Raw genomic sequence first — 486,794 nt, forward strand, 5'->3', positions numbered from 1 at the left:
TTTTTTTAATAAAAAGATTTTTACTATTTTAAAATTATAAAATAACCACAATGATTAGGAGTTTTCTATACCTAGGAAATGGGAACACATCCAGTGGTAGAAGATTGTAGGGAATGGAGAAGTGACAGTGTGGCCAACCCAGGATGCTCTTTAGCAGAACTGAATGCCTGTCATAGCTGACAGATGAGCCACTCAGAACATGCTTGCATTTGTCAATGATCCCTCCAGCTGACTCCACAGTCGACTGGTTTCACAAAGCATAACACTGGTTGTGATTTGTGTCTGGGTAACCACAGCTTCCAGAGATGGGCCCTGTCCAATAAGCTGGTATTCAAAAATTACAACTCAATTGATAGGAGAAGAGTTCACTGGTACTGGCTTAGTAATTAAATTGCGAGGTGATTATTAGTCTGCTCAGGCAAAAAGATCACATGTGAGTACTTTAAGCAGCCTAAGATTAAAAAACTCCTCCCAGAAAAAAAAAAAAAAACCTGTAACTAAATTCATACCATTTTCGGCCAATTATAGATGCCCTCCAGTGACTTTAAGGTTGCCACAGCAACATGCCCACTGAAAGGTTGTCTTAGTCCATTTTGTGCTGCTGTAACAGAATACCTGAGACTGGGTAATTTATAAAGAAGAGAATATATGTATTTCTTACCTTTCTGGAGGCTGAAAGTCTAAGGTATAGGGGCCCACATCTTGCAAGGACCTTCTTGCTGTGTCATCCCATAGTGGAAGGTGGAAGGACAAGACAGCACACATGAGCAAGAGATCAAACTCACAGACTCAAGCCCTTTCATAACCAGCATTAATCCATTACGGGGTGGAGCCATCATGACCTAAACACCTCCTAGTAGGCCCTACCCCCAACGCTGTTGCATTACGGATTAAGTTCCCAACACATGCTTTTTGTTAAAAAAAAAACGTGTTAAATAATGCGTTGGGACATATTCACTATAGCATAGGGTATGATTGCTAAGTCCTGTAATATATGGATATAGCAAAGAGAGAATGTTTCACATCTTATCTCTGTGTCAAGCCAAAATTGTTTTCTAGGGGTAGGACAGGTGAACTGTCACCAGGCAGCTCTCCTCTCTTCTGTGGCGCAATCTGAGGTCCCAAGCTGGCTTGCCACCTCTGCCACTGCCCCACAGGGAGCACAGCAGCCCGGCATTTCCCCTACACTGCTCCCTTCCCCTGGGTGGTCTCCCAGTCCACATCAGCTAATAGGCATCCTCCCTTGTTTTTCTGAAAACCTCCTCTGCCACCTCTCCCAAGCAGGGTTCCCTGACCAAGTGGCAGCTTGGTGCTTTCTAGAGCAGATACCATTCAATCACCTAGCTCTGCACAAAATAAATTCAAGGGCTTCACACACCCTTTGCCTTTGTTCAAGTCCCAGACTTGATGAAAATCAGCTGACTCCTGTGAAGGTGATAATGGGGAGTAATGCTGTGAACCACACTGATACCGAAGACACATTCCAGAAAGCTGCTGATGAGGCAAAATTTGGTCAATCAGGTCTGACATTGCATGTACCAGACGTGCTGCTACTTAAAGAAATGATGGCTACTTCTTTTGTAAAAGGGATAACCATCTTACAAAGTGTCTTTTGTGTAAATTTCTATTTTTATATATTAGTAGGTACATTTTAGAATTTAAAAAGCTGTCTTGAGTCATTTCTGGAAAGAGTGGAGTGTAAACAAATCTGATAATATTGCCAAAACGGAAAAAGAGGTGGGGTGAGGGTATGTGGATCTGCATGTGAGAAAGGGACAGAATGACAGCTCATGAAGAACCATGAGAACAGATCCTGATTCTGCAAGTTCTACTGAACCCTCAGAGGCCCTGCTGAAGATGAGGATGAGGATTACTGGGATTAGGGCACAAGCCAGTGTTGGATCTCACAGTCTGGGTCAGGCTGGGAGTGGCTCCCACAGTCTGGGCCATACTCTACTGTCTACCCGAATTATAACTGAAAAACAAAATCTAATCTCACCCTCTTGAGTCATAGAATAAAGTCCTAATTGGTCAAAACTTTTGTTCCTGGTCCCACACAGCCTATCACTTGGGTAACAGCAAAAATAACAACAATAATAACCAAAAAATAAAACCTGGCATTACTATAAGCCCTTACTATGTGTGAAATGCCTTGTATACATCATCTCCTTTAAGCCTTATAATGACTTACTGAGATATGTTCTATTATTTCTCTCTTTTGTAGAGGAAATGGAAGCTTAGAGTTGCCCAAGGTCAAGTGGTGATAAAAGGTGAAGGCAGGATGCAAATCCTGGTGTCTGCCTCCTGAGTCCAGTCTTGAACCAATGACACACAACCAACTTTCTGGACTTCGTGCCTCCTCCTCCCCATTGCTCAGCCCCTCCCCGATGTGAATTCCCACTTCTAAGCTCCTGCCTGCCTATCACTGGGAAAGCCCCCTTTCCAGCCCTGGTCCCATCCTATCACACTCAGGCCTGGCTCGGGTCCACTTCTCCCTTGAATGTCTCTCTGCTGCTCTAGCTTACAAGGGTTGCCTTTTCCCTGAACAATCACTCTGTCTATATTACACATATGGCACACCTTGGATTTTAATCTTTTACTGCCATTTCTGTTTAAAATGTGTATGTCACCTGAACTAAACTGTGAGGTTCTGTAAGCCTAAATTAATGCCCACTTTTGTGTGTGCTGGTCACTCATATTCAACTTTGAACAAATGCATTATATATAATAAATACTAGGGTATAAAGGATCATTTAAATAATTTTTTAATGTTATCTATAAAGAGTTTTTAATAACACAGAAAATATGTGTTTAATTTTATTACATGAGAAAAGCAACATGCAAACATGCATAAACTATGCCATCTCAGCTATTATAATTCCACATGATAAATTATGTGTAGAAAATTTAAAACATAAAATATACAGGGTAATAAATAGGGCAAGAAAGGCATGGAACCTCATTCAGATTTAGTGACTGCATCTTCATTATTTCCTGCAATCATTTTCTTATTAACAAATTAGAGAATGTGACAAACACTCAAAATCCAGAATGTAGTATGTGGACCCCCTACTATGTATGTCTCAAAATGATCCACCAGCGTGTCTGAAGAAAATATTGTGATATTTACTGAAATTTATTTTTATGTCAAAAATAGGAAAAAAGAGTAAACTTCCCTAAGTGCAAAGGATCTTCTGAATCATTAACATAAATGAACACATACACATCTCTGAAGTCTCAATTTAAAAGAAAAAACACTTTATTATAAATGCACCATTGAGGAAGAATGATGTTTTCAAAATTTCCTGCAGCTGGAGTACAGGTGCTCACCAGGGACTCAGAGAAGGTAGATCCTAATGTCTTGAGACGAGGGGCGTAGTTAACTCACTGGCTCTGAGGCCCACAGCTCTGGGTAGACCACCACCTACCCACTGGCTGCGTGCCCCTTGGTAAGCTACTTCACCCCTTCCGGTCTCAGTTTGTTCCACTGTAAAAGTTGCTTTGCCAACTAAGTGAGACAAAGCACACAAAAAAGTTTCGCTTGTTGCTCTGTAAATAGTAATAGCTCAATTAATATAGTAGCTATTGTTCTTTGAAAGGGGACTTAGAGATCCTGGAAGGCTCAAGGGCAATTATTTTGCAGATATTTCAGAATAAGACTTGAGGAGACAGGATTTATAAACTGACTGAAGAGGGAGACACCTGGGATAGAAAACGGAAGGGCATCTTCAGCAGGGGGACAGTCCCAGCTAGAGGGATCATATTGGCCTAACTCCTCTCTCTGCACTTCCTGTCTTTCAGGCTGTTCTAGATGTGGCTCTTCAAACTACAAAGATCGGAAGTCACTCAACCTAGCGCAAATTAAAGGGGATTACTACAAGAATATGGAGTGTTTTAGGCTGTTCTTGCATTGCTATAAAGAAATATCTAAGGCTGAGTGATTTATGAGAAAAGAGGTTTAATTGGCTTATGATTCTGCAGGATGTACAGGAAGCATAACACTGACATCTGCTTCTGGGGAGGCCTCAGGAAGTTTTACTCATGGTGCAAGATGAAATGAGAGCTTTCAAGTAACATGGTGAAAGGAGAAGCGAGAGAGAGAGAGAGAGAGAGAGAGAGAGAGAGAGAGAGAGAGAGAGACAGAGGTGGGGAGATGCCACATACTTTTAAATGACCAGATCTCACATGAACTCACTCACTATTGTGAAGATAGCACCAACGGAATGGTGCTAAACCATTCATGAGAAATCCACCTCCATGATCCAACCACGTCCCACCAGGCCCCACCTCCAACATTGAGGATTACAATTCCACATGAGATTCAGAGGGAACACAGATCCGAATGATATCGCAGAGGTATCAGGAGTCCAAGAGAGGCATAGTAGAGTACCCAGTGAGGGAGAACTGAAAAGGTAAGGAACTGAGGCTACTCTAAACGTGTCTCTTTCCCTCTCCCTCTGCTTTCCCCCCTCCACTCACTTCTTCTGCTTACTTATCTTGCACTCGACCCACCTAAAACACAAGCCTTGACCTGAGCAGCCATCACCAATGAGCAGAGAGAGGTTTCTTAGCCTCTTACTTCAGATTCTTACAAGAGGAATTCTGATTGGCTCAGTTCCTCTGATGGAGCCACATCCACTCAAGTCCAGCCTAGCCCAAGATCCCATAGATCAGGTGTATACCTCTGGTGTGATTAGCACTGCCTGCCCCTCCCATTTTTTTAGAGTGTAGACTGGCAAACAAGGAAACTTGTCTCTTGCAGAGATGTGGGGTGTATCTTTGTCCAGGCCTTCACCATGAACAAGGCTGTGGTGCTCACACCACCGACTTAGGAGGTCTGACCTTGAACTCTGGGAGACTTGAGGAATGTCTGATGACTCACAGGCTGACATTGAATCAGTCCATGTCCTTAAATCTTGCAAAAGGAAATCTGCTTATTTTATATTCCCTCACGGACTTCAGGGCTTTGTTTAACAAATAATTACAAACCTTTCCTGCTCTGCTGGAATTAAACAGCTTAAAATTCATCCTTTTGGCTACTTAATTTTCTTGCTTCTTTTGCCAGTGAGATTATAATATCCTTGAAGGGAGAATTTCAGGTGTGGTGAAGATCTTAGAGATCATTGAGGCCAACCTTCTCATTTTACAGGTGTGGAAACTGAGGCCCAGAGACAGGAAACATCACACAGCAGGAGAGGAGCAGGTGGGACCCGGGATCCCGTTTCACACACTGTGTTCCCCAGAGTACCTTGCCGTGTCTTAGGCACAGCATTGTCCCAACAAATATTCAATTGCTTTATTTCATATTCTGCTTTTGCTTTTCTCAAGCTCATCGTTCTCTATTCACATCCCTTCTCCACCACCGACTTCAATCTTAGGGGATCACTTTGCATGTGCCTTTCAGGTGTTGGTCTTTGGGGTTGTGTAGTGGAAGGTGAGATGAGGCATGGGTGAAATTTCACCTGGTTCTATCAAGCTGTTATCTCTCCAGGCCAACACCACGGTAACAGAGCGTAGACACTAGACTACCTACTTTCTTCCTTCTGCACTGTCAGTGGCCTCCAAACTGCAAGACGAAGCCACTCTCTAGCTCCCACAGTAAGTCACTAGTTCTGTAATGCCTCCCGGGCCAACACCGCATAACAGGAATTTTGGCCACAGCTGACCTTCTCCCAGTGGGAAGTAACAAGTGGATGTAGCCCCACCTTCCTCCCAGAAGCCTTCTCTGACCCTTGTAGCCGACTGGGGACTCTTAGTTCATTTGACATCACTCTCACACAGTGGAGCGCTTCATTGGGCATCAGCCTGGTCTCAGCTCCTGAAGGTAGGTAGCTTCTCTCCCCCAGCACCTACCTAGGCTCCCACCAGGCCTTCAGTCAATGTGTGGACTGGCCAGTAACTTTTCCCTGGAACAGCTACGGCTACGGGGGTGGGTGGAGAGAAGTCATGGCAAGAAAGGAGAACTAGTACTTTTTGCTATTATCTTAGGCAAGTGTGAATGAGAAGAAGCAACTCCTTAAAACAAACAGAAACATTCTGACTTTTCATTTCTAGGCAGACAGGGCAACTCCTGACCACTCAAAATCGGTCACAATTAAACCAATGCTAACGTCATTTGCTTCAGGAATCTCCAGTTCCTTCACTCTGCACCCAGCAGCTCTTCCGACCCAAGCCTGCAGGTTGGGCATGAAATCAATCCCAGAGCAGAGAAGGAACAACAGACAACGGGCCACATAAGCCCCAGGCCTCCCACATGGGGGAACTCTGGTCTGAGGCATCTACAAGGCCTTCCCCTCAAAGATCCCCATTCCAGCCTGAAATGCCCATCATCAGAGGCCACTGAAGAGAGCGCTCAATAAGAAGACAAAAGTGTCAGAGTTAGAGGAGAGAATCAGAAGAATATCTTATATGTTAACGACAGTTTACTAGACTGGAGGTAGAGCAGAGAGCCAGGCACTGAGGATGTGGAAAACAGGAGGGAAGTTTGGGTGGGCAGGCAGCAGCAATGCAAAGCCCCAGGCACTGCCCAGAGGAGGCAGCATTAGGTGGGGCAGCAGGGTAGGGAGCAGAGGAGCATGAAGAACTTTGGCTGATGTGGGTTAAGAGAGCTAGGCCAGGAGCAGGGGAAAGTTAGAATTGGGTCCAGGTTCCTTGAAGACAAACCTAACTGATTTCACATATTAAGATGTGTCACCCTCAGGAATCCTTCCTGCACTACTAGCTCTGCTGGTGTGAGTCTGCAGAAAGAAAAATTCAGGGATCATTTTTGAGGGCCAGAAAGACTCAGGACAAGAAAGGGCATCAGCCATCTTTGAGCACTCTCCATGTGACACAGTCAGCATAAACCCATGATCACCACTGGTTCTCACAAGGCCAAGAAAAGTTGTTGAGTAAGTGGCCCAAGGTCATCCCTTATGAATGTTAAGTAAGCTGCCCAAGGTCACAGAGCCAGGATGTATCATGACTGGGATTCAAACCCAGGGGTCACACTGACACCAGAGCCTGTGGTTCCCACTGCCCCCTCACCCTAGGTGCATACCCCAAACGGAGGTGTGTGCTCTCCGTGGAAGCTTTACGTTCCACATGTTGCTCAACCTCTAGCCTCTCCTCACCTCTGAGGGTGCAATTTAAGCAAAAGCAAAGCCAAAACCCAGACGATTTTATTCTTATTTCCTTTGCAGGTGGCATGCCTGTCACACAATATGTAAAAACCAACAATGACAACAGGGTAAGTAAATGGGAATTTGCTGAATGTGTATATTCCAGTATTATTATATAATATTTTGTAAACCCAGGAAATTGTCCAGATGTTAAAGCATACAAATAACTCACTGCTGAGCCAATGAGGCATAAATGCTAAGAGGGACAAACCAACGGGAAGAGTCAGGTGTGCTTAAACCTGTTCCTTTGGAGTGGACGACGGTTGCCTGCCGCCCAGACAACTGGCCTCTAGTACCCACTCTGTACCGAATCATGGCTGGGCATGAGTTGCTTAACTCTCTGGGCCTGTTGCCTCCCTCCTGAAGGGAGGGAATGACAGCCACCATGGCCTTTGGTACAAGAATCAAATGAGTTGTTCTATAGGATGTGAATGTCTATGCTGTTTTGTGTCTCAAGCCCGGGAGACAAGTTCTCCACACAAAACAAAATCCCACCCATCCTTCAAGGCCCATGCCACTCTCCATGGCTAATTTTTTAAATTTTTTGTAGAGAAGGAATCATGCTATGTTGCCCAGGCTGGTCTTGAGCTCCTCGGGCTCCAAAAGTGCTGGGATTGTAGGCCTGGGACCTTTCAAATTAGCTCTCTTCTCTCATCTGAAGCCTTTGTACCCTTTAACCTTAATCAGGTGCTTATCCTTTCCTCTCTCTTTGTTAAAAATCTTAGAAATTCTTGCCGGGCACGGTGGCTCAAGCCTGTAATTACAGCACTTTGGGAAGCTCAGGTGGTGGATCACGAGGTCAGGAGATGGAGACCATCCTGGCTAACACAGTGAAACCCCATCTCTACTAAAAATACAAAAAAAAAAAAAAAAATTGGCCAGGTGTGGTGGAGGGCACCTGAAGTCCCAGCTACTTGGGAGGCTGAGGCAGGAGAATGGCATGAACCAGGGAGGCAGAGCTTGCAGTGAGCCAAGATCACGCCACTGCACTCCAGCCAGGGCAACAAAGAGAGACTCAGTCTCGAAGAAAAAAAAAGAAAGAAAAAAAACCTTAGAAATTCTTTGCTCAAGTATCACTTCCTCCAGGAAGTCTTCCTGACCCTCTCCCAGACCCCACCCACCCTCCATCCAGTTGGCTGCTCCAGGTTGTGTGGTGGGGGGAATTTCACAGCACTTTGTGTTAAGCGCTGACTTATCCCTTGTATAGTACTTTCATTGACTGTGGTCCCTAATACTGGACTGAGCTCCTTGAGCGCAGAGACTGTGACTCTTACCTGTCTTGGCCTTCCTAGACATACCTGGTCTGTGGAAAGTGCTCACTAAATGTGAATATAAACTAATGAATAAATGGGTTTCTACAGCAGTTTATACTGCATCACACAGTTCCTCTAATGAATTTCTAGCCCCCTTCCCTGTTGGGGCATACAGTATTTTATTCAGTATTTCTCCTGAAGGCCTCTCTGTGCCAAGCTCAGTTTTAACCAAAACATTGGTGATCCGGTTAAGTCATTACTGAATTATCCACTACGTTGAATTCTCCCAACTACCCCGTCCCAGCCCTTAGCTTGGCCGAAGGAAAATTAATTGGTTGCAAAGTGCGTATCTAATTACAACAGCCAGCCCCTGACACAGAGATGCTCAAATGTTAATTATAACATATGCATCTCAATAACCGACGGTGGCCTTTAGTGCAGCATTAATCACGCCACTTGGGCCCCCCAGTGCATACACAAAGCTCCTTTTTATCTGCCATTAGCACAGACTTTGCACTTTCGGCACGGACGTTCTCATCCTTAAAGCCTTTCGGACTCTAAAACCAACGTTTCCCTGTAAGCCTGGACTGCGCCTAAGCCCCCAGTTCTCCCACCGCAGAGGCCCCCCACCCAGGGCTGCGCCAGCGCCGTGGGGTCGCTGGGCGGCGAGTTTTGGCGTCGCTAGACTGGGCTGTCTTGGCAGCTAAGGCGACATCCCGAGCGTCCCGGGGCCACCCCGCTCTCCAGGGCCCGCCATCCTGGAAAAGAAAGGCGAACTACATTACCCAGCAGGCCTCCAGCCGCCCTCTTTCCCTTCAAGTCTTTGCACGTGGCCGGAGGGGAGGGCGGGGCCTGAACGTCACTCTCCTACATTCTCTTTCCCTGTGTCAGATCAGGGATCATTTTTTTTCCTTCCTCTACTCCCTCCCCCCTACCCGCCCCTCCCTCCCTGTTTCCCTTCCCTTCCTCCCTCCCCTCTCTGCTGGGTCTGTGCGCTGGGACGCCCGATCCCCTCCGCAGCTGGGACGCTCCGAACTCGAGGCAGGAGTCGGCTCTCCGGAGCCTAGTCCCTCCCTTCCCCTTCCCTGCCCCCTTCCCCCACCCCCGACTCGGGCTTGGCGCGGCGGCCAGAGGAACCCCGAGGTGAGCATCTCCTCGCCCGTCCTCCTCTTATAGTCATCTCAGCTTGCTGATCGATTCGGGGACCCGGGAGGAGGGCTGCGTGACGTGGGCGTGCTTATAGATAAATCCGGGAAAATCGCCCCAAACAATCAGCCCCCTTCCCCCCCCCCCTCCCTGCGCCTGGGCCAGCGGGGTGTCCGCACCCATCTACCATCCCCTCCTCCCCCTCGGTGGGGAACTGCACTCCACAGTGTCGCCCCCTCCCTGGGTTTGTCCCATTCCCTGCCGGGTTCCCCGCCCCGCGGGATGTCGTGGCCCTGGAGCTCCGGCGCCAAGGGGGGCTCTTGGGGGACGCACGGCTGGAGCCCGGCTCGCTTTGGAGCTGCGCGGTGTAGCCGCTGTCATGTGCCGGGTTCCGACCTGGGAGGAGGAAAAGAGCGAGCGCGATTCCTCTCCCTTTTGTTTTGAAGCCCGCATTTGCTGCATCGAGCAGTTGGTTTAGTATCAGCCAAACTTGCAGCTGTTCAGACCGCGCTCCGCCGAGGTAGGGAGCCTGTCTCGGGGTGGCGTTTGGGGGCCGGGGGCTGCGGCACTCGGGGCTGCGGGAGGGACCCCGAGAGTGTGTCGCCACGCCGCCCCTCCCTTCCCCGGTGACTGATTGTGTCTGTGGCAGCGGGCGTGTGTGAGTGTGCGCGCCCGTCCCCGCGGGCTCGGGGATGTCTGTGGATGGCTGTCGTCTAGACAGGGCGCAGCCCCCTCCCTGCGTCCCCGGTGAGCCCGCGGGCCGCGGGGGGAGCGGGGGATGGGAGCAGAGGAAGAAACCAAATCGGTGGACCCGTTGCGGTCTCCCTTTTGGTTATTCCCACCGGTTGTGGTTTTGTTGGCTTTTTTTATTATTCCTGTCGTTGCGGTGCAATCGGGCCTGGGGAATAGATACGCCCGGCGGAGAGGGGTTCACTTGACAGGCTCTGAAAAGCCACCTCTGGGTGGCGAGTGACCCGAGAGGCCGTGGGGTGGGCTCCGGCTCGGGTTCATCAGGACGACGAGCAGGTAACTGTCCCGGGCGCCGGTCATGGGGGAGGGCGGGCGGGGGGGCGATGGCTTGGGCTGCGGCGAAGGTCTGGGGCCTCGGAGGGCCGCGTGCCGGTGCCTGGATGTGGCCGGAGGGGGCGTCCGGGACACCGCGCGCCTGAGCCGAGTGTTTCTCTATTGATGGTAAAAGACAATCGGGAGGGGGTCGGTCCGAGCCCGTTATCTGGGCGGCGTTGGCTCTGGTTCCGTGGAGTTTTCAGGGTTGGGGCTGGGGGGTGTGAGCACCGCGGGCTGTGCAGCGTGTAGAGGGGAGGGCTGACTGGCGGCGCCGCGTGCGTCTCCACCCCGAGGAGTGAGGCGTCGCCTCCCCCGCCCGGCTGTTTGTGTGTACACACGGCTCCGGTGTGTGTGGGGGGCGGGGACCGCAGACCGCGGCGTAGTGGGGACAAGCGTGGGCCCCGATCCTCCGCGCGACCGGTCCCGCCAGCCCCCTCCTTGTCCAAGTCGGGGTCGTGTGTCCCCGCGCGCGCGCGCGCCCGAGTTACTTGGAGAGGGGACCGTGCGGCTGTGGGCCGGGGAAGACCGTAGGGTCGCGTGTGCTGGTCTTCGGTGCAGGAGTCCCAGGTCCGCTGTGCGGCCGGAGTCACACAGCCCCTCCCTCCGCGTCCGCGACGCCCAGTGACCCGGCAGACTGGGGGTCCACCCGGCGGCGCGGGGGGTTGGTTTGGCTGCGCCGCCCCCAGTCCACGCTGGGGTGACCCCGCACCGAGGCGTTCTATGGGTGTGCGTGTCCGCGCTCGCCGCCGCTGCCTTCGCAGACCGGGGAGAGAGTCAGGGACTGCCTACCGCAGCCCCGGCTCTTCAGTCTGGGGACAGTGGGAGCCCAAGCCCAGCGCGCCCCAGCCCGGCCCAGGCCGCCGCCCGCCCGGCGCTGTGTCTCTGCGGCCCGGGGATTATCCCCCAGTCCAGAGGCCCGCGCGACCAAGGAGGAAGCCGCTGGAGCCGCCGGCTCGGCCGCGGCTAGAGCCTCCGTAGGGCGAAAGTGACACAGCGCGAGCGAGCGCCGCCGCTGCTGGAGCCGGGGCCGAGAGGAAGGAGCCGCCCAAAGCGCAGGGAGGGGCCGCCGGCTGTCCGTTCCCAGTTCCTCCTGCCCAGGGCCCGGTCTGGGCTGAAAACCTCAGGAATCCAGGCTCCTAGCAGGCTCGGGCTGAGCGAGGAAATGGCCTGGCTTTCAAGAAAACCCAATTATACGTGAACAGAATGCACCGAACAGACGCTAGAAGATGGCCAGGGCACGCTCAGGTTGTCTGGGGAAACTCCTGAGTGTTTGACACAGGATTCGATTTACACACAGATCACCTCATCTGTGTCAAGTATCTGTCCTGGATAATGGATGCTCAGAGGCAGCAATTTTGTAACACATTCTAGGGCACAGTGTCATCAGTGATTAACAGGTTGCTAGAATAATAATATGTTTGTATGACCTTACAGGGCAGGTTTTCTTCCCCCAGAACCTCCCCGCCCCCCCACCCCCCGCCAGATATCATAGCATTTATTAAGAGGGTCCTGTGAGGTAGGAGAGTATTAGCCCCATTTTATGGATGAACACACTGAGGCTCAAAAATGTGGCTTGCATAAGGCCTCTGGGTGGGGGAAGGGCCACATTCCCCCTTTTCTCAGCTTATGGCATTTAATTAATAGTGGCCACTTTTTTTCTGAGTATGGATTCTTGACACCTCAGGAAATACTGAAGCTAAAAAATAGAGTATATTATGCTGACACATATTCTTTCTCAAAACACTCTTGCTTTGTTAACCATTCCTAATGAGAGCAGCCACTAAAGAACGGAAGTCTGCATTGCTGTTATTACCACGCATTTAATAATTTGCTGTTGGTGAATGGATAGCAGCTGTGATACATCCAGTTTCTACCAGAATCATATGTGCATATAATAAATGCATATGGTATGCCTGTTCATGTAACACTTATCTATGTTTGTATGGCTTGTGTTCATTGAGTCTTTATTGAATTCAGGGAGCAAAGAACTTATACATGCCTGCATGGATTTCTCAGAATTCATGCATGTGAAGGCTGTCAGACAGCCTGGAGGGTTATTAAGTTTAGCCAACTAATCAATTAATTAACCATTCACTCCATATGTACTGGGCACCTACATGTTTGTGTATCTAGAAGTGCGTACAAAGAAAATTTAACAAATGTTAATTAAGTCCAGCAAATGTTTATGAAGCACCAGCCTCACTTAGGCCAGATACTCTGCTTCTCTACAAAGATAGTAGAGCAGAGATAGTTAAGTTGCAATGCAATAACACAGCCTACCGGAGGGAACAAATCATAAATATTTTAGAGCAGTCACCCTGGAACTTAGTTTCACATATGTTGGTTTCAAGGGGCCCAAAATGCCAGTTCTTATTCTAGAGCAAATGCAGAAGGAAGCGATGGGGAAAAAACACCTTGATAACCTTGTTACCCTGAACTTCAGGCTGTTTGCAACCTCCCGGGAGGGCCCAGAGGTATGTTCTTCTGTGGAAGTTAGGCAGCTGATGGAAATTACCCTGAAGCCAGCCAACAGGTTTCTGGCGACACGGAGCTAAGGAGATGTTCTCCGTGGTCCCGCCCCAGCTCAGATGTGCTGTGACTCAGGGACAGGCTGTGGCTTTGGTCAAGGTCTCACTCAGGCCCTGCCTGGGTGTAGTTTCTGCCTTACAGGTCTGTGTAGGTGTGTTAATACAAGTCTGCTTTTTATCTAATCCCAAACTCACCGTCTGGTCCCAGATATTGTCCTCTAATTTCATTTCCGTTTTGGGCTCCATTGCCCTTGTTTTAAGGTTATGTTGTTTGCAGCTCAGGTCGTGAAGGAGGAGGCAGGAGGTGGGTGGTTAGGATGGAGAGAGAATCCTGAGCCCAGATAGAGAACAGGAGGTATAAACATGCAGGCAAATTGCAGTTTCTGAGAATTCTCCACACGTGGTGGCATTTCTGCATAACTTACCTGATAACACAGCCCCATTTGATGTCCTTGGCTTGGCAGGGGGAGGGGGCGTCTACCTCTGGGCCTCACTGCTGACTCACCGGCACCCTGAGCTCAGCTGCTTCCTTTCAGGTTTGGGTTTTCTTTTGCCCCTGCCTCCCGCTGTGTGCGGTTTAATTTAGAACCTTGCTATAATGGTGGCCTTCTCCCTGTGTTAGCACCGTGCTCTCAGCATGCCTCTGACTTTGGAATTAAGGCCAGAGCTGTGGTTCACAACAGGGTGAGAACAGACACATCCTTGGATCTCCGGCACCCAGAACGGGGGAGGACTTTGAAGATGATCTGATCTTCACGTGAAGACCTGAAGCCTAGGGAAGTGGAATGACTTGCCTAAGGTCATGGTGAGCCCTTAGCAGAGTGGGTAAAAAATCCTGGAATTTGAGATTTCATCCAATCTTCTCTCTATGTACCGTAATGCTTTCTGGAAAAAAGTTAGGTTCTTACTTCCCAAAGAGTGAGAACTCTTTATCTTCTTCTCTCCTGTCTTCTGGTTCTGGGAAGAGCTCTGAAATTCATTTGACTTCTCTTGCCTTCACAACTGGCCCTTCCTGCCTTATCTTCACCTTTGGCATTCATGAGCAAATGAAGGTCTGTATTTGGGAAAGATAGGGGGTCTTGGTGTCCTACAGTGCTCTTAAGCTTGGTCTGTGGCTTTCTGGCCCTGAGGCAGGGTCCTCAGGAACCTTTTGGAAGTGTTTGCAAAGCTGGGACGCGTGTGTACTTTTCTAGGAAGAGAATCTACAGATTTCATTTGATTCTCAACTGACTCAAGTAAGGACAAAACTACTGGTAGGGAGAAGGACAGAAAGGTTGGATAGTGGTTGGTTGACACTGGGGCTACTTTAATATGCTGCACTTGATTTGGCTTTACAGTTTGCAAAGTATTTCACACAAATTATCCCATCTGCCTTTTATAATAGGTGGTTATCGTTATCAGCCTGTGAGGCAGTTATTGTTATACCCATTTTGCAGAGGAGGAAACTGAGCCTTCATGGTTAGTGGCATGCCCAAGTCACGAGTAAGCAGTAGAGCAGGGATATGAACCCTGACTTCAGACTTCAGGTCCAGTGCTCAGGGCTGAGGTGGCTTGCTGTCTGACATCATTATGATGAACAGAAAGCCTTGAACTTCCCAGAGCTTCTTAATGCCTACTGTTCACTCATATTCGGCCACAGAGCCAGACCCAAATGCTCACTTACCCAAGGGGTAGGGGAGATAAAGTATGGGAGGCAGTTACCATAGCAACAATCTGTAGAGTGGAGCCAGTTTGGGATGGTTTCATGGATGAGGTGAATTTGGGAGTAGGCCTGGGTAATGGTGGAGGAGGTTTTAGGCTGGGGCAATGGCCCCAAAATGGTTAGGGGGCAACTAGGTGCTTGGGGTGGGTAGAACAGACCTAAGAGGTTTACTTGATCATCCTGCAGTCGGTGCGAGCTTCACAGTAGTTGTCGGGCTGCTTTTCTATGCCTGTCTTTGTGCTAGGCCCTGGGGCTATGACAGTGAACAGGTACAGCCCCCTGCCTTCAAGCAGCTGGCTTTCTAGTGGGAGAGACAGATGCATAAACAGTTCCATTCAATGTCATATGGGGAGTCTAGGTAGAGAGAAGCCCAAGGCCCTTACAGCGGCACAGACAAGGGGCAGCCACCTGCTCCAGCCTCAGATGTCAGGGACGGTTTCCTAAAGGAGACAGCTCAGGAGCTGAATCTTAATGGATGAAAAGGAACTGGCCAGGAGAGGAGATGGGAGAAGGGCATTCAGGGAGAAGGCATGGCGTGTGCAGGGTGTGGAGGCATGCGGCTGCCTGGGTGTAGGAAGGAACCGCAAGCAGTGAGGTCAAATGCAAAGGCGGAGATGCAGACAGCGCTCAGAGTGGAGGAGCTTTGTAAGCCTGGCTTCAGACCTTGGCTTTTAGCCTGCAGGTAAGGCATAGAGGAAGGACTTTAATCAGAGAGGTGTACAGCCTTGCTTGGATCGGAAGGGAACAGGACTGGGAGCCGGGCGGCCATGGGACTGGTGAGGCAGTAACAGGCTCTCCATGGCATCCAGGTCATAGGGGGTGAGACCTGGAACAAGGGCCATGCATCTAAGGATGGACCAAAGGTCATACATTAAAATTAGTTAGGAGTAAAGTCCGCAGTGATTACTTAGACTTGGGGGATAAGGGAATCATCTCAGTGGCTCCCAGGTTTGTGGCCTCACTGACTGGATGGACGGTAACTCTTAACTCAGGTGCGAACTTCTGGTTGCTGGAGTGGGGTCTGCTGGGGTTGAGGTAGGAGGGAAGATCATGGTGAGTTCAGTGCTCCAGGTATTGAATTGGAATTGCTGGTAGGATAGTGGGGTGGTGCTGCCTTACAGACAATGCACTGTGCAAGCTAGAGGCCGCACAAGTGTGGGCCCAAGCTGAGCCCTGGGAGCTGGGAAGCATTGGCCACTGAGCGTAACCACGGTGAGGGCTGCCGTAGACAATGAGAGCAGACCTCTTCCTCCCATTGTCAGAGAATCCTTTGTCATGCCAGCCGCTGTCGTCAGGGAAGCCAGGCGGGGATGCTGTGTCATGCTGGAGGCCCAGCTGGCAGAATCCGGCGACAGCCAAGAGCGTGTTTCAGCTGGAAGCATTAGAGTGAGTTAGGGGAGAGGCATTTCGCTTTTTAACATCCACAGTGAGCAGAGCCCTGTCCCGGCCCCTTGGAGTGTACAGAGTGGGGAAGCCCTGGAACCTGCTTCCAGGAGCAGGTAGTTTTGTTGGGGAGAGAAGATATGAACATATGAAGCCACTAAAAAGCTGTAACAACCCCGGGGAAGAGTGGAATGCAAATTAAATAGAGTGTTGCAGATCCCTCTGTTCCTGCCATACTTCATTTTTATAGAGCTGATGTGTTTTAGGTAAACGTCCAGTCTTTGCATGTTTGAATTCTCAGAACCGACAATAGTGCCTGGCACATTGTAAGTGTGTGTTCAGTCTATGTTTGTGGATCTGCAGGGATGTACCCAGAGTTAGTCGTCTGGGGTGGGAGGTCAGTCAGGGAAGGTTTCCATAAGCACGTCCAAAAGGGGCATCCCAAGACTGATTTAGAATACTTTTAGTACCACAGTGGATCTTGAAAACCTTCCAATGACAGAGCACCTAGAAAGGCTGTGTAAGCTGTAGCTAGCGTCCTTTCAAAGAAGAGCTAAGCTCATGGAATGTAAGGGAAATCCCCAGGGATCTCAGGCAGTGGGGAGGGTGAGCTCCAGCTGAGGCTCGTCTAGGCCTGGGGGTTGGGAGAGGTGTTGAGGGGTGGTTCCTGGCCTCAAAGCCCAAGGGGTTGAGTCGTGACTGCATCTCCTCCGGGACTAGAGATGATACCAGGAATCAAGAGCCCTGCCTAAAACAGGACCTGGTAAAGGTTTGCATGCTCGGAGAAAGGATGGACTAGACAGCAGCCCGTCCGCATGGGGGATAGAAAGTGGGTGTGCTGCCTTTTGTCTTGACCTGGATGTGAAGTGGAGAAAAATCTTCCCTAGAAATGTGAGACCTCAGGCCTGTTAGAGCTTTGAATGTCCACTACACATGTGGTCCAGGAGGCCCTCAAGAGAGAAATTAGCATGTAAAGACTTGGCCAGTGTCTTCCTGACTGTGAGCTCTAGGGCATCAGGGGCCTGGGGAGAGTCTGGGGCTCTTTGCCCTTTGCTGACTTAAATCTCCACCTTGGGAGATGCTTTGCGATCAGGGCAGGGTAAGTGAGGGAGGAGAGAGAAAAGAAAGGGCAGAGGTGCCCCTCGGTAGGAACCTTTTAAAAGGGCCTTGGAGACAGCTGCACAACTCGGGGAGGCATGTGCAGGATGGCAGAGAAGGACAGTTCCATCCAAGGCTTCATCTCTTAGGAAAAAACTTCAGATGAGCCCCGTCTAGGAAGCCCAGAACATTCTCCCTGCTGCATACTCAGGTCAGGTTCTTACAGATAAGGTTTCTTTCCAGGGTCCCCTTAAGGGTGCCCTGTGCAGATTGCAGTTGCTACTGGTCCTCTAGACTGGGCACTACATTGTCTTCCCATGCCCAGAGTCTTTAGTTCCTACAGTTTCAAACTCAGGAGACATCTTAGAGGTCATCTGGTCAACCCTCCACCTGGTGTGGGAATCCTGACTGCAGCAGCGCTTGGCTCCAATGTGCTGCTTGTGGCCGGGAGTTTATTGCCTTGGAGGCAGTGCCTTCCCTTATGCTATAGCTGGAAAGGCCTTGTACTGAGCTCTGGCCACCCTCCTGGCTGGCCATTTTCACCCATGGCCCCTGCAGCTGTTGTGAGAGATGGTTTCTAGACCTTTCACCATCCTGCTTGCTTCTGCTGGAAGGGCCTCCATTTGTCAAGCTGAGATTCTGTGAGAATCCAGCCAACTTCTGTCCTAACTTACTTCACACAGAGGCAGCTTTTGAAGATAGATGTGAGGGTAGCTGAGCCGGCTGCATAGGCGCAGTCTGTGATGGGGGAGTTCTGAGAAGCTTTGGCTCGGTGCTTTTCGGATGATCATGAGAGAGGCAGCAGCACCTGCTGCAAGTTCCTTCCTCCAACGCCCAGAATACATTTCAGCTTATAAGTAAGTAACTTGGGAATCCCATGCAGGGAGCTGTGTGGAATTTATTGAGTGCAGGGAGTTTATTGAGTGCCTGTTAAATGCCAGGCACAATGCTGGGCGCTCTCTGTGTGCCTCGCTAAATGAAAGTAACCTCTCTGAGGGAGACAGAGAGGCAGAGATACGGTAATGCCTAACTGTAGTTATGACAATTGAGCCCTGAAGGGATTCAGAAAGAATGTGTGTGGTTCCATCCAGAGTGGGTGGAGCTGACACATTCCCCATGCTGTTCCCTTATAGGGCCTTCCCCTGGGGTAGGCAGTATCATGATCTCACCAGTAGCTGGGAACCCACAGGCCTGTCCCACACTCTTGGGGCATTTGCTGAGATACTTACACGTTTGAACCATGAGATCAAGAAAGTGACCTGCTAGAGAATTCACATCTTGGCATGTCACCAAACAGGCTGGTGTTTACAAGCAAAGTATTTTTTATAGCATGCGGTTTATCTGTCTCCGGTATCTACCTACAGTACCCTGGGCACTCTCAGGAAGCAAAATGTCTTTCTGTTCCTCCATCTCCTTGATGCTTGGCATCTGTGTGGGTCACATATTCAGCAGATTGGGTAATAAAGAGCATGCGTTGCCTTTGCAGCAAGGTTGCATCAGATGGCTGGACGTGCCTGGATGTGCTCTGCCACTGGTATGAAGGACCCTGTGCAGACCAGGCCAATAGTGAGGGTCAGGGATTCCGAGAAAGCACCCAGTTTCTCCTCTTCTCCCTCTAAAAATGGTTTCTTCTGCCCACATTCTATTGATTTGCCTTAATCCTTTTAGCTGTTAACCTTTGCCTCAGTTTAGTGGACACACATGGTATCTGCAGTGGGTCTGGCTCTAGGAGTGAGGTGAGATGAATTGAGGTAAGCCTGGCAGGGTCCCTGCTGCCCATCTGCCCATCTTGCTGGGGAAGACAGAATAGCCTTGCGCTAGTGTAAGGTGGTAAGTATGGGGTCAGGAGAATGAAAAGGGTGCCAAGGCAGCCAGAAGTCGGATGACTGTGAATTTTTTTTTTTTCCAATGGATAATCATGCTGGGACACAGATATAAACTGAGGTTGTCCTGGGTAGGTGAGGGCTTATGGACACATGGGCCAGGGAGGGCGTATGCCTGTGGGTCATACCTGACACTATTATCAGACACTGTTATCAGTCATTTATACTGCAGGGTCCACATAGGGGTGATGGGGGAGGTGCTCGTGCACAAGAGGAATTGGCAGCTGTTTCCTTCCTTTGCTTAGAGGACGTAGGGGAAAGCATTATCTGTGGGGACTGGACTCAGAATTCAGATGGGGCTCAGTTTACAGCCACAGGGTTCTATCTTATATCTCACCATGATCTCAGTTTGGGGATTGGGGTGGAAGTATGGACAGATGAAAACCATCGGGCTTGTGGGATGTTATTGGCTACAGGTAAAAGAACAGTGTACTAACCATGGCTTTAAAAACAAGATGTTTCAACTCAGCCAGAAGTCTAAAGGTAGGAGCTCTAGGGTTGGTTCATTCAGGGAGTTAGCGATCATTTCAAGGACTCTGTCTAACCTAGTCTGCCATCTTCAGCACATTGGCCTTTGTTCTCAGGCCAGTCCCCTTATGGTCATAGCATGGCTGCCACTGCTCCGGGCATCATGTTCTCACATAACTGCGTCCAAAGGCAGGCAGGAAGGTTAGATTCTCCTTGTCTGTCTTAATTTGTCAGGAAGGGAAGCCTTTCCCAGAATTCCCGTGCTGGAGATTCTATCAAGTCTCCTTGAAGAGAAACGAGTCAGTACCCATGCCTCCGCTCCAGTGGAGGAGGAGAAAGCAAGTCCCTGGTGCTTTCGCCTCATCTAGAGCAAGAGGCAAGCTGTGTTTGCAAGGAAGTGGGGAAGGGAGCAATGGTTGGCTAAGCAAAGAGGAACATTTACTTCACCAAGTTTCAAGATGTTTTTATTTATTGGGGGGGAGTTAGTGAATTAGCTTTACTTTTTTTATATTTCAATATCGTTGAGGTGTTTGTTTGTTTGTTTGTTTTTTTAAAATCTCACCCCCTAGTTCTGGCAACCACCAACCTGGTTTATATCACTATAAGTTTGCCATTTCTGGTAATTATTACTTCTTAAGCCACAGGTAATGCTGGTGCATAGGATCCCAGCTGTTCCATGGATGCCTTTTGTGTGGTCCCAGGACATGGGTTCTGTGGTCTGTTCTCCCAGCAGCTCCTCCACTTTCCCGACACTGGGGCCAGGTGGAGAACCCCAGTAGGCCGAATTGTCCAGAGGGAGGGAGCATATGTCACTGGTGGCCTAGGCAGCAGGACTGGAAAGGCCTGAGGGCCTGAGGCTCCAGTGGGTTGGTAGAGGATGGCAGTCACCTTTGCAGGCAACTGTGGGTTGGGGAGAGGAATTGGTGTTCAGCTGTGGCCTGCACATTCTGCAGAATGAGTTATGTTGTCCATGCTGATTGGGAAGCCTGGCCCCAGGGAATGCAGGGTGTGGGAAGATGGTGGTGGATGCCACCTTCCCCTCCCCAAACCACTATCCCCTCTATACATACACATGCAAACAGCCCAGGCCGTGGGGCTGACCATGCAAGCTAAGAGACAAATCTGTCCCCTCTGGGCTCCTCTCCACTCTGCTCAGGGTGTCACTGTGTCCTCCTCCCCCTCTTCCCACAGCACAGTCTGTGGGTTGCTAGAGCACTTAGCACTTCCCATCACTCCCTGCCTCCTTGTGATTCCTTGGATACTTGCCTATCTGTCCCCTGGGATCATGAGCACCTTGCTACTGTCCTGGGAGTCATCAGGGCATTTCCTATAGGGCTAGGGTGGTGCCGGCCACAGGGTCCATGCTTCATGGAAAAAAAAAGTATTTGTAAGGCAAGATACATATTTCTAGAAAGGGACTTGTTCATTTGGTTATCTGTCCAGATTCCAAACCAGTTCCATGTGGCACTGCACAGTGCCCTGGATGAGAACTTACAGATCTCTCCATGTTTTCCTCCCTAAGAGGAAGAAAGGTAATCAACTATCCTGTTCTGGGCTGAATTGTGTCCTCTCAAAATTCATACGCTGAAGTCCTAACTCCAGCACCTCAGAATTGGATTGGTGGCCGGGCCTTTAAAGAGGTAATTAAGGTAAAATAAGATCATGAGAGTGGGCCCTAATCCAGTATGACTGGCGTCCTTAAAAGAAGAAGAGGACACAGATAAGACACAGATGGGGTCAACAGTGTGAGGATGCAACGAGAAGGCAGCCATCTGCAAGTCAAGGACGGAGGCCTTGGAAGAAGCCAGCCCTGCCAACACCTTGATCTTGGACTTCCAGTCTCCAGAATAAATACATTTCTGCTGATGAAGCCACCCAGTCTATGTGGCCTGCTGTGGCAGCCCTAGCAAATGAATATGGAAGGATTCTCCCCTGCAGCTTGTGGAGGGAGTGTGGCCCTGCTCACACCTTGGTTTTGGATTTCTAGCCTCCAGAATTATGAGATCATACATTCCTGTTGCTTTCAGCCACCTGATTTGTGGTCCTCTGTTATGGCAGCCATGGGTACTAATACACATGCATTGTGTGTTATGCTTGTGTTTAGGACTTCACTCCCTAAGTGTATTTCATCTTTCAGCTCTGAGTGTAGTTGTTATTATTCTCTTTTGCAGATACACCTGAAAAGTTAGCATTCCTCCTGAGGTCACACAGGGAAGCCAGGCTAGAAACCCAGGCCTGTGTGGACTGTGGCCTGCGAGCTGTTGCATTTGGGTAGTGGGGAGATGTCTGTAAACGCAGGGATTGAACAGGTGGTCTTTCTCCTGAAACCCTGGGTGATCCAATAATAACTTTCTTTTTCTTTCTTTTTTTTTTTTTTTTTTTTGAGACGGAGTCTTACTCTGTCACCCAGGCTGGAGTGTAGTGATGCGATGTCGGCTCACTGCAAGCTCCGCCTCCTGGGTTCACGCCATTCTCCTGCCTCAGCCTCCCGAGTAGCTGGGACTACAGGCGCCTGCCACCACACCTGGCTAATTATTTTTTTTGTATTTTTAGTAGAGACGGTGTTTCACTGTGTCAGCCAGGATGGTCTCTATCTCCTGACCTCATGATCCGCCTGCCTAGGCCTCCCAAAGTGCTGGGATTACAGGCGTGAGCCACCGTGCCTGGCCTAATAATAACTTTCAAAGCCTAACAGTTGCTAAGTATTGTGGTGTCATAGTAAGCACTTTGCATGTGCTGTCTTCATTAGCCATTACAGCTTCTGTTTCATAGATGAGAAAATGAGGGCACTTCTTCCAACAGGGACATTTAAGCAAGAAAAGCCAGTGACTTGGCCAAAGTTACATACCAGGCTTGCCAGTGAGAAGACAAACTGAGGACTGGTTCTCTGAACTGTGCCCTCTTGGCTCTCTAGAAAGAACTGTGTGGAAATTTCTGGATTCCTGTGTCTTAGTCCATTTGGGCTGCTATAGCAAAATACCATAGACTGAGTAGCTTATGAACAGGAGAAACTTATTTCCTGGGCTAGGAAGTTCAAGATCAAGGTGCCAGCAGATTCAGTGTCTGGTGAAGGCTCAATTTTTAATAGATTGCACCTTCTCACTGCTTCTTTTCATGATGGAATGGGTGAGGACGTTCTCTGGGGTGTCCTTTATGAGGGCACTAACCTCATTCATGAGGCTCCACCCTCATGACCTAATTGCCTCCTGAAGGCCCCACCTCCTAATACCATCGAGTCAGTGGTTAGATTTCTAACTTGTGAATTTTGGGGGGATACATTCAGACAGTAGCGGAGGTTGAGTGTTTTACCCCAGGCCACACAGCTAAGAAGTGGCATAACCAGTTTTGCTCAAGCTTTGCCTGTCACACACAGGGATTGGCAGGTTCCCCTGTAGTCCCCTGATGTTCTGAAAAGGTCACTGGTCTTAGATTGGCCACCTGTGATCTGGCTGCTCTCAGGGAAGTCACTTCACATCTGGGTGCTTTGTCCTCGGTGACATCAGGGCTTGGACGATATAATACTAAAGTCTCTGATCCTCTCATTCTGAGGTTCCCAGTGCCCATCCTTCTATAATACAGGGATTACAAGGGAGAATCCCTGAGATGTTTTTGACATTTGCCTACACCTGAGGGAACAGTCGCACATCTTCCTGATACGGCCAGTTGGAAGTGTGGTTTGGCCATTCATTCCTTCCCTACAAAATTAACCTTTGCACAAGGTAGAAATGATCCCCACCTTGTGCCAGGTTTGTTCTAGGCTTTTGATGGTGTGGGCTTTGAGTGACGTCCACAAAAGCGTGTGGGGAGAGGGTTGCTGGTGAAGTGATGTCACTGTGATTTCCTCCTCTAGGTGAAACAAAAACGTGGTTGCCTGCAGCCTCATTCGCACCAGAGAGAAGCCAGCCATGGGCGTGGCAAGCCTTGGAGGCCCAAGTTGAGCCAAAGACCTCTGTGTCTTTCCCTCCATCCTGTTTCCGTTTGCCTTTAGGCCCAGGTGGCTGGCAGATGAGGGTGAGGAGCGGGTGATGGGGTAATTCCCGGAATGCAAACTGTAACCAGGGCAGTCAGAACAAGGATTGTAAACCTGCAGCCGCCCAGCTCCTGGCTCATCCCACGAGGCGTTTGTGATTTTACTCACCTCATTAGAAAAGTTTACTTAATGTATCTGTCATAGATTTTAGAACTGGAAAAGAGGTTGAGTGACTTTCTTTTTCTTTTTCTTTTTCCTTTTTTTTTTTGAAACAAGTCTTGCTCTGCCGCCCAGGCTGGAGTGCAGTGGTGTGATCTCAGCTCACTGCAAGCTCCGCCTCCCGGGTTCATGCTATTCTCCTGCCTCAGCCTCCCAAGTAGCTGGGGCTACAGGTGCCCGCCACCACGCCCGGCTAATTTTTTGTATTTTTTTTTTTAGTAGAGACGGGGTTTCCCTGTGTTAGCCGAGACAGTCTTAATCTCCTGACCTCGTGATCTGCCCGCCTCGGCCTCCCAAAGTGCTGGGATTACAGGCATGAGCCACAAAGTTCCTGGTTCTCCGCGGCCCACTCGTGACCTCAGAGCTCCAGACTCCCAAGCTCCCTGACACCAGTATTTGGGTGGACGGGAAGAGGCCTGCAGATTGCAGTGGGTGAAGAGGCTGTGCACGCCCAGCTGCTGTGGTGGAGTGGCTGTCCGCCAGTGTGACCAGCTAAATTGTCTTCTCGTTTCTTGCTGTTGTTGGTGCCACCAGGGGTCCTTACTCCTGGCATTGTTGTGAGGTGCCTAGGGAGCTGGCAGGGCTAGTACACTTCTTCCAACGGGAACATTTAAGCAAGAGAAACCAGTGACTTGGCCAAGTTCACATACCAGGCTTGCCAGTGAGAAGACAAACTGAGGACTGGTTCTCTGAACTGTGCCCTCTTGCCTCTCTAGAATGAACTGTGTGGAAATTTCTGGGTTCCTCTGTCTCCCTCAGGAACTGGCTCCAGGCTGCCACTGTACCCAGTGGCCCTTGTCTGTCTCCTCCCAGGCCGAGGCAGGCACTGCGATGGAGGCACCCTCTTCACTGTGTTTGCCAGTGCACTGCAGTGGAGAGGTTATGCCTTTGTAGGGTTGTGGGGATAGGGCTGAAAGCCCCCTGAAGGCAGGATCCACGATGGAGGAGCATTATCGTACTCTGGTGGGCTGGGAACATGGCCCCTTTCCCAAGTTCTCCTCTCTGTCAGCCTAACACCAGCTTTTCAGAGAGAAAGAATCTTCCAGGTTTCCTGAGATTTGCCTGAGGTCCCTGGGGCTCTCCTTCCCACTTTAATCTAGAAGATGGGAGAGGCTCTAAATGACTTAATCACAGATCTGAAAGCCCAGAAGGACCTGAGAGAGGCTTGGCCTCCTGCAGGCATCTGCCTTGTAGCCTCCCGGGAATTGGAAGCTTACAGCTTTGCAGCCCAGGCCATTACTTGGCAGCCCGGGCCTAAAGACATTATCTTAGACCAAGGTGGTGCCTCCCGGTAGCCCTGGCTGTGATCTGAGAGCCACACAGAATGCATATCCCATTCTCCTTCCAGGGTGACCAAGTATTCAGAGTGCCAAATCTTCTTTTGGAGGTAAGCTCTCTTCCCTTAAGATTTCTCTGGATAAGGTGTCCAAACCTCTCCTGGCTTCCCTTCTCTGTACATCTCTTTTATCAATGCTTCTCCTAAAATGGGGACACGGAATGGAATACAGTGTTCGAGGTGTGACCTGAGTGGTGCAGGAATCATGCTGCTGTCACCTCCCTCCATCTGGACACTATATTTCTGTTAATGTAGCCCATGACTGTGTAATTTTTCTTCATGGGCAGCTTCTAGATATGGGGATTCCCATTCCTTCACAGCTCCTGCCAAAATAATCTGTGGCAAAGATCTGTTTCCCCAGCCTGGACTCTTCACAGCCCTGATGAGTAGCCCAGGCCACCTCATCTGAGTCCCCTTTGAGTGGCCCAGGGAGCTAAGGTCAAGGGTGTTCAGAAGCTGGTGAGATTATTGAGGCCTGACCCACTTTGCAGAGGAAGGCTGGAGCTTTCTGCCCAAAGTGACTGTGATGGGGATTGGGGTGGATGGGCTTCCAGGCCTGGAGAAGGTGGGGATGTTTCATGCAGGCTCCTACCCCTGAAAATCTGGCCACCCACTCACCACTGGGAACCAGCTCCTGTGTCTTAGCACTGCCACCTCCCCCTGGGCCTGCCAGCCTCTGTCTTCATTTCTTTTTTGCTCAGGAAGCAGAGATAAGGTTTGGCGCTCACCTTTGCCCAGTTGCATAGAGACCCTGTGACATGGACGTATTGGATGACTTCCCTGGCTGAGCCATGGAGGAAACTGTGTTTCAAATGAAGACATTCTTGTGGTGTCTGCCCCCAGGGAAGTCTCTTGGTATGTGTGTGTGACACAGGGCTCAGTTTGGGGCACTGGGCATGGGGAATAGGGGGCAAAGGAAAGGAAGACTCAACTGTGCTTTCAGGGAGCCTTCAGCCAGCAGGAGAGAGAAACCCTGAGCATGCCGGCTGATGGGAAATGTGTATCAAAAGTTTCCTTTTGCCAGGAGGAGGCAGGCAGGACTTTCAGCTCCCCAAGTCTGGGCCATTTCTGGAAGCATGAGGGTTTGGAGCTTGTCTTTTTATTCTAAACATTGAGCCTGCAGTTTTAACTCCTGGGCTGCCTGTTGGTCTTGTCTGTCCTGAGCTGCCTGCACATCCATCTGATCGTGAAGGGTGGGTGGTGAGTGCTCCGGATCGTCTCAGCAGCATCTCTGCCTTAGATGGATTCTCAGCTGCCCATCTGGAAGGTCAGGATGCTCATAGGCGGGGGCATCACTGTGGAGTGGTAGCGAAGAATTCCAGTTTTGAGGCTCACGAGCTTCCGGGCTTCCAGGCTTGGCTCTGCATAAAGCTCACTACAGAATCTTAAACTCTTTGTGCCTCACCTTGCCTTTGATAGTGGAGTTGGAAAGCCCCAATGCAAGGGGAGGTGATGGTCTGCTCAGGCACCCCGCCCCAAGAATAGAGATGTCAGTGATTCACAGGTGCACAGAGAACAAGCTGGGACATCCTCAAAGTACACACTCTGGAGTGCTCAGAACTGGCTTGTTACCCACTCAGCTGCTCACTGGCATTGTGTTTGTTTGTTTTTTTGAGATGGAGTCTCACCCTGTTGCCCAGGCTGGAGTGCAGTGGCGTAGTCTCAGCTCACTGCAACCTCTTCGTCCCAGGTTCAAGCGATTCTTGTGCTTCAGCCTCCTGAGTAGCTGAGATTACAGGCACGCACCACCACACCTGGCTAATTTTTGTATTTTTGGTAGAGATGGGGTTTCACCATGTTGGCCAGGCTGGTCTTGAACTCTTGACCTCAGGTGATCCACCTGCCTTGGCCTCCCAAAGTGCTGAGATTACAGGTGTGAACCACCACGTCCAGCCTGCTCACTGGCATTGTGACCTTAGGAGAGTTAATTTTCTAAAGCTCTGCTTCTCCAGCTATGAGATTGGCATAACAGTGTCTACTTCATAAGGCTGCTGTTAGAATGAGAACTAATATATGTTATACACTTAGCCCAGTGCTTGGCATGGAGCTGAGTCTCTGGAAAGGATAGCTGTTCTTATGATCATAGGCAAATACAGTGTGGTCAGAAGAGTCCAGCAGGGACTGAAGGAGGGGCGGGGCTGTAAAAGCAGATGGGATTGCAGAGGAGGGGAGAGTGTGGCCTGGGGGTAGGGACAGGAGGATGGTGGGGAAGAGATAGAGAACTGGAGAAACAGTACCTTGAAGGCCCCCTGCAAAACTTGTTTGGAGACCTGGAAATTCACAGGTGTCAGTCACCCTTGGGCTACAGAGGGGGCTGGAACTCAGGCTGGTCATGAACCATTTTGTGCCCCCATTGTCCCAGCCAGAGCTTTTGGATGTGAGATAGGCACGTGACCAGAGCCAGGCCAACCAGGAACCTTCCCTGGAGTTTTCTGAATGGAAGCTGGGAGAGAAAGTCCTTTTCTTCTTGAGGGCATGGCATGAAAGAAGCCTGGCAGCTTTGGCCACATCCACTGCCGTGGAGAGACCTGTCCTGGGGAGACAGCACAGCACTAGCAGCTGAAGAGAAGCAGAGCTGGAAACTTAAGAGAACCAATACCTCTGCTCGATTTGTCTTCCTCTGGCTTGGTGCTGAATTTGTTAGTTTCTATAGTCTCTGTATTAGTCCGTACAGGCTGCCATTATGAAACTCCACAGACTGGGTGGCTTAAACAACAGACATTTTATTTCTTCACAGTTCTGGAGGCTGGAAGTCCAAGATCACAGTGCTGGTAAATTCACTTTCTGGTGAGGGCTCTCTTCCTGCCTTGCAGACAGCTGCCCTCTTGCTGGGTCCCACACGGTCTCTCCTCTGTGTTTGTGCACATGGGAAGAGACAGCTGTCTGGTGTCTGTTCTTATAAGGACACCACTTCTATCCTAATCAGACCTCACCCTTAGGATCACACTTACCCTTTATGACCTCCTTAAAGGCCCTGTCTCCAAACATATTTACGCTGGGGATTAGGGATTCAATATGTAAATTTTGGGAGGACGTAATTCAGTCTGTAACACTTCTCTATTCAGTAGATTCCCTTTCTTTTTCTTTTCTTTTCTTTTCTTTTCTTCTCTTTTCTTTTGAGATGGAGTTTCACTCTTGTTGCCCAGGCTGGAGTATATTCCCTTTCTGTGCCTTAAGGAATGGCATTCATACCACTGGTAGAACACACAATGATTTTCAGTTAGATACTTATGGACTGGTACAAAATATAAGCCATGTATTCATCTATGTGTGCATTAAAGAACGACAAACACAACTAGTACATAGAATTTGTGATGTTCACAAGTGAAGGGAGTATTCAGTATTGCTCTGCAGGAGGCTGAGTTTAATAAAAAGTCAGTACAAGGTCAATAGTAATGTTACAGTTGGTACATGGGTATGACAGAAAACTCCAAGGTAGTGAATTCTGGGTAATGTTGCATGAACTAGTTTGGGTTGGGTTTGTGTCACTTGGCACTGGTAGAGTTTTGAATAATGCATGTTCAATTTCAGCCTAAGGCTACCTCTTTTCATGTAACAAATGTGGGTTCCTAAATGTTTATTTACATAAAACCTTTATACATATAATTGTAATTTCGAGTCACAAAAAGTGGTCAGCACCTAAAGACAACTGTAGTAAATATTTTTGTAAAGAATCCTTTTTTATAGTATCTGGTTTGTTTCAAATGCATCTATTTTGCAAATTTAGATTCTTAAACAGCAACTTGTTATCTAGGATTTTGGTCATCAGAAACTTCTCAGTTGGCACCTGAAAAACATCAGCACAGTGACAGTTGATATATTTAATTGTTCAAATGATCATCTTAGCATCAAACATGCTGCAATAAAAAGTGTTCTCTTTGACATCCATTCTCCAACCAATAATAAATACACTTATTCAAAAGTTAAGTAAGGGGTGTGTTTGAGAGCTAACCCACCCTGGTAAACTCATACTGGAAAACCTGATAAGCGTTTGCAGATCTTTTTCAGAATCTGTAAGAGTTATGTTGTAGGAGAGACAATCACCTGTAGCACTGGACTCAGCATTTTTAGACTAGAATATCCTCTCCCGTCTTCTTGAGTGATGGTGATCATATTTTCTGAATCAAAAATCAGGATGAGTATTTGAATATTTGAAATCAGAACTTCTCCTAACTATCATCTTTTATCTAGATGGGGACTCTGGAGTCTCATTGTCAAATTTGTTTATGTGCTCATACAAATTTTAAAAAAGTTTGTTGTTTTTTTTTTACTTAAAAAATTGACCGTACCTTCAGACCATCCTGAGACTTATTTCCTCGTCCTAGTTTTCCCCGAATATCTTAGCTCCTTTATTAATATGATAGAATGTTAAATGAGGTCTGTAGCCCTACCACCCCCTCCCAATCCTAACAAACAAAAGAATATTTTCTAATGTTACCTGTGGAAGCAGATAGCTTGGTGGGCCGAATAAATGATTAGAATTTAAGAGCCTAGTTATAGGTATTCTAGTTACTGTAGGCTGTGTGAAAAACCACCCCAAAACTTAGTGGCTTAAACAGCAATAATCCTTTGTCCTGCTCATGAGTCTGTAATTTGGGCAGGGCTCAAGAGCTACAGTTTGCATCTATTCCACATGGCATCAGCTGGGCTGCAATCAGAGCTGGAAGATCCACTTCCAAGATGGCACATTCTCATGGCTGGCAAGTTGTGCCGGCTGTTGGTTCTTCTCCATGCAGGTTTCTCCACAAGGCTGTTTGGGCTTCCTCAAAGCATGGTGGCTGGGTTTGAAAAGTTAATCCCAATGTAGAGTGGAGTAATAGACATTGGAGACTGTGAAAGGTGGGAAGGTGAGAGGCGGATGAAGATCAAAAAACGACCTGTTGGGTACAGTGTTCACTATTCAGGCATGAGTACACTAAAAGCCCAGACTTAACAACTATGCAATATATGCATGTAGGAAACCTGCACATGTACCCCCTAAATAAATACAAATAAACCAAACAAAATAATTATTTATTATGACCAAGTGGAGTTTATCCCAAGAATATGAAAAAAACCAAACCACAAAAGTGAATGGCCCAAGAAACAGGAAGGAGAGATGGCTAATTTCTTAAGGCCTGGCATAGAAATGCCAGTTATCTAACAGTCTCTGGAGTGTCACTTCCATATACTACTGGTCAAGCAGTCACAGAGTCCAGATTCAAGACGATAGGGACACAGACCCTACTTCTTGTTAGGAGGAATTTCATAGAATTTGGAGGCTATTTTTTTCTTTTTTTTTTTTTTGAGACAGAGTCTCGCTCTGTTGCCCAGGCCGGAGTGAAGTAGTGTGATCTCCGCTCGCTGCAAGCTCCGCCTCCCAGGTGCATGCCGTTCTCCTGCCTCAGCCTCTGGAGTAGCTGGGACTACAGGCACCCACCACCACGCCCGGCTAATTATTTGTATTTTTAGTAGAGACGGGGTTTCACCGTGTTAGCCAGGATGGTCTCGATCTCCTGACCTTGTGATCCGCCCACCTCGGCCTCCCAAAGTGCTGGGATTACAGGCGTGAGCCACCGCGCCCGGCTTGGAGGCTACGTTTTAACCATAATAACTGGTCTCACAAAAAGGAATATCCTTCCTTCTTTTTCTTTGAGACAGAATCTTGCTCTGATGCCCAGGCTGGAGTACAGTGGTGTGACCTCAGCTCACTGCAACCTCCGCCTCTTGGCCTCAAGCCATCCTCCCTCCTCAGCCTCCCGAGGAGCTGGGTCTTCAGGCTCACACCACTGTACCCCGCAAAATTTGTTGTATTTTTTGTAGAGACAGGGTTCCACCACGTTGCCCAGGCTGGTCACGATCTCCTAGGCTCCAGCGATCCTCCCGCCTTGGCCTCCCAAAGTGCTGGGATTCTAGGGATGAACCACTGCCCGGCCTATCCTTCCTTATTACAGACCTTCCCTGAGGTTTAGATTCATCTTCTACTTGCAGTCTTTTGTGGAGGAGTGAAAAAGAAATGTTTGGCTGGGTGCAGTGGCTCACGCCTGTAATCCCAGCACTTTCGGAAGCTAAGGCAGGCAGATCACTTGAGGTCAGGAGTTCGAGACCAGCCTGGCCAACATGGCCAAACCCCATCTCTACTAAAAATACAAAAATTAGCCGGGTGTGGTAGCGCATGCTAGTAATCCCAGCTACATGGGAGGCTGAGGCAGGAAATCACTTGAACCTGGCGTGTGGAGGTTGCAGTGAGCCAAGATGGTGCCACTGCATTTCAGCTTGGGCGACAGTGAGACTCTGTCTCAAAAAAAAAAAAAAAGAGTGTTTATAAAAACTTGCTTGTATCATTTGAGCTCAGTTATAGTTAGTAAATGTTTTGCTTGAAGCCCCTTTTATATGCTAATTCTTTAAAAGTGGCTCCCCCTTGTCCTGGGCATATAGTGGAGCTTTATTTCTTCAGCCATTCCCAGAAATTGCTGAGACTGGGAAGTGCAGGCTCTTGGCTTTGCAGCAACGGAGTCTTTCGCAGCAAGACCATCCACAGTTAAGACCCTTCTCAGAGAAACTCCACTGTGGCAAGACCCTGTGCTGGCTGCTGGGGGCTGCAGAGATGGATCAGGGGACACTCCATCCCTGTGCCCCACTTTCAGGAAGCCCAAAGTATCACTGATGGAAAGCAATGGCCTCAGTGTCACTTTTTCTCAGGGTGTCCTTGTCCCCTGGCAGAACACAGTGGAAGCGTGTCTATATTCTGAATGAACCGTCGACTACTTCTCTTTTCCTTCCTGGGGCACTTGATTTTAGAAAGTGCCCTGGTCTAGGAGGGCCAAGACCTGGCTTCCAGCTGTGTCAGATAATTACCCCACTCTATTTTTCTCATCTGTAAAATAGGGAATTTGGTCTAGGCCGGGGGTTGGCAAAGTACAACTTGCAGACTAACTCCAGCCCAATGCCTGTTTTTCTAAATGAAAGTTTTACTGGAACACAGTCATGCCTGTTTCTTCACGTACATCTACAGTTGCTTTTGGCTGGTTGCAAAAAAAAGAACATATGGCTCACAAGGCCTAACATATTTACTGTCTGGCCATTTACGGAAAACACTTGCTCACCCCTGATCTAAAACAATGGTTTTCAAACTTCATTTTAGCCATACTGTTTTTTTTCTGGAAACAACTCTTCTTTATTTTTAACAATAAAAGCAATTCTCACAGCACTTGGCATGTGCCTGGCACTGTACCAAGTGCTTTAAAACTGTTAACTTACTACTTAATCCTTATGAAAACATTATGAGATGAGCAGTAGTATCATCACCCACATTTTAGAGAGGAGAAAACTGAGGCAGAGTTAACAGAGAGGTTAAGTAACTTGCCTCAGGTCACACAGCTACTAAGTGGCAAAGGCAAAATTTGAATTCAGGAGTCCTGCTCTAGAGTTTGCCTTCTTATCCACTGGGCCATGCTGCCTCTCACTGGTGGCCTTATATAAAAACTGGGTGGAGCAGGCCCCACTAACTAGAACTGATGTGGCATGGTCAGCATCTCCCCCTTGCCCGTTGACTCTTCTCTCTGCAGCCCCCCCGGGATCTCAGGGCCATCTCTGGCAACCTCTGGAGGCTATAACATCTGGCAAGTTAGGCTTCTAAGCTTGGAGAGGGGACATCGGTTTGTTTTGGTTGCTACAAGAGGAATTGATCCTGGTTGTTGGGAACTTATGCAGGCCAAGAACTGTAGAAAGCACTGTTCTCTAGGACTGAGGACTCCAGACAAATAGACTCATTTTTATCAAGCATGATCATAATTATGCCTGATAAAAATGAGTGCTAGAGACTTAGGTCCACATTTCAAAACAGTAACTGAAAGGAAGACATATTTCAATAGTTGCCATGCCCCAAACAAATATGAAAACCAGTAATCTATTGGAACCAGTTCCCTGGGCCAGAGTGATTTGCCTTAGACTCTTGTCATAAAAATCAGCAAAGGAGACTGCACACTGAAATGACACTTCACACTGAAAAGATATTGACACTGAAAGGAGATTCACGCTGAATGTCACCTTCCCTGCTTCCTCCTACAAATGACCCCACATAGCCTGGGGGGCATTTAGGAGCTTTAGCAAAGCACCCACCTCTTGGGCAGGTGGGAGCCTGGGGCTGCAGACTGGCCCTTTCTTAGGATGCTCCCTGTTTGCAGATTAGTGACTTGATTGGCCCCTCCTCCACCCCCACGATTCCCATAAGGGACTGGTTAGTCTGCAGGGATGAAACCCAGCCTCCTCCACCCTTGGGGATGTAAACTGTACTAGGAGCAGGAAAGGCTGGGGTGACTGACTTTCCTGCCAGTGAAAAGCTGACCTCAATCTTGGTAGTGGTTTGAAGGTGACTTTTGTATTCATCTCTCTGGGATCTTGGGAGATAGTTTCAACTATGGTATCTACTCAGTTTCCCTATGGGACCCCACTCTGGCCTGCAGCTCCTCTGCCCTGTACAGAAGGGTCTCCTGTTCTAAGGGTTTTTTTTGTTTTGTTTTGTTTTGTTTTGTTTTTTTTGTTTTTTGGACAGATTCTTACTCTGTCACCCAGGCTGGAGTGCAGTGGCGCGATCTTGACTCACTGCAACCTCCACCTCCCGGGTTCAAGCAATTCTCCTGCCTCAGTCTCCTGAACAGCTGGGATTATAGGTGCACACCACCACACCTGGCTAATTTTTGTATTTTCAGTAGAGACAGGGTTTGGCCATGTTGGCCAGGCTGGTCTTGAACTCCTAACTTAAGGTGATCTTCCTGCCTCAGCCTTCCAAAGTGCTGGGATTACAGGTGTGAGCCACCGTGCCTGGCCCTGTTCTAAGGTTTTTGCTGTCTCTGTTTTCTCCTTGGTTGGCCTGTGCCTGACACAGTAAGATTTGGGACCCCTGAGATTGAGTGGGGTGGGGTCTTCCCAGGTGCTTCCCTCTTGCTTGGGGTCTCTGGCCCTGTTCCCCGCCCCAGCCATCAGCACCAGTCCCCTACCCCCTCAAAAGGCTCAAAGACTTCCTGAGAACCCGGAATCTCAGTTTCATCTCTGCTGGAGATTTTTGATCTGGGGGAAAGGCTTTCTATATGAAAGCCTTTGGGGGAAAGGCTGCTCTCTATATGGCTGCTTTCAGACCACACTTGGCTCTCCCTTGGTTTAGCCAAATTGGGGTTTTCCTCATTTTCAGGAGCCAGCTTTTCTGAAGTGTTCCTTCCTGGCAGCTGCATTCCCCATGGTCCTGTCTATCTTAGGGGCAAGGACTTAGGCATCGGGTGTCCTAGAGGCTAGAAGATTGTTCTACAGTGAAAGGTGGTTTTGTGGCCGTAGGTGGTACCCAGACGTGTTGCCTGCCACCTGGGTGCAAACAGGACCTCTGTGGGTGGTGGAGGGAGCTTCCCGTGTGTGGATGGAGGCCTTGCTGGGGAAGGGTAGATGAGTACAGCTCCGTGTCACAGCCCGGGGACAGCCCCACCTGCTGCAGGCGGCCTTCTCTAGGCCTCTGTGAAGGTCCCCAAAGCCTGGCTCTCCTGTGGCTTATCCTGGGAGAATATTTGCCCTCATTCATCTAGTAGTTAACTACTGACAGAACATTAGGTACTTGAATAAAATGAAGCTGTTTAGTTTGGGGAGATATTTTGGAAAACAGAAGCTTAGTTCTCATTGAGGTTACCTTCTTGGTGTAGGTGGTTGTGTAGGTTTTTGTTTTGTTTTGTTTTGTTTTGTTTTGAGACAGGGTCTTGTTCTGTCACCCAGGCAGGAGTGCAGTGGTGCGAACACAGCTTACTGCAGCCTCGACTTCCTGGGGTCAAGTAATACTTCCACCTCAGCCTCCCGAGGAGCTGGGACCACAGGCGCACACCACCATACCCAGCTAATTTTATTTTTTTGTAGAGATGGGGGTCTCACCTTGTTCCCTAGGCTGGTCTTGAACCCCTGGGCCCAAGCAATCCTCCTGCCTCAGCCTCCCAAAGTGGTGGGATTACAGATGTGAGCCACCAAGCCTGGTCGGCTTGTTTTAAACAACTTAATGTTATTGAAAATATGATGCCACCCTGATATTGAGATACATTTTAAGGGAAGAATCACCTCTTTCTCATTACTTGAATACTGTGTTAATTTTTGCATATTACATCAATTTCCTCCTTTAATGGCAGTTGGTTGATCCATGGTCATGTTAAATAATTTTGCATATTTAATTATCTCGGGTCTTGATTTGTCTCCAGTCCTGTTTATTACTGACGTCACCGTCTGTGTGTGTCCTGTGATGTGGAGACTTTGCAAGCTGTTTTCCACGGAGTCCAAGCCCCACAGCCCTGCTGTGGCACTGCCTTCATCAGTGACGCGTTCTTGGCGGAGAGGATCTAGTTGTAGTTTGTGCTTCCTGGCTGTCAAGGGCCTTGCCTTCCCTTCTACAGGAAACAGCTGAGAAATCGCTGGTGTGCTGTAGCCTTAAATAACACCACCTGCCACTCAGTTGTGTTGTCTTTTATGAGTTTTCCAAGTGCTCTCCTGCCTTGGGGCATGTGGGAAGGAAGGTATTATCATTTCCGTTTTACAAAGATCCCCCGAGAGATTGCAAGTCTCTTGGATTTTGCTGCTGACACCAGGACAGGAGGTCACATCCTCTGACCCTCCATCTTATATTCTTTCCAGCAGCCCCAGAACCAGCCATGGAAACCAGGGGCAGGGCCTCTGTGCTTTAGTTCCCTTATCTGTAAAATAAGGGATCATAATAATACCTATTTTGTAGGGTCACTATGAAATTTAGATGAGCTGCCACATGCCTGGGACAGTGCCTGGCACACAACCATGTGAGCTCTCAGGAGGGTAGTGCCCCATACCTCCAATCTTGTTATGTGGGGGACAGACAGATCATCTGGCTTGGGCGCCCCACCCTGCCATGCAGATAAATCCATGCCCAGATAACGGTCATGTGGGATGGGAAGGTGGGGCTCTAGTGTGTGCCTTCTTGCTGTCCTGTGCTAGGCATCTTGGGGTCCGGCCTTCTGAACTAGTGCCCTTTCCTTTGCCAGAGTGAGTTGCCCAAGAGGCTGAGGGTGGGCATGAGGCTGCTTACAAAGCTGAGCTAATGATAGTTTGCAGGGCACAGCGCCCTTCACTCAGGGATGCTGGCATACTCTGTGGGCTTTTTAACAGGCAACAAGTTCTGCCAGCCCATTGTACAGTCCCCGGCTGGCTGCAGTGTCTGGGCATTCTGCTTCTCAGCCTTGCCCCACTCACTACTTTCTCAGTGAGTGTCAGTGAGTAAACACTCACGCAAAAGAATAAAACCATCAACAAGAGAAAGTGTGGTGTGTAAGGGAAAGGGAGTCATTCATTCATTCATTCATTCAGCCAGTGTTGACTACAGTGTGCCAAGTCCTGTTCTAGCTGCTGGGGTGCAGTGGCGATCAGGGCAGGCCCTGCCCTCATGGAGCTTACAGACAAGACCATGACACAGGTGCATGCTATGAAGATGGGTGAGTGGGACATACTGGGCCTCCCCAAAGTTGGTGGGGAAGAGAGAGAAGGTAAAACCCAAAATAGGTTCTGTGACTGGCCAGCACCTCAGGGGAGGCCTTTCAAGGGGCAAGGGTGGAGATTTTCATGGCTAAGGCTTGTTGTCTAGGGGGGATTGCCCTTACAGGGGGTCTGCATGACGTTAGTCATGAATCCAAGGTCCTGTGGTGGCATCAGGGCTGGCACCAACCACAGCTTGGTGCCGATGTCCCTCCCATGCTCTGGGTAGCTGTCATATTTGACACCTCTATTGCAGAGGTGACAGCTAGGAAAGCATCCACTGCCTTTGGGGTGGGGGTTCCCATTTGTTGTCTCATGGGAAGGAAGGGATAGCTTTGGAAAGGCTGTGGAAACCCCTTTGGGCTCTGGGTGGATAACATGAGTGGGGCCATTGGAAGTGGTAAAGAATGCTGAGTCATGTCTAAATGACAGCATTTCCTGGGCACTCCTACATGACTTGCAATACCCCACAGGCAGGGCGCTTCATCTCAGCCTGTCTAACAGACTATGGATTTGGATTTTCATTCAACCATTAAATTTTAAAAAAATTCTGTGAAGCTAATAGTCAAAGGGTTAATAGTCTCATTTATTCACCAGATATTTTTCAGCAACAACTTATGTACCAGGCTTTTTTTTAGGAGTTGGGGATATAGCAGGTGAAAAGAAGAGACAATAAATCTTGCCCTCATAGTCTAGCCTTATGACAGCAGAAGTCTTTCTTTAAAGAAAGATCCCTGGAATCTTTAAATATTAACTCCTGGAGTTCACGTAGGCATCGTGACAGAGGCGCAGGGACAGTGGGGTTAGCTGGGATGTCCAGGGACAGAAGGAAACGGAAGCAGTGTCACTGGTGACCAGTCAGATGGGTGGACGTCCAGCACCCCCATGATGTGGCAGAAGTCAGGGAAGAATGATATTCTGTTTAAAAAGTTGAGCTTATAAATAGCCATATTGGAACATGTTTATTATGTTGAGGAGGTAACTTATACTTGACTTGTCTTCTAATAGAGCAGCAAATGTCATTGAGTATTTTCTTTGTGCCTGGGTACATGGTGCCCATGGAAAGATGTGTTCTTTGCACCAGGGACTATGATAGTTGAGTAATTAGCAAATAAAACAAGGGCAAGTCTATTGAGAGCCACTTTCTATGGCAGGGCCTGAGATCACTATGGAAATAACTCAGTAAGAGCAGTCAGAGAAGGCTTCCTGGAGGAGGTGTCTCCATGCTAGTCAGAAAGAAGTGGGGAACGTGTTCTCAGGGAGTTAGTAACAGGGGAGCATGGCTTGTGCTCATGGGACAGAGTGACTGCTCTGTCACAGTGAGGTTGGCAATGAGGGGCTAGAGGTTAGAGGGCAGGGGACAGTGGAGACCAGTGGGGGGCTTGACACACTCTGCAGCTGCGAGCCATTGAAGGTTTTGCAGCAGAGCAGTACCCTGGTGCTGGTTGTACTTAGGGTGTCAGCGAGGTGGAGCGAGCTGGGAGGGCAGGTGTAGCAAGTGATGCTGGAGAGAACAGTTGAATGTGGCTCTAGAGAAACAGGCTCCTGCCTGGCAAGCCACAGGGTTGTGAATAAATCACTCATGCTTTCTGAGCCTCAGTTCACCTCATCTACAAAATGAAAATAAGATTTCAAATCCTATTTCATAGATTCTTTGTGAGTCTTAACTTTAAGAATATATGTGACAATGCTTTAGGAAAAAAAAAAAGTAAAGTGTAAATTCAAGAAAAATCTCAGCTGTTGGTGTCAGGATCCCCTTCTCACATTGGCTTCCTGTACCTATGAGACAGCAAGAAGTAGGGGAGAAATCTCGTGTTCCTGTGAGTACGTGACATTATCGAAACACCAGAGGACCAGGGAGGATGGTCAGTGAGCTCACAAGCATTGATGTCTGCCATTTGCATTTAATCCTCCCAGCAGCCCCATGAGGTGGGGAAACACTGGGAATCGGAGATGAACAGCTGCGGCCCCCACCCAAGGTCACTCAGCTAGTTGGTGAGACAGGGCCCTGACAGGCACTCCTTCTGTAGTAGTGTGCCTGGGCTGCCATGACAAAATCCCACAAACTGGGTGGCTTAAACAATGAACATTTATTTTCTCATAATTCTGGAAGTTGGATGTCCAAGATCAAGGTGTCAGCAGGGTTGGTGTAATAGTCCATTTTTATATCGCTATGAAGAAATACCTGAGACTGGGTAATTTGTAAAAAAAAAAAAAAAAAAAAAAGAGGTTTAATGGACTCACAGTTCCACATGTCTGGGGAGGCCTCACAATCGTGGCAGAAGGCAAAGGACGAGCAAAGGCACATCTTACATGGCGGCAGGCAAAAGAGTGTGTGCAGAGGAACTGCCCTTTATAAAACCATCAGATCTCGTGAGACTTATTCACTGTCACAAGAATAGCACAGGAAAAACCCACCCCCACGATTCAATTATCTCCCACCAGGAGGGTCCCTCCCATGACAAGTGGGGATTGTGGGAACTTCAGTTGAAGATGAGATTTGGGTGGGGACATAGCCAACTCAGATCAGTTGCTCTCTTCCGAGGCCTCTCTCCTTGGCCTGCTGATGGTCACCTTCTTGCAGTGCCCTCATGTGATTTTTCCTCTGGCTGTGTCTGTGTCCCAGCCTCCTCCTCTCATAAGGACACCATTCAAACTGGATTAGGGTCCACTGACATGACCTCATTTTACCTTAATTACCACTCTAAAGTCTTTTCTTCAGATGCAGTTATGTTCTGAAGTACTGAGGGTTAGGGCTTCAACTTATGAACTTGGTGAGTTCACAGTTCAGCCTGTAACACATTTCTTAAGGATTTCCAGAGTGTGCACAGTTTTGAGCAGAAAAACGCACTGCTGGAGGAAAAGGAGAGAACTGGAAAATTCCAGCAAGCTGTCATAGACTTGATCTGGGGGAGGTGGGGCCCCACTGAGAAAGATGACAAGGTGAACGAAGATCAGAGAGTGATTTGGTGCACCCAGCAAACTTAGAATAGATTTACTTCAAGAAATTCATAAATGAAAAAAAACCAAAAAAACAAAAAAAACTTGGGTTTCAAAAAATTTCTATTAACTTGCTTTATAAAAAGATTTCATAACAGGGTTCCTTTAAATACCCAGCCGCACCAGTATACTTAACAAGTGATTTGATTTAATACCATGTGATTAAAGTACTACGTTTGCAGAGCCTAGCCATTAAAAGCAGGACAGACAACCCGTAATTAAAATTTTGCTGAACGCTCCTCCTCCTCCAAAGACCAGTTCAGTTCCCAGAGGTTGATGGTGAAAGCAGCCGAGGCACTTCAACTTTGCTCCCCAGCGTCTTTTCTCTAGGTCAGTGTGCACAGGGATGAGACCAGTCTTGGGGGTGTCAGCACCAGCCCCTGGCCCCCTGCCTGGGGCTGGCACACCCCTCCTGCTGTCCTAGGACACAGCATTGGCTTCGATCTATTCCAGCAGCAATCTTACCTTGTCCTTCTTTATCTCTGTTTCTAGGGCCAGTGACATTGGTCTCCTCAGTTAGGGGCAGGCAGACATAGACAAATGAATAGTGACTTTTGTCCGAACTTCATGTTAGCAATTTCAACCTGCAAACATTTTACCTCCCTCACCAGAGCTGCAAACACGTGGCCACGTTGATTGGTTTACTTCCAGTCCTCCCTGTGAGTGGAAGAGCAGAGATCCAAACCCCTTGCAAAACGAGGTAGACAATAACCACTCCCAGAGCTGTGGAGAGGCTGAATGGGGAGAATGTGTATAATCAGAAAAGCACACATGAGGCTGGTTCATTTGCAGAGAAGCAGGTCATGATTCTCAGCGGGTAAAAGCCAACAGTGATTAGGAGGAAGAACTCTTGTCATCTGGGACCGAGGAAATGGGGCTTTAATAAAGCCAGTTGCTGTTTGGGTGTCAGAGTCTGAGTCCTGTCCTTCCATCATCAGTACTTATTAAGAACCTACTGCATGCCAGGAACTGTGCTATATATTGAGGGCACTAACAGCCCCTCTGGTCAGAGAGAGCCTTCTAGCATGGAAGCCTTAGTCCCTGCCCTGGCGTGATGCACAGGCTAACGGAGGAGACAGACATCCACGCACACACTGATGCTGCCAGAAAAAGAGAATCACAGGGCACTGGGGAGTCCCTGGGGGGTGGGGGGAGCAGTGGTGCCTGGGGAATCAGGAAAGGTTTCTTAGGGAAGTGATGATTGAGTAAGTTGAGAACAAAATCAAAAGTCGAAGGGGAGTTACTGTGGCCAAGAGGTGGGAGAGGCGTGCTTAAGGCAGACGGAACTTTATATGCAGAGGCCTGGAGGTGAGAGAGTGAGTGCAGGGGGTAGGGGTGACTCAGGTTATAGGGACCCAGACTTTGAGGAGGGTGGAGGGAGGTGAGGGACAGGGCTGGAGAGTGGAGCGGGGACCAGAGTGAGAAGGCCACATGTGTGGAGATGAGGGATCCAGACCTTGTCCCAGGATTTTCTTTTGGTGTGTTGAAAATGTTCTGGAGCTAGATAGGAGTGCTGGCTGCACAACAATGCGAATGTACTAAATGCCAATGGATTGTATACTTTAAGATGCCTAAAGTAGTTAATTTCATGTTACATGAATTTCACTTTAATAATTAAAAAGAAAGATATGATCTGCAAAGTATGGAAGTATTGTTTTCACGCTGTCCCCACCTACCCCCTTCCGTCTTGCCTTATGCCCTCCTGGAGGTAACAGTTTGGGTTTATTTTTGTTTGTTTGTTTGTTTGCCCAGGCTGGAGTGCAGTGGTATGATACTGGCTCACTGCAACCTCTGCCTCCCAGGTTCAAGCAATTCTCCTGCCTCAGCCTCCTGAGTAGCTGGCATTACAGGCAGGAGCCACCACGCCCGGCTAACTTTTGTATTTTTGGTAGAGATGGGAGTTTCACTGTGTTGGTCAGGCTGGTCTCAAACCCCTGACCTCGTGATCCACCCGCCTCAGCCTCCCAAAGTGTTGGGATTACAGGTGTGAGCCACCGCACTCGGCCAGGTAGCACTTTTAAAAATATTTTGTTTCCCCTTTCAGTGTTTCTTCATGCATGACAAGGAATATATTCTTATTCTTTCTTATATCAAAGGTGCCATTCTGAAAATGCTATTTTGTACCTTGCTTTTTTCATCTAAGAGAATATTCCATCAGTGTCTTCCATGCCAGCACATATTGATCCTCCTTATTTTTTTTCCTGGGTATATAATATTCTATAGTATGGCTATACCATGCTTTATTCATCCATCCCCTATTTCCGGATGTTTGGGTGGTTCCCAGTCTTTTGCTTGGACACCGTATACTGTGTAGTCAAAGGCAAATCACTCTTGGCTCCTGGCCTCAGGGAGCCTGGATTAGTCAGGGTCTCCAGAGAAACAGAACCATGAGAGAGAGAGAGAGAGAGAGAGAGAGAAAGAGATTTGGAGAAATTGGCTCATGTGACTGTGAGAGCTGGCAAGTCTGAGATCTGTAGGGCAGGCTGGCAGCCTGGGAATTCAAGTAAAAGTTGATATTGCAGTCTTAAATCCAAAATCTGCAAGGCAGCAGACTGGAAACTCAGGCAGAATTTTTATGTTGTAGTCTTAAGCCAGAATTATTTCTTCCTTCTCCTTCTCCTTCTCCTTCCCCCTCACCATTCCTCCTCCTCCTCCTCCTCCTCCTTCTCCTCCTTCCCCTCCCTCCTTTCTCCTTCCTCTTTCTTCCTTCCTCCTTCCTTCCTTTCTTCTTGAAACCTCAGTCTTTGCTCGTGGGGCCTTCAACTGATTGGAGGAGGCCCACCAACATTACAGATGGTACTCTGTTTTCCTCAAAATCAATTGATTATAAATGTTAATCACATGTGAAAAATACCTTCAAAGCAACATCTAGATGAGTGTTTGAGCAAGCAGCTGGGCACCATAGCCTCCCCAAGTCAATACGTAGAATTAACCATCACAGATCCAAGAAGGATGAGGGTAAAAAGACCCTGGGAATGCAGAGGAGAGGAGCCTGGGTTGCCTGTGTGGCTATCGGAGGTAAAGATGAGTGCTCTTGTTTTATAACTGAGGAAACTCCGGCTCAGAGAGGTAAATTAAATTGCCCAAGATTACACAGCTAGTAGGAGCTAGAAGCAGAATCTGGCCTGGGCTAGTCCAGTACAAAATTCACATCCTAACCCCATGGGAGTTAATGCTGCTTCATACGTGGGGTGTGTGTCATCCTGGAGGAGAAATTTGATCTGGCCCCAGAAGAAGAAGGTGTTGATGAGGTAGATAAAGAAGAGTGATTGGAAGCTGGATGCAGTGGCTCACACCTGTAATCCCAGCACTTTGGGAGGGTGAGGCGGGTGGATTGCTTGACCCCAGGAGTTCGAGACCAGCTTGGGCAACATGAAGAAACCCCAACTCTTCAAAAAATACAAAACCTAGCCAGGCCACTACCATTAGTGTGTGCCTGTAGTCCTAGCTACTCAGGAGGCTGAGGTGGGAGGATTAATTGAGCCCAGGAGGTTGAGGCTGCAGTGAGCCATGATCATACCACTGTACTCCAGCCTGGGCAAAAGAGCAAGACCCTGTCTTAAAAAAACGAACAAAAAGAAGGGCAATTGGCATTTTCAGCTCAGAGAACTGGCTGTGCAAAGGCCAGTGCGGGAAGTGAGCCATCTCGGAGATAGCCAGCATGTGGCTGAAGCAGTCTTTAAGGACAACAGCCCTTGCGTCTGGATCAGGAAGGCTGCCCTGGACTGCACTAAGAGGCATTTGGGCTTCATTTCAGGGCCTAAAGTCACAAAATGGCAGCCTCCAGCCAGGTCTGGCTCAGCCCACAGAGCTGCTGGGGTCAGAGCAGCTTTAAAACATTGCGTGCAGGGCTTGGAAGGCCAGCAGAGCACGGGACATCCCTGTGTTTCATGACCTCCCCCTCCCCATTTATTCCAGTCACCTGCCTGGCCCTGTGTCCTCCATGTGACCCAGGCCAGGGGTCTCCAAAATGGCTTACTTTGCAGGAAAAGACAAATGTGTACACTTGGCTCATTGTCTGTTTATTTTTGTACATGTGTAATGTTGCACTGATGCACAGTGTGTACATTTTAAAAACATACCAACAAAGAAATTTAACAAGATAAGTTTCAAAAAGTAAGCATTCTAATATTTTCTTTCTATGACCCAGTGATCACTCAGGCACCCCACTTTTGAATCCCTCTAATTAGATGATGGGGAGTTAATGAAGGCAGGTTTCTGTGACAAAAGCTCCAGGTTGACACATGGTGACAGGGCGGAGCTTGAGAGGGGTGTGGTTAGGTCAAGTCAGCGGACAAGGGCCATATCCAGCCACCCACGCAGGCCATTCGCAGTGTGCCATCACTGTGCGGGGACAGGAAGGCAGCACACTGCACTGTGAATGTGCAAGTCTATCTGAGGACATCCTGCTCACCATGCCTCTGGCCGCCTCTGTATCAGGTGCTGTCCTGGGTCCTCTGACACCCCTGGTGGCTGGTGTCATTACCCAGGGGGAAGGCAGTTGCATCCCCAGCAGTGCTTGGCCATACAGGTCACCTTCCACGGAGTGGAGTGTGGTGTCACCGGGCACCCTCAGGTCTGATTTGCAGTCATCTTACCAGGTCTCACCTCCTCTCAGCAAGACCTCCCCTCACCTCTTCTTTCCCGAAACTGTCTTCCAGCTCCTCCTTCCTGCCAGGGCGCCTTCCTGCTGTCACTCTGAAGAGGGAGGGTCTGTTCCTGCCACACTTCAGTTCAGACAGATGCCAGCTGCCCGGAGTTGCACCCGTTTGGGGATAAATTTATTTTTCTTTCCAAGTGGCTTTGGGGTGAATGGGCTTAAATAATTCCCTGACTACCCTGTTTAAGTTTGCTCCCTCTCCCCCAGTTCTTTGCCTCCTCTGTTTTATTTTTCTCCATAGCCTGCATTATCTTGTGCATAAAAACTAGTGCATAATATTGCATTAAAAAAGGAAACAAAATTAATGTCTTAAAACAACCATCCTTTTATTATTTGCTCAGAGTTCTGCACTTTGGGCAGGAGTTTTAGGGGGTAGAGAGTGGGCTGGGAAAAGGTCAGGGCATCTCTGTTCCTTGTGGTTCAGCCCAGGGCCGCTTGGGACCCTCCATTCTTCTCTGCGTGGTGTCTGTGTGTGGTTAGCTTGGGCCTCCTTTCAGCATGGTGGTGTTGGCTTTATTGAAAGGTGACTGGCTTCCCTCAGAACAGAAAAGCAAAAGCTGCTAGACCCGGAGTCACTTGAGCTATGTTTCCGAGCATCCAGCCACACACTGGGAGGTGTGGCGACTATCTCGTCCCCTAGGAGTGTGGTGTGAAATGCTGGGATACTCGATCAATGTTAGCTCTTTCATTAGACACAGCCCTGGACTGTCAGAGACCCAGCTCTTGAGGTAGGTGACTTCCTGTGTGACCTGGCCCAAGACTCCCTCCCTCTCTGAATCTTTAAAATGGGGAGAATAGAAATACTGGCTAGCCACATGTCTACCTCAAGGGGCTGCTTGGAGGGCCAAATGAGATAAAGAGTAATAGTGATGACAGGTGTTGGGAGCTGGGTATGACCAGGTTTTCAGAACTTCGCTCCTTGGAGCTCCCAGTTCCAGACACAGGGAGCCCCGCCTCTGCCAGGACTCCTGGGGACAGGGTCCAGGGTGCAGGGGAAAGGTCCCAGCTTCCCCTCTTGAGGTGGCCAAGCAGGCCGCCGTCAGGTCAGCACGTAGGACTTGAGTCCAGCCACTTTTGTTGAGTGTTTAAAATTTACCAGGGACTTTACATCTTTTACATCTTTTCTCACGTACCCTTAAAACAGTTCTGTAATGCAGGTGATGCTTTGCCCCCCGACAGCTGTTCTATAGCAACACGGCTGAGTAACAGAACCAGAACCCCATCTTCAACCCACTGGGATCCAGACCCCATGCCTTTTTCCCACAAAGCTGGCCAGTGACAGAGACTCTTGGCAAAATACCAGAATTTTCCTTACTATGAACACTGCCGACTTTAATTAGATTAATTTTCGATTTTCTTTTGCCTTCAGGGGTTTAAAGCTGACCCAGCTGGATTACAGCAGTGCACTGTGAGTGGAACAGAGTTGCGGTGTCAGGACCTCCAAGCCCTGCAACCCCCAGCACAGGCTTTATTTATCCATGCACCCCCATTGAGAGGCTCCCTCACCCTCTGAGGGGATGGAAGGTCCGTGGAGATGCAGCTTTGCTCTCCCGGGAGGGTCTCTGCCCTCAGGCTCAGACCGGGGCCATCCTAAAGCCTCCCTGCCCCCGGATGCCTTTTGATGAAGGCTGCTTTGTGCACACACATGTGCTGGGCTGTGGCCGCAACCCCAAGCCCTAGTTATCCACAGTAAACACAGAACAGCAACCACCCTGTGCAGCCTTCTCTCTCCAAGTTAAACTGTTGGAGTAAGGGCTTTTGCCTGGACGAAGGCCTAGTCAATGAGAGTGCTTTGCTGACTCTAACTCTTGCTTTTCACCCTGGGGAGCCAACCACAAACATTTGTGGAGACCCACACATGCCAGGCAGGGCCTGTGCTGCAGAAACGTGCACTGTGGAACAATCGGCCTCAGAGAGCCGCTGAAGAACAATGCAGGCTTGTGGATTGTCCCTCCCGGTCCTCGGGCAGTGGCGCCTGTGTATAGAGCACCCAGGTGTGCCCCCTTGCCCTGGCCCGAGAGGCGCCGAGGATGGGGCCTGTGTTTTGGGGGTGTATGGTCACTTGCACTGAGGCTGCCCGGGGTAGGGTTGACCTTTAGAAGATCAAATATGTGGCCTTCTGGGCTTTGCCCAGGCCAGCTGCTGACCCAAGGGAGGAACACTCAGTGTCGTGTGATGTGTTCCCCTGTCCTCTGGCCTGGCCATTGTCATTGCAAAGCTGAAGAGATAGAAGCATTTGCGGTAGCTGGGGAAGGGAGGCGGGGCACTGGTGCCAGTGAAGTCCCTTCTTGAGATGGCTTTTTGGTTCATCTGCGGACCTTGCTGTCTGCCCATTTAGGTGCTGCCCTCACCCTGGGTCCCACTTGCCACTCTGCTCACGTTGAGAGTCCTCTTTCTATGCGGTTCTCTGCTTCAGCCAACACAAACAGCAGAAATAAGCCGGGAGAAGCCGCCTCTGAATGGAGGTTCTTTTTCCAGATTTGCTGTGCCAGCCGGGGCGTAACCGTTTAATTGCTGACACTAAGTCTCTCCGTAATACCAAATGAAACAAGGTTCCATGGTGCCCCGAGTACAGGATTTGAGTATGACACTAAGAAAGCAGAGAATAAAAGGATGCAGGGAGGATTCGGTCTGCTCAAATGCACTTTTAAAATTCTCCTATTTACACCGTAATTCCCTATTCTCCTCCATTAACTTGTTTTGGTGCTTTAGGGCTTGTCTTTTGTGTGGTTTTGGTTTTCTGGGCTTCTCCACTGAGGAGAGAACATTCTAGAAGGGTGAAATTGTTAATTATTCTTAAAACTTTGAGAGCTGCTTATGTGGAATATGTCCTATGAGAGCACTTTGATATTGCAAGTCGTGACCTCCATTCCCCTGGGATGATCTGCGGGGACAGGGTCTGCCCAGAGCCCTGGTGTCAGGGTGTGATACTGACTGAGTTTCACAGGCTGGCCTGGGGGAGCCAGGACTTGAGGTTGGAGACGTGAGGAGAAAATCACAAACAGAAATTGTGGCTCTAGACAAATGCTGCCTCATCCACCTGAGGCGGGGAGTTTGGGTAGATTGGAATCTGACCTGTGTTTCCGCCTCAGGACCAGGTGGTAGCAAGGGTATTTAGGTTTTTAAGGTGGGTGATGTCAAAAGCCATGTCCAGAAGAAAATAGTCTTGTTGGCCCTATTCTTTCACCCTAAGAGATTTAATCCAGAGATGGTGTGTAGGATCCTGCTGCTGAGATGCGCCGTTCCTTCCCCGGCTTCTCTCACACCTGGACTTCCCTTCTGCCATATTTTGTTTGTCTTTGGCCAGGACACTGAAGAATAGTGCCATAGTCCCTGCGTGGCCCTCATCTTCAGCTCTTTCTCTAGTACCTATTTTAGATAAAAGCTTTTTTGAGATAAAAAATTCATATAACATAACATTCACCCTTTTGAAGTGGATTTTTTTGTTTTCTTGTTTCTTTTGTTTCTTTGTTTGTTTGAGATAGTCTCGCTTTGTCACCCAAGCTGGAGTGCAGTAGTGCAATCATGGCTTACTGCAGCCTCTATCTCCCGGGATGAAGCAATCCTCCTGCCTCAGCCTCCCAAGTAGCTGGGACCACAGGTACACACCACCATGCCTGGCTAATTTTTTTGTAGTTTTTGTAGAGAAGGCATTTCACCATGTTGCCCAGTCTGGCCTCGAACTCCTGGGCTCAAGTGATCCGCCCATCTGGGCCTCCCAGAGTGCTGGGATTACAGGTATGAGCCACTATGTCCAGCCTAAAGTGGATGGTTTTTAATATATTGACGATGTTGTGCAACCCTCAACACTATCTAACCCCAGGACATTTCCTCACCTTTTACGCCCATTACCATAACTCTCATTTTTCCCCAGCTTCCTCAGCCCTAGGCAACCACTTATGTGCTTTCTCTATAGATTTGTCTATTCTGGACATTTTATATACGTGGAGTTATACAATATGTTCTGTTTTGTAACTGGCTTCTTTCACTTAGTGTAATAGTTTCAAGGTTCATCCATGTTGTGGCATATCTCAGCTCTTCATTTTTTTTTTTATTGCTGAGTAATGTTCCATTAGGTGGTTACTCTACATTTTATTTATTCCTTTGTCAATGGATGGAGCTTTGGGGGTTGTTTCCATATTTTGGCTATTATGAATAATGCTGCTCTGAACGTTCAAGTACAGGTTTTTGTGTGGATGTATGTTTCTACTTCTCTTGGGTATATACCTAGGATTGGAATTGCTGGGTGGTATAGTGACTCTATATTAACCTTTTGAAGAATGCCAGGTTGTATTTCAAAATGGCTGCACCGCTTTACAATCGTTTTAGCAATGCTTGAGGGTTCCAGTTTCTCTACATCCTCACCAACACTTGTTATTATGTCTTTTTGTTTATAGTCATCCTAGTGGGTGTAAAGTGGTATCTCATTGTGGTTTTGATTTGCATTTCCCTGATGACTAATGACGTTGAACATCTTTTCATGTGCTTTTTAGTGTTGAAAGCTCAGGTTTAGATGTTTATCCAAGTGTATATCTTTGGAAAAATGTCTATCAAATTGTTTGCCCAACTTTTAGTTTGGTTATTTGTCTTTTTATTGTTGAATTGTAAGAGTTCTTCGTATACTCTAAATACTAGACCCTTACCAGAATTTGCAAATATTTTCTCCCATTCTGTGCATTGTCTTTTTACTTGATGATTTGCTTTGAAGCATACATATTTTTAATTTTGGTGAAGTGCAATTTATCTCTTTTACTTACTGTTTCATTGGTGTGCTTTTGGTGTCATATCCAAGAAATTGTTGGCTATTCCAAGGTCACAACAATTTACTTTTGTTTTCTTCTAAGAGGCTCATGGTTGTAAAACACTCTGACATTTAGGTCTGTGGTGCAGTTTGAGTTAATTTTTGTATATGTTGTGAGCTAGAGGTTCAGCTTCATTGTTTTGTTTCATTTTGTTAGAGACAGTGTCTCACTCTGTCACCCAGGCAGGAGTGCAGTGGTATACTCATAGCTTATTATTATTATTATTATTATTATTATTTTGAGATGGGGTCTTGCTCTGTTGCCCAGGCTGGAGTGCAGTGGTGCAGTCTTGGCTCACTGCAACCTCCGCCTCCCAGGTTCAAGTGATTCTCCCAAATTCAAGTGATTCTCCTGCCTGAGCCTCCTGAGTAGCTGGGACTACAGTGCATGCTACCATGCCTGGCTAATTTTTGTATTTTTAGTAGAGAAGGGGTTTCTCCATGTTGGCCAGGCTGGTCTCGCACTCCTGACCTCAAGTGACCTGCCTGCCTCGGCTTCCCAAAGTGCTGGGATGACAGGTGTGAGCCACTGTGCCTGGCCATCTTTACTGTTTTACATGTAGATACCTAGTTGTCTCAGCAATATTTGTTGAAAATGTTTTTTCCATTGAATTGCCTTTTGTGTTTCTTATATGCCTCTTTCCTACTAAAAAGTAACTTAGTTCTCTCCTTTTCTTTCCCCCAAGCCCACACACACACATCTGCTAGCCTGCCTCAAAGTACCAGGCATCCCTGCTGCTCTAGGAAGGCCTGCATTGCCAGCCCAGAACCTTGACCCTAACTCCCAGGTCCCTTTCTCAGATGGATCTCGGTGTACTCAGGTCTCTTTGTGTCTTTATTAGTCTCTCTGGATGCTAGCATTCATCTGCTTCAGGGAAAGGGAATGAAGGAGGAGCTGCATGGGCTCAAAAAACCCCACATTAGTGTGTGTGTATATTTTTTCATGCCTATATTTCTGACTCCCAAATCAGGTGTAAACTTTCCTAGTCATGACCCTCTTGGAGACCCTCATCCATTCGTACAAAAAAATGTTCACAAGTTAGATAATTAAATGAAGGAACTACGATGTCTCTGATGGACAAGTGATTCACTCAAGTGGTACTCCATCCATCCATACATCCATTCATCTGTCCATCAATCAGTCTGCCCACCCATTCACCTACTGAGAAATAAAAGAGCTGGTTGCTTGGTCCCTGTCTGCCGGCTGGGTCAGAGTTCTGCTACAGGTTTGTATGTTGTTAGAGGCTCAGGTTAGCTGCCCATCCAAGTGGAAGCCAATTTACCAGAAAGCCAGAGTCTGTGGTTACTGTGGCTGTCGTCACGGGTAGAGTGCTTGGTGCGGGTCACTGGCACTGGGGCCTTTTTAGTGAGTGGGTCTCCTCAGGAGGTCAGTGACACATCTCCAATCAGCAAACAAGAGTTAGAGCAGAGGGATAGTGTAGCCTCAGGGCCCCTTCCTCCATTCCAAGATATCTCTGTCTAGATACTGCTCATTAGAATTTAGTACTGAAGAATGAAGGTGGAGGCTGGGGAGACATTCTAACTCTCGGGGGCCCTGTGCCAACCACCCGCCTTCAGTGGTAACATCCTTGTCACCTTCGTTTCCATCACACCTCACCTGTGTTGCTTTCTACACATCCTGAAGTTTAACTTAACCTGGACACCTTTGGGCCCCATGACCCATTGGTGGGAGCACCACACTGCTACTTAGAAAGTGGGGTTTTTGACTGTGGACCACTGTTCGGGACCCTCTCTGACTGGGACTGTCATTCCCCTGTTTACCGGACCATCGTCTTTCTGGGTACTCTGTCCTGCCTGTCCCAGTGTGCAGGGCTCCTCCTCCCATCCTGAGGAGTTCTTTCTTGGAATTTTGGCTCCTCCGCCCTGCAGCCTGGTTTCCACTCCCACCTCAAGGATTAGAGTTCTGACCTGAACCTCAGAGGAGGACAAGTCCCCTGCCTGGCAGGATGTGGATTCACCAGGGCGGGGGGCACGGGATTGGATATCAACTATTCCACTGGCTGCAGGCATCGCGGCCCCGCCCAGCTGACACCGCTTTCGCATGTATTGCTTTCCAGAGATGAGAGCATTCTGCAATACTGCCCGGGGGCTGTCTTCTCTCCATTTAGCAATGCGATGCCACAATTTTGCCGTGCCATTACACATTTTTCCTTCAGCGTCATTCCAGCATCAGCTCTCTAATATCCCTTTTTATAGATTTTCCATTTCACAATGAGAGAAGGTGAGACAGCAAATACTGTTTTCGCAAATGCAGGGGCTGATGACTGAGTTTGATGCTTTTTTTTGTTTTTGGTTTTTTTGTTTTTTTTTTGTTGTTGTTGTTAGATTCCTGAGACGTACCACGTCCCAGCATGAATTGTGTAACTTATCTGCCCTGTGTTGAAAATTAGACTTTGCTCCTGTATTTTCAGAAATAATTCTTAACACCCTCTTAGGTTTTCAGGCTGTGTTTTGGCTCTGCCCTCATCTCATCTCTGGGTTCCAAGAGCTTTTTTCCCGTTTCTCTTTTTTTCCATGGCCCATGCCTGAGTTGGGTTGGCAGGTTCTCCTCTTCTTGCTGTGTCCCTGCAGAGTCTCTTTCTGGCACTGCCTTAACCACTGCACTTCATCTGAGGGGAGAGAGAGGAAGAGCCACTTGGCTAGGGAAGCGAGTGCTTTCTCTGCTGGTAAAGATGTCCGGGAGAAGGGTCCCCCGACCCCTGTCCAGTGTGCCCCAGGGGTCGGGCAGCCAGTGACCCCTTCCGCCTCACTTCTTTCTTTTTGTTGCCTGCACAGGACTGGAGAGCTAGCATGAGTATCTGTCCTGCAAGAGCTTATTAACCTCTGCTTATACACGTGGCACCAGGGAGGCGTTATTATCGGTCATAGCAAGGCAGGGAGGGACAGCAGATGGGAAGGAGTTAAAGTTCTCCACAAGGAAAAGTGTGATTAAGTGGCAAAGGGAATGGTTTGGAAATAAGTGCTGGGGGCTTTCAGGGGAAGGGGAGGTCATATGGGCCAAAGCGGGGCAGACCTTCTGTCTGAGGAGAGTGAGTAGACCCAGAAGGATGATGGGTTTGGAGTTGGGTGGAGAGGGACCCTTATTGGACAGGGAGGATGTCACTGTATTCTCCCTGAGGGACCTCCTGTGCGATTTGGTGTCTGAGGGGCCGTGGGTTTCAAGAAGTGGGAGGCGGGGTGGGGTGTGGGGGCTGGGTACCCTGAGAGTGTGGTGCTGTAATCACCCTGTGGCCAGCAAGGAAGCATGGCAAGACTTGGCCGAGACAGCTGGCAGTGTCAGAGGAAAGGTCCTGGGCCGGAGAGTAGAGGCTTGGCAAGGTGGCAGGGGGCAGGAGGCATGAGAAGCTGGCTTCCATGGGGCAGGGCAGGGAGGTCATGGACCACGCATGGTGTGGACACACCCGTGGGAACAGAGAAGAAGGGGAGAGGGAGACATTTTCACAGAAGGTCCCTCAGGGCCTAATGACGGGCTTCTGGGGATAAAGGAGGTGCCTGGGAATGGGGTTGATTCTGTCTGGCTTTCTGGGAGCCTCATGCACATGAGGGCGTCTTTGTTGCCTGCATAGGACCACGTCATGCCCTCCTGCCTCAGGGTCCCCTCTGTGTTTCACATGGGCTCCTGAGGCACATTGCGCTGCACTGACCTTCCCCCTATGTGCTGTGGTGCCTGGGCCCAGGGACAGCTGTGACCTTCCTGGCTTCCCTGCTAGCATAGGTTAGTGGTGGTGCAGAGGTGGTGGTGGGAGTGCTTGCGGTAGTAGTAGTGGTGGTGGTAGTAACAGGGTTAGAGCTGCTGCTCTGCGCTAATAAACGTTTTATTACCTCTAGTTCGTTTAGTCCTTAGAACAACCCTGTGGGGTTGGCCGGTCGTACAGATAAGGAAACTGAGGCATAGAGACTTCAGCAATTGCCTGAAGCACCACATCTAGTGAGGGGCAGAGCCTGGACTGAACCCCCCGCACATGGCTCCAGACTCCATGCTCCTGGGCACTCTTCCTCCTCAGCAGAGCAGGCCAGCGCTGCAGAATCGCTTTCATCATGCCATTTAGAAATGGGCAGCTGAGGGTCAGCACCTCTGGTATGCCCAGGGCGTGCCTCACCTCTCTGCCCCATGTCTGCTGCGGTGGAGGGGAGGGAGGAGGATGATGGGGGAGTGCCCAGATGGGAACTGCTGGCCTTTAGGGGGCCAGCTGGGCCATTGGACTGGACAAAGCCTGAGCACAGCCCAAGTTGCACCTGGTGTGACCCCCACACATGACTTGGCCATGGGGAAACCTGGCCCTGTCTGGGTGGGGCCAACAGTGCTTTGGCCCTAAGAGTCTTAGGCTTCCCAAAGGGTGAGAAAGGACAAGGAGGCAGACCAGGGGAAAGGAATTCACAGTTCATGAAATTAGATGCTGCAGAAAATGTTAATGAATGCCCTGTTATCTTAATTTTCTCAGAGTGTGAAGTGTTTAGGCATCATGAGGATGAGAGTGTTACCAAACCCAGGAGAGCTTTGAGTTCAGGTCGCATTATTCTTAGATTTGTAGTTTGGTGGGGAAAGGAGTTGGACTATTTTTAGAGGGTGCCGATCTCGGTTTGTAATTAACAGACAGTGTGCCCTCCTGCTATGCACTCTCCTCACTCACGCTTTGCTGTAATTAGTGTTTTAATCATCTTCTACCAAGATCCTCAGGTCCGCAAGGGCCTGCAACATGCCTGTCTTCTTCACTACCCCGTCCTCCATGCTGGGCACATGAGCAGGGAGGGAGGATCGATTCCACCATGAGGGCTTGTAGGAGGTGCCAACAACTGGGCAGTCGACCAGTGGGAAGTTGAGCAGGTGGCAGGGGCAGCCTGACCTGAGCATGGGTGGACAGAAGGTATGTCATGTCTGGGGAAAGCAAGTGCCAAGGATCCTGGGATGAAGTTGGGGAATGATGGGAAGAAGCAGGACAGGAAGTGCCTTGAATATTAAGTCACTCACTTCTCTTGTGTTTAGGGAGACAGGGCTGAAAACACATGCTTTGTAGAAAGAACAGGAACGGTTTCATGATTCTTGTCTTTTTTCAGACAGGGCCTCTATAACCCTTACAGCACCTTTGTGAGAATCGGAAATAGACATCTCTTATCTTGGTGGATGAATTTTGAAGAAAGCGGCCCCTGCCTCCCCTCTTCCCACCCAGCTGGCTGCAGCCTTGTACCAGGGCACAAGGCTTAACAAATAGGGTTTGAGCTGGCTCTTGGCCCTCACTTGCTCTCTAGGATGGATATTTTTGAGCAGTACACAAGCTGCGTGACTGTGTATGATCACCCTTTGAGATTTATGGTCTAGATTTAGGCTTCTGATTGGAGATAGTATAAGATGGGAAGCCTTTCTGTGTCACCCAACTCTGATTGTCTTATTTACTTACACAATTCTGTTAGCCATATGTTGCTGTTCTTTGCACAAGAAACCAGGGACTGATACTACTGGAGGTCAGGACCTTTATAAGCACATTGTCCACAGTTCCCAAATGTCCTGGGCCCTGAACATTGCCATTACCCAGGAGCTTATCAAAATGCTGATTTCTGTACCCCAAACTCCCATTGTATGTGATGTAGGAGCTAGGACAGAGTCCAAGAACCTGCATTTTCATAAGCTCTCCAGTTGCACACCACAGATCTAACCCACTTCTAGACAAGGAAACAGAAGCCCAGAGAGGTTTGGTGACTTGCCCAGGCCATCCCAAACTGGACAGGAGACCTGAGTTTGGTGATGTTCAGTGCAGGCCTCCTCTGACTGTCTGCCCATCATGCTGAACCCAGTCCTCTCCAAGCTCTCCCATCTCTGATGATCTCCAAGGCCAGGAACCTGGCTCTGTGCCATTTTGTTTACAAACTGTGCTTCCTTTAGCCATCAATGTTTTGTCCCCTTTTAGTGTATTATCAGTACTTTACTGAAGCATAATTCACATACAGTAAAATGCATTAATCTTAAGTGCACAGCCTGAGGGATTTTGACAAATGTTTATACCCCTATAATCATTGCCCCAGATCCAAGTAAAGGTGGTTTCCATTGCCCCAGAAGGCCATCAGTTGTTCTGAAAGGACAGAGGCACCTATTGGGGGACAGAGATCACTTCTGTTTGTTCCATGTGTGTGTCTTTGGGTTTTCTGTAATCTTCCTTGGAAGGATGAGGCCTGCGGATGGGGCAGAGGTGGAGGAGCAGTGGGAACAATGTGTAGCCACATTTCTCAAACCCAGAGCATTGTCATGTGCCAGGGCAGACCAAGCTGCCGGGTAAAAGTGGTGCATCTTCTTGGGGTGTTAACACCATTTGAAGATCGTGCAAGAAAATCTATCTTTATGTTGAAATATAGGGATGGATAGAGAGCAGAATGTAAAACTCATTTGGATATTGACGACAAAACATTCACCTTTTAGAAAGTGGGGAAAGTGGGCTTCTCTTAACCCTACCTCTGGATCCCCAAGGGTAGCAGTCTTGCTCCTGCCCTGTCCTAGCCTTAAAGAGAGTTTGAGAAGTGCCAGTGTGTGGCATTCATTGCTGAAGCCATTCAGAGGATCCCATGGTGTTCTGTGTGATTGAGATAGGGCCTGGGAATACAGCCTGGACACCCACACCATCCACACACTGGGGGTGACCTGCTGGGAAGGATGACAGTACTGTTTCCCCTGGAGACTTGGCAGGTGGCCCATCCTCCAAAACTCTTTGAAGAATCTACATTTTTAAGACATGAAGCTGTGGACAGGGACGCTTGGCATTTTCATCCCATCCCTAGGAGGGGCTAGAGCATCCAAGCATTGCAATCTACTCCAGCCTGAAGAGGCTCTCTGGGACATTGTTAAGGGGCATTGACCACTGTTCCCACCTCCCAGGGACAGAATCGGCTCAGAGCGTTTCAGCCGTCGACCCAGCCACTGAGGACGCCTGCTACTCACAGATGTGCCTCCCTTTCTGTTTCATGTAGATTCTTTTCTAATGCTTTGTTTTCCTGCCTCAATTTTATAAATCTTTATAGTCGAGTTTTAAAAAATAACTTGCAAATGTTTTCCCTTTGGGTGAACTCTTGCTTCTGTGTGTTGTGATGGTGGCGATGCTGATTCCAAGAGCTAAATATGCGATGAGGATGCCTGTCGCAGGGGTGGTGGCCTCTGCCCTCACTTTTCCTAGAGACATATTTGTAAGTGAAATGTCAAAGGTATCTTTGGTTATTTCTAGGTTCTACATATATTTAACGAGTTTTAAAATACTCGTGCCAAATTGCCCAGCAGAAGATAGGTTGCACATGTTTTCACTACCGTTAGCGGACAGAGAGCACTTGTTTCCCCAACAATGGCGATCAGCATTCCTTTCCACACTTTTACTTTTTTTTTTTTTTTTTTGAGACAGAGACTTGCTCTGTTGCCCAGGCTGGAGTGCAGTGGCTCGATCTTAGCTCACCACAACCTCCTTGATTCAAGCGATTCTCCTGTCTCAGCCTCCCAAGTAACTGGGATTACAGGCGTATGCCACCATGCCCAGCTAATTTTTATATCTTTAGTAGAGACAGGATTTCACCATGTTGGCCAGGCTGGTCTCAAACTCCTGACCTCAAGTGATCTGCCCACCTCGGCCTCCCAAAGTGCTGGGATTATAGGCATGAGCCACCACGCCCGGCCTTAAATTTGATAGATGTAAAATTGTACCGAAGTTTCCTTTGCATTTCTTTGGTTAGTCACTGCGAAGATTTTTCAGGAATTTATAACCTGTTTCTGTTGCTTCCTTTATAAATTTGCTTTTTATGCTCTGCTCATTTTGCTATTTTTGATGTATTTATGTCTTTCTTTTATTTTAGTTAGAGTCTTAATTTATAGGGTACCTCCTTAGTTTCCAGTTTTCAAAAAATATTATCTCTACCCAGACTCAGAGGCTTGGAACAGATTCACTCCAAAGCAGTATCAGGCCACCACTCCTACACAGTGTCTTTGGGAACATTAGAAAAACTGCTTCTTCCCTGTCTGATACAGCACCATCCTAAGTTTAGGGCTTAGTGAGTGGCACCCAGGTAAGTTCAACCTGTCCTGGGTCCCTTAGCCAGGCTCCCCTGTTCAGAACACAGCTGTACAACCTACACAGCCCACTGTGGCCACTCTAGTGTTGTAAAAAGTGAACTAAGCCACATTCTTTTTTTTTTTTTTTTTTTTTTAATTGAGACGGAGTCTCGCTCTGTTGCTCAGACTGGAATGCCGTGGCATGATCTCAGCTCACCACAACCTCCGCCTCTCAGGTTCAGGCGATTCTCCTGCTTCAGCCTCCTGAGTAGCTGGAACTACAGGTGCGCACCACCATGCCTGGCTAATTTTTGTATTTTTAGTAGAGATGGGATTTCACTATGTTGGCCAGGCTGGTCTCGAACTCCTGACCTCATGATCCATCCACCTCGGCCTCCCAGAGTGCTGGGATTACAGGCATGAGCCACCGCGCCTGGCTGCCACTTTTAAAAATAATAACGAAAACTCCAAGCCATTGAGGGTACAATTTTTAATACAATTAAACCTCCCAGCTACCAATGTGGGCATCATGGTGTTCTGCATGGAATCTGATTTTGCTTGGCATTGGTCTGGTCTGTGCTGTGGCATGCCGGCTAGCAGAGGCCTGGGAGGGAGTTCAGAGGCCTGGGTTCTAGTCCTGGCTGTGTTACTAATGCATGGCATGACTGTGGGCAAGCCAGCTTTTTGGGGCCTCACTTTTCTCATCTGTAAAAGGAGAGGCTGTGACTAAGTAAACTTCCAGGTCATTCTCAGCTCTAAATATCTGCAAGTTTGAGTTTTCGCTATATTTTTCTTTTTTCCCCCAAAAGATTATGACATCTGTAAGACAGGTTAGTTTTAGATTTTTTCTTTAGCATCTGGGTTATGAAAAACAAAATCCATTTTGACGTTTTTGCATTCCATCAAATTTCTACCTGATTTATGCTGTTTTACGTGTGTCTGAAAAGAGGATTACTTCCACATAGCCAATCGCCTTTCTCCATTTTACCAAAGGCATCTTGGGGTCTGTGGAGTCACTGAGAGAAGGCATGGATGTGCTTGACAGTGGGAAAATGTGGTTAAATTACTCTCTTGGCTCATCCCACCTCTTCCTTCTCTCCTTTCTCAGTAACTGTTTATGGGGCATCTCCCCGGGGAGGCTCAGAACTGAGCAACCCTTCGAGGACCTCTGTGCCTTGTGGGGAGCCGGGAATTACTGGGACCCTCCTAAGTGGCAGCTCCATGGGCATTCTTCCTTGCTCGCATCCTCATGGCCTCTCCCACAGAGGACACCCCCCAGCCCACTCTCCCTGATTCCACTTTCTCTACCACCCCAGGCCTTTCATGCTTTCCAGCCTTCCCCAGAACCCATTCTCTGTGGCCTGTCAAAGGTGGGGTTTCATCCCAGCCACTTCTCCACTTGCTCTCTTCCTAGGCCCTCTGGCCCTCTCAGGTGGCCCTGCCTGGCACCTGTGTGCTCCACACCAGGCCTGTCTTCTGAGCCCAATCCAGCTCCCACTTGGCTGCCTCAGGGACCTCAGGACCTCAGATGTCTCAGACCATGTGGTCCCAAATCTAGCTCGCGATCCTCATCCACAGTCCCTGTCTGGCTTTCCTGTCACCTAACTGGTCCCCCAAACACATGGCATCCTGCCTCTCCTGCCCCCTGCCCCCACCCTCCCTGACCTGTCTGTCCTGCCCCTGCCCAGCTCGCTCCACATCCGTCCTTCCTTCTCCCGGCTGCATCTTCTGAGGTCTGGCCTCCTACAGGATTCTCTCCACCACTGATGCTTCTGCCTCCAGTCTCTCCCGCTCCCAGTCTTCCTTTATTGCTTTGATCCAAATTTAAAACAAAGAACACCGCTGTCCTGTGGCAGGCTCCCTGCGGGAGTCACTGCTGTCTCTTTACCCTTCCCCATCTCAGGAGGGGCCCAATGCAGGCTTGTGCAGCTGAACTGGACTTATCCTTGATCAAGGTCAGACTTTTCCCTCTGATTGTTCTGTCACCTCCTCAGCCACACAGTGGCTGAGGGCACTGGCCTTTTCCCTTTCCCCTCCCTCTCTACATGTACCCGGCGCCCCTGTCTCCCATAATCCTCCAGAGGTTAAGTAGATCCAAGACCCTTGGGCTGCATGTCAGAGCAAATCCAGCCCAACTTTTTAAGAAAACCAGGGCTCCGGGAAGGGGCAAATGCTGGGTCACGTCATTGGAGGTTTGTGGCAGGGACTCTCAGGCCTGCGTGTGTGAGTTTCCCAGGACTATTGTCACGAATTATCACAACCTGGGGGGCTTAAGACAGCAGAAACTCATTCTTTTAGTCCTGCAGGCTGGAAGTCCAGAATGAAGGTATCTGTAGGGCTGTTTCCTTCTGAGGGCCGTCAGGGGGAGTCTGTTCCAGCTTTTCTCCTGGCTCGAGGCAGCTCCCAACAGTCCTTGGCATTTTAGGGCTGGCAGATCCAGGGCTATGCCGGTCCCCTGCCTGCCTCCATCTTCACATGTACTCTCCTCGTGTGTGTCTGTGTCCAAATTTCCCTCTTCTTATAAGGACCCCAGTCCCTGGATTAGGGTTCCAGTATGACTCCATCCTAACTTGTTTACATCTATAAAGACCGTATTTCCAAATAAGGCCACATTCACAGGTCCTAGGGATTAGGGGTCCAACATGCCTTTTAGGAGGGAGGACACAGCTGAGCTAATGCAGTGTGGTCCATGTCACTTGTTTATGTGGTGCTAGAGAGGGACCGTGAGGTGTGGGTCACACTGGTTCACCTTGGGGGTGGATTTAGCTGGCCTTTGAGGTTGAAAGTTCTCAGTATTGTATTTGTAAGACCTGTATCATTAATAAACATTTTGCTAGTCTTGGATGCTTCTTTGTGTGGGGGGAGCTGGGAGATGGAGAACAGAGGTCACCTGGGCCATCTTTCCAGGTGAGATTATACATTTCAGCCTAGGGTGGGGCAGAGCCACCTCACGGAAGCATCACTTTAATTCTTTCACTTTTTGTCATTTTCCCCTTTGGAAACTAAGCTTGTTCGTGCTCTGGGACGTGCGGTCATGCGTCCCTCACTGCTGGGTTGAGCTGGTAGGCCTGCCCCTGCTTTCCTTTCCAGGCGAGTGCCTCGTGCTGCTGTTTTTCTGATTGCTCTGGAAGTTCATTGTTGCTCTGGCCCTCCTGACCTGTGTCTGGCCTTTGCCCATGTGCAGAGTTTGTGGATCAGCATTTCAGGGGTGTGGGGGCGTGGTGGTATGCAAGTCCATAGCCGTGGAAGTTTGGGACCCAAGCCTCATGAGGCAGAAGCCTGGCTCTGGGGCTCCATATTTAGTCTGGAATCCAGCCTCAGCTGCTGCTCTGAGGCCACACTGGATGCCAGAAAGGGCAGAACACTGGCCCGGAGCCAGAGCCAGGACAGCAGGGCCTGCTGTGCAGCACAGCTGGTGCCCAAGGGGCATGGACCTTGCTGGGCCTGCCCGGAAGTGGCCTGCCCCTGCCTTTCTGTCAACCAGGAGGCCTGTGGGAAAGGGGGCAGGGAAGAAAGTGAACAAACACCTCAGAATTCGAAGGATCAGAACTGGACAGGGCCTCGGAGTGACATAGTCCAATGCACCCTTTCTGCAGAGAAGGAAGACTGGGGTGGCCCAGGGTGGTGACTTGCCCAAGGTCACACAGTTAATGGCAGAGCCACTAGATTTGGGCTTCTGGACATCAAATCCTTTGCCCTTCCCTGGAACCATGCTGCCCAGGAGGCCAGGCCGTTATCAGGGGGGGACTCCCTCCAGGCACCACCTTCGCCAGAGACCAGAAGAGGATGGCCACACCCTAGGGAGCACGCAAATTGGGAAAAGGCAGACATCCATTTCGGATGACTTCCTGCCCCTCTTTCTGTGCTACTTCCCAGGCTCCACTGGCTTCTGCCACTCCTCACCCTCCACCCCGCCCCCACCACTGAGACCTGCTTATTATGTTAGTCATTTACCCCATAGTGTGAATATCAATCCTCTCCCAGAGGAACTTGGACAACAGCCATGGAGTGAGAGTTGGAGTCAGCCAGACACAGCCAGACACAGCATTACGGGACATGTTGCAAGGTGCATATGGACTGAAACAGGCAGATCTCAGAAATGGAGGAAGCCCCTGGGACCTGCTCTCTCAGGAAGGGAAGGCCAGGGAGAGCTATTTCCAAACCAACCTGGGAAGTGTGGGAAGATGCTCCTAGCACGTCTCAGCTCCTGTCTAATGACTGATCCATCTCCCTTGTCCATGGAGACTGGCTGACCCATCTCATGTTCTATAGCTCAGATCTACTCAGGAGGCAGTCCGATGGCCTCACTCATTATAATTACCCTGACTCTTCTAAGGCAGTCTTCCCATCACCCCACCTTGTGGGTCCCAGGCTGGCTGTGGATGGGCCACCCTCTGATGTGGTACCCACCGCTCCAGGCAATGGCTGCCCACAAGGACAGAACAGGCTGGCCTGGAGCTCTGAGCAGGACACATGGGAGAAGACAGACTCAGCATCAAGAAAAGGTTAACACCAGCCTGGCAGGTCCCTGGCCCCACGTCCAGTATCTGCCCTTACCTGCTGTGTGACCTTGGTGTCTGAACCTTTCTGGGCCTCAGTTTCCTCATTTCTAGGGATCCATTCTTCAGATTAGAGGCAGAACTGAAGAGAGTGCAGCTAAAGGCTTAGCTCCCAGTAGCCACTCACATAGCTATCATTGTGGTGCCCATTTCCTCATTTAACCCTCGCTGCAACCCTGGCAGGTAGGCAGGGCCAGTACTTGTAACCCCATTTTACAGACTTGCAAATTGATAGTTAGAGTAAGTAATGGACCCACCCAGCCCTTTGGATTTCTGGTGCTGCACTTTTTCTTTTCTTTTCTTTTTTCTTAGAGACAGGGTCTCGCTCTGTGGCCCAGGCTGGGGTGCAATAGCACAATCATAGCTCATTGTAGCCTCCAACTCCTGGGCTCAAGCAATCCTCCCACCTCAGCCTCCTAAGCAGCTGGTACTGCAGGCATGCACCACCATGCCCAGCTAGTTTAAAAAATTTTTTTTTGTAGAGATGGGATCTCACTTTGCTGCCCCAGCTGGTCTCAAGTTCCTGGCTGCAAGTGATCCTCCTGCCTCTGCTTCCAAAAGCGCTGGGATTACAGGTGTGAGCCACTATGCCTGGTCAGTGCTGTGCTTTTTCTACTGAAACACCCCAGTATTATCTGTGGGTTTTAGGAGCAGTTCTCACCCTTGACCCAATTAACCTAGATACCAGTGAATACATTATTGTAAAGCTCTCTAGCTGCCGAGAGACCCCAGCTTCCCGGGTTGGTTTGAAAATAGCTCTCCTGGCTGGGTGCAGTGGCTCACACCTGTAATTCCAGCACTTTGGGAGGCTGAGGTGGGCTGATCAACTGAGGTTGGGAGTTTGAGACCAGCCTGACCAACATGGAGAAACCTACTAAAAAATACAAAATTAGCTGGGTGTGGTGGCGCATGCCTGTAATCCCAGCTACTCGGGAGGCTGAGGCAAGAGAATCGCTTGAACCCAGGAGGCAGAGGTTGTGGTGAGCCGAGATTGCGCCATTGCACTCCAGCTTGGGGAACAAGAGTGAAACCCTGTCTCAAAAAAAAAAAAAAAAGAAAAGAAAAAGAAAACAGCTCTCCTTGGCCTTCCATTCCCATGTGAGCAAGGAGTGGATGCTGGGGCTTGGCCTCATGGGAGAAGCTGTGCGAGGGCAACCACTCAAGTGCAGTGAGTGGATTAATAACCAGTGAGAGCCTGCCCCGGCCACTGTCATTCCCATGACACGCAACTTTTGTCATTGTTAACAGTTGGAGACTGTGTGCAGGCCTCTGCCTGGCAGTGCTGAGGATAGCGATTAGCAGGGAGTGGCAGGGACTAATCGCTCTCATCAGCCGGGAAGAATCCAAGCCTGCCTGCCGTTCACAGGTGGCCTTTAGCTCCTTGGGCCCCAGGGAAAGAGGAACAAAGGGAATCGCTGCAAAACATCTGGGGGCTTCCTCTTGTTCCGGAGGGGCAGGCTGCCGCGGATCAGGGAATGGAGGCAGCGGGGATCTGGGAGGCCCAGAAGCAGGGGAACCACAGCTGGGCTGGTGTCTATACAGCCCATGTCCTGCCTTCAGATGAGCAGGAACATTTTTAGAGGATGCCTGTGAAGTTTTCTCCTGTTCCTCTCACCCTGGGCATCCTCAGGGGGCTCTGTATCTGGTGGGAGCATGGCAGCATTCAAGGTGCAGGAGGAAGCTCAGGCGGAGATTCCCTCTGGTCAGTGTACAGTTGGCAGAAATGCCCGGGAGACCCTCAGCTGGGGAACGCACCCAAGATGGAGAGCAGGGGCGTCAACACCTCCACTGGGATTCTTAAGACTTCGCAGAAAAGGGCAAGTTTGTAGTGCATTTGAAGGACTTGGTTGAATTAAAGCAAAATTGTCCTCATTATTGTCATCATTATTGATATTAATAATATGTAACTAGAAATCTTTTTTTTTTTTTTTTTGAGACGGAGTCTTGCTCTGTCGCCCAGGCCAGAGTGCAGTGGCGCGATCTCGGCTCACTGCAAGCTCCGCCTCCCGGGTTCATGCCATTCTCCTGCCTCAGCCTTCCGAGTAGCTGGGACTACAGGCGCCTGCCACAATGCCCAGCTAATTTTTTTGTATTTTTAATAGAGACGGGGTTTCACCGTGTTAGCCAGGATGGTCTCGATCTCCTGACCTCGTGATCCGCCCGCCTCGGCCTCCCAAAGTTCTGGGATTACAGGTGTGAGCCACCACGCCCAGCCAATTCGAATTCTTTTGTATTTTAAAGCTGACTTTTATGTTCTTAAACTCTGGGAGGTTTTTTTTCTTTTTTTTTTAAGATATTATTCTTATTTATAGATATAGGAATGAGGCCTATAGATGAAGGTGACTGGCTCAGGTGAGGAGGCCAAGGTGAGGATATACCTTTGCCTCAGGGGGGTTAGGGCCAGGCCCAGTGATACTGGGAACCCATTCAGATCCTTTTCTTTCAGAATATCTGGCATTTAGTTATGCACTGTGTGATAGAGGCTCCTGAACAATTTCTTAGAGGACTGTTTCCTATCAACCAGATGACATGGACCAAAGAGGTGAATTTTTACCTCTCCTGTGCCACAGGTCCCTCCTATGAACACAAGCCCCCCCTCCTATCTGCCCCCTTCCCCCACTCCTGCAATGTGCAGTGGACAGTTTCTTTGGTGTCGTGAACTGTGGCTGCAGTCTGGCCTACCCTCTTCCAGCGGGTCCTGGGGGATGCCTTGCTCACCGGCTGGCTTCCTGGGCCTGCACCCTATGCGGATGCACGGGGTCCCACACTCAGAAGGGTTCATGTTTGGTTAATACTCCATAGTCACTGTTTTGAAATTTTTATTTTGAGCAAGAAGCCCTTCATTCTTCCCCGCCCCCACCCCACCCTGCCCCAACTGGGCCTTGAAAATTATATAGCCAGTCCTGCTTGCTCCAGGCCCCACAGTTGTTGAAGCATGGATCTGTGCTCCTGACTGCCACGTGGCAGGTCTGTGAGCTGGCCTAATGGCTATGGAGTAGCCGGCAGAGGCCCAGGGGCTGAGGCCTGAGCTGTTTGTGGGGCCTGGCATTTAGGGCAGCTTAGGGATTTCTGGAATGAGTCCTCACACATTCTCCAGCTACCACTTTCCAACCCTCCCTCCATCCCGGCCTCTGCCCCTTCCCTCCTCACTTGGAAACACCAGGTGCACGCTGTGACCTTGTTGGCAAAAAGCAAGGTGCCGGAAATCCATGCACCCACAGCAGATAACTGTCCCCCTCCTGTGCCCATCCTGAAGCTGGCCCAATCTGAGCTCCCCACAGGAGTTTATTTTTGATAGATCAAGAAGACTAGAACTATCCAAGGAATGAGAACTGCCCTGCTTGGGCCTCCTCCTCACCTGGTGCGCTCAGTCAGGCTGCAGCATGCCCTGAGGATGTGCTGCAAGTCCCTGGGGCCAGGCTGAGAGAGCTGAGGCCCTTGTCTTGATGAACTGCAGGAGTTGCTGTCAGGGCCTGCTGGGCCCTGAAGGCCTCCAGTCTGCCAAGAGGGAGGTGGCCGTGGGCTGAGTGGTGCCAACTCTCTGGTGCCAGGCATTGGAAAGGTCATCTTGACATCCCTCTTCCCTTCCCTGTCTCGAAGCATCAAGTCACAATGAACAAAAGAATCAGCACTAAGCAGGCATGAGGAAATGGACCCCCGAGCCTGGCCACCCAAGGGATGGGGTCAGGGGACCTGGCACCTGGGCTTCTTGTGGCCTGTCCTTGGGTAAGTCATAGGATTCTAGGATTTTGAAGGTGGCAGGCACCTTAGAGCTCACCCAGCCCAGCCTCTTATCCAGACGAGGGGACTGAGAGCAAAGGGGAGAGTGGGAGCGGCTCCCTTCCAGGTCTCAGTTAGGATTAGGATTGTTCGTTGTGCTGTCTATTGCTGTGTAATAAATTACCCCTCAAATTACCCCAAAACTTAGCTGAAACTACATACATTTATTTTTTAATTAATTATTTTTTTTTTAGAGAGACAGAGTCTCAGTCTGTCACCCAGGCTGGAGTGCAGTGGTGTGATCACAGCTCACTGCAGCTTCAACCTCCCAGTCTCAAGTAATCCTCCTGCCTCAGCCTCCCAAATGGCTGGGACCAGTGGTGCACACCACCACACTAGGCTAATATTTTATTTTTTTGTAGGGTTGGGGTCTCTGTATGTTGCCCATGCTGGTCTCGAACTCCTGGACTCAAGCGATCCTCCCACATTGGTCTCCCAAAGTGCTGTGCCCAGCCTTAAACTACATACATTTGTTATTTCATGGTTTATGCTGGTAAAGAATTGGAGCTCTGCTTAGCTGAATCCCTTGTTCTGGGATCTCTCCAAGGCTGCAATCAAGGTGTCAGCTGAGGCAATATTCAACTGCGGGAAGAGCCACTTCCAAGCTCGTGTGTGTGGGTGGTGACAGGATTCAGTTCCTTGCAGCCTGTTGGACTGAGTTGTCCACAGTTCCTCTCCAGCATGGCAGCTGGTTCATCAAATCATGCAAGCTGGGGAGGCAATAGAGTCAACAAGGTGGCAGTCATGGTCTTTTGTAACTGAATCACAGAAGTGACATCCTATCACCTTTGTCATATTCTATTTGTTAGAAGCAAGTCACCAGGTTCAGCCTACAGTCAAGGCAGGAGATTACACAGATCATGAATGGGAGGAGGCAAGGATTATTCAACACCATCTTAGAAAGCTGCTTACCACGGTGACATAGAACAGAAAATCCAAAGAACAGAGGTTTAAACAACATACTCCTTTATTTCTTTCTTACGTCTACAGGCAGGCAGCTCAGGCCTTGTGTGAGGGCTCTGTGATCATAGGGGCCCAAGCTCTTTCTATCTTTCTGTTTTGCCCTGTGTAATAGTTGACCGCTATCTTTAAAGTTGTCTCATGGCCCAAGAGAGTTGCTGGAACTCCATTCATCACATCCACAATCCAGACAAGAAAGAGAAAGTGGGAAGAGCAAAAGGCATGTGCCAATGGAATCAGTCCCTTTTCCTTTTCTTTTCTTTCTTTCTTTTTTTTTTTTCTTTTTGGGAGACAGAGTCTTGCTCTGTCACCCAGGCTGGAATGCAGTGGCGGGACCTTGGCTCACTACCTCTGCCTCCCGGGTTCAAACGATTCTCCTGCCTCAGCCTCCCGAGTAGCTGGGACAACAGGTGTGTGCTAACACACCTGGCTAATTTTTCGTATTTTAGTAGAGATTGGGTTTCACAGTGTTAGCCAGGATGGTCTCCATCTCCTGATCTTGTGATCCGCCCACCTCGGCCTCCCAAAGTGCTGGGATTACAGGCATGAGCCACCGCACCCGGCTGGAATCAGTTCCTTTAAAGGGTTCAGTAACTTCCCTTTACACCTCATTGGTCATTCCTATCTGTGAGGGAGGCTGCAAAATGTAGTTTTTCTCTAGGTACATTTTCTCCCCCAGTGTTATAAGGATTCTGTTAATAAGGAAGGAGAGAATGGATTTTCCAGATTCAACTAGCAGTGACTGCTCTTTTTAATGGCTCCTCAACCTGAAGGTGTAAAGCCATATCTTCCACCTCCACTGCATCATGTGGGCCCTGCCCCAAATTCCTGGTCTCCTGGGGATGCTGAGTGGGTGGAATAAGGGGCAAATGTTGGAGGATAAAGTTCTACTGCAACATAGGATAGAACAGTGAACGAAGAAGTGTAACATCAACTGGCCTCTTCGTTCACTGCCTCATTCATTTATCATCGATTTGCTGACTGCCTACCTTGCATGAGGCAGCAGGAAAAGGAGGAAGACATAGAGTTAAGGGAACCACAGCCTCCAACGGGAGACAGACCTGTGACTGGATAGATGACCAGTCAGCTGACAGTCACCAGAAAGCCAGCCCTGGGAAGGAAGGCATGCAGGCTGGGACCTGAAGGGTAGTGATATGTGTTGAATATGTGTCCCCTCTCAATCTCATGTTGAAATATGATCTCCAGTGTTGGAGGTGGGGCCCGGTGGGAGGTGTTTGGATCATGGAGATGGATCCTTCATGAATGGCTTGGTGCCATCCCCTTGGTGATAAGCGAACTCTCTCCCTGAGTTCACGTGAGACCTGGTTTAAAAGTGTGTGGTACCCTCCCCCCGCCCCACCCCTGCCTTGCTCCTGCCCTGGCCGTGTGACGTGCCTGCTTTCACTTTGCCTTCTGCCATGAGTGAAAGCTCCCTAAAGCCTCCCCAGCAGCCAAGCAGATGCTGGTGCAGTGCTTGTACAGCTTGCAGAACCATGAACCAATGAAGCCTTTTTTCTTTATAAATTACCCAGCCTCAGGTATTCCTTTATAGCAATGTGAGAATGGCCTAACACAGGTGGATAGCAGTTGTCTGGGCAGAATGGGCTGAGGAAGCAGCCTGTGTGCTGGCATGCAGCTCCAGCCCTCTTGTCTGGAGGAGGGCCAACGCTGGGTGTTCTCTTTTCCAGCCTGAGAACTTGGCTGTTTCAGATGAGGAGACCCAGTGGCCAGTGCAGGGGACGGATCTCTGCCTGCAGCAGGGCCTAGGATGGAGCCTCTATCGCCCTCTATTCCAATGCCCTTTCAGCCTTTCCAGCTCATCTTCTGGCTGCGGCACCCTGAAGCCAAACCCTTAGACTTCCAGTGGGCCTGCAGTAAGCTCCAGACTCTGAAACAGTGGGTAGGTGGCCTGGGTGGGCAGGGAAACCCCAGCTGAGGGTATTGGGGAGTTGGCGGAGGCTCTGATGGTCTTACCAGGGCTCCAGATTTTTCCTACTTGGCAACCTAAGGAAGATCACAGGCATCCCCTGAACCATAGTTGCTTTATAAGTCACAAGCGAACAATCAAAACCACCTAACTTAGCCTGTGAACTTCTGCTCATTCATATTTAAGTTTTCAGAGGCTCAGCCTGAAGGAAGTTGGAAGCGTGCTGTCATTAGCAAGGAGAGAAGGTGTGGCAGGCACCTCTCCGCTCTGAGGCCAAGGTAGCACCTTCCAAGGATGCTCAGGAGTGCATGAAGCCTGTCCTGCCTCCAGCAATACACAGACTCAGAATATATGCAGCAGGGCCTGCTGAGGTTGAGGGGAGCCAGCAATAAGCTCATGGCAGGTGTCATCTCTGTGCATTTAAAATTTAAGGTCAGAACTTGGGAACCCTTTGGTATTTGCCAGCCAGAAGGATCTGCTGCTCAGAGGGCCATGAAATGGTGAAATGGCATGGTGGTGTGGGCGGGCAGGCTCCTGTACTTACCATTGTGGTCAACAGAGAGGGTTCTATAACAACACGCAGGGCAAGAATGAGCATGATAGCACCGATAAGGACATCAGCATTTCTTGAATGTAGTGAAGTGTTCAGCATGGGCCAAAAGTACTTTATGGGGACTATCTTCCTTGCAAGAGCCCCAGAATGGAGACACTGTGATTAGTCTCCACCTCCAACCCCAGCCTTTTTCCTGGGGAAAGGGCAGGGGACAATCCCAGCAAGACTCTTTTTAACCCCTGCCCCTATACAAGTGGAGCAGATTCCAGATTCAATAGTGGTGCATGGAGTCATCAATGGATAGGATGCCGCCACCTCTGACCTGAAGACTTTAGGCCTCTCTGCATGGGAGGACTGCCCACCCCACAGGGGCCTGAGAGCTTTAACAGAGCAGAAAGTCTCCTCTCTGCCCATCAGCTCATGGGTGTTGGAAAGGCCTGGCGAACTGTAAAGCAGTGTTGCTGGAGGAGTCTGAGCAGATGGTTCTATTGGCCCAGGGTGTGGCCGGGGCCTCACACTGATAGGCATGCCCTCCGTATGTCCAGCATGTGACCGGATCTGAAAGGACACAGACTCCTCAGAACCAGTGTTCTAGCCAGGGGGGTCAACAGCCAACCTTTACATTTTTCCTCTTAAAGGTTTTTTTTTTCTTGGTCATAAAAATGCCAAAATCTCATTTTGGGGAGATAAAAAGAAAATACAGAAACAGCAAAAGGAGAAAAGTTAGTCCTAATACCACCTCTGAAAGATGTCTTTGGATATTTGTAGTTTACAGTCCTATTTCTATGTATTTTCATGTAGTTGAGATTCCAGGGTCTATTAAAAATTGTGTTTTCTTTCCTACATATCATGGTGCCATGAGCAATCCTGGGTTATTACAGCCCTTCGTAAAGAATTCCTGAGGGCTGAATAAGCTAGCAAGCCATGTCTGTAGCTGAGTGTGGGCACGTCTTAGTGCCCACCAGACTGTCCCCCTCATGCCAGCACCTTCCTGCTCAGCTGGCCTCTGCACTGCCCATGTCCACAGGCACCTGGCTGTGCTCACAGGATCCAGAGGATTAGAAGGAGATCTCCTCTAGCGACAGGGTGGGTACCAGGTGCTGGAGTTAGGAGGCGAAAGGGTGACCCCCGTGTCTTGCGTAGATGGACAAGGCCCCCAGTGTGACGTGATGAGCCCTAACAGAGGGTGCCGTGACCCAGCCTTACTTGGCCTGTCACGGGGCTTCCCTGAGCCAGCCCAGTGACCTCAAAGCTTTCCTACCTGTGACACCCTCCAAGTGGCCAATCCACTTTGAGGGTGTGAGGTGAGAAGGGACAACTCACCTAGCTGCCAACCAATGCGTCTAATAATCTCCATGCCTCTGATTCCTCACTGTCAATTGGAGAGACTAACAGCATGCACCCCATGGGGTTGAGAGCACTAAAAGCAATCAAACCTGAGTGTGTGCAGAGTCTGCCCCCAACCCCCGAGGCATGCAATAGATGCGCCCCATCACTGCTTGCTTCTAGGGAGCTCCCGGGGTGGGGAGCTGGGGCTGACACAGGAAGTAACAAGAGTGACTTGGCGCTGGGGAGACTGAGGCCTCAAGAGTTCAGGAACTTCCTGAAGGTCATGTGGCGGAGGCGATGAGCTCCGAAGCCCGTGTCTGTATGTGCTTCATTTGTGTGTCACTCCCCATGGGCACCTTTGTAACTGTTGTGTTTTTAATTTTCTGTCAGTTGGAGCAAGCAGATGTGGCTCTGGGCAGGATTTCCTATGCTGTCCTTGTCACTTCATACTCTCTTCTCCTTGCCACTCTGGGGATGTCCTTGAGCAGAGCCCATCTCTCATTTCGCCTTGGTATCCCAAGGTCTAGCACAGTGCCTGGCACACACTGAGGAAGTGACAGGCGTTTGTTGCGCTTCGAGTCAAGGACAGAGCCAGAGCAAAGGCTACTGGGTGAGCTGAAGGGATATTTCTTCTGAGCTCTGACATCTCGGTGTCCCCAGCTCTGTTCTTGGCTTGTCACTATAAATCAGACTGGAATGCTGGGGTTTTTCCTGGCAGTCTCTCCATCCCCTCTCCTGAATAGTGCTGGATGAGATAGACAAATTCTTCATTATCTTTTGCAGCCAAACCAGTTCTTCCCTTTCCCTGCAATATTCCCAGCCAGCCCTGAGTAGCCTCCTGCTACATCAATCCCAGTGCAGCCTGTCTCATATTGGTGACATTTTACATTGGCATGTCCCTGGTGAGAATGTTAAGCTCGTTGAAATCTGAGAGGCGCCTCCTTGCTCTCTCAGCCACGTAGACACTGTGTTTCCGTAGGCCACTGCTCTCCTACGTGTTGGGTAGACACATTTCCAATTTGGATGATGGTCCTTTCAGGCTTTGGTCTGGCCTGCGGAGAAGGGTATCTCAGCTCAGCTGAACTGAGATCTGCCCTCACCACTAAGGTGTTAGGCCTGTTCTTTATCCAGCTATAGGAAAAGTAAAAAGAGCTTTTGTAGAAGCAAAGAGGACCTGATCGTGTTAATCTGTGTTAATTTCAAGGGTCCAGCCCGGCGATTCCAGGCTCCCAAAAGAAAAATGTGTTTTCCCCCACCTTGATCCACTGCTCTGTGAGGTAGATGTACTGACCGCATGTTTAGACACTGAGGATCAATTTAGCAGCCTTCTGATCTCTATATATTCTGTGCGTGCACAACAGGAATAATGATTTTTAACACTGGGTTTGGCAAGGGCGTTGCCAGACTTTCTCATAGGCGATCTGATGGGAAAGCTGTCTCCCCGAGGGTCCTTCCTGTAGGGAGAGTTATATGAGTCTGAGAAAACATCTGGCCAGCCTCATCTGTAAACATGGCACAATATTATTGAATGACAGCCTGGGGACCAGCCTGTGGGGAGTGGAAATGCAGTCTCGGGACAGCTATAAACTAATGGTCTTTCTTTGCTTACTCACACATTGAAGCAAGGTTCTGAGATGGCATTGAGACAAGGGCCCCCATCACCCACCCTCACTGGCTTCTTGAACCAAGACTGCATATGCTGATATGTTCAACTCACTGTCTTCTATGCTCTAAAACACTTTTGTTTTGAAGCAAGAAAATGGAAGACAAGCTTAGGGATGGCAGTCTCCTGGAGGCAGCCTGAGGGATGAGAAATAAAAGACATTGGCACAAATCTCAGGAAGCAAGGATTTTAGTCCGGGCTCTGGGATTTGGGGTGTGTCATATCATAGCTCTGTGGGTATGTTTCCTCACCTATAATATGAAGAATTGGCTTGCTCGTTTCATTGATGCTAGGAGGCATGTTCATTTCACATCTTAATGTTTCTTAAATCAGGGTGCATCTTACTATCGCTGGCATAGCACCCTTGCTGTTGCCAGATGACAGGCAGGACATAGTCGTCATGGCCTGAGCCTATGTGAACATGGGCTCATAGTGTCACATCCTCCATTAAAAGAGGTTTATTGTTGATTAGCCATGTATTGAGTATGAATGTCATTAAAGGTGTCTACAAAAGGGTCTCATCATGATTTATTAGCAGAAGGGCCAGAAGACAGAGCAGTGGGGCACCAATTTAATATTAGAGAAGCAAATATTGTTGGAGGAAAGACTGCAATCTCATAAAACAGTAAGAATTGTCAGTCCCGTGCATGCTAAACAATGCCACCAAAGGTGGAAGAAATTGCCAGAAGTTGACTCAGAAGAGATGAAACAGTCTCAGAGCCAGGTGAGGCCTGCGTGAGCAATTTGTCTACATGTAAGACTATCATGAAGGAATTATGGCATAGCTTAATTGACAGCAGATTTTCTCTGTGGTTCATAAAATAATGGTGAGCCTTACAGTTGATGACTTTGCTTTCTAAGGTCTCTTCTAGTTCTAATGTCTAATAGTTGTGTTTTCATTTTTCTGTCAAGTGGAGCAAGCAGATCAAAAATAACATTTTTGGTGTTTCTCTGCTATGTTGGTGCTGCTTCTCTGGGCCCCTGTAGCACTTGACCCTTGATGTCATAACTGTGTGATTGCTTCTCTGTCCTTCGTGTTCTGTCCGTAACATTCAATACCAAGCTTGAGTTAGTGTTTTTTAAATGGACATATGAGTGGATGGATGGGTGGATGAATGGGTGGATGGGTGGGTGAATGAATGGATGAATGGGTGGATGAATAGATGGATGGATGGATGGTTGGATGGATGGATGGATGGATAAGAATGGGTGGACAGATGGGTGGATGGCTAGACAGGTGGGTGGGTGAATGGATAGTTAGATGAGTGGATGGATGGATGGATGAATGGGTAGATGAATGGATGGGTGGATGAATGAATGGGTAGATGAATAGATGGGTGGATGGATGGATAGATGGATGGATGGATGGATAAGAATGGGTGGATGGATGGATGGATGGATGGATGGCTAGATGGGTGGGTGGGTGAATGGATGGATGAATGGATGGCTAGATAAGTGGGTGGATGGATGGATGGATGGATGGATGGATGGATGGATGGATGGATAGATGGGTGGGTGGATAGGTGGGTGGATGGACAGATGGATGAATGGGTGTGTGGGTAGATTGATGGATGGATGAATGGATGGATGGATGCAGGGCAGGTGGGTGGACCGATGGGTGGGTGGATGGATGGGTAGATGGATGGTTGGATGGATACGTGAATGGGTGGATTGGAATGGACGGCTAGATAGGTGGGTAGATGGATGGATGGATGGATGGATGGATGGATGGATATGTGAATGAATGGATTGATGGATGGATGGCTAGATGGGTGGATGAATGGATGGATAGGTGAGTGAATGGATGGCTAGATGGGTGGGTGGGTGGGTGGATGGATGGATGGATGGATGGATGGATGGATAGATGGATGAATGTGTGGATGGATGGATGGATAAATGGGCGGGTGGATGGCTGGCTGGGTAGATAGATGGATGAATGGGTGGGTGGATGGATGGAAGGATGGATGGATGGATGGATGGATGGATGGATGGATGAATGGATGAATGGTGGGTAGGTGGGTGGATTGCTGGGTGGATGGGTGGATGAATAGATATAGATGGGTGGATGAATAGATATAGATGGGTGGCTGGCTTGCTGGCTGGCTGGAGCTGCACCATGAGATGCATCCTCATCTTTGGTGAGGCAACAGATACCCTTCCAGGAAGCTTCAAACAAGTTCTCCAGATTCAGTGGGAGCCTAGACTCAGTGAAGTTTTGTTTTTTTTTTTTTTTTTTTTGAGATGGAGTCTCACTGTTGCCCAGGCTGGAAAGCAGTGGCGCAATCTTGGCTCACTGCAACCTCCGCCTCCCAGATTCAAGCAATTCTCCTGCCTCAGCCTCTCGGGTAGCTGGGACTACAGGCACATGCCGCCATGCCTGGCTAATTTTTGTATTTTAGTAGAGATGGGGTTTCACCATGTTGCCCATGAGCTGAACTCCTGAGCTCAGGCAATCTGCCCACCTCGGCCTCCCAAAGTGTTGGGATTACAGGTGTGAACCACCACACCCCGCTGACTCAGTGATTTTTTTTTAAGGGTTTTTTTTTTTTTTTTTTTGAGACGAGTCTCGCTCTGTCCCCCAGGCTGGAGTGCAGTGGTGTGATCTTGGCTCACTGCAAGCTCCGCCTTCTGGATTCAGGCCATTCTGCCTCAGCCTCCCAATTAGCTGGGACTACAGGTGCCTGCCACCATGCCCGCCTAATTTTTTGTATGTTTTTAGTAGAGACGGGGTTTCACAGTGTTAGCCAGGACGGTCTCGATCTCCTGACCTCGTGATCCGCCCACCTCGGCCTCCCAAAGTGCTGGGATTACAGGCGTGAGACACTGCGCCCGGCCTTTTAAGGCTTATCATTGATGTTCTTTTATTCATTTGGTCCTAGATGATTCTAACAACTATGGTTTTTTTGGAGAGGCCTCCAAGCTACTAAGCCAGAGATTCCAACCCAAGTCAATAATCATGGGGCCAATCCATGTACATTACTTTTTTAACAGCTTTATTCAGATTTGATTTATATATTTTATAATTTACACATTTAAAATATACAATTAAATGGTTTTCAGTCTAATTATAGATATGTGTGACCTTTACCACATTCATCACCTCTAAAAGAAACCCTTTAGCTATCACCCCCTTGTCTCCCTGCCTCCTTCCTGCCTCAGTTGTAAGCAAATACCATTCTACTTTTTGTCTCTCTAGATGTGTCTATTCTGGACATTTCATATTAATGAAATCTTATAATATGTGATCTTCTGTGACTGGCTTCTTTCATTTAGCTTTGTATTTTCAAGGTTCATCCATGTGGTAGCATGGATCAGTACTTTATTCCTTCTAATGGCTGAGTAATATTCCATTGCATGCATAGTTCATATTTTGTTATCCAGTCATCAGTTGATGGATGTTTGTGTAGCTTTTACCTTTTGGCTATTATTAATAATGGTACTAAAAACATTTGTGTGCAAGTTTTTATGTAGACATGTGTTTTCATTTTTCTCAGGTATATACCTGGGAGTGGAATTGTTGGGTCATAAGGTTTATGTTTAATGGTTCAAGAAATTGCAAACCATTCCATATGGTTTTCCACAGCAGCTGCACCATCTGACATTCCCATGAGCAGTGTTTGAGGGCTCCAGTTGCTCCACATCCTCTCCAACACTTGACTCGATACTTTGTAAGGTCTTTTTACTTCTAAGCTTCTAGGATTCTGGGTGAAATCCAGTGACAGTTGAGGCTATGGGAGGCTCCTTTCTGGCCTTATATCCCCTCCTTCTCCATGTCTCAGTGGAGTTTGCAGATGGCTGTGGGGGATTTCTCAGTTAATTATCTGCCAGTTAACCACTCAGCCTGCTCCCTGCGGTTGTATCTGGCTACAGACTTCTCCTGCTGTGTGTGTGAAGAGGTTATCTGCTGCTACCATGCTCTAGTGGGTGAAATTAACCACAGAAATAATGGGAAGTAGAGACCAAGGACTCTGATGGACTAATTAGAACAGCCATCAGGAGCTGCCCCCTGTGGGCTCTCTGCTGCAAGGCATCTGGCTGCACCTGGGAGTCCTTCCTCACTGCAGCTGTCCCAGACTAGCCTGTGGGAGGAGCTCTTAGGTCACAGAGGCCCACCATGGGCCTCTGGGAGGGAGCCCACAGTCCTCCCTTCCGGCTTCTGTTGATTGCCCTCTTCATACCAGGTCCTGGAAATACAATGATGGGAAAAACGAAAAGGTCCCTGTTCTCAAGCATGCACACTAGAGTGGGTTCCTGATGGAATTAACTGGAACTTAGATTTTTCTGGCTGCCTGTTTTCCCAATTACTTGATCATGTTCCAGAGAGAAGTAATTGGGTAAACCAACCCTAGGAAACCATACCTGAACCTTCTATGTGGCCTTGGCCAAGAGCTCTTGTCTCTGGCTTGGCAATCTGTTGTGGGAGGCCTCTGTAATCGGGCTTTATGTTCTACAAGTTAGTAGATATGGCTTGCAAATATGTGTGGCCTGCAGAGCTTGGCTTTCTCATACCCTCTCACCAGAAGAAGCCTTTGCAGCTCAAAAGGACTGCACCTGTCTCATCCATCCCTTTCCCCCTTCCTCAGAGCTCCTACCCTATCTCAGCTCAACCTGGGGGGAACGTTCAGTGACTCATTGGTTCATGCCACAAGGAGTGGGAATCTGAGATATTGCTAGTCCAGGGCAAATGCTTGGGATTGGAGTCAGATGCCTGGGTCATCATCCTGCCATGTCACTGGGCCACTGGCATACTGTTCCAGGGTCCCCATATGGGAGGGTAACAGGGGGTGGTGATGCATGCTCTGCCTAACTGCAGCCGCAGGGTTATTAAGAGCTGACTGGCAGGAAGGACAATGCTGAGCTGTGCAGACTCCAGGGGCATGAGGCCCAGTGCCACCCTCCAGACCTCTCTAAATGACCTCGGACTCCCTGGAGAGTACATAACTGCTGGCACCCTGGACAGGACCCAAAGGCTTGATCTGGAGCAGTTTCCAACGCCCACTCCAGGAGGGACCACACGGTCTAGCAGCTTATGGGGGATGTTGGGCAAGGGCTGGCACATTGAGGGAGTGGAGCTCTGGGACCCTCACTCTCTTTGGTCAGAGTATCCATGTCTTGGAGCCATTCTGTCCAGGTTTCAGTTCTGAGCCAGCCTCTTCCTAGCCAGGTGACCTTGAGCAATCCTTCGTGTCCTCAGTTTCCTAATTTGTACAAGGGGGACAAAAATAATGCCTACATTATGGGATGATCTTGAGGATTAAATTAATATATGACAAGCATTTAGCACAGGGGCCGGCACATACTAAATTCTCAATAAACACAAGTATTTATTATCTTTTATATATTTGGGGGGAGTCGTTTATAATTTCATTTGAAAAACAAGTATGGTATTAGAGGAAAATAGTTTGGAAACCAACAATCTGTGGGGAATACAATATTGATGATTTGCTTTCCTGCTTTAGGAAAGGTCAAAGGGCAGCTGCCTTTGAGCAGGAGTTTCCCTCCCTCAGGTCCTCCAAGCAAAGGCAGAGGCAGCTGTGCTGTGTTGTCGCTGGGCCTGGAGGCCACTCCAGGAATCAGGGGCCCTGGGCTTTTGCTGCCGATTTCTTTGCCTCCCTGTGGTTCGCAGAGAATTCAGGGAGAGCTGTAAGAGCGCTGGGCACCGGATCAAGTCTGAGATTCCTGTGGTTGCTGTCCAGCATGCTTCAGGCATTGTGTGGGATACATGAGGGCTCCCTGGCAGAAGAGGGGCCTGCCCTCTGACACCCAAGCTGTGTCTGCTGTGTCCACTTGTAATGTGCCACCCATCTCTGCCCATCAGCAGCCAGCCGCTGTCCGTCTGCTAATACCAAGGTGGGCAGAGCATTTGTTACCTGCTGCTGACCATTTTCTACTTTCTGGGAATCCATCATGAAACTGTCAAAAAGAGGAACTGAATGTCTATGGTGAGGTCAGCTCAGGCTCCCAGGGTCCAAGGAAAGGAGCAGACAGGTCCTCAGCCTCCAGTAGCTCATAGTTTAGCTGGGGAAGGAGGCAGCCACTCAGCTCACATTAAGGCTGAGCTGGAGGGTGGTGGGGGCATTACAGGAGCAGTGGGACATCCCTGGGCTGTCCTTTCCTCCCTTGAGACACTGAGCAGGGGCACCCTGTCCCTAGGAGGAGCTTGGGTATGCACAGCCCAGTTTCTGCTGAGTGACACCATCTTCCTATAATAGCTGTGCCTATCTTCAGCCAGGTTATGGTTGAGTACTGCTGGTCTGGAGCCTTTTTTTCTTTCTCCTTGCAATGACCTTGAATATTTCTGTTTTGGACCTGGACTATCATGTATTATTTCACAGTGTAACTCCCAAGGGCAATCCTTCATCCTGATTTATTTCCAAGTTCTCAGGGGGAGCCCTCATTTTTGTAGGCATAGACCACTTCCAGTTAGTTGCTCTTTCGCAGGGGACTTTCAAACTTGGATGCCTTACAGGGGCCAGGCAGGTAACGTGTGAGTGAGGGAGCCAGGTGAGAGTGAGGCTGTGAGCAGCGGGGAGGCATTAGAGAGTGTAGGGGTCTGCAGAGAACTGGGGTTGATTGCCTGGTCTGAAGGGGACAGCACTTCTTAGCTCTAGCTGATGGTTACAGCGCAAGAAGGTGGGCCAGTGTTGCTTGATCATCCAGTTTTTTCAAGAAGTCAGAAATTGTGGCTTTTTATGTGAAACATTTTGATTTATAAATGTTAGCTCAAATATTTTTAAAATATCTAACTGGCTAACCAGAACACACCGCGGTCCAGACGTGGCCCCAGCACAGGCGGTAGCAATCTCTGCTTTGTGGCTGTGCTCCTTGCAGGACAAGGCGGTCATCGAAAGTGGTGGGGGTGTGGGGGCAGGCAGAAGCCCAAGGGCCCAGTGAGTGGCTGCTATGAGCATTCTGAGGGGTCTCTGTGACCTGGGCCGGTCAAGGTGGCATCTAAGAGGTGGGCTTGAGCTGTTCTTGAGGATGAGTAGAGAGAAAGGGTTGCTGTTCTCGAACGTGAGCCAGTTCTGCCTTGCAGCCGTAGCACAAGACCACCTGGACAGGCCTGCAAGGCCATAGCCTGCTGAGATCTAGCCTGTGCACAGCCTGTTCTGGGCTGTGGATGCTCCCACCAGGCTCTGGAAACAGCTCAGTACTCTCTCTGCTCCAGCTGGGCTGTAGTTCAGGGAGCTGTTGCCAAGAGGGAGAAAGCTGACTGGGGACCCTGGAAACCCCAAGACAGATGCCAGAGAGAACGTTGCCTGAGAAGGAAGGCCTAGAGCGCTGCTGCCACCACACTTGGATGCCCTTTCTGGCCTTAACCCCAGGTGCTTGCTGGGTTCAGAGCAGGGCACTATTGGTCTCCCTTCCTAGCATGCTCCAAGTTATTTTTCACTCTTGGCCAATAAACCCAGAAGCTTTTGACAGCTGGTGGTGGGGCTCACCCATCTACCTTCAGAGTCCACAGAAGAGAGAATGGATCTCTGTGAGTTCCTGCAGGTTGGCAAAACAGGTCAACCCAGGGATTGGAATACAGGAGAGAGCCAGACTGAGGCCCAAGGAGGACTCAGGGTGTTCAGAGTTGGGAGGCATTAGGGAGTGGTGAGGTCTGCAGAGATCTGGGGTTCAGAGACAGCAGTGGTCATTGATATCCAGAGTAGTCAAGGAGGGCTTCAGGGAGGAGGTGTGCCCAGAGGTGGGCCTTGAGGGAAAAGGGGAGATTTGGAGAGGCAGAGGTAGGAGAGAATGCAGAAGACAGAGTGAGGTATAGCAGTTGTGAAGTCGAGTGACAATTGCAACTGATAATTGAGTGCTTGATGTATGCCTAGCGGTGTTGAGCACTTTTCTTATTCATTCTTTCACATGATTCTCACAGCACCTCATGAGGTGGCACTTTCACCATCAGCCTACTTTAAACATGAGGAAGCAGGCCCAGAGTCCGCCCAACAGCACGCAGAGAAAAGGTGATTTAGCCAGCACTGGAACCCAGACTCGGGACCCATAAGCATGATGTCACCCTATTTTACGAGTGGGGGCAGTGAGGAAGTCACCTGACTCCAGCCAGGGATATGGCTGTCCAGCTGTCCGGTGGCCCTGCACAGTTTTGGTTTGTTTCAGCTATGACTTCCCTGTCCCTGGAGCCTCTAGGGTGTATACAGCAGGTGCTCAGTATGTCTTAGTTGGGAAGAGTTTTCTCGAGGAGGCTCTTGAATGTCATGGGAAGAGGTTTGGAGTCCTGGTTCTGGGACTGGGTGACCTTGAGGGTGTGGGGGGCTGGAGCAAGTCAACTCCCAGCATCCATTGGCTTTAACATTCTAGGAGCTGGGAGTGGGGCTGGAGGAAAGCCCGGGCCCACTGGCAGTGGGTGGAAGAGCTGAGGAGGCCCACTCTGAGGGAAGGACGGTGCTGGAGAGGGCATGGGAGGGCTGGGGGAGCCACAGGCCCGTCTACCCATTCTGGGCCTGCAATGGAAGCAGGTGTAGGATGGAGCAGGGCCCTCAAGGATTACGCAGTCTTATCAATACCAGGCAAAAACCTATAAAAAAATTCAAGAGCAGGGCAAGAGTTGGGTAGCAGTGCAGAGGCGGAGGAGACGGTGTCACCAGGCAGCCTGGGTTTGGTGCCAAGGGAGCAGGTGGGTGGTCGGTGCTGGAGCCCAGTGGAGGCTTCTGTGGGCCTTGGGGGCAGACCTGGAAACAGGGGCACCCAGGGATAAAGCAGGACCTACACCTCACAGAGCCCACCTGGATGCCCTCCTGCCTACTGGGCTGGGCCTACCTGCCCAGGTGGGTTGCTGTTTCAGTGTTCTTCCTCCGAGAGGAAGTGCTCATCAGGAGCCAGGAATCTAATGAGGCACCCCCCGGGGACTGAGGCCTGTACCTTCCACACTCCTGCGGGCTGCTCTCTCTTCCTCCCTCCCCAGGGCCTCTGATCTCAGCCCCCATTCTGGGTGCCAGCCCTGCAGGCCTGCTGAGCAGGAAAGAATCCATGGCATCTCCCTTGCCTTCTGGCCAGCCATGCCCTGCCCGCCCCGTGGAAACTGGTCCAGCTCCTCAGTGACTCATGGAGGCTACTCTTGGGGACAGAGGAGTAAGTGCCAAGCCCCAGCTCTGTTTCCATGAAGTTCTGATGAGACCACAGGGCTTGGTCCAGGGCTTTGCACAGGGTGGGGGCTCAGGAGGGTATGAGGACAATGGGATGATTTTGGTGTCATCTGTTATTTAGGAATATCTGTCATGTCACTAACTGTCTGATGTTGATGATTGTAACCCAGAACTGCGCTTGGGGTCCACAGAGCTTAGGAGTCACTAAGGGAAGGAAGGTGACTCTCAGCAGGGGTCCCTGGAGAAGGCAGGCTGTTGAGGGATGTAAGGGCTTGGATCCTGCATTGCAGCCTGGCTCTACCCATAGATACCTGAGTGGCTCCCAGTACGTCATTCCCCCTTCAGCCCCCGAGGTCCCAGTGTCCTCACCTGCATGGCAGCAGCTGAAGAGCTGTTGAGGGCAGGCAGCATAGATATCAGGAACTACCTCCAACTTGTTCAGACCTGGCAGATGTGCCTGAGCTCCATGCTGGGTGTTGCAGGACTGTAAGCAGGTGCCGTCATGTCATGTGCCTGGCCCTGAGAGTCCAGTGTGGAGGTGGTGGCCCCAGTGTCCACTGATCATAATAACCTGTGGAGGTCATGCCTGGTTCTGAGCTCCGCCCTGGGCCCTGCGTGGGCCATAAGAGGAGCCGCCCCTTCACCAGATAGCTGACCAGCTGGCCAGAAGTTTGGCCTGGGGACTCCACCCATTTCTAGCCCTCTGGCCAGAGCAAGATTATCTGAATAATGGATAAAGGAGACGTGCAAGATTTTCTAGATCTTGTCTATTTCAAGTGTAGTTCTCTGACTGGCAGCAGCAGCCTCACCTGGGAGCGTGTTAGGAATGCTGAGTCTCAGGCCCCAACTCCCATCCTTGAACCAGAATCTGCATTGTAACAAGATGCCCTGTGACTGTCGTACTCATTAAAGTTTGGGAAGCAGTGCTCCCGGCCAATACGTTTTTCATGGGTAGGTGAAACAAAAGCCCCACAAATTGATAGTTACAATGTGTGCTACATGCTGATATTTTCAATTTAGTTATACGTTTTTTAATGCTGAGATCGTGACCCTGGAAATTTGTTTTGCAGCTCATGAAATTGCTGAGACCTGCAGTTTGAACACCACCATGCTAGCTAACACCCTGTTGGATGTTTGAGTGACAAAAGGGTTAATTTGGTGGGGTGACAGGGGATCAGACGTTTAGAGGACGTCAGATGTCCTTGACTCCTGTAGAAAATGTTGCCAATTTCCAAGGTCACATGGCTTCGACTTCATGCATTTCTGAACTTTCCCATTTCCCAGGGGTTGGGGACCTGGGGCTCCTGCACATGGAGGCCTCTGCTTCCTCCTGCTTTTCTTTGGCAAACACCAACATGGTTGAATTATCAGGCCAGAGCTTGAGGGCCGCAGACTGTTGGGGAAGTACATTCTCGCTGGAGTCTTGAAGGGGAGTGTGGGCTGGACTGGGGCTGGAGGGGCGCGGTTGGCAGTGAGCAGGCTCCCATGGCTTCCTCGGGTAGAGCCTGGGCAGCCTGGCCTCTCTCCTCCCCACTCCAGCAGGCAGCATGGCCTCTGGGCTGGCCCTGCCCTGGGGGCCTCCTGACAGCCTACAAGGGAGAATTCTAGCCCCAATTGTGCATTCTGGGTGAAGGTGTTGCTCCCACTGTGTGGGGATGGGAAGGAGAGAGGGGATGGAGGGGACCAGGGCCCGAAAGACAGCAGCCAGCTCTGCCTATAATGGTCACCAGGAGCTGCTTGCTGGAGAGCAACCTGGGAGCACAGTGCTTTGCAGCACCAGGTGACATGGGAAGCGGCCACGGGAAGGTGGGGTGAAGACGCCAGTGGCTGTGATGAGTGGATTTAGCAGCAGGAGGGCAGGGACAACACTCTGGGCCCCATTGCCCACCACAGCTCCGATGCCACCTCCACTGCAGACTTGCTGTTCTGCTGGGACGAGTGGACAGACCTGTGAGCCCCAAGGCTGCTGATCTTACGGTCACCAAGCAAGCCCCCTGCAGCCCCACCTGGGCCCCCTGCAGCGGGCCTGGGATCCACAGGAGGCTGGACCCCTTGCTGCAGCCACAAGCCAAAAGATGAGCCAGGAAGCAGAAATTGGGGTCTTCCTGGGTTTCCTCAGTGGGGTGTCAGAAGGGTGTGCTGCTGGAGTGAGTTGGGTGCTGGGGGTGGAGAGGAAAGAGCCTGAAGAAGTGTGGGGTGCAGTGCTGCCTCTGTGCGGGCCTCGAATGATGGATTCCCTGAGAAGTGCTGGTAGGCCCTGGAGCAGATGCATCTCATCTGGTTTGCAGGTCACTGAACTCATCCCTGAGGATTGGAGGAGGAGGTAATGCCCCTAATGCCTGGCTGTTCTTAAAAGGATTGGCTAAATTGATAGCTCCTAATGCCATTTGTCACTGGGTGGGCAGGAAAGGATACTGAGAAGGCTGGGATGGCTCCGCTGATTGTCTCTAGCCTGTGGGTGCTCTCCAATGTCAGCCTTACCTTTTCCTCCAGACCTCCTGCCTCTGAAGATCAGACTCAAAGTCAGACTTGGCCAGGGGTTAGAGGGAGAGACTGGCAACCGACCGTCTCAGGCTGCCCCACGGTGTTCACAGAAACCCCTTCCAGAACACTAGTTTCCTAAGGAAGCTACAGAGTGCTGGGCTGAGAGTAGCAAGCGATGGGGAGGAAGGGGAGGAAGGCAAAGGGGAGTTTGTTTGGTTCTAGGGTGGGGAGGGGACGCTAGTGTGGAGAGAGGCACCTTTTTGTCAAAGAACATGGGTGATTTTCATTTTTGTCCTTAAAAATAGCCAGGCTAACTGGGCCGTTGTGACAAGCACGGACTGTGATTGGCTGCAGCAGGAGGTGGGGAGTCCCTGGGCTGGCGGCCGAGTCTGGATGAGGTTGTTTAACAGAGATGCAGACCCAGGAAGAGAGCCTGCATGCATCCCTTTCCCCAGACAGACACAGATGTGGCCAAGCTTGGCGGCCCTGGGTCCTCTCTGGGAAGCACAGGCGAAGGAGCTGTGGGGCGGGTCCTGCTGCAGCCCGGGCCCTCTGTGTCCTCCAGAAAGCCGTGCCCACACCGGCCCTCCCCTCCAGCTGTAGGCTCAGGGCTGCCCGCCCCTGTGGTGCCCTTTACAGCAAAGTGCAACCTCAGCATTTTTCGTACTCCTGCTGCTTGCCTTTTAGTTCCTCCTCATCCATCACCTGGCAGGGAATCGGAGCAGAGCCGGGAGAGGAGGGGAGAGGCGTGTCTTTTGTGTTCTTCTACCTTCCCTCTTTTCCTTTTCCTTCTGCCTCTGGTTCCATCCTTTCTTGACTTTCACTGATCATTAAAACATAAATTCCTGGCTGACTCTCTCAGCTTGGCCAGCAGTCCAGCTGTTTGGGGACTTCCCATCAGGATCCTACTGGGAATGAGACACTGAGCCAGGCTGAAACCCCCAAAGCTCAGGCAGGAAGGCAGCAAAACAAGCCTGGAGGAGACCATCCCTTGCCCTGTGTCTCCACCAGCCAGAGAAAGCTCTACCCTTTTCCTCCACACACTTCTTGCCTTAAAAATGTGTTGGAACTTTTCTAGGTGGATACCCCAAAGAATAAACAGGGACTCAGAGGGATCGTTGTACACTCATATTCAAAGCAGCATTATTCACAACAGCAAAAGTTGCAAACAACCCAAATGTCCATCAGTGGATGAATGGATAAATAAAATATGGTCTAGATATGCAGTGTACTATTGTGATATGATGTCTTATTCAGCCATAAAGGGGCATGAAATTCTGATACATGTTACAATGTAGATAAACCTTGAAAGCATTATGCTAAGTGAAATAAATCGGTCATAAAAGGACAAATATTGCATGATTCCTCTTATAGGAGGTACCTGGAATAGGCAAATTCATAGACAGAAGGGTGAGCAAGAGTTCATTGTTTAGTGGGCACAGAGTTTCTGTTTGGGTTGATAAAAAAGTTCTGGAAATAGATAGTGATGATGGCTCAAAACACTATGAATGTACTTAAAGCCACTGAATTATGTACTCAAAAATGGTTAAGATTATAAGGTTTTGATTTGTTTGTTTTGTTTGGTTTGGTTGGTTGGTTGTTTTTGTTGTTGTTGTTGTTTTGTTTTGTTTTGTTTTTGCTTTCAGACAGAAACTCACTCTGTCACCCAGACTGGAGTGCAGCAACACGATCATAGCTCACTGTAACCTCAAACTCCTGGGCTCAAGCAATCCTCCCGCCTCAGCCTCCTGAGAAGCTGAGCATGTGCAACCATGCTCAGCTAATTTTTAAAAAATTTTTTGGAAAGACGAGGTCTTGCTGTGTTGCCTAGGCTGGTATCAAATTCCTGGCTTCAAGTGATCCTCCTGCCTCAGCCTCCCAAAGGGCTGGGATTACAGGCATGAGCCACTGCACCCAGCTGAATGCTGTTTTATGTTGTGTATATTTGACCATAATAAAAAATTGGGGGCCTAAGTGCCGGGCTGTACTTCCAGGCTGAGAGCTGTGGAGGTGGACGGGCAGAGGAGGGCCATGCTCTCTCCCTCTCTCTGCTCCTTCTTCTTCTCTTGTGACTGAGGTGAAGCTTGGGGCTTTTCTGCTTTGCATGTTCCCCGCTTTTCTGAAGCTGGGGCCTCCCCACTCCCTCTCTGGGCCCCACTGTGGGACAGGGAAGTGATGTATTTTCCTGTTCCCCCTGGAAAACGAGAGTTCTTGGAGGAGATGAAATCCCTGGGAGAGAGTGAAAAGGAGGGGAGGACCGACAAGTGAGGGGGGCTAGGGATCTGGCGGCCACTGTGGGCCACGGGGCTCACCCCACTCGGAGTTGCTGAGGGACCACGTGGAGCATGCCTGGAATTGTCTGAGACACTGAAAAGGGGAGTATTTGTCCCATTGAGGGCAGCCGCATGGGGCGCTAGCTCCTCATACTCCGGGTTGCAGGTGCCAGGGGCCGGGGGCTTCCTGCAGGCATCTCCTGACTGCAGAGGAAGCCTGGGCAGGAGACCCCAGGGCAGCTGAGGTGAGGCGCCGCTGGGCTACCCCACGTGAATCTGGCTGGGCAGCAAACACTAGAGTAGGAGGAATGGCCGAGAGGACGTGAGGACAAAAGAGGCACCTGCAGAGCGAGTCCTCTTCCTTCCTTGGGGCACCAAAAGGCTGCAGGTTTGGGATGGGTCTCAATCCTGTCCCCTTTCTCAGCAACTATTATGGGTTTGGGGTGATGACCATGCCCAGGCTCCCTCATGGGACTCTGACACAGCCCTGAGACACTCAGGCATGTTTGGGAGAGCCCCGCAGAGCCGGCCAGAGGCTGCTGCTGCAGGCAGAGCCTGGCACTCAATCCTCCTGGAAACGGCTCTGTTTAGAGTTCCTGCAAAACCCGGTTCTCCGACTGCACCTGTTAGGTGTGCCAGGGAGCCCTTGATAAGATCTGACGTCTTCAAGGAATAATGGGCGTGGCCTTGTGTATTGACTTCTCCTGCAGGCGGCTCCTTTTCAGCCCTCTCTGGACATCAGCGGTTTTATTCCCATCCAGCGGAGGCCAGCTGCCCGGGGCCAGGCACGGAGCCTGCATGGGGCCAGCTCTCCAGAACCTGTGCCCAGCTGGGGAATAAGCACATGCTCAGCACTTGAAGAATTCACTGCTCACTGGCGAGTCAGTATGGAATTGGGGAACTTGGAGGTGGCCTGAGGGACTGAGCAGGCCACCAGGAGGGGGGATGGAGAGAAGGCAGTTGGGGTATAGGCATAGTCGTGCAGACCTGGAACTCTCCTGTGTGAACTTGGGCAAGTTACTTAATCTCTCTGAACCTCCGTTTTCTCTTCTAAGTAGCATAATTATGCCGATTCCATAGGGTTGCTGTGAAGGTGAAGTGAGTGGAGGCAGATCAAGTGCTGACGTGTCTGGGACATGACAAAGGCACAGCAGACACTCGTCATTCCTACTATTAGCAGAAATTGCAGTATTCATACCCATAGCCAACCCTGGGTGAATCTTTTGCTTAGTAGCCTGCCATGAAACCAAGGCAATGCTCTGGCCTTCTGTGCATATAAGGACCTCTAGATTTGGCAGGTGGAGGGAAGGAGAAAATGCTTCCAGGTGACAGGTTCAGTGTGAGCAAAAGCACAGAGGCAGGAAAGAGCATCCTGTGTTCATTTTCTATTGTTTCCTAAAAGTTCACTACAAACAGCAGCATAAAACAATACCATTCATTATCTCACAGTTCTGTAAGTCAGAAGTCTGGCACAGCGTCTCATGAGACTGAAGTCAAGTTGTTAGCCAAGTTGAATTCTTGGCTGGAGGCTCTGGGGGAAAAGTCTGCTTCCAAGCTCATTGGTTCTCGGATGAATTTACTTCATTGCAGATGTAGGATGAGGTGCCCACTTCCTTGCCAGTTGTTGACCAGGGATTGCTCTCAACTACTAGAGGCTGCCCACATGCCTTACCATGTGTCTCTTTTCCTTCAAGCCAGTAACAGTGCATTGAGTCTTTCTCATGCTTTGGATCTCTGGCTTCTTCTGCTGTGCTGAGCTCTAGTCCCAGATTTAATGGGCTCAAGTGCTTGGGTCAGGCCCTCCTGAATAGTCTCTCTATCTTAAAGTCGACTAATTTGGGATTTAATTTTGTCTGCAAAATCCCCTCCCAAAGGTATCTAGACTCCTGGAGAGTAACTGGGAGAGGGTGTATACCCAAGACTGTCTTAGAATTCTGTCTACCACACCTAGCATGTGCCCAGAATGAGGAGCAGAGTAGCCAGGGGCTGGAGCAGGGGATGACTTAGGTGTGGGCAGCTGTGGAGCAGGAGGAGTACGGTGGGTGCTGGTGGTGTGGGGAGGTATAAGGTCCTGTAGGCTTTGAGTGGCAGGTGCAGGAAGAGGCAATGGACAGTACCTCCCATGCCCCTGCCTGTGGCCCTTGCCACCAGATGTGCATAGCCCAATCCCAGCTGACTCCCTGAGGACCTGCTGCCACCCTTGCCTCCACATCTGGTTCCCTCATTCTGAAAAGGGCACCGCCTTGGCCTGAAACCTCCAGTCCTCTGATTCCTCCCTCTAGGATGGGTGGACAGACCCACAGCTCCAAGGTTGCTGAGCTCAGGGGCCCAGAGCGAGGCCCTGCAGCACCTCAGAGCTCCCTGCAGCAGGCCTGGGGTCCGAGGGAGGCTGGGCCCCTTGCAGCGGCCAAAAGCCTAAAAATGAGCTGGGAAAGCAGAGGAAGATGTGTGCGCAGCAGGGCAGTTCTCCTTCCCCCAGGCAGTTCTTCCTCTCCATTCCCTCACCCTCGGAGAAGGCAGTGAGGGTGTGGGAGAGTCAACATTCATGCTCTCAGCAGCATTTCTGGAACCCAGCACACCATTCCTTGCCCTGCTTTGGACTCGCTGCAGTGAAAACACTCAACAAACCCTAGATTATTGGCAAATAACTGTGTTCCAAAGAAGTTCTCAGGGTTAAGGTTCTGAGGTTCAAAGTTTTGAAATTCAAATGCTCCATTAAACCTGCTAGGACCTCGCCTTTATCACTGGCAGCAGCAGTCACGCTGCTCTATATGGCTTCAGAGTCCTGTGTGTGCAGGATTCATGTCTTCTCTGTGCTTTCTTGTGGTAGTGGTTTGGTAGAAGTTTGTTCTACTAGTTGTGATACTAAAAGCATGTGCAGACTCTGTTTTCTCTGGCAGATCAGGATCTTCCATGGAAATCACAGGTCTCCAGATAATAAAAGAGGCACAAGGCAAGCTTTAAAGCCCCTTCCCATCTAGCCTGGAGCCCATCAGAGGAAGGGGAGGGTCCCTGGCCTGGAGGTGAGAAAGGTTCTAGCTTTCCTCACTCCCGGGTGGGTCAGGTGGGAGCTTCGGGGAATAAGCAAGGGAGGGGGGAGCAGAGAGGGCAGTGGCGGTGAGGTCCCAGCAGACCTGGGCCCCTGCAGGGCTGGGTTGAGCACGTCAGCTCCAGAGATTGCAGTTCTGTTGGTGGACTTTAGCTAGTGTTCCAGCCATAGCTGGTCATCTATGCCGCGCTGCCCCAGAGAGAGGGCGGGAGGGCTAATGGGTTAGTCATGCCCCTGTAAAGGTGACCAGGCAGTGTCTGTGGCTAGGCCATATCAGCATAGACAATGCAGCAAGCCTTTCTCGTTCTGCCAGTGAAATCCATTCACGTTCCTGCAGACTCATCATAGGTGTGTTCCAGTAGCTGCACCAGAGCAAGGCTGCAAAATCCTGCTTATAAGTTACGGCCCATAGGCTTCAACTAATTTAGGGGACAGTCTGGTGACTGAAAAGAAAAAGTCTCCTCTTAAGTAGTCATTTTCTTGGAGGACCTGAGCCCCTCAGAGGTTTGTGTCTCGGGCCCCATTGTGCACCCTCAATCTTGGTTCTGTTGTTTATTTCATCCTGCTTTGTGGTAGATTCTGTTAAATCTGAGTCAGGAAGTGAGGCTTGGCCTGTAGGCTGAGCTCATCTTCTGCCTTTCCCAGTGATTAAGGCCTAGGTAGACACTAACTCTGACACTTCACGGTGCCTGTGCTGGCCAATCAGACAAGTGGCCTGCATTCCCTGGGCCTCAGTCTCCTGCCCTACACAGTGGGAATTACAGCACATAGTTCATGCTGAGGGCAAGCCAGCCCCTCACTGACTTCTCAGGGTTGTTGGAAGAACAGAACGCCATGATGGATAAGAAGATGCTTCCAGGAGCAGAGGGTGTTTCCCAGGTGTGGGCATCGTTGTCTCCTCCAGCAGCATCTCATGGAGTTATCTGTCCTCTTTCCCACCAGTCCCGGCCCAGGCCCCTGAGCTGGAGGGATGGAAAACTCCTCTGCAGCATCAGCCTCCTCGGAGGCAGGGAGCAGCCGCTCCCAGGAGATCGAGGAGCTGGAGCGCTTCATCGACAGCTACGTGCTGGAGTACCAGGTGCAGGGGCTGCTGGCTGACAAGACGGAGGGTGATGGTGAGAGCGAGAGGACCCAGTCCCACATCTCCCAGGTGAGCGCTGGCCCGGGGTTGGGGGAGCTTGGGAAATTCAGAGGGGGTGATGCAGGGGCCCCTAATTCTGGGCAGCATCCAGTTGCCTGATGCTAGACTGCCAAGGCATGAATGGTCCCCCCCAGCAGAGCACCCAGAATCTGGCAGGTGGGCTTTGGGATCCAGGCAGGAAGTGCCCTGGCTGTGCACCCAGTCCCTCTAACCCACCTCCACTCCTCCCTATCCAATGAGGCTTTGAGGCCCAGCCAGGCCCACAAGTCTTTGAACATACATCTCTTGAGTACTGACTATGTGCTGAACGCTGTTCCCTGTCCTCAATAAGCTTATGTTCTAGGAGAGATCTGGAGGTTTCGCTTCTCCATAATGCATACCATCAAAGAACTATAACTTGTGAATATTTTCTCTGATTTCAAATACAAGTAGTTGTTGGTAGCCAAAGGAATGATTGTTAGTAGCCAAAGTCTCGTGGGATTCTCACCCAGGGCTGTGTATGTCAGACATACTTAGACATATGAGGCAATCCAACCAGCGTCGTGGTTGGTCCTGCCCCCTCCTGCCTCAGTCTGTGGCATCCCTGACCTTGGATGGGAGATGGACTCATCTGAAAGATTGTGAGCTGAGATTTGAAAGTCTTGGCTTCTCCCTAATAAAGTATGAATGCATTAAGGATAGGGACCCTATCAAGCATATCTTTGCCTAACACCACAAATCCTCAGCAGATTTTTGTTCAAGAGCTGCTTCCAGATTGGCTTCTAGCTGCCAGTGTGACCTTGGGCAGAACCTTCAATGTCTGTGGGGCTGTGTTTTCTTATCTGGCAAATGGGGATTATGCTGTTGCCTCGGGAATGTTGGAAGGTCAAAGACAGTAAGAAGTACAAAAGCTGCAGAGAATCAGTGCTGCCTGCACAAGCATGTACAGGAGAGTCCCCTGTCTTATCTGGAGTCAGGGTTCTGGGGATCCACCTCTCGTGCGTGTTATCCCATCTCCAAGCCTGGGACTCCTGGGACAATCAGAAGGTGAGCTACCTGGGTGTACCCTGCTTTGGGAAAAGGCTGAGTCCAACCACCTGGCTCACTTTTTGGGTGGGACCCCTAGCTTTTTAGAAGCCAGAACAAACTTTTGGCTTTGCTGGAACTCAGACCAGGAGTCACTCTGGGAAATGCTGAAGCCACAGTAATCCCATGCCCTGTCCCCACTGGGAAGCAGGGGGCAGAAAATAGCCCTGAGGGAGAAAAAAAAAATAGATGTGATGCTTTCTTTAGTGTCCTTGAGGTTCTAAAATCACAAGTAATGCAAGCTTATAATTTGTTTGTTATTCAATCCATGGGTGTTTAACAAGCTTCTATTCTGTGCTGGGCACTATTCTAGGACTCGTATCTAGGATTGAGCAAAAAAGCCCTGCCCCCACGGACTGTGTATTCTACTCGTGGATGATCATTGTGATGGAGAAAAGTAAAGTGGAAAATGGAATGGGGAGTGAGGAGGAGCAGGAGGGGCTTGCAGTTTTAAGTAGCGTAGTCAGGGAAGCTGGCATGGAGGGGAGGGAGGGGTGGGTAGTGGAGATATCCGGATAGGAACATCTGGGCAGAAAGACCAGCCTGTGCCAGGGTTGGGCTGGAAGAAGAGTCCGGGCCCAGCCAGGAGGCCAGGGTGCTGGAGCAGAGGATGAGGGAGGGAGAGCTGCGGAGATGAGTCAGAGGGATGATGAGGACTGTGTCGTCAGGAGGTGTGAGTCCTGAGCCCTGGGGTGGCCCCATAAGAGGAAGAAAGAATGTGAGGAGAAGTGAGCCTAGAGACCAGTGAGGCAGGAGGGAACCAGGCTGCTCCTGGAGCCCAGGAGGGGAGTCGAGGGAGTGGGATGGGGAGGCTGCCTTGCGGGCCGCTGCCAGGCCAGGTAAGAGGGGCTGAGAATGGCTGGCTGAGCAGGGGGCCGTGACGGGGAAGTTTCCGCTGAGCAGTGAAGGCAGAAGCCTGCCTGTGGCCAGCTCAAGGAACAGAAGGAGATGGCCTGGAGACTAGGAGAATAGTACAACTGTTTTGAGGAGTTTAGCTGTAAAGGGGAGAGACATGTGGTGGTATTTGGGGGAAATAAGGTCAAAATAGGAGCATTGACCTATGTGTTCAATCCAGGGGCAAGTCAGGGGTTGCTGGAGCCGTGGCCTATCCCCAGCCCCCAGCGGTTCATCCACAGTGACAGGAGGGAGTGGCAGGTGTGGGGCCGCACATCTAGAATGGCTCCTGCAGCACAGCTGTGGTTTCTCTCCAGCTACTTGAGGCCACGAAGGTGCAGAGGCAGAGTTACAAAGATGACTTTAACCAGGATGGAGGTTTCTCCAGGGAATACAGTGGAGGAGAGAGGGGTGAGGGAGGCACAGGAGTGATGATGGTGAGTCACCTGGATGCTGAGCCAGGCCAGGACGGGAGTGGGTACCCGAGGTGGTTGTGGAGGCTGACAGGTGGTAGGGTCAGTGGATTGGAGGCCATCCAAAGAATTGTAATCCTGGTAGCAAAGAGACTGAGCTAGAAAGATGGTGGGGGTGTGGCATGTGTCCAGGAGTGGGGTGTTTGAAATCAGAGGTGGAGGAATGCAGTCATGGGTCAGGAGAGTGCTGGGTGTGAGCATGGGAGTGTGTGGGGGAGAGGGAGAGGCCAGGAGGAGAGCGGGTCGTGAAACTCAGATCCATCTTCATGGATCTTGAAATCACCAAGAAAGGACAAAAGGATGTGGGAAAGGGTGGCTGTGATACAGGAGAAAAGTCCTTGAGGAATGTGGGAGCAAGGTGGTGGCTGGGTGGCCTGGCGGTCTACAGCTGACTGCATGGAGGGTCTTGTCTGGTGGTGCATTAACTTATTTGCATAATCCTTTTTTTTAATATACAAACTATGCTTATTGCACAGCTAATAGTACCATGATCTGAAGTGGAAGGAGGAGGAGGATTAGGATAGATTGGAAAATTGTAAGGAAAATTAACCTCTTTAGATTGTCTAGTGCAAGAACTAAGTGAACCAACTTTTGCAGTCCCCTGGAAGCCCCTAGAGCTGACTTCCCCAGGAGCAGTGCCTGTGGATGGGCATATGGGCTGGCTGGGTACCCCCTGTTGTGGGCTGCCTGCCTTTTCAGCTGTGTGGCATCCAGGCCTGCAGCAGGGCATCCTCCAAAGGTTCCTCCAGCTGAAATTTGCTCTACCTGGAGGAGCCAAGGAAGCCTCAAAGCTTCACCCCAGAGGTATGCGTGGCTGATGGTAGAATTTCTGTGCCCAGAGCAGCCGGCGGGGACATAGTTTTGAAAGGAGGTGCCCTCCCAGCGCTTTCAGTCTGGGCCCTGTGCTTCTGGCACCAGCTCCAGGGATCAGTGGGGCCTGACTCACGCTTGGATGCCCCCATCTGTGTGGCAGGCAAGGCAAGGCTGTGGAGGGGCTTTCAGACTGACGTCTGCTGTGAAGTGTGGTGTGGAGAACACCTGTGTGGTGTGACATGTGGATGCATTCTCTAAACTTTCTTCATGCTCTGGAATTCCCTCGAAGAATGCAGACACCTGGTAGGATGCTGGGGCCTGCAGGCCTGCCTGCTGCTGCCAGAAAGGGAGGATGTTTCAATCCTGCCCCCACCGCGCCCCTGCCTCCCCGATCCCCACAGTCACACACACACCTGGGGTACCGACTCTGGAAGAGGGACGGCTGTGGCCCACTCTCAGGAAGGCCAGGGTTAGCTGTGTCTACATAAGATACTTTTTAAAAAAATTCTCTATTAACACAGCTTTATGGGAAATATTTCTGCTAAAGCACTTTGGCTTGTTTTTTTTTTTTTAATCTGATGACTAGTTTAAATGGAAGCCAAAAAGAAAAAAAAAAAAACAGCAAACACTCAGGGAATGTTCCTGTCTGCCTGTGTGGTGTTTTGATGTTTCTGGGGAGGAATTTGTTAAGAAGCTTGGAAACCTTGAGAAGACCTGAGGGGGTGGAGAGGAATGTTGCTCTTCAGCTGGTGAGGTCATCTTTTAGGATCTGAGAAGTGACAGTTGACACTCAGGGAGAAAATATCTCATGATGTTTGTACACTTGTGTTCCTCTCGTCCTTCCCAGTAACAACGAGAAAGAAATGAAGGATGGATGGATGGATGGATGGATGGATGGATGGATGGATAGATAGATAGACAGACAGATAGATGATACATAGATAATAGATAGATAAGATAGATAGATAGATCAGTTTTCCTGTCTCTTAGATGAATAACCAAGACAATGTGTGTTTTAAGTTTGCCAACATTTTCTGGATGCCATGCTTGACACACACCCCTCCCCATGCTTGACACACACGCCTCCCCATGCTTGACACACACCCCTCCCCATGCTTGACACACACCCCTCCCCATGCTTAACACCACACCCCTCCCCATGCTTGACACCACACCCCTCCCCATGCTTGACACACACCCCTCCCCATGCTTGACACCACACCCCTCCCCATGCTTGACACACACCCCTCCCCATGCTTGACACCACACCCCTCCCCATGTTTGACATCACACCCCTCCCGATGCTTGACACACACCCCTCCCCATGCTTGACACACACCCCTCCCCATGCTTGACACACACCCCTCCCCATGCTTGACACCACACCCCTCCCCATGCTTGACACACACCCCTCCCCATGCTTGACACCACACCCCTCCCCATGCTTGACACACACCCCTCCCCATGCTTAACACCACACCCCTCCCCATGCTTGACACACACGCCTCCCCATGCTTGACACACACCCCTCCCGATGCTTGACACACACCCCTCCCCATGCTTGACACACACCCCTCCCCATGCTTGACACACACCCCTCCCCATGCTTGACACACACTCCTCCCCATGCTTGACACCACACCCCTCCCCCATATTTTACATCACACCTCTCCTCATGTTTAACATCATACCCCTTCCCCGTATTTTACATCGTACCCCTCCCCCATGTTTCAGGAGCACCTGCTGTCCAATAGATTGGAAGTCCCCACAGTCACTCTGTCCTTGGGAGGAGGAGGGATTATAGCCCTATTCTAAAGGAGGGAAACTGAGGCACAGAGATGGAGCATGGCCAAACCCCACTGCTGGGTGGTGGCTGAGCTGGGCCCTGGAGCCCCATCCCCACCCCACCTACTTCTGGTTTCCTGCTCCGTACAGGCCATGACTGATTGGGTGTTGGTTGGTTAATATAGATTTCTTTCCTGTAGAAAGAAAATTAGGACTCCAAATCTCATTGACCACTAATCTTTTGGGGAAGAGATTAGGATGTTGTAAGTGGGGAAAATTTTGGCACATGTGATGTTCGTGGCTGATCTAGTGGATCACCAGAAAGCTTGGAAGCAGTATGCAACTCTGGGCGAGCATGAACTCATTTAGGGAGCTGTGAGAAATACTGATGTACAGGCCCCACTGCTAGAGATGCAGGCAAAGGTGAGGGGCCTGGGCCTGAAGTATTCATAAGCCTGTGCGTGACTCTGATTGCCACAGTAGGAGCAGGGCTGTCTCCTTTCTCCCCCTCCATGGCCTGCTGCCCCGATCCAGTCTCTTGGAAAGATAACATGTAGGAACCCTATGAAGATACATTTAATGACGGCATAGTTTCCAGTAAATTCTTGTTAAGGGGTCAAATTAAGAGCCAGTGAGAGTGAAGATCACTTCCTATAGCCCTATTTTGATGCTTTCCGGCACTTGGAAATCCTGGGTTTCATCTAAAATGCAGTGATCTTTACAAAGGGGTGCAGCAGTGGCAATGAATAGGATAGGGTGAGAGTGTTCAGACCGGCTCAATTGCTTTTCCTAACAAGTTTCTCCTCTTTCTCTTTACGTCTCTCCTTTCATTCTGCCTTCCCTGTTCACTGTTCCCTCGCCCTTTTTCTAAAATCCCATCTCTTCATTTCCTTCTGCCCTTAAATTCATTTTTCCTGATGTCTTTGCTCACAGGAGGAAGTACTCAATGGTGGACCACCCATGAAAGGCTTAACAGAAGAAGTGAGTTTATAGGAGGACTGCGGGGTGGTTCAGCATGGGGGATTTATTATATATTTTCCCCTTATTTAAAAAATGTATTCTAAATTATACAAGTACTTTATGCATACATTCCCGTAGTACACAAGAATTCAAATATTAATAATTAAATTCTCCTGAGCTAAAATTATTTTAAATTATACAAGTCCTTTATGCATACATTATCATGGTACATAAGAATTCAAATATTAACAATAAAATCTTCTGTGCTACCACCTCATTCTGCTCCCTTACTCCTACCTCCCATCAGATGAGTGAGTTCATTTCCTTGCCTTTTTTAATGCCTTTCCTGACATATGTATGACTTGAAGAAATACAATATTGTCAAATCATATATCATAGCCAGTGGATATATTGTTCAATAACTTGCATTTTTCACCTGCCCACATGCCCCAGAGATTCTTCTGGGCTTGCACATCTGCTGTGTTCTGTTTAGTGGCTGCCCAGTTGTCCATAGCATGGATTTATTTAACCATTTGCTTAATGGTAGGCACTCAGGTTACTTCTAAATTTTCCCCTGGAATTACGTGATACTTCAACACATACTGTTCAACATGCCTCCTTCTGCACAAATAATGGTGTTTCTTTAGTTAGATGCTGAGAAGTAAAATTAATTTTAATAGCTGTTGTTAAATTGCTTTCCAAAGATCTTCCATTATCCATACTGCCACCAGTATATTGGGACATCTTGTCATTTTAATTCACATTGTCTTATTTCTTTTTCTTTCTTTTTTTTTTTTGAGATGGAGTCTCACTCTGTCACCAAGCCTGTAGTGTAGTGGCGCGATCTCAGCTCACTGCAACCTCCCCACCCCCAGGTTCAAGCAGCTCTCCTGTCTCAGCCTCCCGAGTAGCTGGGACTACAGGCACATGTCACCACACCTGGCTAATTTTTGTATTTTTAGTAAAGATGGGGTTTCACCATATTGATCAGGTTGGTCTTGAACTCCTGACCCAGGTGATCCACCTGCCTCGGGCTCCTAAAGTGCTGGGATTACAGGCGTGAGCCACCGCGCCCGGCCTCATTGTCTTTATTTCTAATGAAATTGAATTACCAATCTTTTTATTTTCTTTTTTTCTTTTTTTTGAGATGAGTCTCGCACTATCGCCCGGGCTAGATTGCCATGGCGTGCTCTCGGCTCACTGCAATCTCTGCCTCCCAGGTGCAAGCGATTCTCCTGCCTCAGCCTCCCAAATAGCTGGGACTACAGGCGTGTGCCACCACACCTGGCTAATTTTTTGTATTTTTAGTAGAGACGGAGTTTCACTATGTTGGCCAGGCTGGTGTCGAATGCCTGACTTGTGATCCACTCGCCTTGATCTCCCAAAGTGCTGGGATTACAGTCATGAGCCACCACACCTGGCCGTTTTTTTTTTTTTTTTTTTTTTTTTTGAGACAAAGTTTTGCTCTTGTTGCCAAGGCTGGAGTGCAATGGTGTGATCTTGACTCACTGCAACCTCTGCCTCCCGGGTTCAAGCGATTCTCCTGCCTCAGCCTCCCGAGTAGCTGTGATTACAGGTGCCCGCCACCATGCCCGGCTAATTTTTTGTATTTTTAGTAAAGACAGGGTTTCACCATTTTGGCCAGACTTGTCTTGAACTCCTGACCTCAGGTGATCCACCCCGCAAGGCCTCCCAAAGTGTTGGGATTACAGGCGTGAGCCACTGTGCCTGGCCACCAATTATTTTTTAATAGGATGAAATTTTATTTTCTCAAAGTGACAACTGGAAAAACAGAGGCAAGTGAAAAATGGAAAAAAAATCATTTTATGGCAACTAATATAATTTTTGTGCATCATTTTTTAAACATCTTTTACAAAGTTGTACTTCTAGCATACATGTAAGTTTTATGATCTGTAGGTTTTAATGATTTCCTAGACATTGTTTGGTGGTGGTTTTTAGCATAAAGTGTAACTATTTAAATTTGCTCTTTTTCTGCTAGGTGGTAAAATATAATAGAATGAAAGCTAACATTTATTCATTCAGGCTCTTTTGTAGGCTCAGGGGGCAAAGTCAAGAACAGAACAACCATGATCTCTGTCTCAGTTTCTCACAGGGAAAGACAGACAATAGAGGGAGAAGGAAATGGGATGTTAGAAGGTGATGAATGCATGAGGGAGGCAGGAAGTGAGTGGGGAAGGCTCACTTAGGAGTGAGGATTTGGGCACGGTGGCTCACGCCTGTAATCCCAGCACTTTAGAAATCTGAGACAGGTGGATCACTTGAGCCCAGGAGTTCGAGGCCAGCCTGGGCAACATGGTGAAACTCAGTCTCTACTATAAATACAAAAATTAGCTGGGCATGATGGTGCATGCCTGTGGTCCCAGCTACTGGGGAGGCTGAGGTGGGAGGATCACCTGAGCCCGGGACCCAGAGGTTGCAGTGAGCTGAGATCACACCACTTCACTCCAGCCTGGGCAAGAGAGTGAGATGCTGTCTCAAAACAAACAAACAAACAAAAAACAGAAAGAAAGAAAAAGAAAGAAGACAGGGTGGGGGGGAGAGTGGGGAGGAAGGAAGGGAGGGAGGGAGGGAGGGAGTGAGGATTTGAAGGAGGTGAGAGTGAGGCCACCTGGGAAAGGGTATCCAGGCAGAGGGAATGGCCAGGGCAAAGCTCTGGTGTGGGGCATACCACACAGTCAAATGGGATCCCTCTGAATGCTATGTAGAGAATAGGCTATGGTAGGGGGTCAGCAAGAGAGGAAGCAGAGACCAGGAAGCCGTCTCCTTGCTGCAGGGGAGAGGCAATGGAGACTGGGGCCGTGTGGTCACTGGAGGTGATGAGATGCCTTCAGAGTCTAGGTATGCTTGGAAAGTGCTGACACTGTGATTGACCCTGAAGATTTTAGCCTGAGCAAATAGGATAGACTTTGCAGAAATGAGCTATGCAAGACCCTGGAAGAGCGGCTCTGGGGGGCAAAGGTCAAGAGTCCCGTTTGGGCATGAAAGGTTTAAGATAGTATTAGTCACCTTAGAGGAGATGTTGGTCCACCAGTTCGATGCACATTGGTGGTGTTCAGAGGAGGATGATGAGCTGGATGCTGCTTTAAGCCCAGGGGGTGAGGAAGTTTACAGGAGAGGATCAAAGATTGAGCCTTGACTTAAGAAGTTGGGGAGATGAGGAGGAAGTAACAAAGGAGACTGTTTGCATTGTTTCTCACATGTTAACTCATTTAGTCTTGAAGATGTTGTTACTATTACCATTTTACAAGGGAGGAAATTGAAGCACAGAGAGGTTGACTTAAGCTTCCCGAGGCCACACAGCAAGTACATGGCAAGACTGGGGTTTGAAACAGGCAGCCTGTCTCCACGTGCCATCCACTTACCCTGTCTGCTATTGGTAGACCTATTATTATTACAGATGGGGGAAACTTCATCCTGGGGATGAAGCGATTTGCCCAAGGTCATAGAGTAAGTGGCAGAGCTGAGATCTGAACTCAGGACTCTCTGCTTCAAGAACTCAAGCTCCTAATCACGCAAGCATTCTCTACAACAGGAAAGGTGTTTGTTCCTGAAAAGATGGGAGCAAAAGCCTCTCTCTCTCTCTCTCAAATCTCAGCCATCATCAGCATCCTGTCCCTCTTAGCACAGGTCTTTTCTAGAATATCACTGGATAGAGAATGAGCTGCCAGCCAGCCTTGGGTCCCACATCAGGGTCTTGGTTCTCCTCCCCATGTCATTAAGCCCATGTGCCCAGTAAAAGGAAGATGTCATGCACACTCCTGTCTTTGAGAAATTGGGTCTTCAGGCAGGCAGGATTCTGACTGGGGTCTGTGAGACTGGGAGGAAGCGATTTCCCTTCAGCCTCAAGTCCCCCTTCAGGGAAATGAAGGCATTGGTGACAGCCCTGGTTGCATTGTGCAGCCCCCACCTGGCGCAGGTTTTACACACAGAGGTCACATTCCACCACCACCTATGCATTCAGACACTGGGGAAGACCTGGCCTGTGGACCCCCAAAATCCCCCCTGGGTGTCTGACGCCATCCTCGGTTAAGAAGCCCTGGGTAAGATGACCTTTAAAATAACTATGCATTTTGAAATAATTTCAAATATACATAGAAATTACAATAATAGTGCAAACAATTCTTGCATATCCAATTAACATCTTACTACATTTGTACCCACACGCTCTCTCTAAATATATCTTATGATATATATAATTTATACATATAATTGTATGTAAAACTTCTTTCTAAATCATTTGAGAGTTAGTTCCAGACATGATGCCCTGTATCCCTTGACACTTCAGTGTGTATTTCCTCAGAACAAGGACATGATACAGTATAGGAAATGAACATTGATAGAATGCTGTGATTAAACCTACAGCTCTTTCAGCAATTTTCCCAGTAATATTGTTTAGAGCAAAAAAAAAAAAAAATTGGCTGCGATCTTTGTCTAATCCAAGATGACATATTGTGTTTAATATCAGTCATTTTTCCTGGCTCTTTGAATGATCCCTATTTCTGTCCTTTGCTCATTCTGCCACTTTTTGGCTGTATATTCCTGGGTGAGTTACTTAACCACACTGTGCTTCAGTCTCCATGTTTGCTAATTAGAGAAGGTAAGAGTGCCTCAGTAGCCATGAAGAGTAAATGTTAGTAAGTGCAATGGACTTAGAACAGTGCCTAGATTTAAGAGAAGTCTTTATAGAGTCTGGTGATTAATTCTTTGCTACACAGCAGGCTCCCCTTATCCACTGTTTTGCTTTCCATGGTTTTAGTTACCCACGGTCAACTGCAGTCCAAAAATGTCAAATGAAAAATTCCAGAAATAAACAATTTATACATTTTAAATTGTATGGCATTCCAAGCAGTATGATGAAATCTCATGCTGTCTCTCCCGGGACATGAATCATCCCTTTGTCCAGCGTTTCCAGGCTGTATCCTCTACCTGCGCGTCACTGCCCAGCCCAGAGTCACTGAGCAGACATCTCTGTTACAGGATCACAAACAGATGTAGGGCTTTTTACCACCCACAGTTTCAGGCATCCACTAGGGAATCTTGGAATGGATCCCTCAAGGATGGGGGGGTGGGCGACTGTGCATGTTGCAAGTAGCTTCTCATTTGTCTTTATTTGTTCATGATTTCTTTTGTCTCTTAGAAGTTTGAAATTTTGATGTAGTTTAAAATTTGCATCTCAGATTTTAATCACCTTGGAATGTGTTTTCCAAGAATAGTGCAAGGCAGATATCTAAGGTCAATTTTTCAATGGCTGGGTGGTTGTCTCAATACCATGTATTTATTGATGAGTCTCTCCCTCAGTTCAAAACACAATCCTTATCCTATATGAGGTTCCCATTTGTACATTAATTTGCTTGTGGGTGCAGTTTTATCAGTTGATCTGCTCTTTTATTCCTGTACTGGTTCAACAGCTTGTTTGTCTCTAGCTTTTTTTTTTTTTTTTAATTTATTTATTTTGAGTCAGAGTCTCACTCTGTTGCCCAGGCTGGAGTGCGGTGGCGCGATCTCTGCTTACTGCAAGCTCTGCCTCCCGGCTTCATGCCATTCTCCTGCCTCAGCCTCCCGAGTAGCTGGGACTACAGGTGCCTGCAACCATGCCCGGCTAATTTTTTTGTATTTTTTAGTAGAGACGGGGTTTCACCATGTTAGCCAGGATGGTCTCGATCTCCTGACCTCATGATCCACCCTCCTCAGCCTCCCAAAGTGCTGGGATTACAGGCATGAGCCACCGCACCCAGCCCTGGCTCTAGCTTTATGAGATACTTTGATATCTGGTAGGGCTGGTCTCTTGGAGGAGTTTTAGGCACCACTGAAATGGGGGCCTGGTCTAGCTTTAGCACCTCCAGCCTCCCACACTCTGAGCTTCTTGCTTCTCTCTCCTCCTCCTCCAATGCTCAGTACCCTGGGGTCTCCCCAGTCTTTCCCAATCTCTGCTCATAAAACACTGGCCGGGTGTGGCAGCTCCCACCTGTAATCCTAGCACTTGGGAGGCCAAGGCAGGTGGATCACCTGAGCTCAGGAGTTTGAGACCATCCAGGGCAACATGGTGAAACCCTGTCTCTACCAAAAATACAAAAAAATTAACCGGGTGTGGTGGTGAACACCTGTAGTCCCAGCTACTTGGGAGGCTGAGGCAGGAGAATTGCTTGAGCCCCAGAGGCGAAGGTTGCAGTGAGCCAAGATTGTGCCACTGCACTCCAGCGTGGGCCAGAGTGAGACTCCGTCTCAAAAACAAGACAGACAAACAATAAAACACTCTTCATCCTGGGATGTAAAGACAAATAGCTTATTTTCATCGTTTTTTATTGTGAAATACTTAAGATGGACTGATAACGGAGAATAATAAAATACACATCTATTTTGAGTGGAGAACAAACATCTGTACTCTCATGTTTATTAAGTCTTAACCCTGTGTCATGTTTGTTCCAGGTTTTTAAATTAAGACACGAATTTTAATAGCTGTGGTTGAGGCCTTTAAACCACTCTTGTGAATTTGATGCTATCGTTCCCATATCTAACAAACTTCCCACGTTTCCCGCCTTTCTGTTTGATGACCTTTTCAAGTAAGACACCACCTTTACCCCCAAGAGAACTTAAAGGTTCAGGAGGCTCAAAGCTGTAAGCCTGTTTGCCTTGAAAGGGAAATGTGTGGGATTTCAAGCCCTGGCCCGGACTGAGGAGCGGGTCTGGAGAGGTGGACCCTTCTTCATTCTTGACTCATCTCCTATAGATCAGGACAGGTTCTGGGGAGGTCCATTTCTGGAGATTTTCTAGGCAGTGTCTCAGAGAAGGCAAACGGGAGGCAGGAGGTGGTGGTGCCTGTGCCACAAGAAGCCAGTGTTGAGAGCAGAATCCCAGCAGGGATGGGGAGGAACTTCGGAATAGGGAAGGGAGGGCTACCAGAGGGCCTTTAGGGCCAGGGAAGAAGCATGTCTCTGATGGAGGGGATTCAGGCAGCAGCCCTGGACAGGTTGCCCCTGGGGCTACTGCTGGGCTGGGGTTTGAGATGGAGCCCCACAAGCCCAGTGGGTAGAGCTTGCTGTGCTAAGTGTGATCATTCACACTTCACTCCGCCCCATTTACACAGTCACACGCAGGGCCACAGTCCCTCCTCCTGCTGGGGGTTGTGCCCGCCTCCGGCTTTGCTGGGTCTCTGGAATGAGGCTCTGTGGACTCCACCATCTTGCTGGCTTTCTTGTGCACAGATCACCCGCTTTGCCTGCTGCTCATCTGTTCCACACTCTGATATCCACTGCTTCATTTCCATCTCTACCACCACTGCTAATGAACCCCAATGTGGGACCCTCCTTCCCCACTTCCCCCCTGGGCCAGTTCAGCCTCCCCTAACAGAAGCCTTCAACCCATGCATATGGAGGAAGTGTCTCTGAGTTCTTTAGCCTGACAGCCGCCATCTGCCCTAAGCTGGCCACGTTCTACTGAGCCTGTTGCCCCTCTTGGGCACCTCACTCTTCTCTGGGAACCCTGGGTTGCCTGCTTTTCCTCCCTTACAGCCCCTGCCGAGAGCACACTCTTCTTCATCTCAGCCATGCCGTCCCCACCCCCCTCTCATTGCTGTTATTTGACATGTCATCTGACCTCTCCTGTGTGGGGACACTCTTTGTTGAGGGCCCCACACAGAAGGCACTCAGGAAGTGACTTTTGGTTGGCAAATGTACAGTTATGGATAGCCTTGGACAAGGCAGAGTAGTCTCGTTGGAGCTTGGAAAGCTCACCAAGGAGGGTGGGGTTGCATACGGATGTGCACGAAGCCTCAGGGCAGGAGGCCCCATCCTGCCAAGGCCCGTGCTGACCCTGGAGAAGGTGTGTCCCCCGTGAGTCACCGGGCCGTGGAATATCACACCAGCAATACGCAGCTAGGGTTAAAATGTTCGGGATGCCTGGAAGGGGGGAAGCCTTTTTCTGAGAGGTCACCTAGGATGGGATGAGGAGTGCAAGCATGGCCTCATGTTCCCTCCAGCCAGTGGGCACTGTGTGCCTTGGATGTCTCCCACCTGTCAGCCGGGCTCCAACCAGGGAAGCAGAAACTACTCCAATTTATAAAGCAGAGGGATTATAGTTACAGTACTTTAAACATTATACATACATATGTATATACATATGTTTATGTGTATCTGTATACATTATTCTAAAAATGTGGACTGGACATGGTGGCTCATGCCTGTAATCCCAGCACTGTGGGAGGCCAAGGTGGGTGGATCACCTGAGGTCAGGAGTTTGAAACCGGCCTGGCCAACATGGTGAAACCCCATCTCTACTAAAAATACAACAATTAGTTGGGCGTGGTGGCGGGCACCTGTAATCCCAGCTACTCAGGAGGCTGAGGCAAGAGAATCACTTGAACCTGGGAGGTGGAGGTTGCAGGGAACCAAGATTGCGCCACTGCACTCCAGCCTGGGTGACAGAATGAGCCTCCATCTCAATAAATAAATAAATAAATAAATAAATAAATAAATAAATAAATGTACATATATACTTATAGTTATGTATGCGTGTATTTTACGTATGTACGAATACATACATATTAGTTTTTGTTTTGGAATTATTTTAGACTTATAGCCAAGGTGCAGAATGGAACAGGGTGTTCCCAAACACTTGTCACTCATCTTGCCGTAATATGAACACCTTACATAACGATAGAACCATTATCAGAAGCAGGAAATTAACATTGGTACAATGCTCTTAACTAGAGGCTTTATTCAGATTTCACCAGTTGTTCCACAAACGTCCTTTTCCTGTTCCAGGATCCAAATTTGCATGTAATCGCCACATCTCCTCTTTCCCTTCCAATCTGATATTTTGTCTCCTCTTTTCTTTTACAACCTTGACACTTTTGAAGAGTTCTGGTCAATGCTTCTGTAGAAAGCTCATTAATTTGGGTGGTGTGATGTTTTCTCATGATTATGTCGAGAGGGTGCATTTTGTCAAGAATACCCCAGAAGTGATGTGCCTGTCTCGATGCACCACACTGGGGAGTCCATGATGCAGATATGTTTTGTTACTGGTGATATTAACCTTGATCACTTGGCTAAAGTGGCATCTGATGGTTTCTCATTTTTCTCTCCCCACTGCCAGCCATAATTAATAAATATCTTGGGGGAAATACTTTGAGACTGCAATGATCCAAGCAGAGGGAATTTAATACAAAGAATTGATTACTCCTACCTGAGAAGCTCCACAGCCCAGAAAATGGCAACCTCAGGTAGCTAGTACCAACTCTTGACCTGAGGCTCAAAGAAAGAAGGTGTTGCCAGAGTCCAGGGTTCCCGGTCATGCATAGAAGCCTGTCTGGTGAGGCTGGAGCCAGGAAGGAGACCTAGGCACTGCTAGTAATGCTGCCTGAGGCATAGAGAGATGGGAGAAATGCCCTCTTCCTGTCTCCTATTGGCCAAGCCCAGCCAGAAGCCAGCTGACGTGGGAGCCTGGGAATTGTGGTCCGCAGGGGTCAGCCCCTCTGCAGTATAGTGGGGATGGGTGAGGAGCGCCTCTGACACTGTTGCCACTTCTCTAGGGCTGCACTGACCCTTATGGTAGCCACAGGCCACGCGTGGCTCTTGAAATGTGACTCATCCAAACTGAGGTGTGCTCTAAGTGGATTTCTAACACGGAATGGAAAGAAGAATGTAAAATATCTCATTAACAACTTTTCTATTGATTACCTGTTAAAGTGATAATATTTTGATGTATTAGATTAAATACAATATATTATTTCATTTAATTTTACCTGTTTCTTTTAAAAACTTGGCTACTACAAAATTTAAAATTCTGCCTGTGGTTTCTACGTGTGGCTTTCATTTTGTTTCAGTTGGATAATGCTGCTCTAGGGTACACTTCTACCCAGCCTATGTCAACAACATTGTAAGAATAACATCCATCCTGGACAAAGGTCATACCCTTGAGCCATGTCAGGAGGGCATGTCCAGCCAAGGTTTTAGAAAGCCAGGACTGCACTGGCACACACTCACAGCTCTGACCATGTCATCAAACATACAGAGACTGGGCTTCCCTCTGCTCTTTCTTTTTTTTCTTTTTCTTTTTTTTCTTTGAGGCTCACTCTGTCACCCAAGAGCATTGTGCATTGGCATGATCACAGCTCACTGCAACCTTAAATTCCTGGGCTTAAGCAATCCTCCAGCCTCAGCCTCCCAAGTAGCTAGGACAGCAGGTGCATGCCACCATAGCTGGCTAGTTTTTGTTTTTGTTTTAGTAGGGACAAGGTGTCTCTATGTTGCCCAGGCTGGTCTCAAACTCCTAGGTTCAAGTGATCTCCTGTCTTGGCCTCCCAAAGTGCTGGATTACAGGCGTGAGCTGCCTGGCCCTCCTCTGCTCTTTATGTATCATGCAGGGTGTAGGTTAAGGTCAATATTCAACAACTTCAGCTCCAGAGGCTACCTAATGTTTAATACACTAGTAAAAACACTATCATATACCTGGATAGCATTTGACAGGAAGGGCTATATGACTGCTACTGCATTGTATCTATACAGTGTTTTTATAGCTCACAAAGGTCTTTCATCCCAGCCTCCCAGCCAGTCACCCAGCATGGCTCTCCTCATTTTATAGATGACAGAATGAAGCCTGAGAGATCACATGGATTTCTGTGGCTCCCAGACTCCCAATGCATCTCTTGGGGAGCTCGTCAAAATGCTGATCCTCTGGCCCTGGCCTCACAGAGTCTAATTCAGTGGGTAAAGGCTGGGGCCCAGGGACCTCCATGTTGCAGACTCTGGGGACTCTCACGCAGATGGTTGTCAGACCACACTTTGGGACATAGCAGCCCTCTGAGTTCTCAGGGGATGTGAGTGGCAGGGCTTGTCTGAGCCATGCTTCTAATAGCCAGGTTGGGCTCTTTCCTGGTGCCAAACCCATCATCTTTTGGAGCTAGGCTTCTAGGAAGACCAATACATACCTGCCTCACTGCCATCTCTGGCCACACCCTTGATGTAATAGAGGGTTAGTGTGGCTGAAGCCAGGTCAGGCGGTCAAACATGGTGCTGGTTGTACCAAACTCAGAATAAGTTTTGTCATATCTGGCTGACTTTGGGATATAGCCAGTCTTTGTCACTGTGCTGGGCTCAGGTGAAGGGAAGTGAGTTTGCCTCCCCCAAGCAGACACCAAAGCTTCATCTTGATGTGGAGCTTGATGATGCCAAATTGGGTCTGGTGGTTGAGAAAAATTTGCGTTGAAATGGCCAAATAGGATTCCACAGTCATGCTAATGGGGAAGGCCAGGGCACAACTCCTGCAGCCTGGCAGAGTGAGCATGGGCCTGGCTGTCCTGCCGTCACTGATCGCTCCTTTCTGCTCTGCAGTGGACAGCGGACTGCAGTGAACCACTGGACAGCAGCTGTTCCTTCTCCCGAGGGCGAGCCCCCCCACAGCAGGTAGGGAATCAGCTCTGCGCTCTGTATGGGGGTGTCCTATGTCTTGTCTGCCTGGGTTCCTGGGCCGGCCCACAGTGGCTCCTGAGGGGTGGTGACATGGAGAGTGCAGAGAGGTGGGAGAGGGGAGGGGGCATCTGTCCCGTGGAAAGCCCTCCGTAACTCCCTGCCCACAGGTAAGCTCCCACTCCCCCAAACTCATCGATTGATGAGATTTCTTTTCAGTGGCTGCGTTCTATATATTAACACATATCTGGAAGCAGCCCAGATGTTCACTGAGGGGAATGGAGAGGTGCCTTGGGATCCATCCTTACAGTGGAATATTACACGGCTCTCAAGTGACTGCACTGAGGGTTCAGGTACCGACATTGCAGCCCCACAAACAATGGGACTCGGCATTTTGATGCTGGTGGGTGCTTTGGATATCACTTCTGCTCCAGATCTGCAGAAGACCTGGGAGGGGCAGCCTGTGGGGGAGCTGTCAGAGACCTGTCCATCCCCCCAGCCAACCAACAGTCCTGGGACCCCGCCAGAGCCTGCCACCTTTCTCCCTGCTGCTTGCCGTGAGGTCCTGAGAGGCTTGTGGGTGGGTTGCGTGGCTGGGAGGGAAGGGAGGCAGCTGCTGCTCTTTGAGAGCTGCCCTGGTGACCCCCTGGCCCTCCACCACACCCTATGGTGGTCCAGCTGTTCTCACTGATACCTCATCCCTGCCTGCAGGAGCCTGTGGGATTAGAGGCTGAAAAAAACATGTGTCCCCGTCCCGAGTCCAGCCTCAGACTATGCCTGTCTGGAAAGCGGAGGGAGCCCCTGCAGGCTCCTGCGAGGGGCCATGCCTGGTTTCAGAGCCGCTGCAGTCATGGGTTGCCCTGGGCCTACTTGCTCATGTTCAGCTTCAGTCCACTTAATCATGTTCAGCTTCGGTCTCCTGGCAGATTCACCCAACTCCTCTATTCTGTCTCGAGAGAAGCTGGTCAGTGGCCTTGGTTCTAGATCTTTCTTAGGCTGTAGGGCGTGGCTGCCCCATGGTGTGGAGGGACGGCTGCCCAGGATGGTTCTTTCACGTGACAAGATGTGCTTGTACGTCCAATTGTTTCTTAAGAAGGAGGCCATAATAAGAGCCTCGGGGGTGGGGGGTGATGGGAGACCTGGAGTCTCGTTTTTGTTCTGCCGCAAACTTGGTGGCAAACTCTTCCTTCTCGGGTCTCAGCTTCCTCACATAAAACCCAGAAGGAGCCTCGACGGCCTCTGAGGGTCCTTCTAACATCTCCGTGCCATTTGCAGATGAGGAAACTGAGTCCCACAGAGGTGCCACTTGCCTGCCCTCCTCCCCATACGGCACTGCTACCTTGCCCAACTGCAGGAGGTGGCCTTCCAGGGGGTGCCTCTGTCTCTGCTGCCTCCCTGCCTGGGACCCCACGTTATGCTCCCTGACCCCCTAGCTTTTGGTCTAGGCCCTGCTCCTCAGGGGCACTGTCTCTAGCTCCTGCCAGTTATTCTGGGGTCTCCTAAAAGGAGATTCCCCTCACTCTTCAGCAGCAATGGTGAACTTGGATTTGGGGACTCAAGCACCAGAGAGAGGCTTTCAGGAAGTGCTTGAAGCTCTTGGATGGGAAATAAGAAGTTTGTCACTGAGAGCTCTCTGCTATTTGGTCAGCAGGTGTCTGGTTCTGGAATGTTCCAATGAAGAGTCCTTTTTCCTCTCCCCTTTACCATCTTTTTCGGGGCTTGTCTGCTGCCTTTCCCCTCTGGTCCCTTTCTCCACATCACTCCTGATAGGGTCTCCAGGGGGCCAGGAAGTGTTCTCCCCCCTTTCTCCCCTCATCTGCCTCACCTCCCACACCCAGCTGTCCTCTCGGGTCTGCCTTCCCCACCTGCAGGAGGTCGTGTAGGGGTTCGCCAGATAATATGGGCCCATGGAGCAGGGCTGGGGGCTTGTAGAGTGGGGTTAGGTATGGGCTTGTCCCTGCTCCAGGCACCCTGACACCGCAAGGAGCAGCTCACCCCAATCCCACCTTCAAGAAGCAGCTGAGCAGTTGACTCGGGGTACGCGGTGTTTGACAAAATGAAATATAACTCAACTTAAAAGTGAAGTTGTGAAAAGCTCATATTAAATCCTTTCTTGACAGGTGGAACTGAGACATAGGTTCATTATGGGGGAGGAGCCCAAGGAGGGTGGAGGACGGGGTCTCTGCATAGAACCCCACCTAATCACCTGACATGCCCAGAGGCAAGGTTTTGTGGGAGGGACCTCCTACAGGCCTTAGGGGCACTGGCATTCCCATCACCCCTGACCTGCGGTGGCCGACTGATCATCTAGAGGGAAGAGGGAGAGATGTCTACTTCCGAGAAGTGGAAGAGGGGCTGGGCCACTGAGGGACACCCCCTGCCACAGCCATGTGTGCCTGGTGCTGTGTTGGTCTTGGGTGCAGAGTCTGCGACGTCCATGCCTGGAGAGCCAGCTGGGACAGAAGGGAAGGCTCAGTCAGAATGCTGGGTTTGCCCGAGTCTGGCGTGGGATGCACCACCTGTGCTATATGAAGTTGCTTACAGCCACGGAAACCTCTGAAGGTTGGAGAGGGTCTTTCAGGAGCGATTTCTTAGAGATTTGTCAACGAGGAGTGTTTGCAGGGGCCTGGTGCTAAGCTCCCGGTGGGCTTGAAGCCAGGGACCTGCCTTCAAGGGCATCACTGATAAGTGGGAAGGACAAGACACAGGTGTAAAAAAATGCACCCTGCATGGCATGAGATGGGGCCCAGGGGGCAGCCTGGAGTTCAGAAACCTGGGCAGATGCACAGAGGAGGTGAGGGGGAGTTGCACCTCCTGGATGGATGGCCAAGGTTCAGACCTGGGTGCTGCAGGGGGAGGCAGGAGCATCTGTGGGCCTGAATTTACACGAGGTCTCCTGTGGTTGGCAGCACCTTGGTTCAGTGATGACAGGCTTTATTTTTAGACATCAGAGACTGAATTTATTAGGTACAAACAACAGGGTGGCATAAACAAGAGGAACCTTTATTTTTCTCTTGCCACCAGCCTGGATGGGCGTTTGGGGCTGGTGTGGTAGCCCAACAGTGTGGGGGCCGGCTCCTTGCTTCTCACCGGTCTACCCTCTCTAGAGTGTTGCCCTTGGCCACGTGGCCCATGGTGGCTCATACCCACGTCCACGCATCTGCCCGTGGGGACACCCACCTGGGTTTCCTTCCCGGGAACCTCTGATTTCTGCCCACGAAGCAGCCATCTCCTGTTGCCCCCTACTGGAGGGATCAAAGCTGGGCACCTTCATTTGAGTGACGGCACCCCAAGGAAAGCCCCATGTAGCTGGCCTGTGGCAGTGTCCTTGTCACTCCTGTCATGCAGGGGCTCTGTGATGGAGGAGGACCCAGGCAGCTGCCCACTGAAGGGTGCCTTTGCTGAGTGCCACTCTGATGGGATGCTGCTGTTCCCTTCATCCTTCAAGGCTCCCTTCAGCCTGGCCCACCAGAAGCAAGAGCACAGGACCAGCTCTCGGGGACACCACCCATGAGCACCCCGGCTGGCTCCTTGCTGCACCCACGCGCCCAGGCAGACACCCTCACACCGACTCATGCTGTTGCCAAGCTGTTCCACACACACCTGCCTGTGCCTCAGCCAGCTGGTCAACCCTAAGACGGGAGTTAGGGCGGGCTCTACTTCCTCAACCACTTCTGGCCTAGGGCCTTGTACTCAGTAGGCACTCAATAGTGATGCCTGAGACTGCACTGAGTTGGCCCAGGCTCAGTCCGTGCAGTCATTCCCTAGTGGGCCCTTTTCCTCCTGCCACACCAACTTTGATGAGCTTTCTGGGGCCATCAGGATGATGGGAGAACACTGCTAACCCATTTTTACCCGTGGGGACAATTAGTTTCAGGGAGAAACTGAGGCTACATGGAGATGCGGTGGCTGGCTGCTCTGGTGCTCCTCTTGACTGCCCACGTTGGCTGCACATGTCCAGGAAAGTAGAGTTGGCAGGAAGATGCAGAGGTCCTGCATTCTGCCAAGCAACCTCTGGGTGGTGGGTCACAGACCATGCCCTGCACCAGGGCCCAGGGCCCAGATGTGGCCCCATTTGCAGATTAGTCATACACTGGGATGATTGATTCATCCCCAGCAGGCTTCCAGCGTCATCCTGTTTGTTATTTTAGCTAATGTCAAAAAGAAAACCTTGCTTTTTCTGAACCCTTTCAGAGGCAGAAAGTGGGGGCAACCTAGAAGAGATTGGGTCCCACGAGAGAGGAGGAAGAGAGCCCAGAGAGTGTAGAGCATAAAAAGGGCTACAGATAGTTCAGAAGAGGCCGACCAGCTGCCGGCAACTGGGATTCAGCTGTATTTGGGATTGCCTGACATCCTGGCATCCTCTTCCCAAAAGACTCACCCATCACCTAGTCATTTAGTTAGGACGTCAGACGTTTCCAGCTTTTCATTGTAATGGGGGAAATGTATAGGGATTGTTGAAATTAGAGACTGCAGCAGCAGTACATTCAGAAAGCTTTTCAAGGTGTTGGCATGGGATTTAGAATTCAGGAAAGAAACCAAATGCATGGGAAAGGTTGTATGGGGTCAGGAGTGAGCAGCTGTTTTCCATCTGCACAGGTGTGCCAAGAACAGGAAATTAATATGCACCACAACAGCACAGCCTCTGATTAGACTTGGGAAGGACTTCCCTTGACGGAAGGACTTGTTGGCCCACCGTGTTGGCTGTTAAGCAAGGTGATGAAATCTTTGCTAGGAACCTGATGAGCACGACTGCCTATCAGGCAGGTTCACATGAAGCCCTGGGAAAGATGGGGGTGTGTCACAAATGATGACTTTGAGTTTTGACTGAGGGCCTATGATCCCAACATTCCCTGGAATAAGTGAAGGGCACTCTCTTGTTTCATCCTGATGCCCTGTAGCAAACAGAAGCATAAAGAGAGTCAAAGAGCCTTGTCCCAAGGGCCAGGAGAACCAGATGTTGACCCAGGAGTGACACTGGCTCCAAGCACCTATTCAGAAAAACAACTACACAGACTCCTTAGAGTCTCTCCAGAAATCTCTGTTTGCATTCTGTAACTCCATGAAACACCCAACTGGATCCAAATCACTGCCACAGCAGGTCTGGGTCTTCCTAATTTCTCTACTGTTCCCCATCCCCTGATACCTTTGCCAACCTTCAGGCCAGCTATATGGGCACCAACATTGACTCCAACCCAGGGGATAACAGATGGTAGGTGGAGGAGACCCTCAAATACACTAATTACCTCTGGCCCCAGAAAAAGATGGAAGGAGTTTTCTGCAAGTCAACTTGCTACCCTTCAGTAATTATAGGATTTGGTTCTGTGCTAATTTAAAAAATAATTAGTGCAAATGATATCTTAGTAAAAGTGCCTACATTTTTTAGCACTTCCTTGGATACGTAAGAAATACCAGGTATATGTTCATAGTGCTGCTCTCTGTTTAGTTCATATTTATTGACCCCCTGGTGTGAGCCCAGCAGATGCGTCTGTGTGGGACCTTCTGGATCACTGCTAGTTTGTAGGGTAAAAACTAGTTTACACAGAACAAGATGACAACATACACGTAAGATCCCCAAAGAGATGTCATCCTGGCCACAAGAACTGTGGTGATTCCAAAGAGTGGTTCAGTTGGTCTCTGTGGGTAGGGAGGTGTCTTGCAGGACACGAGACCTGACCTATGCCTTTGGGAATGGGTAGGATGTTTGACTAGATGGAAGGGAAGAGAGAAGAAGATGAAGAGAGAAGACATGATGTTAGCAAAGGTTGAGTAGGGCACAGTGTTGGGATGTTAGAGTAATAGTTAGGAGGCAGCACAGCTAGAGGAGATGGATCATATTGGGTGTTACTCAAGTGGGGGGCTGAGAATGGTGAATGCAGAGGGGTCTGTGTGTGGGCTCAGATGTTGGAACCTCTGTCCAACCCAGCCCCTGTTGTGTGCCTTGAACTTTTTTCTTGTATCTTTCTCTGGTGTTCCATACAGGCAAAGTCTGTTCCCCTGTATCAGTCAGGATAGCCTAGGTAATGCTGCAGTAACAAACAACCCTAAATCTCAGTAACATTAACATTAAACAACCAACAACCAAACAATCCAAATTTTAGTAACTTTAAACAACCAGGGCACAGCTTGGCGGAGTAGTTCCATTTTAACCAGTAGCCATGACAGAGAAAAAGGAGCTCTGGAGGATCATGCATTGGCAGTTCAGTGCTCCAGCCTAGATACAACACTTGTCACTTCCACTCTGAGCTTGTTACCCATAACGGGTCATGTGGCCTCATCCAACCATAAGCACATTAAGAAGTACAACGCTACTCTGTGCCTGGAATGAGGGGAACCAGAACTATTTGGTGACTGGCTAGAATGACTGTCACATGCCCTATCTCTAGTAGAAGCTTTCCGGAGGCTGGGGCTGAACTTTTCTTTCCCTCTTCTTCTTCACCACCTCAAATCCTTGATGGAACTCAAGGATTAAACTTGTGGGGGCCTAGGGTAACCCTTAGCTCTCTGAAGATTTGCTGAAAAATCAACTTGTAAAAGGCAGATTAATAAGAGAAAAGGCATACACATTTATTTAACATGTATACATGGGAGGCTGCAGAATGAAGACCCAAAGGAAAATTATCTGTTTTTATGGTTAAGTTCAACAGAGTATGGACAGTTGTAGAAATGGGATTGGACCAAAAGGGCGTGATCTAATAATGCTAATAGACAAAATGGGGAAACACAGCAAGGCCTGTCTGTCTAGACTCTCCCTGGCCTCTCTGTGCAGCATTCCTTCCTTCTGAGTTGGGGCAGGACCCTCTCTGGAATGGGGGTGTCATGACCTATAATCAAACAAAGCAGATCAGATAATTTATTTATGGCCAGTTTTTAAAAAGAAAGGCAGAGGCAGAATTAGAGCTCTATCTTTAGGTTTCATGGCTGGCTTTGGGAGAAAGAGGCTGTGGTTTCTCGCGGTGGGGAAGAGGGAGTCTAACTTCTATGGCTAGCTTCAGGGGAGAGAGAGACGGACAGGCAGGAGGGCAGAAAGTCAGAGAAAGACTTCTGCTTCTGAGGCTGCTGCTGAGGCCTTCATTTTGGGATATTGTTTTCTGAGCCCCAACAAACTCCCATGCACTGGAGTTTAAGGCCTCCAGTGAATTCTGAAACATCATGGGCTCTCAGGTGGCAGGAAGCTCAGAGGTCACCTGATCCAACTCCCCACCATGTTAGCAAAGGTTGATTTCCAGTAGCAGGGAGCATTTCCAGCAGCAGGGAGCTCACTGCTTCAGAAGGCATCTCAGCATATTGTTAGGCAGCTCCATTAATAAAAAAGTTCTTTCTTTGATTCAGCCGCAAGCCCCCTTCTCATTGCTCCAGGTGACGGTTTTTATTTAACTCTTTTGGTTGTGTCTTTTGCCTACTTACTTTCCTCAGCAGCCGAGCATGGCAAGTCTTTTTAAGCTAAATATCCTCTTACCTGCATGAGGAATTGCCTTTGCTGTGGTTGGGTCATTCCTTTGTTTATTTACTTGTTCTTTCACCTATTGATCGGCTCCAATCAGCCAGTCATCACTGAGGGCTGCTGTACTCCAGGTTGGGCACTGGGCACTGGGCACTGGGATGGTGAGGGACATAGCCATGGTGACTGTTTGCATGGAGGGTAGAGTGGAGAGAACAGATGCTCAAGCTGCAGTGAGAAGATGTCTGGGACATGACACAGTGGTCCTTCGGGCCTGGGTCACATGCCCAGGAGCACTAGAAGTGTGCGCTGTGATTCCCCTTAACATTCCTCCCAGAAACAAACACGGCACAACCTCTGTGCTCACCAGCGTATATGTCTGTCTTTCAGAAAATGCCATCTGTCCTTATCCTCAAAGTGCCTTCTGGCTCCAGCTCACTTGGAGGAACAGGATGCCACGCTTACTAAACAATGCTGACAACTAGCTCCTATACAGAGAACCATCAGCAGCCATGCATTGGGTGCTTGCTGTATACATTCTGAGCCACATGGCCTGGTCTCTGCACTCAGGGAAGCTGGAATCTGCTTAGGGAAATAAGCTATTCTGGAGGAGATGGCAGCATGTGAATATGGGGAGGAGTAGGCTGGTGTCTGCATAGGGCCTTGCATTGTAGCAGGAGAGGTGAGACATACAGGCAAAGTGGGAGCCGCCATGATGTCGCGGAAGCAGCATTGCACTTGGGTTTAGGAGATGTGCTTTCAGCCTGGGCTGTGCTTCCAACTTACCATTGGATCCAAACTTACTATTGGATCGTGAATAAGATACATTATCTCACTGCAGCCTCAGTTTCTGCTCTATAAAATGAGGAGGTGAACTAGATGTAAGGCCATCAAAATGTCTTGTTGAAAATATAGACCTAAACTTCTGCTTCTGGAAAATGCAATAGATGTTCTTATCTATATTTCTCCTGCTAAATACAACTAAAAACCCAAGACATTCTGTATAAAATGAACATAAGAAGACTCAGAGAGGTGGAGGGAAGAAGGCAGACCTGCTAGGGTGCCCAGGACCTGAGGAATGACACAGTGAGGAGCTTGTTTTCTTTTTGCCTCATGTGTCACATACTTGGCACTAGGAAATGCTAATGGACACAGGCAAAAAAAAAAAAAAAATCCCAATAAAAAGCTGCTCTCTACAGGAAATGGACTAAGAAAAGAGAAAAAGATAGGATAGAGAAGAAGGAAAATGATAGGAAAAGATCTAGCAAGACAAAAACTTTTCGACAGTAACTGCTGTACCCCAGCCAAACACCACAGAACACATCCCCACCCCCATCCATCCCAGCCAAGACCGAGTGGGAGCTCAGATCCCACCCCTGCTGGGCTATCAGAGGGGCTCCAACCCCCTACAAGAGTAGTGTCAGAGAAGGCCAGTGGGGAGCTGCGACTTTCGTCCCCGCCAACTGGTGAGAAGGCTCCTACCCACGCCCCATGGTGTCACTGGAGACAGCAGGAACCTGACTTGCACCCCCACTGGGCAGTATCCAGGTGTCCCTCTCCTTCCTGCTGGGGTGGTGTCAGAAATAGTGAGTCAGACTTCATAGACTCCCAGGGATGATGAGGCCAGCCCCACTGCATGTCAGAGGGGACCACATGGGGATCCGGAACTCCCACCTCCACCCAGCGGTGACAGCAAGCACCCCTGGGGCGTCAGAGGAGGTTGAGTGGGCAACCTGGACTTCCACTTCCACCTGGCAATAATGAGACTGTCCCCTGCCCTTTTCCCCTGCCAGAGTGGTACCACGAAACACGAGTTAAAGCAGGAGGTTTAAATATGACTCTCTCATGAGCTAACATGAAAATGTCCTGGTTTCAATTAAAAATTGTTTGTCATACCACAAACAAACTGACTGAAATAATCAGTGGATGTTAACACTGAGATGCTAAAGTGGACTTTATCATCATTAAATTTTTGCTCTGGGAAGGACCCCATTAAGAGGATGAAGAGACAAGTTACAGAGAGGGAGAAAATATTTGCAAACCATATCTGACAAAGGGCTCGTATTTAGAGTATATAAAGAACTCTCAAAACTCATCATTAAAAAACAATCCAATTAGAAAATGGACAAAATAAAGTGACATTTTTCACTGAAGACGTTTTTCCCTGAAGGTGATGTACAGATGGCAGATAAGCACACAAAAAATACGCAACATCATTAGCCATGACGGAGACGCAAATTAAAACCCCAACAAGACATCACTCCAATGAGAATGGTTAAAATAATTTTTTTAAAGTGACAATGTCCACTTCAATTTGGCAGCATTAAAAAAAAAAGTGACGGCCAAGAGCGGTGGCTCATGCCTGTAATCTCAACACTTTGGGAGGCCGAGGCGGGTGGATTGCCTAAGGCCAGGAGTTCGAGACCAGCCTGGGCAACATGGTGAAACACCGTCTCAACAAAAAATACAAGCATTAGCTGGGCATAGTGGCACACACCTGTGGTCCCAGCTACTCGGAAGGCTGAAGTAGGAGGATCACTTGAGCCTGGGAGGTGGAGGTTGCGGTGAGCTGTGATCAAACCACTGTACTCCAGCCTGGGTAACAGCGAGACCCTGTCTCAAAAAAAAAAAGAAAAGAAAAACAAAAAGAAAAGAAAAACTAAATGACAGCGTCCAATGCTGGTGAGAATGCAGAGAAACTGGATCACTCCTACAGTAGTAGTGGGGATGTAGAATGGTATAGCCATTCTGGAAAACAGTTTGGCAGTTCAAAAAAAAAAAAAAAAAATGAAACCTGCAAGTACCATATGATTTGACTGAGCAATTGCACTCCTGGGTGTTTATCCCAGAGAAATGAAAACTTACGTTCACACAAAAATTTGTACTCAACTGTTTGTAGCAGCTTTGTTCACAATACACAGAAACCTGGAAGCAGCTCAGGTGATCTTCAGCAGATGAATGGTTAAACACTCAGCAATGAGAAGGAATGAATGCCTGATGATGCAGCAACCTGGAGGAGTCTCTGGAAATCATGCTGAGTGATTTTCAAAAAGCCAGTCCTCCGAAGTCGCATACTCTGCAATTCCATTTATATAACATTCTTGAGAGGGCAAAGTAATAGAAACGGGGAAGAGGTTTGTGGTTGCCAGGATGAGGGAAGGTGTAGGGGCAGGAGGAAAGTGGATGTGGCTATAAGGGGCGGCCTTGTGATGGTGGGAGTGTTCTGTGTCTCCACTGTTTCAATGTTGATACCCGGAGATGCTAAGTTGGACTTCATCATAATTAAACTTTTGCTCTGGGAAGGATCGTATTAAGAGGATGAAGAGACAAGTTACATTGTGGCATTGAACTATACTTTCCCCATGGAGGGAAACTGCGTATAGGGCACAAGGGGTCTCTTTGTATTATTTTTTACAAGTATGTATGAATCTACAACCATCTAAAAATAAAAAGTGTAATTTGTAAAAAGTATAGAAAGTGTAATTTACAAAATACAAAAAGTAATTTGTAAAAAGTATTTCTATTTCCTCAGAACCTTACATGGAGATTCCACATAGAAACAGGAAAGGGATAGAACTGTTTTTAGGGGGCAAGGGGAGGAGCCCTGCCTACTTTCTCTCCCACCCACCCACCTCATGGCTCTTAGAACATCTCTGCAGGACTCCTAGGTCACCCCCCAGACCAGATGAGCTCTCAGCCTCTCCTGTCATGACCTTCTGTAGTTCTGAGTCTGGTACTGGCAGAAAAGGACAGATCTTTGGGGCCTGGGGAGTTCAAAGAAGCCCTCCCTGTGAGGCGACCCTGGAGGATGGGATGGTGTTGGAATGGGGAGTGTTGATTTTCCCCATCTCCTGGAAGCCTTTCCCTGGCAGGAGCTGGGGACAGTTGAGGAGGATCCCATTATTTCAGCAGGTTTTGGACAGGCAGCCAGACAGAAATGGCCTCTGGTGTGGCCCAGTCCAGGACAGGCTCAAATAGCATGGTCCATTTAAAACCTAAATCACAACCCTAATTAGCTGAGAGTGGGCAGAGGGTTGGCCTAGGAGAAATATACTTGGCCACAGGCATTATCATTGTCTCCTATCTCTCTCTGGCCTTTGGGTCTTAATTCAAAGACAAAGGGAGCATGGGGGAAAAGACAGGATGGACAGACAGACACAGATGTCCCAGCATGAAAGGAATGGCCTTTCCCTCTCCCAGACTCAGCTTTAGTGCCACCCAGAAAGCTGTCTCTGCTGGGCTCTGCCCTGCTGTTCTCCTGCTTCAAAGGCCCCTTGGGGGTCTATTTCCCCCTTTCCCAGCTGCGTCTGGGGTGCTGTCCTTCGTTCTGAACACACACACACACACAAACACACACACACAAACACACACATGGTATTGCCATGATAGGCCTGTTTCTCTTTGGGTTCTGCCCCCTGCCACCTCCCCCTGTGCTTTCCCCCTTAGTTGCTCTCTGAGAAGATCCAACCATTCTCAAAGTCTGCTTTAGTTTGGGCCTGAGAAGAGTTTCAGATCTGGCCCATAGGAAGCCTCTGTTTTGGCCCAGGAGATGAGTCTGGGGTCCTCTGGTCCAGAACATTTCATGTAATGTAAAAGCCCTCATGGTGTCTCTCATATATTCCAATATAGAGTCACCAATGTAGTCCATGTAGTCGTGGGACCAGTGAGGAAACACAGGTCCAAAAAGCCAGAGTGAGGCCGGGCGTGGTGGCTCACGCCTGTGATCCCAGCACTTTGGGAGGCTGAGGCGGGTAGATCACCTGAGGTCAGGAGTTCAAGACCAGCCTGGCCAACAAGGTGAAACCCTGTCTCTACTGAAAATACAAAAATTGCTCATGGACCCATTCCAAGATGGCCAAATAGGAACAGCTCTGGTCTGCAGCTCCCAGCATGATTGATGCAGAAGACAGGTGACTTCTGCATTTCCAACTGAGGTACCTGGTTCATCTCACTGGGACTGGTTGGACAGTGGATGCAGCCCACAGAAGGCAAGCGGAAGCTGGGTGGGGCATCACGTCACCCGAGAAGCACAAGGGGTCAGGGGATTTCCCTTTCCTAGCCAAGGGAAGCCATGACAGATGGTACCTGGAAAAATGGGACACTCCCACCCAAATACTGCACTTTTCCAACAGTCTTAGCAAATGGCACAGCAGATTATATCCCGCAGCTGGCTCAGCGGGTCCCATGCCCACAGAGCCTTACTCACTGCTAGCGCAGCAGTCTAACATTGACCTGTGAGGCAGCAGCCTGGAGGGGGAGGGGCGTCTGCCATTGCTGAGGCTTGAGTAGGTAAACAGAGCAGCTGGGGAAGCTCGAACTGGGCAGAGCCAACCATAGCTCAGCAAGGCCTGTTGCCTCTGTAGACTCCACCTCTGGGGGCAGGGCATAGCTGAACAAAAGGCAGCAGAAACTTCTGCAGACTTAAACATCCCTGTCTGACAGCTCTGAAGAGAGCAGTGGTTCTCCCAGCATGGTGTTTGAGCTCGGAGAATGGACAGACTGCCTCCTCAAGTGGGTCCCTGACCCTTGTATAGCCTAACTGGGAGACACCTCCCAGTAGGGGCTGACTGACACCTCATACAGGCAGGTGCACCTCTGGGACGAAGCTTCCAGAGGAATGATCAGGCTGCAGTATTTGCTGTTCTGCAATATTTGTCTGCAATTGCTGTTCTGCAGCAATATTGCAGACCCCAGGCAAATAGGGTCTGGAGTGGATGTCCAGCAAACTCCAACAGACCTGCACCTGAGGGACCTGACTGTTAGAGGGAAAACTAACACACAGAAAGGAATAGCAGCAACATCAACAAAAAGGACATCCACACCAAAACCCCATCTGTAGGTCACCAACGTCAAAGACCAAAGTTAGACAAAACCACAAAGATAGGGAGAAACCAGAGCAGAAAAGCTGAAAATTCTAAAAACAAGAGCGCCTCTTCTCCTCCAAAGGATTGCAGCTCCTCGCCAGCAATGGAACGAAGCTGGATGGAGAATGACTTTGATGAGCTGACAGAAGTAGGCTTCAGAAAGTCGGTAATAACAAACTTCTCCTAGCTACAGGAGGATGTTTGAACCCATCATAAGGAAGCTAAAACCCTTGAAAAAATATTAGACAAATGGCTAACTAAAATAAAGAGTGTGGAGAAGACCTTAAATGACCTGATGGAGCTGAAAACCATGGCATGAGAACTCGTGACGCATGCACAAGCTTTAATAGTCAATTTGATCAAGTGTAAGAAAGGATATCAGTGATTGAAGATCAAATCAATGAAATAAAGTGAGAAGAGAAGTTTAGAGAAAAAAGAATAAAAAGAAACAAACAAAGCCTCCAAGAAATATAGGACTATGTGAAAAGACCAAATCTACGTTTGATTGGTGTACCTGAAAGCAAAAGGGAGAACCAAGTTGGAAAACACTCTTCAGGATATTATCCAGGAGAACTTCCCCAACCTAGCAAGGCAGGCCAACATTCAAATTCAGGAAATACAGAGAACACCATAAAGATACTCCTTGAGAAGAGCAACCCTAAAACACATAATTGTCAGATTCACCAAGGTTGAAACAAAGGAAAAAATGTTAAGGGCAGCCATAGAGAAAGGTCGGGTTACCCACAAAAGAAAGCCCATCAGACTAACAGCAGATCTCTTGGCAGAAACTCTACAAGCCAGAAGAGAGTGGAGGCCAATATTCAACATTCTTAAAGAAAAGAATTTTCAAAAAAAAAAAAGAATTTTCAACCGAGAATTTCATATCCAGCCAAACTAAGCTTCACAAGAGAAGGAGAAATAAAACCCTTCACAGACAAGCAAATGCTGAGAGATTTTGTCACCATCAGGCCTGCCTTCAGGAGCTCCTGAAGGAAGCACTAAATATGGAAAGGAACAACCGGTACCAGCCACTGCAAAAACATGCCAAATTCTAAAGACCATCGAGGCTAGGAAGAAACTGCATCAATTAACGGGCAAAATAACGAGCTAACATCATAATGACAGGATCAAATTCACACATAACAATATTAACCTTGAATGAAAATGAGCTAAATGCCCCAATTAAAAGACACAGACTGGCAAATTGGATAAAGAGTCAAGACCCATCAGTGTGCTATATTCAGGAGACCCATCTCACGTGCAGAGACACACATATGCTCAAAATAAAGGGATGGAGGAAGATCTATCAAGCAAATTGAAAGCAAAAAAAAGCAGGGGTTGCAATCCTAGTCTCTGATAAAACAGACTTTAAACCAACAAAGATCAAAAGAGACAAAGAAGGCCATTACATAATGGTAAAGAGATCAATTCAAGAAGAGCTAACTATCCTAAATATGTATGACCCTAATACAGGAGCACACAGTAGACTCCCACACAATAATAACGGGAGACTTTAACACCGCACTGTCAATATTAGACAGATCAACGAGACAGAAGGTTAACAAGGATATCCAGGACTTGAGCTTAGCTCTGCACCAAGCAGACCTAATAGACATCTACAGAACTCTCCACCCCAAATCAACAGAATATACATTCTTCTCAGCACCACATTGCACTTATTCCAAAATTGACCACTTAGTTGGAAGTAAAGCACTCCTCAGCAAATGTAAAAGAACAGAAATCACAACAAACTCTCTCTCAGACCACAGTGCAATCAAATTAGCACTCAGGATTAAGAAACTCACTCAAAACCACACAACCACACAGAAACTGAACAACCTGCTCCTGAATGACTACTGGGTACATAATAAAATGAAGGCAGAAATAAAGATGTTCTTTGAAACCAGTGAGAACAAAGACACAACGTACCAGAATCCCGCGGACACATTTAAAGCAGTGTGTAGAGGGAAATTTATAGCACTAAATGCCCACAAGAGAAAGCAGGAAAGATCTAAAATCGACACCCTAACATCACAATTAAAAGAACTAGAGAAGCAAGAGCAAACACATTCAAAAGCTAGCAGAAGGCAAGAAATAACTAAGATCAGAGCAGAACTGAAGGAGATAGAGACACAAAAAACCCTTCAAAAAATCAATGAATCCAGGAGCTGGTTTTTTGAAAAGATCAACAAAATTGATAGACTGCTAGCAAGACTAATAAAGAAGAAAAGAGAGAAGAATCAAATAGACGCAATAAAAAATGATAAAGGGGATATCACCACTGATCCCACAAAAATACAAACTACCATCAGAGAATACTATAAACACCTCTACACAAATAAACTAGAAAATCTAGAAGAAATGGATAAATTCCTGGACACATACACCCTCCCAAGACTAAACCAGGAAGAAGCTGAATCTCTGAATATACCAAAAACAGGCTCTCAAATTGAGGCAATAATTAATAGCTTACCAACCAAAAAAAGTCCAGGGCCAGACAGATTCACAGCTGAATTCTACCAGAGGTACAAAGAGGAGCTGGTACCATTCCTCCTGAAACTATTCCAATCAATTGAAAAACAGGGAATCCTCTGTAACTCATTTTATAAGGCCAGCATTATCCTGATACCAAAGCCTGGCAGAGACACAACAAAAAAGAATTTTAGACCAATATCCCTGATGAACATCGATGTGAAAATCCTCAATAAAATACTGGCAAACTGAATCCAGCAGCATATCAAAAAGCTTATCCACCATGATCAAGTGGGCTTCATCCCTGGGATGAAAGGCTGGTTCAACATATGCAAATCAATAAATGTAATCCATCACATAAACAAAACCAATGACAAAAACCACGATTATCTCAATAGATGCAGAAAAGGCCTTCGATAAAATTCAACAGCGCTTCATGCTAAAAATTCTCAATAAACTAGGTATTGATGGGACGTATCTCAAAATAATAAGAGCTGTCTATGACAAACCCACAGCCAATATCATACTGAATGGGCAAAAACTGGAAGCATTCCTTTTGAAAACTGGCACAAGACAGGGATGCCCTCTCTCACCACTCCTATTCAACATAGTATTGGAAGTTCTGGCCAGGGCAATCAGGCAAGAGAAAGAAATAAAGGGTATTCAATGAGGAAAAGAGGAAATCAAGTTATCCCTGTTTGCAGATGACATGATTGTATATTTAGAAAACCCCATCGTCTCAGCCCAAAATCTCCTTAAACTGATAAGGAACTTCAGCAAAGTCTCAGGATACAAAATCAATATGCAAAAATCACAAAAATTCCTATACACCAATAACAGAGAGCCAAATCGTGAGTGAACTCCCATTCACAATTGCTACAAAGAGAATAAAATACCTAGGAATCCAACTTATAAGGAATGTGAAGGGCCTCTTCAAGGAGAACTACAAACCACTACTCAATGAAATAAAAGAGGACACAAACAAATGGAAGAACATTCCATGCTCATGGATAGGAAGAATCAATATCATGAAAATAGCTATACTGCCCAAGGTAATTTACAGATTCAATGCCATCCCCATCAAGCTACCAATGACTTTCTTCACAGAATTGGAAAAAACTACTTTAAAGTTCATATGGAACCAAAAAAGAGCCTGCATTGCCAAGACAATCCTAAGCAAAAAGAACAAAGCTGGAGGCATCACACTACCTGACTTCAAACTATACCTCAAGTCTACAGTAACCAAAACAGCATGGTACTGGTACCAAAACAGAGAGCTAGACCAATGGAACATAACAGAGGCCTCAGAAATAACACCACACATCTACAACCATCTGATCTTTGACAAACGTGACAAAAACAGGAAATGGGGAAAGGATTCCCTATTTAATAAATGGTGCTGGGAAAACTGGCTAGCCATATGGAGAAAGCTGAAACTGGATCCCTTCCTTACACCTTCTACAAAAATTAATTCAAGATGGATTAAAGACTTAAATGTTAGACCTAAAACCATAAAAACCCTAGAAGAAAACCTAGGCAATACCATTCAGGACATAGGCATGGGCAAGGACTTCATGACTAAAACACCAAAAATGATGGCAACAAAAGCCAAAATAGACAAATGGGATCTAACTAAACTAAAGAGCTTCTGCACAGCAGAAGAAACTACCATAAGAGTGAATAGGCAACCTACAGAATGGGAGAAAATTTTTACAATCTACCCATCTGACAAAGGGCTAATATTCAGAATCTACAAAGAACTTAAACAAATTTACAAGAAAAAAACAACCCCATCAAAAAATGGGCAAAGGATATGAACAGACACTTCTCAAAAGAAGATATTTATGCAGCCAAAAGACACATGAAAAAATGCTCATCATCACTGGTCATCAGAGAAATGCAAATCAAAACCACAATGAGATACCATCTCACACCAGTTAGAATGACAATCGTTAAAAAGTCAGGAAACAACAGATGCTGGAGAGGATGTGGAGAAATAAGAACGCTTTTACACTGTTGGTGGGAGCATAAACTAGTTCAACCATTGTGGAAGACAGTGTGGTGATTCCTCAAGGATCTAGAACTAGAAATACCATTTAACCCAGCCATCCCATTACTGGGTATATACCCAAAGGATTATAAATCATGCTACTATAAAGACACATGCACACATATGTTTATTGTGGCACTATTCACAATAGCAAAGACTTGGAACCAACCCAAATGTCTATCAGTGATAGACTGGATTAAGAAAATGTGGCACACGTACACCATGGAATACTATGCAACCATAAAAAAGGATGAGTTCATGTCCTTTGCAGGGACATGGATTCAGCTGGAAACCATCATTCTGAGCAAACTGTCACAAGGACAGAAAACCAAACACCACATGTTCTCACTCATAGGTGGGAACTGAACAATGAGAACACTTGGACACAGGGCGGGGAACATCACACCCCAGGGCCTGTTGTGGGGTGGGGGGCAGGGGGAGAGATAGCATTAGGATAAATACCTAACGTAAATGATGAGTTAATGGGTGCAGCAAACGAACATGGCACATGTATACCTATATAACAAACCTGCACATTGTGCACATGTACCCTAGAACTTAAAGTATAATTTAAAAATAATAATAATAATAAAAATACAAAACTTTGCTGGGTGTGGTGGCTTGCACCTGTAGTCCCAGCAACTCGGGAGGTTGAGGCAAGAGAATCGCTTGAACCTGGGAGGCCGAAGTTGCAGTAAGCTGAGATCACACCACTGCACTCCAGCCTGGGCCATAGAGCAAGACTAAAAAAAAAAAAGAAAAAAAAGAAAAAAAAAAAGCCAGAGTGACTGAATGAGGCCGCAGGAAGCAGAAAGCAGGTTGCAGGCCGAGAATCCTGTTTTCTCCACTCTCAGCTCAAACCAGACCCCGTGTCCCACAGCTAGCTCCCCGGGGAACCCCGTGTCCATGAAGTGAGAGAACCGTATTAGGGTCGGGCTTGCCTCTTGCCCTCATGGAATCTGGAAGGACATCCTGCACTGAGAAGGGTGTGGACTGGGACTGGGAGTCCTTTGGGGAGTGGAGACTGCACCACCTTTATCTCTCTCATGCCCAGAGCTGGGTCCTGCACAGCCCAGCTGCTCAGTGACTGAGGGTGCACTGTATCCGGGGGTTTCCATTCAGGAGGCCGGGGCTGAGGGCTGGCCAAATCTGCCCCAGTGTCACCTGATGTAGCAGGCCTGCTAGGGAAATCCACACCAGCCTGCCCTAGAATTCTCTAGGGGAAACTTCCCCCATGACAGTCCCAACAATAGAGAGCATCCTCCCGCTGTCCTATCCCATTCAGCCTAGTTTCTAAACACTCACAGCCTGGAATTGTCATTACACACATGCCCCCACATATGCACTTGCACAGCAAAAATCACTGCACAGTCGTGTATTCATAAAGAAAAGCCAGCAGCTAGAAGATTTGTTGTTTTCACTGCATCTGACTTTGTATGTTTTTCTACCATACAGCAACTCACTCTCACCTTGTTGCATTCATGCATGCGCGGAGACCGCAGCCTCATCGCATACCCACTCACATTCCACAATCCCTCTCTCTTCACTGCAGATGATGCACTTCCTCCACCAGCACTGCCTTCCCAATCATTAACAAAGATAGGTGTGGAGAATACAGATGCTTGCAGGGGAGGGATACGTTCCTGCTTTATGGAAATCTCTGCAGTGGGTTCAGTTTACCTGACTGAATAGAATAACTGCATGCATAGTGTACAGTGGTTAGAGCATGGCCTCTGGGCCATACTGTCTGTGCTCCCATCCTGGTAACTGGCTCCATGAACATGGGCAGGTGCTCTGTGCCTCAGTCTCCCCATCAGTAAAATGGGGCTGGTGATCACACCATCTGCTTCTTAGGGTTGTAGTAACAGTGCCACGCTTGGGCAGTGCTGGCACATACTGCATGCTGGGTCAGTATCTCCTATTGTCATCATCTTTATTCTTCGCCCTTTCAGGAGTCTGACCTCCCCTGAGCTGGGGATGTCTCTGAGGCCTTCCCAGAGACAACTTCAGTTTCCCTTCCCACAAGCAAGCTGTTTCCATTTTATTTTCCACATGGCTTAAAGTGCTCATTATCCCTCTGTGATCTGTTCTGCCAGCAGTATGGTGCACCCTGGTATGGGGCCCCCTAATTGCCAGTAAAAGGGGCTGTCGCGAAGGATTCAGCAGTGTTTAAGTGCTAAGAACAACCCACTGAAAAGGATGATTGTTTTTGATAAGGCTTCTCAGAACCTTGGCATTTCAGCAACCGGGGGGGCAGGGCCTGGGTGCTCTCAGGGCTGGAGAGGATGCTGTGCTCAGAGGGAAGCTGTGGTTACCAGGGCCAACCATGGAATTGCCAACTGGAGAATGTTCTTTAAGAGGCCACTGAGGTTTTGATGGATAGCTGACAGTGCCTGGCCACTGAGTCTGTGCGAAGAAATATTTAATGAATGACTCTGGGTCCCAAGGCTAGGACGAGGGGTGAATGGGCAGGAAGATACAACAAGGAAGTGGAGCCACGGTTCCCACCATCGAAAGGGGAGAGAGTTAACAGAAAGTGTGTTAGCTGAGTATTTCCCAAAGGGGGTTCCATGGAACCCTAGCCCTGCAAAATTCTCTGTGGAATGAAAAGGAAGAGTGAGGTAGATTTCTAGCCAAAAACCTTGGGAAAGAAATATTGCATACTCCACTTCCACATATGTGAAGAGTTAACATCCACTGAAGAAGTTCTGCAATAAAAATTTCAACATCGTAACAATTTTCTACATTTTAATAATGTATTAGCAGCCTTGTCATTCAGTATATACCAAACATTTGACTATATAATCTTTTTGAATTTTTTCCCTGTTAAAACTTGAACATTTTGAGGAATGAGGACCATTTAGAGGAATGAGGCTTTCTGAAAGCATCGTCTGTGAACCATCCCAGCTACACTAAACTTAAACCACCAACCCTCCCTTCTCTCAGTGATTCTGATGCACACTGACATTTAGAGCCAGGGGATTGGTGCTTCCAGAACACCCCGGGGAGCTCTGCAGTACAACAATGACGAGAGGAATCAGCTCTGCACGGGAGTGTGCAGGGTACGTGCTGTGATCGGCATGTGCTATGAGGTTCACAGGGTGTGGGCTGCTGAGGAGGCTGCAGAGCTGCAGAGAGGAAGAGTCCTCAACTAGATCCTAGCAGGAAGGAAGACTCATGGGAGTGGGAGGGTGTGGAGAGAACATTCTTTTGTTTTCACTGAGTCCAGGAAGAGTATAGTAGCCTAAAGTGAAATATAACTCCATACATGCTGCAGCTTCGTGTGCCCTTGAGAGGCAAGTCCAACGCTTGCCTGGGATGAGCCGAGCTTGGGTCCCCTTCTTCTCTGTCCTCAGCTTGACAGCCACCTCTCTGTATGGGTCCTCAGTGTGAGCCAGAGGTGAGGGTGGTGGGAGAGAGAGGTGGGTCTGTTTCCTGGTGAGAAGTTCCAGAACTCAGGTACAGTCTGCCTGTGAGGGGTCTGCCTGCAGGCACCTGCCTTCCTGCTTCTCTGACTTCTCTGGCTTCTTTGGACATTCGAGGATTTGTAGAACAGGTGACACATGTATGTGTATGTGTGTGTGGTACATGTATGTTTGTGTGTGATGTGTGTGTATGTGTGAGGTGTATATGTGTGTGCATGTGTGCATGGTGTGTATGTGGGTGTGGATATGTATGTGTGTGTGTATATGCCTGTGTGCATGGTGTGTATATGTGTCTTGTATGTATAGGTGTGTGGTCTACATGCATGTTGTGTGTGGCATGTGCGTGTATGTGTGGTGTATATAATATGCATGTAGTATGTGATGTGCACATATAGTTGTAGTATACATGTATACCACATGTATATATGTGGTGTGTGCACGTATGTATGTTTGGTGTGTGGTGTGTATATGGGTGTGGTGTGGATGTGTGTGGATGGATGTGTATATTGTATAAGTGTGGTATATATATATGCATGTATGTGTGTAGTATATACATGTATGTGTGTGGTATGTATATGTACATGTGTATATGTACGTGTGGCACATATTGTGTGGATGTGTGTATGCATACCATGCATGTGTGTGTATGTATGTGTGTCTGGTATGTATATGCATGTGTGGTGTGTATTGTGTGGATGTGTGTGGATGTGTCTGTCTAGTATGTATATGCATGTGTGTAGTATTGTGTGTACATGTGTCCGTGACGTGTACATGTATGCATATGCGGCCCTGTGGCATGTGTACATGTATGCATATGTGGCACTTGTATGGCTGTAAGCATTTGTCTGGCTCCGGAGCCACGTGGCAGGGCTGGGTGACAGAGTGGCCACTTGGGTGCTCAGCCTAGGGCAAGTGGGCCCTGGGGATGGGCATGTGAAACCATTGGGCTCCTGGTTGTTCAGTTTAGCTTGGCAGTTAATAACTCTGTTGCGTGAAGCCTGGCCCCCTGGGCACTGCCTGGGCCACCACCTCAGCATCAAGGGACAGCAAAGGAAAGCTCTGCAGGTGAGACTCTTCCTGCTCTCGGCTGAGGCTGGAAGGAGATGGATGTCTTCTCCACGTGCTAGGCTATTTCTTCAGCCCCTGTTGATGAAAGTTTGCCTTCAGTGGTTATATGCCTGTCTCGTGCCATTGAAACAAACCCCAAGGAGGTGTCCAGATTCTTGATATGCACTGCAGTTCTTATATCAAGTAGAGTGGCAATAAGGAGTGCGGCCCCTGTGTCCAAGGTGTTGCCCTATACCTACTTCTCCAGAGACTCAGCTTCTCGTCTGCCAGGCCCCGAGTCTTCATGGCGATCTCCTTCCTGATATTCAGACAGAGAGGCCCGATGCCTTGCCCACTGCTCTCCTCCATGTGTCCAGCTCAGCGGCTGGGGTCCTCATTCTTCTCAGTGCTGTCACCTCCACCTGCTGCCTCCTCCAGGGCTGCTGAGCTTCACAGCTCCGGGGGTGCTGTCCATATGATATTCGTTCCTGGAGCTGCACCCCCAGGGCTCCCTGGAGCTGTGCAAAGATGGGGTCCGGCTCCTTGGTTTGTAAAGGGCTCACCTTGCTGGCACTTTTGTTCCTCAGCTCTGAAAATCAGAATTGCAGTCATCACGGGGGAGGGAATGAGGCAGGAGGCCGGTCAGTGTGAGAGTTAACAAGACTCAAGCCTTGTGGCAAAGGAGAGGTGAGACCCGGCCCAAAGGCCCAAGGTGGGCTGTGGGGCAGAGACCTGTGGGGCAGAGCGAGAGAGGAAGGAGAAGCAGCCTGGTGCCGAGTTTTCCAGCCTGGGGAGGGAGACACAGGAGTCAGGAGGCTGAGCCACAGGGCGGGGGTGGCTCAAGAAATACAGTGTGTACTGGGAATGGCAGGGATATCGCTGGGTTTCTTGTCATTTAAATATGGATTTAGGCTCTTGATATCATTCAGGGATATGTTCCCTGAGTTGTTGTAAGGAGTTGTGGGGATTCAATGAGGAAAATGTGTGAGTCTGTCACCTGTGACATGTGTTGGTTGTGTGACTGCCATGGCTCTTGGAGGAGCACTGGTTGCCACCGTGACTCTACCACCTGCTCCCCAGCTGGGCCATGGCCCCTCTCCCCAGGCTCCTGTTTTTCACCCCCAACATGGAGATGGCAGCAGCTGATCACAGGGCTGTTCTGCAGATGCACGGAAGTGTGGGCTTCCTCTGTAAAGAATAAACACACACATGCAGGCACAGCTTCTGCCCTGGCTCTTTCCCTCCCATCAGCTGGGAGCACATTTCCCTGACCCCAAGAATCTGGAAGTCCAGAGATTGGTGGGTCCCCTGCCAGGGATACTGCTTTGGAAATGCCCAAGTTTGCCCTGCCCAGTCACCTCCCTTAGCCCAAGGGTAGTGCCCCCTCCTCCAGGCAGAGAGGTTCCACCAGCTCTCTGCACAGGGGCACTGGCCCCCTCACAGCTGCTGCCAGTGACTGTTACTCTGACCTGTCCTCCCTCCCTGCCAGTTGAGGAGTAGTAGCCAAGATGCCAACCTGCAGGCCAGGAGGGAGATTTACGTGCCCATCAACTGCCTTCAAGGTGAATCACCATTTTCCTGGAAGATGCTTTGCACTTCTAGGTTTGGCCATGACCTTCTCTACATAGTTGCTCTCTCTCTCAATCTGTCCATCCATGTTTCTTACTCTCTAAGGGCCTTACGGGCCTCGGATCCTAGGACGGTAAATCATTCTTGACATCCTAATCTTGATTCAGTCTTTCAGCCACAGAGGCAGTAGGGGCGTGCTTCCTCCTGTTACAAAGTGGCATCTCCTCAATCAGTTGGCAGGAATCCAAGCTGGCCCTCCTGTGTGCCTGGCTTGGCCACTGTGGGGGCACAAAGAGAAAGAGGCAGTCCAGTGGAGAAGATTACAGTCTACTTGGGGAAGGTCTAACATTCATGTAAGAGAGCAGTGACCAAGAGGTGATCCACTGAAGCTGAATTTATAGGCGCCAGAGAACATTGGGTATTTAACAGATCAGGGATTAGGGAAGACACGTGTGGAGAAGGAGAGGCTTCAGGTCACTGGGCTGAAGGAGGAAAATGAACTGCATGCTGAGTGAGGTCTGCAATAGGTGCTTTGGAAGCAAGAGTTTTGTTTGCATGTATGATTTTTTTTTATCTTTGCTTTCGATGTTATTTTTGGCTGCTATCCCCAATGATAATTACACTCGAGGCCCAGGAGGGGGTTGTGAACAAGCCGGTCAACATCTCGGGAGGCAGGGGCTGTCCCCTTGGGGGTTGTGTGATAGAAGGTGAGTCTCTCTAGCTGACCTGGAGTTTCAGAGTTGCACTTGGAGCAAGCAGGGCCCCAGGAGTTGGAATGGGGAGGATGTGAGGCAACTCGAAGAAAAGGGAGAGAGGATGATCCTAGAACATTAGGGGCCACCTGCTTGGAGGACTGGCAGCCATGCTGTAATTGATTAGTGATATCTGCCGCTGGCAGGAGAAGGGATGGTAGCAGCACGCATGCCAGTCAGAAGGAGCCCATCTACAGGGCATGGTATTTCATTCTGGGATCTCTTTATTTAAATATGAAGAATCTGAAGTCCAGACTGGTGAAGTGACTTTGCCGAGGTCACACAGTTTACTGAGGCAAAAAGAAAACGCATGTTTAAAGAAGATGGTGAAAATCTCTTGCAGTGTATGTCAGGAGCACTGAGCTTCCAGCTCTGGGGGACCCAGGGGGTCCCTGCCATCAAGGGCCCGCTATCTCCTGTGGGAGAGAGGTCACTACAGGAAATAGAAGTGAGAACTGCAAGAGGCCGGCTCTGCTACTGTAAGTCACCCACACAGATAGCAAGTTCAGGGCAGAGCGAGGTGACTGCAGTTTGGGAGGCCAGAGGTGCTTCCTGGCTGAGCCAATCTTTGACAGATGGGGCACATTTGGAGAGGGCAAGAGGGGAGCAAGGCCCAGTTGACAGGCCATGGTCAGGAGCAAAGGGGATTACGGGGATGGGACAGGAAAGGCATGGGGAGAAGCACCCAGGGCCATGGCGGCCCTGAATAAATGTGGCTGATCTGCTAGAAAGGATTGTGCAAGCTCTCAGGGCATCCTGGAATGAGGAAGTTTCAAGTTACTTAGACCTGCAGGCTGCAGGCTGTTGGTGCCCAGAGAGAGGGACCAGTCTTCATGTTATCAATGAGACCCAGGAAGGCTGAGGGACTTGCCCAGAGTCAGACAGCCCAGGTGGTTCTCCCCAGACAGTCCTCTTGTCCCTTCGACTCCATAAGCCCTCCACCTCTCCTCCAGGCTCTCATTACCTCCTGCCTCCTGTCTGTGGCAGCTGGAGTGCCTGACCCCTTCTGCTTGGAGGCTGGACTGTCCAGCCTTTCCGGTTTTTGTGCCCTCTCCTTCTAGTTAATCAAAGCTGCTCGCTCTCTGTCTGTCTCTCTCTGGAAAGTAGATTGGTTTCCTCTTCCAGTTACTATCTGAGTTCTTTCACTATACATTCGTTAGTTTGCCTGTTCCTGAACATAATTGGTTCTCTTTTGCATCTGGGTTCTTTTGTTCCCTGTATGCTTGTGATATTTATTCATATTGTTGCATGTTATTTTACTTTGTGCTCACTGCGGTGTGATACTCCAATATGTGAACATACCACGGTTTATTTATTGAATCAGCTGATGACAGGCATGTGGGTGGTCTCCAGTTTGGAGCTGTAATGGCGGATGCTGCTGTATACGCTTTCTGTACATGTCTTTTGGTGAGCATCGGGCACATTTCTCTGTGTTTATACCTGGGAGTGAATTTCTGGGTCATACGGCGTGCACACGTTCAGCTCAGGTGGATGTGGAAGTATTGTTTTAAAGAGTGTGACGTTGGAAACCAGATTGCAGGGGTAAGAAGGGCTGGAGGGCATCAGGTGCGGTCAGGGGTTGGAGAATTTGCCAGGGAGCTCACCAGCCAGAGAGCAGAGAAACCAAATCATAGAAGCTGCATTGAGTAAAGAGGTTTCTGTCTCTGGGGTGGGTCACATAGGGAACACTGGAGGATCGGCTCGACTCAGAGAAATCCAGTTGCTGGTGTAGCCTTGGTCGGTGGGGGCTTCTAGGGAGTAGGACTGAACCGTGAAGGAAGGCAGCCTCCATGGGCTCCCCAGTGGGCCTGGCTCTGCAGAGCCCCTCCCTGGGGAGAAGCCTCAGCCATCAGGCTGGCAGTGGTGATGGTGGCTCTGGGTGGTACAGAGCACTTGTTGGGTGTGGAGGCTTTGAGGAGAGAGCCATGGGCCTGGGGCAGCAGGGGCCTGGACCCTTCTGTATACATCTATAAAACCTCAGTGAAACGAGGGCCCATGCCTGGGGGGAGGCCAGGAGACCCCCAGGCAGTCCCCTGACTCTGACTGGGTGCACCAGCCACCATACTCACTTGGGGGCTCACTCCAGCCCCCCAGCCCCTCAGGCCCTGGCCCCGTGTTCTCAGCATCCTGGCCAAGCAATTAATGTCAGCCCTTTCACCCCCATCTCTTCCAGAATGGCAGCAAAGACAACTCTCTGGACATGCTGGGCACGGACATCTGGGCGGCCAACACCTTCGATTCCTTCAGGTAACCTCCTCCTCCTCCTTCCCTGTGGTGTGAGGTCCAGCCGGGGAAACTGGCTTCCTTGGGGGCCGAATGAATGCTGATGGTTCATGAGCAAGAGGCAGAGAGAAGCAGAGTAGGGGGTGTAGGAAGGAAGGGGTGGAAAGAAGGCCGGAGAGAGGAGGCGGTGAGTGTCAACAGGAGACAGTGGAGGCATGGGGAGGGCCCCCGGGATGGGGCTGCAGAGGCTGGGCCCCGCTTCCCACTAGCCTGCCTCATCTACCTCACGGTGGCCGGGTCGTCACTTTGAGCTGCTTGTCAGAGGCTGGAGACCGGCATTTGGCCCCTTGCTCTCCCTGGCCTTCCTCAAATGGAAACAAACTCAGGTGTTGCAGAGGCCGCTGTGCAATGGGCATCAGGCCCACACTTGTTTCATAAGCATGCACTTTCCCACGGCAGGGTGAGGAAGGTGAGGGGTGGCACCTGGGGCTCCATTCTGAGTGGGGCCCCCCGCCTGGCCCCTGGCGGCCCCTTTCTGCGGATCTGCTCTGCCACGTTCAGCCTGGCCCCCTGGTTCCGTCAGTAACTGGGCTGTTGCCCTCTTGCCTCCGTTTCTCACCCTCCCTCGCCCTCTAGTGGTGCCACCTGGGACCTGCAGCCGGAAAAGCTGGACTTCACCCAGTTCCACCGCAAAGTCCGACACACGCCCAAGCAGCCCCTGCCACACATCGACCGCGAAGGGTAAGGGGTGCCGGGGCTCTTACCCAGGGTGGGGTGGGGCAGGGGACGGGAGTGGCCTTTGCCTCCACAGGGAGGCTGCTCTGCTGCACAGGGGACTCAGGTGGCTGATGCCCCGGGATGCTCTTCTTATGCGGCCCAGAGCTGCAGGCTCACTGGCTTCTCCTGGAATCCCTCCATTTCCCTCTGCCCAGCCCCCTCTAGCCATGCCATCCCCACCTGCTCCTGATGACCCACAGTGGCCCTGCTTGTCAGTAATCCAGTCCAGCGCAGCAGAATCACCTGGGCGGTGGCACAGAGGACAGGCCCACCCCAGAGTCTGTGATTCCGTAGGTGTGGACTGAGGCTGTGTGTTTCTAACAAGTTCCCCAGCGGGTGCCGATGCTGGTCCAGGGACCACACTTGGGGAGCAGCTGGTGTCATGCCTGATTTTACACCGGCTTTTCTCACCCTCTATGACTTTGTGTGGCAGGGTTGCCTTCCCTTTTCAAAAGTGGTGTCACAGCCTGGGCTGACCTCAGGACAGGAATGTGACTCCAGCGAGACACAGAGGTGTGGGACAAATGGCTGCTCCTTCTTTTATAGTTTTATATAATTTTTAATGAGGCAGAATTCCCATACTATAAAATTAACCATTATAAAGTGTTCAATCCACTGGCATTTAGTATGCTAGCCCTGTTGTGCAACTACCATGTCTATCTAGTTCTGAAACCTTCTCATCATCCCAATATAAAACCCCGTACCAACTAGGCAATCATTCCCCATCCCATCACCACCCCCAGCCCCTGGCAACCACCGATCTGCTTTCTGTTTCTATTAATTAATCTATTTTGCATACTTACAGAAACAGTCATATGTGACCTCTTGGGCCTGGCTTCTTTCCCTTGGCATAATGTTTTTGAGGTTCATTCATTATAGCATGTATCAGAACTTTATTCCTTTTCATGGCTGAATACTATTCCATTGTATGGATATACCACAATTTGTTTACCCATGCATCTATCAATTCTTACTTGAGTCATCTCCACCTTTTGGCTATTGTCAAAAATACTGCTGTATCTGTTTGAGTCCTTGCTTGTAATTACTTGGGTGTATACCTGGGGTGGAATTGCTGGGTTGTATGGTAATTCTGTTGAACTCTTTGAGGAGCTGTCAAACTGTGTTCCATAGCAGCTGAATATTCTGCATTCATACCAGCAATGTATGAGATTCCAATTTCTCCACATCCCCACCAGCACTTGTGCTTTTTCTTCTTTCTTGGTTTTTGTTTGTTTGTGTTTTATTATGATACTGATGACCCTTACTTTTCCTTCCAGCCCTCCCCTGCTCACTCTTGTCTCCCTTTCACTTCAGATCTAAGTATTAGTGACTTTACTGGACACTATCCTGCATCTCACATGTCTTCCTGCTGCTATATTTGTCCCACCCAACCTCTCCTCTTGGCAACATTGGTCCCATCATAGTGTAATGAGCAACAACCCGCGGAAAGAAATGGGGTCATTCCTACCTTAGAGATGAGGAAAATAACACTCAGAGAAGCAAAGTAACTTGCCTGAATAACAGAGCCTGCATTTAAGGCCAGGCCTTCTGACACCATCCAACCCCTAGTTCACCACATCAGGGTATTCTTAACCTCCTTAAAATTTTCTGCAAATTTGTATGTGTGCATGCACACGTGTGTGTTGCTGGGGAGAGGCCCATCACTTGCATCCAACTCTCCCAGGAGACACCAGCCTCTCACATGCCTCTTTTTCATTGCTCTCCCTGTTGTGGGTCCCATTTCTCTTTGGGTGAAGAGGGAGAGATGGCTTTGCGCATGGAGGCACTGGTTAAGATGGAGCATAGGAGAGACACAGCCGCAAGGCTCCCGACCCTACCTTACCCCATCCACCCTGCTCACTGCCTGCTCAGCCCACTCATTCAGTTGCAGGGAGGCCATGCTCCTTCCAGGCTGCTGAGCTGCACAGGGCTGGGCCTCCACACCTCTGTGCTTAGGAAGGATGGCCTTACCTACCTTTCTCAGCGGGTCAGCTTCAGGAAGGGGTTGTGAGCAAAGGTGATGCTTGCCTGGTGTCCTGTTGCAACAGTGTAGTGGAGCTTGGGTATGCCACAGGAATAGGAGCAGGATTTTGCTTTTCTCAAGTTCAGTGTAGCCAGTCTGTCACTAGACCTGCTGGGTCCCTGCATGGTGCTGGGTACCAGGAAAGTAGACACATACACATACACACACAAACACACACACACGAGTATACAATACAGTCCCTGCCCAGAAGGACTGTTTATTCTACTGGGAAAAGGAAATATGAACCTATTCATGATGGAGACTGTGTAGGGGAAGAAAGACTAGACTATGCGGTGTAGACAAACAGACTAGACTATGCAGTGTAGACATATAGACACCATAAAGACATATATAGACAGGTATAAAGTGTGATGCCTGGTGCAGGGTTAAATAAAGTCAATGCAAAAGGGGTTAGAAAGGAGAGCACTTTACAGGTTGAACCATCTGGGAAAGGCTTCAGGAGGGAGACTTCCCTGGGCAGCTCCAGTCTCTCCTGTGTGCCCCGGGAGCACATAGCTGGTGAAGTCAGTGGGGACACTGAGGCCTGGGGAGATCGAAGTGATGGTGCTGCCTTATTGACTACAGGTGCCCAATGGGGCCTGCATGTTGAAGGCAAGCTTGCCAAAGTGTCTCACCAGTCCCCAGAGATGAACTAAATTCCTAGCAAAAAAGCGATGAATAACTATGAAGGAGAGGAATTCCCCTTATGCCGAGGGACTTTGTCTCTTCTGAAGCCAGAGTAACCAGCCACACCTGTGTCACCAGCTGTGGGCCTGAATTCCTCGGCCTGTCTCACTTTCTCACCAGGAGCCTCCAGATTTGCTGAGAGTCACCTGGGGTCTCCCATGGATATCTGGCTCACTAGCCAAAGCCTGTCACTCCCAGTTTCCCAGGGAGTCTGAGTGCAGTGTCTGTGGCCACCTCATGGTCAGACCAGGAACTGTGTCCACCTTAGAGTCCTGCTGTAGTGGGGACACACTCCATGCGCCAGCCACTGCAGCCTCCCTGGGATGCAGGTACCACTCAGTTGCCAAGGCTCCCTGCAGCCTGTGTTTCCATGGAGGGACAGAAATCCGAGAAGGCTGTTGCCTTGGAAACCCTGTTGGCAGCAGTGACTCAGCTGGTCTGTAGCCACCTTCAGCCCTCCAAACCTGCAGGCCTCCGGGGAGATCTGAGCCCTGACGAGGGCAGGCCTCGTGGGACAGCAGCCCTCCCTGCAGGCCTCCACCTGCCCACCCCCGGGGCGCTGAGGTGAGAACAGAAGGCTGTGTTTGGAGTGTGCTAGGCTGGTGCCCAGCGTGTGCTTGGAGCTCAGCGCATGCGAGAGAGTCCTGAGGTGTGTTTTACCCACAGGAGACGCTGGGGAGGTGGTGTCAGCCATTCTAGTCTAGCCAAGTCTCCAGTGCCCTCCTCCCCTATGGCCCAGGCGGGTGCAGAACACAGAAGACTACACGCAGTTGGTGCTTTCACAGGCCAGCCTGTCTGCACCAGGCAGATTGATGAGTTAAGAGATGTTTGGATGTTCCGGGCCTTTCTCCACCTGCTCAACTGTAGCCCCAGCACATCACAGTTGTGGGGACAGCCGGGGGCCAGGGGAAACTTTTTCTCTTTTCCTTCATGCCTGTTATACCTTGCACACCATTCCCCACCCCAGCTCCACCATGCCCCTTGCCTACCTCTTGCACCCTGACCCCTAACATGCTCTAGCCACAGCAAACTGGCACCACACATGCTCCTAACTCCAGGCCTTTGCCTGGGCCATGTCTGCCTGGGACATCCTCCCAAATTCCCTGTGCTTGGCCAGCTCACCTCTCGCCCCTCGCCCAAGACAGTTCTAGACGCTGCTCCTTGGGGTTCCTGCAACGATCCCTTGTCCCTGACGGGGCACTGGCTGCTGTACTGTGGGGGGTGATTATCCCACCAGACACCGAGAGGGCCAGTTGTGTGCACTGTTTACACCTGGGTCCCAGACCCTGTCCAGAGCCGGGCACAGAAGCGTTTGGTGAATGGAGAAATGAGCCATCAAATGGGGCTTGGGTTAGCCCCTTGTTCTCTTCCACCCAGGCCTTTGCTGGTGTTTGCAGCTAGTTTCTCCTCCTCTGGGTTCCAGGGCGCCTCTGGCCATAGGACTTTTATGACGCTGATCTCGTGCTGCCACCTAATGGTGCTCAGGCACCCACCCCTGTTAGAGGAGTTTAGGATTTGTTCTAAGAGCCATCCACTGTCTGAGGGCAGGAACCAAAACTGATTTTTTTTTGTTCACAAGGCCCAAAACAGAAGAGATGCTTGGTAAATGTTTAAACAATGAACTAGTTACTCTGAAATGTGAGATTCGCATGAACTCTGCAGCTGGAAAATAACCCAACTCATGGGACATCTCTCACCATTCCTCAGTCAATACCAGTAATAATAGTAACTGACAATACTTACTATGCACCGGCCATGCTCCAGCCCCTGTTCTAAGTGTTTGCCTCATTTATTTAAAACTCGCCACCACCCAGAGAGGGAGGAGCTGTTACCATCTTCTCTTCAATAGATGAAGCAACTAGGAGACCCAGAAATTGAGTAATTTGCATGAGGCTGGGTTGGCTCCAGAATCTGTGTCCTTAATTAATCACCCTCCTGCCTCTTTGCCCAAACAACAGCAACAATATTAGTGGTAATGAAAGTAGTCATAGTAGTAGCAATATATTTACTTCATTATTTATTTTATTATAATTTTGTTATTATTACCAGTATTTACCATTAAACATATGTGTGTATGTTTAAGATATATTTAATGGTAAATACAGATAATAATACATACACAAGAAATATACACACACACATTAATAAACAAACAAGCTGAACATTTATGTATATATATATATAAGCTAGACTATATATGTGTGTATATATATGTACCGTTTACTGTGGGCTGTCACAGTTCTAAGCATCCAAGCACTCCAGATACATTCATTAATTTAATCCTCCAGCCACCTTAAGATGTTAGACACTATTATCCTCATTTCACAAATGAGGAAACTCATTTGATGAAATGAGTACAGAGAGGTTAAACAACTTGTACAGGGTCCCCAGTTGGTAAGGGATGCAGCGGGGATTCAAACCCTGGGAGTCTGGTTTCGGAATCTGCACCCTTAAGTATGCCAAAGATTCAGACCTCTGGCCAGGGAGTTGGGGCCAGCCTCTCTGGCCCGAGGGCACGCCCACTCACAGAGGACATGAAGACAAAGCATAGACTATCTGAGTGGGCTTGCTGGACTGACCCAGAGTCAAGCCAAAAAGGAAGGAAGCCCTATTGGGTTTTCTGCTAGCCCCTGCCAGCCTATGTGACCTTGAGAAAGTTGCTTGGTGTCTCTGTCCACTGATCTTCTGTTCAGTGTAATGGGGCAAGGTGGATGGGCTCTGACAGGAGTTGTGATGAGTAAGGAGCTTAGCTTCTCTGCCTGGAAGGAGCAAGGGGAACTCTGGTTCCTCTCCCACCTCCCTCCAGGTTGGCTGTTGCATTATGGGAGGACCCCCTGCCACAAACACACCGCGTCTCTAGGGCTGTTTCCTCTAGGTGGGACAGCCCCTGCAGGGCTTGAGGGTGGGCAGCACCAGGTATCTGCTGACTGTCCCTCCTCTCCTGCTGGCCGGATGGGACAGGAGGCATGAATGAGCCATCTTTCCAATGCCTTTCTGTCTTTTCTGGTCCAGGTGTGGCAAAGGGAAGCTGGAAGATGGGGATGGCATCAACCTGAATGACATCGAGAAGGTCCTTCCAGCCTGGCAGGTAGGTGCAGGGGCAGGCTCTCTAACAGCCCACCCCCACCCCTGGAGTCCTCCTGATCCTCTTCCTGGACAGGACCTAACCGAAGCACTCCTTCTGGCCGCTTGTTCCAGCAAGGAGTGTAACCGCCTGTATGGTAGTAATAGGCAGGGCTGGCTACCTGCCATTCTCCAGGGTGTCCCATTGTGATAGTGTGTGTGACAGCCTACTCGGTGATGCTGCAGGCCCTGCTGGCAGGCCTGATGTGCCCTAGAGATGAAATAGACCATGCCCTGGCAACTCAGTGAACTTGGAAGTTTTTGTCCCTTGGCCTGAAACCTCTCTGCAGGTGAAGTGTCCTGTGGTGTGTTCAGGTGGGACTGGCAGGCCTGGAAGAGATTCTAATGTGGCTGGGGCTGTCTTTAGGCTTTTGAACAGTGGACTTGCCCTGCTGGCCTCCAGGTGTCTGCTATGCTTGCTCTTTTTTTTATTGATTGGGCCTCTTTCCTGGAATCAGGCCAGGTTCCAGGACAAAGAGGATTCACTCAGTGAATCCAGGTCTCTAGATACTTATAGTGCTGGACTTTTGGTGGAAACAGCAGGAGTCTAGCTGCTCTCAGGAGTGCGACTGGGCCTGCTGCAGGGGTGTAAAAGCAGTGGACCTTCCACAGTGACTGAGTCTGCCACTGCCAGTGACCATGACCTACCACCACACTCCACTGTGCCACCCTTCCCTTCTCTCCTGATTCTTCTCCTGCTATTTTACCTATATCCATTCATCTCTTCCTGGTGCCTTTGCCATTTTGTTTCTTCTCTGTTCATGCCTTGGGCCTATCAATGAGAGACAATAGAGCATACAGTTAAGACCTCATCTATTTGATTATGATGTGCCTTGGTGTGGTGGTTTTCTTCATGTTTCTCCCACTTGGGATTTATTGAGTTTCTTGGATCTGTAGGTTTATAGTTTCATCAAATTTGGAAAATTTTCAGCCACTATTCCTCCTACTTTCCCTCAACCCTGGGGTTCCAATTGTATGTATTCTATGCTTCTTCATCTTTTCCCATGGCTCACCAAAGCTCTGCCTGATTTTTTAAAGTCTTTCTTTACTCTCTGTGTTTCATTTTGGATAGTTTTTATTGCTATTTCTTCAAGTTCACTAATATTTTATTCCAGTGTCAAATCTACTGTTAATCCCATTCAGTATATTTTTCATTTCAGATATTGTAGTTTTTATCTCTCGAAGGTCACTGTGGGCTTTTTAAATAAATAAATAAGTAAATAAATAAATATATATATATCTTCTCTTCCTCATGCTTTCTTTTCTGGAGCATATAGAACCTATTCCCAATAGCTGTTTTAAGTCCTTCTCTACTAATTCTGTCATCCATATAATCTCTGAGTCTATTTCTATTCATTGATTTTTCTCTTGGTTATGGGGCATACCTTTCTTTACATGCTTGGTAATTTGATGTTAAATGTCATATGTTAGAACCTTTACATTATTGGGTGCTATTTTTTTTGTATCACTTTAAATATTTTGGGTTTTGTTCTGGATCACAGTTAAGTTACATAAAAACAGTTTGATCCTTTCAAGACTTGCTTTTAGGCTTTGTTAGGGTGGGAAGACTTTAGTGTAGGGCAAATTTTGCTCCACTGCTGAATCAATACCCTTCTGAGATTGCCACCCAATGCTCTGTGTATTAGGAGGTGTTCCCCCCTGGCTGGAGAAACACAAACTATTTTCAGCCCTATGTGATCTCAGTGGATTGTTCTATCTGTTCCTTGCCTCAGAAGTTTCCTTACACATGGACAAATTAATACTCAGCCAAAGACTTGAGAGGCTAAGATTTCTGGATTTATCTCTGTATGTTGGTCTCTCCTCTTTAGTACTCTGCCTTGCAAATCAAATTGTCTTGGACTCCGTGGATTTTGAACCCTGTCATCTTAGCCCATTGAGACCACTGGGCCCTGGACTGCCCTCCCTGTGTTGCAGACTGGAAACTTTCCAGGCAATGAACCAGGGCACACATAGAGGACACCTCATTACAAAGAGAAATATGATGACTTTATTGTGCAGAAAGCTGGCAGGCCCCAACATGACCAGGTGATCAAGGGAACATCATTAGTGATGGGATGGGTGGACACTATGTCCCTCTGATGTGCCACACAGAAAACCCAACATCATTTCTTGGGTTTTCCTTCCAAGAAAGCATAGCCTGAGTCTGGTTTTTGGAAATCAGTATAAGGACCACTCTCTATAACTGCTTGGACACAAAAGACAGGGAAAGACTGAGGAAGTCTTCCAGATTGTAGGAGACTGAAGAGGCAAATGACTAAATACAACTTGTGTTCCTTGCTGAAATCCTGAACCAGAAGGAAATCCTGACCTTGCTGGGACAGTTGGAGAATGTGATTAAGTCTGTGGGTGGGACAGTAGTGTTGCTTTGATGTCAGTTTCCTGACTTGGAGGTGGTGTTGGTCAGGTGGGCGAGTGTGCTTGACTTTGAGAAATACACACTATGATGTTTGAGGGATATGGGCCTGGTGTCTGCAGCGTCTCCTCAAATGGTTTAGAAAGAGATTGATGATGACGGTTTGTAGACACAGAGGGAGAGAAAGGGCAAACATGCGGAGGTGTTAACAGTTGGGGAATCTGAGTGAGGGGGACATGGATGTTCTTTGTACAGTTCTTGCACTTTCCTATAAATTTGACAGGAAAAAGAATCAATCAGTAGGGCCGAGGCTGTGATGTATAAGTCACAGGCAGAGTATCAGCTCACGAAACACCCTTTGGGCTGGATCTATATTAAATTATCACTGCTAATGGAAAGCCAGCCTTGACGCAAGAGAAAAAAGGGTAAGGTACTCGAAGTGACCACCTTATCACTCCATTTCTAAATGCCAAGAGCATTCATCATTGATAGAAGAAGTACATTTGAGAGACCCCGATCTAGGTGAGAAACCAGATGCCCCCTGCACGAGGCGGGGTGTTGACCACTCGGTACCCTTTGAGCCAGAAGCTTGGGAGTCATGGCTGGAAAAGTAACAGATCTGACACTTTGTGTTGTTTGGTGACTGTTTCTTCACTCCTCTAGGGTACAAAATGGAGGACCTTTGGTTCCTGCTCAGACGAGAAAGGAGAGCTGGGCTGCTGGCTGGGTGGGAGGTTGGCGGTCAAGGGCTTGGTGTCTGGACCCAGGCATAGTCCCCATGGAATCCCAGCCCTGCCATTGGTTAGCCCAGGAGTCTTGGGCTAGCTACTTACTCGCACTCTGCCTCAGTTTCCTCCTCTGTAAGATGAGGGAAATAACCATACCTACTTTATGGGGCGTTTGGGAAGATCAAGCACATTCCTTCACTTGAGGTGCTGAGGATGATGCCCAGCGCACAGTGGGTGCTGTGTTGGTCTCTGCTGTAATTATTCCCGGGACTCAACACTGCCAGTGAAGCCCCACCTTCTGAGGGTGGACCAGGCTATGGGGGCCCCCTCTGTTAAGAAGAGGGAGGAGGGGGTGATTTCCTGCTCCTACCCCCAGGTGAGTTGTTTCTTGGTGAAGAGGGCATTTCTGCTGGGCAAAAGCTCAGATGATGAACCTTGGCTCATAGGTTACCAAGGCCCTGGTTGATTCTTCTCCTATGCGGCCTGACAGGCAGTGGAGACAGATTGGACTAGAGGTCAGAAGAATCCACTTCTGGACGTCTGCCAGAGCCGTGTGTGTGACCTCTCCTCTGTGGGCCTCAGTTTACTCATCAGCATAATGACACAGTTTTATTAGATCAGAGGTTTGCAAACTGTGAAGCCCTCAGGATTCTTCTGGGTTGCCCCTGGGTGCTACTGGGGGGAATAGGGAGGCGGAAGCAGCCAGTTCTAGGGGCCCCCACTTGGGCCCACCCAGAACTGTTTGGCTGGTGCCTCTAAATCAGGATTCTAACATGGTTTCATGTGAAGAAACAATTCTACTACTAAACAAACTTTGAACATCATCAGACCAAGGTCCTCTGAGGTTTCACATTCTAGAGTTTTCTTTTTTTTCTCAAGGGACGGTAAATCAGTGAGAATTCTGGGCTCTCCAGGGCCCACATGTGATGCTAAGCTCTTAGGGGCGGCTGGTAGTGGAGGCCTTCACCCACCGTCTCCACTGTCAGGCTGGAGCAGAAGGGCTTGGATATTCGTGTGCGCGCACACACACTCTTACACACCATCTATCACACACATGTACACACACACGTACACACACCACACACATCAAACATACACATTACATATCATACACCTACACATACACACTGCACATACCACACACCACACATGTACATACACACATATACACATCACACACATCCCTTCACACCCTATACATACATACATACACTACACATGCACACACATACATCACACACATATACACCCATATATACACAGCACACACACACACACACCCCACGTTTCCATGACACACACTTTGGATGTGCTTTGCCCTCAGTGAACTATCAGCAGATGAATCTGAGGCCACGGTGCTGGAGCTCAGCTGCATGTCGGAACTGCCTGGGAAGTGCTGAAATCTACACTGTCTGCCCACTGTGTTCCTCATTTACTGTTGTGTAACAAATTGCTCAAAACTTAGTGGCTTAAAACAACAAAGAGTTATGATCCACACACTTTCTGGGAGCAGCTTAGCTGGTGGTTCAGGCTCAAGGTCTCTCATGAGTTTGCAGTCAAGCTGATGACCAGGGATGCCGCCATCAGAAGGCACACCTGGGCTGGAAGACCCCCTCCTGTGTCTGAAGGCAGGAGGCTTCAGTTCCTCCCTGGCTGGGGACAGGAGGCCTGGGTTCCTCCCTGGCTTCCTTGCCACGATATCTGCATAAGCTGCTTGAGTGCCCTCAGAATATGGCAGCTGTCTTTCCCCGAAGCACGTGGTGACGGGGGGAGAGAGAGAGAAGACTCCATCGCAGAAGTCACACTCGTTTATAGCCTGATCTCAGAAGTGACAGAGCTTCACACTGCCATTTGCTGTATGTCATTTGCACAGACCAACCCTGGTACAATATGGGAAGGGCCTACACAGAGGTGCGGATCCCCAAAGGCAGGAATCATGGGGGGCTCCTGGAGGCTGGAGAACACCCTCACTGAATCACACCTAGGAATCCATTTCTTTCTTTTTTTCTTTTCTTTCTTTCTTTCTTTCTTTCTTTCTTTCTTTCTTTCTTTCTTTCTTTCTTTCTTTCTTTCTCCCTTCCTTCCCTCCTTCCTTCCTTCCTTCCTTCCTTCCTTCCTTCCTTCCTTCCTTTTTTTTTTGGAGTCTCTCTCTGGCACCCAGGCTGGAGTGCAGTGGCACAATCTTGGATCATTGCAACCTCCACCTCCCAGGTACAAGCGATTCTCGTGCGTCAGCCTCCCAAGTAGCTGGGCCACAGGTGCCCACCACCATGCCCAGCTAATTTTTGTATTTTTAGTAGAGATGGGGTTTCACCATCTTGGCCAGGCTGGTCTCGAACTCCTGACCTCAAGTGATCTGCCCACCTCAGCCTCCCAAAGTGTTGGGATTACAGGCATGAGCCACTGTGTCCAGCTAGAATCTGCATTTTTAAAGCATTGTAGGAAATTCTGATTATCAGCAAGAGTTGAAAACTTAAAGTCCTGGCTGATAATGCTCCTGGCTTGACTGCTCCTTGGAGTATCTGCAATTCACATGGGTACCCTTAGGACAAGGTAGACAGGCTTCTTGATCCCCAAACACAGACTTTTGGTGTTTGAGGAATTTGCGGTCCTGTGAGAGCACAATGGGATGACTTATCTGAGTTTTCCTAGTGTTCTTCAAAGCCCCTCATAAATAGGGCTGGCTGGTTCACTCGTCTGGCCTTGGGTCCTGAGGGTCAGCTGGCCTAGCTATTAGCATATGTGGTGGGGACAACTCTTAATAGTATGGACGTGTCCAATGCAATGTGGGATATTTAGGACTCCTGGCCTCTGCCACTGAATGGCAGTCACTGGAGAGGGGCAGGCATAGTGACCACCAAAAACACTCTCCTACTTCCAGATTCACCTAGGAGATATTGTGCATCCAGCTGAAGACCCCCAAATGGGAGGGAAAGCCCACCTCTAGCCTGAGGACCTCCAGCCCTCCTATGGGAGTCTTGAGGCTGTACAGAGATAGGCGGGCTTCCTAGAGACTTTCTTAGACAAAAATCAGGGCTGGCCTCCCCTCCCTACCTGGAGGCAAGAAGGAAAGAGGGTGACAAAGGGAGATTGGCCTGAAGCCCATTGCCTACCTGCCCTCCACTTCGGCACCCCAGAAGAAGAGGGGCATAAAAATCCTACCAGCTGTGTCCCCAGCATCTTCTCAACCCACAGAGGCCTAGACCCCCATCTCCGGCCCCTTCTGTCCCTGTTCGGGCTCCTTAGCAGGCAGGAGGCTTTGTGATGTTCTCAGCACCCTTGCCTAGCCTCTGTCCTGGGCTCCCCCTGCCATCCTGTGGCCCTGTCAGTCCCTCCCCTGATCTGTTCTGATCTTCCATCTCTCCTTGCTTTCTCACCGGCAGGCGGTTCCCTCTGCCTAAAATCTCACTCAGCCCTTCTCTGCCTGTCCTTTTTCGGGCTCAGGATACCTCCCCTGATGCCCTCTCAGATGCACAGGATGGAGTCCAGCATCCACCTGCCATTTCCCCAGAGCCCCTACCCCCAGCTCTGTGGCATGGCTCCCACCACATCGCACCTGCTTATGTAACTGCCAGACTCCCTTCCTGGACTCTGGGCTGCCTGAGGGCTGGGCCATTTCCTTCAGCCTCATAACCCCAGCACCAGGTGCTCTAGAGTGACTGCTGCTGAAGAACCTCCTTTCCAGATGTGCTGTTGTGTTGTCTAGAGTGTACAAGAAAGGCAGGATTTGTGTCTGTCTTGACACTCAGTCATCCCTCTGTCTCTGAGTTTCTCCCACCACTTCCCAGCAGAAATTCAGCATGAACCTGGTTATGCTCTTCTTGGTGTGATTTCTGAGACATATTTTTTTGTTGTTGTTGTTAAAGAAAACAGGATTTTTCCATCGTCTCCTGTATTAGGACACTATAGGCCATGGCATAATACTAAACAAACCCCACATCTCAGTGGCATCACACACAGAATTTTATTTCTAACTTTCTGAAATTCTGCTGAGGGTCCAGCTGGTCTCCAGGGCAGCTCCTTGGGGACTCCAGGGTCCAGGTGGATTGCGTTCTGTGGCCCTGCCATCTCAAATCCATGGTATCCAAGTGGCCCTGGCAGGGGCAAAGAGAGCTGGAGGGTCGTGTTCTAGGTCAAGCTTGGCCAACCTGTGGCCCAGGATGGCTTTGAATATGGCCCAAAACAAATTTTTAAACTTTCTTAAAACATTATGAGGTATTTTACAATTTTTTGTTTTAGCTCATCAGCTATCATTAGTGTATTTTATGTGTGGCCCAAGACAATTGTTTCGGTGTGGCCCAGGGAAGCCAAAAGATTGGACACCCCTGCTCTAGGTCTTAAATGCTTTGGCCCAGAAATATCAGCTCCACTCAGAGCCCATTGGACAGAACTAGTCACATGCCCCCGCCCCAACTGCAAGGGCTGACGCTTCTGCAGGGGAGCGGGAAGAAGGGGAGCACATGGCTGTTCTGTAAGCCGGAAGTGCCTCTGCCAAATCTTCCTCTTTCCTTCACTTGCTCACTTAACTCATCTTCATGGACAAGTGCTCTGCCCTAGCCTTTTAGAGAGAGAGAATTGATCACATAAGATACAGTTCCCCACGAGAGGCACAGCCTAGTAGAGGAAATGAGACATGCACAGATTACCACATGCATTCAAAGCTGCAAATACCCGAGCAAGTGCTGGTGCCTTGCCCAGGTCACAGTCCCTGAAGGGCAAAGTCTGGGTCCTCTCCCAGTATACCCCACCTTCCTCCCCTGTGCTGCTGCAGCTCCTGCAGTCTGGGGCGTGAATGTGTGGCTGAGTACAAAGCAGAGGGCGCCATGGGCCCCCACACTGAATGCCTGTTGATCTCCTGGGAGCCCTAGCTTATCTCTCAGTGGGTTACACACAGAGTGCATGCCACAATGAGTGGTCTTAGGAGGTGATACCTCCACTGGGGGTCAGATGCTGACACCTAGGTGTCTGGCCAAGCTCCTCTCCAGCCAAAGCCAAGGCCCCTATTCCTGGTGACCCCATCTGGCTGTGTTTCCACAACTGGCAATGAATCCAGGGGTGAGTCTCACTGCAGTGCTGGCCTCAGGGAACTCCATCTCTGGGGCTGCTGGACTCAGGCTCTTGGAGCCCCCACAAGGATGTGGGGCAACAGGGTAGACAGTAGGTGTCTGTGTCCAGGGCTCACCCTATACCTCTGTGAACCCCTGCTGCCAGGAATAGTTCTGCACTCTGAAAAGGCATTTAGTGAGCTAGTTAAGTAAAGGGTCTATTGGTGGTGTTAACTGTCCCCAAGGTCTTCCGTCCCACACTGGTAGCTGGAGGGAAAGGAGCAGGTACGCTAGGATAGGAGCTAGCCAATAGCCAGGTTTTATGGCATCCACACCGAGGCATGACATGCCATACAATGGCAGCCTCAGGCCAGTTGAGACTGACATTGCTCTCTAAGAACACTGATGGGGCGGTGGGGGGTTGGCGGGGGTGGAGGGGGTGGGAGATGGGGGGCAGCAGAAGGCTCTGAGTACAGGGCCATGGATTCAGGGTTCAATCATGGTTCTCAGTGTTGAAGCCATAGGGCAGGGCAGACACTGAGACACACACTTGGGCTCAGACTGCAGTTCTAGGGGACCCCCAAATTCCATCCACAAGGCTGGTGTCCTGGTAGCATTTTTGGCGTCTCTATCACAGGAGTGGAGGGGTTGGCCAGGCTACCACTCTGTCAGTGATGTGGGCAGCCCAGGCCCATCATTAACAGTCCTGCTCTGAGTGTGGCCCCAGTGTTGAGGACTGCTGGAGTGGAGGCCTCGCCAGGATCGGTGGCTGTATGGTGTTGTGCTCCCACTAGAGGGCACCAGCGCACCGCTCTGCAGGCTCCAGCCTGGTGCTTGCCGTGGGAAGTCCCCTGGTCCCAACGCCAGCAGCCAAAGGCGTCTTCACCGGCCATGCCTCCTGGTCAGCGCTGCACATGCACACTGTCCTGAAAATGACCCCACTCAATGCCCAGGCCCTTCCTCCCTGCAGCAAGGGGGAGGATGGGGAGGTGCAAGAGGCAGCCACACTAAGGTGTAGGGAAGCTCCTGTTGGGCCACATGTCCCCTGCTAGGCCAAGGCATGACATTCCTCCAGAGGGCCCGCCCCTCCCTGGGACCCCTGGGAACACACTGCTTCCAGGAGGGCAGCAGCATGGGGCTGCAGGGGGACACCCACTGGGGTGGGGCTGGGGGAGTTACAAAGTGTTGGCTTCCGCCCTTGGAAGGATGGGGGCTGGCTAAGTGGGGAGATGGAGCTGCATAATCTGTAATCCATAGTCTAAGCCGAGTTAACTTACTAAGTTCTGAATTAACTTGACTAAGTTCCAAGTTAACTTGACCAAGTTCCATGTGAAGGCAAGGGATGAAATCCGAATTGCATATCCTTCACCTCATCTCTGGTCTGAGACCACCCCCCGGCACCCCCTCCCTGAGGACCCCTTTACTCTGAGGTGTGACTTGGGGAGCAGTTTCTCCATGTGTGTGAAGTCGGCGTGACCAGTGTGAGAAAGACGGTCTAACGGGCATGTTGTCCCTGTGCCCTAGATGGCCCCTAGGTTGAGCATTAGATTTCCTCAGGTTCCCGGGCACAGGGCCCTCGGCGCCCTGCGGAAATGCCACCTCCTTTATATCACACACTGGCCTGGTGCTTTTGTGTCATATACAATACCCCATTGAAAGACATTGTTTGTTGAATTATCCAGTGTCCTGCCCAGGGCTTTCTATTAGGACGTATTTTGGTCATTATCCTTGAATTCTCCTAGACAAACATTATGTCTGCTGTCTTTGGTCTGACAGTAGGAACTACATAACCCACTGACTTCTCGTTTTGCCTTTCTCTTAGGAAATTTTGAAACCAAATTCTGTGTCTGTTGGCCGTTAATCATTAGATGGCTCAGACCTGGCAGGGCCGGCTCCCCTGCCCCCACATTGCTGGCCTTGTCCAGAGCGTGTGACTCAGGAGCCCTTTGCTGTGAAAGGGGCTTAGTGCCACCACAACAGTGGACGCCACCCGGTCAAGTGGGATTTCTGGCCTTAGGGATGTGCCCAAAGCATTCCCCATTGAGGGTCCCCAGAAGGCTCACGGGACGGAAAGTGGCTTTCTGGCCTCCTGAGCCTGTGTCCAAGTCCAGCCTTCACACGGGAGACGGCTAAAGGAAGGGACAGTTCCTTCCTCGTTCTTCTGCTTGGCCCTAGATGATAACAGAGAGATCCTCCCCCCAACCTCTCTAAAGAATCCGAGGGACAAATGAGCTTTCAAAATGAAAATCACGGCTCCATGAAATGACACCCAGGTGTCCCTCACTCCTGGAGGAGTGAAAATGGTGGCCGATAAGGAATGGCCCGGCAGCCCCAGCAGGTGGCACTGCTGCTATTTAGTAACGGGGGTCCTGGGCGGGAGGCCGGGGCCACGGCTGGGGCTGCCCCACACTGGGGTTGAAGCCTCTGTAGCTGGGTTCCCAGACCTCCAGATGAGAAGGAGTAACTTTATTGTTCCCTAGGGCTGTTAGCTGTTGCCAAGTCTTCTGGAAACTTCTAGGACATGCTAACTCACAGGCGTGAGGATTAGTAAAGTGCCCCGAGACACCCAGGAACAGAGTCCTGAAAACCATGCCCCACCTCGCCTCCCCAGGCCCTGTGCACCGGCGACTGTTGCTCCATGTCACCTGTGGTCCCACGGAGGTGAGGTCTGACCTTATTCACCCAGGCCAACATTACGGATCAGGCATCTCTCTGTGTCCCAGGCATTGTCTTATAGCCATTATGGACTGAGTTTAAGTGCAGGGGCTGGTACCTGTCCCATAGATGGGGACATGGTATTCTCCTAATGTCCCCTTAGTGAGAATTCAACAAGGAGTGTAATGCACCAACAGTAACACTAGCGAACATTCACAGAGTGCTTTCCATGTTCCAGGAACTGAGAAGGTCCTTGCTTTTTCTAATCTTACCCTCACGTTGTCCCATGGAGCACGTACTGTTATTGACCTCACTTTACAGACCGATGTCTTTGGTCGGATGTAACCTTCTCAGTAAGGGCTTGTGAACACTCCATATGCCCCCTCATCACTCAAGAATCGTCACTCGATTCTTCCCTGCAGCGCCTGTCGCATGTTCGCTTTATTTCTTTTGCATCTGTATTCTCCCAGTGGAGTGTACGTTCCCCTGGGGCACATCTAGGGGCTCATTAAATATGGGTTGAGTGACTTGCTCCTGCCCCAGAGGGACTCCCACCCAGCACCTTAGTCCATGACTTGTGCCTCCACCACAGAGGCTACCATGACTTGAGTGCTGTCTGAGCTGCGGGCTGCATATACTATCTCTGAAGTCTCACAAGTACCCTGGGAAATGTTTATTCTATTATTATTTCACAGATTGGAGAACTGAGCTCAAATACCTTGCCTCAAATCACACAGCTGGGAGAACGGGGATTGGAATCCAGGCAGCCTGACTCCTCTGGTACCTCTTTCTAAGGAGGGACGATGAGGAGGAAGAGGTGCTGGAAAAACATTTTCTAATTCCAGGAGACGGTAGTCACGTACAGCAAGTTAGGGGTGAATGTCATTTCCTTAATAAGCAAGAACAAGAAAATGGATATCTCTGTTTTTCTCTCTACTGCTGAAGGCAATAAAAATGGAAAGAAAAAAAGAGAAAAGCCTCTACTGACAGCTTTGAAAGAGAAATATTTTTTTCTTCTCTTTTCATCAGACAGGTTTATAGTGGCCTTCCCCATCCCTGCTGGCCCAAGATGCTGTAGCAGCCATCAAGGAGGGGGTCTTACAAACGAGAGCCCCTTTCCCTCCCCAGCCACCTCCCCACCCCCAAGTGCTTCCTCCCTCAGGACAAAAATAGGCGCCCATACAATAAATGGGGCCAGAAGTTCTCCAATCTGTGGTTTCCTGTCTGAGGCCTCCAGGTAGCAGGTCCACTGGGAAGGGGCAGCGTGCTCTGTGAGGCGAGCCTATTTTTATTTTTTGTTATTTGTGAGTCTTTTTTTTTTTTTAAAGAACTGATTATTCTGGAGGTGAAGACTTTTGTTGGTGACAACTGGGAAAGTTCCTCGGGAAGAGGCCACTGGCTGCGTCTAGATGGGGTTTCCACGCGGACCTCCTCCTGCTCACTCCATGCGGGGCGGAAGGCAGGGAGCTGGGACTGTGGGCAGCGAGTACTTTCAGGGCTGTGTGGGGCAGGCTTCAAGGGGCCTGGGCAAGTCTGCCCACCCTATATGACCACCTCAATGATCCAGTCCACGGCTAGGATTTTAGGGATTGGCAAACTGGTCCACAGACCAAGTCCAGCTCTCCAGCCTGTTTTTGCAAATAAAGTTTTATCAAAACGCAGCCACACCCATTCACTGGCTTCCTGTCTGTGACTGCATTTGTGCTGCAGCCACTTGCTGTGTGGACCCTATCGCCGGCAAAGCCTAAAATATTGACTATCTGGCTTTTTACAGAAAAAGTTTGCCAAACACTGATCTAGAATATAAACAGAACAAAAAAGGAAACCTCTGAGAGTTAAAACAGGTGGCAGAAATCCTAAAGCTCACTCACTAGTCATCCAAGAGCCCTTCTGCTTTGCACACAGAACATTGTGTAATTCACCCAAAATAATTTTCTTCCAGCTTCCGTTTCTTCCGCTGTAAAGTTGGGGGTCATATACCTGTTCAACTTACGTTGCAAAGCTGTGCTAAGAGTCAAAATACAATAAACCAGTTCATATAATGACAGGGATTTTTGAACTTGAAAAACACTCTGCAGATGTGATGTGGCCTCGTGAAGTGGTAGTCACATCTGGAAGCAGGCAGAGAACTGGCAAGCTTGGCAGATAAGAACTGCGCTTGGAGATGGTCCAACAGCTTCCTTCTGTGGGTTTCTTGGCGGGTGGGAGATGGAGGGCAGGGACTGTTGGCTTTCCCCAGCTCCTCCTGAGACTGAGACCTAAAGGGTGACTGTCCTGCTGCCCTTGACCTTAGACAGAAAAGACTGTTGAGGGAGTCTTCTGCTCACCTATTTCTCTTTCCTCTTATGTCCCTCCCTCTTTCTTGCTCAAATCTTCCCCCTTTTCATGGCCCTGTTCCAGTTTCACCTCCTGCATGAAACTATTCTGGATAAATCAGACCACATCAGCCCACAGAGGTTTCTTGGTTTTTGGGGGGTCTTGATTCTAGGCCAGTTTTGAGGTTTTCCCCTTTTTTATGCCCCTCCATGCATTTGTGCCTCCTGGAGGAGGTAGACCTGGAACTGGGCCTTGGGGGGTGGCCTGGGAGGGGAGGGGGACCTATGGGGAGAAAGAGAATTATGGTCAGGAGAAAAGGAGGCTGTTGAGAGTGGGGGAGTACAGGAGTCCTCAAAAGGGGAGACTGTATGTAGGGAGAGCAGTTGGGGGTGGCCCTGGACGTCTTGGGACCTGACCAAATAGCGACTCAGCCGAATGCTCTCCAGCAAGGAAATGCAGGATGGAAGGAAGATTCAGCAGCCGCGGGACAGGGCCTGACTGAGCCTATGCCCTCCTCCTGGAGACCAAGAGGGAGTTCCCAGGATCTCCCTCCAGGGACCAGGGAAGAAGTTTTGTTATTTGTTAGGGACAAAGGCTAGAGCCCTTTAAAAGTAGGACTTGTCCCCAGTGGAGAGGTCATCTGTCCATGCCCTACTTTGGGCCAGACCATATCCAGAATCCCTTGATGAGTATCAGAGGGCTTAATCCTTCAGGGAGTAGGGCCTTGAGGCCAGCATGGGACAGGGAGCTGGGACAGTAGGCTCAAAGAAGGCCAGATTGAGGACAGCCTTCCTCAAGGTCTCAGCTGGGCCACGGCCATCACACAGACAAAGAGCTGCTGGCCTAGCCCTGCTGGAGGAATGAGCTGAGGGTTGAGAAGAGGCCAGCAGGGGTGCCCGGTACACAGTAAGCAGGCCCCAGGCTGGCCTGAGTGGCCCTGTTGAAGGATGCCCAGAGGCAGACCCACCCTGCACACGTCCATCCGCTTTGATGAATGGGGCCACACGGCCCGCAGCCTTGCCGTCCCTGTCCTTCAGCAGTTTCCAGGGGCTGGTTTAATCCTCCCACTCCCTGAGCCAATTTGGCGATGCCCTTGATGACTTGGGCCAGGCCTGGTTGATTGAGATTGCTTGCCGGTCCAGCATCTTCCCTCCTCTGTCCTTTGTGGAAGGAGCCGCCGGGGCTTGGGGGAAGAGGAAGGTGTCGCCAAGGGTGTGAAGCATCCATTATTCCTTTATTAGCCAATGTGCCATTTCTGGTCTCATTCTCCTTCCTGGCAGCGGTGAGTTTAGGGGCGGAGAAGCCCAGTTATTTTAGTTTACCCCTGCTTCTGTCACTGGGAGCAGTGGTGGTGGAGGGGGCGGGGACGGACAGGGCTACGTGCTCTCCAGCAGGCATTTGTGAATGGGCCTCGGCTCCCAGGCTGACCCGCCGGCAGGCGGCCCCCCCCAGGACACACTGACTCTTACTGGCTGGACGGCGTTTTTCCAGCATTGCAGCGGCCAGGCAGGAGGAAGCTTTCTTCTGGCCCAAGAACAATACCAGGGTCAGCCCAGGGACCTCCCTCCTACACCCTCTTCCTTCCATTGTGAGTTGCTGCACAATCCCAGGCCCCTCTGTTCTACACAGCCAGGGGGGCTGGGAGGGTCAGGCCCAGGAGAGATTCACAGTGTGTGTGACACCGTCAGTTGCTTGCCTCCACTTCCCAGGCTGGGCCAGGGATCTGGAGGCAGCCGATGGCCAAACAAACCAAGTGAGTGAGTGGCCATTGGGTCCCTGTCCTTTGCAAGGGGCTACCTCCAGAGTGGGGCCCCCAGCTGGATGCTACCACTCTTTACCTCCTTTCCCCGTTGACTCGTAGCCTGCCAGGGCTGGAAAAGACCCAGAACTTCCACCGACAACCCCATTACAGACGAGGAAACTGAGAGACCTAGAAAGGCAAAAGATTTACCAAACTTCTCATTGCCCTGCTTAAAAATCCTTCACTGATTCTCAGGGCCTATGGAAAACCCTGGACTTTCCTTTAGCCCAGGGCCTGCTGGCACCCCCGGCTTCTTTCCTGTGACTCCGAGTCTGTGCTCTCAACTTGGTGACTGATTGCCAAGCCCCTGATCCAGCAGCACCAGTTGCCTTCAGTGTCCTTCCCACCTCATCCACCTGCCTGCCTGCCCCACACCTGGTTTTTGTTTGTTTGTTTGTTTTTTGAGATGGTGTTTCACTCTTGTCACCCAGGCTGGAGTACAATGGCTCGATCTCGGCTCACTGTAACCTCCGCCTCCCAGGTTCAAGCGATTCTCCTACCTCAGCCTCCCAAGTAGCTAGGATTACAGGCGCGTGCCACCACAACCGGCTAATTTTTGTGTCTTTAGTAGAGATGAGGTTTCACCATGTTGGCCAGGCTGGTCTTGAACTCCTGAGCTCAGGTGATCCACCTGCCTTGGCCTCCCAAAGTGCTGGGATTACAGGTGTGAGCCACTGTGCCCAGCCCCACACCTGTTCTTCAAAGACTCTGCTTAGAGATCACCTCCTCTGTGAAGCCCTCCCTGATAAGGGACTTTTCCAATGCATTAGTTTATTGATTCACCTGGCTCCTCCAGCACTTAATATATTCCTAGAGCACAGCTGCCCCTCCACATCACTGGTACACATGCATGCCTCTCCCACACATGCATCTCTCCCTGAAACACACATGATCCCGGGAGCCAAAAGCGTATCTTACTCACCTCTGCAGCTCTTTGCACAGGTCCTCAAAGTGTGGCCCCTGATCAGCAGCAGTAATATCACCTGGGGACTTGCTAGAACTGCAAAGTCTTGCGTTCTGTCTTCACCCCAGTGAACCAGAAACTCTGGGAGAGGGGCCCAGTGGTCTGCATTTTAACAAGCCCGCTGTGATACTGATGCGTGCAACAATTTGAGAACCACTGCCTTACGACCTACTTGCAGGCCACTGGCTTTTCACTACTTCTGGATAGTTCAGGGAGTCACTGACATCACCTTCCCCTATCCCCTTCTATCTGCTGCTGAGATTTTTGGTTGGTTGTTTTTTACCATTATTTTGCTCAAATGAGGGACAAAGAATTGTGCCCTGTTTGACAAACCAGGACATGGATTTGCAAATGGTTTGGTGATTCAAGGACAACATGGTCCCCCAGACTCCAGCAACTGCTCCTGTCATTGGTCATGCCTCAGAGGACCCCTGGGTCCCGACAGCCCTGGGCGAGCCAGTGGGGATTAGGGTTTCTGGAAGGCTCATTCCCTTTGCACCAAAGATAGAAACCTCAGCAGAGTCCTCAGTGATGCTGCGTATTTCCAGGTGGTCAAAGCCGACACCTGGGGTGGAGATGTGGGGGCAACCCACCTGGATGGGGCAAAGCCCTGGGCTCAGCGTTCCAGATCTTTCCTTCCAGTGCACTGCTTTGTGTGTGTGGCAGATGAACCATCCACAGCGTGCTAGGCAGAGGCCGACAGGGAGAGGAGTTTGTTCCCTGCATGCAGAACCTCTGCAGCGGCGGGCGCTGACACCGAAGCACACTGGGTGGCAGGAGGAAGCATCCCTGGGAATAAAGCAACAAACACAAACTTCTGTCTACAAAGAGAATAATCCAAAGTTGATGTTACATAGACCATAAGTAAGAACAACAAGGGAGTAGCAGGCCTAGCTAAACGCGCCCTGGAAAGGCTACATACTGTGGTTGTGTCCAGAAAACAATTTTGGACTCCAGGAACCCCACAGAAAATGACGGCCTGTCCCTTGGACCCCTGCTTGCAGTGAGACCACTGTCCCTCCGAGCATCAGTGGTCTCACTTCGAGCAGGGGGCACAAGGGACAGGCCATCATTTCCTGCCCCCGAGCCTCACCCTCCTCCTGTGAAATAGGAGTGCTGGCCTTGCCCTCCTTCTGGATCCAAGCCTTCACCCCCCTTGCCCACTTTTGGGGTGCTCCTGGAGGAAAGAGCTCTGATTATTAAAGCATTAGATGTAGTCTTGTGTTCTCCAAAGACCCTCTTTGTTCCTTTTGGCACCCCACCCCCAAAGGGTTCAGGAGGAAGATCTGCCTCTAGCGGTCTAGGCCCTGCTCTCTCCAGAGTGAAAACCTCGAGGAGTGTTTTCATTACTCCTGGGGACTTTGGGGTTGCTTTTCGCTGTGGGTTTCTTGGAGTGTGTCTCTTTTGGATCCCAGAGGTCTGCCAGCCTGGCCGGGATCCAGGGAGGGTAAATGGTGGCTCCTTGTCTGCTGAGACAAGTGTGGCACCACTGTGGCCACCAGCCCTGAAAATTTGGGGCCCAGGCTCCCAAGCTCTCATGGGGGCCCAGTTGCACCATGAGGCCCAGGGCCGTTGGCCACTAGTTCTATGTTGAGTGGCCAACATGGCCTGGGCTGGGGTTCCCCTACGTGTGAGGTGCTAAAGTGTCAGGTGGGATGGACACTGCTGTGGCGTGGTGTCCTCATTGCTAAGGTGACTATTGGAGCAAATGACCTCAGTAGCCACTTGCACCTCGCATGCTTTGTGGCTCTGATTAGATCATTCATCTCCAATGTAGTATAATGTGGGGCCACAGGTGCAGGTGGGACTCAGAAAAGGGAAAAGGTAGGCTGGGGCGACCTCATGCCTTCATGGGGAGGTGGGCCCCAAACACTTGAACCATCTACTCATTTTTTATCAAAATAGTACCTGTCTGTAACTTACAAAAATTAAATGATACTGAAAGGCCTGTGACAGAAAATAGCAGCTTTCCACCCCCTGCGTCCTCAATTGACCCATTCCATTCCTCAAAGCAACTACATACCTTCACTGTTTTTACTATTTTTTTCTAGTGGTACCACCCTATTTCGAATACAGATATCTAATCTCTAATATTTCTAATATCTAGTATACTATTATTATACTGTTATTTTTAAGTATATCAATTCTAGCGATTTCCTGCTGATTTTCTTATTATGATAGAGAAGAATTTTGTTCTCCTTTACTCCGTCGTCTCAATATAGGTATACCGAATTTTACTTAAATGTTTAATCAGATGATTACTTCATTAACGAATCCTGCTCTCCTTTTCTTTATTTTGCAAAAATTCAGATTCACAGGAAAGTTGCAAAAATAACACAAAGAATTCCTGTATAGCCTTCACCCAGATTCCCCAAGTGTTCACTTTTTACCATACTCGCTTTATCATTCTCCCTATGTAATTTTATTATTTTCTTAATTCCTTGAAGAGTAAGTTGCAGACACAGTGCCACTTTACACCTAGATACTTCAGCATATTTTCCTCAAAGCACGGACATTCTTTTCCATAAATGCAATCTAATTGTCATATCAGGAAATTAACATTGACAGAATACTATTACACAACCTGTAGACATTTACATTTTGTTAATTGTCCCACTAATGTTCTTGATAGCTAAAGAAAAAGTTTTTGTTTTTTTGTTTGTTTGTATTTTTTTTTTTTTTTTTTTTTTGGTTTAGAACCTGTACAAGATCAGACTTTGCTTTTAGTTGTCATATCTCTTTATCTCCTCAATCTTTCTTTGTCTTTTATGACCTTGACATTTTGAATAGTACAAGCAGGCCAGTTATTGTGTAGAATATCTGTCAATTTGATTTTGTTTGATGTTTCTTCATAATTGAGTTTGTGTACTTTTTTTTTTTTCTTTTTGAGATGGAGTTTTGCTCTTGTCACCCAGGCTGGAGTGCAATGGTGCGACCTCGGCTCACTGCAACCTCCGCCTCCCGGGTTCAAGTGATTCTCATGCCTCAGCCTCCTGAGTAGCTGGGATTACAGGCACGTGCCACCACGCCCAGCTAATTTTTCTCTTTTTGGTAGAGACGGGGTTTCACCGTGTTAGCCAGGCTGGTCTTGAATTCCTGACCTCAGATGATCCGCCTGCCTTGACCTCCCAAAGTGCTGGCATTACAGGCATGAGCCACCACTCTCGGCTGAGTTTGTGCACTTTTTAAGGGAATACCACCGAAATGGCGCTGTGTCCCTCTTCTTGCAGCTCATGGAGAGGCACAGGGATTTCGTGATGTTGACATTGACCAACTGGTTAAGATAGTAGCTTCCAGGCCTCACCGCTATGAAGTTACTATTTTTCTTTTTTTAATTTTTTTGAGACAGAGTCATGCTCTGTTGCCCAGGCTGAAGTGGAGTGGTGCGGTCTCAACTCACTGCAACCTCTGCCTCCTGGGTTCAAGTGACTCTCCCGCCTCAGCCTCCCAAGTAGCTGGGATTACAGGTGCCCGCCACCACGCCTGGCTAATTTTTGTATTTTTAGTAGAGATGGGGTTTCACTGTGTTGGCCGGGCTGATCTCAAGCTCCTGACCTCAGGTGATACACCCACCTCGGCCTCCCAAAGTGCTAGAATTATAGGCATGAGCCACTGTGCCCTGGCCCCAAGTTACTATTTTTCTCTTTGTAATTAATAAGTATCTTGCAAGGAGATAGTTGAGACAATATACTGTTTCTGCTAATACTTTCACTCACAAATTTTAGCATTCCTTAATGATTCGTGCCTGAAATGTCATCATGCTGATCCGCAAATAGTGGTTTTAAAAAATTCCATCTACATTTATTAGTTGGCTTTCTGCTATAAAGATCTTTCCTTCTCTATTTTTCTTTTATCTGTTTATTTATATATGTGTTGGCTCATAGATTTTTATTTTATTCTAAGGGTTATAATCCATTACTATTATTTATTTTGATGCTCAAATCATCCCAGTGGGAGCCCTTGCAAACTGGCTTCTGTGTGTTTCTAAAATGTCCCCATTATTCTTTGAGCACTTCTTGACTTTCTGGCATGAGAACTTGTTCTGGGCTTATCTGGTATTTTCTCTGTCCCAGCCCTGGAATCTAGTGTTATCTAAGGAGCCCTGGTACCTTTTAATGAATGGTTCTTAGAAGCCAAGATTGGGACCTAGGTGTGCTCATTGCTGCTCAGTTCTCACGTTTTTTACTCTCTCCTCCCTCATTCCTTGAGTGCCTGGGTTCTCAGGTCACAGCTTCTGTTATTCTGCTTCTCCAGAAATAAACTTTGAATCTTTTGCCTGGTGGCAGGGACCAAGGTGTAGTTTCCTGGCTATGTGGAAAGGGAAGGGGACTTGGGGAGTCTCATATTCAGACTTCGATCTGGTTCTGCTGTTTCCTGCCAACACCTGAGCCTTGCCTCTCCTGGTACCTGGGGCCTGCAAGCTTTGAGTCCTCGGAGATTTGCAGCCTCCATCCATGCATTTCTCATCAGTATTCCTCTCTGCACATAACTTAGTTTGCACCTGTCCCCACACTGCCAAGTTGCCCACTCCTCCTTCGTTTACTTTCTGTCTTTGCAAAGTTTGTTGAAATCTCTTTTCTTGATCTCTGTGCTTATGGGGGTTTACAAGTTTTTGTATTCATGATACAGCAGGAGTTGAATTAAATGCATGTGGTCAATCCTGTCGAGTCAGAAGTCTAATTTGTTTGGATTTAAATAGTTAGGGAAACAGGAAGAAGGTCGGAAGACTGAGCTCTGTGTGCTTGTCAAGAGGAGCAACGGGAGCAGATGGTGTCGTGTGGGAGTCGGGGATAAAGCGATCTGTCTTCAGAGTTCAGGCAGGAGAACTGGCTTGTGGCTGAGCCCTGGACAGGTTGTATAGAGAGGATAAAGGGGGTGCAGGATGTACCTGAATGCCAGTACATAGATTTTTTTCTTTGCTGTTGTTCAAAGAACTCTAGGAGGGAACACACACACACACACACACACACACACACACACACACACACACACACACACACACACACACACACACACACACACACCAAGCTTACCAACCAGGAGATGGGCAGAGTGAGCAGAGTATAAGCCCCCAGCCAGTCGTCTGAGGGGCCTGGGAAAATCTCTGCTTGGATTCAGACCTTACAAAGATTCAGACCCTACACAAGAGCCACCAGGGCAAAAGTGCTCTGGGACTCAAGGATAAGGCTCTATTGTCCTCCCCTGCTTAGGATTCCAGCCACACCCTGCCTAGCTTTGAATTTGCCCCTTCCTGGTGGGAAAGACTCTTCCTCAGCAAGCCTCCAGAGCCCTGGGAGCAGGGCTCTTGTCCGACACCACCTCTGAGACAGCACTGGTACACTGTTGGAGCTCCGTCAATCACAGAACCAGAGAATTGTTGCTGAAATTGCCAGAGCAAATGTGAAGCCGACTGTGTGCAAAGGTGAGCCTGAAAGCAGCCTCTTCAAATTGCCCTTAAGAACTTGTAAGGCACCAGGTAGTTGCTGGCACCTCTGTCTCTGCAGCCACCTGAGTCCCGCTGTCCTTTGCCGTTACTAAGAAATGCCCCCACCCCCAGTGGTAGCCCAGTCCCAGAAGGTCTCATATAAAGTACAAGCTGTCCTTGCCTTTTGCCAATTCACATTTCAACAATCCACGCATTCTGCAGTTCCTGAAAACCGCTTGTGTAGAACTTCTGGTAGCTTTAATCTCCTTACTTGGGAGTTCCTGCTCATTTCTGGAAATGTTTAAATAAGCAAGTCTACCCTTAAGGAAAGTCAGGACAGCTTTTCCAGTATAATACATTGCATCTTAGTGATAAAGAGGTAGAAACCTCAGAGCTTAGTCTGGTTGAGGCAAGGCCAGTCTGTGCACGGTTTTGTCAGCTGCTCCTCCTCTCAAGAACACTAAGGCCTGAAGGGCAAGGGCTCTGGGTGCATCCTTATTACCTGGAAGTGCTCCTTTTCCAGCAGATCACCTGCAAGGATTCCTCCTACTGACATGTTGTCACCTCAGCCCCTGATGTGGAGGATAAAGCTGGGTATACTTGCGATGGGGCTGGTGAAGAAGAGAGGGTCAGATGAGGGCAGGCTCAGGTATAGGGGTGCCAAGGATGGGTACCTAGACCAGCCAGAGAGAACACAGGAGACTTAGCTGTCTCACCGTGGTGCCCAGGGTAAGGAACAGCCAGCATTGGATGGAGGAACAGAGATGAAATGTCCTTTGTGCATGTATCTTGAAAAGCACCTAGTCACCATTCTAAACCATCCTAAACACGTCCTTCTAAACAAGGAAGGCAAGGCTCCCAGTGGGGAAGTGCTGGGCCAGAGGCCATACAGCTCACTCAGCCACTGATTTGGGGCCCAGGGTCCCTTGGTCGCTGGTCTTCCCACACATCCTGTAGTTTCTTTTATAATGAATCCGAATGATTGGTCCTTGTACAAGGCGCTCAGGACATCTGTTTAATAATGTATTCTAGAATTTCCTAGAGATCAGCATCAAGTAGGTGTCTTTGAAAAGGCTTCATCACTAAAGCATCTGCACAGAAAATGTTCTGTAGAGAGGAAAGAGGGGGAGAAAAAGAAAGGAATGACAATCAGAGCTGCCTCTCTGTCTCTGCACACACTCCACTCTCTCATCCAAGTGAGAACTGCGAGGCCACATAAGCTGCTAATGGCCGAGGTTCCCGGGGCCCCACTCCTCAGCCCCGCCATGCCGGGGCACAGAGAGGTGAGGGCTCTCCCGAAAGATGTGGTGGTGTTTGGGGGCCTTCAGACACACCCTGGAGGAGGAGGACTGCCACAGCATCTGGGCACCCTGCACTGGCAGTTGTACCCTGTCCTCATTGGTCTCTGTTCTGCATACTGGGCTGTGTGTCAGGCCTGTGGCTTCCTTTTTCATCCCTGAAGGAGGCCACTAGCCACATGGCGACTTTTTGCAAATTAGAAAGAGGTGCCCCATCCTCAGCACAGCCTCTGTCTGATATTGTCATAAAAATAACTCAAATCTATGAGGACAGAGTGGCCGAGTCACCTCCTGTGGTTGTTCAAAGCATGCAGAAGCAGCAGCCTGCTCTCATTTTAAGTGGATTTCACATGCAGCAGCTTGAATTGAATGCTTGGGTCACTAAGTCCTTTTCTAGAAGGCCAAACTTTGAGTTGAGAAACTTTCAGCTACAGAGAACCCTCCGCTGAAGGGTAATGTCTAACAGCCAAGAAGGCAAGTTTCCTCCATTCTATTTCTTCAGGAGGATGGAGTCACAAGGTCATAGGAGGGCCGACCTAAAAGGAGCCTTCATGGTTGTCCATATAACACAGCCCCTTTTAGTCTGCACTGAGCCAAACTCAAGCCCCAGGCCAGTGCAGACGAGCTGAATTCTCAAGGTTGTTGTGAGTCAGAGGTCACTGTACACAGGAGAGAGATTCCTGCTGTCCAGGAGGGGCTAAGAGCAAAGGTGACTTTCAGGGAAGAAAAGGTCACTACCTTCCCCTGCCGCAGTTAACTCTCTGGGCAATGGGTCCTGGTCATGAGGCACTTTTAAAGCTCCCCGAGTGAATCTGGCTTGCAGTCATGGCTGAGCCCCTCTGCCCTAAGGTATTAAAGACTTATCCCATTTCCCCAGTCTGTGAGATACTTACATCATAGAAAAATAAGCAGTTAGCCAGGACTTGATCCTAACTTATAAAACATTAGTTCAGTAGCTTCTGTCATCTTGAAATTAATCATGCCCAGCCTTATTTTCTCCCTGTCCTATAAGAATGTAGGATTCCTCAGAGCAGGGTTCATGTCTTCTTTGCCATTGTGTTTCTTATAGGTGACGCTCTATCCCCCATCTCCACCCCACCCCATCCTTCACCAAAACTCATCAGTTTCATTCTAAATTTTATTTTATTTGGGAGTTTACAGACTCTCCTTCCATCCCCTATGGCTTCCCTAACTCCTCCGCTAGTCCTCCTTGCCCCTTGGCTGTTGTGACAGCCCCTTACCAGTCTGCCCTGGGGTTGGTTTAAATCCCCTAAATCCAATCACCTCTAGCATGACCTACAAAGTGCACACATCTAGCTAGTTTCCTGATTTGCTCCAGCCTGTCCTTGCCTTCCATCACGTGGAAGACAAGCTCCTCTCATGCACAGTCATCCCAATCCAGCCCCTGCATTTCCTTCCAACCCTGCATCCCACATTTTCCCTATCTTGCACCCCATGTAACAGCACACTGGACTAGCTGTGGAGCCCTGAGTACAGAAGGGCCAGGTCTGTCTTCTCCTGGCTGATCCATCATGACCTGGCTCGGGATTGGCTGTGGAAAGTAGTCCACAAACACTTAAGGAACACTCTCACAGCAGTCCTGGTGCACCCTGCAACACGCACAGGACCCAGAAGGCATCCTCCCAGAGCCGGAACACAGGAGTCTGCCCCGCTTCACCTCTTCCAAGCTGCATGGACTTGACCAAGCACCTTTACTTCCCCATTTCCTCCTATCCAGGATGGAGATAATAAAACCTCCTCCCTGCAAACCACCGTCTCAGAAGGCTGTAGTAAGAATCAAGCAAGACAATAATGGAGAAACTTCTTTGAAAACAGTGAAGTGCCAGTCAAATCTAAGGGCTTCTGAGAGGGCAGCAGTAAATAGGTATTGCACATGGCAGCTCCTGGGGCCCACTGGGAGCCATTCACCACAAGCATGGTGCACGTGCCTGTGAGCAGGGCAGACAGAGTGGCTGCAACACGGGCTTCTTCCTTCGGTATTTTTATAAAGGGAATCGGGTGAAGGAAATGTCTTGGAATAGACAATCTTCCTAAACTCCCCCAAAATAACTTCAGTGGAAACAATTGTAACGTCCACTCTGCCGGCATTGTTTCAGTCCACTGTAGTATGGGAAAAGTCTCCCGGCATTTCCAACTCAACTGGGAATCCACTTGACTTCCAGGGGTCTAGAAACAAAGGGATTGTGCCCAAGGGCCACTCTGGGTGTTCGTGGCCCTCTGGTGCCGAAGACAATTCCAGGGCCTGTGTATAGCTTACTCTTCCTCTCTCCCTCCCTTTGGGAGACATATTTGCTGAAGGGCTTTGTATTTTCCCATACATAACTTTGTAGTTGTCGTTACCAAAATAGTTTGTTAGAATACACTTGAGATTCTAGATTTCCCTCCAGTCATTCACACAGCCCAGTGTTCCAGATTCGAGGCCTCCCAATGCTCAGTGACTCTTTGCCACCTGCACCAGATAGAATCAGTCCTCTCCTGAAAGGTCTTTCCTTCTTCCTTTCTCTAGCTGGGAACAGGTTCTCATGTCCCCAATCCTTGTCTGGTCTTCCTGTCTCCCCACTGCTTCTCTTGTGAGTCTGTCCTCCTCAAAGAAATTGTCCAAGCATCTTTGCTCACTCCTGTCTCCCCTTTCCCTCTCCCTCCCAGACCCAAGTGGTGACACCAGCTCTCCCCTGGCCTGATACAGATCTGAAGCCCTGGAATGTTTCTTCACTCCCTCATCTATTCTTATCCTCCACCGCCCCTCACTTGCTGCCCCAGGTATTCCAGGACAATCCTATTTACCTGCCATTTTATCCTTTTATTCTTGTTGAGACAGAGTCTCACTCTGTCACCCAGGCTAGAGCACAGTGGTGTGATTTCGGCTCACGGCAACATCTGTCTCCCGGGTTCAAGCAATTCTTGTGCTTCAGCCTCCCCGAGCAGCTAGATTACAGGCGTGTGCCACCACGCCCAGCTAATTTGTATATCTTTTAGTAGAGATGGGGTTTTGCCATGTTGGCCAGGTTGATCTCAAAGTCCTGACCTCAGATTTTATCCTTTTCAAAAACCTGAGCTTGTTAATTGTCTCACTAAATGAGACTTAAGTTTTTATCTTTGTAAAACAAAACAAAAAACCCTTGCTCGACTCAACTGGGAATCCACTTGACTTCTAGAGGTCTGGAAACAAAGGGATTGTGCCCAAGGGCCACTCTGGGTGTTCATGGCCCACAAAAAACAAAAAACAAAAAAACAAACAAACAAACAAAAAAACAAAAAAAAAAAACCACCCTTACTCCTATTTCTGGCTCACCATACATGAAGATCAGTTTCCTTCTTGCCTGGATCTTGTCCTCTCCACCTCTCTGCCTCTAATTCTCCCATCCCTCAAAATCTCTCTCACTTCCCCCTCTTTGTAAGAAGTGTTTCCTAACCATTCTGCTGGGACATTCTAGAATCTTTTCTTTCTCAGAACATGGTACCCTGCCTCATCACTTCTCAAACTTTAGCGTGCGTATGAATAGCATGCGGATCTGGTGAACATGCAGCTTCTGATTCAGGAGGACTAGGGTAGGCCTGAACTTCTGCATCTCCAGCCAGCTCCCAGGTGATACCAACGCTGCTGGTCCTCAGACCACACTTTGAGTAGCGGAACCCTACAACAATGGTTCCCACATTTTGCTGCACAATGGGCTCCTGTGGCGGGGGTGGGTTGAAAGAGACTGGTGCTAGTCTTCCATCCCTAGACACTCTGATGTTTTTAGCATGGAGCTTGACCCAGGCATTGGGATTTTAAAATCTCCCCAGGTCATTATACCGTGCAGTGTGGGAACCACTGCCTTATTGCATAAAGTGAATATGGCTAAGCCTAGTATTATTTCATCTGTGCTTACCTTGTCTCGACCTTGATAGACTACAGCCCTCTCTAAGGCAGGACTTGGTCAACATTTTGTTTTGAGCATTGATAGATGAACCAACTGATTGGATATTAGGCCCTTACGTGCTTTTCTGATGATGAATCGTTGTTAATGAGCATATATGTGTTGCCACAGAGAAATGTACTAGATATCAAGAGGGAAATAAAAATGGATCTTGGCAGACCATGGTGAAATCTACCCGGTGCCAGCATCAGCGGAGGGTGGCCCAGGCTGTCCTGTGTGGCAGGCTCCAAGGGCTCTGGGCATGTTTTTGGCCCTTTCCCACCCACAAGAGGAAAAAGAAATTCTACCTCTCTGGCCTGCTTGTTCTAAAAATACTCACTTTTTCTCCTTTTGGTCTGAGGCAGTGGTTCTCGACCACGTTGTAGACTCGCCTGGGGAGCTTTTAACATCTTTGATGCCCAGGCTGCACCCAGACCAAATGCATGAGAGTCTCTGGAGTGGGACCTGGGCATCGAGATGTTTTAAATGTCCCCAGGGGCTGTCACTGAGCAGCCAGGGCTGAGAGCCACCAACCTCAGGTAAATGTAACCCCTTTATCCTCATCTCAGGTGGACTGAATTTGTCAGGTCCTTCTATGAAGGAGTGGGGAGAGAGTGTGAGGAGGCTGGGTACCTATCCAAGGCAGAAAACCAGCACTGAGTAGAGAGAAGGGCCCAGAGGGGGAAGACACTGCTGCCAAATGCACCAGGTCTCCAACATGTCTCCAGTGCAAGGGTCTATCGGCCATGATCCACGCGCCAAGTCCAGCCCTCCATTGGTTTTTATAAATAAAGCTTTATTGGAACACAGCCACACTTCTATAGCTGTTTTTGCCATACAGCTGCAGAGCTGAGTCATTGTGACAAAGACCTTATGGCCTGCAAAGCCTAAAATATTTAGTATTTGACTCTTTACAGGAAATCTGCTGATCCCTGCTCTAGAGGGTTGACCCTGCATAGACTCCCTAACTGCGGTTTATGCGTTGGTACCTATGTGGGGAATTTTTAAAACCACATTTTGGACTTTGTGTAAATTTTTAGTTGCTCTTAAAACAGAGCAGTGTCCTGATGGCTGTGCTGACAATAAGTCCTGGCTTCCCTCACTCAGCTGTTGGGGTGGCAGGTGCTGCTGCTCCCACCTTCTGGTCCCAAAGACTCTCTTTGGTTGCCCTAGGGTGCCCGGCAGATGTTACTGTTTTCTCTGCGGGCTGTGAGTCGGGGGCTTGGGAAGCCCCATATCAAAACCTAATAGATGTAAGAAGTTAGACACTCTGGCTAGGAATGGACGCCATTCCTGCCCAAGGACAATGGATTCAGGTGAGGAGGGCTGCAGGAGGCAGAGGCTCTGGAGACAGAGAGCAGGGAGGGGATGAGAGCTGCCCTCAGTCAGAGCCACAGGAACCCTGGCAGTGGAAGATGGCCAGGAAGCGCCTAAAGACTGAGCTTCAATATCCTGAGTCCAGGTTCTCAAATTCTCCGCCATTCCTTCTTGAGCCACCGCTGTGCCCCTGAAAGTAGGTCAGATCACTGTCTGCTACAGAGCCATGGTGGGAATGAGATACCAACTACGTCAGCAGGACCACTATTGCTTAGTGAGCCTGCTGGCCAGAACCAATGGCTGCCCAATTTAAGACAACCTGTAAAGACCTTTTTATGTGGTGCAGACTCTTTAATGCCGTGCATCCACACAACAAAAGCTTAGCACTGCTTTCTGGGAATGGAACAAGTAATTGAGTTTCTGAAATGATAAATTTCACTATAGTCAGAGAGAATGGTACAACCAGTATCCTTAAAGTATCTGGATTCTCTTGTAAAATTAACAAGTTGGAGTCGATTGTCTAATTTACTAAAGATATTTGGAACAGGACTTACAATTTCCTAGTATGCTTAAAATACAGTTCCACACAGAGATTTTTCTGCATGCAAGCAGCTTTTTAGGAACTCATCTTTGTCCATCTAATCTTTCTTCCTAATTGGAAACCTCTATAAGACCTTATCCTTTGTCATTTCTGCAAGTTCCTCGTGCTTTTTAAATTTTTGACCACACACTCGTCAGGGAGATCTATTATCTTCTTCTGGTACTGATCAGATTCACGTGAAGCAGCACAGCTATTGGTGTCTGAATTTGGAAGAAGGGAGAGGGAAGAAGTGAGGTGCTCTGGCACAACCCAGTTACAGCAACCCTGTAAATGTATGCATTCAATGCTGGAATTGTTTACAGAGCGAGTGCCCACCACAAGTGGGGCTAACCCTTTCTGTAGCTTGTTTAAAGCCACATTCATTATTCATTCATTCATTTGTTCACTCCATCAATCAGCATTTGTTGAGTACCTGCTATGTGACATTGCTGTGCAGAGTCATTATAATGGGATCTGGGGGTCTATTGCCAGAGAAAGGGAACCCACGCACACACCTCTGGATGGGCACTCGCTGCCGTCGGTGCTGGGTCTCATGACTGATGCTCTTATGAGCATTCCGCTACGGTTCAATCCTGAGCCTCATGGGAATAGGCTTTGATGTTAGAGAACTGAGGTGCCACCCTAGTTCCATTGCTTACTTGCTGCATTTCTTTAGACATGCTGTTTAGTCTATCCAACACTCCTTTTCCTCATTTGTAGAGAATGGATAATCGTAGTACCTATATCTCAGGGCTATTGTGAGGTTTAAATTAGTTACTGTATCAGAAACTTTTCACTCAGTGCCTGCCTCCATACATTACAGCCCGTTGCTATCATTATGATAGCTCATAATCCATGTAGACATCATTTGGCTCCTTCTATGGCGAGGAGACTTTCTGAACACCTTCCAGGAAACTGGCATTGCTCAGTCAGGAGAAGAGAGCATATTTATCGGGCAGGACTGGAGGGGAAGGAAAGAGTTCGCAGGGAACTTCCTGCCATTGTTGGGCTGGCTCCTCCGCATGTGACTCGGCTCAAAGATGCCCAAGCCTGGTCTTGCTGTCTCCTTTTTCTTTATCTTCTTGTCACTCTGAGGTATCCTAGGAGGAGCTAGTAGAACCTTTTGAAAACAGCCAAGGAGTGTCACAGATCTGGCAGGTTTCGTGCAAAGGCCCAAGCCACCTCCCACAGATATTCCCCCTCTCCACTTCTTCCCCAGCTGTCAGTCTCATCAGCATCTGCAACATGTAAGATGCAATTCTGGAGGTGAAGCTTAGGGCTCTGGCATGGGGCGGGGGGCTTAGGAGTCCCTGGAGTCCCCTAGTCTTTGCCTAGGCTATGGGCCCAGCTGTGATCCAGAGTTTACTTTCACCTCCAGCCCTTTCACATCAGTAGACAGCACAAGTCTAGGGCAGTGAGCCTGTGTCTTCTGTAACCCAGTAGAGGCCATTGGATGGGGCCCCCCTGTTGGTGCTGACTGGGGTCACAGTTTGAGCTGGCCTACCTCCTTGGACCCTGCTGCCCATCCATCACAGGGTGGGACTCCTGGTCTCACCATCCCGGCCTGTGTTACTTTGTGTGACCCCCGCCAGACATATTGCTCTCTTTATGGGTACCGACACCCCTCTTAGTCTGTCTGGCTTGAGCTCTCGGGACCTAGGGTCCACTTGGACCCTTCTCTTTGCAAGCTGATCTGGCTTGAACATTTGCCATTTGGGTTCAGCAAACATGTAATCCAGAACTGGCCAGGTGTGTTTCTATCTGTCATCTCCTTTGGTTTTCAGCATCTCATTTAATTCCTACAACGAAAGGTAGGTATTAGTTTCTCCATTTTCAGGCAGAGGAAACTGAAGCTTAGAGAGGATAAATGAGCAGTATGGGTGCCTGGCCAATGTACCTGCTGCCTTGCTGTCTCAGAAGTGAGACACTTGTTACACACAGGGGGCCTGTGGAGCTAAGTAGTGGGCCTAAGCATCTGTGGTGTGTTGTCACCATGCAGCCAGTGAATGGCCACCTTGGTCCTCGGAGAGGTTACAGTTTCACTGAGTCCTGGGGGACCCAGGTCTTTGTTACCTTTTCCTTTTAACTGAAGGAGAGCTAGCAATCACTAAGCACTGAGCCTTATGGTTAGAGGACATCAAGGATCCTGGCCTCTTGCAGAGCAAGAGATATTGCCTAGTTAAAGGCCACAGACCCCTGGGCCTCTGGGCCACCCATGAATGCTCTTGGTCCACAGTGGATCCAGTAAGAATGGCCCAACTCTGGCCTGTCAGGACAGTGGTCATCTTAACTTTTTATACAACAAACAATTATGGAGGCTCACGGTATCTAAGGCACTGTGCCAGACACTGTGGGGCCTACAGAAGTGAAGGAAGCATGGCTCCTGAGCTCCTGAAAGTTTGTAGCTTGTTTGGGGAGGCAAGCATTTAAGTAACTATCTAGACCATTCAGACAGCAGGATGGAGTACTAGGAGGTTTGTCCAGTGTGCTGTGTGACCAGATGGATTCCTTCTCATGGGAACTGGGATCAGCTTTGCATGGCAGGGGCATTTGTGCTAATGGTAAAAGCTGACAGAATTTTAGGGGTCAACAGAAGTGGGAAGATGTTCCAGGCTGGAGACAAAGCCTGGAAGGAGGAGTGTGTGTTCAGGGATGGGATGGCAGGTGCACAGGGAAAGGGAGGCCCAGATGGTCCTTAAAGATCAGCGGCTGACCATTCTCCAGTCTAACTCCGAATGCCAGGGCAGGAACCCGGGTATCCTGGCCCCCAGCCCAGTGCTCCTTCTGCTGCATTGCTGTAAATAGAAGTTTAAAGTGGTTCTCAAGGCCAGAGGGGATTGGGGAGCAGTGGCTGAAGCTTTTCCTCTGGATGGGCTGCTCCTGAGAGATGACATGTGAGGGGGTAGTGAGAATCTAAGGGATCACCTCCTCCTGATAAGCCAGAAAGCACCTCCCCTGTTGGGAGGCTGTGATGCAGCCAGAAATAGTGATCCTGCCATTGCATCCTAGCCCTTGAGTCCATCACCCCAGCCCTGCAGTCCTGCAGTCCTGAAGCACAGGATCTGATCCCCTGAGCCTGGCTCATGCACTTTGGCCTTCCAGGTCAAGCGTGGGGTATGACCAGAGCCAGGAACCATGTGGCACTGCAGGGCAACTCTCTACTTCTCCCTCCTGAAAGTCACCACAGTGGAAAATGTAGCCATCATTAAAAAAAAAAAAAAAAAGCAAACTCCCCTCTGAAAACCCTATGGATGAAGGGAGCACTTGAAGGGAACACCAAGTACACAAGGGGAAAAATGACAAAATGCTGCTTTCCTGGCCTCTGCTGCTGGGCAGCTGGGTGATTCAGCTGCAGCGGCTGCCCTCCTGGAACCTGTCGCAGGAGATGCCCTGGCTGCATGCCAAGCTAGGAGGGCCCAGCAGCTGGCATGGGACTCGCTTCCATCCTGGGGAGGCAACTATGTATTTATCTTATTTTTAGAGACTGAGTCTCCTTGTGTTGCCCCGGCTGGTCTCGAACTCCTGGGTTCCAGTGATTCTCTTACCTCGGCCTCCCAAAGTGCTGGGATTACAGGCATAAGCCACTGTGTACAGCCCAATTCTCCATTTTTAAATTTACTGGTTTATGAAATTTGAAATGTTGGGCACCACTAATTTAGGTCTACGACTTTATTTAAAGAAACTCTAAGCTTCACATATTAAAGACTAAACAGAATAGAATACCCTATTTGTTTTCTCTCAGCCTTGAATCTTTCCTGATCTTTTCAACCTGGTCATTCTGGTCTGGCTCACATGTCCCTTTCTTAGGGAGGACTCTTCTGATGCCCTAATCTAAAGCGTTATCCCCTTCCTATGGTTTGGTTTGGTTTTGAGCACACTTGTTTCTGTTTGAATGACCTTGGTGTTTTTAGCTGCAGGCTGGGGACTGTCATTTCCCCTTGGTAGAGTGGAAGTTCTTCTCTGTGGCCTAGGTCACTGTGGCATCCCCAGCACCTAGTACAGCCGCTGACACCACATAAGCCTCAGCAGAAATGTGTTGCCTGAATGAATGAAACCACAGATTGGCTTCCTGCACGAGGACCCACGTTTCAACCCTCTGTCCCTCCAGCACCAAGGCTGAGCTGCCCCTGCTGGTTCTCGGTCAGACCTGAGGAGAGAGGTCCTCTCTTCCCCACTCTTCTTATCTGTGCTGTGGCTAGCTTCTTAGATACCCCCGAGCCTCCTGGTGCCCGACGGCCCCAGCAGGCTAGTCAGACTCATTGTCTCAGTTGAGTTTCTTGGCTGCCGAGGCCTGAAATCTTCGGGGCCTTTGAGTAACATTCTGCCCTTGAGCAGGTTCACAGACTGGCTGGTCCTCTGGGAGACAGGCCCCTCCCTGGCTCTTCAGAGCCTCCTTGCAGCTTCCCCTCTTCTAGCTCTCTGCCTTGCCCAGAGTCCTGTGATGAGATGAGGGGAGGGATTGGGAAGTGCCAGCATGGGGCTGGGGCTGAGGCTGGGGCTGGAGCTGGAGCCGGGTGGTGCAGGTCTGTGTGGAGGAAGCTGAGGTTGCAGGGACTGCTTTGGCCCAAGAGTGTCCTGGACACGGCCTGGGAGCTCAGCAGGTGGTTAGTTGATTGACACAGGTATGACTACATTCTAGGATGGTTTTGGGGTTTGGGCAGCTGCTTCCCAGCAGGTGCACAAAGACCACAGATGCAAGCGCTTAGGAAGCCTCAGGTTGGAGGCCTTCCTAGCCCAGGGGGCTCCACATGCAGTGGGGCATTCTTGAGCTGGGCTGTCGACATGCCATACATGCCCAGTCATCTCATTTAACCCTCGTAACGGTCCTCTGATGTGCATATGCTTCTTTATTACCGCCATTTTTTAGGTGAGAAAACTAGAAGCATAAATAAGGTAGGCATTGCTGCCAGCTCCTGCGGTAAGTGGCAGTGACAGCATCTAGCCAAAACGTTTGATGCCTGATCTCTGCTCAGGGCAACTGGATCTGCATTGCTGCAATACCCCAGCTCTCCAATTCCACGTGAGCACACTCCACACTGGCTCGGCAGATACTGAGAGGCAGGTCCTGCTGCTCTCACCTTCACTGTGGCCTCCTTATCCATGCTGATATGGCTTGGCTGTGTCCCCACCCAGATTTCACTTTGAGTTATAATAATTGCCACGTGTCAAGGGCTGGGCCAGGTGGGGATAATTGAAGGGAGATGGTTTCCTCCATGCTGTTCTCATGGCAGTGAGTAAGTTTCATGAGATGTGATGGTTTTATAAAGGGGAGTTCCCCTGTACATGCTCTCTTTCTGCTACCATGTAAGATGTGACTTTGTTCGTCCTTTGCCTTCTGCCGTAATTGTGAGGCCTCCCCAGCCATGTGGAACTGTGAGTCCATTAAACCTCTTTCCTTTATAAATTACCCAGTCTCAAGAATGTCCCTATTAGCAGTGTGAGAACAGGCTAATACACATGCCTGTGGCCTCTCCAGCCAGCTGTGATCTACCAGGGCAGACAGCAGGACAGTGATGAACCTGTTCATTCATGTGAGGCCTTGGAGGCTTCCCCCCGGCACAGCGGGGTACACCTCAGAATCTTAGCATGGCTGCGCGGGTGGTTTAGGCAGGGGCTCCCTCCCTGCTGCCCACAGATGCCCCTGCCCTGTGCGAACGTGACTACTGCTAGTTTGTATAATGAGCTGCAGCAGAGTGTGCTCAGAAGAAGCAGAGCAGAGCCCCTCAAGCGTGGGCTGTGCCTCTCTCACTCTAACCTCAGAGCCTCTGTTCACTTCGAAGGGTGACCTCGGGCATCCCTTCCTCCACAGCTCCTTGGACCTTGGATGTTCTTCCATTGTGACTCCACTCAATTTGCGTGTCCATCTTCCCCAGGGGTTGGAGACAGAGGTGGAGTCTTGTTTTCCTGTGTCTGTGCACACAGCATGCTCACAGGGCACCGTGGGCATCCTCTGAGGGTTTGTTGAGCATCACTCCTCTTCTAGAGTTGGTTGATGCTTCAGTTCTATGATGGTCTTTGAACCTCCTCAAGTACATAAAACTCTTCACAATGTTGCCCACTTCTCAACAGTTGTCATTTCCCCCTTAGAGGCCAGAACGCAAACATTGCTTTGCCTTCTCTTGAGCTTGCTCTCTAGAGTTCTTGAGGCTCTGGGTCTTATCTGTGCCATAGACACACCACTTCGTGAGGGGCCAGGACACAGGCCATATGTGTCTCATCATGCCCAGGTGGTTTTTTCAGGGGCTGCAGAATGGAAACTCTCATTCCTCATGGCCCTTTGTACCTCTCACATTTCTTGGGCCTCTTTCTGCCCCTGGTCTGCAGCAGCTTGAAGGCGTTGCCATTTTCAGTTCAGAAGTGTGTCCAGGACCCTTAATAGATATCCATTATCCAGGGAGTGGAGCATGTCAGTCCACTCCAGTTCCATTCTCTTGTGAGTGTCCCGTGTCAATGAGCAGCATGAACACCGTGAGCCTAAATGGCTTGTGTTCAAGTCTTTCCTGGGTTCATGACCTGGAGAAGGCCCATAGCCTTTTGGTCCCATTTGGTCTTTGACACAGAGAGTCACAGTCATCCTCCAGTGCCTCCGTCCCCCAACCACATATGGAGACACGGCCTCCCTTCAGTGCACCGTGCTGGCTGCAGAATGGAAGCCTGACAATGGTAGTTGAAGAAGTGGCATTTTACTAATTGTTTCCTGTACATTTTACCCTCTATAATGTAGAAACAGTCTTCTAACACTTCCCTGTTGGTCCCTAGTCCCTGTTTTTTGCATCAGTGTCCTCACCTATTTTATCTGTTTATTCAGAAATTAATAAGTAAATGTCATTTGTATTTGACATTGCCTGGTAGATTCCTCCTGACATGGCTACCCGTGGAGGGCAATAAGGGAGGGGCCATGTCTGCTTTCCATGACTTCCTGGATATAATAAGATCAGCCCCACTGACTCCTAAAGTTGTATCATGTTAAATTATTTAGGACTTTTTTGGTTGCAAGCGACAGAAACCCAACTCAAAGTATTTTAAACGTAAAAAGAATTTGTTGGCTCATGAAATCAAAGAAAGTCTTAATAGTGTGGCAAAGGAGGTAGGAAGAGCAAATATTTTCATCCTCATTTTACACAAGAGAGAGGAGAGGGCAGAATGGGATATTAAAAGAATGGTCCATGGTGATCCAGGCTTAGCGACAGCTAGGATCCGGGTCACCCAAAGGGTGTGTGCAGTTTATTATTCAGGACTCTTTAGACTGTTACAATAAGAAACCCTGTTGGAAGGAAAAGGGAGAGAGGGGTGGTTATTCCCTTGGAGCATCCAAGGAAGTCTTGCCCATTCCAGCGACCCAGCCTCTGGAACCACAGTGCTGTGCAGATGAAAACCACCTGGATATAGGGTGCATGTCATAGGCTCTCACCCACAAGGCTACCCTGTGCAAAATATTCACATGCACTTTTAAGGGGGTCGTGGAATCCACTGAAACCTGTCCGGGGTTCCTGAGTGAAGCCCTTCTTCTAGAAAAATGTCTAGCTCATTGTGTAGCTAGCCTCTGGGATAGTATTGAGAGCAGAGCTTTTCAGAATGGGTAGACTTTTAGGTTCACGCCCCAGGGCACCAATGTGTGGCAGGTGGAGGCAGGATGTGTGGGGTGCCAGGGCTCAGCAGCAGCTTCCAGAAATTCCATGTTTACTTTTATTGTCTATGATTTTATATTAGAACTTCAGCTAAGGTATTGTTTTTGAAAGGATCTCTGCTGATTAAAAAATAATAAATGAAAAGTTAGAAAACCACAAATTTAAGCATGGGTGAGCCTGCCCACCCCCGACTTTCCTTTCTGAATCAGGTCAACTTCTCTGAATAGCTGTGCAGCCTAGAGATTCCAGGAATTTTAGAAACATTACCTATTTATTTCTGCTTGGACGTGACCCACACATCCTGCCCACGTGGAGAGAGACCTTGGTAGGATAACTTCTTAGAGAAAAAAAAAAAAAAAACATGAAACACCATGACCCCCAGCAGGAGGAAGCCTCTGCTGTTAAGACAAGCTTATTGTCAGAGGAGCTGTGCTTGGGATTTTTATGGTCCTTTAATCAAGTGCTGTGGTTCCTTTGTATTGTTCACCCCTCGGGATGTCTACCCAGGTTGGGGCTAGCGATGATGGGAGTCTGCAAGTCGTGAGCTAGCAGGGTCTGGACTTGGCCTGAGGATCTGCCCTACCTCCATGGGGCTCATGCTCTCTGGGTATGCCCAGGGAGTGACAGAAACCTGATGTAATCAATATAGAAGCTTGTGAAGAAGAGGGGGACTGTAGCTTCCAAGAGGCCAGGGCAGAGTGGATATCCAGGCACTGTGGGGGCAGACAGGTGATCAGCTGGGAGGGAGCAGGGTTGGAGCTGCAAGGTGTGCCTGGTGAGGAGCCTGGTGTGGCCACCTCCTGCCTGGGACCTCCCACCCCTTCCCTGGCCTGGGCTAGGATCCCCACCACTGCACGGCTGCACCACTTCCTTGCAAAGACAAGCGTTTAGTGTAGTTGTTTTTAACAAAGCAGGAGGAAGACTTTCTTGTGTCTGTATAATGCTTTCTTCCTTTTCAAAAAGCTGTTGTATGGGAGAGAGAAAGATAATAGACCTAGAGATAGTTAGGCTTGGATGATTTCTATCAGACCTAGGTTCGTGGTCAGGGGTCAGAGGTCAAAGATCATGAGACTGTCAGGAAGATTTTCCTTGAAGGTTAAGTGGGCATTGGATTCTATGAAAGTGCAGGCCATGGAATTGAGCTCTGCGGGGCACTTCAAAAGCTCACTGGGGCAGGGGCAGCAGCCAGGGGACTCCCCCTCCACCACCACCACCACCACTCCAGCCTGTGGAGTGAAGGGCAGGGTGGGCTTGGTGGCCAGGAATACCCCTTTCTGGAGAGGAGAAGGGAGGCGAGCAGGTGAGCCTGCCAAAAGAGCTGTGGCCAGGGTCATCTCTGGGGTTACAGCAAGGATATGCCAGGCAGACACAGGAGGTTGTCTGAACCAGTGCCTGCCAGACACCAGCTCTCCCACTTCTGGGCCTGGTGGGGAAGCAAGTGGTCACTGGGAGGGACTGCCTGTCTCTGAGTACAGAAATGAGGGAGGGACTTGCTCTTGTCCACTCCCTCTTGCTTCTAGAGGCCTGGGGAGCATGGCGGAGCACCACAGGGTCTATGGTAGGGTGGGAGAGAGCTCTCTGATGCTCCCCGGGGGTTGGCCTCCCATCTCTGCCCTGGTACCGTAGGCCATGTCACATCACCATTGGGACCATGTGCCTCAGAGATGAAAGACACAGGCTTCCTGCTAACTGGTTGGGCCTCTGTGGGCAACTTCTTTGACCTCACTAAACCTTCTCTTCCTCTTCCATAAAAATGGGCTGGATATACAGTGGAATTACCTGGTGAGCATTCAACATATACAAATTCAAATCTCAAATTCAAATTCAAAATTTGGCAAAGGAAATATACTCAGAAAAATATCCCTCCCAGCCTGGGTGATTTTGCACACCACTCCACCTGGGTTAGTTTCCCGGGGCCGCCATAACAAAGGACCGCAAACTGGGTGACTTAGAACGGAAACTTCTTGGCTCACTGTTCTGAAAGCAGAATTCCCACATCAAGGTGTTGGCAGGGTCACACCCGCCCTAAGATGCTACGGAAGGACCATCGCTCCCTTCCAGCTTCTAGTAGCCCCTCAGCTTCTTGCAGTGTCCCCCCAGTCCTCACGCGGCCCTGTTTTTACAAGGACATCAGTCATATCAGACCAGGGCCCCACACATGCACATTGCAATGTGTCCTCATCCTAACTTAATTACACCTGCAGTAGCCCTCTTTCCCAATCAGGCCATTCAGAGGAACCAGGGGTTAAGACTTCAGCATAAGAATTTGGAGATCACACTTCAACCCATGACATCATCCAGAGGACCCTTGACTGGGGAAGGAGGAAGCATGGGAGAGAGGCACAGGCCCCTCAGGGTTGGCACATCTCGGCCGCATGTGAGGACTGGGTAGAGACAACAATTTTTACACCAGAGGCCCCTAAATGCATGCTGACCACCTCGCCTGGCAGGCAGTGGTGGAGACAAGAGCCTTTTCCAGCCTCTGAAGGAATTAGTCTATGCTGGACAACTGGTAACTCCACTGTGGTCTCCAGGGAAGCAGGTTCATCCTTCAGGGAGGGTGGGATAATGGGTGTCCACGGGCACAGCCTGACCCATTGCTGACGGCAACAGCAGTGCATCATCCCACAGTCTAGAGGTGTTGGCCGGGCCACGCTCCTTCTTCCAAGGCTCTAGGGGAGGAGCCTTCTGCACTTCTTCCCAGCTTCCCGTGGCTGCCAGCAATCCTTGGCACTCCTGGGCTTGTGTCTGCCTCACTCCAAACACTGCCTCCGTCTTCACATGGCCTTCTTCCCTCTGTGTCTCCTCCATCTCTCTGTGTTCAAATTTACTTCTCCTATAAGGACACCCATCATTGGATTTAGGGCCCAACCAAATCCCACAGGACTTACTTCATCATAGCTTGATTATATCTGCAAAGATCCTATTTTCAAATAAAGTCACATTCACAGGTACACGGGGTTAGGACTCCAACCAGTCTTTCTGGGGAACACAATTCTACCTCCTGCGGAGGGTTAGGAGGACTTTACAGATGGGATCACACCAGGACTTTACAGATGGGGTCACACTGTGGTCAGGAGCACCAGCAATGGTCCTCGGAATGCCAGGGCTTCACCTCTGCCCAGGGGCCCAACCCAACTCCCGGCACTCAGCCCATGATGCTGCTGCCATTGGCCTGCCGGGTTGAGGTTGTGGCATGCCCTCTTCTCCTCTCTTGTGCCTTGTCAAATGCCTTAGAGCTCCACTCAACTATCACCCACCTGGCAGAACCTTCCCTGACTCTTCTCCCAAGAAGTCCTCGGTCCTTCCTATGGGCTGCCAGAGGCGCCTGTTCAACTTCAACTATCGCACATGGCACATATCAGCTTCTTCGTTTGTGTTCCCTTGAGTTCCCCTAGGCCTGGGACAGAGTCTTATTCTCCTGATATTCTCCATCCGGTGCACTGTTGCATGGCGGGCCTCCTACATTTGTCGAGTGAGAGAGAGACAAGGGTGGATGGATGGGGGCATGGGTAGGTAGATGGATGTCAAGTGTTACCTGAACAGAGAGGTCTTCCCTGACCCCTCCACCCCTCCCTCTCTCATCCCCTTGCCCTGTTGTGTTTTGCTCCATAGCAAAACATAGTCCTTTATCATATGATATACTTTGTTGTCTCTCTCCTTTCATTAGAATATGTGCTCTGTAAGAACAAGCATATTGCCTTTCTATTTCAGTATTGTATCCACAGTGCCTGAAACAACAATATTTATGAGATTGCAGGTGCATGGAGGGATGGGGGGATGGAGGCATAGACGGGTGGGTGGCTGGGAGCCTGTTGCCTAGGGGAGGCGTGTCACTCCTATCACAGTGTCAGCTGGTCACAGAGCCACCCGGCACACATGCTTTCTGCTCACTGTTTGTTTTGCCCTCCCTCCCCATCCCCTCACCCCCAGATTCAAGAATTATTATTTTTTTATGGCTGTCATCACAGGGCAAGGCCTTGCACTCCCTGCCTAGGATTATTAACTATCTGGGGCTCATGTTCTGGGGCCAGAGCTCTGCTGGGCCTGCCCTTAATCCCTCGGAAATACCCACCACACTGGGTTGTGAGATACCAGCCTCAGCCTGCGCTGGAATGGGCTGATTTTACATAACATGTTTTTGCAACCAGAGCAATAACATGCCGCCCCTCAGTGTCATGTCTTCCACAAGCACTGCCCTCAGGACAGGAGTGTATGTGCACGTGTGTGTTCCATGTGTACTCTGCCGGCGCTGCGTGTGGAAGGAGTATTAGCTTCCCTCCATCCCTGGAGAGGCTTGGTTTATATAATCTACTTGTCTCTCAGGCTCATTTAGTTACCGGAAGTGGTCAGATGTTAGACAGACAGGGAACTGCAGCCAGGTCTCAGAGCTCAGGGGAGAATGGTTCTCATGCAGAGAGGTTGGGGAAAAGCAGGCAGGGCCTGGTGGGTAGTCCCAGTGTGCTACAGAGGCACATCTGACTCAGGTAGACCAGACAGCCAGAAAGCCAGCTGGGAAACCCAAGGGCTGGTTCTCTCATGTGGGGAGTGCAGGAGGTGGAGGGGATACTTATACCTGGACTGATGTCTACATGGGGCCCTTTCAAAGCACATAGTAGAAGGATTTGCTGAGCAAAGAATTAAAGCAAAGTCCACTGTATGTGCTTTTAAAGGATACATTTCCCATTTACCATTCAAGGGATCTATCCTTTTTAAAAAGCAAGGAGGGGTCTTTGGTCTAAAGCCAGAACACTATCTCCCCTGGCCAGGCCACCAGAAGCAACAACTTATACTTTTTCCAGATTTCAGGAACGTCTTGGTCCTTCCTGTCATTGGGTGCCACTTGTCTTGGACATGCCACCTTTTCCAGCTGCATCTTAACAGATAATGTTTTAGGGCAGCTGTTTCCTTGAGATAAACTGGTGGGGGGCACTTTTCATTTTGATTGGTCTTCTCTTCTTCTCCTCCTCCTTCTTTTCCTCATCCTCCTCTTCTTCTTCTTCTTTCCCTTCTCCTCCTCTTCCTTCTCCTTTCTTCCTCCTCCTCCTTCTCCTCTTCCTCATTCTCCTTTTTTTCTTCCTCTGAACACATGCCATTCCCTCTACCTGGAATACACCACCCCCAGATATTTTTTACCTTTTTAATTGAGATATAATTTACATACCATGATATTCACCCTTTCACAGTATACAACTTAGTGGTTTTTAGCGTATTCACAAGGTTGTGCAACGATCACTACCATCTAATTCTGGAACGTTGTTATCACCACAGAAGGAACGCAGCATCCCTTAGCAGTCATTCTTCATTCTTCCCCTTCCCAGCCCCTGGCAACCACGAATCTACTTTCCATCTCTGCAGATATGCCTATTATGGACGTTTCTTAAAAACTGAAATCATACACTCTGTGGTCCTTTGTAACTAGCTTCTTTCCCGAACATGGTGTTTTCAAGGTTCATTCATGTTGTAGTGTGGCTCAGAACTTCTTTCCTCTTTATGGCCATATAATATTCCACTGTATATATGTACCATAATTTATTTATCCAGTCATCACTGGACGGGCACTAGGTTGTTGCCATGTTTTGGCTCTTATGAACAATGCTGCCCAGACCACTCACATATTACCTTACCTCTCACCAATGACTTTAAAGAAGCTCTGCCAGCCTGCATGAGCTGCACATCTGGTGACAGGTTTGTGACTCAGTACAGACTTTCTCCTTTCTTCTGCTGGCCTCACACTTGCCCCCTGTTAACACCCAAGTGTTCTTGTTTTGGGAGGAGTGTAGGCAGCACCCTGAGTTGTATGTGTCTCTTGGTACCAGCTACCATCTTGAGTTTGAAGAACAAGATGGCTGATTTTGAGGGGTTCTCAATGGAGCTTGTGTCAACACAGTGCCCCCCATTGCATGCAGGAGGAGGTTCCCGGTGCTGGAAGTTCTATGTAAAAGGCCCCAGGGAAGGCAGTAAGGTCCATTCATTTATTCACCTAGATGCCACATTGAGGCTGAGGCCCCAGGTGGCCTTATACGTAGGACCAGCCCTCTATAGCCCTGGCCTGGATTGTTCCTGGAGAGGGAGGACCTCAGAGGGTGCAAGGCTTTGTTCTGTCACCTCTGTCACTTTGTTCCACTCATTTTTCGCCTCACTATAGTCTGCCAGCCTCAGGCCAAAAACAGCGTAAAATAGAGCTTCTCCATCCTTCCCCAGCACACCACCCTGGACCACCAGGCACTGTGCAGATTCTCTCTTCCTTCCATGGCCTGAGCTTCCCATGCCCTCCCTCCCTGCAAATCACTTCCTGCTGGACTATTTTCCAAGGCTGGGGGCTCCATGAGGACAGGTGCCTGTGCTGCCTTGTTTGTCCTGGCACACTCAGCCCTGAGCAGAGTGTCAGGATCACAGGAAAGATAACGATGATGATGATGATGATGGCATCGATGACAGTGATGATGACAATGAGGCTTACTATGTACCAAGCATTATCCTATGTTCTTTACATGTTTCTGAACTCATTTAATCCTCACAAGGATTCTAGCAGCCAGATGCTATTATCTCCATTTTACAGATATGGAAACTGAGGCACATAGAGGTTAGGTCATCTGCTCAAAGTCACACAGCCATCAAGAGGAAGAGCCAGGATCTGACATTCACAGTCTAACTCTAGAGCACAGGCCTCTAACCACTGTCATGGTTTATACACATATACTACATATATGTGAGTTGTTCTGGGATGGATGGATGGGTGGACACAGGGGACCTAACAGTGGCTTCATGAGAAGCCCTGAGTGGCCCGGTGTGCCCCATTGAGCCACACTGAGTCTTGGGACAGGGTTAGCTCCCCATGGCTGCTGCCTGTGTGCAGGTAAGGAGGCCAGGAGGTAGGTTAAAGCCCAGGGCTGGAGGCCCACACCGAGGAGGCCGGCACCCCCTGGGCTCGTGTTACACTAGGGGCGATGGCCAGTTCCCTCTGGTCGGCCTCAGAGCCGAGATCCTAGTCCCTGCCGCCGCCGGTAGGGAGCCTCGGCTTCCTGTCCATTGTCTCCTTGGGGCACACCCAGTGTGTTCCTGAAGTGACCTGGAGAGGCAGGGAGGGAGGGAAAGAGGGAAGGGGGCCAGCCCAGAGCCTAGTCAGGGTGGGAGAGGGGAAACGAGAGGGGAAGACTTGGTGTTTTTCCTTATTTGTGTTTTGTATTAAAGAAAACAAATAATATCCTTTGAGAAAACCATTAAACAAAGCACATCCTAAGGCCCCAGAGGCCTATTGTGGCTGCCTGGAGCCCGGAATTCATTCATGCTTTCTTGGCTAGATTGTTGGAGGCAAGAGAGACAGGGGGTGAGAGGAAAGGATTGTTATTAAAATGTATTTTGAAATGTGTTGCTCCCTCCCTGCACTCAATCCAGTCCAGGCCAAGTGGCCATAACTCCAAGGTCCCTGTGTCCTCCTGAGTCTGTTGTTCTCCCATTACCTCTCTGGGAAGCTCCCCAAAACTGGCCAGTCCCAGCACAGCCAGAGTGGTCAGTTTCCCCCATGAGCTTGGGGGCTGAGCCCTGTGAAGGCAAAACAGTGGGACCCTCCTTTATGGAACCTGAATCCGGAGGGCTGCATGTGCCCCACCGCGGGGTGTAACCCACAGGACTATCATCTCTAACTCACTGTGTGGCCACTCTGGGCCTTGGGCTCCCTGCCTGTAAGGTGGGGAGTGGGCCAAAATAGACCCCCTCTGACTACTCTTCAGCAGCCTGGACCCTGTGGCTCCCCCTCATCCAGCGCATGCTCAGGTCCCTGCAGGTGGGTGGGAGTCACACTCAGGCTATGGCCTCTGCATCCAGGCCTATACCCAGGTGTCCCAGGTCCAAGCCAGACCACTCCCTCCCACTTGACTCCAAGCCTTGGTACCCCCTACTCCACCCCAGGCCGCTCATAATGGAATGGTAGTGCATGGTGGTGCTCTCTGCCATGTCCACACCAGAACACACTTTTCTGTTGGAGGAGGGATGGGAAGAGGTGGTAAGAGCAGAGCTGGCCATCAGCCCAGCTTGTGCAAATAGCTCTGCCTGTGATCCTGCATTTGCAGGATCTGCCCTGGGTTGCAAATAGAGGGTCTCTCTCCAACCTTGATGTAGATGTATAAATAGTTGCTGTCATGATGACAATACGCAAAAGACTATCCTTAGAATTTTCCCCAGTTCCTCCTTTAAAGTTGAAAAAGGAGCCTGGGCAACAAAGTGAGACCATCTCTGCAAAAAATCAAAAAACGAGCCAGGTGTGGTGATGTGTGCCTATGATACTGGCTACACGGGAGGCTGAGGAAGGAGGATTGCTTGAGCTCAGGAGGTCAAGGCTGCAGTGAGCTGTGTTTGTACCACAGCTCTTCAGCCTGGATGACAAAGCAAGACCCTGTCTCAAATAATAATAATAATAATGATAGTAATGTTGAAAAAGTAATTTAGCTAATTCCGTGTTTTCCTAAATACTCCCTAGGCAATATAGGGAAAGAAGATCTTGGGTAAAAATTTCACTGGGGGTGCCTGGACTAGGTTTAGGAGACAAATTTCCTCTTCACAGGGCTTAGGGTTTTCAGGCTTCACCTCCTTGGTCCTCTAGCAGCCCAGAGAAGAAGGGTAACATTCCCATTTTGTTATGGAACTTGTGCTTAGAGAAGTAACTTGTCCTGGGATGCACAGCCAGTGAGCTGCAGAACCTGGCCCCAGCTCTGTTGCTCATTTTCTGCAAAACCTTGAACCAGCTTGTTCATCTTTCCAGATTTGAATGTCTCATCTGTTATTCAAGGACTTGGACATAATGGATTCTAAGGTCCTCATTGTCCCTACTGTTCTTTGATTCTGTAATTCCAGCATCACTGCCTGGTAGGAAGTTCATTGACTCTACTGTTTTTCCTTTTTCAGTCTGGATTTGGTGGTTAGAGTCTAGTCTCTCCAAACTCTTGATGTCTTTCTGTCTTAGATGCTGGTGTACTTAGTGCAGTGCCAGAGGTGCTTTGCTCTCTTTCAGGAGTTACTAATGATCCCCCTTCCTCCCCCCATGACACAGGGCTACCACCCGATGCCCCATGAAGTGGAGATCGCACACACCAAGAAGCTGTTCCGCAGGAGGAGAAATGATCGAAGGTAGGAGAGACTTCGTCTTGAGCTTTGGGTTTTCCTTTCCTGCTTCTGCCATCTGTAGCGACGTCAGCTTTGGCCTGCATTTCGCTTTTCCCAGTCACCAGCTGATCCTGATGAGATGGGGTTGGTGGCATCGTGGGTTGGTTACTGGCTGGGGATTCCCCATGGGCAGAGTGGCGGCTCCACTTCTCTTGTTGGCCTAGGGATTGGCTCCCTTCAGGCGTTTGGCTGAGAGCCCACCATGACCACTGCCTCTTCCTGGGGGTCAGGCAGTGACCAGGCTTTGCAGTTCAGGAGGAAAAATGCTGTTTCCGCTGACCTCAAAGCAACAATAGTGGTCCTCAAAAAATAGGACTGGCTGGCTGTGTGTTTTGAGACATGGCCTCCAGGAGGCTCCTGGAGCTCACAAGTGCGAGAGTATCTGTTTTCCTCCTCCCTGGTCATTGGGAGTTGTCCCTCATGTGTGCTGGCTCTGCTGTCACAGGCAACACACAGATCAGCAATGGCACATGCTACTGCTCCCAAATTCCTGGGGGAGCCCACTTAAACTAAGGCAGAAACCGAGATCTCCTGTGGAGCTCAGACTCCTGGGTGACAATGGGGCCAGGAAAGGGGCAATGAGGTAGCCCTGGATAAGAACATGCAGCTAAAATTGAGCATCCTGGGAATGTGTGCATTTATTTTCGAAAAGGCTTTCTTATAAGGGGAGAGCTTCATGATATATTTTAAGTGGAAAAAATTCAGGTGCAGAGCAATGTTTCTTATGTGTGGCCATTTATGCAAAAGGGGGAGTTAGAGTATATTTTTTGCTTGAACATGCATAAATTATTTCTGGATGGAAATACCAAAAAAAGAACGAACAAAAAGGCTTATGCCTCAGGAATTAAAATGAGGTGTTCCTCTATAGGGAATGTATTCTTAGATAAAGATGACGGCTTTTGGTTCTACCTTTAATGAACAGAGAATGTTCTCTGAGGGCCAAGAAACAGCCGGTGGACATGCCTTGCTCAGAACCCTAGTGGCTCCTGTGCTCAGGCTGGCTGGCCACCTCCTTAGGCTGAGACCGGGGTCTCTGATCCTTCCCTACGCATGCACACCCTGAGTAGGGATTATTAGGTGGTGACTGCAACTCTCAGGGTGGATGTAGGCCTGGGTACCCAGACTGCTTTGTCATCCACTGGTGGATTAAGTGGATCTGAACACATTCACAGAGGATGGCAAATGTATAAGTAGCTTGGGAAGAAGGCAGTGTCCTGGCTTAGAAATCAGAACCACCAGACACTTTCTGTAGAAGCACCAGGCATCAAAAAGGAACACTGAGCAGGAAGAGGTGGACCCAGGCCTGTTCCTGCCTTGACCAGAGTACAGTTTATTGCATCGTGTGTGCTGCCTTTTTGCTGTGCAGCATCACAGAGGCAAATTCCTGGTTTCTGGGTTCCTGGTAGAGGGAAGAAGGAGGCAGTACCCCTCAAGGAGGAATAGGGTTCACAGGGGCCTGGGAGGTGTCAGAGAGAGCAAAGGCTTTACGTCCTCTGCCTCTGGCCCTGTAGTCTCTGATGGCAGGGAAGACCCAGAGTGTGTGTCTGGGAGGTGTGGAGAGTCCCCGAGCTTCCTGATGAGAAGTCACCCTCTGCCCCACCTCTCTGCGCCCAGGCAATGGCAGGCTGCCACCCAGCATCCAGGTCAGCCTGCATGTCCATTTCTGGGCCAGGTCACCTCACTCAGCAGGAAGACCCTGGACAGTGGCAGGCCTCCGGAAAGCAGCAGCGTGACCCAGGGATGTAGGAAGAGGAGTGTGGCATGCAACGGCTGGGAAGCCGAGCTTCCGCTGAGCTGCGCTCACATTCACCAATGTCCGGGTTAGGTCAGCACACCTCCCAAAGGATGTGGACGGGCCAGGGTCCAAAGTGAGGCAATAAAGATGATTAAAGGGGTGGAAAGTATGTCCTGTGAGGAGTGCTGGAGGGCTGGGGCCAGGGAAGAGGAGGCCGGAGGGAAGGAACATCGTGCCGTGAAACTCATGAAAGATTTATACGGAGAGATGAGGGGCCGCTGCCTCCATGTCCACAGGGACCCAGACTAGAGGAAGTCAGCTTGGATGGAAGAACAGAGTTTTCAGCTAGACTGAAGACAGACTTATGGAGCAAACATCTTGACCATTTGGGGCAACACTGTGCAAGTCAGAGCAGCAGCCATGCCTGAACACAGAGCATGTGCTCGTCGGGGCGCCCTGCTCTAATTCCTCTTCTAGGTGCGGTAGAATCCGTTACTCACTCACAGCCTGGAGCTGTCGTGGAGTCCCCAGGTGATGGGGACTTTCAGGAGGAAAGCAGGCAGCCATATAGTTTAAGGACCTTTTTGTCTAAAAGCAGGGGTCTCCTGAGTCTGTTTTGGGAAATCGTGGGATTCTGACACCCAAAGAGCCGCTGCAGAATATTATCAGGTGACCCCTAACCTTCCCAGCTAATGACCCATAGTAGTAGCCTTGCTAAGTGTCAAACCTGCATATTTGACCTTGGAAGTCCATACTTGTGTGCCGCAGGTTCACCTTCCTAATATTCTGGGCTTAAACTACACTGGGAGGGGCTTGCATTTCCTGGGCACGCATGGTGGCAAAGGGAGAAGTGACCAGAATCAGATTTGGTGGCCAAAGGGCACAGCCAGCATCTGTGCCATGCCTCTGATCTCCCCCCACCATATGAAGGGAAAGGGCCAGCTGTATCCCTCTGGTGGCTTGGTGGCTCTCCTTGGAATGGAGAGGGGTCTGTGGCTTTCCATCTTCCTGCAAAGTGGCTGGAGTTGGTGTCCGATAGCTGCAAACTCCAGGCAGCATGAGCATGTTGCTGAAGCTAGGAGCGTGCAATTTCCCACAGCCTGGAGCAGGGATTTTCAGACTGGGACCTAGAGTCCTAGGCTTCATCAAAGTCTGTGTCCCATCCCAGTTCCAGCTGCACTCTCAGGGGTTTTTGTGTGCCTTTAGTGCTTTTATTTTCCACTTGTTTAAGTCTGAGGCTGTTAGCAAGCTGAATTATATAGCAGTTTAGGGACATGCCCTGGAATTAGGAGCTGGATGGGAATCCCACCTCCTCTCTTCACTCACACTATGATCTTGCCAATTACATCACTTTTGAAAGCCCTGTTCCTTCTTCTACAAAATGAGTTCACTAGTCCGGGAGCTGAAAGGAGCTGATTCTAATAAAGCACCTAGAAACACGGTCTTAATGTTGGCCCACTCTGCAGGTCAGAGGGGGTCCTAGGTGCTCAGGAAGGCTTTCAAGGTAAGTGTGGAGTACAGGTGTCTGCAGTGAGCGGGGAGCTTTTGTCCTGTGATTGTGGTGGCAAACCCAGAAAGCCTTGCCCTGCATTCCCTCCAGGGGCGGGCCGCTAGGATCAATTGTTCCTTCCCCTGGATCCACTTTTAAAGCCCTACCCACACTGTCAGAGGGGGCAGAGCCTGGGCTAGCAGGGAAGGAGGCCCCTTCAGAATGGTCACCTGCAGACTCTGCTCCTGATGCCATGGGCTGCGTCTAGTGAATTGTGGATGTCTTTTTTCCATTTTGAAAAAAAAAAAAAATTAAGCTCATGGACAGTTCAAAGGTTTCCTCAAGAATGTTCTTGACATTTGAACAACTAGTAACCACTTGTTTGTTTTTGGAAGCTAAGAAAAGACATTCGCTGATTTCAGACAAAATTATGCATTTTGTGGCATAAATGTGCTAAATGAGTGTTCCACGCGTTCCTCAAAGAGCAGCATGCCTTCTGATGCTCTGGCCCCATGCAAGTTGGAGACCTGTTGCTTGGAACGGGGGCTGCTAAGGCTCGTTCCCCGCCTTCCCTCAAAGCTTTCTTCCCAGAGCACATAGACCAGAAGAGCAAACTCACTAGAGGGCTGGAGACCTGGCGCACTGCCCAAGTTGACACTGAGTGAGGTCCCTCACCGCTGGGGAGGATATTTTCTCTCCCCACCGCACCCTGGCTGCATTTAAGAGATGAACACATTAAGGCAATGAATGGATGTTGTAGCCTGAGCTCCCTGGGAAGCAGGCTCTGGGACAGTGATTATCAGCAGCTGCTTTTAAGGGCATGCCTTTGGTGTTGATACTGGTAGAAGATCAAAAAAGGAAGTGGTATCAGCAGAGAGAAGTTGGGCTGCAGTGCAGTCTTAGAGAGTTCTGAGCCTGTAGGGGAGGTTCTGAAGTTGGGGTGACTCTTTAAGAGCTGTCCCAAGATGGGGTAAAGGGGCGGGCCTTGATACCTCCATGTCTGTTGGTCATCAGGCAGGGACTGCCCAAGGAAGGGAGCGTTACCTTGGGCGGGGCTGCGCTCTTTGCCCAGAGCAGTTGTCCTAGGGGTTGGCAGCTGAGGGCTGTCTGCACAGCACTTCCAGCAGCCAGGAGGCAGTGCCCCGCTCCTGAATGTGTATCACAGCAGACACTGCAGTGAAGCACTGTTCAGTTCTCCTACTGGGATTGGTTGGGCTGTACCCTGTGCCATAAGCTGTGCCCAAGAATACGGGAAGTATAGGGTGTGGCCCCTGCTCTCGAGGGCTTGAGCTGTAGCTTGCGCAATGGTGCCTTGACTCCAGAAGCAACCAGAACGCTGTGCATGACTGTCAGGCATCCACGTGTTAACAGGGAGGAAGCTTAGAGAAAGCAGCCATCCTGGGAGATGCTCCAGAATGCTTCCTGGAGGAGGTGGGGCTTGAACTACTAGTGAGACTTCCAGGAGGATTTGGGAGATGGGAGGGTGTTGGGATGAGAGGAGCGGTGCTTGCTGCCTCTGTCCTGTGATTGACCGTGACTGTGGCTTGGTGTCCTCTAAATGCTCCTCTGCATCTAAGCAGGCTCTGGAGCCAGGGATTCCCCACATCCCCAGAAGTCGTCCCCACATGGCTCCCTAGAAACAGAGCCAGGTGGGTGGTGCTCACAGCGGCCACCACCCCCAACTGAACTACATAGAAGGGAAAAGCCATTGGAGCCTGCCAGCTCCTGATGATCCCGCCTGACTGTCAGCAATGTCAGAAGACCCTGCAGGCTCCAAAGCCCGGCCTCTTAACCATCAGAAGAGGTGGCTAATGTAGGCATTAGTGGTCCATCGCACCGTGCCTGTGTGGCCAGGGAGACAAGAGAGCCGTTCTCCAAATTAATTTGTTTCATTAAGTGAGGTCTCAGAATGGTTAATTTACTCCATGTGCAAAGCAGATTGAAACGAAGAAGAAAAAAAGACCGTAGCCAGCCCAGCTAGTGTCAGATGGCTCCGCAGGACTAGAGGCAGGGGAGCGAGCCATCCACCTGGCGTGCGGAGTGGGCCACATGCTGGACGTTGCAGGGTGGCCACAGCCTACAGCAGCGCTTGCTGCCTCTGTCCTGTGATTGACCGTGACTGTGACTTGGTGTCTTCTCAATGTAGAACAAATTAAGAATTTTGGGGCTGGGCGTGGTGGCTCATGCCTATAATCCCAGCACTTTGGGAGGCTGAGACGGGCAGATCACCTGAGGTCAGGGGTTTGAGACTAGCCTGATCAACATGGAGAAACCCCGTCTCTACTAAAAATACAAAATTAGCCGAGCGTGGTGGTGCAGCCTATAATCCCAGTTACTCGGGAGGCTGAGGCAGGAGAATTGCCTGAACCTGGGAGGCGGAGGTTGCAGTGAGCCGAGATCACGCCATTGCACTCCAGCCTGGGCAACAAGAGCGAAAATCTTTCTTAAAAAAATAAATAAAATAAATAAATAAATGAAAAATAAGAAGAATTTTGTCCCTCCCTCTCTTCCTCTGCCAACGAGAACCCAGACCCTAAGTGTCAGTCATCAGATTGGATTTTTCAAGCTCTCTGTAACATCATCTAAGTCACTGATAAAAACAAACAGGACATATGGAACTTTGTGAATAGACTAAAAAGCACTCAATTATATACTTAAAGGAGTGAATTTTGTACTGTGTGAATTATATCTCAATTAAAAAAAAATTTAAAGAATAAGGCAGGTCCCAGGATGAAGTGATGTGGCAAGCCTCTTGAAACACCCCTTCAAAATTTTTTTTAGCAACAGGGTCTTGCTCTGTCACCCAGGCTGGAGTACAGTAGTGCAATAATAGTTCATTGCAGCCTTGAACTCCTGGCCTCAAGCAATCCTCCTGCCTCAGCCTCCTGAGTAGTTCTAGGGACTATAGGCACCCGCCACCACACCTGACTAATTTTATTTTTATTGCTTGATTGATTGGTAGCGATGGAGTCTTGCTATGTTGCCCAGACTGGTCTCAAACTCCTGGCCTCAAGCGCTCCTCTCCCGTCAACCTCCCAAGTAGCTGGGATTATAGACACAAGCCACCATACCCAGCTACCTCTTCAACCTTGATATTTTCAGGCTTCCCTAAATGTGTCAGGCTAGTAACTGTTTCAAAAAAGGACATAGATTTGGTCTGGCCATGACTTGGTCTGTGTGAACCTGTGCTAGCTATTAGTGGTCACCTTTTTTCTTCCAAACCATCTGTTTGGCAATCTCTTTTGGAGAAATGATATCCATATTTTTCCAATTTTTGAAAATTAGACTGTGTATACCTAGCTACAGTCTCTAACACTTTTGTTGCATTAGTCAGAGTTTTCCAGAGAAACAGAACTGATAGGATATATTGAGAGGAACAGAGAGAGATTTATCATGGGAATTGGCTCATGAGATTATGAGGCCAAGAAGTCCCACAGTCTGCCATCTGCTGCAAGCTAGAGAACCAGGAAAGCCAGTGGTGTAATCAACCCAAGTCCGAAGGCCAAGAAGCAGGAGCATGTATGAGGTTCGCAGCGTGACCGTAAGCATACCATGTGTTACAGCATGGGATGTCCAAGGGCAGGAGAAGATGGATGTCGCCACTCAAGAAGAGGGAGTAAAGTCACCCCTCCTCTGCCTTTTGTTCTGTTTGGGCCCTTGGCGGATTGGATGGTGCCCATCCACACTGGGAGAGAGATCTTTACTCAGTCTACTGACTCAAAATGTCTCATAGACACACCTAGAAATAATGTCTTACCAGCTAACTGGGCACCCCCTAGCCCAGTCAGGTTGACATGAAATTAACCCTTATATCTGTTCTCCAGGATTCCTCAGACATGGTCAGGGGCCATTTATGACCTCATGTAAAGATTTCTTTTACTCCAATCAATATCAATATCGCCCCATTCCCGAGGCATGAAGGTGAGCACTCAGAGCACCCATTGCTCTCCGTGGAGTCTTCCAGGCCCTCAGCGTCTGACAGATGCGACAACTGCAGCTGCCTTTTCTGGGCTGGTACCTGTTCTCTTGCAGAAGGCAAACTTGGAGTGGGAGAGGTCTACTTTCTTTTTGCCACCTCTTAATTCTACGCTGTCTGCCCCATCAGTAGCCTCATGTGTCCCTCTGACTTCTCACTCTCAATACGAAAATATGCTTCTACAATTGTCTTTAATATTTTTAAGCCCCATTCCTTGACACTGCTGTGGCTTCTCTATCCCAGGCTTTGATGGTCATCCATGACTACAGGAGGCCCCACATTCCTTTTCACATGTGGGCTCATGGGCAAGGACTCTGGGGGATACCAAGTGCCTCTCGACATTCCTCTCTTTAAGTCACAGCTGCTATCTGGAACTTGCTGCTCCTTTTAGCATCTCAGAACACTCTACCAGTCATAGAGTCCCGCATCCTACAAAAATGACCAGGTCCCCCAGATCTCGCCCACCGGGAACTGATGAGGAATTAACCTAGTCAGAGTCCTATATCTATCCATCAGCTCATTCACATGAGTTGTTAAGTTAGCTCTTTTGGAAGTGCAGTCCATCCTTATTACTCATTGATTCATATTTGCACATTCGCCTACTTGTAAAACTTATTTGTAACACCACACTCAATACTCATGGTGTTTTTGCAGTCAGTCATTGACACACAAACAGTGAAAAATTTGAGTTGCCTGACCTGCAAGATCCCAGTCCAGGCCAAAGTAACACTCTGCCTCCTTGTTTCATCTCTCATACTATAAGCAAGCACCCTTCTCATGGTTCTGTTTACTGCCATGTTTTTCACATTTTTGTGCTTTTCCTTGGTGAATTTGCTATTTTAAATGGCTCCTAAACATAGTACTGAAGTGCCGTCTACTGTTCTTAAGCGCAAGGAGGCTGTGATGTGCCTTCTGGAGAAAATGTGTGTGTTAGATAAGCATCACTCAGGCATGAGTTATAGTGCTGTTGGCCGTGAGTTCAATGTTAATAAATCAACAATATGGATTAAATAAGGTTTCTTTAAACAGAAACACATACAAAACGAGGTTATGTATTGATCCAGTGGTGAAAATGTTGTGACCAGAGGCTTGCAGGAACCAAACCCCGCATTTCCCCTAGGAGTAATAGTTCAGTATTCACTAATTCAGTATTTGCAGCAACTTTATGGAATGCAACTACCATAAATAATGAGAAGTGACCATACTTGCTCTTTAAAACAGAGTAGAGAGATGCTGAAGATAAAGAAGTATGTTGTAGGCAACAGGATCTTAGGTCTGAGTGATTTATCTTGTTCGTGTGTGGTGGTAGCTTCGCTAGGGGATGAGATGGGGACGGGGGGATGCTTCTTCCAGTGGTCATTGTCCTGCATGGTTTGACTGAGCCTATCACTGCTTCATTTGCACCATGCTGGGATGCCACTGTCGCTGAGGTCCTCGCAGACAGCTCAGCCCTGCAGTGACTGTCATTGCCATCCTGTCATCCGGAGCCCAGGGACCGCAAGACAGATCTATGCTCACTTTGCCCACGGTTTGTCTTTCCATCCCAGCAAGGAAATTGCCCTCATTAAGTCCCTGCTAAAGATAGATAAGAAAATGGGACAGGCAAACCCCCACCTGGCAGGCAGCCCTGTCAGATTCTAAGCAAAATGAGTCAGATAAGAATTATTTTTAGGATCCTTCTCCTCCTCCCTCACGCCCACCCCAAAGCAGGCTCTCTCTTGAAAAGAAGAGCAGCTCATTTCTTCAAGCCAGATGTCCAGGTCCATGTTTGATTGAAATGGAGCCCCTGATACACCCAGAGAAAGCCCCACGCTTTGTACAAATCATGATGGTCCCAATAATCCTTTGCACAGTGCAGCTGCCTCAGGCCGCACTCCTGGGCAGAACAAGCTGTAGAGAGTGGCCCTGTCGAGGCTGGCCCACAACTCACCCATGAGGGATATACCTTCCCCCGATCCCCATGCTCAGGACTTCCTCCCAGCATCACACTTCATGGGAATACAAGGCTCTGGGGGCCCTCTCCCATCGGGACCCACATCCACGCGGGGGCCAAATGGGTAAGAAAAGAGGTTGCCTACAGCTCATTTTGGCAGAGCCCTGGAACCCCCTGTGCCCACCAGGCAGTGGGCATCCCCTAGTTCTGTGCCCACAGTTGGAGAGCAGAGTACTACTCTTTCTCGATCACAATAATCCCCTTTTCCCTAGCAATTAGAATTCCTTCAGACCGCTTAAGCCCTAAATAGCAAAGGGAGACCCAATGACAAGAAAGGTGACTGAAGAGGACGTAGGGGCACATGTCTAGTTACCTGCAGGACAGGAGGGCTGCTCCCTGAGAAACTGGCCCTGGAGAGATAAATGCCATTTCCCCAGGGTCTGCGTCTAGGATGGGACGTAGAATGGACGCCTTGGGAACCAGCCACCCAAGCTGGTTTCATTACTCCTCCTCAGAGGTCTAGTCTCTTCTGAAATGCTAGGCATTTGAGGATTGGCTCACAAACACTAACACCCAACCCTTCATTCCTCTCTGGAACCCCAAGCAACCTGGCCTCTGGCACCAAGCCAGCCCAGCCCTCCCCAGGGACAGTGTGTCTGGTGGGCAGCCCAGGCCCAGGGCGAGGCTCACTGGCTTCAAGACGAGCTCATCTCTCACCAGCCAGGGGATCTTGGGCCCTGGACAAACCATTCTTCTTATGTCCCCAAGGACACCATTGTGCAGCCTACAGGGATGCCATTAGATGCCATGTGATGGCAGATACAAGGGAAGTCCTGACCCTGTGTGCGGCTCTGAGTCTAACCTCAGAGAACGTGCATCCCCCCCTCTCTGTCCTGACACTCACTCCTGTGCAGGAAGAAAAGAACACTGGACCAGAAGTCATGGAATCTGGATTTTCATACTTGTGGTGTGGTTCAGAGCAATTCTCTTACACTTTAAGGGCACACAGTTTCTCAACTATAAAATAGGGCTCTGATTTCAGCTCTACAATGTATTAGAGCGCGAGGTGAAGATGAAAAGGGACACTTCTCAGGGATATTCCATTCCTTAACCATGGGATGGGAAAGACAGTTCTGAAAGACATGTTGGAGGCTGGCCAGGGCTTTCAGTGCAAATAACCAGTGTCTCGTGTATCTTCAGCTCAGCCCATGTGCCCTGTCCAGAAGGTTCTAGAAAGGCAGCCATGCCTGCTGCCCCTGTGGATATTTTTCCTTCCCCAGATCTGGCACGCATTCATACTAGGCTAAGCCTCATACTCCTGGCCCTGTGCCTTTTTTTTTTTTTTTTTGTGAGACAGGATCTCACTCTGTTGTCCAGGCTGGAGTTGCAGTGGCACAATTATAGCTCACGACAGCCTCGACCTGCTGGGCTCAAGTGATCCTCCCACCTCAGCCTCCCAAGTAACTGGGACCACAGGCACGTGCCACCACACTTGGCTACATTTTTTATTTTTTATTTTTTATTTTATAGAGACAGGGTTTTGCCATGTTGCCTAAGCTGGTCTTGAACCGCTGGCCTCAAGCAATCCTCTGACCTCAGCCTCCCACAGTGCTAGGATTAAGGGCATGAGCCACTGCACCCAGCCTCTCTGTCCTCTTGAGATCGTATGCTGCCCAGGACAGCAAGATTCACAGGTGTAAGTACCCAGCCATACCTGTTGGTGCTCACAGGTGTAAGCACCCGGCCGTACCCATCAGCGCTCACAGGTGTAAGCACGCGGCTGTGCCCATTGGCGCTCACAGGTGTAAGCACCCGGCCGTACCCATCAGTGCTCACAGGTGTAAGCACGCGGCTGTGCCCATCAGCGCTCACAGGTGTAAGCACCCGGCCATACCCATCAGCGCTCACAGGTGTAAGCACGCGGCTGTGCCCATCAGCGCTCACAGGTGTAAGCACCCGGCCGTACCCATCAGCGCTCACAGGTGTAAGCACGCGGCTGTGCCCATCGGCGCTCACAGGTGTAAGCACCCGGCCATACCCATCGGCGCTCATAGGTGTAAGCACTTGGCTGTACTCATTGATGTAGCAGGCTGTGCATGCCACTGGTTCTGAGGGTCTTTTTCGCTAGACTCCCAGGCAAGCCTGGCCTACCCTCTGCCAAGCCTGGATGTCACTCAGCAATTCACAAGCACTTCCAGAGCACTCACTGTGTTCAGGGCACCCTTTAGCTCATGTAGTCTTCCCAATGACCTTAGGAAGGAGATGCTATTTTTATTTCCAATTTACAGATGAGGAAAGTCACTTGTCCAGAAAAGTGAAGCAACACAAGCAGCCTGGCTTCCAGGCGTGTGCTGCTAACAACCCACTGCTCTGGGACCCCCTCCTTCCCCATCTGCAGACTCAGCTTCCCTCTGCTGGGCCCCTCCCTGGCTGCCTCCTACATACTCCCCCTGTTAACCACCTGATCAACTCACATACACGGGGAGCTAAAGACAGCATGGTCCTCTTTGGGGTGAGGGGGCTGTCATGTCAAATGGACTAGGGGAGGGCTGCTGCCTAATTCAAAGGGATGAATGAATGAATGAATGAATGATGAGATTTCAGATGAGACCCTCAGACAGGGCCACCCACCCTCCCACCTTCTCCCCACCTGCACTAGGTCAGTCCTGCCCATAGATTACTTTCCTTGTCTGGATGATTCATGAATAGACATATTTAGGAAGCCCTCGAAACTGACCAGGGATTTCCCAGATTGTGGGGACCCCACTCGATGAGCACCCAGAGGGAAAGTTCTGTGAGTTCTGGAGTGGTGGGCAGCTCAGGGGGTGGGGAGGCAGCCCGGCCAGAGGAGAGCTTCCTCCAGCTGTTGGCTCCCCTGACTCCCAAGAGGACAAACCCAGAGCATGAGGGTGCCTTTCACTCCTCAGGGCTCCCCAGGAGAGACAGGGGCACAGGTTTTAAAAATACCAAGGAGCTTTCCTCCTGGGTCGGCATTTACCCTGAACTCCAAGAGTTATTTCTGAGTCTTCCCAGTAATTTAATTATAGCCATTTATTCCAATGCATGTGTTTTGGGGAAGCCAAGGTGGCCTCTATTACAGTTTGGAATATTTTAGGAGGCCTTGGTTTCCAAAAGTGATGCAGGGACTCAATTAGGCAAGACACCAGCAAACAGAAATAAAACAGCTCAAGAAGATAGGCCCTCAAGTTCCCAGAGGCGATGCCTGTACTTAGCACCCACGGGGGAAATTAAGATGAAGTTGTCCCCTGGGTGCTTGGTGTAGTCATCTCTGTAGCAGCAGCATATGCCACCTTCTCCATGTCTCTAAGCACCTGCAGGGATTTCAATGCCCTTCAAATTATGGGCTGGATGGGGTTGCCCATTCTTTCCAAGTAGGCCTGGACAGATGAACAGCCTGGGCACCAGGATTTAGGTCCCCCTTGTAGGTGGACACAGACTCACCAACAACTTGTGGGATGGCATTATCAAACAGCTTCTAACCTTTCAAATAGGCCTTTGGAATCCTCAACTGGTTCGCGCTCCCTGACCCCCTGCTCCTTGTAGATGGCCTGCTCCACCTGCCCTCAGCTCTGTCCCCACCTCCCCTCCCACCCACTGTCTTCACTCGCTGTGCTCTCCAGACCCCAGTCTTCTTGCTGTTCTTTGAACAGGCCTGTCTCTGTCCTGCTCCCAACACTGACCAGCCCCTGTACCTCAGTCCCTCTCCCTTGCCTCTTGTTCCTGCTGGCCTCCTCTGATTCTGCAGGTTCTGCTGACTCCTTCCTACTCCTCCACCCCTTACTATTCAAGGCCTCATTCATCCTCCCTTGATCCTCTTCCCTGACCTTCCCTACAGCTGCTGGGTGGGGTCCAGCCTGACACAGACTGAGAGCTTTCCCTGCTGTGTGTGAGCTCCTGGGCTCACCTGAAGCAGGTGCGGCCACTGAGGGACTTAGGGAAGGGCAGAGGGCCGGAGAGCATCCAGCACACACATTCATTCATGTCTGGAGGGCAAGCCCCGGGATCCTGAGTCACCTCACCAGGTGGATAGAGGAACCCAAAACAGAAGCTGCTGCCTGGAGCCCACATTATCTGCACTGACACCCGCCTGCAGGAATATGACTGCCCTTGTGTTGGCTTTGAACTCTGTCTTTCAGCTTCAAGGGGAGGATTTGGTGGACAAAAGATCTAATTTCAGGCTTATTACTTGTCAGGACTGACATTGAACTCAAGAAAAGACATGTGTGAACTTGAAACAAAGATGAGAAATGTTTTTAGAAAGAGAAAATGTGTTCTGGGGTGGTGTGCATGTTTGGTCTGGTGGCCTGTGTGGCCACAGCAAACACGTGTTCCAGACTGGCTCTGCATGTCAGGGAGCAGATGGCTCGGCCTGGTCACCCTGAGCAGGAAGCCTGCTGACTTTGAGCTGTGAGCTGCAGCCACGGTGCAAAGAGGCTGGGCGGAGGCTGGGGTGAGACACTTAAAGGGCAGGATTCTGACTGTGCCCTGATATTCAGGAGGGCTGGCGGTGCTCAGTCAGGGGCAGGGTAGGAACAGTGATCATCAGGGCCTCTTTAGGCAGAGCACACAAAGGCCAGTTCCCTCCCAAGGCTCCACCATCCCAATTCCTGTCCCAACGCCCCTCCTAGGATGGCAGGGGAGCCTCGGCGCCCTTTCTGGGAGACAGCCCCGGTGTATTTTGACTGTGCTTCCTTACTCTACAAGCAGTCAAGGACAGCCACCTTCTGCCTTCCCACCACCCCCTTAGGGTGAGAATGAGGAGGAGCTCCCACCTTCCTCTACTCTCATGCGGACCCTTTTGACCCCAGATTTACTGCTCCTGCATCCCGTTTTGTGAACTGGGGTGTCAGTGGTTGATCTACCCTTAATGGTAACCCAGGGCAGGTTACTTTGCATTTTCACTTGAGCCTTCAGTGATTACCCAGAGTTAAGAGAATGATTTAGTTTCTGGCACACTGAGAAGCTCCCACGTGTGGGAGGTAGGTGAGGGTGGGTATATGTCATGTTATTTCAAGGCAGATTTTTTTGCTCCTAAGAGCCTAAAACCATCCCACTTGAGGCAAACCCACATTTTGCCTCTGACTTTGTTGCCTGGAGGTCATATCACAGGAGCCACACCAGAGCCCTTATTCCAGCCTAATGTGTAGGTGGTCCTTTGAGAATGCTGAGTTGCTTAGACTTCATTCGAGTCCTGTCACTAGATATGTAGCCTCAAGACATCCCTTCACCTCTTTGAGACATGTTGCTCAACTATAAAATATGATATCCACCTTGTAAGAGTGTTCTGCAGTTCAAATGAGGTGATGCTCAGAAAGGAGGTAAAATGCCAAGGGTAACACAAACCTGAGGACTTATTGCCTATATTTGTGTTTGAATCACACATGTTCGGTTTATGTTTATAGTTGTGGATATGTACGTGTGCATGTGATTGCTTTAGGACTCTGCTAATCATCATTTCCAATGATAATTTGCTGGAAATGGAGCTTGGCTTGGACGTTTGTATTGGGGTTATCTATTGCTGTGTAACAAATTTCTCCAAAACGTAGAGTTTAAAACAACAAATATTTATTATGTCACCCGGTTTCCAAGGGTCAGGAATCCAGGAGCAGTTTAACAGGGTTGTCCTAGCTCAAAGTCACCCCTGAGAGTGTAGTCAAACTGTCAGCAAGGGGTGTAGGCATCTGAAGGCATGACTGGGGCTGGAGAAAGCCCAAGCAGTTGGAGAACAGCCTCCTTCACAAGGTGGTTGGCAGTTCTCAGTTTCTCATTAGCTGTTGGTCACAAGGTGGACCTCTTCATAGGGCTGTTCATGACATAGCAGCTGACTTGTCCCAGAGTACGATCCAAGAGAGACAGACAGGAAGACAAGCAGACAGACAGACACCAAGATCGAAGCTGCAGTATGCTTTGTAACCTAATCTTGGAAGTGACATGCCATATTCTACCATATTCTGTTGGTCACGTAGACTAACCTTGGTACAGTGTGGGAGGGGACTTTACAGGGATATAAATTCCATAAAGTGGGGATCACTGGGGACAATCTTAGAGGCTGACTACCACAACCCACCTCTCATTCCCAGTGACTCACATGCAAAATAGTCTCACCCCTCCCAATGTCTCATTTGATTATAGCATCAGTTCCAAGTCCAAAGTCTCATCATCTAGATCATGTTCAGATGCAGATGACGCTCTTTGGGTGTATCTCCTTCAGTACAGCACCTCAAGTACAGTTCACTCTTGATCTGTAGGCCTGAGATTTAAGGAGGCAAGTTAGCTGCACACACACACACACACACACACACACACACACACACACGTAGCCAACATACAATTGTGGGACAGGCATAGGGTAACAGCCTTAGATACACTTATTCAAGAAGAGGGGAAACAAGAAGCACATAGACATTGTTGGTCCATAGCAGTTCTGAAATCCAGCCAGGCAGATATTGGAAGTTTCTTGATTAGAACTCAGTTCTGTTCCTGCCCAGGAATTATTCTACAAGGCTGTCTCCGCCCTCTGCATTCAGGGTCTTTCATGAGATTGCAGCAAGTCATGAGCCCAGTGAATACTCTGGGCTCTTGGTTCTGCCTCTGAGTCATCCTTCCTTTTCTATGAAAGGTAGCATGTCTTTGCAGCTGATTTGTTGCTCAGATAGCTTCCTGCTGGTAGAATTTGGGAGGTCCAAGAGCTTCTTTATATTTTGTACTGTCTCTCTCCCTTCCAGCCCAAGTTGTTGTGTTTCCACTGAAATAATCCTTTGAAAAACTTTATAGGTCTTCTGTGATCCTATTGAGTCTATTCCACCAAATAAAAGCCCACCCACACATCTCTTCAAGACCATCCCTTCTCTCCGCTGGGCTTCTGCTGAGGGACAATGCCCTTAAGCTTCTTAGAAGCTCTGTTGTTTGACTGAGAAGATCTTTAACATCTCTTAAAATCTTTACAGAGCTTTTGGTCTAACTGAATAGTACTCTGAGGCAGCACCTCTGAACTTTCTAAGATCTTGACAAAGACTTCATAGCCACACCCTCCACCTCATCTTTGGACTATGCTTTCCTGAGAGTGCCTGGATTTGATCTTTACGCAGAAGTCATTTCCTAATTTTAGCATCATTTGCCATCTGGACAGTCTGGGACTCTTCAAAACTAGCAAGTCCTGGATTTTTTTTTTTATTGTGACAGCCCTTCTTTTAACTTGTCTCTCTCTTCTCACATTTTACCTAGCAAGAAGAAACCAGGCAGCCCCTGCAGGACCCTGGCTAAAAACTTCTTCCTTAGATAATGCAAGTCATTAAGTACATTTTCTGCTTTTCACATATCTGTAGGAGACAATGTTGCTAAACATTTTGGGGCTACATAATAAAAATCCTCCTTTTTCTAATTCCCAATAATATATTTTTCACCTCCCTTAAAGCCCCCATCACCAGTCTCCTCAAAGTCCATATTTCTACCAGTGGTCTCTTCATGGCATTTGAAGTTTTCACTAAGAATCACCCCAGAATGCTTCTAGCTCCGGCCCACTACCCAGTACCAAAGCCACTCTCACATTGCAGAGTTTCACTATGGCAGCACCCCACTTCCAAGTACCCAAAGCTGTATTAGTTATCTCTTGCTGTGTAACAAATTACTCCCCAAATTTAGCAGCTTAAAATAAGCACTTATGATCTCACGCAGTTTATGACGGTCAAGCATCCAGAAGCTATATAGCTGGGGAGTTCTGGCTCAGGGTCTCTCGTGAGATTGTGGTCAGGCTGTTGGCCAGGATTGCAGTCATCTGAGACTTGACTCAGATGGGACTGGAAGAGCCACTTCCCACCTCACGGATGTGGTTGCTGGCAGGCCTTGGCTCCTCACTGGCTGTTGGCTGGAGGCTTCATTTCCTTGCAATGTGGGCCTCTCTGTAGGGTGCTCATGATAGAGTGAGTGGCCTGTGAGGGAGGGAGGGAGAGAGTGAGTGAGAGAGAGAGAAGGAGAGAGAGAGATAAGCTGTTGGATCTTTTGTAACCTGGTCTCAAAGCAACATACCATCCCTTCTGCCATATTCCACTGGTCACAGACTAACCGTGATGTGGCAAGGGACTAGACAAGAGTTTGAGTGTCAGGAGGTGGGGGCCACTGGGAGCCACCTTTATCTGTTTTGAGTTCCTTCCTGTACCATTGCTTTTTCCCCCCACTTTAAATGATCTAGTGAAACTCACCGGTAGCTTTGAATGGGTTGAGGGTTTTTGTGTGCTCTGATTCAACTTCAGACCTCTCTCTACAAATGCCCTCCTCATCCTGTCCTCCCCTCTGTGCTTCCATCCTTCCTGCCCATGGCCCCTCTCCATGGTGGGGCATCAGTGAAGACGCTTCCTGCCTGGGGAAGATTTGAAGCCAGGGGATGCTGTTGCCAGAACTTTGGAACACCCCTCTTACCCAGGGGGTCCAGCAGATAGTTCTGGGAAAAGGAAACTTTCCAAGATACACACCCACCTTCCCCCCACCACCACTACCACACACACAGACACACACTCACACATGTAATTATTTGCCCTTAAACTCTATAATCTCAATGATTATAAAAAGTTTGGGCTTTAATTGGAAGCATATTGAAATACTTGCATCTGTCAGACACTGACAGAGAAGGCTTCCTTGCTTAGGTGGGAAAATAATCCAAATATTAACAACACAAATAAAGATGGCTCCCCCAGCCTTTCTCACAGCAGCCCCCAGTGGTCTGGGAGGCAGTAGGATGAGTGCTGGTGTCCCCATGAGAAGAGTGAGGTCAGCGAGACTCAGAAAGGTGATGCGATTTACTCCAGGCCTTGCAGAGCTGAGGCTGGTCCCAGACATCCAGATGTCTGGATTCTTTTCCACGGGGTTCTGGAACGTTGGTCCTGTGGTGGAAAACACGTGCTCCTTTTTCACCCACTTGGGGATCCGTGGTGATCTGGAGTTGTCTTCCTGTCTGGGGAGGGTGGTCCTGCCTCGGGTAGAGGACCAGATATGGTGGGGGTTCAGAATGCTGGGGAGAGAAGTCCCTCAGAAACGGAAATATTTTGGCAGGCATGAGGAAAGATTGTGAGGGAGCACCCAGTGGTGGGACAGTGGCGATGGACAGAAGAGGACTCCTGTTAATCCGCTCTTTCCAATCCACCCAGATGCCCTTCCCTGCATTTTAAGGCATCCCTGGGAGGACTGCCTCAGGAGGCTTCACCTCCAGGTGGAGTCTCGGGTGAAGTAATAGTAGCCGGCTTTGTCCACAGCTGTGCTGCCCAGCGCAGTCACCACCAGCTGCCTATGGTGATTTACACCCATTACAATTAAATAAAGCCACAATTTCAGTTCTGCAGTCATACTGGCCACATTCAGGGCTAGCCACATGTGGTGAAGGGCCTCCACAGTGTGAGGGGCCCCCGAGGTGTGAGGGGCTCCTGTGGTGTGAGGAGCCCCCGAAGTGTGAGGGGCCTCCGCGGTGTGAGGGGCTTCCACGGTGTGAGGGGCTTCCGCGGTGTGAGGGGCTTCCGTGGTGTGAGGAGACTCTGCGGTGTGAGGGGCTCCTGCTGTGTGAGGGGCCCCTGTGGTGTGAGGGGCCCCTGTGGTGTGAGGGGCCCCTGTGGTGTGAGGGGCCCCTGTGGTGTGAGGGGCTTCCGTGGTGTGAGGAGACTCCGCGGTGTGAGGGGCTTCCGCGGTGTGAGGGGCTTCCGCGGTGTGAGGAGCTTCCGCGGTGTGAGGGGCTTCCGTGGTGTGAGGAGACTCCGCGGTGTGAGGGGCTCCTGCTGTGTGAGGGGCTTCCGCGGTGTGAGGGGCTTCCGCGGTGTGAGGGGCTTCCGTGGTGTGAGGAGACTCCGCGGTGTGAGGGGCTCCTGCTGTGTGAGGGGCTTCCGCGGTGTGAGGGGCCACTGTGGTGTGAGGGGCTTCTGCGGTGTGAGGAGCCCCTGAGGTGTGAGGGGCTTCCGTGGTGTGAGGAGCACCCGCAGCTTGAGGGGCCCCCACGATGTACACAGTGTGAAGGGCCCCCTGTGGCGTGAGGGGCCTCTGGCAGTGTGAGGGGCTTCTGCGGTGTGAGGGCCCCCCGCAGCATGAGGGGCCTCCCGCAGTGTGAGGGGCTTCCACAGTGGACCATGCTGCTCTAGGACATTTTCATCATGGCAAAAATTCTGTCAGATGACCCTGCTCTGGGGAAACTCTCCCAGCCCAGAGAGGCAGGCATGGGGCAGTTGGGGGAGAAGAGAAAAGTGGAGAACCATTTGGAAGGGTCTGGGGGCCAGGGAAAAGGCATGAGGATGAGAAAGAGGAAGCTGAGAAAGAGAAGGGGTGCTCATGGAGCAGTGTGTGGCCCCTTTGGGCGCTCAGGAAATGGTCATTCCTCTTTGATCTGGGGTTCAGAGAGGCAGACAGTGCCTACCCTGTTGGGGTTTAAAACCCACAAGGGAGGACCACCTCCTGCAGCACCTTCTCTCAAAAGCTCCAGGCCCACTCTGCAGACCACCAGGACCCCCAAGAGCTGTGCAGCCTCACCAGCAGCTGATGGGCATCACTGGGAGGGGGTAGAGAATGCTCATTATGATGGTCAATTCAGGACAAATCCTTTGGAATAGGGAGAGATGCCTGGAAGCTTCTGGAGAATGGAGAGGTCCCCATTTCCTAACCCACCATTGGTCCTTTGTCACCATATTCCCCACCCTCTATGCCTGAGAGGCATTAACCCTCTCATTCCTGGAGAACTGCACAAACCACATCTCAACAATGTCTTTCCAGTGGCCACCTAACTCAGCTTAGGGACCTAGTAAGGGCTTGGTTTGTCTGTGATAAGTGAAAGGTGTGTGGATGGATGGGATTTCTTCGAAGTCTTATATGGAAATTATCCATATAAACCACTGAATAAAGAAGACCTCTTTAGTTTTTATCGGGTTGGGACCAGAAACCCAATGGTCCCTACCACTGCAGTGACTTCATTCCCGCTTATTATAACAGCAATTATTGAAGCTGCTTTTTATGGGACACTTCCTAGGCTGTGCATTCTATCTGGATTAGGGGTCAGCAAAGTTTTCTACAAAGGACCAGAGAATAAATCTTTCAGGTTTTGCAGGCCATAGGGTCTCTATCATAACTCCTCAGCTCTGCCATTGTAGCACAGAAGCAGTTATAGAAATATATAAATGAATGAAAGTGACTGCTTGCCAATAAAACTCTATTTCCATAACCAGGTAGCGGCTCCATTCGGCCCACAGGCCACCATTGGCCAATTCTTGTTGTAGGTTATCATGAATCTTCCAACACCCCAAAGAGAATGAAGTTTCCCTTCCTACCTTACAGCCGAGGGGACCATGCTGCAGCAGTGCATTCACCTGGCTGCCGGGCTCACGTGCCTTTTGAGGCAGACCCAGGCCTATCCAAGCAGGACTCCCATTCCCTGGGGTACGTTTTGACGTGGAACTGCAGAAGGCCTTGCCAGAGGCTGCCACGGGAGACCTCAGGATTCGGGGTACCCAGGAGTAGCCAGCGATGCCTCAGAGGTAACAGAAGAACCTGGAAGGCTGTAGGAAAAATAGAAGCCTTTTTCTCCTGCTTCACTGAGGTTGTAAGGCAACCCCGAGAAGGCAGAAGGGGACCAGCAGGGCAGTGCACACCCAGGAGACAGGTCTTACCTTGATGAAAGGGGCTGACCAGCCGGACACTGCCCTGCTTGGACCTTTTTTATGCCCACCACAGGGCAACCACTGCCTCCAGCATCCCCCCTGGAGAAGCTGCTGCAAAGCTGTCCCCTTCTATGGGAGCCACAGCCTGAAGCTAAAACAAGAGCCCAAAGCATCTTCAGGTGTAAGAAGAGGTCTCTTTCTTTCTTGTTCTCGGCAGCTCATCCTTCCCCAGCTCCTTCTGGACATGAGGTTTCTTGTTACCCTCTTCAAGTTCCTTTGGCTGGCAGCATTGCCTCTCCTCCAGACAATATGGCCTGGCCAGTGTGACCTGCTCCTGTATGCCCTCCAGCCCTCCCCAGCCATGCCATGGAGGGACAGAGCTGTCCAGATCCCAGCCAGGGTCTCCAGTTTGTGCAAGGCAGGAGGAGGTGCATGTCACTGATGTGAGAGCTGTCTAAGGGTTTCATTCATTCACGTTTTCAATAGAGGCCGTGGTGTGCCTTGCAGATATTTAATCTACATCATCATAATCAGACAAGATTGGGCATGTTCAGGGTGATATGGCTGTAGACAACATCACCATCATCAGAAGAAGAAGGAGGAGGAAGAGCGTTATTTTGAGAGGCATCGGGGACGTGGTTGCCTGGACTTTCATCATTAGTGCATGCTTATTTGGGTTAAAAATTCATAATCCCTGTGGTCCCTTCCAAAGAGTAGCTGCCCTGGGGAGGCAGTATCCGAAGGCACTCGGACACCTCTGTCACTAACTTTTTCAAGTTTGTGGATTATAGATAAGGGAGGAGGCGAGGAGGGGCCGAGAGGGAAGTGGGAAACTGTGTGGGAGGGGGTGGGTGCTCGGAGTGGAAGTGAAGATCAAGCTGAGTCCTCTAATGATGGTGCTGGGGCCCTGCCTGTCTCTTCTGGGAGTCACTGCCTCCATGTGCATTAACCCTGCAGATCCAGCCGCAGCCTGAGTGTTGAATAGGGCTAGCTGAGCTCTTTGCTGACCACTGTCTCCAGTGGAAACCACTGAGTGCAGGGTCAGGAGTGGGGTGCTCTCAGACACTGATGGAGCCATGCCCAAGACCCAGGGAACATCCTGTGGCTGGGGAGGAGTTACAGGGAAACAGATTGTCGGGCAAGGGTCTCTGGCCCCCCTCCCTGGCAGTCGAGGGCACACCAGTGTCTGGAGACAGTGTGGGTGCTGAGCTGGCACATCCACCACAGAGCAACTAGGATTATTGAGGAGAAGGAGGAAAATTATCTGAGCCCACCTAGGGTTTTCATTTGCAGCCCGTGATGAAGTCAGCTGGCCAAGAGGTCAGCTTCAGGCCACGCCTGTGGGGACCCTCCTGGCTCTTCACACTCAGCTCCCACCAGCCCACCCCAGAGTGCTTGCTCCCAACTCACCCTCGCAGCCCTTCCCCCTGGAAATCATAACTAAGCCCTCCCTTCCCCCAGTCTCTCAGGGCTGTCTCAGAACTAAGCTTTCCAGCCCGAGAATGCTCGGAGCATTTCAGCAGGGGTCTTCATTCTCAAGGAGGCGGGTACAATTTGGGGCTCAATAAAAGGGATATTTGAAAATAAAGCTGGGCATCCACCCAGCAAAGCCAGTTGGCAACACCATGAGGGACGCTGTGTTCTTCTAACTCTGCTAAGCCTGCCCTGTGAGCCGTGGCTCAAACCCAGCATGGGAACTTCCTGTAGGGGAAGAGGCCAGGCTGTTTGGAAAAGAGACCTCGAGTCCTCACCCACTTCCCGTGGGACAAGGAGTGGGGAGACCCTCGGCTGCACCTTCTGTCCCCCTCCCCCAGCATTGCTGTGGTCAGAGATAATACCAGGTTAGCTACATTAAAATTATTTGGGCTGGGCTCAGTGGCTCACGCCTGTAATCCTAGCACTTTGGGGTGCCGAGGCAGGTGGGTCACTTGAGGCCAGGAGTTCAAGACAGGCCTGGCCAACATGGTGAAACCCTGTCTCTACTAAAAATACAAAAATTAGCCGGGTTTGGTGGCACACGCATGTAGTCCCCGCTACTCGGGAGGCTGAGGCAGGAGAATCGCTAGAACGCGGGAGGCAGAGGTTGCAGTGAGCCAAGATTGCACCACTGCACTCTAGCCTGGGTGACAGAGTGAGTGAGACTCTGTCTCAAAAAATAAAATAAAATAATTTGAATCCCAGGATTCATTGGGGTTCATTTGCATCCTGTTCATCATCACGGCAACATTCTGGGAGAGAAAGGGAAGACTTCCAAGAGGCTGAATCACTTTGCAGTGTTGACCTCACCCACCTCATGACCCCAGGGTGGTGGGAGCAATGCCCTTCACCAGACCCTGTATGGATAGGAAGCAGGGGCTGGAGAGGAGGTTTTGGTCAGGAAGGGAGGCTCTGTGAATGCTTCTCGCAAGCCTAGACTGAGCCAGGCATTAGAGGAGCATCCCGTCTAGTTGGAGTGAGGTGATTAAGACATACTGAACAATTTACACTTAATATCATATTGCTGTGTGTGTACTCCTGTGTACATATACATATATGGTATATATGCACATGTGTGTTTATATGCATTTATATGCACACATGTATGCATGCATATGCATGTGTGCAATATGTGTACAAGTGTGTATATGCATGTGTTATGTGCCTATGCATATGTGCATGTATGTCCAGTTTGTGTGCGTGTGTGTGTGTGTGATGGCACAGTGCAGCCCATAAGGCCCTGTAACTTCAGAGAAAGGAAAGGCTTTGCAGTTTAGAGTAGCCAAGAAGCCTTCCTGGAGGAGGTGGAACCTGATCCATCTCTGCAATGGGGCCAGCAGAGGGCAAGGGGAGAGCATTCCTGATAAGTGACTGAGCAGAGACAAAGGCCCAGAGGTAGGAGCAGAGAAGACTGTTAGGAAAGAGGCCAAGCCAGGGAGGAAGGTGTGAGAGGCCAGTGAAGAATTAGAGCCAGTGCGCCAACTCTTCACTGCATCTGTGGCTGCATCTGTGGATGTCTTGCATGCAGATGTACAGGCAGCAAGTCCAAGAGAGCGTGTTGCTGGAGGGACAGCCGGTGCACGGGCACGTGGCGGGAAGCACGTGGCAGGTGGAGGATGTGGAGGAAGCAAGTGCATGCTTGAGAGAAGGAGACTGGAAGACTGGAAGCTAAAAGGGGAAAGAGGGAAGGAGGTGAGGACAGGGTGTTTGAACAGATTCTGTATCTCCAAGTGTCCAGTGGAGCCTTGGATTTTGTCTTGAGTCCCAGAGCCCAGTTCCTACCCATTTAGTTGGAGTCTTGAGGATTCTTGTCAGTGATTAAGTTTCCGCCATCAAAATAGGCTATGATGGAGACTTGAGATTCCCTTACCCAAAGGTGCCTGGGTCTGGTGAGAAGGAGGAGGCGCTCCCATTCCATCTCCAGTCCTCCCTGCGAGCTGCAGCCATCAATCTGGGACAAAGATAGTAAACACTCCGTAAATGTTTGTGGATGGCCTCTTGGGGAGGGCTGGGCTGGTTGTGATCCTGTATGTCATGGGAAGCGGAGGAGTTGGAAAGGGCACACCCGGGTGGTCTGGTGGTTAGGATGGCCCCGTTCCTGGGAATGGTTGCCACGAAGCATTTTCCCTGGCTTCTCCATAGCAGCGACTGTTCCTTCCCGGAGTGTTATGAAAACCTGCAATTACCAAGCCGCCTCTGGGTGCGAGCATTCAGACCTCCTCTTCTTTCTTCCAAGATACACTGAGTCAAGACCCGGTCAGTGCAGAAAGCGGGTTCCTCTCCCACATTCCGTCCCGCACAGCCCCATGGGGCTGTGGTTAATGAGCTTGGTGATTATGTATTTCATGTCTGGGATGAGGAAGGTGAAGGGCTTGAGTGAATGCCTGTGCCTCTCCAAGTTCTAGAGCAAGCTGCCTTCTGCACTCGGCATGCTCTGGGACCACTCAGCAGATACCACCATGTCTCTGGGGTTTGGGATCCCCTTCTTCCTCCAGCTGCACTGAGTGGAAGCCAGAACTGTGCATAGAAGCTGGGAGAGGACTCAAGCAGGAATGTGCAATGCAGGGCTTCATGGAACGCTCCACCCAGACTGCCGCCTTGGGATGCCCAGAGTTTAGCTCTATCCTGTTCCTCCGATGATTTTCCTTCTGGGCATATATATTTCCTGGCCTCTTGCCTTTGCATGTGTGAGTCGTGATGGGGGTTGGGGGGAGAAGGAAAAACATATAGAATGGGTGGCTCCAGACTTGAAATTTTCACAGTGGAAGAGAGAATAAAAGCAACTCTTGTGGGTCAGGAAGTTTCTGGACCTGCCGCGCCATGGCCAGTGAGGCCCTAGGCCCCAGATGGCCCTCCTGGGGAAGCTGACATTGGCCCGGCCTCAGGCGGGCAAAACATAAGGCGCCTCCTGTCAGGGCAGGCCAGGCATGGGGGCATGGCCTCTTTTTTCCTGGGAGAGCAGTCACCCCTCTGTCACCTGACCAGCTGCCCAGTCACTTGCTGCTGCACTCACGTTCACGCAGCCGTGAACTCGCTAGAACTGCATCTGCTCAAACTGCTGCTTGACCCCTGCTTTGCATGCTTTCTTCTGCCTCCTGCTCACAGTCCTGTCTCCCTGATTCTCCACATGGCTCCATGTCACCCAGCAGCCCTGTGCCCCACCGCTGTGCAGAGAAGCCAGTGATGGCCCCTGCATGATGAGAGACTCCTGTGTCTACATCCTTCCTCCAAGGAGAAGTTGGCTAGTTCTGTGGCTTGGCCAGGAGTGGGTTTGGGTCAGCTTCTGCACAGGGTCCACAGTGTCCATTTTAAGGCCAATGGTCAACATCTTGTCCAAGGTCCTCATTTTGCAGCAAGAGCCTGGCTCCCCAAGGTGGGACCCTTGCCATTAGTAGAGCCTGACTCCTAAGTCTCCAGCTCCTGCCCTGGTGCTGCTCCCAGCATCTCACAAGACCCCACTCTGTCACGAAGAAGCAGTGAGGTCTTGATGTTCAGAAGAGGAAGAAACCACAAAATAGCCTATTCTCTTGCAAGCGGCTGCACATGGGATTCTAGGGGCTCTTTGCCCCTTACCCAGAGTGGTAGGCCTTGCTGGAAAGCAGAATTGAACCACCTTGGAACAGGCAATTTTTAGAAATCAATCAGATGGATCAATTCATTAAAAAAGGTCATCCCTAAAAATCAAAAGCAGAAGGAAATACATGAACCTTACTAATGTTAACTGAAAAAAAAAGCAAAGTAAGAAAAAGTATATGTAGTATGCTACTGTTTCTCTCTGAAAAGACAGATAGAAATATATATTCCTGCTTACTTATATTAACGATAATGAATGGATGGATAAACATAAAACCAGTAAGGTGGTTATTTATGGGACACAGGGGAGTCAGTAGCACTAGATATCTCTGAACACCCTGTTTTGCAGATCTGACCCTACAACCATGTTAAATGTTTCACATAATTGTAAGTAGAAGTTAGATTGATATAAAAACAAACCTTTTGCTATGCCTGAGAGGGCAGGCACCTGCATGAGCTAAGGCATCCAGACCGGCTCCTTGGGCAGCAGAGGGTCCCCCAGCCTTCTCAACATCCCACGGTGGGGTGTCTAATATACTTCTCAAAGTTGCATTTCCAAAACCAAGCTTCCATCTGCCCCAAGCCTGCCCCACTCCCTCTGTCTTCCCCATCTCAGACAACACAGCTCCATCCTTCTTGCAGTCGCTGAGGCCATTCTTGACTCCAGCCCTTCTCTCCACCTGCAGTGGACCATCAGCAGTTCCTGCGGGTCCCATCTTCAAAGCAGATCCAGGATCTCCACCTCTTACTCCCTCTACTCCTGCCTGCTGGGCCAAGGCAGTGTGGGCTCTTACTGGGATTACTCCTATAACATTACTGTCCTTGATCTCACCTTTTTCAATGTCATTTCTTAGCTCAGAACCCTCCAGTGGTTCCCAATTTCATCCAGAATAAGGGCCAAAGTCCTTTCAATGGTCTGCAAGGCCCCAGATGATCTAGCTCCCACCACCTCTCTGACCTCACCATCTGCCCTCCCCCTTCACACTCTGCACTCCCGCCACCCTGCCTTCCTGGGTGCCAGAAGTTCCACCTCGGGGACTTTGCACTGGCTGTTCCCCCTCCCCGGATTGCTCTTCTCCTGGGTATTTGCATGGCTTCTCCCTCCCCTCCCTCAAGTCTTGGCTGCTCCATGTCACCTTCTCAGGGAGGCCTGTCTTAACCATTCCACCTAAAAAGGCAATCTCCACCAGGGGTGCCCCCACCATACACCATTCCCAGTTCTTCCAGCTTCCCACTTCCGTAGGCCTTCCCACGCTCTGGCATTCTCCATGGTGCATTTGTTCTGTTTATCTTCTGCATCTCCCCGCTGGGTGATGAGCTGAGCCTGGCATGAGTAAATGCTCACTAAACCACTGTCGAGTAAGTGAATGAATGGACAAGAAGGTAGCCAGCCCTGCTCAAAGGCACTTACTTTATCCTCTCAGGGCCTTTCAGCACCTCGCTTAGGGACCTGCCCAGCTCCTTGGGCTACCTCCCATCCTGCAGTTCCCCTCCTGAGACCAGACATAAGACACCCCAGGAATTCCTAGCCTCAGAGTCCAGATTTGAAGCAGAAGGAAAGGTCAGCTCCCACTGTCCACCCTGGACAGCTGGTCCCCCTGTCTCTAAGTCTTCTCCCACCTCCCAGGGCCTGTGACATTGCAGAGATGTGTGTGTCCTCATCTGGGTGGGAGTCATTACTCTTCATATTCCCCATCACCAGTGGGACAGCCAAGATTCCTCCTGGCGTAGAAGCCTTCAGGACAGAGCAGAGGGAGTTGTGGGGCAGAGTTAGCACAGGCCACAGTGGGTTATTGAGGGAAACTGGGGTGTCGGAAGGACAGACCTAACCCCCAAGCTGGATGTCAGGCAAATGCGCTCCCATGTCTTGGCCCATGACGCCTTTGTGAAGGACAGAACCCCTGCCTGATGGGCCACTGTGGGGAGATTTTCAGTTGGACTTGACGGCCCTTCACTCACCTGGTGGGGTGTGGTGGGACGGGCCACAGTACAAACCCTGCTCTGGCCCTGGCTCTGCCCTTGCTCACTCTCTGGCCTGTGGACAAACCTCTCTGCCTCTTCCCAGTCACTTCATCTTTAAAGAGATTGTCATCACTGCCACTCACAGGGCGGCAGTGGAGACTGAGTGAGCCTGTGCTGAGGGTGCTGCACCCATACTGGGTGGTTAGCATTTCAAAATGGCGGCCCGGCAGATTGGCCCTTGGCGGGGCCCTTCCCAGGGGCCACTGGAAGCTGAGAGGACTGTGGGGCATAGCTCTGTCATACATTGTGGTTTCAAAGCTCACAAATTCCTTTAGGTAATTCCTCTGCTCTGGAATCATAGGAGGGAGTTGTGCTGGTAGTTGGAATATTTACCCGTCGGCTCCTCTCCCTCCCGTCTTCCTCCCTTTCCCCGGATGTCTGCCTGGCCATCTGCAGTGGCCCAGGTGACCTTCTGCTGATGTGCTGTGGGGTCTACCAGGCTATTGCATTTAATAAACTCTTAGAGCATGTGTCCTGTGTTTGAAGGACTCTACAAATATCAATGCACATTGTCAGTACAACCACCCTTTAAGGTAGGTGCTATTATGTTCGCATCTTACAGGTGAGAGAACTGAGGCAGAGAGCAGTTCTGTAACTTGCCCGGGCTTATACAGCAAGTCAGAGGCAAAGCCAGGGCCTGGATGCAGGCAGGCTGCCGTAGAGTCCAGGCTCAGGCAATTCCCCTTCTTTCTCTCTCTGCTCAGCCCCTTGGGACCTCTCTTGGCAGCCTGTGACCCAGCCGTAGCCCTGCCCCTGAAGCCCAGTTCTGACCATCCAGCTTCCAAACTTAGAGATGGCCCCCTGTAGCCAGGTTCCTGCCCTTCCCCCTACCATCAACCTCCAGAGTCCTCCAAAACCTGGCCCAACCTAACTTTCCAGAACCTCTTCCTGCAACCCCACCCTCACTGGCCGTGCACCTGGTGTCTCCATCGGCTGGGCCTCCATACTCTCTGACCATGCCTGGGCCTTCCCTGCTGGACTGTCCTTTCTCCAGAAACCTCACCCAGGCTGCAAGTCCCAGATCTGCTCTTAGCAGAATGGTCAGGGTGAGACTGGTGTTCCTCAGTTTACTCTGGCACTTTTATGCCTGAGGACCAGGAGCAAGAAGTATTTTATATCCATCAGTCAGGACATCCTGGGCTACTCAGTCCTTGCCCTTGGCCTGCCTTGACTGTCACCTCTTCCCCCACCACGCACCTTGTTCTTTTGTGTCCCCAGGGACCAGAGATGCTCTGGCTTTGGAAGGAGTGGACTCCAGCTCCTGGGACCTCTGCCTACCCGTGGTCAACTCATTAAAACCATTTTAAAAATTCCTCATGGGTTCTAGAAATATTACAGTGTTTTATTTGTAATATTTATCTACCCCCACATGCCCCGACCCCGCCAAGTCTAGAAATATAGCATCGTGGTTAAGAGTGTGGGCTCTCCTCAGCTTCCAACTTTCTAGCTGTGTGACCTGGGGCAAGTTACTTCACTTCTTTATGCCTGTTTCATCAGCTATAAAATGAGGACAATAATGCCACTGTCTACCCCATAGAATTGTGGTGATGATTGAATAAGCACATTTGTGTTCTTAGAATAGTGCCTTGGACAGAGAAAGCACCATGCACGTCATTCATTATCATGGTGGTTGTTGTTATTATTGTTAGAGAAGAGAACTTGGGGCCCAGAGAGGTGTTTCCTCTAAGCCAGTGTCACACAGCTAACAGCCACAGGTTGGAGTGGAGCCGGCAGCCTGCCTCTCCAGCCAGGGTCTGCTCTTTACTCTGCCCCTCCCTCTCCTTGGTACATGTTGCCAGGCAGTGGGTACTCTGTGAGCTTAAAATACCCAGGTGCTACCCTACCCCACCCTGTGTCCTGCCAGCTCTGCCAGCACTGACCCGGCCCACTCCATCAGCCAAGTGACCAGGGCTATCTTTTTTTTTTTTTTTTTTTTTTGAGACGGAGTCTTGTTCTGTCATCCAGGTTTGGAGTGCAGTGATGCAATCTCGGCTCACTGCAACCTCTGCCCCCCAGGGTTCAAGTATTCTTCTGCCTCAGCCTCCCGAAGAGCTGGGATTACAGGCATATACCACCATGCCTGGCTAATTTTTTTGTATTTTTAGTAGGGATGAGATTTTGCCATGTTGGCCAGGCTGGTCTCAAACTCCTGACCTCAGGTGATCCTCCTGCCTTGGCCTCCCAACCTGCTGGGATTACAGGCATGAACCACCATGCCCGGCCGACCAAGGCCATCTTTAAGAGGCCTGACTCAGTTTCCCACCCAAAAGAAGTGGACTCATGGGGCTGAGAGCCTCCCACTCTGCTGTCCTCTCCTCATCTTCATCTTCCCTTGGGCCACACTCAGCACAAGAAGGGAGCACAGGGCGCCTCCCGGGGAACAGAGAGCCAGCGAGTGCCACTGGGACCAAGGGCTTGACACCTGCCTCCTTGTCCCCCAGCTCAGAAACCACTTACCAGGGCTCCTGACCCACAGCAAAAATCTAAACATTCATTTCCAGTGGAGCTCAATACCATCTGCAGAAAGCCAGGCAGGGGCAGAAGAACAGGATGTGGTCCCTGCCTGCCTCCAGGGATGAGCCGTGGACGTAGGCCATAAACAAGGAGACGTTTACTCTCAACACTAGGAAAAGGTCCTGGGACAGACAGGGCTTTTCTCATGGGCCAGGGTGACCAGGACCGTTTCCCGAAGGAGACAACACACGAGCTCCTCAAGAACCAAGAGAAGATGTGTTGAGGCAAAGATGAGTGGGGTGGGAGTTCCTGCAGGGGAATGGCGTGGGTGCTCATAGGGAAAAAGAAAGGAGCAGGGCAGGTTACAAGCACAGTGTGCAGGGTGCCCCGGGATTCTTCTCAAGTCTTGAGGCTCCCCAGAGGGCAAGCAGAGGAATCCAAACCCTTGTGGATGCTCCCCAAAGGGGCTGCAGACCCCAGGTCGCCTGTAAGAGGCTGAACCTGCCACAGGAACTGTAGCAATGCCAGAGGAGGCACCTTCTGCATTCAGGCCTCCTTGGTTCACACGCAGACAGCGAGAGCACCATGCCTGGAGTCCTGACTTATCACTGCTGCCATTTCCCGAGTGAGTGATGACAGCAGCAGCAGGATCAACTTATTGAGCCTTGCTCTGTGTCAGAGCCAAGGCGCAGCTCATTTAACTCTCAGAAGCCAGTGCAATAGCCTTTATCATCATTATTTCACAAATGGAGAAACTGAGGCATGGACAGTAAGCGCCTTGCCCAGGGGCCCATGCTAGAAAGTAACTGGGTCCAGAGTCTGTCTGGGTCTAGTGTCTGGCTCTCCCTGCTTCTGCCAGGGGTATTGGGGTGTTTTTTCATCTTTAAACAGTGCAGTGTGAGTCCTTGCCTGTGGGCATGGGGTGAGCATCGGGGCTTCACGGAGATGGGAGCACACACCCAGGACTTGGCCCCTCCACCAGTCTATCACTTAGCAGCCCAGAGAGCCACTCTGGTGGTTTTGCCCATTACACATTTTAAATTATTTTTATTCTTAGTCAAATATTTAATTTTTTACCCATAATGGACAGTTGGTTAAAGGCAGGAAGCATTAAAGAACACTGATATTAAAAGGCTGGTTCATGAGGAACACGTAAGTGGTAATAATTCTGCACATATGCCTCAGGGTGCTCTGGCCGGATCTGCAAGCCTCATTCATCTGGTCAGAGTTCTCGTGTGGCAGCTCCTGCAGCTTGCAGAGCTTCACAGCCCCGGGCTGGAGGCAGACAGAGCCCAACACCCATCTGACTCTGTGTCCACACGGAGCCCAAGGCCCTCCTCACTCACGTCGTGCAGTTTGGACAGAAGCACTTCCTAAAAACTCTCGGGTCTCAGCATTTAGAAACAAAGCAAGAATATTACAAAATCAAACCGGTTGACTTTCATTTTTTTAGAAAAACAAAATTCAAGAATTCCAAACAGCGGGCCATGAAATCAGTTTTTGCTTTTTGTTTCTTTTTATGCCTTATATAGTCAAACTTTAGCCTGCAGTTTAGTGTGTACTGATGCCAAAGCCACAATGTAATGGTAATATGTCATTTTGAAATTTCTTTGTAGAAAATCATGCTTTTGCTTTTACAACTTGTTTACAATAGATGAAGAAGAATGCATCACTTGATAATTGGCAGAAGGCTAAATTTTGCCTGTATTCATAAATGTTATTAAAGATCGGGTTAAACATGAACCTTGTAATTCACTTCCAATAACATATCAATCTAAAAACTGTATTTGACATAAAATAACTTCTTTATCTGGTAGTACCAAAAATAACAATTTTTTTTTTTAACACTTAAGAGTGTTTCCAAGAGAAAATATTATGGTGAGAGGAATTCTCAAATCCCAAAGAGTCAAGCAAGATTCAGCTGTGGCAGCCCTCTAAACTGCCCCAGTTTTCATGAAGGTAAAAATAAGAATAATGAGAATTCATCCTTTTCCCTCCCGTTGAGGGGCTAAGTCTCCTGATAAGTGCCTTATAGGCCTACCCCTGAGAGGAGGGGCGTACTCTGAGAAATTTGACCACAAGTGCTTTCCAGAAGGTCAAACTGACTTGCTTATGGTGAGTGCTAGTACACAGGCCCTCCCAAGTTCCCCAAGATGTGGGAGGGTTTGGCCGCCCTTCAGACTGTGCCCAGACACTCAAGTTCCATTAGGGATTCTATTGGTTCCAAGTACACAGATGCACAATGAGCTCTGTGTTCAACCCTGGTAGTGCCATCCTACGGTGAGGGGTCTCTGCAGTTTCACCTCCTGCTAGGTGCAGCAGGACCCCCTTGTGTCAATTTTATTGTATTTCATTTGGTTTGCCTGGTGCGTAAGAAATTGACTTAAGAAAAATTGCCACCAAGCCTTTGTTGAGATTGGCATTTCTTCTAGAATGGCCTCTTCCCTCCTCCCTTTTAACTAAATCCTGCCTATTTTTAAAAACTTTTGATTCTGACAAAATTTCAGACTCTCAGAAAAGTTGCAGGAATAGTACAAAGAATTCTTATATATCCATCACCCAGTTTCCTGTGATGTTAACATTTTATCCTTCTCTCTCTCGTATACATTTTTTTCTGACCCGTCTGAAAGTAAGTTGCCAAAATGATGCCCTTTTACTGCTAAATATTTCACAGTGTGTTTCTTTAAAACAAAGACTTTTTTTCATAACCACAATACAATTCTCAAAATCAGGAAACTGATATAGATACGATACTGTAATTGAGTCTATAGACCTTACTCATATTTCTCCAGCGATCGATCCTAGACTGTGGGCTGCATTCAATTGTCATGACTTGTTAGTATCTTTTAACCTGGGGCAGTTCTTTCTTCTTCTTTTTTCTTTTTTTTTTTCTTTTGAGATGGAGTCTCACGCTGTTGCCCAGGCTGGAGTGCAGTGGCGCAATCTTGGCTCACTGCAAGCTCCGCCTCCCGGGTTCACGCCATTCTCCTGCCTCAGCCTTCCCAGCAGCTGGGACTATAGGTGCACACCACCACGCCCGGCTAATTTTTTGTATTTTTAGTAGAGACAGGGTTTCACCGTGTTAGCCAGGATGGTCTCGATCTCCTGACCATGTGATCCGCCTGCCTCGGCCTCCCAAAGTGCTGGGATTACAGGCGTGAGCCACTGTACCCAGCCAACCTGGGGCAGTTCTTAAGTCTCTGTATTTCATGACATTGGCCTTTTTTTAAAGAGTGACCAGTTATTTTTGTAGAAGGTCCCTCAGTGTCAGTTTCTCTGGCATTTCTTCATGATTGGACTTGGGTTATAGGCACTGTAGTGATGTGACCTTCCCAGTGCACCATGTCAGGAGGTATGTGCTGTTCTTTAATCCCCTGCCTGGTGATGTTAACTATGATTACCTGGCAAAGGTGGTGACTGCCAAGTTTCTCCACTGTAAAGTTACAAGTTTTCCCTTTGTAATTAAGAAATATCTTTGGGGAGATATTTAGAGGCTACGCCAATGTTCTGTTTTTCTTCAAAACTTTCATCCACTGACTTCCATTGATGATTCTTGCTTGAAACAATTATTCTTATGGTGGTTGCCAAATGATTTTCTAATTCCATTATTCCTTCTAAATGTACTAGTTGTCTTTTATCATAAGGGAAAGCCTTTCATTGACTTTTAACTCACTGCTCTAAGCCTCAGGACCTCAGCATTTGGGAACTAGGAGAGCAGGTCCTTGTCCCAGAATACACGGGCTGTCTCCTAGCTGAGTGGTGTTTAATGTGAAGGTTATCAGCGTCCTGCTACAAGTCCCTTGTATTTTGGAAGGTTCTAGACAAAGAAACTACCTGCTGGGAAGCCATGTCCCAAGATGGCTGGGCTGGGGGTTCCACTATGCATGAAGCCTTGAGGAGTCCTCTCTGTGATAACGTCTCACCATGGCCCCATCAGTTCCACCAGTCCTGGCTGAAAAATGTGGCCCAGGGGAGGCCCTACTCCAGCTAACTCCATTTCACATTTCCTGTCCTTCCCAGGATGGAAAAACAGCCCTTCAGGGACAAGCGAACCTGTCAGTAATGAAGTCATGAGTGGAGGAGGCAGTCCCAGAAGTGTGGCTGGGCTGTGAGGCCTAATGGAGTGAGGCGGCTGGCGGCGTTCTCCGCCAAGAGCCTGGAGGCTCCACAGCCCAGGAAGCCCAACCGGCTCCTCTGTGTCCCATCTGTGGGGCCATCTTTGCTTCACGTAGGGGCCTTTCCCCAAGAAGGGCTGGACAAGGTTTATCATCACCCTGTGGTCAGCACTTTTAGCTCGGGCTGTTACCTGTTTTCCAGCCCCCAGGCGCACCCATGACACCTGCCTGCTCTCAGAGGTGCCCCAGGCTCCACACTTTCCCTCTTGAAAAGTGTCTCTCTTGTGCTGCCCTCCTCTGAGATGCTTATGTTTGGGACACCAGGGTCACAGCTTGCTGGCCTGATGAAGTACTCCGTGCATACTGATTGAAGTGAGAACGTGTGGGGAGGGTCTTGATGGGTGGGGAAGATCAGGCGCAGGGACAAGCAGATGCGGCACTATGATGGTGGCACCACCTCTCTAGCTCTTGCCTGGTAGACAGGAGGTCCAGGCTGGCCAGGAGTCGTCAGGAATTAGGTGAGAGGGAGCATTGTCACCAAAGGTTTCAGGTCAGAGCGTGGCAAGATGATAGTCATGGCCACATAGCAGGATGGAGGAGAGAGGCCTCAGTGTGGCATGGTCTCTTCATCCAGAAACAGAGACTTTGAAGGTCTGGGTCAAAAATGCCAAGTCCAGCCCCCTGGCCCCTGACCCAGGAGGGAGCTGAGTTCCCCTGCAGTCTTAGGGGGATCCTCCCATCCCCACTACTTCTCTGTCTCCATCCCACCCGCAACCACTGCTGGTGTCTCTACTCTTCTCCTTTTTAAGGGTATTCCTCTCAGTTATGTGGGTCCTTCCGCTACCTCACGTCCTCCAGGAAGCCCTCCCTAACCTCACCCCAAGAACTCACCAGACCCCATGTCTCACCACATGCTGTCGTAGATGGTTCTTTGAGTAGACATAGCAATTTTGCCGCTAGATTTTAAGATCCCCAAGGGCAGGAACCATATGTTATGTTGCTTTGTGGCTACCTGAGCCCCAACACGTAACAAATACACCAGAGTTTGATCAGATTTTAGGACTGCAAAGGAAGACTCCAAAGCTGGTATGTGGCTCTACCCAGATCTCAGGGGAGAGGCCAGCCTGAGAAGCAATATTCTTCATTCGTTAGCTCAAATGTGGTTTTCAATGAATCAAGAATAAACTATGATGGATGAGGAAGCCACCATCGGCCAGCTTGCCAACTGGTGCTGAGCCTCCAGCGCCCCATCTTCTGCCCCAGCAAGCTCCCCAGTAGGTTCCTGGCTAAGAAACTTGGGAAACCCCAGTAGGCAGTCTTGCATGGAGGGCCTGTAGCCAGAAGTAGAGAGGTACGCTGGGCAGGGGAAGGGCCTGCACTGGAGCCAACAGGGTGGCGGCCCACACGCAGCTCAGGCCACTGAGGCATGTTCATTGTCCTAGGGAAGCTCCCGACAACTTGGAGTCCTGGGGTCACTACTCAGTTTCATGCCCAGGCCTTGAAGTGAAACACTTCATTCAGAAAGTTTAGGAGAAGAGAAATTGGCTTGTTCAAGAGGATTTTGCTACCAGGGGCTGCGGCTCACGCTTGTAATCCCAGCGCTCTGAGAGGCCAAGGTAGAAGGATTGCTTCAGCCCAGGAGTTCAAGACCAGCATGGGCAACATAGCAAAACTCCTGTCTCTACAAAAATTAAAAAAAAAAAAAAAATTAGCCAGTCATGATGTCATGAGCCTGTAGTCCTAGCTACTTGGGACGCTGAGGTGGGAGGATCACCTGGGCCCTGGAGGTCAAGGTTGCATGAACTGTGATCATGCCACTGCACTCCAGCCTGGGTAACAGAGCAAAAACCAAAACCCTGACTCTAAGAAATAATAATAATAATTATTATTATTATTTAACAAATAAAGGAGGTTTTTGTTATCAGCTGCAAGTCATCCCCATTGACGGCCAAAGTAATGGAGAAAGCAGCCCTTTCCACCAGTCCCAAGATGGACTTTGACGAATTAAAATGCCCAATCCTTTGCATTTTCTCAGTTATTCCTACTAGATTATTTTAAATAGCAGTGAGGAAGTTTTTCTAGAAGAGCGCAGATGGGTCAGTCTCTTGGAGTGAAGAGCACAGGGGTGAGATGGGGGTTCGGGCCCTGGTCCTGGATGGGCTTGCTGCTCAACCTCTCCCAAGGGGGAAAGGCTCCCCTAGGGTTGCTGTGAGGATCAAGGGTGAGCATGTGTGCCCCCAGCAGGTGGGGGCCACTCCGTGTTTGTTAAATCTGAGTACCATGGTGACTTGGGATGAAGGGAGGGAGGGAAGGAGGGAGGGATAATGATGGTGCTAAATTGAGTATCACTATACCTTTACTCCACCTTCGCTCCAGCCCTGAGAGTGGAAGGAAAGCCAGAAGCCTAGAGGTGTGGGACAGCATGGGATAATGGAGGCAGGCCCATTCCCTGGGAAGGCACCTCCCGAAGATCAGCGCACCCCATCCTCACAGCTACCATGTGCATAGCTGTTGTGAGGTCCATTTGATTGATAACAGAGGGGCAGAGAAGTTAAGTGACTTGTCCAAGACCACCCAGCTAGACCAAGGCAAAACCAGCATATGAACCCAAGGGTGTCCAGCTTTCAAGTTTTCACCACATCAGGCTTTCTCTCCAGATGAGAATTTCTTAGAGGGCTGCTGAGGTCCAGGAGGGCTTCCTGGATGAGGTGCTGGTTGCAGAATGGGCAACAGCTAACTAGTGAGGTATAGGGCACTGCAGTTTCTAACTGTTGGTCAGTGATCAGACACCTCCCATGACAGGAAGCTCACCATGTCCCCAGACAGACCCCTCTGTTGCGGGGCAGCCCTCCCCATGAGAAAGTTCCTTCATTAAGTGAGCCCAGGCTGCATCTCTGCATCTCTGAGCCTTCCCTCCACTGGCCCCTTCTCCCCAGCCCTCTTTTATTAGACAGGCTCCATGATTGGTCGCTCCTGGGATTTTAAATAACTTTTAGGTGACTTTCTGTCCATGTGCCTTCCTCTTGGTCCTAGCTTTTCTAGTTTAAGGGCTGTTCCACCACACCAAGGTGGTAAGATTAAAACAGGCAAGGAAAGGGTGACTTCTGGGAGAGCAACTTCCAGGTCAATCAACTCGTAGGGTAAGTGAGACAGCAGAGGGCCAGCTAAGGCCCATCAGCCAGGGTGCCGAGGCCAGCTGTGGTGGATTCGAATGGCCAGGCTTTGGGCTGGGGATAAAGGAAGTCACTGAAGGTGGACCCCAAGCTGCGAGGACCCCATCACAGTATTTCCCTCGGGATGATGGTAGTGAATGTTGGGTGATGAAGACTTTCATGGTGGGAAACTATGCCCAAAGCTCAGCCCTTAGAGCCCAAAATCAGAACAGAAGCCAGGCATCCTGGGGTCTCTTCCTTGACCTAACATTTGAAACAGCCCCTGTCTTCCCATCTGTACTATGGGTGCACAGTGTGATCCCTCCCTCTGCATAGCTGGAGGATTCATGCTCTATTGCTTGGAAAACCCACGGCATAATAATATTACAAACAAACACTAATATAGCACTTGTATCAAGTCCTTTAAAACTCACAAGAACCCTATGAGATGGGTGTTCTATTTGTTCCCATTTTATAGGGGAAGAAGCTAAGGCACAGAGCAGTTAAGGAACTTGCCCAAAGTTGCACAGCTAAAAGTGCAGTGTCAGGATTTGAACTCTGGGGATCTGGCTCCAAAGTCCACACTTCAAACTACCACGAACTACTGTGAAGCTCAGGGGATGCCCAGAGCCACCAGCAGGCTGTAGTGAGGGTCCACGGGCCGGATCTGGGAGACTGCAGGGCTTGGCAGGCCGAGCGGAAGGGCGAGGGCCTTCCCCTGGAAACACTCCACCAGGTTCACGCGGAGCCTGGCGACTCCCCAGGGCAGCCGCGTGCTCTTCCCATGACATCACACTGCCTCAGAACTTTTGAGGCTGAGGATTCTTGGAATGCTGGATTCACCCTGGAACAAAAATAATACCTCGTATTTATAACGTGCTTTTGTTCCCCACAGGCTTTCCTGGGCTTCATTTCATTGTAGCCTCAGACTAGCCTTGTGATCCAGGCAGGAGTCCTGTAGGTGGGAGGCCACCCTAAGAACCTGAGTCGGGGTTGGTCTCCCCATTCTGCAGGTGGGAATACTGAGCCACGGGGAGTTGGGTGGTTGGCCAAAGCTGCACAGCAAACTGGTTCTGGGCGATGTGGGCCAAGAGCCCTGGATTTCCAGTGGGGTTGAGGGGAGGCCTCAGAAATGGGTCCGCAGTTGAGTGAAGCTCAGAACCCCATAGAGTATCCCCAAGAAAGCCTTTTTCCCTTGGCCTTCTGTGCTGCCGCAAGATGGAGGAAGGTGGCAGGAGTCTGCACGCTTTCCTCCCTTCCCCACGAGGCAGCAATGAAGCCAGAGGGGCCACCCGAAAAACAATCCCCGAGCCCTGCCCCACAGGCCCCAGCCACAGGAACCAGCAGACTGTGGTGGGAAAGGGCTGTTCCCAGCACAGATGGAAACCAAGGGCTGCAGTGGCTTCTGTGGTTTTCCCCAGACGCAGTGGAGCCAAGGCTGGCTGGCCGGATCTCCAACCCTCCCATCCAGAGCCCTCCCAGGCTCTCCCCTCACCAGCCCCGGCCTCCCCATTCCCAGCGGGCCCTGGCTCAGCCCTCCGCCTTTGCTTCTGCACCACACGCTGCCATAGGACAGCCCACAGCTCCCTCCTTGCTGACTTTGGCTGAGGCCTGTGGTCCTCTGAATTTGGGTTTAGTGGCTCAGCAATGGTGTGCAAGCTGCCCTACACTCTCAGAACACTCAGTGTGGTGGCTGAGGGCACACATTCGGGGCCAAACTATATAAGTTCAAACCCAGGCTCTGCTTGGTGCAAGCTATGTGTCCTTGGGCAAGTTTCTTACCCTTTCTGTGCCTTGAAGACCTCTCTGGAAAATGGAGTGAACGATAGTGCCTCTCTTGGGGTTGAACGAAAGCCATGCCTGGCTTACTGTAACTGCTTCCTACATGTTAGCTATGAACCATTCTTCTGCATCCCTGTGATGTGAGTTTGAGTCCTGTGGCCTCAGGACCACCCTCAGAGTGTGTGAACTGCCCGAGTCCAGGGCCTGCGTTTGGTTTATGCTCCAATGTGGCTGTCTTGACTTTCTCAATAGCTTTTGAACCAGGGGCCCACATTTTCATCTTGCACTGGGTTCCGCTCATTATGTGGCCAGTCCTGCCTCCAGGCCAGAGTAGAACATAGGCCTGTGCTGCTCTCTGCTTCCTTTCCTTCGTGATTCTTGTCCTGGGATGAAGCTAGAGACCTGTTTCTGTAACTAATAGATTCACATCTGTCTCTCCAAATGGACCCTCAGCTTCATGAAGGCAGCAGCCCTGTGCGCTGGAGTCATCGCTACTTCCCCTCCCCAGACCACAAGGAAGATAGAGAGAAGGTTCTGCCTCATCTGAAGGAAGTGGATGCTTTGGGAGCAGTTCAGAGGCACACACAAGACACTCTGGTGGCAGAGACGTGGGTGTGATGTAGGGCATTCCAGACTGTAATCATATCAGGAGTCTGGAGGGCTCGGGCCGGACCCTGGGAGCTGGGGAAGGCTCCTGCTCAGGTCTGGACCTTAAGACCTGGATAGGATTAGGGGAGTGCTGAAGGACTCCATAGGGACAGCTGAACAGCTTTGTCACACAAACACCCTGCCTCCTCCCCAACTTCTCTCAGAGGGCTGCAGGAGCTATGTGGCCTCAGGCAAACCCACTGACATCTCTGATTAACCTCTGGGCAGAACAGAGTCTCAGCATGTGTTTAATTAATGAAACAATAATGAACCAGCCTTTCTCTGCATCATTTATTATTCATTCATTCATTCATTCATTCATTCATTCTACAGTTAGTGAGAAAAGTGTTTGCCTGTAGGGTACAGAGGTACCAATCAGACCTTTAATCTATTCCAGAGCATCGTTTGGCGAGGTAAACATCTGATTTCTAAAGCTTTTAGTCCATGCAGTGAGCTACCACACTTCTTACGTGAACTTTTGCCTAGGCTGGCAAAGACCTCAATCTTGAATTGTTTTCTACCCAACTCTGAGCAAAGAGAGCCACAGAATCTATTGGAGTGGGAGAGTCTGCAGCTTGGCTGGCCGCCCACGGTGGCAGGAGTGTTTCTGATGTATGCTGGCCCTCTCCTCTCAGCGTTGTTAGGAGGGAGTGCTCAGGAAGTAGCTGGCCCAGTGCTGCTGTTGCCGCCATCATGATAATGATGGCCCTGGCAATTACAGGGCCCGTGCGTTGCCTAAGCTTTGTAACGATGCCCCCAGTTCTCCAAAGAGCACTGAGATCTCCAATAAGTAATTGTTAAATCCAGTCATATGGCGTGTTACAGCAGAAACACAAATCTGAGTTCCAGTGAGGGCTTTGCCACTAACTAGCTGGGCGACCCTAGAAGGACAAAGCAACCTCTCTGGACCTTGGTTTTCTCATCCGTCATGCTGTGACTCATGTAATCCTCACAACTGCCCCTCAGGTGGGGACTGGCACATCTGGAAACAGAGACACAGAGAGGTGAGATCACCCAGCCCATGCAACTGTGAGTGGCACAGTGCCAGGCTCTGTGCAGGCTGCCATCCCCCAGACAGACCTGGCAAGGAGTGTCCTGCGGGGGACACCCATCATCCGAATCAGCCCTGCACGCACCATGGGTGCTCCGTTAGTACAGGTCACTGTGATCCTTGTCTCTGAGTGTTCATCAGCCAATACCATGATGTCCCTTGGTTGACTCCCTCATGAGGGAAGAAAACCTCCCCTCCCTTATACTTTTCCTTTTTAAGCTTCCCCATCATTCTGCAAACTGGGGTGGGTGTGTGTGGCGACTTTTGTTCCTGGGTCCTATATGCCATCGCTCGACTAAGCAGCCCCTGAGCTGCAGAGAAATTGCTGGTGCCTGTGCCTCCGAGCCTCACCGCAACCCTTGCGTTGTCCCAGGTGACTGGGCCAGGGCAGGCAGAGCTCACTCAGGGCATGTGTAGGTGGGCAGGAGTGGAGGTGCCTACGCTGGTAATAAGCAGTCATCACTTTTCCTGAAGGCAAGAAATATGAGCCCATGCATAGTTTTAAAACCACTTGCCCTAGGAATTTTGCTTTCAGAAATTTTTAAGCAGACCTACAAATTATGTGGTAAAGTGTCCGACATGGAGAGAACCATAATAAGTCAGTGGCACTCAGAATATCTAGTTGGGAATGATTATGAAATAAAAAACGAACAGAGGGACATTTGTCTCCATTTGGACTGCTGTTAAAACCATTTTTTTTAAAACAAAATTTGAAGTTATTCTCCCTACACCCACCTCCCAAAATACAGCTGTGGTGTTCCGAGAACATTTTTGTTTTTTTGTATAAAAGAGAGCAGTCTTAGAGTAAAACAAGACATCTGATTTCAGAACCCAAAGAATAAAGAATAAACTAAATGAACGATGGAAAAAGCATAAACCGACAATTTCCATTCTCCAAAAAAAAAAAAAAAGCATTATTTTCCTAACAGCAGGTGTTGCCAGTAGCACAAATGGAATATTAATCTTATCTCCTGGGCTGTTCTTCCTCACCCGAAGAAGACTTCCCCAGAAATAAAGAGGCAGAGAGGTGGGTTTTTGCCCTTCTTACTTGCAGGGCTGCAAAACTGGGTGTCCAGTATGTTTCCCAACCCAGGACCCACATGTCCATGTGTCTGAGACCAAGTGCAGCCTCCTTGCCGGGTTGCTGGGAGCAAAAGCGGCTCATCCCTGGCCCAGCCAAACCCCAAACCCGCAGGTTTCGTGGGGAGCAGCCAGCTGGCCCCTGAATGAAGGTATCGACGAAACCCAGCGCCAGCAAATACAGAAGAGACAGGAGCTGGTTTTGGCTGGCCCAGCCAACGACCGCTGACAAATATTTGTGAATGGCCAGAGCAGGGAAGCCTAGGTCTCCATTGTTGGGGAACGAGGCGTAACTCCAAGTCTGTTCCAGTGCCCTTAGCAGCCCTCTTGGCTCCTTCTCAGGCAAAGAATTTGGACCTCATGCAGTTATCACCACCGAGGTCTCAGTGGCCATTCAGCCCTTTCTCTCCATTACTACAGGTCACTGCGGTCCTTGTCCCTGAGTGTTCATCAGCCAAGGAGGCTGTGTCTAAAGGCGAATGGGAGACAGATGGGAGGTGGCTGCAAGGTGCTGTGATTAGTTGACAGGCTTAGCTCACTCCTGGAGCCCCTGGCAGGCCCTCTGCTGTAGGAGTGCACCTCACGGAGCCTCAGTTGTCTTATCTGTCGAATGGAAAGAAAGGTTCTTGGCCTGCCTGCACACAGAGGCCAGTCCCAGCAATCACTCACCCTGAGAACTAAGCAAGGCCTTGTGCAGGAAGAAGGAAAAGGGAGGACAGAGGGACAGTCTTAGTGCCTTTTCCTCCAGTGGCATCTGGGTTCTTCCCTGCCCTCCCAGGGCTCACCCAGCTGATTCCATCTGCCATTTAGCTCCATATCAAGACCTCCTTATTTTGAACCTGTTAGTCTTTCCTACCCAATTAGGAGGGAACACTTGAGGTGGACTCCCTGGCTTCCCTCCCACCTATGGATGGCTTTCCACATGTGCAAAGGAGCCGCCGCCCAGCAAGGGTGAGCCTGAGAACGCCCACTAATGCCAAGTGGCCTGGGGCATTCTTGGCCATTGCTATATTGTCAGGGCTGGCTGGCTCCAACCTCTTTTGAACCAGGAAGACATGGAATTCCAGGTCCCTCCAGATTTCCAGGAATGAACAGCAGAAGCCCTGCAGGAGCCAGCTGATTTCTTTCTGGAGCCCCTGACCACCAGCCATATAGCAATTACTTCCTTCCCCCTCCAGGTAGATAGAAGTTGTTTTCTTTTCTGGGGGTGGAGGAGTGCACTGGGTAGAGAGAGGGAAATCCCTAATATGGCAAGTGGGAAACCAGGCAGTTTCAAGACAGATGTTGGGAAGGGCTTGGTCAACCATCCTTTGGGGACATTTCTTGGGCCATAGCTGCAGGCACCACAAAAATTCTAAATAAGGATGACGAAAGTTGTGAGAATCAATTATTATCTGCCAGGGAATTTCCAAGGTTCCTCTCTGGGCTTAAAAATAACTCACATTGAAAGAACAAAGAGAATGGAAGGAGCAATTAGTTGAAAGTAACTGAGAAGTTAAAGGAGGGAGAATTCACAAAAAGTCACAGGCACGAGGCACCCTGGAGAGTGGTCTGTGGGCCACAGTTTCTTCTGGGCTTTCCAGTGGGGGTTGCCTTACACTCTGCAGAATGAGGGCTGCAGCCCTCCCCGCTGACTCAGGCATTTGGGGCTGGGCTGGGCTGGGTAATCGGAAGGCCAGTTGGTGGTAGAATCACTGGGAGGAACCTGACTCAAGGGCCCCACTTTTCTCATGGGGCCCAACTCTTCTCCAGGTGCTGGTGCTGATAGCTCCTACCTGCCATGGGGAGCGAAACTGAATATTTCAGCAATGCCAGTGAGGAGGGGGATGTGTTTGGGAATGGAGGGGCTGCCTCTCCCACCCAAGTGTCAAGGCAACAGTGCTCTTGCCCAGGAATGTATATCAGAACCCAACAAGATTGAACTTGGACACCAAGGATGAAAAATGTCACGCAGGCCTCCTGAGAAGGGCCCAGGGTATGCCTAGTCAGCAGGATTCAGTTCAGGGTACCAGATTTTTACAGATATTTTAATAATGACTCTTAAATTATTGAAATAAATATAAACAACCCCAAACCTTGGACACTGTATATAAAAAGAAACCTAAAAAGACTCTGAAAGGTAGAAAGAAGACAGACAGGCCAGGGACCTTGGGAATTGAAGAATGACACACTGATGAGTTCCTGGGGTTTTCCTCTTGGCTCAGATATCCCAGACTTGGAGCTAAAGAAACTAGAGACCCAGAAACACCATGAGGCCTGAGCTGACAAACGGAGCCCCAACAAAAGTCCACTCTTTCTAGCCAGAGGACCATGGAAGGGGCAGCCTAGCAGGACAGAAAACTCGAGACAGTAGCTACTTTCCTCCAGCCAAACACCCCTGCAGGAACTGTAGCCACACCCCTACCCACCACTCCAGCAGAGGCCCCATGAGGGGCCTAGACAGTGACAAGGTACCCAGCACCCCAACAGGGTGGTGTCAAAGGGACTGTCATCCCCATTGGGGATAATGAGCTACTAAGTTTTTCAATGGCAGCTTTTCAGTGAAAAAAAAAATTTTCTTCATTTTAGTGGAAAAAAATAATGCATTTAACCCCAACCCAGGATACCCTCAATTTTTCACAGATAAAAATGTATCAAGTAAATATTAAAATTGAATTTATATAAGTAATAAGCAATAAGTTGTAAGTAAATAAATACAATTTGTTCATAACATGCAATGCAATGAAGGTCTGTGGTACCCAAGATAGGTCGCGGAGGAGGTACAGAGCTTATTCTTTAGAAGCTAACATTATCTTTCTGCAAAATCTTTCCACTATTTTACAACCTTTGCGGAATTCATGCTTATCTTGTGCTCCAACTGCACTTCCAGTAAAGTTGTGGCATGGAAAACACCCTGAGGGTAAGATGGAGTTTGAACCTAGTAGTGCTTTGAGTGGCAGGAAGCAGCCTTTGAGCCAGCCAGAAGGGTCATGAGAATGTCCCTCACCACCCCTTCACTTGCCTTTTGGCCACAACTCAAAAGTTTGGGGTTTGTTCCTGCTGCACAACTCACACCTGTTCCCTGTGCTTAGAAAGTGTTGTCAGATGAGCCTGTCTTGACCTACACCCATCATGTTAAATATTCCTTCTGTATCTGTTTGCTAGGTTGCTGTAACAGAGTACCACTGACTGGGCTGCATAAACAAGAGGCATTTTATTTTCTGACACTTCTGGAGGCTGGAAGTCCAAGATGAAGGTGTCGGTGGGGTTGGTTTCTTCTGAGGCCTGTCTCCTTGGTTTGCAGATGGTCACCTTCTTGCTGTGTCTCCATGTGGTCTTTCTTCTGGGCATGCAGCCTCCCTGGTGTCTCTGTGTGTCAAAGGTTCCTCTTGTTATAAGGCCACTAGTCAGTTCAGATTAGGGCCCATCCTAACAGCCTCGTTTAATTTAATCACTTCTTTAAAGGTGATCCGTCATATCTTATCTCCAAATACAGTCACATTCTGAAGTATTGGGGGTTAAGGCTTCAACATATGAAGTTTTGCGGGGTGGATGGGGGACACAATTTAGCCCATGAAAACTTCTTATAGCATATGTAGTTTGTGGGTTTGGGGGTGAAAATGACAATGTTCCAAAAAAAAAAAAAAGTTGTTTGAAAGGGATATAACTTTTCAAAAAACATTATGGTGAACAGTCATTCATAGGAAGGTGCTTGTAAGAAGCAGGTCTGTGTATGCATCTTTGCTGGTACATGCATAGAATATGTCTGGAAGATTCACACACGTGGAACGGCTGCTTCCAAAGGCCATATGTGATGACAGAGTCAGAGACAGGAGGGTTCACTGTTATCTGCTACTGGATCTTTTTAATTTTGTTCCACATGCTTGCATTCACATATATTCTAGTAAGCGAATAAAGTACTGATTTTAAGGAAAGAATTGTCTTTGGTCCTCTGCAGTAGCAAGGACCTGTCTGCCTGTTCTCTGCTGTATCCCCAGGGACTGTCACAGACTCTGGCATGTAGAAGGTGCTCAGGAAGTGTTTGTTGGAAGAATGAATATATGGACAAGGCAATGACTTCCTGTTCTGGCGGCTGGGCACAGGGACTCTGACCAGCCCCCCCAGTGATCGCCTTCTCTGTCTTTCCTCTTCCGTTTGCAGGCGGCAGCAGAGACCTCCGGGGGGGAACAAACCCCAACAGCACGGTGACCACCAGCCAGGCAGTGCCAAACACAACAGGGACCACCAGAAATCCTACCAGGGGGGCTCAGCACCCCACCCCTCAGGGAGGCCCACTCACCATGGCTACAGCCAGAACCGGCGCTGGCACCATGGCAACATGAAGCACCCACCAGGCGACAAGGGGGAGGCAGGCGCACACCGCAATGCCAAAGAGACCATGACCATCGAGAACCCAAAACTAGAGGACACTGCAGGGGACACCGGGCACAGCAGCCTCGAGGCCCCCCGCAGCCCTGACACCCTGGCCCCGGTGGCTTCTGAGCGGCTGCCCCCACAGCAGTCAGGGGGGCCAGAGGTTGAGACAAAACGTAAAGACAGTATTCTTCCCGAGCGCATCGGGGAGCGGCCCAAAATTACCCTGCTCCAGTCTTCCAAAGACAGACTGCGGCGAAGGCTAAAGGAAAAGGTACCGGTAATTGAATTTTTGTTCTTCTCTTGCACCAGGGAGGACAGCAAGAGGTAGGCACTTTGGTAGGTGGGCACAGTGCAGAGCCTTGTGGGTTTGAGGGTCTGGAGAGCCATGTACAGGGAAGCAGGGGCTTTGGTCACTGTGGGGACCCACCACACTGGTCCACCACTGCCAGCAGGTAGGGCCATCATGAACCCCTCCAGCACACTTGGGCTTTTCACCTTCCAAACTCCAAGAGGCCCAGGGTGGGCACTTGGAACCAGCCCCCAGCCCAAGGGAGTAGGGGGAAGAGATGCATGCCTGGGAGTGATGGGGGAGGTGCAGGGAGCATATTCTAGGGTTAGATATTGTTTGTGCTGAAGAGTGCTTGGGGAAACATGGAGCTTATGAAATAAGAACTGAAGCTTTTCTACAGGTGAGTACCATCCAGGCAGTGGTCTCTGCCAGAATGGGGAGCAGAGGTGAGTTGTTCAGAGTGGGGGCAGGCTGATTCCAGCCTTCCTGTTTCCCGCCTTGATCACCCAGAGGCCAGGGAGTGCTCTACAGTGCAAACCGTAAGGTGGCTCCATTCTCAGCATCACGCAGGTGCCCACCTGTGCCAGCATGAACCCGAGAGTGAGGCCTCCTTACTTTTGCTCCCAGGAGCCTCTTTCTGCACCCTGGTCCTGGCCTGGCCTGTAGCTTCAGGAGATGACCCTAAACCTCCAGAAGAGGGATGGGGATTTGTACTTGCAGCAGTAAGTCCGTTGTGCTCACCCCAGTGCCACCACCCCCGACCCCACTGCCCAGCAGGGGCACAGGAAAGGTCACCCTGGAGAGGAACTGTCCCAAGAAAGGCCAACTTGCCCACAGCCATTCCCACACAGCAGCAGGGCCTACAGAGGCTTCCTCCTGGGGCTTCCGCAGAGCTCCATGTTCTGGGCTTCTCCTCCGTCCTCCCCTACTGCCAACTCTCCTCAAGCTCTTGCCCCAGAGGCCAGGCCCAGGGTCCACACTCAGGCAGGATAAGGCAGGTCAGACCTCTTCTTGGATCCACTCTTGAAGATGAGATGCTGCTCCCAGTATCCTCCACACCGAGTCTTCTAGAGTTCTGCTAAATGTGACTGCAGGGCAGCAGAGTGGAAACAGCACGGGCTTTAGAGCACAGCTGAGCAGGCTCAGACCTCACTTTGCCTTTGACTGGATGGGTGGTCTTGGGCAAGTCACCTAACCTCCCTGAGCCCCAGTTACTCATCTGTAAAATGGGTGTTAATACTACACACCTTGCTGAGAGACTGTGAAGGTTAAATGAAATAACGTGTACAGATATGTTCTTGGGGGTATTCCTATTCTATATGCAGACCACTGTTCCTGCCCTGGGGCCCAGATGGTCTGAAGAGAGGGGTACATGGGGGAATGGAACAGAGAAGGTAGATCTATAGCACCTATAGATCCGTTTCAAGGACTCCACTCAGGTGAGGCCTCCTGAACTCCTGGACCAAGAAGACATGGGCTCAGGCTCAGGCTGGGTCACTCCCCACTCTGCTAGTTGCTCACTCTAAAAAAGGGTAAATCCTAGGTGGCCAACCAGCCACGTCCTAAACATTTTCATCAGGGAGAGCAACACTTTCCTTCTCTCTTTCAAGAGACAGGTAAAGCGTGAGATATCTCTTGGGGTGGGGAGTTGTGTCCTGTTAACTTTACCCAGGGACTCAGAGTAGCCTTCCCTGAAGAGGTGGTTGGGTTTGAGAAGAACTAGGACACCCTATTCCTTCACCCAGGATTCAGCCCTTTCTTTTTTTGAGATGGAGTCTCGCTCTGTCGCCCAGGCTGGAGTGCAGTGGCGCAATCTCGGCTCACTGCAAGCTCCGCCTCCTGGGTTCATGCCATTCTCCTGCCTCAGCCTCCTGAGTATTTGGTTCTCAAGCCAGAGACTAGCTGCCCTTGGAACTTGATCCCACCATGGAAGGGCTCAAGGAAAGCTATAGATTTTCTCGTCTAACTTCGCTGTGTTACCTATGAGGAAACTGAGGCCCAGAGAGTGAAATCACTTACCCAAAGCCACACAGCTAGAGGCAGAGAGTAGGATCTAGAGCCTTGGTCTGTGCCTTCTAGCCCAGAGCTTCTATTGTCAGGGACAGAAGAACAAGCTTGGATCTCATTTCATGACCCTGACCCTGCCCTTCCAGCCAGATCTCACTTCCTTGCAGTTAAGTTGTTCCCATTCTTGGCCACCAAGAATGAGTCAATACAATAAGATGACATTTTTTTCTTCTTCAAGCCCCTGGTCTGGTCCTAGTTGCTGTGAAATCTCATAAGGCTGTAGGGCTTTTTACTTGTAATATCCCTCCTAGAAGCCCAACTGTTTTAGTGGCACATGGGAGGATTCCTTGGTGTGTGGCATATGTCTACAGAAGACCAGCACAGTCTCCACAGGACAAAAAGCCAGGGCTGTGCCCACAGGGGCCCTATGGCCAGAGAACAAGTCATCTTTGGGCATTTGGAGCTGAGGGTGTAGGGGACAAGGTGGCCACTGCCTGGGCCGCTTTTAACCACCACTGCAGGCATTTTGGATCTGACCTGCCTTCCTGACCAAGTCTTCCTACCCTCATTTTCTCTTTGGCCTGATTTCATATTTGTTATCTTATTTCCTCTTTTATAATTTCCATTAAATCATTTCTAGATTAAGATATTTGATGGACAAATAAACAAAAAAAGCCAATGTATATGAGAATCCTGGGTAGGAGCTAGAACCCAAAAACAGTATCAGCCCTGGATGTCATAGGGGCCAAGAAAAAAAGGCAACAAGGAGCTTTTGGCACATGAGGGGTCTTTGGTGGAGGTTCCCAGAGGGACCAGCCCTCAGATCCAGAAAAGTAGGCCTGGTCCTGCTTTCTGGGGGTGGCCACCCTCTTTCCACCAGGCCACCCCTGCACAGAGACCTCGGCTTCACTCAGGCACATTCATTTGTCTCTGACACCCCCAGGATGAAGTGGCCGTGGAGACGACCACTCCCCAGCAGAACAAGATGGACAAGCTGATCGAGATCCTGAACAGCATGCGGAACAACAGCAGCGACGTGGACGCCAAGCTCACCACCTTCATGGAGGAGGCCCAGAACTCCACCAACTCCGAGGAGATGCTGGGCGAGATCGTGCGCACAATCTACCAGAAGGCTGTGTCCGACCGCAGCTTCGCCTTCACCGCTGCCAAGCTCTGTGACAAGATGGCGCTCTTTATGGTGGAGGGGACCAAGTTCCGGAGCCTGCTCCTCAACATGCTGCAGGTAACCGGACGCCGGCCACCACCGCCCCACGCCCCCTGCCCCTCTGCGTTCGGTGAGTTATTCCTAGCGAGAAGGCTGCGAGTTCTGGCCACAGTTGGACTTTTCCCAAGTTCCACCCTTGCCCGATTAATTATAGAAAACACAAAGGCAGTTAAGGGGCCAGGAATGAGCGGCTGGATTTGTGTGTGTTTATGTGTGGGCTCCCTGGTTACGATGGACCAATATAATTTTATAGGTGCTTTATGTTTAACCAGCCTTTCCCACTTTCTATTTTCATAAGAGGCTGGCTCTTGGTCTCAACCTGGCTGTGTGCTTTGACCTCTCCACATCCAAGCAGACATGAACTTGCTGTGGACCTCTCTTTTCCTCCTCCTTCCACCCAGGGCTAGGTCCTTAGACCTTTGCAGATATGCAGTTGATCATCGCTGGTAGTGAGATGGGTTTGAGCAAAGCCACACATGAGCAGAAAAGGGATAGTCTGTTTGCCAACACACTATGGCTTCTGGGCAGAGGGAAGTCATGGTGATGCAAGACTGTCTTCATCCTTGCTCTTTCCCTCTTAATATCCCTTCACCTCTGACAGTGTAACCCCACCCCTGATCATTGCTTCCTCCATGGAGACCCACGTCCAGTGGTTCTATCAGCATGAGTGTGTCGTGGGAGTAGGCGCGTGCACTTGGACGGAGCTTAGCAATGTTTCATCTCACAAGTACCTGCTTGCCTGTATGGGCAGTAGCAGACGAGCTGGTGGCCCCAAAACTGGTGACATCAGGGAGAGACAGCAGGGTCATGGGATGGTGGCCACATCAGGTCCTGGGACTGTCCTTGGAGACTCTTGGCTGGGGGAGAGCCATGTCTCCTTTCCTCCTATTTTGTATTTTAGAGACTAGTTAAGATACAAAGTGAGTTTCTGGTCCAGATGAGATAAAATGGTAGTTTCCAAGTAATGAAGTAGAATGGCAGGCTATAGGGCCATCTTAACTAGGGTGACCATACAATAGATCATCCAAACTGCAACACTTGTAAAAGTCAAAGGGGGTTCAGTTCATAATTATGCCTAGACAACAGGTGTAAACAAGGGCATATGGCCACCCTCACCTTAACCATGTGGTTCGCAGTCTGCCGTCTTCCCTAAAAGCTGGGAGGAAGTTGCCGCTAAGGCCACCTCCACATGCAGCCGGCAGGGCTCCATCCCCACCCACCCTCTCCTCTGCATGAGAGTTGCACTCACTGCAACATGAGCCCTCCCTGGCCAGCCTGGGCTGCTTCTCTCCTGCTCCAGGCCCTGATCAGGTTCCCATTCCTGGATCACCCGCACTCCCCTGGTGACGAATTCCCGCATTACCTGAGGGATTTGCACATGGGGCATGTTCCTCGCGGGCCGGAATGTCCTGGGAACGTGTGGAGAGTGGCGGGCAGAGAAGCCTGTCTGCCACAGAGCATCCGGCACAGGGGAGTCAGGAACAGCATCAGCCTATGGTCTCGGCTTTGGGTTTTGTTTTTCAAAAAAGGGCCAGGATGGGGCAAGAGTTCTAGACAGTGGTTGCCAGCTCCAAGTAACCCAGCCAGACCCGGTGGCAGACAGGCACCCAGGGCATGGGGCACTTGGGGAGGGCAGCTGGCTGCAGGGGCCATCTCAGATCAGGTATTTCTTCCAACCTGCTGTGGTAAGGGTGGCCTCACCCACAAGTGTCCAGCGGACCATCAATCCTGGGGAACAGTCAGCCACAAAGGGGGCCCTATGGCCCCTGCACTCACCTCTCAATCAACCACAAAGTGCACTGGCTTAGGACAGGCTCCAGATGTCCCAGCAGGAAGAGAACCTGTTTGGCTCCGTTTAACTCAACAAAGTCCTCTGCATTCCCCAGTTAAGAACTTCTTGTGGGATTAGTGTGCTGAGAGACAGTTTGGCAAACACTACAGCAGGGAAGAAAACACAAAATTGAAAGCTGGGAAGCAAGGATTCCAGACCTGATTCGTTTGTCGTCCATTGGAGCTTGGCCTCTATAGTTCCCTGGGAAAGTGCAAGCAACAGCCTTCGTCAGTGTACCCTCGATTTTGCACTGCTGGAGATGAGGCGGGGCCTCGGGCAGGGGCACGAGGGACCCCGTGTGAGCCTTTCCCTTTCTCATGCTCCTGAGGCCTTGCCACTAGTAGGAAACTGTCCTGGGTCCCCCTGAGTCCTCACAAACCCACTCACCCCATATAGTGGCTCCATGGTAGGTCTGTCATGAGTGATGCAGGCTTTGGGACCAGCCCAAGAGACCTAGTTCTGCAGGTGCCACCTTGTCTCTGGGGCAGAGAACTGGCACTCCACATCCTGCTCCCCACCCCCCATCAGCCAGGCTGAACCTCCCACTACACCCTGCATGGATGGACTCTCCCCCAGAATTCACTTCTCTGTCCCACTCTGAGCATGCACCTCCCCCTGAAGCATCTCACACTCCTACTTCAGGTGGTGCTGGGGCCCCACTTTCCAGGAAACACTGGCCCTTCTCCTGTCCCAGCACCTTTCATCCTGCAGCCACAATGTTCAGTCACCCTCCTAGTATTCACTGAGTATTTCTAGTGTGCCAGGCACCAGCCTGGGGACTGAGGATACAGCAGTCAGTCACTGGGCACAGCTTTGTCCTTAAAAGGTTTGCAGTGAAGGAGTTGAACTTAAACCAATGGCCACATGAATCCACAGTGACAAACTGGGGTGCGTGCTGTTACTGCCCCCCATCTTGGGCTCTGGGAGGTGGGAACCCCTCTACTTTCTGCACCTCTGTATCCCAGGGGCTGCACAGTGCCTGGTGCTGGAGGGCCCTCAGTCGTCAAGGAGAAATGGATGTCTGAAAAGGAAGGCGCTGGAAGCTTCCCTTCTCCCGGGCTAGGGGCCTGCAGGGACAGCTGAAGTCCAGGGCAAGAAGGGAACCCCCCACCCAAGGCAGTCATGGCTCACATTCTGGGGTTTCAGAGCAGCTCCTCCTCTCCTCCCCCACAGTGGAGGAAGCCAGCCATTTGCCTGGGTGGAGTATCTGCGGGTCAGGTCTTTAGAAATCTAAATGTCCACATAGGCCACCACTCACCCCTGTTTACCACCTGCAGTCCCAGCTTTCATGTGAGCCGAGGAGGGAGCCCCTTGACAGTATAACCAGAGGCTTGATCTGCGTTCTCAGGCCTCCTGGATGGCTAGACAAGGCCCTTTCAGCTGCCATGGGAAGGCGGGTGGACTGTGCTGGTGCGGGGCTGCCCTGATCCCACAATGGCCCCCTGACTCCAAGGCCCAGAGGACACCTGAACCACATCTGGCTGAGCCTCCTCAGGCCCTGTGCCTTCTCTCTGCAGCCAAGGAGACAGAGGTGGAGTGGGCCTTTCTGGACAGCATAATTCATGGCCCCTCACCACCCAAACCCGAGAGGTGCAAGAAAAAACGATGGGCTGGGCTCAGCAAAACCTGCTTTCCCTCTTAACACCTCCAGGGAAGTCTTTTTTCACCTGACTTCATTTTCTGGCAAACTATGTTTGCATCCCTTCCTGGCAGGCAGTTCTAGACCCAGCCTGCACAGCCCTCCCTCCTGCTTCCTCCCTGAGGTTTGTACTCAGCTCCATCCACTCAAGGCCCATCTGGCTCTCGGTCCCCAACCAGCACCTGGTTGGGTTTGGCAGCCTCCGAGATGCCCCCATAGGATCAGGTTCAGCTACCACTTCCACACACAAGTTCTGGGACCCGGCTTAGCAATGCAGGCTACAAAGGGTCCAGGGTGTGAAGTGCCTCCTTAGCACAGCTCCCAGCAGCGGTCTTTACACTTGGTTCTCCCTGGCTGACTTCTCTTGCTGCCAGGGCTTCAATGATGGGAGCCGGCAGCATGGAGGGAGAGGGGCAACCGCAGATGTGGTAAACATTCTGCAGCAGAGGTCTGACGGCTCTTGCCAAGCTGGGGTGCAGCCCCCATGGAGTGGGAAGTGCAGGGTGGGAGAAGGGAGAAGGTCTAAGGTCCTTTAACCCTTCCCAGCCAGACTCAACACTGCTATCTCAAGGAACCCAGAAGCACCATTCTCATGAGCCATGACAGTGCTGGAGACCTTGGGGTCTCAGAGGACCCCGTCACCAATCCTACAGCTCCAAAATGGTCTTCAGTTTTTACATCCAAGCCAATTCCTTTTTGCCTGAAATGTGGCCCTTTTATTAGTAGTGTCCTTATAAGTAAAATTCTATTTATTAAACAGACATTTCTTTTTTTTTTTTACTTTTTATTTTACTTTGTTTTATTTTTTAATCATTTTTTCTTTTTTCTTTATATATACTTTAAGTTTTAGGGTACGTGTGCACAACGTGCAGGTTAGTTACATATGTATACATGTGCCATGTTGGTGTGCTGCACCCATTAACTCGTCATTTAACATTAGGTATATCTCCTAATGCTATCCCTCCCCCCTCCCCCCACCCCACAACAAAACAGACGTTTCTTAATGTGCCAAGCATGTTGTCTTTATTAGGTCAGGGGTTCTCAAACCGGAATGTGCATATGAATCACGTGGGATTTTGTTTAAATGCAGATTCTGATGCAAGAGGCCTGGGATGGGCTTGACATTCTGTGTTTCAAACATGCTCCTGGTAGATGCTAGTGCTCTAGTCCAGGGACCACAGTGGGAAGCTACAAGGCATTGAATGCCTGATGGTTTGTAGGTGGTGGCTCTGTTTCATAGATGGGCAAACTAAGGCACAGTCTGTCATCAGTGTGATGGTCAGAGTGGAGGTCTGGCCTGGGAATATTGCATTTCAGCTACTGGCTCTTCTTTAGGTCAGTGGTTCTCAGCCTCGCTGTGCATGAGAATCATGAGAGCACAGCAGGCAGGGGCCTACCCCTAATCAGTTGAATTAGATTCTCCAAGGACACAACCTGGGCATTCGTTAGCCAGGGTGGAACACCACCGTTGAGGAGACACCCCAGAGACACCGAACTGTTTCATCGCGGCCACTTATGAATCAGCTGGCTCTGCCTGTCATGCCGCGAGCCAGTCAAGAAATACCTGCCAGGTGTTGGGCTCTCTGCTGAGCCATGGGGGAAAACTCCGAGTATGAGCTGGCAGGAGAACCCCGTTACACAGGAGGTCTCAGCTGCTGAGAACATGCCTTCCACTCCCCCAGCCTCAGGCTCTTCTTGTAGTCACCCTGAACCACCTCCTTGATGAGATGAAAGCCACCTCTTCTCTCCCACTGCCTCCATTTCTCTCTGTCCTCAGCTCCTTTTCCCATTTTCCTTTTCCTTGGCCTGGGATGTGTGTCAGAACAGCTATCACATGTTTTAGGAAAAGGGCCTCATTCTCACCCACGGTGCCAGGCCGTACCAGAGGCTGGGCCACACTTCGCAGTTCAGCCTGTCTCCCCATACCCCTTCCCACCAAGGCTCCCAACTTCTCTGGCTTTGCAGGGTCCTGACTGCAGACTAGACTGACTAACTAGATGATGTGCATTGATTGTTTCCGACTTCCAGGAGAATGTGGGCTGCCCAGGGTGCCTGGGTTACAGAAGGAACCAAAAGTTTCCTTGGATCCTCATCAGGGAATTGTGGTGTGATACAGGGCGGTGAAGGGGCTCCAGTTTCACAGAGAAGTGAAGAACGAGTGTGCCTCTTTTTATGGGACCTTTGGAATGACAGGAATGGAAGCCTGAGCCCCCTCCACCCAGCACTGCCCTGTCACTGCCCCGGGACGTCCACGTGGGCTCTGGGAATGCTCCTTTGCTGAGACAGGCTTGGGTAGTACAAGTTCAAGCCCTCCTCTGTTGAAATGTGTGTGCTCTGTTTAGCCAAGAGGTGTCTGCATCTGAGCTATGCAGAGCAAAGTATTATTAGAGCCGGCATCAGTGTGTCTGTAACTGAATCCAGCTCTCCCTAGCAACCGTTGCCAACAACACATCTAACAGAAGGATGCGATACCTTTTTTTGAAAAAAAAAAAGTTCATCTCAACCAAGTCATAAACACAGCAGGCCTGTTGTGAAAAGACAACACAAAATCAGAATCTGGTGTGTGACCAGATTTCAAAATAAATTGCTCTTCTCTAGCACCTTCTAGAAGACAGCCTGTTAAAAAGCTGACCTTGAGCTAAAGAGCAGAGAAACTCTTCAGAGTTTCTGGCTGGGTCATCATCAAGCATTGTGTTTTGGGCTTTTCATACATAGACGCTCAGTTGAGTGGTGACTCTGTGGGGTCTCTGGGAATGACTTTAGCCCAGAAGGGGCACTCAAGATTTTCTGGCTTGGCTTTCCTTATCAGTGAATCTCTCAAGTGTGAGACAAGCCTGAAGATGTATCTTACCCTTACCTCATCCTGGATGTGTGTGTTGCCCCCACTTCTACCCGTTTCTCCCATCCTCCTGCCCTTCTCCTTGTCCCATATTTTCAGGCTTGGGAAGAAAACCTGGGCCATTCCTCTAACTCTCTTCCTAAGGGGAAAACCTCATTCTCTTGTGATTCTCTCAAGGTCTCTGGAAAATCAAGTCATTCCCCTTTGTCAGAAGTTTGAAGTTCCTAACTCTTATCTTTTACATAGGAAGGGAGGAGGGAGACTGATATCGGTTCCTGGTGTCTAAGTTTTAAACTCCTTGATGGCCAGAATCCTGGCTGAGTTATCGGCTGTCCCCAGCTCCTGGCTTCATGGTTCATAGTAGATGCTCAGGAAATGGCTGTGGAAGGGAGGCGTGGAGCCATCAGTCATGGGTACCAATGCTCTCTGGGGCATGAGGGGCTTTGAAACTCTTCTGAGCACTTTCCTGTGTGTGAATCGGAGGTAGGTTCCAGGGCAGGGATCCCTCCCCAGGCTTATACACGGGGAAAGTGGCTCAGTGAGGCTGCAAGGTTCATCCAGCATCACGAGGCTAGCTGGAGCTTCTGGCTGCCATGCCACATCCTAAATAGGGTATAAGGCTCAAAAACTTGGGAAAATCAAGAATCCATATCATGGTTGGGAGCAATGGCTCATGCCTGTAATCCCAGCACTTTGCAAGGCCAAGGCAGGAGGATTGCTTGAGGCCAGGAGTTTGAGACCAGCCTGGGCGACATAAAAAGACCCCATCTTTGAAAAAAAAAAAATAGGCAGGTGTGGTAGCATTGATACTGAAGCCCCAGCTACTCCAGAGGCTGAGGCAGGAGGATCCATTCAGGCCAGGAGTCAAGGCTGCAGAGAGCTAGGACCCTGCTGTTGCGCTCCAGTGTGAGCGACAGACAGAGTGAGACTCTAAAAAACAAAAAAGAATCCATCTCAGGAAGTCATCAATTGGGATTTCAAAATCCACCCTGTGGAATAATCCCACTGTGTTTCCAGGGGTCGCTGAGTCTCTGAGCTTTCTGGGCCTCTGGAGGTCAAGGGTACCTGAAGAAACCCCTGCACTCTCCATTCACCCTAGTCCCTGTGAAACCACACAGGCTGCTGACCCCAGTTCCCATCTCCTCCTTGCATCTTCTCCCTCTTCTCAGACCCCCTCCCTCATTTCTGCACACCCACCACTGAGCCGATGTGCACTCCAGGCATGTAAACTAATTTTAATGTTGGCCCAAGCCAGGCACACCCAGGGATAGAAGCACATTGTTCTGTGCATTCCAAAGCTTGAGCAAAAGCCCTGGCCATACCCACATCGAGCTCCCCTCCACCAGTTGCTAGAAATCAGAAAGGCTGAAGCAAAGGGCCAGAGGCAGTGCAAGCCGCTTTCCCTGTGGGCAGGCTGCACGGAAGCTTGCAAAAGCCCAGAAAAGGGCTGTTTTTCTAAAAATGGCTGGCATCTGAGCTCCTGCCCTGCCCCCTGTGGGTCATCTGTCCCCATGCTGAAGCCCGTGCCCTGCAAGGGACATGCAGAGTTGGCACACACATTTCCCTGAAGGTGGGCACCAACAGGCCTCGGCAGGCTGGCCTGGCATCACAGGAGGCCAGCAGTCACAGGAGCTTGACCCCTGCCCAGGATTCTGTGGCAGCCCTGGGCTCCCCCAACAGGAAGAGCCAATGCCTGACTCCTATCCATGTTCTTTGCCCCTGCGGCCAGAGCCACAGTGGATAGGAGCCGTGTGCCTCGTTGCCAAACTTGTTGTCTGCACTTGCTTTGGGATGAGTAAATATGACCTGCTTTTCTCCAATCTTTATTTCTTCTCAACGCTTATTGAGCACCTGCTGTATACCATGCACTGTGGCAGGTCCTGTATGTCTCTGTTCATTTGCCCTCCACTGTGGTCTTTCAATCTGTTTGTGCAAATCTTAAGCATTGCATTCAAGGACCCAGGTGGGATACCTCAACGTCAGTGCTTAGACCAGATCGCCCTGACTGTTCAGTCTGGGTGGGGCGGGGGAACATGTGGCTTCCAGGAGTGCTAAGCCTGTGGTTCTCTGTGGAGCTTTGAAGTGCTCAGTGAGACAGAGCAGCCAATGACCGGATCATAAACAAGCATTTTGATTTTTGAATCTGAAAATAAGCGAGGAAAGAAAATGACCACTGATCCTCAGCCCGTCCTGGAAAGTGCCCAGAACAGCAGCATGCCAGGTGTCCAGTCATCATATCATCAGGGGGGCCTGGGTGCTGCTGCTGTGCCAACTACTGCCCCAGGCCCCCAGGGACCAGTGAGCTTCCTGCAAAACCAAGTGCCCAGCTTCCTGCCTCTTCGCCACTGCGCCACTGCGCCACTGTGCCACTGCGCCACTACGCCACTACTATGAGCCCCGCTCCTGAGAAAGCCCAAAGTGCCTTTCTGTGCATGGCATGGGCTTTTACAAGTCTCATGGGCAGTCTACTGCAGGCCTCGTCAGAGACTCTAGATGTGCAGAGGCTGAGGGAGCCTTGGACAAAAGTCACTCCTTTCCCGTGAAAAGTGGCCATTGCCCTGTGTTGTTAGGAGCGTGGGTGGCTCAGGAGGGGAGAGCAAGACCAGCCTGCAGCTTCATGAATCAGGTCAGCTGGGCCATCTGGAGCAGACAGGTGTGGGTCGTGCCCCCGAATCTCATTTCTCTAGACAGGATTTCTTGCCCTGAGGCAGCAACGCTGAGGCCTGAGGAGCAGCAAACCTGTGCAGTAGCATCGATTGCTGCCTCCATGCTGATCTTGAGCATTTAAAACATGTCTCTGCACCCACGTTTCTGTCCTGGAAGGGATGATTGGGTTGTGGTAGAGCTTAAATGAAGTAATGCATGCACGGACCCCAGCTCTGAGCCACACCACTCAGATGGCTCCATCAGTGTGGGTGCCCTGCCCTGGTGGGATGAACTGGGAGGCCCTTCTAACTTTATCCCATCCTAGATTCCCAAAGACCACCCCATGTCTCAGTCTTGGGCAGCATTTCCATTTCCCCCTCCTATGCTGATTAAGTGTGGAGCAATGAGGGCAGGCAATGAGTGCTTTTAGACTATTGTCTTCCTGGGCGGTGGGCCCAGGATTGACAGGTGTACTCTTCCTCCTAGTCAAATCTGCCTCCTCCAGGAAACCTTCCCTGATCTCCCAGCCCAGGGACCTCACCTTCCCCTGACTCTTGAACATTTACCATGTGTCCCTTTCATGAAGTCTTCTGGGCTCCCCTGTTTAAGCTTTTCTTATCTGAGACTTGTATCCATGGATGTCTTGGGGCAAAGAATGTGTCTGGGTCATCTTTGTGTCCCACCACCATACTGGTACACACAAGGTATTCATCAGGCATCAGCTGGCTGGCTCCAGGAGCTTCCTTCATTGGGGAGGAAGGAGCCTGGATAGGCAGGCATGGGAATAGCACAGGCCACAGCCACAAAAGGGAATGGCCTGGGGTTTTCTCCCTCTCGCTTCTGGGCCAGGAGAGCTTTACCCAGGTCAGGAATTATTTCACCATCACCCGTGTCCCTTGCCAGACTGTGTCCTCTTCCCTGCATGCCCTCACCCCCCACCCAGGGTTCATTTTCCCTGCTAAATCCCCTGATAGAACTTGGCTGGGCACTGCCCTGTCTGAGGCTGCCACGCCGAAGCAGGCCCTGCAGATAAGTGGGTTACCGGAGAAGGCCAGCTCGGGTGTCCCAGGCCCCAGAGGGTCACCCCTGGCTGGCTAGCAGCTCACCCCCAGCACCTCCTCCTCCTCCTTCCCCGGAGCCAGGCAGGCAGGAGACAGCAGATCCTTCCCCCCAGCTCTGTGAGCGGCCAGCCCCCAGCCGCCGCGGGGAATCTGAGCTATGCTAAGCGGCTCCAGATCGCAGCATCTCTGCCCTGCCTGGGCACGGCCGGCCCAGACAGGGCGCCTCTACCTGCCGTGGCTGCCACTGGAAAGCTGGCACCGCTTGGGCTGATGGAAAAAATCTCCCTGCGGGTTATGTAACTGCTCACCGCCCTGTCCCTGGCTCCCCAGGGAGGCTCCCAGCCACTACCAAGAGAGAGCAGTGGCCCCTGGGCAGGAAGGGGACCACAGAGGGTCACTCTTTCAAAAGGAAGAAAATAGTGTTGCGTTATCTGAGGTCCTCCTCTGGAACCAGCCTGTGCATGGCGCCAAGGTGTTTCCTGAAAATGCTTAAGGAGCTCAGAGGCCTGCCCCAGTATTATAGCAAGGAGAGAGCTAAACCTAGCGGGAGGGAGTGGCCACAGAGGAGGAAGAGGGCAGGACAGCTTTGTTACGGTTTTTCTTTTCTTTTCTTTTTGGCAAATTATTATTGCAGTAAAATATACCATAAAATTCACCATCTTAACTAGTTTTAAGTGCACAGTTCAGCAGTACCCCGCATACCTACAATGTTGGACAATGCCCATGACCATCCCCCAGCACCCCACCAAACCGTCTCATCACCCCAGACAAAAGCCCTGTACCCACCATAACTCCCCTACAGCAATAACTCCCCTACAGCAATAACTCCCCTACAGCAATAACTCCCCTACAGCAATAACTCCCCTACAGCAATAACTCCCCTACAGCAATAACTCCCCTACAGCAAGAACTCCCCTACAGCAAGAACTCCCCTACAGCAAGAACTCCCCTACAGCAAGAACTCCCCTACAGCATTGCCTCCCCTCCATCTTCCATCTCCATGAATTCACCCACTCTACAAATAGCACACATGGGATATCGTACAATATTTTTCTTTTTGTGCCTGGCTTATTTCACTTCACATCATGGTTTCAAGGTTTATTCATGTGTCAGAATTCCCTTCTTTTTCATGGCTGACTAATATTCCATTTTATGTCTATACCACATTTTGTTTATCCATTTATCTGTCAATGGGCACTTGATTTTCTTCCACCTTTTGACTATTGTGATTCATGCTGATAGGAGCATGCATGCACAAATATCTGTTTGAGTCCCTGCTTTTGATTCTTTGGGGTATATACCTAGAAGTGGAATTGCTGGATCATATGGAAATTTTATCTTTAGCTTTTTGAGTATCTGCCAAACTGTTTCCAGGAAGGGTGTTTTTGATGGGGGAAATATCATGAACCAAGAGCCAAAGAAATGACACAACTGAGGGACAATAAGGACACTGCCTTACTGAAATTCAGCTGAGAGCTGCAGGAAGTCTATAAGGGGGACTGACTAAGAGGCAGAAGGATCTGGACTTTATAAAGTGGGACTCAGGGAGCCATTGTGGGTTCTTGAGATGTAGAGTTCCAGGATCAATTAAAAATCATAGACCAGTGTAGACTTGCAGGAAGGATCTATAGATCATCCAGTCCAACCCCCTCATATTACAGATGAGAGACTTGAGGCCTGGGGAGGTTGAAAGAGGCCATGAAGACATGTTGATAGGTCATAGGATGTTGGACTTAAAGATGTTTTACATCAGAGAACCAGGGGTTCTAGGTAGCCGCGTGGAGAGGGAGCATACCCAGGCTTAAGCCTGCCCCTCAAAGACCTGAGGTGTGATGGCAGGCCTCATTTCCCCGCCCTACTCTCAGGATCCTGCTCTCTGGCCCCTGGCACATGGAACTGTGGCATTTCCACCACCACCCCCACCAGCCAGAGCCAGGAGCTGGGGTTGCCTGCCATGGGGAACTGTGCTCCCCTAGCTCTGGTCCCCTTCCTTCAGTAAGTGCCATGGTGGGCTCCAAGAGCTTCTGGGACAAGTCAGTGGGCATCTTCGAACCAGAGCCCCTGGGTGAGCAGGCTTCCCCAGGGGTACATAGCCTGCATTCCAGAGAGGGCCCCTAACATTGGCCTGTGGGCCGCTGATAGGAAGAATGGATAGAGACTCCGCACAGGGTGCCCCACCCCCGGCCCCGGTGCCCCTCCCCATGCTGCTGTGGGCTTATCTCCTTGTTGCCCTTCGCCCATACCAACCTGCGTGAGCTGTGTTTCTGATGCCTATGATGAACCAGAAGGGAGTTGAGGGGACAGAGGGGGAGAGGAACAGGAAGAGGAGATGACAAGACAACTCTTTCAACAGCCAGCAGGAATGCCACACTTGCCTTCAACCCTCCGCTCTAAGAGTATTTATACCCACAGTGTTCAGGGTGGCCAGGTTCCACCTTGTCTAGATAAAGAGCAGGCCCCCTTACGGAGACAGAGGTCTCCCCAGCTCCCCTCCAGACAGCCACCAAGAGGTCAGGAACACACAGAGTGCACGGCGCAGTGCATGGAAGGGAGGCGCTGTTGCAGGGGCAGCCATCAGTGCCTGGGTTCTCTGAGGCCAATCGGCATCATGTGAGCAATTTAAAACCATGTTGTGCCCAAAGGCCAGCCTTTCCTACTTCTAGGTCTTCCCTGTCTGGGCCCCTCTGTCCAGGAGAGGCGGATACACTCGACCAGAAGCAGAACCATGGGCACAGGGAGTCTGCGTCGTGCTGGCTCAGCATGGCTCTGCCCTTGAAACCCAGAGCCTAGAATAAGGGGTCCCTGCACACCACCAGAGTGCCTCACTGCCTCCCACCTAGAGCTCAGGTTTAAAGGCCTTCACTCGGTATCAGGGCGCAGAGCTCTGAGTCTTCAGGGAAAAACAGCGGCCTCTTTGGGGGGAACAGGGAGGAACCTGCAGGGAACAACCCTCCCTTAACCCTCTGCTGGCCCTTCCAGGACAGATCCCAGGTCCCAGAGTGAGAGAAGCTTCAGGCCACTTTGAAGTATGAGGACAGGCATGCTCAAAATCGTCTCCCCCCCAGCCCCCACTTGACAGTGCCAAGCCTGAGACCAAGTGTATTCCAGAGAAGTCTGTATGCACCCAGGTCATTCACACCTAGACCCATTAAGCAGAGAGGGCTTGGGAGCCAGCACGTCACCATGTCATGCCCCTGCCTCCCAGTTTTCCATAGAGCAAAGGCCATACAAAAGAAGGGGGTAGCTTAGGAGGTATTTGGGGAAAGCCAGACTCCAGCTAAAGCTGGTGAATAGCTACAATCGGAATAAATGCATTCTTGAGCAGCTGCCTATTGGAGCACCACATATTGGACCCATACTTAGCATGGACCCCGTTAGGCAACCGTCATTGCATTATTCTGAGTATTAAAAAAAATGTGGCAAGGGGAGTAATAGCTCTAAAGTGGGGTTCGAAGCACAGTCACCTGGAATCAGCCTTCCCTGCCATAGACCCTTCCTTTAATGCCTTACCACCTGTGGCATAAGAAATAACTCAAGCGGCCAAGAGCCAGCCACCTCCCTCAGGCTCTAGTTGTGGCGCCATGCAACTGGTTGACTCTGGGTGGATCTCAAGCGTGGCAGCCCTCCACTTACTCTTCTGTTAAATGGGGTCATGATACCCATCTCCTCCCCGTGCCTACTGTACTGACATTATCATTGTTAAAATCCACTGAAATGCCTGACTTTTACCTGTGTTCCCTTAAGACTCCTCCTCCAGGAGAAACTTGTGAATTTCATAGCGGCATGTTTTTCCTTTTCCTTTTGATGATTCCATTCATTCGAGGTTCTTAGGGGAGGTCCCAGGCAGGGAAAGCACCCTGAGATGCCCACGCAAAGATTCTTCCACAAGTCCATAGGCCCCCGGCACAGTAGGACTTGAGGTTTGGGTGCAGCACTGTAGACAGCCCAGGATCCAGCCACAAGGAAAGCTCTCCAAGGGGCCCTGGGACTGGCCTGGAGGCCCCACAGGGTGCCCTGAGCTCAGTACTGTGAAACCCCAGTGGAACAGGCACTGGCCTCTGCCTGACACATAAAGGGGGGCAGGGCCAGCTCAGCCAGAGGGCAGTTTAGGAACGTCAGAGGAAGGGGCAAGCCCTGTAAGTGGAGTAGGTTGAGGAAGGCTTCCTGGAGGAGGAAGCATGAAGGAAGAGGCAGGATCTGGGTGGAAGGAAGACAACAAGAGGATCTGTAAGTGGCAGGACCCTTTGAGGGACTGGGGGTTGCAGAGGAGGATTGGGGGAGGAGGTACCGCCAGCCTGGCGGAGGGTGTCAATCAGCAAGCCCAGGGCTGAGGCTGCCCAGCCAGGCCGTGACCCCAGGTCACTGTAACCACACTGGCGCATTCATTTTGCTGGCGCCTGCTTCTTGCCATTTCAGGCCAAGACCATATTTTCATCCAAAACTAAAACTTCTACCTCAAGAGGCGTGAGTTTCCTGCCAGCCTTGGGCCGTCTTTTGCAGGTGGCAGAGTGGGCTGCTGAATCTGCGACCCTGGCCAGGCTCCAGGGCCTCTGAACCCTGGGGTTTTGCTGAGGCAGGTGGTGTGGCACCAAGGGCCTGGCATCTGAGGCCAGAAGATACCCGCCACCCCTCCCTGGTGAGGTTACTGCCTCGTAGGAGAGGGTAGGGATGCCCACCTCCATATGCCCCCATGTGCCCCGACCAGCCCCTCTTTGTGCACCAGCTGCTTCCAAGAGCTATATGGAGATGGGCGCCCACCGCCCAACCAGGCACAGAGGTGCATTGCTTGCTGTGGGGGAGGGGGGAGCATGATGCCGCCCCCAGGAGCCCTGCAGGAGCCAGAGCAGGGTTGTGCAGGAGGCTGCCATGGGGCGGGTCTGCACAGCAACGCTTGCTGCTTTCACCTCACTCCCCTCTGCAGAAGCCCCTTTTCCTCCCCTCCCTCAAGTGGTAGAGCAGGAGGCAGAAAGTCTGAAGCCAGCCCCTCAACTAATGTCACCGTCTGAGCCTCAGCATCCCCATAGGGGAAACAAGGGCACTGGGTGGGGTGTGGTCTGCGGGTCAGGTCTCCCCAGCCGGGCACCAGGCCCTCTCCAGCAGAGCCTGTGGCACCTCTGTCTGCCTCGCACAGCCCCTCGAGTGCCTTGAGCATTGTGAAGGTTGCAAGGAGGTCTAGGACTAGGGAGAGGCTGGAACCCACTGCGGGTGGGAAGAGAAGATGGGAGCTGCTCTGTCTGCAATCTGGCAGATGTTTATCCCAAACAGGGAACCAGAAGCTGAGGATTTAAAGGCTCGGCGTGGGAGGAGGTGCTCTGGGCTGCAGGAGATCCGGTGGGGAGCCCCAGCCCTGCCTTTCCCTGGCTGGGTGACCTCAGGCCAGGCTTTCTACCCTGATGGTGGCTTCCTCACCCATAAAACATGGAGAGGTTAGAAGTCATTTCAGACATTCCTTCCAGCTTTGTTATCCCAAAGCAGATGCGCTAGGCAAACAGAGGGTGCCTGCTAAAATGCCGTTGCTGACTGATTGGTTAGCGGGTTGACCAGTGCAGAACAGGACCCATCCCCAACTCTCCCCACCCGGCGGGTCTGCGGTCCTGGCCGGCTTCTTCCCACCCGCCTGGCCCCATCTACAGAGTCTGGGGCCTGCTTGGCTTGTGTGTGCTGGCGGCAGCACCTGCTGGGTGGGCAGGGCGGCCTGCAGGGGGCACCAGTGTGCAAGGCCAGCCCTCCCTGCCTGCGGCCACCTCCCAGCATCTTGGCATCCTGAGGGCTGTCCCACAGGGAAGATTTAAACTATATGATGGTGACTGCCACCAAGCCACCCTCCTATGTGCAATTTTCAGACCCCTTGGGGTCCCAGCCCTGAGTCCAGAAACCTCAGGCTGAGAGTCGGACTGGAACCCACAGCAAGGGTCCCCTCCAGACCTCCAAAACGGGCCAGTGTAGTACTCATTCCCATTTTATACCCAAGACAACCAGGGCTCTTGGAGGCCACAGGAGGGCCACCGAGGTCTCAGGTAGCTTAGAAGGAGGACAGAGCATGGGTCCTGGATTCCCTGGGAACAGTGCCTGCCCAGAGACCCAGCTGCCCTTAGGAACCAATGAGTATCAACCAGCTGAGGCTGCATTTTCTTAAAATGCATTGGTTTGTCTAGTGTTGTTTATGTTCTTTCTCAAACAGCAGGAAGAGGTTGTGGGAAGAGCCCTGGCTGTCAACAGGCTTCTCCCGTGTAGTAGGGGTGGACAGAGGGACTGCAGCCAGGGTCAAGGGCAGGCCATGGGGCGGTGGGACAGAGAGCAGGCCGCAGCCTCATCTGGCCTCAGTAGCCTTGTACAGAGGCAAAGGGGCTTCCGTGTGGGGTGTCAGCTCCTTCCACACCTGCCTGGACCCGGAAACAGGCATGCCTTGAGTCACCAGCAGCGGGCAGCCGTAGAGTCACTATTTCAACACCGCCAATTTGTTGGTCCCACGCCTGGGGCCCCTGTGGTCATTGCAGTATGTTTTATGGAACATTCTGCGAGGATTCCTCTTGGGGTTTTTTAGCAGCCACCCCTGTTAGGATGTTCCTAAAGTAGAAGGCAAACAGCCCACAGGGCCTCAGAATTCTAGAAAAAATGTCTGTGCACAGCATGAGAGCCTGAGCCAGGAGGGCATTCTCAGCCATCTTCTAAGGAGCCAGGTAGAAAAATGGGGTCGATTCTATTGTAGTTACTTCCTTATTTTAGCTATTCATTCAGAAATGTTAGCTGTTCAAAGGGTATGTCATTTATCAATCAGGAGGCGGGAGCCCCAGGTCTGCAGGAGTGCAGGGGAGGATGTGAGCAGGTTAGTCACAAGCTAACTTAGAACAAGCATTCAATCCCCCAGAAAATGCACCGGGGAAAGCCACAGGCATTCCCTTTTGGTAGAAAAGGTCCCTGGTCTATCTTCATCGATGGGACTCTCATCCGGGGTTTGTACCGGGGGAACCTGGCCAGGGGATGGCCGTTCAGCCTCTGGGCATGTTGGGAGAAGGGATAGTTCATGGTGCGCCCTGGGCACCCCATTTCTGATTTCTACCCCTGAGCCAGGAAGGCCTCTCCCATCAACCACCGTGGGACTGTGAAGCAGGTAAAAGGCAGAGGTGGGGGTGTCCAGGTGGGCCTGAGGTGGCGGTGAGGATGGGCATGGAGTACTACACTTCACTGAAATGCCAGCAGCCAGGAGGTGAGCACCTGGGGTTGGGAGTGCTCCCTGAACCCCAGAACTGGAGGCGTTCTGGGGGCATTCTCACTAGCACCACATCGGGACACATCAGTCAAGCAGGTCGCGCTGGTCCCTGGGGAGCCCAGAATGACAGTCTGTTTCTTTTTGCTCTGGCTGACAATGATGCCACAAAGCTATTTCAGCCCTGACTGAGAGTACAGGATCTGGACAGCCCCGATGTGAATCCTAAGTTTAATACTTCGTAGCTGTGTGGCCTGGGCAAGTGGTTTTCCCTCTCGGGGCCCCAGTTTTCCATTTATAAACTGGGGTAATAGATAATACCTGCCTCCTTTGGGTGGATGAGGCTTGAATGGTGGGGACGATGGTGTTAGTATAAACACAACATTGACTGGTGTCGCTCATGTCTGGGGGTTCCTGTCAGGGGTCCGACAGGAACACCAGTTACTCCTCCTTTGCCTTTGGGCCAGCTCTCTGCAGTCACTGGCTGGATACCAGCTGTATGCAGACACTGTGGGCCGTAAGTATCCCTTAGACCTTTGTGGGTGGGGGTTAACAGCCCCATTTTATACATGGGGAAAGAAAGTTCCAGAGAGCTTAGGAGGTATACGTCAAGTCATGCAGCTGGTCAGTGACAGACAGAACTGGAGCCAAGTCCCTGGTACCCCACACTCTGTCTCCTCAGAACACGCTGCCACCTGCATGCCCTGATTGGTCAGGAGTGCATCTGGAGGGGGTCAGTTATAAGGCTGAGGAGAGGTGACAGGGAAACGAGATAAGAAACATGCCATTTAGATGGCCATGCTTTCAGAGCCTCCTCCCCACAGGCCAGGCCTTGGGCTCTCCCCACTGCCATCTTATGACCAAAAGAATTGAGAGACAGCTTTCCGGCCAGCGCTTAGCAGCGGGCTTGGGTCTGCTGCCTCTTTTCCTGTCTTGCCGGGGGTGGGGGAGAGTCTCCACCAAGCTGCAGACAGAAGAATGGTTCCTTGTCCTCCCAAGGGGGACAAGACTTCTCCATGTCCTTCCTTCCCACTGGGCTGGTTTCCAACCCACCACCTTCATGATTCGTGAATGCAAAGAGAAGACCACTTAGATCGGTATGTTTTGCTTCCACTTGGCAGCCCTAGGTGCTGGAGGCTGCAGCTCTGGGTGAAGGTGGGCCCTGGTCTGTGGGGTATGGGCATCTGTGAGCACCATCTGCATGCAGCCCCAGAGGTCAGGTGGCAGAGTCTCCTGTGACAGGTTCCAGCAGCAGAAGTCCTAAGGAAGCAGCTTGTGTCTCGGATGAGGCTGTGTACCTCCGTTGCCTGTCTAGGCTGGAGGAAGGGCGATGGCACCTTTAACTGGTCCCTTCCTTACAGATCACTAGGTGTAAGAGGCCAAGCCTGCAAAGAAAAAAGGGGAGAGAGAGAGAGGAAAAAAAATGAGAGCCTGTGTGCTATGTCATTTCTAACACTAAATGATTAAGAAGTGAGGACCCTGGGGTGTGAGCCAAGGCAGCCTGGGTTGCTCAGTCCTCTAGAAACCCTTCTAAGCTTTCCTCAGCACACAGCCCAGAGTGCTACCCGGAGAAAGAGCCACCTTGTAAATAGCTTTCTTCACTGTGCTGCTATGCCTTTTAAAACAAAAGCTAAAAACTCCTCCCACCCCCATACAACTTGATTTATCATGACCCCATCATCTCAGTGTCCCAGTGTTAGTTCAAAATCAGGCTCAAAACTGCAAAGGCTGGAGGGAGACTATGGGAGGGTGAGGGACGCTTTATCCAGCACGTGGCACACGCACCTCTGCCGCGTCGGTTCATGCGTGTCCCTCCCTGCGAGCTTGGCGGGGCACTGTGGACACTGGGTTCTCTGCCTGATAAAGGGGGATCCTTTCATGTAGCACACATCAGGATGCATGCATGGTGTGCTGGGCTGTCTCAGCCACTCTCCCAGGCTTCCCTCCTGCCGGTCCGCACAGAAGAGGCAGCGTGCTTGGGAGCCAGTGGAATAAGGGCCCCACAGGGGCAAGATGGCCAGAGGCCATTTCAGCATGACCAGCATTTATGGATCTCCTTCTGTGTACCTAGCAGGGCAGAGTGCAGGGGTAGGGCTTGAGGAGGGGGGCATGCTGATAGCCTCAGGAGGCCCATCTGTCCCTCCCTCTCTCCCTGGACTCCTCTGTCATCCCATCCCCTCCTAGCTGGCATGATTTTTCCTGTACTCAGATCGCAAAAGACTAGCCAGCCAATATGTTTGCTGGGGGAGTCACAGAAGGCGAAGACCCCCGCATCCCTGCCTTCACGGAGCTTCTGGCTTTGTGAGCCCCGCTCTTCTTGTTGTCAGGCTCCCAAATGACCCCAAAGGGTTTGCTTGCAAAAGTTTGTCCTCTGGACTTTGTGTTTTTCCCCATCTGCTCTACCCTCCTAGTGCCTCCTGGCTCCGGCCCCAGCGCCAGCCCCTGTCTGTCCCTGCAAACACAAGTCAGCTGTGTGTGCAGACAAAGCCGTGCGCCGCAGCGGGGGCCGGGCCTGCAGAAGGGACATTTCCAGGGAACTCTGGGGGCGGCGGCTGGGAGGGCAGAGGCGACTGTCTGATTAGCAGAGACTCGGCGTCACAGTCTAGGGCAAAGAGGGTGCGGGGGATTTGGCCGGGCCCCAGGGGCCAGTGGCTGTGGGTGGTGACCAGGGGAGGCAGCCAGGCTGGAAGAAATCTGCTGTTTGAGAAGTGGAGGAAACGGGCTGGAGAGGAGAGATAACAGCCCGTTCTCTGTGTATCTGCATGCGTCTGCCGGCGAGGGTGGCTGGAGCCGGGCGGTCTGAGGCCATATCTAGTGAGATTTTTGTTCTGGGTTGTGAAAGTGACCTATGGAGCCAGCAGCAGGGTTCAGGGCCTGGGAGAGAAGACACGTGGCCCTCCCCTCTCCTCCCCTTGTCTTGTGTTAGTCTCCCCTCCTCTCCCCCTTGTCAAACAGTAGAAAAGGGAGGGGGCATGGGGGCAGGAGAGGAAGCATTCTTAGTGCGGTAAAAGGCCTGGGTTTCGGTCTGGATTGTACCACTAATTTGACATATGAACTTGGATACTTCCCCTAATATTTCTGGCTGTCTCCGTCTCATTGGCTGTAAAATGGGGATTATTTATAACTGCTCTGCATAGCACGCATGGGGGTTGGAAAGATCTTATGAAATAAGGACGTGAAAATAGTTTGTAAACTGTAAAGTGCCACGTAAATGTTAAAGAGTTATACTGATTCAAACTGCTTTGAAGCAGGGGCTGGGGCTGCTGATTAAAGACCTGCCTTAGATGAACTAGGTGCTGAGTGGTGGGCAGGAGGGTGGGGTGGGTAGGATCAAGACTTAGGGACCCAGAAGTTTCCATGGAGGCAGGGGTGGGTCACGGGCCCAGCCAAGTGAGCCCTGCCAGAATCAGGACCCAGGGCAGGCGTGGAGGGTGAAGTCCAAGAGCTCTCTGGGTGGGGGTGTTTGGTCATGGGCTTGCAGATTCAAGTAGAAGGTGGCCTGGGTTGGGCATGGACTTCTCCAGGGAGACAGGGGAAGCCGTATGAAGCCCCTTGCCCATCGAGCTCCAGGGCCCCTGCCTGGCCTGGAGAATAAAGTCCCACTGATTGCAGAGGGATGGGGGCAGCACTCTGTTTTCCTCTCCTGAGCCTCTGCCACCCAAGGAAGCCAGGTCCCCCTGTCCCCCCACCCGCTCCCCATCCTGACCTGGAAATCAGCCCTCTCTGATGTGGAAACTCAGGCAGGAGCTGGCAGGGGTGACAAGACTGTGAGCGGGAGAGAAGCTGAGCTATTTAAAGCGTGCAGCGCCCAGGGGACATGAATGCCACCCACCCACAAGGCCTTCTCAGCATTCGCTTTCCCCTCCTTGGCCCAGATCCCAGGCCCTCAGTGCACCCAGAGGGCCACAGGTCTGGTGCCTGAGGCTCTGGGAAGCTGCAGGCGGACAGGTCCTGGGGCTGGCATGAGATGTGGTTCAGTCCAACCTCGGCTTGGGTTCCCTCCTCTGGGCCTCCGGGCTGAGTTGGCGGGGCCACACAGACTCCTTGGCTCCTGTGCCTTATAAACAGGGCTGAGTATGAGTGTGGAGCTTAGAAGAGGAATGCCCACGCCTGTGGCCCGGGGCAGCTGCCACCACCCACCCCAACTCCACTGGCTACCAAGCCACCAGACTCAGAGAGCCCATGGGGCAGGAGTGGGAAGTGGGGAGCTTTGCCTGTAGACCCTTCTCCCCTGCCCAGGCCTGGCTTCCCAGAACACCCCAGATTACAGCTGTTTTTCTCCTTCATCTCCAATTAACATTTACCTGTCCTGGGTCCTAACCTTTAGTGAATGACAGGGTGTACTGTCCCTCCCTTCCTATCTGGGAAAGGCTGATGTCTTAGCTGGGAAGAGCAACTGGGATCCAGGCCTGTTAGACACAGGGTCCCATGTAGGCCACCACAGGTCTGGACCACCTGGGAGGCCTAGCTGGGGGGCTCCCAGGGGCCAGTCCACCAACCACAGCTGGTCTACATTGCACCAGCACGGCTTATGTATGGAATGACTTGAACAGTCGTCGACTGCCCTTTCTGGGAAGGGCTGACTACTACTCTGAGATTGCATCCTTCCTACCATATTGGCATTAAGTTGTCCTTTCTTTTATGATATGATGGATGAAGCTTTAAAAAAAAAATGCTTAGCAAAATAAAATGTTGGCAACCCTCAAATTTTACCAGTCCAATAAATCTTGGAGCTCAGGACTCTGGTTCCAGAACAGCACAGTTCACCTGGATACCCAGCTCTCCTGGCACTGAGGAGCCCGGGGATAAGAGGAACTGTTGAGTGTGTGGGGTACAGCCTGGGGAGGCCTCCGACCCTGGGGCTGCATGCGTCACCCTGACAGTAACTTGCAGCTTGAACTGCCAGTTCATCTTTACACCTGGGATTTCCACCCCACCCCACCTCTTCTATCCTCTCGGCTGGAGACACTTCCTCCCACGTGGCTGGGAATTCAGTGTTTTGCTGTCTGCCGCAGGCTGCCACCATCCCGTAGGCCGGGGGAAACCTGCGGAGGCTGCCTCCAGGCAAGCGCTGCCTGCCGACCACCGCCCTCTGACCCCAGTCCACCGAGCCCCAGAGGCACCCAGTCAGCACTCACTCCCTCCAGCCTTACGTAGCGTCCACACGTATGCTGTTACCCACACAGGCCACCAAACCTCCAGTCCCCTGCCCTATCTCACACACATCTTTACATTGCTCCATGTGCACTCTAGTGGGGATGGCTTTTTCCACACCAAGATTCATTCATTTATCAGCTGAGCATGTGCTGTGTTCCAGGCAGCGAAATGGTGGAAAAACGGAAAAGGAGGTCCCCTCTCCCGCCACTGGGCATCTCCTAATCTGGTGGGGAATGCAGACAGTACCCAGTAACTCCAGACCAGCATGCTAGGTGCTGTCATCGCGGCACACCCAGACGGCCCCGAGCATCAAGAGGAGAGAGAACTCACATGAGGGTGTCTCACAGAGAGAGGAACACAGGCCTGAGTCCCAGCACCTGGGCTGGGGGTGCCAAACAAAGAAACGTGCAGAAGGGCATTGTCTAGGCGAATACAGGAGCATGAGCAGAGGCAAGAAGCAGGCAAGAATCATGTACAGCAAAAGAAGGGGTTGTTCCTGAGTATAGTGTGCACTGGGGGCTGAGGTGGGAGGAGAGAGTGTGGGCCAGAACCAGCTTGGGAGGGGCACTGTTTGCCCTACCTGGTCGGAGGGACCATACCCTTTGGTCTCTGGGGCACCACCAAAGGTTTATAAGGATGGAGGTGATGTCTCCTGGTTGGCATCTTTGGCTCTCTCTCTGCAGCAGGATGGAGGAGGGCAGGATAAGGACCCTGGGAGGAGCAAAGCACCCCACTGGGGGTGTCCTATTGGAGCCTCCTGGGAGAGCCAGGAGAGGTGTGGGCAGCCTCAACTCTGTGGCAGTGGGGCCTAAGGGTCAGGGGATGATCCATGAGTGGTCAGCAAAAAGAGAGAGAGAGAGAGAGAGAGAGGTGGGGGGACTACCTGTAGAGCAGTTAACATGCATCAGCACCATAAGCAGGAGGACCCCTGGGCAGAGAAACATGTATGCACATTCATGCACGTGTACATGTGAGTAACTCCTCTCATACATGCTGGAGGAAACCCTCGCTGTCATCCACACTCCCAGGAATGGCCACATTAGACATCTTCCCCCTAGTTCCTGAGAAGCAAACCCCAGAGAGCCCAGCCCTCAGCCTTGCTGCATGCGTGAGCATGGAGTTTTGCACTCTGGCCAGTTTTGCCTCTAGTTCTTTGTTTCTGGAAAAAACAGGCACTAGGGTGAATTTCTTTTCTCTTTTCCTACCATCCCATCTTCCTTCTTCCTTCTCTTTTGTCCTTCCTTCCTTCCTTCCTCTCTCCTTTCCCTCCTTCCTTCCCTCTCTTTCATGAAGAAAAGCTCACAGAAAGGCAGAAGGAACCACAGTCTATTGACATTTCTGACTCTTAGAGGCTCCAAACCGAAACTCAGCTGTGGTTGCTCTAAGTGGCTACAAAATTAGAAAAATAATTTGCAGAAATGAAACCTGACTTGGGATGCCGTTTCACAAAATAGGCTAGATGGCCTTGATGTGTCATGAGGCCCCCACCACTGCGGCCTGCACTGCTGGAGGAACTCCTCACATCTCAGGCTGGGGAGCATTTCCACCCCTGCAGTCAGGCATCCTACAGAAACCTGCCCCCTGCCTACCTGAAGACAGTTCACAGTTTCCTCTGAAATGGGCGGAAGAGCTGGACCCAGCCAGAAGACCATCAAGGAAAGCAAAAGGCTTTCAAAAGTGAGACTCCCCAGAGACCAAACCCAGGGGAAGGGATCTGGGGATTCTTAAGAGACTCCCTGGGAGTCCAAACCGGGCTGTGAGCTTGGCTTTGCCATGAACTAGCTCTGACCTCCGTGCCTTTGGTAAACAGTATCAACAGCTGCCATTTACCAAATTTCTATGGGGTATCTTGCTTGGCTGCATCTGGGGAGATTTGGAAAATGCCAATGACCAGGCTATGCCCCAAGCAAACTCTGTCACCATCTTATGGGTAGGACCCCCGCATCAACATTGTTTAAAGCTTCCCGAGTGAGCCCAACATGCAGCCACAGCTGAGAACCACTGCCCCCACCCATTTGGCTGGAGACTTACATAGGTTCATCCTTACAGCAACCCTGCCAGGGTTTATGAATAAGGAAGCTGAGGCTAGGCCAGTTTGAATCACTCATCCAAGATCCTTGAGGTTCTCCCTCATCCCAAAGCCCATCATTCTTCCTCCTTTGCAGGGCTGGATATACCTGTACAGACCCCGCACCGCATCAGTGAGTGATCCAACCAGCCAGCTGAAGGAGCTCAGAGAGCACTGCGGGGAGACAGGGGAGGTGCCGGCGGAGCAGTCTGCCTGTTCCTGGCGTTTGGGAGGGGGTGCAAGCCTCAGGCCTGTTTTTCAGCCTCCCTCCCAAGGCACGATTGGTCCCTAGTCCTGGGGATCCAGGCTGTCTGGGTCAGTTTGAACCTGAGCCTCACTCAGCAGATGCTCTTAGTGTCTGAGCCCAGCGCTGGGCACTGTCAAGAGCCTGGACTCAGGAGCCGCATTCCTGCCTAGGTTCAAATCCCAGCTCCGCCACTTATAAGCTGTGTGCCTTTGCAAAGTGAGTGATCTTTCTGTATGTCAGTTTCTTCATCTGCATGATGGGGTGATGATAGAGTTGTTAGGAATACTAAATGAGACAGTGCATATCAGGATTGAAAGCAGTTCCTGGAACATAGAAAACAAGAAAATCCCGGGCACTCTAAGGATTGCGACTGTGAACGTGCAGTTCATTGCTGAGCAGAAACTCGATGGAACATGGGCCTGAATCAGTCAAGGTGATAAGTTTAAGTCAATGTTTGCCCTTTGGCCTTGCCTGTTCTTAGCTAGATCAGAACCCCTGGGGTACAGAGTCCACACCTGGAACTTCGAAGGGAAAGGAGGAACCTGTTTTCCCTCTTTGGCCTCACCCCAGCCCAGGGGTCCTTCCTCCTCTCCCACCATGGTCATTACCACCCTTCCCCCCACCCACCCCCAGTCAAATACTGACTCTGGAAGCACTTTCTGCATGGGGCAGGGGGTGGCCTGGATGACCTCTGGAGCTCCTCACCCCACCATGGCAGTAAATCTCCCTTCCCCTACCCCACCACTCAGCCTGTGCCCTGCTGGAGCCCACAGCCCATCCATATGGTTCATCAGCAGCCTGGGAGGGGCCCTGTGGCTGGGAGTTTGTTTGAAGCCTCCAGACCATTGAGGCAGGGGCGGGGCTGTGGTCAGGACAACAGCAGTGCCTTTCACTGGCTCTCTGGGAGCAGCTGTGTAGGGGCACCAGCCCAGAAGGATGACCGACATCCACCCGCAGTCCTTACTATTTGCGAGGGATAGGGCAGAGGAGGGGCCCAGCCCAGGATGGCTGTGACCACATTGGTTCACATGTTAAGTATGAAAGGAAAAGAAAGAAGGGAAGGGGAGGTGGGGAAAGGGAAGGAAGAAAGGAAGACAGAGAGGGAGGGAAATAGGGAGAAAGGAAGGAAGGAGGGCAGGAGGAAGGGAGAGAAGGAGGAAGGGATGGAGAGAGGAGACTCACATCTCAGAAGAGAAAAAGCACCAGGAGCTTTCCTTAGGCAATCATCTGCCTGCAGGTTGCTTTACACTCAGGGCTGTGCAGCCCAACTCTAGGCCTCAGCCGCCTCCATTCTGAGGGCCTTGGATACAATTGCCCCCAAACCAGGCATTCCAACCAGGGACCGTGACGGGCCCCAGCTCCAGGCCTCCTGGGTATCCTCTCATGGTTGAGTCTGCCCCCCCCGAAAAGGAAGAAGAGGCAGAGTGTGTGTCAGCCTCATCACGCATTCCATCTCCCAGACGGCTGCCTCTGTCTGCCTGTGCAGTCTACTTCTCTTCCAAAGGGTGGTTTGCAGTGCAGATTCATGGCTCCCAGCTAGAAACAGTATTCCCTCTGCCCCTGCGCCAACTCCTGCCCAATTCTCCTGCTCCTCACCCAGTTCCCCAGCACCCTGAGGGGACTGGCCACACAGAAAGGCATGAGAAAGCCTGCTGGCTGTGTCCACAGTGCCAAGGGTTGGAGGTCTGGCAGTCCTCTGCATTTGGTGTCTGTCCTGATTGTCTCTCCTGGGGGTGACATGGGCAGGATCTCAGCGGGAGGTGAGACTGGGGCCATGCACTTCTCCTCCCTGTAAAACACTGCTTAGGGAGAGCAGCTTTGCTGACCTTGAGCTGGGACCCCCCCCCCCCCCCCTTTCAGAGTCTCCCAGTGATAACCCCCATGGGGACAACTGGATGGCCGACCCTCTCTAGCCTTTAGGCTGGGGGGAGAAGAAACCTGAATTTTGGGTTTTTGTCTCTTTCCCAGAAGAGCGGTAGGAAAGAGTAACAGCAATAGCCTGAGCTGGAAACATGCTCAGGGGCCAGCGCGTCCCAGCTTTGAGTATAGAGCTTCATTCTGAGCACTTCCCACATAAAACACAATTGGGGTGCCCCAAGGAGGGGCAGACACCAACATTTCAGGCCAGTATTCCAGACACTTGACTCCTACGAGAGCTTTGGGTAAGCTGTCTCTTCCTCCCTAGCCTTGGTTTCCTCACCTGTAAATAAGTGGCCTGAAGCCACTGAGGGCCTTTTAGTGCCAGCAGTGAATCCTGTGACTGTGTTCCTCCTATCTCCCTGTATTCCAGGGCCACACCTGGAGCATTTTTCCCCTGCCTGGCCACATACCTGCCCCCGGAGGCCTTGTTACTAAGAAGGGCTCATGGAGCTGGAGGAGGTCAGGGGAGCAGTGGGAACAGCCAGAGGCACAGTGGCAGCCTTTGAAGATAAGATTCCTAAGTCTGGGAAATACAGAGGTGTGGCTGTAATAGGAACAGGACACAGACCCTCTCACCATCACAGGGAAACTCAAGGGTCTCCCTTGGGGAGGTCACTACAGAAAAAATGAAAAGAAGCACTTGTACTTCTGTACAGGGTGGGTGTGAACTCATCACCGGCCCAGAGGTGTAGGTAGGCCAACAGTGGACACGGATGCTAGAAAGGCACTATGACATCAGAGTGAGCATGACTGAGTCTGGTTAACGATGGCCAAAACTGTCCCATTCCCACCATCCAATAGCACACCTCTTAGGCCTGGGAGACCCTGGGCAGACTCAGGAGGACATGTGCTGTGCTGAGCCTGAAGAAGGTGGCAAAGAGCAGGTGTGTGCAGGTAGGTCCCTCAGCACCCATGGGACATGTTCCTGGACTGCAAGCCTCATCTTCCTTTAGTACAGTCACTCTAAGCCTCTGAACCATTGCTTCCTTGGCAGGAAGTACCAAATCACAGAGAAGCCTCAAATCATTTTCTTCGGGTTTAGGGAAAGTCACTGATTTTCATTTTCCTATAACATGATGACAATAAGGGCTGGGTTCACATCCCAGCTTTGTCACAGACTAGTTGTGTAACCTTGAATGGGTTTCTTACTCTTTCCAAGCCTCAGTTTCCTCACTGGTAAGATGAGGATGGTAATAATGATTGGGTTGGATTGCTGTGGATTAAATGAGATAATGTAGTAAAGGGCATAATACAACCCTGGCCCTCAATAAGTGCTCATAATGTTGGCTATGGTTCAATTGGACTTTGCTTGGGATAATAGTGAAAGGAATTTTAATTTCAGTTTGATTCATCAGGTGTGCACTAATATTATAGGTCTAGCCCTGTCTGAAACTCTAGGGAGATACAGTCAAGTGTAGATCAGTGACATACCATGTTCATGGACTAGAATTCTCAATATTGGTATGATGTCACTTCTTCCTAAATTGGTCTCTAGAGTCAACAGTCTCAAATCAAGATGCCATTAAGCCTTTTGGGCAGAAATTGGCAAGCTGATTCTAAAGTATATACGGAAACTCAAACCTACAATATCCAAAGGAATCTTGAAAAAAGAACAAAATTAGAAGTATAAATTAAGGGCTTTGTTTTTTTGCTCTCAGGAACCTTAAGACTAGTTGGGAAGACTAATAAGAGACCCCGTGCTGCTTCCTAGGAATGTAGGGTACTGGTGAAGAGTATAGATGCTAGAGCCTGGCCCCTGGCTTTGAATGCTGGCTTTGCCACCTGCTACCTCATGACCTTGGGCAGGGTACTTTTCCCCTCTCTATGTCCCAGGTGTCTCATCTATAAAATGGGATGATCACAGCATCATTGCCATGGGGCCATTGTGAAGATGAAAGGAGCTAACCCATGTTAGCCTAAGCCTGCCTACTGGGTGTTGGGGAAGGGATGGAAGTAGAATGAGGACAGAGGTTCCACCCCCAGTACTGTATGTCCTGTGGAGAAGGAAAGCCTAGAAGCTGAACCACCTTTCCAAAAAGGGAAATTCTGGAATAAGGATCTCAGGCTCTGTGAGTACAGCCACCTCCTTTTCTAAGACCCAGACTGGGGAAATAGCTCATCCAGGGTCACTTGGCTGAAGGTTAAATACAGAGGAAGTGTCCAACAGGCAGGGAGTGTGAGCAAAGGTCCATGGCAAGGAGTTACAGCGGTGCTTCTTGGGCCATGGGAGAAGGCTGTTTCTGGAGTGCCGAGTTCGAGGGGGCATGGGGCTAAGGGACAACCAGCAGGCATGAGTCACCAAGGGGCAGGCTGCCAAATCCAACAGGACGCCCCACGGAGCTCTTTGGCCTGGGCCCAGCTCAGCAGCTCCCTCCCCATCCCCCAGACACACGTACCCCACCAGGCCTGGAGACATTTCCTGAAAGACTAAGAAAGCACTGGGAGCTGGAGGGGCGGCCTCAACGGCCAGAGGCTTGAGGCCAGGTCTCTCATGGAGGAGCAGACGAAGGGAGGACGTGACCGGCAGCCTTCATTCTCACAGGCCAGGGATTTCAGAGGAACGCGGCCAAGTCTAGCTCTGAAGTTCCCACTTTAGACCCCGCCCGGCTGGAGCCACGGGCGCCTGCAGTCGCCACCCTAGAAATCAGAGAGGCACGTCATAGGCCACCTCGTGCTGGGGAACACGTCCTCCTGGAGCCTCTGTCAGCTGGCCCACCTGCTGGGGTTCCCAGATAGCCCTTCTCCTGCTGGGCCATGGACCCTCCTCTAGCCAGCTTCCCCCAATCCCTGCTCTCCCTCAGCCCCCAAACCTGTCCACCTTCTCACTCCATCTTCTCAGGAGAGTCCTGGCACCCAGAATAGAACTCCTAGGAATGTCATGTCTCTGTCTTTGAGGTCATGAGCAGACCTGGGGCAGGAAGGGGAGGCCCTGTGCAAGCCCTACACTGTGGCTCAGGCCCAGAGAGGGGTTGACACCAGGCCAAAGGAGGGACACATGTCCACAGATAGCTCCCAGACCTCCTGCTTGCTGGCTGGTCAGACCATGAGAGCCACACTGGACAGGTGAGGAAACTGAGGCCCAAGAGGAAATGTGATTTGCCCAAGGCCCTATGGTAAGATAGAGGCAGAGCAGAATGGAAGACCTAAGGCTCCCAAGCCCTGAGCCTCAAGCTCTTTTAAGTCATTTTCATGGTTTCACTTCATTTTCTTTTTTCATTTCCTTCCTTCTTTAAGAGAAAGGCAGGCTCTGGATAGACAGGCAGGGACACAGGCAGGGCTACCAGAAACTCAGAGGAAAGAAGAGAGTGGCCCAGGGTTGGGCAGCCTCTACCCCCAGCCCCCAAGCTGAGTGGAAGCCCCTCCCTCCCACCCAGCCTCAGCCTGGCCCTGGGGGCTCCCCGTAGTGGGAGCTACCAGTTTGTGGACACAGGAATGTGCCTGTGGCTTGCCCAGAGACCCTGAGGGCCAGCACCTCAATCACAGCATCTCCTTGCCCCAAGCAGCCTGCCCCATCTCAACCGTAGCTTTTATCACCTTCCTCCATGCCTCTCTAGTGAGTGTCTTCCCTGAGTCAGCAGAACCTGTTCATAGTCATCCCTTCTCCCAGATTAATCTCTCTCTCTGTAGCCTCCCCTGATCACCCAGGCTGCTGGAGTCTATCTGTGCCCTCACTGGGCACTCAGCTTTTGCCACCTGGTGTTCTTAGTGTCATCTCTTGGGTCTGTTCTTGTCTCTCTAACCAAACTTTAGGCAACTTTGTTCATTCAACACTCCATGAATTAAAGGCCTACCACGTGCCAGGCCCTGGGCTATGGTGGGATTCAGCAGCAAACAGACAGACTCAGCAACCTGCCCTCATGGAGCTTACATTCTAGCGAGGAGGGGATGATAAGCATCAAAGCAACAGATCTGCAAATAAGTAAATTTCCAAAAGGCTGTGGAGAAGGAAGCAGGGCATGTTGGAGGACAATTTTAAATAGGGTGATTGGAAAAGAGCTCACCCAGGTGACCCTTGGATAGGCTTGAAGGAGTGAGCCATGCAGACCTGGGGAGCATCCTGGTCAAAGAGAAAGAGCAGTGAAAGGCCAGAGGCAGGAGTGTGCCTGCCTCATGGGAGAACTGCAAGAAGTCCAGGTCAGGGGGGTGGGTAGGAGCCATGGGAAGGCATCAGGTCAGCGGGATGCTGGGATCTACAGGCTCACAAGGACTAGATTAGCTCTGAGAGGGGTGGGATGCATCAGAGGGTTTCCAGCAGGGAAGGCAAGGTCTGACCTGAGTTCTAATAGCGTCACTCAGGCTGCTGGGTTGAGAGGAGTCTGAAAGGGTGGAGTAGATGCAGGGATACCAGCCTGAAGCCTTTAGGGGGACAATGAGCATAAAAGCAGTGGATCCACAAATCTGTTGAGTAAATGTGGGAGAGTAAATAAGGGAGAGTCTAAGTAAGGGGTGGTGGAGAAGTGATTAGGGTGAAGGGACAGGTCAGAGTCTGGGTCTACTTTCAAGGAATTGCTGAGAGGATCCTCTGAAGGACTGGACGTAGGTGCAAAAGAATGTTGGGGTCAAGGATAACCTAAGATCTGGGGCCTGGACAACTGGAAGAGGGGCTTACCACTAACTGAGGTGGGGAAGATGCTTCAGGAGGAGTAGCCTTTGGAGCGTGGACCAGGAGCTCACTATTGGACATGTCATGTTGGAATTGTGCAATAGAAAGTGGCCAGGTTGAGTGGACAGTTGGAGCCCGGCATTCAGAGGGGTGATCTGGATAGAAATAAGCCTCAGGGAGCTAATTTCTATCCAGGTGGTATTTAGGTGGTGCTATTAGGTGGTATTTAAAACCATGAGACAGGATGCCATCTCCAGAGGATGAGGATCTATGGTACAAAGGCCACTTGCTGTAGAGCAGAAGCTGTGTCTCCAGTTGTCTAGAGTTATGAATGGGTGGCTGATGACGGGGCTCTGACTCCACCCCTGTCACAACAGGCCAACTGCAGGAGAGAGGCTTCAGCCTCTTCCCCCTCCCTGGGATCCCCTTGCAGGCTAGCACAAGGGAGGGCTCAGGAGAGACAAGTAATTATCCTTATAAATCAGGAGGCTCCTGCCAGGGAGAAGCAGGGAGGGGCAGGCTGCAGCCCCACCCCCTCTAAGTCTCTTGACATTTCCTGGGAAAATGGTGTCATTTTATCATTTTATTCCTTGGTAAGGCTTAAATTTCAGCTTCGGGAAACTGACAGAGAGGATAGGATAGGTGCCTGGGGCCAGCTTTGCTCCCTGTGGCTTTATATAACTCAGGCCTTTCCCCACAGCCATTTACAACTCTGGCTTCTGTAACGTGGTGCCAGCAGGATTAAGTTTTTAGCGCCCACTATATTTTGTGCTCTGTATTTCTGACAAAATGTTTCCTCCCTCATGATGATAGCTCAGTAAACAGAATCCCTTGGCGCAAGTGACATGCTGGGTGGCCACAGGCTCCAGGGGGCTTCTTGTGTGCCCTCTTCTCCTCCTCTCTTTTCTTAACAATTAGCCCAGCTCAAGTTTATCTTCATTTATTGACTTTTCCCTAAAATTGCTCCCAAATACTTCTTTGAGGCTGCCATACCAATGCCCAAGCAGGAAAATAGATGAGTTCAAAATGGCAGCCCACCCCAGTTTTGTCCAACTTGAGTGCCATTTCCCCAGGAAAGTGGGAAGGTTTTGGGGGAAGAGCCTGATTTCCAGACAGCCAATACACAGACCACAGGACTGTATCACATAGCCCAGCCTTGCAGATGAGATCCTGAGTCTCCCAGCCCCCCATGCCCGCACAGTCCTGGCAGTGGGATACTAAAAATTAAGCACCTGTTACCTTCTCTTCTGCTCTACAGATTTCATCCCCATCCCCATCTCCCCAGGGGAGGTGAGGTAATCTGTACCACCTTGGGATCCTTTGGGTTTTGTGACTAGTAGCCCAAAGGGTGGCTCTCAGCCCCGCAAAGCGATGCCCCAGGGCCATTCTACCTCACTTTCCCCATTCTAGCCCCCAGCTTGGTTCCTGCTTTCTGCCCATTCCTCCTAGAGATATGCAGTCAATACCACACACATCTTTTGCTGCTCCTTTGACAGATGTATTCCTCCCAGCTCAGTTCCAAGCTGAAGGCATGGGTGAGCCTTTGAACGGTGTTAAGTCACATTAGGCACAGAATCAGTGAGGGTTCGGCACAGCAGTGCTGGAAAGACAGGGTCGGGGAAAGCCAGATCTAAGGGCCATCTGCAACTCGAGAGCTAAGGGCCTCAGCTAAACTCCCAAACAGCAAACCTGGCCTCCCCAGGGTGGGCGAAGGGTCTTGGGGCCGGGGGAGGGGTTGCTGGGCTACGGCTGGTTCTCCCACAGATGGGGTGGCTCTGGCTGAGTAGTGGGGATTGACATTTCAGTAGCCAACTGCCTGAGGTGGGGGGTTGAAGGGAAACTTGGAATCAGAGGGAAGTTTGGGAACATTCTTCCCAGAATAGCTTTAAAAATAGGACAGCTTTACAAACCACCCAGGATGATTGAAGGCAGGTGGGATCGAAGCAGATGCCCTCTGGAGATGCCCTCTGGAGATGCCTGTCAGACTGGAACATGTGGGAACTCTGGAGGTTTTCCTGATTGTTCAGCAGATTTGAGAAGGCAGCCTCGGATCTTCCTTCCCCCAGGCCCTTTGTGTGTATTGCATTTTAGGCCCTTTGTGTGTATTGCATTCGAGTCAGCACCTGGCAGAGAGGAGGCCCAAAAGCATCTGTGGAGGGAGGGATGTATGTGGATGCATGGGTGATCGGTAGGGGGTTGCATGGATAGATGGGTCAGGGTGGGTGAGTAGATGGATAGATGGATGACTATAGACTCCAGATTAGCTGGCGAGAGTCCTGTGTGAGGATTCATGCAGAACATGGTAATCCTAAGTGGTTAGTTTTGCCGTAGCTTCCTGTTAAATAGATGTCACCTTCACCTTAGGAAGAAGCTATATTTTGGAAGCAGGTGGCATTACTCCTGGCTTTTCTTGATCCTTGGCTGGCAAGCTTACCTTTTACTTGAAGGATACTGTGTCAAACCATGGACTTAGTTGCCAGAGAGAGGCTCATCAGAGCATGGAGGCTGTCATTTCAAGAGCCCCCATAACTGCCATTCTCCTCTCGCTCCCTAGACCCCTTCAGAGTGCCCTACACCCTGCAGGTGGGCCTTAGTCTCTCCCCCAACCTGATTTCTCCAAGGTCACAATTTCTTGGGATTCTGATAATGCAGTTTTTGAAAAATGGGCCATCTCATGAGCTACCACAGATGCAAGCCTGTACTTCACCTTCTCATCTAACCAGGAGTATTTTAAGGGAGTCCCAGATAAAAGGAAGCCTGCAGTGAGCTCTTCCATTTAATGAAGATGCCCACCGGGGAAAAAAGTCACTTCTTAGTTTTATCTTATTTGGGTTTCTTCAAATGCCTTGCAAAGAGGCACCTGCATCCCCAGGCTCTTTCAGATGGGTAGTCCTATTTTCCCAGGAGCTTTTTAACCTGGAAAATAGAACTAGTCCTCCTTCCTCTGGTTCCCCAGAATCAAGTTCAACACTTGGGTATACTTTCTCTGTTGTCATCAGCCTGATTACTAAGAATTCTGTGTTGGGAAGAATTTCAGACTATTAGGGGAGGCCATCTCTCTTGAGGGAGGGTTTAGTGTAAGAATTTAACGTTCATAGAAAACGGCTTTTTTTCCCCCAACACAAGTCTTTGCCATCCACACCCTGGGAAAGCGGAGCCACCTGGCACCCACAGCTCTCAGCCAGGTACCATCTTTCCTGTGCTGGAAGTCACTAGAACTACAGGTCAGGACAGGGAAGAGAAGCAATCCCCAAATGCCCAGGTGTTGGTTTGTTTGTTTGTTTTTTGAGATGGAGTCTTGTCTGCCATCCAGGCTGGAGTGCAATGGCATGATCTCGGCTCACTGCAACCTCCGCTTCCCGGGTTCAAGTGATTCTCCTGCCTCAGCCTCCCAAGTAGCTGGGACTACAGGCATGTGCCACCATGCCTGGCTAATTTTTAAATTATTTTATTTTATTTTATTTTATTTTATTTTATTTTATTTTATTTTATTTTATTTGAGATGGAGTCTCACTCTGTCGCCCAGGCTGGAGTACAGTGGTGTGATCTCGGCTCACCGCAAGCTCCACCTCCTGGGTTCATGCCATTCTCCTGCCTCAGCCTCCCAAGTAGCTGGGACTACGGGCGACCGTCACCATGTCCAGCTAATTTTTTTGTGTGTTTTTAGTAGAAACGGAGTTTCACCATGTTAGCCAGGATGGTCTCAATATCCTGACCTCGCAATCTGCCCACCTTGGCCTCCCAAAGTGCTGGGATAACAGGTGTGAGCCACCACACCTGGCCTGAATGCCCAGTTTTGAAGTTGGCTAACATGTCCATCATTCTGCATGTTTACGGATCAGTGAGGGCCTGTGTGCCGACAAAGGGAGCAAGCTGGAGATGGTGAGAACAGAAAGCAGCTTATCAACATGGACATGATGACAAGGAAGTGGCCATCCGAACCTCTGCCATCCCATCACACCTGCCCCCACACTCAACCCCACAGCCACCCAAGGGCAGAAGGACTTAGAACAGGCAAAGCCAGCCCACAGCTGCCCAGGGGAGGACTTAGAACGCTCTTGCCTCTTTTACATACTCATAGCTTCTGGAATATTTGTAAGTGCACTCCTACTGAAATCGCTTGGGTAGCTGATCTGAGGGACTTGTGTGACGAGAATTGTTTCCCCTATCCACACTGCTTAGTGAGTCTGGGTTGGAGATCTACAGTTTCCTTAAGACCATCCTTTATAGAGCTCAGGTCTTTTTTCTGACAGCTGGAATCACAGGTGCCCACCCCAGAGCAAAAAGGCCATGTCAGCCATCTGCAGCAGTGGCCTCCCTCTGCCCAGGTCTCCAGTGTACTTGTCAGAGTCCCCTGTGGACTCCAAGGCCTCCTGTATCAGCCACCCGGTAGATGATTTCCCAGAGCACTACCCTATAAGGAATATCTAAACCGTCCCTAATTTTTCTCCCTTCAAATCCAACTTATCTCAGTCCTGTTTTTCTCATAAAAGGGCAACTTTCTGGCTGGGCACGATGGCTCACACCTGTGATCCTAACACTTTGGGAGGCCGAGGTGGGCAGATCACTTGAGGCCAGGAGTTCAAGACCAGCCTGGCCAACATGGTGAAACCCTGTCTCTACTAAAAATACACAAATTAGCTGGGGGTGGTGGTGCGTGCCTGTAATGCCAGCTCCTTGGGAGGCTGAGGCACGAGAATCACTTGAACCCAGTGGGCGGAGGTTGCAGTGAGCCAAGATCGCGCCACTGCATTCCAGCCTGGGTGATAGAGCAAGACTCCATCCAAAAAAAAAAAGGGGGGGGGGGGCAAGTTTCTGAGTTCTGATCCCTTGAACTGTGCTGGCATGAATTGTCGCTGATATTTTACCTTGTGAGTTGACTGGGGATTTGCTGGGGAGACAGAGCCTTATCCTGATGGTGTGGTGTTAATGGGCTGACCTCAGGCACTGTGGTATTCTGGGGTGGGAGGATGCTCTGAGGCAGAAAGTGCCCTTCCACGTGTTCCTCAGATTCATCCAATGAGGCCTGCACTTTTAGTCCTCCCTGGGTTTCTCCCCTGTAAAACAGGAATCAGGCAGTTAGATCTCACAGTACCTGTGTGAGGTAACAGGGAGCATCTTACTAACCCATTCTCCAGATGCAGCTCAGCAAGGCCGAGTGACTTGCCCAAGCTCTCCTGGTACTCTGCACTCTCCTTGGATGTTTGCCCAGGAAGCAGAGCCCTCGGTGGTGGGCAAAGCCAGTAGCAGGTGGAGAGAGACCCTGCCAGGCCTCTCTGCTCCTCTGACCACAGTCAGAGTGTCTCTTATCACCTGGGTAGCACTTCCTCTGCCCGCGGCAGAGCCAGCGCCACCAGGGGCAAGCAGACGGGTGAGGAGGTGCCAGACAGGATTGATAGTTCCAGCTTCCTGTCCTTTCCTTCTGCAGACCTGTGAGGGAGCTGGTGTTATTTTTATCTGGGGACACTGGCGTGGGAGGTATTTGTTAACGTCATCTGGTAAACGCAGTTGAATTATCTGTTGTCCAAGGAACCCTCAAATAAGTAGTGTTAAGCATGCTAAGCCGCTCACATTTAAAGATACAGTTGGACTCCTGGGAGAGAATTTGCTTATGGTACTGCCATCACAACTGAAGCCCAGAGCTGTCAGTTCCAGAGCCCGGGCTTTATTTAACCCTCTTCGGTCTGGGGTTCATCACATAAGGGCTCATGCTTTTTTGAAAACCATGCTTCCCTATCTGTTCTCTACAAGTGGGAAAGTGCTTGCAGTCTGTGGGTTCAGTGCAGGGACAGGTTGTCTGCACTTGCTACTGAGTGTGTGTTAAGTTAACACAGTACTGAGTTCCGAGTCCCATGAAGTAACTGTGTGGCATACCGGTGTGTGTCCTGTGCAGCCTGCAGCTTTCTAAAGGCAGTTTCAGGGTGCACCCCCACCTGCAGGCCTTACATTATAGCCCCCTCTCTTAATGCGCTTCCCAGTATTTCTCAAGTGCCTCTGGATCTTTCTGTGTCCTGAGAAGTTGTCCCATGGGTGGGAGCAGTGGGCACCATTGTCAGTCTCAGCAGTGGTTCTCAACCAGGAGTGATTTTGCCTCCGGCAGACACTTGGCAACGTCTGGAGATATTTTATTTGGAGCTTTCACAACTGGGGGTGAGGATAGGGGCTTCTAGTGGCATTGAGTGGGCAGATGCCTACGGTGCACAGGAGAGCACCCCCCAAGAACCAATGAGCCGACCGAAAATGTCAGTAGTGCCAAGAATGAGGCAAGGCTGCTCTAATCTTGAGGCAGATGGAGCCTTCTCTCACTGCCGCCAGCGCGTGACTTGACAGGAGGTGGCTGGGTCAGCAGGGCTGTGAGTGGAGAAGGTGAATGGTGCCAGCCAGCAGCCTCGGGTCACGCGGAGCAGTTCAGAAAGTCTTACTGAGCTCTGCAAGGCCAGGATCAAGCCAGATTTTAAGGGGATGATAAGCAAGGTGTGGTCTCTGGCCATAAAGACAAACCATGCAGTTTTGTAGAATACTCTCAGTTCACAAGGAGGTTGTATATCTCTTGCCTCATTCAATCTTCACAACAACTTACGGGCTTGATGGGACAAGTAGAATCAGCCCTATTTTGTGGATGACCAAACTGAGGCCCAGTGGGGTAAATAACTTGCCCAAGGTCAAAAAGCAGCCCCAGATGATGGATTTCTGGTCTTTCACTAGAGCATTTGGATCTCTGTGCTCCTCTTCCCTCTTGGGTCCTACTGGATCCCATGTTGGTGAGGAATCAGTCCTTTCTTGTATTTTTATCTGGGGACACTGGCATGGGACGTATTTGTTAACATCGTGAGTGGACACCTGAATAAGGACAGAATGAACTTCCCATCCTAGATGCCACCCTTTCTCCTGGGGAACTTCTATAATAGCCCAAAGCCAGAGTAATTTCATTTTCATGCCTTCTCTGGCCAAGCTCAGATCTAGCCAGGGACTTCCCCATTAATATAGGGGCCAGAAGCCCACCTCTCTCTGTGCACCCAAATTATTTCCTCCCTGGGGTTGCCACTGCCTTGGAGCCCCCCATCCATTTATTCAGTGAACAGATACACACTGAGGGCCTCCAGTGGCCTAGACGCAGCAGGTACATTGCCGAATAAAGCAGACAGAGTTTCTCTGCCCTTGCAGAACTTGCAATCCGAGTGGGAGAGGCAATCACTGAACACATAAGCTTACAGGTGTGTCATTTCCAGTTATGATGGGGCCACACAGAAGAGCCAACACAACACGGTGAGGGATGTCACAAGAGTGGAGGGCCTACTTAGAGAAGGCAGGGGGCCTCTGGGAGGAGAAAACAAGTAGACCGAGACTTGAAGGAGGTGCATGTGCACCAGCTTTTCAGCAGCCGGAGGAAGAGGGTCCCCAGCTCTGGTTAGAGAAGCACCGTGGGGTGAAGGTGGGGCACCTTGGTATGCATGGTGACAGGATGGATTTTTCTTCCCCACTCCACCAGTATTTCACAGTCAGCATCCCCATCATCAGAAATATCTTGATGGCCTCCATTCACACATCAAGTCAATGTGAGTCCCCAAACTGCTGTTTTATACCTGGCAATTTTGCACTGTTTTGTACTCTCTGCCAGATACTCAAGAGAGGAAAAGAGGAATAAGATACCCAAGAGGCTTACAGTCTAGCCAAGGAAATAAAACATGCAGGCAAAACTAGGGCCAGCCGGAACATCTGCCCCCATCTCCAGCCAGCCCATCACTTTCCCCACCCTCAGTCCCCTGATGTCGGTAGCCACCTACTGTTCTCCCTCCTGTCTGCAGAGATACCTTCCCTCTTGCTGGCTCCAACACCCACCATACACTGGCCAAGGTGTGGGAGGTCAGCCAGGCTACCCCATAACACCTGGCATGGATAACCCCCCACACACCCATGTCCTTGGTAAGACCAAAGAAGCAGGAGGAGCAGGCATCCGCGGAGGTGCTCCCCTGGCCGGGCGTTTTCATCATCACGGTGTTTAGCCGTGTTTCCCTTTTCTGGGTGGGGAACATGAGACGGTAGAAGACCTGGGGCTTGCCCAGGTCCAAGGGCTGAGTGGGAGTCGGACCAGAGTGCCTCACCCAGGCCTGTCTGGCGTTCAAACCCATCGTGCATATCTTGACACACTAGTGATTTTCATGTATTTTTAGCAGAAGAGTTGTTTTTCCAAACTCAATCTCAGGCATGTCCTCAACCACATGAAACAGACCTGGCAGAGGGCCTCTGCCTGGGATCCAGGAGCTTTGAGTCTGCCCACTCAACTGCCCTTCACCCATCCCCACAGGTGGCCCAAACCTCCTTGGGAACAACACAAGGGGCCCATCTAGTCTTCAGACCAGATCTCAGAACGCATGGAGAAGGTCTGAGCACTTCCTTCAGGGCCACCCCCACCCCCGGCACTGCTCAGAACAGACCTCACTGAGTCCAGTGGGGCAGAACCACACAGAATGGCACACTGTGAGAGAGGGGCCCATTCAGACAGAGCCCGGTGCAAACAGCTGCCGTCCACGTCTGCAGAAATGGCAGGCACAACAGTCACTTCCTGGTCTATATCCCCATATGGTCTCCAGAGGCGGGCACAGGCCAGGATCACCATTTCACAGATGCAAATGTTGGTCTCCCCCAAGCTCCCTAGACTTTGTGTCCTTCTCTATCCTGGCTCCCTCCGCCCCCGGCTGTTCCTCAACTGTTGTCCAGTAGACATTTTGGGATACGGCTTGATAAAGGATGTGTGCACTCCCATTGCAGCTTCCTTGAGGGATAATGCCACATAAATGTTAACATGACTTTTAAAGACCATCTGTGGCAAAGTTCAAAGTTGTGGGTGGATGTGAGCTTCAGGCCGAGTCATTCTGGAATCCCCATTATAGGTCAAATCTTTTTGTGAGCATTTCAAGGGGTTTTCTCAAATTCTATAAATAGCTTAGTAACGCCTGTGTATTCATCTATTTTTAAAGCCAGTCTTCCGGACAATTTCAGAAGTAATTGGGCCACTCATTGAAAGTAGGGTTTCAAAAGTCATTTCTTCAGCTTCCAACTGCTTCCAGAGCAGAGGGATCCCAGATGCCATTTCTGCCTAGGGTTGGTGACCCAACCTTCTTAGTAGAACCTGGTCCAGGCAGAAACCTTGGAGGAGACTCCAGGAATCTCCAAAAAGCTGGGTAAGCTGAATTCTGGCCCCAGCTCCCAGTTCCTCCCACAGGAAACCTTGGATACAACATTCATCCACCTTATGCTTCAGTTTCTCACATAGCAGAATATGGGCACAGTCACCCTTTGCTGATTAGGAAGGGTTATTACACCTGTTTGCGTCACTCTGTCACCTGGGTGCAGGTCAAAGGTCTCTTTCATTTTACAGATAAGGATGCAGAGGCACGGTGACTGGCCTGACAGTCACATGGTGACTTTCCATTTTATAGATGGGGACACAGAGTCACAGCAGTTGGCCAGTCTTGCAGTCCTTTTATTTTGCGGTTGGCCTGCTCCTCAGGCTGAGGCTGCAGTGAGCACAGCCCCACTCTGTTTCCACAGAGAGCTTCATGTCATGGATAAGACCTACCACCTGTGCCCGGGCCTAGGCCTGGCAAACACCTGTCTCCAAGCCCTCAGCCTCTCTCCTGGGCAGGATGGCAGCCAGGCAGGGAATATCCGAATTCTGCAGAGACAACAACTCAACCCTCTCCTCTGAGGACCTGGAGGGAAGTGTAAGGCAGGGGTGGGTGGCTGTCATGTCTGCATGATGACCTTTTCAAACTTGATGCCTTGGGGGGTCCAAACAGCACCAGGCCCAGGATCAGAGACCTGGGTTCCAGCTCTGTCAACCTCAGAAGGTAGGCAGATCAAGGAGCCTCATCCTCCAGTGAGCTGCTGTGTGGGGCAGAGCCAGGAAAGCTGCAGGAAGTGCCTAGAAAGGCAGAGTGCTGTGTAGAGGTATGGCGAGACAGTGACATGAACATCAGGCAGGCGGCAGAGAAGATCAGGGCGCCAGCACGGGCACCAGCTACTAAGTGTGTAATCACTGAGGGCTGCCCTCGAGCCTGGGAACTTCAGCCCCCTCACGCCCCTTGACCTGACAAGTGGTACTAACGTCCTGCCTGAGGCTGAGCCCAGTGACACCCTGCTTTGAGGAATTCCTGCTTGTCCCACTGGTATTCTTCATCTGTCAGACAATCCAGCCTTCTCTTTCTGCTCAGGCTGAAAGGAAAACTTCCAGCCTCTTCTGAGGGCTTTTCAAGGCCACAGCCACAGCAGGTGCTGGCTCCCTTGCCTGAGAATAAGGCTTCGCGCCTGCATAAGTGTGAGACAGAATTCCTGCTGGATCAGCCTGACTTCTCAGCTTCTCTCTGCTGCAACCCAGCGCCATCCCCCCGCCTCCCTGTCCCCTCCTACGGATCAGCAGAGCTGAGCCTACCTGACCTGATTTTGCCAATAGAAATATGCTGGGTGCTCACAGCCTGGGAAACTTGGAAATGTCTCCAGAGTGATCCAGATTTAGCTGGAAGTGGCTGATGGCTGTTCCCAGCCACAGTGTGTACCCTTTGTCTAGAGCCAACTGCTGGGGAGAAAGCATTTCCAGCCACAGTGTCATGAACCATCGGTCACAGAGAATGTGTCTGGTAATTTTTTATTAATAATAGTTAAAGGATCGGCATTTGGGGCTTGATTTTCATGTCCATTGATTAGAGCAGATTCAAGATAATTGTCATCATATCATTCTCTCTTCATTCTTTTGGATGGGACAGAAAGGGCAGCAATCACCCAGCACATCGGGAATTTGACATGATGCTCAGGAGAGTGTCAGGCACCTGTGACAGCCACCCAATGGTCCTAGGTAAGGCCTGTGATTGCAGGGGGCAGCTGTTATTTCTGCATGTGGTCCAGGGATCTGTCACTGAGCCCACCTGCCCCAGCTGCAGAATGACCACATGACCTGGTTCTGTCCAATCAGGGAACCCCATCACCACAGCCACAGTGATTGGGCTGAGATAGTCATGTGATGAGCAGGGCCAGTCAGAATCCTTCCCTGAGATTTGAGGGTTTGACATTTGGGGAGGGGGGGGCTCTGTCTTCCTTTTGACTCAAGAACCATTATGAGACCAGGTGCTGCTGACCGCCATCTTAGCCATGGCAAAGGGAGACCCTGTCTGTGGCAGCAGAAAAAGCAGTCAGCATGCAAGTCAAAGCCCAGACAAGGGAGAGAGGGGAGAGAAGGGAGGACCAGCCCTGGGGTTGCTGTTTGAGCCCTGGGGACAGGCTGTGTCCTAGGGCCCACCTCCCATGTAAGACAGCCCAGGCCTGTGTGCCTCTTCAGCTAGTCTGAGATGGTTTCTGTCACTGGCATCCAAGAATCCTCAGTGTCTAGGGGCAGAGCAGAGTGAAGCAGTGGAATGGTCAGGGGTCGTTGGCCAGGGAGGTCAGGGATACTTGGGGAAAGGTTCAAGTCCGCCTAAAAAGGGACACACCCAAACCCAAGGAGTAGTTCAGGGCCCAGCTGGCATCAGAACTCAAAGCAAGCAAACTTGTCCCAGGGCGGAGGCTGCAGCCCAGTGCCCACATGGTCCCCGTCTCCCTCCAGACAAGATGTGCAGCCACCACAGACTGTTGCCAGAGTGCAGAGTGACATGCAGGTCAGATTCTGACTGCTCCAGAGTCTAGGTGTGGCTGAGTCCCCAGGGCCAGGCCTCAGGGCTCAGCAGGACTGAGCCAAGACTGGCAGCTGTGGCCAGGACGTGGCATGATGGCCAGCTGTGAGTACAGCCCAGCGGACATGCCCCTTGGCTGGGCTGCATGTGCAGACTGCCAGGGGTCGGGGGCGGCCAGGTCCGAGGCAGGCTTTGGTGGATGGAGTAACTCAGAATACAGCTACCAGGTCTCTCTGCCGCTTATTCAGCACCTACTTTGCACCAGATACGTTGCACATGTTACTCATTTAAGCCAAGGAGGTTTGCCTGACCCAATCAGACTGATGCCAAGACCTTCCACGATGCTGCCCTAGGTGGGTGTGTGAGAGGCAGGGCCCATGGGCTGCCACCCAGGACCCAGGCAATAACCAGATCACCCCTTCCCTGCTTCTCCTCCTATCCTGACTGCAGCTCTGCTAGAAGCACTGCCCACCCAGCCTCAGTGCCCGCTTCTCTGACTCTGTCCCTCACCGTCCAGTCCCCAGCATCCAGGCCCCAGTCTCATCCTCATCCCCAGGGCCTGGGAATCCATTATTTTGTCACCTAGGAGAAGCGTGTTGTACTGATGAGTTCTTTTTGTCCCAAGTCACAGGAAACAACTTGAGGTGGCTTAACATTGCTAAATCCTTTTCTGTAAGGATTCTGAGGTTTCATGGAGCCCAGAAGTCCCAGGGAAGGACAGAAGGGAACATTCAGGGTCGTCTCTCAGGCTGGGGGTAACCTGATGTGTCACAGTGTCTGTGGGTTCCATGCTGCAGGCCAGCCCTACGCTTGGAAATTCCCAGCCCTCTGCTTCACTGCTGATAGGAACAGGTGCCAAGGAAGGACTGCACTGTCTCTCTGAGCTGGAGGCTCCTGTCCTGGGCTCCTCCCAAATGATGATGACTGGGGTGAGAAAAGAGCCTTCCAGGAACTACCCAAGGCCAGGTCTAGCCATGGGGGCCAGGCCGCAGGCCCTGGGCTGTGTGATAGGAACAGAGGAGTGAGGGGGCTTCACTGGTGGGGGGACCAAGCAGGAAAGCCTGCCGGGGGGATTGCAACTAGCCTCAGCAAAGCCCTGAGGGGAGAGTCTGACACAGGGGAGACTCGGGGCTGGGGCGGAGCTACATTGACGTCAACTGTGACCCCACCACACCACCAAAGGGCGGCTCTGCGGAATGTCGTGGCCTTACTTGAAGCAACCCTGGGAAGGGGGAAAAAAATCCAATAAGCCAAGAAACATCACTGTATGGCAAAAATGTTACCCACAAAAGTGAAACAAATGTCATGAGACGGCAGCCTTGGAGCAGGGACTGGGACTGGCCCAGAGAAGGTGGGAAGAAAATATCAGGAGTGAACTGTCAGCCACAAATGAAAGAAAAGATGAGACAGGCATACATTCTGACTCTGTACTCTTATGTCTTAGATTAACAGCCCCCTACCCTTTGGACAGGTTGTCCTCTTAGAGAAGAGCTGTCTGACCACGTACTGTGGGATATTTATGCATCCGGTCCACACACGTTCATTGAACACCTACAACGAGCCAAGTCCCATTCCAGGAGACATGAAGATGGCTCAGAAAACAGGATTCCTGCCTTCAGGAAACCCTTCTAGCAAAAAGTCAGGTCATCAACACACATCGGACCTAGTGGAGGTGATCAGGGCTGGGAAGGAAGCATAGCAGAGTCAGAATGAGGAGTCCCGGGGGCTGTGGTGGAGGGGACAGCCAGGGAAGCCTCCCTAAAGAGGGAATGTGGGAGCAGGAACATGAAAGAAGGAAAGTTGGGGCCAAATAAAAAATAAAGCACCTTTTATTTGAAAATTAGTTTCCTCTTTTCAGTATAAAGAATTCTGTCAAATATGTTTTTTAAGCCCTGCAACCAATTGCCCGGGAGAAGAATGCCTGGGATTGACTCCTGGCTGCTGGGCTCCCACAGCTCCCCATGGTCTGTCCCTCCCACATGTATCCAGCTTCTCAAGGAAAAGAAACTTCCTGCTAGCAGTAAATAAAAGTGCACTTTCTCCTCCCCACTGGAGAGATGGCAACAGCAGCCACCTCTCTGGACAGAAACCAGGGTCACTGGGGACATAGCGTTTGGATGGGCAAATTTCCCTAGGCCATTCATTTTCCAAGAGGGAGCCCGAAATGAGGGTGAGTTTGCAGGGATTGGTAGGGGCTGCCCATCTCCCTCAGGAAGTGTAAAAAATATATGCATCATAGTCCTTGTGCCTCGACTACCCCCAACCCCACCCTCCAGCAGCATCTCCCTGTGGTGGTTTGCGCTGCTGGGTGGGGTGGGGGTGTTTTTTCCCCTTTGCCTGTATACAGCTGTTTTTGGCTTGGCCACTGCGCTCCACCATGCCAGAGCTCATGTGGTTATCCCGAGTGGGAAGAATTTCCCAGAATGCCTTGAGAAACCTGAGACACTGAATGGCTTGCAGGGCTTATTGATGTGGCCGGTGCAGGAAATAGCAGTACGTCAATAAATAGTTTTAGGCAGGAAACGGGGCTTAAATGGTAGCCTTAAAGTTTGGGGAAAGGCACTAGGGGTTGCTGGGAGGTAGCCTGCCAATCAGATGAGAACCTAGAGCCAAATACCAGGCTTTGAAATGGCTGCCACCAATCTGAGGCCCCTTGCTGCTTTTGGATACAAGAGGCTGAGGTTAGGGGCAGAGCTAGAGGAATGGCTTGTTTCGGTTGGCAGAAAGGACTCCTTGTTCCAGAGGAAAAGCTGGCAACCTATAACATGTGTCAAGAGGAGACACACAGGCTGGGTTTTGGTGGCCTCTGGGCGGGGCATGTTCACACCCCAGTTCCCCACCCTTCTTGTGGGAATCACTGCTGACTGGCAGATTACCAGAAGAATTCCACTGTCCTAATGCAAAAAATCAAGGAAAAGGGTCACAACCTGCCAGTTTCTTTTAAAATAGCTGTTTTTCTGATTATAAAGAGAAACATTCACAGAAAATCAGAAATTCAGAAAGTAATAAAATGTAGAGAATAAAGGTCATCCATAATTCCGCTACTGAGAGACAACTCCTGTGAAACACTATTTCTCCTCTTTCTTTTTAAAAAAAACTGTATTCATGGATGAGATTATATGGTAAATGCAATTTCAGTTTTGCTTTTTTCATTTAACATTATATAAACATTTTCCCCATGCTATTATAAACTTTTCATAAACTGTTTTTTTTTTTTTTTTTTTTGAGACGGAGTCTTGCTCTGTTGCCCAGGCTGGAGTGCAGTGGCGCGATCTCGGCTCACTGCAGCTTCCACCTCCAGGTTCAAGTGATTCTCCTACCTCAGCCTCCTGAGTAGCTGGGATTATAGGTATGTGCTGCTATGCCTAGCTAATTTTTTTGTATTTTTAGTAGAGATGGGGTTTCATCATGTTGGCCAGGTTGGTCATGAGCTCCTGGCCTCAGATGATCTGCCCATCTCAGCCTCCCAAAGTGATGGGATTACAGACGTGAGCTACTGCACCTGGCCACATAAACATAATTTTTAATGGATGCATGAATCATCATTTACTTAATTGTTCCCCTGTTGTTGGGTGCTTAGGTTTTTAGATTTTTATGTGCATTAAGCTTATTTTTTCTGATATTTAAATTGCTCCTTATGATAATTACCAGAAATGCAACTACCAGATCAAACAATAAGAACTCTTAAGACTTATTTTAAGGATTTTCAGAAAAGTCATACCAATGCCCATATATAAGTGCCTGTCTCACTGCATCCTTACCAGCATTGACAATTACCATTTTAAGTTGTCCTAATATAGATGGGAAAAAGACGTTTTCATTCATTCAGTTACTACTGATATTGAATTAAGTTGTTTTCACATATGTATTAGTAATTTACATTTTGACATAGGATTTACCTCTTAATGCCCTTTCCCCATTTGTTCATGAGGGATTTCATACTTTTATTACAAATTTGAACACACTATTTATATATTAAGACCATTGCCCTTTGTCACATTTATTGCATGTATTTTCCTGAGCGTATCAATTGTCTTTTAATATTTTGATGCATTCTTCTATTGTCTTAGTGAAGAAAGCCCCCCTCCTTCCAGAAATGTGAGAAATACTCTTTCATTTTCTTCAAATTTTTGGTCCTTTTTTTTTTTTTTAACATTTGCCTCTTTATTCCATCTGGAATTTATTTTAGAGCCCAGTGTGAAGTAAGACTCTAAATTATTTCCCTCCTGATACTTAGACAGCTGTCCCTGCACTGTTGCTTGAGTGAATAATGCTTCCTTTGCCACTGATTTGTGGTCCTCAAGGGATCATGTGATAAACCTTTGTGGATGCCAAATTTGTTTCTAGGCTATCTGATCTAGCTGTCCATTCGGATGTCAGCTCTACAGCCTCTTAATGAATAAAGCTTTATTAAGGATAAGTTAAGAGTAGTGTAACTCTTTCCAATGTTGTTTTGTTTTTAGTTATTTCCCTTGCTATTCTTTCAAATTACTTTTAGGATTATTTTTTCAAGTCTTCATTTCCTTTTCTCCCAAAAAAGTTCACATTGGGATATGGAGTACAGATTGATATTAAACCTGTGAATTATTTCAAAGAGAATTACCATCTTCACAATGCTGTCTTCTCAATAAGGAATTGTGTATGTTTCTTCGCTAGTTGAAGACATTCTCTTAAATCTTTCAGTTTTGTTAGGCTATTTTCTTTATAGAATTCTTGCATATTTCTTAATAATGTCACTTAAGTATTTTATTGCTTTATTAAATGAGCTTTGTACATTAAAATCTCACTAGTTAATTCTGTCATAAAAGAAAGCTGTTGATTTTGTGTATTAATTTTGTATCTAAATATTCTTATTAATTAGTCACTAAACTCTCTTGTTAATGATACTCTTTATTAAAGGCTTCTCTCAGATTTTCCATATATTTAATCAAATCATTTTATCTCTTCCATTCTAAGGGTCATAGGTGTTGCTGCCATTTTTTAATCAAGCCTATTGAAGTAATACATTACATTTACAGATTTCCTGATACTAAGTCATCCATGCCTTCCTGATAAAAATCTACTTGGTTATAATGGATCTGTTTGTTAGTATTTCACTTGGGACTTTTTTATATCTATTCACATTAGCAAGATTAACTTGTAGACTTCCTTATTTGTAACTTACTATCATGAGATTTTGTTTATAGGGAACTGGTTGGAAAGCTTCTCCTTTTCTATGTTCTGAGTCAGTTTGCAAAGGAAAGCAGTTACCTAATTTTTTGGAAGTTTGAATGAACTTACCTATAAAAATTGTAAGTTTAGAGATTTCCTTATAAAGGTAATTCTTTCATAACTTTCATTTTAGCTTATGATTTTTTAATTTATTCTGGCTCACTCCTTTTTTAGCAAATGTTGATTTTTTTTATGAATCACCTATTTCATCATTTTTTCAAAATTATCAACATAGAGTTATAAATAATTTTATTATACTTTTTATCTACCTCATATCTGTTTTCATATCTAATTTTATTTCTGTTTCTTCTTTCTTGATTTTATATGTGATTTCCTTTCTCTATTTCCTAAGTAATTAATTTGGGGGTTTTATCTGTATTATGTCCTCATATTTCCTTAGCTATTGTTGGTTTTCTAATTGTTTTAGTTAAATGTTTAGATCAACATTGTCTGGTAGAAGTATAATGTGATCTACATATGTAATTTTAAATTTAATAATATGTGTTATAAAATTTCATAGGTAGGTAATATTTTTAAAATATGAGACATTTTACATTCTAGTTTTTATACTAAGCCTTTGAAAAGTAATATCTGTTTTACGCTTACAGCCCATATCAGTCGGGATAGCCACACTTCAAGCGCTCAATATATTGTCACATGTGGATAGTGGCTACCATATTGGATAACATTGGTTTAGATGATATATTTTCTTCCATTATTTAATGGCCAAAATAGTTAAGACTATAAATTGACCTTTCATTATAGTTTTGACCACATCCCACAAGTTTTTATAGTTATTTCCTAGATAATCTAATACAGGTATTGTATGTTTGATTATGTCTTTATTTCATTTTTCTTTAGAAGAATACCTTTTAAGTATTCAAGCAATTGGCTATTTTTTAATTGTTGTTAATTCATAGTCCCAGTATGTAACCTGTACAATTTCTATGTTTTGAAATTTATACTGAGATCACAGCTTACTATGGGGCTTGTTTCAATTTAATCTTATTAACTATATTATTTAAATCACCTAAGTCATTTGTTTTTTATTCATTTAATCGGCCATAGAATGTTAGTGGTTTTATTTCCTGATATAATTCTTCCTTTCTGGTTTTTTTCCTGTGTTTCTTTTTTTTTCTTATGTTTCAATAGCTTCAGGTATATTCAAATCTGTACTATAAAGTCTATAACATTTTGTGTTATCTCTTTATTATGGATTGTATTTTTATATATAAAACCTTATAATTTTATTTAATAATTGTTATCTTAAAAATACTTCCCTTTTTACTACTACTTTATTTTCATTTGCTCACTCTTATTTTTACCCATCCATTTATTTTTTTATATCCTGTTTTCAGTTCTGCTAGTGGTTACTAGTGTTTACTTTCAGCATTTTAAAGGCATACTTTCATTTTTTTTCTCTGATTCCCAAGCTTAAGAAAGATGCAATAACCTGTGAATCCTTATGGCCTAAATTAGGAAATGTTGTGTGCTTTACAGACTTCTATCCCCTTCCCACCAGTATTTACTAATCTCTAGTAATTTAATCTTGGATTATTAAGTCACTACTACTATAAAATTCGTATTTAAATTACATTTTAAAATTAAATATCTTCTCTTCCAAGGATTATTTCTGGCTTTTGATTCCATTGTATAACCAAAATTATAATGACTTATTTTAACTTAACTTAATAAGTCTACCTGGTTGTAGTTTCAGTTTTCCCTTCTGTTTCTTCTATACCATGGTTTCCTCAGAGTTAAATCATAAATTTTGTTGGCCATAACATGCATTCGGAAAGTTCTTTTTATTTTTTTATTATTTTTAATTGTAGTTTTAAAATATCGTAAAATGTACTATTTCAAGCATTTCTAAGTGTACAGTTCAATAGTGTAGAGTCACATTCTCGTGCAACCAGTCTCTAAAACTTCTTCATCTTGCAAAACTGAAATTCTCTACCTATTGACCCCCCATGTCCCCTGCTCCCCAGCCCCTTGCAACCACCATTCTACTGTCGTTTCTATTTATGGGTTTGGCTACTTTAGATACCTGCATAAGTGAAATCATGCAGTATTGTCTTTTTGTGACTGGCTTATTTCACTTTGCATAATGTGCTGAGGGTTCATTCATGTTGCAGCATGTGTCAGAATTTCTTTCTGTTTTTAAGGCTGAATAGTATTCCACTGTATGTATATATCACGTATTGTTGATCCATTCATCTGTGGGTGGATGCCTGGGTTGCTCCCACCTCTTGTCAATAATGCTGCATATTGACATCTCTTTGAAATCCTGATTTCATTTCCTTTGGATATATACCCAGAAGTGGAATTGCTGGATCATATAGTAATTCTGTTTTTGATTTTTTTGAAGAATCACCATACTATTTTGTTTTTTGAGATGGAGTCTCACTCTGTCCCCCAGGCTGGGGTGCAGTGGCATGATCTCAGCTCACTGCCACCTCCGCTTCCTGGGATCAAGCAGTTCTCCTGCCTCAGCCTCCCGAGTAGCTTGGATTACAGGCACCCACCACCACACCTGGCTAATTTTTTATATTTTTAGTAGAGGCGGGGTTTCACCATGTTGCTTGGGCTGGTCTCGAACTCCTGACCTCAAGTGATCAACCTGCCTTGGCCTCCCAAAGTGCTGGGATTATAGGTGTGAGCCACCGTGCCCGGCTGGCCATACTATTTTTCATAGCAACTGCAGCATTGAATTTTTTAAGATAAACATGTAGGAGTGATTTGTTTTAGAACTTGCTTATGTAAGATCTTTCTCTTGCTTTCACTCATAGGCAGGTTTGTTCTTTTCCCTTCAAACTCATGAAGACGTTGCCTTCATGTCTCTGAATTTTTAACCTCAAATAAAGAAGTATAAGGCCAACCAGATTTTTCTTCCTTTGTAAGAAGACTGTCTTTTGTTCCTTCGTAGCTGTTTTTAAATTTTTCTTTTTCTGCGAAACTAGAAAAGAAAATTCAGCAGGGGCAACATAGTGAGACCTTGTCTCTACAAAAAAATTTAAAAGTTAGCCAGGCATAGTGTTATATGCCTGTAGTCCCAGCTACTCAGGAAGCTGAGGTGGAAGGATCACTTGAGCCTAAGAGGTCGAGGCTGCAGTGAGCCTTAATCACGCCACTGCACTGCAGCCTGGGCAACAAAGCGAGACCCTGTCTCAAAAAAAAAAAAAAATGAAAAAAGAAAAGAAAATTCTTCCGCTAAGTAAAACTGGGGCAGGGCAAGGGACTTCCGGAACACTGTGAACACTTTTTACCCAAAGAGTCAACTCATTTTTATTATTATTTATTTTCAGTGAGAAAGTTTATTTCTCTGCTCTCTTTGTTCTGTGTATTCTGGTATCCTTTTTGAAAACTTCTCTAATTCACAGATTAGATGTCCACTCTCTATCTTCTCTATCGTTTTTCTTTTTGTTTCTAGTCTATTTATCTTTGTATTCAGCTTTCTGGTCTATTTATCTATTCTGCTCTCTAGGTGGTTTCCAAGTTTATCTTCTGCATTACTTTTTCTGCATTATCCATTCTATTCTTTACTGCCTCCAATTCATTTTGATTTTGCTGTTGGATTTCTAGTTTCCATTGGCTCTCTCCTAATCCCAGTTCCTGTCTCACACTTCATTTCAGCCTGAGAGTTGCTTAGCTAATCACAATCCCTTCCTTCGAATGCCTATTCACACGTCATAGAATCTATATTGTCATTCTCCTTACATACAAGCCCACATGTTTTGCACTTGAGTTTTTCATTTTATTTATATCTGGTTGATTGTCATTAATATGTTCAGAGTTACACATTTCCATTAAGTTTTCACGACACTGCTCCTTTATTCTGCCAGGCAGGATTTTTGTGTAGATGCCATATTGCTCTGCACCTCCCTCAATCCTGAATGAGATCACCCCTGTCTGGTCTTTTGTGTTTGCTGTGCGCATCAGCCTTGGACTAGCTTGGTGTCTGCTTAGGCAGAGTCTCCCTCTCAGACCTAAAGCTGGAGGGTGGCTTCATGAGCTCATCTCAAATCCAATTTCCAATATTTAGCAGGCATTCAATCTCCTAGTAACCTTTGCTAGCCCAAAACAGAATGCTCTCTTGATGCCGTGGATGATCAGGAAGAAACTGAGTCAAGAGCTAGTTCTTTGATCAGATGCAATCTATTTTTTAAAACTTCAGTTCCTTGTACACACTGCCTCCAAGTTTTTTCCTGCCCCAGAGGGCTTTGCCTGAGAGCACCATCCCTTAAAGGACACAGCATTTCATCCAGTCTCCTCCTGCCCCTGCACTGCCCTGAATCTCCAAGGCCTGGAGTAAGGGTGGTGCAGATGGGAGCTGCCTTAATACACAGGCACAGGGCTTTGCTAGTACTGACAGATACTGTCTACCAGCCAGAGACAGATAGAGGAAGGGGCTGAAGCCTCAAGCTACCCCCTGTCTTTGGTCTTCTGGGTCCCCTGGGCAACCAGAATTTGTTGGTGACGGCACTTTAGTTAATGATGTCACCTCCTGAGTCTGGGAGGAGTCTGCTGGGGAACTGTTATCTTCCTTCTCAGTGTTGCTGTGGGACTTTGTTCTTTGATGTGTGTCTTCATGGGTATTTTTAGGGAATATAAGGAAATGAAAAGCTGGGGGTTGATAGAGGGGCACCATTTTAACACCCGAGTTAGCACTTGATAAAGGCCTAGAGTTGTGGTTCAGAGCCATGGTTGCACGTTAGAATCAGCTGAGGAGCTGTCAAAAATTACCAGTGTCTGAGCCCCACCCTGACCAGTTACATAAGACTTTCCGGGTTGGGGTCCCAGCATTCAGCAGCCTCAGAGTTCCTCCAGGTGACTCCAATGTACAACCAGGGCAAGAGCATTTAACCCAGAGCAGAGAAGGGGCTTAAGTTTTCATTCAAGTTCTAGTACTGTGTGGCCTTAGTCATGTCTTTTAATATCTTTGTGCCTTAGTTGTCCCCATTTTAAAATGAGAATGGTAATGCCCACTCTTGCTCAGATCACATAAGAATATTGTGGGATAAACAAAGGTTCATGGGAATGAAACCACCAAAAGATGTATGACTTCAAGCCCAGTAGTGCAGGGTCCTTGGCAGGCCCTGGGATGGCAGGCAATGTAATTCATTCATTCACAAAGACCCTGAACAGCTAGGACCCGCTGTGAACACTGCCTGCTCCAGGCTCTGGACTAGGGAAAAGAGACAAAGCTGTCAAAGATGCTGGGCACCCACTACTTGCGGGGTCCCTGGAGTCTCTTGTGGTCCCTTTTCACCCTGGATGAAAGATAAACAGCAGAACTCTACAATCATACCCAGGTGGACAATTCAGTGAGAAAGGAGTGGGGAGGCGGGAGGCAGGAGGCCTGAGGGGTCAATATGAGGCCCATGAGGTCTGCAGGCATGGCTGTACTTACAAGGGATAGTGTGGACAAATGGCTTCGTGGAAAGTACAGACTTGGAGAGTGACTAAGCGTGGGCTCTGATGCACTACTTTCCAATTTAAAAACACCATAAGAGCTGCTCTTGCCACAAAAACAAACAAAACAAAAACGGGTAACTGTGAGATGATGGATATGTTGTTTGCTTCACTATAGTAACCTTTTTACTGCCTATATGTATCCCATTGCATCATGTTGTATACCTTAAATATACACAAAAACATTTTTTGAAAAATAAAAAACACCATAAGGAGAAAAAATGTTTGGTCTCCAGAGCAGGCTGACGTCAGTTTGAATCCCAGCCCTGCCATTGGCTCATAGTCATGGGCAAGTTACACAACTTCTCTATCCTCAGATTCTCTATCTATAAAATGGGGCAGTAATAGGACCTGCCTTATAGGACCATTGTGATAACTATGTAAAATACCACAATTAATATCCTTGGCTCAGTGTCTGGCTCACAAATAGCAGCTGCTGCTGTTACTGTTTTGCATATAAATATAGATATCAAAATAGTTATAGATACACACACAAGTATATACTTTTTTGTAACTGATGAAACTCAGGTCATTATAAGCTGTGGCCTAGGCTCATCCAAAGCTGGCACTGCAGGGCTTCTCAGCCAGCCCCTGACCTGCCACCTGAGGAGACCAAGGCCCACCCTCTAGATTGCAACTTCATCACTCACAAGGGACAGATGTTAACCAAGTCATCTCTGAGGGCCTTCCATCTCTGGAGATGCTGAGATTCTGGTGCCAAGGATGCTTGGCTGAAGTCAGAAGTGGTGTGGGGGACTGGGCTGTGGGAATGGTCTGAGTCATATTCTACAATCTGTCTTCCCATGTTATATTTTGGTGGTGACACAGTCACCCAGACCAAGAATCTTGGCGTCATCTTGGAGTCTCCCCTTTCCATCAACCCTTACAACCCACCACTTAGCAAGTACTATTGACCTTCACAGTGTCTCTTGTGTCACTCATGTATTGGTCAGCTTATTGAGGCTGAACAAACAACCATAAAAATCTCAGTGGCACGCAGCAGTAAGCGTGCATTTAGATGACGTGTGTGCAGGTTGGTTGGGGGTCACCTGACCTAGGCTAGACTTAGGTGAGGCCCTGTCGCATATGTTGCCCATCTTCTCCCTGGGACCATCAGGCTAGCCCAGAGAGAGTCTTCTTAGGATGACAGAAGAAACATGAAAGTCGACATAAATATTTAACGCCTCACATCAGAATTGGCACACCATCACTCCTGCCTCATTCTATTGACCAAAGCAAGACATATGGCCAAAACCAAAGACAAGAGGTAGGGGAAATATCTTTCTGAATATTATTTAAGCTACCCCAGATTCTTATCTTTCAGCTCTCAGAGCATTGAGGTTTTAATTTCATCCTGCCTGGATGCTTGCAGTGGCCTCCTATGTGGTCTCCACACCTTAGCTGTATTAACCTTTCTGTTGAGCACCGGTATGACTGTGGTATTTCATGGCCCCATCCCCAAAACCTTCCCTAGCGACCATCCCATGGAACCCAGTTCGTTGGTTTTTTATACTTTCTTCTCTTGTATCACAGTGATGAATGAATATGTCTTATCTTACTTAGCTCCTAGTGCAGAGCCTGTCACACAATGGGGCAATAATATTTTTAAGGAGGATGAATGAATGAATGAATGAATGAATGAATTAATTAATTAATTAATGCCTAGGCCCCTCGAGGGAGGGGCTGTAGCTGTGTAGTCCAGTGCTGGGGCGCTAGCCCACATGGTTCTCTGTTGCCACTGCTGATGATGTGTGGGTGGGCAGTGTTCTGGTTACCCCCAGTCCACCACGCAGAGGGCATGACTTGGGGGTTAGCAAAGGGAGATGGTTTAGCCACAGGGAGTTAAGTGGAAAAGTGCTGAGTCTGGGGAGGGTGTCACCTCCCGTTCTACCTCATCCTCCCACATCAGCATTGCTGTCAGTGAAGGAGGATGACCAGCAGGTCTGGGCAATGCCTAGAGGCAAGGAAGCTGTGTCCCCAACCTGGGACACCTGAAGAAGAGGTGTTATGGCCCCAGGTCAGGGTGGTCCCAGCCACAGAGAGTGCAGTCATGCACCCCCATCCTCATTTAAGACATGGGGTTTGCCTGCTGCCCAGGAGCAGCCCCAAGACAACAGATGCTCTGCACAGCAGGGTGGCACCCAGGCCCCTCCCCAGCCCCGGGAGGCTGACGCGGTCTCTCATGCCTCCACAGAAGGACTTCACGGTGCGCGAGGAGCTGCAGCAGCAGGACGTGGAGCGCTGGCTGGGCTTCATCACCTTCCTGTGCGAGGTCTTCGGCACCATGCGCAGCAGCACAGGCGAGCCCTTCCGTGTGCTTGTGTGCCCCATCTACACCTGCCTCAGGGAGGTAAGAGACCTGCCGCCTGTGCCCCCTGCACAGCCAGACAGCACCAGGTCTGGAATGCATCTCAGATAACCGGGACAAAGCTGTGAGGGTAGGCTCACTTAGAAAGGGACCCATCTGGGCCAGGCACGGTGGCTCACACCTGTAATCCCAGCACTTTGGGAGGCCAAGGCAGGTGGATCACCTGAGGTAAGGAGATCGAGACCATCCTGGCTAACACGATGAAACCCCATCTCTACTAAAAATGCAAAAATTAACCAGGCGTGGTGGTGGGTGCCTGTAATCCCAGCTACTCGGGAGGCTGAGGCAGGAGAATTGCTTGAACCTGGGAGGCGGAGACTGCAGTGAGCCGAGATCGCACCACTGCACTCCAGCCTGGGCGACAGAGCGAGACTCGGTCTCCAAAAAAAAAAAAAAAGAAAGGGGCCCATCCTTCAGCAAAGAGATGTGCAACAGCAGTCACTTCTGCTCCCCAAAGCCAGGTCTTTCTTCATTGGGTTTATATAAAGGGAACCAGCACCCCCTTCCCCCGTGGGGTGTTGTGAACTGAGGCTTCAGTCATTCCCACTCGGGAGCACTGGCTGCAGAGGGAAGGCCTATGGTAAGTGTTGTCTCAATGAGCGGTCTTGGAATTGGATTGGACTGGTTTGCCACTGGATTATTTATTCTATGAAAACATATTTTCTTCTAAATTTCATCTGAAAAAGAAAAAAACAAGAATAACCAAGGAACTTTTGAGAAGCAGGAATTCAGCAGGTGCTTGCACTGCCAGATATTATAACTCACTTTCTACACCCCTCTGGCTGCTGTCAGGGGAGAGAATTGAAAGGGGGCAAAAGTGGAAGCTGGAAGCCGAGTGGGGCTGCTTAGGCTGCGCAGCAAGAGGTTGGTGGCTTGGGAGACAGCCTCGGAGTGAGGGCGAAGAGCACGTTTAGGCTCTAGTTGTATTTCTGAGTTAGAGCCAGCAGGACTCGGTAATGTGAGTTGGAGGGAAGGGAGGAGGGGACATGGGCTCCCCGTTTACCAGCCTGGTGGCCACATTTTCTGAGATGGAGGATACTGGATGAGAAATAGAATGGGGATGAAAAGCAAGAGTCAGTTATGTTTGAGTCGCCTGTTAGCTGTCCCTAGGGAACTGCCCGGAGGTTGGCCGGGTGGAAGGGTCTAGAGATCCTGAAGAGGTCACGCATGGAGGTAGGGGCTAGAGGGTTCTGTGAAGTATCGATATGCACCTGGTGCTCAAAGCTGGGGACCAAATGGAACCACGCAGGAAGAGAGTATAGATGGAGAGGGAGAGGAAGGGGGCGTGTAAGAACCCTCACAGCAGCCCTTCACTGGGACCTGGACGCCTCCCCCATGTTGTACCCTCCCACCACCGGCAGGCCTCTGCAGGGGCTACCAGGACACAAGGAGGAACAGCCTCCTGAGAATCAAAGGACCAGGACAGAAAAGTGTCCTGGGTTTGGCAACAAGCAGGTCACGGGCCCTGGGTGTCAGTGGAGGTGAGGATGGGAGTGTGGACACATCTTTCGAGAAGTTTTTCTGTGAATGGCAGCAGGGAAGGAGAGCTGTGGGGTCAAGGGGCATCTTTGTGTTTTTGAAAGAAAGACAATAATAGAGCAATTTAAGAGAAGGGAGGGAGTGTATTTATGAGTGTTTTTGAAGCATCCGTTTATAGAACAATAGCATGCTCATTCCAGACTAGCACAGAGCACACAGTTCTCTCTCGGGTGTTTTGTAAACCTGTGAGCCTCTGCCACTCCATGTACCCAAACCACATTTCTTAACAAATGCACTTGAAATCAGATTTGTTTCGCAGATTCAGGCAATGGCCTCTCCTGACTTTGTTTCACTCTCAAAGTGCCTTGAGCTCAGAATGCAGCTCCAGGAGGGCTGGCAGCTCTGCTTTTTGCACCCTTTGGAATGACATGGAGGCTAGGAGCGGGCCTGCATGGCCTCTTGGGTCCTCCCATCCTTGCCTGCATTGCCCTGTGCCCTGGACAACCCACCTCGAGACAGGGAGCAGCACTGTTCTAGGGCAGTGACCTGAATTGCCCCAACACGTTCCCTCTGCGTGATCTGGACACCTCCTGGTGTTGTCGTCACCTGCTCCTCCGAGAGGGAGGCAAGGCTGTAGCCGAGCACCGGCCTTGGCTGCTGGGACACTTTTAACACCGCCTGAGGTAGTGCAAATATTCCGGTGTGAGATCCAGAGGTGCCAGGAGATGTGTGCAGACAAGAACAAAGAGCCACGCCTAACGCACACTTGTTGGATGCATTCAAATTTTCGGGCCAGTTTGACAAACACAGACCCATCCAATGCTCATGGTAAACTTGAAGAATAAATAAATCACCTATGGCCTTCTCCAATTTGTAAAAGAAGAGGGCAGAGCCCCATGTACCAAGCTAGCTAGGGCCGGGCTGCAGCAGGGTTCAGATCCTGGCTCTGTTGTTCATCAACTGCACCACGTTGGGAAGCATTTACCTGCTTTGAGCTTTGGCTTCCTCATCTGTAAATGGTGCTCATGCTGCTTTCTCTGCAAGGTGCAGGGAGGGTGGCAAGGCGTGGAGAGACAGCTAAGTGCACTAGGGACAACGAGGCCGGAGGATGGAAGGAAGTGCCCGGGGCACGGCATCTGGCAGAGAGCTAGTTGTCATCTAGGCTGATGGGGCCTAGGGGCTGAGCACATGCCTAATCTTAAAGGGCTACTTGGGCTGAGTGTCCTGCCCAGGGACAAACAGCTGGTCCATGCCAGAGCTGGTCTGGAGCTCCTGAACTCCAGGTAGGGCTCTTTCCAGGAGAAATCTTGGCTTCCCTAAAACTGGGCCATAAGAAAAGATGGGGACTTAAAGGGGTGCCCTACGGATCTTATCAATCCTTGTGAACAGCCTGTTGCCTTTCGCAGCTCCGTAGGGACCCCTGAATTCTTCAAGCCATTTGCTGCCTCATAACCAGGCTTGACCTACGTCCCTAAAGCAGGTTGAGCCGGCTTATGGAAGTTTCCAGAGCCAAAGGCACAGCTGCAGCCCCCTCCATGCTGGAAAAGCTTAGGCTTTCCCCCTGGGGCCAAGTAGATGTCTGACCCCAAATCCACAGCACCCACTTTGCCCTGAGATCCCCCCAACTCCCAGAACCACCCGCAGGCCCACATTTCCAGCTGTCCACTGCACCTGTCCCAGGTCATACCTCAGGACCCTCCAAAAGGATGTGGTCAGAACTGCACCCCAAGACCCCCTGCTCAGTGCAGCTCTCATGCAGGCCCCCACCCATGCTGCCTGCCTCCCTGCAGCCAGGTAGCAGCCCCAGAACCCACGCCATGGCCTTTCCGCAGTCAAGTCACTCACTCCATCCCCTGCGTCTGTACCCCCGGGGCTCCCCTGCAGTGCTTTCCTTGCTGCTTCTGAGTAAAACACAAACCCACAGGCCATCTCTGAGTGAAGGTTCTTGCTGAGGGTGAGGACAAACCTAAGGGATAGATGCAAAGTCCTCACCATCCAGCCCGTCTGGGGATCCTTGTGCTCACAGAGGCCCCCTTCATTCTGAGGTCCAAGCTTACTCGGTCCCCACGCTCCTTTAGATCAAGCATGTGCTTAGTCCCCAGGCGCCTCAGCCTGGAGGACACCCAGCTCTCTGGGAGTCCCTGGGGACATCCTTTCACACCCTGACCTCATCAAATTAACCATTCTTTAAGTTACTCAAGCTTGAAACTTTGGAGTCATCTCTGCCTCTCTGTCTTCCTGTCCCTGACACTTCTTCCTAGGCCCAGTTTAAAGTCACCTTTTCTGTGTAGCACCCCCTCAGCACACCAACAGCTTCCTCCTAAGGGACCTGGAAGTGTCCTCTGTCCTTACTGCTCCATCCTCACCCCAGCCTCTTCACGTTGCCTTGTAGTAGTGTTCAGTAACGGTAGCAGCACATCTCACTGCATGGACGCCTCCATCTAAATCGAGTGCCTCGTGTGTTCTTTTCTCTTTTAACTCAGACAGCACTTTGAAGATTATCATCCCCATTTTTCAGAGGAGAGCAGAGAGGTCAGGCAACTTGCTCAGGGCCACACAGCCACCAAGTGGTAGAATCAATCCTGGAATCCAGATCTGACCACCCCATTTCACTGCCTTGCAGGCAGAGCAGGGGCTACTCTGTTTGTTTTCTTGGTGCATAACTCAGCACCTATACGGTAGGATCCCAGTAGATCTTGGTGGAATTGATTCCATTTTTGCCCCAACTAACATGCCAATCAGAGATCCTTCTTCCAGAGATGAAAAAGAAGAATTTTCAATGTGTGTTTTTCTTGTTTAAGAACAAATAGTTTCTGCCAAGGTGGTTTTCAAAGTGATTGAAGAAGATTATTGGTCATCTGTAGTTGCAGGAGTCTCCTTGCTCTGCTATTTACAACTCATATTTGCTTAGCAAGCTCTTTTTTATTTTTTAAATATTTTTGAATTTCTATTTCTGGTTTTACTGTGGTAAGGATACTGAATATGGATCTACCCTCTTCACAGGTTTCTAAGGATAAAGTACAGTATTGTATCCATAGCCATAATGTTGTGCAGATCTCCAGAACATATGCATCTTGCATAACTGAAACTTTCACCCATTGATTAGCGACTCCCCATCTGCACGTCCCCCTAGCCTCTGGCAACCACTATTCGTTGCTTCTTTGAATTTGACTATTTTAGATACCTCATGTAAATGGAATTATGCAGTATTTGTTCTTCTGTGACTGGCTTATTTCATTTAGTAATGTCATCAGAGTTCATCCATGTTGTTGTATATTGCAGTTTCCTTCTTTGTAAAGGCTGAATAGTATTCCATCGTATGTATATACCACTTTAAAATTTTTTTCTTGGAGGTTAATATTTGTACATATTTATGGGGTACATGTGATATTTTGTTACATGCATAGAATGTGTAATGATCAAGTCAGGGAATTTAGGATATCCATCACCTCGAGTATTTATCATTTCTATGTCTTAGGGACGTTTCAAGTCCTCTCTTCTAGCTATTTTGAAATATATAATGCATTGTTGTTAACCATAATCACCCTACTGTGCTCTCAAACATTAGAGCTGATTCCATCTAACTGTATGTTTGTACCCATTACCCAACCACTCTTCATCTCCCCACCTCCACCCCCAACACACACACACACACACACATTGTTTTATCCATTTATCTGCTGATGGACATTTGGGTTGTTTCCATGTCTTGGTTTATTGTGAATAGAGCTGCAATGAACATGAGAGTGCTAATATCTCTTCAAAATCCTGATTTCAGCTCTTTTGGATAAATACTCAGAAGCGGGATTGCTGGATCATATGGCACCTCTATTTTTAAGTTTTTGAGGACCCTCCATTTTGTTTTCCACAGCAGATGCACCATTTTGCATTTCTACCAACAGTGTACAAGGGTTCTAATTTCTCTACATCCTTACCAGTTTGTCTTTTGTTTTTTTGCTCACAGCCATTCTAACAGGTATGAGGTGATATCTCATTGTGGCTTTAATTAATTTGCATTTCCCTGATGATTAATGACATTGAGCATCTTTTCATATACCTGCTGGCCATTTTCCATGTCTTCTTTGGAGAAAGGTCTATTCCAATTCTTAGACTAGTTTTAAATTGAGTTATTAGGTTTTTTGCCCTTGAGTTTTAGGAGTTCCTTATATATTTTGGACATTAACTCTTTATCAGATGTATGGTTTGCAAATATTTTCTCCTATTCCATACTTTGTCTTTCTCTCTGCTGATTATTTCCTTTGCTGTGCAGAAGCTTTTTAGTTTGATGCAATCTCACTTGTCTATTTTTGCTTTTGTTGCCTGTGCTTTTGGAGTCATATCCAAAAAAAAAAAAGTGTCCAGACCAACGTCAAGATGCTTTTTCTTTATGTTTTCTTCTAGTAGTTTTACAGTTTCAGGTCTTATATTTAAGTCTTCAATCCATTTTGAGTTGATTTTTGTATATGGTATGAAATAAGAGTATAATTTCTTCTTTGTGTGGCTATCCAGTCTTCCCAAGACCGTTTATTGAAGAGACTGTCTTTTCCCCATTGTGTGTTCTTGGCACCTTTGTTGAAGATCAGTTGACTGTAAATGTGTGGATTTATTTTTCGACTCTCTATTTTGTTTCATTGGTCTATATGCCTGTTTTCATACCAGTACCGTACTGTTTTGATTGCTGTAGCTTTGGGATACATTTTGAAATTAGGAAGTGTGATTGCCTCAAGCTTTGTTCTTCTTCACTCAAGATTGCTTTGGCTATTTGGGCTCTTTTATATTTCCAAGTGAATCTTAGAATTGTTTTCTATATTTCTGTTTTTAAAATGCCCCTGGGATTTTGATAGGTATTGCATTGAATCTGCAGATTGCTTTGAATAGTGTGAACATTTTCACAATATTAAATCTTCCAATCAAAGATCAGGAACAACACAAGGATCCCCACTCTTACCACTCCTATTCAACATAGTACTGGAAATCCTAGCCAGAACAATTAGACAAGAAAAGGAAATAAAAAGCATCCAAATCTGAAAGGATGACATAAAATTGTCTCTGTTTGTAGATGACATGATCTTATATATAGAAAATCCTAAAGACTCCACACACACACACACACACACACACACACACACACAAACTGCTAGAACTAATAAATGAATTCAGTAAATTTGCAAAAAACATAATCAACATACAAAAATCCTTTCTATTTCTGTGCACTATCTGAAGAGGAAATTAGGAAAACAATCTTACAATTGCATCCAAAAGAAATACTTAGGAATAGAGTCAACCAAAGAAAGTAAAAAACTTGTACACTGAAAACTATAACATATTATTTTAAGACATGAAAAAAGACACAAACAAATGGAAAAACATCCCATAAGCATTTTATAATAGCATTCTAAGGACCTCTTTCTCCTGCCCCAGTCCTCAGCCTAACTGTGACTATGAGGGCTGCACACACAGGAGGGGTGCAATTATTGTTTATGGCCTGAGCAAAGGGTGTCATCTCCCCATCAGCTGGTATCTCTGAGCCAACCTGCCGGGTTGTGGGTCTGGCTTGTCTAGAGCCTTCATTCCCTGACCCTACAATGCTCTCCACCTCCTCCGCCTCTCCATGCCTCTGTGATCCCATGGTGTTGTTGTGAGGCTCTTCTAGGTTATCATTGAATGCCTCTCTCTGAGCCCCTTACTTAAAGTCCTTTGTTGAAAATTTCTCTGGCAGGGGAATTTTCTTTTCTCTCCTTTTTTTTGTTTTGTTTTGTTTTTTGTTTTTTTCTGAGACAGAGTTTCACTCTTGTTGCCCAGGCTGGAGTGCAGTGGTGCAATCTCTGCCCACTGCAACCTTCGCCTCCCGGGTTCAAGCGATTCTTCTGCCTCAGCCTCTCAAGGAGCTGGGATTACAGACGTCCGCCACCACGCCCAGCTAATTTTTTGTATTTTTGGTAGAGACGGGGTTTCGCCATGTTGGCCAGGCTGGTCTCAAACTCCTGACCTCAGGTGATCCGGCCACCTCGGCCTCCCAAAATGCTGAGATTACAGGTGTGAGCCACTGCACCCAGCCAAGCAGGGGAATTTTCAACAAAGTTCCATGCGCCTGTTTTCCTCCACTTCCTCTCATCCTCTCTCTCCCCTGAACATCCCACCTTTCTTCTCTCCATCCAATCCCCCCAGCTCATCCCTACCTGTAATTCCAACCTTCCTGTCTCTTTGGAGTCCAGCAGCCATAGCCAGAGGTCAGGAGTGGAGTAAAGGAGGAAGGCAGGGTGCTTTCTGCCAGGAATCTCCCATCTCTCTGTACCCACCTCCTGATCCCCACCAACCTCTCCCTCTGGTTGCCCCCTGGCTCTCCTCCCCTCCAGGCCCCAGAAATCCCATCTGCCCCTCCCTGCCCTTTCCAAAGGAAGGGCAGGGAGAGGGCAGATGCCTCTGAGGGGTGTCTCTGAGGGGTGCCCCCAAGGGACACAACTGGCTGGGCTCCTAGAGGAGGTGGGCAGGCACAGGCCAGGGAGGAGAACACAGAGGCCAGCAAGTCAGGCTTCTCAGGAAATGAAATTGCTCTGTGCAACAATGAGAGAGCCACTTTTTAAACTTTTTGCGTGAGTGTGCATTCAATTGCTCACATTGTTTTGGCTCCAGGGGAAATCTGACCTCGGAAAAGGCTGAGATGAAGCGGGTGTGGGTGGAGAGCCTCTGCTATTTCACAGAGTCAAGCAACACATTCTTCAGAGGCACCTTTCCAGGCGGACCATTCCTCCTTTCCCAAGAGCAGGGCATTCGGCTACCCAGCAGAGGCCAGGGCAGGACCCACTTTGGTCAGAAGTGACCAAGATAGTCTGTTCCCCAGGGGTAACAATGAACTCTGATGGGGAGCAGAGATTTGCTGGCTGGATCCATGGGGAATTATCTTCACCCCTGCAACTTGAGAAGCTTTTACTACATTACAAACTCTCAGACCCCTTCTTCAACCAATTAAACCAAACTTCCTGAAAATGGGGTTTGCTCGGCAGGGATATGTAAGCTTTCCAAATGATTCTAATGTCCGGCCAAGGTTAAGGAACATAGTCTCAGCATCCTAGGTACATTCAGTGAGCATCCACTGACCAGCCAAAAACCCTTGGGTGAGGGGCACAGCCTTAGGAGCCAGAGAGCCCTGAGTTTGAATCCCAGCTGTGCCACTTACTAGCCGTGGGACTTTAACCTCATTCTTCCGTCTTTTGAAACCTCAATTTTCTTATCTGTAGCATAGGAATGAGAATAATACTCACCCTGTGGCTTTGTTTTCAGGCTTAAAATAAGCAAGGTGTTTCTGTAAAGCAAGTGGCATATGACAGCCTTGCAGGGAACTGTCAGTTTGTGTGTTGCTGTTGAATACAAACCGTGTTCCAGGCATGGCTCAAGAGGAGAAAATCGCAACACAGTCAGCCCCAGAAAGTGAGGTCCATTCTCCCAACGGGGCATCCAAGGCCTCCATAAGCAAACACAACCCCTTTCTCCAGCCAAACTGCTCCACTTGTATTTCCATAGGTGGCCTTGCATTCCTCCCACCATGAGAACAATCTTTCTCCTCTTCTTGCCTGGCTCTTGCCCACCTTCAGGGCCGGGCTCACTTCCCACCGCCTCCTCACCCTGCCTGGATTCATTCCTCTTACAACATCCTATAGAACTAACGTCCACACGGGGCTGTCAACGTCTGTCTCCAGATATGCTCTTTGCCAGGTGGCTGTATTAATGCCTTGTCACCCTTTCTTGGTTGCTTTTAAATCATTTCAGTCTTTCGTTGCTACCTGGGGACAGGCTAGGTCTCATCTGTCATGGAACCCCGGCTGCATGTTGCCCGGAGTCTGTGCTCATTCAACAAGCAATGATTTAGTTTGAGACAATGCTTCTTATTGCACTGCGAAGTTTCCTAGTAGTACCAGAAGGAGGGATATAAGTTGTGATCCTTCAGCAAAGAGCTTGCAATCCTCCTGAAATTAAGCAGCCATGAACACTTATGATGGATTGTAAGCTGGATGAATGTGGGGAAATAGAATGGGGAAGGAGGTGGGGAGCCGCCGGGGACAAAGGGCAGGGGAGCTGGGGCTTAAGGGAAAGTGGATTGTGGACAGGCATGGGGGAAATGGGGAAAGCCTCCAGGAAGGAGCCTTTGAGCCAAGGCGTGGGGGCCAGAATAAGCATGGCCCATCTGGGTGGTAAAGAGAGGGCCCGATGAGCGAGCCATGGCCAGCTCCGGCTCTCACCAGAGGTGTTCTAGTGAATGCAGGATGACTCCAAGAACCTTTGAAAGGTTTTAAGCCACAAAGCAACACCATGGAAGGAACAAAGGAGCATTTCTTTATTCATTCAACAAACAATGAGAAAAATGCTACTTCCTTATTAAACTGGAAAGTCTCCTGGACACATTGCTTGCTAGAAATGTGCTGAGATAACAAAGTCAACTAAATCTGGAGCAGTCTCTAGCCAGAGGAGCCCACGGGTAACTCAGTGCCCGGAGGAGTGCAGTGCTCCAAATAAAGCGTGGGCAGGAGAGGGAAGGTGGGAGCCCAGATGGAGGAAGAGGCGAGGAGGCAGGAGAGCCACCTCAAAGGGCATCCTGGCAGAGAGCAACTCCCCAGCTCCTGATTGCCTTTAAGTTTGTTCTGACTGTAACGGTCAAACAAAAAGACTTAGCAGGAAGTGAAGGGCTAGAATGCAGCTTGAAAAATCAGGAGAACTTTTCTCCATGAACAGTTTATTCCAGCCCTAATCTTAGGCACAGACCCCGCCTGGAATGTTCCTCTGAGAATGTAGCCTTCCTAGGGCAGGTACCCAGCCCCTGGGCACTGGCTTAGCATCGGAGTCCCTGCAGGGCCAGCAGCTGCTGCTATGAATACCCCAGCTTAAGCGACCATTCCTATAACCTCCGCCGAAATAACTTCCCACCCGCTTTGTCCCCTCCAGAGCTTTCGTTCCCCTCTTCTGTTCAGCACACACAGTGAAGTTAACTCAGCGGGGTGACGCCGACCTACCCAGACCCCCACGCCCCAAACATACACACATAAACACACGGAAGCGGCCCCATCTGAAGCTGCCTGGATCCTTGACCTCCTCAAGATAGAACTGGAGTCTCCCACCCACCCCACCTCCACTCCCCACCCTCTCCCCAGCCCCCACCCTTTGACTGTTCTGCTTCCTTAGCCAGACTCTGCAAACTGAAATGTGAAATTTGAAGCCAGTGTTCCCCTTAGCAACCATGGTAACACAGGATCTGATAGAGAGCCTAGAGTTATAAAAATACCAGCTTCCACCAGACACTGGTTTCCAAAGGGAAACCAGTCTCCAAGCCAGAACCGTTTTTAAACAGTCTTAAAACTCAAGAGATTTCTAAACCGATCTCAGCATGGCTCAGGAGGACATCTCTTTAATCCTCTTTTGGAAGGTGGTGTGGGTGCAAGCTTTGGGTATTTTCTCTAAAATACAGAGATTCAGAATGCATGTGCTCACGGGGGAATTAACTAGCCTTATGAAGGGTATATAGCAGGGAGCAGTTTTTCCTAATAAATATCAACTATTTGGCATTTTTTCATAGATTGAGCTGCCCTGCTGACCCCCAGTGAAATCTTCCTTCCAGTTCCCTCCCGGGGAGTCCTCAGCTCCATCCATCCTCCTAATTAGGGAGAGAGAATGATTTCGCCTATCTCCCCTTGCTGGAAAACAATTTAAATTCACAAAACCGTTTTCCAGCCGGAATTCTACTTTAAGGCTTAGGTAGGGAGGTAAGAGATGGTGATGTCAAAACTTTTCTGCTCAGGACCAACAAGAAAAGTCCTACATCCCTGTCCCCAGCCCTTTCTCTCCCCACAGACGCACCCTCGGGCATGGGCCCAGCACGAGCTATAAATCCCTGTTCTCTGCGTTCCCTGCAGAGGGCACAAGCCTGGCGAGCGGGGGCAGTGAGGGCAGTAGGGGGACTCTCCCCAGGGGAGGGGCACCTTCCCAGCCCCCAGCCCCGCCTTCGCAGCCCTGGACGGCTTGCTCTCCCATCTCCTTCCCCCGCCTGCTCCTCCTCCTTCCTCTTATCTCCTGGGGCCATGCCTTGTAATTTTGAAAAATCTTCTGACTCGGTAATTAATGTCTGAACTTCAAGAGGCCCCTGCTATCTGCAGAGCTGAGCTGAAGGTGGGAGGGGACCGGCAGCTGCTGAAGGCTTGGAGGAGGGAGGGGGTGCAGATTATTTTTTCTAAGCTGTTTAATGGACGGGACTGTGGAGGATAGAATCGTACCTTGCCAGAGTTGTGGGTACAAGATATATATGTACACAGGCACAAGCATCCGTCTAGATTTTTAAATCCTTTGGGGTAATCCTTTGGGGTTAAAATCACACAGTAGGATGCCCTCCTGCTCACACACCCTCACCCTCCCTTAGCAGTTTCCCAGCAGGTGGATGGCAGCAAACACTAGGGGAGCCAGGCTGGGGGACTTTCTGAGTGCAGGTCTGGTTGGGAGGACTGGTTGGGAGGGAGGGACAGTGACTTACACATTTCAGAGATCATAGACCGGGCACCGGGGGTGCAAAAAATGGCCATCAGTTACTCCAGGTAACTCAGAAGTCAAAATATAAGCCTGCCTGTTTCCCACCTTAAGGGAGGATCCAGACAACTCTGCAGACGTCTGCAGTGCCCCCCACCTCCGTGCCTCCCAGAGTGGGCCCCCACCTTGCCCAGCCTCCGTGCTTCAGCACAGATGCCCTCCATCTAGCAGTTGGGGTGCCGAGTGCTGGACCCACTGCTAGGCCCTGGGCATAAGCACGCTGGGGTCCCTGTCCTCACAGAGCTGCTGTCTCCTGGGGAGAGGAGGAGCAAACAGTGCCCTGTACTAAGAGCCGAGGGTGAATAAAGCACACACAGCTCTCCAGGACCCGAGTGGATCTTTCTCCAACCCGCTCCAGCTCTCAGGACCTGTAGCTCAAATTAGCATTGATGATATCCACCTGCTGCCTTTCTTGCCTTCAGATATGAATGATGTTTAGGGAACTAACTTTTCTCCTCCCTTCTGTCCACCTCAAGACCAAGCCAGGCTCCAGTTCCTTCTTGATGGCTCTGCTCTCATTGCTGCCAGCACTGAACTGTAGGTCAGAGTGTGGGCTGGGCCAGGCCTTTTGAGAAAGAACCTCCAGGATCAGCCTTCTCTTGTAGTCAGGAAGAGGAGGGGAATGCTGGGGGAAGAAGGTGGGTTTCGGAGGCAGACAGTCTCCTGCAGCTTACCCTCTCTGGCCCTTGGGTAGATGTGTTAATTATTGTTTGTTTGTTTGTTTGTGTTTTGAGACAGCGTCTCGCTCTGTCACCCAGGCTGGAGTGCAGTGATGTGATCTTGGCTCACTACAACCTCCGCCTGCCAGAGTCAAGGATTCTCCTGCCTCAGCCTCCTGAGTAGCTGGGATTACAGGCGTGTGCCACCACGCCCAGCTAATTTTAGTATTTTTAGTAGAGACGGGGTTTCACTATGTTGGCCAGGCTGATCTCAAACTCCTGACCTCAGGTGATCCGCCCACCTTGGCCTCCCAAGGCGCTGGGATTACAGGCGTGAGCCACCGCGCCCGGCCAGATTTGTTTATTATAAACTGACTTCCTCCCTTCCCTGTAGCTCACTGTCTGAGAGGCACACCACCCCCGAAAAACAAAGACATGAAATAAAAGGATGGGTTCACAGCATATTTTATATTGTATAAACTGAAATGCTGCTTACTGGGAAAAAATGTGGAAGAACACAGTAGAATAAGGCTCAGGACCTTGGTGCACTCTCTGGGAGAAGGCCCTTCTTCTAGGTGCCTGTCCAGGGCTCTGCTCAGACGTCAGTTTCTCAGATCCCCCCGACCACACCCCAGCCTGTCCCCCCACCACTGTCCCCAGCCTAACTGCCTTCTCTTTATTGCCCTACTAGTGCCTGGCTTGGAGTTTTCTTTGTTAATCGCTTATTTTCTGTCTCTCAACTAGCATGGAAACTCTCTCAAGGCAGGGAACGTGTCTATTCACAGCTGTATCATTGTGCCTAGAATAGTGCCTGGTATATAGCAGGTCCTCAGTAGATACTTATTGACTGAATTAAGGAAGTAGAGTGCCTAGACTGAGCAAAGCCAGAGACAATAGTCAGCCCTTCTAGAATTCATCTGGAATGATTTCTCAGTGGAGATAAATCCAGAACCCTTGAAGGGGCAATGTGAGTGAGCAGAGTGGGGCTGGCTGGTAGTGGTCCCTGGAGATGAGCTCAGAACGGGAAAGGGAAGAGAAACACCCCCCATCACCCCAGCAAGCAAGCCCAAAAGGGGCATTTGTGCCCACACTGTGAGTGAACCAGTGCAAACAGTGCTCTCAGCCTGCGAAGCTGCCTCTGTTCTGTCCCTGCCTTTGGTTAAGTGGCCTTTTCTCAACAACCCTCCACCGAGCTTCATATGAGATTCAGTCTGTCCAAAGTCAGAATCCCACAAACCACAATCTTTAGGAGAAGTCAGGAGAAGCTTCTAGCAAAGCTCCCTGGACCAAGAGCCCATGGGGAAGGGATTATTGTGGGGGCCTGGGCACCTGCTGTGCACTGTGACAGCACTCAGCAGGGCCCTCCTCACTGCCCCTCCCATGGGGAACAGAGGAAGTTAGGAGTATGTGCAGGGGGCACGAAGGGTGGGAGAATGGAGTGGGTGGGAAAGGACACCCACAGTCACAGACCTTGAAGATGATGGAAACCTTGACAATTACAGCAGAATTCACCTATGGAGCAACATGTCCAGTAACAATATAATGTGAGCCACGTGTGTAATTTTACATGGTCTGGTAGCCACATCTTAAAAAACTGAAAAGGGAACAGGTGAAATTAATTTTATGCTGTCTAATATATCCAAATAATCACCATTTTAACGTGTAATCAATATTACAAAGTACCAATGAGATATTTTTTACATTCTTCTCTTTTGGTACGAAGTCTTTGAAATCCAGTCTGTGGTTTACACTGAAAGCAGCTCTCAATTTGGACTCAGGCACATTTGAAGTGCCCAAGACCACATGTGGCCTGTGGCTATTACGCTGGACCAGGTGGTCTGGAGGCAGCTTCTGGAATCCTCAGGCTTTTGGAGCAGTTCTGGATCCCTAAAGCAACTGGATTCCCAAAGTCTCAAAAGTACTTTTCATAGCCTCTCATAGCACCAGACAGCAAAGGGGCACCATGAATACTAAAACCTCAAGCTCACAGCCAGTGTGCGTGTGGGGGCTGCCTGGCTGGAGAGCTCCCTGCAGGGTCTGGAAAACGTGGTCCTTCTTTTTTTTTTTTTTTTTTTTTTTTTTTTGAGACAGGGTCTCCCTTTGTCACCTAGGCTGGAATGCAGTGGCACAATCAGGACTCACTGCAGCCTCAACCTCCCAGGCTCAAACAATCATCCCACCTCAGCCCCCCAAGTAGTTGGGACTCCAGGTGTGCACCACCACCCCCGGCTAATTTTTTGTATTTTTAGTAGAGATGGGGTTTGCCATGTGGCCCAGGCTGGTCTCAAACTCCTGGGCTCAAGCAATCCCGCCTCAGCCTCCCAAAGTGCTAAAGAGGGGGAAAAGGTAGGAAAGAAGAAACACATAGAAAGGGAAGAGAAGGGCTGTGGCAGGGGTGGCCAGTTGCATGACAGGGATAAGAAGAGAATCCACAGATAGGGACACAGTGCTGGGCAGGGCTGGGCAGCTGCCACCCTCTCCTCACAGCAGCTCGACAGAAATCGTGGCCGAGTGTGTGGAAGGCACAATTAGCTCATTCTTGCATTGCCCTTTGATTACACAGGACTACCATTTCTGTAATTAAGACCTTCTCCCTTACTCAGAAGTATTGAAACATGAAAGTATTTGCTGAATCTGGTTTCCCAGGGTTAAAAGCCAGACTTAGGAAACGCAAACACACTTGTGGAAATGCAAACACACATTCAGTAACTAATTATCCTTTAATTAAGGCCAAAACCCTGCTGAAAACAATTAGCTCTAGAAATTGAACAGTAGGTACAGCTCCACTTTTTGCTAACTGTTCTTCCCTGATAGCCAGGAAGTGATGAGTCTGGGGGGCGGGGGTGGTAGGGAATGAATTAGTCTGCTGCTTTTGGTCTGGACTGGACCAAGCTCTACTTTTTTTGGAAATGTTAGTCAGAGGAGAGTTTGAGGTGTGGGGAAGGGCAAAGAGGATGTGGTTTGGGCAAGGGAGGCGAGAGGCTGCCCCAGGCTTGGATGCATGCCATGGGAAGTCTCAGAAGCTCCTGCTGGCCACACAGAGGTGGCTTGCCTGGCTGGAGTGGAGGGCGTGGGCCAGGGATTAGCTGACTGGAAAGCAATTAGATGAGGTGCGGCTGGCTGGGAAAATACCTGGAATCCCAGGGCCAGAGTTGAGACTTGCTTGGCTAACGCTGCAGGCAGGAGGCCTCGTGGGGCCTGGGGAGTGGAAGTGCCCACCAGTGAGGGTGGGAGGGTAGCCGTGTGGGCCGCGAGTCTTGGATGCCTTCTTGCTGATGCGGAGAAGTGGATGAGTACAGATTGTGTGGGCTCGGGGGTCCTGCAGCCCTCTGGGAAAGAGGCCCTCTTTCCCATTTCCTCTCTGTAAATGCCCCCCTGCCCCCGCCGCCCTCCACCTCTCCTCAGACTCCTTGGACGTTCCTAAAGCCTGCCTAGTCCCATCAGATCACCTCACCCCTTTCCTAGGTAGGAAGATGTATGTGCACAGTGTCCCCCTTCCGGGGACTTTCACATTTTGAAAGGAGGGGTGGGGAGAGAAAAATGTGTGCCCCAAAGGAACAAAAAGGGTGCTTGGGATTTGGGAGGGGTAGGGAAGGTCACTGGCGCCACCAAACTCTCCCCAGAAAACACCTGCATGCTTAAAAGCTTACCTAGAACCCCCGAAGGCTGGCCTCTGGACGGGGGGCTTCCTAGGTAAGAGCCCCTGCTCTAGAAGTGGAATGTTAGGTTTTCATACAGGCAAGAGGGAAGGTCTTTATTGGTCAGAGGGGCCTTCCAGATCACCCTCAAAGCAACTGTGCAAAAGATTCCAAATGCTGGCCCAGCGCAGAGCAGGACGCTCTCAGATTCCAAAAGCCCCTGACAGCTCATTTTTCCCCCAGAAGGGACCCCAGCTCTTGCACAAACCCCTTCTCTCCCCTCCCCTCCTGTTCTCTTCCTTTCCCTTCTCTCTGTAGATGAGGGTCGGCAAATGTCTTCTATGAAGGGCCAGATAGTAAATATTTTAGGCTCTGCAGGCCAAGAGGCAAAGCCGAGTTTAACCACATCCCTGCGAGGTGTAGGGCGTGAGCAGCAGCATGAAACCAGGAGAGCAAGCGCCTCCACTCTGTCTTCATAGCGGAAAAAGCAGCCGTAGACGATATGCAAATGACTGAGAGTGACTGTGTGCCAACGAAACCTTATTTATGGACACTGAGATTTGAATTTCATATAATTTGTATATGTCACAAAATATTCTTTGATTTTTTTCCCCAACTACTGAAAAATGGAAAAAACTATTCTTAGCTCATGGGCCATAAAAAGCAGGCCATGGCCAGATTTGGCCGGTGGACTATAGTTCGCCCATCCCTGATCCCGCTGTGTGGTTCTCAAGTGGGAAACGCTCCTCTCCTCCAGATGGTTTCAATGCACATTAAAGTTTGAGAGCCACTGTCATAAAGGAGAATTTGCAGTTTCCCAGGTGATGCTGATGCTGTCATTAGGGGGATCCCACACTGAATATGCCCAATCTAGTCTGACCTTCACCCTAGTTTACAGATGGCAAAACTGAGGCCCAGAGGCAACATACCTCTATCATATGAGCCCAGGGAAAGGCTTCTTTGTCTCAGGATGCAGGAGCTGGGTGGTTTTCTATCTCTAGCCGCCTTCAGCGATCTGCCCTGCCAGCTCACACTGCCCAAGGCTCTAGCCGAGACACAGGAAATGTGGATGTGTCCCCCGGAGCCCGAGAGCAGCAGGGCTGCAGTGAGTCATTTCCCGTGAGTGGAGCTGGCATGCGCTGAGCCTTCCTCGTGCTGTCAGTTCGCTCCCTTCTGACCACTCCAACCTGCGCTTTAGAGGAACTCCCTGCCAGCTTCCGGGAAGCGAAAAGCCCCCTCTGTGAGAAGGGAAAATGGAAAGAACCAAGGTTTGCATGTCAGACTTGCATGATTTCAAATCCCATGTTCATGGTACTGTCTGGGACTTGAAACAAATTCCTGCACTTCCTTGAGCCTCAGTTTCCATCAGTAAAATGAGAAAACAGCCCCTGCCTCTGCGGGGTTCCCAGAAGACTTGGAGATTAAATCTGTCCAGTGTCAGGCACACAGTAGGGAATTTTTATGGTGTCTTTATTGGCCATCCTGGCATTATGTATTAGCCACAAGGGTACCCAGCCTCAACCTCAAAAGCCACAGAAAAAGGCCACCTGATCCTCCAGACAACATGTGTGGCCATGGCTGTGCTGATGGTCTTACAGAGGCAGTCACTGTCCTACACTCCTGAGACATTGCCATTGACGATTTAGGTTGTGCTGTGTAAGGCTCATGTACTTGGGTCCCTTGGTGGCCTTCAGGGTCTGAGAACCCTGAAATTGTATGCAGACATCTGTGAACCTGTGCAGAGGTGCATTTTTCTGGGAGAGGTGCAGATTTTTCATCAAGATCCTCAAAGGGATCCATGCTCCCAAGAAAGCTAAGGATCCCACATCTATAAGCACAATGCAGAAGGGAGCCCCAGACTTTCAAGGCATATTCCTGGATTTGAGAATCAGCTCTCTGACCCCCATGAGTGGCCTTGGGCACACTGGAGATCATCTGATCTCCACCCTCTGGCGTGGTCCATAAAGCAGTGATGGGACTATGTGAGGATCAAGTAGGACATGTCAGGCCAAGTGTGGAGAGGGGACTGTGTGGGAGCTGTCGGTCATGGTCCCTTCCCACCAAGCCCCCCACCTGCCCTCACCCCTGACTTGGCTGCCCCCCACTCAACCTTTGGGTTTCCTCTGCAGAGAAGCCTGCCCTGATCACCTCATCCATCCAAAGGGGGCTCCCTCCCAGCTCCCTGTTTGCATTTGTCATTCCACCCCTCTGCCCCCCACTGTACGTGGCCTGGGGACAGGCACCGGGCTGTTTGGTCCCCATGGCCCCAGGCCCTCTAGCCCATGAACATTTGCTGCAGGAAGGCACAAATGCATACCCCCACCCTAGGAGCCACTGCCTTGGAGCCCACCCACCTCCAGGCCCCACCTCCCTCCTCCCCCAGCAGCCACTTCTCTAAAGAGGCAGCTCCCACTGTGCTCTGGAGCATTCAAGATCCCAGCAACAAAGTCAGAGTTAAAAAGTATATTCTGTGCTTCTCCTGGAGCTGATGTGGTGCCATCAGGTGCCCCCTCTTGAGCACAGCCAGCAGCCCCCAGAGAGGCCCTGGGCTGCCCTTCAGGGTCCCCATGCTCAGCCTGGTCTTTTTCAAGGCCTGATTCTAAGTGCTGTGTGGGCCCTGCTTGCTCTGCCTGGAGGACAGTGGGGTCACCACTGGCATCTAGGGGACCCCTCCACCACCCTGCTGCCCCCTAGGATGTGTATGGGGCAGGCCCTCCAGCTTCTCACACCTCAACTCCAAAGGCCTGGGCGATTATGAGGCACCAGTGAGTGAGATCCCCAACCAACCCTATCACTTCAGCCCTCCAGGTCCCAACATCCCACCAGGTCCCCCTGGACTGCCAGCACCTGCCATTCCCCTAGAGGGGCAAGGAAGCAGGGTGGGAAGCCCCAGGAGACTGCCGTTGGTCATGCCCAGGTAAGTATTAGCCAGGCCTTCCTCCTCCACTCCTCTCCTCTTTGCCTGGTGCAGGAACAACCAGCTAGGAGTCAGGAAATCTGAGTTCTGGTGCTGGCTCTGCTGCCACCCAAGCTGTGCCTCTGGTTTCCTCCTGGGCACCACACATAGATGCCATCTGTGAGTGTATCCCCTGCTTAGTCCACGTCACCTGCCATCAGCCTGCTGAGAGGGCGCCGGGGCCCAGTGGGACACCCTGGGAAATTGTCAGCTACTAGTCCTGCACCCCTGCCCACATTTGGGCTGTTTGTCCCTTCCCATCGCATAAGGAGAGGGGAAGGGCAGGAAACTGAGGCAGTCAGGGTTTGACAGTGAAGCCTGCACTGCCTGGCCTGGGGGCAAAGGAGTGAGGTCCAGAGGTTACGAGCTGCCAAGGACTGGGGACCTCATCTTTCTCCTCCTGGCTCCCATCCAATGCCCAGGGGCTGGGGGTCTCCTTTCCTGGGGCCTCCCATACACACATTGGTAAAGGGAGGAACAACAGCCTCATGGTCTCGGATCCAAATCCTCATCCCTGTGCTCACGAGAGCCCCTCCCTAGAGCAAGGGAGCACTGGTGCCTGCCAGTGCTGTGCTCCAAGGCTTTATGTCACTGGGGGGCTGCATCCCAGGGAACAGAGGCCCTTCCGAGTGGCCTCACCCCAGCCAGCAGAAAGCCATGCTTTCTTTCAAATCCAATCTTCAGGTCTTCAGAGAGGCCCAGGTGGACTCAAGTGCCTGTGTGAGCAGTGTGAAGAAAAGCTAGTCTAGGTAGATGCTAGACTAGACCTAGAACTAGGTAGAAGCAACAGTTGCCCCTAGGCTGGGAGTGGTGAGTCTTCTGGCTACAGAGGTCAGAGAAGATCAGGGAAGGCTTCCTGGAGGAGGCTCTTACCATTGTTCTTAAGGGATCTGGTCAATGGAGCCAAGATCAGAAAAGGCATGCTCAGCCAAGAGAATTGTCAGCAAAACCCAGAGGCAGATAAGGGCAGGATGCATCCTTAGACCTGTGAACAGACGAGTTTGGGTGGATTGGAGGTCTGTGAACGGGGCAAGGTGGGAAGACTGTAGGGCCCAGAACAGAAGTGGCCCAGCGAGCCGCCTAAATGCCAGGCTAAGCCCTCATCCCCATGCAGCCTGGTCAGTTGAACACAGTGAGAATGCACGGGTGATAACAAAATATTGACTCACATGCTCATTCATCCAAAAAGATCATCTCGACTTAGAAAAAGAGTTGCGCCATTATTAAAATTTATATTCTGCTAAGGGTAAGGCTCTAAAGCCAAACAAACTTCCAGGTGCCAATTAACTTCTCTTATCTCCGAGTCTCTTAGACTTGGCAAAGAGTACTTACCAAATCCCTACTGACACCCTGGGCAGCCCCAGGCCCTTTTCTCAGCCCAGGCCTGTCTGCTCCTCCAATGGGTGGCTGCTCCTCTGAGCACAATGCTAATTATGCCCTTAGCACAGCCCGATTCTTCTCTGAACATTAACAGAGCTTAATTGTCTCCGGCCCAGCTGTCCCTACCCAGTTGGTCCTTGGTTACTGCATTCTGCCCAAACCCACTGCAGAACCAGCTGCACTCCCTCACCCAAAGGATAGCCCTCCAACCCAGCTCCTGCCACACGGCTTCACTCCACCCCCACCCCCACCCCAGAAGATGGGCACCTCTGTCTGGGAACCAGGCTACTACAAGTGTTGATCCTTCTTAAATACAGCATGCCAAGATTATCATGCAAAAAAGAACATGGTTTAAGCAACGGTTTCTTCAAAATTCCGTGCTTGGTGGCAGAGGAGTGGGCCAGTGTGTCCCTTTTCTAAGTCCTCCAATGACCCTTGCTCGTTATTTATGCCCTCCCCGACTCATGCTCTGTAAAGTCTGAGGTTGGTAAAAACCCCCTACATTTAAGAGGGCACCTGGTTAATGTAGGCATCCCATAAACAATCTTCTAAGAAGCTTCTTCCCAGTCTCAGGGAACTGTAGGTTGGCATAGCCTTACAGATAATCTTGTGCCCAGTTGGTGAGCAAGCAGGGGCCCGTGGCTGGAGCGGCCCCTGGGCTCTGGGCATGGGGAGGCCCTCCTTCTGAGCTGATGGGTGGCCTCTGCAGCCGGGCCCTCCCTGAGCTTCCCTCTGGGACAGCAGAGAACTCAACCTCTCTCTGCCTAGGGCAGCGCCCTCGTGGCCCCGGCTCAGCCCAGCTCCTCCAGGGAATTGAGTGGCTGGACTGTGGTTTAGTCGCCCCCAGGGAAGCTTACCCAGAGGAGGAAAGGACTGTTTCGCAAGCCAGGCCAGGCATTCTGAGCTGGCCTGTCCGCCCCTGGCATGTGGCTGGGCCTGTTAGGAAATCAAGGAGACGCTCTGTCTCTTTCCAGCAGGCGCCACTTCTGTCTTGCCACTGCTTTGCTCGATTCAAGATGCTGGCTCGGGGGCCAGGCTGGCAGGCAGGCAGGCAGGCAGGCGGGCAGGCCCCTCTCCCACCGGCCCGGTGCCTGGGAAGCACTCACTGTCTCCTCAGCTGGTGTTATCCCAGGGGTCCCGCACCTGGCTGATAAGGCCAGGCGGCTATCAGTGGCCATCTCGGGTGGGAGGGCAGGGTGGCTCTCAGGGAAGGATTCCAGACTGTTTCCTTCTGGGGCTGAGCTCCAACGCCCTTATCTCCTTTCCTGCCAGGCAGGGACTCCTCAGCGCTCACACACAAAAAAGAACTCCACCCAAGACGCACAGCCCCTACCTACTGGAAGGTGGAGGCTTTGCCTCCGGTTTCATTAAATCTACCTGGTTCTCAGTTGGGGGCAGTAAGTGTGCACTAAGCTAATATCAATGTATTTGGTCCTGCCAGGGGGTGGGAGGGTTGGAGAGACAAGGATGTTCAAGTAATGGAGCTGCCTTGGTGGCTGTTTTCGAAGCTCCTGGACTTGTCAGTCAACTGAAATGTCTCTTGGAAGAGAAACAACCAGGGGATGGGCCAATGCCAATTACAAGATTCAGGGGCTGCGGGGATGGGGAGGTCAGGCCTCATGGGACTGAGTAGAACGAGGGTGGTGGGGCCTGAGTGTGAAAAACCAGGCCTCGCTCAGCCCCGCTCTTGGCTGCCTTGAAGCCTGTGAGGCAGGAGGCCTGGTGAGTATTATTCCCATTTCATAGAACACAGGCCTGTGGGTGGGAGTGCTAGAGGGAATATGGGAATATATTATAGAAGATGGGACAACGGAATCCTTGAGAGGTCAGCCGAGCGCCCATTCCTGTTAGCGCGGAAGGGAGAGCCCTGGCCTCGCAGTGTTCCCAGGATTAATGTTCCGCCTCAGAAGAGCAGCCTACCCCAAGACTCTCAGACTTACTGCTGGGCAATGCTTTCCAGAGGCCAGGGCTGGCCTAGGTGACCCCACAGGGCCTTGTTCCAGCCCAGCAGTCGCTGATTCTACAGGCAAGTTACTATGGGAACTATAACTTTGAATTTCCTGGCTCTGGGGCTGTGAAAATCACAACCTGAACCTTCCGTTGATGTGGGTTTCTCGATTAATTTCCTGTTTGATTGTTTACTTTAGAGAGCGGAAAATGCCTTTGCAGGCAGCTAGCTCCCTCCACGGAGACACTTATCACACCCTGCCCCCACAGCCAGCAAGGTCAAGTCCAGGCCTCAGGTGGGTGGAGGTAGGGGCCAGAAGCAGGGGCAGGGACTGGGGGAAGGGGCTGGAGCTGGGGGCAGGGAGGAGGCTCAGCCAGGAGCAGATGGCAGCCTGAGCCCCCTGCCCTACCCTTCTGCTTGCCCAGGGTCCCAGCCTGGTGGATGTCGGGGCTGTGGAGGGACCTGTGAGTTCAGAGACCTGTGAGCCTTTGAGGGGAGCCTCCCACCCACCCCAAGCCCCAGGACTGGCCCCTGGCTGCCCAAACTATCCCCTGTCTCAAGGAGCTCTGTTGTGCAGAGTCAGACATACAGTGCAGTCCTTCCTGGAGAGGGTGGCCTCAGTGGGGAGGGTCAGAGATTTCCCCCTAGGCCGGGCACTGCTGACTGGGCTGCCCAGTGCGGGGCTGGGCGTAACTGCTCTTCTACCCTTCTCTCCTCCATCTGCTCTCCCCAGGGCCCTGCGCTCCAGCAGGGAGCTGTGCCCAGTGTTCCCAGTGACCATAACTCCATCCTGTTCCCTGGGGAGTGGGGAGGGCTTGCAGGCTCAGGTGCCACCTGCGAGCCAGGAGTTCTGATCTCCTGTGATGATAACCACCCATCACTAGGCCATGGGACACTTGGTAGCCTCCCGAGCCCTCCTCCCCACCCCAGCTACCCAGCCCCTAGATGGCCCTGAGGCCCCATTTATAATGGGGGCCCTGAGGCACGGAGAAGGGAAATGGAATAGGCCAGAGGGCTATGGACTACCCAGGGGATCTGGGAGGCCTGGGAAAAACTCCCAACCTCCCAGCACCCCTCCCTTATCTAGGTGACTGTATATTATTCACATCAGGGCAGTTTGGAGAGTGGAAAGGATGCTTTTACTAATGACTTTGAGATGACAGGTGAAAACTGGAACTATTCCAGGCAAACGAGATGTGCCATCACCCCACCTTTGGCTGGCCTCTCCCCATCAGCCTATTTATGTGGGCACTCACTGGGGAGCAGGAGTGAAGCTATTTTTCTACCTACTTGTGCGCTCTTGGAGAAATCATTTCCTTCCCTGTGTCTCAGTTTCTGTAGCTGTGACATGAAGAGCGTTGCAGTGGTGCCTAACTCAGATCATCTGGTAGAAAGATCAAATGGATCTTTAAAAACACACAGAGCACATAGAACAACCACTCAAAATATGTAAGCCAGGTGAGCATGAGGATTCCGAAGGTGCTGTTCACCCTCAGAGGCCCCCTCTCAAAAGGGGAACCTCAGAGCTGCCTTAGGCATTTCCTGTTCACTCCTCAGGAGGGATCTTGGACTGGGGGCAGTGAGCACAGAAGAAGCTTCCAGAAGGGATGGGGAGGGCCTAAAGGGGAAGCTGGGAGGCACTGGCTGCAGGCACAGCTGCTTCCCTGGGGTCTCAAACCCACCCCAGGGTCCTGGGGATTCCTGGCTGCAGGGACTGTGAACAGAACTAGCCCCTGTCTAGGCCACTAGCTGGGGCTTGGTCCACAGGAGAAGCCGCTGGAGTTGTGGCCCTGCCTTCTGGATCCAATGTCTCCAGAAGACTTTGGTGTCTACCCTGAGCCCCAGATTATATTTCCAGCCCCCGGGCCAGCTGTGGGATGAAGCATCCCCCATGTGACATCCACTGTCGCTACTTTGTACGGGGTGGTTTGCAAGCCCGGCAGGAAGGAGGCTAATTATTCCCTCTGGGGCGCCTGGTCCGCAGCTAGGGTGTCCGCCCGCCTTAGTTAGGAGGGCTGGCAGCCAGACCACAGGGCACAAGCTTGGACTGAAGGCCAGGTCAGAACCACAAATTTCCTGACATCTGACCATAACCACCATACCAAGGCTCCATGTTAGACTGGTGGAAAAGTGGCATGGGGGCCCATTCCCCTCTGCTGAAGGTGTCTGCACTGTGGGCAGGCAAGAGCGATTAACATAAAACAGCACTAATTTTGTAGCTTTGGTGCCAGGCTAGGCAACATTAGCATCTACACCAGCACCTATATCCATGGCCACACCAGCCCTTCCTCCCACTTCAGAGGGCGACACTACTCTTCTTTAAGGCAGATCTATGTACTTGATCCTTTCCTCCTTTCTGATTATCCTCTTCTCCTGCACTCTGGCACCTCACCTCTACCTTTAAACTGGCTCAAGACTCTCCTACTTTAACCACACCAGATTCCCAGACCATTCTAGGTGACCCTGTGCCAGTGTCTCTCCCCTAGCATCCTCCCCTTTTCTTCTTCCATAGGCAAGTTCCAAAAACAAAGAAAAGAAGGAAAGGAAGGAAGAGAAGAAGGGGGTTGGGGTTGGGGGTGGGGGAGAGAGAGAGAGAAGAAAGTACAGAAATTCATTCCAAAGAAAAAGAAAGAAATGGTGTGCTCTTTCTGTCTGCACTTCTGGACCTCCTTCACACTCTCCAACCCTGCGGGGCCCAGCCCAGGCTTCCACTGCCCCAGTAGCAGCACTGAAGTCATCATGGCAAAGGTCACCCATGCTCTTCTAATCACCAAATCCAGGGGACCTTGGTCATTGTTCGTTTTACTTGACCTCTCTGAGCTTTGACACTGGTGACCTTGTACTTCTTGGAACTCTTGGCCCTCATGACGCCATTTCCTCCTGTTCTGCTTAACTCTCTGACCACCCTTTTCTTCCTTCTTTGGGGATTCCTCTTCCTCTCTCACCCTTTAGGCATTGCTGTGTTCAGGTTGGGAGCCCCTGCCGTCTTCTCTTCTCATTCCATGTGTTCTCCAGGTCACCTCACTCACACCGATGGCTTGACTAATCCCTGGGGGCTGATGATCCCAGATTACCATTCTCCCATTAGTCATCTTCCCTGGTCATCCCCAAGGACCCTGGACTCAGTATTTCTAACACTGAACTCATTCACTTTCCTTAAAACCACCTCCACCTGCCTTCCCAATATTGTTGATGGCATCATCACTTATGCAGTTGACCAAACCCCAAACCTGGGGGCTGGCCATCTTCTACCTCATCCTTTTCCTCACTCTCACTTCTGCCTCTTAACATATTCTGCCTCTTAAATATCCTCCTCCCTTCCTGCCAGCCTTAATTCAAGCCAACCCAATTTTGCACAGCAACCTTCTAACGGTCCCCCTGCCTCCAGTCCAAACACCACCCTACCTACATCTCCATGCTATGCAAGATAGGATCTTTCTGAACTACAGGTATTACTATGCTACTCTCCAGTTTAAAATCTTTCAGTGGCTCTGCAGTCCCTTGGGATAAAATCCAAACTCAGTACCATGGCATCTAGAGCCCTTTAATATGTGGCCTTTGCCTTCTTTATCAGCGCATTCCACCCCCAGCACCATATATTTTAGGCATCTTGAAATACTTGTTCATCATTGTACTCTGCTAGTGCACATTTTTTGCTTTTTTACATCTTTCTCATGCCATATGCCTGGAGTTCTCCACCACCGCTATTCCTTCTTATGCTGCAATGCCATATACCTAGCAAGTCTTTTGCTTTCCCCCTACTAGACTGTAAATTATAAGTCTTATTATTCCTCTTGTTATCCCTGTACTTACGTAGCATTTAACACACCATAGATATTTCATAAATGTTGCTGAGTGGATGGATGGATAGATGAGTAGATGGGTAGATAGATGGATGAAAGGATGGATGGATGGATGGATGGATGGATGGATGGATGGATGGATGGATAGGTGAGTAGACAGATGAATGAAAGGATGGATGGGTAGGTGGGTGGGTGGGTGGGTGGGTGGATGGATGGATGGATGGATGAGTAGGTGAGTAGATAGATGGATGAAAGAATGGATGGGTGGGTGGATGGATGGATGGATGAATAGGTGAGTAGATGGATGAAAGGATGGATAGATGGGTGGATGGATGGATGGATGGATGGATGGATGAGTAGGTGAGTAGATGGATGAAAGGATGAATGGATGGATGGATGGATAGATACATGGATGAAAGGATGGATGGATGGATAGATGAATGAAAGAATGGGTGGGTGGATGGATGGATAGATGGATGAGTAGGTGAGTAGATAGATGGATGAAAGGATGGATGAGTGGATAGATGGATGGATGGATGGATGGATGGATGAGTAGGCAAGTAGACAGATGGATAAAAAGGTGGATGAGTGGATGGAGAGATAGGTAGTGGCCAATACAGACAAAGAATAGGTAAAATCAGTTCAATTTTGTGAAGGCTCAGGTTGACTTGTCACCAGTCAACACAATTAAAAATTATGAGCTCCAGCTGGACATGGTGGCTCACACCTGTAATACCAGCACTTTGGGAGGCTGAGGCAGGCAAATCACGAGGTCAAGAGATGGAGACCATCCTGGCCAACATGGTGAAACCCCATCTCTACTAAAAATACAAAAATTAGCTGGTCGTGGTGGTGCGCGCCTGTAGTCCCAGCTCCTCAGGAGGCTGAGGCAGGAGAATCGCTTGAACCCGGGAAGCAGAGGTTGCAGTGAGCCGAGATCACGCTACTGCATTCCAGCCTGGTGACAGAGCAAGACTCCGTCTCAAAAAAAAAAAAAAATTATGAGCTCCAACCAGCAAAATAAGAATTAGCTAATGTGGGAAATTAATATCATTCTGTAAAGGAGACAGCACAGATCCAGGACTCTCCAGCACCTTCCATTTCCACTTAGACCTGCTGTCTGTCTGGGTTGTGCAAGCCACTTAACTACTGAGCCTCAGTTTCTCTACCAATTACGCAGATATGATAATACCTGTGGCCTTTCCCTGTCTCCACAGGAGTGTCATGAGGGTAAAAGGAATGGTGCATACAAAGCATGTTGAGATCTTCCGGGAAGATATATGTTTATAAAGATATAAACATAATAACAATAATAACACCTTACATTTGAATCAAGCTTTGCACTTATCAAAGCTCTTTCACATACATTATTTCAATTGACTCTCCAAACAATCCTAGGCAGATACTATCCCTTTTGTCAGGTGAGGAAGCTGAGATGCAGAGTGATTAAGTGGCATGCCAGGGGCTAGTCTTAGTGTGTAGCAGGTCTTCTGACTCCAAGCCTGATGCACATTTTTGATGATAGCCTTTCTTGGATAGATTATCTACTTCCCTGCCTCCCTGAACAGAGACCTAGACATAATTGGCCCTTTTCTTGATGACTCGTCGTTACCATAGGCACAGTCCCTGGGCTGTCCTCCAGGTTTGGCTGTAGGTGCAGGTCCAGGTCCCGCAGAGGCACAGGGTGGATGGGCCAGCTGTCCCGGAGGGTACTCCTGACATGTAGGTGGCAACCATCCTAGACCCCTGCAGGTGTGGTTCTTCTGACTCTGCCTCATTCTTCCCCCTGTCCCCTTTCTCTCCACTGTCAGCATGTGTGCCCATTTCTGTGGCTTCCTCTGCCACCACGGCCTTTACCTGTCACTATCTTTTCTTCTTTGTTTCCCTCTCTCCTGCCCTACAATTCTTTCCACACCTTCACCTTGTCCTCCCACAGCCCTGGCTCATCCACTGGCCCAGCCAGCCAACCTCAGCTCCCACGCTGGCTTTGTTCTCCAGCCAATCACAGCCCTCTGCAAACCTCCCACTTTGGCTCCCTCGTGGCTGCCCCTGTGGCCACCTCCAGTCGCTACCAAAGGAAGGAGGCTCCTCCAGGCAGGGGCTGGGCTGAGCTTTTTTTGCAGCTGCATTAGGTGGCTTGGGTTTGCCCTCCTACAGTAGAAGGCTGTGCTGTGGGTGAGCTGAGGTGGTCAAGATGGGCTGGCCAGCCCACCTCGGATGGACACTGCACCCCTCACTAGCAAGGCAAGATGTTGGGATTGCCAGTGCTCATCCCTCCCTGCACAGCGAGGCTGCCCCATGAGTTCTCAGCACCCCCTTTCCCTCCCTGCAGGGTGGCATCCCAAGCTACCAGCCTGGTTACATCCTGGGCATGCCTTGGGCAGCCTGCCTGTGCCCACGGCCCTTCCCCCAGGGACTCCAGGAGACTCCCACCAGGCTGCCTTTCTCCCTGGCTGCTGTGGGGCCTCCCACAGCCACAGCCTGACTGGAGCACCTTGGTTTCTCCCTGAGGGAGGATATGATGGGTGTGCCCACAACAAGTCTCCGGCAGAGACAATAGGACAGGAATGCATTCGCTTCCGAACAAACACTGTGTGGGCTCGCACAATTGCCTTGGATTCTTGTCCAAGAAACACATTTCGCCGTTCGAGGGCACGGGAGGCTTGTCTGCCCCAGCCCGCCCACATCCCCGTCAGTGCCAGAGACTCTGATGAGTGGGCTGCTCCTCCCCCCACCCCAGGGCCTCTGACCCCCAGGTAGAGCAGGCTGGTCTCCTTCATGGATGCAGCTCGTCTTCCAGAGGTGACAGCAGAGGAGAGGGACAGTCCTGCCCACACAGAGGGTGCCTGATCCTACCAATGCCTTTTTTTTTTTTTTTTTTTTGAGACAGAGTCTTACTCTGTCCGTCAGGCAGGAGTGCAGTAGTGAGATCTCGGCTCACTGCAAACTCTGCGTCCTGGGTTCAAGCGATTCTCCTGCCTCAGCATCCCAAGTAGCTAGAATTACAGGCGTCTGCCACCATGCCTGGCAAATTTTTGTATTTTTAGTAGAGATGCGGTTTTGCCATGTTGTCCAGGCTGGTCTTAAACTCCTGGGCTCAAGTGATCCACCCACCTTGGCCTCCCAAAGTGCTAGGATTACAGGCATGAGCCACCCCACTCAGCCTGCCATTTTTTTAAAAACCATTTTTTACTGGTTAGTAAATACATACATATACATATAACATTATGTAAAGCTTACCATTTTAAACTTTTTTTTTTTTTTTTGAGACAGAGTTTCACTCTGTGCCAGGCTGGAGTGCAGTGGCACGATCTCAGCTCACTGCAACCTCTGCCTCCTGGGTTCAAGCAATTCTCCTGCCTCAGCCTCCCGAGTAGCTGGGACTACAGGCCCGCACCACCACACCCAGCTAATTTTTGTATTTTTAATAGAGACGGGGTTTCACCATGTTGGCCAGAATGATCTTGATCTCTTGACATCGTGATCCACCCGTCTCGACCTCCCAAAGTGCTGGGATTACAGGCGTGAGCCACCGTGCCCGGACCATTTTAACCATTTTTAAGCGTGCACTTCTTTGGCATTAAGCATATTCACACTGTTGGGCAACCATCCCCACCGTCCATCTCCAGAACTGTTTCACCTTCCCCAGCTGAAACTCTGTCCCCATGAAACACTCCCCATCCTCCCTCTTCCCAGTTCCTGGCACCCACCATTCTGCTCCCTGTCTGTATGAATTTGACTACTCTGGGGACCTCATAGAAGTGGAATCATACAGTGTTTGTTCTTCTGTGCCTGACTTATTTCACTTAGCATAATGTCTTCAGGGCTCGTCCGTGTTGTGGCATGTGTCTCAATGGCCTTCCTTTTTAAGGCTGGGTGATATTCCCCTTGTATGGATTTACCGCTTGTTTATTTATTCATCTTTCAGTGAACACTTGGGTTGTTCCGCCTCTTGCTATTGTCAATAATGCTGCTGGGAACATGAGTGTACAAGTCACTGTTCAAGACGCCACTAATTTTTGAGATCTGTGTTTGAGCTAAGTGAAGCTGTTGTCTCCTGGCAATCCCAAATAGAACATACATAAATGAGAGAGCTAGTCGGCCCTCTCCATACTGGCAGGGATTCGCTTATCCCCAAAATGAGCTGTCTCTTAGGAAATCAGAGCCCTGAAGAAATGGGACATAGGACAGGTCATTTAGGCCAAGATAGAAAAGACTGGAAAGGTTCTTCCCTTGGGATGATACCCACTAAAGGCAAGTTCAGTAGGGATTTCTGGGCAGCCATTGGTCACCCTGAAGCATGGAGAGCCCGGGAGGGCAATGGCACTGACGGGGCCCCAGGGAGGAAGCCTGTGGAGTTGTGCCAAGGGCCCCTTGGAAGAGGCAGGCCAGACCCTTGTTCTGACACAGAGCAGCAGGTGGGGCCTTCAGCTGTGTGCCCCATCCAAGGGAGGCTGAGGGAGCATCCTCCACCATCCCTTCACCCCGAAGGGTCTGAGAATCCACTCTCAAAAGCCAGCAACCAAGCAGGTGTGTGTGGGGAGGACAGGACATGGTCTGCAGCCACCAAGGCCCTTCCTGTGCTCTCTGAGTTCCAGCAACTGGGAGGGACAAGTAAGATGAGAAACTCCTTCCCTGACTTCCTTGAGAAAACCCAGCAGGCCGTTTGCAAGAGGGCCTCTCGCACAATGTGGTTTTTGGCTTCATGCAGACTTTCCCAAACAACCCAGAGAAAGAGATAAGTTTGGAAGGGGGGGCTCTAGCATTGAGAACCTGCCCCCAGCTCTGCCTTAGGGCCCTGGGCAGTCTGTCCTCTGCCTTGACAGGAGTTGGGGGAGTAGGGGGAGCAGGGGCAGTGGCCCCAGGAGCCTGCCTGCAGGGAGTTTGGGCGTGCCCAGGGAAGAAGGCATGGGAAGGGGAAGTCACAAAGATACGAGAAGGGAAGAAAAAGAGCAGGGAGACTGTGGAACCGCTCTGCAGACCCAAGCAGCCCCATCACAGAAAGTGGAAGGCACGCAGGCTGTGGGCTGCAGAAGAGATGAGGAGGAGACCCTTGATCGTCAGGGCAAAGCACTCACTGTCAACACCCTTGGGACTCTGGGAGGCTTCCACGCAGCCCTGTCAGTGTCTCCCTCTCTCCTCGGAGGGAGATGCAGCCACATTGAGAGCCTCTAGTGCCTGGCAGGCCCTGGCTCTTCTCGAAATTTCTCATATTATTACTTCGCTTGTCCCTAAACCTCAGAACCTGGCAGGCACAGGCAAGGGACCAGAGCCCCCTGAGAAGCTAGTCTCAGGACACACCATGGCCCCAGGCGCACTTCCCTCCCCGGGAGAAGCATTGGCTGAGCAGCCCCACTGTGTCAGCCAGCGACATCCGCCTGCGGCTGCGTCCCCAGCTGCCCTCCCTCCCATCGCATCAGCTCCCAGGTTCTGCCTCTTCCCCACCCAGGGCCACCACCCACTCTGTCTGGAGTTTCATTCCCACCAGACACTTACCTTCCCCCTTTCCTGTGATTTCTACCAGCAATTTTTATTTTAAGGATTTTTTTTCCTGCTAAGCACCCTAGGGAAGCATATGAGGGAAATTTACTATAAGAAAGAAGTTCCAGACTAGGTGGGGTAGTTCTTGCCTATAATTTACCCAGCACTTTGGAAGGCCAAGGTGGGAGGATCACTTGAGCTCAGGAGTTCAAAACCAGCCTGGGCAACATAGTGAGATCTCGTCTCTAGTAAAAAATTTTTTTAAAATTAGCCAGACATGGTGGTGCACCCCTGCTCCCAGTTACTTGGGAGGCTGAGGCTGGAAGATTGCTTAAGCCCAGCAGGTTGAGGCTATAGTGAGCTATGATTGTATCACTGCACTCCGCCCTGGGGGACAGAGTGAGACCCTGTCTTAAAAAAAAAAAAAAAAAAAAAAAAAGGTTCCAGCAAGACCACACAGAATTCTCCTGATGTTAATCCCCATTTTCCCTGCTGAGTAAGTGTGGCTAGGCCCACCTTTCCCTCCGATCCCGGTCCCACACAGTCACAGGACCCTCCCAGGCCCTGAACCAGCCCCTCGCAGTTGGATGTTGGACCCCATGACTCAGGTAGGCTTGCTGCAGGATGAGTCACACCCCCCACCTCCAACTTTTTCTAGAACCTGCTTACTAATCTTTATCCCGGCCTCTTGGGTCCTCTAGATGAGGGAGACCGTTGCCTGTGGCCCAAGAAAGTCCCCCAGGCACTGACTGGTGGAAGCCTCCCTTGGCTCTCCTTGGGGATCCGCAGACCCCAGTGCGGGAGAGGGTCACTGCCCCAGAGTAGCCCACATGGGCATACTGTAACTACTTAACCAGTCCCCTTGTTGGGAGAGGTCCAGGTTACTTTCAATCTTTTGCTCTAAAAATAGTATAGCAACTAGTGTACACGTGTTGTATGGCATGTGTGTGGTTATATGTGTGGGATAAATTCCTAGAAGTAATATTGCTGGGTCAGAGGGTGTGGACACTTCTATTGTTGATGATTATCACCAAATTGCCATCTATAGAGTGATACCAGCTTGTATTTCTACAAGCACTCTATGTTTGCAGACACATCGATAATAATTCTGTGCCATGTCCCTTCTGGTGACAGGGGTATGGGGAGGGGTAGGTAACCACATCCCCCTCACTCTCATCTTTTCAAAGGTACGTGCATAAGAGGGCCTTGCAAGCAGTCTCTCTGGGTGAGCACTTTCCTTTCCTGTCACAGACTCTCAGCTGGGCGAGTTTTCTCCCTGCCTCCCAAAGCATGTTTCTGAGCAAATATTTTCCAATGTGTGCCAGATGTTGGGGAGAGCAGTGGACTGACATCGCCCTACCCTCGTGGAGCTTGCCTTCTAGAGCGGGGAGATGGGCAATAGGCAAACAAGTACATAATATGTCAGGGGCCGCAGAAAGGGGTGAGCTGGGAGGTAGGTGGGGGATGGTGGCTGCTCAGGGAAGGTCTGTCTGCCCTGGGGATGTTTGGGCAGAGCCCTGCATAGGATGAGGGAGTGAGGTCTGTGGATCTGCGGTGGCCAAGAATTTCCAGCGACAAGTATGCAGAGGCCCAGAGTTGGAAATATGTGGGTGGGATGCGAGACCCCGAGGGTCCTCAGTGCCTGTCACGTGTGCAGCCCATACTGTTCCCTCCCCTGGGTTGACCATTGCTCTCCACCTGCTCATCATTTGAGCAGTTTAAGGCCCACCTCTGCTCACTCATCCCAAAATGATTTCTTTTCTATGTGTCTGCTGCAAACCCAGTTCTCAGGCCAGTTCTGACCAAGTTACCAAGGAGAATGAGGTCTGGTCCCTGAACGTGGCTCTGGCCAATCAAGCACTCCTGCAGCCCTGGAGCCTGCACCCTAGTTTGGCCTGCAGCCAAGCCTGCCATGGGTCCTCAGCTCCTGTGATGAATGCTGTAGCTCCTGCTGCAGGGCCCCTAGGCTGGGTGGATGGATGCAACATGACAGGAGACAGGAAGAATTAAGGATGTGCAGAATGCAGATTTTGAGCCAGCAACATGACCAGTCCCCAGGGTTGGCTGGGCATGATTTTGCCTCTCCTTCTCGACTATATCATGCCCAGATTAAAACTTTGGCTGCAGCTCTCAGTGAGTAAATGAGGATGTGCCCTCAGAATGCCATCTTTTACCCTCTTCTCACCCTCTACCCTTCCTTTTAAAAATGCAAAAAAGAAATGCATAAATCATGTTGACCAACAGTTCATGAATCCCCACTGTTGCCAGGGGCTTTGCTTGGGGTTAAAGGGCAGCAGAGATGAATTTGGCACTGTCCCTGACTTCAAGAAGCCGACAGTTCACCCTGGAAAATGTCTTAACTTGTGTGGAATGTGCATGGGGGGGAAAGCAGGAGTGCCTGGGAGTGAGAAGCAGGGAGGGCAGGGACTGGGGTGGTCAGGAAGGGTCTGAGGAACATTTGGGAAGTGACTCAGCCTTAAAGGATGGAGAGAGGATGGAGAGCCCCAAACATACAAAGTCATTTGGAGTCTAAACACCAGCTATGGAGTGCGGCCCTTTAACCTGCATGGGAAGAAGTCATGGAAACCCATGGCTTTAACCAAAGAGGGGCCTGAAGTAGAAATGATTTCTCCCTGGCCCCAAGCTCTCACCTTCCCCATCCACTCTAGAGGCAAATGTGTGCAGGCCTGACCCGTCTTGCTCTCTGCCCCTGCTGCTGCCCTAGGCCACACTGCCACCATGCCTGGCCAGGTCCCTCAATGTCCACCCTTCCCTCCTACAGCAGGCAGAATGGTCCCCTTAAGACATAAACCAGGCCAAGCATGGTGGCTGACACCTATAATCTCTCAGTGCTTTGGGAGGCCAAGGCAGGAGGATCACTTGAGGCCAGGAGTTCAAGATCAGCCTGGGCAACATAGAGAGACCCCGTCTCTACAAAAAATAAAAAAATTAGCAGGGCATGATGGCCTGCACCTGTGGTCCCATCTACACAGGAGGCTGAGGACAGCGGATTGCTTGAGCCTAAGAGTTTGAGGTTACAGTGAGCTGTGATCAAGATGTATACAATGTGGAGTGATTCAACCACACTCATTGACATATTCATCACCTCACAAGTACTGCTTTGCATCACAGCGCTTACCGCCATCTGATAGAGATGTTTATTGGTTTGTTTTCTGCATTTCCACCGCCCCAGAGCTGCATTTCCACCGCCCTGGAGCAGGGCCTGGTCTGTCTTGTTCTCTGCAGTGAACTGTGCTGGCCTGGCGCAGGCGCTCGGCAGATACTTGTGACTTTGTCTCTTTTGTTTTGGTAGATCTGTGCTGCTTTCAAAGTGCCACCTCGGCATCTCTCTACAGTGTGATCAAGGAGACCTGGCATCTGGAACAGGACTGTGTTGAGATCAGAGAGACCCAGTCTGTAGTCTGATTGATCTCTACTGACTTTGAGGTTATGGAAGTTGTAGGAAGGTTGTTGTTATGGTTTATACAGCATGTAGTATATTTTCATTCATTCCACATTCCACTCAATATTTGAGTACCTACTAGACATAGTTCAAGGATTTCTGTAGATGAAATGTGCCAAAATGCTTCTCCATAAAAGCAGTGAATCACCTTTGCGTGAATTGAGTTAGATGTTGGTTACTGGGCTCCCTTGAGTTGTGGGTTAGGAGTTAACTGTGGCCTGACCTGGATCCCTGTGACTAGGTGATGCTCTCGAGTTTGCCAGCAACAGAACCGTCTCTGCATCCAACATTTCCTAAGCGGGACAGTAGCGTGGGCTGTGGCATGCTAGGAAGATCACTCTGGCCAGTTGTGTACAAGATAAATTGCAGGGGAAGGAAGTGGGGACCAGGATGACGCATCTGGAAGCAGGACAGTCCCCCATGAGGGAAGCAACAAAACCTCACCTTTGAGTAAGGCCAGGGACCTGGAAGAGTGGGACTAAAATGTCTCCAGGACGTTTTACCGGGAAAACTACCAGAACCTGGTACCTTCTTGGTTATGGATTGTAAGGGGAGAGCAAAATGACTGAGGTTTTGAGCTGGAGGTAACATGGAGCTGCTTTGAGGCAAAGATGATAAAGCCATAGTGTCATCCAGAAAGTGAAGCCCAATGAGTGTGGGAAGGTTCGTGCAGACGAGCTAGATGTGGGGTCCCTGAGAGTCGTGATGATCAACATGGCAGGAGGGGACGGCATTGAGAAGAGCAGAAGCTTGACAATAACTATTTGGGGAGGAAAATATTGGAGGAATGCCTGTTTTAGGAACTGAGAGAAAAAGCATTAGCCAGCAAAGAGGGCTGTGGTGGGAGTGGTCCGTGGGGCTTGGTGAGCTTCTCAGAAGCCATGCCCAGAGAGGGTTTCAAGCACTCGGTGTCAGCACACCAGTGCTGCTGGGGGTTCAAGAGAGAGTGAATCAGAAAACTGGGACATAGCAAACATTGGTGAGGCTGTAGAGAAACCAGAACCCTCATGCATTGCTAGTGAGAGTGTAAAATGATGGAGCCATTGTGGGAAAACAGTCTTGCAGCTACTCAAAAAGCTGAACATAGAGTTACCACATGACCCAGAAATTCTATTCCTATGTAATATCCAGGAGAATTGAAAACATGCATCCAGTAAAAGCCTGGTACACGAAGGTTCATAGCAGCACTATTCCTAATAGCTAAAAAGTGGAAACAATGCAAATGTCCATTAACAGATGAATGGATAAACAAAATGTGACATATCCTTACAATGGAATATTAGTCAGCCACAAAAAGGAATGAGATACTGGTATATGCTACAACATGAATGAACCCTGAAAACATTAAGTGAAAGAAGTCAATCACAAAAGGTCACATATTGTGTGATTCCATTTCTATAAAATGTCCAGCACGGGCAACTCCATAGAGACATAGAATCGGCGGGAGTTGCCAGAGGCTGGAGTGAGGAGGAACAGGGAATGGCTGCTAATGGGTATGGGTTTGTCTGGGGAGTGATGAAAATGTTCAGAACTTAAATAGTGGTTATGGTTGCACAATTCTGGGGATATCCTAAAAAGCACTGCATTATGTACTTTAAAATGGTGGATTTTGTGTTATGTGAATGATATCTCAATTTAAAAAGAGACAGAGAGATTGAGAGAATGAGCCAGGCAAGGCGGGGGAAGCATGGACTGTAGCACGGCCGGACTGAGCGCTGAGCAGCCCAGCCATGGCCCTAGTTAGGAAACAGTTCCAGCCCCTGAGTAAGTGCACAGGTTTGTGGGTTTGAAAGTCTACAGCTCTGGGCCAGTGGAGAAGAGGGCTTTGACTCCTGGACTTCCTCCTGTGGCCAGGGCCCAGGGGTGCCTGAGTCAAAGGCTGAACCTCCTCACCCATAGAGGAGTTACCAATTATACGTCTCTAAGCTAATTTCATTTCCCTGAGGACTTCTGCTGACCAGTTGTTAACAGTGGATGATCCCAGCGCACTCACTGCTGCAGGCTTTCTCTTCAGTGGCCTCTTGAATCACGGTGTTCAGACCTGGCCCAGGGGCTCCACATCGCACCATCACACTGACCTCCAGCTGCTCAAACCCTGTCGGAGAAATCACGGCCACCCGGCGCAACTGACTTTCTGCTCTCTGACTTTTGTGGGCTCTCACTCTAGCCTGAACCTTGGAGATGTTTGTTACAGGCTGCATCAGGGCTGGGGCTGCAGGTCGGCGGGGGCTGCAGGGAGCTACAGGGCCCAGTAGCCGGCATGTTTCCTTCAGTGGTGCTCTCTGCCCCTCTCTTCCACAGCTCTTGCAATCTCAGGATGTGAAGGAAGATGCTGTCCTTTGCTGCTCTATGGAGGTAAGCTTTGGGGCTTCAACATCCCCAACCTCAAAGCCGGTGCATCACTCATGCCTTAACAGTTCTAGGGGCACAAGGGTTGTTGGAGGCATTTACAAGTCCAGGGGAAGGTAGGGGGATGGCTTCAGGAGTGAGCATGGACTTCTGCATCCAGAATTATCCACCCCAAGCCAGAGTGAACACTGATGGTGAGAGCCGCTCACCCCTGACTGAAGGGAGAGAGAAGTGATTCCCTAGACAGAGCAGTGGCATTGCCTACTTCCCTGTCCCCCCAAGGCCCCCTGCGCCCCAGCTCAGGCATGCCACACAAATGACTTAAGAAGCTCCTGATTACCTCTGCCCTCAAATATCTCCCTTTGCTTTGCTAATGCTTGGCAATCCAGTGCTGGCACAGCCCACCCGAAAGCACCCCTCTTGGGAGGTGCCACTCCTGTCCCTAAGCTGTGGCCCCTGCTAAGCTGTGGCCCCTGCTAATGGAGACTCTTCCTCTGGGCTCTCCCTTTAGCGCCTGGCTTTGGCCCAGTCCCTGGGCAGATCTTTGCCCTCTGCATATGGTCCAGAGTCACTCAGAGTGGGATGCAGGCAGGAGAGGGGCTTCCAGACGAGGACCTGGGCCTGGTAGCTGTCAAGAGCATACTCAGGTGGCTTCCACCTGGCTGCAAAGGCCTCACTGAGGAGCTCAGAGGCCAGAAGCACTGGGAGCCGGATGGCAGTCTTGGGTCTGTGGGACTCAGTTTGTTTGTTGGCCTCCAGCTGGGCACCCTACAGGGGGCTTGGGATTAGGGGGGAATTAGGGAAAAGGAGAAAGCCTGGTCCTTGCCCTCAGGCAGCTTCCAGTCTGGTTAGGAATAGCTCTCACACAGAGAGTAGATAGAATAAGTGTAAGTACAGAGACATCCCTGAAGAGTCAGGGGAGAGAGGTCAGGAAGGGCTCAGGGGGTCAAGGGAGGCTTTGTGAAGAAGGCAGACTAGAAAAATGGATGGGACCAGGCTGGGGACAGAGATGGGGACTGAGATTCTATAGAGAAGGCCTGGGGGGGCACTGGCCAGGGGTGTGCTGGTCCAGGAATAGGGGCTCCTTCCCAGTGGGCTTTTCAAGATTATCTAGGGCTCTCCTGACGGCCTCTGGCTGGCCTTCTTCCCCAGTTTGTATTTCTCTCCCCCACTTCCTGTCACAAGCGTGAGCAGAGGTCACTTCTGGGGGCTGGGAGATGGGATCAGGATCAGGAGAAAAGGAGAGCGAGAGAAACAGGAAGCATCACCCCTGCTCTCAAGTTCCAATGGACACATGTAATAATGACTAAGCTCATTGCCAGAGAGACGCCCCAGCAAGTGAAAATGACCACAGGGCCCCCTGGTCACCAAGGGGCACAGCTCATGGAGCCATTTGAGGGTGCGGATGTAGTCAGGGAAGGCTTCCTGGAAGAGGGAGGCTCTTGGGTAAAAGGGACAAGAGGCATGTTCCTGGTGACAGCTCTTTCAGCCCTGGGCAGTAGGCAATATTCGGATCCCTCTGGATCCTGCTGGCAGATTGGTTGGTAAATGTGAGCTCTCACTCTTGGCTACTCCACCTTCCACTCTCCCTGTCCTCATTCCAGCTGTGGCACAGGGGCCTGGGCCTGTGTGTCCTTAAGACAACCCAGCTATTTCCTATCCCTGCCCACCTAATCAGGGTGGCCAGTGGGCCATTGCGGGGCCCGAGTCCATCCTAACCCCACATCTCTGTCTGCAGCTGCAGAGTACAGGCCGGCTGCTGGAGGAACAGCTGCCTGAGATGATGACAGAGCTCCTGGCCAGCGCACGGGACAAGATGCTGTGCCCCTCGGAGTCCATGCTGACCCGGTCGCTGCTCCTAGAGGTCATCGAGCTCCACGCTAACAGCTGGAACCCTCTGACGCCCCCCATCACGCAGTACTACAACAGAACCATCCAGAAACTGACAGCCTGACAGCCAGGGGGCCTGGCGGGCGGCCCACGGGCAGCTGGGGCCCTGGTGCACAGGGCCAGATGGACAGGCGGGAGGACAGGGGTGGCCCTGGCGGGAGAAAGAAATGGGGAGGAGGGCAGGCAGAGTCGGTGGCCAGTCTGGAGCCAGACGGGGAAGGGAGCAAATCCCTGAGAGGAGTGCCCCCGCACAAGCCCCCCAGCCCGAGCATGCAAGCTCACACCAACAAGGGAAGCATGTTTCTTTTTCCTGGTGGCCCTGGCCCTCCCCTTCCTCACTCCCGCCTCTCCCCTCCCCATCAGACCCATCCCCCACGGAGCTTTGTGTGAGGGATCTCATCGCTGTGACTCCTCGGAGACCTTGGCAGCCTCGCACGCCGGGGCACCGCTTGGGTCAGAAAGGACCTCGGAAGGCTGAAAAAGTGGGTCGGAGACGGGCTCGCATTGTTCCCGCATGCTGTCAGCCGCAGTCGCCAACTGGCAGCAGGCGACGTGTAGCAGATGTCCAGGAGGACAAAGGCAGGCACGGTCCCCACCAGCCGCCCGTAATTGACGGCCTTTGTCAGCCATGGCAGAGCTGACGCTCCACCTCCCACCTCCAAGTCCTCCTCACTGCAGCCCCCCCAGCCTCAGGCCTAGGGGGTCAGGCGCAGGGGGGGAGATGGAGTTTGCAGTTCCACTTGCACTCTTTTGTTTATTGTGTTTTATTTTTCAAAAGTCGGTTGCTTTGAAGTCTCTTTGGTCAATGAAAATGCCCGTGATGTGATCACACAGTCAGCACTGTTGAGGACCCCCGGATTAGTGGGAGATCAAACCCAGCCCCCCTCTAGAAGAAGGATTCTAGCCACAGACAGCTTGCCAGTAGCCAATTAGGGTAATTGGAAACTTCTGCCCCGGCGGGGGTCCCCGCTGGAATCCTGTGTTCCTCGCCACTGGCTTCCAGCGCCTCTGTTTTCTCAAAGGGCTGATACTGTCACCACTGGGACCAAGTTAAACCTGGTCCTGGCCCCAGGGGCCTTGTGGCAAACAGGGCACAGAACGAGACTGGCAAATTAAAACCAAAATTCTAGATGGTGTCTTGTGCTCCACACGCAGGTCTTACTGGGGAAAAGGATGGGAGTGGGGGCTCCCCAGGACTCGATTTTAGCTAATGCGCTGTGTCACTGCCCCAGCTCGGACCTAGAAGCCCAGCCCTCCGTGAGCTCTTGGGAAAGGGGAGAATTCACTGGGTCGTGGAAGGGACAGTCAGGTGACCAGCAGGGTCGCCAGATGAAGCTTCCCAGCCGGGACACAAGATTAGGGTTTCTTGGCAGGCCCTGGTCCTGGGGAGCAGACCCTGTTGTTGGCTGGAGAGGAAGGTGTGGGGTGGAACAGGTGTCCACATAGCTCCATCTCTTGGGGCTGGAGCACACACTTTGATGAGCCCCCTGGAAATGATGTCAGAGCCTAGCCACTTCCTTATTTGCTCTTTTATTGAGGCCGGGCAGGCCCTGGGTCACTTTGGAGGCCCTTCTTGGTCCACACTGGACTGGCCGGGAGGTGATGGGCGGGGAAGGTTCTCGTGATTGATTGATTCTCAGTCTGAGAGTGGTGCGTGGGGAGAGGCTTCCCCAGTTCTCTCCAGATTTCCCTGCAGCTGCAACCTGCCCTCTGGTCCCAGGTGTGGAGCCTTTGCCTGTCTCTAAAAAGAGCCTGTTGGCGACAAGGTGTAGGGGGCACAAGTTTACCTGAAACAGGTCAGTGGCCTCTCCCAAGAAGCGCACGCCACCTCTGGTCCCTGGCCCTGAACCCTGCCTTCTTCCTCCCTCCACGGTTTCTTCCCAGACTTTCTCAAGCTCCTCCTCACTGCCCTTCCTCCCCAGCCCAGCCTGGGGACACAGATGCCCGGCGGGTAGGAGGCCTTGAGGGAGGAGCCAGGCTGATGCGGGGCTGCTCAGGGCAGGCCCCAGGGCGAGCTTGCCGTCGTGGCCAGGCAGCCTCCACCTGTGCTTCAGCGGCCCCTGCCTCCCTGAAGCATGTGGGGTTTGTCCACTAGGAGGAGGCAAGGCCCCCGAAGAGAGGAGAGACCTGGGAGTGGGAGCTCAGGTCAGGGAGGAGGCAGGGGAGTGGGGTCTCCTAGACCCAACGGTGAGCTCAGAGCAAGCTACATGCAGGACGCTCCGAAACACTGTGTGGAGGGGGCTGTTTTGTGGGCACCTTGGGGCCTGATTCTCCTTCCTCCGAACGGGCTCCTTGGTGGTCTGGCCACAGGGGCAGCTCCCCCTTGGCTGTTAGGACCAGAGTGTGAAGAAGTGAAATATAAATATGTATACATATATAAATATATTTTTAATTACATGTCGTGTCACGGTGGCTCCAGACGTACTGTTTGCCTAGTTTATTCCACTGCTTGAAAGTGCTTCCTAGCCAATCTGAACAACACTTTAAGCTGTTTTTCTAAATGCAGGTTGCTGCTCCTTTTTCAGATATGGAAGGAAAACGTTAAGACTTTTTTTTTTTTTAAGAAACAACAGTCAAGCCTAAAATTTGAGACCCCCGAGGCAGCTTCCCGAGGGAGACTGCTCAGACAGGAACTGCAGGACAGAAGTGGATGCCCCACAGACCCTGGCCCCCTCCCCAAGTCCATCCCCTCTCTGTGGCATGAGGAAGGCCGCGTCCGAGTTGACCTCTGAATGTATGTGATGAGAGGCAGAGCTGGATATTGCATTTCTAAGGCTTGCGTTGCTTTCCCCTCGCCCGTGGTTCTTGGCGCATGGAAGAGGCGGTCCAGCCATCTGATGTTGATCCTGTCTCAGTCTCCCCACTGCCTGTCAGGATGAGTTAGTCATTGTTTTTCTCCGAGGCGGCCTGCTTGCCACAGCCCTGCTCCCCAAGGCCTGGTGGCTTTGCCGAAGCTCTGGGACCGCAGCCCCAGCGAGGCTCCCAACCTCACCCAGACGAGGCCAGGAGCCCCGCCACCCTCCATGGGAGTGTGCACCCTCAGACCCCATTCTCTCTGTTCGTCCTTCCTTGACCAGTCTGTAACCCTTCACTGTTTGGGGATCGTCCTGTCCATCCATGTAAATGTAAATGTTGGCTGAGTTGGTATTTATTCTGATTTTTATTTTATTCTATTTTATTTTCTCCGAGGGATGAGGGTGGGGGGTGTGGGAAGGGTACCACAGATCAGGCCGGGGCAGCTGTAGGGGCGGGGGCCCAGACAGCCAGGCCGCCACCAGAGCAGCCCCATGGGGTGCCCCAGACGCGGGCCTCCAAGAAGCCAAGTCCCAGTCTGTTTTCTGGCATCAGACACCAGCCCGTGTTCCTTGTCAGACAGACTCTCAGGCCTGCCTGGGGAGTCGTGTCCCTCAGCTGCAGGGCACTGTGTTGGGAAACCATTGGCTGGGCCTTTGAGGACACAGATCAGGAGAAAGACAACTTTCCTCTGCTCGGAACACTCACACGGAAGGGCTGGCCGCCTCCCTGAGCTGGCTGGGAGTGGACGACAGGACCTACCTCCCCGGAGCAGGGGCCTGGGGCTTCCCGCCAAAGCTGCCGCGGAACCCCGCTAGTGCGACCACCCTCCCTCCGTCGGTATGTCCTGCTTTCCAGCTGAACCCAAACTACAAGTGGGTTTAAAAAAATAAACACCACCAAAAACAAAATGCCCAGAGTCTGTGCTCTTTGTGTGTTCAGCAAAAGAAACCTTTTCCCCAAGCTCATGTGCCTCAGCTATACTAGCAGGGCCTCCAGGAGCTGGCCCAGGAGATGAGCTGAGGGGAAGATTCTTGCAAGAAGTTGGTCCAGGAGACCATGGGTGAAGGAGACTTACGTCCCCCAAAACTGGGAACTATGACCTATCCAAAGTGACCTGGACCTGTCCAGAATCAAGCCAGTCCTGGACAAAATGGCTTTTGCACTAAAGGTTTGGTTTAATCACCCCCCAAACCTACCCCTTCCCTGGAAATGTCACTGTGGCATTTGGCAATGAGTCATTTCAAGAGGGCTGAGATTTGGGCCCAGTGGCTTTCAAAAGTCAACAGCGAGTGGCTGTCCAGTCCCAGTTGGTCAAATGAGTCTTTCATCAAAGAGTCCCCAAAGGGCCCAGTGATTTCTTTTCCTGTGATGACATGTCTCTTGTTTTGCACAATCCTGTCTATGGCAAGGCACTGGGGACACTGTTTCCTGGTAACGCTCCCCTCTCCTTGGGGATTCTTTCTGGCTAGAACTTGCTGGTCCTTCAGCTCCTTGCAGGGGTCGCACCAGAGCATCAACTCCCTTCCTCCTTTCCTGGCCTGGCTACAATGGCGGCCAGGGCCTCGCAGGAGCCGGGTGAAGGCATGTTGAGATTCGGGCCTTGCCCTTCACTGAGTCACACACCCACCATGACACTGACAGGGACAGCCAGAAGTCCACAGACTGGGTAGAGAGAGAGAACATTTTAATTAAACAATTGAGGTATGTGGCAGGCCAATTTTTTTTTGAGATGATGGACTCTCTCTCTGTCACCCAGCCTGGAGTGCAATGGCACGATCTCAGCTCATTGCAACCTCTGCTTCCCAGGTTCAAGCAATTTTCCTGCCTCAGCCTCCCAAGTAGCTGGGATTACAGGCACACACCACCACGCCTGGCTAATTTTTTTGTATTTTAGTAGAGGTGGGGTTTTACCATGTTGCCCAGGACGGTCTTGAACTCCTGAGCTTAGGCAATCTGCCTGCCTTGGCCTCCGAAAGTGCTGGGATTACAGGCATGAACCACCGCTTCCAGTCCTAATGTTTGTATTTTTAGTAGAGACAAGTTTTCGCCATGTTGGCCAGGCTAGTCTCAAACTCCTGACCTCAAGTGATCCACCCACCTCGGCCTCCCAGGGTGTTGGGCTTACAGGTGTGAGCCACCGTGCCAGGCCCAAATTTATTTTTATAAAAATGCAAAGCAGTAGAAGCAGACATTGGAGGTCAAGATGAAAGGTAGGGCGACGATGAGGAACAGAGAGCCTTATCACACCCTGCAAAAGAGAAAGGAGATTTTCCTGGATGGTTTAGTCCTGCTTCCAGAAGGCCCTAAGTTACTGAATACTACGAGACACAGCATCGAAATAATAATACATGTTTCAATCCTGATTTCACCACCATCTTTCTGCTGGTAGGCATTCTCTTGTCATTTTAGAGTGTTTACATTTGTACTGGGATGCTCACAGCATAACTTATAAGGGCCTTTTAAGGACCAAGGCAAAGATAGATAGCAGAAAAATAAAGGGTTGAGCAGTTGAAATGGGAAAGAAGTGGTCCTGCCTTACTGTTACTGATCTCCCTCATTCCTGCAGTTCCGCAGCGGCTTCCTTACACGGTCCCAGCTGGTCCCGTGAAGTAGGCAGATGAGTGTTTTCGATTCCCATTTTATAGATGCGCCAAAGGCTGATCACCAGAAGAGCCAAGGTGAGGGTGAGCCCAGAAAGTGAGCGGGTCCTTCAGACTCCTCATCCCTGCAGCGCCCCAGGGAGCCAGCCAGTCCCACCAGCCAGACAAAAGGAGCAGCCAGCTGCCCCTGGGACTCGGCAGGCTGCCGGCAAGCCACATGGGCTTCCCGCTTCATCGGTGGAAACTAGGACCATGATGAAATACCTCAGATCAGGAGATTTCAGTGGAGTGGGCAGAAGGAGCGATGGTGCAGAATTTGGTGCTGTTCTATAAAAGGACCCATTATCATATGAGCAGTGTGTGTTGTTGGATCCCAGTTTCCCCCAGGCCAGTGAGGGGGACCCTGATAGGGGGACATATCAAGCATCAGGGTCAATACACTAATTGCCTGGGAACATTTTCAAACTACATACTAAAACAGCACACACATACACACCAATATTTTCAGAATTTGGGCCTTAGGGAGCCCCTCTTCTTACTGGTACATGTGTGCTATGCCTTGGATGGGTGCAAGAGAAAAGATGGTTGAGAGATGCCATCCATCACTCCTGGAACCCAGTACGGTGATGGCCATGGAGAGCTGTCATAAGTAGTGCAGAATTATTGTCTGGGGACAGCAGGCCATGCTGCTGTGCTCTTTTGCAATCTCGGGGTCTGCCATCTTGGCTGAAACAGCGCTGGCTGGCACATCTGCAACATGGGGCAGGGGCTCTGGCAAGTTGCTTGAATGTGGAACAGAATCCATACCATGGACTTGGGCTGCATTCTCATTCCTATGGACCTTAGGTACTTTTGCCTTCATAGGCCCCTTCTTCCATTTAAAAAAAATGGAAATATTATGACTACATTGGTAATAGAGACAAATATATTATTTTTATTAAAACATTTTCTCCCACCTAGAAGTTCATTTTTTTACCCCTGATTTTAAAAAAAAATTAAAACACCTTGTGGGCCCCTAAAAAACATTTTGTGGGCTCCTGTCTTAGTCCATTCAGGCATCTGTAACAAAGTACCATAGACTTGGTGGCTTATGAACAACAGACATTCATTTCTTAAAATACTAGAAGTTGGATGTCCCAAATCAGTGTGCCAGCATAGTCATGGTCTGGTGAGGGCCTACTTCCCAGTGGCAGACTGCTAATTTATTGGATCTTCATGGCAGAAAGAGAGTAAGAGACTTTGCTGGGGTCTCCCTTATAAGGGCACTAACCCCATTGATAAGGGCTCCATCCCTCTGACCTCCTCACCTCCCAAAGGCACCTCCTAATACCATCATATTGGGGATTAGGATTTCAACATATGCATTTAGGGGGACACAAAAACATTCCATCCATAGCAGCACCCTTTGTATATGCCTAACAGGTGTATTGGCCCTACCTGAGTGTCATCTGAGCTGGGAGTCCCACCTTTCTCTGCTGCCCACCTGATCTCTGGGTGACTCAAGGCTGGGGAGGGGGAGTGGTTCAAAAGCAGTCTTCCAAGGAAGCAGTTGGCCTGTGCTGGAAGCAGATGCAGTAGCTGCCTCTGCCCTGGACTGGCTGCCAGCCAGACAGCTCCAAGCGCCAGCCAGAGCAGCTGTGTTTGCCGCGCTAAGGAGGCTGGCCCCTGAGAGCCCGATTCATCACACAGCACTTTCTCCCCTCTGCAGCCCTTTAGCACACATTATCTGGTTACGGTCTCACCAGAGCCCCATGAAAGAAGTAAATACAATGCTTATATCCATTTCAAATCTAGAGAGAAACTGAGGCTTACAGAGCCATCCCATAGGTTTGAATGGGGCTTTATAGTCTTTAAGTATATGACTATGTTTGATCCTTATGACAGCGCTGCCAGGTGACATGTTTTTGACACCATTGTAAAGAAGGGAGACAGGCTCACAGAAGCAGAGTAACAATCCCATGTCATGGGACCTGTAGGCACAAAGACCAGGCCTCGAATTGCTGCCTTCTTAGTCCTAAGATGGGACTGGTGGGTGGGTATGGGGACCAGGCTGAGGACCCAGGCCACCTTTGTGCCTGAGTCCCCTGATCCAGGCCTGTGGAGTGCAGGTCTGTGCTTCCTGCTCAGTGTCCCATAATTCTAACTGGTCTCCATCCTCCCCATTCACTGGGCATCCCCTGGCTCCCAGGCAGAGTCCTGAGTCTCCTGCAACCCATGGGGGCATCCATTCCATGGATGGAATCAGTCCCAGGTGACAGATGAAGTCTTACAATATGGCCAGGCCAGGCATGGTGGCTCAAGCCTGTAATCCCAGCACGTCGTGAAGCTGAGGCAGGAGGATCACTTGAGCCCAGGAGTTTGAGACCAGCCTGAGCAACATGACAAGACCCCATCTCTACAAAAAAAATACATATTTTTTAACTAGCAGTCGTGATGGCACGCACCTGTAGTCCCAGCTACTCAGGGGGCTGAGGCAGGAGGATCACTTGAGCCCAGGAAATCAAGGCTGCAGTGAGCTGTGGTCACACCACTGCACTCCAGGCTGGGTGACAGAGCAAGACCTGTCTCTAAAAAAAAATAATAAATAATATGGCCAGGAGGCCAGGCATGGTGGCTCACGCCTGTAATCCCAACACTTTGGGAGGCCAAGGTGGGTGGATCACTTGAGGTCAGGAGTTCAAGACCAGCCTGGCCAACATGGTGAAACCCCATCTCTACAAAAATACAAAAAAATTAGCCGGGCATGGTGGCGCAGCCTGTAATCCCAGCTACTCGAGAGGCTGAGACAGGAGAATCGCTTAAACCCAGGAGGCAGAGATTGCAGTGAGCCAAGACCGTGCCATTGCACTCCACCCTGGGTGACAGAGCGAGACTTAATCTCAAATAATAATAATAATAATAATAATATGGCCAGGATCCCACAGCTGACCTGAAGCAGAGATGGTTCAAGGGTGATGCTCTGTCTCCTAGTCTCATCACCTGTGCCCAGGTCTTTCAAGTGAACCCCTACTTGGGTCCCACCTTGTGCTGGGGGTGCTATAAGGAAATAAGCAAAGGAGACAATGCCTTAACCACCTTGGCATGCTCAGTCTCCTGGGAGCTGGAATTCCCAGACAACAGACAACCTCTCATAGGCCTAGCCCAACTCTGGGTAGGTCCTGGTGCAGGGTCCCTGCCTGTGGCATCTGCTGTGCTACAGAGAGCCAACACCTGGCCCAGGCCTTCCAATGGGGACCATTCAGGGCTTGACAAAGCTTCACTTTCCAGCCCCAGAGAGGAAGGACCACCATTCCCCTCCCTTCCCAGAACAAATCGGGTGAAACCCAAATACCCACCTAGGCCTAAAAAGGAAAACTTCCAGTGGGAACCAAGACAGGCTAGCAAGGTGAAAAGAGACTTATTCTATAGCATTTCCCCCAAATAACAAAAGTGTGATCAAAGCAGGTGAGAAGCGAATTTTCAAAACACTTGTATGCATACACAGACCCTTGCAATTCTGCACACTCTAAAATCTTCCTTTTTGTGGCTTAGAATGTTTCAGCACTCAGTGGAGAGTTCTGCAGCCAGCAGTCACACCTACAGAGTTTCAAATCCGTGTAAACGCTGTGTCAGCCTAACCACCAGTGTGATTCTGTGTCATTCGGGGGCAAATGTTGATGTTTCTTGGGTAAGTGAAAGATTGTGCAGAGAGCTTCCGGAAGACCATCCTTAGGAGCTGAACTGAAAGAAGGCCTCTCAGAGGGGCCACAGCCTCCTTCTCCCTAATAGCCCTAATAGCCATCTATGCTCAATGGGACTCAATGTGTCTCGGGAGCCTGGAAGCCTTTTTCTGCCCCATTCCTGACATCATGCCACCTACACATCAGACACAAGGCACCCGGCCCACTCCATCACCTCCAGTTCCCAGAAATGTGCAGGGAGCTCAGGTCAGGGCTCTTGAATCTCCTGCTGACCCAGCAGAACATACAACGACACAAAGGCATCTCAAAGGCAAACAAAATGGGTGGGAGGGAGGCTCATGGCCCAGGCGCGTCATCAGTGCAGTCCTGTTCAGCCAGGGCAAGGCTCAGCCGGGTGCAGCTTAGAGGAAAAGAAGAAGTGCTGAGGCTGAGCAGGTGGGGAGGGACTGTGACTCATGAGGTGTGTCACCAGATTGGAAAGGGGGCTCAGGGTCCGTGTTGCCTAGCTACTGCCATGTCACTGTGTGACTAACAAGCCCCAAATCTCAGGAACTGCAACACAGAGGTTCACTGTTCCTGATCACAGGTCTGCAGATGGGCTGTCTCTGATCCACACCACGGCCTCCCTTTCTGGTGAGAAGGGGCAGAGCTCAGCATGCAGTGAGTCACAGAAGTTAGAAAGCACATGCCTTTGTCTACTGCCACCTCTTTCAGGAAGCTCTCCCTGACTGCTCCCTAGTCAGGGTTACAGATCACCCCTCTGGGCTCCTACAGCTGCCAGGGATGTTCTGCCACAGTCCTGCTCCCTGGGCATGGCCATTGGTGTGTAGATGGCAGATGCCTGCTGAGGATGAGCGTGACTTCGTCCCCTCTGTCTCCCCAGCACTGAGCCAGGGCCTGGCTCCAGCAGGTGCCCCATAAGCATGTGGGGGATGAAGGGAATGGTCCAGGTACTAAGGGACTGAGGGGCTTGGGGAGGGAAGAGCCAGCTGTGCCTGGAGCCACATACTCGAGGCAGGGCACTCAGGGCCAGGGAGGAATAGGGGGTGGGGCACGGGCAGGGCCTTCCAGTGGGGAGGGCTGGGGTTCCTCAGGGGCCTGATGTCTCACTGTCTAGAGAGGCCTGGAGGTGGGTGGGGAGTGCTCTGTGGTCATGGGTGCCAGAGTCTTAGCCAGTGCGGAGGGCACCTTCATGCCAGTTAGGAGGGGCCCTTCCTCCCTCCAGGTGCCCAGCCCTGCCCCAGAACCCTGGGAGCTGCCTCGGACCCATAGCTGGGCACCCTTGTGTAGGACACAACCTGGGCGCTGCGTGTGAGACTCTCTGGGTGTGGAGTGTGACTGTGTTGTGTGGGGGTGTGGGATGTGGTATATACGCACATGTGCAGGGAGCGGGGTATGTGTGGTTGGAGAGGGTTGTGTTGTGTGTTGTGTGGGGGTGTGGGATGTGGTATATATGCACACACGCAGGGAGCGAGGCATGTGTGGTTGGAGAGGGTTGTGTTGTGTGTACATGGTGTGAGAATGGAGAATTAGTGTGGTATGCGTGTGGTGTATGTGTGTGTGCTGTGTGTGGGTGTGTGTGATGTGGGGTGTGTGAATTTGTGCTGCACTTTGCAAGCCTCCCAGGCTGGGTGGCCTCTGTGCAGGGAGAGCTGGGAGGCCTAGCTGTGAGGGTGCCACGTCCTAGAACCAGAAACACAGGTGTCTCAGTGGCCAAGCCTTCGCCTGCCCCTGGGAGTGGGGCTGACACGGGGTCTGCAATGGCAGAGAACGGGCTGGAGGTCCCCAGTGGGCAGGCACAGCTGGCCTCCCCTCACGAAGGCCCTTCCTTCCAGAACTCTGGACTATCCCTTAGTTAGGGAGGGAACGGTCTGGACAGACTGAGCCGAGGAAAATATTCCCAGTCAAGGGATGCCCTCAGCTTGAGGCGCCTGGTCGGAGGCTCAGAAGAGATCCGGGGGAGAGGCCGGGTCCACACAAGGATGATGTTCTGGAAACCGGAACTGCCCAACGGTGGAGGAGGCCGCTTCCTAAGGGAGCAAAGCCCCACACCCTATGCCCTTGATGAGTTCCAGCAACGCTGCGGCACCCTCAGCCATGGTGTTGGAGGAATCTCCCCTTCATGGCGCAGGGCGTGGGTCAGAACACGACCCCACAGACCCCTCACCCTCCTGGGTTCTATAGAAGCAATGGGGATGCCGGGGCCACCTCCTTCTATCAATTGCACCTGCTGCCCCTCCCCAGAAGTTCCTCCATTGCTTTTCCCCAGTGGCCCCTCCAAATACTCCAGGATACCAGGATGTGGAAGGCAGTTTAAAGCCACCCTCGCATTTTACAGATGAGGACACTGAGGCCCTTACAGGGAAGGGACTCACCCAAGGTCACAGAGGTACAGCTAACACCACGGACACGCCTCGAACCATGCATCCACCTAAGCGCCCTCATCTCCTCACACCACGCCCGAGGTGGGACCTTCTCCATCTTACACAGGGGAGGACTTGGCCTGGGGTTGAGAGAGGCCAACACGGCCCAGGTCACAGCACTAGAAAGAGGGCAGGATTCTCACAGGGTCCCCTTTGCTACCAAGGCCCTGCTGCTGACCCTGACGCACACACTCGGTGTCCCACACACAGCGATGAATCAGATACATCCACAGAGAGAGGTAGGAATAGGTTTAGTGAGGCCAGGCAGCTCACTCAACTTCTTTGAGTCTCGGTTCATCTGCTGAAAATGGGAATGCACAATCCCATCTTGCTAGACTGTTTGGAGAAACAGTGCATGAGCTTTGAGTCCTCCACAAATGACGGCTCTCTTCCCTCTTAAACACAAGACTCGCCCGCCTTGCTGGGTCTGTCTGCTGCTGATTCTCTTGGGCAGTGGGTGTGCAGTAAAGCCTATCTGCTCTCCTGCTAGGACCCGCTGGGACTGGGGTCAGTGGACAGGTGTTGGTGTGGGGTTTGGCTGAACTTCTAAGCACTTTTGAAGCTGAGACTTAGGTTGCTGGCCTCACCATCCTCAGTGAAGCACTAACAAATGAGCCAAAGAGTCACCCACGAAATGCCCCACCAAGCACCCATCAGCTGACCCTGAACACCTGCTGGGTGCAAGACAGAGCTGAGCCCTGCCCTGGGAGATACAGAAGGAAGACACACCTGCCCTACCCTCAAGCCGAGTGTAGCCACTCTAATTGAAGATTTAAGGCCAGTCGCTGTCCAGGTCAATGCCACAGTCCCTTCCTGTATTCCCAGTGGGGAACCTGGCAGGCGGCGGAGAGGGTGGCATGTAAAGAAAAGCCCACAATAAGGTGTTCTGCTGACCACACACAGCTGCACCTTCTGGTGATGGAGTCGTTAATACCTGGAGAGGGGGCCACCCAGCGAGGCAGTGGCGTAGGGACCCAGTCTCCTGGTGGGGAGCTGACCCAGCACATGAGGTCGGCCTCAGGGTGGGCTGCCAGTGTGCAAACAAGTGCTGCCTGGGGTCAGGCAGACGACGGTCAAAGTCAGAGTCTCTTTATCAGAAGAAGACAGGAAGAATTAAGGGAGACATCTTCCTGCAGCATGCAGAATGGATTAAAGGGGAGAGGAACGGTGAGGAACAGCAGGAAAACCAGTTAATTGGCCAGGTGGGAGGCACCTCCATGGGGGAGGAAAACTAAAGAGGGTTCTGTGGGCTCTGATGTTCAGCCAAGGCCAGCTGTCTCCATCGCGGGCGCCTGGCATGGTGCAGAATGAGGCGTGACACAGACCTTCATTTTCTGTAGCTGTAATCTACCTCTTTAAATAGCAAAACTTTTTATTTTCATTTTTTGGTAGCAATCTTTCCACGGGGGATCCTCCACATCCCAAATTTCTCAGAAGTCAGCGTGTGTTGACTTCCTTGGTGACTCAGGTCCTTCTGACAAGGCTAATGAGTAGACTAGACTGCAGCACGGGGTTAGCCTCAGGATTGTCAAGGTAGACCCCATCTGCCTTGCTTTTTTAATTACTGGATCTGCATTTTACAATTGTTCTCCCTCCTCTGTCATCATAAAATTCTTCTTACTACTATCAGTATACCTGTGGTGGCCTGAGAAACTAAACCACCAAACTTACCCAAACTATTTGTCGAGTAAGAGGAAATAGGCCCTGAGTGAGGGCCTGAGGGGCATTTTCATACCAAAAAGCATGAGCTTTCCTGCGTGAATGGGGGTTCGAAGCCACCCATTGATCTGCTCAGAAACCATCTTTGCCTGCTTTCTCATCCCCAGTGACTTTCAAAAGTATGGGACCTGCCAGATAAGAAATGTTTTGCTGACCTAGAATTAAAGTTGTGCTAGTCCCTGGGGTCCTCCTGAGGGGCCCCTGAGGTTGGCTGGGGTTGGGGATGGGACTTATTCTAGTTTTCCAGGGAGGAAGGCTGAGCCTCAGAGGACCAGAATGGGCCAAGATCAGACAGTGAGTCAGGGTGAGTCGTGCGGCCTCGAGGCCACACCACACGTCTCAGCATCAGAGCTGGGCAGAAGGGAACTGGAGGCCCCTGCTCTCAGGGAAAGGGCACTGGATTGAGAGTTGGCAGAGAATTCTAGTCCTGCTTCCACCCCAACCAGCTAGGTGCTCATGAAAGTGTTCTTTGGGCCTCAGTTCCCCCATCTGTAAAAGAAGGACGGGTATGTTAGATTTTAAGGTGGGTTCTCTGTGATTCATTGATTGATTGATTGATTGATTGATTTTGAGACGGAGTTTCGCTCTTGTTGCCCAGGCTAGAGTACAATGGCAAGGTCTCAGCTCACTGCAACCTCCACCTCCCAGGTTCAAGCGATTCTCCTGCCTCAGCCTCCCAAGTAGCTGGGATTACAGGCACATGCCACCACACTCAGGTAATTTTTGTATTTTCAGTACAGACGGGGTTTCACCATATTGGCCAGGCTGGTCTCAAACTCTTGACCTCATGTGATCCGCCTGCCTCGGCCTCCCAAAGTGCTGGGATTATAGGTGTGAGCCACCACGCCTGGCCTTCTCTGTAATTCTTGAGTTGTCTTTGTTAATTAGCAGGAGAGGGAGGAAGGAAGGGAAGGAGCAGTGGGAGAGACAGATTTTAACAGCTGTTCTGCGTGAGCCCATTTTGGCCCCCAGATTCCCTCCATCCCCTAGTCTGTTCTCCTTTATGGAGTTCACTCCCCTCTAATCCAGTTTCTACCTAGGCTAACCCACCCAGGAGAGCTTTGAAATTTCAGTGGAGTCAACCACAATTCTACAGCCTTTGAGGAAAAGGCCTAATAATCACGATAGCCTACAGATGCAAAGCTCCTCCTGGGAGCACAAGGTCTTGCACCTCTTCATGTCCCTTGAGGTCCCATTCACAGGGACCGGCTGCAGGCCCAGGAGTGATTTGCCCGAGGGACTGGGCTGGGAGTCAAACCAACATGTGTAGACTCCAGAACTTTTGACTCTTCAGCTAGCTTTGTCTTTGGCACCTTCCATCTGTGTCCTGGGCCACATCTTCCTGGCTTCAGCTGTTTCTTTCTCTATCTGGCACTCAGGGCTCCCAGGCTGAAGGTCCTGATGCTTCAGCATAAGCCAAAGCATTCCCACCTGAGAGAGACCAGGAAGGAAGGACAAAACGAGGACCCATGGAGGACACCAGGCAGTGTGGCCCCTGCACCCACCCCACTAGCTGGACAGGCTACTCAGCATTGGTGACCCCTGCCTGCCTCCAGGTCCCTTTCCATTCCTGGTGACCCCAGGCAGAGCCCCCGAAGCCAGTATGCTCGCCAAAGCCCCATGCAGTTGGCTAGAGCCCAAGCCCTCCTTTTCTGCAGCGACTCCACCGGGCTGGGCTGGGGCTCGAGCTTGGCCACTTTCCTGGGCCGCTGCTGTATCGATTATTTTGGCTCCCTTTTTGCTGGGGATATCAATTTAGTGGGTTCCCGGGATGGCTGTGTTTTAACCTCTCACCCTGGTCTAGACTCTGTCGGCTCCCGCTGTCCCTGGGCCAGGAGGAGATGGAGGGCCCCGGGTCTCTCGGGCAAGCTCTGGAGCCGGAGGATTTCCAGGAACGGAGGCTGGGATCGCCTGGCGGCTCCACAGCCCCGCCAACCTGCCTCCCTTCAAACCAGCCGGTGAATTATTAAAGATGCAATTTCCTTTCATCTTTCCAGTAAAATCGCTCCCTGTGCCATGATCCACTGCTTTCCTGTCACTGGCCAGGCAGGGGCCTTGGCAGGACCCTCATCCACTCTATTCCCTCCCCGTGCCTGAGCCCTCCTAGGAGTCTGGACAGGACTGGCCCCTTCCTAAAAGGGTCCAGGAGTCTTAAGGTATCTGGGTGGGGCAGAGGAGACTTGGAATTGTAGAATATCGGAGCCCACCATTTCACAGCTGAAGGAAAACGAGCCCAGAGTGGGCGAACAACCAGCCCAGAGTAGCACAGCAAGCAGTTGGCAGAGCTGGACTGGAACCCAGGCCCGGTCTCCCGGGGTGGGGATACCCCCGCTCCTGCACCAGAGCAACCCTGGGAGTCCCAGCGCTGTCCCCTATGATGGCCCCCGAGACCCAGGCACCAGGGCCAGGAAGTTGGGTCAATCTGCTGCTAGATCGATCAGTTTTCGGGGTGATTTACAGTCTTTGCCCGTTATTTACCATCTAGTCTCCATCTCTGCAGCAGCGAGTTAGCCGAATGTAAAATCACAGTGATTACTGCCCTCTTGTCAGTATTCATTGTTTCAGGTTTATCAGTTACTACTGGTGATCATCACAGAGAGGCTAGTGAGAGGGAGCCCAGTGTCATCCTGGCCAAATCACTGGTCATGGTGCCTGAAGTTCTCCCTCTCAAAGCCTTGCTCCAAACCGGCCTTCTCCAGAGACCCCTTCCTTGAGTGGCCCCTAGAGAAGTTCAGATGCTCCACTTCCTCTTTTGCTCATCCAAGCTCTGCTGTGGCAGGGGCATTTGGAAAGCATCTGGGGTCTTCTGCAGATGTTTTGCAGCCTTGGAGACATCGTGCCCTGTGCCCAGCCCTGGCCAGCTGCTCTGGAGGCACCACATGACCACGGTGTCTCGGTCCAGGGCTCGAGGTCTGCCCAGGGTTCCCAGCCAGAGGGAACCCAGAGGGATCCTCAGACTGCAGCTCCTTCCCAGTTTGGCTGCAGCCCCCAGGCCAGGCTGCAGGGGAAGAGCCGGCCATCAGTGCTTTTCTCCATAACAGGACAGAAAGCCGCTGCAGACCAAAGGTTCCTCCAGGGACAGACAGGGAAAAGCTTGCGGGAGACAGCCACCCTCACTGGCCCTTCCTGTGGCGGGAACAAGCTCCACAGGCCTGCTAAGATCACCAGACCCTGACTCGGGCTGTGAGCCAGTTCATTGCCTACTGCCCACAGCTCACCGCAGCCAAGCCCAGCCTGGCCATGACCCCTAACGCTACCCACACCAGCTTCACATCCTGAGGTTTTCTGACCCCTCTCCCAAAAACCTCCTTGCTTCCCTCTGGCCTCTGAAACAGAGAACCTCCTTGCTTCTCTCTGGCCTCTGAAACAAGGGACCTCCTTGCTTCCCTCTGGCCTCTGAAACAGGAGACTTCCTTGCTTCTCTCTGGCCTCTGACACCCTCCTGTGCTCGGGTCCTTGCACCCGAGTGAGGGGCAGTACGGTATTGTGGTCAGTAGGCCAGGCTCCAAAGCCACACACCTGGCCTCCACCCCTCCCAGGCCATGTGGTGTGACTGCAGACAAGTCATTTAACCTCCCTGTGCCTCTTTTTTCTCATCTGTAAAATGGGGATGATGGCAAGAAAAGTAGTAGCCACTTCAGAGGGTCGTTGTAAATATTAAATGAGCTACTTCTGTAAACAGTTATAGAAAACGAAAACTACTCTATAACATCAGAAAGCAGGTCAGTGGTTGCCTGAGGACAAAAGGAAGGGTCCGGATGGAGAAATTACCAAGGGTTCCGAGAAAACGTTGAGGGGCAATGGGTTTGTTCGTTATCTTAATTGTAGTGATGATTTGGTGGGTACATACATGTATCAAAACATAGCACATTGTACACTTTGGCTTTAAATATATCTCAACAGCACTGTTTATTTATTTATTTATTTTGAGATGGAGTCTTGCTCTGTTGCCTAGACTGGAGTGCAATGGCGCGATCTCTGCTTATTGCAACCTCCACCCCCTGGGTTCAAGTGATTCTCCTGCCTCAGCCTCCCGAGCAGCTGGGACTACAGGCGTCTGCCACCACGCCCAGCTAATTTTTGTATTTTTAGTAGAGACGCCATGTTGACCAGGCTGGTCTCGAACTCCTCTTGATCTCAAATGATCCACCCACCTCAGCCTCCCAAAGTGCTAGGCCAACAGCACTGTTTAAATTATCGTGTGAGGTAATATGCGGAAGTCACTCAGTAGGCATCAGGCACACAGTGAGAACTACATCAATATTAAATGCTGGTGTTACTCTCTCATGTCCCCTGCCACCAACCCCCACCCCTGCTCTCTTCATCATTAGCCTCTCAGGGTTTCAAAAGCTCATATGGGCTCAAGGCAGCCCACTCTGTGTCTTGCTAACCATGTGTGTACATGTTATCAAAATCTGGAAACTGCCGAAATTATACCCCTGATGGCAGGAACTCAGCTAGAATCTCAACATATGTCCCCACAGCTGCTTCTTCAGGAGCAACTGCTGAATAGCCACTGTCCCATCCCTGCCCCTCTTACCCCCCAGGACCAACCTCACCACAACTGCCCACATCCAGGAACTACAGGGTTAAAGGCGGGCACAGCTTGGCAGGGGTGGCCTCTGGGGTCCTGTTCCAGCTCAGTTCTCATAGTTGGTGCTGAGTGCTAATTTTTTGTTTGTTTGTTTGTTGGAGAGGCGAGGGCTCCCTATGTTGCCCAGGCTTGTCTTGGACTCCTGGCCTCAAGCAATCCTCTCACCTCAGCCTCCCAAAGCGCTGGCATTATGGGTTTGAGCCACTGTGCCCAGACCTAAATATTTTAAATATCATCCTGTCTTAGGCCACCTTTGCCCATGACCCAGCTACATTGATGGGGCAACCATGGCAGCGTCATGTCAGGACCTTCTCCAAGTCCAGACACCCGGCAATGTGGCTTTCCCTGAGCCCAGCCACAGCAGGGAACACTCAGCCCCAGAGGACATTAGAGTCTCTCAGGGACTACCCTGGCCAAGGACCTTCCAGGAACACAATCCCTCCCACTCCTGTCACCCCTACCTCCCCCGGGAGCCATGGTGGGCTCAGGGGAGGCTTCTGGTCTGGGGGTTGGAGAATGTGCACTAAGTGAGTCATGTCACAGCTGGACATAAAATTACAATTCGGTTTTCTTGACTTTTCTTAAACATTTTCTCCTTCTTAAACTCCTCTAAGTTCTGAGACAGAATTATTGAACTGAACTGGGGTTGGGTGACAAGGAGGGTCTGGCCCCTGACTCCCTGTCAAAGGCTGTGCCCAGGGCCAGGCTAGGTCAGAGGACCTGTGGGGTGAAGGGGCAGGACGGTGGCTCACAGCGCAGCGGGGTGGGCAAGGCCAGCAAGGTCTGCCACACTCTGTGTAGGAAGTGACCTTGTCAGGGCTGACCAGTGGGGAACAACACTGAGAAAGGCGGAGCCAGGAAGCCACCCGGTCACCTCAGGAACCCTGAGGTGGACGCAGAGGCCAAGGTCAGACTCCAGGTCTGCAGGAGCCCCCCGAACCTGGTCATGAACGGGTGTGAGCCTGTGTGTGAGAGAAAGAGAAAACAAATGTGCACACGAGAGGGGATTTGGTGTGTGAGAGAAGAGAGTGCTCGTGTTTTTGAGAGTGTGAGTCTAAGAAAAAAAAATTGTAAGGATTTTGTGTGTGGGGTAGAATATGTACAAGGAGAGACCTTTCTGATTCTGAGAGGATGTTCTTGTAGCTGGACTTGCTGATTCCGAAACTAAACAAGAATCTCCTCATCCTCAGGCCGGGGGCACCCAGGGCAGCCTGAGCAGGGAGAAGTTGCCCCGGCAGCCTCCTGTCTCCTTTCGAGGGACTGGTGGCGCCTTCCTGCCCCCTCCAACACGGACTCAGGGTCTTCGCTTCAAAGTGCTGAGCTGGGGCCCTGGAATTCCCACACACCCACCCCGGCCACCCCTGCCTCACCTGGCGGTTGCCTCAGAACCAGAAGCCACACAAATATGCCGCCGAGCCAGTGGGGCGGCTTTCCTGTCAGCGGCTGCCCTGAGAGGGCCAGATCTCCATTATTCATGGTCCTTCGGTGAGTGACACCCACCCCCTAACCTTGAGGGATTTTTGAGAATGCTGGCTGGAGGGCTCTGGGTACCCTGCTCTGGCTGGAAAAGGCTTCCCCTTCACACACTGGCTGGTTTCCCCAGTCGGCCCCCAACAAGCTGTGGGTGGCTTCAGGAAGCCCCTCCCTGGCCAGGCGAGGTAATGCTGGGAGACCGACAAGGCAACCAAACCCTATGCCCAAGATTCTTGACCTTTTGGGGAGGTCCCAGACCTCTCTGAGAGTCTGAGAAATTGAACAGATCCTTTCTCTAGAAAAATTCTCTACACACTTTTACTGTAATATCAGAAGCTTTTGAGTCCATTCCTCAGTTCCATATGGGTCCTCAGACCCTGGTTAAGGGCAATGGAACCCCCAACACCAAAGCGCTGAAATTGCCAAAATTATACCGCTGGTAGCAGGAAACTGCACTAGAATCTCAACACATAGAAGATACTGGGAACATTCTGGTGAATGAACATATTCCCCACCAGCTGTGATGTGAGTGGTGAGCAGGCAGGACTCCCTGGAGTCTGGCCTCCACCACAGACAACTTTGGGACTTGAAGCTTTATTTATTCACTCAATGCTTCTTTTTGGTTTTGGTTTTGGTTGGGTTGTTTTTGTTTTTGTTTTTTGTTTTTCTGGGATGGGGATCTCACGATGTTGCCCAGGCTGGAGTGCAGTGGCTATTCACAGATGTGACCACAGCACACTACAGCCTCGAACTCCTGGGCTTCAGCCATCCTCCTGGCTTAGCCTCCTGAGTGGCTGGGATTACAGGCTGCACTACCACACCTGGCTTTAGTGGTTGTTACTGCCTACAGACTTTGTGCCAGGCATGGGCATATGATGAGGATATAAAATAGATGTATAGACACATTTTCTGCCTTCATGTTGCTTACAGTCTAGGGTGAATGAGAAAATTAATTGAACACCTAAGTACATATGTGCTTTTATGAGGTGGGCAGGGATTATGACTAAACCCCTAGGGCTTCAGTTTCCCCATCTGTAAAATGAAGATAACTATAGTTACTTGCTAGTCTTTCTATGAGGATGAAATGAGACCACTTACGTTAAGCACTGAGCGTGGAGCCTGCACAAGAGGGAGCTACAGAAGGCATGGCGTGTGAGTGAGGCTGGTCAGCAGACAGAAGTGAGCCTGGCCACTCTGTGATGGCAGAGCCTTGGCAAAAACCAGGCCACTACCATCTTGACCAGCCTGGATGCTGGGGCTGGAAGGGTAGCCATTTTAGAGGCAGCCTCCAGGCCATGAACATCACTAGGCAGCAGCCAAGCCCTGTATGAATGGGGAGCAGGTGCTCAGGGTAGGAGGAGGCCAAGGCTGACCCTTTGAATGGCCAAGTTGAAGCAGGGGACTGGAATGACCTCTCAGCAGGGATGGGTTTTAAGATCTGTGCCAATTTCTACTTCTGGCTACAGGAGACTAGCTTATATATCACACCAACTTTGCCACCAACTGAAAAAAGGGATAAAATACATTTTTAAAATTTGAATCTAGAAAGATGAGCTCAACATTTGGCCCTACTTTTCCCCTAAGCAGTAGCATGAAGTTCAGAATGTGAGCAGGAAGTGGAGACTGAGGTTTTTGCAACCTCCTGGAGTTAGAGAAAGAGGAAAGGGGAGAATTCAAGCATCTCCAAGTGGAGAGATGGCTTGTTTAGAAAAAAAAAAAAACAACTGTCAGCTAGGACCCTTGAAGCGCAAATCAGAAATAGGTCAGCCCTCACAAAGGTTGAAGCACAGCTTCAAACAAACTTAATCCCACATGGGATTAAAGTGCGCTGCCTCTACTCTAACTCCCTTCCAGAGTCAAGAGTAAATCCTCTCTGGATTATTCAGAGCCTCAAATTATCTCTACAATCCTTCCATATACCATGTCTGGAAGTCAATAACATTTACCAGGCATGACAGGAGATAAGATCATATGACTGAAACTAAGAGGTGGAAAAAAAAACACAGCTAATAGGAATAAACCTGAAGGAGATCCAGATATTATTATTTAAAATAGCAGACTTTAAAATAATTGTGATTGATATGTTCAAAAAAATTGGAAAGATAAATAATTTAAGGAGAACTGGAAACTCCTAAAGGTTATCAAATGGAAATTCTAGGCAAATACAAAATACTGCAAAAAATAATCATCATCATAATTAACAAGCAATGAATGGGTTTAACAGCAGATTAGATGTCACTAATAGAAGATTAGTGAACTGGAAAAAAGGTCAGTATAAAATATTGAGCAATGAAGCACAATGAGAAAATCTGATAAAAAAATAAAATCAGGGGCCGGGCACGGTGGCTCACACGTGTGGTCCCAATACTTTGGGAGGCCGAGGCAGGTGGATCACCTGAGGTCAGGAGTTCGAGACCAGCCTGGCCAACATAGTGAAACCCCATCTCTACTAAAAATACAAAAATTATTCAGGTGTGGAGGCAGGTGCCTGTAATCCCAACTACTCAGCAGGCTGAGGCAGGAGAATCACTTGAACCTGGGAGGTGGAGGTTACAGTGAGCCAAGATCGTGCCATTGCACTCCAGCCTAGGTGACACAGCAAAATTCTGTGTTAATGAGTAAATAAATTAATTAATTAATTTAATCAGGGCACAAAAAGAGAATCACATTTTTAAATCCCTTAATTTACCCCCATAAAACACAGTATAAATGGTTTTGTATGGGGTGGGTGTGATGGCTTACACCTGTAATGCCAGCATTTTGGGAGGCTGAGGCAGGCTGATCACTTGAGCCCAGGGGTTCAAGACTAGTCTGGGCTCACTTGTCTCTACAAAAAACATAAAAATTAGCCAAGCATGGTGGTGTGTGCCTGTAGTCCAGCTACTTGGAAGGCTAAGGCGGAAGGATCACCTGAGCCTAGGAGGTCAAGGCTGCAGTAAGCACGACTGTACCACTGCACTCTAGCCTGGGCAACAGAGTAAGACCCTATCCAAAAATAAAATAAAGTAAAGTAAAAGTTTCATATGTACAATATAGTATAGTGTTTGTATATGAACATAACATGGGATAATGGACAGTATGTAATAAAGACTACATATGCAAATTTACTTATGGCATTATTACATTAAAAATAAGGAGCTAAAAAAAAAAATAAGGAGCTGGAAGTTTCGTGCATTAAATGTGAATTTGATGAGACTCCATGGTGTATGAGACTCAGGGAGAGAATGGGCTTTGGAGGCCACTGCCCTGATCTGAATCGTGAGTAGGAGCTCTGAGTAGGGGATTCTTCCTCATGCTCCTTGATCCACAGCACATGGGTGATCTCCCATTCCCCGCTGTGGCTCTCACCCCACTGACTGCTATGATCAGGCCCTGGCCTTCTTTCCGTTCCTTAACCTGCTAATCTCTTTCCTACTTCAAGGCCTTTTTACACTCTGTTCCTTGTGCCTGGATGCGCTTGTCCATGCCCTTCTCACACCTACTTCTGCTCAGCCCTCAGGTCTCAGTTTATGTATCGCACCCTGTGTTTAGTGTATCCCCCCTTCACAACAATGACTACATTAAGCAGTAATTTTATTTGTTTGTTTCCTTATCTCTCTTCTATGAATTGCCTCTGCTACTTAAAACAGCTCCTATAGAGCACCGAATATTATCATCACCATTAATTTGAGACTAGAAGTGCCAACACTCAGTCATTCACTCGCAAAATGCTTGTTGAGCACGTACTCTGTGCCAGGCGAGGTGAAGACACTGGGGCTACAGGAGGAACAAAACAGACAAACATTCTACTCTCATAGATCTGGAAGAGACAGACATAAACAAACATTAGACTTGTCAGGGGGTGCTGAGTGCAGCTAGGCAACTGCAAAAAGGGTGTAGAGGATGAAAAAGAAGGAGAGGCCAGGTGTGGTGGCTCACGCCTGTAATCCCAGCACTCTGGGAGGCCAAGGTGGGTGGATCACCTGAAGTCAGGAGTTCGAGACCAGCCTGGCCAACATGGCGAAACCCCATATCTACTAAAAATGCAAAAAATTAGCCAGATGTGGTGGCAGGCGCCTATAGTCCCAGCTACTCAGGAGGCCGACACAGGAGAATCGCTTGAACCCAGGAGGCGGAGGTTGCAAGTGAGCCGAGATCATGCCACTGCACTCCAGCCTGGGTGACAGAGCAAAACTCCATCTCAAAAAAAAAAAAAAAAAAAAAGGAGAGGTGCCAGTTTATATGGAAGAGCCATCAAGACCTTGCCTATAAGGGGGCATTTAAGCAAAATGTTGATGGAAAGGATAATCCTAGCCATGAGGATTTCTGAGGGAGGAGCCTTCTGGAGCTTCAGAAGGGGATTTGTTATGCTTGGAAAAGTAGGAGACTGTGTTTGTGTTGATTTGGTTTCCAAAGCAAATTGTCTCTTGTGATTTAATAATATAAATCAAAAGCCTTAAAATATGTGTACTCTTTGACCTACAAGTCCACTTAGGAATTCAGCCACAGGGAAAACAATGTATACATATATTTATGTATAAGGATATTGACTAAATAGGGAAGATAAAAAATATGGAAAGAATACAGATGTCCAACATTAAGGAAGTGGTTAAGTAAATTAAGGTCATCCATACAATGGAACACTGTGCAATTATTAAAAAGATTTAGAAGAATATCTGAAGATGTAGGAAAATGTTCATCACCAATTGTTAGATAGTGATCTATATCTATCCAAGTATCATTTCGAGAAGAAAAAATATATGTGTAGGAAACTTTGAATGCATACACATCAAAAGTTGACAGCAGTTATTAACAAGTAATAGAATTATGGTTAATTTCTGCCTTTTCTTTCTTTATGCTTTTCCATTGTCAGAAGTTTTTGTATTGAGTGCATACCTTGTTAACATTGTAATTTTAAAATATTACTTAATAAAGCTAACTGTCCCTAATATACATTCATTTATGCACGAAGAGGTATGTATTGAGTGCCTACTTGGTGCCAGGTGCCAGGATAATAATTTTCTAGTGATAATGAACAAGTAAATAAACCCACTAAGCCACTCTCATCCTTTGATAAGTGCCAGGAATGGGCCTGGGGGAAGGGGTGAAGGTCTGCAGGCTTCCACTTGGATGGTGGAAAGACAGAGGCTCCAGGGAGGTGTGAGGGTATTCTGGAGGCCAGAGAAGGAAGCTGTGCTTCCCTTTCCTGGGTGAAGTCAGAGGCCTGGCCAACAGTGAGTGGCAGGGGGTGAGAGGTTTCAGGAAAGTGTGAAGCCTTGAGGGACAGCAGATCCCTGCCACGCACACCAGCCTTGCCAGGCAGCAAGGACCCCACTTCGAGGTTGTGATCATGCACAGAAGGGGACCCGATCAGCCCGGCCACAGGGGTTTCTCCAGCAAAGTTCAGCTCTTGGGGGAAATAGCTGAGTTCAGCTAAGGTTGAGATTCCCCAAATAGACACAGGAGAAGGAGGAAAGAGGAGCCAAAAATGGTGAGGTTGGAAAACTGTCACGACTGAAAGTCAATGTCTAGAGTTAGAGACCTGGGAAGGAAGGAGGGGTGGTCAGAGAAAGAGAAGGTTGACATCAGGGTTCAGAGGTGGTGCAGTTTCTGGTGGTGATGAGGGTACGGTATGACCCTGGGACTGTGTGACAGGATGAGGTGGCCAGAAGTGAGGTCGCCAAGGGACTGAGACATGGACAGTAGTCCCCTATGTGGAAAGTCCCAAGATGCTAGTGACAGAGCCAGCCTCCCAAGGGATGGAGGAGAGTGGCCAGGAAGTTAGGAAGTAACAGCAAGAAGGGGACAGAGAGAGTGTGTGGCCTGGGGCAGGGTGGTGGGTGAGCTTTAGAAAGAGCTGGGGGTTCCAAAAAAAGAGGGAGGAGAGTTGCTGGAAGTACCAGTGGGAGCAGAAATGGCACCCAACCACCTGTCGGTTCTGAGATAGATGCCGAGTAGAGAAAACCAACCTCCACTAGGAAGGTTTCAGGGAAAGCAGTGTCCTCGAGGGAGCGCCTCGGGTGAACACCCAGCACCATGGAGGCGAGCCACAGGGCCTTGGGGGCCACAGAGACCAAAGAAGAACTTAAGTTCTGCAACAGACTCAGAGAGATTCACCCCAGGGCACAGCACCCAGGCCTCCTGCCTTCCAGTAGGGGCTCTCAGCCCTGCCTCCCAGGAGGAGAAGAGGCATGGCCGGGGGTTGGGGGGGGGCCTTCTGCCTGACTCCAGAGGCACTGCTGGACCCCACAGAGGCTGAGCATGGCCTCCTGACTCACTGGCCCTAAATGACAGAACATTCCCTTTCCCAAACATTCCATTGTGTTTTAATGCAGTGCTGAACTTGTTAAAAGAGTAAATTTAGCTTTTATGGGAAGAGGCAGCCGGGCTTGGTCAGGGAGGCCAAGGCAGGCCAGGGGTGCCATGGCAACCCCCAACCTCCCAAGATGGGCCTGAGAAGACGCCTCCTGGCCCCGGCACCTCCCCACTTTCCTTACCTGCCACCACCTTCCCTTGCCACCTCTCATCGTCCCTGTGAGAGGTGAAGGCAGGATGGGGTGAGGGAGAGGGGCTGGCAGGGAGAACAGGAACCCCAGGTCCCACCAGCAGTGAGACCGCATGAGGACAGCCCACTGCTCCTCCCTGGGCCTCATCTGTGAAGCAGGTAAAATTCAGGGAAGAATACTTTGCTCAGAGGGTGTTGTGAGGCCTTCAAGAAATGCTCACCCCCTTCACATACCCTAAAGGGCAGACCAGACAAAAGCAGGGCTGAGACTCCCAACAGAGCAGGGAGAAGAGGACCCGATGAAGTCCCAGGCCCCGGGCAGCCGCGGGGGAGCGTGGGTAGGTAGGATGCTCTTTTGTCCATGGTGAGTGTCCTCCTGACTCCAGCACTCCTTGGTTTGCTCAGTCCTGATTCTAGGGCCAGTCAGGGCTCTGCATGAGGGGCCCAAGAGTCCTAGGATTCCAGAGCCTCAGAGGGAGCTCAGAGGAGTGTTACGTGTTAGCCAGGGTGCCCAGATGCCCCCACAAGATGGGATCATGCATGCAAGGATTTTGTTAGGGGAAACTAGGTAAAAGAATATGGGGAAGGAGATGGCAAAGTCTGGGTGAGCCTTTACAGCTGGGGGCACATGGGGCCTGAAAGTTAAAGACTGGGCCAGGCACGGTGGCTCACACCTGTAATCTCAGAACTTTGGGAGGCTGAGGTGGGCAGATCACTTGAGGTCAGGAGTTCGAGACCAGCCTGGCCAACATGGTGAAACCTCATCTGTACTAAAATACAAAAAATGAGCAGGTGTGGTGGCACGCGCCTGTAATCCCAGCTGCTCCAGAGGCTGAGGTAGGAGAATTGGTTGAACCCAGGAGGTGGAGGAGGCAGTGAGTCGAGACTGTGCCACTGCACTCCAGCCAGGGTAACAGAGCAAGACTCTGTCTCAAAAAAAAAAAAAAAAAAAAAAAGAAAGAAAGAAGGAAGAAAAGAAAGAAAGTGAAAGACCAAGGAGGAAAGGCCAGGTGAAAGTATCCTAGACCGCTGAGATCTAAGGAAGGTGGGCAAGTCCACCTAGAGTCATTGAGCCAAAGCCAGCCCCTGGGAGTCTGGTGTTTTCCAGCGACCAGCCTGCCTCAGTGTCCCTGCCAGGCTGGACAGCAGCCTGTGGGCTGGGATCAGCCTGCAGGACACACAGCCAGGGCGCCCCTCGATCAGTTCTGTTCCCGTGCTTAGTCAGAAGATGCCCATCCAACATCTCCTCCTTTTCCTGCAGGGCCACAGGCAGCAAGATCAGCCTCTCTGTGCCTCCCTTTCCTTGGCAACAAGGCGCCCGCCTCAGAGGGAAGGAGTGAGGAGTCTGTCACTACTAGCGGAGAGCAACTCACAGGGCCTAGTTAGTAGGTTCGCACATGGGGGGTCCCCCTTACTCCTGAGGTTGACACACACAGGAGTTCTCAACTAGGGAAAGAAACGAGCCCCCACATCTGCTGCTGCTGGCAGGGGGACACACAGACCTCTCCCCCTCTCCCATCTCTTCTCCTCCTTTCTTACTACCCCTCTTCACCATTTCCTATCAGAGCATCTCCCAGACTGGCAGCCATCTCCTCTGGGAAGCCTTCCTGGCCTTCAGCCACACAGCCCTCTCCCTCCTTGGAATCCCACCACCCAGGAAGTTACCTCAGTGGTTTCAATGCCTCATCCCTGCTCAGCGTTGAGCTCCTGAGAGGCCTGTCCTGCCTTCTACCTCCCTGAGCACTGGCAGAGCACACAGAAGTCCCTGGATTGATGGGCAAGTCCTCGGAATGCCAAGCCAGCCATTGGGCACAGCCTGCTGCGGTGGGGGCAGGGAGAGATTATTTATAGACTCTGATTTTATTAATTAAGTTCATTGCCTGCCTCGTCTGCTTCCTGAGCCTGTGTAAGTGTTCCAGTCTGCCCTTTGTACGCACATGACCTCAGAGCAGGTGAGCAGGACTGGAAGGTGAACTGAGGGCCAGGCGCTTAACCCAACTAACGGCATCTCCAGGCCAGGACATCAGGCATAGGGACTCGACTCTCCCACCTGAGGTCATGAGGCCTGGGGAGACAGGCCCCACCTCTCTAAAACATCTGCCCTTGCCGGAATGAGATGAGGGTTAGGCTTCTGGACAGTGGGCCCTACTTTCAGGATGAGGTGAGAACCCCACCTCTCCCATCCTCTTCCTGTGGAAATAGGGCCAGGGCACACGCATGGTGCTCCTGGAGCAGAGGGCCCCAGGGGAGCCCTTCCTCCCCCACAAGGAGCCGCAGGCCTGGGCCACAGGGACAGCACCTCATGCTTTGTGGTTCCTTTTCACATCTGTCACCATGCAGGCCCTGAGACACTCCTGGGAGAAGGAGACAATACTATTGTTCCCACAGTGCAGAAAAGGAAGCCGGAGCGCAGAGAGGGGAAGTGTTTAATCCAAAGGCACAGTTACTAGGAGATTTGCACCAAGCTTGGAATCCTAGGCTCCTTCTGCTGCCCGCCACCTGCTGGGAGAGGCAGGACGGGGCTGCTCGCCGGCACCCCTTTCCCTCCCTGCAGCCCTGCACGCACGGCTTTCCTCTGGACCTGTTTCCTCAGCTGTGAAATGCTGGTGGCAGCACCTACCTTACAGGCATGCTGTGAGGCTGGCACAGAGGGGGCTGTCATAGAGAGGGACATCCGCACCTTCCCAGTAAGAAGACCTCTCTCCGCCCCCCTTCTCCTGAGAAGCTCTGTCCTCCCCTCAGCCTGTCCAGCCCCCAGCAAGGGGTCAAGTCCTGGGCTGCAGGGTGGAGGTAGAGCTCTTCTTCCAGCCACCCCATCACCCAGCTAGGAACGCCCAGCACACACACGGGCGTGTTTGAGCACACTAGCTGCATTCAGGGCTGCTGAACAGGTGTGGCCCACAATTGAATGTGTGCTGAGCCCTTTGTTCCATGTTCTGGGGAGAATCAGGTTCACAACTGTCTTAGCCCCTTGTGTGCTGCTGTCACAGAACACCTGGGAGTAGGTGATTTATAAGGAACAGAAACGTGTCCTCACAGTTCTGGAGACCGGGAAGTCCAAGATCAAGGTGCTGGCGGGTTAGGGCCTGGTTTCTCTGCTTCCAAGACGGTGACTTGAACACTGCATCATCTGGAGGGGAGGAATGCCGTGTCCTCACATGGCAGAAGAGCAGAAGAGAGGGGGAGCCCACTCCCACAAGCCCTTTTTATAGTGGCATTAATAACACATGAGTTTTGGAGGCGGCAAAAACATTCAAACCATGGCAACAACCAACCCATTGACCTGCTGTGCCCTCAAGCAGGGCCTCTGCTCCACTCCCAAGGCCCCCAGCATCCCTGCCATGCCCCCTCACCTTTCCCCACAACCTGGGTTCTCTGACCTAGCCAGGTACAAATGGTTTGGTCTCTTTTCCCAAGGCCACAGCCATCGGCTAAATGCACCTCTATGGAAACAGAAGTGTGTTTTTCAGGGAGGCCTGACCTGAAGACAAACTAAGTCTTTTCCTCCTTTCTTCTCCAGGGAGAGTCTGCCTCTCCCTGGCTGTGTGACCTTGGGCAAATCACTTCCCCTCTCTGGGCACAAGGAATGCTGTCCACAAGCTCCCTGCCCCTGTAAAGAAAAGCTGGGGGCTTGGTTTGGGAGTCCTGGAGGGGGTTGGGAGGGCCTTTCCAGGTCTCTGAAAGCCAATTTCTTCCTTCTGTCAAGGGAGGGGGTGTGAGCCCTCTCCAAGGCCCTAGGGGCCCCTGCATTCCAAGCCATCTCAGCCCTAAGATCCATGTGGACCAGAGGCAGTGGGAGGGGGGAGGATGGGCGGCCTGGCCTGAGAACGGCATGGCTTGCCAGCTCCCTCCTGCTTTAGCAGGGCCGGCCTCCCAGGGGAGGGGCTGCCATCTGACCCGCTGGCTCTCTCCAGCTGGCGGGAGGCGTCTCGGGCGTTGGTTCCCAGGCAAGGTCAGCAGGGCCCATCCATCACCGTGGCCTCCCTGATCCCCATCGACCCACCTGCCACGCTCTGCACCCTGCTCCTGCTGCCCTCCTGGGGCCCGACCTCCCCAACTCCATCCGAGCCTCCCCACATGAGGCCCAGCCTGGGAACAGTCCCAGAGGGCGCCCCGAACTGTGACATCTACAGGTTGGGTCACCCCTCGTGCCTATTTCCTGGACCACCTGGACCACTGCCACCCACTCCACCCGGAGAATGTGGGCCTCAAAGAGCAACAGTGGTTTGGCTCTCCTGGACCCTCCTTGGCTCTCCCTGTAGTAACAAAGTCCCCAAAGAGGACTTTGTTTGCCTCAAAGCATCCACCCAGCCCGGCTGGGTCCTTCTGCCATGCACTGAGCTGCTCCAGTGGCATTAACATAGAATCAATGAAGCCCAATTACGCCTGGTTTCAGTGCAGCCGCCCCTCCTGCTTGCCCCTTTTTCCTGGCCACTTCTTATTCCTGCAGGGTCTCAGGCACCCTAACTGCCGGCCTCCCCCTCTCTGCCCTGCCAGCAGCTCCAGATCCCAGAAAGCCCTGCTGGGGCCCTGCTGTGTCTCAGTTTCCCCAGTGTCTGCCACTCATTGCTTGTTGAATGAATGTGTGAGTGAGTGCATGAATAAGTAAACCAATGAAGGGGGACATTTGCATCTCAACAGTTTTGGCACAAGGCCTAGGCCCTAATAGAAAGAGACTGCAGTAAGCCTCAAGTCAAAGTAATGAAACACCAGGGAACTGAGTGGACCAGGACTGGCAGGGCACTGAGACATTTGTGGGGTGTGGGGTGGTGAACAGTGGCCTTGGGTCTGGGTGGGGGACACACCACAGAGTTGAGACACTTAGTTTCCAGACCCAAAACTACTTGTAGTTAGGCATCGGGTATGTGCCGCAGAAGTTCCAAGTCTGCGTAGAATGTAGCCTTGGGAACCATCGGGGCAGCGTGCCTCTCCTCACAGGGGGCTAGGAACCATGTTTTCATTTTATCCCACCAGTAACCCTGTAAGGCAGACCTCCCTATCTCCATTTTACAAATGAAAGAATTGAGGCTCAGAAAAGTTACTCTACCCAGGAGCACTCGGTGAGAATGTGGTCGAGTCAGGATTTGAACCCCAGGTCGCACCTCACTCCAAAGCCGTTCCTCTTTCTCCTGAGCCTCATTGCCTTCTGCCTCAAATACAGTCCTCCTACTTCTGGCTTCTCCCAGTGACCCTGAGGGCAGTGAGAAGTGGCTGAATGTGGCCACCAAGTCTGTGGTCACCCTCTAGAGGAGATCTGAAAGGGCCAAGCTCTCTGACCAGCCCCCTGAAGCTGTCTCTACCTTGGCCAGCCCAGGGCCCTATGGTCTTCCCAGTCAGATGCATAGAAGATCCCCAGCTGGCAGTCAGGAGGCCCAGGTCCTCATCTCAGCTTGGCTGCCTGCTAGCTCTGAGCCCTTCCAGCTCTGCTGTCTCTTGAAACCATGACAACACATTTGCAGGTACAGACAGAAGACAGACAGACAAGGCCAGGAGTAGTGGCTCATGCCTGTAATCCCAGCACTTTGGGAGGCTGAGGTGGGCTGATCACTTGAGGTCAGGAGTTCGAGGCCAGCCTGGCCAATATGGTGAAACCCTATCTCTACTAAAAATATAAAAATTAGCTGGGCGTGGCGGCAGGTGCCTGTAATCCCAGCTACTTGGGAGGCTGAGGCAGGAAAATTGCTTGAACCTAGGAGGCAGAGGTTGCAGTGAGCCGAGATCACACCACTGCACTCCAGCCTGGGGGACAACAGCAAACTCTCTCAAAAAAATAAAATAAAATAAAATAAGACAGACACACACACACACACATACATACTTTCCTTCTGGGCCAGTTAGGGTTGCCATTTTCTTAGCTACCCAAACTCAGCCCAATTATGTGGCAAAAAAAAGTGGTCTCTGGGCACCAAAGGACACCTTCCCAACCCAGAAGTCTCAGCCTGGCACACCCTCAGGTAGTGACCCCAGGTCACCATGAATTCTGGAAAGCCCATGTCTCTCAAGCCAATTCTAAACTTTTGAATTTCACCTCATTCCTTCATTCATTGACCATCTCCTGAGCATCTTCTATACCCAAGACTCCAGGCAGGGAGGCAGAGGACCTAAAGCCAGGACTCTGCCTTCCCAAGCTCCCCGCATGGGAGGAGGGGGCAGGAGGCCGGCAGTCTGGAGTCAGATCGCCTGGCTTCAAACCCCGGCTCTGTGAGACCTGGGGAGTCCACCTAACCTCACTGGGCTACAGCGTCCTCATTTGCAGAGCTAACACTTATATTTTACTTCATTTCAATATAAATGGTTTTAAAATTTTTAATGAGATCATGAACATAAAGTATCTTCCCCCAGACCTAGCGTGTCATGAGTGGTCAATACAGGTTGGTCATCAGCAGGTGAACACGGCAGGGGAATGGGCCCCAGGGTGGCCACCCATCAGGGCCCAGCAGAGCAGGGACAAGGCTGGAAGGACCCTGGCACTGTGTCTATGAAGGGTGCTGAAGAAGGCCCCATCGTGGAGGGCAGGCTGGGACAATGAACACTCAGAAAGGCACAGCTGGGAGCGTCCTGCACCTGGGCCCTGACTCCCTCGTGCACACTCTGACGTTCAATCCCCACTGGATCCACCGACTGAGGCTCTGGAGCTCCCTGGGGCTCTCTGAGGGCTGCTCTCCCATCAGGAACATGCATTGACCTCACCTCCTCCAGCCAGACTCTCACGGGTAAGAGAGGCACAAAGCCATGTGCACACACACAGGGCTGGGCGCCCGTGAGGAGGTGGGCCCTGATTTGGCAGGTGTGCATGAGGCCCCCTCCACACATGCATGCTGGTGTGGGTGCCAGCACGGCCACAGTGGAGGGTAAGAACACACTTCCAGGCGGCACTGCCAGCCCTCGCCGTGTTCCAGCTTGTTGACACGGTGATGGCATAATTACAGTTTCAATCGCAGATTAATAATAAGTCATTTTTGCAAACGAGGAGGCAGGTCTGCACTGGAAAGGGCCCCAAAGGGCCTGTCGCCTCTGCTATCTGAGGCTGCTGGCCGCCGTTTGATGTTTTCTGCCGAGTAGAGACTTTTCTAAGGACTATCATAATAACAACAACCACCCAGGTAATAATATCCTTTCATATCCCTGCCTGCCCCTTTCCTATCCATGGCCTTCTGATGGACGGAGGTGATGATGGAGTTTGCTTCAGAGATGGTATCTGGGGTGTGTGTATGTGTGTGTGTGTGTAAGAGGTGCTTGTGTTAAGATCTAAGTGCAAATGCTCAGTCACGCTGATGTGTGTCTGAGATGTCTGGGTGTGAGCATTGTGTATGTTCGGAAGTATGTGTGTGTTTCCACGTGTCTTTAGCAGTGCCAGGGGGGTCCCATCCCCGACAGAGACCGAAGCCCCTAGCCTCTCCCTTCTTCACCCTTAGGGGGACTGTGCTGGAAGATGGGGGTGGGGGATAGAGGTGCTCCCAAAGAGAGCTTTGGGGTGCAGCAGGGATCCTGGCAGGGACCAGGACAGCCCGGCTCCCTCTGGGGCTCCCAGGTAGGGCTGAGAACCTGCCCTCATGGATCTGTTCCGAGAGGGGTTGGCGAGGAGCTAATAATAACAACAGTGACAATAACAACCACGTCCGTGTGTTCTGAGCTTTCTTTTCTTCTATTCTCTTTTATCTTTGTGATCTCTTTTGATCCCCAGTACCTCCCTGAAGGGAGGGCGGGCAGGCCTCTTGACTCCCACTGGCCCCAGTGGAAACCGGGGCTCAAGAGGAGGGGACCTGCTCAAGTGGACACACAGTGGGTGAGAGACGTCTCCTTGGTCAGAGCCCAGACGCCCTGTGTGCTGGCCTGGAGTTCTAGCTCTCCTCCAGCCTCCTACAGGGCTCCACCTGACCCTTCACGCTCTCCATAGCTGCCTGGGCCCCAGGCCAAGGGGCAGACAGGGTTCAAAAGACCAATTCATGTTTTCCAAATTCCCTTTGAAGCCGAAAGGATGCCTGCGCCCATGGGATTACAGTGTGGCTCTGCAGGCTGGACTCCGGAGAGCTGCACAACCTCGGGCCAACCTCGGGCCAGCCTCTCTAGGCCTGGCCCCGCACCCCTGCTTCAAGGCAGACCAGTCATGCTCATGCAGCTGGGACCTGGCTCCTTCATAGGACGGCGACTCAGTGAGCTTATTCCCCATGGCCAAGCCTGCTGCAGGTGGTTTTAACAGCCCTGTGGGTGTGGTCCTGCCCAGGCCGGCTGCCCGCCTGGCACCCTGGGCAAGAGCAAAGGGCCCCAGAGGAGGCGAGTGGCCAAGATGAAGGCCAGGAGAAGGTGCTCACACACACCTGGCCTCCTGCTGTCCAGCCCCGCCCCATCCCCGTTGAGCCCCTGGCTCTGTCTTGGGTCCCAGTTACCTTGCATCTGACAGTCAGGCGGGTGTTTGCTTCACTAGCAAAGGGGCCGCCATGCTTTCCTCCTGTTGAGCTGCCTGACTGCCGCAGGCAGTTAAAGCAATTGGAGGCAGCGTCTAATTACGCCCAGGTGGAGGGCCCTGGGAGGCAGGTGGGAACCATTGCTGATAGAACAAATAGAACAGGCCCATTTCTCAGCTAGGGAGACTGAGGCGGAGCATGCCTCAGTGATGGAGGGTGAGTCAGGACCAGTGCTTGCCCTGAGCAGCCCCTCTGCTTGGCCCCTGCCCTGGGGCTGGGAGGCGGGAGTAGGAACCCAAGCCCAAGCCCTGCTTAAAGGGCCCACCAGGCTGGGCGTGGTGGCTCACACCTGTAATCCCAGCATTTTGGGAGACCGAGGCAGATAAATCACCTGAGGTCAGGAGTTCAAGACCAGCCTGGCCAACATGGTAAAACTCCGTCACTACTAAAAATACAAAAATTAGCCAGGCATGGTGGCGCCCGCCTGTAATCCCAGCTACTCGGGAGGCTGAGACAGGAGACGTACTTGAACCTGGAAGACAGAGGTTGCAGTGAACCAAGATCATGCCACTGTACTCCAGCCTGGGCGACAGAGCAAGACTCCATCTCAAAAAAATAAAATAAAATAACAAATAAAGGGCCACCCCAGAGCCCCTTCCTGGGGAGGCCTGCAAGGCCCTGGCATTGTGTCTCTAAGCCAATACTCAAGGCCCTCCCCAAGCTGACCCCAATCTACCCCTCCAATCACACCACACTTCTTAGGGCCTTGGCCTGATCAGTTTCGCCTCCTCCCACCTCCTGCCAACCCCCAGCTCCCACCCTCAATGCCATTCTTTCTCCTCCTGTCCATCTAGCTGAAGCTTGGGCAGCCATTAAATCACTGCTCAAATTCCGTCTTTTTATGATGCAACCAGCACTGCGTCTGGCACATAGCAGACTCTCAATGAGCAAGGCACGAATGAATGAGTGGCTGAGTGCCTGGCCAATTGGCCCTGGCTTTAGCTGGTCACTCTGTCCCCTGACCTTTTGAGAAGTAATGTAAAGTGTATAAGCTTTTCTTTGAGTCAAGATTAATACCCTGGAAGCCAGAGGTGGCTGGGTCTCCCCTTCCTTTCTGTCTTTGGGGGCCCCAGCACACCCTAGTGCACTGACTGTGAGCCCCAGTTCACATTGTGGTTAACAGACCCAATCATGGGGAGGGAGGAACTGGGCAAGCCAATGATGGAATTTTTTTTTTTTTTTTTTAGACAGGGTCTAGCTCTGACATCCAGGCTGGAGTGCAGTGGCACAATCAGGGCTCACTGCTGCCTTGACCTTCTGGGGTCAAGCGATCACCCTGCCTCAGCCTCCCATGCAGCTAGGACCACAGGTGTGCACCACCATGCCCAGCTAATTTTTTTAATTTTTGTAGCGACAGGGTCTCACCATCTTTCCCAGGCTGGTCTTGAACTCTTGGGCTCAAGTGATCCTCCCATCCCAGCCACCTGAAGTGCTGAGATTACAGACATGAGCCACTGTGCTCACCCTCAAAAATGGAATTTTTCTTTTTCTTTTTTTTTTTTTGAGATGGAGTTTTGCTCTTATCGCCCAGGCTGGAGTGCAATGGCATGGTCTCGGCTCACTGCAACTTCCGCCTCCTGGGTTCGCCTGGCTAATTTTTGTATTTTTAGTAGAGACAGGGTTTCACCACATTGGCCAGGCTGGTCTCAAACTCCTGACCTCAGGTGATTTGCCCACCTCAGCCTCCCAAAGTGCCAGGATTACAGGAGTGAGCCACCGCACCTGGCCCCAGTGATGGAATTTTTAAAAACACAGTCTTTTCTCCTCTTCATCCCGGACCCTACTCTCCAGTAACCAAGAACATTAGACATGTTCTTCTGTCTTTGTCTCATGTTTTTGTTTTGTTTTTGCCTCTGTCACCTGCTTGTAACAATAACACTAAGAACTATTGAGTGTTTCCTCTGAATCAGGTACTGTTCTGAGTGCATTGAATATAGTAAGTCATTTAAGTGCTACACAATCCCAGTAGTTCTCAATTCAGGCTCAATTTTGCCCCCAGGGGACACTTGGCAATGTCTGGAGACATTTTGGTTGTCACAACTGGGGACAGGGAGTTGCTACTGGGATCTAATGAGTAGAGTCCAGAGATGCTGCTTAACACTCTACAATGCATCAGACAGGCCCCATAACAAAGAATCATCAGCCCCAAATGTCAATAATGTCTAGGCTGAAAACCCCTGCGTTAAGCCTAAGAGTCTAAGGTAAGGTCATCATCCCATTTTACTGCTGAGAAAACTGAGGCCCAGGGAAGTGAAGTCACTTTCTCGAGGTCACACAGGCAGCAGGTTGTTGTAGCCCAAGAATTCTGGGCCACAGTCCATGCTCTGGCCACTCCACTCTTCAGCCTCACCTTGTAGCAGTCTTACCTCATCTTGTTGGCCAGGACCCCCCTCCTTGGGGGAGCTGTTGGCCTACCCACAGCTTCCAGGCAGAGGGAGGACTGTCTCCCTCAGGGCCTTGATGAGGATCCCTGAGTGCCTAGCTATACTGCTTGACCTCGAGGACCCAGACGTCCTGCCCCGAACCTACCACAGCCCGGCTGCCCACGCTCACCTCCCTTCTCTGACCTGGGTCACACCCCATGTGTGGTGCCGGGCCCTGTATGGAGAACAGAAAAGGGCCAGAACAAGGGCCACACCTCCTCCTGTGTCCCCACCCCTCCAGACCCAGCGTGCTGAACACACAGTTGAGCCTTAGTCAGCCCTCTGTGGTTTGGCCTATGACATGAGGGCAGTGGGCATGGTGTTTTTGGTGTAGACAAAGATGGAGCTGGCTTGTGGACAGATGCGAGGCTTGGGGCCATCAGGCTGCCCCCAGGCGCCACAGGGCCTGGGCTAGAGAGGAAGCCACTATTGAAATGAGGAACCTGTTGGGGCCTTCCAGACAGTGGGGAGGAGGAAGAGGCCCTGTGTAGAGGGAGGGAGATGCCCGGACTGGTGCTGGCCGTCTCAGACCCCAGGCCCCTGCTTGGCCAGGCCAACAGACACTCTCCCCCTTGTGGCCAGGGTAAGGGGTCCAGGCTGGAGCCAGATGCAGGAAAGAGCCAGCTGCTGGGGTGAGAAATCTCCCCACCTGCTGGCCCAGTGTTTCTAGGGGGGTAGTAGCAAGGAGGAGGCACCGCTCCCTCTCCCAGCTGAATCCGATGGGCAGGGTCTTGCACAATCCAGGATCCCAAGACGTCCTGCTGCCCAGCTCCTGGGTGCTAGAGAGGCATGCGGGGAAGGAGAGAAGGATGGCAGGAAGAGATCCTCAAAGGGATGTGAAATTGAGAAGAAGCCACAGATGAAAGATGAAAGCCTGTGGAGGAGGTAGCCAAGCCTGGGCCTAGGGAGCAATGCTGCTCCCTCCGGGAACCCCTTAGCAGGAGGCACAGGGCCTCCACTAGGCCCTTCCTTCAGCTTGGCCTTCCCAGGCTTCTGAAGGATGCCCATTTCCCGGGAGCAGCTCCCTCAGCCTTCCTGTGGTCTTGACCTCACAGTCACACAAAGCAGGCAAGTATGCTTCCCTGGTAAACAGTCAGCTCCTCCCGCTGCTTCAGGAACCATCGCCAACTGGCAAGTCTTCTCTTCCTGAAGGAAAAGAGCTCCCTCCTGCCTCTGCAGGATGCCTTCTTAGGACCTGCTTAAAGAAAAGGGGAGGCCAGGCACGGTGGCTCACACCTGTAATCCCAGCACTTTGGGAGGCCGAGGCGGGCAGATCATGAGACCAGGAGTTTGAGACCAGCCTGGCCAACATTGTGAAACGCCATCTCTACTAAAAATACAAAAATTAGCAGGGCACGGTGGCAGGCGCCTGTAATCTCAGCTATTCGGGAGGCTGAGGCAAGAGAATTGCTTGAACCTGGGAGGCAGAGGTTGCAGTGAGCTGAGATCGCGCCACTGTAGTCCAGCAAGACTCTATCTCAGAAAAAAAAAAAAAAAAAAAGATGAAAAGGGGAAAGACAGGAAGAACAATAATACAAAGTACATTATCACCCTTTGCATAGATTATCTCATTCATCCTCACAACATACTCATTGCGATATCCCTGGCACCTCTAACAGTGCTGAGCACAATAAGCATTTGTGGAGAATTAAATGGGATTAGAGAACAATTCCATGACAACAGCATCAAAAAGAATGAATAACTTAGAAATAAATACAACAAAAAACGGTAAAACTGATACTCTGAAAACTAAAAAGCCTTGAAAGTAATTAAAGAAGGTCTAAATAACTGGAAAAACAGTCCTTTATTCATAGATAGGAAGACTTTACATCACCGAGATGTCAGTACTCCCCAAGTTCACCTGCAGATTCAATGCAATCCCTGTCAGAATCCCAGCTGACTTCTTGGTAGAAAATGACGAGCTGATTCTAAAATTTGGATGAAATTGCAAGGGACCCAAAATAAGCAAAACAATCCTGAAAAAGAAGAACAAAGTAGGAGGACTCACACTTCCCAATTTCAAAACTTACCAGAAAGCAACAGTAGTAAAGGCAATGTGGTAACAGCACAAGGAGAGACATACAGATCAATGGAATAGAATTGAGAGTTCAGACATAAATCCACGCATCTACTGATTTTTAACAAGGGTGTCAAGACCATCCAATGGGGAAAGAATAGTCTTTTCAACAGATGGTGTTGGGACGACTGGATTTCCGCATACAAAAGAACAAAGTTGGATCCCCATCACATACTATATATAAAAATTAACTTCAATCAAATGCTTAAATGTAAGAGTTAAAAACTATAAACCTGTTAGAAGAAATATAGGAATAAACCTTCATGACCTTGGATTTGACAAAGGATTCTTAGATATAATGCCAAAAACATAAGCAACACAAGAAAAAAATAGAACATCAGGTTTCATGAAAATTTAAAACTTTTGTGCTTCAAATGACACAAAAAAAATGAAAAGATAACCCACAGAGTGGGAGAAAAAAATTGCAGTTGTATTCATAATACATAAGAACTCTTAGGCCAGGTGCAGTGGCTCACTCCTGTAATCCCAGCACTTTGGGAAGCCTAGGCGGGTGGATCACAAGGCCAAGAGATCGAGACCAGCCTGGCCAACATGGTGAAACCCTGTCTCTACTAAAAATACAAAAATTAGCTGGGCGTGGTGGCACGCACCTGTAGTCCCAGCTACTCGGGAGGCTGAGGCAGGAGAATCGCTGGCGGGGCGGAGGTTGCAATGGGCGGAGGTTGCAATGAGCTGAGATCGCACCACTGCCCTCCAACCTGGTGACAGAGCAAATCTCAAAAAAAAAAAAGACCTTTTACAACTCAATAATTAAAAGACAAATAGATCAATTTTTAAATGGGCAAAGGCTATGAATAGACATTTCCCCAAGGAAGATATACAAATGGCCAATAGGCACATGCACATGAAGAGAAACTTAACACCATTAGTCATCAGTAAAATGCAAATCAAAGCTACAATGAATGAGATAACCACTTTACATTCACTAGGATGGCTAAACTCAAAAAGTCAGATAATAGCAAGTGTTGACAAGGATGTGGAGAAATCAGAACTTTTATACACTGCTGGTGGGGATGTAAAATGGTGCAGCCACATTGGAAAATAGTCTGGCAGTTCTTCAAAAGATTAAACATAGAGTTACCCTATGACCCAGCAATTCCACTCCTAGTTATATGCCCAAGAGAAATGAAAACACATGGTCATATAGAAACTTGTACACAAACGTTTATATCAGCATTATTCATAATAGACAAAAGATGGAGACAACCCAAATGCCTATCAACTGATGAATAGGTAAACACAATGTTGTACATCCATATGCAATGGAATATTTACTCAACCAAAATGAGTGAACCCTAATGTAAACTATGAACTTGGATTGATAATTATGGGTCTGTGTTGGTTCATTGATTGTAATAAGTGTACCACATTGATATGGGATTGTTGGTGGCTGGAAAGGCTGAGAGGGAGAGGAAGTGGTATATGCAAACCCTTTGTACTTTCCACTCAATTTTGCTACAAACCTAAAATTGTTCTAAAAATCTTAAAACTTTTTTTAAAGTAAAAAAAAAAAGGAATGAAGTATTTATACATTCTAGAACACAAGTGAACCTTGAGAACATTATTTTAAGCCAGTAACAAAATACCACATATTGTAGGATTTCATGTATATAAAATATCCAGAACAGGGCAATCTATAGAGATGAGAAGCATATTAGTGGCTTTCTAGGGCTGGTGCAGGGGAGAGGGTGGAGAGAAGAAAGTGGGTGGTAGCTAAAGCATGCAGGATTTCTTTTTGGAGTGGTGAAAATATTCTAAAGTTGACAGTGGTGAGTGGTAATGGTTGCCCATACCTATGGTTGTACTAAAAAACCCTTGAATTGTATACTTTAAGTGAGCAAATTGTATGGTATGTGAACTATATCTCAATAAAGCTAGTAAGAAAAAGACATTATTGGGACAACTGAAACTAAATGTGCATGGTGGACTAGAAAGTTGTGTTAATATTAAAACTTTCTGATTTTGATAATTGCAAAAAACTTAATGGACGTCCCTATAAGGTACTATCATTATTCCCATTATATAGATGCCGAAAGTGAGGAACAACAAGGTCAAGTTACTTGTCCAGGATCACATAGCAGCCTAAGAGCCCTTAGTTTTTACCTCCTCCTTGCTTCTCTTAGCACCCTGGTCTTTCCCTTCATAGCACTTATCACAATTGATAATTTTACATGTTTTGTTCTGCAACATGATAAGTTCACTGACGATAGTGACAGGTCACCTCTGATCATCACTTCTCCATATATTTAAACAAATATTTATTGAGCCTACTGTGAGCCAGGCCTGCATGCAGAAAGGTCGGTGAGAATATTCTAGTACAGGGCTTGGCTCATAAGTGGATGCTCAACAGATATTTGTAGCTAGGATGGAAGGGTAGATGAGTGTATGGATAGGTAAATGGATGAATGCATGGGCAGATGGCTGTGCGGATAGGTAGATAATTGGATGAGTGGATGGATGGATGAATGGATGGATGGATGAGTGGATAGATGGATGGATGGATGGATGGATGGATGGATGGATGATGTGGGGATGGGTAGATGGATGGATAGGTGGATGTGTATGTGGATGGACAGATGAACAGATGGGTGGGTTGAATGGGTAGGTGCATAAGTGGAAAGGGAGCTTCTGGGAAAAGGCTGATTGGGCTTGCCCAGGCACAGTACCTGGTGTCATCCTCCTCACCTAGCTATCTTCCCCTTCCTACCTCAGTCTCTACCCAGGTCCCCATCTTCAGACCCATCACATCCTGAGAAACACACCCACTGTACAGACCCTCCTGTCTTCCTCCACCAAGGCTGTCTAAATCATCCTTCAAGGCCTTGCCAGGCCCCACTCCTCCAGGAAGCCTTCCTAGCTCATGTGGTCTGCTTCTCTTCTGCACTCCTAATTCACAATATTGATGGACAACCCATATCATCACATCAGTCATCCTGAATAGATGCTCCTGAGATGCAGACCTGGAGCCTGGGAAGGGCAGGGCTCCCTCCTCCTCTGCTGTCCTAGGGGCTGGTTAGTGACAGGCAGGGGGTGAAGCCACTGCATTGGCTACAAGGCAGGAGTCACAATCTCTCCCTTGATGGAGAAGGAGGACCCGGGTGAAGCCCTTGCTAGGGGCACAGGCAGGAGGAAGATCTCAGCCATGCCAGCTTCAGAGGAACTGCCAGGCCAACCCTGGGGGAGGCTGGGCCCAAGCCCGACCCTGAACCAGGCTGGGGCTGGGCTGAGCTGGCAGGAGGACGCAGGCAGGCAGGAGGCTGTGCGGGTGCCTCCCTCCCCTCCTCAGCCCAGCCCGACCAGCCCCCAGGCAGGCTGGAGGCCTGTTTGCCTTGGCCCCGGGCCAGGGCCGCCCCGCCAGTGAGTAATGCGTGAGGACCGCCTGGCTCCAGTTCAAGGGAAACGGGCTGGAGACGAGACGGGGCCTTCTAGGCCTTCATGGGGCTAGGTTCCGGGGGCGGCTTCCCAGAAAGTGCCTGCCGAGGCTGCGTTGGGGCCACTGCCAGGCCAGCCGCCCTCCTTCCCCTTTCTCCATCCCCTTTTCTCCCCTTCCTCCTCTGTAGAGACTGAGGAAAGGCAGATCTTGAGCTCCCAGAAAAAGATCATTAGGCATGGCCCAGAACCCAAGGAGAAGGAGCTTGTCAGGACCCCAGCCACCTACCCCACACACCTAACAGAGCCAGCCAGTCCCTGGTCCATTAACCCACACTTTCTGAGCACCCAGTCTCTGAAAGGCAAGGACTTGCTGTCAGGGAGAGCACGCGAGTTCAGGGCATGGGGCATGGGCAGCTCAGAAGCTCTCAGTGCTGGCCCTGGAAGCTGTGGCGCCGGACAAGGCCTCCCTATTTATCTGCCCACATTCCAGGGCTCCTGATGAGGACGCTGCAGCCCAGAGAAAAGGATGGACTTGCCTACGCTGCCCAGCGAGTTAATTGCAGCAAGGTAAGAGCCCATGCCTCCTGCCCATGGGAGTCTAGGCCCTGCTGCTCTGAACAGTGGCCTTCTCCTTCAGCTTGCGTGGCTGTCATGATGAAGGGCCACTGCCTAGGATGGTTCTATTTTTCAGTTGCATCCTCCTGGAGCATTTCCGGGGCTTCTGTAACTTTGCGACTCTGCCCTTGGTGAGTGGTATCTTTCTGCTTAGGACCTAAGTGACCACTTGGGTGGAGAAGACACCATGGTCATCAACACCTTTTGGAGGCACAGAGATTCCCAGCCCTCTGGGAGATTTTGCAGCCAACCATGCCCCTATGCCTCTCCAGGCCTCTATCCATGGTCAGTCTTCCTAGTTGCAAAATACAGAACATTATTCTGGCTGAGTTAAGCACAAAAGAAAAGTCATGAGGGGATCCTGGGTAGGTCACAGAATCAACAACATGCCAGAGAACTTCTCCACAGCAGGGGTGGCTGCCAAACCACACCACAGTGCTGGCCTCCTGAGACCCGCACTGGCCCTGCCACAGAGCCCCAGAAGGCTCCTCTCTTTCCACTGACATCAGCACTAGACACCAAACGCTGGACGCTGCTGTTGGCCTAGCCGTCCCTGCTGCGCCCTAGAAACAGGATGTGACCACTGTCCACCTCCGGAATGATTCTCCTACATCCCTGCTTCTCTATTCCCAGACCCTGATCCCAAGACCAGGATGGGGGCATCTGATTGGCCAATCCCGGGTCACATGACTGTACTTGGTCACTAGGGAAGCTGGGAAAGCAAGTATCTTGCTCATTATCCTCTCAATAAGACTCAAGTAAGGGCCGGGCATAGTGGTTCATGCCTGTAATCCCAGCACTGTGGGAAGCCGAGGCAGTGGACCACCTGAGGTCCAGAGTTCGAGACCAGCCAGATCAACATGGTGAAACCCTATCTCTACTAAAACTACAAAAATTAGCTGGGCATGGTGGCGCATGCCTGAAATCCCAGTTACTCAGGAGGCAGAGGCAGGAGAATGGCTTGAAGCCAGGAGGCAGAGGTTGCAGTGAGCCCGAGATTGTGCCACCGCACTCCAGCCTGGGTGACAGAGTGAGACGCTGTCTCAAATTTAAAAAATAAAAATAAAAAACAAACAAAAACAAAACAAAAAAAGACTCAAGTAAGAATTCCCCTAAACCAGATAGAGAGCCAGATGACAGTAGGCTGGCTAATCTACAAAAACAAATGTCCTCTCTGTTTCATTCCCCCACCTCCAATTCTTTGTCTATCTCATTATCTGCCCAGATTCTCAAAGTGGACATATGCAGAGAAGTTTGTTGCTGAAAGAGCTTTGGGGTTCAGCATGTAATTGCACTATGTCAGTGAAATTCTTAGCCTAGGACATGGCACTTAACAGGTATTGAACAAAGTCAAGCTCTCCTCCCTGAGAAGTACGCAGATGGGCCAGCTGAGGTGGCCTGTGGCTCTGCTAGTTGGCCACAGGATCTGTCCTGGGTTACTTGACTCCTCTGTCTGCTTTCCCATGGCAGACAAGGACAGGGATTAGAAGAAAGTGTCATATAAAGTGCTGCAGGATGTGATTCATTCTGACAGAAGAGACTGGAAGCCTTCTTGAAGGAGTAGATGTTTGAGCTGGACATTGAAAGAAGAGATGGGTTTCATCAGCTAGAGAGCAGGGAAATGCATTTCAGGCCAAGGGGCCTGTGTGGAGATGTGGATATGTGGTTTTTTACAAACAAAATAACTCAATGTTGGATGTTACAACATACTCTCTGCCCTAACTAGAAGTATGGATTAGCAGGGGGCAGCATGCGAATCAAGACAGTGCCCAGGAGGCCCCTGAATTGTTCAAGCCAGAAGCCAGGAGTGCCTAAGCTGAGGCAGTGCCAGCAAAACAAAAACAACTTGACATCCAAAAATTGCCAGTCCAGGGAGAGAGGAAAAACACATGGGGAAGAGCAGAGGGGAATGGAAAGAATGCGACTGCCTTTTTAGGCAGGTGGCTTTTGAGGTGCTGGATTCAGTCATCAGGGTCCCTTTACACAATGGAACCAAAAGTAATCAAGAAAGCAACAGGATAGAGTATTCCCCTGCAGGGGGTTCTCCATATAGTTTGAGGCATGAATGGGCAGGGAGTGAATCCCTAACAGGCAAGCTCTGGTAACACCTGATGGCCCCTAAAAAACCCTCACCTTGTGAACAGGGTGGGTGTAGTCATTTGCAGGGCTTTAGTTTTGCTAAGTGCAAGTCCAGGGCCAGAGTGGAATTGCTGAGACAACAGAGCAGAGGCTGAAGCTGCCAGTGGGTCCTTCTTCCCTTGTCTCTTGCTGTGAAGCCCTTGGTTATGCTTAGAAGAAGAAGAAAGAGAAGGAGGAGAAAGGGAGATGGAAAGAAGGAAGGAAGGAGGGAAGGAGAGAGGGAGGAAGGGAAGGAAGGAAGGAAGGAAGGAAGGAAGGAAGGAAAGAAGGAAGGAAGGAAGGAAGGAAGGAAGGAAGGAAGGAAGGAAGGAAGGAAGGAATGCAGGCAGGCAGGCAGGCTACTTAAAGACAATTGGCACCAAAATGAGGGACTAAACCAAGAAAGGTAAAGTCATGGGATGCCGGTAACGAGGGATCCCACCCAATAGAAGGTGGAGGGATGCTTCAGGGTGACTGCTGTGCATCAGGCCTATGAGGCAACTGTCCAGACTAGGGCAAAAGGCTGGAGACACCAGAAGGGGAAAAAATTGAACTGACAAACTATCTGGTAGGTTTAACCTTGAGAAAAACTATATTGAGAAGTAATTGAAGAGTGTGGAAACCAATGGCAAAAAATACAATGGACTTTAAGCAAATGAAAAGAACCTAGACAACTCAGCTTCAGAAATACCAACACATTGTGTAAAAATAATAGATGCAATCATAGTATACTATATGACTCAGGGTGTACAATATGGGCATAGTCATAATAATGTAAGTGTTGACCACTGGAAAGGGAAGCAATGTGATGCTGCAAGAGAGCTAATCCCCAGCTAGGAAGTTATTAGATGATATCTAAAATTGATGTATCAAGAAACATAAGAATAAGAATATTATTTTGGAATATGGTGATATACAGTAGTACCCCACTACCCTTGAGGGATATGTTCCAAGACGCCCAGGAAGCCTGAAACTACAGATAGTACAGAACCCTACATATTTTTTCCTGTGCATATATACCTATGACAAAGTTTAATTTATAAATTAGATGTAGTAAAAGATTAACAACAATAATAAAATCGAACACCTAAGACAATGTGTCAGCATCACTACTCTTGGGCTTCGAGGCCATCATTAAGTAAAATAAGGGTTACTTGAACACAAGCTCTGCAATACTATGACAGTTGCTCTGCTAACAGACACTACTAAGTGACCAATGGGTGGGAAGTGCCTACAGCATGGACACACTGGACAAAGAGATGATTCACGTCCCAGATAAGACAGAGCAGAACAACACGAGATTTTTATCCGCTACTCAGAATGGCACACAATTTAAAACTTATAAATTGCTTCTTTCTGGAATTTTCCACTTAATATTTTCAGACCATGGCTGGGCACACTGGCTCACACATGTAATCCCAGCACTTTGGGAGGCCAAGGTGGGCAGATGGCTTGAGCCCAGGAGTTTGCGACCAGCCTGGGCAACGTGGCAAAACCTCATCTCTAGGCTGGGCGCAGTGGCTCACGCCTGTAATCCCAGCACTTTGGGAGGCCAGGGTGGGTGGATCACTTGAGGTCAGGAGTTCAACATGGTGAAATCCAATCCCTACCAAAAATACAAAAAAATTAGCAGGAAATGGTGGCACATGCCTGTAATCCCAGCTACTTGGGAGGCTGAGGTGGGAGAATCATTTCAACCTAAGAGGCAGAGGTTGCAGTGAGCCAAGATTGCGCCACTGCACTCCAGCTTGGAAGACAGAACAAGACTCTGTCTCAAAAAACAAAAAACAAAAATCAAAAACAAAAACATCTCTACAAAAGATACAAAAATTAGTTGGGTGTGGTGGCACACACCTGTAGCTCTAGCTACTCAAGAGGCTAAGGTGGGAAGATGCATTGAGCCTAGGAGGTCGAGGCAGCAGTGAGCCAAGATCACACCACTGCGCTCCAACCTGGGTGACAGAGCAAGATGCTGTCTCGAAAAAAAAAATACATATATATATATATATATATATATATATATATATATATATATATCTCACACATATATCTATCATATATGATATATATCACATATATATAAAAAATGATATATATATATATCACAGGTAACTGAAACAGTGGAAAACAAAACTGCAGATAAGGAGGGACTATTGTAATCCATTCTAATGAAATTTACCCCTGAAAAGTAGCATTGGAGAAATTAAGAAGGGCTTTAACATTTTATTTAATGCATTATTGTGTCTTTTGAATATATGATGATGAATATATACTATTTTTACATTTTTAATGAATAAAATATTTTATATATCCCTAAAAAGTTATAGTGATAAATACTGAAAGAAACAGCTTGAAAAGTTGAAAGGGTTACTTCTGGGGAATAAACCTAGGGTGGGAGAGAAACAACAGTGGACTGCAATTTTTTATTATAAGCCTTTCAATAGTACTTGACTTTTAAAATTTTGTGTATGAATTACTTTGAAAAAAATTTTTAAGACAAATGACCACAAAGAGTAACAAACCCAGAGAAAAAAATAGGCAGAGGACACAAACAAGAAATCCACAAAAGAAACAGAAATGTCTCCCAAACACATGGAAAAAAAAAATCATCCCTACTAATGATGAACGAAAGCATCAGAAGTAGCTGTGTGTTCACGAACCTGGAAATATGTTCTCATTACAGCATTAAGTGTGTTTATGTCAGGGAATGAGCAGTTTACAAAATCATACAATAGTGTCATTTTGTAACAATTTAAGCATTCATTCAGCAAATTTTCTGTGAGCACCTATTATATAGTGAGCACGTAAAAATGTATTTTTTTAAAGTCTGAAATGAGTTGTGTTCAGATGTCAAGAAGTTCTCTGTAAAAAACACAAGAGGTGATTTTCACAAAATTCTTCTCCCTTTGTATTTGGTGGTTTTTGTTTTGTTTTGTTTTGTTTTTTGAGACAGAGTTTTGCTCTTGTTGCCCAGGCTGGAATGCAATGGCGCTATCTCGGCTCACCACAACCTCTGCCTCCTGGTTTCAAGCAATTCTCCTGCCTCAGCCTCCCGAGTAGCCGGGATTACAGGCACGCACCACCATGCCCGGCTAATTTTGTATTTTTTAGTAGAAATGGGGTTTCTCCATGTTGGTCAGGCTGGTCTCGAACTCCTGACCTCAGGTGATCCACCTGCCTCGGCCTCCCAAAGTGCTGGGATTACAGGTGTGAGCCACTGAGCCCAGCCCTCCCTTTGTATTTGTTAATTTAGTCTCTAATATTTAAAGAGGGAACATATCTTGCTAAGGAGATAAAAGTAAATAGCAAAAGAAATGAATCACCTATTTTGAGCACTCCCAAAATAAGAAATAAAGCACTGACAATTGGTTTGGATAAGCACCGAATTATTAACCTGCTCAGACACTATAGAGACTGTATCACATACTTTTTTTTTTTTTTTTTTTTTTGAGATGAAGTCCCACTCTGTTGCCCAGGCTGTGCAGTGGTGTGATCTTGGCTTACTGCAACCTCCGCCTCCTGGGTTCAAGTGATCCTCTTGCTTCAGCCTCCTGAGGAGCTGGGACTACAGGCACACACCACCATGCCCAGCTAAATTTTTTTGTATTTTTAGTAGAGATGGGGTTTCACCATGTTGACCAGGCTGGTCTCGAACTCCTGACCTCAGGTGATCCATCTACCTCAGCCTGCCGAAGTGATGGGATTACAGGTGTGAGCCACCATGCTTGGCACACATCCATTTTTATACCTCAATCCTCAACAGCATCAGGCACATAATAGGTCTCCAGATAAACAACTGAATAATCAAAACAAGCAGGGCCTTGTGTGGTGTGGTGGTCAGGGGTTTACTGTATGTATGTGAGCCTCCAACATGCAAATGGGTACTGATAAAAACTACACAGTGTTAAAAGGATCCACATGAGTGATGCATATAAAGCACTCAGCTCTGTGTTTGGCAATAGGTAAGCACTCAAGAAAAGTTGGATGCTATTAATAATAGTAGTAGTTGTTGTTATTGTCATTGCTGTAATAGTAGCTAGGACCCGAGAAATTCCACCACTCATGCAAGTGCCCATGTGCAAGACAGTCCCCTCAGCAGTCCTGAGAACAGCAACCTTTCCCTCTTTCTCCTCTTCCTCTTCCTCTTCCTCCTCTTCTTCCTCCTCTTCTTCCTCCTTTTTTTCCTCCTCTTTCTCCTCCTCCTCCCACCCCCCTCCCGCTGACATTCTCTCTACCCCATTGCTCACTGACTACCTGAGAGCAAATACGTGGGGACAGCACAGGCTCAGTCATCACCTGAGGCTGACCACCTGGTCCCAGGGATTTAAAAACCACAACGTGCAACTCCCATTCCCTCCCTGGGTCACATCATACATAAGGCACTGTCCTATATGCAGCTCATTAGGTGCTGGAAGAAAAAGAAGAAGGGGACAAACTTAGGGAAAACAAGACTGAATTTTTGGAGGGGATGCCTGCCATTGACACTTCTTTAAAAATATAGACTTTTGCCAGGCACGGTGGCTCAAGCCTGTAATCCCAGCACTTTGGGAGGCTGAGGCGGGCAGATCACAAGGTCAGGAGATCGAGACCATCCTGGCTAACACGGTGAAACCCCGTCTCTACTAAAAATACAAAAAATTAGCCGGGTATGGTGGCGGGCGCCTGTAGTCCCAGCTACTTGGGAGGCTGAGGCAGGAAAATGGCGTGAACCCGGGAGGCGGAGCTTGCAGTGAGGGGAGATCATGCCACCGCACTCCAGCCTGGGCGACAGAGCAAGACTCTGTCTCAAAAAAAAAAAAAAAAAAATATATATATATATATAGACTTTAACTGATGTATAACACATGTAGAAAAGTGCACAATTTTCACAAACTGTACACCCCGTGTAACCAGCCCTAAGATCAAGAAACAGGACATCATCAGCCCCTAGAAGTTCTTCTCGTGCCCACTTCCTGACATCTAACACCACAAATTGGTTTCGCCTGATTTTGAACTTTATATAAAGGGAATCATACAGTGTAGACTTTTCTGTGTGTGCCTTCTTTGGCCCGGCGTTATAACCGTGCAGATCATCCTGCTGTTGTGTAGAGTTGGAGTTCTTTCATGCCCATTGTTGCATGATGTGCACTGTGTAAATAACCATCTACTTTTGACAGATATTTGAGTTGTTTCAGTTTAGAGCTATTATCAATAGTGCTGCTATTAATATACTTTATTTTTTTATTTTGAGACAGAGTCTCGCTGTGTCACCCAGGCTGGAGTGCAGTGGTGTCATCTCACCTCACTGCAACTTTCGCCTCCCAGGTTCAAGCGATTCTCCTGCCTCAGTCTCCCAAATAGCTGGGATTGCAGGCATGTGCCAACATGCCAGACTAATGTTTGCATTTTCTTTAGTAGAGGTAGGGTTTCACCGTATTGGCCAGGCTGGTCTCAAACTCCTGAACTCAAGTGATCTGCCTGCCTAGGCCTCCCAAAGTGCTGGGATTACAGGTGTGAGCCACCGTACCCGGCCTGCTGTGAGTATTCTTGTACATGTTCAAGAATATATTCACTAAAAGACACATATATTTTAGTGAATATATGTGTGCATTTCTGATGCAGGTATGATTCTCTTTAGCTTTGGTAGATACTGCCAAAAAGTTAACCAGTTTATACCCCCAGCATCATCACACAAGAGTTCCTGTTGCACCACGCCCTCACTCCCATTCAGTACTAAGTAGCATATCTTTAAATGAACACTAGCATCTTTTAAATTCTGCTCCACTACTAGACAACCATGGAAATGAATAATCTCCAAAAATGTCTGTGATGTATCATTAAGTGACATAAGCAGGGTGCAGGCCGATATGTAGAATGTGACTCCATTGGTGAGAATTGTATATGTGCATATGTAGAGGCAGAAGCCAATTCAGAAAGGGGACATATCTGAGTCTCCAGCATGCTCACCTCTGGGGAGTGAAGTTGGAAGGCATAATTTAAATGATGAGGTTAGCGCTAATTTTTACTTTTGATACCATTTTTCAATATTTTTAAAATTCAAGAAAAAGATCTGTATAAGTAAAATAAAATCTTCTACCCTCCACCCCCCATTACCATCACTCACCATTCCATTACCTAAGGCTGGCAGCCAGACTCTGTCATTCTTGTTATTTCCCAGCATGCGCTCCTGCTCTGGAATTACCTTGGGCAGGGCCTCTGGGACAAGTCTCCCAGGCACTGTAATTTCCCTGGCTGCAGTGTGTCATTAGAAAATTTGGTGCTGATGACACGACGCCCATACACAGTGAACATTACAGCCCCGGTTGGGACAGGACAGCTTGGCCAAGGAGCAAGCCCTTCCTGCAGAGAGACCCCCAGAGTCTCAAGCTGCCTCAGTGGGATCAGGCCTTAGCATGTTTCTGTCTCGACCTTAAGGAACAGAAGCTGGGAAAACTACTCTTTCAAGGCTGCTGGTGTCTCTAGCCTCCCCTGGAGACCCAGGGCTCAGAGCAAGGGCTGTGGAGTTAGGCAGACCTGAGCTTCGGTTCTACCACGCTTTTGCTGTGAGTCTCTCGCTGGGCCTGCAAGTCTTCACCTGTAAAATGAGCTAATGAGAGCACTTACCTTAAAGACAACACAACGTAGGCCAGGCGCGGTGGCTCACGCCTGTAATCCCAGCTACTCAGGAGGCTGAGGCACGAGAATTGCTTGAGTCTGGGAGGCGGAGGTTGCAGTGAGCAGAGATCATGCCATCATACCACTGTACTTCAGCCTGGGCGACAAGAGTGAAACTGTCTCAAAAAAAAAACAAAAAAACAAAAAAAAAAACGTACCTTGCAGAGAGTGCCTGGCACATACTTAGCCCTAAGTAAACGCAGGTTTTTGTTATTATTATTGTGGGTGTAGTTGTCGCTATTACCACCACCATAAGAGGTAAAGTTTTGCATTCACCTTTTGGGAGAAAAGAATATAATAATGTGCTTTTTATTTTCACTAGTGTTATAAAGTAAGTACATACCCACTTTTCTTTTCTTTTCTTTTCTTTTTTTTTTTTTGGAGATGTAGTCTTCCTCTGTCACCTAAGCTGGAGTGCAGTGGTGCAATCTCGCTCACTGAAGCCTCCGCCTCCCGGGTTCAAGCAATTCTCCTGCCTCAGCTTCCCGAGTATTTGGGACTACAGGTGCACACCGGCTAATTTTTAATAGAGGCCGGGTTTCACCATGTTGCCTAGGCTGGTTTCGAACTCCTGAGCTCAGGCAAGCCGCCCACCTCGGCTTCCCAAAGTGCTAGGATTACAGGCGTGAGCCACTGCACCTGGCCCCATACCCACTTTTCTTGGGGAAAAGGGAATTTGGCTGAGCACAGTGGCTCATTCCTATAATCCCAGCAAGGCAGGAGGATCACTAGAGACCAGCAGTTGGAAACCAGCCTGGGCAACATAGCGAGTCTCCGTCTCAACAAAAAAATTAAAAAATTAGCCAGGCAGGGTGGTGCTCACCTTTAGTTCCAGCTATTTGGGAGGCTGAGGGCAGGAAGATCATTTGAGCCCAGGAGTTCAAGGCTATGATCATGCCACTGCACTACAGCCTGAGCAACAGAGACCCTGTCTCTTAGAAAAAAGAAAAAAGATAAAAAAAAAAAAAGGAATTCACCTGGAACTTAAATTCATATATTTTAGTTGAAAAGTTAAATAGTCATTCAACATTGATCCATCCAATATCGGTTGAGTGCCTTCTATCCCTTCTATGTGCTGGGCATTGTTCTAGATTCTGGGGTTATGGCAGTGACCAGAGCAAAGTCCCTGCTGTCACAGAGCTCACACTCTACTAGGGGCCTCTGATAACAGTCAAGCCAACAAACAGATATATAATAAAATGTCAAACATAGGCCAGGCACGGTGGCTCACGCCTGTAATCCCAGCACTTTGGGAGGCCAAGGCAGGCAGATCATGAGGTCAAGAGATCGAGACCAGCCTGGCCAACCTGGTGAAACCCCACCTCTACTAAAAATACAAAATTAGCCAGGCATGGTGGTGTGTGCCTGTAGTCCCAGCTACTCCGGAGGCTGAGACAGGAGAATCACTTGAACCTGGGAGGCGGAGGTTGCGGTAAGCTGAGATCGTGCCATTGCACTCCAGCCTGGGCAAAAACAGCAAAACTCTGTCTCAAAAAAAAAAAAAGGCAAATGTGTATATAATACAGTAAGTATAATGTCAACCACCAATATGAAGAAAAATCAAGCAGGATAGGCAAGAGGAGCTGGGAACGTGGTCTGATGACTCTAATCAATGTGTTCACTGGAGCCGGAGCTCTGCTCTGAGCCTCTCTCTCCTTGCCCAGAGGGTACTGGCTTTGGCCAGGTTAAAGTGGCCCCTGGCCTGGCTGGAGCTGTATCCCGCGGAGATGAGGTTGAGGAGAAGGTGAAGAGCCGTTTCAAAGACTACGTAGCTGAGGAGCAGGCAAGGGCAGGGGTTTCATCAGAGAGGAGCCCTGGACCAGGTGGGAGACTGTGCCCTTGGAGGACACCTGGTGGCAGTCCCTCATGGGGCACCACTGGAGAGGCACTTCATGCCAATTACAGCAGGTATTTACTCATCACCTACTATGAGCCCAGTGCCGGGCTTTGTACTGTGAAAGGATTCAAGTAAGCATGAGGGCTGGGCTCGTGCCTGACCTCAAGGAGCTCCCAGATGCTGGAGATACAAGACCCACCTCCATAAAAGAAAGAAGCAAGCCAGATTCTGCAAGGGACTGAGTGTGGGGCACAGGTCACATAATCATCTGGGTAGGCAAACCTCCAAATCTCAGCCACAAAGAAAAAGTTCCACATTCAAACAAAGTCTGCAGCGGGCCTAGGGGCTCTCCAGAGCAGCCATTCAGGATCCGAACGCTTTTCCATCTTCTGTCTCCATCATCCTAAAACATATCTTCCAGGTCCCTGTGGCAGAGAGAGAGAGAGAGAGAGCTGGGTCACCCTGCACCAATTTTTCAATGCTTTAGCTTGGAAGTGACACATGGCACTTCTCACAGCCCACTGGCCAGAACTGGTCACACGGTCCCAAACAAACTGCAAGGGAGGCTGGGAAATGAGGGAAGTGCATAAGTATTCCCTGGGAATGAAATGTCTCGACTCCAGGTCACTCATTACTGCTAGGATCTGGGCAGGCAGAGTGCAAGACCTGGAGTTTGAAATGGGCATGGGACAGAGTGGTGAGCACCAGGCTTTGGATAAAAGAGCCCTGGGTTAGGCTTAAGGAAAACTGCTTGGCCACCTCTTGGCTGGGTGACTTGTGTAAGTCACTCATCTCTTTTAGCCTCAGTTTCTTCTAAAATGGGGGTAGTCAGAGCTCCCATCCAGAATCATTAGAGGAACGTGTATGAAAGGGCAGTCTACACTGCGGAGAATGGATTCAATACAGTTGTCTATGACACATCTCTATTTTCTTTAAGGTTCAAAGCAGTCCTAATATACACACTCTATTTCTGTCCCCAGGGCTTCTGTGTCCCACTGATCTTACACTTTTCCACTAAAATGCCCACGGCAGAAGAGAAACTGCCAGGGCCTGGGGCCACCACTTAAAGCAACATCAAGGGCAACCACGTGTCCTTGAAGTGTCTTGTTTTTTCTCAACAATTCAGGTCAAGTTTGCATTCTACTACGTAAGATATAAGGGTTTATGGTAGAAACAATTGTATTCCTTCTCCCCCTAAGCTTCCACTAAAATGGCAGCTCCAGGCAGCTCCAGGCTTAGCAAGAGCTTCCCCTGGCACCTGGGCACATGTCCATGGCAGACTCTGCCTCTCAAATCCCCAGGAAGGCGGGCACAGGCTCCCTAGGAAGAGGCTCCCAGCTCTCCCAGGTCTCCGTGGCTCTCATAGCTGTTTATATGGACGCTGCAGGGGGCCACCCCCGACCCAGGCAGCGTGTCCCTGCCCAGCCTCTCACCCCCAGCCCAGCCAGGAAATTGTCCCTGAATTAATCAAAGCACTTGCACTAGTCCCAACTCACCAGAGTCCTCCTCCAGCGGCCACTTTGTGTTGGGTAGATTAATTGCAGCGGGGGGAGGGGAGGCAATCCATTTTTAGAAAATCATTACTTTCAGAAAGAGAGCGGGGTTCTTCTGGCTGAGGGAAAACTGCTGAGCTAGCAGCTCGGGCCTCCTGCTTGAGAGCCGCCAGGAAACCAGGGACTGTGCAGGCTGCTCCTGGCTCCAAGGGTGGCAGCCTGGGCCCACGCACCCCTCCTCCTGAGGCCAGGACACCCCAACCCTGCAGCCCTGGCTGCTGGTGGTCTTTGCTTCCTGCCCTGGCCTGGACTCAGCAGTTGGATGACATTCTGAGCAGGAAGGAATCGCCTCAATATTGGCCACCCCCCTACTATCCATGGACTGGCTTTCCGACTGTCTTCTCTCACTTGCTGCAAAATCCACCACCCAGAGGGCACCACCAGCCTCTGACTGCAGCTGCGGGATGAAAAGAAGGGTGGGGACCCCTGATTACGGCTGGCTGCCTTGGATTAAGTATCTAATAAAGTATCTGAAATTGCCATTATTGTGGGTCAACATGATCAGATATTAGCAATCCCACGTGGTTCAACCTAATTAGCATATGGTCAGCTCTTCACATGAATTTTCTCCCCAGTCCCCATTTTAGCCTCATGAAAGTATAATACACACTTTTTGCTTTGGAAATTGAGGTTCAGAGAGGTTGTGACTTGCCCAAGTGAGTGCTCAAACCCAGATCTGTCTGACCCCCAAACCGGTGACTGTGAACCACATCCTATTTCACATCAGGCCCCCACCTTGCCTGCCCCCAGCACACCCTCAGGGACAATCAGGAGTTGCTCATTGAGGGCACACCAGCTGAGCTGACAAACAGGTCCTTTGCAGGCTGCTGAGTGTTGGGAGCTTACTAGACCCAGCGAGAAGTCATCGCTTGCTCTAGGTTTGGGTGCAAATCCAGCTTCCATCACAGGCTGTGCATAGGTGGTCCTGGGCAAATCACTCACCCATTGGAGGGTCAGGCCCTTTCTGAATCAGGGAAGGCCTGCCCACGTCCTCTGCGGCGTGGGGGCACAGGCAGCATGACCCTTGGTATGCACTGACAAGTACAAATGGCAGGTGTTGTTTCTGTTGCTCAGCAGTCAGATCAGCTTGGTCCTTCCAAACCAGAACTTGTTTTAGAAAAAACATATACCCAACTCCTTGAGCCAGGCCTGCCCAGAGAGATTAGATAACACAGAAGTGATGAAATCTGATGCTATCACTTAACAGCTGGGAGACTGTCAGCAATTCTTTGAACCTATTTATCTGTAGAATGGGAGTGATGATCATGGTATCCACTCGCAGAGTGGCTGTGAGGATCATATGGGACAATCCCAGTGTAAAGTGCTTAGAACACTGCCTAGCACAGTCAGGACATACTCAGTGTTGCCTCTTGATGATGAAGATGATGACAATTATTCCCAGCCCAAGCTAAGCCCACAAATATGCCTCGTTCATGAGACAAGTCCTGTCTGAGCACCACACCAGGAATTGTCAGGGCAGTGAATCCTAACTGAGACTCCAGTTGAGACCCCAGGGTGCCAAGAGCTTATAGTTCAGCAGAAGAGAGAATCTTACACTATTGATCATTCTTCAGGACAAATTTTTTTTTTGAGACAAAGTTTCACTCTTGTCGCCCAGGCTGGAGTGCAATTGCGTAATCTTGGCTCACCACAACCTCCGCCTCCCGGGTTCAAGTGATTCTCCTGCCTCAGCCTCCCAAGTAGCTGGGATTACAGGCGCCGACCACCACACCAGGCTAATTTTGTATTTTTAGTAGACACGGGGGTTTCACCATGTTGGCCAGGATGGTCTCGAACTCCTGACCTCAGGTGATCCGCCCGCCTCAGCCACCCAAAGTGCTGGGATTACAGACATGAGCCACCGCGCCCGCCCAGACAGAAATTTTTTAAAGGGAGGAGGCTTCTTGGAGGAAGTGTTGCCTGCATCACATCCCAAAGGATAAGGAGGAGATAGCTAATTGAAGTGGCTGCAAAGCACTTGCTGCAGAAGCTCATGAGCACGGCGGGCCTGCAGCACAGGGCATCCCCCTGCATGCCTGGAACAAAAGGTTTCTGTGCGTGGAGGGCTGGGGACTCAGGTGAGAGGTTGGCAGAGGTGGATGCTGAAGGGCTACTTTCACCAGAGGTAACGGAGACCCAGGGAAAACTTACAGGCCCTGAATTAAGTCATGCTAGTGGGGGTAGAGAAAACAGAACTCTGAGAGAGATATTTGCATTTTATAATTATTGATGGAGTGAAACAGGATGGAGGGAATTTGGTTTTTTTTTCATTATGGGGGACAGGGGCAAGGATGGGGAATCCAGGTTTCTGGTTGGGACAGCTGAGGCATCTACAGGTCTGAGGGAGACGGAACCACCAGAGTGATGCTGTCGTCCAGGGAGAGGGTGTAGCCTGAGCAGAGCCTGAGATCGAATTATATAAGATACCCTGAAATTTAAGGGGCGAACTGAAAGGAAGGAGTACCAAGAGGCAGGAAAACTTCCTTCCAATGGGGTACCTTCTCCCCTACTCTGCTAATCTCAACGCCATCTGAGCTGAAAGTCCCACCTCCTCTGCAAGCACCTGTGGCTCCAAGACCAGGCCTCCTCCTGGGTCCTCGCCTTTTCTTTTGCCTGCTCTGTTGCTGATCATCTCAGGTGTGGCGTCTTGTCCCCCAGCATCACTCACAGGCACCGTCCAGGTCCACGTTACCTCCGTGCCCACCGCGGCACATTGAAGGTGCTCAGGAGATGACTGTGGGTGAGGGGCTTGCCGGCAAGAAGAGGGAAGTGTCAGAAACCAGCAAATGCCAGACTCCTCCTAAGCACTCCTCTTTCCCCATCACCAGGAATCAGCCATGCTGCCAGAACCCACACACCTCCACCCCTGTTCCAGCCTCTCCTTCCTCCAGAAGCCACAGCTTCTGCCTCCCAAATCCAGAGGCCTTGCGCAAGTGGCCAGGAGGAAACGTGGCGGACCACCCTCCCACCTTCTCTCCATTTCAGGGAGTTGTGGGACTGGAGCCACACAGGATCCTACCAAATAAACCTCTCAACAGGGCGTGGACCAAGCAGGAAGAACCACTCAGCCCGGAGTCAGATCCTGATCTCCCTAACCACTTACTATCTCACTGTGTGAACTTGAGCCAGTCATTTCACCTCTCAAAGCCTCCATTTTTGCAGCGTGTCCTAATGAAGATGAAATGAGAATTCCCTCAAACGCCTAAACATTATGCCTGGCACCTAGTGAAGCATTCAGTAAATGGTAGCTACGATTATTAAAGAGCTTCCGGGCATGCCGACGCAATTTAGAGCAAACTAAAATGACTTTGACATCCCCCAGTGAAACACCTTCCCTCCCTACCCCTCCTCCGCCGCTACCACCCTGGAGTTAATTAGAACCCTCCTTGGGTGTTTTCTAGAGATGAGATTTTGCACTTATTCTGGGTTACAGAACTACAATGTAAGCAAGTTTCAGTTCAATGATAAAAAGCAAAAAGCGACCAGGCATGGTGGCTCACACCTGTAATCCCAACACTTTGGGAAAGGCCGAGGCGGGTGGATCACCTAAGGTCAGGAGTTCAAGACCAGCCTGGCCAATGTGATGAAACCCCATCTCTGTTAAAAATACAAAAAATTAGCCGGGTGTGGTAGTGTGTTCCTGTAATCCCAGTTACTCAGGAGGCTGAGGCAGCAAAATTGCCTGAACCCGGGAGGCAGAGGCTTCAGTGAGCCGAGATCACTGCACTCTAGCCTGGGCGACAAAGCGAGATTCCATCTCAGAAAAACCAAAAAAAAGCAAAAGCTACTTTTAGAGGTAGTAAACTCCCTATCACATGTAAACAAGTTGGCCAGGATGACCACTTGGCATTAATGCCCTGGAGCATAAATCAACAATCAACATGTATTAATATTTCTTGCTAAACAATTGTATTGTCATTCCCTTTAATGAAGTGGTGGCGCCAGTAGGCTGTAGCGCTTTTGGTCATTTTTTGGCAAAATAGAAAGTTGGCTGTCCTACATTGGCCTTCCAAAAAGCTTTCATGAAATTGTACAGGCTTATGATATTCAAATCTTAACCCCCACTTCAAAAGGACCTCCTTCCTGGATATAAGGTTCAAAACCCCTTACATAGACACCTGCACAGCCGTTTGTTTGGTACCCAATTTAGACCATCTCTTGTGCAAGATTTCCCAAATCTAAAACATGGCTCAGATCACGGTTCAGCAGCGAACCAAGGCAGGCTGATGCAAAGACAGCACTGAAGAGGCATTTTGACTGCAAGTGCCAACAGAGCTAGGCTGGGGAAGGGGACTAGTGAACTGTCACTTAAGTCCCAGCAGACAAGGGAGGATATTGCAGAGTGGAACTTGTACTCTGTGACTTCTGTGGCCCAGGACAGTATTTGGGCCACTAGGAAGTGGCCTACTCCCTCTGAACACCACTGACATTCAACCCCCACCTTCATCACCCTTCCAGGGTCTCAGCCCCCAGGAAACTTCTCCTGGAATCCAGTCTAGCAGGGGTACAGTAGGCTTAGGATTTAATACCAAGTGAGGAGTTGGCAAGAACCAGATGGACCCAGGTTCTTGGGGCTAAACTTCTCCATCCATCCATCCTCTAATCCTGTCTCCTTCCCATTACCCTAGATGTAATTCCCTGTCCTCAATTCTACAAGCTTTGAATTATCACCCACAGGGCTCCTGTAGGTTGTCTCCCATTACAAATTCAAGACACAAGAAGGAGGGATGTCTGGGTGGCTGCAGGTCTTTCCAGCACTCTTGAAGACCAGGGCTGTTCTAGATGTCTCTTTTGTGGCCCACGTCTCCCATTCTCCAAGCACTGGGCTGGGAAGACGCCAATTCAACTGAATTTGGATGAATACTCCTCCCCACTCCCTCCAAGCAGCAGAAGAAAAAGGAGTTGGAGGACAACATGAAATCAAGTGTACATTTTAAAAATCGTTTAATGGAACATAAACTCCTTTAGAAAAACATTCAGCTAGGTGATAACACCCATAGAAAAAAACACCAATCTTGTGTTTATCTTTTTTAATTTGGCATTTGTTATTTGCATTTATATTAAAGCAAAGTGCATCTTTTCTTTATTTTTCTTGTTTATACACATTGCACAATACATAAATAATGATGCTTATAAAACGTCTTTATATTTACAAGTAATAATATATTTATATATAACATAAAATACATTTTTTTCTTTAATAAATCTCAGGTTTTTTTTCAGGAGTCCTTTCTCTCTCAAAGCACTACAATGCTAAATTTCCAATGAGAATGCTTCTCTTGTTCATTTAAACCTTTGTAGTTAGAAAAATAGCTTATGTTAAAGTCTAAACATGCTCATTGAGCTAAGAACAGTGTCAAAGTATCATACGAGTGTATGAGTTGTAGAAGAAATGAAAGAAGAGTTAGGTGTCAGCCTAGGATGGTACCTTGGGTTATGACGGACCAAATCCTTCTTGGAGGGAAGGGGACTGCTAAGCATGTCCCTCCCAGGGACATCCCCGCTTGCTGGCCTAATAGCAGAGCTTAACACACAGGCTGGGAGCAGGCAGTGCTGAGCTGGTTTTCTAAGTCCGGGAAAAACCTGATGTCACCAGGGCAGGCAGGGGAGAGGCTGAGGGGAGAGGGCACTGGGTGAGCAATACTGTGAGGGGGCTGCCCCGGCAGCCCTTGGGAAGCCCATCTCAGGGAGATCCAGGAGCAGATGGCCAAAAAAGAAAGACGCTACAATGGCAGGGGCTGGCAGGAAGGGAATAAGACAAGGATGAAAATAATTGGTTCTGGTTCGGCCACTAGCAGGCTCGCTGCTCAGAAGCCTGTGGACAGGCCCGTGTCCTTGATGAGGGAGAGGAGGGGCGGGGGCTTTCCCAGGCTGGGGACAGAGCCGTGCTCCTGGCAGCTGCCGGGACCCCAGCCGCCAGCTTGCCCAGGTACTGCCTCTGCCCCACTGAGCATGTCCAAGGGGCAGGAGAGACACTGCTTGGGACTGCAAACCTCTCTGCTGGGGACATCCATAAGAGACACAAAACAAAGAGCACGTTGTCTCCCCATCTGCCGCTCCTGCACACGTGTGCACACACAGCCGCACACTCACACTCACACACACTCCTGACAAGTGAAATGATGACCGCCCCCCTTCATACACTGTGTTTGGTGGTGCTTGGATTTCTGCTTCCCCTCTTCCTATCAGGGTGTCCTGCCGATCATACCTGCCCCTTCTTCCAAAAACCCCCCCAACAATTCTTTTCATAAGCTATTTCTCAAAGAGTGAAACAAAACAGAACACAAACGAGGACGAGAAGAAGAAAACCAACCAACAAACAAAAAAAAACGACCAAAGAGTTTGCATGAAAAGCAAGCACTCAGGAGGAAAATATTAGCAGCAAAGTAGTTTGAAGTGTGGCCTGCTCAGCTCACGCTCTGTCCCCTCCACACGCGGCTACCGGCTGTTGAAGATGACCTCTAGCCAGCACGGGCAGCTGCTGATGAACTGGCGGGTGTAGCACTGGCCCCAGCCCTTCACAAAGCTGATCTGCACGGTAAAGCCCGTCCACGGCTGCTGCATAAACTCGTGGTCATTGGGCCGCTGCAGGCTGTACGCCTTCTCGTAGTCGAAAGCCTTGATGGAGAAACCGGGGAACACCTTGTGTACCAACAGCGTCCTGGAGTCCGGGTTGTCCAGTGTGGCGGACTTGATGAAGATGGGGTAACTGCTGCGGTTGTACACCCACACACCATCCACCTCCCGCGTCAGCTGGATGCCGCAGCCGATTTTGCTCCGCACCTTCTGCACCAGCTGACTCTTGTTGTCCGAATTGAGCTGTCCGAGGCAAAAGCCATTCCCCTGAGGTAGATCATAGAAGATATCCAGAGAGGGCTCCTGGACACAGTAGAGCCTCCCCACTCTCGTCTTCTCCTCCCAGTATGCCACCACGCACCAGTGTGACCGATCCCCAGGCTCCAGAAGAAGTTGGGAATCTAGAAAACACAATGGCAGAGAGGGTTAGTGGGGACAGGCATTGGTGACTCCTAGAATGAAGACACCGCCCCCCCCCACGGCACCCAGTCACCAGCTCATCTCTCAGGACGAGACAGAAAGAAGGAGGCGGTGAGGCTAGTCCTGGACTTGCCCAGGCTCTTACAGCCCTTTGACCAGGACCCTGCCTTTCTTTAAGCATAGGAAGCGCTGGGTGCTGCTTCTCTCCAGGCCCCTGCCCATCAGGAGTCCAGTACACCAGCATCTGTGCCCACCTGGCCAACAAAGCCTCTTCTCTGCAGAGCACAGATGCAAAGGGACCCTTAGTAGCTTGGGCAGTCTGGTTTTAGGGCCTCAAAAAGCCTCAGCAACGTCCTGGAGTTACAGATCTTTCAACTGGATGGAACCTTGAAGGCCAGCTCCTCCAGCCCCTTGTCATCCTGATGAGAAAACCAGGACCCAGAAAGCCTGCTGCTGGAGTACCAGGGGATGACACAGCCAGAGCTAGAACCCAGGTGTCTAGACTCTGGGACCACCCATGCGATGGTCTCTGGGTGCCTGTCACCCAGCTCTCAAATCAGTGCCGTGGTCATGAGGGACCTCTCTATCTGGTAAAAATAAAAATGAGGGTGGCTTGGGACAAAAACATCTATATTCCTAATAGGAAAACAAGTCTCAGTGTGTCAGCAGCAGCCCTGTACACAAAGGGTGAATTCATGTCAAAATGCCAAATCACAACATGCAGACCGGTATTAACCCGGGCTACCTTAACAAAGCTTCCTCCAGCCCAGACAGAAGATTATGTGTCTCAAATAGATGCGTCCCCCTTCTCCCCTTCTCTGCTGGCACCCCCGTCCCCAGGGGTGCCCCCTCTCTCCCCTCCTTCCACAGAAGCATCTGGAGTCTGCAGGGCGCCCTGCTCCGCCCTCATCCCTCCCCTGCAGGCCCCGCCCCACTTCCCTACACAGTCTTCCCACAGGCAGCCTGGGGGCCGGGGTGATTCTGGTAAGGTAATTTTCCTCAACAGGCACTTGGAGGACTTTAAAAGGGGGGTCACACGGAGGGAAAGGGAGCCCCGGCGGCGGGCATTCTGACTCCTCCTTAAGTAGGAGCCAGCGGGCAGGCCTCAGACTTGGGACCATAAATCTCCCCAGCCCAGCTAGACTGCAGGAACGCTGTGGTTTGTGGCAGCAGGGTGGAGACCGGAAGTCTTGTATTTGTTAACAAAAATGGGGACAGCAGAGGGGGGAAAAGCAGAGGGGAAGGGCCCCACGTCGGTCAGGGCCTTGCCCTCGCTCCCTGCAGCCCCAGCTCCTCCTCTTGGGGACCTGGGGGGCACAAAGCAGGGGTTGAGTGTGAGATGTGTTTTGGTGCAGCCTTTGTGTTTCTGGAGTAACTGGGTTCAGAGTCAATGATGATGGGTTGCACCCTGCAGGGGGTCGATGGCGGAAGATGGGGCTGCATCCTGCTGCCCCAGCAGGCTGGGTAACAGGGGCAGCCCAGGACACTAACTGGCTCCAACTTTTACAGGCGTGTTAGCACCTGGGAACCCACTGGCTTCACTCAGTTGTTGTTGTTGTTGTTGTTGTTTTAAGTAGCAGCCAGTGTTGGATGGAGGTGCCCGTCAGTAAGGCCATACAGATGTGCACACTGCGGCCTGCTGAGGCAGCCACAGACACACACACCCTGAGTAGCGGTTCCCTACAGACACCCCAAGCTGGCCTTCCCAAATGCCTGCCCCAAAAGCTCCACAAAAAGGGGACACTGAGGTCTCATTCCTTTCCCTCAACCTCCCACCCCCACTAAAAATCAACACCAGAAAACTGGCCGGTCACCGGCCCCCCATGTGGCTAGGAAGTCCAGTGCTTGTGCACGTGCGTGTGCAATACTGTGTCCATGATGTCAGTGTGTACGAGTGTGTGTTATGTGTGTTTCTGTGTGCACATACATACTGGAACATATGGAAAACAAGACAGGGACGGGGAGAAGGTGACTCATCAGGCATTCACTTGTTTCTGCAAAGTATCCATCAACTGCTAATAAACTTGTGAGCGCTGGCAATCTTTGAACTTTCTTGCTGAGGGAACTCAGCTCTGAAGGCTGCACCAAAGACCTGAACGCCCATGGAAGGAAGGACACATTGGCATCAAGTGTGAAGCGGGGGAGAAAGCCCTCTTCCGGGAGGCACAGCACATCCACCCTTTTGGTGGGGAGGAGGGTGTTTTGAAACACAAGAAGCTTTTGCTTATTTTCCCAATTCAGGACAACAAACCTGGCCTGGAAAGGAAGACTCGGGGAGCTGCTGGGAAGGAGGCGGGAGGGAGGGAGGGTGGGAGACCCTCAGCAGAGCCTCACAGTGCTTTGTTTCATGCAGCCAGGACCCACTGAAACCTGGCGCCGGCCAACAGGAGGAGGAGGAGGAGCAAGGGAGTGAGTGGAGTATGGACCTGAGATCGAGGTGCCCCCATGCCAGGCCTGTCAGCCACCTAGGCAAGGGGTGGAAGCCTTGTCTGCCAAGGGTGGGGGCCTCTGGGGGCAGAGGAAGCTGGGTGGGGACTGGAGCCTGAGATCTGTAGCAGGACGGGGAAGTGTCAGGTGGGTTTCTGTTTCATCTGTGCAGCCCGCCAGCAATGTGCTGCCAGACACCCCCTGGAAAAAGCATTTTTCTGCTGAGGTTAATGGCCCAGCCCAGAAAAACTGCAATGCATGGATGTCGTGAATGCTGCTGTGTGTGAACAAGGGCCCTGAAGTCCATTTGGTGCCCTAACCCACCGCAGGGAGACTCCTGCCTGCTCCTCCCTCGCTGTCCCCTCCAGCTCCCCCACCAGCAGCCTCTGTCCTCCCGTTAGGACAGCTCCAGTCTCCTCCTGCCGGGACTATTTCTAAGCACACACAAAAAACAAGCTTTCCAGCAAAACCATTCGGCAACAGCAAAGGCCCCGCGAACACACACCCTTGTGTGAACATCACACCTTCTGGGGACCCCGCACGACATCCCCCATTGCCAGTACAGAGATTCCCCTTTGCCCTGAATTCCCCGCCATTTGGGCTCATTTCTGGGAAATGCTCAGCTTCATCTTCACAGAAACACAGTTCCCTGAATCGGGCCCACAGCCCACACGAGTCTCCCCACAAAGGTCTGTGTGGACGCTTTGCTCCCAGGGACTTCCCGGGCCACGTGGCGAGGGGCTGGGAAGTTCAATCAGTACAAGGACTAAGGAAGAGCCTTGGCCTCTCGCTGATAGTTAACCTCTGAAGGCAAAACTCACAGTCCTTTGTTAATTTCCCTCAGCTTTATAACCTTTTCCGGTATTTTCCACAAACTTCTCCCCCTCCCCAGAAAACTGTACAGGGGCTTGTTTTAAAACAGTATGTGTTCATTTTAAAGCATCCAAAAGAAAAGCTGTGTTGTAAAAAGCTCACTAATCAGATGCCTGCTCCCAATTTTTTCTTTTTATTACAGTGTGGGGAATTTTTGGAGCAACACCAGAAAAGTGCTGAATCTGCCTAAAATTCCCTTAAGGTGTTGCCCCCCCCACCACCTTCCCCATTTCCCTTAAAGCATAAAATCCTCCCTTTAAAGGGAAGGGGGAGGTGGGTGTTGAGAAAGGAGAGGACTTCAGCCTGTGTTTGCGCTCCAACTGGGGAAGACCACTTAGCAAGGAGCTCCCTGACTCTTACAAAGAGTTATTTAATTACCCTGCTCATGAATGAACAGACCAGACCCTTCCAGGAGACCAGAGGCTCATGAATGAACCTCACACCCCAGGTCTCAATGGCACAGGGTGACCAGGCCTCAAGGCCACATTTTAGGTTAAGCAAGGAATTTTCCCCTTCTTAAATGTTTTTCTTTTTTTTTTTTTTTTGAGATGGAGTCTCGCTGTGTCGCCCAGGCTGGAGTGCAGTGGCACAATCTCGGCTCACTGCAAGCTCTGCCTCCCGGGTTCACGCCATTCTCCTGCCTCAGCCTCCCGAGTAGCTGGGACTACAGGCACCCGCCACCACGCCTGGCTAATTTTTTGTATTTTTAGTAGAGACAGGGTTTCACCGTGTTAGCCAGGATGGTCTCGATCTCCTGACCTTGTGATCCGCCCGCCTCAGCCTCCCAAAGTGCTGGGATTATAGGCGTGAGCCACCGCGCCCAGACCCGTTCTTAAATTTTCAATTTGAAGGCGTCAGGAGATGAGAAAGAAGAAAAATGGGAGGAGGGGGGAAAGGCCTTGCTCAGTGCCTCAACAATACCATTCTCCACCTGAAGGCAGAGGGCAGAGAGGCAGAGCAGCTCCGAGAACAGCCATGGGGTTATGAGAACACGGGCATGCGTGGAAGAGAAGCTATCTGGGCCTGACTGGGCCCAGACACACAAAGGACGTACTTGTGGGGAGGGGGTCCCCCAAGATTCCATTTAGGAACAAGGGCAAGCTTGGGGAAAAAAGCCAGTAAAGACATGAGCTCCATCAGCTGACGCCCCACGGTTAAATGTGCCCAATTGCTAGGGTACCGGGAGCTGGGGTCAAAGGCGAGTGAGGAGGGGTCTCCACCGGCTCTCATCTCTGTGAGGCACTTGGATAATGAAGTGATATTCCTCTGCCAAAGTCCAACAGGGCCACGGGCCTATCAGCCCCCTCCTCCATGGTCCAGCAGAGCAGAAGGCTGAGGACGGAGAAGTTGGGGAGGAAGGGCGCCTGGGCAGGCACGGCCGCCTCCTGCAGGCTCCCTGTGCCAATCAGGGGCAAACTAAGGGCAGAAATGTGGACACAGACAGCTTGCACCTGGCAACCTGGGAGCGCAAACATCACCACGCCTCGCCAACGCCAGGTCCAGGGTCCTCCCTCCTCAGGACCCAGGCGCCACCAACGGTTGCCTCATCCTGTCTCTCCCTCCACATCAGACATCTCAAAGGTTAACAGCACCCATCCCCTGCTCCCAACCCTGTCAGGAAATTGGCTGTTCTGATATCAACAAGCCCTCTTCAGGGACAAGCCTAAGATAAAAGGGGACTCCAGTGCCAATCCATTCCATCTATTCTCACGCCAAACCATCATAATTCACAAGGACCCTTGCTGGTCTCTTGTTTTCAATAGGCGAATCTCTCCCCCAAATAGAGACGCGTAAAACTTGCTGAGATATCTGGGCTCACTTTAAGGGGTCGCCTCTAATCCACCATGCTCACAGCCTCATCCAAAAGAGGAAATAGGACCCCAGAGCTCCCTCAGACTCCTCAGGAAACACAGACAATGCTGGGGTTTAGAGTGAGTTCCTCATGGAGGAAACAAACCAAAATGTTTCAGGTAAACTGAGAGTTAATCAGAAAACACTGGGGCCCAACCCATCTCCACCACCCCATGCTCTGTCCCCAAACAGATCAGATGATGAATCCTGGCTGGTGGAAGGCTGACCTGAGAACACCGGATTTTTTTTTTTTCATGCTTTGCAGCATCTCTAGTGAAGTGAGATGGCTGGACTTGGGGGTGGGCAGGGGGTGCCACAGGGTCTCCTTCAAAGGCCAGGCTGCTCTCTGGTTCCCGGGCCCAGCAGGCTTCGTTTCCACCCCTTAGCGCGTTCTAGCCATGGCAGAACCCCCGCCCCTGTGCCAACCCCAGAGGTGAGCCGACCAGCTACAAAGCCAGATATGCATTTCACACCAACCTCGCATGCAGCCTCCGGGTAACTTCAGCTCATCCCTAAAACGGGGTTCCCCCAAGGCCAGCCTCATAAGGTTGCTGTACCAATTTGATGCAAAAGTGATTGGGGCCAGCTTGTGGAGAGTGCTGCACACGCGCTGGTCTCATCTCTGAGGCTCCTTGGTTCTCCAGCCTCTCAGAAAATGCCCACCAGTCTTCCTGATTGTCTCCACATCCCCACACCCCATGGTAGAACAGTTCTGGGCCAATGCCTACACTTAATAAGCATTTACTTTGCATAGGCTGTGTTCTCTAAGTGGCTCATGACAACCTTCTGAGGCTGCATACTATCACCAGCCTATCTTAAAAAAGGGAGCAGTGGGGGTGAGGCACAAGTCACTGGCCGAAGTGCAGAGCTGCAATTCAAGCCCAGAATATTGCCTGGTGTGAGCTGTGGACACAGGCCTCTAAAGCCACCAAGCCCACTGTTCCTCTCCAAAGTGTCCTTCAGAACACACTTTGGAAATGCTGCACCAGCTTTTAGAGCTGCGCATGGGGTGCAACTCCCCTGCAGCAAGAAGTGGGGGGTGAAACGGCTTTTTTGCCAGCAAGCTGCTCTGTGACCTTGGCCAAGTGGCTTGCCCTCTCAGGGTCGCAGTTTGACCTGTCCATAAATAATGTAAAGGGGACAAGGGAAGATGGCCCCATGGGCCCCCTTCTGCCTTCATGGTCTCTGGCTGGACTCTGATTCTCAGTATTAAACAACACTGGTTCCATTTATTTTTACTACCTTCCAGAGAGTAAGAAAACCACTTTGAGGAGCAGGGTACATTTTTGCATTTAATTTGCAACAATAAAACAAAATAAAATCAAAAGGGAAAGGAGGTTGAGTCAGGTTTTGCTGTGTCCATCTCTAAACCAACTTTTTTTTTTAAATTTCAGAGTCAGAAATGACTTTTTACTCTGTCTTACTATTCATCACCCTCAAGAGACGGTGAGCCCCCAAGAGAGGATCTCTTTTATCACTGTCATCCGTCCACTGTCTGGCCAGGCTTGGTTCCCTGAAGTTTCTCCTCCCATCACCGCCCTCCTTGCCACCTCTCCCAAGCCTACATATTTCGCAGATCCTGCTGGTCTAGAACACTAATTAGTGACTGTGTTTCCTTACAAATTATGTTAAATAATCAATTCCTAGAACTAAAATGAACTCCCTGGCTCCCCAAACTGGTCCCACACCACCTCCCAAAACCCCCCAAGCATCTGAGTCTGAAGCCCCCAACCTGGGGATGAATGCTCCTAAGAGCATTTATCTCGCCATGCAGAATGTAATTGAGGGTGGCACGGGGCAGGGGAGGAAAGCCACACAAATCAAAAGCTCTTGTCTGTCTCGCCAGTCAGGCTGACGCGGCTTCCTGTGCCCCAGCATTCAGCCATGCAAATTACAGCGTGTACCCAGCTGCCTGCAGCCACTGCTGTCTGAGGAGGCCCGCTCTGCCCAGGCTCCTCTGAGAGAGGCCTCAGAGGAAGGGTGGGGACTCCCGACCCAGCCAACTCCATTCATAATATTGACAGTAAAGGGCCTCTCTGGCTGCTGTTTAGTGTGCATGCAGCCGAATCATTTCTCGAGTTCAAATTTCCAGATACTTCCCCTCCATGGTACACCAACCAGGTTCCCACTGTTACCCCCCAAGTAACTCAGAGCAGCTCTCTTCAGAAAGGGGGTTCACATATTAGCAGGCACAGAAGCCCTCAGCCCTGCATGGCATTGTCTGCTCAGCTGCCTTCCCTCTGGGCATGACCCTGGCACCCCCAGGAAGACACAAGGGCTGGGACAAGCATGGAACAGAAAGTCTGTCGTGTCCAAGAGAAACTACCAAGTCAAGTCTCTTACCTCAGCCACCTACCCACCTGCCACCCTGAGAGTGTAGGAGATTCCCCAAATTCCCTATCTGGATTCCCAACTGGGCAGCCGGCACTGAATGCTGATTCATTCTCTCTCTCTCTCTCTCAATCTCTTTCTCTCTCTCACACACACACACACGTTAAAGCATCATGAAAATCTTAATACAAACCACTGCATCATCAAGCCAATTTTCCAAAAGGACAAAACCCCTAGAAGGACAGGACAGTTTTTCCCTGGTTTTGCAGGTGGTGGGGGGGCTGTGTGTGTGCAAGAAACCAAGCTACTTTTGCTGTGGGCCTCGTTTTAATAAAGCCCCAGGCTACTAGGACCCCTAGTCCTTGGAAGGCATCACAGGACCCAAAGGCAGACCCTTCTCCCACCCTATCCCCCACAGGTCCAACTCCACTCCAGTTTCTAGAGGGTAGGAAAACTGTCCGAAGACATGGAAAAATACAGTGAGAAACAAAAGTCCTTTTCATTCCTCCCCTCCCCCGGCTCCCCTTGTTCCATAACAATTATGAAAACTGTTGGATGGGATGGCATTTTGAACATTTACTGCATTCCGGCCAATAAATTCCAATGCAGGATCCGATGGAAAAGCTCCTTCTTCTCCTGCGAGCTCCCTCCCTGGCCCCCCTCCCCGTGCACTCCCAGCCCTCATTCCATCTCTCACTTTACAACCCAATACCAGGGCCTGGCCAGGCCAGGGCCGCACTGTACTTAGAGGGAAAAACAACAGTACGACAGCCTGGAGACAGCGTGCAGACTGGAAAAGTTAATCATTACTTCTGTCTGCCTCCGTAATCTAATCTCTCCCGCTTGGACACACTCACTGTTCAGCCATCCCAGCCCTTTCACCCCTAATGCACCCAGGACCTCCCAGACCCAAGCCCCCACTCCCTCTGGCGGGTCCTCCCACTCCTAACCTCCAGTTAGGAGGTCAAGGGAATAAAAGAAGAATGAAAGGGTCCCCCACCCAGAAGCTGCTGTCACAAGGCCCTGGAGTCCAACATACACGGCCAGCTGCTCTGTGCTGGGTGCCCCACCTTTCAGAGCCTCCAGGCCTCCCATAAACATGGGCTCCCATAAATGTGAGCTCCAATCTGGCTGGTGACTGCAGCAGCCCAGCACTGCCCCTCCCCCACCGCGCAGGGACAGACTGTCCCCTCCCCCCTTTCTCACTCCCTCTGCCCCAGGATTCACCCTCAAGCCCACCCCGGTGGGTAGGGCTCCCCCACCCCATGCGATCAGTGTGTGCCCACACACGACACACAAGTCAAGGAGGCCCTACCGTTGGTGATGCCTTAAAAAATTAAACACAGAATGACAGTGTAATTTAGCAATTCCACCTCTGGGTATATACCCAGAAGAACTGAAAGCGGTGACTCCAATGGTATTTGCACATCCATGTTCACAGCAGCATTATTCACAATAGCCAAAAGGTAGAAGCAAGCCAAGTGTCCATCAAGCAATAAATCAACCAGACGTGGAATATTCATACAATAAAATATTATTCAGCCTTAAAAAAAAAGGAAATTCTGACACACGCTAGAGTATGGATGAACCCTGAGGCCATTATGTTAAGTGAAATAAGCCGATCACAAAAGGACAAACACTGTCTGATTCCACTATTCTATGAAGTACCTAGAGGAGGAGGCAAATTCATAGACAGAAAGAATGGTGGGTGCCAAGGGCTGGGGGAGGGGAGAAGGGAAGTTAGTGTTTCATGGGAACAAAGTTTCAGCTAGGGAAGATGAAAAAGTTCTGGATGTGGACGGTGGGGATAATAGCACAATAGGAATGTACTTAATGCCACAGAACTATACACTTAAAAATTGTTAATATGGTATATTTTATGTATATTTTACCACAATAAAAGAAAAAGGCCTCAGCTCTCTTAAGGCTCTCCTTTGCACCCCCATAACTAGTCCTCATAAGCATAGATTTCCTGAACTGGGGATTCCACGGGTGGGACTGGGCTTCAGCAAAGATATCGGCCCCCTGCAGATGTATACAAATTGTGGTACAGCATGCATTTTTCTGAACAGAGTCCTCAGCTTTCACCCATACTTGGAAGAGTTTGCGAGCCAAGAGACAGAAAGAACTACAACCTTTTTATTTTAAAATGGAAGCAGTCTTTGGCTTCCATAGGGATATCTCATCAATAGGGGGGTCATTCCCACACCCCTCAAATCCAAGAGACAAAGATCACAGATCACCGAAGGGACTTGGCAGCCAAGCCCAAGCCCTTATTTTGCAGATGAGAAAACTGAGGCCCAGAACACAGAAATGGCTCCTGCAAGGCCACGTGGCCAGCCAGGGGCTGAGACACTCGGCCTCAACCCAGGAGAGCAGGCCAGCCTCTAGTGACAGGAAAGTGGAGGATGCTGGCCCCGCCATTGTAATTCTCTCCCAGCCCCCTCCTGGGACTAGGGCATCCTGGACACCCTGGGGGGAAGGTGGGGAGGCTTCTGAGTTTTTGCAGGCCCCACGATCCTGGGCTCTTCCCCAGGAAACAGCCCCCCAGCAGGGTTTTGATTGTGCCCCCACTGAGCAGGAGATGGGGCCCATCTATTTGTAAGAACGGTATGGTGCACTCAGATCACACTGAGAACTAACTTTTTAATTTTCCCTCTTGGTTACTGATTCATGAGGGGGTGGGGCAGGGCTGGCTCAGAGGCTGCAGTGAGGCTGACAAGGTCCCCAGGCCCAGCTCTTCATGATCCTCACTTAGCCTGCAGGGGAAGGAGACACTTAACAGCTTCATGAGGTGACTGGAAGGTGGGACAGGGGACAGGGACAATCATTTAACCTCCGAGTGAGCCACCCCAGAAAATGCAGACAGCTAATCTGCTAACGGCACAGTCATATCTTGGCGTCTTACTGTTTTTGTTCCTGTTGAGTGACAGTCGCAGATCAAAATGTAAGAAAGCAATACTGAAATGAGCACGCAGTCGCTGGCCTGGTTATCTGAGTTGTCTTCTGGCTGAAAGAAAGTCCCAACTTTGCAAGATGAAATTGGAGTTGAGACCAGATCTTCCCTTTCTGCTCTGATCAAACCCCCCAGCAAAAGCAGCTCTCCCCGCCTTTTCTTCCTGGTGGGGCTTCATGGAGGAGGAAGAAGAGTAATTCAATTAGTGAACTCCACAGAGCTTGGAAGCCATCGGTTGGCCCCGGGGGAACAGACAGGGAAGGATGAACGTGAAAAGGAAACACCCTGGTAACTGCATCTTAGATTATTTCATCCAAACCCAACCCCAGACAGGCCAGGGCCTCACACACAGGGCTGACACCTCAGAAACGGGCTTAACCCTCAGATTTAAAATTAAAAAGCAAGAATTTCTTTCATCCCCCAGATGGTCTTCGTGAGAATCAAGTCCTCTGGAGTTACAAAGGGAAAGTCACTCCTGGGCTTTGAAAACATCCCACTTCTCCTCTGGCTGTCAAGACATTAGATACTGTCTTTCCAGATGTTTCCCCACCCCGTGGCTGTGGTCCACTGAGGAGCCTGGCGCTAGGCTGGTCACTTACACTCTGTGTTGTGCCCCAGGTACTACCAGGGTCTGGAGGGTGGATTATAACCACAGCTCCTGTTCTTCCTGCTGTCATCTTACAATCAGCAAGAAGCAGGGTGGGGAGGCGGGCTGGAACCAAAACCCGGGAGACCTACCTCTGTTTATCCACAAGCTTTGCTTTATCTCAATTCTCAACAGACCACACAACCAAAGCAGAAGTAGAAGTGGATGACTCAAGAGCTCGGCCCACCCCAGGGGGCCCACCCTGCACCTCCCCCACCTATGGCCTGGCTTCATGGAGGGACCAGGCTCCTCTGTCCTACAGAAGCTGCCCCTGCCTGCCTCCAGGTAGAGGCAACTCCTAGTCAATCCCCCCTCCCCCCGGCTCCATCCCCATGGATTCAACATCACCTTCGGACAAGCCATTCCATCTGCCAATTCTTAATTCTAACCCAGCCCAGGAACTGGTCCTCTGCACAGCACACAGCCTGGCACATAATAGGTGTCAATACATATTTGCTCCATAAACAAACCACAGGGACACACTAGCTTCTTCCAAAGCAGCAGGCCCACCTAGCTTCACACCCGGCAGAGGGAGGCACATGTGAACCCACCTGAGAGGGGAGCACACCTTCCAAGCAGGGAGTCAGCCAGAAGGACCAAGTCCCTCTCCCGGACTCCCCACGGAGGACACAAGAGAGAAGCCCTGTTCTGCGCTAGGTCACACTCAGCCACCGCGGCATATGCCACTGAGAGGTGTTTCCAAGGCAGGCGCCGGCCCGCCAACCTCTGTGGGCACACCACCTGCCCACAGCATTCTGCTTTGGCGTCCTGCTCTGTTTGGACAAGTTACCCTCACCAAGTGTTCAACAATGCTTTTACACACCCCAGGGCCCTTGTTATGTTATGAAAACAAAACAAAGCACGCTAAGGAAAAAGCTGGGAGGGTGGGGGTGAGCGTGAGTGGAGAGCGGGCCAGCCACACACACAGGTCTCTTTCTTTCTGGTCTCTATCCTAAAGATGGCTCCTTGGCAGCACGGGCCGGGGCACTGTCCCATGCCCTGTGTCATCAGAACAATGACATCAACAAAGAGGGGATTTAGAAACCCAGAGACGAAAAAATGGAACTGGACCTTATCTACCCCACTGTAGGGCTGTGGTAAGCCCCCTCTCTGGGAGATGCTTCTAGGTGAACCATATCACTCCTTCCTCCAAAGCACAGCACCGTTACTGGACACAGCTGTACCAGGGCAGCTCCGAGACCCATTTCCCCTCCACTCCTCACTAGCACCCTAGAAATAGTCTCAGGAAAGTTACAGAACTCCTGCAGGATGAGGGGGACACGGTGGCTTGAAAATACAAAGGCAGCCCTGAGTTCCCAGCAGCTAAGTGCCAGGTGCCTCTGTTAGGTGAAGGCAGTACCGGGGGTGGGTAAAAAGGCTAAAGGCGTGAGTAAATTCTTACGTACCCCCCATCAAAAAAAAAAAAATACAATCTTTTTTCTGCAAGTTAAAACTGAGCTAATGACACTGGGTGGGGCTCAGTGTTGAGGACTCCGCAGCCAAACCAAAATTAGCTTCCAGCCAAGAGCTGCTTGGCCTTACCATTTGGGGAAGGAAGCTGAAAAAGTCATGAAAGATTCTTTAGTAAAATGGGAAATAAGGCGGCAGTTAACATTTCAACTGAAGGTGACCCTTCTGGTAAAATATTTTTTTAAATAATAAAAATAACATAAAGTTCTCAAACAGCCTCTTTCTTAAAGAAAATGGCCTACACGTTCTCGTGGGAGTGGAAGGGAAGAAAAAAAAACACAAAACAGAAAACAGGCTAGCCGTTTCTCAGCCACTACCTTTCACGAACCACTTTTTTCTGGAGTTATTCTCAAAAAAAAAGATGATGCAATTTCCTGTCTTGTCCCAATATTTCCTGTTAACTTACAAGGTGAAAGTTATCACCCTGTTTTAAATAACTGTCCTCAACACCGCTGAAAGTCCCTTTTCCCAGCCAGTGCCCACCCCTATCAAAAAATGTCCCCATCTTAGAGTATAAATACGATCATTTTCTACATCTTTTAAGAGTTGGCTTCATAAGAAGCCTGGTTCTCTCTCTAGCAGATACTGAATCCACAGGGGCACCTTCCACGGGAGCGGAAGCCCAGATCTCCCAGGTGAACCCACAGAGAGAAACAGAGAGGCTGGGGGGCAGCCGAGTCCCCCAAGTGAGCCAACAGGTTTAGGAGAGTGGCCGGGATCAGGTGAGTGTTGCTTTCTTGGTGTGTTAACCACTAAATTGAGAACTGTGCCTCAGCAGTTAATAATATCTTCCCGCTGAAAATAGCCCGGAGAGGAAGCCTCTGTGTGACAGTAGGCAGGCAGCCAGCCTTGGGGCTAGCCATTCAATACCCAGCGAGAGGTGGTAGGGCCAGTGGTGACCTCCCTGCGGCTGTGCTTACAGTATCCTTTCACAAGGCTCCCGCAAAGGAAGGGTGCCCGGGCCAGTCACCTGCGGCCACTGCAGCCCTAGAACTTGGGCAAGGACATCACAGGGACTGGGGTCTCCAGCGGCCCAGGAAGGGTCTGGATCACCAGCTTTTGGAGCCAACCCTGGCACCACCCTGGTTCGCAGTCACTGGGATGGGCAGGCCAGGGGGACCCCGCAGAGTGAGAACAAGCATATTCACTTCCCCCAGCAGAAAAGTCAGTCCGGGAATCAAACCAGAGGGAACTTTCCTGTCTCTCATTTCTGGAACCCACGAAGAAAAAAGGAAGGTCGAAGGATCAGCACAGATGTGTCTGCTTGCTCAGGTAACACACAGCAGAAGGCCAGGCGTGGTGGCGCACGCCTATAATCCCAGCACTTTGGGAGGCTAAGTCGGGAGGATCACTTGAGGTTAGGAGTTCGAGACCAGTCTGGCCAACATGGTGAAACGCCGTTTCTACTAGAAAAAAATTAGCCAGGCATGGTGTGGCACGCCTGTAATCCCAGCTGCTAGGGATACTGAGGCATGAGAACGGCTTGAACCCAGGAGGTGGAGGTTGTAGTGAGCCGAGATCACACCACTGCCCTCCAGCCAGGGTGACAGAGTGAGACTCCATCTCAAAACACACACACACACACACACACACACACACACACACACACACACACACACACACGAGATCCCAGGCAGGCTACCAGCCTTGCTCCCTGGTCCATCAGTGTACTTCCCATGTGACCTCAGGGCTGCCACCAAAACAAGTGTCTACCATCATCAGGTCCCAGGCAACTAACAGAAGTCTCTCCAATTTTACTCTCCACAATCACTGTTCCTTATAGATTATCCAAGTATCTACATGTATTTAAAACCTACCGCTGGCCATTTTTTTGTCAAAATTGTGGTAAAATACACATAACTTAAAATGTGCCACCAATGGCATTGAATACATTCGGTGAACTGTGCATCCATCACCCCTCTACAGTTCCAGAACATTTTCATCGTCCCAAAAGGAAACCCGGTCCCATGGGTCCCTTTTACAGTCCCACTCATGACAGCAAAGCAAAACAGTGGACCATGTATAGTTAATAATAGTTTTCTCTCAAATGTCTCTACAAAGAAGCAAAAAAGCTATCTGGGAAGCTGAATCCCGAGGGATTTTAGTGTGCGAGCAAGTCTAGGAACCAGCACTTTACACCTTTTTTTTCTTCTGCCAGGTGAAGACAACTGCTTTGAGGGTGCTGCTCCGAGTTGAAGGCCTGGACCGAAGGGAGTAAAGACCAGCCTGGCCATCATAATTCTGCAAGGAATTATGGCACAGTAACAACAATAATAAAGGAGCAAAGAGGCCGGGCGCAGTGGCTCATGCCTGGAAACCCAGCACTTTGGGAGGCCAAGGCGGGCGGATCACCTGAGGCCAGGAGTTCGAGACCAGCCTGACCAACATGGCAAAACCCTCTCTCTACAAAAAAAGTACACAAATTAGCCGGGCGTGGTGGCGCACGCCGGCAATCCAACTACTCAGAGGCTGAGGCAGGAGAGTCCCTTGAACCCAGGAGGCAGAGGTTGCAGTGACTCGAGATCCTGCCATTGCACTCCAGCCTGGGCGACAGAGCAAAACTCCATCTCGAATTAAAAAAAAAAAAAATTAAAAAATTAAAAAATTTTAAAAAGAAGCAAAGGAAGCCAAACTTGATCATGAATTCTTCGGCATTTCCTCCCTTTTCACTGCTCCACCGGCTCTGAGCTTGCTACGGAGGTCCCATAGGTGTACAAGTCTACGCAGCTACAGTCAGGCTTTGCTAAATAAAGGCGTGTGTGTGTGTGTGTGTGTGTGTGTGTGTGTGTGTGTGTGTGTGTAGGAAGTGAGGGGCAATCAGCATGCTACAGTGTCACCAAAAGTGACACCACCCAAAGCCTGGCCTTCACCTGGCCCCTCCCCCTTTGCTGGCCCAGTTCAGCCTGGGGACAGGATGTGTGAGGCGGCAGCAGACCTACTTGTCTGGCCGGCAGAGCAGCCCAAATTTGCTCCAGAGATTTTAAATGCTGTCACTCTGTATTTAACCCCTGCCGGACTGCCTCATTCTTTCCAGAACAAAAGGGGTTTTATCAGTAAGCCCTTCTCCAGGGGGAAGTGCATGACCTGGGGCACTGCAGAAGAGGCGGGGTCCAGGACTGGTCTTCAGCAGGGTGTGGGTGTGCACCAGGTGAGCCCGCCCTAGCCCTGACTCATCCTGTTGGCAGGTGTTTAAGGAGAGGCAGAAGGTGTCCCCTGAGTTCTAGACTGTCATTTCTCACAGTGGCCTGCAGGGTACTAAGGGGATGGGAAGGAAGTAGCTTGCTCATGGTCACAAGCACCTGTCCACCTGAGTCCCCCAAAGTCCACGCTCATGAGCACTTGGGTGAAAGGCCCACGTGCCTGTGAGCTCAACCTGTGCCCCCTGCCCTCACTTCACAATGGCATTAGAGACCTCAGTGAAACCATGAGCTGTTTTGTAGCCAGGCAGGGGGAGGTGACTTAATTTAAAAGCAGAGCAACAGGCACCCAGGCCCAGGTTCCCAGTTCACGATCACAATTCCAAGCCAGACAATGAATAATTGTTCACGTGCAGCTGATTAACTTTCCTTAAAACAGGATGGAGCAATGTTTCCTAAGCTACTTGGTTTGAGCCCAAGTCAACTGTGGACTGAGCCAGGGGTGCATTTTCAGATTATAGGTATTTTTGAAGGCTCTGCTCTGAGACTATGACAGATGCCAGCAGGGATCAAAGAGAAGGAGACAGAAACATTCTTGGATGCTGAATGGATACTGACTCAAGGATGCTCCCATCCCCCAGACTTGGGAACTAGTAGCCACATATGAATCTCAAGACCTTAGCAAAAGAGTTGGCCACCCTTGGGTTGGAGGCATGGTACCGGGTCTCTCCAACAAGCATGATTTTGCACAGCCAAGAGATGGAGTTTCCCGGGACACGTGAGCACTTCTGTCTCCACTGCCTCCTACCTCCCTCCTTGAGATCCATGGCAGCACTTCTTTTGAAGTTTAAATAACTACAAGTGGTTGCTGGCTTCCAGTCCCTACCCTAACTGGGCAGGTCCATATGGCTGAGGCCCAGCCAGCTCCAGACATTCATATATAAAGGAGGAGGCTAGAAGATGAGTCTGCAGCTGAATAACCTACAACTCACAAGGCAGATGCTGCTCCCTCAACCCACTCAAACCAGGACAGCAGACAGGCAAAATGAAAGCCCCCAGACAGAAACTCCAGATGGAGGCTGCAAAGATGATAGCTTCCAACACATGCTCTGCATTCCCAGTGATCCCCGGAAAGCTCTGGGAGCAAATCCTTTCCATTTCCACGACGGAGCTGAGCCTAGAGGCTTCCCAGCTACATCAGACCTCTCCCAGGTGATCTTCCTGAGCCATGACACATCCATGTCCAAGCAGCAGCAAGGACCTGTTCTGGAGTTGCATGCCTTTCAAAAGACACCCATCCCAGAGAGTCAGGCACAGACTGCCAAATCACAAAGCAGAATCAATCCACAAACTCCACCCCACAAGTCCACAACCTCTTGGAGAGGCCGCCCTGACATCAACCCACCCCAGCAACAGGGACCCACCCTATCCCAGAGCCTGCCTGTGGGCATCCGCACGCTCTCATGTGTTTGCGCACGGGATTGTCTATCTGTACGTCTGCGGCAACACCCACCCACCCACTCACCCACCCCCCCAACACACACACACACATACACACACAAGCTTGCACCCAGCAATCCATCTGTCTGAGAGAGCCAGCTGTCAAAAATGAAAGTACAATCTCCTGGAAGCAAGTCACTGCCTTCTAAAAATGTCCCGTTTTCCCAGACCGAGGAAACTTGCAGGGGTGGGGTGTGTTTCACTGCAAGTCCCTAACGACCAGGCCTGTCGTCTACCCACCCCCCCACACCCCCCCAAAACAAAGCTGCAATGCTGGAATTCCAACCTGCAGCCAGCAGCCCCGCCCCCCGGGCTCCTACCCGCCCACTCCCCTTCCTCCGGGGCAGTTTGCAAGGGCGCAGGAAAGGGAAGGGCCAGCCTTGGAGTCACCCCTGCATTTCAGGAGAGGACGGGCCTTTGAGCACACCCCACCCCCACCTCCGAGGCACCACATTTTCACATTCGGCTGTTTTTTCTTTCCCTTCTTCCCTTGCCAAGAGAATCAAGCCCTGGCTCCTGCTGCCGACCTTCCTCCCACCCTAAACTGAGCCCCATTCATTAAGCCCGCTCTCAGCCAGGGCAGGACAGGAAGGAAAACAGCACACAGGGCCTGTGAAAGAGGCTCAGAGAGGTTATTTCAAGGAGGAGGAGGGAGAAACTCCTCAGTTTTCACTGCTCCCCACCTTGCTGCCAGGCTCCCACCCCCCAACCTCAGTGTCTGCTATGCCCCTTCCCCCATCCAGCCCTGCCACATCCAGCCACTGGCCTCATCCACAGCAAGGCAGACACACCCAGGCCACCCCCCATGGAACGATCGACTTCTTGAAAAGGAGGAGGTTTAGGCTTTCTCCATTTACAAAACTCTCTGCCCTGGACAGGGGCCAATAAAGTTCCCTTTTGGAAGGCATTCTCGCTACAAAGAGGACAGCCCTAGGTTTTCTCTGTGCCCATCACCTCCCCTCCAGACGCCCCCAAGCCAGTGACATCAACCCCCAAAACAGTGTACCCTCCCCACCATGGCCCATTATGAATACACTGCACCAACTCTGAATGGAAAGAAGAAACAGCTCAAACTTTGAAGCCTTCGGAATTAGTAAATCAAGAGCTGAAATTCAAAACAAATGCTCTTTCCATGTGGAAGGCCCCCTCTTTTCTCTCTGCAGTCTTCTGAAGACACACTGCCCTTCAGAGAGTCACTGCTTCTTCCTGGCAGCTCCTTATTAATATCTGTGTCTACAATTACCTGGAGGGGCGAGGGGAAGGAGTTAATGATTGTTTTACCCCCAGTTTCTTTCTAGGACTGGAAGAGCTTTGGGGAAAAAAAGCCCACCCATCGGCCAGGTGCAGTGGCTCACACCTGTAATCTCAGCACTTGGGGAGGAAAGGGTGGGTGGATCATCCGAGGTCAGGAGTTCAAGACCAGTCTGGCCAACATGGCGAAACCCCATCTCTACTAAAAATACAAAAAATTAGCTGGGCACGGTGGTGGGTGCCTGTAATCCCAGCTACTTGGGAGGCTGAGGCAGGAGAATTGCTTGAACCTGGGAGGTGGAGGTTGCAGTGAGCCGAAATCACGCCACTGCACTCCAGCCTGGGCAACAGAGCGAGACTCCGTCTGTGTGAGCCGAAATCGCGCCACTGCACTCCAGCCTGGGCGACAGGGTGAGACTTTGTGAAAAAAGAAAAAAAAAAAAGCCCACCCATCTCCTGAGGGCTTCACAGGTCACGTGGCACGGGCGGGTGAGGAGGCACTCAGGCTGGTATCTCAGCCTGGTGTCGTCATTTCCTCCGGCAGGGGAGACAGACAAGATGTTATCAATAAGACAAACCTTCCGAAAGGACCCTTTCAAAAGCTGCCACTTCCCTTGCTTATTTCATGTGGTTTGGAGGGGCCGGGGCTCCTCCCTGCACATTCAGGGTTTAAAAAATAAAACCATCTAACAACATCCTGAGCGTGTTATTCTGCTGAGACCCTTTCCTCTCATTGGCCTTCTTTCTTTCAAGAACTCTCTCAGCCTTAGAAAGCAGAAAAGATGCAGTTCACACACTGCTGCCTTTTCTCCCTCCTCAACTCCTCTGTCCACTCCCACCGTACTGCCTGAAGCCCCCTCCCTTCTCTAGGTCCCTCTTTTTCCTGCTCAATTCTCATTAGAAGCTTTGAGTAAACAATACCCTTAGTCTCGGATAACAGAGTATATATTTATATATTGCATTGAAATGAAAACAAACAAGGGTCTCCCTAAAGACGTTCTCAGCAAGCTCAGTTCCTGAAGAGGAGAGCCGGGGAGGGAGCCGTCCGGGAACGAACTTTGCCTGAGCCAGCCATGGAGGAAACACCACCAAGTAGTCAGAGCAGGCACCCCACAAAAAAGGGTGCCCCTCACACAAGAGGATACACCACAACAGGGCACAGCTTCTATTTGAGCTGCTACCACGTGATCCTACAGGCAAGGAAATGCCAAATGCCCAAAACTCTGCTGGAATTTCTGTTTTTAAGGTTGTTTTCCCTCTTGCTTCAGCCAGTTCTTAGAAAATCTAGTGATGACATGGTGGGGATGGAAAAACAGGTAGAAATAGGATTTCTTCAGAACAACATGAAATGCGTCCCATGTACATAGCCAGTGAGTTTCTCTAAGTACTGCCCTCTTTTCGCATCCTCAGGAACAATGCTCTGGCTACCCCGTGCCTGTCAGCCAGCCCCGTGACCCCCCAGCACTGGCATTCCAGGCCTTCACACATACCTGTGAGCCCTGAAGAAAACCTGCCCCGCTAGGGAACAATTATAGCTCCTACTGTTGGCAGTGCTCCCACCCTGGTGCTCCCAGCCCCAGACATGTGCTGCAAAATCCTGCAGCAAGCTGGGCTGGGAATCAGAACTTGGGAGGGGAGCCTCATATCTACTCTGAAATCCCATCGTACGCTTGGGATCTGCCTTCAACAAGTTCCCTAAAGGTGGATCCATTCCCTTTACATCCCCCATGTGCAAAGAGCAAAAGCAAAAAAAGAGCTCAAATGCATGAGTTAATGACACCAAAGTCACCAAGCTGAAGCCCCCCAAGCCAGGAGCTGCTTAAAAATAACCGGGCAACACTTCACACACCAAAGCAGTCCCCAGCTCACTCTTGTCTCCCCGTCCACGGAACGGACCCACTGTCCAGAGCGTAAAGGACTGCAGGATGAGGAGCTGAAGGGCACCACAATGTCACCACCGATGCATCCAACTTAAGGCATATAAAAATGAGAATGAAGTCCAGACCAGCTGGGGTGGCAGAAGGCCACCCCCATTCCTCCAGTCTTTAGCAATTTCAAAAAACGTTGGAATTGCCAGGAAAATAAGAGAAAGCGTCTTACCTGAAAGCCCCCCAGGGGCCAGATAATTCGTTCCCCCTGTTTCAGCGGAGGAAGGCACAGCATCTGGACAGTCTGCTGTGAATTTGAAAAGGGGAGAGAAAGAAATAAATACACAAATAAAAACACCAAGATCCATCTTTAAGCACGCTCTAAACAGCATGAAAGACAAACCACACATTCCAAAAGGCTGACTCGCGGCCTTGATGCTGATTATTAATGGTCTGTTCAGGCTTCACTGCCCATCATAAGACAGACCACAGCACCTTGTCACCCGTCTGGGCTCCGGGCGGCCAGTTAATCATTACTCGAGTCAGGCTCAATGAGACTGGCTGGAATTTCTCTTGCATTACCAGTCCCCCATTACGGATACCAGGTGGTTCCCAAGGTCAAAGGAGGTTTGGGTTGGACTTTCTCAACCCTGGTTGCTCTGTCATCCCTCATCAAGGGCAGAAGCCTCTCTCCTTGGAGCCCATGTCCTCTCTGCCTTCATCCTTTTAAAGACAGGTTTCCCAGTTCTTGAAAACATTCTCAAGATTAATGTTGGGCTGCCGGGACTTCTTTCCCCTTTTTTAATTGAGGACTAACTTAAGTAGAGCAAAGTATACAAAATCCCAAGTAGACGCAATGAATGTTACTCATGTATACACCTGTGTAACCACCACCAGATCAAGACAGAGAACATTCTCAGCAAGGCTCCGAGCCGGAGGGGAAATGTTCTACCTCTCCCGGGCTAGTCCAAACCCCTCATCTCTGGAAACCTTCCCAGGCAACCCCAGACCTGCTAAGGCTCTCTGCCCTCAGTTCCTATAAAACGTTTGGCACCCAACACTCGGAGTTTCCTCACTGATTTTTACCTTTAGATTGCATCTGCCCTTAACTAGACTTCTCTTCAACTTCTGTCACCCTCAGGTACTCAGCACAGTGACCTCACCGTTAATGAGGATAATGACAATTCCAGCTGAGAAACAGAGACTCCACAACCGCCCTCCAAGCAATTAAAGCAAAACCTAATGTCCATGAACCACAACTCATTAGTCCCATGAAACACAAATACACAAGACCCTGTAAGCTTGTCATGCACCACTGGCAGCGCCAAACTCCCTGAAGTCCTAGGAGAGAGCCCGGCTAAGGAAAGGTGCTGCCCAGGTCCGCAGCAAACACAACAGATTGGATCGTGCAGACACCAGGCCTCCTACCCCAGGCCACCAGGACAATGTCCCTGTGGGTTTCCAATTGGAACCACTTGGCCATGCTGGCAAATAGGGAAGCCAAAAAAAAAGAGCAGACGGGCAAGTAGCCCATGGGAATCCTTTAGTGGCCTACACATAGCCCCAAACCATCTCTGGGTTTCTGCTGTCTGCCCCACTTAATGCTAAGCTTCCCTCTCTAACTCAGGGTCACTCCCTCTCTCACATTCTCAAGGCTGGAAGGACAACTTTTCAAGAACTCTCCTAAGCGGGCGAGGGGCAGAGGTGGAGGCAGGCGTGGGGGTGAGGTGGCTGCGGTGGGTAGGCGGGAAAGAAGACTGTGTGTAATCTCATTTTATCAGGGTAAAGTCTAATTCCTAACAGGAATATACAGTTTTACAGGATACACTTAATCAAACAGAAAACAATAGAGGCAGGCAGGAAATGGAGTTACTTGTTAAATGGTGTATACCCTGCACTTTCTAAACCATTTTGATGGCCTTCATCATTTTCTAGAGATAGGCTTCTCAACCCTGTCCTCCACCCACTCCTCCCAGATGGAAGACACCCCCACATTAAACATGATGACTTATCCACAGCCACTCCCCGCCACCTTTGGCTGGCAGAATCCCAGGGGCAAGGTGTGTTTCAAAGGAAAAGCCGGGCATCTCAGAGCAGAGCTGAGACCACATTCAGGGTGTCAGCCCATCTCAGATCAAAGGTAAGCCAGCTCCACACAGGCAACCACAAGCGTTTTTGTGAAATGGTGCTCTGCCCTTCTGCAGTGGCTTTGATCTCAGGAGGGATTTACAAACGTTAATTAAGCCTCCCTACCACCCCTGTGAAGAAGCAAAGTATACCTGTTCCACAGGCAGCCAGGTAAACTGAGGCGTCACTGACTAGCTCAAAGGGCCACCCAGTGAGCTGGGCTATTCCCAAGAGTCCAGCCCTATCCCATGGCTCTCACTCCCTAGGCAGGCTATGGAGTCCCTACCCTCTTTCCTGGAGGTGGCCAGGCCATCCAGACTGGCCTCAAGGTTAAAGGAGCCATACCTCCATCTCTCACCCACAGAAAAGCTCCGCATAGACAGATCTCTGAAGTCAGGGTCTTACCTTAGGCCTGTGTCGCCTGTTCCCCAGAGCCCAGGCTGGCTGGCAGACAGAAGCTCTAGGCCACTCCTGACTCTCGCAACACTAAGTGTTATCAAGCACTTGGTAAGCACTAGGTTCTGCGAGAGAAAAAGACTCATTCCTTTCTCCGAGCAGCTCCAACAGAGTCTTTGAAAACCCAACCCTGGGGAGCAGCCAAGGAGTAAACTATTGAGAATGAGTACAAGGTAAAGGAGCTGGGAGTCCCACGATAGTCTCAGCAACTGCGTTCTGAGCTTCCTAAGTACTGTTAAAGACAGAGGAGCCCCTACCCACCACTGTACCCCAAGGGTCCCAGCTCTGCCCCAGGTAGTTTAACCAACCCAGAACTCAAATGAACCCTGGTTATAAAAGAACACAGCACTGCCAGGTGCGGTGGCTCACGCCTGTAATCCGAGCACTTTGGGAGGCCGAGGTGGGCGGATCACACGAGGTCAGGAGATCGAGACCATCCTGGCTAACTCGGTGAAACCCCGTCTCTACTAAAAATACAAAAAATTAGCTGGGCATGGTGACGGGCACCTGTAGTCCCAGCTGCTCGGGAGGCTGAGGCAGGACAATGGCGTGAACCTGGGAGGTGGAGCTTGCAGTGAGCCGAGATCGGGCCACTGCACTCCAGCCTGGGCACAGAGTGAGACTGTCTCGGAAAAAAAAAGAACACAGCACTGCATCGGAATCCTCAAATTTCTAGGTAGGCACATCATCATGCCTGTAAAATGAATGAATGAACCAATGAATGAATAAATGAATGAATGACCTAATCTCTTCATCATGCTGATTTTAAAAGAGGCCTAGAAAAGTTAAGAGGGACCTCGGTTAAGAGGGAAACGCAGTGCCAGATCTCAGGTCAAGACGCCAGACTTCCGACCTGGATTTGCAGGCTGGATCTGCCAATGGATACTGGCCACCTGGGTCCCTCAAGAGCTCACCCAGCAACACCCCAAGGCCAGCCATTCTTCAAACCTTTCAGACCATCAGATACAAAGAAACACGGGAAGCAGAGCCCACACAGCTATCCCCGAGATCCAGCTTTAAACAGCAAATTCTGACTTCTTGTGGGATGCGGAGGTGGGGGTGTCTTTCTGACTTCTGACAGCCACAAGTCACAACTGGCCTCCCCTAGGTTCGGTCATGTGAACACTCTTTCAAAGAAGGCTCTGCTGGTTGGACCACACAGTACCTAGGTGTCTAAAGTCCAGGCCTCCCAGATGCTGAGTGGAGTGGCTTAAATTATAGCAAAATGGAGTTCCTGGCTTTGAGCCCTCTGTGTCTCCAAAGGCTGCAGGGTACCAGGCCCCAGCCCCATTCCCATCACCTTTTCCCAAGATGGAGACTTCACAGGATGTATTCCTTTAGTTGTGCAACTGCTTAAGATTTTAACAGTTGTCCACTGTAAAACTTTGTGCCTGTTTCATCTAGTAACCCAAGACCAAAAATTCAACCTAGGGGACATAGAAACTGAAGAATGTAAATGGTCCATGTAGATTCCTGGGCCAAACATCCTCCCATATGCAAAATGGGGATGAAGACCTGGGTCAGCGCCCACCTGTGGTCTGACCTCAATGCCCCCGGCCACAGCAGCTGGCAAAACCAGCCCCAGACCTGTGAGAGGTGGGTGTGCTCCAGCTCCAGACCTGGCTGTCCTCCAGTGTGGCAGGACAATTCCCTTCGTGGGGGCTTTTTCTATTACTGATGCTAAATTCTTACACAGCAGCGCCTTTTCTCATTTCTTTTTTTGTTCTATTTTCAACAAAACGTTTTGGGTGAGTAACCAGCTGTCTTAGTTTCCGATTGGCAGGTTAATCACTTCCTATTGGCTGATCTGGAGAACTTTTCTCCCCCTTGGAAATGGCACATTCCTGTCTTTGTGGCTTCTCTGTTTACACACATTTTGCTACCTAATGTCAACACTTGCTAATGAATAAATATATCACTCCACTCACCGAAAATGAGGCCCTGGCCTGGCAGAATGACTGCTTAAATCCTGAGAACAGATTTATCCCAGTGTCTCTGCAGGAAACCCAAGGGAACATGGCCTTTCTTTTCTATGGTTTTTGGAGGTTTCTGGGAACATTTACCCCTGCTGGTCTTTATCCCTGGGGCTAAGGTCACTGTTCTCTCTCTTTTAAGGAAAACCTCCAAATTTGAAGAATATGGAAGGACAAACAAAAACAGGTCAGAGGTGGCCCCTTGGAAAACTAACTTCATAAAAGAATTCTTGATTCTTTAAGCCAAAACCCAGTCAAGTTACAGTCTTTAGGAAAACAGAACTTGGTAATTCCAGTTAACGTTTGTTACAAATACAGAGAGCTGGGTATCTCCTCATTAACAACCATTTATCTGGTGTTTTGTAAATCGAAAGCAAAATATCACATGCTTTGCTGGCCACTTATTAGACCGGCACCAGGCAAGCAGGAACGCCTTCCCAACTTGAGGGAGCTGGTAGAGTCCCAGGAGGACTGGCTGCAGAGTATGGGCTTCGGTTACACGTTCATTAAAGTATTTAATTTATGACAACGCCCCAGCAAAACTTTTAATTAGTGGGGGGAAAGGCCCAACAGCCAAAACGCAGGAGGCGGAAGGACTTGCAGAATTCCAGGAGCTAAATGGTGCCCAACCCTTCACTTTTCCTTCTCCCAGAACCTTGGCAAAATAAAAATGTCCCAAGTATTAATGTTTTTTCAGGCACCAGTATACAGGCACAAAAACCAAGGTTACATACAACCTGTACTTTTAGCAAACAGATCTATCTCCTACTGTAAGAGGGAGCTCCAGGAATTTGGGTTTGTCCTTGTTGTCACCCCCAAGTTCATTTTGCTGACCCTGTACCCAGCACTGTGATGTCCAGAGGATGGACCCCTGTGCTGCTGCCGGCCAGAAGTTGAATGCAGACAACCACAACAGGGCTGGTGCCAGTCTCAAATGGGCTTCTGCCGTGGCTTCATGCCAGCCAGTGACAAAGCACCAGACAGGCAGAGCTATGCTCCAAACTTTGATAGCCCCTATGGCGAATACTGAGAAAACCCCGGGAGAGGACTGACTTGCAGGTGACTGGAGCAGGAGGAACCTACCCCCCTTTTACTGGCTGTTGCCTATACTTCTGAAAAGTTCTAGTGTCTACTCCAGACCAAAGTCTTCTTTGCACCTTTTTAAACCGTCTTCCCATCTATCGAATCACCCTTTCCATTATTCCCACTGATGCTCCTGGCACTCACTAAGTCTCCGAGTTATCCCCATCAACCAGTCCTATTTGGTTCCCAAGACACTTCTCTCTGGACTAAAGCTTCCACGTGTTAAAGCTGAGCCCACCGGCTACACAGCACAAATACATGAAAACGGAACAAAATGTAAAGCATATCAAGGGAACGTCTTTGCAAAAACAGCAAACAAAAACCCAGCCACAACAGAAAAATTCACCAAACTTCCAACAGAGGAAACCTAGAACCAACGTGAAGCAAGCCCAGCACCTCCCCAAGCCTTTGCCTACACACAAAAAGCCAGGTTCTAGAGGCTCTATTTCTAACTTAAGATAAGCAGGATATTTTAAAAATCATCTACTCACCAGTTGGTTTGAGAAAATCCATCGGGTATCTGGAGTAAGGAGGGGGGGGAGACTCTGAAATTAAAAAAGCAAGAGAAAATAAAGGCCCAGCCATGAGAAGAGAGATAGAAACTTACGATAACAGAGGCATTCTTTTAGCCCAACTGTTTGTCTTAGCTGTGGGGGTTGGAGGCAGGGCCGCGAGGCGGTGATTGCCTTGATATTTAGCTGTCAGATAAACAAAAGAGGCCGCCTGGCGCCAGCCTCGGCGCTCCGCTCCTCCACGTCTGCGGCCGCAGCCGCCGCGCTCGGCTGGCCCGGCTGGAAACCACCGGCTCGGCCGGAGCCGCGCACTTCACAGTTCACAGGGCGGGGGGCGACCATGCCCCCTCCCCGTCCTCGGACTCCAGACCCAGCTCCCAGCAACCTCGGCTCCCCGCCCCGGCCCGCCCCCCAGGCGTGCAATTCACCTCTGCCCCCGCCGGTCCGCTCGGCACCCGCGCGGGGGACACCGGGCTGCCCATTCCTAGCGCACTCGGGAGATGCATCCCAAGCGTGCTGGGGAACGTGGGGGATCTGCGGGCGCCCGGGGTGAACCCTCACATCACACTCTGTGTACAGAGACGTAGAGTAAAGGAAGGAATGGAGAAAGCTGAGAGGATAAAAGGAAAGGAGTTTCAGGGTCTCAGCCGAGAAGCCCAGGCCCCAGCGCAGTAAGAGGCGACAACGTCACTGAGGCGCCGGGGCCCCACTAATCTACAGACTTATCTGTGCGGAAGGAAGGAAAAAGTAGGGGACACCCAACTTCTCCTGCCTGTTTGTTCCTCTGCACCCTGGGGCTGGCAGAGTTGAAAGGAGACAGATACCCAGTTCGGCCTTCCATCCAACTCTCTTTGCCCCAAAACTCCAAAGGTGCGCGGCCACGACAGTATCTGGGCCACTAGTGTTCGACGTGATTCTCCGTATTTACTAAAGGAGTAAATACGGAGACCTTCCAGCCTTTATAGCACGCTTCTCCCAGCCTTCCTTGGCGGGCCTGGACCAAATCCAACTCGGCCACACACCTCAACGTCTTTCCGGGTGCGGGGAGGCGTGACCCCCCCCAACTCCCTCTGCACCCCCTTGTTGATCCGGAAATGAAGGCGTCTAATTTTTTAACCGCAGACTGCAGGAGCAGTGCCCATAGACCCCTTCGGGGCAACACAGGAGAAAACCTGGAAGGGAACCCCCAGGGAATGCCCTTTGAGTTTCCCCTTGTCCCTTCTCTACTTTCAGCCCCCAGTCTCTTCCCAGGAGGGTATGCACACTCCCCCTGGAGGGATGGCTGCACAAACGCCCTGCCCTAGGGGCTTTTCTTCCAGCACTGGTGCTCCGGAAAATGTTGGGGGTAGGGGGACAACTTCTCACCTAGTTCGCAGAGTCGGCTAAGGTGATGGGGGTTGCAGCACACCAGCTCGGGGTTGATCTTCCCGTAAGATTCACAGCAACACAGCCTCTTGACTTCCGAGGAATGCCTGAGATCCGGCCACCTGAACACTTTGCACAGCAGGAGGGGGAGCGAGTAGGACGAGGGCGACTGCGCAGGCTGCGCGCCGGCGGGCGCCCCCGGACCCAGCCTGCAGTCCAGGCGGCCGGGCAGCAGGAGGCACGCGGTGCGCGTCCCGCCGCGGGACTCCACGGCCTGGAGCAGCAGCTCCAGCTGCCGCTCCTTCAGTTTCTTGAGCACCGAGTGCGTGAGCGCCTTCAGATCCGCCTCGGCGCCCCCGGCCGCGCCGGCGCCCGCGGCTGGCGGGTGGGGATGGTGGTGACCTTTGGCACCTCGCACCGCCTTGCCCAGGCAGCATCCAGCCCTGCCCGGGCCGCCGCCACCGGCCCCATGCGCTCGGCTGTCCGTCGCCCCTTCTCCCCGCAGCTCGCCTCCTCCTCCACCTCCCCCCGCGCCCTCCTCCTCGTCCTCGCCGCCGGGCGCACGGCTCCTCCAGAGACGCCGGACGAGCGCAGATCGTTTGGTCCTGAACATGCGGGGCGAGGAGGCGAGGAGAAAAGTCGTTTGCCTGCTAAGGAGCGAACATGACCTCCGCACACCATGAAGAAGTCGGGCGCCGAGTTGGGGCAGCAGGCGCAGGCGACAGCAGCAGCAGCAGGGGCCCGGGCAGGAGCGGCGGCGGCCCGAGGGGCGCTCCGTGGCATGCGCCAGTCTCCCGGAGGCCGGGGCGCGCGCGGGGGCCCGGGGGCGCCCGCCGGGGATCGGGGGCCTGCGCTCCGGCTGCCCCACCCCGCGCGGCCCGCGCCCTGCGCGGCTCTCCGGCCCCGGCGCGCCCCGGAGGAACCCGGCCGCCGCTTCCCTGGGGACGGCCGAGACTGCCCCCGTCGGCGCCTCCCCAAAAAGAGGCCCCCCCGCAGTGGCTCCCGAATGTCGGGCTCGCCAGCCTCGGCTTCCTACATGGAAGGTCCGCGGGGGCAAAAAACGAAAGGCGTTCGGCTGGACTGTTGGAAGAAGGAAAAAGCCTCTTTCCCCCTTGCTAAGCAACTTAATTTGGGGGTGGGGAGAAGCAGGCAATTAAAAAAAAAAAAAGCAAGCACGCGATTTATTTTTTTTCCTCTATATCCTTAGTAACCGGATCTCCTCGAATTCCGTGCACACGAAGACTCAGGGGAGGGGGCCGAGTGGACTTCACCCCGCATGAGATGTCTGGCGAAATAAGAAGCCTCTCGCAAAACCTAACAACCAAATATGCAAAGCCCCAAATGAAAAACACCACCTCCTCGAACCTCAGAGGTCTGGGGGCGTCCGGCTGGAACTGGGGTTTAAAAAAAGAAAATGTTTACAAAGTATAACAAGATGTTTGATGGGTGGAAAAATGTATCCACGAGTTACATCCCCCCGTTTCCCTGCAAAGCCCCGCTGGTCTTCCTCTCCTTTTCTTCTGCCAAAAAAAAAAAAAAAAAAAATCGTGTATTTTTTTAATCCACAGAAAGCTTTGGCTAGACCGCTTCAATCCTGCGCATCTGGGTGGTTTAGGGGAGTCTCTGGTCTTTCCTCCTGCGCTCCTGGGGGCCCAGGTCCTCGGCGGGGACTTCCTCGAGGCTGGCGGGGGCGCAGGGGCAGAAGATGCTGCGGCGGCGGCTGAGCCCGGCGGGGCTGACAGCGCGGGGGAGGGTGGCGCGGCGGCGGCAGAGGGCCCCAGACGGGTCGCGCGTTCTCGCCCCCCCGGGCACAAGCTGCTTGCTAGTGCAGGGGCCGCCGGTGTCCCTTCCCCTGGCCGCGGCTGGCCGCCGAGGATCCCCGCATGGGCTGCTCGCCTCAACCCAGCTGCGGCGGCAGGAGGCCCCGGTGTCCTCTCGGCGCCTCCTCCTCCGAGACTCTCCTCGTCGCGCCCGGGAGCCTCCTTGTCCCCGGTCCGCCCTCTCCTGGCGCTCCGGTCCTTCTGCCGCCGCCAGGGGCTCGCCGCGCCGCACTCAGGGGCTCAGGGGCCGGGCGCTCGGCGGCTCGGCGCCGGCGGACTGGCCTCTGTCTCGGGCAGCTCTCTCCCGCGCGGCGAGCGGACCGAGCACGGCGCCCGGCTGGCTCGGCTGGCGCGGCTCGGGGACAGGATCTTCCGTGCGCCGAGCAGCAAGCGAGTGTGCCCGGGGCTCACCGCCTCCCGCAAGGCCTCCCGCCCCCGCCCCCTTCCCTCCCCCTTCCTCCCCCTTCCCTCCCCCGCCCCCAGCCGCCGCAGCCGCCGCCGCCTCCTCCCCGCCCCCCCGCACCCCCCCTCCGGCCCTCTGCTCGGCTGGTTCCACTGCGCAGTGGCGCGCCCGGCTCCGGCCTCGTCACGTGGCCGTCTAGACACCCTGTCGCTTTAAAAAAAAAAAAAAAGCGATTGTGTTTCGCAAACAACAGATCGGGTTTCTAAAAGCTATTTCTTCCCCCAACCCCCCGCCACCGCCACCCCCTCCCGGGTCTGTAGAGGGGGTACCGATGGAGGGGAGAGAGATAGGTGGGGGGCAGAGAAGCTCCCAGAATGGATTGAGCCCCGGCCGGAGCCATGGAGAAATTGGAAAAGCAGGGAGCATCGAGCGGGCTTCGCCGCGAGTTTTGGAGCTGAGCGAGCGGGTCGGTGGCCCGATTTCGACCCGGCTGGGCTTCGCGGTGGCCATCTCGCGCGCGCTCGCCCTAGCGCTTCATTCATTTTGTTTTAAAGGCCCTGGCGGTGGATCCCTTGGCCGCGCCCGAGGGCAAGGGGAGGAGAGCGCTGTCTCGGTTTAAAAGACATTTATACCGGACTGGACCGAGGCCCTGGGAAGTGTGCGCTGAGGCGAACAGCCGCCGAGGGCGGGGAGGCGGCGTGAATATGACCTCAGCGGCGGCCGCGCGCTCCCTCCCGCCCTCTCAGCTCCGGGCTCCGGTTTCTAGGACTGCCTGGAGAAGTGTGTCTTGTGCACAGCTCTGGAATGCATTTGGCCGGCTGACGAGCTGCGAGGGGCAGCATCCCGGTGGGAGAAGGGGAGCGGGGGTGGGGTCTCGCCTGCGCGCCGCGGGCAGGTTTCCTCCCGGGCCCGGAAGACCTCCGCCACCCGCCACCCTGCCTCCCGGCGCGGGAAGGTTACCCAGCGAGCAGACCTGCCTAGGGCATTCATTTGCATGCAGGCCCTGTTTCTGGGCCTCGTAGCTTTCAAGGTGCTTAGAGTCAGAGAGTTTATTCCTTGACCCCAGGTCCCGAAGAAACATATACCCAAGCTGGCGGGTTACTGCATAGAAACGGGCATGGCATTGCTAGGGCATAAACGCATTTACAGCGTGAAAGCTGATGGCTCTGAGAAACGTAATGATTTAAATACACACACATCAGTATTGATGAGGCCACTAGTTGGCATGGTGATCTAACCTCACTTCATATTCAGTGAAATACGATTTTTTTAAAAAGCCATTGAGAATTGTGAGATCAGGCCAGCAGTGAAACTCATTGGGGGCTTTAAAGAATCTTTCTTTCTTTCTTTCTTTCTTTCTTTCTTTCTTTCTTTCTTTCTTTCTTTCTTTCTTTCTTTCTTTTTTTTTTTTAAGAGTCTCACTCTTCACCCAGGCTAGAGTCCAGTGGCTCGATTTCGGCTCACTGCAGCCTCTGCCTCCCCAGATCAAACGATTCTCCCACCTCAGCCTCCGGAGTAGCTGGGACTACAGGCGCGCACCACCACACCTGGCTAATTTTTGTATTTTTTGGTAGTGACGCGGTTTAACCATGTTGGCCAGGCTGATGTGGAACTCCTGACCTCAAGTGATCTACCTGCCTCGGCCTCTCAAAGTGCTGGGAGTACAGGCGTGAGCCACTGCACCTGGCCTTAAAATAATCTTTAGAAAAGGTGAAATGTGCCCGGGTGCGGTGGCTCACGCTTGTAATCCCAGCACTTTGGGAGGCCGAGGCAGGTGGATCATCTGAGGTCAAGAGTTTGAGAGCAGCCTGGCCAACATGGTGAAACCCGTCTCTACTAAAAATACAAAAATTAGCCAGGCGGGTGGCGCGCGCCAGTAATCCCAGCTGAGACAGGAGAATTGCTTGAACCCGGGAGACGGAGGTTGCAGTGAGCCGAGATTGCGCCACTGCACTCCATCCTGGGCAACAGAGTGAGACTCTGTCTCAAAAAAAAAAAAAAAAAAAAGAAAAGAAAAAAAGAAAAGTAAAGATGAAATGTACATCTTCCCGGCTAAATTATATGTTCTTAAAAGGAAAAGGCAGGAATGAATCTTAGCCGCCTTTAGAGCTCAAGTCCTCTCCCCCTCTAGCAATTAAAAAGATTTCTAACATATTAGTACAATAGTAGATGCTTAATAAATATTTAGAAATCAACACTTAGGGCTTAAGGGGCATTTGAACCCTTCCTCCACCCCACCAAAAGTACCTTTGGTAATATAAATTCAAGAGGAAATCAGCAACATTGCTTACATGATCATTTCCAGGCAAGGAGATCCTAACACTTACTGACTTGGAAGACAGTAGGATGCCAAGCAGTGCAGAACTCTACTGGACGGACAGAAGCTGCCATTCTGAACATTTACTGTGTAAGGCCACATAAGCTGCAGTTGTATAACATCATAATTTTGTTGTAAATTAAAATATGGCTTGTATAAAAGGGCATTGAAACCTTGTGTGTGTATTAAAAAAACATTCTAAGAAGCAACCTGTGAAGACAGCAGCTGAGAAAGCACAGGAGAGAATGGAGAAGGAGTGTAATCCCAGCACTTTGGGAGGCCTATCACGATAGGCAAGGGAAGACGAAAGAAGCAGAAATGAGATTTTTTTTTTTTTTTTTTTTGGAGATGGAGCCTTGCTTTGTCACCCAGCCTAGAGGGCAGTGGCATGATCTCAGCTCACTGCAACCTCCGCCTCCTGGGTTCAAGCAATTCTCCTGCCTCAGCCTCCCTAGTAGCCGGAACTACACGGGCACTCCACGCCTCGCTAATTTTTTTGTATTTTAGCAGAGACAAGGTTTCACCGTGATGCCCAGGCTGGTCTCGAACTCCTGAGCTCAGGCGATCCACCCGCCTCAGCCTCCCAAAGTGTGGGATTACAGGCGTGAGCCACAGCGCCCGGCCCAGAAATGGGATTTTTAAGGTGTCTGGGAAATGTATCATATTTTCACCTTAGAAAGGCTTAGAAAGAGTACCAGACTAGAGGTCAGAAAACCTGATTCCAGGCTGGGGCGTTGCCACTCACTGGTTAAGCAACTTGGGCCAACAGCAATCCCCACGTTAGGCGAGCACTTGGCAAGGTTTATAAGGTTTTCTGGGCAAGTTTCCGCTCTCTAGGGTCCCATTCCCTCTCTGTTCTGGATCTCCCTAAAAGATCTTCACTTATTGAGAGTGGTCAGACCAGGCTTCATAGCAACAGAAAGGACTTAAATAAGCAGAGAAAGTAGAGGTCGTAATTCTAATTAAGTTTCTTGGCTAAATGGAGAATCTGAAGAATCTTTTGGAGATCTGGCCAGTAGTGCTAAGGCTCTGTAATGAGAGGCCGGAGCACACACAGGGCAGGTAGGTTTCATGGGTGTTTCAAGAGTGGAGTCTGACGTCACGGTTTGTCTGGGTGGAACATGCATGTACTTGCAGAGATATGTTCCCATATAGTGTAATTGTAGGTGTATTAATTCAGGTGTCACCCCTCTCTACACGGCTTTCCTCTTCCATTTTGCTACCCTAGGTAGAAGCTGGGTGCGGTGCTGAGCAAGTAGCTACAATGATTGGTGCTGCTTTATAGCTCCCTGGCATCCCCTGAATCAGTTAACATCCCAACCTTCCTGATAGCCCCACCCCATCACATTCTTATTCCTCTCCTCTCCAAGAAAGAAGCCAGAAGCCTGGCAGTAGAGGAATTCCCGGCAGGCTGGTGTGCCTAGAAAGGTAGTTTCTTTCTTTCCCTTCCACAGGCACAAAGGAGGCCAACAAACATGCAGTTTCAGACTATTCTGACCCTTAAGAAAAAAGTTTAAGAGTTCACCAAACTATTGTGAATGAGTTTGATTCTAATCATTTGCTGGCAGGGAATATGGAATAAAATAGCTCATTTGCAGTTGTTTATTTCCTGTTGTGGCTTCTATTTTCATCTTTTAGTCGCTTTGGTGATAGTAATCAAACCCTAATCATGGTGCCGCCACAAGTCACAGAGACCAAAATAACTTGCAGCAGAGTTATGACAAACAAGGATGGAATCAGCTAAAGACCTGGCTACTTAATCACCGGCCCCTGCTGCCCAGAGGACTGTGGGGCTGCCTCTTGACCGGCTGCTGGCTAGGAATCTAGAGGAGAGAGGAAGTCGAGGGAAGTTGCTCCAAGGCCCATGTTTTCTGAGCAGCCAGGGAAGGCAGTAGAGTGCACAGGAAGTGACCAAAAAAGCAGGTGAATTCTCCACACCTGCCAAGGGGAGAGGCGGGCTTCTGGAGGGGCCTGACTTGAGAGAGAAAGAGGAGGGGAAAAAAATCTCCAAAACTCTTGACACCTCAAAACAATGATAAGTAAAAGCTGAAAAGTGCCTGTCTAGAGAAGACAGGATTCTGCCTTTCAGTTCTTTGCTCATTGTCAGTGGATTCCAGAAGAGAAGGGCAGAGAGAGGCCCCAAAGCATGTATGGATGTGTGTTGATGGGAGTGAGGACAGGGGTAAAGATTTTTTTCTTGCACAAGCCAAAAGAAGAAACCACTGAGGAGGCCAAAAAAGTATTGGAAAACATCAACATTTCTTGCACAATCATCCCCTGAAAAATGTGTGAGTGAGCCCTAAACCACGCACAACTGGCAACAATACAAATGGAAGTGATGGCTTATGAAAAGAAGACAGTACAAGGAAGGCTGATGGGACAATCAATGCTCTTGGCTTCTCTTGGAAGAACAGGAACATAAGTGAATGAAAATGCATCTAATTCACTATCAAACAAAGATACTATAAGCCCGGACCCCACAAATATTCCTGGATTACAGACAAGCTGTCAGCTGATCCCCAACATTTGCCAGGTGCCTATCCAGAGCATGCAACTAGGTATCAGGGATTGGAATGGGGGCAGGATGAAATGAATGTTGCTATGGAGGAGATGAGAAACATCCAGAAAAAGTAAAGAGTGAGGACAATGGAGACATTCAAATCTACAGTCACATATAGATGCAGTTTCCTCCAAGGAGGGCCCCTGGACAGCTGAAGAACAGAACTGGGAGGGGAATTTTACTCTGTATAATTTTGTACCTTTTGAATTGTGAACCATGTGAATGTGTTACTTATTCAAAAATGAACAGATTTAAATTGTTTTAAAATCTCTGCTTGCTTTTCTCATTTCCTGAAATTCGTTGTTCTGATGTCCTTGTAGAAAAGGACAAGTTGGCAAGGTCCCACGTGGAAATGATGCTATAGACAGCTTCTCTCTCTGTGAGGCAGTTGCTACAGGAAGAGGCTGGTAACAACAGAGGCCAATGTCTCATCCCAGACAGCAAGGGTGGAGGCTGCTTCGTCATGAGCCTGGCCAGAGTCAGCGAGGAAACATGCCCATCCTAATCAAAAGTCATTCCAGATATCAGTCAGGTGCAAGTCCTAACCTGGGATGGACAGCCTAATAAATACTGCTGTCAGGGCCAGGCGCAGTGGCTCACGCCTGTAATCCCAGCACTTTGGGAGGCCAAGGCGGGCAGATCACTTGAGGTCAGGAGTTTGAGACCAGCCTGGCCAACATGGTGAAACTCCATTTCTACTAAAAATACAAAAAAATTAGCCAGGTGTGGTGGTGTGCTCCTGTAATCCCAGCTACTTGGGAGGCTGAGGCAGGAGAATCACTTGAACCCAGGAGGCCGAGGGTGCAGTGAGCTGAGATCACCCCACTGCACTCTAGCCTGGGCGACAGAGTGAGACTCCATCTCAAAAAAAAAAAAAAAAAAAAAAGATAAATACGGCTGTCAGGATGACACAGGCACAGGAAGGAGCCTACCCAATCTGAGAAAATGAGAGCTTTGCTTTTTGGAACAGAAATGTGTTCACATGATTTTCAGTTCATTTAGCCAGCACTGATTCAGAGCTGATTGGAGTCAGGATCCAGGAGAGACCTCTGAGGGTTATAAATGTGAGTATTAATCAGCCTTTGCCCTCAAGAAGTCCACAGTCTAGGAGAGCCACAAACTCTCATGAAATGGGATCAGTGTTACCCCAGCAGCAAGAATGGAGGCACTGGCTCTAAGAACAGAAAGTCAAGGGACTCATTCTGTCTGGGAGAGGCCTCAAAAGGTTTCCCAAAGGAAGAAATATTTTAGACTAGATTAGCTGAGTTGACTAGCCAGGCAAAGGTGATCAGAGTCCTAATTGTCCTATCAAAAAGAAAAAAAAAAAAGAAAGGATTATAAATATGAGCCACCACACCTGGAACAATGCCTGGTGTGATGGCTCACGCCTGTAATCCCAGCACTTTGGACAGCTGAGGTGGGAGGACTGCCTGAGCCCAGGAGTTGGAGTCCAGCCTGGGCAACATAGTGGGAACTCGTCCCTACAAAAAATACAAAAATTATGGCCAAGCGTGGTGGCTCACGCCTGTAATCCCAGCACTTTGGGAGGCTGAGGCAGGTGGATCACCTGAGGTCAAGAGTTCGAGACCAGCCTGACCAACATGGTGAAACCCTGTCTCTACTAAATATACAAAAATTAGCTGGGCGTGGTGGCTCGCACCTGTAATTCCAGCTACTCAGGAGGCTGAGGCAGGAGAATCGCTTGAACCCGGGAGGCAGAGGTTGCAGTGAGCCGAGACTGTGCCACTGCACTCCAGCCTGGGCGACAGAGAGAGACTCTATCTCAAAAATAATAATAATAATAATAATACAAAAATTAGCTGGGGGTGGTGGTGCCTGCCTGTAGTCCCAGCTACTCTGGAGGCTGAGGTGGGAGGATCACTTGAGACCGTGAGGTAGAGGCTGCCTCTACCTCAGGCTAAGCTAAGTGAGCTAAGATTGCACCACTGCACTCCAGCCTAAGTGACAGAAAAAAAAAGGAACGAAATTTTGTTTTCTTTGAGCTAACTTTTCAATACCCAAGCCACACTTATCACTTAAGTGTATAACTTTATCTATAAACACTCCCAAGCCATAGGAAGTCAGTGATGAAAGTGAGGTCCCTGCAGTGGGTGGTCTGGGAGGGCATCTCCCTCAGAAGGCAGTTGTCTCCGTAGAAAACATTGGAGGAAAAACACTAGATCGTCTACGGTTACAGAGAAGTTTCTCCTCAAATAACTATAGAGATCGCCACGATCTCCACCCCTCAGATCAAGAGCAGGCCTTACTTGAGTCAAATTGGTTCATGTTAGGAAGTTGTGCCAGTTTTAAGACAAGTGGAGGGGAAGTACCCTCAGCAGGGAAGTTGGCTGAGATGCCTCAGTAATGGGGGTACTTAAATAATGCTCTCAAATGCCAACAACAAAAAATTATTATTTGCCATTATCATATAGACGGTGAGACATACAGTTGGCTGATCCCTACAGGTACTAAAAAATTGATTTTAAAGACAGCAAAGCAAGGAAATCAGTGTTGAGCCTAACCCAGATGGACCCTGATGGGTCCTGGTGTTATTTCTCACTGGCCATGTTGCAGACAAGTTCTTCATTCCAGCTTCCAGCCACTCAACTGGGCAGCTCCAAGTTCCTGGTCACATTGGGCTACCAAATTATCCTTTTCTGTTTTCTGATTTTTTTTCCTATTTTTATCTTTCCCATTCCTCTGCCAAAAGTCCTTAATGGGTCACTTAAGTGCTGAATTCTGCCTAGTAAGTGCTGGTTAGGATCTGAGCTATGAGACATGCTGGTAATCGTGATTCAGAACAGAAAGCCTGCAGAGGGGTGAATGATGTTTTATCTGTAGTAGGGAATTGGGACTAGAGCAAAGGGGTCATACAGGTGACCGCACATGCTGCCCCTGGCACGTGCTGGGACCCACCGAAGGAGTGAGGGCTAAGGCATCTTGCTCATTCTCCCAACGCAGACCTAGGAGAATAGAAAGGCCCTCAGCTCGGCTTTAGGATTCAATAGACTTTTCTGCCATTGCTAGCTACAAGACCTTAGGGAAGTCTGTTTCTAGTCTGTCTACCTTCCTCATACAACAAACACTGAATTAACAATGTCTTGTGTCTTCTGTGTGCCAGACTCAGTGTGAGGCTCCAAGAACAAAGTCCTCACGGTGGGGTTGCTGGGAGGAGACGTTCACACCACAAGAGCCCCAGTGCTATGTAAACCAAGTGGTATACAGATGCTAATTATCATATTATCATGGATTCTGAGGTCCTAGCTGCCCAATAAGCACATTTTGCCTAATCTTCCGTGCCTAGGAAATGAATTTTTAGAGGAGATAATTGTCCAAGTGATAGGGTAATGAAGAAGGAAGCTACTTTTTCTAGTGGCTGGGATTTTGTTTGTGTGGGGGTTTTTTGTTTTCAGTTTTTTGAGACAGAGTCTCGCTCTGTGGCGCAGGCTGGAGTGCTGTGGCAGGATCGTGACTCACCGCAACCTCCGCCTCCGAGATTCAAGTGATTCTCCTGCCTCAGCCTCCTGAGTGGCTGGGATTACAGTGTGCACCACCACACTTGGCTAATTTTTGTATTTTTAGTAGAAACGGGGTTTCACCATGCTGGTCAAGTTGGTCTCGAACCTCAAGTGACCTCAAGTGATCCGCCCGCCTCGGTCTCCCAAAGTGATGGGATTACAGCCATGAGCCACCATGCCCGGCCCCTTGTGTGGGTTTTATAAGGACCAGTTAGAACTCTGTCAAAGAGGTAAGGCTAGCGTCTGAGTTTAAAAACAAACAAATAAACCTAGGGAAATCTTTTCCCTGTTGGAATAAGAGAGGGATAAGTGAGGAAACAATGTAAGTGTTTTTAGTTCTTTTCTAGTACTACTATGAGTCATACATATTTTCCCGTGTCCTGGAAATATCTCCACTGGTAATTACGAGATACAAGGAGGAAGTGAAGAGGGATTCATTTTCATGGAGAGGAGTTACCCAGTGGGCAGGATTCTGCAGTGCCCAATTTAGTTTTGATCCCCCTCTATCCCATAAACATTTCTTTTGAAGGCTTTCAAAGTTGGGGGAAGATGATGTTATTTAGCGTTGTTAGAGTCTGGTAGACCATAAAGGAAAAATCTGGAGAAATGCAGTAAAATGAGGTTCAAGCCAGAAGGGATTATAAAGGTTACATAGCCCAGAGAGTCTCCATCTTCAGTCCATCTTATTTGGTACTTTTTCTTTGCTTTTTCTATTTGATTGATTTTTGAATAGGCAATGCATGCACAATGGTACACAATTCCAAGAATACAAAAGGGGAGGAAGAGAAAGATAAGGCTTCCTTCTACCTGGGCTGCCAGCCACCCATGCCTCTCACAGGCAGCCACCATTACAGCCAAAGAGGCAGAACGTGAGCAGGCCTCAGCTCGGCGCGATGGCTCACGCCTGTAATCCCAGCACTTTGGGAGGCCGAGGCGGGCGCATCACAAGGTCAGGAGATTGAGATCATCCTGGCCAACATGGTGAAACCCCATCTCTACTAAAAATACAAAAAATTAGCTGGGTGTGGTAGCATGTGCCTGTAGTCCCAGCTACTTGGGAGGCTGAGGCAGGAGAATCGCTTGAACCTGGGAGGCGGAGGTTGTAGTGAGCCAAGATTGCGCCGCTGCACTCCAGCCTGGGTGACAGACTGAGACTCCATCTCAAAAAAAAAAAAAAAAAATTAGGTCTCTGCTTTGCTCTCCAGTCCCACTTGCCTGGTCAATATCTCAAAGGCACCCTGAGCTCATTAGGTCCCAGATAGGCCATCTTCCTCCTGTTACAGGAAAGTGGTCCCGAGCCAGACCACAAGAGAGAGTTCTTGGATCTCGCATAAGAAAGAATTCAGGGCAAGTCCACAGTGCAAAGTGAAAGCAAGTTTATTAAGAAAGTAAAGAAATGGCTGGGCATGATGACTCACGTCTGTTATCCCAGCACTTTGGGAGGCGGAGGCGGGCGGATCACCAGGTCAGGAGATGGAGACCATCCTAGCTAACATGGTGACACCCTGTCTCTACTAAAAAGAAAATGAAAAACTAGGCGGGCATGGTGGCACACGCCTGCAGTCCCAGCTACTCGGGAGGCTGAGGCAGGAGAATCGCTTGAACCTGGGTGGCAGAGGTTGCAGTGAGCTGAGATCGCGCCACTGCACTCCAGCCTGGGTGACAGAGCAAGACTCCATCTCAAAAAAAAAAAAAAAAAAGTAAGTAAAGGAATAAAAGAACAGCTACTCCATAGACAGAGCAGCCCCAAGGGCTGCTGGTTGCCCATTTTTATGGTTATTTCTTAATGACATGCTAAACAAGGCGTGGATTATTCATGTATCCCCTTTTTTTAGACCATATAGGGTAATTTCCTGACGTTACCTTGAATCTGTAAACTGTCATGGCGCTGGTGGGAGTGTAGCAGTGAGGATGACCAGAAGTCACTCTTGTCGCCATCTTGGTGGATTTTGGCCAGTTTCTCTACTGCAACCTGTTTTATCAGCAAGGTATTTTTGACCTGTATCTTGTGCCGACCTTCTATCTCATCCTGTGACTTAGAATGCCTTAACCCTCTGGGAATGCAGCCAATAGGTCTCAGCCTCATTTTACCCAGCCCCTATTCAAGATGGAGTTGCTCTGGTTCAAACTCCTCTAACACTCCCAAACAGGCTTTTCCTCCAGAGCTCCACGCTCAGAAAGCTCACTCCTCACCATCCAGTGACAACAACCAGAAACCAAGGACAACAAACCTCTCCCTTACCCCTTATCCTACCAGCCCCAATTCTATCCATTTTACCTCCAAAATGCCTCTCCACTTATCTGCTTTTCTCCAGTCTCACCCACCACAACCACCCAGCATCTGTCCGGGACTGGTCCACACCTTAGCCTCTGCTGTCTTCCTCAGACCCACTCAGTCCCCCTCCCCTGCCAGGCGGTGGGGCTCAGTGCTGATTTGAGTGCACAACCACCCAGCGGGGCTTCTGCACGCCCTTGGATCAAAGACAAATTCCCTTCCTGGGCATACAAAACCCTGAGTGACCTGGAGCCCTCTCCCTCCCTCCCGCGTCCCCTCAGTACTCTTCCTTCCATCCCACTGAGCGTGTTCACTTACACAGGGTGCTTACCAGTCAGCTTTCCAGCTGTGGAATCTCTGCCGGCTGCATTTTTTGAGTAAATGGCTGTATGTACAAAAAGAGTTCACGTTCATTCCTCTTTTTTTCTTGGAATGGGCAGAGCATGTTAAGTAGAATTTGATGATGGAGATGATGAAGAAATTCCTTGACGTTAATCTGAAATTGATCACTTGTTTAAAATTACACAAACACATCTTGCTTTTGAAAGAACCAAAGGGAAATACCATTCAATGCCAAAAGAGGCCTAGGAAAGCAGGGATGAGCTCATTTGAAAAAGCCCCAGGAGCCTGATCAATGTCTAGGTTCTGGCTTTCCCAGAGGAGCCTCACTTGCCTTGCTTATGCTTTCTGCATGCAACACCTCCCAATGCAAAGAGAGGGTAGTCACAGGCTCTGGGTGGAATGGGAGATCCCCATTTGTCCCCACATCCTTCCTCCTCCTGGCACATTGGTCTACTGGGTAGCAGCCCTCAGTCTGGGGGGGGGCTCCCCAAGGGTTCCCTACCCAGGCCTCTGCCTCACTCTCCACTTCCAGCTTAGTTTCCCCCTCTTCCGAGTCCCTGGATTCCAGGGGACACCAGCTCTGTGAGCATGAACACTCAGACTAGGGGAGAGGCCCCGACAGTTGGCTGTGCGTGCCCAGAACTGCCTATCCAAGTAGACTTCTGCTGTCAAGCCAGAGACACTAAGGAACACCTACTCAATGAGCAGTAAATCCCTCATGACGCTAGGAGACGGTGGGCACACCCATTCCATCTCCCGCCCACCCCACTCCACACCCCACCAATCGCACTCACCCTTGATCTCAGCCAGCTGTCCCCTGGTGTCCTCCACTGGCCTTGGAGATGCAGGAGTATGGGAGAAGCAGAATAAATCCCACCCCAGCAAGAAAAATACAGGTCCCAGAGGCACTCAACAGACATATGTTCCCTTCCTCCTTCTCTCCTGGTGACAGTGACAGATAGGGGCCCCCTGGGGCGGGTGGATATTTTCATCTTCCAAGAGAATGCACTCCATTACTCCAGGACTTTTCTGTCCTCTCCGCCTCCACACAGCCTTCCAGCCTAACACTCAGTCTCTCAAGGAATATCCTTGACACTTTAAAGGATCTGGCCAGCACATAAGCCAATGTGGCTGCATTCTTTAATTAATATTTATTGAGTGTCCCTATTAGGTGCCTGGCAAGCTCAGAGTGTTGTATGTGGCTAAAATATCTATTCCCCTTCCTCTCCAAGAATGTGCGTTCCTGGACAACCCAGGAATGTGGACATGCCAAGTAAAGGAGCAGCACACTCTAGCAACAGCAAGAGCTGGGAGTCCACAGACAGAGGCAGGACTCAGGGCCAGAGGGCAGGGGCTTGAGCCCTGGGATCCCAGATGGGCTGTGTGACATCTAGCAGGTAATGTCACTTCTCTGAGCCTGTGTCTACAAAAATGTGATTGGCAATATCACTCTGCCTGCCTCCTGGGGCTGGGAATGTTGTAGAAACCAAGTAAGATCACATAAGTGATGTCTTTGGAAAAGTTTAAAAAGAATACCACATATTTCCTCCTAAATAAAATCTTTGGTGTCTGTCTTGATAGGCACAAAAATTGAATCAGGTTTAAAAGAATAGGATCCTAGGAAGTCAACATCTGAAAAACGCTATTCGTGGCATGAATTTAGATTTTGAGGCTCTGATCCAAACTGTGGATGAGCGCCTTTACCCTTTGATAAATATTAAATATACTCATCTTCAATTCTGTATCTTCAATTATATATATATCCTTCCCAATGTGTATGTATGTATATATAATACATATACATATAATTGAAGATTATATAAATGTATTATATACGTATACAATTATATATGTATATAATACAATTATACATGTATGTAATCTTCATTATATGTACATGTATTACATGTACATACACGCATACACATTGGGAGGAAGGACAGTCCTTTCCAGAGGTCCCTTTGCAACAATTTGATGCTGCATAGTTGCAAATGCAATAAACTCTATGCATGTGGCTATGAATTAATTAGACTGTGAGATACCGTAAGTGAAGAGTTAGGTATGCAAACTTCAGAATTTTAATTTCTTTTCTTTTCTTTTCTTTTTTTTTTTTGAGACCAAGTCTCGCTCTGTCACCCAGGCTGGAGTGCAGTGGTGCAATCTCGGCTCACTGCAAGCTCCGCCTCCCGGGTTCACGCCATTCTCCTGCCTCAGCCTCCCAAGTAGCTGGGACTACAGGCGCCCGCCACCATGCCCATCTAATTTTTTGTATTTTTAGTAGAGATGGGGTTTCACCGCATTAGCCAGGATGGTCTCGATCTCCTGACCTCGTGATCCGCCAGCCTCGGCCTCCCAAAGTGCTGGGATTACAGGCGTGAGCCACTGCGTCCGGCCCAGAATTTTAATTTCATCCATTCTTATCGGATGTGTAAGTTGGTGTCATCTTTCTGGACAGCAGCAGACAATTTGAATCAAGAGCCTTAAAAATGTTCCTGTGGATACACAAAATGTGGTAAATTATACATATATATAGTTTCCATCTATAATAGTCCACTATACACACACACACACACACACACACACACATACACATATATATATGATGGAATATTATTCAACCTTAAAAAAGAAAGAAATTCTGACACATGCTTCAGTATGGATAAACCTTGAAGACATACTAAGTGAAATAAGCCAGTCACAAAAGGACAAATACTGCATAATTCTACTTATATGAGGTAGTCACATTCAGAGTATAGAAAGTAGAATCGGCCGGGCACGGTAGCTCATGCCTGTAATCCCAGCACTTTGGGAGGCCAAGGCGGGCGGATCACGAGGTCAGGAGATCAAGACCATCCTGGCCAACATGGCAAAACCCCGTCTCTACTAAAAATACAAAAAAATTAGCCGGGCGTGGTGGCGGGCACCTGTAGTCCTAGCTACTCGGGAGGCTGAGGCAGGAGAATGGCGTGAACCCGGGAGGCGGAGCTTGCAGTGAGCCGAGATCGCACCACTGCACTCCAGCCTGGGCAACACAGAGAGACTCCGTCTCAAAAAAAAAAAAAAAGTAGAATCAAGGTTACCAGGGGCCAGGCAGAGAGGACAGGGAATTATTGTTTAGTGGATATGGAGTTTCAATTATGGAAGATGAAGAAGTTCTAGAGATGGATAGTAGTGATGTTTGCACAGCAATGTGAATATACCTAATACCACTGAACTATATGCTTTAAGATGGCTAAAATGGTAAATTCTTTCTTTTTTTTTCGAGGCACAGTCTGGCTCTGTCACCCAGGCTGGAGTGCCATAGCGCGACATTGGCTGACTGCAACATTTGCCTCCCAGGTTCAAGCATAAAATGGTAAATTATATGCATTTTACCACAATTTTTAAAAACGTTCCAATTCTCTGACCCAGTAATCCATCTAGATATCTACTCAAAGGACAAGAACAGAAGATTAGGTGGCTCACAACTGTAATACCAGCACTTTGGGTCACAGGTGATAAAAGTCTTTGACACTGACCACATTGGGTAGCCAGCAGATGAGGTTCCATCCACACCAAGTGTCATCACTCAACTAACCCTGTGACCTTGGACACATCACTAAACCTCACTGGGTACCATCAAAAGAGGCATCAAGAAAGGCAGTGGTTAGAAGCACAAACTCTAAACTCTAGAACTAGGCTACCCCAATTCAAACATTGGCTCTGCCCCTTACAGTCATTATGACTTAATATTCACATCTGTAAAATGGGGGGATAATAATGGCACTTTCGTTGTAGGGTTGTTCTGAGAATTAAATTAATAATTGTATTAAAATACATAAAAGTTCTTAGAAAAGTACCTGACACATAGTAGTGTTCTATAAGTGTTAGCTGTAAAAATAACAACCATCAGCTGGGCGCTGTGGCTTGCACCTGTAATCCCAGCCATTTGGGAGGCCGAGGCAGGTGGATCACCTGAAGTTAGGAGTTCAAAACCAGCCTGGCCAACATGGTGAAACCCCGTCTCTACTAAAAATACAAAAATTAGGCCAGGCGCGGTGGCTCACGCCTGTCATCCCAGCACTTTGGGAGGCCAAGGTGGGCGGATCACAAGGTCAGGAGATTGAGACCATCCTGGCTAACACAGTGAAACCCTGTCTCTACTAAAAATATATATATAAAAAATTAGCCAGGCTTGGTGGCTGGCACCTGTAATCCCAGCTACTCGGGAGGCTGAGGCAGGAGAATGGCATGAACCCGGAAGGCAGGGCTTGCAGTGAGCTGAGATTGCGCCACTGCACTCCAGCCTGGGCGACACAGCAAGACTCCGTCTTAAAAAAAAAAAAAAAAAAAAAAAATTAGCTGGGCGTGGTGGTGGACGCCTGTAATCTCAGCTACTCGGGAGGCTGAGGCAGGAGAATTACTTGAACCCAGGAGGCGGAGGTTGCAGTGAGCCAAGATTGTGCCATTGCACTCCAGCCTGGGTGACAAGAGCAAAACTCTGTCTCAAAAAAAAATCAATATTATTATTAATAAAATTTAGCTGTACATGGAAAAAAACAACTCTTAGGCTAGAAGGTAGATGACCTCATTTAAAGATGAAATTTTAGATCCTGAAATAAGAGATTCTGTAGTCTCTTTTCTTGGGAATTGTGGACTCAGAGTTGGGAATAACATTAGAAATAATCGATAAGAAAGGACATTCAACCTGTCTGAAGACTTTCAGGAACTGTGAGTTCCCTGCTTTCAAGGAAACCCATTCTTCCTTGCTGAACTTTCTAGTTAAAAGGCTGACTCCAATCTGAGTTGAAATTTACCGCTTATAACTTCCAGCTACTTTTCTTTTCTTTGAGACAGGGTCTGGCTCTGTTGCCCAAGCTGGAGTGCAGTGATGACACTGCAGCCTCTTCCTCCAGGGCTCAAGCAATCCTACACACCTCAGCCTCCCAAGTAGCTAGGAGTACAAGTGTGCACCACCACACCTGGCTAATTTTCTAAAAATTTTTTGCAGGGACGGTGCCTCCCTATGTTGCTCAAGCTAGTTTTGAACTGGCCTCAAGTCATCCTCCTGTCTCCTGTTCCCAAAGTGCTGGGATTACAGGCATGAGCCACTGTGTCTTTCCTAATGTCTACCTGTTGATCCTACTCTTACCTTCAGCAGCTGCATAACAAATGTAATCTAATTCCACCTGCCAGCCCTCCTTGAACACCTTTCCTGCATCCTCCTTCACCCTCTCTCCTATCAACTGAACATTCTCTCTTCTGTCAGGTGATCATCCCAGGACAGGACGTCCAGCTCATGGTCACCCTCCTTTGGGAACCTCAATTGGTCTACATTTCCGTTAATAATTGCCACCCAGACTGCAGTGTTTGGGTCTGGAATGTTCTAGCTATGAATGAGGAAGGGAAGGGAAGGGAAGGGAAGAGAGAGGGAAGGGAAGGAGGGAGGGAGGAAATGAGGAAGGAAGGAACGAAGGAAGGGAAGGGAAGAGGGAAGGAGGGAGGGAGGAAAAAAGGAAGGAAGGAAGGAGGAAGGAAGGGAGGAAAGAAAGAAGGAAGGAAGAAAGGAAGGAAGGAGGGGGAAAGAAGGGACGGAGGGAGGAAGGAGTCTAATCAGCATCACAATATACAAGAACCATTCTCTCCCTTGTGTTTTTAATGACAGTCCCTTCCTTCCTTTTTTCCTACCTCAATAATTAGCTTTTCCAGGAGGAGCTTCCGGAGCTCATTGGTTTGGGGATGGGGGCATGCCTCCCCAGATCTTCTCCCTCCCTGGGGAGATAGGGCCACAAGCCCCACTGACCAATGCCCATTCACTCTGGGAGCCTGCCAAAAAAAAAGGCAGCACAACAAAAAAGCCGAAATCAGAAAGAAGCTCTCTTATCATGCAAATAAAGAAGATTGCCAGTGACTGACTCAAAGCATCCCATCTCTCCTGATAGATGTAGGATATCGGAATGTTCATTAGTGCTGCTTAACAGATATTTCTGTTTCCATTCCCAGGTGAAAGGTAGAACTGCATACCCCCGGCCCGGCCCCCCTTGGAGTGAGGGTAGCAATGTGTCTTGGTTTAGCCAGTGAAATGTGAGTGGCAGAGCCACACACTATTGCCCTGCTCTTCTAGCCTGCCACTGGCAATCGTGCCCACCTAGAGATGGGATGACCCTCAGTGGAGATGACCAGAGCAGAGCCCTCCAGGCAACCCAGGGTGGACACAGAGCATGAGTGGAAAATGGACCTTTGTTGCTGGACCACTGGAAGAAAAGGTTGTTGGGGGGTAGAATATGTCTATGTCTACTTGCCAACTTGACCTGACCTCAGGGATCCTGGGGAACAGAAAATGGAATCTCATATAGATGGAGCCACAGGGACCTAGAGAGAGGCCCAGACCCTGTCATTCCCAGGTGTGATCTTGAGAAAGTCACTTGGACAATGCAGGCCTTCATTTTATTTATATTTTATTTTATCTAATTTTTGAGACAGGGTCTCACTCTGTCAGACAGTCTAGAGTGCAGTGGCACTATCACGGCTTACTGCAGCCTCGACTTCCCAGGCTCAAGTGACCCAACCACCTCAGCCTGTACATGGGATTACAGGCGCACACCACCATGCCCAGCTAATTGTTGTGGTTTTTTGTAGAGACAGGGGTCTTGCTATGCTGTTCAGGGTGGTCTCCAACTCCTAGGCTCAAGCAATCCACCTGCCTTGGCCTCCCAAAGTGTTGGTATTAAAGGCATGAGCCACCACAACTGGTGGTTTTCTTAACTCTACAAGAAGAGATTCTGGTTAGGTGATCTTCCCTCAGCTCACACAAAAGACAAGACAATCTTAGTGCAAGATTAACATCTTTGGGGGAATCTAGGTGAAGGTTACACAGGATATTTCCATAGTATTTCTTACAAATGCATGTGAATTTAAAATGCTCTAAAAAAAAAAAAAAGTTTAAAAAATTGAAATAAAAAAAATACCCTTAGAGTAGAACCCAGTTCTCAAAGCACTGGTTTGTGGGTTTTATGGTAAAATTCTTCGGGACAGAAACTCCTCCAAAACCCTCCATGGGGTTTCCTGAGTGTGGGGAATTTGGCTGTGACCCTCATTCCTTCTCCCTCAGCTGGACTCAACCCCACTCATCCCCAGACCTCTGGAGAAGTTGCTGGCAACCTAGTCAACTCTCAACAATGGCAAACAAAGAGTTGCCATTTTCTTCCTTAGTTACAAAAATGAAATATTGAAAAAATGTTTATGTGTACTATCACAATAGGTGTTCTTTCACAACGTAAAAACTTTCAGGGCCGGGTGCGGTGGCTCACGCCTGTAATCCCAGCACTTTGGGAGGTAGGGGCGGGCGGATCACCTGAGGTCAGGAGATTGAGACCATCCTGACTAACACGGTGAAACTCCATCTCTACTGAAAATACAAAAAATTAGCCGGGTGTGGCGGTGTGCGCCTGTAGTCCCAGCTGCTGGGGAAGCTGAGGCAGGAGAATGGCGTGAACCCGAGAGGCAGAGCTTGCAGTGAGCCGAGATCACGCCACTGCACTCCAGCCTGGGCGTCAGAGTGAGACTCTGTCTCAAAAAAAAAAAAAAAAAAAAAGAAAAAAGAAAAAGAAAGGGGTTTTACTGCTCCCTAGAGAGGCCCAGTGGGACAGCCCTTGTTTTAGACAGGGAGCAAGGACCCCAGGGCTCTGATGGCCTCATGCCCCCAGGTAAACTGTTTGAACTCTCTAAATTTATTTGCCTGGGGGAGCATTGGGGGAGGGAAGAGAGGAGTGTTGGTCTCTCCCAGCTCTAAAGTTTTAATGCTGGAAATCAACTTAATTAATTAATTAATTTTTATTTTTATTTTTTATTTTTGAGGCAGAGTCTCATTCTGTCGCTTAGGCTGGAGTGCAGTGGTGCAATCTCAGCTCACTGCAACCTCCGCCTCCTGGGTTCAAGCAATTATCTGCCTCAGCATCCCAAGTAGCTGGGATTACAGGTGTCTACCACCACGCCCGGCAAATTTTTTTGTATTTTTAGTAGAGACGGGGTTTTACCATCTTGGCCAGGCTGATCTTGAACTCCTGACCTAATGACCACCCGCCTTGGCCTCCCAAAGTGCTGGGATTACAGGCGTCAGCGCCCGCGCCTGGTGAAATCAACCTATTTTATATAATTTCTTTTCTTTACTTTCTTTTTTTTTTTTTGAGACAGAGTCTCGCTCTGTCACCCAGGCTGGAGTGCAGTGGGCGATCTCGGCTCACCGCAACCTTCACCTCCTGGGTTCCAGCAATTCTCCTGCCTCAGCCTCCTGGGTAGCTGGGACTACAGGCGCACGCCACCATGCCCGGCTAATTTTGTATTTTTAGTAGAGACAGGGTTTCACCATGTTGGCCAGGCTGGTCTCTAACTCCTTACCTCAGGCGATCCGCCCACCTTGGCCTCCCAAAGTGCTGGGATTACAGGCGTGATCCACCTCGCCCGGACTATTTTATATAATTTCTAAACTTTTTATTGATACAACTTATTAATACATATAGAAAAATGCATATGGATCTTAAGCATACACCTTGCTGAATTTTTCAAACTGAAAACACCTAGCTAGCCAGCTCCCAGCTCAAAAGGCAGAACATCACCAACCTAGACTCTCCTTCCCTTCACCCTCCCACTCACTCCCCAAGAGTAACTACTAGTCTGGCTCCTCACACCTGAGGTTACTTTTGCCTGCTTTGAACTGTATATGAACAAGATCACATTTTTTTTTTTTTTTGAAACAGCGTCTCGCTCTGTCACCCAGGCTGGAATGCAGTGGCACTATCTCGGCTCACTGCAACCTCTGCCTCCCGGGTTCAAGCAATTCTCTGCCTCACCCTCCCAAGTAGCTGGTATTACAGGCATCTGCCACTATGCCCTGCTCAATTTTTTTGTATTTTTAGTAGTGACGGAGTTTCGCCATCTTGGCCAAACTGGTCTTGAACTCCTGACCTCATGATCCACCCGCCTCGGCCTCCCAAAGTGCTGGGATTACAGGCGAGAACCACCCCACCCAGCCAAAGATCACATTTTTAAAAATGCACTTTCTTTTTTTTTAATTTCAGTTTACACATAGAGGAATTCAGGATGGAGTTGTTTTTGGTTTGGACAACTGCAAGCTACTTTAAAATCACAATACATGGGCTAGGATGTGATTTAAAAACCAAATTATTTTACTCTGCCTGATCAACTCGCCAACCGGTCTCGGCAGTTTCTTTCTAAGGGTCCCCTGGGGGCCACTGCTAACCCTTCCCCTTCTTCTTAGAATGCCTAAATCCTGTGAATCCTGTGATTCTAAGGCCCAATCTAGACCAGCTAAATTGGGTCTTTTTACTTTTTTTAACCTTTTCTTTTAGAATATTTTTAGGTTTACAGGAAGATTGCAAAGAGAGTTCCAGTATTACCCCATACTCAATTTCCATCTTAAATTATTCTGGCAATATTCGTCACAACCCTAAAACTAGCGTTGGTATATTACTATTAACGAAACTCCCTACTTTACTCCAATTCATTTTTCCCTAACGTCCTTTTTCTCTTCCAGAACCCATCCAGGATTCCACATGGGTCAAGTATTTTGTAGAATGTCCTTCAACAGGATTTGTCTGATGTTTTTCTCATCGTTAGACTGGAATTATGGGTTAGGGGAAAGAAGTCCACAGAGGTGAAGGGCCACTCTCATCCCATCATATTGCGGTGCATGCTGTCAACATGACTTAGCACTGGTGATGCTGACCTTCAGCACTGGTAAGGTAGTGTGTGCAGGTTTCCCCACTGTAAAGTTCTTCTCTCCCACAACCTCCTTCCATACTGTGTGTAGCCTTTGGAAGCAAATCACTAAGGGCAGTGCACCCTCAACGGGAGAGGGAATTAGGCTCCACTTTCTTCAGGGGAGTTTACCTACATACACAGATACGCAGTGTTTTGTCTCCATGAATTATTTGAAATTATCTGCATGCGAGATTGTCTCTTCTTCTCCATGTACTTATCCAACCATGCCTTTGTATTAGCATGGGTTCATTCACAAGTATTTTGTTTTATTTATTTATTTATTTATTTATTGAGATGGAGTTTCGCTCTTGTTGCCCAGGCGGCAGTGCAGTGGTGCAATCTTGGCTCACTGCAACCTCTGCTTTCAAGTGATTCTCCTGCCTCAGCCTCCCGAGTAGCTGGGGCTACAGGTGCCCGCCACCACGCCCAGCTAATTTTTGTATTTTTAGTAGAAATGGGGTTTCAGCGTGTTGGCCAGGCTGGTCTCAAACTCCTGACCTCAAGCGATCTGCCTGCCTCAGCCTCCCGAAGTGCTGGGATTACAGGCGTGAACCACCGCAATATAAAATATTTTATAAAAATATTTTATAAAAATATAAAATATTTTATATTTTGAATATAAAATATTCAAATATTTTATATTTGAATCTAATACTACATTATTGATTTTGTTGTTCCAGTTGTTCCAGGTTTGAGGCTGGGCCCTCTTTCAGGTTGGTCCCTGTGTCCTTCTGACATACCCACACCCCTTTCATCTTGAGCACTTTCTTACTTCCCAGAACCACAAGGTGCTCCGGACTCATCTTCAGCATTTCCAGCCCCAGTCCTAGGATCCGCCGTTTTTGAACATTTTGAACAGAGCAGACTGGCCAGTTTTGACCCCTTTTTCCATTAAGATGTAGGTAGTTCTCTTGCGGGAAAGAACCCAGCCTTATTATCTGGTGCAAGCCAGTCAATTGCAAGCAACTTGAAATGGAGTTCAGTGTTTTACAGGGTGTTTGTTTCCATGGCTGGCATAGCTAGAACCTCACCTTCAGGCCCATCGCCCTTTCTCTCAAAAGGTTTTCAGTTTGCTAGAAGCCACTTTCCTCCCTCACTTTACTTAGATGCAATGTAGACCCGCCCCAAGTGAGTCAGGCTAAGGAGTTGAGAGAATAATTTAGAGAGGCCCTCTTCTCCTCCTGCAAGTCCTTTGACCTGCCAGCCTGCAAATCTGCTATATAAAGATAGATAAGTAGCCAGCTAGCTACACACACACACAAACACACACACACCCATATACCAAAACCGAGAAGGCTACGGAGAGAGGGCAGTGGAGGCATTCACTCTGAGAATTACTGTTCAAAGGGGAAAAACAGGGAGGCACTTGGGCAATCCAGAAATGCAGGTCTGAGCTGGCCTGGGGTTTTAGCAAAGGAGGAGTGAGTTCTTCAGAACAGGACCAATTAAAACCTTTTAAAGTAATTGTTCCCCTGCCTTCTTTCAAAGTTGAGCTCTAATCGTGGCCTTTCATTCTTCCCACCACTCCATCATTTTAAATTAACCTTGCGATTCCCTGCAGCTGCCTCTCACCCATCACAGACATGCTAATGCACGTGTGTGCTGCTGGGGGGCGGTGGGAGGGGACCCTGACACTAGCTTTGTGAAACAGCATCCCTGTGGGCTCTGTTCCACTCACCCCCCTACCCACCCTGGCAGAGCAGAGGGGAGGGAGGAAGGAGGCAGACAGGTTAGCAGAGCGCAGGACCAGGCAGTAAAGTCTCCTAGCTGCGCTACCTCTGGGTGTCCATATTACTCAGCCCCTCGGAGCCATGGGGGTGGGGAGGGCAGGGCCTCCTGGGACAGGACCATAAACCGTTTATGGCTCCCCAAATGTGACACATCAAGTCGACATCACCTGTTCACCTTCATTCTTCTCTCCCTTTGTGAAAAGTCCCTCTTCGCATTCCCTCCGGGCCTCTCCCCTCCTGACCCTTTGGAGTAGGAGCCTTCAAAGGCCTGAAAGTTCCCAAGTGATGTGGGAAGTAAAGTTCTCAATGGAGGTCTCCTCCTAGTGAAAGGGCACTCTGTAATTAATGGAACTGGCCAGACCGTGAAGGTTACCTTGACCTTGTCTGCATGATAAATACAACTGGAGCGGGGCGGAAGGCACACCATTCAGAAAAGCAAACTGCTTGCATCTTCTTTATTTTTAATCTCACTCCATTTTGCTTCTCTGCAGGATCAGAGCAAGTTAAGGAGAGACAGCCTCTGTCTTTCAATCCTAGGGGCAGCTCGTGCAGTCGCCCCGCCGCGGCCACTCTCCTAACACGGGCAGAGGGGGCAGCGACGTGCCCCGGTCGCTCAGCCAGCTGGTGGCAGGGCTGTGACGGCAACCCAGGCCCCCAGACGCCTCTCCGCGTCTAGGCGCTTCCCATAATGGAAGGCTTCGCTCCATTAAAAGTTATTTTAGGGAATCCACAAGCCCACCGCCATCCCCCCCAAAGTGGAAATTTTATGTAAACGAGTCAAAATAAAGCAACAGTTTCTTAATAAGTATGTTTGGAGTTACACTCTGGACTAAGACGAGCCTAATCGGGCGAGGGGATGCGGACTTAAAGGTTCCAGTGTTCTTCTCCATACGGCAAGACTATTTTTAAAAATTTAAGGACGTCTTCCAGTCCACAGTCCACACCGCCTACACCCCCGCAGGTCAGACAGGCGCGAGTTCAGCCCGGTGACCCCGCCATCCTCGCGGCCCCCACCCTGGGGCCAGGGAAGAGGGCGCGGCCGACCCCAGCCCCCTCACCGAAACCGCGCCCGTCCCCTCCCCCATCGCGGTCCCGCACGGCGGCGGAGGGGCCGAGGGGTGGCGGCACCGGGATCCCGCCGCCGCCCCGGCGCGCACGGAGGCAGGGTTGGGGGAAACACGATTCCTGGGGAGATCGGAGGAGGCGATGCCGCCGAGGCTGCGGGGGAGTTCTCCCGGAGAACTCGGGGGGCCGGGTGGGAATGCGACCTCCAGGGGAGCTATCGCTGCTCCCCCGTAACCGCCGCAGGGACCCTCCCGCGGTGGGGGTGGGGACGCGGGGCTTCCGTCCCTTCCGGGCCGTGGAGGTGCAGGCCCGAGGGGCCCGTGCAGAGTCAGACGCCGGGTGTGCGCGGCCCGTGACTCAGCCGGGTGGCGACGCGAGACCGGGGAAGCAGGGGGAAGGGGCTGGCGGGCCGGGCGCGCACCCGGGACCCCGCGGCCTCGGGAGAAGCGAGGTGCGCGCGCCCAGGAGTGGGGGGCGGGGCGGCGGGCGCGCGCGCAGTGGAGGCGCCGGGCGGCGGCGAGGGCCGGGCCGTGCGCCGTCTTCCCGGCGCCGCGCTCCCAGGGCTCGCGCCGCCTCCCGGGGCGCCGCGCGGGTGGCGCAGGTAGAGGCCGGGCGGGGGTGGCAGCCACCCCGGGGCTCAGGTTCCAGCCGCCAGGCTTGGCCCTCAGCGGGCGCTGCCAGAGGGCGGGCGGGCCCGCGGGAGCGGGGCGGCGGCGGCGGCAGAGGAGCGCAGGGCGGGCGGAGACCGTCGGGCTCACCTCTCCAGCCCCCCGCGGTGGCCGAGCCCCCCGCAGTTGCGCTCGAGGCGCCGAGGCGGGGTGGCCGAGCGAGACCTGGGCCGGGCGCGGCGCGGGCCGCACAGCCGCGGCGGCGGCTGCAGACCTGTAAACCTTAATGACAGCAATCTTGCCCGTCTGCGCCTCTGACTCACGCGGTGACCCAGCCTCCAGTCACCCGGCGGCCGCCCTCCGGCCTCAGTTTCCCCCGCCGCCGAACAATGAAGCCACTGTGTCGCCGTTCATTCCTGAGCGCCGTTTCACACGCGGAGCGCCGCCGCCTCCCTGGGGAAGGGACCGAGGCGTCCGGCTTTTAATTATCCCCGGTGGGCGGGCGTGGGGAGGCCGCGCTCTGCTGGATAATTGAACCCTGGGACTGTTCCCTCGTCAGCCCAAGCTCTTTATCTTAAGCCGTCCTTTCCCCTTCATCGTATTTAAATTTTACCCCTTCCTCTCCACGCTGGTGGGACTGCTTGAAAAACAATGAAATGGGCCGGTTAGGTGGCTCACGCCTGTAATCCCAGCGCTTTGGGAGGCCCAGGCTGGGGGATCACCTGAGGTTAGGAGTTCAAGACCAGCCTGGCAAAGATGGTGAAACCCTGTCTCTATTAAAAATACAAAAAAAAAAAAAAGAGGAAAAAAATTGGCCGTGCATGTGGCGCATGCCTGTAATCCCAGCTACTTGGGAGGCTGAGGCACGAGAATCACTAGAACCCCGGAGAAGGAGGTTGTAGTGAGCCGAGATGGCGCCATTGCACTCCAGCCTGGGCGACAAAGCGAGACTCCGTCTCAAAAAAAAAAAAAAAAAAAAAAAAGAAAAGCAATGAAATGACTCCCCGCCTAGTTTAGGCAATTTGTGTTTTCCCGAATATCAAGTGTTCAGTCAATTTACTCGCAACGAACTTGAGCCCTTCCTGTGGGCCAGGCCCAGTGTGCCCAGCACTGAAGCCACCGCTGCTCAGAAGCCACAGCAGGTTCTGAGGAGGCACAGCGGCAGAGAGGCCACCTCTTCCTGGTTCTGTTCTGCAGGCATAAAAGAAATCAGACTACTGACGGGCGAAGCTGAGTAACCCCCACATACATTATTATGCCGAGTGAAGAAGCCAAACACAAAAGGATACATACGGTGTGGCCCCCATTTATGGAAAACCCTAGAAGAGACAAATGTAGTCCCTAGTCCACCAAAAGTATTGGTTGTCTTGCGGTGGGGGTGGGGGCAGTTGACTGGGATGAGGACAAGGGAATTCTGGGGGTGATGGAACTGTCCCATATCTTGATTGAGTCTCTGGCACCTGCGACCGCAGAGCACTCCCCACCCACCTACCGGCCTCTCTGGACCCTGAGACTTCAGGTTACTGAGGAGTCGTCAGCCCTCCCCACTGGAAGGCCTTTCCCCCATGGCCCCTCACCCCCCATTCCTCCCTGGCCCTGGGTGCCCCATCTCCAGGAGCGGTTATGTGGATGGAAGTATACAGTTGTCCCAACTCATCCAACACTGAATGCAAAATGGGTGCATCATACTGTATGTAGGTGGTACCCCAAGAAAGCTGGCCGAAGCCCTAAGGGTGTGGGAAGCCAGGAGGCTAGGAGGCTTGGTGAGGGTAGCACTTTGGTCATGGAAGGGGATGGAGAGGAGAAACGTTGCTTGTTGAGGTCTCCAAAGAGAAGGCGTCACATGTTTTATGGAAATCTTACAAGCCCCAAATGTTACTATTATTATCCCCGTTTGACTACTGGGGAAACAAACTTAGGCTGAGTGAGCTGCCCAGCCTCCCTAACCCTGTCCCTGGCAGATGGTACTGAGAGGATCTGTCCTCCTCTCTCAGTGGACATGTCAGATTCATCGCTGTGTGGGGGACACCAAATGTGAGCATCAGGGTCAGCAGCAGGGCCTTGGAGGCAGAGGGGACCCTGTGAGAATCCTGCCCTCTTTCTAGTGCTGTGACCTGGGCCATGTTGGCCTCTCTCAACCCCAGGCGAAGTCCTCCCCTGTGTAAGATGGAGAAGGTCCCACCTCAGGCATGGTGTGAGGAGATGAGGGCGCTTAGGTGGGTGCCTGTTTCAAGGCGTGCCCGTGGTGTTAGCTGTACCTCTGTGACCTTGGGCGAGTTCCTTCCCTGTAAGGGCCTCAGTGTCCTCATCTGTAAAATGCGAGGGTGGCTTTAAACCACCTTCCACATCCTGGTATCCTGGAGTATTTGGAGGGGCCACTGGGGAAAAGCAATGGAGGAACTTGCGGGGAGGGGCAGCAGGTGCAATTGATAGAAGGAGGTGGCCCCGGCATCCCCATTGCTTCTGTGGAACCCAGGAGGGTGAGGGGTCTGTGGGGTCGTGTTCTGACCCACGCCCTGCTCCATGAAGGGGAGATTCCTCCAACACCATGGCTGAGGGGGCCGCAGCATTGCTGGAACTCATCAAGGGCATAGGGTGTGGGGCTTTGTTCCTTTAGGAGGCGTCCTCCTCCACCGTTGGGCAGTTCTGGTTTCCAGAACATCGTCCTTGTGTGGACCCAGCCTGTCCCCCAGATCTCTTCTGAGCCTCCGAGCAGGCGCCTCAAGCTGAGGGCATCCCTTGACCAGGAATATTTTCCTCGGCTCAGTCTGTCCAGACCGTTCCCTCCCTAACTAAGGGATAGTCCAGAGTTCTGGAAGGAAGGGCCTTCGTGAGCAGAGGCCAGCTGTGCCTGCCCACTGGGGACCTCCAGCCCGTTCTCTGCCATTGCAGACCCCGTGTCAGTCCCCACTCCCAGGGGCAGGTGAAGGCTTGGCCACTGAGACACCTGTGTTTCTGGCTCTAGGACGTGGCACCCTCACAGCTAGGCCTCCCAGCTCTCCCTGCACAGAGGCCACCCAGCCTGGGAGGCTTGCAAAGTGCAGCACAAATTCATACACCCCACATCACACACACCCACACACAGCACACACACATACACCACACGCATACCACACTAATTCTCCATTCTCACACCATGTACACACAACACAACCCTCTCCAACCACACCTACCTCGCTCCCTGCGTGTGTGCATATATACCACATCCCACACCCCCACGCCAAACACAACACAACTCTCTCCAACCACACATACCCTGCTCCCTGCACGTGTATACCACATCCCACACCTGTGCGTATATACCACATCCCACACCACGACACAACACAACACAACTCTCTCCAACCACACATACCCTGTTTCCTGCACGTGTGCGTATATACCACATCCCACACCCCCACACAACACACAACACACAACACAACCCTCTCCAACCACACATACCCCGCTCCCTGCACGTGTGCGTATATACCACATCCCACACCCCCACACAACACAGTCACACTCTATACCCAGAGAGTCTCACACGTAGCACCCAGGTTGTGTCCTACACAAGGGTGCCCAGCTGAGGGTCCGAGGCAGCTCCCAGGGTCCTGGGGCAGGGCTGGGCACCTGGAGGGAGGAAGGGTGCCTCCTAACTGGCATGAAGGTGCCCTGTGCACTGGCTGAGACTCTGGCACCCATGACCACAGAGCACTCCCCACCCACCTCCAGTCCTCTCTGGACGGTGAGACATCAGGCCCCTGAGGACCCCCAGCCCTCCCTACTGGAAGGGCCTGCCCCATGCCCCACTCCACCATTCCTCCCTGGCCCTGGGTGCCCCACTAGCGAGTACCTGGCTCCAGGCACAACTGGCTCTTCCCTCTCCAAGCCCTTCAGTCTCTTAGTACCTGGACCACATCCTTCATCCTGCACCTGCTTATGGGGCACCTGCTGGTGCCAGGCCCTGGCTCAGTGCTGGGGAGCCAGAGGGGACAAAGTCACACTCATCCTCAGCAGGCATCTGCCATCTACACACCAATGGCCATGCCCAGGGAGCAGGACTGTGGCAGAACATCCCTGGCAGCTGTGGGAGCCCCCTGACTAGGGAGCAGTCAGGGAGAGCTTCCTGAAACAGGTGGCAGTAGACAAAGGCACACGCCTTCTAACTGCTGTGACTCACTGCATGCTGATCTCTGCCCCCTCTCACCACAAAGGGAGGCCGTGGTGTGGAATAGGGACTGGGCTTTAGTCGCAACCTTGGGAAAGTGTATCAGCCTCGGCCTTAATGTCCTTGTCTGTGGGATGAGAATTTCAACACTGCCCTTGCAGGAGAATAGTTGAGGTGGCATAAGGTGCGTGCTGAAGCCAGACAGACTACCTTCAGTCTCAGCGTCGTCAATATGAGCCATGCAACCTTGGGGAAGCTAGCTTCCCTTTCTGACGCAGTGTCTTGTCTGTAACATGGGAATCCTAACAGGAAGTCTCTCATAGAGTTATTTTGAGTATTTAAAGCATTTTGATTTGGAAAGGGTCTAGAATAGTGTTTGGCCCACAGTAAACACTATGTGTACAGAATATATGGACATGCTGAGCAGTCCTGTAAGTCATGGGGGCTCACCAGATACGCCATGATGAACATGACCTTGGATATGTTTCTTCCCTCTGGAATTTGAACTCTTTAACTGTCTCTGAAGGGAGAGATGGCAGGCTGGGGCGGAGACATGTTTGCTGTGCTCCATGGAGACTCACAGCCAGCCTGGGCCTTGGTTTGTGGAGGGGTGGAGCAGTGACAAGGAGGTGCCCTCGGTCCATAGGTGGGTGGCCAAGGGTGCTGGCCCTGTTCCCATCTCCTCCCAGCTGGCACTGTCCCTGGGAAGATGTAATGCCACCCATGGTGATTTCATTGCGGCCCTAACCTCTCCTTTCCCTGAACATAGGCTGCCCCTTGGCTTCAAGCAGATTTCCATTATTACTCCTGTCTTCTCATTCATTTCCTTCTTTTCTTTTCTTTCTTTTTTCTTTCTTTTTTTTTTTTTTTTTTGAGAGACGGTCTCACTCTGTCGCCCAGGCTGGAGTGCAGTGGTGTGATCTCGGCTCACTGCAACCTCCTCCTCCTGGGTTCAAGCAATTCTCCTGCCTCAGCCTCCTGAGTAGCTGGAGCTACAGGCACCCACCACCACACCCGGCTAATTTTTTGTATTTTTAGTAGAGACGGGGTTTCACCGTGTTAGCCAGGATGGTCTTGATCTCCTGACCTCGTGATCCACCTGCCTTGGCCTCCCAAAGTGCTGGGATTACAGACGTGAGCCACTGCACCCAGCATTTCCTTCTTTTCAAAGTAAATATGTAAATATAAAAGAGCCTGGCCATTCCTTGCAGAGTTGAATATAGATTTCTCCTGTGACCCAACAGTTCCACTCCTCAGTGGAATGAAAACATGCACCCTCATCTGTGACATGGGAGTTATGACAGTAATGACTTACACAGAAACGCATCCGTGAATATTCACACAGCATTGTTCGTGATAGCTGAGAGGTGGAAACAACCCAAACGTCCGTCCACAGATGAGTGCATAAATAAAATGTGGTCTATGCATACCATTAAATATTATTTGGTCATAAAAAGGGGTGACAGACCCATACGTGTTCCCACATAGATGGTCCTTAACATGGATGAAGACTTTATGCTATGTGAAAGAAGCCAGATGTTGAAAGCAACATATTGTAAGACTCAATTCATTTGTTTTTGTTTTTGTTTGAGATGGAGTCTCACTCTGTTGTCCAAGCTGGAGTGCAGTGGTGCGATCTCGGCTCACTGCAATCTCCGCCACCCAGGTTCAAGCGATTCTCCTGCCTCAGCCTCCTGAGTAGCTGGGATTACAGGCACCTGCCACCGTGCCCAGCTAATTTTTGTATTTTTAGTAGAGACAGGGTTTCACCATATTGGCCAGGCTGGTCTCAAACTCCTGACTTCAGGTGATCCGCCCTCCTCAGCCTCCCAAAGTGCTGGGATTACAGGCATGAGCACCATGCCCAGCCAACTCCGTTTATTTGTAATGTGCGGAATAGAAAAATCTATACAGACAGAAAGTAGATTCGTGGTTGCTTCAGGATGGGGAGGAGGTGAGGGTGATGGGGGCTGGGTGGGAGGAAGATAGCTAACAGATATGGGATTTCTTGCAGTGATGAAAATGTTCTAAAATTGACTGTGGTGATAGTGGCATGTATCTGTGACTGTCCTAAAAATCATTCAGTTATACACTTTGAATGAATGATTGTGTGATATATGAATTATATCTCAATAAAGCTACTAAAACAAATAAATACACAAGGAAATACAAATATGGTTCTTTCCGGCCAGGAAAAGTGGTCCTCTTTTTGGGGTGGGGACAGAGTAGCAAGTCCGGGGCAGAGCTTGGTGTCTTCATGATCTCCCGCAAGCACCTCTCCAAGCCCGTGGGCCACCCACAGTCTAGACTATCCTTCCCCTTCTTCTGTGACTGCGTGCACAGTACAGCTTATCTCACCTTCCTGCTTCCCTTCCTCCCCACCGCTAACTGCCCGGGAAATCCCTTTCACTCACTGTTCGGCACCCAGCTCACACATCACCCCACCTCTGTGTGTCTGCTGGCCACCCTCCCCCAGAACCTTTTGCTCCCTAGTGGGCGTCCCTAGGATTTTGCTTGTTTGGTCATTAAGAGGATTATGATTCTTTAGTTGTCTCTTTCCACAGGTGAGCAGAAATTCCTTGCAACTGTCTCATACCTGGTTTATTCTTGGAACAAAACTAGGTGCTAAATAAATGCTTGTACAGTTAATTTGTAAACAGGTACTTGAACTGAACCAAAGAATCACAACTTTCCAACTGAAAAGTTCAACCCTGAACTCAGATATGATGATGATGATTTTTTTTTTTACCGATTCCTTATTTGTCAATTTTCTTTAACCCAAGAAGTACCCAATGAACCAGTTTGAATTGGAACCAGATCCATGCATGTTCTAAATGTATTCCAGTTGGACTGGAATAAAATTAGAACAATATTTTCCAAGCTGAAAACATCCCAAACTAAAGCCTTAAGGGTCTAAGTGCTGTTTGTTCAAGGGACTCTTGAAGGGCTGGGTCCCTCCTGGCCTTGAGGTACCTAAGACCCTAAGGTTCTCAGCTTTCTGAAACTTGTCCTGATCTCCCTGTGATCCACTCTCATAATGAACTGTTGTGACATGGAAGCCAGAGACGATTATCTCTGTTTTACAGATAGGGATCAGCCCTGTCAAGGTCACACAGGCAGGACCTGAGGCCAGATCTACCCCTGCAGGCCTGGTTCCTAACCACTCTACTATTTGACTCCATGGCAGGAAAAACATCTGCCAAAGACATTCCCGTAAGATGTCACCATAAAAAGGCTTAAGGTATTAGTTCTCTCTAGGGCATTTTCAGACAGTTCTTGGGGAATAGCTGTTTGTAAAAAGAGCTCACCATTTACTGGCCTGTCTTTTTCTTTTCTTTTTTTTTGATCACACCTTCTAAATTATAAGCTGTTGGTAGAAAAGCATCTGCCATTGGTTTAGTATTCCCTGTGGGAATAGATTCTCCTGTGGGAGGCTCTGATGCTGGGCCTGCCCTGGAGATTCTGGCTCAGTAGATCTAATGGGTGGGGGTGGGAAAGGGGGTTCTGCTTTTTATTTTTTTTTGAGACAGAGTCTCGCTCTGTCGCCAGGCTGGAGTACAGTGGCGCAATCTCGGCTCACTGCAACCTCCACTTCCCTGGTTCAAGCAATTCTCCTGCCTCAGCCTCCCGAGTAGCTGGGATTAGAGGCGCATGCCATCATGCCCAGCTAGTTTTTGTGTTTTTAGTACAGCCAGGGTTTCATCATGTTGGCTAAGATGGTCTTGATCTCCTAACCTCATGATCTGCCCGCCTCAGCCTCCGAAAGTGCTAGGATTACAGGTGTGAGCCACCGCACACTGCCAGTTCTGAATTTTTAAACAGGTCCCTGAAGTGATCCTGAGGCTCACTGCAGTTCATGCACCATTGTCATACAGCACTGAGCGCTTGGCAGGCAGCCAGGATTTGCTGATGAAAGGAAGGAAAAACAGAGAAGGAAGGGACTGAGAACTCACTGAAGTATTTCACAAGATAATCTTTTTCTGCTTGGTACACAGTAGGTGCTTAATAACAGTTGCATGTACAATAAATGAATGCCTGTGGTCATCCAGGCCAACAGGCCAGTGAGCAGCCTGAGGGGACCCACTGGAGCTCCTCCAGGGTCACTGTGCTCTCCAGAAGCGGTAACTGCTAGCCACATGTAGCTATTTAAATGAAAATGAAGCTGGTCACAGTGGCTCACGTCTGCATTCCCAGCACTTTGGGAGGCAGAGGTGGGAGGATCACTTAAACCCAGGAGTTTGGAACCAGCCTGGGCAACACAGTGAGACTCCATCTCTACAAAAAATTTTCAAAAATTAGTTGGGTGGGTGGTGCACGCCTGTAGTCCCAGCTACTTGGAAGGCTGAGGCAGGAGGTTTGCTTGAGCCGAGAGGTCGAGGCTGTAGTGAGCTATGATCATGCCACTTCACTCCAGCCTGGGCAACAGAGAAAAACCCTGTCTCAAAAAATAAATAGGCCAGGTGCAGTGGCTCACACCTGTTATCCCAGCATTCTGGGAGGCCAAGGCGGGCGAATCACCTGAGGTCAGAAGTTCAAGATCAGCCCGGCCATGGTGAAACCCCGTCTCTACTAAAAATACAAAAAATCAGCCGGGTGTAGTGGTGCACACCTGTAATCCCAGCTACTTGGGAGGCTGAGGCAGGAGAATCGCTTGAACCTGAGAGGCGGAGGTTGCAGTGAGCCGAGACTGCGCCATTGCACTCCAGCCTGGGCAGCAAGAGCGAAACTCCGTCTCTAAATAAATAAAATAAAATAAAATAAAATAAAATAAAATAAAATAAAATAATTAAATAATTAAAACAAATGAAAGTCAAAGATGAAGTTCCTCGGTTGCCCTAGCTACATTTCAGGTGCTCCATAGCCACATGGCTCATTACTACTGTATTGGGCAGCATAAATGCAGAACATCTCCATTATTGCACAAAGTCCTACAGGATGGCAGTGGGTGGGTGGGTGGCTGTGTGTAGAATGGAGAGGAGAAATAGGAGAGGTGGAGAGAGAATGAGAAGGCAGAATAAAGAGAAAAGAGAGAAGGGGCACAGGTGCTGAGGTTGAACAGTGAAGGTACAAGGGCTCCCGGGGCTTGATGGGTCACTAGCCTGGACTGGTCACTGATGCAGGCTTCAGGTCAGGGCCCAATTCTCTTCTCTCCTCTAACAGTGCTTCAGGAGAGCTGAGGAACTTGTTGGATATGGAGCTGGGCACAGCAAAATCTCCACCCCCAGCTCAGATGGAGGAGAAACCTGGTGTTCCAATAAAGAAGTGTTTATCCCTTCAAGAGTCACAGCCCTGTTCAATTTTGAATATAAATTTTCCTTGAATCTATCACATATTGCCCTGAGCAGAGTTGAGTGCTTTCTTGGTGACTCGCGATCCCCTATATGAATCTTATCATTTCCTTGGGCTTTGAGAGCCCACGACTTCAGAGCACTATGGCAGCCAGCACCCCACCACCCCATCCCTATACCAAATACTCCAGACAGCCAAGTTTTGATCATTTTTTCCCATAACAGTTCTTTTCCCTCCTTGCAACTTTTTCTCCTGCATGGATTTGGATATCAGTTCACACAGGCAGTTGCAGCTGTACGTAACATATGAATTCAAAGGTTTTGACTGAAGGCTCACAAATAAACAAAGAGCTTGTGTTTTAGAGCAGGGGTTTTTAATGTCTATTTGGGCTGCTCAGAAGTCTTTTCTATTTTAATTCTGGTCCTATGGGGGTTTTAGATACATGGATTTGTAACTAGTTGACATGTCACCACTCATTGTAAATACAGTTTCTTTTTTTCTTTTTCTTTTTTTTTTTTTTTGAGACAGAGTTTTGCTCTTGTTGCCCAGGCTGGAGTGCAATGGCACAATCTCGGCTCACTGCAACCTCCACCTCCCGGGTTCAAGCGATTCTCCTGCCTCAGCCTCCTGAGTAGCTGAGATTACAGGCATGTGCCACCACACCCAGCTAATTTTGTATTTTTAGTAGAGACGGGGTTTCTCCATGTTGGTCAGGCTGGTCTCGAACTCCCGACCTCAGGTGATCCACCAGCCTCAGCCTCCCAAAGTGCTGGGATTACAAGCATGAGCCACCGTGCCCAGCCTGTAAATACGGTTTCTAAAGAGATCAAGTCCTTGCCCCAAGATGCTTCTTTTAAATTACCCATGACTATCCACCGTGTCTTCGAAAGTGGGGATCAGAGCTAAGACTGTCAGCAGCACTTTCTCGTCCTCTTCTTCCATTCTTTCTCCCTCCCCAAAAATAGAGGCTTTGGGATTCTCCTTGTGTACAAGGAGCCACCAAGTCTGACTTTTTTTTTTTTTTAAGATGGAGTCTCACTCTGTGGCCCAGGCTGGATTGCAGTGGTGCGATCTCAGCTCACTGCAACCTCTGCCTCCCGGGTTCGAGTGATTCTCCAGCCTCAGCCTCCTGAGTAGCTGAGACTACAGGAGCCTGCTACCACGCCCGGCTCATTTTTGTATTTTTAGTAGAGACTGGATTTCGCCATGTTAGCCAGGCTGGTCTCGAACTCCCGACCTCAGGTGATCCACCCGCCTCAGCCTCCCTAAGTGCTGGGATTACACACGTGAGCCACCTCATCCAGCCCACCAAGGCTAACTTTTGAGGCCTTGGAGAGAGCTTTGGGGAACTGTTGGCTCTACCAGAGAGACCAACCCCCTATAAGATTTGGGCCATGATGACATTTCCATCCTCCAGTTCCCTGAGGAGGTCAGCCAGATAGACACCTGCTCAGAATCAGCCCTCTCAAGAGTGTCTTCATTTTAAAATAAGAACTTTTGGGGGAATAATGCTGAACTGAATAGCGTGGCTCTTGAGGGTGGAATGTCATGCCCAGGGACTGAGTGGGGACCACACAAGCCGAGCCTGTGGCCCTCAGCTGCCCAGTCAGGCCCTCCGAGGTGGCGGTGGCTAAAAGAGGGAGACACAGCTTCTCCAGGCTGCAGCCCTGCAGCCCTGTGCTCTGTCTGGACCTTGGAAGGCAAGAGCCAACCATTGTGTTTCCATCCTGGACATGCGGCGGGAGAAGGAAAGAAGCATTAGCTCAGCCCCCGCCCTCCCACAGCCTCTGGAGGCTCCTGGACCCCCAGTGAGAGGGAGGGTCTGGACAATGAATAGGAAGGGGAAATGGGTCACATTCTTGTGGCCTACCCTTGGTGTTAGGACTTTCCACACCCCAAGATGGCTGTTCAAATGCTTTGACCTGTAACACTGTAAAAAGTGGGGGGGTTTCCAGTTCCTAGGCCCCAGTGGGGGTTCGCGTGCTCTCCTGCCGTCCTCCCGTTTCTGTTTGGACCACCCACCCACTCATCCGGTGGTGCCTCACCCTTTCTTTCCTCCTGGGTTTCTAGAACCGCCCCCCCATCCACCAGTATCAAATGCAATCCTTTCTCCTTCTGCTCCCAGATACAGATACCCGGTTTGTAAAGTCTGCTCTGCTCTGACTGGCACGGTGGAGTGTGGCTCTCTGCTGCTTGCCTGTGACCCTGAGCGTTTTCCTACCCTGGTTTCCTGCACATTTTTCTCCAGTCATCTCCCAGCCGGGCCTGCAGAGCTGCCACTGTCCCTGCAGCCTGCACGTTCCCCAGCCCTGGCAGCAACCACTGGGGCAGGAGGTCCTGGGCTCCTCAGCCCCTGGAAGACCCTGCGCCAGCCCCGACTCTAGACATCTGGGCTTTCCTGCTGCAGGCCTGGAGTTTAAGAAGACATGAGGTGAAAGTGTGAGAGCTAAGGGAAGGTCCTAACCCCTAAGATTATTTTCCGCGAACAGGACAATCCAACAGCTCTGATTGAAAATAAATTGGCCTTTCTGCAATTCTTTTTTTCTTCCTTCGACCAAATATGCTCTCTTCTGTTTTTCCCCCTCCACACCGGAAACTCTACTTACGATTTTTAAATGGTCCTAACCGGGGAGAGGAAGTTGATTGGCTGGGGAGAGAATTCCACCCTCGGTCCATATCCCACTGGGCCCAAAGTCAATAGAAGGGCCCTCCAGGCTCCAGGCGGCAGAAGACCGGACAAGCCACGAAGTATTTATTTTCAGTGGCTTTGCCCAGGCCCCAGCAGACAGAGTTTTTATTGAATCTTGCCCCAAAACTGCTGGGATTAGGACTTGCTTGGCTACTCAGAGAGAAATAAGTTTCTTAGGGGAAAAAAAAAAAAGTTGGCCTCTCCTGCCCTCTTCTTCTTTGCCCCTTTTCACCCTCCCCATGTGGCTTCCTTGTTTAAAAGTTTTCCAGGCCTGACGCAGTGGCTCACGCCTGTAATCCCAGCACTTTGGGAGGCCAATGCAGGCGGATCACTCGAGGTCAGGAGTTTGAGAACAGCTTGGCCAACATGGTAAAACCCCGTCTCTACTAAAAATACAAAAATTAGCTGGGCATGGTGGCAGGAGCCTATAGTCCCAGCTACTCAGGAGGCTGGGGTTGGAGAGTCACTTGAACCTGGGAGGTGGAGGTTGCAGTGCGCCAAGATTGCACCATTGCACTCCAGCTTCGGTGACAGAGCTAGATTCCATCTCAAAAAAAAAAAAAAGTTTCCCCAAATTTTCTTGTACTGAGGAAGAGGCTCATGTTTTTCTGAAAAGCCCAACACGCCTATCTCGACCCCTCTGGTCCTGTGGTGGGCATCGGTCTTGGGAGATCTCCGCTAACCCAGCCTGAGCTGGGGGAGGAGGGCCAGCTTCATACAGGGTGCACCCCCAGGAAGGTCTGGCCTCCCTGCAGCCTGCCCAGCCTTCAGGCCCGGAGATCAGGCAGCAGGGTCACTGTCAGGCCTTCAGCTCAGGAGCTCAGAGCAGGCCCAAGGCTGGGGGCTCAGACGGAGTGAAGGTGGTCTCCTGGAGCCTGACAGGTGAGGGAGGCGCTGGGGGCCTTCCCAGGGCATAGGTCTTGCCAGGCAAGGCCAAGGTCAAGGTCAGAATCAGGCAGAGCCGAGCTCCTCTGCTGGAGTTCTGAGTCTTCCTGTGGGACCCTAGGAAGCTGGCTACTTAGTGGCTTAGGGGGCTCCTGAGCTGACCCCAAAATCAGGTTCTCTGGCTGCACCCCACGCTCAGGCCTGACCCAGGTAGCAGTATCCGGAGGGAATGTCTCACAGCCCCTCTGGGGCTGCCCAGGGGCTGTGGGTTGAGGAGAGTCCCAGCCATAGAACGCTGAGTAACATTTTGTCCTCTGTCAACCTGCAGCCAGCAGAGGATGCCAGACCCTGATCCCAGGTACCCTGGAGCCAGGGCAGGTGCCACCCTAGCTGCTGACTGTGCCCCAGCCCATTTCTCTCTGCTTTCACAAGCTTGTTGTTTGCTGTGTGATTGCTCTTATGACCCTATCTAAGCCAGATGTGGTGGCATGTGCCTGTAATCCCAGCTGTTCAGGAGAGTGAGGCAAGAGAATCATTGGAGCATAGGAATTCGAGGCTGCGATGAGCCATAATCACACCACTGCACTTCAGCCTGGGTGACAGGTGAGCCCCTGTCTCAAAAAAAAAAAAAGACCTCCATCTAGGAACCTGGGCTTTTCCAAACTGGAGACAGGACGCACTCAGGGGAAGGAATTAGCCCACCACCCAGTGGTGCACCTCTGACCCTGCTTTGGCAGAAAACTCAGACTGTGGGGCTATAGGGGAGGCCTTATTGGAACTGGCTGCCAGGCCTTGGTTAGCTTTCAGCTGGCAGGGAAAGGGACAGCTGAACAGAGGAGCCCAGGTGAGGTTGCATGGGCGCTTCTTCCGTACAGCAAAGAGAATCCCCTGGCAGGTCAGGCAGACCAAGATGTGAGACCTATTTGGCCGTGCGCTGTGGCATCAACCCAGAGATTTGTTCTATGGACAAAACCCCTCCATGAAACCTGGGCTGTTTGTTTTCTGTTTCTTTGTTCTGAACTGGAAGAACTATCTGCGTGGTGGGAAGAGGAGAGCCTTATCGCTGGGGTTTATTGTGGGGCTATTAATAATGAGCGCGCCCCCTGCTCCAGGGTGGGGGAGATAGGCTGGGGCGGCCAGCCCAGTCCCTGGAGCCCCTTCCTCCTGGCCCTGCCAAATTCCTCAGAGCCCAATGGATAAGATTGGCGGTTTCTACTTCCCAAAGGTCCTGGCCTGGAATTCTTATCCAACTCCAGGCTCATTTAACTTGGATGAGGGAGGAGGTGGCCGGCGAGGGCTGGGAGCTTAAGACCCCAGTGAGGGGCCGGGGCCAGAGAGAAGCCACATTTCTCCCAGTGACTTGATTCCTAAATTCTTGACACTGCTGTGCAGAGCCTCCTGCCCCCATCCTTCCTACCAGGCCCTGATTTCTCTCCATTTCCACAACCCTAAAGACAACTCTAAAAGCGAATGCCTGGGTGCCCTCTCATACAGCAATGGGCAGGAAGGAGGGAGGGGTAGGGAGGGAGAAAACCCAGCCTGGACACAGCCTGAGAGACCCTCCACTGTCCTGGGCCCCTCCCTGTCCCTGCTCCATCCAGCCCCACAGCTGGAGAGAGAGAGTGAGCTTCCCTCCTGCACAGTGAGGCTCCGCCTCGTGACTGGGAGCCTCCCCGCCTGTCCACATATGTGTTCAGCTGGTCTCCTACTCACCCTCCTGCACCCTCTGCCTGCCACACTGCTCACCCAGACCCTACCTGTCCCCATCCCAGGTCCAGTCTGAGCCACGAGGCTTAGCAGAGACACTGCTGCCTCGAGGCTTTTGGGGTTTTTGTGTGTGTGCAAGAAGGGGTGTCCACACCCATGCTGTGGGCTCCCTGGTAGCAAAGGGCTGCACACCCACACTCTCCCTTCAGTGAGCTTCCAAGAGGGGGCACGGCACACAGGCCATGCTCGGTATGTGTCACCATTAGTGAGTCATGGCAGTGTTTGGAAAGTCCACAGGAGCAGGCCTCTGGAGTCCGGGATTCTAGAACTGACCAGACCACCAGGTGCTGCGCGACCCTGTGAAGGTCACCTCACCTCTGGTCTGTGGCATCCTCAGTCCTACCCTAGGAGGAGATTAGGTCAGTCTGTCCCTGCAGAACCTGTTATGAAGGAGGCCAGGGAGAGCTCAGCATGTCACATCAGGGTCACGCCACTCCGGGAGTTCATCCCAGGAATGATGGGAGGGGTGCTGGGGCCACCCTGCCCTGAGGCTGGATGGGATTCTGACCTGGTCTCCAGACAGGACCTCTTCATTCCTAATTCCCAGAAGCAGAACTCTCGCCTGGCCTCCAAGAGCTCTCCTCCAGGAAGGAGGGACCACACTGACTCGGGCCCTCCCCCAGTTCCTCCTGAGCCCCAATCCTGCCAAGCCTGGGACCCTCCCCAGCTCAGAGCAAAAGTCCGGGCTCTGAGGTCAGTGATCCTGGTGGGCTGCCCTCTCTCCATGCTCTGGGTCCAAGGACAGATGTAGGTTGAGGGGCCTCAGGCAGTCCTCCACCTCCCTGACACTGGAGAGGGGCCTTAGGTTGGGGCGTGGGCTGGCACTGGGCTGTGAGCTTCACCAGTGCAGAGCGCCCGGGGATGACCACTCAGGAGCCCGCCCGGGGCAGTTTCCCAGAAACAGTGGGGTGGGGCGGCAGGGGAGGGAGGAGCTCCAGAGGATCTTGCTGGGTTAAGACGGGGGTTAAAGGCGGGGTGGGGATGACCCTTCCTGGAGGAAAACAACACCAGGGCCTCGAGGACCGGAGGGAGAAGGAAGGAGCCCCTTGGAAGGGAGGCTGACCTTGCTGCGCAGCCGGCCTTGCCCATCTGAGTTCAGCCTCTTCCTCGGTTCTGTTGCTTCAGTGCTGCTGCTTTGCTTTGATCTAAAGCGCTCACAGAGCCCTACACCTGGGTTTTCTCTCCCTAGACTGGCGGTTTTCAGCCCTGGAGGGGTTGAATCACCTGGGGAGCTTTCACAAACACTGGGGCCGAGACTCACAGCAGAGGCTCGGATTTAATTGGTCTGGGGTGTAGGCTGCTCTGGACTCTGCCTCAGGGCCTAACCTGTCTCCAGGGAAGGCACCTTCTCCAACGCCTTTTCCCCACACTGCTAACACCCAGCTCACCCAGGAAGATGACTGTCACAGCTGGTCTGTCCTGCAGGCGAGGGCCAGCCGCCTTACCCGGGCACCTCATGCTGGCCACCCAGTGCAGACCCACAGTAAGGTGGCAGCTTCTGCTCTGGCAGGAATAGAGGCTCACCTCATACCTGCCCCATAGCCTCAAGCTCGGGTCAGACATGGAGGAGGGCATGGGTCTGGCTCCTCCCCTCTCCTTGTCCAGCACTGGCCGGACGGTGTCCCCTGCCTGGCACTATCGCGGCAACCATGTTCTTGGCAGGAGGAAGTGTGGCAATTGCTGGAAGGGCCAGTCTGCAGGCCAGGCCAGCTGGGTTGTCCCCTTCTTCACTGAACAGGCCTCTTCATGGCCTCCAGTCTCATTTGCTGTCATCCAGTGGCCGCTTTTCAGGCCCTCTCTGGGTGATGTTGATGCCATGGACCGTCCCCTCCTCTGCCTCCTGCCTCGTCTTCTAGAACACTCCACACTCCCCCAGCTGTCCTCTCAGTGGACTCCTCAGTCTCCCCTGCCACTTGCCCGAAATGTGGGTCCCCTGGGGACTGGCCTCAGTACTGTCCTCGCTCCACATTCTCCAAGGAGTGACTTCACCCAAACCACGGTTTCAAATGCTATCTGTGCCCAAGGCCTCTCCAGCCCGGACCTCCTTTCTGAATTCCAGACCCCTCACCCAGCTGCGTGTAGACCCTCTCTCCAGGCACAGCCCCAGCCTGGCCACACTCAGGCTGCTCCTGCTCTGTTTTTCCCAATGCACAAACGACAGCGTCATCTGACAGATTTCCTCAACCTTGTCCTTGACTCCTTCCTGCCCCCACCCCTACTAACTTCATGGCTGATTTCCGCACTTACTTCCCCATTCTGTCTACTGCTCTCCACCTCCCTCCACCAGCCTGGGCCAGGCATTGTCATTTGTCACCAAACCACTGCAGCCATCTGTTAACTTAATGTCACACTGCCACGCTCATCCACCTTCAAGCCTTCATACCCCGCCTTGGGAAGTCCGAAACAGGGGAGCCTGGGTGTGCCACATTCCTGCCTAACTCCTCCCATCGCTTCCCACTGCTCTAGGACAGAGTCCTCTGGAAGGAGGCTGACCTTCCTTCGTCCTCGCTCCCATCTGCCCTCATCTTTTCCCTCCTCCACCCACATTCCAGCCATTCCCTGTCTGCTCAGAGTTTCCCAACGTGTTGGGATTGATCCCTCTGAGATGTCCACCTGCTCTAGAATGCCCTGCCTCCTTCCTCCAGCAAACTCCTATTCATTCCTCAAAACATCATTCGTGTGCTACCTCCCCTGGGAAGCCTTCCAGGACTTCTCAGTATTTGTGTGGTAGGGACTTAGAACGGGTCTTGGTGTTTCACAGTGCAGAACACAGTTTCTGCTTGAGCTTTCAAGGCAACGACTTTCTCAGTTGCTGTGACCATGGGGAATTCACAGCCCTGCGGGGGACCAGAGAATGTTCAGACAAGGGGAGAGAGATCAGTGCACAGCCCTCATGTTCACAGAATAGGGTGGGCAGCTCGCACTAGGTGGGGCTTCTCCATGGGGACTGGTCAGACTTGTGAGAGGCCTTCTGTCTCCCCAGACCAGGATAACAATCATCTTCCACTCATCCATTGCTCATTGGCCTTTCTGACTCGCCTAGCACCAACTGACAGTATCACGAACTAGTTACTACGCGTTACCAAGGGCTTCTCTCGGTGTGCAGTGATCTCCTGAGCTCTACCTGTTCCCCACACTCCATCCCTCCTCCAAGGCTCAGCACAGTGACCAATGGGACAGAGCCCTGGTGAGCTGGCGGACAAGAGTGAGTCTTCAGGGCCAGGGTTTCAGCCCAGGCCCAGAACAGAAGCCATTTTTATAAATGAAGCATCCGAGATTGAAGCCTGCCAAGATGAAGGCAGAAACAACTTGGCACATTGCTTCCAGGCACGGAAGAGGGAGAAGCGTGTCTGTCTCATACCAGAAACCCTCCGGTTCTGGTTTCTCCAAGCTCGGCCTTTACCTTCTCCTTGACTTGGAAGGGTCGCCTGTTGCCCCGCTCCCCCATCTCTTCTGGAGCTGCCTTCTGTAAAGTGATCTTTCTATATTTACTTAAACTTCTATTTAAAGAGGAATTCCTCATAATTACTCAGCCGCAGAGAGCTGACACTGTTTGGCTCTGTTTATTTAGTTTCTCCTAGTGATTGGCAAAATGTCCTCAGTGGCTTTCAAGAGCAGATATAGACGAATGACCTCTTGGTCATAAAATAAAGTATGATGCTCTTTTCTGTCCTCATGGGAGACGGCATGTGGGGGGGATGTGCCTCACCATCCCACCCCATAAAAACGCTAAATCCAGTCATTTCTGAGGTTGGATTTGTGAAGCAGTTTCATAATTGGTGAAGGGTGCCGTGTCATCCGGGTGTGAGTACATGCGTGGATACAGCACGTGTCCAGCACACGCAGCCTTTCATGCGCACACACAGACGTTCACACCCACACACGGCCTCACAAATGGCAAAGAGCAGACCCGCCAACAAAAGGAGGAAGCAAGAATTAATACGTCTGTTTTCTTCTTCAAAAAATATTAATTGATACTTGGCATTTAGTCCAGTAGGGAAACTAAAATAGCTAGTTATTTGTGTAGAAATAGTTCCCAGGGTGCTTCCCTCCCTTCCTCCCCGCAACCCCTTTACTCCTCCCCCACCCCTGCCCCCGACACAACGACCCTACAGAACATCCAGGGACAACCCTGCTCTGACAAACCCAGAGGGAAAAATGCTGAACATCATTTGTTAAAATGTGGCCAGTAGCAAGACGCAGAGATGGCGGGCAATTTAAAATGTGGCCAGTAGCAGGACACAGAGATGGTGGGCGATTTGGGGGTTTTGAGGGGAGGGCCCTTGTGCCCTCCAGTTCGTGCCATTGAGTTTGAAGGCGTGCGGAAAGCAGAGACAACTGTCATGCCTCCCAAACAGTGACCCAACCCACCTAACCCACACCAGTCCCCTGCTTCCCAGGACCCCTTCTCTGCACCATCCTGCCATAAGCCCTGCAAGACCTGCCTTCCCAGGAGAACTCCCATCTCCACATCCTGCTCCCCAGCTCCCAGCGCCTCTCCCACCCATCAGCCCTTGAGTGGATGCCTCGGCACGGGGGTCACACTCAGAGCTCCCCACTGCCTTCCCACTCAATGCTTTTCAGTTGGCTTTGTGGAGTGTTTGCCCTCTGCAGTCAGACTCTGTCTTTTGAGGGGTACAGGGCCTGTAACTTGAGCCCCAGCAGTGTCCTCACACCTCCAGTACACAGAGGAGGGACCCACATGGAGCAGGTGGTGGTGATAGCCTGTGCCTGTGGCTGGATTCTATGGTCTGCCCTAACAAGGCACAGCTCAGGAACCCAAGAGGTGTCTGTGATATTGACCAAGGGCCCTTCTTGGAAACCTCCTTGTGGCCAGGCCCAGAAATAGGATGGCAGGAGAAGCCGCCAGGCCTCCTAGGCATGGGCTTCCTTTCAGAATCCTCCAAGCTGGTGAGGACAGCGGGAAGACAGAGTACAGGGCAGACAGTGATGCCCGCCTGGAGCCAGGCCGGGGATCAGCCTAGGCGCAAGCCACGCATCCACATGGGTTCCTCTGCATTGAGAACTGCCGACAGGACGTCCTCGGAGTCCCAAGCGATTGTCTGGTTTGTGATGGACCCATCTTTCATTTCTTGATTATTCAGTAGCTTCGTGTCCTGGAAACCGAGAGGACCATTTCTATAAAAGAGGTTGGTTGAATAAAGACAGCGTGAGAATAGAGGAGCCCCTATTCCCGAAGTCAGCTGCCTGTTCTGCTTTCAGGCCCAGCAAACACCCCAGCCAGAGGAACTGGGGCCCTTTGCCCCTTCATGGTGTTCGCAGCCCCTCATCACCCGCTCCCCTGGAATGCCTGCTAAAATGCAGATGTCCATAAGGTCTCCCACACACCCATTTTCAGCAGCTCTAGCTTGGGTCTAGGATAGTCACTCAACAAACATGTATTGAGCAGCCACCATCTTCCAGGAGCCCTGCTGAAGTGGCAGCGGATAAGGCAGGTGGCTCCCTGCTTTCATAGAGCTTCTGTCTAGAGAAAGGTGCCCAAGCTGTAGGTGCCTCAGAATCGCCTGAGGGGCTTGTTAACACAGAAGGCTGGTCACAGCCCCGGAGTTCCCAACCAGCAGGTGTCTGGGGTGAGACCTGAGAATTTGCTTGTGTCAGAAGTTTCCAGACAAGGCTGAGGCTGCTGGTCTAGGAGCCACATTTTGAAAACCACTGGCCCAGCCAATCCCCACAGGAACAGGACCTAGGGCAGTGATATTTCAGGAGAAAAGACTGGTGATTCAGAAAAACACAAGGGTGGCCAGGCACGGTGGCTCACACCTGTAATCCCAGTACTTTGGGAGGCCGAGGCGGGTGGATCACCTGAGGTCAGGAGTTTGAGACCAGCCTGGCCAACATGGTGAAACCCCGTCTCTACTAAAAGTACAAAAATTAGCCGGGCGCGGTGGCAGGCGCCTGTAATCCCAGCTACTCAGGAGGCTAAGGCAAGAGAATCACTTGAACCCAGAAGGCGGAGGTTGCAGTGAGCTGAGATCACACCACTGCACTCCAGCCTGGGTGACAGAGTGAGACCCTGACTCAGAAAAAAAAAAAAAAAAAAAAACCAACAACAAAAACCCAAAAAACCCCCAAGGGTGCGTGAGAAGTCAGCAGCCCATGGTCTGCAGACCCCGAGCACATCAGAGCCTCAAGGCTCCACCTGAAAAGCTGCTGCAATGGAATGACCTCTGCGATTCTTTCCAGGTCTCACTTCTGGAGGACGGGTGAATTGGGAGCAAAGGCAGGGAGGCTGGCAGAGGTTTCTGGAAGTCAGTGGGGCAGGGCCAGCGCTAGAGAAGAGGAGGCTTTGAGGCTTGTCTTGGCTTAGGCCTTCTCCTCCTCCTGGGCACCACCCTGAACTGACCCCACCCCCCAGACACTGCTGCGGCCTGGCTGCCCTGGGGAGGGCAGGCCAGGGCCAGCAAGACCTGGGAGCCTCTGCTGCCCACGACACCTACAGTTTTAGAATCTGGAGAGCAGATGCCTCTGGCTTGCTAAGCAACTCATGAAACAAACAGCTTGCTTCAGGGCTTTCTTTTTTGAAGTTGACTTTGTTGTTTGGGTGGGGAGATGTGTGTATAGATAAGCTTCTCAAAGTGATGACATCACAAGAATAATAAAAATGCCACATTGCACCCTGTGTCTTTCACCTCCCAGGCACATTTTCAAAACTAATCATAGGTCAGTTCCCCTTCTTGCCAGCTCCAGGGACCTGCAGAGATGGGAGGCGCTGCTGAAAACCCTCTAAGGGGGGCAGCGCCGCCTTACCTCTCAGAGCTGCATTTCCCTCTCTTAGAAAAGGGACGAGCTAGGTGGATTTTAAAGTTCCTGCCAGTTCCCAATTATTTACCCAGAACTGATTTTAACTGAGTGTTTCACCAAAGCTTTGGTCCATGAGCGTTCCATTGCCAGGGTGTTTATTTTACATAAAATTTATCTGGATACTCACACGTAGAAGTTTTTCTTTTGGTATGGAAAGGGGTCAGAAGATTCTCCAGGTTTTGAGGGGCCCTGTAGCTTAAGACAATTTGCAAGAGTGTCTCCTTCAGGAAAATAATACAGAATTACTGATCAAAATTTGGTGCTGGGTCCTGGTAGAGGCCCAGGCTGTAATGTGTCCAGAGGCACAAGGCTCAGCTCCACACTCTACCCTCTTCCGTTGTGATTAAAGGTCCACAGGCGTCCTGGGCAAATATCAGTTTCTTGAGTCTCAGAGACCCTTGAGACTGTCACAGGCTTGAGTTGGCACTTTGCAAACCTGAGTGTCTCCCGCGCCCATCCTGCCCTGGCCCATGTTTTGGCCTTGACACTGTGTTGCCAGGCAACCATCTATCCTATAGGAATTCACACTCATTCTTCCAGCAGACACATTTAATTTCAGGCCCAGAGTGCTTGGTGACGCGGGGTGACACCAGCCTGCGCCCTCACAGAAATAGCCTGAAGGACTGAGTCAAAAGTAGCTGGGGGAACTGATCCCCACATTTGATCTTCTTCCCCTAAAATAGCTTGGTCCTGTTTATGGGGCTGCTCTGAGAGGGGACGTGGGCGTGGGGCTGTGCTCACAGCTTTCTCCCTCCTGCTGGGTGCTTGCTTTTCTGTGGCCATCAGGAGAGACATCCGTAGTGACTCAGGGCCCTGGACATGATGTAACGCCCCTGGCTCCCAGGTGGGGGGTGGTGGGGAATGCGTGACTGCCTTAGAATTCCAGGCGGGACCCTTGGTGCCTGCCTGCCAGTTCTTGACTAAGGTCAGGTGCGGCTGAGAGCTGCGCTCACCAGCCTTGGGGTGGAGGCTGGGAGGGTGTCCTGGCCCCGAGCCAGACCTCCCACTGACAACAGGCCCAGTCCTGAGCCCCATGGGGACACCCTTCCATCCCATTCTCTAGAGCAGTGGTTCTCAGCCTCGGCTCCATGCTGGAACCACCTAGGGTGCTTTAAAATATCCTGATTCTGATGTAACTGTGAGATTCTAGTGTGCAGCCAAGGTTGAGAGCCAAGGGACTCCTGCCCAGCATCCCCTCCCTGACCAGCTGCTGAGATTTTCCCTTTTGGCAAGCGTCTCAGGGGCCCTGGGCACCCTCTGGGCTCTGACATTCCTCTCCTGGCTTGAGCAGAGCTGCCTGTCCTGCAGGAGCCAACAGTCCTCAGGCTCCAAGACCCTCGGCCAGGCATCAGGTCTTAGCCCTGTGCTCTGCCCAGGGCCCTTCCAGGGTGCTGGGGAAGACGTAAGATCTTGAGAGGCCGTGGGATGCTAGAACACGGCTGGGGTGGGAGAAGGTTCTGGCCGATGAGAATGGAGGTGACCTGCTTGTTGGGTTTTGAAAATGTAATGAAGGCAGTGTGTGTATCAGTAAAAATAGAGCTCTAAGCCCCTAAACAAGCAAACACAGGCTATCCACTAAAATAAGATTTTATAATTTGTTCATTGGTCAGTTTATATTTATTTTTATTTTTAATTGTGGTAAAAAGCACATAATATAAAATTTACCTTCATAACCATTTTTAAGTGTGCAGTTCAGTGGTGTTAACTTTGTTCACCTTGCCATGTGACAAATCTCCAGAACTTTCTCATCTCACCAAACTGAAACTCTGTTCCCATTAAACAACTCCTCTTCCCTACCCCCCAGTCCCTGGCAACCACCATTTGACTTTCTGGTTTCATGATTTTTTTTTTTTTTTTTTGAGACAGAGTCTTGCTCTGTCACCCTGGCTGGAGTGCAGTGGCTCGATCTCCGCTCACTGCAACCTCCACCTACCAGGTTCAAGCGATTCTCGTGCCTCAGCCTCCCGAGTAGTTGGGACTACAGGTGTGTGCCAGCACACCCAGCTAATTTTTGTATTTTTCGTAGAGACAGGGTTTTACCATGTTGGCCAAGCTGGTCTCGAACTCCTGACCTCAAGTGATCCACCCGTCTGGGCCTCCCAAAGTGTTGGAATTACAGGCGTGAGCCACTGCGCCCGGCCTGTTTCCATGATTTTGACTTCTCTAGATACATCGTAAAAGTGGGATCATACAGTATTTATCCTTTTGTGACTGACTTATTTTACTCAGCATAATGTCCTCAAGGTTCAACCATGTTGTAGCTCATGAAAGGATTTCCTTCTCTTTTTTAAGGCTGAATAGTATTCCATTGTGTAGATAGGCCGCATTTTTTTTACCCGTTCATTTGCGGAGGGTCATTTGGTTGCTTCCACCCCTTGGCTGTTGTGGACAGTGCAGCTGTCAACACTGGTGTGCAGAAATGTCGTCAAGACCCTGCTTTCAGTTCTTTTGAGCATATACCCACAAATGGGATTGCTGGTTCATATGGTAATTCTATGTTGAGTTTTTTGAGGCACTGCCGTACTGTGTTCCACAGCGGCTGCACCATTTTACATCCCCCCAGCAGTGCACAGGGGTTCCAATTTCTCCGTCCTCATCAACATTTGTTATTTTCTCTATTTTAAAAAAATAGTAGCCAGCCTAATAGGTGTGAGGTGCTAGCTCATTGTCATTTTGATTTGCATTCCTTAATGATTAGTGAAATCAAGCATCTCTTTTCTTTTTTTTTTTTTGAGACAGGGTATTACTCTGTTGCCCAAGCTGGAATGCAGTGGCTGGATTTCAGCTCACTGCAGCCTCCGCCTCCTGGGTTCAAGCAATTCTACCGCCTCAGCCTCCTGAGTAGCTGAGACTACAGGCACCCGCCACTACACCCAGCTAATTGTATTTTTAATAAAGATGGGGTTTTGCCACGTTGGCCAGGCTGGTCTCAAACTCCTGTCCTCACGTGACCTGCCTGGCTCAGCCTCCCACAGTGCTGGGATTATAGGAGTGAGCCACCACATCCTGCCTTTTTTCTTTTCTTTTTTTTTTTTTTTTTCAAGACAAGGTCTTGCTCTGTCACCCAGGCTGGAGTACAGTGGTGTGATGATGGCTCACTGCAGCCTTGACCTCTTGGGTTCAAGCGAACCTCCCACCCCAGCCTCCCAAATAGCTGGGACTACAAGCACATACCACCATGCCCGGCTAATTTTTGTATTTTTAGTAGAGACAGCGTTTTGCCATGTTGCCCAGGCTGGTCTTGAGCTCCTGGGCTCAAGCAATCTGCCATTCTCAGCCTCCCAAAGTGCTGGGATTATAGGCGTGAGCCACAGTGCCTAGCTTTAAATTTACTTTTTAGTTTTTAGAGATGAGGTCTCACTATGTTGCCCAGGCTAGACTCGAACTCCTGGACTCAACTGATACTCCCACTTCAGCCTTCCAAGTAGTTGAGACTATAGGTCTGAGCCACCGTGCCAGGCTCATTAGTCTCTTTTTGATGGAAAAGTATCCTGGAAAAATGAGGTTCTCAAGAAGCACAAGAGGCCCTGGGATGGGAGAGCAGGGAAGGTGGAGGTGGCAGGGAGGAGATGGGGGAGCAGTTTGAGCCTTTCTGTGAAATCTCGTTAAGGCCATTGATAGAAATAATTAGGTCTCTGTTCTCCTGAATCTGCTGGGTGAATTGGGCTGTGGGGTGGGGCGGAGGCAGCTGGGGTCTGGTGGAGCAAGGGGTGCCTTGTGGCTCCCTCCACAGCCTTTGGAGCCCCCAGATCCAGGACCCAGCCTGGAGTTTTCGCCCTCATACCCGCAGGCTCAACCCCTTTGATGAGGCCAGCTGGCATCGTGCCCTTTGCCTCAACCCGAGGCTCTAGGCAGACCTGGACTCCATGCCCTTCCTGGGCAGAGCACAGGACCTTCAGGGGAGTGGGGAGTAGAAGGAAGGAATGTGCTCAGGGCTGAGCTTGCTCAGGGCCGAGGCCCCAGGAGGAGACAGGCTCTGGGCTGCCACTCCTCCAGGGCCTGCCACGTGTGTGTCTTCCTTGAATCTGAGCCTGCCTCCACTGAGGCCTCAGGCCTGCGCCACTACACTGGCCTCCAAAGCAGCTACTCCTGAGGGCTGGATGGCCTGAGAGGGAGGCAGGAAAGGAAGGAAGAGAAGGAAGGTGGGCAATTAGGGGAAGCTATCCCGTGTCCACACCCAGCACACTCCCGGCTTCAAATGCCCCAAAGGTCACATGTAGAAAGCATGAGACACCATTCCATCCTAGGGGCCCAGCTAATACACCTGCAGGGTGAGTGAGATCAAGGTGCTTCACCTCACTGGACCTTGGTGTTTCACCTGCAAAATGGGGCTGACAATTCCTATCTTGAGGGCTGGTGTGAGGACTGCATGAGTTAATGCTTGAAAAGGATCCAGAGCTGTGCCTGGACCTAGAAAGTGCTTGCCTGGGGCATGGTCCCCACAGGGAGTCCTAGAGGGGCCTCGAAGGGGTGACAGACAAGGGGGTGGAGGGACAACTTACAAAGGTGCGGGCAGGTTAGGAGAGACAAGGCACCACCTGCCCAGCTTGAAGGCTTAGGAGGAAGACAGTTCCCATTGCAGGGCGGGTGACAGAGCAGGGAGAGAGCTGCTTTTTGAGGACTGACCTGCGGGACTTGCTGGGGGAAGAACACAGCCTTGACCAAGCCTCAGCCTCAGAGGGGAGCAGGCAGGAGTTCCTCACCACCTCATTTTGCCTCTGACCTCCTGGCTGGGAGCCTCCCTGGCCCAGCTGAGCAGGGAGGTGGGGAGTGGATCCCAAGGGGCTGGGGGCCGGGCAGCATTCAGGCCACCAGAGTCTATGAAAATGGATTTTTGGTTCTGACAAGAAAGGGTCTTCAAGACACAGTGAGAACAAGAAGCAAATTGCAGGTGCACACCCACCATGAGACCCGCGTATATAGTGGGAGAAGCCTCCCTGCTGCCTCTGTTTCTGCTGTCAGCATGGACCCTGGAGGGCACACAGCAAGCCTGGGACGGCTGTGACTCCGGAAGTTCAGGAGGGAGAAAGACGCCCTCTCCACGCTGTATGTTTTGGTATCATCTAAATCATGCGCAGTTGACACAAATTCATGATTACTTATTTAATTAAAAAGTAGAAAACCCAAGAAAAACACAGGAACAGACTGCTCAAGTGTCCTCCAACTACCCAGAGGCTTTCTGCCAGGCAGCCTTGACACGTGGAAAGGCCTGAAAACTTAGATTCTCATCAAAACTTCACCACCTAACCCCTTCAGAGCCACATTGGGCTACAGGGCTCTCACATAACAATATTTCCCCTTCTTCCCACATGCCTTTGTGAAGAATGAGAATAAAGAATTTCTGCAGAAACCCCTTGCAATGGCGAAAGTGATTTGTACACACCAGGGTGCCCCTGAACCTGCCTCAAGGGTAGGAAGGGGCTGCCATTTCTCCATGGCCCTGACACTGCCTGGAACATAGCCTGGCCCGGAGCTGGTGCTCAGCAGATGCCCGAATTAATGCACAACTGGGTCAGTCATGAACCTGAAGGAATGACAGGAACCCAAATAACCCATGATACCGAGCCCAGCGGTGGGGTCTGAGTCCTCACCTGGCCTGATGTGTCTGATCTATCAGCAGCATTCGCAGGGATGTCCTCCTCCTTGACTCACTTTCTTCATTTCCAGGCACAACCCTCTTGCCTTTCCCTCCTCACACAGGCTCCTTCCCCTCCTCCCCCTCTTCCTCCCCTTCTAACCCCCCTTCCTTTTTCCCTTCCCCCTCCTCCATTTTCCCTTCCCCCTCCTCCCCTTCTTCCCTTCCCCCTCCTCCCTTCTTCCTCGTCCTCCTCCTTCCCTTCTCTCCATCCTCCTCCCCTTTTCCCCTCCCCCTTCCTCCCCCCTCCTCCCCCACCTCCTCTCCCTCCTCCCCTGCCTCCTCCTAGACTCCTTCCTCTCCTCCCTGCCCTCTTGGGTTAGATGCCTGGAACTTGGTCCTTGAACTCCACTCTGCTCCTTTGGCTCCCTGTCTCCTTGATGGTCTCATCCAATCTTACCTGTTGGCTGACAACATCCACATTCACTCTCCCGCCCAGACCTCTCTCCTGAACTCAACAAAGCCGACCTCCTGAGCTTCTCCTCCCCAAACTGTTCTTCCTAAAGGATTCCCCAGTTGGGCTCATGGCAGCTGCGTATTACTCAGGCCAAAAACTTTGCAGTCACCCTTGGCCTCTCTCTTTCTCGTACCGAGTGTCCAATCCATCAGGAAATACTATTGACTCTGCCTTCAAAATATGGCCAGAATCCACCACCTCTCCCCACTGGCATTACCACGGCAATCTCATCTGGAAATTTCTTTTTTTTTTTTTTTTTTTTTGAGACGGAGTCTTGCTTTGTCGCCCAGGCTGGAGTGCAGTGGCGCGATCTCGGCTCACTGCAAGCTCCACCTCCCGGGTTCACGCCATTCTCCTGCCTCAGCCTCCCGAGTAGCTGGGACTACAGGCGCCCACTACCACGCCCGGCTAATTTTTTGTATTTTTAGTAGAGACGGGGTTTCACCGTATTAGCCAGGATGGTCTCGATCTCCTGACCTCGTGATCCGCCCGCCTCGGCCTCCCAAAGTGCTTGGATTACAGGCGTGAGCCACCGCGCCCGGCCTGGAAATTTCAATTCCTCACTCTCCTTCCTGTGTCCACCCTTGTTCCCCTGCAGCCTCACATCAACATTGCAACCAGAGAATCCTTTCCAAATGCAGGCCATATCACGGAGTCTCTCTCAAAATGCTGACCCCTTCAAGGGCTGCCATTCACCCAGGGTAAAACCAAAGACCTGGCAGTGATCTTTACAGTGGTTCTCAAAGTAGGGCCCCCAGACCACCCATACCTGCACCTGGGAGCTTGTTAGAAATGCAGTCTCTCAGGCCCTGGCCTGGACCTACTGAACCAGAGACTCTGGGTGGGGCTGGGGGAGTAGGATTCCCAAATCCTCCAGGTGATCCTGACAGCCCTGGCTCAAGTTTGGGGACTACTGGTCTGTAAGGTCCTACCTGATGGGCCCCGCGCCCCTACACCCCAATCAATCACTTCATTCCAGCCACAGAGCCCTCCTTGCCGACCAGCAGACACCAAGCCATGCCCTGCCCTCAGCCTCTGTCCTGGCTGTGCTCTCTGTACCTGTATCACCCACTCTCTCACCTCCTTCAAGTCTCAGCTCAGTGTCCCCTTCTCTATTTAAAATTTCAACTCTTGGCCTAGGTGCGGTGGCTCACGCCTGTAATCTCAGCACTTTGGGAGGTTGAGGTGGGCGGATCACCTGAGGTCAGGAGTTTGAGACCAGCCTGGCCAACGTGACCAAATTCCATCTGTACTAAAAATACAAAAATATTAGCCAGGTGCGGTGACTCACGCTTGTAACCCCAGCACTTTGGGAGGCTGAGGCAGTTGGATCACTTGAGGCCAGGAGTTTGAGACCAGCCTGGCAAACATGATGAAACCCCGTCTCTACTAAAAATACAATAGTGTAGCTGGGCATGGTGGCAGGTGCCTGTAGTCCCAGCTACTCAGGAGGCTGAGGCAGGAGAATCACTTGAACCTGGGAGGTTGCAGTGAGCCAAGATAGCGCCACTGCCTTCCAGCCTGGGTGACAGAGTGAGACTCTGTGTCAAAAAAATAAAATAAAATTTCAACTCCATTTGTCACTATTTATTATCTTCTTCTATTTCATGTAATTTTCTTATGATGTTATTGCTTAGAGGCTAACTTCTCCCACTAGAATGTCAACTCCATTTGGACAGGAATCTTTGCCCCTTGTGTTCACTGAGGCATCCTGAGTGCCGATAAAGGTGCCTGACTCTGGCTGGGGAAGCACAGAATAAGTCTTCGTTGAATGAATGAATGAAAATCCACATAACCCCAAACAGCAATAACTACTATTTCTTTTTTTTTTAAATTATACTTTAAGTTTTAGGGTACATGTGCACAACGTGCAGGTTAGTTACATGTGTATACATGTGCCATGTTGGTGTGCTGCACCCATTAACTCGTCATTTAACATTAGGTATATCTCCAAATGCTATCCCTCCCCCCTCCCCCCACCCCACAACAGTCCCCGGTGTGTGATGTTCCCCTTCCTGTGTCCAAGTGTTCTCATTGTTCAATTCCCACCAACTACTATTTCTTGAGCACGTTTTATTCTGACCTCTTTTCAAACATTAGCTCTAATTCTCTCAGAATTTCTACAAACTCACGGCACCATCTCCATTTTTTCTCTCAAAAATAATTGCTTTTGCTTTTTATCTTTTTAATTAATGTATTTTTTACTGTTAGAGTACTTGATTTTATTTGGTATAAGTTTGGTTATTTGACTTTTTTTGATACATGATAATTGTACGTTATTTGGGGCTACATGTGATATCTTTTGATACATGCATACAATGTGTAATGATCAAATCAGGGCAACGAGCATATCTAGTGCCTTGAACATTTGTCATTTCTTTGTGTTGGGAACGTTTCAAATCTTCTCTTCTAGCTATTTTAAAATATACAATAAATTATTGTTAACTGAAGTCACCACACTCTGTTATCAAACACTAGAGCTTATTCCTTCTATCTAACTACATGTTTGTACCCATGAACCAACCTTTCTTTCTGTTTTTTTTGTTTGTTTGTTTTTTGTTTTCTTTTGAGATGGAGTCTTGCTCTGTTGTCCAGGCTGGAGTGCAGTCGTGTGATCTTAGCTCACTGCAACCTCTGCCTCCTGGGTTCAAGCGATTCTCCTGTCTCAGCCTCCCAAGTAGCTGGGATTACAGGCGTCCACCACCATGCATGGTTAATTTTTTGTATTTTTAGTAGATACAAGGTTTCACCACGTCGGCCAGGCTGGTTTTGAATTCCTGGCCTCAAGTGATCTGCCCGCCTCGGCCTCCCAAAGTGCTGGGATTACAGGCGTGAGCCACTGTGCCCGGCCGTTGTTTGTTTGTTGTTTGTTTTGAGACAGAGTCTTGCTCTGTTGCCCAGGCTGGAGTGCAGTGGCATGATCTCAGCTCACTGCAACCTCTGCCTCCCAGGTTCAAGGAATTCTCCTGCCTCAGCCTCCTGAATAGCTGGGATTACAGGTGCCTGCCACCATGCCAGGCTAATTTTTGTATTTTTATAGAGATAGGGTTTCATCATGTTGGCCAGGCTGGTCTCAAGCTCCTGACCTCGTGATCTGCTTCCCTCAGCCTCCCAAAGTGTTGGGATTACAGGCATGAGCCACCATGCCTGGCCCATTAACCAGCCTTTCTACACCCACCCCTCCACCCTTACCATCTCCATTTTATGGACAGAGAACTGAACTCAGAGGGGATAAGCAGTTTGTCAAAACTGGGCAAAAAGAGTTTGCCCAGATAAAGGAGCTGGTGTTTGGTGTTTCTACCAGTCCTCTCAAAAGGTCACTGAATCCCACCAGCAGGAGGTGACACACAGCCTCACGCTACTGCAGTGTGGACACAGCCACCGTTGGAGAAACATGCAGTACAAGGTAACCCGGGGCCTAGTGGCCTGGGACCAATCCATCCTGGAAAAAGGCACAAAGAAAGCTCCAGAATTTTTCATTCCCCCAGTGCTGGGCAGGGAGTGCTTGGCTCCTGGGAGTCTGCTGTGGTGAGGAGGGGGCTGGGGAGCAGGGTGGGCTGATGTGGCGGCTGGGCCACCATCCAGCTTCCTCTAGATTCTCATGCACATTTAGAGAATGTGCCCCTTCACCCAGTCTCTCAGCAACCGCCTTCTGCAGCAGGCGGGAAACGATCCATTAATGATACGTTAGGAAACCCTTACTGAAAATAATTACACCCTCCTCGGAGCGAGACGTGTCAAAACACGCTGGGAGGATTCGTCAGCGCAGGCAGAGCCCAGGGCCCGCCCCCTCCTTCCACCCACTCCTCTCTCAGCCTGGCATTTCTTCCATGCACAGACCTTTTCTCTCCCCTTCATGAGGTGGGAAAAGTGGGGGGCACCCACAAAATCCACACCCCATGTTTTTTTCTAAACCACACTACTCAGCTAGCACAAGGCTCAGGGGATGAACAACACGTTTTCAGAACAAAACTCTATATGCGCTGGGGAGAAGGACTGAAGCCAGGGCTGCCCTAGGCAATCAGGGATGGCTGTCATGGGGGCTACAGGACAGAGACGTGATTCCTGCAGTGGAGTTTGCAGAACCTTCCTGGGTTTGGGGCTCAGGCTGACCCCGGGCTTCAACCCTATGTGACCTTGAGTCAGTCTTTTTGTTTCTCTGTGCCTCAGTTTCCTCATATGTAAAACGGCCATAACATATGTGTAGGGTTGTGACCTTTAATCAACGGGCCTCACTCTGTAGCACGGAACCTGGCACATCCTAGGTGATTAACATAGGTGCCTAACACTTTCACAGGACAAATGTCACTTCATAGTGAAAACTGAAATACATAGCACCACTTACTAAGTAGTGACGAAGTTTGGAGGAGGAGAGAGATCCCAGCAGGCTGGGTAATTAGGAAGAGATGCGTTTTAGAGAATGGGGAGGAATTGCAACGTCAGTGGGACAGTGAAGGTCTTCCAGGCGAGGAGACAGTGACGAGGGGTCTGGAGCGACAAACACTTAGCGACATCTAAGAGTATCTCCTTGATATACTTGCTGTCTCCTTCACCAGAGTGCAGGCTCCACGCGGACTGAGTCTGTCTGTCTGGTTCTCTATAGCAGATGCTTAGATAATTGTTGAATGGATACAGGAATAAAATGAGATGTGCCAGGGAGGACGGGTGATGCAGGATCCCAGGCCCCAAGCTGGGGAGCTGACTTTGGAGGCAGTAGGAGAATGGGAAGCATTTTGGTTACAATGTGCATGTGTACAAGAAACGCTTCTCTATACTGTGGGAGGTCTGGAAGGATTCACTCTCAACTATTAAGAGGAGTAAGCTCTGGAGAGTGGGAGGGGAGTGGAGGTTTTTCAACATTTACTGTACATACGTCCCTACTATTCGGATTTTTAAAATAACAAGTGTGTTTTGTAACTTTTTTTTAAGTTTAATTTTAAGAAAATTGGGAAGCGCAGGAGCAGGGGAGGGGGGTGAATTGGTCTGTGAGGAGTGTCAGCCCGTGGCTGCTTGACGGTCTTGCATTGCTCCTCCCACTTCCGCAGTAATGGGGAGAACTGGGGGGTGCTGGGGGACATCACGATCTGAGTGAGGGGTTGCTGGTATCTCTCCTCCCAACTACCACTGCCTATTGAACAGTCCAGGTCCAGGAGGACTCGTGTGGCTCCCAAAAATGGCTGGTGGCCATGAGGGGAGAGAATGGCTGCTGTCCCTCTCCCTGCCCCAGCTGGGTCCCCTGCAGCAGGACTCTCTGCCCATTGAGGGAGAACCATCCATCCATCGACTGGTTTGGGACCCTGGTTGAGACTGCAGAGGACCCAGGAGCCTCTGAGATTACCACCCCTCAAGGCTACACAGACACACACACACACACACACACACACACACACACAAAGACACACACACACAGATACATCCCTTTCCTTATAAGTGAGGCTGGTTTCCAGCCTTCTGAGACCATGACAAAATGGCAGGCCAAGGGCATTGTCAGAAGCAGGGCCAAGGCCAGAAGGCAGCCGGGCAGTTTCAGGGTGAGTGGGCTTTGCCTGGCAGAGAGGGAAGGGGGCAGAGCCGAGGCCTAGGCCTGGCACAGTGGTGGGTTTCAGCAGGAGGCTCAGGCCTCGTGGGGAAGGAGGGCTGGAGGGAGCCATCTCAGAGGCTTCAGCCTTAGGGCCCTGGAGTGGAAACAGGGGCGCCGGTGGTCTCTGCACTTCAGAAAGACCAACCTAGAAGGGCCACAGAGGGAGACAGGCAGTGGTTCCCACTGAGCACTGGGTGGGTGGGGTGGTTCTGAGGGAAGCTGTCCTGTCAAAGAGGCCAGAGGCAGCTGAAAAAGATGAAGGGCTCAGGGATGAGCCAATCTATGCATAACCCAGAGCACACTCCGGTCCCCACCCTCACCCCCAGACGCCAACAGTCACCTTCAGTTGAGAGCTTTTGCCTGATCTCTCAAGATCATCCCTTTTATTTTCTAACTTTTCTTTATATGTTTGCTGAAAAAATATTAAAACAACACAAAAGATCTAAAGGAGAAGTGAATGTTGGCCGGGCGCAATGGCTCGCGTCTGTAATCCCAGCACTTTGGGAGGCCAAGGCAGGAGGATTCCTTGAGCCCCAGACTTTGAGACCAGGCTGGCAACATGGCAATACCTCATCTCTATGAAAGATTTAAAAAATTAGCCAGGCTTTGATTCCAGCTACTCAGGAGGCTGAGGTGGGGGGATGGCTTGAGCCAGGGAGACTGAGGCTGCAGTGAACTGTGATCTAGCCACTGCATTCCAGCCTGGGTGATGGAACAAGACCCTTTCTCAAAAAAAAAAAAAAAGGGGGGGGGGTGCTGCATTTCCAGCACTTAGAATAGCATTTGTTCATACTAGTTTCTCAATAAATATTCACAGAATACTTGAAAGAAAAATAAAAGAATGTCTACCCCATCCCTAGCCACCTCCTTCTAGTTCCACTCTCTGCATTTGACAGTCTCTCCCTCTCTCTGTGTGTGTTTATTCTCTCTTATTATCAACATTGATTTGTTTTGTTTCCGCAAACTTGAGGTCATCTTCTACATGTTACTCCATGACTTGCTTCTTCTCTTAAAGATACACTATCATAAAAGTTATTTCTAAGTCATGCCATGCCTGGGATTCACAGTAGAGGCACCATAATTTATTGGAGCAACCTGTTCTTGGTGGGCATTCAGCTGCCTCTAATATTTTGCTAATTCAGACAAAGGTGCATGGACATCTGTCCAAACTATTTTCATGAGCCTGTGCAGGGGCTTTTATGAGGCTGGGTGCAGTAGCTCACGCCTGTAATCCCAGCACTTTGAGAGGCCGAGGCAGGCGGGTCACGAGGTCAGAAGATCAAGACCGGCCTGGCCAACATGGTGAAACCCCATCTCTACTAAAACTACAAAAATTAGCCGGGCGTGGTGGTGGGCGCCTGTGGTCCCAGCTACTCGGGAGGCTGAGGCAGGAGAATTGCTTGAACCCTGGAGGCGGAGGTTGCAGTGAGCCAAGATTGCGCCACTGCACTCCAGCCTGGGCAACAGAGCAAGACTTTGTCTCAAAAATAAAAAAGAAAGTGTTTTATGCAATGTTTTCTTAGACATGGAATTGCTGGGTTGAAAGCAATATGTACTTATATGTTGAACAGCTGTTGCTGAATTAACCCCAAAAAGGCTGCATCCATTTTCATTCAAACCGACAGTAAATGAGCTATTCAGCCACATCCTCCCCAGCACTGCATATTATCAATATTTTATTTTTTTCTAGTCTGGTAGAGAAAAAAATATCTCATTATTGTCTATTTGCACTGGAGCAAATAAGCCTCTTTTTATAAGTTTATGAACCATTTTATTTTCTTCTGGGAATTTCTTCTCCCCATCTTTTGCTTATTTTTCTATTGTGTTACCTTTTTCTTATGTGCGATTCAGGATACTAACACTTTATATTTTACATATATTGCAAATTATTTATTTTCTCATGGTGTGTCATCTTTGAACTTTGTAAATGATGCCTATTCACCCCTTTCCGTTTCCAAGTAGCCGAAGGATTTCCTTTTGCTTTCTGGGTGTTCCTCACCTCCCTGAATCCCAGGGTAAACATGATGGAGACTCAGACCCTCAGACCTTGTTGGTATAAGAGCCAAGCTTGGAGGGGCTTAACCAGGAGGGGCTTAACCAGGAGGGGCATTATGTCAGGCAGGGACCCCAGGCCAGGTGGACCCCAGCCTCTGAGCCTCCCCCAGGGCTGCAGCCACATTCCCTGGCCCACTAGTTTGATCCAGGCCCCAAACTTCCCCAGGAAAGGAGGTGAGCGGGAGCTGCGGGTGATTTGCTCCTACCAGATGCTATCCTGCTGGCCTCCAGAGGAGAGGTGAGGGCAGACCCAGCCAGCAGGGCCCTCTCTGCAGCACTGCCTCCAAGGCACCCAGATAGGGGAGATATGCTGATAGACTTTTCCTGAAGAAGGGGTCTCTGGCTCCAGTGGGGAGACTGCCTGACTGACTGCATTACAAGTCCAGGGCAGACGCCAGCCTTATCACTCGGGCCTCTGGAGGACGCCTCTGGAAAATGGGCCAGCGGAGGGGCGGCCTCTGGAGCACAGCCTCACCACCGCCCGGCCAGCCCTGCTCAGCAGCCATGAGCATAGCTGCCCTTTGTTAAGCATGTGGGTTGTTCTCTATTGTAAGAGCATTATATGCTACATACAAAAACTGCAGCCATCGCAGAAGCAAGCCCTATATGTGCGGGCCGCCTGGACCCTGTTCCAGACCTGGGGTCTGTACTGGAGCTGATCAGACCCCTTCTTTTTTTTTTTTTTTTTTTTTTTTGAGACAGAGTCTTGCTTTGTGGCCCAGGCTGGAGTGCAGTGGCGCGATCTTGGCTCACTGCAAGCTCCGCCTCCTGCGTTCACGCCATTCTCCTGCCTTAGCCTCCCGAGTAGCTGGGACTACAGGCGCCCGCCACCACGCCCAGCTAATTTTTTTTTTGTATTTTTAGTAGAGACGGGGTTTCACTGTGTTAGCCAGGATGGTGTCCATCTCCTGACCTGGTGATCCGCTCGCCTCGGCCTCCCAAAGTGCTGGGATTGCAGGCGTGAGCCACCGCGCCCAGCCAATCAGACCCCTTCTACCACTTCTCAAGTCATTTTCTCCCGTGTTCCCAAAAATGCATCCATATCATCCCGACTTTCAAGGCGCAGCAATACTTTACTTTTTTTTTTTTTTTGAAACAGAGTCTTGCCCTGTCGCCCAGGCTGGAGTGCAGTGGTGTGATCTCGACTCACTGCAACCTCTGCCTCCCGGATTTGCACGATTCTTCTCCCTCAGCCTCCTGAGTATCTGGGATTACAGGCGCACTACCACGCCCAGTTAATTTTGTATTTTTCGTAGAGATGGGGTTTCACGATGTTGGCTAGGCTGGTCTCAAACTCCTGACCTCAGGTGGTCCACCCACCTCAGCCTCCCAAAGTGCTGGGATTACAGGTGTGAACCACCGGCCTGGCCTATATACAATACTTCCTAGAGATGTAAAAGTCTCACTCTTACCTGTGGCTGTGCTCCCTTTCTTGGCCCTATTATTGTGGGGTTTTTGTTTTTTCTTTTCAAAAACTTTTCTTTTTTTTTCTTCTTCTTTTTTTTTTTTGTGACGGAGTCTCACTCTGTTGCCCAGGCTGGAGTGGAGTGGTGCAATCTTGGCTCACTGCAACCTCCACCTCCCTGGTTCAAGCAATTCCCCTGCCTCAGCCTCCCGAGTAGCTGGGATTACAGGCGCATGCCACCATGCCTGGCTAATTTTTTTTTGTATTTTTAGTAGAGACGGGGTTTCACCATGTTGGCCAGACTGGTCTCAAACTCCTGACCTCGTGATCTGCCCGCCTCAGCCTCCCAAAATGTTGGGATTACAGGCGTGAGCCACCATGCCTGGCCTCGAAAACTTTTCTTATCATGAAATAGGCATCAACTAAAGTGCATTCAAGACAAATGTGCAGTGGAATAAATGATTTAAAAGGAAATGCCTGCAGCCACGCAGATCATGGGAACATTTCCAGCATCCCAGAAGCCACCCTCGTCCTGGGGGGGCCCCCTCCCAGTAGTCCCAAGCTTCTCCTCCTCCTTCCCCCTAATAAGTAGCCACCGTTCTGATTTGATGACAATCACTTCTTGCTGGACTTCACATGTTTTTCCACTATGGTTTGACTTTGCCGGTGTGTCTCTCTATTTTTCACCCTGGGTCAATTTCCTGGAGTTTTCAAGGCTGGACTATTGGGTGCCTGATCCAGGCCACCCGTTCCCTCTGTGCCCCACTCCTCCTCCCAGGCGCCCAGCCCACAGCCCACAGCCCACACTTCACCCTATAGGGGAGTCAGGCTGGGGAGGCCGCAGGCTGGCCGTTCACAGAGGGGAATTCCTTCTCCACCCCTCGCTGCTGCACAGCCTCGGGGAAGGTTATTCAGTGCTTTAGGCTCCAGTGTCTCCTCTATGAAGTGAGCTCTCGGGAAGGCTGAATGTTGTAATGCTTGGAGAGGGTCTGACTTTCCTTCTCGAACCTTCCCACCTCCCTGCTTTGGCTATTTCTATTCCTGGCACCTGGCATGCTTTTTCCTTCCCTTTGCACAGATTCTTGGATTTCTCTATCACAGCCCAATCCAAATGCATTTATGACCCTCTGCCCGATGACTTACTCTTCCAGATTTATTTCTCATGCTGCATCCCTACATTCTAAAAGGCTAATAAAAGCCTCTGCTATTCATTGGGCCTGCAGCCTCTTTCGATGTATTATCCACAGTTCTTCCATCAACTAGAAGTGGATTATAGCTCTGTTTTATAGATGAGCAAATTGAGGCTTGCAGAGGGTAAGTGATTTTGCCTAAGGTCACAGAGTTGGTGAATGACAAAACTGGGAATCCAACTCTGTCTCTCCAGTTGGGGCCATGTTAGCCCATGTGACACCTTTCTTCACCCAGTTCACAGTGGCTGTGGCCATTTCCAAGGCAGCTGCCTCACGCTTCTGACCGAGGAACTACACAGAAGTGGCAAAGAGCACCAGAGCCAGAGAGCCCAGGCCTCAGCCCCAGCACAGCCACTTTCTGCCGGCTACCTTCAGCTTCCTCCTCTGTAAACGTGGGATGAAAGATAGCACTTACCGCCTCTGCAAACCTGCCGGCGAAGAGACCGCTTCCCCCATCGCGTTATCATCAGCATTAAATGAGTTTATACACGCTCATTCCCGTGCCTGCTGTGCTCCACAAATGTTACTTGTTACGCAAATTCCTCGCTCGGGGCTCCCAGAGGCTCAGCTTTCGTGCGGGGAAACTCCAGCCTCAGCCTCAGGTCTAGCCACACGGTTGAGGCCCCTCCACAAGCCTCCCAGAAACCACGCTGTGTGTCTCCCACTCACCCACAAACCATCTCTTTGTGGAGCCTTGAAGCTGGGGGTTGGGGGAACCTTGCCCTTACACTGATGATGAAGGATCTCGAGGGCTCTGGGAGCCTCCAGTGGGTCCCAGCTCTGCGGCAGGAGGTTGGGCCACCGGGCAACGTCCATGAGTGCACATCACCCTGGGTCCCAACCCTTCCCTAGGCCTGGGTCTGTCCCGAAGTGGGTGCATCCATCTGACCCGGGAGCACTGGGGGTGCTGGAGGTGAGAGAAGGCACATGCAGGAGCTGACCTTAGTTGGGCGCCCTGAGTATGGTGGACCACATGGGAGGAGCTTCACAAATATTCTGTATTTTTCACTACCCTGTGAGATAGGTGACGTCAATTCCCATCTTATACTTGTGAAAAAGAAGCTCGGAGAGATTAAGCAATACACTC

The 486,794-nt window shown here is 50.3% G+C and overlaps 2 protein-coding genes, 2 long non-coding RNA genes and 1 other non-coding gene across 23 annotated transcripts; 3 read left to right on the plus strand and 2 right to left on the minus strand.

The window, feature by feature from the left end:
* Nucleotides 1-9,249: 9,249 nt before the first annotated feature.
* On the plus strand, nucleotides 9,250-335,363 carry CTIF (cap binding complex dependent translation initiation factor). Of its 17 annotated transcripts, XM_055368759.2 has the most exons (14): nucleotides 9,280-9,556; nucleotides 10,006-10,079; nucleotides 89,833-90,040; nucleotides 95,995-96,042; nucleotides 107,370-107,441; nucleotides 134,238-134,311; nucleotides 134,924-135,028; nucleotides 140,787-140,862; nucleotides 185,998-186,074; nucleotides 232,379-232,871; nucleotides 235,834-236,133; nucleotides 291,874-292,029; nucleotides 329,722-329,775; nucleotides 331,508-335,363. In XM_055368759.2, exons 3-14 carry the CDS (start codon nucleotides 89,861-89,863, stop codon nucleotides 331,721-331,723), a joined length of 1,851 nt encoding a protein of 616 aa, XP_055224734.1. In that variant the 5' UTR covers nucleotides 9,280-9,556; nucleotides 10,006-10,079; nucleotides 89,833-89,860; the 3' UTR covers nucleotides 331,724-335,363. The 17 variants fall into 17 exon arrangements, with proteins under 17 accessions (XP_055224738.1, XP_063555281.1, XP_055224742.1 ...); XM_055368765.2 differs by lacking the exon at nucleotides 95,995-96,042 and having other exon boundaries at nucleotides 9,274-9,556; XM_055368757.2 differs by lacking the exon at nucleotides 10,006-10,079.
* MIR4743 (microRNA mir-4743) lies at nucleotides 140,700-140,811 on the plus strand. The gene has a single exon (NR_106468.1). It is a non-coding gene; the product is annotated as a microRNA mir-4743 (primary transcript).
* On the minus strand, nucleotides 147,953-167,104 carry LOC129528404 (uncharacterized). Of its 2 annotated transcripts, none has more exons than XR_008673682.2 (4): nucleotides 166,817-167,104; nucleotides 162,708-163,312; nucleotides 157,374-157,569; nucleotides 147,953-148,093 (listed from the first exon to the last, which is right to left on the minus strand). It is a non-coding gene; the product is annotated as an uncharacterized lncRNA (long non-coding RNA). The 2 variants fall into 2 exon arrangements; XR_008673683.2 differs by lacking the exon at nucleotides 166,817-167,104 and adding an exon at nucleotides 166,309-166,806.
* A 5,892-nt stretch (nucleotides 335,364-341,255) lies between the features above and the next one.
* Nucleotides 341,256-346,471, plus strand: LOC129528406 (uncharacterized). The gene is made up of 3 exons (XR_008673685.2): nucleotides 341,256-341,368; nucleotides 345,476-345,593; nucleotides 346,257-346,471. It is a non-coding gene; the product is annotated as an uncharacterized lncRNA (long non-coding RNA).
* Nucleotides 346,472-391,483: 45,012 nt separating this feature from the next.
* SMAD7 (SMAD family member 7) lies at nucleotides 391,484-423,597 on the minus strand. 2 transcript variants are annotated; one of them, XM_019014265.4, is made up of 4 exons: nucleotides 421,386-423,597; nucleotides 420,000-420,053; nucleotides 414,102-414,173; nucleotides 391,484-393,540 (listed from the first exon to the last, which is right to left on the minus strand). In XM_019014265.4, the coding sequence occupies exons 1-4, from the start codon at nucleotides 421,996-421,998 to the stop codon at nucleotides 393,002-393,004; spliced, it is 1,278 nt and encodes a 425-aa protein (XP_018869810.2). In that variant the 5' UTR covers nucleotides 421,999-423,597; the 3' UTR covers nucleotides 391,484-393,001. The 2 variants fall into 2 exon arrangements, with proteins under 2 accessions (XP_018869810.2, XP_018869809.2); XM_019014264.4 differs by having other exon boundaries at nucleotides 414,102-414,176; nucleotides 421,386-423,595.
* Between the last annotated feature and the right edge of the window lie 63,197 nt (nucleotides 423,598-486,794).

Source organism: Gorilla gorilla, chromosome 17 (assembly GCF_029281585.2).
Source record: "Gorilla gorilla gorilla isolate KB3781 chromosome 17, NHGRI_mGorGor1-v2.1_pri, whole genome shotgun sequence".
Classification (NCBI taxonomy): domain Eukaryota; kingdom Metazoa; phylum Chordata; class Mammalia; order Primates; family Hominidae; genus Gorilla; species Gorilla gorilla.

Excerpts from the sequence above, each read along its gene's own strand:
- CTIF (XM_055368759.2), top strand. The coding sequence starts at position 89,861 with ATGGAAAACTCCTCTGCAGCATCAGCCTCCTCGGAGGCAGGGAGCAGC. Across the intron at positions 107,442-134,237 it reads GGCGAGCCCCCCCACAGCAG|AATGGCAGCAAAGACAACTC; the intron begins GTAGGGAATCAG and ends CATCTCTTCCAG. Across the intron at positions 236,134-291,873 it reads TGCTCCTCAACATGCTGCAG|AAGGACTTCACGGTGCGCGA; the intron begins GTAACCGGACGC and ends ATGCCTCCACAG.
- SMAD7 (XM_019014264.4), bottom strand. The coding sequence starts at position 421,998 with ATGTTCAGGACCAAACGATCTGCGCTCGTCCGGCGTCTCTGGAGGAGC. Across the intron at positions 414,177-419,999 it reads GGATTTTCTCAAACCAACTG|CAGACTGTCCAGATGCTGTG; the intron begins GTGAGTAGATGA and ends TCAAATTCACAG. Across the intron at positions 393,541-414,101 it reads GGCCCCTGGGGGGCTTTCAG|ATTCCCAACTTCTTCTGGAG; the intron begins GTAAGACGCTTT and ends TGTGTTTTCTAG.